At 38.6% G+C, this 576716-nt stretch overlaps 6 protein-coding genes and 1 pseudogene across 7 annotated transcripts; 4 read left to right on the top strand and 3 right to left on the bottom strand.

The window, feature by feature from the left end:
* Nucleotides 1-4850: 4850 nt before the first annotated feature.
* Nucleotides 4851-12346, top strand: LOC110674158. 2 transcript variants are annotated; one of them, XR_002498699.1, is made up of 6 exons: nucleotides 4851-5258; nucleotides 5335-5607; nucleotides 5674-5940; nucleotides 7374-7635; nucleotides 7804-7935; nucleotides 11432-12346. XR_002498699.1 is itself a non-coding variant. In XM_021837986.1 (5 exons), the coding sequence occupies exons 1-5, from the start codon at nucleotides 5013-5015 to the stop codon at nucleotides 7851-7853; spliced, it is 1098 nt and encodes a 365-aa protein (XP_021693678.1). In that variant the 5' UTR covers nucleotides 4851-5012; the 3' UTR covers nucleotides 7854-8901. The 2 variants fall into 2 exon arrangements, 1 of the variants encoding a protein (XP_021693678.1); XM_021837986.1 differs by lacking the exon at nucleotides 11432-12346 and having other exon boundaries at nucleotides 7804-8901.
* A 67133-nt stretch (nucleotides 12347-79479) lies between these two features.
* LOC110674338 lies at nucleotides 79480-80690 on the top strand (annotated as a pseudogene).
* Nucleotides 80691-120083: 39393 nt separating this feature from the next.
* Nucleotides 120084-445077, bottom strand: LOC5575465 (5-hydroxytryptamine receptor 1). The gene is made up of 3 exons (XM_021837985.1): nucleotides 443724-445077; nucleotides 168131-168188; nucleotides 120084-123081 (listed from the first exon to the last, which is right to left on the bottom strand). The coding sequence occupies exon 3, from the start codon at nucleotides 122243-122245 to the stop codon at nucleotides 120827-120829; it is 1419 nt and encodes a 472-aa protein (XP_021693677.1). The 5' UTR covers nucleotides 122246-123081; nucleotides 168131-168188; nucleotides 443724-445077; the 3' UTR covers nucleotides 120084-120826.
* Nucleotides 205030-207442, top strand: LOC5566400 (odorant receptor 4). Its single transcript, XM_001650742.2, has 6 exons — nucleotides 205030-205238; nucleotides 205292-206024; nucleotides 206087-206183; nucleotides 206249-206350; nucleotides 206945-207115; nucleotides 207174-207442. Exons 1-6 carry the CDS (start codon nucleotides 205175-205177, stop codon nucleotides 207225-207227), a joined length of 1221 nt encoding a protein of 406 aa, XP_001650792.2. The 5' UTR covers nucleotides 205030-205174; the 3' UTR covers nucleotides 207228-207442.
* On the bottom strand, nucleotides 298032-299114 carry LOC110674337. The gene is made up of 2 exons (XM_021838633.1): nucleotides 298627-299114; nucleotides 298032-298113 (listed from the first exon to the last, which is right to left on the bottom strand). The coding sequence occupies exons 1-2, from the start codon at nucleotides 299112-299114 to the stop codon at nucleotides 298032-298034; spliced, it is 570 nt and encodes a 189-aa protein (XP_021694325.1).
* Nucleotides 445078-516875: 71798 nt separating the features above from the next.
* LOC5577195 (trichohyalin) lies at nucleotides 516876-572157 on the bottom strand. The gene is made up of 5 exons (XM_021837983.1): nucleotides 571606-572157; nucleotides 560614-560890; nucleotides 543679-544214; nucleotides 537062-537126; nucleotides 516876-517426 (listed from the first exon to the last, which is right to left on the bottom strand). Exons 1-5 carry the CDS (start codon nucleotides 571909-571911, stop codon nucleotides 517099-517101), a joined length of 1512 nt encoding a protein of 503 aa, XP_021693675.1. The 5' UTR covers nucleotides 571912-572157; the 3' UTR covers nucleotides 516876-517098.
* Nucleotides 572158-573027: 870 nt separating this feature from the next.
* On the top strand, nucleotides 573028-573523 carry LOC5577932 (protein chibby homolog 1). Its single transcript, XM_021838730.1, has one exon. It carries the CDS (start codon nucleotides 573136-573138, stop codon nucleotides 573499-573501), a length of 366 nt encoding a protein of 121 aa, XP_021694422.1. The 5' UTR covers nucleotides 573028-573135; the 3' UTR covers nucleotides 573502-573523.
* Nucleotides 573524-576716: the final 3193 nt, after the last annotated feature.

Below are 576716 nucleotides of genomic sequence, written 5' to 3'. Positions count from 1 at the left end.
TTTTTTTAGAAGAGTGCACTGTTTCCTTTAAGAGTTGAGAAAACGTACCTTTTTCTGGGTAGAGTAAATATGGTAACCCTAACCTTCCAGCTCTTCGAGCTCGGCCGATGTGTGAAGTGAATCTGCCAATAAAGCACTCACCTCACCCGCGAGTGAAGTGCCCTTGGCCTGGACCTTTTTTGCATCCGCTCCGAAGGTGACGACGACAGCAGTTGGGCGCCATCTTCAAACTGCTTCGAAACGCACAGCACAGCTAATTGATTCGCCCATTTCGACAAATCAGATTTCCGGCGGCCGTCATCGAGCGGAGTAATCTCCAGGAGTGAATCTGAATGCCCATGTTGCCGTTTATCGGATGCCTGATGCGAGGGGATCTGTCGGGAAACGATGATTCATCACCGTCAAATAACTGTAGGGAAAAGTGGTTTAAAATGGCCCATATTTACACTAAGATAAAATTATATTAGTTTACGCAACTAGTTTTAGAATGATACATTTTACAGCACGAGTCGTATATTTATCTAAAAAAATATCGTTAGCTACTGAAAGCTAGGTTACAAATTTCTTGTAAAACCTGATTATTTCTCTGTAGCTTTGAGCTAAATATGGTATTTCAAACCACCCTCCCTTATAGGTCAGTGTTTGGCAGTAAAACTCGGTCAAAAAAGGCCCTTCGACCTCGACTGGGGACGGCGACCGGCTGACTGACGGCTGCGGAAGATTGACCTAGGGTTTCACGGAACGGCACAAAAAGTCCCTTCTCCGAAGTGTGATTATCTTTTCAGCACAGAAAGCTTTTCGTCGGATGGACCGGGTGTACTCCCTACACCGTGTGTGTGTTTGTGTGGGGGTATGTGCCATTATGAGCGGCAGAAATAAATTTAATGTAAATATTTGATGGAATTTTAGAGAACCTTTTACCGGGAGATACCGAAAGCGTGGAAGACTAACCGGTATATCGCTGGCTTACCCGAGAAGGAGAGCATAGCTAACGAATACCATATCAAGGTATCAACATTAAATGGCAGCATTCTACATAATGCTCTTCATAAGGGGTACCAAAAATCGATACTAAAAATTTAGGAACTTTGTGTTAAGCGCAAGTTTTTGAAGGAAGTAAGTTCTGCAGAGGATCCATAACAAAATCTTGAAAATGATTCTGATGCTCCCTCGCTGGTAAAGTACTAATGAGATACATGGAATATCAAATGTTGAAACATTGGAATAAATGTCGAAAAAAATTTATTATTATTGGCATTGTTTTATTTTTTTAGGCAAATTTATGTAAAACTTCTTGAAGCACGATTTTTTTTCTGTTATAAACAGGAGAATTCAAATAACCTGTACAAAATTCTGAACTGCTTCGGCAAAAGAAAAAAAAAACATGTTGTCGACTAATATAAAATTCAGAAAATATTGAAAATTTCCACAAAGGAAATATGCACAATAACAAAATTATGTATGTGCATATTCTATTCATAACAAAATGAAGTAAAGTGTTTCCAAGAGCTCATTAAGTTATTGAATAGGGTTTCAATAGAATACAAGTAACAAACAATGTTTTTGCGATGGTATTCAATAAGCTTTGCAAGTTTTCACAGAATCCGCGTTCTCAATAATATTTTTTTTTTTTTTTTTTTTTTAAAGACACCTACACGTTAATGCTTCCAATGGGCATTTTGCCCTTTGAAGGAAGCACCACACTAGACAACGGACTAGCATGCAACGCCAAGGAAAATTAAATGGAATAGCTTTTACATAGCTAATTCAGCCATGATAGCTTAAAGAGAATCAAAAAAGTAGTTTTGAGTACTTTGTACCTTTAAACTCTGCCCTAATCGCTTATCTTTGACAGATACGCGAGTTTCGACTACCACTTGTAGTCTTCTTTAGTTTCAGTTACTCGTATCCACTGTGCATACGATATACTGACACAGAAGAACGACTACAAGTGGTAGTCGAAACACTTGTATCTGTCAAAGATAAGCGATTAGGGCAGAGTTTAAAGGTACAAAGTACTGAAAACTACTTTTTTTCTTTTCTCTATTGAGATTCAAAATCAAAAAAGGTCAAGGTATCACATCTCTGTTCGGTACATTATAGATATAAGCTTGTTATTTTCTTCTAATCGGGTACCATACGCATATGCTTTTCTCGTGAAGGTTTCTGCTGCTACCGTGCCCGTAGGCACCATCACGGTACACCCTTAACCGTTATTATCAGAAAAAAATCTCCATCAAATCTGTGCTCACCAGTCGATTTCTATAGGCAAGCTGCATGTCTGGGCAAAATTTTAAAAAAATCGTAGGGCCCGTTTTGGAGTTAGGCCCTTTTGAATGTGTAAGTCCACTTATTCTAAAGAAATCCGAAATATTCAAACGAATTTTCATTGGCCGTGATTATCAAATAGATATAATATTAAAATTTGAATCAAAGTTGGATTATATAGTTATTTGTAAATTCTGGGGAGAGTTTTGAATGAGAAGATAGACGAAATTCGGAGTTACGACCTTTTGGAAGCGTTACCATTAAAAACACTTATTTCCAATAGATTAATTAGGTATTCTTATACCTTTGAACATGTTCAAATGTTTTCAAGGGCACATTGCACTTATTAGCCGCCAAAGTATTTCACAATCAACTGATTTTCCATAAGCTCAAGTGTTTTAAGGCATTACGGAGCTAATTTCATCATGTAACCAAATTAGTTCTTGTAGCACAATATTCTGGATAGCTTGGTGAACCCATGTACTCACGAATAAGTTTATTTTACACGCAATTATTGTTACCTGTTGTACATCGAAGCGAAGTATACGTCAAGGAATACTTTACGAGTTAAGTTTTCGGTTATGGATAGCAGTGTATGGAATAAAATAAAATTAACAACGTAGAAAGCAGCGATACAAAATGGAAGTAAACAATGCAAAGTTTAGAACATCCGTTATTATTTTGTTTAATGGAGTTCAAAAATGTAGCATTAACAGAGCTTAAATGTTTGTCTTTGTCAATTTTGAAAACTTTGTGAGGCTCCCAAAGCATGCTTTTTTTCGTTTGTGGTAAGTCATAGCAGCTCTTTACTTCACAAGCACAGTCTGCGATCGAAAACAAATAAAAGTGTACATGGAAATCTTTAGATCGTGTAGGATTGAAACCATATTCTGGTATACACTCCAGCAGGTTATCAACAGGGCCACAGAACAATTTACGATTTTCCGGTAATCATAACTGGAATTTACGTAAAATCCATGAACAACTCTGTTATAATCATATTTTATATATCTTTTCAAAATTAGACCCCTTGACTTGAATTCCATTACCCCGAATACCCGAAGACCATCTTCGCAAGTTCCAGTTTCTAAAATGGCATTACTTTGAATTCCATTATCACGGGACAATGTCATACATGGTAATTATATATCCGGAACAATAGCATTCAGTGTAATAGTGCGTTCAGGGTGATGACACTCGGATAAATGAAATTCGGAGTTAAGGTATAGAATCTTCTCAAGAGAGTTTGATTTTCAAGGGAGACATATAACATAAAGCTCTGAAAAAATCATGATTTTAAATTCAATAAACCAAATAATAACGAATGTTTCCTACTTTTCTTAGGCATATTTCAAGTACTGAGGCTTTGCTTCACGACATACCATGAGAATTGACTGTTTGATTTATACAATTCTTTCACTATTGTATTTATACAGAGCTCTTACGTGTCTGTGAAATCAAAAAAACCGAGAAACCCAATGGTAAAATTTTAGATTTTTGAAAAATATAAATGTAGTAATGTATGCTACAACTGATCACAAAACTATTGACAGTGGTCTAGAGTTCTATCAGGTCCGTCACACTCGGCCTCAGATTGGGTACCACATCTAGTACTGCATTTGGTCCCTCGGTAGTGCAAAAGTTACCCAAGTTTGACAGATCACAGTACACTTTTCACGGCATTCTAGATAACCTTATGAGCCATAAAATTATGGGCAACTGCAAGGGACATGGAGGTCTTTAATGTGTCTTTGGTTCAATAGTTTGGCCAATTGTGCATTACTAAGCAATTGAAGTTTATGTTCTGGGGCAGTACAAAATTAACCGCAATAGCCGGTAGCTTCTGCTTCTTCTTATTGGCATTACGTTCCAACTGGGACAGAGCCTGCTTCTATACCACAATTATTAACTGAGAGCTTTCTTTGCCAGAGTTGCCATTGTTGCATCGTATATCGTGTGGCAGGTACGAACATTCTCTATGCCCAGGGAAGTCAAGGAAATGTTCATTACGAAAAGATCTTGGACCGACCGGGAATTGAACCCAATCACCTCCAGCATGGCTTTACTTTGTAGTCGCGGACTCTAACCACTCGGTTAGGGAAGGCCCAAGGTAGCTAGTTGGGCTATAACAATATTTTATGAATAATAATGACACGAAAATTGCTCCGTAATGCCTTACAGCGCTTTAGCCTTTGAAAAAATAATCAATTGTGAAATACTTTGGCGACATATAAGTGCAATGTTGCATTGAAAACATTTGAACAAGCTTAACGAAATGCCTGCCAAAAAGAATACCTAATTAATCCATTGGAAATTAGTGTTTTCAATGGTTACACTTCCAAAAGGACGTAACTCCAAATTTCGTCTATCTTCTCATTCAAAACTACTCTCAGTAGTTGCAAATAACTATATAAAACAACTTTGATTCAAATTTCAATGTTATATCCAATTAAAACTCGTTTAAATATCTCAGATTTTCTTAGAATTAGTGGACTTACACATTCAAAAGGGCGTAACTTCAAAACGGGCCCTACGACTTTTTTAAAATTTTGCCCAGACATGCAGCTTGGCTATACACTGAGGCAAAAAAACTTAGAAATTTAATAAACCAAAACTTATGAACGATGATTTTTTCGATTTCAATACTCGCTTATTGATTCTTTACCCGTCAGTAAAGCTTTCCATACCTGCCACTTATGAATGAAATAAGTAGCACTGTTGTGAAAACATCATAATCGGAATTTATGAAAGCAGAAGTAAAGATGGTGTCGATCCCCGAAAGCTGTGTCTTGGACGAGCAGGCTTTATTTGCCGATTTGTTCGAGGAAGTTCCAGCGGAGTGCATAGATTTATTCCGCCGTGTGAAATTCGGCATTGCTGAGCTGTTAACGGTGAACGAAGAAGATTTTGTATCGATATTGGCCGTAAATTCTCCGCCCTTCGAAGTCGCCCAGATTTGGAAGTGGATTGCCAATTGGCGGAGAAGAAACGTAAGTAGATTAGAAAAAGATTTTTAGCTCATGGTGGATTTCCAGTTTCTAGTGTTTGTATTTTTTTACATTACAGAATCTTCAAAATTGCGTATTTGTGCAAGAAGTGAACCCCCCATGCGAGCAGGAAGTGGCAGCGGAATTAGTGGCTAATGCAAATTCGGCTACCCAAGCAACCCCCATCGAGCCTGTCATCCAAGAAGATTTGGTCGCTATCACGAATGATACCGTATTTGCCCAGGGAAAAAGTTCCACAAACAACAATTGCCAGGACGGAATCCCTGAGAAAGCCGAAGACGATTTATGCAGTGTCATAAAATGTGAAGATTCAGACATAGTCGATGTAGAGGTACGTCAAGAAGTGTAGTTTTTCTTGTTGATTTAAAATAATATTTGAACGTCACTTTATTATTAGATTCCAAAAGGACGACCGGAAGAAAGACACTCATTGGCATCACCTTCTTTCCTGACACCAAATCATCTGCGTGTTTTACTGGAGAAAACGGATTATGGTAGGAGAGTTTTGCAGGCCGCAAACACACACACTCTATCCGACGCCGGACAAAAGCTCGTAGTTGATACTGTGGCTCGGTTCCACCTATCCCATGGCCGGAAGACCACTGCGGAATCGATAAACGAACTCAGTAACGTGATAATCCGTGTTTTCCCAAAGGAATCTAAGGTAATTATAGTTTGAGAAAGAAAGCTAATATTATTATTTTTATGCATGTAGTTGTCCTACAGAGATTCAATTTCATATTCATACTGTTTTCATATCAAATTGATTAAAAACTATCAAATGATATATCGACTTTAAAGCTGGTCATAGGTATCATCTATTATTCGACATTAATTAACTGTTTCTATTTACTTTGATCTTTGGAATAATTGAAGAGTCTAAAATTGACCCAATTCTAAATTTGTATCGTACACCTGTCTACATTTAACCCCCTAATATCCATTTTTTTTTATTTTCGATCTGAATTACCATTATTCGCTTTATAAAATCAATCTAAATCAGTATTGGGCAATGATTTATTTTTATTCGCAAATTTATACATTTTTGTTTATAATTTGTCTAATTTTTATTTTTGAGCGTCCCTATCATTATTATTTTTTCTTTTAGCCTCTTTATGATCACCGATTTTTAACAATAATAAAAAATAAATTTTACAATACATTTAAAAATATTTTTTTGTTAGATTTATTGTGAAAAAAAAAATAAAACGTATACCATTTCACATTACATATCGAATGAGACTCAGGCATTTATAGATCATAAAATAAATCTATTTTAAAAATATTATTCATAAGTACAAAAATGCTTCGAAAGTAATAAAACACTTTCTTAACATGCTTATACTGCTGTGAATCGCAGTCAGTCCCATTTGTAAAAAGTAGGCATTGAGAAAATGGACTGAGAAGTTTACAAACTCGTTTTCCATACGAATATTCAAAAAATTCCAGATGACTGAATTATTTTTGAATCTGAATGGAACTTTCACAATTTGCTTTTCACTTCTATACTTTTCCGAGAAAAATATAAAAATTACCAAAACACGATTCATATTAGTGTTACACGATGCTGAAATCTGTAGTGGGACTGTTATGCGACAACTTTTCAAAATGGGACAATTCGACTTGGCATTTTTTACCTAACAAAATGTGATGTCTCGTTAGCTCAGCTTAAAGGCCATAGAAACATATGTTGAAAACTGATACCAACTCAATTTTGAGGAAAACGCAGATGGGACTGACTTGCGATTCACAATAAGAAGCGCTTTAGTATACGTCGTATACGACGCATATTGTGGCCAAATATGAGCTCGATAGCTTTTAAAAAACCCCACTGTCGAAGTGAATCAAAAGTGCCAAGAATAGGATCCGGCTCCCTATTTGGTTTTGGACAGAATAAAAAAAACATCGCAGTAGCCACAACAAAGTTTGCCGAATATGAGTTTGAGTCACTGTAGTAGGTACAGTGGTCACACTATTACGGGTCACCCAGTCATTTCCATTTGAAATGTATAGTATATATTTTTCATAGCAGTAGTTTTTGGTGCATACGTCATTATATCGACAATCATTTATGCAAACATGTTCTCACCATTCTAGGACACGTATTACATACCTAAGGCCGGTCGGTCTAATCCCGGAGGAAAACTATTCAGCAGAATCAATTACATTAAGCAGTCAGATCGACAAAAACTTAAAAAGGAAGAAGCTCATGTTGCTGGTCCTGGTGAAGAAGGCATCGGAGCGCAAAAACTGCCGGCTGAGGTGGAAGCAGCAGTACAGTGGCTTGCCTTAAACATTGCTCCATGGTCAACCGTACTTTGCTTGTGGGAAGTTAGCTACCCGGCCAGAAAGGAATACATAAAACAGTTCCGACACGCTCAGCATGTAATCGACAGCTTTCCTCAACTTCGTGAAGAGTTTGGTTATCAACTGGTAAGAACTTACCATATAATTGAGGTGAACTAAGCTTTAATTTACAATTATGTTTTCTATAGCTTGACGTTGATTTCCGGACGCTCGGCTTGGGTAACGCTGGTGAACATTCCCAGAAGTGGGAAGCGTTGTACGAACCAGTAGCTCGATATGTCGCTAAATACGGCAAAGACTGTTCCACGCAGCGTTTAGTCCCAATGCATCAGGAACACCACATTATCTTCAGGTAAGCTAATATAAAAATATAAACGCGTTGCAGCATTCCATTTATACCTTATTTAGTAATAGTTGCCACGAACAAACTGAAAAAAATACTAGCAATGCCAAGTGACATCACGTTTTTTAAGTAAATTGACATTTCGATCTAATAACTAGAGTAACATATCAATAGTTCCAAATTTGAGTAGAAAGAATAAAACAATAATGAATAGTTTAGTACTATCTTATATACAATCTTAATAAAGAATATTAAGAACGCTCTTATCATACAAATAATATGATGTATTTTCATGCTAAACTTGACTTTGATCGTTTGCAAAAAAAATTGCAAGTTGCAACTTGCAAATGCAAGTTATATTACAACTTGAATTTTTATCAATAGTAAATATTACGAACCTACAACGGTGTTATTATTGTTTTATTTTTACGCAAAGATACCGCCTTCGGTTAAAATTGCATTTGTATGTAAAATGAGCGATCAACTATCAATTTATTCATTCTTAACGTTTATTGAACTACAAAATATTGCATGATAGGGTCTATTGATATGTTATACTAGATATCCATCCGTCACGATCAGTGCATGCAAGCGGATCTTTCGATTTTGTTTATAAACTTTTAATCGCCGAATCACCCGCTGATGGCGCTGATGAAGCTCCGACAATCAGGGTGGCCAGACCTAACGATTTCTCGGTAGTACTATCCCCGTTAAACATTTGACAGTTCAACAGCCGACTAAATAGGTTGAAAAATCGGGCGATCGTTGCACCGATGCTTATGGAAGTTTAACACAGGGATCAACTGAATATCACCCGATTAAATTGGGTGTGCCGACGTAATCCTACTAAATAGTTAGAAAAGTCAGTTGATTAAATAAAATCCAACCAAGTTGACCTACTAAACACCAGATTTCGTCGGTCACCCGATTCAATATGGCGATTAGTCAGTTAATCGCTGTGTGAAATTTCCATAAGCGTCGGTGCAACAATCGACCGATTTTTCAACCTATTTAGTCGATTGTTGAACTGTCAAATGTTTAATGGGGTACCCTGTACTACAGAGTGTAGGTTATCCATTATTATCATTCAGATAGTCACTGAATTGAACATAAAAGTCAATAATTACCAACGCTGAAATTGGTCATTTTTGATACTCATCCGCCCCCTGCAACGCATTTTGAATGATTTTTTTTTTTAATTTTGTATGTTGTTCATAATTGAATAATAAAAATTGTGAATGGGCCACAATGAGTAATACATTTTAATACTATCTGCCTCTCTTTCATTCTGCTGTGATTTTCTACACTGTAGTTTCGATTTGTTTGTACCTTAGCGATGCTTCAACCCAGGCGAATTGAATAATAGCATACAAATTTCTTGCCGAGTGAAAAAGAGGTTTTAAGAGAAATCTTCGAATTCTTTTAAGATATTATTCAAAGATACTTTATGGAATTTGAAAGATAATTTCATCATGAACTCCTTCAAAAATGTCTCCAGATGTTCTTCAAAGAATTCGTACATTTTTTTTCTAAATTCACCTGAAATCTAAAAAGATTTTTTCAGATTGTTGCTCCAGAATTCCATCATAATTTTTCCTAAAATTTGTTTTGCCATTTTTTGAAGGAGTTTCTTTCAAATTTCCATCCGAGATACTTCTGAGATATTATCAAACATTTTCGATTTTCCAAGAAAAATCTCATTTCTTCTGAAGATTCTAACAAGAGTTCTTCAAAGCATCTTTCAGGAATTTCTCCAAAAATTTAGTGTATAAAATCAAAAAAAAAAAAGTTTTTTGAAAAATACATACGAAGTAAGAATAACTCTTTGCCTTTCGAATGCGCCATAGAGAGTTTCAATTGGACGTGTAACCACAGAGATATGAACACAACACTTTTATATGTTTTTCAAGATGGTGAAACCAAACTTTTGCACGGCAGTGTAAGTGTAAACATTTTTAATGGTTTATGACATGTTTTTTCATTCATATTTTAAAGCTGAATTTAAAAATTTCTAGTAAAATAAAAGTTTTTAGAAAAAAAAAAAAAACACTGTTGCAAACGCTTGATCCTGAACAAAAATGTTTTTTTTATGGTGAGCCTCGGAAACAGTTTGATGAAGTAGAAAATTATTATTGATACGAATTGGCCAAAGTGAGTAATTACTCTTGAGTTTGATGCTCACTACAGAACATGGCCCATTCACAAATTTCATAACGCTGAAGGGGGTGGGTGCGTGTCCTTCAGATGTTACAGCTCATACATAATTTGTAAAATAGTCATACAAAAAGTGTTACGGGGGGGGGGGGGGGGGGGGGTGGTCTGTCATAAATGGCTAATTTCAGCGTTATGAAAGCCTTAGCAGTGGGCTGGCTAAAGCTCATTTTTTTTTATCAAACCTACCGGTAATGAAAAAAAAAAACAATCTGGCCACCCTGTCAACAACAACCGACTCCAACTCCGACAGTGAAAAATTTATGACATTTAAGACAGGTCAGTTCTTCGAGTTCTTCATAATCGAGTATTTCTTTACTACCAAAGTGCCAAGTTATGAAATAAGTGCGATTTTAAGAAAAAAAAAAATACTAAAGCAGTTTTTTTCTAATTGATGTGCGCTGTTATAGTAGGTAAGGTTATAGTAGTTATAGTGTTACAATTGTAATAACAAAATTGACGAGGAAATGCAAGCTCCCCATCCCCACTAATGTCTTTTGATCAATGTTGAAATTAAAACCGAATTATATTGATTTGGAATCCTGAGAAATGAAAATTTTGATGTAAGTACTGATTTTTACGATATTGTAAATATTAATTACCAACAAGTTTTTGAAAAAACTTTATTTAGGACATGTCAAACCGTTTATTAAGCATGATTGGATGGTATCACCTGGATTTCTCTAAATTATTCTTAAAGATATGTACGTGATGGCAGAAGTGTGAACTGAATCAGATTATAAATCTGGACTTCGCATTACTCTAATGAACGACTGGTACGTAAGGGGCGGTCCATTAATTACGTAAGACAATTTTGGCGGTTTTTTAGAACCCCCCTCACCCCATGATAAGATTTTTTGTATGAAAATTGGAAAACAATTTGTACGGCGCGTAAGAAATCTCAAACCCCGCTCCCCCATTACCCCTTACGTAATTAATGGACCACCCCTAAAACAGATTAATGATTATTTTCTGGAAGAATACACAATGATCCCGTTTTTTTAGATATATTCAATAATTATGTGCCTATAATAGGATCCGGCTCCCTACTAAGTGACCAGCCCCACTAAAGTCTGCTGTTTTGCACACCGAACGTACAATTACACACTGTTGTCATGTTTTTTACGTGGTAATGAAGAAAATAAAGAGAAATACATTTAAACAAGATTTATGTATGGTCATCAAGTGGGAAACTACTTCTACTCTAATGTTGTTATACTATTATACCTAGATATGTAGGTCTAGCTCAATTTTATTCATTGTATTAATTTACGTGTATGTTTGATGATTTTAGATGTTCGCCTGCTGTATCTTTTGCATGCTCTGAGCACTGTTCTTATTCCCGTCAAAGCATCCCAAGGGTTCAAGCCAACAGTCGCAATCGCACAAGCCGACACCTTCCTATTGGCAAGTAACAAAGAGCTGGGCTACACAGAGCTGAAAAATACGCTGGATGTCTACGAGAAGCAGAAGATACCTGTACCTCCGAAACTGTTGGTCATTGGCGAATCTTTGGACGAAGCTTCTGGGTTATGTTTTGTAGTCTACAAAACAATCGAATATCAGCTTCCAACTATATCTCGCGGCATCGACGTATTAATGAAACTGCAGATAATTCTAGGACTGCCAGCATCCCGTTTATCTAAGCTCGCGTGGATATTCATCGAACAATTTATTTATAACACGCAGCCAGTGGGAGGATACCTGAGTGTTAATAAGTTGGTGAAGTACTTGCAAAATCAGTCAGAATGATATTCTGTAACGTTTCTGACTGCAGAAATAATTTTATTTCTGTGGCAGAGTTTTTAGATCATATAGCAAGTATTCATAAGCTGCCATTAGACAATCGCTATAAGTGTCCTTTTCATGAATGCATTCAGATTTTCACTAACTTTAAAAGTTTTAAAAAACATGTTAGCAAACATCAAAATGTAGAAGAAAGCCAAAATGTGGCTGTCAATGTAACTCATAGAGAAGAAACCCAACTCGGAGAACCAGCTGAAGCAAGAGAAGAAGAAAACAGTAATGTTGTCGAAGATGATATGCGATTATCCATCAATATGAACTCTATGCAGAAATCGGCTGTACAATTCACATTAAATATGCATCGTAGAAACAACTTCACTCGCCAAGACGTTAGATACATCCAGCAGGCTACGGAAGAATTTTGTACACAATCAATCGAAAAAATAGAAGACCTGAACTTTGATTCTTTGAGTCAACAAACTAAATTTGAATTAGACAAGTATTTGATACAGCTAAAAACATCATTTCACTTCATTGGCACGGATTACAAATTTTTCGCACATATCAAAAGCATAGGAATTTTCGAAGCACCAACAACATTTGTTTTAGATAAAAATAATGTCAGGGAATCTAGTAATGATTGCGGCAGAGTCTCATGCTTGGTGGTAAACCCTATATCATTTCACGTTCAATCGTTTTTTGAAACAGGAGACATTCTCGAGCAAACGCTTAATAACACTGCAAGTCTGGAAAAATCTAATGAAATTTCACATTTCGTAAATGGATCACTTTGGAAAAACATTAAAGCTAAGTATGTTCAAGACGATAAAAACTATATTTTGCCAATTTGGTTATACGCAGACGAGTTCGAAGTCAATGACCCACTAAGTTCACATAACAGTATTGATTCAGTTTGTGGAATATACTACAGTTTCCCCTCTATCCCTGACAGTCATCGATCTAAGCTTTGCAATATAATGGTTGCAGGTTTTATTAGAAAAGTTGCAATATCTCAAACAGGTGTTAACAGCCTAGTAGAAAAAATAATTCTACCATTCAATGAGCTAGAAAATGTAGGTCTTACTTTCAAACTACAGTCGCAGTTAATAAGGGTCCGTTTCGTGTTATGCTTATTCCAAGGGGATAACCTTGGTGTTCATACATTGCTACAAATGTCCAGTGGTTTTAATGCAAACTATTACTGTCGATTTTGCCGCAGGCATAGAACAAACTTACAGAAAGATTGCCAAGAGTGCGAAGATGATTTGCGAACCACTGAGAACTATGAGGAAGATGTTCGAGTTAATAAGCACTCAGAAACAGGTATTGCCGGGTTATCAGTATTTAATCAGCTAACATCATTCCATGTGATTACCAACCAAAGCGTAGATGCAATGCACGATTTATTTAGTACTGGAATATGCAAATACGGCTTGCAGTCTGCCTTGCATTATTTTGTATATACCAAAAAATATTTGAGTCGGAATACTTTGAACACAAGGCTCAGCTATATTAGTAAAACATCGGCTGATGTAAGTTTGAGGTCGGATACCCGATTTAGAAGAGGTACAGAGCAAAAAAATCAAAAGTAAAACGATAAACTTAAGAATGACAGCGGCAGAAATTGAAAGCATTCTGTAAGAATTTCACCCTTCATAGTTTGGTCCCGTATGTTCCTCCTGACGATCCGGTGTGGACATTTTTGTAAAGTTTTTAATCAGAAATAGTTGACTCAGTTCTTCAACAAAATTTTTCTGAAGATAATTTGAATCAACTAAAAAATTTGGTAGAATCACATAACTATTTATATCAAATGCTTTTTGAAGATACTCTTAAACCCAAACAACATTTCCTCGGTCACTATCCAAACGTTATTAGAAAAAGTGGGCCAATTCAACGAATGATGTGTTTCAGAAGTGAGGCCAAAACATCAGGGTTTTAAGGAATATGCTCATGTATTTCCTCACGTATGAACATTGCAATAATACGTTATGCATAAAATTCCTGCTTGCAGTTTAGCTATAATTTATATCACAGAAATTTTTTTCGACCTGGAGGGTGAAGGTGAGTTCAGACCTAATACACTTACAATCAAGACCTTATCATTTAAAAATTACCAATACTGTCCTTTTAAAATTCACGAAACCATTCTTTTTGCTCATTCCATTACAATTCAAAGGATCAAACTACAAAATTCGGCCAATTTGTAACAATATCTGAGCTTACAGAAGTAAAATTATTAGAAATGGAAGAATTTGTAAAACATGACGGTATTCTTTATGTAATATGTAGAAATTGGGAAGTAGGAGAATATGAGGATCATTTATTAGCATAAGAGCAATTAACAGGTGTGACACAATGCGTATCGTTGAATATGAACTTGTAAACGGTTCATCGATCACAATTCACGAAGTAAAAGAAAAAAATATTATTTCAGGATAAACGAAGACTTTCTATAATGAGAACGACCACGATTGTTTAACTTAGACTAAGATAAACCTGTAAAATATGTATTTAAGTAAAATAAATGTTTTATATTGGTTATATTTTATGTTATTTTTTGCCTGTTCATTAGTAAGACTACCATAGTAAATTGAAATTTTTCGTGTTGTTTAAACAGACACTATTTTTTCTATATTTGTAAGAACTACTAAAAATATATGCACTAACAGAGTATGAAGAAAATAAAATGTTAAGGAACGTTCCCATGTATTAAGTCACGCAAAAATTAAATACTTTATGCTTTCCTCTTCTTATAATTTCAACTGCCCTACTTTGCTATTTTGTAATCGAGCTTTACACAATTGTGTATGGGTCGCCCTGTTCCTTTAAACCTTAGAAACCCACGCTCTCCTTATTTTGTTCACTGTCAGTTTTAACAGTAGATTTTGAAACAAATATAAATTGATTCTTTTATATATTTAAAATTCAATGGAATTACATTATACTATCATGTACTATAGCCATTCAAAATTTATCATTAAGACTTGTTTCAAATGATAGCGAACAAATAAGGAGCGCGCCAAATATGGATACGTTACGGTAATTTGAGTGAGGGATATATTCTTATTTGTAGATTTGAATGTAAATCAAATAAATTTTTTTAAAAAAATCATAAAATTATTGATGTGAATGTCATTTCACTAACAATGTGATATCCATATTAATCAGTATTGATTTCCATAAGTAAGTTTATATGGTGAAAATATTGATTGACTTCTGATGGTCATAAGATGACTTATGAAAAATGTTAGTATCATAATGATGAATTTATCTCTCTGAAACATAATTAAAACTTATGATTTCCAAGTATAATCGTTGTGGCGCCAAATCATAAGGGGTTTCATTGCTCTTCCTAAGTTTTTTTGCCTCAGTGTAGAAATCAACTGGTGAGCACAGATTTGATGGAGATTTTTTTTCTGATAATAACGGTCAGGGGAGCACCGTGACCATATGATGGAATGATCCTCCTCCAGATCCCTGGCTGATGGCTTCGTGTGGGTGGTTGACGATTCGGGCTGAAAGCAAACAATGAATGATTGCAAATGGAATTGGGACTGGTGAAAGTTGTGTTGGGTTCTGAACTTTCGTGTATTCTTGGAGCGGAGTGGAGTTTCTTTTGGGCACTCGTCGCTTGTTTATTTGAAGGCTGTTCAGACAGTTTTTGGCGTTCAGTTCGGTACTCTCAACAGTGGAGAAGAAAAAATGTTGTACAGTGGGATTCCGTTTTTGGCAACAAAGTTGAAATTTTCAGTTGCCAAAAACGGAACCGTGCCAAAATCGGAACCCATATTTCAAATTTTATTTTTCAAATATTGGTTTTGAAAAGCATCATTACAATGTAAATACATCATGGAATCATAAGGCGTTGAGACTTCGAAAAGGTTCACTTCGAAGCATTTTCCCGAGTTTATACTATGCTATGAATCTATAGCTCCGTAATATTAAATCTGGCAAACGATATTCTGGTCGCGTTTTTTAGGCTTCAACGTCTTCAATTATTTTTTAGAATCTTTATGCATAATTTTTGTATAAGAGGGCCTTGTAAACCAATAATCGCATAAGTGACTTTTATTGAAGAACTGGACATTTTCTTAAAACTATGCGAGAAAACGAAAAAAATGTTTTCTTTTAAAGACGTATTTGCGAATCAAAAGCGCTGGGTATTGCAAAACGGCATGACCTTTTTTTTCTAATTAAATGAACATTTAAAATCAGTTTTAACTTTTGGACTTGAGCGTAAATTTAAAAAATTCGGTAAGTTTAGGAATTCTTCTTCAATTTATGCTTCTAATAAAGTAAAGCATTTTATAATGAATGGTTGACAGTATTAAAAGGGCAAACATAAACATGAGAAAATACATAAATGTCTTGTAATTGTGTAAAATTTAATTTTTACTTGAAATAATTGTTAATTCAGCTAGATATATGTTTTACACCTGCCTAATGGAATCGACTGAAATTTACAGGATCCTGTTATGAAACCTCAAGAACCTTATAGGAATCTTCAGGTTCTCATAAGAAATCTACAGAAAAAACGCTTGAGCACTAAAGCATCTTGCCAAGCATCCGTAGGATTCGCAGAGCGTTCTAAGGATCTTGTTAAGGATTTTGCTATGAGTTAACATCTTGGAATTCCGCTGCGATGTTGCCGAAAATTCTCAAGTCTCCGATGAAAAAAATTAAAAGTTTATTATTATTAGGCTACCAACTAGCACACCTCAAATTCCTCTGGGAACCTTTTCAAAATCCTCAAGCGTTCGCTGAAAAATATTAAAAATACTTTGGACATAATCCTCCATAACCATTTATACACTCTAAAGACCCCTCAAGAAGCTCTCAGTGTCCACTGTAATCTGCAGATATCCTCATGAATTCGTTAAAATTTCTGAAAAGTTCCACAAGAACGAAGAATCCCTTAAGGATTCTCCAGGGTACAGTTAGGAAACTCATAGACTCAGCTCGTAAGGAACATTTTGATGATGTGAGACCCGTATCCTGATTAACAATCTTGTACAGAATTCTGGATAGTCTCTTAACAAATCTAACGCCTTATAGAGGTCTATAGAAAAGAGAGAAACGGTAGTTTTAAAAGTTGACGCAGAAAGATCAATATACACACCAATACCACAAACAAAAAGTAAAAACACTCTCAGTCGTATTTTATCGCACGCTTCAATGGTATTATTGAAAATAAATTGTAGTTTGGACTGTATTCGCATTTGTCATGTTATTTAATGAACTTCAAAAAAGGTTATGATACACGACATTTTTGCTGTACATATCTGTATCTATTATTGCGGTGTGTTTTTACATACGCAATGTATGTAAATCCATAATAATAAAGACAGCGAAACAAAATTTATGATTGTAACTCTGTGTGAGTCATAGATTATTCGTTGCTCTTATGTCGGTGGCTGTGCTTTGTTCGAACAAGCTGTTCCAAATCTGAAGAACAGTGTTTTTTTATTGTATCACCACTGCAGACTCAAGTGGGCTGGTCACTCAATATGAATGCCTATAAAAAGAGATTGGTCTTAAGTTGAGATACTGGTGGAAATTATTCGGTGTCATGAAACGTTGCCTATGTATGACCAATGACCATTCTGAAGTAAATAAGCGCGTACGCGAGTCCTTAGTAGTTGGTGAGATTTGGGGAAACATCGACGAAATTGGGAGATCTGGAATGTAATCAGTGTGGAGTTGACATGCTATTCAAGTGACTAAAAGCAACAGACACGATAATATTTACAAAAATTTACAAATTTAAATGGTATTGAAAAATGTTGCCAAAAACGGATCCATTTGTTGCCAAATCGGTGGGGTGCCAAAATCGGAGTCATGCCAAAAACGGAGCATGCCAAAAACGAATCCCACTGTATCACAGGGAAGGATGCTTGTACCATATTATTTACATGAATTACTAATTGACATAAATAAGAAGTACATTTCAAAATTACACAAATTCCTAAACAATAGATGGAAAAATGTTTTACTTATTTTGCTTTTACTGTTGATGGTGGTACGTCATTCAAGTTATGACATGCGCCACAATGTTACTCGGTCTGCTAGCCTCCCAGTTTCTCGATCGCCAAACACTTCCTGTGTGTGTGTGATGTTTCCTGTTCCACTTGGTCAAACCACCTTTCTCGTTGCGCTCCTCTTCGTTTTGTACCGGCCGGATTTGAAATGAAAACCATTTTGCGGATTGTTGTCCGTCATTCTCTCAACGTGTCCCACCCATCGTACCCTTCCAGCTTGGGCGACTTTCTGGATACTGGGTTCACCGTAGAGTTGCCAAGCTCGTGGTTCATTCTTCTCCTCCAAATGTCGTTTTCACATTACTCCGCCAAAGATCGTCCTAAGCACATGTTCATTTGAAAACCTGTTCTTATTGCTTGCGGGTCCTTTTCAAGCATTGTACACGTCTCATGCCCATAGAGGACTACCGGTTCTCATCAGCGTCTTGTACATGGTACACTTAGTTCGGAGGTGAAGTTTACCAGACCGCAAGGTCTTGTTGAGTCCGAAGTAAGCCCGATTCCGGTAATGATACGTCTTCGTATTTCTCGGCTGCAGTTTATATCCGTCGTTACCAATGACTCCGAGTAGACAAATTTATCCACCACCTCGAATTGAATCTCCGTCGTTTATCACGCGTCTACAATGCGAGCTCTACCGTGATCGGTTCCTCCAGCCAGCAGATATTTCGTCTTCGACATATTTAACTTCAATCCAACCCGTGCTGCTAACGTTTCAGCTTGGTATAAATTCTTCCGACTATGCCCCACGTCGTCAGCGAAATAGATGAACTGACTGGATTTATTGAAGATCGTGCCCCGCATGTTAAAGCCCGCTCGTTTTATAACACCTTCTAGCGCAATATTGAACAGGAGGCAGGGAAAGACCATCGCCTTGTTACGTGTTCCCAATGGGTTCGATAACGCACCCGATATCTTCACACAGCACTGTACACTATCCATCGTTGCCTTGATCACGTCTAGTCAGTTTCCCGGGGGGAAAACCGTTTTCGTCCATAATCTTCCATAGCTAATCGCGGTAGATGGTATCATACGCCGATTTGTATGAATAGGTGGTGCGTAGGGACTTGCTACTTCGCAACACTTTGGAGGATCTGTCGCAACATAAAGATTTTGTCTGTTGTCGATCGCCCGTCTACGAAACCAATTGGTAAGCTTCCTACAAATCTGCTTGCTATAGTGAAAGACGATAGAAGATGATCTGGAAAAGCAATTTATAGGCTGCGTTAAGAATGGTGATCGCTCGATAGTTCTCACATTCTAACTTGTCACCCTTCATGTAAATTGGCTATTTTACCCTTCCCTCCAAACCTCCGCTAGCTGTTATGTACCCCAGATCCTGGCTATCAATCGGGTGCAGCCAATCTGTCCGTGCCCATTTTATATGTTCCCCTCCAACACCATTCTTCCCAGCTGCTCTGTTGCTCCTAAGCTGTTTGATATCGTCTTTAATTTCACTTATTGTGAGAGTTGCCACGTCTTCTTCATCCCCCGCTCCGATGAAGCCATTCCTCATCTGCGCCATTCAGATGTTTATCGTAATGCTGCTTCCATCTTTCAATCACCTCACGTTCGACCGTCAAGATATCTCCATCTTTATCCCGGCACATTTAATTTACTTGAAATAATTTGATCCCATGAGGATTTTCGGAAGAACTCCAAATGGATTTCGAATGTATTTCCAGTTATATCCCAAACTAATCCCAGGAAGTTATTTGGCAAAATCCCTTGAAAGATTTCAAGAAATTCACAAACATCCATCAAGAAGAATTCATGGAATGTTTTCCAAAATAATTCCAAAAGAACTTCAGAAGATTTATGGAAGAACTTCTCAGAACGACTTTCCGGAACTACTAAGAAGTAACATTTCAGAAGATGCTCAGAAAGATTTCCAAAAAAGAGGCATTTTAAAAGAGTCCCAGAGGGCTGTCCGGTAATTTTCTTAAAGAATCTGCATTTTAATTCAAGCGGGATTTTTAAGAAGACACCAGCAAGAATTTTAGAAAATTTTCAAAAAAATTCACCGGGCAAATAAAAAAAAAAACGTCAAGAAAACTTCCCGATGAATTTTCAAAAGAGTCACAGAGAGGTTTTTTTTTTTTTAATATTCTCAAAAATCACAAAGGGATTTTCCAAATAATTAAGAGGAATTTTTGCTTGAATTTTCGCCTTAAAATAGGAGGGATTTTGCATAATGAAGATTTCAAATAATTTTCTAAGAGATGTCTGGAAGTTATTCAACAGGATTTCCGGAAGTACTACACAGGGATTTCTGGAAGAATTCCCACTGGTATTTTACGATAGAATCCCAGAGAATTTCTGGAAGAATCCGAAAAATTTGAACGGAAAAATTAAGACAGTGTATAGATTTTTTATTAGAGTTTCAGGCGGATTCCGAGAGTAGCTCAGATGAATTGGATAATCCAAGACATGTTTCAGGAGCAATATGCGAAGATGTCACAGGAGACTCACAAAAGAACTACCCCTGGTTTCCCTGAATCAGAAGGATTAATATAATGATTTCGGATGGATTTCAGAAGAAATCTCGAGGATTTTTTTGTAAAAATCCACTATAGATTTCTGGAAGAAACTTCAAAAGATATTCAGAAGAATCCCAGATTTTTAAAATGGATTTCATTCTTCTAGAAAGCAAGCGGTAGAATTCCAGGGATTTTTTACGGAAACATCCTTAGAAGGTTTCCAGTATAATCAAAAAGGAAATCCCAGGGAGAGTTTTTGCAAGAATTTTTTGATTTTTAGGGAGATTTTGTGTTACTCTCATTGCCCCAAAACTAACTGACATAGAATTAATATAATTCTTTCTTCGCAAACAGTCTTCAATTTTTAAAATAGCAAAAATAGTTCCTCTATATAAATCGGGAGATAAATTTTCAAAATCAAACTACAAACCTGTTTCGATTCTACCAGCCCTGTCGAAGATCCTGAATGCATTATAAATGAACAAATAAAGCAACATTGCTGCAAAATGAACTTCTAAACAAAAACCAGTTTTGGTTTCCGCCAAAGAAGAGTACTGAAACTGCTTTGTTAGAGACTCTTGAACTTTATAGCGAAAAGGTTTAGGTGACGGAGAATATGTTGGGTGTGTTTTCATTAGTTTTACGTAATGCTTTCGACTGTTTTTCCCATGAACTTCTAATAGCTAAATTAAGTTTACAATGGTTTACGCCATCTGCAGTGAGTTTACTAAAATCATACCTAGCGAACAGAAAGCAGCAATGTTCAAGTCAATGGAGTACTTAGTGAACCATTGTTGATAAAAGTCTGGTGCACTATTTAACATTTTCATCGATGAATTTATTCAATATACCATTAAAAGGAAAATTACAGTGTTATGCGGACGACGCTGTTCTTAACCCCTCTACCGGCAGCTTCATTTTTACCCCGCAAAATTCAAATTCAACTCGTTATAACTTTTTTGTTTCTCAATCTTTTTGCACCATTTTTTCAAAAGCTTTCAAAAAACTCTTCTTGTTTTATGATCTGTGTCGATATTGATCATTGGTCATCTGGTTTTGAAGATATTCTAAAATTCCTTGGGGGACCGACCCGTAACTAGAACCTCCCGTTAATTTCTTAGGCTATAGAATTTTAATCGTATTCGGATATTCACTCTTGCGGAACAACACATTATGAGAGCATGTTGTGAAAAAATGAAGCAATTTGGTGCAGCCGTCTTTAAGTAATGACCATTTAGGTTTCTGGAACCATGCTGGCCAAATAAAGATCTTAAAAACTTCAATAAAACATCATATCGGGAATTTTCAATATCTCCAAGAATACTGAACCGATTTGTATGATTTTTTCAGAGAAAGCTCCTTTTTACCTGCATTATATAGCCCACATTTTATTTTTTTTGATAAATGATAAATTGATTTATTAATTTTAATTATTTTGATTAATTTATTTATCGAAGACCAAGATTTAAATAAAAATACATCGCACAGACTTCAATTCCGTAGAATACTTAATCTAAATGTTTCCTTAGCTATGTTAAAATCGTACAAGTGATACACATTATTAAACATTTCACAGCATACAACAAGCGATTATTTTGCCCAGATAATGTTCGCATGAGCAGCGTGTCGAATAGTGCAGTCCTCCGTAGAGCCTCACAGGGGTGTTTAAAACTTAATTTTTGCGATTCCGTTGCAAAACCAATCAACATTTCATTGATAAGATGCTCAACATAATGGCCTGCTTTTCCTACCAAAAAAACAATGCTGAAAAGTGCTACTTTTCAGCACTGGTTTCGGTGCTGAAAAGTAGCACTTTTCAGTTCTGTTTTGGGAGGCGTCAGCCAAATATCCCAGTCTATTCTGCCATAGCATCTGCATTCTTTATCTGATGTGCGATCCAGATGAAGACTGGTGATATGTCGGCGCGATAAAAAGTTGGATCGTTTCACGCCGGAGTTGGATTTTTTCTCAGAATCTATGCGAGATAACTTCGGAAGTGTTGCATTCGATTCGCACCCGGGATGCGTTCTAATGCACCCTACTTCCGAAGCATAGTATCATCCTATGGATACCGAGAAAAATCCATTTTCGGCAAACTGCATTTTCCAACGATTGACCGATCTTCCAATACTGAGGAGGAAGAGGAGAGAACGGAATCATCCAGCATCGTAGCGGTGGCAGTGGAACCCGCTTACTCCTATGCCCGTCTTATATGTTCTGTCGTCCAATAGGGAATATGAGTCTGTATGATGTGAACTAGAAAATATATGGACAATCGTAGATACTATGTCGCAGCCTACGCGATTGAAAAAATACTGAAATGATACTACACATGGATGTATGCCCACGTGGTTCTATTGAAATATTTGTTTGTGCTTTTGGAAATGATCTTAAAACGGGTATTATTCGTAATAGCAAAAAATGTTGTATGCAACTCGTTGCAAAAAATCGATTTTTTCAGCACTCGTTGTATTTATCCAACTCGGCGAGCCTCGTTGGATAAATGTACAATCGTACTGAAAAAATCATCATTTTGCAACTTGTGCATAAATAACTATTGCCTAACAGACCAGAGCAGTCGATGTTATTTCGAGCAGATCAAAAATGAAAAGCTGCTTCAGAAGAGTTCTCCTGTTGCGTAGTGTAGGTAAGTCGACGAGTGCACAGCGATGCTCGTATGGCGGCAGCAGCATCCTATTTCGCCTAAGTAGTCTCTAGAGTGCATACCCTAATAAAACTTTTTTGAACTCGTTTCAAGTCGATTGATGGTGTACAGAGTGATACGGGGCCCCAAACTTATAACTCCATTATTCCAAAATGCTCGGACGAACAAAGTGATATATATAATAAAGCTTTACAGGCAGTACACGTCTTTGAAATCTTTTAGTGTTGCGTCTGATAATCTCCAAGAACCGAGTAAGCCTTTGCTATCACTGACGAAATCTGCTCGACAAAAACGGAGCTTACAGTCAAGCGAAATGCCAGATCCTTGACCAATCTAACTCGTTCAATCGTGGCACCATCCATTGAATATTCAAAAACAGTCGGTGAACGTTTCCGCGTGAGATGATAACATTACATTTCGCGACGTTGACATCCATCCCATTTCTTGAACACCAATCTAGGATCTTATCAATGTCCATCGGTAAGGCGCAACAGTCCACAGGCGAATTGATTACTCGAAAATCTTCAGATCATCTGCGTACATCACCTTCGATGACTTCAACTCGCTGCAGAGGTCAATTCACAAATAGTATGAACAGAAGGCCCAAGATGGCTTGCCCTGCGGGACGCCGGAAGTAATCACGAATGGATCTGAAAGCGTTGTTCCAAGTCGCACTGATGCTGAACGGTTTGATGAGGTACGCCAAAACCCATTTTGTTAACCAATCGGGGAAACCCATTCGCTGGAATTATTTCAACTGCTAGCTGATGAGGAACTCTATCAAAGGCTTTAGTAAAATCCACGTAGACTGCATCGATTTGCTGACGGTTTTTCTATCTTATCGATCAGTGTCGACACGTAGCTCATTAGGTTCGTAGTTGTAGATCGCCTTTCTGACAAACCCATGCTGATCGTTTAGTAATTAATGTGTCGAAGCTTTCAAAAACTCTCGGTAGAGAGTATAGAAATTCCCCCTGTAGTTTTTGACATCATGGACGTTGCCGGCTTTGTGGATCGGTGTAATAAGAGCCTCCTTCCATTTGCTGGAAAAACACTTTCAGCAAGAGAACGGTTGAACAGAAGAGCTGCTGGTTCAGCTAAAGACGCAGAGCACGCTTTGATGAAGGAAGGTTGAAGTCCATCGGATCCTGGTCCCTTGGAACATCGATGCTACGCCTTCTTGTAAACCTCGTGTTGCGTGATCAAAAACAAAATGGCCGCCAAAGACATTTTATATGGAAAATGTCGGTCCCCCAAGGAATATCGGAATATCTTCGAATCCAGATCACCAATAATTATTACCGACACGGATTCCTAAACTAGAAGAGTTGTTTGAGAACTTGTGAAAAAATTGTGCAAAAATATTGAAAAACAAAAAAGCTATAACGATTTGAATATTTATTTTGCGGTAAAAAATGATGCTGCCGGTAGAGGGGTTAAGTATAGAGCAAAAGATTAAGAAATGTTACAAAGTATGATGCAACACCATCTTCAGTTACTTCCCAGCTGGTTCTCGGCAAATAAAATGCAAATTTACAATAAAAACGAATTTCATAATATTTTCTCTAAAAATTCAAACGTATCTATGGACTTCTTCATTAATAATGATCGTCTGTCTCAGGTCACTGAGGTAAACTTGGTTTGGCAAATGATAAGAATTTGAACTGGAAAAGTCACATAACATTAGTAAGGAATAAAATAACTCCTTTTTTATTTGCTCTAAGAAAGGTTAGAGAGGTTGTCTAAGCACAAAGAGTTGCTGGCAATTGTATGATGCATTTATATTACCTCACTTGTCTTACATGAATACAGTTTGGGGATCAGCTGCAGCAAACGTTTTGAAAGTTCTACAAAACAGGGATATTAAAACTATTCGAAAGCTTTCACTTTTCTTTCTAAGTGCAAATTTACGCTTACCAGAAATTTTGCCCTTAAATTTGCTGCACAAATACAACTGTTTAATTCTGGTGTATAAAATGAAATATAAATTGGTAGCATCGAATATTTGTCTTATTGAATTTCATGAATTGCATTCTCATGGCACAAGAGCAAGAGCAAACTTTTATGTTTCAAGGCCACGTACAGAAATAGCTCTCAAACATTTTTTTTTACTCCGGAATAACTCAGATTAATGCACTTCGTAAGTATTAGAAAGTAGAATTAAATTTATCACCTTATAAAAAGAAATTGAAAAAGTATCTATTTGAGAATAATTGAGATGTCCAAATTGAATGATTTAAATGTAATGAATAAATGTTAGTATTAAGTAGAAAATAAGAAACATTGTTAGATTATAGGCTTGCTCCCTCAAAATATTTTACTTTTCGAATGGCTGAACACAGTTAATTGTGTAACTTCTACAGCTGCGTTTACGCGTATCAGTGCTCTAGGAATAATCTGAGAGAGAGGAGACAGCTGGCTTAGATTGCGAGCTCCCAAAAGTCAAGGGAACCTGTCATCAACTGTCACTGGAAAACCGCACATTTGAAGGGCAGAGCCGTCAGAACCGTCAGAATTTGGCCAAACTAAAACTGGATCTGATTGAAAATTCAGGTTGTTCTTCGGTGATCTCGCATAGAGAATTGTTGATTATTTAAATATTGTCGATTGGACTTCAATTGCTATTGATTTTTTTATATTTTATGATCTTTTTGATAGCAAATGGAATGAGAAAATGGTTTTGACCCAGTTTGTGCTCTCCGAACCACAACCCAAACATGAGAAGAAGAAATCAAAGAAGCCAATAAAACAAGCCAGTTGTCAGTGAGCTGTCTCCTCTCTCTCAGGGAATAATGTCTTGAAAGTAGCAAAACACCCGTTGCTAAGAGCAACCAAAAACTACTGTAGAGAAAAAAAAATCTATTTCCCGATGCATTTCGAGCGTTCAATGGCACTATTGATTTAGAAAATTCATGCACCCAACATAGGCTACTTGATGAGATTCACGATTTTGAACTTTCAAGCCTACTACTATTACCATTCCCAGCTCTGGATTTTACCCTATTGATTTGTTTTTTTTATCACAATTGTTATTTCTTTCCGTGCACGCGGTCAAGAAATGAATCTGGCCATGGTGCAAGAATCGCGCTACATTCGATGAATCCTATGCAACAAAAAGTGTCGGCGCGATCCATCAAATTCACTTATCAAAACCGTTTTGGTGAGTATAACAACGCAGCTCATGGTAAATAGTGAATTCGGCACCGCTCAAACGTCAGATTCGTGAACTCGTGCTCAATTTGACGTTTGAGCGGTGCCGAAATCACTAGTTTCCATGGTCACATAACTAATACGGCACCACCAAAACGTAAAATAGCATAGATGGGCTCATTTTTGTGAACGGAACCGATCCGAATCACACATTTTAGTGAACCGGATCTTTTGAACGGTTCAGTGGCTCAGCGGCTCGCAAAGAAGAGCGAACTGAACCAAGCAAAGAAGACCGGTTCACTCCCATTTGCGCGGCATGCGCCGTACCTTTTTTTGCTCTCTCATTCGTAAATGTTTTTCCAGAAACTAATGATATACTCGGCCGGTTTCCCCTACCCGAACCAAAAGGAAGAAGCAAATGTATGCAAATTAGGTAGTTGTTTGATTGTGCAATGCTGAGAGTGCGGAGCTGCAGCAAACTGTGTTTGCATGTCACGTGTCAAGCGTTATACGAGAAACAAACAAAAGAGAATAGGGGAAAAGAATCGATTAGTTCTTTTTCTGATTCACTTTTCGTCTGATCCGTTCTGATCAAATGAACCAACTCTCGCCAAAAGAGAGCCACGGATCATTCGTTAATTTGAGTGATTCGGATCTTTTGAACGGCTCCGGTTCTTTTTGCCCATCTCTATCAAATAGTGAATCCGTGCACACGAACCGCGACATAAAGCTCCCGTCTTTTTTATTATAGTGAACTCACAAATTCGTCTGCATCTAGAGTTACTGTGTAGACTTAGGTGCAGGAACCTCATTGCTTGCAAGTGCACCGGCGCGCTTTACATTGTGAGACATATTTTAGTGAGCCTCATTTTTCTTGAGATGTGTCTCAATGCGGTAGTTTGTAGACCATCTTGATAGCTGCATAACAAGGCGAAAATAGTTGTAGAGGCTCAGTTGTTTCACAAATTGGATACCGATGGCGAGCCGTAGCACCAAGCAGTGCACGAGACGAGTCTCTTCGGGTGCACATCACCTAATTTGAATACAGGGCTCGATTCCTAATGTCATTCTGCATCTCTGGACCAAAAAAAAATACCTAGGATGAATCTTGAGAAAACTTGATTTTCAATATAATTCATATAAAAATAAGGCAATATCACGGAAAAAAAACTTCAAAAACGCTCAAAAAGTTGACAATACTGTTCTCAACAAATATATAATTGTTACCATTGTTATAATTGGGAATATTTAAAACTGACTCAAATTACCAGCGTTGCTTGTGTATGTTTTACATGGCCTCAAACAGTTTACTAAGTTTATTTAATGTAATGAAATCTAGAATATATAATTCAATATGATGTTGATGTTATGTTCGATAAAAGTGAGACGCGTTATGCTTAATTTTATGTATTCACATCTTATTTTTCGACTTTCACACTAAATGACCAGCCCACTGAAGTGTGCCGTATGTATTTTGTTTAATAATATTAGTGTTTATGTACATTTGGTACAAGAATCGAGCCCTGTACTCAGATATGATGGACAATTTTCTTTCATAATAACGGTCTGTTGGGGCACCGTGTTATTAGTACTGAACAGTAGAACTTTTCAGCATTGTTTTTTTTTTTTGGTAAGAAAAGTAGGCCGTTGTGTTGATCATTCTCTTGATAAAAAGTAAGCTGATATGCAACGGAATTGCAAAAAGAAAATTAAGATCTATTTCTAGTAGAAAGTCTTCCCAAACGAACACCGAACACGTTGGTTCAGACGGTTTCGTACCCTCCTTGCACTCTGTTCTCGTGTGCAAACCCAAACGCTCGAACCTGAACCTAAACCCAAACATGTGTAAAGTGAACATTGGTTCAAACGCCGGTTCGAAAACCGGACCATTTGTACCTCGTATGCAATCGTGGTTCAAATTTTGGTGCAAATCTTCGGTTGCATGCAAGGTTCAGAACGATATCCACGCTTAGCAATTTCTACTTATGGTATCTTGTTGTTTGATATAGTAAAATCCTTGGATTTTTCATTAAGTTACCATCAAATGATATTCAAATTATTGATATCCGTTGATCTGCTTAAATAAAACTTTTATTCAAGCCTCAAGGTTCTTGCGATTTGATGCAAGAAGTTCCATATATGATCGTAGAAATTTATCCGCGTGTATGTCAACCGTTCCCTGTCTGTCTTCTTATTGCCATTATTTGAACCTTCATTTGAATCGAAGTTTGAACCGCAGTACACAGGTACCGGGTTCGGTTTGATACACTGGTGAAGAGACGAAGCGCGTTTTTGGTTCAACACAAGTTGCAAGGTTCAAACCAAAGTTGCACATCGGTTCTGTTCATGGGAAGACTTTTTCTACCGTCAACTGTTGGTTTTAATATAAATTGTAACGCACATAAAACATGACACACTGGATACTGGAATGGAAGGAGTAAGTGGCCATTATTGGATCAACGAATGAGAGCAAAGGAGCTTAGCTTAGCTTAGACTGACTACACATATCAATGGTTGCTATTCCGTGATTGACCGAAGTCAGTGAAAATGCACAAAGAATCAACTAGTAGTTTGGCTGGGATTGGCCATAATCTTCTTCAGTGTGCATAATTCAGTGCCTCTATTTATACATGGTCAATAACGGCGCCGGCCACATCCTTATTGGGATATGCCGTAGATCGGATTATTAATTAAGAACAACTGTTCTGTTCAAAGGTTGGGAACGATCTAACTCATACATTTATTTAACGTCAAATTACAACTATTTCATGGCTTGCTGGTTCATCAAGCGCCTACTCTTCAACACTCCTCCTCGATTGGTGAACTTCTACTGCGTCACGGAATCTTGCCAGCTTCTGTGGTGCCAGCGGCTTGGTCAACATACCCACTACCATTTGATCGGTGGGGCAGTAGCGGACGTCGATGAGATTGTCTTCGTGCTGCTTGCGGACAAAGTGGTATTTTGTGTCCACATGCTTCGAACGGTTGTTGACCTTTGTTGACTCCAACTGTTTGATACAGAACTGGTTATCTTCGTGTACCAGCACCGGGGTTGGGACATCAACGGAGAAATCTTGGAGCATCCGGACGATCCACGTGAACTCCTGACAGCACTCGGCGAGCGCCACGAATTCGGTTTCGGTACTGCTGCTTGCGCGAACCCCAGTATATTGATCCGACGCCGAACAGGAACACGTATCCGGAGTTTGATTTGCGACTGGCTGCATTGCTTGCCCAGTCTGCGTCCACATAGACCTTAAAACCGGAATCCTCGGCCTTCAGCGTGAGCTTGTGGTCCATCGTCGACTTCAGATAGCGTAGGACACGCTTGGCCTCCGTCCAATCGGCTTGAGATGGTGCACTTACTGAACGTCCCAGAATGGCTACGGGTGCAGCGATGTCCGGTCGAGTGTTTACCGCCACGTACAACAGACTTCCTACCAAACATGCGTATTGGTCGTTGTTCGGTAACATCTTCTTCTCCTCCTTCTGTTTTAGGTGGCCAGGATCCAGGGGATACTTCGATGGCTTTGCTTCATCCATTCCAAACCTCTGCAGAACCTTATACTGGATGTAGGCCTTCTGGTTGAGTGTGAAAGCTTACCATCACGTTGCACTTGGATCCGAGAAAATGCCGGATGTTGCCCAACGAAGCACGGTGAAGTGCTTGTTCAGGTCCGCATCAAGTCCTCGTAATCCTCCTCGCTGTGGCGACGCGTAACGATGTTGTCCACGTAGATCACGAGGTACGTGTTGCCCTGAGTACCGCTCCGAACGTAGAGACACGGGTCGTGGGCGGACTGCCGGAACATCTGCTTGAACAACCGTCGATTTGTCTTGTTCCGATGATCCGGCTTGCTGAGTCCGTACAGCCTTTCTTGATCAAGCAAACTGATCCATATCTTGCGCTTCATATCCGGTTGGTTGCATCATGTAAACTGCCTCCTCTAGTTCTCCATAAAGATTAGGCAGTTTGCCGTCGGCGTGTTTCACCAGCATGCCCCGCTGGCCGGCAACTGTCAGCAACGTCCTGAAGTGACTTGGCGGACTAGCGGGCGCGAATACTTCATCGAAGTCCGTCCCGTACTTCTGAGAAAATCCTTGGCTACTAATGGGGCTTTGTAGCGCAGGATGTTCCGTCTTCGTCCAATTGTCACTTGAAAATCCATTTCGACCCCGACGACTTTGCGATTGGCAGGCAAAGTGGTCAGCGTCCAGGTGCGGTTTCTCGGGCGTGTGACTTGATCTCGTCGTCCATTGCAGTGGTATTGCAATCCACTGTTTCCGCTCAGGGACCCTCGATTGGCTTCCTTGTAGGTCCTCGGCTCCGGATCGCTTTTCGCACCATAACCAGTCGTTTCCCGGTACCGCAGGGGCACCATCCCCTTCGTGCTGCGGCTTGACCTCCGAGCATTACAACTTCATCTTCACTGATTGCATCTTCTTCTACTTCACAGGTCGATCATACAAGCTGGAATCGGATCCGTCGGCGAAGCTCCTCCTCAAAAGTACCTTCGTTCATCGCTGTCATCTTCAACTTCTCATTTGCATCGATGTGTCCTTGCGTATTCCGACTCGTACTCCACGGTTGTCTGAGATGGTTGAACTCGCTGGCTGATGCTTCTTCTTCTTCGACGAATTTGCATCACGGCTGATCGACTTCGTTCGTAGCTTGATCGATGAACCGGAAGGCTTGTGATGATCCGATAACCGAAACGTTAGCTTGATTGCTTTCGGTTCCAGCTTCGTCCGCTTGACTTTGGAATGTGGACGAACGCTGCACATCGAACTCTTGAGATTTCCGTAGTTGGTTTCTTGCGAACCAGAGTTCGTGTGGAGTCTTCTCTACCGCCGGACCGGCAGATGTTCTGCAAATGCACCGCCGTGTTGACCGCTTCTGCCCAGAAACGGTAGCCCATCTTCGCATCAAGCAGCATGCAGCGCGCCATCTCCACGATCGTCCGGTTCTTGCGCTCCGCAACTCCATCTGCTGCGATGTGTAGCTTGTCGTGTATTGCGAGACGATTACGTTCGCCCTGTAGAACTTGCCCAAGCCGCTTCACCTTATACTCGCCTCCCTGGTCGGAGCGAATAATCACGGGATTCCTTCCGAAACGATTCCTGACCATGTTGACATACTCCTCAATTTTCACCACGGCCTCTGACTTGCGCTTTAGAAAATATACCATGGTGTACCGACTGTAGTCGTCGATCATCGTGAGGAAGTATCTTGATCCACCTGGCGACGTTGTGTTCATTGAACCGCAGATGTCCGGTGTGGAACGATGTCCAGAACCTTTGATGATTGTCGTGCGGCCTTCTTGGGAAATGGTTGCCTTGGTAACTTCCCCTCCGCACAGCACTCGCACGGACGCTGGATGTTGCACTTGCGCATGGCCACCCCTGTAGCCAATATCCTCTCGCACCACTCGCTGGATCGCTTCAGGATCTCGATGGCCAAGCTTTTTGGTGCCACACGTGGACACAATCCTTCGGATGGTTCGCAGCTGCCACCTACATACCTTGCTCCTTGACGACCTTCAGGTAGAACAAACCGCCCACCTTGCACGCTACAGCGGCTACCACTCCTGTGCACTTGATGACGCATCCTTGGGCCTGCGAAAAAATGCACGTCTGCACCAGTAATCTGCTCACCGATATCAAGTTGGATTCAGTTCGGGGACATAGTAAACACCCGACAGGGTAACCTCGTGTTCTTCGCCTTGGTTGTCACAGCATAGCAGCTTTCCGGAACGATTCCCTTCACGTGCGTCTGGTTGCCGTCCTCCAGGGTGATGGATGTCCCCGGACAGCTCCGCATTTCTTCAAAAAACGTTCGGTCTGCGCACATGTGGGATGTCGCGCCCGAATCCACCACCCACGCCTTGGATGGTTTTATTTGATCGCAGCCTGCCATGAACGCATACGATGACAGCTTGCCAATTTTCGCATTTTTACCTCTTGCAGCTGGCTTCGGTTTTCTTCCGCCGCTCGGTTGATTGCTGACTTCACGCTCGGACTTCGCTAGGGGACATTCACGCTTCAGGTGGCCCGGCTTGTTGCACCGGTGGCAAATCACGCTTCGCTTCTTCCCGCCCGCTCGCAGCATCGCTTCTCCGTGGTGGGACTTCTCTGTTCGCTTCTGAGCTTCGTCGAGCAGCTTCCGCTTCACCAGTTCCATCGTCAGTTCTTCATCGGACCTGCTCTCCAGCGCCGTCGTGAGCGTGTCGAAACTCTCCGGCATGCTCTTCAGCACCATCGCGACTTGAAGGCTTGATTCCAGCTCCTACCCAGCATTGGCCAGGCTAGCGAAGAGCTCGTCCATCCGGAAGAGGTGGCCTTCCATATCTCCGTCGTCTTGATACTCCGCCTTGCACAGCTTCTTCAGCACCGAGACCCTGGTGCACATCGTGGTCTTCTGGTGATGGCCCTCCAGAGCTTTCCACCGTTTCGCTGGCCGTCTTGTAGTTTCGGATGAGAGGATGTTGGCTGTCGTCGACAAGTAGGGCAATCGTGGCTCGAGCTCTTGCATCTTCGTCCTTCCAGGCATCCGTTAGGGGTTTGGGGCGGCCTCCGTGACATGCTTCCAAAGATTCTCCCGGATGAGCAGCATCTCGACCTTGAATCTCCAACTCTCGTAGCCTCCACTCCGTAGCTTCTCAACCGCAAACTTGCTTCCGTCCATTTCTTCTTTTGAAAAAAAAAACTTCAATTCTTCAGTGGGAAAAAAACGGCGCCGATCACGTCCTTATTGGGATATGCCGTAGATCGGATTATTAATTAAGAACAACTGTTCTGTTCAAAGGTTGGGAACGATCTAACTCATACATTTATTTAACGTCAAATTACAACTATTTCATGGCTTGCTGGTTCATCAAGCGCCTACTTTTCAACAGTCTTTGCAGTCAGGTGGGATTGGGGAAAGGAATGTTAGTGTGTAACCTTTGCTATTTGGAGACCGTGTTTGCTCTGCATCTCCACAAAGGTTACTGGGAGGGATGGTTGTTAGTGGGGAGGATCGTTGGGTCACAGGATTCACTTTGATAAGCGATTAGACCATGAGATTTTTTGTGAGATATAAACATGCTTATATGTAAAAATAATATTTTCATTTGATATGAACAACATCTATGTAGAAAAAATTATGCCGACACTTGAGGTGACGAACCTTTCAAAGTTTGTTGAATAAAATGAACCTTTCGCAAGTCTACACTTGTAGTGTCAAACCATTCAAAGTTCTTTTTCATTACAAAAATAAAGGTAGAAAGAAAAAGGAGTTTTGAAAAAAAAAATTAGACATAAATAATTTATGAATCAGAGTTTATGCTGACACTGACAGTGACGAACCTTTCAAAGTTTGTTGAAAATGATATTAACGTCTCACCGTTGTAACGATTAAAGTTACAGTCATGCTTCACTCGTTTGCTCGGCTATATAAAAGCACTCATAGAAAATAGGCGCGCGTCCCGAGAAGGACAACAACCGACGACTTCTCGGGCTTTCTTGACGCACTGCCCAGGAGCAAACGTCAATGTCGAAAGATTAAAAAAAACTAATTGAACGCGGCACTTTTCCACTTTACTCGACCGATGCGCGACATGTTTGATCTTGCCCTCATCGCCGGCCCTCGCAGGAGCAAGTGTCTCAACGAATGAGAGCAAAGGAGGTGCAAAAACAGAGTCGCGAAGGGAGAAGATAGGGTATGCAAAGGGGTCTGCCATGAGTTGCAAATCTCATGAGTAGGTATATCTTAGCAAGCATGTAGATTCGCTAGATGGACCCATAAAGCCCGTCGCTCCTTCATCGGCTAGCTAAGCCATGCCATCATCGCCCAAAAAGCCCAGCGATGGAGACGGTGTTAGGTCATTTGGCATAAAGGCGTCATTTGGAATAAAGATTTTTTGGCATAATAGCTGTTTGGCCAATTTTGAGAGTTTGAAGCCAAGATTTTCTTAAGATGACATTCATTTTAACGTTCTTATTGAATTTCTCTGGCGACATCAGGATTATTTTGAAGTCAATTGATACAAAAATGACAATTGACCTTTCAGTCGTCGCGCGAATTTTTGTAACGCGAGTAGTCGCACGTTGTACTTTGTACAACACCCTTGGTTTTGCGAATATCTCAGGAGTCTGACCACTTAGATAGATGACGTCTTCGACAAAATTGATCAGTAGCTTATGGTCTATCATTATTATAGCCAAGAAATTCGGGATTTTGCCACTAGGCGACGCTAGTGAGCATTAGACTTTTGTTTCCCAGATCTCTTGAACCTGACCACTTAGAAAGATGGCGTTTTCGTCAAATTTGTTCGGTAATTCAAGGACTATCATTGTTTGAGCTAGTTGATTCAATATTTTGCCACTAGGCAGCGCTAGTGAGCATAAAACATTTGTGTCGCAAATATCTCAGGAGCCTGATCACTTAGAAAGATGGTGCCTTCGGCAGAGTTGTTCAGTAGCTCAAATTATTTCTTTGTTTAATCCTAAAAGTTAGAGATTTATTAAAATAATGATAGTTCCTGAGCTTCTGAACAACTTTGTGTAAAAAGTCAAGATACTGCAGTATCCGCAGAACAAAAATTTCATGCTCACTAGCGCCGCCTGATGGCCAAATATCGTATTTCTTGGCTCAAATAATGATAGCCCTTGAGCTACCAAACTACTTTGCCGAAGACACCATCTTTCTAAGTGGTCAGGCTCCTGAGATATCTGCAAGCAAAAGTTTCATGCTCACTAGCGCCGCCTAGTGGCAAAATTTTGAATCAACTAGCTCGTAAAATGATAGTCCTTAACTTACTAAACAACTTTGCCGAACACGACATCCTTTTAAATGGTCAGGTTCCTGAAAAATCTGCAATTCAAAAGTAAAACTTCCATGCCCACTAGTGCCACCTAGCGGATAAATTCCGAATTAAATGAGGTACCCTCAGATAGCGTTTCACCTCCAAAACAACTTTACTAAAGACCTCAAGTTTCTATATTATATGGATTTCGAGGTATGACGATTTCAAACTGTGGTTTCCTCGAACCGAGCATAGTGCGTTCATTATTATGCGACTTCCATGTACATTTGTTGATTTTACCGTAGTATAAAGGGTCATACTGTAAATAAAAACTGTCGAGTATTGTTCTTAAGAAGATTCTTGAGGAATACATTTTGGTTTGGTGTCGATAGATATCTTTGTTGCAAAATGATAGCATATAAATCACAACTGTTGTACAAAGTAGTCCAACCTTATTGAACCACGGGCCAAATCTCAGAAATAATTTTGTGTCGCGGGCCATATTTTTAAACGCACAAATATTCCCATGAAGTCTGACAAAAGCCTGTAAATGAAATTCAAAAAACCTGACAAAAATCAGTGATTGGAGTCAATTTCATTTGAAGAAATCGAAAAAAGAAAAGCTTAACAGCAATTCAGCATTCTGCTGGACATTGTGAAAATCACTTTCAAAATTATATGATGATATAGTCCAAAATATTGAGAATAGAATCTATCCTAGAAATTTTTAATCCTGTGAGAATGATACTAGGGATTTTTTTCAATGGTACTCCGAATTTTGTCAGAATCCGACTTAATATTCTTAGCATGAACCGGAATGATGAAACTCTGATCAAGCTTTTACGAAAATCCTGGTCAGAATGTCCAAGATATTACAAGAATCGTGCCTAGGATTCCTTCAGAATCTCACTCAATAATTATATTGAAATGCCACCTTGAATTCTTTGAAAATGCTAAAAAGTATTTCAAAAGAAACCTGCTCATATATAATTTGTTTAGTGTTCTGGCAAAATGTTACATAGCGTTATGATGTAATCTTCCCCAGGATTCTAGGAAATTATGTACCATAAAACGGGGTAACTTTGATAGTTTTTTCGATGAAAACTTGAATATTTATGCATGCTGTTTCAAAGAATTATAATTTATATTTTTAAAACAAGTACTGGCATCCTACCTATCGATTGCTGTTGATAGATTCCCAAAAGATTTATTTTGAATGGATATATAATTTTTCATATAATCGAAAGTCGGTTTTCTGTTTTGGGGTAACTTTGATAATGGAGTTTGCTTCGAACAAAATTGAATGAATTACGAACATTTGTAGGGCATTGCATACCTATAGGCGTTTAACGTTATATGGAAATTTCTGACTTAGATTACAAAAATGGTCCCAGTTTGTGAAAATGCTTTTCGCTAAAAGATTTGAGACCGTATTCAAGTTCTATGATAACTAGGCTGCCAAATATGAGTGATCAACTATTCAAAAGTACATCAAATAGTGATCGTACAACAGATTGTTTGTAAGCGTTTCGAAAATGCTAAAAATGTGTCAATTTTTAATATTCGTGTAAAAAGCTTCAAATGGTCTCGATTCAAATGAAAACAGCTCTTATATGGAGTGTCATACTAATATTATTCAGTTTTGCATTCGTTTTGCTTAACCGATTAACAGAAATTATGATATTTCGTTTAGTATGTGGTGGGTTACTCACTATCAAAGTTACCCGCATTATCAAAGATACCCCGTTTTATGGTATTGAGTTCGTTGAAAATCCTGGCTTTGGAATCCTGTTAAACATTCTGTGAGAATCTTGCCAATGTTAAGACTGATTTGCTGCTCACAAGAAAAGTAATCGCCTATCTCGATGCGTGGGAAATAACTTGCATGAAATGGTAAAGAAAATCACATTTCTTTAATCGCAGTACTCAGTTGAGAAAAAAATGTCATTTCAAATGGGGCTCTCTGAAGGATTTTTTTTTTGACCCATCACCTCAAGGAATTGCTTTACTTTTCTCGAGCGGGCCGTACGTTGGGCAGCCCTGTTTTACACTGTTGCGCTTGACAAGGCATGCGACGTGTCCGTGCGAGGAAAAAGTTCGGTAATGTCCTCAGAATCATCGGTAAATCGGGAGAAAACTAATGTGTCATTTTGCATGGGGGATTATATGACATTTTACAATAGCTTACTTGATGGTCAGACGAAGTTTGCCCATAACTGCATATTTGTAACATTCTACAAAAGTAGGTTTGGACTAAATGGAATACCAAGTTTGCATTTTATGGCAGTATGGGAGGAAACTAAAATTTTTAAAAAATTCCAAGAACTCAAAAGTGCTTATTTGAGGCTGAAATTTTGTACAACTCATATCGCCTATTGGGTGAACAGTCAAAAAATAATTCTGATAGAAATTTCATTATTACTATAATACGAGGCTCATGTTTAATCTCAATGTGACTCATGCGGTAACATTGTTTTCGAATTTTCTAATCCACTTCACAGATTTTAGTAAGTTGATTGAAAGTTTTTATCATTTGATTACTCGCCCCTGTATTAACTTGAAATTGTCAGAAATGTCGAATGTGACAAATATGCAGTTATGGGCAGGCTAGATAGTTTATTTGAATTTTCATATTGAAAGTCTTATCATGGCAGAAGAACGAGTTGAAAAATCACAATCAGTATCTTACTCAATCAATGGACAGCCCCTTAGACTAACCCTAATACACCTTCTGGTAGAGGTCTGTTTCATCTGCTTCTTTGACAAATAGAGCATCATTCAACAAGTCGATCTTCCAATGGGTTTTCCAAGAACACCTCATTAACAGATCAATACGTTGTCAATTTTATGGTTATTATAATGTCCAAAGAGATATCACATACCTCTCAGAGTCTTCCGGATGATTCGGCCCGGTTTTCCTAACTAGCAAAGATCGTTTGCCTGAACATTCTCTAGTCTGAACGGTAGGGTAGTAGTACAATAGATTTGTAAAGAAGTTCTGGAAAAAATAAATTCATGGTAGTTTTTTGCCTTCCCTCGAGGAATGTTTGACAAGTGGTAAATTTTCTGAAACAAGTTGCCTTGAAGCTCTTATCTGTATTTCAAAGAAAATGCCGATTAATGTGGCATCAATGTAATAAAAACTTAACCGACTTCCCCAATCAAGTTAAAACCCATCTAGTGGAGCATTTTTTCTGCTACGTGCGGCTTCCATTACGACAATGCAGCGTGGATTGGTAATATATGGGAAAAGTTTTCTTGACTACCACCGGAACCCCTCTTCCCATCCAGGCCCCCAATCCGATAGGAAACCGTTGAATGCGAGGATTATTGATTTTCGATCCGCTTTTGTGTTCGCTGGTATAACTGCGGTTTAACGACCATACATGGTGCACATTTTTCTGCCCAGAAACGGGGATTAGATCCAGAGCAAACCATCCCCAGGAGAGGGCCAAGGTTGAAGGAATCGTTTATCCATCTTAATTTCTTTCGATTTCGGTCGGTCGAGGGACAATCGAACGCTGATTGGGGAAATGCGGGAGGTACTTGAGTCAAGTGAAGACATCCGAACAATGTGAACAACGTGTGACATCCGGGCAGCAGGGACCTACCGGACAAATGGTGGCGTACCGGGAAACTTTTCGGTTGTGGAAAAAAAAAAAGTTTTCACTCGAACAAAGGGAAAAAGTGTCATTTATTGCTACCCGCTGGTACTCTATCGAACGCCATGCTATTGCAAAAGGTCAATAGAAAAAGAGTCTTTATTGCATGGAGAAGTTTCGCGTAAAATTAGTAAAGTTTTTCAGTCATCCAGGATCCGTAAAATTGAATTACCGTGTAAAACCCGAATGAAGTTGACTGAAATTGAGAGAGGAAAAGTCGAACTAGCTCCCTGCTTATTTAATGATGCGTCGATGTGTTAACAAGGATGTTTGGATGATATTTAAATAAGATCTTGTGTTAAGGCATTGTTTGAGGTACATCTGATTTGTGAGGGTTTGTGATACATCGGTTTTATTCTAGAAGATAGAAGATAGAAGATAGAAGATAGAAGATAGAAGATAGAAGATAGAAGATAGAAGATAGAAGATAGAAGATAGAAGATAGAAGATAGAAGATAGAAGATAGAAGATAGAAGATAGAAGATAGAAGATAGAAGATAGAAGATAGAAGATAGAAGATAGAAGATAGAAGATAGAAGATAGAAGATAGAAGATAGAAGATAGAAGATAGAAGATAGAAGATAGAAGATAGAAGATAGAAGATAGAAGATAGAAGATAGAAGATAGAAGATAGAAGATAGAAGATAGAAGATAGAAGATAGAAGATAGAAGATAGAAGATAGAAGATAGAAGATAGAAGATAGAAGATAGAAGATAGAAGATAGAAGATAGAAGATAGAAGATAGAAGATAGAAGATAGAAGATAGAAGATAGAAGATAGAAGATAGAAGATAGAAGATGATGACTTTATGCAATTCACTCGTTTGTTTTTCGTGGTGAACTTTACATCACGAATGTTTGTACTCCATTTAACGGAAGTGAATGCACATACACAAATTCCAGGGTGAGAAGGCAAATTTACCATTCGGGTGAGTATGTGCTCAGAACACGTACGTCTAGTGATCGTATCGTGCTTGTTTTTTCGACCGCATTTTGGCTTCGTCCCGAATGATGTCCGTTCTGAGTAAATGTGCGTTGTGTTGAGCCAAATGGTCGGATGGTCCAAGCGGTAAGCAAACATCGTAATTGTTTCTGGTCAAACCAACCCTCTGCACTGCATTTCCTCCAGGGAACCGCGTTGACCACTGCCAAAGCGCTAACGGCCGTTGAAATAGGTACATAGTGTGATATGCTTCAGGTACACTGGGAGAAAGTGAAAATGAATGAACTCTATAACAAATTCGATTTCCCAAAAGTGGGTCTACGTGACTCAACGATAGCTAATAATGAATGATCTCTATATCTCATAAATATTCCAATTCATACCTAATAATGAGATAGTAATAATTTAATACGCATTCTGAATGAGTTGTATTGCGATAATAAATAATGATGACCATCCATAATCCAGCAGTAGCCGAAATGAAATCGATTGCCAATCGAGAAAGATTAGGACCGCTTCTTTATCGCTTACTGCAGCAGCAACAGAGCCCAGATAAATCTTCGCTACGTGTCATGAATTATAGACGAGATTTATTCGGTACACTTGAACTATACAACGACTAAATGGCGGTTTTTTCGCGTTCTATGACTAAAGGAAGCAATCCGATTTACGATATCTATTTTTGGGATATTTTTGCGGAAGAAATATACACTCTGCTAAGTGGGCAACTGTGGAAGTTCGTGTCAAACAACAAGTGTTGTGAGTCAAACCATTGAATAGCTCTGAACGAAATATAAGGGTCCTTAAACTTTCGGTCATACGCAATTCTGACAAATATGACGGAAGCCTCTTTGATTAAAAGAAATACCTTGGTGGAAGGAAATAGTCAGACGCACTTGGAAATAAAAAAAACCTGACCTAGGCCATATATGACATAAAGTTTATCTTCTTATTCTATGCACAGAATTCAACAATTTGGTTAACGATGAATACTCCATTTTGAAACAAGCACCAACATTCATAACAATTTGCTTTTAATCTTTAATAACGTCCTTCAATATAACCGCTCAGAAATGGTTGGAAAAACAGCGATCTCATTTCATCTAGCGGCTTTTCCACGAAGTTCCCTCAAACGATGAGTGGCTAATAAACTCCCCCGCAATTTCCCCATTCCCATCAACAACTCAGCGTCATCGTCATCCATTTCCATTGTTACAATGTTCGAACGCTTTTCCGGCTGTAAAAGAAGCAAAGCAAAAAGAAAAACATTTGTCTGTTGAATCCCGATCTCACCGAATTTTTTACGACTTCAGCCGATGCCGGTGGCGGAGGGTGTCGAATGACGGCAGCGCCATTAAGGCTTATCTCACCCTACTGCCGCATCAAGAAGAGAGAATGCGCGCCAAAACGATGATGCGACAAAGGGCCTTTATTAAAAACGAAAAGCGCCAACCACGCTTGCCGGGCGAGCTTTTCGGGAGGGATGATGGAAAAACTTAATTATATTCCGATTTCGCCACGAGATAAGAGGTATGATGGCAACCGATGACGACGACGACGATGACGACAATGGCTTTCGGATTCGGATTTTTCGCAATTTTGTGTGAGTTACGGCTCAAACTGAAATCGTAAAGGGACGCCGTTGGATGATTATGTAGTTTTTTTATCAATGTTTTTTAAGAATGTTGCATAAAACATTGGTGCAAACCAGAGGAATTTAATATTTTTCCAATTCTCCAATTTTCCAATTCTCCAATTTTCCAATTTTCCAATTTTCCAATTTTCCAATTTTCCAACTTCTTTCATCTTTCATCTTTCGTCTTTCATCTTTCATCTTTCATCTTTCATCTTTCATCTTTCATCTTTCATCTTTCATCTTTCATCTTTCATCTTTCATCTTTCATCTTTCATCTTTCATCTTTCATCTTTCATCTTTCTTTTCATCTTCATCTTTCATCTTTCATCTTTCATCTTTCATCTTTCATCTTTCATCTTCATCTTTCATCTTTCATCTTTTCATCTTTCATCTTTCATCTTTCATTTTTCATCTTTTCATCTTTCATCTTTTATCTTTCATCTTTCATCTTTCATCTTTCATCTTTCATCTTTCATCTTTCATCTTTCAATCTTTCATCTTTCATCTTTCATCTTTCATCTTTCATCTTTCATCTTTCATCTTTCATCTTTCATCTTTCATCTTTCATCTTTCATCTTTCATCTTTCATCTTTCATCTTTCATCTTTCATCTTTCATCTTTCATCTTTCATCTTTCATCTTTCATCTTTCATCTTTCATCTTTCATCTTTCATCTTTCATCTTTCATCTTCATCTTTCATCTTTCATCTTTTTCATCTTTCATCTTTCATCTTTCATCTTTCATCTTTCATCTTTCATCTTTCATCTTTCATCTTTCATCTTTCATCTTTCATCTTTCATCTTTCATCTTTCATCTTTCTTTCATCTTTCATCTTTCATCTTTCATCTTTCATCTTTCATCTTTCATCTTTCATCTTTCATCTTTCATCTTTCATCTTTCATTTTTCATCCATCATCTTTTTTTTCATCTTTATCTTTCATCTTTCATCTTTCATCTTCATCTTTCATTTTTATCTTTCATCTTTCATCTTTCATTTTTCATCCATCATCTTTTATTTTTCATCTTTCATTTCATCTTTTCTTTCATCTTTCATCTTTCATCTTTCATCTTTCATCTTTCATCTTTCATCTTTCATCTTTCATCTTTCATCTTTCATCTTCATCTTTCATCTTTCATCTTTCATCTTTCATCTTTCATCTTTCATCTTTCATCTTTCATCTTTCATCTTTCATCTTTCATCTTTCATCTTTCATCTTTCATCTTTCATCTTTTTCATCTTTCATCTTTCATCTTTCATCTTTCATCTTTCATCTTTCATCTTTCATCTTTCATCTTTCATCTTTCATCTTTCATCTTTCATCTTTCATCTTTCATCTTTCATCTTTCATCTTTTCATCTTTCATCTTTCATCTTTCATCTTTCATCTTTCATCTTTCATCTTTTCATCTTTCATCTTTCATCTTTCATCTTTCATCTTTCATCTTTCATCTTTCATCTTTTCATCTTTTCATCTTTCATCTTTCATCTTTCATCTTTCATCTTTCATCTTTCATCTTTTCATCTTTCATCTTTCATCTTTCATCTTTCATCTTTCATCTTTCATCTTTCATCTTCATCTTTCATCTTTCATCTTTCATCTTTCATCTTTCATCTTTCATCTTTCATCTTTCATCTTTCATCTTTCATCTTTTCATCTTTCATCTTTCATCTTTCATCTTTCATCTTCATCTTTCATCTTTCATCTTTCATCTTTCATCTTTCATCTTTCATCTTTCATCTTTCATCTTTCATCTTCATCTTTCATCTTTCATCTTTCATCTTTCATTTTTCATCTTTCATCTTTCATCTTTCATCTTCATCTTTCATCTTTCATCTTTCATCTTTCTTCATCTTTCATCTTTCATCTTTCATCTTTCATCTTTCATCTTTCATCTTTCATCTTTCATCTTTCATCTTTCATCTTTCATCTTTCATCTTTCATCTTTCATCTTTCATCTTTCATCTTTCATCTTTCATCTTTCATCTTTCATCTTTCATCTTTCATCTTTCATCTTTCATCTTTCATCTTTCATCTTTCATCTTTCATCTTTCATCTTTCATCTTTCATCTTTCATCTTTCATCTTTCATCTTTCATCTTTCATCTTTCATCTTTTCATCTTTCATCTTTCATCTTTCATCTTTCATCTTTCATCTTCATCTTTCATCTTTCATCTTTCATCTTTTCATCTTTCATCTTTCATCTTTCATCTTTCATCTTTTTCATCTTTCATCTTTCATCTTTCATCTTTCATCTTTCATCTTTCATCTTTCATCTTTCATCTTTCATCTTTCATCTTTCATCTTTCATCTTTTCATCTTTCATCTTTCATCTTTCATCTTTCATCTTTCATCTTTCATCTTTCATCTTTCATCTTTCATCTTTCATCTTTCATCTTTCATCTTTCATCTTTCATCTTTCATCTTTCATCTTTCATCTTTCATCTTTCATCTTTCATCTTTCATCTTTCATCTTTCATCTTTCATCTTTCATCTTTCATCTTTCATCTTTCATCTTTCATCTTTCATCTTTCATCTTTCATCTTTCATCTTTCATCTTTCATCTTTTCATCTTTCATCTTCATCTTTCATCTTTCATCTTTCATCTTTCATCTTTCATCTTTCATCTTTCATCTTTCATCTTTCATCTTTCATCTTTCATCTTTCATCTTTCATCTTTTCATCTTTCATCTTTCATCTTTCATCTTTCATCTTTCATCTTCATCTTTCATCTTTCATCTTTCATCTTTCATCTTTCATCTTTCATCTTTCATCTTTCATCTTTCATCTTTCATCTTTCATCTTTCATCTTTCATCTTTCATCTTTCATCTTTCATCTTTCATCTTTCATCTTTCATCTTTCATCTTTCATCTTTCATCTTCATCTTTCATCTTTCATCTTTCATCTTTCATCTTTCATCTTTCATCTTTCATCTTTCATCTTTCATCTTTATCTTTCATCTTTCATCTTTCATCTTTCATCTTTCATCTTCATCTTTCATCTTTCATCTTTCATCTTTCATCTTTCATCTTCATCTTTCATCTTTCATCTTTCATCTTTCATCTTTCATCTTTCAACTTTCAACTTTCATCTTTCATCTTTCATCTTTCATCTTTCATCTTTCATCTTCATCTTTCATCTTTCATCTTTCATCTTTCATCTTTCATCTTTCATCTTTCATCTTTCATCTTTCATCTTTCATCTTTCATCTTTCATCTTTCATCTTTCATCTTTCATCTTTCATCTTTCATCTTTCATCTTCATCTTTCATCTTTCATCTTTCATCTTTCATCTTTCATCTTTCATCTTTCATCTTTCATCTTTCATCTTTCATCTTTCATCTTTCATCTTTCATCTTTCATCTTTCATCTTTCATCTTTCATCTTTCATCTTTCATCTTTCATCTTTCATCTTTCATCTTTCATCTTTCATCTTTCATCTTTCATCTTTCATCTTTCATCTTTCATCTTTCATCTTTCATCTTTCATCTTTCATCTTTCATCTTTCATCTTTCATCTTTCATCTTTCATTTCATCTTTCATCTTTCATCTTTCAATCTTTCATCTTTCATCTTTCGTCTTTCATCTTTCATCTTTCATCTTTCATCTTTCATCTTTCATCTTTCATCTTTCATCTTTCATCTTTCATCTTTCATCTTTCATCTTTCATCTTTCATCTTTCATCTTTCATCTTTCATCTTTCATCTTTCATCTTTCATCTTTCATCTTTCATCTTTCATCTTTCATCTTTCATCTTTCATCTTTCATCTTTCATCTTTCATCTTTCATCTTTCATCTTTCATCTTTCATCTTTCATCTTTCATCTTTCATCTTTCATCTTTCATCTTTCATCTTTCATCTTTCATCTTTCATCTTTCATCTTTCATCTTTCATCTTTCATCTTTCATCTTTCATCTTTCATCTTTCATCTTTCATCTTTCATCTTTCATCTTTTCATCTTTCATCTTTTTTCATCTTTCATCTTTCATCTTTCATCTTCATCTTTCATCTTTCATTTCATTTTTTCATCTTTCATCTTTTCATTTTTCATCTTTCATCTTTCATCTTTCATCTTTCATCTTTCATCTTTCATCTTTCATCTTTCATCTTTCATCTTTCATCTTTCATCTTTCATCTTTCATCTTTCATCTTTCATCTTTCATCTTTCATCTTCATCTTTCATCTTTCATCTTTCATCTTTCATCTTTCATCTTTCATCTTTCATCTTTCATCTTTCATCTTTCATCTTTCATCTTTCATCTTTCATCTTCATCTTTCATCTTTCATCTTTCATCTTTCATCTTTCATCTTTCATCTTCATCTTTCATCTTTCATCTTTCATCTTTCATCTTTCATCTTTCATCTTTTCATCTTTCATCTTCATCTTTCATCTTTCATCTTTCATCTTTCATCTTTCATCTTTCATCTTCATCTTTCATCTTCATCTTCATCTTTCATCTTTCATCTTTCATCTTTCATCTTTCATCTTTCATCTTTCATCTTTCATCTTTCATCTTTCATCTTTCATCTTTCATCTTTCATCTTTCATCTTTCATCTTTCATCTTTCATCTTTCATCTTTCATCTTTCATCTTTCATCTTTCATCTTTCATCTTTCATCTTTCATCTTTCATCTTTCATCTTTCATCTTTCATCTTTCATCTTTCATCTTTCATCTTTCATCTTTCATCTTTCATCTTTCATCTTTCATCTTTCATCTTTCATCTTTCATCTTTCATCTTTCATCTTTCATCTTTCATCTTTCATCTTTCATCTTTCATCTTTCATCTTTCATCTTTCATCTTTCATCTTTCATCTTTCATCTTTCATCTTTCATCTTTCATCTTTCATCTTTCATTCTTTCATCTTTCATCTTTCATCTTTCATCTTTCATCTTTCATCTTCATCTTTCATCTTTCATCTTTCATCTTTCATCTTTCATCTTTCATCTTTCATCTTTCATCTTTCATCTTTCATCTTTCATCTTTCATCTTTCATCTTTCATCTTTCATCTTTCATCTTTCATCTTTCATCTTTCATCTTTCATCTTTCATCTTTCATCTTTCATCTTTCATCTTTCATCTTTCATCTTTCATCTTTCATCTTTCATCTTTCATCTTTCATCTTTCATCTTTCATCTTTCATCTTTTCATCTTTCATCTTTTCATCTTTCATCTTTCATCTTTCATCTTTCGTCTTTCATCTTTCATCTTTCATCTTTCATCTTTCATCTTTCATCTTTCATCTTTCATCTTTCATCTTTCATCTTTCATCTTTCATCTTTCATCTTTCATCTTTCATCTTTCATCTTTTATCTTTTATCTTTCATCTTCATCTTTCATCTTTCATCTTTCATCTTTCATCTTTCATCTTTTATCTTTCATCTTTCATCTTTCATCTTTCATCTTTCATCTTTTATCTTTCATCTCCTATTTTCTAGATTTTAGCTTCTTGCTAGGGGCCCAGATAGCCGTAGCGGTAAACGCGCAGCTATTCAGCATGACCAAGCTGAGGGTCGTGGGTTCGAATCCCACCGGTCGAGGATCTTTTCGGGTTGGAAATTTTCTCGACTTCCCAGGGCATAGAGTATCTTTGTACCTGCCACACGATATACGCATGCAAAAATGGTCATTGGCATAGTAAGCTCTCAGTGAATAACTGTGGAAGTGCTCATAAGAACACTAAGCTGAGAAGCAGGCTCTGTCTCAGTGGGGACGTAACGCCAGAAAGAAGAAGAAGAAGCTTCTTGCTTCTTATTCCTAGATTCTTGCATCTTACTTCTAACATCTAGATTCTAGCTTCTTACTTCTAACTTCAGCTTCCTTGCTACTAGCTTCTAGCTTCTAGCTTCTAACTTCAAGCTTCATGCTTTTAACTCCTAGCTTCTAGATTCTAGCTTCAATTTTCTAGATTTTATTGAGCTTCTAACTTCAAGCTTCCGGCTCCTTGCTTCAAGCTTCTAGCTTCAGCTTCTTGCATATTACTCCTTGCTTCTAGTTTTTGGCTTGTTACTTCTAGCTTCTTACTTCTAGCTTCTTTCTTCTAGCTTCTAACTCCTGGCTTCTAGGTTCTGGCTCCTAGCTTATAGCTTCTTGCTTCCAACTCCTAGCTTCTTGCTTCTAACTTCTAGATTGTAGATCATAACTTCGAACTTCTAGCTTCTAGCTTTTAGCTTCTTTCTTCTTTCTAACTTCTATCTTCTTCCTTCTAACTTCTGGCTTCTAACTTCTAGATTCAAGCTACTTTCTTCTAGCTTCTGGCTACTTGCTTCTTGCTTCTAGCTTCTAGCTTCTAGTTTCTAACTTCTAGCTTCTTGCTTCTAGATTCTAGCTTATTTCTTCTATCTAACTTCTAGCTTCTTGTTTCTGGCTTCTAACTTCTAGATTCTAGCTTCTAACTTCTAATATCTTGTTTTCGGCTCCTTGCTTCTAGTTTTTAGCTTCCAGCTTCTAGCTTATTGCCTCTTGCTTCTAGCTTTTAGCTTCTTACTTCTAGCTTCTTTCTTCTATCTAGCTTCTAGCTCTTTCTTTTAGCTTCTGGCTTTTAACTTCTAGATTCTAGCTTAATACTTCTAGCTTCTGGCTCTTTGCATCTAGCTTCCGCTTCTAGCTTCTAGCTTCTAACTTGAAGCTCCTAGCTTCTAGATTCTAGCTTCTTTCTTCTAGCTAACTTCTAGCTTCTTTCTTCTAGCTTCTTGCTTCTGGCTTTTAACTTCTAGATTCTAGCTTCTAACTTCTAACATCTTGCTTCCGGCTCCTTGCTTCTAGTTTTAAGCTTTTAGCTTATTGCTTTTAGCTTCTAGCTTTAAGCTTCTAACTTCTAGCTTCTTCCTTCTAATTTCTTGCTTCTAACTTCTAGATTCTAGCAACTTACTTCTAGCTTCTGGCTACTTGCTTCTAACTTCTAGCTTCTTGCTTCTAGCTTCTTGCTTCTAGCTTCTTGCTTCTAGCTTCTTGCTTTTAGCTTTTAGATCCTAGCTTCTTTCTTCTATCAAACTTCTACTTTTTTTTTAGCTTCTGGCTTCTAACTTCTAGATTCTAGCTTCTTGCTTCTAGCTTCTGGCTCCTTGCTTCTAACTTCTAGCTTCTAGCTTCTAGCTTCTAGCTTCTAACTTCTAGCTTCTTGCTTCTAGATTCTAGCTTCTTTCTTTTAGCTAACTTCTAGCTTCTTGTTTCTGGCTTCTAACTTCTAGATTCTAGCTTCTATCTTCTAACGTCTTGTTTCCGGCTCCTTGCTTCTAGTTTTAAGCTTCTAGCTTCTAGCTTATTGCTTCTAGCTTCTAACTTTTAGCTTCTAACTTCTAGCTTCTTTCTAGCTTCCAGCTTTTTTCTTTTAGCTTCTGGCTTCTAACTTCTAGATTATAGCTTCTAACTGTTGGACTTTATTGCTGTTATTGCTTTCGGCTCCTTGCTTCTAGCTTCTAACTTTTAGCTTCTTGATTCTAGCTTCTTGCCTATAGCTTCAGGCTTCTAATTTCTTCTATCTTTTATTATCTTCTATCTTCTATCTTCTATCTTCTATCTTCTATCTTCTATCTTCTATCTTCTATCTTCTATCTTCTATCTTCTATCTTCTATCTTCTATCTTCTCTTCTATCTTCTATCTTCTATCTTCTATCTTCTATCTTCTATCTTCTATCTTCTATCTTCTATCTTCTATCTTCTATCTTCTATCTTCTATCTTCTATCTTCTATCTTCTATCTTCTATCTTCTATCTTCTATCTTCTATCTTCTATCTTCTATCTTCTATCTTCTATCTTCTATCTTCTATCTTCTATCTTCTATCTTCTATCTTCTATCTTCTATCTTCTATCTTCTATCTTTTATCTTTTTTGCTTGAAAATGAACAGACTTATTTCAATTTCTCATTAGTATTCTATCTTATAAACAAGATGCCAAAATCCACTCATCCATTTGAAAGGCCATCAGTTACGTCCACAATAAAGAACTTTATGACAGCGGAAAATTTTCGAAATTAGATTTCAATTCAATTTTGAAACGATTGCCGATGGTGCTGGATAGACCACTGTCAAGTCACTTCATTCAAAGCACTTTTTCCTTCTCTATGATCCCGATGGAAAAGCTGCTCAATTGAATCATTTTCCCATGCGATGATTGCTGATTGCAGCATTGTAGTTCGATCCCGCAGGGCAGTCCATGTCAGCAGTTTAAGTTGTCCACAAAACGTTGCGCTCCGAACTTTGATATAATTTTCTTTGCTCTTCTTTTCTGTAAAGGGGAAATCTAAAAGTTCAAAGCTATTCGTTAGTTGCTCGTCGTCCACCCAAAACTACAATGGCATACGAACTCGCTAAACAGACACGCTGTTCAAATATTCATTTGAGCAAGTTCAAAAGGTACCGTTAAATCATTCTTCCTTGGCAGCAGATAAAGGAAACCTTTCACTCAATCTCACATTCATCCTTCTGAGAATCTGGTGGAAGCTTTGCTGTTTGCTGTGGGAAAGAATAAAAATCCGAACTCATTCACCTTTAGCGTTGGAAGGACCTATTTAGCATCTACATCACACATAAACAAATAACTGTAAGCGTTTCTGTTTGACTTCAACTCCTCATAGAACAGCAGACCTGACTTCTATGGAGTTGTTGGACAACAACAACCTTAAACAATCGTTAAACTTAATACTTTGTACAACTTAGCTATATATGATACTGTAAAGATATTATCCAAGTTCACAATGTTCTCAAGGGTCCCTCTATACGCTCATGGCTCTCATAACCTATATTCCCAGTAGTTTAATTTGAGAGAATATATTTTCATGAGTTTATAGGGGTATAAATATTGTTCAGAAACCTTTAGGAGATCACTGATTATGCTTGTAGATCTGAAGGCCTTTTTCATGGACTTCTGGTCTTACCTTGAAAATCAAGGCATCGATCATACAATCTATAAAAATATATACAAGCTTTTATCGACAATATGAATCTGAATACAGTACTCTTTGCTGAAACCAAAAGTATCAATCGTTTCGACGGAGAAATGGCTGCAAACTAGATCTAACCAACTCCCGAAGTGAAATTCTTTGAATCAAACGAAACGAACCCAACGCACAATATTTATTCAGGCAAATGGGTTCCATTGTGTCCAGAGCCGTCAGGAGAAACTTCTAAAATTTCGGGCTCACTATAATAACCTCAAGCCATCGACTGCCGCAAAGTTTGATACGAAGACCGAAAGCCCCATTGACTGTGCATTGGCACCCGTACCTATAGTGTGTCTCTACGTTACGCTGGCGCTGGTAGTGATGGTAGTGATGGCTGCCGCATGCCACATGAAAGCAAACAGAGCCCGGTTGGCGCCCACCAAATTGTGCACAAGCCATTTAACGCAGTTTACTTGCGGCAGTCGTAAAAATGGTACACACACGGCTAGCTAGCTAGCTGATTGACACTGATCGATGGAGCGTACGTACGGGGTCTAAGCGTAGTGTATTTAGGTAAACGAGAACACGCACCGGACGAGTACAACGCGGCACTACGGCACGAAGTCAACAGGCCGGATGACTGTCACTGGATCCTCCATTTACGTAAGTTCTGTTTACGTCAATTCGATTTACGTATTTATCCGAGGAACAGACGGCAACTAGCTTACTGGTGGAATGGACACGCTCAGAACGCTTCGCGCTGCTTGTTTTAGAGTACAGGTGGACTAAGAGTGCAGAGACGGAAATGGAGAGAAGATAGCGAAAGACGGCTTTTCGAGAGGCTGGAACCGCACTCAAACGGGAGATCAAGCTTAGTACATCCAAATGCTACAAGGAGCTGTGCCGAGATGCAGACACCAATACGTGAGGTAATCCAAATCGAGTCGATATGTCAAAGATCAAGGGCCCTTTGATGCCAGCTGAGATGTGCCCAGACAAGCTGAAGGTAATCGTGGGGGGCTCACGATCACGAAACACGATCCAACGCCGTACGGGAAAGACGTAGAACCAATCGTCGAGCTTGTGGAAGCGTCGAAACGCCTAAAATCGAAGAAAGCCTCTTTTCTAGACGGAATACCAAACGTGGTGCTGAAAGCTGCCATCCTGGCATATCCGGACATGTTCAGGGATGTGTTGCAGAAGTGTCTTGACAAAGGTAACTTTCCAGGAATAAGGAAGATCCAGAAGCTGGTACTGCTGTCAAAACCAGGGAAGTCACTGGGAGATTAGGGTGGGGCTTATTTCCAAAAATCTTTCGTAGTCAGGATTTACAAAGTGGAAAATGATCATCGGTCCCAAAATAACATCCTGTGAAAAAATGAGAATTTTTGGTGAAGGTTTAGAGGTGGCGCAAAGGGCGTATGTGCAGTTTTCCCATTTTAGTGAACTCTGAAAAATTTTGGTATGCTTTTCAGCTTGTTTTGGTGATTTTAGGACCCTTAAGGACAAAAAATCACCTCAAAATTGCGATATCTTCACTCCTTTAGATGATATTTGACGAAATATATATTATGCATCCGATTTTTGGCCCTTTAATAGGTTACAATGACTGATTAATATGAACCCGAATAAGAATAGCTGTGGAGGATTCCTATGCTTGTAGAATGGAACAAAGAGCAAAGAAAAATGATAGAAAGAACAAAGAACACAGAAGAATGTAAGGTGGGGTGGGTTAAACAGGGGGGAGGGTGTAACTGATGATATTATATTAGAATCAACTATGGAGCCGTGAAAATATCTCGGTTGGATGTATGAGATGTGATTATATGCAAGTTTAACACTCATTTAGTATTTAAGAATGTCCGTTTGATATAACTCCAGCAATTGCTTTTATAATCTGAAAGAAATTACAGAGGGGCCCAAATCTATACAGGCTCAAAATCCGTACATTTCATACAAATAGAAGGAGTTTTATATGAAGTGGAAGGGCTTAGATTCATTTCTTAGGTGTTCGGATTTTGATCCCACACGATATATCCTTATTAGATAAATCCATAAATGATTTTTGCTTTCCAGCAATAACACTTCTTTTTAGAATTTCCACAGGAATTTCTGGATTATGATGCCGTTTCATCAATTAATTGCGTTTGGGGTTCCAATACTTCACTTTCGCCACAACACCTTCAACATAACTTCGGACAAACGAAAATGCAGATGAAGTTCAATACATCGTTCTACATCTGTATTTGAAATCGATGTGTATAAACAACAGCAGAAGGAAAATAAATCGGTAGTCAAAATTCAAATAAGTGCACGAGCTTCTATAGGGTGCAAGAGATAAAGCACTTCAGGTTGAAAACCTCTCAAATAAAACCAAAATTAAGTCGTCACAGTTCTGAAACAAATTTTTTAGGACAGAGCTACATAAAGGAATTTTCACAGGATGTCCTATGTATGTATAAATAAATATATAAATTAGTTATGAATTTAATAGATACTGCGTGAGGCTGAATGTTTAGGATGTAAATTTTGCAACGGTCCCTTTCGATAAATTGCTATCATCATTCAGAAAAAAAACAACCAAACAATTATTGAGCTAAAGCAGTATAGTGACGTGCATTTATCTATATCTACCAGGAGAATAATGATGAAACTTCGCATGGAATTAAGGACATTTTAGCCGTTATTGAAATTTTTCCATAAAGTCCAATAAAGTTGCAATAAGTTCCAATATAATCGTATACATGGGTCGAAAACTAGAGATGGTTAAAAAATTGCTGCTCTTCCATAACTTGAAGAAAAATTGCTCGAAATATTTCTGAAGTAGGTAATATTAAATAGAAGTCAAGGGGTCGGACCTGGTGTAGTGGTTAGAACACACACCTTTCACGGTGAGGATCTGGGATCGAATCCCATCCCCCAGATAGTCACTAAAAATTTCAGTGCCGACATCCTTCGGGAGGGAAAAAACCCGTTGGTCCCGAGATGAACTAGCCCATAGCTAAAGAGCTAAAAATCTCGTTAATAAAGATTGGAAAAAAAAATGAAGTCAATAAATATAATCATCGTTTTCTAGATTCCTCAGTTACGCTCAAGACATCACTAGTTTCACCCTCCCACCTGTTTAACCCACCCCACTTTACATTCTTCTGTGTTCTTTGTTCTTTATCTCATTCTTCTTTGATCTTTGTTCCATTCTACTAGCATAGGAATTCTCCCCAGCTATTCATATGCTTATTCGGGTTCATATTAATCAGTCAGCGTAACCTATGCAAGGGCCAAAAATCGCATGCATAATATATATTTCGTCAAATATCGTCTAAAGGAGTGGAGATATCGCAATTTTGAGGTAATTTTTTGCCCTTAAGGGTCCTAAAATCACCAAAACAAGCTGAAAAGCATACCAAAATTTTTCAGAGTTCACTAAAATGGGAAAACTGCACATACGCCCTTTGCGCCACCTCTAAACCTTCACCAAAAATTCTCATTTTTTCACAGGATGTTATTTTGGGACCGATGATCATTTTCCACTTTGTAAATCCTGACTACGGAAGATTTTTGGAAATAAGCCCCACCCTACTGGGAGATCTAGCCTCGTTTAGGCCCATTTGCCTGTTCCTCGGAAAATTCCTGGATAGAATCATTCTCAACAGGCTGATGTAGTGTACGGAGAGTGAGAACGGGTAGTCAACAATGCAGTTTGGATTCCGCAAAGAAGTATCGACGGTAGACGCAATTCGAGTGTGCTGAGAATGCGTCGAAGCAGAAACGAAGAGGAAATCGATACTGCGTCGTAATAGATGTGGAAAACGCATTCAACAGCGCCAACTGGGAGGCCATCGCCGCAACACTGTACAGAATACAGCTCCCCGACTATCTGTGCAAGATCCTGAAGAGCTACTTCTAGAGCACAATTTTTGTGTACGAAACAAATAAAGGGCAGAAGTTAATGAAAGTGACAGCGGGGGTCCTTCAAAGTTTCATATTCGGTCCAACTCTTTGGAACGGGATGAATGATGGAGTCATGACATAGCGGCTTCTCAGGAAGGTGAAGATTATTGGTTTTGCGGATGATGTGTCATTAACGATGAAGGAAACAATTGACGCAATCGAGGGCTGGATGAGCGGAATCAAACTGCAGATACTTCACTACAAAACAGATGTGCTGCTGCACTCAGCAACTGCAAGGTGGTTTAGCAGATGAAGGTCAATGTCGGAAGATATATGATTGTACCGAAGCGAATTTCAATAGTCACGTTGATAACGTATGCGAAAAGTTTGAGAAGGCAATGATGCAATAGGGAGAATCATGCCAAACTTAGGCGGTCCAAGTAGCAGTACGAGGCGTCTGCTACCTAATGTCTCGTCACCGATGCTGAGGTATGGAGTTCCTGCTTAGGGCAAGGCACTTGAAACGAAGCGGTACCGCGGAAAGCTGAACAGAGCGTTCCGACTGATGACAGTGCGAGCTGCGAGTGCGGGTAGAACGATATTGTCGAATGCAGTATGCGATATAAATATCCGGTATGATCTCCATTTGCATCACTTTGGTAAAGAATATCGAGTGCTACCAACAAAGAGACGTCAGAAATGGACGGTAGATGGTCAGCTGGCGAGGTGGCAGCACGAGAGGGACTGCGCGGAGAAAGGAAGATGGGCCCACCGACTCTCTCCAAATCTCCAAATCTCTTGACGTGGGTAAATAGGAAGCATGGAGAGGTGAACTTCTACCTGACACAGTTGCTATCAGGTCGTAGATGTTTCAGAAAGTATCTTCATAGATTTGTGCACGCAGAGTCGCCACACTGCCCAGATTGCCCAATCATCGAGGAGACAGCACAACATGTAGCTTTTGACTGCCCAAGGTTCGCGGAAGTTCGGAAGAGAATTGTCGATAGTAGGAACAGAGATCTAAGCCCCGACAACATCGTGCAGAAAGTGTATCAACATTTAAGTACGTAGCACGCAGCGAACAGAGCGATAGCGCAAATCATGTCGTCACTGCTACAAAAATGGTGAGAAGACCACAGGCCGTCGAGCCGCGATCGAAGTAGGCTAGATCCACCGTCGGGGATAGGTCGAGTAGTTCGAGCGCCACGTAGAATCGGGTCAAACAGACGAGCATCGAGTTAACGGTCGGGGTAGACAACCGGATGTTTCCCTCCACCGGAATCGCAGGACTGTCTTTGGTATCTGCCCGAATTGCATCGGTTCGGAAGATCTTCCACCACCGGGGACTATTCCGAGTAGTACGAGCGTATCACCGGCTTTAGTCGTCGGAGCGCCAGTGAACTGGAAGCCATCCTTTAACCGGGATCGATGGGCCATCTCCGGCAGCAACAGAGTAAGAACAACTCGTAACGTTACCGGTTTCGGGAGATATTCCTCCGTCGGGGAACTCTCGATCGGAGTAGGCTAGCTTCACCGTCGGCAACTACGCCGAGTTATAACGACCACGACGAACCACCGGCTTTGGATCATGGAGTCGCTTGCGAATCGAAAGTCACCCCTCAACCAGAATCGCAAGACCGACCTCGGCATCCAACCGGTCCGCCCGAAGAACATGACGAGCGGCGCAGTGGAGCCCAGATAACCAACAAGCACAGAATAAAACGTTTCACATGGCCCAAGCGTATGGCCGGCCCCAAAATTTAAGTGATGTGGCAGAGACAAATCGCAGTCAAAGCAAATAGAACAAGAGCTGACGAAAAGGTGTAGAGGCATCAGCAAGCCCTCCGTCCCCTGAAGTAATACCATGAGGAAGTTCCAGCATCCATAATAGAGCAATAGACCGTTGAGTGAGAATCACAGAGCCTAAACTCCATTAGCACCCAAGATAGCTGGGGTAGGTGAAAGTTTCTCGCTCTCTAGAAGTGCGAAAATTCTTTAAAAAAATCCTGGCGAACCAGGTGTTGATTAACACGGAAGACCAGCAGTGTCTGGGTAACCTGGCTACTAGATTTGACGCATATGGAAGACCTATCGGCGAAAGACTAGGTGATGAATCCTATGGACGACCAGGAGGACCTGGCGCAACTGGAGTTGATGCATATGGAAGACCGATTGGTGGAAGGCTAGGTAATGATACATACGGAACACAATGTCTCCCAGGACAACCTGGTGATATTGGTGCAGGGACTGATATAGACGCATATGGAAGATCATCTGTTACATGACCAGGTGATGACTCATATGGAAGAACGGGAGAAGCTAGCTGTCGACACTGGAGCTTTTTGACGCATATGGATGACCGATTTTCGGTAGACCAGGAGTTTACTGGTTATGAAAGGCCCAGTGAAGAGGGCACTTGTGTTCATTCTTTCGGAAGACCATTAACAGCGGCAGGCAGACCAGGTGAAGGTGCATGGGACCTTCCAGGAAGACCAGGAATAGGAACGATACGAGCAGCAGAGGTTGATTCTTTTGGACGACCAATCTGCCCTGAAGGAAGACCTGGCGCAAGACCTGTTAGTCCGGGTGGAAGGCTCGTTGGACCTGACGGAAGACTCATTAGTACCAATGAAAGCCAAGGTGCACCTGACAACAGAGAGGTTAGTCCTGATGGACACACTACTGAATTACCTGAATTCATTCCAGGATATGTCGGACTACCAGGAATAATTGGGGGACCTGGAGCTAGTATACCAGGTTTTACTGCAGCACTGGTCCCGGTACAATAGGGGGCAATGGAATTATTGAGGAAAGGTCAGGTACAGGAGTTCCGAGAACAGTAGGTGGACATGAAATTGTAGGAGGGCCCGGAATGCTAGGTGGTCCCGGTATAATAGGAGTACCTGCTAGATCTGGCACTATTGTAGGTCATCCAGGAGCACCAGATGGCGATCAAATGACTGGAAACCAAGACGGAACAATAAAGAGCGCACCAAAGATTCTTGATATTTTGCTCCTTAACGAATGCCAGTGGGGAAACAGCCACATATTTTAGGGCCATATCTTATTACAATTGGATCATCGAATAAAATAGAGGTATGTTACACACGAGCGCATTCGGTAACTCTTCTCGGGCATGATCATACTGTCGTTAATCCTACCGGAGTGGGATGCCCTAACCAACCAGTTAAGATTCTTTCAGGTCTAGCAGACAGTAGCGAACCGCCAAAACAAACGATTCATGCACACCCTGGTGGAGTCACGGTGCTAGTAGGAACTGATGGAACCGCATCAAACGGTACACCATTAACCTTTTGCTGGCGATAGTTATGGGCATGGTGTCGGTGTTGCTACCGGTAGTGTTTGGATTTCGATCCGCATAAGCCGATCGAACCATATTCAGAGAGTGTAACAGTTCATGAACCATAACAGTTCATAGCGCATTGCTATCGGAGAACCCTATGAATGTTGATATTTACACTCTCGTTTACGTGGTTAGAGAGCGTTCAAGAGTACCGTAAAACGGGGTAACTTTGATAATGCGGGTAACTTTGAAAGTGCGAGACCCAGAACATACTAAACGAAATAACAAAGTTTCTGTTAATGGGGCGATCCATTAATTACGTAAGACAATTTTCGGGGTTTTTCAACCCCCCCACCCCCCATGGTAAGATTTTTTGTATGAAAATTAAAAATAAATTGTATGGCGCGTAAGAAATCTCAAACCCCCCCTCCCCCCATAAACCCTTACATAATTAATGGACGGGCTGTCCAGTTAAGCAAAACTAATGCAAAAGTAAAGAGTATTAGTATGACACGTTATGTCAAAGCTATTTTTGTTGGAATCAAGTACATTTGAGGATGTATATGCAAATATTAAAAATTTACAAGATTTTAGCATTTTTGAAACGCTCACAAACAATCAGTTCTACGATCACTATTTGATGAAGTCTTAATAAGTTCGTCACTTATCCTTGACAGCCTAGTTATAGTAGAACATAAATTTGGTCTCAACTCTCTTAGCGACAACAATTTGTATAAACTGGGACCATTTTTGTAATCTAAGTCAGAAATTTCCATATAGCGTTAAACGCCTATAGGTATGCAACGCCCTATAAATGTTCCATAATTCATTCAATTTTGTTCGATTTGTACTCCATTATCAAAGTTACCCCAAAGCATTAAACCGACTTTCGATTATATTCAAAATAATATATCCATTCAGGTTAGTAGTGTTTGATCCTTCGACCTTGATGCTTGCTCCTGCGGGAGCGGGTGATGAGGGCAGGATCAAACATGTCGCGCGTCGGTAGTGAAGCGGTGGAAAAGTGATCGGTTCGTTAGTAGTGTTTGATCCTTCGACCTTGACACTTGCTCCTGCGGGGGTGGGTGATGGGGGCAGGGTCAAACTTGTCGCGCGTCGTTCGCTCAGAGAAATGAAAAAGCGCCGCGGATCGCTAGTAGTGTTTGATCTATTGATCGTGTCGCTTGCTCTTGCGTGGGCGAGTGACGAACACTTGTTCGGCGTTTAATGCGATTATCGAATTATTTCGCGAATCCGGTTAGGCGTGATTATATCATGGATCGCATCACCAAACATTGGTGACTCCCAGATCTTTACCTTATCCCACTAACCCAATATCCTCTCCATGACAACCGTGGAGATGCAGAGGTGATTTCGGTCTCTAGTAACAACGGTAGTCACACTAACATTCCTTCCCTTCCCCGATGACCGTAAGGACGTGGCCGGCGCCGTTATTGACTTTTAAATTTGAGCTCTCGATTTGTGCACATTGAAGAATGGTAAGCTAATCCCAAGCCCCATTCATTAATTCCCTGTGCAACTTCGATTGTTCTGGTCAATCACGGAGTAGCAACTACGAATTGTACGGTCATCTATGCTTATGCTTATGCTTATGCTTATTCAAAATAATATATCCATTCAGAATGAATCTTTTGGCAATCTTTCAACTGTAATCGATAGTTAGGATGCCAGTACTTGTTTTAAAAATATAAATTATAAATCTTTGAAACAGCATGCATAAATATTCAAGTTTTCTTCGAAAAAACTATCAAAGTTACCCCGTTTTACGGTAGTAACTCTTACTGAATACAACGATATCGACCCATTCGGGTGATTTATGTTTTGTATAAAATTAGTAATAATTTTCAAATATTCTGGAAATGCAACCTCAAAAAACTTAATTATAATCTATTGGATCATCGAACTCCACTTTATTTGCAAAAATAGCGCAATATATGGAAAATATATTGATCAGAATGAGAGTGTGTCAGCGAATGTAACACGTGGTGACACACAGTAATCGGCACAAAACAGTGGGTGATGTGTGCCCGTATTTATTTCTTTTGTGGTTCATTCTATTCCACGAAGATAAATGTCATGCGTGTTGTGTGAATGCAGGCGGACAAATGGGTTGAAATTCCGGCTCGTGTGTCAATGATCGTTAAATTTTCCAAAGCCTGGCTACCGGCCATCAGCAAATTCACGTAGGAACGGGAGCTATTAGCCAAGGTGGATTAGTTCATCATTACCCAGGAGGTACTGGTCAACCAGACACTAGTGGCCAGGTACCATCAACAGGCTAACCAGGAGTAACCGCAGGTGTCAGTAAATTTCCTGGCGGTCAAATTAGGAGCAGATGGTTTAGTATCAATACAGGACAGTATCCTATAGGTCCGGCAGGACAATTTCTTGGAGAAGCTAGTATTGGACAATATCCCAGCGGTATATGAGTAAAAAAGTGCTCAACTCAATCGGGTGTTACAGTTGAACTCAGATTTGGTAGAATTTTACTATATGAGCGTCTATAGGTATGATCATTGTTCGCAATGTTCTAAAAGGCAGCTGCTCGTTACGGTTGTAGATCTGATGACCTGTATTTAAAATAGTTCTCTTGTTCATAATCCTTCGAAACATCCCTGGTTACGCTTGTAGATCTGAATTCCTATAACCAAAGAAGTTCTCGTAAAACCTTGATCGGTTGTGGAACTCAAAACTAGACAGAAAATATTTCCATAAGTTTATATGGATACGAATGCCGTTCATAAGCCTTCAAGAGATCACGGGTTATTCTAGTAGATCTGAAGGCCTGTTTCCCACAGCGTTCGTGAGAGGGCAACCAAGGCAAATCAACATAAATCTAACGTGGTTTATTTACGTAAAATTCTATTTAAGTACCCCCGACTCATTACGTAAAACGAGCTTCCAGTGCATCGGAAATCGGCTGGAGTTGAACGCTTTTTTGGAATAGGTACCATCGATGGACCGGTTTATCCATGCTGACATGGTTTTTCGGCGAATGCATGCTACATGTTTTAGTAGTCGTTCCTCGTGAAATTGATGTGGTGAAAAAACTGTTTTGGAAAAAACTAGGATTTGCCTGACAGGCTTGACGACTGACCTGTTGGATGTGTTCCCTACAGCGAAATTGAATTGAAGCCCGAAACATCGTTGCGGAAAGCTGTAGGAATGTACTAGGATGCAAGTCGATTTTAGGGTTTGCCGTGTATAGTGGTTTAAGCGAGTCAATTGAGATTAGTTTCCTGGGTTTTTGATTATTAAAAAATCTACCAACAAAGCTGTAAGTTTAGAAGTTTCTATACTGAAACCTCCTCTTGACGGAAAAAATATGTGGGAATTATTTCAAAACAAACCTTGTACTGCTGTTTTTTTTTTATTTTTTTTTTCGAAAGATTTATCGGGAATATCAATGTTACCATGGATTTCTTTGTATAGGATTCCCAAAAGAAATCCTACAGGATTCTGGGGTGTCCCAGGTGTTTTGTTGACTTTTTCTAGGTTCAGTATATGTAATTACATAAACCTAATTATATTGATACGCAAACCAACGATTCTTCTATTCACTATGACAAGAAATTCTCCCAATCGTTCTTCGAAGCATTGTTCGACGGTTCCTTAAGGAATAACAAGCCCTTGAATGATTATTTTGGAAATCTCTCAAAGGAATTCTTTAGAAAGTCTTCCAATGATTCCGCAAGAATACTCTTGAGTTATTGTTATTGGTGAAATTTTTGGAGGTCATGCTGAATGACTTTCTGGAGGAAGCTTCTGAGTTGATCTCTGAAGGAATACATGAGAATGGTCTTCAAAAACTCTCCAAAGAGCTCCAGAAAAAGTAGTAGATCACTTTTGACGATGACTTATAAGATTGCCTTGAGAAATCTTTGAATGAATGATTAGATAAAAAAAAAATTCTAGTAGATACCCCTGAAAAAAAAAAACAATCAGAATTCTGAATAAATCATTGGAGGAATTAAACAAGAAAGCTTCTGGAAACCTTAATTGAACTCCTGGAAGAATATCATGATGATTCATTTGAAAAAGCATCGGAGAGAAACTCCTGGAAGTAGCTGCTGAAGTAATTCCGCCTGGACAAAACAACATAACGAGTCTCTCTTATATCATACACGAACTAAATGATGATACTGATTTTAGGAAAAAACTATAGATTGCATGCATATGTTATATTTTGGAATTCGGGCGGGGGTAGGTGATGGTAAACCAATAAACAAAAAAGTTATGACATTTCAAACATGTCACAATTTTCACATTTAGTAGAAAAAAAAAAAAATTTTTTTTCGGTGTAAATTATTACGGGAACCGCAGTTTGTTGCTGATTTTATTGTTAAGGGCCTTGCGTAATACTATTTATACTTATTTATTTATTTATTGTTATTCATTTTTTTTACAATATCGAACACTTTTGCATCATTATCAGTACAGTTCGAGTATAGTTTTGCTTTAATTTTATTTTCTGACAATGGAATGAAACAGTGAAATTTTTGGGTTCTCTGGATCGTTTTCGCGTTATTATATTGCTCGCTGAGCTCTGATGCCGTTAATTCGTACTCTTCAGTAGTAGTAAAACAAAATGATAATTTTGTTAAATCTTCTTCTTTTCTGCGATTCGCCCAATCAAATAGTTCTTTTGCAGTTTTAATTGGATGCTCACGTTCTTTGGCTAAACTTGCTCTTGTGGCCATGCGCTTTATGGTTCCTCCAATAGCATCACAAGGACCTTTGCCATGTGACGTAGCAAAGAAATGCCATTCTGCATCAATTCCTTACTTTGATTTAAATTGACATAGGCTCGAAAAATTCTTACGGTTTTTGTACTGCGATGCTGCTCCATCACACATGAAATATATCTTTCTGATTTCTTTATCCTTATCAACGTGTAAAAAGTTAATCATTTTGGCAATGAACAAATACTGAGTCGTGTCTTAAATCTTCGGAAATTACAATAAAACTAAAATGTTCAATTTGCGTACTTCCATTGAAATAAATAACGAATGGATGAATTGTAGCTTGTTGTACGTTCCAGTGATGGGACTGCACTTCATCTTGCAATACAAAGCTATAGTTTTCAGAAAATCACAAATGACTAAAAATTCACCATCTTGTAATGTATTTTTCGTATTTTTAAAAAGCGGGATTGCTCTGTTTTAAAAAAGTCGTGAGGAATTAAACTTTCTAATTTCAAGCAAAAAAATGACACAAACTCATCTACAGGTTTTACAATAGTTTCTAGGTCACACCTATCCGTGGTCACCCATTGCTCAAATGATAACTGATCAATATAATTTTCTTCAAACTCAGCGAATAAAGTATTTTCCAATGATGAAGAATCTGAACAATCCGAACAAGATCGTAGATAGCAATTTGATGTTGTATTTTCACACAAAAGACTACCAGTTAACATTTTAATATCCTTTGATAAATTGATTCTTTTCAAACTATGTATCAGGTATCAGGTATCAGAAGGCCGGCTCCAAAGGCACGTTCCCAACCAGTTGGGAGATTTGTGCCATCGCCATATTTGAGCCTATTTCATCATCTACCCGATGGGAGAGGAAAGGGAAGGGAAAGATGGGAGGAAATAGGAGTGGGTCCCTTGAAGAGGGAAGATCGCATAAGCGAAATGAGAGCATGTAGCTCCATACCACAATGGGTTCGAACAGCGCCCTAAAAAGGGCACTGCAAAACGCGTGAGCGTAAAGAGAGCCTATAGCTCATTACCACAGCGGGTTAAGAATAACAGGATGTCCTGAAGATTCAGGCTTCTGTATTCAGTTTCACTTAATAAGTGTTTACCAAGTAATTGGAATCGCATTTGCGCAAAAACTGGACAGTTACATATCAGGTGATACGAAGTTCCATAATCGGAGTCACAACTATCACACACAAATGAGTCAGCACGCTGAATATTTGCCATGTGATAGTTGAGTCGGCAGTGGCCTGTCAACGCTCTGACCAAGAGACTGCAATTCTGCTTTGACAGATTTGTTAAATACTTCGCCACCTTTGGAGATGGCTCAGTAATGTACAATTTTGTTTGACGACATGACTCCAAACTATTCCAATATTGCTTGTGCTGAGTTGCCGCCCAAGAGTTTATCTGAAGCTTCACCCAGCACTTCGAAATTGGAATAGCCGGCTCAGGGCCAATGAAGTCATGCGATGCTCCATCGCGAGCTAGCTCATCAGCCAATTCATTTCCAGCGATGGAAGAATGGCCAGGTACCCATACAAGGTTTACAGAGTTGACTGAATTCAGTTCCTCAATTTGAGTTCGACATGCGATAACAAGCTTCGACCTTGAGTTGGCCGAAGCGAGAGCTTTTATAGCAGCCTGACTATCTGAACAGAAGTATATGACTTTACCCATTACGCGCTGTTGAAGTGCTGATTGCACTCCACACATAAGAGCAAATATTTCCGCCTGAAAAACGGTGCAGTTTCTACCAAGTGAGTAAAACTGATTCAGCCTTAGCTCACGAGAATATACTCCTGCACCAGCTCTACCTTCAAGAAGGGAGCCATCAGTGTAACATACTATATTGTTTGATATACTTCTTTCCAAATAGCCAGACGTCCACTCTTCCCGTGAAGGGAATTGTGTGGTAAATGTCCTGTAAGGAAAGTTACAAGCAATTGTGAGATCACTTGGAGCAAGGACAATTTTGTCCCAATTCACCAAAAGTGGAAACAACGAAGTGTGTGTAGATTTACGATTCACTGAATTTTTCTCCAGTAGATCCAGTACCCATAAACGGTAAGAGCAAGAAAGTGCTTCTTGTTTAAGATATATGTGTAGTGGCGCAACGTCGAAAAGGGCCTCGAGCGCTGCTGTGGGAGTTGTAGAGAACGCACCAGACATCGCCATCAAGCACATCCTTTGGAGATGGCCCAATTTTGATTGGATTGTTCTCACTTCGCCCTTTTGCCACCACACAAGACATCCATATGCCAATATTGGTCGAACAACTGTTGTGTAAATCCATTTGATATATTTGGGTTTGAGGCCCCAAGTTTTACCAAAGGTTCGCCGGCATTGACCGAAGGCCATGCAAGCTTTTTTGACTCTGAAATCAATGTGAGGTGTCCATGAAAGTTTGGAATCTAGAATGACTCCGACATACTTTACTTGATCAGTCACATTAATCTCAGTGCCAAAAAGACGTAAAGGTCGAATTCCATCGCGGTTTCGTCTTTCCGTAAAAAGAACAATAGATGTTTTATTCGGGTTAACCGAAAGGCCATATTGGCGACACCAACTCTCGACTACCTGAAGAGCACTTTGCATCAGGTCGAATAGGGTGCTTATGCACATACCAACTATCAGAGCTAGATAGTCGTCGGCAAATCCATAAGTTGGAAAACCGCAATTATTGAGTTGCCTCAATAGCGTATCTGCTACGAGATTCCACAAAAGTGGTGACAAGACTCCCCCTTGGGGGCATCCGCAAACACTCAATTTTCGAATCGCTGATTGACGCAATGTCGAGAAGAGATGTCGGTTTTTGAGCATTTGATGAATCCAATTGGTAATCATTGTAGGTAGCCCATGGTTTCGTGCGGCTTCCAATATGGCATCGAAAGACACGTTATCAAAGGCACCCTCAATATCCAAGAAAACACCCAAGCACGATTGCTTCTGAGCGAATGCTTTCTCGATATCGTATACAACTTTGTGTAAAAGAGTCACAGTGGACTTTCCAGATTGGTAAGCATGTTGATTCACATGAAGAGGCATGTTTGCCAAATAAACATCACGGATGTGATGATCGATAATCCGTTCCAGACATTTCAGAAGAAAAGAGGTCAGACTGATTGGTCTAAAACTCTTCGCTTCCTCATACGACGCACGTCCTCCTTTTGGGATAAACTTTACAGTAATATCACGCCAGGATTTGGGAATGTACCCGGTAGCAAAACTGCTTACAAGTAGCTTTTTCAAAACATGTTTGATAAACTCAAATCCCTTTTGGAGCAGAACAGGATAAATCCCATCCGCTCCTGGAGATTTGAAAGGAGCAAAACTATTAAGTGCCCATTGAATCGATTCAGTAGTTACGATACTGCGAGCCGAGGCCAGAGACTCGTAACTACATGAAAAGACATTTGATTCATCCGTAGATGCTATGTCCACACATCCGGGGAAGTGTGTATTGAATAAACATTCTAAAACTTCTTCATCGGAAGAAGTAAAGTCACCATTAGGTAAGCGAATTTCGTTCACTTGGAAATCCTTAGATTTTGCAAGAATTTTGTTCAACCGACTGACTTCACTCAAACTGGAAACATTTGTACAAAGGTTTTTCCAGCCGGATCGTTCAGCAGAACGAAGAGCCTTCTTGTAAGCCTTGCGAGCTGACTTGAACGACTCTGATCCAGCTGAACGGCGTCTGTTCCAACTCCTTCTACATTGTTTCCTGAGTCTAGTCAGATCGGAATTCCACCATGGGGTCCCTCTTGTAGTCTTTACAGACCGCAGAGGACATGCTTCTTCAAAAGCTTCCATAATGTAGGATGTTGTAGTATCAACGGCATCATCCAGATCACTTGGATTTTCAATGGACGGAGAATATCCATGAAATTTGGTCGCAACCAATTCAATGTAGAGTTCCCAGTTTGTTGACCGGGGATTCCTAAAACGCAAAGTCTGCGCAGTTACATTTGAATGTTCAAAGAAGATGTAGCGATGATCAGATAATGATTCCTCATCTGATACATGCCAATTCGTCAACTCGTGACTGATTCTATTCGAGCAGAGCGTTATGTCTAACACTTCTTCTCTATTAGAAACCATGAAGGTTGGGCGATTGCCTATGTTAAGTAATCCAAGGTCTGTACTACTTAAGTATTCCATCAGTCACACCTATCCGTGGTCACCCATTGCTCAAATGATAACTGATCAATATAATTTTCTTCAAACTCAGCGAATAAAGTATTTTCCAATGATGAAGAATCTGGACAATCGTAGATCGTAGATAGCAATTTGATGTTGTATTTTCACACAAAAGACTACCAGTTAACATTTTAATATCCTTTGATAAATTGATTCTTTTCAAACTATGTAAGATTAGGTTAATATTTTCGTGTGTTGTGCACACACAAACATTATGTGTTCCTGAATTGGATGGAAGCTTGCATTGCCTTGGACAAAGGCTTGCAAATGAGGAAAAACCTACCTTAATATTTTCGTTAATTTCCTTGAAGCGTGTATACGCTTCTTTCAAAGTAGTCATCATTAATCGTTTTTGGATTGCTTGACGCTTTCCATCTTTTTTTAAAAATACATAATCTTTTTGGCCAGGCATAGCTCTACTTACTTCATCGTCTTCAAAATATTGAATTATTTTTTCTTTTGTCTCATCTGTTAATGAAGTACTCGACCTAGCATTTTTGGTTGCAAGACAGTTATTTTTGAATTGTTTTGCCTCTTTTGCTGTATTTCTATTGGTTTTGAACTCATCAATGGCGTCTTGAATAGACCACGAGCTTGGCAGCATCGACAAAATCAATAATTTTTCTTTCCTTGTCGTGGCTAGATTCGATAACCTTTCCTTCATATTCATAATTACCTCATCGTAGTCTGTATTTTCCACATCCTCAGGTCCTAATTTGAAGAGGTTTCTTCGTACAGCTTCGTTGATTTCACGGTATTTTTTCTCGGGATAATTGACGTAACCCATCTTCGTCCATTTAATCGGAGTCACTTTTATTCCTGCTATCCCTTCGTTGAAGCGTTCGATGTTGACCTTCTGGATGCACTCATCTTCTGATTGATTTGTTGAAACAGATGTCGCTAATGGTACCGTGGCAAGACTATCTGCACTTGGTACTTCTGGTAACTCCTCAGTTGTTGTCGGTGCATCTAGTAATTCCTCAGTTGTTGTTGTTTTCGAACTTCCTGCAACCTGATCCACCGATGATGTACAGATTGCCCGTTTGTCAACGTTTAAACGGCAGGACGTACAAATGCGTAAATTTGTATTCAATGTAGACATTGGAGCATAACCAGCCGCTTTCAGTTTATCTATGGTGCTTTTTATTTTATTTATTTTATTTATTTATTATATTACACCAACAGACAACAATTGTCCCAATGATGCCTTAACCTAAACATAATTTGTTAACAATAAAAAATATAACACATAAGGATATCACTAATCGTCATTTAAATTGGAAAATAGTACATAGAAATTACGACGAACAGTTTCACGAGACAAATTAAAATCAAACACAGAAGCGGCCCTATTGAACGTCCTTTGCATGCCTATTATTGCGCTGTTCTGTCCGTAATTAGTGCGTTGAAAAGGTAGTCTCAATAACGAATTATTTCGAAGCGTTCTAGGACGAACGTTCAAGTTCACCGCCCGTAGAATATCAGGGCAGTCAATCCGGCCTTGTAAAGTATCGGCTACAAATAGAGCTCTCGAAACGTCCCTTCGCACTTGAAGTGTGTCGATATGTATTAAACGACATCGACTTTCATAGCTCGGTAGATGGAATGGATCACGCCAAGGAAGTCGACGAAGGGCGAACCGTATGAAGCGACGTTGTACTGATTCGATCCTCTCTATACCATTCTGATAGTAAGGATGCCATACGACCGAGCAGTATTCGAGATTGGATCGAACTAGCGAACAGTACAACGATTTAACACAATACACATTCGTGAAGTCCTTTGCGATGCGAAAGATAAACCCTAACGTACGGGATGCCTTCTCTACGACATATGAAACATGCCGTTTGAATGTTAACTGGTTGTCTAAAACTACACCTAGATCCTTCACATGATCTACTCGCTGAATTACGGTATCATGCAGCTTGTAGTCAAAAACTACAGGATCGCGAATTCTGGAAAAAGAAATAATGCTGCACTTGTCAGGGTTAACAACCATACAGTTCAGGGTACACCAGTTCTTGAAGTTGTCCAAATCTTGTTGAAGCCGAATTGCATCGGCTTTAGAACGAATCCTCGAATAAATCTTCAAGTCATCAGCATAGGATAAGCGAGGGCCATGGAGCACGTAGTTGACATCATTGAAGTATAATAGGAATATTAGCGGTCCAAGATGACTTCCTTGTGGGATTCCCGATGCGGCGAGAAAATCTTTTGAACGAAAACCTTCTACTGTAACGGAGAGTTTCCGTCCAATCAGGTATGTTTTGAGCCAACGCAACAAATTACCGCTGACACCATATTTTTCCAATTTGGCAATCGTAATGGCGTGATTGATCTTATCGAATGCCGCAGACAAGTCGGTATAGATGACATCCGTTTGACCCTTATTCGCAAAACTCTCTGTGACATGCGACGTAAGGCACAGGAGATTTGTAGTGGTAGATCTTCCCGAGATAAAGCCATGTTGTTCATCGCTCAGATACTGTTTACTGTGAGACATCAATGCATCCAGGACTATGAGTTCAAACAACTTGGAAATGGAGGACAAAGACGAAATGCCACGGTAGTTGTTTACGTCCTTTCGATCTCCTTTTTTGTGGACAGGAAACATGATGGCGGTTTTCCAAATAGACGGGAATACACCACTAGATAGTGACAGGTTGAATACATGTCGAAGTGGTACGATGAGGTTATCGATGTATTTTTTAACGAAATCGGCTGGAATGCCGTCTGGTCCGAGGTTTGTAGATGATTTTAACTGCGAGGCAGCTCTAAATATCACGGCGTCATCGATGTCGACTGAGCTCAGAGTGCTCCCTACCAGCAAAGGAACATTGGATGCAGCTTGGTTGACTTGTTCATCTTTCGGTGAGATTTCGTAGCTCTTTCGAACACTTTTTTTCTGCAAACGGCCTGCAACAGTTGAGAAAGCGACTACTCATGTTGCTCGTTAGATTTTAATAAACAATATCACTTTTATATTTTTACAGACTAGTTTGGTATCGTTTGCTTGACTGAAGAAAAATTTTACAATTAAATCTTTTATAACCATAGTGGTAGTATATTTTTAGCTTTTTCGTGAGTATGTTCATGGTATGTACCTATCATGTTTTTGATGTTGTTGAAGTTACTCGCTTTCTCCCAAATATGATTAACAAAGTCTATTCTCTACCAAGGCGGGTCTATACCCAGATGTAATCAGATTTTAACTTTGTGGAGAAAACCAGCGCCGAGAAAACCGACCTGCTTTACGTATACTAGATCACCTGGGTATAGAACCGCCTTGTTCTCTACGAGGTAAACTTTTTGCAGGTAAACTAGTCGTATACCTGTATAGAAAACTTTTTTTGTAGCTTTTGTCTTCATCATGTGAATTCTTATAGGTTTCTTTTATCAAAAGGTTTCAACACTATTGAGAGAATTTTTCTTCAGTTACGTACAATAAAAAAATATGACACTATCAAGACTTTAGATCACAACACTGGATCGCGTCTAACTTTCTAATAGATGCTATAATAGTTATGAATAATTAAATAAAATATCATGAAAACAACTTGTTAACCTCATGTGGTACCCTTAACAAAAAATTCAGCAACAAACTGCGGTCCTAAAAAAAATTAACAATGAAAAAAAAAAAATTCACTAAGTGTCAAATTTGTGAAATATTTGAAATGTCATAACTTTTTTGTTTATTGGCTTACCATCACCAAATTTTTATGGTAGATAGCTAATACAATGGACCGTTTTCCCTCAAAAAATTACGTTGGTATTCCGATAGGGTTTTGAGATATTTGAATTTTTGTGACAAAAATGATGTTTTTAATGCAAAAAAAAAATTTTTTTTACTGAGTGTATTTTTTTGGAATCTTTATTTAGTTGTCTAACTTTGTTTCTTTGGTTGTCTAACAATCGAACGAACCGTTTTTGCTGTGCAGCTTTTTGAATATTTTTGAACCATTTTCACATACACCCTTTTGAAAAGTTAGTCGTGACTCAACTTGAAGATTTGATATCGGAAAATGACGATTTAGATGGAACTGGAAAACTGTGCAAAGTTTCAGATATTTTTGAAATGGTCGATCAGAATCGACTTGCATGCCTCCGTGGAATCCCTCTTCATACTTCGGCCCGTTCCTCGAAGAAGAAAACGGTAAATCTTTCAAAGTTTTGCTTCAGGAATCCTCCAGAAATTCTTACAAACGGTTCTTTATGCCTTAATTTAAAGGCTTGTGGAAAAAACATAAGATTCTTAAAGATTTTTTCCTGAAGTGGTACCCATATAAATAAATGCCGAGACTTCTCAAAATATTTCATCGGGAGTTTTTGTCCGGGGTATCATAAATTGTTCTTCAGATTCAGAAGGGGTTAACAAGCAATTGCTTCCAAGTTTTCTCCTGGAATTTTTCGTTGAATTTATGACTTGCTACAAATATTAATCTAAATATTTTTCTTAGGAATTCAATCAGTAAATTCTACAGATATTCCTTTTTAAACCACTTCGGGATTTCAACGTGATAGGCGTTTGAAGCATTGCCCAGGGATTCTTCCAAGATTTTCTCCATGGAGTTCAATATTCAGAGAAATCTCCTATAATTCATCCTGAAGCATCTCCATGAATCTTTACAGGATTTCCTTTAAAAGTTCAACTAAGATTTTTTCAAGAAATTTCTAAAAAAGTTTCGCCTTAATGATTTTTTGTAGATTTCATATTTTCCCACAAAACTAAGTGTTGAAAACATCAGCGAGAGGCACGGACTTCTTGAAAAAGTACTAAAAATTAAGTAATCAGTACTTAAAACTTCGGTGTTCTACACAGATAAACAAAACATGGTTTCTTTGCGCCGTGCGGCATCTTGTTTTCGCGATCTATACATTATATAACTTATTTTGACAACATGGGTGCAATCATAAAACACAAAAGGAATGACAGATACGAACATGACAGTATACAGGGTTCACTACACATTTCTCACGTAACTCCAAGATCAAAAGCTTCCAAATGACGTAACAATATACCGCCGGCTTTATAAAAAAAACTGGTTCCAATCTTATCGGCTATTGGTACACCGAACTTAAATATTTGAGTGAAAAACTAATACTGGTCTCATCTACCTATTGGCATACAATTACCACTCACCGCAAGGTATCGAACCGAAAACCATTTGAGGTTCGATTTGGGTCTTCTGGTTAAACAACACCACTGGCTCTACCCGAATCATGTATCTATAATGTGCTCGCAGTCACATTCACATTCATTCCCGTACAAACCCAGCGGAAGGTCATAGAAATCCCATCCGGACCGAAGCTTTCGCTAAAAGCCTTCCTAAACCGCCCTAGCCCAATAAGGTACCCGACTGATTGGCCAACCACATTCCAGTGCATACAAAACGCATTCAAACCGAGCAGTCGCACTGGTGCGATTCTACACGCAGAGAAAACTCTTGTAAAATGTACAATGTAAAATCTCTTGTTGTTTAGACAAAAATCATATTGAGGGCATTCAAGCAAAATGTAACATATATATAAAATTTCTGTATTCACTTACAGTAATGTTTAGATTTTGTCAGCCCCATGCTGCATTTAGGGTTGACAAAATCGGGAAAGAGCCATAATCGGGTTTTTTTTTCGACAGGTTTCAAGTCTTATATTAACTTAAGGACTTAGTTTTATGATTTGGTTAATTAAAATTTTGTTTTTTTACTTCCATTTTCTATGTACCGTAATCCAAGGTAACATTGATCAGTTTCTTGGATAATTATTAAAAATTTCAAATTTTAAAATTTAGGGTAATTAACTGTATGCACTCAATATTGCCAGTATAGACGTGTTTACTCTTATTACAATAAATATAAATTTTAGGCTGGAAAAATCGGGATGCTAAAATCGGGGGTAGATAAAATCGGGTCATTACTGTATAAACAACGCTCATCATTATCTTAAGAACAAACTTTTATTCTTCGGACTTATTTTCGTGTTGGCCGAACTGTATGCTGTACCAATAATACAACTGATTATCAGGAACAAAGTTCTGCAGCTAAATAAAGATGAAAATGACTGTGAAGCAACCATTTTAGTATATTACTGTTGAATTTCATAAAATGTCCAATGTTGAATTTCATAAAATGTCCAATGTTGAAACTTTGAAACAAATTTCGAATAAAATCATGAATAATTTTTGACAAACACCATTGCAATCTTCATGCATTTATCGTGGTAATGCTTTATTAATTTAGATTAAATTGGGTGATGTAAATTCTAAAATTTTATTCTCTTATAAGCAAGTGAACTATATTCCCCTGAGAATTATTGTAATATCTTCAACACTCAACATAAAAGTGTCTTTAACTTGACAAATAGCATAGAAAACTACAATTTATCAAATCATATTAAACAAAAATCACTTTTGTTGTCTCAGTGCGAACAGTTAGCTGTCCGTGTATGGCAGGATGTAGTCATCGACCGCAGAACAAACAGGGAGGCGGATATCTCTAAAATTCAGACCAGCCTCATCGGGGTAGGGCAAACAAACATATTGCTTCCTGCTAGTCAAGTTCACCTTCCCCAGCCACACGCGCGCTCCATCAATGATGAATCGAACTCAATTTATCATTTTCCCAAAGGGTACACTACACTACACATACGCTTGTCGAGGATACTATGTGGTTTTCACGCATGGGAGTAGCCAGGGTTTTCATCAAAGAGGGATATCTTTTGAACGTCTGGGCCTCCAAAAATTCCTCCAAGGATTCTTCTTGAAATTGTTTCAGAGATTTCCCCAAATTCCATCATCAGAATTTACTCCGAGAATTCCACCAGAGATTTCTTCAACATTTTTAATTTCCATAAGCTCCTCTCCTGAACAAAATTTTAGAGGAATTGGATTTTGGATTTTGGATTTTGGATTTTGGATTTTGGATTTTGGATTTTGGATTTTGGATTTTGGATTTGGATTTTGGATTTTGGATTTTGGATTTTGGATTTTGGATTTTGGATTTTGGATTTTGGATTTTGGATTTTGGATTTTGGATTTTGGATTTTGGATTTTGGATTTTGGATTTTGGATTTTGGATTTTGGATTTTGGATTTTGGATTTTGGATTTTGGATTTTGGATTTTGGATTTTGGATTTTGGATTTTGGATTTTGGATTTTGGATTTTGGATTTTGGATTTTGGATTTTGGATTTTGGATTTTGGATTTTGGATTTTGGATTTTGGATTTTGGATTTTGGATTTTGGATTTTGGATTTTGGATTTTGGATTTTGGATTTTCCTTCTTGATTTTTGTGATAAAAAAAAATTAAGGAATTCATAAAAAAATTGTAAGAATTTTAAAACAAATTTCTGAAGAAATTCTAGAATATTTTTTGGAAAAAAAATCCATGTTCTTCCTTGGCTACGCCCATGACCTCACGTCATCTTCGTGCGACGCTTGCGGCCCCCAAACAATGATGGTTTTAAAATGTCCTTCCGAACAGCTGTGCCTGCCAGGAGAGCGTAAGGCCAAGGACAATCTATTGTTTCACATCCTCCCGGGGAATGATGGATTGTGTCTCCATCCCAATACATCGCTGCTGCTGAAAATGGAATGCCAACTACTCTTCTTGAGGGATGTCTTCCGAGAATTGGAATTTACTGCGACATGTGGTCCGAAGCTTATGGTAGTTTTCGAAGAAGAGGAACTGTAATCACTGCCAGCGATGAGGGACGTGAAATTCTAGAGATTATGATAAACCACAATCATTTTTCTGTGCGATTTCTTGTTTCGTCGAGAGTTGAACTCCCAGCAGCTCAAAAGCTCAATTTCAGCAGAGAAAAGGTGCAAAACAATGTTCACCCCTTTGGGGATGGAGCACTTTATTCTTCGGACCGCTTTATCAGCGGGCAAGAAACGCGCAAAGTTTTCCCTCAAGTTTGCATTATGTTTAATTAATGGACCCAAACAGAGGCGAATAAAGCCGTCCGACAACAACAAATAAATAGCTGGCAGGCAAAGTGCAAAAGGAGTGTAGTCTGAAGGGGTTCAACCGGATATTACGTAATGGAAAAAAATGCGATTTATTGTTAGGAAAATACGTTCGGACATGTAGTGAAAACGAGCAAATGGAAGAAATAGTAAAAAAGGGATGAGAAATTTTAGATCTACCCATAAGGCATGAAAAGCAAGAAAGATGAAACGATTTAATAAAGCATTGCAAGCGGATTTTCATTGATCCTAATGGTAAGTTTTCTTGAATTTAAGAGACGATTGACACCAAAGAAACATTATTTACAAAAGAGCCTTATGAATTGAACGAAAGTGATAGGCAATAGACAGGAGCAATACAACAGATAGTGTTAATTAAGACATATTAATAGTCAAGCATACGAGATATAAAGTAAGAAGAGAAAGACAAGTAGAATGGAAGAAGTGAGAGAGAGAAAATAGACAAATTAAATGATATTTTGAAAAGAAAAAGGCTAGAGGGAAACAAAAGAAAAAAGAAATAAAAGAGACGAAAAAACAGGAAAAAGAGCAAAAATGAGTTAAGACATGAGGGGACGGACCTGGTGTAGTGGTTAGAACACACGCCTCTCACGCCGAGGACCTGGGATCAAATCCCATCCCCGAGATAGTCACAAAAAAATTTCAGTGACGACTTCCTTCGGAAGGGAAGTAAAGCCGTTGATCCCGAGAGGAACAAGCCCAGGGGTAAAAATCTCGTTAATAAAGATAGAAAAAAAAAAGTTAAGACATTGAAGATATTACTTGGATAACTGTGGAAAATTTAGGCAGTTCGTGTTCAGCTTTCAGCAGTGTCGGACGTATTTGAAAGGGCAGAGAGCGAGTAGATAAAATTTGAAACAAAGTTTTTTTCTTTTGTTTGTCTGACTATTGTCTAGCAAACAATATACGGATTTGAGTCAAAATGGAAAACCGAAAAGTTCATGCGAGCTCCCTGAAGGTTGTCTTCGAGGCTAAGACAAAAATGCCATCGGACAGTGAAATTTTCGCTTTCTTCCGGAAGCGAAACTGGTCATGTGAAATGCTCAACGCTATGTTCCGAGAGCCAAAGGAATTATCGGTGTACGTTATGTTCCGGACAGAAGATTTGATGAGGACCGAGCTCATTGAGTGCCCTGCATCAGACTCGTTTCAATACGACAACGGACAAACTGCGACAGTAACATTTGCACCAGCAAGAGGAGACTTCAAGTATGTACGCATATTTGGTCTTCCTATCGAGGTCGATGATAAACACGTGGCCGCAACAATGGCGAAATACGGTAAAATACAACACATGGTGAGAGAGAGATATGGAGTGGACACAGGCTTTCCAATCCTCAATGGTGTCAGAGGGGTTCATATCGAGATGGCGGTAGAAATCCCGGCACAAATTTACGTGCAACATTTTCGAGTCTCGGTCAACGACCGTCTGAAACAGCACGAAGGAAAATTGTCGTATGCCAACAGCGTGATTCTCGGTCCACAACCGAGGTTGACCAGTTCAGGAAACCTAACGGCCTCAGTTGGAGAAAGAGCTACCATTACGGACCCTTCTGATGGAAGGGGAAAAATTAAGCGTGTTTCAAGTAGCCAAACAGATGAAAAAACCGCCTGCTGCGGGATTCAGATTAAGATCGGGTGAAACGGTTTTGAAAGATGTATCAAGTAACGTGAAGCACATATATGAGCACTTTTCAAAGCAATTCAGTATTGCTGACAATCAATCTGGATGTGCTGAAGTGGAAGATCCGATACAATCAATATCGCACACTTTAACGGAGGAAGAAGCTATGTCTCTTGTTGAGCCTATTAATGTGGAAGAAATTTTGACAACTTTGAAAGCATGCTCGAAGAAAAAATCTCCGGGCCCGGACGGTATTACATACGAATTTTACTTAGAAAATTTTGAAACTGTGAAGGACGATTTAGTGTTGATATTCAACAGTTATATTAGCGGAAATGTTCAACCACCAAAAGAGTTCTGTGAAAGCATCATAACACTGATTCCTAAATCAGGTGATCAATCATTATTGGAAAATCACAGACCAATCAGTTTGCTTAATGCAGATTACAAGTTATTTACCAAGTGGCTAGCAAATAGAATATCTAGTTTTCTAAACAGACTACTAGGTCCTGGACAGACCGCAGGGTTACGAGAGCTAAGTTGTATTGACAATCTCAAAGATGTCCGTCGTATTTTAACAAGATCCATGGAGAGTAAGAAATTCAAAGGGTTTATGCTTAGCATAGACCTCGAGAAAGCATTCGATAATGTGAATCATGCATATTTGTGGAAGATTTTGGAAAAGTTTGGTTTTCCAGAACAAATGGTAACATGCTTAAAAAATCTCTATGGCCAAGCATCATCTCGTGTTCTGTACAAAGGATTTTTGACACCAGAATTCGCAATTAAATCATCGGTAAGACAGGGGTGCCCTCTCAGCATGATCCTGTTTACGCTTTACATCGAACCGCTAATCAGGGCTATCCATTTGAGCAGCTCAGGTGTCCTTGTCTATGGAAAGTTCCTTAAGGTGATAGCGTTTGCAGATGATGTCACTATCTTCATCAAAAATCAACAGGAGTTTGATTTGGTAATGCAAATCATACTATCATATTCGTTGTATGCAAACATACGGATGAATCTGAAAAAATCATGTTTCATTCGACTGAACAATGCATCAAGTGGACCACAAATCATTAGAGAACAGGAAAAAATAAAAATTCTGGGATTGATAATTCACAGGACTTGGTCAAAAATGATCGACGAGAATTACGAAAAGTTAATCAACGACTTGAAATTCAGTATAAAAATCAAGCAAACCAGAAATCTTAATTTATTAAAACATGGCTCTTAAAAATGTACTACATTGCCCAAATTATCCCACCGAAAAATAAACACGTAGCCCAAATCAAAAGCGTTACTGGAAGATTTCTATGGAAAGCTGAGATGTTCAGGGTATCAAGAGAACAAATGTACCTTGTCAAAGATAGAGGGGGATTAGGTCTAGTGGATCCGGAGTCAAAATGTAAGGCTCTATTTATTCGGAACATATTATACGATAAATACGGAGAAGATAACGAAGCTGAAAAATATTTGCTGGATTTTTCTAAGCCTGGCTTGCTGACAAGAAATGGAAGTGATTGGTTACGTGAAGCGAAAACAAAATACCGTTTTCAAAAGTACTCGGGATATGTATCGTCATTTTTTATTCGAGAAAAACATAACGGCAAGTGTCGAGGAGCGGTTTCCACAAATTGAATGGACGAATATTTGGAAAAAGTTAAGCCTGAATTTTATACCATCAATCGACAAAGATCTGATTTATCGTCTAGCAAACGACATCATTCCAAACAAAGAGAAGCTAATGGCTTACCGAATTGGTAATCTGAAAAATGATTTGTGTGATGCTTGCAATAGTACCGACAACAACGAGCATAGATTACGTGGCTGTTCCAAAACGACAGATATAATTAATTGGACTGAAAATCTAACGAGGGATCGATTAAAAATATCATTTGATAAGTTGGAGGATTTACTCCAATGGGATATAGATGCATCAAGTGAACAGCAATGTGCTGGATTGTGGCTTGCATGTTATGCAATCGCATGGTGTTTAAGTATCACGACGTCAAAAAAATTGTTCTGTTTTAAAAAATCGATAAGGGAAATCAGATGGAATAACAGAACCATGTTCAAAAGAAAGTTTGGAAATTTGTTGAATGTATGCTAACAATGTAAATTAGAAAATAAGGTAGTTTTTAATTGACATGTACTTAAATGTAACAATGAACACGAAATAAATTAATATTAAAAAAAAAAAAAATATAGGAGACGAGACAGAAGAGAAAGAAAAGAAAAGTGAGAAATATGAGAAAAACTAGAAAAATGAGACATTTGATAGAGATGGGAAGTAGCAGAAATTCAAGTAAGACGCAAAAAAGAGCGAGACAAACATATCTGCAGAAACAAAACAGATAAAGAAAACAAATACGAAAATAATCAATAGAGAAATAAATAACTCGATGTGAAACAAACAACAACAACATACAAGAGAGACTCAAAGGGAAATAGATAGATCAAATCACAAAAGAGACAAAATAAAATAAATAAAAGTATGACAGGAAATTGTCGCAATTATTTTTGTTTCTTTACCGTATTAATTTGTTTTTGTTATTTTCGGCATATTCATGTAATTTGTAGTTCATTATGACCATTCGTTCACAAAGCATAAGCTAAATAAATCGAGAGGGAAACAATGTGTATAAAGCTATTTGAATATGACCATTGTTGTACGGCAAAATAGCTTCTTTTTTTCACTAGAAGATCAGGACACAAAATATTAAGGATCAAAACGAGAAGCAGACGAAAATGACGAGCTACAAGAATGACGTCACACAAGAGATAACAGAAAGACCCATAACAATCGTAAAGCCAGATACGATGAAAAAAAAAGACACCAACACGTTAATGCTTTCAGTAGACGGATTTGTCTTTTGAAGGAAGCACCACACTAGACAACGAACGAGGATGTAATGCTCAGTGCCACTGTCGGAAAACATTCCTCACGAAAAGTTTTCCGGACTGAAGCGAGAATCGAATCCACACTCTTTGACACGTTGCGGCTAAATGCCTGACGACACTAACCGCACGGCCACGAAGCCCACATGAAAAAGACGAAGAAAACAAGAAAAAAAGAGATAAGAAAATGTATAGAGAAAGTAAAGAAGAGATAATTGACATAATTGACGAACATTAGAAGGATGAGCTTGTCAAGAATGATAAGAAGATGAAGAAAGATAATAGAATCAAGAAAGATGATGATGGAATGAGATTGGATGAGAGCTGATAAAAATGACAAAATTAAACGACAAATGAAGCAAAATTCTGAAATAGATGATGAAATTTCATTAAGCATTTCTAGAATCGAGTGAAACTGTAAAGACAAGAAAACGTACCATAAGATGAGCAAGATAGAATGAAGAGAAACATGAGAAAACTAGAGAGTCAGAACATGACAAGATAGGATTAGCACTGTGGAGAAAAATACGTTGGATAATAAATACAAGAAAGGCAAGAGTGATGAGAAAGACAAAGGAGACAGGAAACGCGATAGACAGTAGGCCACGAAAACAGAGAAAAAAGAAAAAGACAAGAAAGTCGAGAAAAATGGGCAAGACGAGAAAGAAGAGAACGACTAGAAAGACGAGAAAGAAGAGCAAGATGAGAAAGTCGAAAATATGAGAGAGACGAGCATACGAGAAAGTCGAGAAATACGAGAGAGACGAGAAAAACGGGAAAGACGAGAAAAGCGAGGAAGGCAAGAAAGACGAGGAAGACGAGGAAGACGAGAAAGACGAGAAAGACGAGAAAGACGAGAAAGGCGAGAAAAGCGAGAACAACGAGAGAGGCGAGAAAGACGCGGAAGCCGCGAAGGTCGAGGATGTCGAGAAAGACGAGAAAAGCTGAAAACGAGAAAGAAGAGAAAGACGAGAAAGACGAGAAAGGTGAGACAAGCGAAAAAAGCGAGAACAAAGAGAAAGGCGAGAAAAACGAGAAAGACGAGAAAGACGAGGAAGACGAGAAAGACGAGAAAGACGAGAAAGACGAGAAAGACGAGAAAGACGAGAAAGACGAGAAAGACGAGAAAGACGAGAAAGACGAGAAAGACGAGAAAGACGAGAAAGACGAGAAAGACGAGAAAGACGAGAAAGACGAGAAAGACGAGAAAGACGAGAAAGACGAGAAAGACGAGAAAGACGAGAAAGACGAGAAAGACGAGAAAGACGAGAGAGACACGGAAGCCGAGAAGGACGAGAAAAGCTTAAAACGAGAAACATGAGAGAGACGAGAAAGACGAGAAAGACGAGAAAGACGAGAAAGACGAGAAAGACGAGAAAGACGAGAAAGACGAGAAAGACGAGAAAGACGAGAAAGACGAGAAAGACGAGAAAGACGAGAAAGACGAGAAAGATGAGAAAGACGAGAAAGACGAGAAAGACGAGAAAGACGAGAATAACGAGAAAGACAAGAAAGACGAGAAAGACGAGACATACGGGAAAGGCGGGAAAGGCGGGAAAGACGAGAAAAACGGGAGAGACGGGAAAGACGAGAAAGACGAGAAAGACGGGAGAGACGAGACAGACAAGAAATACGAGAAAAACGAGAAAGGAGAGAGACGAGAAAGGCGAGAGGGAAAAGAAAGACGAACAAGACGTGTTAGACGAGTAAGACCGAGAAAGACGAAAAACATGAGAAAGACGAGTAAGACGAGAAAGAAAAGAAAGACAAGAGAAACGAGAGTCCAGTGGTAAAATTTAGACAAGAGAGACGAGAATAACAAGAAGGAGGAGAAAGACTAGAAAAACGAAAAAGATTAGAAGGACGAGCAAGACGAGAACGATGAGAAAGACTATAAAAACGAAAAATATGAGAAAGACGAGAAAGATGAGAAAGACGAGAGAGATGAGAAAGACGAGAAAGACGAGAGAGACAAGAATGGCTAAAAAGACTAGAAGGTTGAGAAAAATGTATGGAATAAAATAGATTGTATGATGAAGGCGGTAAATTAACTTAATATTTAAAAAAAAATATCAGGAAAAATTCAAGACAGCATTTCTTGTTCAGAGAAAAACACTCAATGAAGATACGATAAATTTTACAATACAAGAAAGTATTTTTACTAGGTTGCAAGAGGTTATCATGGAAATTTTAGTGAGAATCATATATATTATAAATATTTGAAGGGATTCCCATTCAAAGTTGGAAAAAGATCCCTCTAAATTATGTTCAATATTCTTGAAATATTTCTTATTTGATTTCTGCACACATACCGAACACAATAGGAGGTCAGCAAAAGAAATATAAGAGAAACCAAAATGAATGAATAGAAGAGTTTGAAGTTGAGCATAACAATAGAGACAGAAAAAAAATAGAAATAACAAATGTTAAAAAAGAAAAAAAAAAGATATACATATTTGAGATGGACTAAAGAAACCAGAGCAAAAGATTCACGTGGTCATGAAGAGAGATAAATGAAACGAAAACTTAATGATTTCTAGACCGTAGTCAAACTTTCTTTAACATTATTTAGAACGACAGAGAAGAAAAGACGAAATAGAACAAAAATCTAAAGAAATAAAAATGGGAGATGAGAGATGAGAGATGAGAGATGAGAGATGAAAGATGAAAGATGAAAGATGAAAGATGAAAGATGAAAGATGAAAGATGAAAGATGAAAGATGAAAGATGAAAGATGAAAGATGAAAGATGAAAGATGAAAGATGAAAGATGAAAGATGAAAGATGAAAGATGAAAGATGAAAGATGAAAGATGAAAGATGAAAGATGAAAGATGAAAGATGAAAGATGAAAGATGAAAGATGAAAGATGAAAGATGAAAGATGAAAGATGAAAGATGAAAGATGAAAGATGAAAGATGAAAGATGAAAGATGAAAGATGAAAGATGAAAGATGAAAGATGAAAGATGAAAGATGAAAGATGAAAGATGAAAGATGAAAGATGAAAGATGAAAGATAAAAGATAAGAGATAATAGAAAAAAGATGAGAGATGAGGCATGTGAAATAAGAGATTAAAAATACGATAACAAAGACATGTTCGTAATGTTTAAGGGGGAAGATTACAGAGAAAGAGAATCATTGATGTTAGACAAATTTGAACTCATAAAATAATTTTGTAATTTTTGAACGTTCCCGTACAGTAAGACCGACTGCCAGCTCTCAAGCCCCGCCTCTCCATCTCACATCGCACAGGACATATTCTTCAAGTCACACCATCATGTCTCCAACAAATGCGGCGATGGTGGTCATCGGGGAAGGATTCTTCCACTTGTTCAGGTGGCCATTGTCTTCTGGGTGATCGGAATAGACCAACCTAGTAGCACTTCATTCAGTAGCCGGTGTAATTTGACCGAGTCACACTTTTCATGAAAATGGTGCCGGCGTAGACCCCATTATGCAGAAACTTACCGGCACCACCAAAGTCTCAGTGGTGTCTCTAAATCATCCTCCGAGGAGAATTGGATGAAGATCAGTTCACCCCAACTGTTGGTTACTGAAAATGAGTTAAACTCGTAAATCAACTCTAGACCATCTTTGTAGCCAGCGTTTAGGAACCTGTTCTAACCAGATTAGCTTGCTTTCGGGAAGCGGTAGAATTAGATAACAAGATGCTAATATAAAGTGGAAGGTGGGACGAAATTTGAGTGGACACTATTGAGAGGTGCAGAATTGTCAGGTAGAGAGCCATTTTATGATATTGAAACACACGCTTAGCTACTCAACTTCGAGTCTCTAGTTTCTCATTAGTCGTAGACCAGACAGGTTAAATACTTTGTATTCCAGAATAAATGAATATATTACATTCTTCGCATGTTCTTTCTTCTGAGAACATTCTTTTATATTTTCCAAATTCAATTAATCTTCAATAAGCCAATCAATATCAAATGAGATACTCTTGTTAAATAACAAATGTACAACTTGAAAAGAGATTGATTTCTCTAGAGGATTCAATAAATGTTCTTGTCTATTGTCTATTTCTACTCGAATCAATTCCCACAAGAGAAAAATCGAAGAACTTGTTCAACATCCGTAACAGACAAAACCGGAAACACGAAAAACTGACCTCCAGCACCGCAGCTTTGTTTGGCATCCATCCAAGGTTTCCGTCTGTATTCTGTATCCCGATTCCCATTCCCACTATTACTCTCCAGTGACCTTTGGCTCACGTTTCACGGCGGCCCCGACTTGATGGGCAGAATTAATGTTTACCTATTTTATTTTTCACCATAGTTGGCAGAAGCCAAAGCTCACACGTGTTTGGCATCCACATCCAGCTAGTAACTTTCAACTCCGTACACGTCCTAATGAATATTCCTTCCCGTCGTCGTCGTCGTCGTCCTTTGCTAGTCATCGGTAGTTTGTAGTCTGGCGGACGAACGGTCCGCCACATTGTGGTAGACTACGGTTCCATCGGTGAAAAATTCTCGAGCCAAAGTTTTTCAATTTCCCCGATTCCCGATCGGAAATTCACATCGCATCGCAAGTTCGTTTTCACACCTTTCGTGGGGAATGGTTGGAGGGGTTTGATGAGAGAGAAGGTAGTAGGGTGAAGTAGAGCGATGCGTTCTCTCCGTTCGAAAGAAGTTATTTTTGTGGAAAAAACAGCTTTTGTCGTAATTTTTTACATAAGTGGACAACATTTTTAGCCATATAACTTACACAAATTACTTTCCATGACAACTGTGGAGATGCAGAGGTCTTCTTGTAACAATGGATGGCTAACTCATATTTCCTAAATTCCCAAATGACTGTTAGGACGTGTCCGGAACTATTTCATTCCAGTGAGCCACGGCCGACTAGCCAGTTTACTGGTGTTATTTATTTTCGATGTATAGTCGACACTGGTACACTTAACCCGACATTGACCCGACAGCGGACCAATAGCAACCTGATTTGATGACAGATAAAAACAACAACATCAACATCAAATACAATTTTAATCGACAACAACCAGACATCTGCAAGACGTTTTATCCCTCTTTAAAATTTCTTAACATCTCAAAAGTTTTTCCTGCAATTCTAGAAGAGACTTCTTATGACACTTCTATGAAGAATTCTGTAGAAAACTAAACGGACGTACTTAAAAAGTTCTGTGAAGACTTTTGTGAAGACCTCTTGAAGAATTATCAATAGACCTATGTGGCTTGTGTTCAGACTACGGTGGAGATTTCTTCAAGACCTCTGGGTTCATCTCTATGAAGGATTGTATTGAGATCTTCGGGGAGACATCTTCGGGATCTCCTCGGAGGCCTGTAGAGACTGTAGAGACTCGTGTCATTCAATTTTTTATCTTTGTTACCAAGATTATTGAAGCTTTTTCAACAACATTTTTAAACAAAGTGTGCTAATTTGTTTCTGCGTAGCGAAGTTTGTATTATATCAGAAATGTTGGGATGTAAAACGGTTTTGGTTCAAAAAATCAATATGAGATAGTTATGCTTTTATGAGCAGTGTTGATCTCAGTTTAAACTTTTGTGGAGTGCTCTGTGGAGACCAATGTGGAGACTTTTAATTGAGACTTCTTTGAAGGCTTCTTTGAAAACCATTTTTGGTGACTTCTGTGTAGAATCTTTATGGAAACCTTTAGCGGTCTCAACAGAGCGCTTTGGAAAATTATAAAGAGGCTTCTGTGTGGATATCCTAAGCCTCTGGGGCTATATATGCAAGATCTTTTGTGAAGACTTCCATGATTTGTTTTCTGGTCTATTGTGGAAGACCTCTAAAGACCTTAATGTCAATACATCGTTCAATGGGAAGATTCAAATATGACGTCCATAGTTTTTCGGAATTTTTAGACATCCCCTCTTCTGTCACTCTGTTTTCAATACCTTATACATGTACTACCATACTTTTGTAGACCTCATTTTTCTAATTAAATTCAAAATCAAGGACCAGCATTGTAGAGGAATTGATCGTCCTGTGTAAATTTTTTGGGGATTTCATTGGGAAATCATTGTTTGAAGTCAAGTGTTTGGAATATGAGTCATATTTGGAATTTGAGAGAAAATAGTAAAGGTTTTTAGAAACTTCTACAAAGATTTCTTTGTAGATTTCTGTGGAGATTTTCAGAAGAAGTGTTTAAATTATCTGTGATTACCTCTGTAGCGACCCCTGTGCAGATTTTTCTGGGGCCAATGTAAGGACCTCTGTAGAGACTTTTGGGTAGACCTATGTGACTCTGCGAAGGTTTCTGAGGGGATACCCGTGTAGACTTTTTGGAAGACCACTGTGCTAACATGATTGAATATCTTTGTGAAAACCTGTGGTAACGCTTATAAAGACGTCTGTGGAAAATTCTTTGAGATCTCGGTTGAGGCTTCTGTGGAGTCTTCTTTGAAGATTGCTGATCTCAGTGGAAACCTTTGGAGATTTTTTTTCAAAACTTTTTGGTGACTTCTGAGGGACTTTTGTAGAGACTCCTCTAAAATCTCTATGATAACATGTGTGAAGATCTTTGTGGAGACCTCTGTGGACAATTTTGTAGACACTTAAGGGATGGTGTTTGTTGAGATTTGTTGAGACTTTCATGGAAACCTTCCTTCTGATCTATTGTAGAAGACTTTCTCTAAATACCTTAACGTTTTTAAAAATCTATAGGGACTTCTATGTTGATTTATGTGAATAAATATTAAAATTCTATTTTATAACCTCTGTAAAGACTTCTGTGATGATTTTTTCTGGAGCCAATGTAAGGACCTCTGTAGAAACTTTTATGTGAAACCCTATTTAAATAATTATGTAGAGATTTTTTCGAAAACCTTTTCAGACCTTCTTAGGAAACCCTTTTGGATACCTCTGTGCAGTCCTCTGTTAGACTTCTGTGGAAGCTTTTGTATAGGCCTCTACGAAGATTTTTGAAGGGATCCCCATGAAGACTTTTTAGAAGACCACTTTGCTTCAGTAAAAAAAAACATTCTGGTAAGTTTCATGGAGACTTCTTTGGAAATTTTTGAGATCTCGGTGTAGGCTTATGCGGAGTCTTCATTGATGACGCTGTGAAGACCTTTGTGGATTCCTCTGTGGAGACTAATGTGAACATATTTGAACCAACTTTAAACATTTCTTTGTAAACCTTTTTGGTGACTTCTGAGGAACTTCTGTTGAGATTTCTCTTAAACCTCTATGGTAGCATGTGTGAAGATCTTTGTGAAGACCTCTGTGTGAAGATCTTTGTGGAGACCTCTCCATTCCGACGGATCTATTTTTAAAGACCTCTAAATACCTTAACGTTTATATAGACATTTTTGAAAATTTCCTTATGGATTTCTATGTTGATTTCTGTGAAGAAGTATTTGAATACTCTCAGATAGCCTCTGTAGAGACTTCTATGAAGATTTTTCTGGGGTCAATATGTACAGAGACTTCTGTGTAGACTTATGTGAAAACCTATTTGAAGGATTATATAAAGACATTTTTGAAAACCTTTTCAGACCTTTCCAGAGACTTTTTTGAACTTCTCTGTGAGACTTATGTGGAAGCTTCTGTATTGATTATTGTAAAGTTTTCTGTAGGGATTTGTGAGTTAATATCTTTACACTGAATACACTGAAAAAAATATGTTGTAATTTTTTTAATAATTCGAAAATAAAGCTTATAAATCAATTTTCTCAAAAATTGTATATTTATATTTTTTTTATATGTTTAAGTAGACAAAAATTGAAGTCTTTTGCACAGTAATTCAAGATGAAGAAATCAAGGACAGAAAAAGTTATGATTTTTTTTAAAAAATGGTGAATTTTTTAACATGGTCATAATAAACTTTTTAGATGTTTTTCAACTTGATTTTATGAAAGTACGCAAAATTTACAACAAAAAAGGTACACGGGAAAATCAGGCCAACTTTTACCGTTTTAAAGATACAGCTATTTTAATACAAAATTGTGATACATTTCAATTTTCAGTCATTTTCGAACGTTTTTCGAGGCTCATAAGCCTAGAAATTTGATCATTGCCTGAAAGAGCAGATAATTTTTGACTAAAATGTTTGAAAAAATATTGATTTGGTAATTTATCATGGTATGAGGTGAAATAAAAAATGTGCCCTGTAAAAATGATTTATTTATTCTTTAACGAAACACAACTTCAACATTCAGCATTGTGATATTTTGATATGTAATTATCAAGAAAATAGAAGTTAGACAATTTTCAAACTGTAATGATAGTAAAAATATGTAAACATTATGAAACAGTAAAAAATCTGTATCAAAATAGGACGCTTCATCATTGTATAAGAACATGAAATAAAATGCTTCCAGAAAAAAAATCTTTATTTTATCAACTCGAAAAACAGCCAAAAGTTGTAAATTTTCAGTTAATTTAATTTTAAAATCGCTGTATCTCGTATCTTCTATTATTTTTTCTTGTTGCAAATTTTGCGTACTTTCATAAAATCGGGTCGAACAGTATTCAAAAAGTTTATTTAGACCATTATGAAAAATCAACCTTTTTTTTAATGTTATAACTTTTTGGTCAATGATTTTTCCATCTTGACCCACTGTGCAAAAGACTCTATTTTTTGTCTACTTTAAAATATAAAAAAATATAAAAAATAAAATAAAACTATTTTTGAGAATATGGATTTTTTAGCTTTATTTTCGAAAAAAAATTGCAAGGTTTTCCTCCCCCACGTTAGAGCATTTGTATGAAAAATTTAAATTTTTGTATGGAATACTACGTAATACTACGAAAGACCCCCTGCCTCCCTCTGTTGCGTTACGAAATATTTGAGCGATCCCTTACCTACGTTGACATCGTAGTGTCTGGAGGAAGGAACCGGCACATGGCTCGATCAGGCGAATTGCAACAAGAGTAATTCCAGCACAGCTTGAAACCAGAGTCGCCAGATATTTTTAAATGTCTTCCGAAAACATGTAAAAATGTCTGCTACTTGAAAATTGTCAATAATTAAGACAACTTCACTTAGTGTTCCAGTTAGAATCCAAATTTGTTGCTATGCTTGAAACTCCATTAATTTAACAATTTTGCTGAGTTAGCAATTCCGGTGTGAAGCTGGTGATCTCATAAAACAAGATAGGGAAGAAGATATTTCCGGTGAAAACAATAATTTGGGTTCCTAAAGAATGTTTTCAGCAAGAATAAAGATTTTTTTGGAAAGGGAAATTTTAGGTAATAAGATTCTAGAGATAAGATGCTAGGAATAGTACCATGTATTTTTAATGGATATTTTTTTATTCAATAACTAGTGGTCCCGGCAAACTTCGTCTTGCCATCAAGTAGTTGATTCAAGAATCCCAAACCAAACTTCAGAATTCTACTTAGGATTTATCATAGATTTTTTCCCAAGCTCCTTTATAGTGATAATATGAAATTAATATTTTTTTTTTTTTGAAAAATGTCTTCAAAAAATCCAGCAAGGTTTCTGCAATAATTGTTCTCATATCCTAGCAACCTACTTCAGAAGTCACATCTAATTTTTACTTCAGGGACTGATAAAACCTGCTTAAGAAAGCTTTAAAGGTGTTCCTTTAAAATTAAAATAATATACAACAAGAAATTAGTTTGATTAGTCTTCCAGGAGTTTTTCAGTGGCTTCCCAGATGTTTTTTGAAAAATATTTTTCTGATTTCTGAATTTATTCTTAAAGATTCTTCAGAGATTACTTTTCTGTTCCAAAATTTCGCCGAACATATTGAAAAAAAATACTAATAACTACTTTTTAAACGAATCTCTTTCAAAAGATGTTCGACGGAGTCAAATATTTTTCTCCTGGGATTTAAAAAGAAAACTTTTCTAAATGGCCAAAAAATTTGACGATATTAAAATTTTTTCGTTAGATCACTTATAAAATTCTTGAGTAACTTCTGGATTTTTTGGAAAAATTTCGTTTGAAATGTTTACTAATATTTGAGGAATCCTTGCAAACCTTCTGGGAACTTTCCTTAAACTTTAACGGCGCTGGCCACGTCCTTACGGTCATCGGGGAAAGGTGGGATTATGAGTGTGACATCCATTGTTACTAGAGACCGAGATCTCCTCTGCATCTCCATGGTTGTCACAGGGAGGAATTTGTTAGTGGGGATAGTTCAAAAGCTACATAATCAGGGTTCACCTTGGTAAGTGATGCGATCCATGCAGCCTTAGTTGAAAAAGTCACCTATTAGTCACTACAGACAACGTGTTCCTGAATTTAGTCTACACTTTCAGTGTCGAACCATCAAAACGATTTCGGTAATGAAAAATGTTGGATAAGAGGTATGTGTATTTAAATACTTTTTAAACAATTACAAGAGTCTTTGCCGACACTTATTGTGAAAAAAGAGACTAGACACTAATTGCAAAAAAGTGAAGTGTTAAAGTTCATTTGTAGTTTTATGTGAAACATAGTCAGAAGTCTTTTTTTGGAATCTTTCATTCATTTTGTATTCGTTTTGATAACTAATTTATTTTACATATTTTTAGGCTTTGCAAGAGAATTCAAGACAATGCATCGTTATTGGCAAAATGCTATGAAAATGGCCTCCATAGAAAATATCCTTTGTCGTCGTTGTCAGCAGACAACACTGTTGTGGCTTGAAGATATAGCATAAATTCATATTTGGTGGTGCACGTATGAAAGCTTCCATGCATCGCAAATTCTATTATTCAATAGACATATTTGTTCATAATTGGTTCAAACAACAAAAGTTCCGTTGCGATTAACCCAGATCAAAATTTGTTCCTGGAATCTTGAAGAAACTATTTAGGTTTAAGAAATAAGTTCCTATCTTCATAAATCTCCAATCCAGCTTTTTACGCTAGCTTAAGCTAAGTATGCTGTTTCGCTCAAGAAAAGTAAAGAAATTCCTTGACTGAATGGGTCAAGAAATTTCCTACAGAGAGCTCATTTGGAATGACATTTCTTCTCAACTGCGTACTGCGATCAAAGAAAAGTGATTTTCTTGATCATTTCTTGGAAGAAATTCTCCACGCATCGAAATAGGCGATTACTTTTCTTGTCAGCAGAAAATCAGCCTTCACTATAAATTTTGAATCACCCCCTTCTGACATATCTTGCCAACACTTTAATTTTTTATAGTTAAATCGAAGCAAGCTTTGTGATTCAGTTTAATGTCGACAACTTATTCAATGTCAGATTTTTTTCACTTTTGTCTTTAAGGCGATCTTAATTAAAAACTATTATTTATAATGTTTTTCCTTTCTTTGCAGGTTCATTAGCTAGGAGTTTAGAGCAGCCAAACCAGGGAAATGAAATCACCAAAATGATTCGATTGTGATTATTTTTTAATCATACTTTGTAACTGGAAAACGGGCCAATGAGCATCGCTCAACAAAAAAATACGAAGTTTTTGGAAAGAATGATGCTAAAATTTATTGTCACATTAAATTGTGACATCTTTAATTATATGATTTCCAACGGACGATTAAATGTATACGTCTAGAAATTGTTTTGATGCAGGGAAAATATTGGCCAAAATCTAGCTAATCAGGTTTATTCTGCGAGTTGGTTGGCTCAGTTGTGGAAGTCTTTTAGTTGTGGGACGAGTGAATGAGGTAATAAAGCCGACTTACTTCCATTTGATTAACATTACTCGCATTATGTCATTCGAGGTGTGGGCAACTAGCAAAATAGCCCTAGATGTTGAATTTATTTTTACACTGTGTTCAAACTGACGTAACCCTGACTCAAACCATAGATGCAACCAAATAACGATTCACTTTACTTGTTTGTTCCTATTTTAGACAATACTCCGCAAATATAGTAGTTCAGCGTCGGCGATTTAATGGTTTTATTACGGACAAAGGCAATCCTCGTATGTCGGCGAAGCTCATTTTAAAATGCTGACCACCTATTCTTCCGACACTTTGCGACAATTTTTACGCAGCAGTATTATAAAAGATGCCCTATGTTGGTACTGCGCTCAACTATTCGCAGTCCCCTTGACCTCGTAACGGACAGATGAAAGGAAAACTGACTACCCTATTGCTGACCGTCAACGTGACAGCGACGAAAATGTCAAAAGACACGATGATAGAAGAGAAAAGCATGTTTATCAGTTAAACGTGTGCAGAAATCGTATTGCTAAAATTGAATTACAAAAATATTATTAAAAACTATTGAAATTTGCTTAAACACTAAATGTGAGTACTTATATCTACTATATACATGCAACCTAAACTAAATAATAAAAATTTACAGCTTAAAGCTAGTTAAACTACGCTAAACAGAGGTGTTTTGATTCCTAACCCTAGTTGCAGCGGCAACATTCTTTAAGATTTACGGAGGTCAAGTGGGTTCGATAGTTTACACCGATCAACGAGAATGCCGAAGAATAGATCGTCGACACACGCGCCGGCATGTGGCCTATGCTCGGACTCCGAAAATGATCAAATGGTGGCTTGTGATCTGTGCGATAAATGGTACCATTACAAGTGTGTACATGTAGGAGATTCAGTGGCTGATCAGTCGTGGTCGTGTCCCGCATGTCGAAATGAACTGCTTGCTGCAAGTACTCCAGTCGGTCACGCTGCCAAATCCGTTATCTCTCACCGCTCCGGGATAAGTTCTTCATCGTCTATCCGAGCTGCCAGAGCTGCTCTAGAGTTGCAACGGCTCGAAGAAAGGAAGCAACTGGAGCTTAAACGTGTCCTGGAAGAAGAAGAGCGTCGAAAGCAAGAAGCAGAACTCGAGAAGGCGCGGATCGAACAAACAAAAACTGCAGTGTGAAATGGAGGCGGAACTAGAGCAAAAAAACTGGAGAGACAACGTCGACAGCATGAAGAAGAACAAGCGTTAGCGAAGAAGAAAATTGAAGATGAGAAGCTTCGTACGGATCTGCATCGAAGTCTGGAAGAAAAATATCTAGCTGAAAAATACCGAATATTGAATTCGCAGCTAGAGGTTACATCGACCAATCCCAGCTCGAATAGCAGAGTATCTTCGGTACATACAGCAAACATGAACAGCAGAGGCCTAGTGGAGAAGTTGCGAAAGATGCTGAGGAGGTACGTAATAAACAAACCGATAACCGAGTACAGGATGGAGTTGACACGAACCGTGAACGTCTGAATAAGATGCGGTATGAAGAGGACAAACGTCGAGAAGAATCACGAAGAATGCTGGAACAGATGGGATTCGAGGAGAAGTTCAATATGCTGTACGGACCGCGTATGCAAAATGCTGTGCAAATGGGCGATGAATCTTCCATTAGAAGAATCCGTCCCAGGTGGAATGCCGCCATTCCCTGAACCGATGAGTAAATCCGGCCAAGGGAAGTATACTGGTGCGTATCCCAAGGCGAATCTACAAGCAGCTATAGATCGAGATCCTGTTACGGTATTTCCCAGCGTGAAGAGAGTAGAATGTCCAAACACCCAAGTCAACTGGTCGGGGTCTGGCGTCGACCGATCCAGGCAACAAATTATTCCTCCGTCCAGTTTTCCATCGCAACCGTTACACCTACCTACAGTTCCTGAAGAAAGTTGTTCATATCCCGGTCAACGAGCCCTGAGGAGTGAACCAAATCCAGGACAAGTTCAGGCAGCCTCACATATCAACCCAGGCTTATCTGGCCTAACGAACTCGCAATTGGCTGATCGACAGGTGTTGCCGAAGGATCTAACCAGTTTTTCCGGGAATCCGGAAGACTGGCCAGTTTTCATTAGTAACTAGTGGTCCCGGCAAACTTCGTCTTGCCATCAAGTAGGCTGTTGAAAAATGTCATGGGAGCTCCCATACAAAATAACATATTAGTACTCCCCCGTTTTACCAAATTTTCCGAAAACTTCCCTAAACTTTTTCGTCGCACGAACACGTCGGAACCCTTCAAGAAGACAACAGTGAAAGAATTGTGCAAATAGGTTGTCCCGTTCTCGAGCCATTTCGTGACATACAAACACCACTCCATTTTTATTTATATAGATTTCGAGAACTCGACCACCGAATGCGGTTACTCCAATGCGGAGAACCTTATCCGCCTGCAACGTTGTTTGCGAGGTGATGCGTTAGCGGCAGTTCGGAGCCGGCTATTACTTCCAGCGTCAGTTCCAAGTGTGATCGACACGTTGAGCATGCTGTTTGGTCGGCCCGAAGTTTTAATCAATTCCCTTCTGGAACAAATTCGGTGCACACCTTCTCCAAGAGAAGGAAGACTGGACACTCTTATTGCATATGGAATGGCGGTCCAAAATTAGTGCGACCATCTAGTGGCGGCGAAGCAAGAAGTGCATCTTTCCAATCCGACTATGTTACACGAACTGGTCGAAAAGCTGCCATCGGAGATCAAGTTCAAGTGGGTTGATTTCAAAGATACCGCACCTGTAGTAAATCTCGCAACCTTTGGGCGGTTTATGACGCAAATGGTTCGGAAAGCCAGCGAGGTGACGACGTATCGACCAACATCAGCGGTGAAGGCATCAAAAGACGAAATTCGAAAAGGAAGTTCTTTAAGGCAAAGGGGTACGTGAATCACCATAGCGATCACCGTTCGTCTAGTGATGACAAAATGAAGGCGTGGCCGAAGGTGTGTTCAGCATGCAGTAAGTCGGGCCATGCGTTGGATGGTTGTGGAGCGTTCAAATCGTTTTCCGCGGAGAATCGTTGGAAGGTAATTAGAATGCATAACCTGTGCAGAACGTGTTTGAAAAATTACAATCCGTTTCCCTGCCGGCGACCTAAGGATTGTCCTGTTAGTGGATGTAGGCTACGTCATCATCCTCTTCTTCATGCTTCCAAATCAAAACCCAGTCCACAAAACTACCATTCTGGTCGTCATGGCGTAATTTACCGCATTATTCCAGTCACGGTGTATGGTGCGCTAGGTTCCATCAATACATTTGCTCTGCTTGATGAGGCATCGGAAGTAACAATGATTGAAAAGAATCTGGCTGACAACTTAGGACTAAAAGGGGCACTTGACCCACTGCATCTTCGCTGGACTGGGAATGTGACCAGAGTTGAAGAGCATTCATGTGTTGTGAAGCTAGAAACATCTGGTACGAGCATCAAACGACATTTTAACTTGGTTAACGCACGCACCGTTGAGTCAATGGAACTACCTGTTCAGTCTATCAAGATGGATGATCTAATTGAAAGCTCTCCGTACCTCAAAGGGCTCCCTATCGAAGGTTACGAAGAAGCTCGCCCGCGATTGCTTATTGGACTAGAGAATTTGTATTTGGCGGCTCCGCTGAAGATTAGAGAGGGGAATCGTGGCCAACCAGTCGCCACAAAAACCAGATTAGGATGGTGCGTATACGGCGGTGTGTTAGCTAAATCTGAGCCTACCCGAGCATTTTTTCGCGTCAGCCGTCCATCGGAAGATCAGCAGCTCCATCAATTGGTAAAGCAGCATATCCTAATGGACAGTCTAGAAACATCGCCTTGGGGAAGCAAGCTTGAGTCTACAGAAAACACAAGAGCCAGAGAGATTCTGGAATCAACTACTCGGCGTGTACCAGGAGGCTACGAAACTGGATTTCTTTGGAAGCAAGATGAGGTCAGGTTTCCAAATAGTTACCCTATGGCCTTGAGCCGTTTGAAGAGCATGGAACGAAAGATGCAGAAGTCACCCGGACTGGTTCAACGAATGCACGATTTAGTGGACGACTTTTTGAAAAATGGGTACTCACGAGCAGCGACAGAGGACGATTTAGGTACCAATGATCAAGATCGGAAATGGTACTTGCCATTGGGCTTGGTGATCAACCCAAAGAATCCACAGAAACTGCGTTTGATTTGGGATGCCGCCGCTCAAGTGAACGGTGTATCACTTAACTCGAAGCTTCTATCAGGCCCTGATATGTTGATGCCTCTAACGAGTGTGCAATATCGATTCAGACAGCGATGGGTGGCAATAACTGGTGACATTAAGGAAATGTATCATCAGTTCAAGATCTTACAACAAGATCAAAAATCACAGATGTTCCTGTACCGTAAAGATCCATCAGAAGAGCCGACCGTTTATTTGATGACCGTGGGAATTTTCGGAGCCGCATGTTCACCATGTTCCGCTCAGTACATCAAAAACCTAAATTCGAAGGAATACGAGCAAGACTTTCCAGACGCAGCCGAAGCAATAGTTTAAGGTCACTATGTGGATGATTTTCTAGACAGTCGAGATTCTGTGGAGGAAGTCCTACGTTTGGCAGAAGATGTGCGATATGTTCACCAGCAGGGAGGGTTTGAAATAAGAAACTTTTCCTCCAACCGCCCGGAAGTAATCTCTCGTTTGGGAGAGCAATATACGTCAGCTGTTAAGATGTGGAGTTCAGAGTCTGATGTGGCAGAATCAGTGTTAGGAATTCGCTGGCTGCCAAAAACCGATGAATTAACTTTCTCTGCATATTTGCCCAGTGCAGTAGAGATTCTACTAGATGGATCCGTTCGTCCGACGAAGCGATAAGTTTTGAAGACCGTAATGAGCCTGTATGACCCCCTTGGATTTCTCGCTACGTTCGTCATTCAAGGAAAGATAATTATCCAAGATCTTTGGCGCAGTAGTTGCGGTTGGGACGACCAGGTAGATGATGCAGTTTTCAACGATTGGCAGCGGTTGGTAAATCTTTTGCCGAGGTTGAACGATGTCAGAGTCCCAAGAGCGTATTTCGGAGATGGTATTCCAGAATGTTGCCAACCCATACAGCTTCATACGTTCGTCGAAGGAAGCAGCACTGCTTACGCTTGTGTAGTATACATTCGGTTTGTCCAGGCTGGACAACCTCGTTGCACGTTAGTGGGAGCGAAAGCGAAGGTCGCACCGATAAAAACTCTGTCGATCCCTCGACTGGAACTCCAAGCTGCTATTCTTGGGACTAGATATGCACAGTTTGTTCTCGAGAATCATCAAATACCAATCCAGCAACAGTTCTATTGGACTGATTCGTCAACTGTTCTCGATTGGATCAATTCTGATTCCCGGAAATATCGACCGTACGTGGCATGCCGAATAGGAGAAATCGCAACAACTACCGATCCAACCGAATGGATGAAAGTACCGTCAGCAATAAACATAGCGGACAAAGCAACGAAATGGGGCAGCGGTCCATGTTTCGATCCTGAAGATTCCTGGTTCCGAGGTCCGCAATTCTTGTGGAGTGCAAAGGAATGCTGGCCTGTTCAAAATTGGAGAGACACAGAAGCTACAGAAGAGCTACATCCTGTACCTATTAGTCGTCATGTATTCAACGAGTCTGAAATTGACATGTCTCGTTTTTCCAAATGGGAACGATTACTGCGAACGGTAGCGTACATCCTGAAATTTGAAAGTCATGAGAAGAGTCCATGTTCGGAGGTATTGGTCAACTCACAACTTCTACGCAAGGCCGAAATTAAGTTGTGGAAAATTGTGCAGTCAGAAGCGTTTCCCGTAGAGCTGACAGCGATGCAGAAAACAGATTCAACAAAGCCTTCGGGAGCGGTGCTGGTATCGAACCCGTTATACAAATTGTCAGCCTTTGTCGATGAGGAAGGATTGGTTCGAATGGATGGTCGTATCGCCACCGCTCCCAATTTGCCGACTGAAGCTAAGTATCCCGTTATACTAGCTCAGAACCATCCAGTAACCTTTCTTTTCGTAGATTATTACCATCGCCGATATCTTCATCGAAACAGGAGACTGTTGTCAACGAACTTCTACAGATGGTCTACATACCCGGCATTCGACGTTTGGTTCGCAAGGTGGCTGCAAGGTGCCAGACGTGCAAGGTATACGACGCATCGCTGAATTCTCCCAAAATGGGTCCACTTCCAAGGGCCAGAGTTGAAGGATTTGTTCGAGCATTCACCTATACAGGGCTGGATTATTTTGGACCGATGATCGTGAAGGTCGGTCGCAGACATGCGAAGAGATGGGTGGCCCTCTTCACGTGTTTGACAACCCGAGCCATTCACATGGAGGTGGCTCATAGTATGTCAACGGAATCCTGCAAGATGTGTATTCGGAGATTCATCGCGAGGAGAGGTGCTCCGGCGGAAATTTATTCCGATAACGGCACCAATTTTCGCGGTGCCGCTAACGATCTCCAAGAACAAATTCAACGGGGCAACCAGCAATGCGTAGAGACGTTTACGAACACCACAACAAAATGGTATTTCAATCCGCCAGTGGCACCCCATATGGGTGGGGTGTGGGAACGACTCGTACGGTCAGTTAAGGTTGCCCTACAGTCGTTGAACTCCGCGCCAAGAGTACCTGATGATGAAACTTTTGAGACGATGATCCTAAAGGCTGAAAGTATGATCAATTCTAGACCTCTTACCTACATTACATTGGATTGGTCCGGTCAAGAAGCATTAACATCCAACCATATTTTGTTGGGCAGTTCAAATGGAGTGAAGCAACCACCTGTAGAGCCGACACCGTCATCTGACTGTTTGCGAAGCAACTGGAACTTGATTAGGCATGCCTTGGACGGATTCTGAACCAGATGGGTACGCGAGTATTTGCCAACCATTATCAGACGCACTATATGGTTCAAAGATACAAAACCAATAGAAGTCGGTGATCTGGTCTTCGTCGCTAACGAGCAGAAACGGAATACCTGGGTTAGAGGGCAAGTCATTGAAGTCATCCGAGGTAAGGACGGGGTTACCAGACAGGCAATGGTGCGTACAGAAGCTGGAGTCGTCCGACGTCCTGCAGTGAAGCTAGCCGTAATCGAGGTAACTGGAAACGGTAAGGTAGCAGCCTGTGAAGATGGTCAGTCACAACCTTACGGGTCGGGGAATGTTGGTACTGCGCTCAACTATTCGCAGTCCCCTTGACCTCGTAACGGACAGATGAAAGGAAAACTGACTACCCTATTGCTGACCGTCAACGTGACAGCGACGAAAATGTCAAAAGACACGATGATAGAAGAGAAAAGCATGTTTATCAGTTAAACGTGTGCAGAAATCGTATTGCTAAAATTGAATTACAAAAATATTATTAAAAACTATTGAAATTTGCTTAAACACTAAATGTGAGTACTTATATCTACTATATACATGCAACCTAAACTAAATAATAAAAATTTACAGCTTAAAGCTAGTTAAACTACGCTAAACAGAGGTGTTTTGATTCCTAACCCTAGTTGCAGCGGCAACACCCTATGTTGAAAGTACTGTGGAGGATTTCAAGGATAATGCAGCATAAGATCGAAAAATCCCGTTAATTGAGAACCTAAAATCGTAAAAGAAAAATATTATAATGAAAAATGATAAATTTCTAAGAACCTTAATACGAAGAAACGCATAACAAGTGAAAATTCTTGACAGTTGAATCAACAAACACAAATCCCTGTCTACTAAGTTCTTACTATAAAATCGGTTAGCAATAAATGTCAAAATCGAATCACCCCCTGCTGTTTTATAGCTAGCGTAAAAAGCTGGATAAATGACCAAAAAGTTCCAATGATTTTTATTGAGAACATTTGGTTGACCTTCGTCACAAATGAGGGCTATTTGAATACTTTGTAGAAAACAGTCTGGGTTCTTTTCAATATCATGTCATGCTGCAACTTATGATATTGTTAAGGATGGTTAAGGGAGCAAGACCTTCCAATCGTACAAATGCAGTAAAAAATTGACGCAATTTATCGAAATAGAATCGATAAATGTTAAAAAGAAATATTTGCATGTTACACATTGGATGTAGCCAAGTTTTGATGAGCTTCACTCCCCACAACGTTCCAAACTAGAATGATAAAAGTGACTTGTCTTGCAGTGAAAAGCGGCACCGTATTTTAGGATGTTGCATCCTAGTAGAATTCAGTTCGGAGCTTCTTCAACACGAATTTGAACCAAAGCCAAAAAATCCTGCTGCCATAACTTGATCCATCAACCTGAAATAGTAAAACGATTAGAATTATAAATGCAATTTCAAAAGGATTGATTTTCATTTCCAAAAACACAACATTGCAGGCTTGACTTTTCTATGACAACATAACATTTTTTTACTACTTAGCTTGCTATGATCAAGCCATTAAAATTATAGTGTTTGCAAGAAATGTCTAATGGGGGTGATTCAAACATTTATGGCATGCTAGCGTAAAAAGCTGGATATATCAAAGACAATGTCCTTTGCTAGCGTTGCATACAAAACTCAACAGAAGAGGTTAATGTGGCCTAGTTATAGAGAGAATGTAAACTAAGAGAGTCTCTCAATGTTAGATAGGTCCTTTTCCAAAGTTAAATGAGAATTTGCACTCAACCTGTCCGGCAAACAGCAACAGCTTCAAGTCAAATTACGTACTCAAAACAACAATCAACTTGAACTCGACATGATTCTACTCATGATGAGCTCAACTAGTGCAAAATATCCGACACTTCTAACTCAGTCGATTAAGTTACATCAGTTTACCCTACTGGTAGTAGTACATAAGTCCTCAGGTTGAGCCGAAACTACCGGCTGAACATCACTAGCAATATCGTTAACCAAACAATTCGATAAAACACTACACAACGACCAGGGCAACCGACAAGGATGACGACGTGGACCATGAGGACGACGGACGATGATTATGTGGCAGGATGGCGCTGGCGGCGAGCCAAAGAGCTTGGTTCCCAGGCTAAAACAGGACATTCATTCGGTGTGGAATAAGGGTTAGTGATATGTATATTATTCAAAATACACTGAAATTCAAAAACTGGTAAAAACGAAACGAAACGAATTCAAATTCGAAGTTCAACGACTATTTAAGGTTAACTACTAGCGTAAATAGTATCCTTTCAGAACCTTGTGAAGTAGAATTTCCTTGACTTCCCTGGGCATAGAGTATCATCGTATCTGCCACACGATATACGAATGCGATAATGAGAACTTTGGCAAAGAAAGCTCACAGCTGATAACTGTGGAAGTGCTTATTGAACACTTAGCTGAGAAGCAGGCTCTGTTACAGTGAAGGCTTAATGCCAAGAAGAAGAAGACATATTTGGATTTGATTTTATTTTTGAATCCAATTCAATATTTTTACGCGGTATTCCGCGGAATCATCTGAAATATCACATACCCTCAATATGAAGTGCAGTGCACTCGACTGACTCAGTGCCATCAGTTTGCTGGAGCGTGTTTGGAACTCTTAGCATTCGGGTGTGATGGTAGAAGGTCTGCTGCGTTCGGCAATGGCTATAGAAGCGCCTAGTAAATGGATATGGAAATTGAAAAACCACTTTCCTCGAGCAAGGGGAAATGCAACCAAAGGAAGGGGTGGAAAGCAATGCAGTTGGGATGCAATAGCTCTGGGCTGTTCTGTGGCTGGCGCAGGAATGGATGTTCTTCCATAATCCGGTGCGATCCATCAATTTCACGTCATTCCACGTCGGGCTCTATTTAGCTATGTGTGTGTGTTATTGGAAAAAGGCTCATTTCGATGTAAATTGATGGAGCAAAGACTCGCAGAAATTGACTGTTGCATAAGCTGGCATAAGCGAACAAATGTTTGCAATTCTTAAAGAGATCATTTCAGAGGATTTTCAAATTTGAAAGAAACTTTGATTTCAAATCAGGCGGAAGGGAAATGGCAATAATATGATATTTAAGGACATATCTCCATGAGTACCAAAATGGCCTCTAATATGGCATCTTACTTCCCCCTTCGCTTTCCGCTCCCTCCTCCCACACTTCTCTCAGTGTTTTGGAGAGCGATCACAAAAAATGATTATTTGAAGTTACTAACCTTATTGTAGAGCGGTGGTTTCTTAACCGAAAGCATTCCATAATATGTTTTTCACAAATCACCAGTTTTTGAATGCAAATACGTAGTTATTGCTGTGATTTGTGTTGTAAAATACCACGCACTACCGAATCACTTCTTCTTCACGCACCGAGATATTGTTTGCTGGCTTTTCGGTGCCCGTTCTAAAACTCACTTTTAATCGTATTTCTACTCACCGTAGCAACTCAAAAATCTAATGCGATACTTGAAACACTTAGATTATTCACGCACGATGCTCCTGGGAGCAATAAATCACTTATATTGATCAATTTGCGCTCGAAAACAGCACCGGAACGCGAATTCACTGAGCCAACATTGTTTATGATTCGGATGCGCCGCTCTCACTGATTGGAAGTGATGCCAGTTTTTATGTTTGCAATTAGAATGGTTTGGATATTCATATACTTGCTACAACCACGTATTTTACAATTTCATAATACTCAAAAGGTGTACAATGTCACAAGTGTTGCAAAACATTTTTATGCGTGAGAAAAACAATGTTCGACGCAATTTAACAGCAAAAATGAATATTAGATATTATACAGTATAGTACAGTCTCCGTCCGTGAGAAGCGAGAGAAGAGAGGAGAAAACTGCCAAAAATAGTAAAATAGTAAAAATTGAAGCTTTGACATTCGATTTCATAATCCTGCAAATTTCTTCCATTGTTAAGAATAAATTTTGATATGCTCTCAATGCTTTGAATTTGTCTCTGTTTTCTCATGCCAAAGTTTTAAATTTCAATGCTCACTAGCACCTCCTAGTTGCACAATATTGTAATAACATTTCTTCGGAGTGCGTGCACGAATGCTCCAGGAATTCCTTTGCAGTTCCTGTAGAAATTCCTGGAAGTTTCTCCAGGAATTATTTTGGAGATCCTCCAATTTTTTTTTAGTGTTCTTTTGGGGGTTCCTCCATCGTTCTTTCAGCAAATTCTTCGGAGTTCCTCTTAAAAAATATTCCGCAATACCTCCAGCAAATACTTCAAAGTTTCTCCAGGAATTCCTGTAGAGGTCCTCGAAGAATGTCTTAGAAGCTCCTAATGGAATTCATACGGAGTTCCATCGGGAATTCCTCTAGATTTCCTCCGAAAATTCCATTAGAGCTTTACCGAGAATCCTTTCAAACTTCCGCCATTGATCCTTCGGAAATTTTATCGTAGTTTCTACAGGAATTTTTCAGAATTCCTGCAGTAATTCCTCGGAAATCCTCCGAAATTTTCCTTATGAATTCTTCTGGAGTTTCATCGAGAAATCCCTAAGATTTCCTCTAGGAAAACCTGCAGTGTTCCTCTGAGAAATCTCCCAGAGTTCCTTTGGGAATTTCTCAAGAGTTTCTCCTAGAATTTCTCCACAGCTCCCTCAGAGCCCTCATTGAAATCCACCGTAGGTCTTCCGGGATTTTTTTTCTTTCAGAAATTCTTCCGGAGTTATTCCAGCAATTCCTCTGGATTTAATCCAACAAATTCTTGGAAGTTTATCCAGAGTTCCACCGGGACGTGCTCCAAAGTTTTTCCATAAATTGTTCCGGAGTTCCTCTAAATATTCCTCGGTAGTTCCATTGGAGCTCCACCGAGATTTCCTCCATAGTTTTCTCAGGTATATCTCCAGAGTTCCTCAACAAATTACCTTAGAGTTCCTACAGGAACGCCTCCGAAGTTCTTCTGGGTATCGCTCAGGAGTTCCTCTGGGATTTTTTCAAATATCATCCAGTATTTCTTTCAGATTCCTCTGGAAAGTGCTGGAAATCTCAAAGTTTATTCCAGAATTACTCGTGTAGTTTCTCCAAAAATTCCTTTACCAATATTTCTTGGATCCCCTAGATTTTTTTACAGATTTCCGTTAAAATTTCTCTAGAGGTCATCCATAAACTACGTCACGCTCTGAAGAGGGAAAGGGGATTAGGTGAAATTTGGTGGAGACATTGGACGATTTTTTGAAGAAGTTCCAAGATGAATCCCTGGAGTATTATATGGGGGAATCTCCAAACAAATCCCTGAAGGAATTGTAGGAGGAACACCCAAAGAAACTCCAGGAGGATATTTGGAATCCTTATAAGAATTAATTGAGGTATTCCAGAATAAATTATTTAAGGTATATTTATTACACCTTGCAGAATATATGAATGAAAATTAGCAGGAATCCCTGTAGTAATCTCAATTAGAATCACTAGAAGAATCCATACAAGCATCTTTTAGGAAATTTCAGGAAAAATGCTTGAAATATTATTGTAAAATAAATATCTAGAAATCCTTGGTGGAGTTTTTGGATGAATATCTACGATTTTTTAGAGGAATCCTGAGTAGAATTATTGAAGGAATTGGAGATATCCCGCAAGTTAATTCTGGAAAAGGCTAGACGAAATAGCAAGACAAATTACATTTAAGACCAGAGTTGCTTGTTGTCACCATCAACGCTTAAAATTTGATGATTTGTACAGGGCCACTGCAATACCATTAGGATCATTCTATAACACATCAACATCATATTGTCTACTCCCTCACCAGTACTTTGATGGCGATAGACTATGGATAGGAAGTTCAGCCCTAAATTTAGCAAATGAAATGACAATTTATCGGTACAATATTTTTGACACTGCTGCAGATGGCTTGAAACTATGTGTTGATCACTGAAAATCATTAATAGCTTGGATAGTTACAACGTGATCACCAATTATGCAGTGATTATGATCTAGAGTGCAATGTCGCATCACTGTTGTTGATTGTCAAATCAAAGTAATATTGATAACTCACAAGTGATATTGATAGTTTTAGTACATTACGGAGACGAACCAACCATTGGCTGAAAGTCTCCTTAAGAAAGATAAAAAATAATAGTTTTAGTACATCAGCCATCAGCTGATATGACTGATATTGAGCAACTCTGTTTAAGACCTTTGACTGAAACTCTATGAGAAATTCGAGAGGATTTTCTAGAGTAAATTCTGGAAGAATTTCTCAAAGGATCAAAGGAACTCAAAAACTGACTTTTGGAGCAATCTCTGTAAAAATTCTTGGAGTAATAGCAGTACGCAGTTTTGAAATAATTTCTGAAGCAGACCTTGAAGAAGTTATTTAATCAATCGCTTCAGGAATCTATGAAGGAATTCCTAACTAAAACTCTGCACTGATCCTATAAGACTCCTGAAGAAATCATGGGAAGAATAAGCCGAAGCAATCTCTTGGCATTTTCTAATTAATACTTGAAGTAATTGCAGTTGACCCATAACGCGGGTAGATCACCTTTTCGTGGTGCGTTATGGGGTAAAGATCTACCAGTGAACCCTAGTCCTGACTGCTTCAAACGAAGAGAACAGGATGTTATAGTAATCAAAGGAACACTTTTAGTCCTTGTTACATTTCAAACCTTGTTGAAAGTGACAAGTCTCGGTTTTCCCGGTTGCCAAGAATGATCTTGAGACAAGGAAAAAAATGAGTCGAATTCAACAATTTGTTTTCTAATCTTTTATTTATTTCGTTCTCTAGTTTGAAGAAGTAAGGACTAGGATTCTGATGCATGGACAATATCGGTGGAATTTCTTGGCTTTATCGAGGGATCCGATTTTGCCTGATAAAGGGGCGCGCCTGTGGAGAGTGCATGCACCACACTCTTCGAAGGGTAGGAACCTTTCAGTTAGAATCCTTTCCTGTGATCAAGTTAGGAATTACAACTGTAAGAAAACCGAATGCTTTATCACTTCTCGATAGTGACAAAGTAAAACGACATGCACTACACAAAGGACACGGGATATACTACAATAGATCAAATATTGGTCGCAGTGGTTTATGTTCCGAACAGAAAAAAAAAAAAAATGCAGAAAGACACTCTGGAAATATTGCTGGAAACATTTCTGGAGGGTCATTCCTCTCCGAACGCTAGCCAGAGTCGGTCGTGTTTTCTTGCTACCTACGAGTCAAGTGAAGTGATTCTTGCAGAAAAGTAAACTGTTTTTTCCCCACGTTGCGTGGTTTTTACGGTTACTTTTATAGTGCATATAATCGCCCACCCGCGTTCCGGACCACGGAAGCAGCCAGCCTTAAGCCTAGTCTTCTGGCTGGACTGTTTAACTTTAACCAACGCCATCCGCTGTACCATCATCATCAGCACACCAGAGGCCATACATCAACAGGCGGCTGTTTGCTGCCAACCGGCTGCTCAATCGTCATTCCTAGCAGCACCCGGACAATACATCCATCTGCTGACCAGCACGTGCTTATCGAAAACAACAGCACCGGAGAAGCATACATTGGAAGCATTGAATAAGTATTTACTTCGTTCTGCCGATCTCTTTGTCTACGGTCTGTCCTTTCTCCGACGTTAGCTGGTGATCAATTCACCTACCATCAGTAATTACTTTTCTTATTATTTTTTTTTCTCATCGTTAATTTTGTTTTCATTTTTCGTAATAAATTTTATTATTAGTTTTAAGTCCCCTGAAGAGCAAATCCCTTGTTTTGCTTTTTGTTTTTTTTTTTCTAACGTTATTTTTTTTTCTGCTGTACATTTTTTTTTCAATATTATTATAATTATTAATCCGTACATTATTTGTGGTTAATTTACCCAAAGTGCAATCACATTTTGCATTCCCTTTTTTTTTATTGTAAATATTTTGTAATTACCTTTATTTGCAATTAGTATTATTTTCATTGTTATTAAAACTACCGTTAAGTGCAAACCAGCCAAACACCATTCACATTTCTTGTTCAACTATATTATTTTATTTGCACATATATTTTGATCTGTCTTTTGAAGGGGTAATACTACCCCATGGAACCAAAAGACAAAGGCGGGGGTTCATCGCGCTTCGAAATTTCCTCGGATGATGAATCAAGCACGAAACATTCTAACGTTGCCCCAAAATTGATTCCGCTGCATATTGCCGAAATGGAGACGACTGATACAGTTAACCTTTCTCCATTTCTTCCAGTCGCCTCGGAAGAACACGCAAACAGTTCATACAGCATTGACCCTTCCGAAGATGTTGAATCTATTGAATCTCCTTCTTACGAAATTTTGACCAATGATCAAGTGCCAATGGATACGTCCTCCATCACTCGTAAAACAAATCAACCCCTGGTGCTTTCCTCTTCTTCTGGTACGGTTAAGGAAGCGACCCCCCGCCTGAAAGCTTATCCACCCGGATCTAAGGGTCCCTTTCTGGTTTTTTTCCGGTCCAAAGGCAAACCATTGAACAAATTACAAATTGAGAAAGATCTGGCAAAGTCGTTTCGGGGCATCGAATCAGTAGATGCTCCCAGCCGTGACAAACTGCGTGTCACGGTTAGTGATCGTGAACAGGCCAATAAGATTGTTGCCTACGAGCTCTTCTCAATGGAGTACAGAGTATACCTTCCAAGTCGAGAAATTGAGATCGCAGGAGTGGTCACCGAACCGTATTTAAGTTGTGCTGACATCAAATCTGGTGTGGGAGGGTTTAAAAACCGTGCCGTCCCTCCAGTCGCCATACTTGATGCCAGACAAATGAATCAGGTGGCTCCTGATGGCAAAAAACAGCCCTCGAATTCATTTTACGTAACCTTCTCCGGATCGGCACTTCCAGATTACCTGGTGATCGGGAAACTTCGGTTACCCGTTCGCCTCTATAAACCGACGGTTATGCACTGTGATAAGTGCCAGCAAATTGGTCATACATCACCTTTCTGCTGCAACAAACCACGGTGCGCAAAGTGCGGTGAGCTACATGTGCAGGGTGCCTGCAGTTCTGAACCCAAGTGTGCATGCTGTGGTCAAGCTCCACATGAGCTTACTGCGTGCCCGAAGTTTATAGAGCGGGAGAAACATCAAATACGCTCTCTGAAACAACGGTCAAAGCAATCTTACGCAGAAATGCTAAAGAAGATTGCACCTACTGTTGTTCCACCAGCCCGCAACCATAACCTCTTTACTTCCCTGCCTGATGATGATCAAGGCTCTGACTCTGAGGCAGGTGAAGAATTTAGTGTTATACAAACAGGAACAAAGCGAAAACGAGCTATAGCACGAAGGCACCGTCAGCAAGCTTTCCATGTCCCTGTTGCTCAACAGAATTCTCCACCCTCCCTGAAAAAGTCAAGAGGTGATGGAAATACATCTAAAAAAATACCTCCAGGCTTTAAATTGAAACCTGGAGATTTTCCATCACTTCCGGGAACATCTAAAACCCCAGATGTCCCAGTTTTTCGCCCGGAAAGACACCCATCAAACATTTTCACAAGTCGACAAGAACGTGTCGAAACTTCCGACAAAATAACGCTTTCTGGGATTGTGGAAATCATCTTCGATACAATGGAAGTCTCACCCGCAATAAGAAACCTAATTAACATGGCACTTTCTTTAGTAAAACCTTTTCTTAAGCGACTGGCTTCAAAATGGCCGATTCTTGAATCTTTCATATCTTTCGATGGATAATTCAACCAACGAGGTCGGAGATATGATCGAAATCCTTCAGTGGAATTGTAGAAGCATTATTAAAAACATTGAAGCTTTTAAATTTTTAGTTCATAGCACACGCTGTGACGCATTTGCTCTTTGTGAAACATGGCTTACTTCTGATAAAAATGTCCCTTTCCACGATTTCAATATTATTCGCCACGATCGAGGGGACGGTTATGGAGGGGTGTTATTGGGGATCAATAAGCGCCACTTCTTTTATAGAATTGATTTTCCCCCGATGGCAGGCACTGAAGTAGTTGCATGCCAGGTTACTATACGAGGGAAAAACTTTAGCATTGCAAGCGTCTACCTGCCGCCGAGTGCCAGGATATCTCGCAGAGACCTAGCAGACATCTGCTGCGCTATGCCAGCCCCACGGTTGATCGTAGGTAATTTCAATTCACACGGTACAGCCTGGGGGTCAATGTACGACGACAACCGTTCAACCTTGTTATATGACCTATGCGACGACTTCATCTTGACTATTTTAAACACTGGGGAAGCAGCACGAATTAAACCTCCAGCTCCTCCTATTTTAGACCTCTCAATATGTTCGAATTCGCTATCATTGGATTGCACGTGGAAAGTGATTCAGGATCCCCATGGTAGTGATCACCTGCCTATCAAAATTTCAATCACCAATAATTCGTGTCAGGTCCGCCAGATCGACGTCGCATATGACCTCACGAAACACATTGACTGGGGAAAATATGCCGAGGCGATTTCCGATGGCGAGCAGTCGGTCAATGCTCTTCCTCCGTTGGAAGAATATCAGTTCCTATCCGAGTTAATCATCAACAGTGCTCTTCAAGCGCAGCGTCGACCAATACCGGGATCGAAAGTTCGACGTCGGCCACCCACCCCGTGGTGGGATGAGAAGTGCACCGCAGTGTACCGGGAAAAATCCGCCGCGTTTAAAGAATACCGGAAACGTGGTTCTAGGGAAAACTACGAGCGTCATACCTCTCTTGAACGCAAGTTTGGTAGTCTCGTCAAAGCGAAGAAACGAGGATATTGGCGAAATTTCGTCAACGGGCTTTCGCGAGAAACTTCGATGACTACATTGTGGACCGTCGGAAGAAAAATGCGCAACGCGTCAACGGTAAATGAAGATAAAGAACACACTTCTCGGTGGATCTTCCAATTTGCCAAGAAAGTATGTCCTGACTCCGTACCCGTGTATGGAACAGTTCGCGATGGTTTAACAGAGAGAAGCGAAATCGATAGTCCCTTTTCGATGCTCGAACTTTCACTTGCTCTCCTCTCATGTAACAACTCTGCTCCAGGAATGGATAGAATTAAGTTCAACTTGCTTAAAAACCTCCCAGACGTCGCGAAGAGGCGCTTGTTGAACTTATACAATCAGTTCCTGGAAGACAACATTGTTCCGGATGATTGGAGACAAGTGAGAGTGATTGCCATCCAAAAGCCCGGAAAATCCGCTTCCGACTACAACTCGTACCGCCCTATTGCGATGTTGTCGTGCTTGCGCAAACTGTTAGAGAAGATGATTCTCCATCGGCTTGATAAATGGGTTGAATCTAATGGCTTTCTTTCAGCTACTCAATTTGGTTTCCGCAGAGGCAAGGGAACGAGCGACTGTCTTGCGCTGCTTTCAACAGAAATTCACCTGGCCTATGCTCGAAAGGAACAAATGGGGTCAGTATTTTTGGACATTAAGGGAGCTTTTGATTCAGTATGTATTGATGTCCTTTCAGACAAACTCCATGATAGTGGACTTTCACCATTATTGAACAACTATTTGTATAATTTGTTGTCTGAGAAACGAATGAGTTTTTCTCACGGAACCTCAACAACTTCACGAATTAGCTACATGGGTCTCCCCCAGGGCTCATGTTTAAGCCCCCTTCTTTACAATTTCTATGTCAGAGATATTGATGATTGTCTCATGGAAAATTGCTCGCTTAGACAACTTGCGGATGATGCCGTTGTTTCTGTAACAGGACCAGGGGCGGAAGATCTGCAAGGACCATTGCAAGATACTCTAGACAATTTGTCTACTTGGGCCTTAAAGCTGGGTATCGAATTCTCTCCGGAGAAAACTAAGTTAGTTGTCTTTTCTAAGAAGCATAACCCAGCAAAGGTAGTGCTTCAAATGGTGGGTAAGGAACTAACTCAGGATCTTTCATATATGTACTTAGGAGTCTGGTTCGACTCTAAATGCACCTGGGGAAAGCACATTAAGTATCTGTATCAGAAATGCCAGCAACGAATCAACTTCATGCGTACTCTCACCGGAACATGGTGGGGAGCCCATCCGGAAGATCTGATAAAGCTGTACCGCACTACAATCCTATCGGTCCTCGAATACGGTAGCTTTTGTTTCCAATCCGCCGCGAAAACACATATTCTGAAGCTTGAGCGTATCCAGTATCGCTGTCTTCGGATTGCGTTAGGCTGCATGAACTCGACTCATACAATGAGTTTGGAGATATTAGCAGGAGTTCTTCCTTTATCAGATCGTTTCGCGGAATTGTCACTCAGGCTCCTCATCCGATGTGAAGTATTGAATCCATTGGTAATTGAAAATTTTGAAAAGCTAATCGAACGAAATCCTCAAACAAAATTCATGACACTGTACTACTGGTACATGAGTCTGGAGATTAATCCTTCTTTAAATGCTCCCAATCGTAGTTGCTTCCCAAATCTCTTCAACTCCACTGTAGGTTTTGATCTGACCATGAGGCGAGAAACCCATGGAATTCCAGATCTACTCCGATCGGAGTTCATACCACTAATTTTTGCAAACAAGTTCGGCCAGGTCAGCAGCGACAGAACGTTTTATACTGACGGGTCAAAAACAAATGATTCCACTGGATTTGGTGTATACAACGAATTTCATAGCGCCGCCCACAAACTTCAGAACCCTTGTTCAGTATACGTCGCAGAATTAGCGGCTATACACTATGCATTAGAGCGAATTGCCTCTCTTCCCTCTGATCGATATTTCATTTTTACGGATAGTCTCAGCTCCATCGAGGCTATACGTTCAATGAGGCCGGTAAAGCACTCACCGTATTTTCTCAGTGAAATACGATCTAAATTGAGTGCTTTGTCGAATCATACCATCACCTTGGTTTGGGTTCCCTCGCATTGCTCGATTCCGGGCAATGAGAAAGCGGACGCACTCGCCAAGGTGGGCGCTATGGAAGGCGATATTTATGATCGACAAATCGCCTTTGAAGAATTTTACACAATTGCTCGTCAGCAGACCTTGCTCAGTTGGCAACAAAAATGGGATAAAGGGGATTTGGGCAGGTGGTTACATTCCATTCTCCCGCAGGTGTCAAAGAAGTCGTGGTTTAAAGGGATGAACATGAGTCGCGACTTTATCAAGATAATGTGTCGGCTGATGTCCAACCACTACTCGTTAGGCTCGCATCTCTATCGAATAGGGCTCGCAGATAACAATCGATGTGGTTGTGGAGCTGGTTACCAAGACATCAACCATGTTGTCTGGTACTGTCCCGAATACGGAATTGCCAGATCAAATCTATGTATATCTCTCAGGGCCCGAGGAAAACCAGACAAGGAAGACATTAGAGATGTGTTGGGTAGACTGGACTTTGACTACATGTTACTTGTTTACAAGTTTCTGAAGCAAATCGACGTTTTTGTTTGATAATATGTTTTTTGTTCCGCTTGTCCACCTCGTTTACCCCTTCCCGTTTTTTGGATGTCCACCTTGTTTTCCTCGAAACCCGTTTGTTTGTACCGTTACAGGTTGTCGTCATGTCCACTCTGCGTTGATCAGCACCAATAACGCCACTACAATATGCTGCTGTTGAAGATCAACAAGTAAACCCAAAATTCCCATCCCTTCCAAAAATGATTGTTCTCCTTAACCTCGACCAAACCGCGAGTTTTACGGTTCCCCAAAACTAACCTAGATAATAAGAAGCAAATATGATTTTGTAAAATAAATCAATAGAATCCGGCTCCGTAATGCCTAAGAGCGCTTGAGCCTGCTAAATAAATGACAAGATAAAAAAAAAAAAAAAAATCTGAAGGAATCCTGGACTAATGCCTGGATAAACGTTTTGGTCCAAGATTTGATCTGTTGCAAATCTGGTTTGACACACGTTTGTTTACCAGTTAATTTTTATTGGGAATTCACCTGAATTCGTTCAGAGTTTCTCCGATAATTCTGCCGTAAGTACGACGGGCATTCCTTCGGAGCTTCATCGGGTACTACTCCTCGGAGCTCGTCCAGGAATTTCTTTGGAGATTCTTCAGCATTTTCTCTAGTGTCCTCCAGGATTCCGTCCATAGTTCCTTCATAACAGTTCACATAACTACACTCGGATCGGAAGTAAAATCAGCACGCATAAGATGCGTCAGCTTGGACTGTAGAAACTACTTAATCCATGGTAAAAATAAGAACTGCACCAACGGACGGGGTTGGTGGTCTGATGGCTACCGCTTCTGCTTCATATGCAGAAGGTCATGGGTTCAATCCCAGGCCCGTCTCTTTCCTCGTACTTTGTAGTTGTATATCTCTCACTTGCTTCTATCTTCCATTCTAAATATATCACACTCAAACTATTCGTTCATAGCAAACGCTAGAACCAGAGACGGACAAGAAACCGTTTCCCTAACGCTTCCTACTTCCACGCGCACGCCTTTCTTACGCCTGATACATAGGCAGTCTGCTAACCACAAAAGCAAACCTCTCTGCCATGCCTTTCCCCCAATCCATACACTCCCGCATGAACTGACGTGGATGCAGTGGAATATACGGTCTACGTGGGAGTCAGTCCAATGCATCATCAATTCCTCCCCCTTCCCCTCATTGGTCTGCATTCTGACGTGGCAGGTGCCATTGTTGCCTAAAAATAGAAGATCACCAGCACTTATACACTGAGGATACCTGTTAGCCCCAAGCAGTCATTCGGTTGGTTCCTTGTGTAAGTGCAGCTGATCTGGCGATACTGGAGTGCATCCACGGGCGGCCAATCAAGCTCAAGCTCAAGCTCAAAAATAAGAACTGCACCAACGATTATCAACGAAACGTCATATTTAGTGTTTTGACCTAGTTCGCTTAGTAAGAAAAAAATCAATATGAAAATCACTAAATTTTTTATAAAATACTTGTTTTTATCGATTTGAAGTACTTTTAAATTCATGTACCATGCTTATCTTAAAGTTTATATTGCGTAGATTAGTGCACTTTTACCAAAGTTATATCAGTTTTTGTGATTTTGTATATTTAGTGACATAAAATCATTGGGGGTCATTTTGTCCCCACTTCCCCCTAATATAAAAATCTAACATTTTGTAAAACATCTTCTTTTATATAGAAGAATGATTCCTGAAAATTTCAGCCTGATCGAAGAACATCGATACAAGATGGGGTTGCGGCTCTCGCGAACTGGCTCTTAAGAAGGCCATGATGCCTAAGCCATTCATTCAAGTTTTCATCTGACGTTTCGGACACATTTATTTTGCCATTCTCAAGGAATTTTTTACTTATTAACTGTGTTCCGTTTTCTCGTTCACATCAATCAATGGTTGCTATTCCGTGATTGACCGAAGTCAGTGAAAATGTACAAAGAATCAACTAGAAGTTCGGCTGGGATTGGCCATAATCTTCTCCAGTGTGCATAATTCAGTGCCTCTATTTATACACGGTCAATAACGGCGCCGACCACGTCCTTACAGTCAGGTGGGATTGGGGGAAGGAATGTTAGTGTGTAACCTCTGCTATTTGGAGACCGTGTTTGCCTCTGCCACAAATGTTACTGGGAGGGATGTTTGTCAATGGGGAGGATCGTTGGGTCACAGGATTCACTTTGATAAGAGAGAGAAAAATTATGCCGAAACTTGAGGTGACGAACCTTTCAAAGTTTGTTGAATAAAGTGAACCTTTTGCAAGTCTACACTTGTAGTGTCGAACCATTCAAAGTTTTTTTTTAATTACAAAAATAAAAGTAAAAAGAAAAAGGTGTTTTTAAAACAAAATTTAGACATACATAATTCATGAATCAGAGTTTATGTCGACACTCACAGTGACGAACCATTCATAGTTTGTTGAACAATTAGAAATAGTAGCATGAAACGAGCTCACCAATTGATCCGTCATCCTTGAGCAGCAACAATTTACTTTCAGCATCACTCGTTTGCTCGGCTATATAAAAGCACTCAGAGAAAAAAGGCGTGCGACCCGAGTGGGAAAACAACTGACGACTGCTCGGGCTTTCTTGACGCACTGCCCAGGAGCAAGCGTCTACGTCGAAAGATCAAAAAGAACTAATCGAACGCGGCACTTTTTCACTTAACTCGACCGATGCGCGACATGTTTGATCTTGCCCTCATCGCTTGCCCCAGCAGGAGCAAGCGTCTAGGTTGAAGGATCAAACACAACTCCTTGCAACCCAATCGTACAGTACATAGTTCTAAAACTAACGAACAACTTTGCCGAAAACACCTAGCTGTTCTACATTGCGAGACATGTGAGTTTGAAGTATTTGTTGTTCACTATATAGTATATCCTAAATGTAGAATATTGAACTAAGCAAGCATGTAGTGTATAGCCTTTGAATTAACAAGCAGCTTTGTAAATATTCCAATGCACTAAAATTTAGAACCATCCTAAGATCTAGTTACAGAATGTCAATCGCTTGGATAAACAGAAAACAATGTTTTTTATCTAGCGCCATCATGAAATTCCTATTTACCCGATGTGTAATACAACAGCCCTTCTGTTGCAAATTGTTACTGAAGAAAGTATAATTTTCTATAGAACAGTTCCTGAGATATAAGCGTACATAAATTTAAAAAAAACGCTAGTTTAGGACCTTAGACCACTCCCCGCGTTGAACCATCACCATTTTGATTTTTTTATTTCTACTATATGAATAAAATGGAAAAGTGTTTGAGTGTCATGGAACGGCTTGAAAACGAGTCAACGGAGTTAAGTGATTCTTTCACTGTTGCATCCGTCAAGGGTTCCGACGTTTTTGCATGAGGAAAAGTTAAGGATTAATCTCCGGAATAGTTGAAATACGGGAGAAAATTAATCGGTCACTTTATATAGAAGTTTTCACAGTGTCTTTCAATAGCCTACTCGATGGTAAGACTAAATTAGCTGAAGTCACTAGATTTTAATAAAATTTTATTAAATTTTCTTTCCAAAAGTTAACGCGATACAAATTTGTGGTCAATATGACCCAAAAGCATGGACCCTAATTGACCATCTCCTGAAGACTCTAATTCAGGACATTTTTTTTAAAGCTTAGGATGCTTTGGCATTGGGGTTTTTTCTTGGCCGATTTGTCTGAAACTTTGCAATAAGAAGTATTTTAATACGATGCATAATGTGACCAAAAATGAGGTCAGTAGCTTTAAAAAACTCCACCGCCAAAGTGAATCAAAAGTGCCAAGAATAGGATCCAGCCCTACCTGTGCCTGATCTGTTTTAGCTCAAATTCCAAATTCTTAAATATAACTAGGTAGTCTTTTGAAAAGACGATAACAACCCTTTAGGAAACTACCGAGGGTCTCAGAATATTAATTTAGATATCCCATAAAATCCTGCAGATAATTGCAGCAACTTACCGATGATTAAAAAAAAGGAACGTTTAGTATCTGATCAAGATTTCGCTAGGTAATAATTAAGAATGTTAAAAATAGCCAATAGAGTCCAATAAAACTTAAATTCAATCCACCTGGAACCTTTTGGGAGACTTAAAAGACATAATAATGCCAGGAATTAATGGAAGCATTCATCGAATTGTGGTTATACAGAAGGTATGCTAAGAATCCTTTAAAGAACTTCATAAAGAAGCTTCCGTAAAGTTTCCATAAAGGTCTCGTAAGAATTCGCTAAGGATCTCGCAAGGAATTTACGAAGAGTCCTACAAAAAATCAATAAAGTTTTTGGGAGAAATCGAAGCCTGCTTCTCAGCTTAGTGTTCAGTGAGCACTTCCACAGTTATTAACTGAGAGTTTTCTTTGCCATTTCCGCATTCGTATATCGTGTGGCAAGTACGATGATACTCTATACTAAGAGATCCTGGACCGACCGGGAATCGAACCCAGACACCTTCAGCAACCAGACCCTGATGAATAAATCTCACTTGAAAAAAAACCTCAGACACATGCACTTACCCACAATGTTTCACATTTCAACGACCACTTACCGTTTCGTTACGCTTCAAAATAGGCTATCCAGCCACCAAAAAGTACAACTCCCCACAAAACATGGCTGTCATCACAACTGTCATCCCCTTGAAAGGATCACTCATAGTTAAAACACTTCAACGCTTCACTTTTTGATCTACATTTCCATGTTTGAGTGTGTGTATGAGTTTTTGTTGCATTTTATTATGATTTCGGTTTCAGTTTCCAGTTTACACCGTTTCAATTGCTACCATCGAATTCACGTTTTTTTTCACCATCGCTCTATCGCTCACCAAAAAATCATCATCAGTCCGAACAGTCAGCCGTCTGGCATTTCCAGATGTATATTTTTTGCTCTGTTTTAATGAATGAATGAATTTAATATCCTCTGATGCCGTGAGATTTACATTTTTCGCCTTGTTTGTAGGTAAATACTTCTGCTACTGGATTCAATCGACTGTAGTAAACATGAGAAAACAAAAATCGCTTCACGATTGAAAGATTTTGCTTGGTTGAAGACTTCACATTGAGAAGACTGACTGGCTGCACTTGCAGGGTGCAGGGCTGCCAGTCTTCTCGGCATGACATCTCAGATATGAGTTTTGAATTTGGGTTTAGTTGATGTGGTTAAACTTATCGCTCTGAAGTTAACATTTGCTAGATTGGATTCCGTATAGAAAACTCATTTAAAATTTCCTCCAAATAACAGACCTGTAAATAGACCGATTGATTTTCATTTTTATGAAGCCGTTTCTTTGAGATTAACATACGATTCCTCGCATTCATATGTTTTTGTTTCCCAGGTAATTTTATGCTAGCACCTGTCGTCGTACTATTTGTCTCCATATCAGTAAATAAATAAATATAGATTCTCGTTTGGTTAAATTCTTTGGTAATTGTATAAATAGTAAAATAAATTGCACGATTTCGGCTCTGATTCATCGTCTCGGTAAAAGTGGTAAACTTTCTCTCATTAAAAACGGAAATTAATAAATAGCAGTTTCTTTTTTCCTTGATTAATGAACTCGTCGCTAGATTTGATTATCCGGATCTCTCGATCCACGCCGTTTCCATACCTGTTTTCACATCTTTTGTACATGCATTTATATTGACATTTAATTTTGATACTAACGCAGCAGTTTCGGTCGCTATTCCTCTCGTTTTGCATTTGCTTTTAGTTTGAGATTTAGTTTTCTTTTGATATTTGTTATTTATCGATTCAGATAGTTTGTTTCTGTTGGTTTGTCTTTTCTTTTTGACTATTTTTTCTAATTACTCTAGCGTACTGTTCATTTTCGTCTACTGAAGATCTGTTGAGTTATCATAAATTTCTACTAACGCATAGATTACCAGTTTTATTTATTCTGCTACATCAGATGTTAGTTTTTTTTTGCTTTGCTCCGGTTAAAGTGTGCACCATGTCAACGAGATGATTGTTTTAAATTTCGTATTTTTATCATTTACAGTACGACGGTGGGTAAGTTGGTAGTTAAGAGAATTTAAGAAAACAATAAACCCCTAAAAGATGTTTACAAAGTATTCTGTGTTATGAAAAATAAGAAACCATTATGAGATTTTAACAGAAATCTTTAAGCATTCCTTCAAATTCTTGAAATTATTTTTATTATGAATCTGCACAGATTATTCTTTCGGAAATATGCTGTGCAGATTTCCGAAGAAATCCTGTCCGGATTTCCGGAGAAAACCGGCCCGGATTTCCGGTAAAATCCTGTCTAAATGACGAAGAAATTCTGTTCGGATTTCAGGAGGAATCCTGTCTGGATTTCTGCAGTAATCCTGTCTGGATTTCCGGATAAATCCTCTCCAGAGTTCGGGAGAAATCCTGTCAAAATTTCCAGAGAAATTTGAAATGCTCCCAGGATTTCCGGAAAAATCTACTCAGGATTTCCAGAGAAATCCTCTCTGGATTTCCGTAAAATCTTCTCAGAATCTCGGGGAAATCCTCTCCAGATTTTCGGAAAAACAAGTCTAGGGATTTCCGGAAAAATCCTCTCAGTATTTCCGGAAAAATCCTGTCCGGATTTCCAGAGGAAACCTGTCAGGATTTCCGAAGAACCACTCAGGAATTTCGGAGAAATCCTCACAGAATATCCGTTAAAATACTGTCCGGATTTCAACAGATATCCTCTTAAGATTTCAGGAGAAATTCCAGACAAATTTCCGGAGAAACCCTAGCAGAATTTCCGAAGAAATGATAGCCGGATTTCCAGGGAAATCCTGACCGAATTTCAAGAGAAATTCTGGCCAGATTTTCGGAGAAATCCTAGCCGGATTTACGAAGAAATTTCAGCCGGATATCCGGAGAAATCCTAGCCGGATTTCTGGAGAAATTCTGGCAGGATTTCCGGAGAAATCCTAGCCGGATTTCCGTAGAAATTCTAGCAGGATTTCCGGAGAAATCCTACCCGGATTTCCGTAGAAATTCTAGCAGGATTTCCGGAGAAATCCTACCCGGATTTCCGGAGAAATCCTAGCCGGATTTTCGAAGAAATCCTAGCCGGATTTCCGGAGAAATCCTAGCCGGATATCTGGAGACATCCTAGCTGGATTTGTAGAGAAATCTTTGCCGGATTTTCGGAAAAATCCTAGCTGAATTTCTGGAGAAATCCTTGCCGGATTTCCGGAGAAAACCTAGCCGGATTTCCAGAAAAATCCTTGCCAGATTTCCAGATAATTCCTAGCCGGGTTTTTGGAAAAATCGTAGCTGGATTTCCAGAGAAAACCTAGACGGATTTCCTAAGAAATCCTAGCCGGCTTTCCAGAGAAATCTTAGCCGTATCCTCTCCGGATTTCCGGAGAAATCCTCTCCGGATTTCCGAAGAAATCCTCTCCGGATTTCCGAAGAAATCCTTTCCGGATTTCTGGAAAAAACCTCTCCAGATTTCCGGAGAAATCCTCTCCGGATTTCCGGAGAAATCCTCTCCGGATTTCCGGAGAAATCCTCTCCGGATTTCCGGAGAAATCCTCTCCGGATTTCCGGAGAAATCCTCTCCGGATTTCCGGAGAAATCCTCTCCGGATTTCCGGAGAAATCCTCTCCGGATTTCCGGAGAAATCCTCTCCGGATTTCCGGAGAAATCCTCTCCAGATTTCCGGAGAAATCCTCTCCGGATTTCCGGAGAAATCCTCTCCGGATTTCCGGAGAAATCCTCTCCGGATTTCCGCAGAAACCCTCTCCGGATTTCCGGAGAAATCCTCTCCGGATTTCCGGAGAAATCCTCTCCGGATTTCCGGAGAAATCCTCTCCGGATTTCCGGAGAAATCCTCTCCGGATTTCCGGAGAAATCTTCTCCGGATTTCCGCAGAAATCCTCTCCTGATTTCCGCAGAAATCCTCTCCGGATTTCCGAAGAAATCCTCTCCGGATTTCCGGAGAAATCCTCTCCGGATTTCCGGAGAAATCCTTTCCGGATTTCCGGAGAAATCCTTTCCGGATTTCCGGAGAAATCCTTTCCGGATTTCCGGAGAAATCCTTTCCGGATTTCCGGAGAAATCCTTTCCGGATTTCCGGAGAAATCCTTTCCGGATTTCCGGAGAAATCCTTTCCGGATTTCCGGAGAAATCCTATCCGGATTTCCGGAGAAATCCTTTCCGGATTTCCGGAGAAATCCTCTCCGGATTTCCGGAGAAATCCCCTCCGGATTTCCGGAGAAATCCTCTCCGGATTTCCGGAGAAATCCTCTCCGGATTTCCGGAGAAATCCTCTCCGGATTTCCGGAGAAATCCTCTCCGGATTTCCGGAGAAATCCTCTCCGGATTTCCGGAGAAATCCTCTCCGGATTTCCGGAGAAATCCTCTCCGGATTTCCGGAGAAATCCTCTCCGGATTTCCGGAGAAATCCTCTCCGGATTTCCGGAGAAATCCTCTCCGGATTTCCGGAGAAATCCTCTCCGGATTTCCGGAGAAATCCTCTCCGGATTTCCGGAGAAATCCTCTCCGGATTTCCGGAGAAATCCTCTCCGGATTTCCGGAGAAATCCTCTCCGGATTTCCGGATAAATCCTCTCCGGATTTCCGGAGAAATCCTCTCCGGATTTCCGGAAAATCCTCTCCGGATTTCCGGAGAAATCCTCTCCGGATTTCCGGAGAAATCCTCTCCGGATTTCCGGAGAAATCCTCTCCGGATTTCCGGAGAAATCCTCTCCGGATTTCCGGAGAAATCCTCTCCGGATTTCCGGAGAAATCCTCTCCGGATTTCCGGAGAAATCCTCTCCGGATTTCCGGAGAAATCCTCTCCGGATTTCCGGAGAAATCCTCTCCGGATTTCCGGAGAAATCCTCTCCGGATTTCCGGAGAAATCCTCTCCGGATTTCCGGAGAAATCCTCTCCGGATTTCCGGAGAAATCCTCTCCGGATTTCCGGAGAAATCCTCTCCGGATTTCCGGAGAAATCCTCTCCGGATTTCCGGAGAAATCCTCTCCGGATTTCCGGAGAAATCCTCTCCGGATTTCCGGAGAAATCCTCTCCGGATTTCCGGAGAAATCCTCTCCGGATTTCCGGAGAAATCCTCTCCGGATTTCCGGAGAAATCCTCTCCGGATTTCCGGAGAAATCCTCTCCGGATTTCCGGAGAAATCCTCTCCGGATTTCCGGAGAAATCCTCTCCGGATTTCCGGAGAAATCCTCTCCGGATTTCCGGAGAAATCCTCTCCGGATTTCCGGAGAAATCCTCTCCGGATTTCCGGAGAAATCCTCTCCGGATTTCCAGAGAAATCCTCTCCGGATTTCCAGAGAAATCCTCTCCGAATTTCCGGAGAAATCCTTTCAAGATTCCTCCAGAAATCCTTTCAAGATTCCTCCAGGAATCCTTTCAAGACTCCTCCAGGAATCCTTTCAAGTTTCGTCCTGGAATCCATTCAAGATTGATTTTTCCAGAAATAATTTTCAGTTTCTTTTTAGATTACTTCAAGGACATTCAAGATTCCTGCTGGAATATTCTAAATATTCCTCCTGAAATGTTTGCCGTATTCTACCAAAAGTCCTCGCATGACTCTTGTAGTACTTTATTAAAAGAATTCTGTTCAGATTATTTTCAAAAGCTTCTAAGTTCTCCTTTGGTATGATTCTTACAATATTTGCTGTAAGGAAACCTGACATAGATTTCACATATGATTTTTCAAGAAATATTAGAGGGTTATCATAAAATCTTACGTTTTAGTAACAAAATCCAGAAATCTAAAGCATACAAAGGAAATTTTTGAAAAAATCTGGAAAAGTGCAAAGTACCAATAATTTCCTCAAAAAAAATATCATCCGAAACTCTCTGAAACCACCAACTTACCCAACCAATCGTGATCCTCCTCACTTACCCTTATACATAATACAACCCGGTCGAAAATTATTAATTTAATAACTTTCACCCAGAGTAGGTACGAAAACGTATCGTTTGTGACTTGCCTACACAATAATAATACTCCATCGATTTTAGGTCGCTGATTGTACCGGGCCTCAACGGCCACCCCATCAGCATTTAAACACGTACTAAAAATTGAGCCTCGCTCGTCGACGTCTAACACTCTACTAACGCTACTATACCGACTACATACTCTTCTACTGGTACTACCGATCGCTACATGGCAACGCACTCTCGCTCGATCACTCGCAGCACGGGCACTCGAAACTCGTAAACTTGGGTGCAGGTCACGTGGGAGGCGACGGCGGCGGCGGTGACAGCGGTGCACTGATTGTATCTACGACTTGATCATCACCGTTCGTCATGGTCATAGAAGTCGTCAAGGCCGGCATGGCCACGAGCGCGGTAATGTTTCAGAGGAAGCTCTCTCGCGCCGTATGCTGGCCTTCGTTGTCCAGGACAAAGCGCTGGGAGCCCGGTTCCCCGTACTGGCTGTGGTAGAAGTCCTCCCGCATCAGGATGTTCAGGTTCGAACAGCGGAAGTACAGGATCTCCTGGAAGGGCTTCCGAAAGTCCCGGTTCAGGGTGGCGTAGATGATGGGGTTCAGGAGGGAGTTGGCATAGCCTAGCCAGAGGAAGAAGGATGAGAGGGTGGGGTAGTCGTCGTCCATAAGGGGTCGGACCAGAGCCAGGATGAAGAAGGGCAGCCAACAGATGGTGAAGGCGGACATGATGATGCCCAAGGTGGTGGAAGCTTTGCGTTCTTTGGCTAGCTGAAAGCGTAGTTTCTTTTGGTGGGGCGACCCGACGGAGCTGGATAGCGGTTCCGGGGGTTTGAGCATGGCTTGGTTTTTATCCACTGCGAGGGAATTTTCCAGTCTTGTTTGGGCCCGCTTTTCGTCCTTGACTATTCGCCGGGCGGCTCGGAATATCTGATAGTATACAAAAAGCATCACCGCCAGGGGTATGTAGAAGGACCCCAGGGTGGCGTAAATTTGATAACCTACGTCTTCGCAAACGGCACAAAATGGACGCTGGTCGGGGCCTTCGCCAATCGTGTGCTTATTGCCTAGGATTAGAAGCGGTGGCAGCGATATACAGGCAGCTGCCAGCCAGACGAGTGCCACGCAGAGCATCATCCGGCGAGGCGTCCGTTTGACGCCGTATTCTAGCGGTTTCGTGATGGCCCAGTACCGATCGACCGATATCGCACACAGGTTCAGGATCGAAGCCGTGCACGAAAGCACGTCGAACGATACCCAAATATCACAGAAAACTCTACCGAAGTTCCACTCGCCGAGGACTTCGTACATCAAGGCTGGAGGCATCACCAGGCAGGCCACGCACAGATCCGACACTGCGAGAGATACTAGAAGATAGTTGCATGGCCTGCGCAGTTTCCGCACTAAGCAGACTGCCACACAGACTAGAATATTGCCCACGATGGTACCGAATATCACAGCTAGTAGAACGATACATATGATCACCTTGCGGATTGTGTCGATTTCCGGTTCGTGATCAAGTGCCTTGCCGGCTAGGGTCGATGCGATGATCGATCCGGCGGTAGTTGTACTGGTACTTGTTACGGCCGCAGCTGCCGCAACCGCAGGACTCAAACCACCATCGAAGCCACCGTTAGCTGCACCCGCTAAGGAGTGGCTCAGCGTTTGATTCAACGTCAACAGGGCGAACGGTACGGCCGAAATAGCCGTCGCTTCAATATCCGGAACTTGACTGTAACTCTGCTGTTCCTGCAACCGCTGCGCATATAAACCTTCCTGGCTTCCAATTGTGATTTCATTTACGAGCCTCGATAACGCCAGTGCGTCCATATAAGGACCCGGACTAAGTTCACTGAAGCACTATCCACGTCAACACGTACACGCTACGCAATCACCTACTCACACCGTAATTAATCTTGTAATCTCATCTAATGGAACCTACACCATCTAGCCATCTACTTCGCTTTGATTACATTCTTCGTGGGAACATCTTTTGATCCCTGGGGTTTCCAATGAATAAAAATACCACCTCGTTGACGTTGCTTCCTCTACCACTCACAACAGCTAAACGACGTCGTAGTCCCACTGAAAGTATCACTCTTTTCAAGAACATCTAACCGCATACAAACCGCCTCCACCCTAACCATTCTCCTTCCACCAGCCCTACCCTACTCTATTAAAATTCAAATCGAAAATCACCACTTCTTGCTGGATGCCGGTTTTCGCTTGGAGTTTGTCTTTAATTACAGCTGCCTGGAGGGACCCGGGCCGGGCTTAGCTTCGGACATGTGTCCCGGACGTGACCAACAACACCTAAGGTGGTGACTTTTATGGCAAAGCAAGTGTCGTCTCTGCTCCAAGTCGGATCGATTCTATAATAAATGATTACCGCTCGGTGCAAAGTCGAACCCCCAAAAGCCGCAGGTGCCGCACTACCCTTCCGACGAGAGCCACTAGTGGATGACGAAGATGATGCTGATGGGTTTTCCTGATCCAAGAAAGAGAAGGCGCCAATGGGGTTTTTGTTTCTCGATGGGAAATCCGCCGGGTTTTAAGCTGTCACGGCCAACCCCTCGGACCCGGGCTGAGATGGGTTGACAACGATGGTGTTGGGAGATTGATTACTGTTGCTGGAAGGTCTCCGCTTGGACTGGTCGGGTGTTTGCCTGCAGAAAAGGAGAAACAACACGGAAAGAGAGCGAGAGATTAGAAATTTAATATCCTAGATGGGATGGTTTTGGTTTAGAGATGTTTGTGTGGGGGAAAACTAAGGGTATGCGATAAGCATTTTTTCTCATATCTGTATAAAGCGAACATTGTTAAAAACAAAACGAAACGAAAAATCAAAAAGTTTGAGTCATTACGCAACACTTTTTTATTACACACCTTTTTTGTATAATAAATAATAACATTTCGCAATTTTTCAAAAATTGCAAAATTATGGTAAACGACTTTTGATACCCTCAAGAGGCGAAAAGGCAAATTTTTTTGTAAGCATCTCGTTGCAGAACTAAATTTTTACACCACTCGATGTAATAACCCAGGTAGAAAAGAATTAGGAAGAAGACTCAATGAAATCCAAATTTACATAATGACAGCTCGTACCGTTATAAAATATGCCGAGGAGTGATTTAAATGAGATTTCCATACTAATTACAAACGTGTTCTAAAAATATTTCAGAGGCACGTAAAATTTCGATTTTTGGGTTCTAGCTTTATTTTTAACGTAGAAAAAGAGTTTGTAAAAAAATGAAAACCTCAAAACAAGTCGATTCTCGCTGAGATCGGCCCGCTTTTAAAGGTTGGTCTTTCAAATTGTTCAAATATATGCTCACTAGAAAGCTCCTGTCGAATAAGTAAATAAACAGCATTCGGTTAATTAAATTGATGGACCTTGAATGAGCTTCAATAGTTTGGAGTTGTAAAAAAATCGTTATTTTTTAAGTCTATGATCAACCCATAATAGCACTAATAGATAAGGAGTGTATCGAGAAATAGTCGCAAACATTCAAAACGGTGAAACTTTTTTCAAGCAAATCTTCATTATGTCATCAAATATTGAAAATTATGCAGTCCTCATAGAAATACAGTCACCCCACAGTTATGGACAGCGCACAAATATGAATCAGATATGGATTAAATGTAGAATAGCCATATATCTATACAAAATCACAATAAATTTTTATATACTTAAGCATATTTTTTTCCGTCCGTAGAAAATAAAATGTCAACCGTATTGATAGAAGCATTGATTCACAACTGTGGGGCATTAAAGACCATACCACGGTTTTCAGAAGTCACCCTTTTTTTAAATAATTTTTGAAGCACTATCAAATACAGCTCCAACTATATAGAAAACCATTTGTTTGCATATATTACATTATATTTATGTAAAAACACTTTTCCAATCGAAGAAATGTTTTGTTGCGTTTCTCTTATTTATTTGGTTTTATATCAATTAGCTTGATAAAACCTCGCCAACAATATTTCGCCAATTCACTCGGTTCCGGTGCACCTGGTCAGCTCGTTGCGCCACACGATGGTAGGTCATTTGGCATAAAGTCGTTTGGCATAAAGTCGTTGGGCATAATGGTCGTTTGGCATAATGAGTCTGAAACCAAGAATTTCTCAACTTTTCGTTTTTACGTTTCTATTGAATATTTTTGATGACGCCAGGCTTGTTTTGGAGTCAATTGATACAAAATGGTACTTTATTCAACAAGCATTCGCTCTTGAATAAATTTAAGCATATTAGGAAAGTTTTTATACACAAATTATCCTTCTTTCAAATATATATTTTGTTTTTTGAGTTTCGCTATTGGAACAAATTTTTGCACTAAAGATTTTTATATATTTACAACAAATTTGCCCTTCTTTCAATTGTTTTTTTTTTTCTTCTAAATATGATGTAACCATAATTATAGGTGAGAAAACTGTTGATTTAAATTTCAATAAATTTCGCCTTCTTTTATGCATTTATGCATTTTCCTAATCTGAATCATGCAGTATCGTAAAAATCATTCCGTAATTCATTTTAGTTGCGTAATGGTTCAGCACGCAACGCTTTTTCATTACGCTATGTATTTCCATTATGTTACTCTTTTTTATTGGTAACGCCTTCTTATTATGTAACGCTTTTTCATTGTTTAACTCTATTGAGTAGCGCAATTAATCATTTCACAACAGTTTTCAGATATTACAAAATAAAGGTGAACGTATCTTGAAAAGATTTCTGCTATCTTCTCATTGCAGTACTCGATTTCAACAGAACTCGTAGTGATATCAAACTCTGCAAGCTTCGTTGGATAAGTGTACGATTCATACTGTAAAAGTCATCATTATTAGTCAACATGATTGCAAGATTTTGGATAATACCTATACCGAATGGGTTCCAAATATTCCTTCCCAAAGTAAAACCAAGGGTTCCCAAAACATAGAAACGATTTGAGAACCCTTGGTTTGATAAGTAAGAGTTATCATTGGGTTCCAAAGGAGGTTCCAGCAGGCAGCTAACAAAGTGCACCATAAAAGTTGAAAATAATCATTGAAAGAAAATCATATGGCGCGCACGATATCGAAGACCCACTCTTCCCCCTTATAAGTCTTACGAAGTTAATGGGCGGTCCCTTTCCAGTAGGTTTCCAAATTCTTTTTAAAGGGTCCTGACCAGACAAAAGGAAAAAGATTATAACTGAATGTGTTTTTCTGATAATAGTTTTAATATCATCTGTTTAAATAACAAAACTACCATTAGTAGATAAAATAATAAAAATTCTGCTGAAAGCCTTTTTAATAAAGATAATAATAATAATAATAAAAATTCTACCAAATGAAAGAAAACATTAACAATTCCTATCATAAAATAATTAAGTTGTGTTTCCATGATGTTCTAAAATATCAAGATTATTGCATATAATGTTACTTTTCTAAACTTCGACTGTTATTTCTAACAAACAAACATATGTAACGTCAAATATATAATATATAATCTTGTTATGTGATGTTGGGTGGATTTTATATGACTTAGGGTTACCGTAATCCGGGGTAACATTGATCATTTGTTTGAATATTTCTTAAATATTTCGTTTGAAAATGCAAATTTTGCAAATTTTATATTTTTAAAGTAGACAATTGACTAAGGGAATCCTATATTCTTAACAGTAATTCGTTAATGTTACCTAGTTGAGCATACTTATGAAAGTTTTGACAATGGAATCGTTTTCAGCTATGCCATTTTTAGTAAGAACCGCATTTTCCTTTTTCTTATCGTTTGCAGAACTTATGTGAGACATGAATCTTCGGTAGTGTCATCCTTACCCATTTAAATCATGGTTTCGAAAAGTTGACAAATTTACGCATAATGTAAACGCAATTTTCGCAAAAATCCTCACTTACATTAGCTTATTAATATAAGAAAGAGAACCACCATTCATTATTTGGAAATGTCCATTAAAAAATGATGATACGAACTTTTAACGAGATGAGTCATTCCGATCAACGTTACCCCGCTGATCAATGATACCCCGGATTACGGTACTCGAGGATCCCAAAGAGTTCCCATGAATGCCTGAGGGTTTCTCTGGCTTCCCTCTATAAAACCTCTTAAATCAACCTTGAAAAGAAACCTCGACTAACTCCTTTCGGTGTTCAGGAAGACAGTTGGAAGCAATGCCAATGTCAACATTTTGAAAAAAAAAAAAAATGCTCATAGCAATGATGACAAATGATAAAATCACAATGGTTGGAAGTCACTCTGAAACGCATTAAAACCTCTGGGAAGTCTTGAAGGACTCTTGTAGAATTGCCGAAAGCACTTGTGGAAGCACAGTGAGGGCTTTAGAGACTACTGGTGAACTTAAAACCCAGGGAACTTTTAAGAGCCACTAGACAATCCCTAGAAAACTCTTCGAAATCTTATGAAAATTAACAGTAATCTATGTTAACATCTATTAGAATCCATTAAAATATCTTAGTAATTTTTTAGTAACTATTGTGAACTTATATGAAAATGTTCGGAATCATAGAGGTTACTATTACGCCTCTAAACTTCCGCAGGTACGACTAGGAAGTTCTTGAAGGGCACTAGTAACCTCTGCTGAACCACTTAGGAACCACAGAAGAATCCATCGGGGTACAATGGAGACGCCCAGGAAAGCTACAAGAAACCCCTCAGCACTACCTGTTTTTAGGGATCTGTAAAGAATAAAAAACAATAAGAACCTTTAAAAGGTAAAGTACGTAATTTTAATTATAAATTTCTGATATTCTAAACAAGCCATTGTACAGGAATTGACGACAAAAGGTTGAGAGACAAAACGTCAAATATATATAAGTTTGAAAGACAAAAGGTCCAGAGGACAGAAGATTGAAGAGAGGTCAGTGCACTTCAACGGCCCAAGCAAACGGTCTCGTTATTTCATCACCTAAGTGAATGTTTGTTTTTTCCGGTTTTCGTTGTTTTGGGAAATTTCTTCAGGTCTTTAGCGAAATCACTTCAGTATGTTCCTATGGGAAGTTCATTCAGGTAGTTCCTTCGGAAAATTCTTTCGGGCAGTTATTTCGAGGAATTCCCACGAGAAGTTCATTCGGGAAGGTCTTTCAGAAAAATTCGTTGGGAAGTTTCTTTAGAAAGTGCCTTGAGGAAGTCTATTTGAGAACTCGGGACTTTCATTCGAGAAGTTCATTCGGGAAGTTCGTTCGGAAAGTTCCTTTATGAATTTCATTCAGGAAGTGATTTTGAGATGTTCCTTCAGAAAGTTTCTTTAGGAAGTGCCTTCGAAAGTTCGTTCAGGAAGTGCTTTTGGAAATAACCGAGATAATTCGTAACGAAATACTCTGAAGGATTCTAGAGGGATTCCTAACAGTATTTTAAAAAGAATTCCTAGAGAAATCCATGAAACAATTTTCTTGAAAACACCTGAAAATAAATCCGTGGGAAAAACAACCTTGAGAAACCTCAAGTGGAATAACAAGTGGATTTCCCGAAAAAAAAGGAGAAATTATGGTGAAAACACTCAAGGAAATCTTGAAAGATCTACCTTTATGAACTTTCAGAGGCACTTCATGGTGTCGGAGCAATTTCATGGTGAAACTACTAGAAGGAACTTCCGGAGAAACTACCTACAAGTACTTCTGGTGAAATAACATTCCGAAGAAACTTCCTAAGGATATTCTCGAAGGAACATTCGAAGGGAAATAAACTCCCGAAGAAACTTCCAAAGGAAATTATCAAAAACAAACTTCTCAAGGAGATTCTCGAAGGAACTTCCAAAGTGAATCCAGAAGGAACATTATGAAGGAATTTTAAAAGGATGTTGTGAAGGAAATTACGAACTAAATAGCTTGTAAAGGTGATTCCAAAGGAGCTTTCGACAAACTTAAAAAAAAAACTTCTAAAGGAACTTCCTGCAGTGACTATCGGGAGAATTTTATAGATGATCTTTCTCTGGGAATATCCGAAGGTGGAAGAATTTCCAACAACAAGGTGTTGTTGATTTCTAAGACAATTACTTGAGGAAGTTGCTCGGATGATTTCATGGAGGAACACAATGAGGACATTGAAGACATTTATGGAAGAATTCGAAGACTAGCTTACAAAGGAATTGCCGGAAGAATTCTGGGGGTACTCTTGGTAGAATTCCCAAAAGTACCTTCGAAGAAATTTGTGGAGAAATCCCTTGAAAAATTCCTGAGAAGGAATTTCCAGTGGAATTACATAAGAATTTTTTGAACGTATAATTCGAGGAACTTCTGAGGTAAATTTTTGGAAAAATAACTGACAAAATTCCTAAAGAATTTTCTGGGATAATTCAGTCATTTTCTTCAATGATTTCCTCCAGGAAGTGCATCGAGGAGCTCTTCCAGAAGTTCATCTAAGATTTCCTCCAGAAGTTTTTCTTAGAGTTTCTCTTAGTTCTTCTAGGAGGTTCTCCAAGAGCTCCTCTGGACATTACGCTAGGAGTTTTCTTCTGAAATTACACCAGCAGTTTCTATAAGCATTCCTCCACAAAATTCTCTCGTGATTCGTGTAGCAATTCTCTTAGGGAATTATCACAGAAAAGTCCTCTCCGGATTTATTGAAAAATTTCACAATTCAATCGTAAATTCTCTCAAGAATCCCTCATGAGATTGCTAAAGAAATTATCTCTATGAATTTTTCGAGGGATTGCTCCAGCCATTCTTCTAAAAAAAAACCTTCCATAATTCCTTAAGGATTTTCACCTGGAGAAATTCCCTGGACCAGATCTCAAAGAATTCTGGAACGAATTCACAAAGGAAATTATGGTGAAATTCCCTTCCTTTTTCTATGAATTTATGTACAAATTCGCTGAGTGCTGGATAAACTCCATAAGGAATCTTGAAAGAATTTCGGGAAGATGATTGTGAGCCGTTCCTGAAAAAATAAAATGCCGATTCCCTTAAATTCTAATTCTCTAGAGGAATTCCTCAAATATTTCCCTGAACAATTTGAATGTGGATTTCCCTGAAGGAAGGAATATGGAGTAATTTCCTGATGTGTTTCTGGAATTATTCACTGAGAAAATACAGGAGGAAAGAAATTCACAGTAAAGAAAGTCGTGGAGAACTGCTCATTTGGAGAAATTCCCGGAAGAGTTCCGATAAACGATATTAGTTTTTAGGTTTTTTCGAAGATATTTCCGGAGTACTTGATGGAGGAAGTCTCGGAGGAATTTCTAAATAAGTCATTGTAGGTATCATTGGAAAACCCTTAAAAGTAGTCTCTGAGCAATTCCAAAAGTTATTCCCTGTTCGATTTCCGGAGTATTTCCCTAGGAAAATTTCAGATGGTTTATGTGGAGGAATCCTCGGAAAAAATACTGAATAAAAAGTTACCTGAAGCAATATTTTAGGAGCTCACTGAAAAAATTTCAGCAGATGTGCTGCACGATGTTTTTAGAGAAAAAAATTCCGGAGAAATTTTTGGAAGCATTCCCCAAAGAATCCCCTTGAGTAATTCTCAGAGGCTTGACTATAATGATAATTCTCCAAATTTGAGAAAAATATTAGAATATAATAGCAATTCCTTGATAAATTATTAGCAGAATTCTCGGTAACAATAATCAATCATTGTTTGAATAATATCAAAAAGTATTTCCGGCAGAATAAAATAAAGAAAGTTTGGAAGAATTTCAGTGGTAATCCACACAGGAATTATTAGTGAAATCCCTCGTGGAATAGATGGAGTTGTTCATCAAGAAATATTTGGATGTTCACCTACAAATCCCTGTACGATTTTCCGATATTAACAGATGTTTATGCTTGAACAATAATCTTCTGTAAAGCTGTGTATATTTTCAAACTGAAACACGTTGAAATCAATAGCGCCGCCTCACAGCGTGTTGAGTCAAATAGTGGTGAATATCAGTATTGTGAAATAATTCATATTCACCACTGATCAGAGTTGCTTAATATCAATCATATCAGCTGATGGCTGATGCTCTGAAACTATCAATATCATTTGCGAGCTATCAATATCACTTTGATTTGACAACCAACAGCAGTGATGCGACAGCGCACTCTAGATCATAATCACTGCAGAATGAGTGATCACGCGGTAATTATCCATGCTATTATTGTTTTTCTGTGACCAACATATAGTTTCAAACTATCTGAAGCATTGTCAAACATATCGTACTGATAAATTGCAATTTTTTGTGCTTAATTTGAGGCTCAATTTAACCCACCAGTGATATTCATAGTCTATCGCCATCAATGCACTGGTGAATAACCAGCATGATCTGATGGGATACAAAATGATCCGAATTTTATCGCAGTCGGCCTGTCGAAATCGGCAAATTTTAGGCGTTGATAGTGACAGCAAGCAACTCTGCCACTGACATCGTCATGGGAACTTAGCGATAACAGAACAGTGTAGCCAATTTGATTTCATTAAAATCAACAGTGCCCCGCTTTAATACTTTCCTTCACCGCCATCATCCAGCTAACGCGGTCAAGGTAGTTTGAAAGGTAGCTCCAGCAGAACTTCAAGTGGTCTCACTCCAGATTCCTTGTTCATTGGCGCAACTGTTACGGGCAGAAAACAAAATCAGAACCAGAATAACAACAAATATCAGAATAAGCCTTTTGACATAGGACTACGTCTTTGTTTTCTATATTGGGGTGCATTTTAAAGTACGGAAAATGAGACATGTAACGAAATTAGGGGAGATTTTGAACGTTAATAACTCAGTTGTTTATGAACCAATTATTACGATTTTAGTATCATTCGATCAGAAATGTATCTACGCATCGTAAGTAATATATCCAATAAGTGAATTATGTTGTTTAACTATTGAAAATTTGATAAATGTCGACCCCTTTCTTATCCAACCAATCACGTTCGAGCATTTTTCGACGGTATCGCTTCCCACTATAAAAGCAAACGGGTCCCTGCTTCTTCCCTCAGTCTTCTTTTTGCGGTCGGACTGTGAACACGATCGGGCGAGTCATTCTCGCTTTGCGTTTGCACCCGCGTCACAGTCCAATTTGTGTCGTCGGAAGAGGAAGACGCAAGATTGATTTGCGGCGGCGATGACGATGGCTTGGGCGCTTCTCCGAACGGCGAACTACTGCCGCTCGGAGAAGCGTCCAAGCCATCGTCATCGCCGCCGCAAATTTATCCGCGCTCCCAGATTTCGACTCGTGATCGGTGGTCAAGAAGCAAGCCCGTTAGGAACCAGAAACCAGAAGCCCCCAGAGTTGCTGATCCGAGGAGATGCTGCTAAGGGGCGGTCCATTAATTACGTAAGACAAATTTTGGGGTTTTTCAAACCCCCCTCCCCCCATGGTAAGATTTTTTGTATGAAAATCAAAAATAAATTGTATGACGCGTAAGAAATCTCAGACCCCCCCTCCCCCCATAAACCCTTACGTAATTAATGGGCAGCCCCTAATTGAGCGTCGGACTGGTGAAATCGCTCAAGATTTCAAGAGTGAGCATCGTTTCCGGATTTCGACTTGTTCCAGGGAATCCACAATCCGTTGCTGTTGTGCACCATCCACGTCACGAACCATTCAGCTGGTTCGTCGTATAAGCAAATTACCCGTTTGACCATGGCAATCAACTGATAACATCCCGTAGTGCTATTTATCTGTGACCGTATCGAGGCTAAGAAAGCCATCGGCCCTTGTCAGGGCCATCAAATTTGTGGAAAAGAGTTGAAGGAATAATATTTCCAACCTTATTAAGGTACCGTGGGGTAAGTGGATACAGAAAAATCCAGCTCTGTCGTCCTGCTTAGTCGCGCTTAGTCGACGACTAAGAAGCTTTTTTTAAGTTTCTGAAATTAGCTACAATCTACCGCCCTATAAGACAACAATCAGAATTTCAAAACCCTTATCAAAGAACTTTGAGAGATCAGGAACATATTAACGCCCTGTATGACATTGATCAAAAATGTCAAGCTGTATCAACGCCCTGAAGTAATTTGGCTCTTTTCCATCAATTCAAAACATTCCCAGCTGTATCGAAGCCCTTGAGTAATTTGACCATATCTCATGTAGATCAGCTGCACCTTGACACCCTCTAGGATACAAATTGGAAATTAATAGGAGTATTTTTTTGTAATCCTATTAAGAGCAAGTGCATCTTAACGCTCTGTATGACATCATTTTACATTGTCTCAAGAAGATCAGGTCATCTTAACGCCCTTTAGGACATCAATTCAAAACTCCAAGCTGCATCAACACCCTGTGTAAATCTGACCTTGTCCTATTTATATCACGTACTGAAGGACGTTACTGAATAACGTACTAAATGACATCAATAGAAATCATCTAGCTTTATCAACTTCCTGGGAAATTTTACCTTGTACTGAAGTATCAGCTGCATCTTGATGCCCTGCAGAACATACATTGAAAATTTGAAGCTATACCAACGCCCTGGATTATTTTCTTTCCTAATAAAATCAGGTCCATTTCTACGCGTCAATGGCGTCAACACTCTGAAGTAATTTGACCTTATCTAGCGTTGATCAGGTCATCACAACGCCCTTTAGGATCATTTGAAAACTATAAGTTGAATCAACGCCCTGAATAAATAAGACCTTATCCTGGTTATACAAACGCCCTATATAACATCAGTAGAAATTGTCATACTGTATCCACTTGTCAAGATGTATTGATGCCCTGAAGTAAATCATATTCATCTCATGTAGATCAGGTGTATCTTAACGCCCTTTAGAACTTACATCACAAATTCCAAGCTGTATCAACGTCTTAGAGTAAAGCATCTTAACGCCCTGTATGACATCAATTGTCAAGATATATCAATGACTACGTGTAATTTGACCTTGTCTCACGTAGCCCATGTCATTTTACCACCCTGTATGACATCAATAGAAATTGACATGATATTTCAATGTTCTGGAGTAGTTTGACCTTGTCTCACATACATCAGATCATCTTAACGCCCTTTAGAACATCAATTCTCCAAGCTGTATCAACCCTCCTGAAAAAAAATTGACCTTGTTCTTTTTAGATCAGCTACATCCTCACGCCCTGTATGACATAAATAAAAATTGTAAAGATATATCAACACCCTTGTGTAATCTGACCTTGTCCCACCTAGATCAGCTCAAATAAGCGCCCTTAAGGATATCAATTGGAAATTACAAGCTCTATAAACGCCTTGAATCATCAATAAAAATTATCAAAATGTATCAACGCCCTGGAGTAAATCAAATTCGTCTCACGTAGATCAATTGCATCTTACGCCCTCTAGGACATCAATTGAAAGTTTCAAGCTGTATCAACTCCCTGAAGCAATTTTACCTTGTCCCATGTAGATCAGCTGCATATTGAGTTCTTTTGGACGTACATTGAAAATTCCAAGCTGTATTAACGCCCTGGAGTATTTTTTTGTTATCCTAATTAGACCAGACGCACCAGGCAATTTGGTGTGTCCCAAGTAATAGCCCTTTTAATCCGAAATGACACAGTGACCTCCTCTGGACACAGGTACATTCCAGAATAGCCTTGGCCAGTTTCAAAAACTAGATATATGTACGAGTGTATGTATTGTAATGTACTGAAACCTGTTAAGTATTCGCTGAGCGGTGAAGGTTTTAATTTTCTTGCTTTCATTCAGGCCTATATGAGTAAAAACAAGTTTATTTATATTTTTAAAATGTCGTATCTTAGGGGTCGTCCATAAATGACGTATCTTTTTAGGGGGGAGAGAGGACGCTTCACGGATTTGTGACGATGTGTGACTAAGGGGAGGGAGGGGTCCTAGCTAGTGGACGTAGCGTTTTGAATCATGTCGGTAAAAAGAGAGGTGCTGAAAATAAAACGGCATTCAATTATTTTTTTAACAAACTTTTTTTTTGTCTTATAGATTTGGGATATAAAATGATGATTGGCAATCAAAACATTCATGACAAGATTGAAAAAAATCTATAAAATTTTAGACATTCTTGTTAAATGCAATCAAACAGATTCTTTACATTTTAAAATATTTATAGGAATATTATATTATATTTGTGTCTAAACTATTGAATTTTTAAATACATAATATAGAAGTTTAATAAATTAATTAAAAATCAATGCTTTAACGACTTGGTGAACATTTTTTCCCATTTGTTTACAAGTCAGAAAGTCAACCGTTTTAGTTTTATTCATATTTTCTGTTGGGGCTTTATTTCTTGAAGAGAGTAAAACATGTTCTTTTTGGCAAATATTCCATTAAAACAAGATATTTATTCCGTGAATTATGCATTCAATATTGCAGGATCTATACACTCATCTATTTGTTTTGATATATCAATGCTCTTGATGGAATAACCTGAATATACATGAGGACAACAGATTCGAGTGTTATCGAAAATACCCTGTCATTCAATTTCCTAATAACTCGGTAATTTGAAGGAAGATTATTTTTATTATTTAATTTTTTTCATTATAGGTTGTGTAAGATTATTTCAAATTGGGAAACGATAATGAAGTTCCGCTGAAGTATGAATAGAGATGAATAATTTGTATACTAATCGCATTTTTTTCTATATCTAACCATTGATTGCTAAATGGATTCGAATTTGGATAATAAAGATCCATTTAAAATTAACATATTTTGATGATCATTTTCATTGAAATGTATTTCCTAACAACGAATAATTAAAAAACAATTCTCTTATTATACGAAATTTCTGTTCAATTTATTATAAAATATGTTGTTTCCTAACTCGTTACTGTTAACTTCATCAATCCAATCAAACATTTTTATTTTTTCACTTTTTTTTGTTGTACACTTGTTTTTTTTGGTAACAACAGTAATACAATTTAGCCTATATGAAACTTAAAACCAAAATTTTGTAACTTCTACAGGAAATATGTTTATTTGAACTGTTTTTCAAATAACTTATGAGCGCTAATGTATATCATAATGTTATTCGTTAGATTATCCTTACATTTCAGTCAGTATTTAATATCAAGGTATCAGGTATCAGAAGGCCGGCTCCAAAGGCACGTTCCCCACCAGTTGGGAGATTTGTGCCATCGCCATATTTGAGCCTATTTCATCATCTACCCGATGGGAGAGGAAAGGGAAGGGAAAGATGGGAGGAAATAGGAGTGGGTCCCTTGAAGAGGGAAGATCGCATAAGCGAAATGAGAGCATGTAGCTCCATACCACAATGGGTTCGAACAGCGCCCTAAAAAGGGCACTGCAAAACGCGTGAGCGTAAAGAGAGCCTATAGCTCATTACCACAGCGGGTTAAGAATAACAGGATGTCCTGAAGATTCAGGCTTCTGTATTCAGTTTCACTTAATAAGTGTTTACCAAGTAATTGGAATCGCATTTGCGCAAAAACTGGACAGTTACATATCAGGTGATACGAAGTTCCATAATCGGAGTCACAACTATCACACACAAATGAGTCAGCACGCTGAATATTTGCCATGTGATAGTTGAGTCGGCAGTGGCCTGTCAACGCTCTGACCAAGAGACTGCAATTCTGCTTTGACAGATTTGTTAAATACTTCGCCACCTTTGGAGATGGCTCAGTAATATACAATTTTGTTTGACGACACGACTCCAAACTATTCCAATATTGCTTGTGCTGAGTTGCCGCCCAAGAGTTTATCTGAAGCTTCACCCAGCACTTCGAAATTGGAATAGCCGGCTCAGGGCCAATGAAGTCATGCGATGCTCCATCGCGAGCTAGCTCATCAGCCAATTCATTTCCAGCGATGGAAGAATGGCCAGGTACCCATACAAGGTTTACAGAGTTGACTGAATTCAGTTCCTCAATTTGAGTTCGACATGCGATAACAAGCTTCGACCTTGAGTTGGCCGAAGCGAGAGCTTTTATAGCAGCCTGACTATCTGAACAGAAGTATATGACTTTACCCATTACGCGCTGTTGAAGTGCTGATTGCACTCCACACATAAGAGCAAATATTTCCGCCTGAAAAACGGTGCAGTTTCTACCAAGTGAGTAAAACTGATTCAGCCTTAGCTCACGAGAATATACTCCTGCACCAGCTCTACCTTCAAGAAGGGAGCCATCAGTGTAACATACTATATTGTTTGATATACTTCTTTCCAAATAGCCAGACGTCCACTCTTCCCGTGAAGGGAATTGTGTGGTAAATGTCCTGTAAGGAAAGTTACAAGCAATTGTGAGATCACTTGGAGCAAGGACAATTTTGTCCCAATTCACCAAAAGTGGAAACAACGAAGTGTGTGTAGATCTACGATTCACTGGATTTTTCTCCAGTAGATCCAGTACCCATAAACGGTAAGAGCAAGAAAGTGCTTCTTGTTTAAGATATATGTGTAGTGGCGCAACGTCGAAAAGGGCCTCGAGCGCTGCTGTGGGAGTTGTAGAGAACGCACCAGACATCGCCATCAAGCACATCCTTTGGAGATGGCCCAATTTTGATTGGATTGTTCTCACTTCGCCCTTTTGCCACCACACAAGACATCCATATGCCAATATTGGTCGAACAACTGTTGTGTAAATCCATTTGATATATTTGGGTTTGAGGCCCCAAGTTTTACCAAAGGTTCGCCGGCATTGACCGAAGGCCATGCAAGCTTTTTTGACTCTGAAATCAATGTGAGGTGTCCATGAAAGTTTGGAATCTAGAATGACTCCGACATACTTTACTTGATCAGTCACATTAATCTCAGTGCCAAAAAGACGTAAAGGTCGAATTCCATCGCGGTTTCGTCTTTCCGTAAAAAGAACAATAGATGTTTTATTCGGGTTAACCGAAAGGCCATATTGGCGACACCAACTCTCGACTACCTGAAGAGCACTTTGCATCAGGTCGAATAGGGTGCTTATGCACATACCAACTATCAGAGCTAGATAGTCGTCGGCAAATCCATAAGTTGGAAAACCGCAATTATTGAGTTGCCTCAATAGCGTATCTGCTACGAGATTCCACAAAAGTGGTGACAAGACTCCCCCTTGGGGGCATCCGCAAACACTCAATTTTCGAATCGCTGATTGACGCAATGTCGAGAAGAGATGTCGGTTTTTGAGCATTTGATGAATCCAATTGGTAATCATTGTAGGTAGCCCATGGTTTCGTGCGGCTTCCAATATGGCATCGAAAGACACGTTATCAAAGGCACCCTCAATATCCAAGAAAACACCCAAGCACGATTGCTTCTGAGCGAATGCTTTCTCGATATCGTATACAACTTTGTGTAAAAGAGTCACAGTGGACTTTCCAGATTGGTAAGCATGTTGATTCACATGAAGAGGCATGTTTGCCAAATAAACATCACGGATGTGATGATCGATAATCCGTTCCAGACATTTCAGAAGAAAAGAGGTCAGACTGATTGGTCTAAAACTCTTCGCTTCCTCATACGACGCACGTCCTCCTTTTGGGATAAACTTTACAGTAATATCACGCCAGGATTTGGGAATGTACCCGGTAGCAAAACTGCTTACAAGTAGCTTTTTCAAAACATGTTTGATAAACTCAAATCCCTTTTGGAGCAGAACAGGATAAATCCCATCCGCTCCTGGAGATTTGAAAGGAGCAAAACTATTAAGTGCCCATTGAATCGATTCAGTAGTTACGATACTGCGAGCCGAGGCCAGAGACTCGTAACTACATGAAAAGACATTTGATTCATCCGTAGATGCTATGTCCACACATCCGGGGAAGTGTGTATTGAATAAACATTCTAAAACTTCTTCATCGGAAGAAGTAAAGTCACCATTAGGTAAGCGAATTTCGTTCACTTGGAAATCCTTAGATTTTGCAAGAATTTTGTTCAACCGACTGACTTCACTCAAACTGGAAACATTTGTACAAAGGTTTTTCCAGCCGGATCGTTCAGCAGAACGAAGAGCCTTCTTGTAAGCCTTGCGAGCTGACTTGAACGACTCTGATCCAGCTGAACGGCGTCTGTTCCAACTCCTTCTACATTGTTTCCTGAGTCTAGTCAGATCGGAATTCCACCATGGGGTCCCTCTTGTAGTCTTTACAGACCGCAGAGGACATGCTTCTTCAAAAGCTTCCATAATGTAGGATGTTGTAGTATCAACGGCATCATCCAGATCACTTGGATTTTCAATGGACGGAGAATATCCATGAAATTTGGTCGCAACCAATTCAATGTAGAGTTCCCAGTTTGTTGACCGGGGATTCCTAAAACGCAAAGTCTGCGCAGTTACATTTGAATGTTCAAAGAAGATGTAGCGATGATCAGATAATGATTCCTCATCTGATACATGCCAATTCGTCAACTCGTGACTGATTCTATTCGAGCAGAGCGTTATGTCTAACACTTCTTCTCTATTAGAAACCATGAAGGTTGGGCGATTGCCTATGTTAAGTAATCCAAGGTCTGTACTACTTAAGTATTCCATCAGACTGGAGCCTCTCAAATTGATATCCGAGCTGCCCCAGATGATGTGATGAGCATTGGCATCACTGCCCACAATCAGCGGAAGGCCTTTTGTTACGCAGTGTACGACAACTCGTTTGAAGTCATCCGTTGGGGATGGTTCATCATGTGGTAAATATACCGAACAATAGACGTATTTCCTGTTGAGGTCACCAACAGAAACATCGATTGTGACAGCACATACATCTCTGGTAGTTAACTCAGAAATGAGTGTAGCAACGATTGCTTTATTAACGAGCACGCATGCGCGGGGCATGGAGCGCGAGTTTGCCATTTCAAGCTTGCTAAAAGTAGCAAAAACTGGGTCCACAAGGTTACCTAGATAGAAGTTCCCTCTACGAAAGTAGGGTTCTTGAACTAGCGCCACTTGGGCTGCACCATTTTGCATGAGTCTGCAAAGATTGATCGTTGCTGTTCTTTTATGCTGAAGATTGATCTGAGCTAACCTAACCGTAGCCACTACCCAAACTAGGCAGGATTAAGCTTTTTGCAATCTCAGCACGAAAAAGACCAGCAACGAAAAAACCAGATCGGTATCTATTTAAAGTCGCCAAAGGCGAAAGAGCACAGAATACACTGTGTAAAACGCATAATGCGAATCCATATAGGTGATAATTTAAATTAAATGTCAACATATTCATAATCCCACCCTTATTAAGCCTCAAGATAGAGACTGAAGAAGGGCAGCCGATTATCTCGGAGAAACACAAGGTCACCTGCACCATTGCTCCGGGTAGCACAGGAAGGACTCAATACTGTGGAGGGCGCCCTGGTACCCCACAGGCTCCGTTTGCGGTTAGGTTTTATTTAGACCCCCCTAACCATTCATTCTTAGGCACGGTACGCATCACACCATAAATTAGGGGTCACCTGTGAGGTGGACTTTTACCACCGGAACAGGCAATCCGTAGTGTTAATTCTTAGCCAGTTGAAACAACCGCTACCGACACTACGCGGCTATCTAGGCTGCTCGGGAAAAGGAGGTTAATATTGATGATTAACTCCTGACGGGCCCAAGCAGCCACTAAAGTACAGTATTTAATATCAAACTTTGTATTAAACTTCTGAATTTCAATGTTTTCAGCCCAGTCGCTAAGGAAACCAAATAAAAAAATAAAGGGGGGAGGGAGTGCTTGATATGCTACGTAGGGAGGAGGGGGTGTAAAAAATCAGTGAAAAAATGCTACGTTATGGACGGCCCCTTATACAAAAAGTTTTTACATTTACCACGCAATAAAAAAAAATTCGAGGTTCTAGATATTCTTCTTCTTTTCTCAGCCCAATCAATAGAAGGGATACTGAGTAATGGAAAAAAAGGTCCTTTCCTTGAAAATTGTTCACCGCAATTCGTCTACTGTTTCCTAATTACTCGTTTATATTGAATAAATTCCTGGTTCTGGTTTATTTACCTCTATAGAGATCTACAGATAGAATCACGTGAACCTTAACGGGGTTAAGACTCATATAAGTTAAAAAAAGGATGGACAAGAAAATATGATTTGGAGAGATGAAGCAGTTAAACATAAACATTAAATAACGAAAAAAGAAATCTTGGGAGCAATTGCAAAATTTTCAATTCAAGGACAATTAATGAAACTATACTAAAAAAACAGGTATTACTGACAGCTTAATAACTGTTTATTCAGCTGAAAAGAGTTATATAAACATCCATTTAGCTGCATAGGCTGTTATTCAGCTATCAATGTTATTTCGAAGACCCACGCAGGTGGTTTTCTAAACTTTTTCGGACTTTGGCCTTTTTGACACCAATCAATTCTAAAATCGCCTCATGGTATAAACATCACCTATTTCGTATGGAAAACAAAATAATTTTTAAATTTTGACTTACACTTTAGCATAAGTGAAAGAATATCTACCGAAGTATCTCAAGCTCCTCATTAGAATTGATGAAATAAGTGAAAGTTTGGAGCAGAAAAAAATCTTCAACTCATATGTTCTTAAGACAGTCAATTCACTTTCTTGTTTATATTGGGCCAATTTTAGCAAAGCATACACATAGCAAACAGAATAGCAACAACAATTTTTTATCAACTTTTTATAGAAAGTAACATTTTCATTCTTTCGCTAAAACTAGTTTGAAAATTTGAAAAAAAATAGCCATGAAAAAAATAAACGCAAAGTAAATGGTGCAAAAATATCGTTGAACAAAAACAGGTTATTGCTATTTAATCACATTTGTTTGGTTAAAATCTACGCTGCAAACAGAGTGGTTAATTAAAACTTTTTTTAACAATGTTTGTAAATGATGAAGTTATGAAACCTCAAATGATAAAATAATAGCAAATTAACAAATTAACGTAGCAGCCTTTTGAAAATTTTCGGATTATTTTTCGGACCCGAAGCTTTATAAAAGATACAATGCGTTTATTAGATTAAATTTTTGCTTAACGTTTCAAAACTGTTACTACATAGTTGCTCTGTTCCAATAGAAACGTTAAGTCAGTTCAAAACTGATGATACATATATTTTATTGCATCTGTACCATGAATCAGTTCCACGTCATTTTTTGAACATTTTACCTGAGGATTAATTAGTTGATTTATTTGAGCCACTTATATAACATTGACAGGTGTTGTACTTCTGTTATTAATGTAAAATTGGGTGGAGTTCATAACTTTTAAGCGATTCTGTTCAATAAGATCTAGAGTGGGATGTATTAATTACCATTTACATATTTTTTGAACCTGTACTGGTTGAATGTTTATCGAATAAGGTAATCGAAATTTTGTCAAAATATTTAAGGACACGATTTTTTTTTATCAAATGGTGAAGTTTCTGATTCTGGAGTGAAGTTGATCACTACTACTAAATTTGGGTTCATTGAATCTGAATCAACTTCTGAAATTCTTATAACTTGTAAATAAATCGATTAATTTTCGAAATGTGTTATAAAGTGAACCACACTGAAGTCTAAAAATTATCAATTTTCTTGGAAAATGGTAGCATGTTACGAAAAAAAACAAGTTCTTTCAGCGTAACAGTTCAGCAAACATTTCATTAAATTATTTTTAATGGCAATATCTCTTGAATGTCAAACCAAATTTGAGAAAATCAAGTGTAGCTATCAGAGAATGTGACATCATAGAAAGTTGATCATTCAAACTGAATTTTGGCTTTCTTGACACTTTATACATAAGGGAACGAGTAACTTCTCCAAACTGATCGACTACAACCCGAATTATAGTACAAGATGTGGTTTAAGAAAGAAATATTTGAACTGAACAATCCCATGTACTTGAACTCTTCGTTCCACATTTCAATTGAATTAGAATACAAACTGAACTCGTGCAAATGCAAATTGGTTCTCGTGTGTTAAAGTATTAATGAAACTATTTTCTTATGAGACGACCTCATTGACGCCTGGGAGTAGAAGCGCATTCTGGGTTATAGTAACGCCCCCCTTAAAAAGGGACGACTAAGAAGCTCAAATTTTACGACGACAGGGCTGGAAAAATCAATAGTCAACTTCATTGTTATGTACAGCTAACGTTAATAATGTTAATCAAACTTTTTTCCGTGGATGAGAAGTGAGGGACTAATATACTTCAAATCACCATTTATTTTGATTTTTTTATTGCTATGTAATGAGTATGAGGAACTTGAAAATTTGCGCCAAATTATCCACTTGTCCCACCATGGTGGAGTAAGTGGATCACCAATAAAAAAAAATCTATTCTCAAAACAAATGTGGTGTAATTATGTATAGTATGAATGACATTACTCTTGTTCTTGTTATTAGTGCTATTAATGTTATATTTGATAGTTTTAAAATAAAAAAGTAGCTTTATTTTACCAAAATATTATGAAGAATATTTAAACATTAGTTTACACTAATTCGAACAAAAAAAAATTGTAACTAGAGTAATTTGGAGAAAAATCATCCATTTAATATTGTTCGTTTTATTGAGGAATAGATTCTCGTGCACATTTTGAACGTCGAAAAATAAATTCTCACACATCAGTTTCTATGGCACTTTAATAGAAGCACACAACTTGCATTCAATGTACAATCCAACATAATGCGTTACATGTGCGTTACTTGTTGGTTTTGTTAGCTACGACGCCATCCAATATATGGCAAACATGGTGGGAGAATGTTTTGGTGTTACAAAATTATTTAGGTGTGAGTCTATTAGAGGGCAAAATCCTCAATACTCATAAGTTGTACAGAAGTATTGTAGGATTATTCCTAACTATGTTTTTGAAAAACATTCATAATATAAAAATATTAGTTACATTTACTTTTGATTAACAAACTGAAATCTTTTTATTCTATTTATTTATTTAGTTGTTCCATCTGTCTCGAACAATTAATATGGTCAAATAAGGTTCCTTAATATGCTTTCAATTGAAAAAAAAAAATGTATACTTTGCATTTTTTGCAATTAAACAAAAGATATACCACAAAAAGTTTTGTTTGAATTTTGCAATATTCATTCTTTTATATTTTATTTATACCAGAAATATTGATATACCTTTTAGGTGGATTAATTAAAATTTTCTATAACCACTTTGACAAATTTAAGCTAGGAATGGACAAAGTTAGAGGAAAACAACATTTGCGGATATTGAAACTTATTTAATTTCTTGTAAGTAGTCTGCCAACAAATGATAATAATACTTGATCCACTTACCCCACTCCATGAAGAAGTAGGGGTTAGTGTACCATGTCCAATATATCTGTATTTATTTATAAAAATCACATATTTTTCATCGATATTCATTAAATTAGAGCTGAAATGTTCATCATGTGTTGAAAAAACTAATAGTATTCGATTTTAGACTGAGATACAATGGATTTATGATTGGTAGAAAACAATTTTGAAACTAATTGATTTTTGCTGCTAACAAGTTTGCTTGTGTTAGTGTATGTGTATTACCAGTTTTGCAATAGTATTAGTGTGGACGTAAGAATATAACCTAAAACGAAGCAATGGTGCGAAAACATTCAACATATTCAAGTATTTATGCTTAATATGGACAAATGATCCACTTACCCCACTGATACACTTCCCCCACTGTACCTTATATCTTATATTCCTCAATCAATCTCACAGTTTCGTACAAAATTTAATTTGTCATGAATCATTGATGGTACAACAATTTGAGACTATTCTTGGACGCTACTGCTGTGCCGTCGGGGTGAGTGCTCAACATTTCACAACGATTGTAAACTAGAGTGGAATTTCCGACAGTGTCTTTGATTTGCCATATTTTATGGGAGCATTTTGATTATGAAATTTATCACATGTAACAAAATTGCGACATATTTACAGCTAAACCTCCATGAGTCGATGTTTCATTACTCGATATCGACTCATGGAACCATAATAAAAATCAAATTTCATGGTTACTATGATGGTCCCCTCAAACGACTTTCCATACCATTGCTGTTCCATGACTCGATATTTCCATGAGTCGATTTTCCCTTCGATATCGACTCATGGAGGGTTGACTGTAGAATGGTTGTCAAGAGAAATTCTGATTGAACAATTTTCATCATTTTGGCACCCATTAAACAGAAATTTACCTTCATACTAAAGAAAACTATTGATTATCAATACTAACTAGAGAATATTTAGTAAATGTCAAGCATTCCAACTATTCATGTTTGATCAATTTCTCACGCATTATCGTTTTTCATAATTTTCAAGTAATTCTAAGCCCAACACATTATTGGCACATACCCATTTTCCAGATTGTTCGACTAGAAGAGAAGAGCACGAATGGGAGGAGCATAATCTAAGGGTTTCAAGCATGCTTCCTTCGCCGGATTCGGTTTCATTCCATTTTCGCTTTCGAGCTGGTAAGAGCTCCTCCGAACCATGGCAATCAACTGATAACATCCTGTAGTGCGATTCAGCATCCGAGCTAACAAAGCCTTTGGCTCTTTTCAGGGCCACCAAATGTGTGTAAGAGAGTTAACAGAGAAATATTTCTGACTTTATTTATCCCATTGCCAAGCAATGAATAATATTTCTCTCAAACCATAAAATCAACAAAGCGATAACTGAAGCTTTCATTATAATCCCCGAATAACTTCCTATAGACACATTGCTGTTAAATATTCTTTAATTAGAATTACTTAGATTTTGCTTCAGCATACTGAACAAGCCTCAATCACTACTGTTTTTTCCAATGCTACAATATATTTCAAAGGAGGTTATTAATATAATTTCAAAATGATCATACAACCTGAAGTGAAATTTCACATTTTCATAGATAAATATGACGAATTCATCGGATAAAGATAATGTATATTTGGGACATGATTAAACGTACACTTGGCTGCAAATCGTTATATGCATAAATATTTACGAAAGTTTCGAGCACTGAAAATAGTATGAAGTCAAAACGAGCAACAAGAACGACATCAAATTCAGTTAAATTAACCATCGTGGTCCTACGTCACCAGTTCGTACAACCCCATAGGGATGTACCCTCATAGTTTTTACGAGACGTCTCAAATCAACTTCTTCGGAAGCTGTTTGACAGTTCTTCTGTGGAAATGACAGCCTGCTTTCCAGAAACAAGATCAAATGTGGTTTTTTGTTTGTTGTTATAACATGGAAACGGTTTCCGTATAAAAAAAGCGTGCGTGTACAGGGAAGAGAAAGATGAATAAACGTCATATTGCCTTAGGCGACGTACATAAACCACGTAACACGCTTCAAATGAAAAAAGACTATTTCAATTGGTTTTTAAAAGTAAAACATATGTCGATGATAATTATCTATTATATACTGCTAGTGTTAGAAAAAGGAATCAAATTCAATCATTGTATGTTATATATAATAAATATATAAACCATCCCATTCCTCTATCATCATCAAACAATAGTGGAGAGACTCGTTTTAAAAACTTAAAAAATAATTTAATTTATTTTGACAAAGGCAGAATTTCTTGAAATTGCTTTTTGTTGCTTCACAAAATTCTGTTCCATCTCGTACGTTACCGAAACATTTTGGCCTAATTGTTTCAGTTAGACGAAACGAAACCGTAAAACAAAAAATTGTTCCATTGGATTCCGTGAAATTCCGCGATATTTCGTTTCGAACGGTATTTAACAAAACCATTCGTTATATCGCACACCCTTAAAGGACATCGACGCCCCAATGGGGTTTGGCGCAGTAATCTGTTTAGAGCATTAGTTGTCGCAAGTTGCGAAGGGACAAAACGTCGACGTGGGCGGAAGGTGAAAGTTAGGTGATTAAAAACTTGTCAATCTAATATGTTCGGTAGAGAATAAAGTTGTTCCGTGTAAAGTCATCCCAGCTCCGTATCAATCATCGTTAAATGCCCACGGCTATGATTGCTAACTGGTTTGAATCTCTCCTACTGTTGTAGTGGGAGTATCGTAATGTAATGAACTTTTCCATGGAAATTACAGATTAATTGAATCAACATTGACAAGTCCAATACATGATTGGAAATGATTTATTTCACAAGGAATTTTTTTCCCAAGGAACATAATTTGTTTCAAGCAAAAGAGAACTAATTGTGATAAATTCCCTATAAACATCAGGAAAAAAATACTAGCTTACGCAACCATGAGCTGAATAATTTGAATTAATACCGTCACGTTGAGTACACTATACGCACGAATAATTTCTAATTTATTGATGTAGGACCAAGTGGATAAAAATATATAGAAAGATCCTCAATAGATGCCTGTAAAAATTCAACACTCGAATTAACTTCATAATAAAAAAACCACTGCTTCAACGGAAACCGCTTCCCGTTGTGCTGAGAAAGCCAATTCCGTAACACCAGTTAATTCATTTTAACGCTTCCATTCGATTCAATTACAAACATTATCTCCTGGAAAATCCCTTCGGAGCCCAGGTTATTTATAGCCCGGAATGAAAAAAAAATCAACAACACAGTTATGTAGCCTTTCATTGGCCTTCCAATCCCCAAACTCGGAAACATGAGATAAATTTCACAAAAAAAAACGAAATAAAAACTGACCAGATCCAAATGCTGTGGACCGCACTGGGGTCTGGGTCTTTTAGGGGGTGTGGGTAAGGAAAACACGTTTCAAATTCCACACCTTTGGCCTTTCTGCCCGACTATGGCAATTTTTCTGTGTGTATCAGGGTGTCCCAGGCAAAAACCATAGGTATTTTATTAACGAAGATAAAAGAATGATATGCGTGTAATAAAATTGTATGAAACAGGAATAAGGAATGATGTCGACAAAAACGAAACATTGCCACGATAAAAATGCGTTATTATAAGCATGAAACGAGCTCACCAGTTGGCAATCTATCCTCGCCTGAACACGGATAACTTTCCCAGTGAGGACATAGTGCCAAGAAGAAATAAAGGAAGATATGACAAAACCTCTCTAAATGACTTTTTTGAAAGTTGATTCGTCCTACAAATAAGCACATCTTCCAGTCTTGAGATGAGCACAATGTCTTTCCCAACATTGTTTTTTTCCTGGAACACCCTAGTGTGTATGTTTTTGAACGGTTCCGCGTCGGAAGGCGAAAATTGCAACTGGGAAAACAGAAAAAGCGTCCAGCAGGACGGGGCAAAAAAAAGCATCCTTTCAAACAAAAGTAATCTCCCGTCCCGTCCCGTTATATGGGGTTCCGAGGGTATTAAACGAATTCTGCAAAAGGGAGTCCAAGACGGGACGGGGACAACTATGATGAATGGGACCCAACCGGGAGAAAGTTTCGCCCCACGTTCCGTTGGTTGTGCCGGAAAAAAGCGCGGTTCCAGGTTGCAAACGTGGGGAAAAATTATGAGCATTTTTTTTTCTGGTGTTCGTTGCAACCAAATGGTGCCGGGCAGGTAAAAGTTCAGGTATGGTATTACAACTGCGAGGTTACTTTCGAATGCGGCGATGGCGCTGGGAAGAGATCCTAGGATTGGGAGCGAATGCCAGGGCCAGAAATGGGAAAGTTTTGAACAGTCTAGAACAGGTGCTATGTGATGGAACTATTCGTAGGGATGATCATGGAAGAACTGAACGGAAATGTCTCCTATGACTGGTTTTTTTTTTCGAGTAACCTCAAGAAGTCTCCACAATTACTCAATTAAAAATTTCTCCTGATAAATCCTTTGAAATTTCATCAAGTTTTGAGTTCAGCAGCTTTTAAGGTTATCTTGAAACTCCTCTTAGTTCAGGTCTTCAAATTTTCAAGTATAATTAATGGTCTCTCTAAGGTTTATGAACAACATATGTACACAAATAGACTCATGAACATATGTTCCGTCAAGTTTTGAGTTCAACTTCCATTCAGATTATACAAGAACTTCTTTGAGTACAGGGCTACAGATCTACAAGTGTAACTAGTGATCTTCCGAAAGATATCTATACTGCCATTCTACGCGCATTTGTCCCGCGGTCCATAAGGTTTACATAGAACATGGGACAAGTAGGCGTTGAAGGTAGTATACAGTATGGTCCATAAAAAAATGCGAAAATTGTCATATAATGTTTTATGGTGATTTTTATATAGAAAATGTGAACGAAACATAAATTTTATTCATCATATTTATTGTTCAATCTTTTAAGACTCAGTAATTCGCTTTGGACATGATTTTTATCTGTTACTTTCGCCTCACTAGTGAAGTATACCTTATGTTCGGATTTGAACCTGTTTTTGAAGCAGCCTTTTTCTTGGTAGCAGCTCAAACTGTAATTTTTATATTTTTGGTTATTTTACAATTATTTCATAAAAACGACTACTTACAACAATTGGTTTCTATCTTTCCTTTTTCAACACCACCGTTTCCGTAGAGCAATCCTTCATCCAGCAACTTCTACTGTTTATTTTGATATTCTGCTCCTGTTTATGTTCGCAAAATTATTATTTCTTTTTGTATTCTAATTCAATTATTTTCTTATTACTTACAATCATACAGTTTTTTAATCTTCTTTTTCTTCTTTTTCAGGTCACAGCCTTCCCGGACAGCTTGGTAGAGATAGCAACCTTGAATTCAATTCATTAATTAATCAATTAATTAGCTCAATAAAGTCGATAATAATGTCATGTATCTTACGCAATTATGTTTTACTGTGCTGCAAATACACCTCCTCAAGCTTCCACACTGTTGCTATTCTCTGAATTTCACTGAATTATTTTAATTGAAACTTTAATCAATCTATCGCACTTTCCTAACGGCCGATTTTTCTAGTTATTTTTACTTATTTTTGTTTTGCTTTTTCTATGCCCTCTTCTCTATTTACCTACTAAAACAGCGGCGAACAATAAACAGGATGTAAATGTAGAGTAGGCAAACCCATCCATCATTGCTCGGCAGTGTTGGTAAGTACACTGGGCAACATTTGCGGAATTAACACGCCCCCACCCGTAACATCCTGCATTCCTTGAGGTTCGCAGGATTTACTTTCAGATCTCCAACACCGCTAAGTTGGCCACCGCCCGCCGGTATACTCCTTGAGCCGTCCGTACGATTGCTTGCCTTACTCGTCCATCCGGTCCTTGCAACACTTCTTCTACAATTCCTCTTATCCAGCTCTTCCGATTTTTACCATCCGTGAGAAACACCAAGTCGTTTACTTGCAGCGGCTTCGTCTCTTGGAACCACTTGGTTCGTCTGTTAATAGTCGGTAAATATTCTTTGCACCACCTCTCCCACATTTCGTTCGCCAGTTTCTGTGAACGCTTGTAGGCATCACGTAGATTATCTGTTGTGTGTACAGTATTATCTACTATCATATCGGTTGCTGTGACCGACCCACGAAGGAAATGGTTTGGTGTGATCGCTTCCTCATCTGCTGATTCCTGTGGTACGTATGTCAACGGTCTAGCGTTTATCATATCTTCTGCTTCGGCTAGTGTCGTCAGTAGTACCTCGTCTGACAATGATCGTCCATCATCCAACGCCTTCAAAGCTGCCTTAACGGATCTGACCATCCGCTCCCAGATACCACCCATATGTGGTGTAGCTGGTGGTTTGAAGTAACATGCTGTCGCCGAACTTACAACCTTGTCTGCACATTCCGCATATATTCTCTGCATTTCGTTGTTAGCACCTTTAAAGCACGTCGCGTTGTCTGAGAAAATCTCTCCTGGGACACCTCTCCTACAACTGAACCTTCTTATAGCCATTAGGCATGATTGTGTAGAAAGGCTTGCAACAACTTCTAAATGTATGGCACGAACTGCCATGCAAGTCTGTCACTCTTTGGAGTTTCGTCCACCTAGAACACCGATCGACGTCAACAACGACATGAGATGCTACGAAACCCTTCGCTTCTACGTTTGTCGGTTCTACTGGAGCTTCGATAGTCGGCCAATGATCTTCTGGTAGGTAAAGAAACGACGCACCTTTAAACCATTCTCCGTCACTGTTCAGTGTACCACGATGCCATTTTGTTAGTACGTCCGCCACGTTCTGCTTAGTCGGAATCCATCGCCAGTCCGTTGATCTTGTTAACTCGAGTATCTCTCCAATTCTGAACGCAACAAATTGTCTATATTGATGTTGGTCAGATCGGATCCAGCTGTAAACCGTTCGAGAATCCGTCCATAACACACACCGATCAATTTTCATCGAATGGGTGTCCAATATTGTTCGACTCATTCGAGCACCAAGAACAGCTGCCATTAGTTCTAATCGTGGGATTGACTGTCGTTTCAGCGGTGCCACTTTCGATCGAGACATAGCCAAAGAACATCGAACTAATCCTCTCACGATAACTCTCAAAAACGCTACACAGCCGTATGCGTGTTCACTGGCGTCAGTGAAAATATGTGCTTCAATGGATTCCACGTCGGACGATGAAGAATTTCCAAGGTAGCATCGGGGAATGCGAACGTTTTCCACTTCTGTTAGCAGACCAGTCCAACGCTGCCACATATCCCAACAGTTGTCGTCGATAACCTGGTCCCATTCACAGCCACTACGCCATAAGTGCTGCACTACGATCTTGCCATGAATCGTGAACGGAGCAATCAATCCGAGAGGATCGAAAAAACCCATTACACAGCTCAGCACTGCTCGTTTTGTCGGCCGTTCTTCACCGTTGAAGTATGGTTGATGCTGTTCCCGATGTTTTGTAGAGAAGGAAAACTCGTCTGATATTGGATCCCAGATCATTCCAAGCACTCGCTCTTGTGCCGTCGTCTTATCTTCAGTGAAATGTACTGTCGAAACCGGTTTTTGTTCACCTAAACTATCGAGCACTTCAGTTGAATTCGAAATCCAATTTCTAATTTCAAAACCGCCCTTCTGATGCACAAAACTGACTTCCTTTGCACGCACTACGGCTTCTTCAACTGTGTCAACACTGTCAAAGTAATCGTCTACATAATGGCATTTGATGATTGCTGTAGCTGCCTCTGGAAACTGTCCAGCGTATTCCTCTGCATTCCTGTTCTTCACATACTGAGCCGAACACGGAGAGCTCGTCGACCCAAATGTTGCGACATCCATAACATACACGCGAGGAGGTTCTTTAGGGTTCTCTCGAAAAAGGAAGCGCTGGAACTGTTTGTCTTGATTGACGATCTTGATTTGGTGATACATCTCACGGAGATCTCCACCTATGGCGATTCGTTGTTTCCTGAATCCTGATAAAACAGTTATCAGAGGAACCAGCATATCCGGTCCTTTCAGCAGATGTGCGTTTAGAGACGTTCCTTTAACGGCTGCCGCGGCATCCCAAATGAGCCGTACTTTGCCAGGTTTTTTGGATTGAGCACAACATTTAGTGGGAGATACCATAGTTTTCCTGGCTCTGTGGTAGCAAGTTCTTCTGGAGTAGCTAAATGCGCGTAGCCCTTTTCTTGATACTCGCCCATTTGCTTGACGACGTTCTCTCGCAGTTCCGGACTATGCTCCAGTTTCTTCTCCAATTGTTTTAGACGGCGTAGGGCCATCGGATAACTGTCTGGGAATGACGGATTGTCTGTTTTCCACAGTAGGCCTGTCTCACACCGGTTTCCGATTCGTTTAGTGGTACACTCCAAGATTTCACGAGCTCTCCTGTCTTCTGCTGACTCTAGCTTCACTGCCACCACAGATTCCTCAACAGCGTAATGGTTCTTAAGCAGATCATGGAGATCTTCGTTAGTGATATTTTGATGCAAGTTCACGATGCCGGTAGTCGCTGCTGCGGTAGTCGTCCGTCTCGGTCCGTAAACCGTCCACCCGAGTTTACACCGTACTGCAATTGGTTCCATAACTGCGCCTATTTTTGCCTCAAGTGGAGCGAAATAATGCAAATTATTCAGACCGATTAGCATCTCCGGCCGTCCACTGTAAGAGGAGATAGTTAAGCCTCGCAAATGCTCGTATTGAAGACTCAGCTCCTTGGCATCCAGCGATTGTGCTGGCAACATAAGTTTGTTGACCGTGTGCACTGTGGTCAACAACATCTTCTCTTCCGTTCCTTCTGATGAAGCCCATATATTCGTCCTCGTAGAGTTAAGCTCTTCTCGCTCTATATCTGCCGTCCATTGAATGGTGAGCTTCTCGTGAACTCCGACTACTCCCAAACGATCCGCGAGTTTCCGCTCCACAAGTGTCACCGAGGCACCTTCATCAAGAAACGCTAAGACGGTGATAGTTTTATCGCCGCAGTGTAGACGGACATCATCACGCTGTTTGTTCGAATATGTGCGCTGGTACCGACCACGCTGTCCATGGGGTGAAGTAACGAATTATGCGCCTGTCGACAGTCTCCAACATTACAGCGCAACTTGAACTTACAGGGAGCCGTTCCATGCTCGTTCAAACACACTCTACACAATTTCCACTGCTCGACGATTCTTATTCGATCCGCATGTGCCAGATTTCTGAAGTCAGTATCGCAGCCGATGATCTGTTCGCTGACACACTTTACAAGACTTCAAGTTCCTTCGTTCTTCTCCTCCAGTTTGTAAATTTGTCGGTAGAGTCTCCCCTTCACTATGACTGAACAGTGTACCTTTCGACCTTCCACTTCCTGTTCCGGAGCGTCCTTCGCCGCCGAGCTTATTTGCTGGTTTGTATTCCAAACTAACGTTCGCTTCACATGCCTCGGACACAATTTCGGATAGGAAATCGGTGAATGTACGAAGCGTTACCTTCTTTCTGCCGCGTTTGAAGCGCACCCACTCCCGCTTGTCACTGTCCGGTAGTTTATCTACCAGATCTTGGATCAGTAACGGATTTACTAAATGTTGTTTTAGCTCTGCTGCTTCCAGATGCTCGCAGAGTTGCTCGACCGCAGTACCAAATGGGATGAAACTAGCAAGTTTTCCTGTTTTCGGAGATTCCAATCGGCGAACCTTTTCAAGATGGCTCTGTAATAGTTGTTCCGGTCGACCGTACAGTTGGCGTAGTTTTACAATCACCTTTGGGACTGATTTAGGAAGGAGCAGCTGACCACGGACCATCTCAAGCGCTGGACCCTTCAGGCATTCTTGCAGTCGCACTAAATTTTACACGTCAGTGTATCCACAGGCTTCATTCGATGCTACATACATCCCGTAAAACAGTGGCCATTCTTCTGGTTGGCCGGAAAATGTTGGCAACTTTTTGCTTATTCCACTTCTGGCTGCTAACTGCATTTTGGTAGGTGCGTTCTGCAACTTTCCTTGTCCATGTTGACACAAATCATCGGTTTTGCGCTTTTCCTTACCGCTCGACACTTTCCCACCTTTCAAAGTTAACGGAGCACGGGATTCATCGCTAGATTCACTGTCGGCAGTTCCGGAATCATCGCCAGTGTCGTCTTCGTTGTCGATTTTGGAGTCAGAATCGGATTCGTCGAACTTCAGATTTTTCATATTTTGCTCTGTCAGCTTTCCAACCTCTGGATTACGCAACGGCGTATGGTTCATTTTGGATACACTCTCCCCCACTTCAGCGTCACGACGAATCTTATGTTTATCCCCAGAGCTAAATTGAAAATTAGCCATTTCGTTGTCCAATGCCAACATATTGTCTTCGAATGTTTGTTGTCGGGCCCTCATACGTTCCAACTGCAACCTACGCTCCCGTAGAACTTCTTCCTGCAACTGCTTCTCTTGTTCTTCCTCCTCATCACGAACCAGCTTCTCCAGCATCATTCGCTTCCTTTCTAGGGAACGCTTGATTTCACTTTCTCTGCGCTTCAAAATAATTTCCGCTTCCAGCTCTTGCTCCATTCGCTTTTGGCCTTCCTCCATCGCTTTCAGCTTTTGCTCCAAGGTGAGCACTGCGTCGGATTTGACGCTGGAACGGTCTGAATCTTCACCACTCTTCTTCGTGGGGTTCTTCTTCTTCTTCTTCGCTTGCTGGCATTTCTCATCAGCGCAGTACCACTTTTTCTTCTTCTCCGCATCTTCGATAGACAGTCCTACACAACGGAGGTGGAACCACAGCTGACAACCGTCGCATCCGATCATTCGCTCGTTCTCGGTAGAAACATCGTCGCACGCCGCACACGCAGTCTCTGTGAAATCCAGATTTATTGCATTTGGATCGGCCATGGTGCGTCAAGGGTTAATCCAAATCTGATACAATTGTTTTTGAGTATGTTCGGATTTGAACCTGTTTTTGAAGCAGCCTTTTTCTTGGTAGCAGCTCAAACTGTAATTTTTATATTTTTGGTTATTTTACAATTATTTCATAAAAACGACTACTTACAACAATTGGTTTCTATCTTTCCTTTTTCAACACCACCGTTTCCGTAGAGCAATTCTTCATCCAGCAACTTCTACTGTTTATTTTGATATTCTGCTCCTGTTTATGTTCGCAAAATTATTATTTCTTTTTGTATTCTAATTCAATTATTTTCTTATTACTTACAATCATACAGTTTTTTAATCTTCTTTTTCTTCTTTTTCAGGTCACAGCCTTCCCGGACAGCTTGGTAGAAATAGCAACCTTGAATTCAATTCATTAATTAATCAATTAATTAGCTCAATAAAGTCGATAATAATGTCATGTATCTTACGCAATTATGTTTTACTGTGCTGCAAATACAACTCCTCAAGCTTCCACACTGTTGCTATTCTCTGAATTTCACTGAATTATTTTAATTGAAACTTTAATCAATCTATCGCACTTTCCTAATGGCCGATTTTTCTAGCTATTTTTACTTATTTTTGTTTTGCTTTTTCTATGCCCTCTTCTCTATTTACCTACTAAAACAGCGGCGAACAATAACCAGGATGTAAATGTAAAGAGTAGGCAAACCCATCCATCATTGCTCGGCAGTGTTGGTAAGTACACTGGGCAACATTTGCGGAATTAACACCTTAAAATTTTACCGTGCGGTCGTCGAGTTCGATATCTTTGTAATGAAAGCCTCTAGAACATCAACAATGGCGTGAGATTCTTCATCTCATTTTGGAGAGCCGTGGGGGAAGCTTCATATAAGTGTAATATGTGGCTCTGTTTTGCTCAAAACCTATGAGCTAGTATTCATATAAGTTGTCTCTAACCGAAGGAACAAAATTCATACGCAAAATAACTGTTATAGACCTCAATATTTATTTTTATTGAACTCATACAAAAAATAAAGGCATATCAAACTTATAAGACGCAAATGAACTCAAAACTATGATCCTGGCAGAATATTTTTTTGTGACCATGAAAAACACGTTCTCTAAGAACTTCTCTATCCTCTGATACTAAACCAACTAAAATTTTCAACAACAAAGTGTAATTTTCGAAGGTGGAAAGTTTATCATCAGAGTATACGACAATCAGACGATATTTCTGACCTTGAGCGGACAAAACTTTTAAACTTCTTTGCTTTATTACATTATTTACGACAGCTAGAAAAAATTGACAAAAATTGTCCTATATAGAGAAGTTATGTCAGAACAAAGATGGTTAGAAGGAAAAAGATAACCGACTCTCGTGTTTTCTAGGCGACATGAATAGTGCCGCTCTGGTGAGTCAGAAGACAACTAATATGCAATGTTCTCCTATAGTGGTAAGCTCCATCGAAATTAATACGCCAATCACGTATTAACTTCGATGGAGCTTACCACCACTAGTGACCACCAGATGTTGAGGTGTTAGTTAATGACATTCACGCTTGAAAAAAGGTACACAGCTCAAACGAGGATGTGCGACATTGCCAATCATCTCTAAATGGCATAAAATGTGAGAAAAAGAAGAAAAAAAAAACAGCACATGAACATTTTTTAGTATATATAGAAATTACTCAAATTTTGTGTTGTTCCAGAAAAGCCTGATGTTATGTGAGTCGAACTCACTTCTGTGTAACAATTTATAAGCGTGGTTGTTTTGATTTCTGCCACTTTTCGTTTTTTGATTGCACGATGATTTTAATTTAGCTGAATATAATGTTTACGCGCTTTTGACTCAACAGATGGCAGTAGTGTTACTTGAATAACGTGTCGTCGATAAAATATATGGCAAAATAAAGAGTCGATCATCTTTTTCCTTTTAACCATCTTTGGTTTGGCACAAATTTTTTTCAATAAAGAAAATGTGTTTCAATGACACGACTACGGCTCAAGCGTTACGGCCCATACTTTTTTTAATTTTCATGCAAAAGCGTTCCGGCGGGGAGGGAAGGGGTCAAAAATTTACTATATAACCGTTACGTTATAAATGGACGCCGCCCTACCTCCACTAAGGGAGCGTTTATCCTACACTCAAGAAGAAATTTTTGCAACAAAGAAACATAAGAGTGAAACCATGTATGAAGTAAACAAACGTTTGTGTGATTCGTTTGTAGAGTGCCGTCCATCTGCACTCCGTCATCAATGCAAAGTGATGTTGTTTGAGAGTGTTTTTGCTAATGCTCAGATAGATTCTCAGCAAAACATAAACAGCACATGGGAGTAACAATCCCACAAAAATGGTGTTCACACCGAATCCGGCCGGTACAAGACGAAGAGGAGCGCAACGAGCTAGGTGGTTTGACCAAGTGGAGCAGGATCTTGGAAGTGTGAGGCGATCGAGAAACTGGAGGTTAGCAGCCATAGATCGAGTTAGTTGGCGTAATATTGTGACACAGGTCATGTCTTGAAGGACGTAGCGCCATTAAAAGTAAAGTGAGTAAGATGTAAGAGTTTAACCTTCGACAAACATACAAAAAAAAATAATTTATTGGAATTGCATTGTTTGAAAATAGACCACAATTTCATAGGAAATGTTACTGAAGTTGTTAAATTGATTCTCTTGATTAAAAACAAAACACTTTCTTCTACAATAACAATTATGAGACTGGGTTATCAATGAATTAGGATTCAGCATGAGCATGAGCATAGATGACAGTACAGTTCTTAGTTGCTACTCTGTGATTGACCAGAGCAATCGAAGTTGTACAGAGACTGAATGAATGGGGCTTGGGATTAGCTTACCATTCCTCAATGTGCACAAATCGAAAACTCAAACTTTAAAAGCCAATAACGGTGCCGGCCAAGTCCTTACGGTCATCGAGGAAGGGAAGGAATGTTGGTGTGACTACCGTTGTTACTAGAGACCGAGATCACCTCTGCATCTCCACGGTTGTCACGGAAAGGATATTGGGTTAGTGGGATAAGGTAAATATCTATGAGTCACCAATTTTTGGTGATGCGATCCATGATATATTCACGCCTAACTGGAGTCGCGATATTATTCCATAAACACATTGTACGCCAAACAAGTGTTCATCGCTCACTCTCGCGAGAGCAAGCGATACGATCAAAAGATCAAACACTACTACTCGTTGCCAAAAACATCAATTTGATTATATTAATTCATATATATTATCGACCTAAATACAACTTTGCTAAACCATAAACTGTCCATAATCGGATTGTTCGTATATGAAATTATCTCATCTGTAACCTTATATGAGGATATCTGTAACCTTAAGGTGAAGATTAATCGAAGCCAAACCTCAATTTTTCAAGAGCACGGATCTGGAGAACCAAACATCCGTTTAAGCTGAAAACTTAATCGATTAGTCACTCGCTGGTGGTGACCAATCGATAAGGTTTTCAGCTCAAACGGGTGTTCGGTTCTCCAAATTGGTGCTCTTGAAACTTTGAGGTTTGGCTTCGATGCATCCTCACCTTAAGGTAAATATGAATCGAAGCCAGACCTCAAATGTTCAAGAGCACACATCTGAAAAACCGGGTGTGCGGGTGTGATGCAATGCATACTAGTAAGGGACTGTTCATTAATTATGTAAGGGTTTATGGGGGGAGGGGGGGGTTTGGTTTTTCTTACGCACCATACAATTTATTTTTAATTTTCATACAAAAAATCTTACCATGGGGGGAGTGGGGGTTGAAAAACCCTGAAAATTGTCTTACGTAATTAATGGATCGCCCCTAAACAACTTTTTACGTTAATTCCTAAACGACTTCTGATTTTCTGGGTGGTCCGGGCAATTAACTGATTGAAGCAGGAACACTTACTTGCTTTCTAGAAAGGTCCAAAATACGAACGTTATTCTGTATGGTATGAAATAAAAGTTATACACGACAATTATATATTAGCACCAGCTATGGTTTCGATGTCAAATCGCCAGTAGTGGCATCCCTATGACTTTCGAATACTCCTAGGTGAGAGAAAACTATTGAACCACAGCCAAATGCGAGAAGGCACCACTTGCTACCGTTTTACGTTTGTAGGGAACTTGTTCCATCATTCGGTGTTTGATCCTTCGACCTTGACGCTTGCTCCTGCGGGGGCCGGCGATGAGGACAGGATCAAACATGTCGCGCGTCGGTCGAGTGAAAGTGAAAAAGTGGCGTGATCGCTTAGTTGTGTTTGATCCTTCGACCTTGATGCTTGCTCCTGCGGGGGCCGGCAATGAGGGCAGGATCAAACATGTCGCGCGTCGGTCGAGTGAAAGTGAAAAAGTGGCGTGATCGCTTAGTTGTGTTTGATCCTTCGACCTTGACGTTTGCTCCTGCGGGGGCCGGCGATGAGGGCAGGATCAAACATGTCGCGCGTCGGTCGAGTGAAAGTGAAAAAGTGGCGTGATCATTTAGTTGTGTTTGATCCTTCGACCTTGACGTTTGCTCCTGCGGGGGCCGGCGATGAGGGCAGGATCAAACATGTCGCGCGTCGGTCGAGTGAAAGTGAAAAAGTGGCGTGATCATTTAGTTGTGTTTGATCCTTCGACCTTGACGTTTGCTCCTGCGGGGGCCGGCGATGAGGGCAGGATCAAACATGTCGCGCGTCGGTCGAGTGAAAGTGAAAAAGTGGCGTGATCGCTTAGTTGTGTTTGATCCTTCGACCTTGATGCTTGCTCCTGCGGGGGCCGGCGATGAGGGCAGGATCAAACATGTCGCGCGTCGGTCGAGTGAAAGTGAAAAAGTGGCGTGATCGCTTAGTTGTGTTTGATCCTTCGACCTTGACGTTTGCTCCTGCGGGGGCCGGCGATGAGGGCAGGATCAAACATGTCGCGCGTCGGTCGAGTGAAAGTGAAAAAGTGGCGTGATCATTTAGTTGTGTTTGATCCTTCGACCTTGATGCTTGCTCCTGCGGGGGCCGGCGATGAGGACAGGATCAAACATGTCGCGCGTCGGTCGAGTGAAAGTGAAAAAGTGGCGTGATCGCTTAGTTGTGTTTGATCCTTCGACCTTGATGCTTGCTCCTGCGGGGGCCGGCAATGAGGGCAGGATCAAACATGTCGCGCGTCGGTCGAGTGAAAGTGAAAAAGTGGCGTGATCGCTTAGTTGTGTTTGATCCTTCGACCTTGACGTTTGCTCCTGCGGGGGCCGGCGATGAGGGCAGGATCAAACATGTCGCGCGTCGGTCGAGTGAAAGTGAAAAAGTGGCGTGATCATTTAGTTGTGTTTGATCCTTCGACCTTGACGCTTGCTCCTGCGGGGGCCGGCGATGAGGGCAGGATCAAACATGTCGCGCGTCGGTCGAGTGAAAGTGAAAAAGTGGCGTGATCGCTTAGTTGTGTTTGATCCTTCGACCTTGATGCTTGCTCCTGCGGGGGCCGGCGATGAGGGCAGGATCAAACATGTCGCGCATCGGTCGAGTAAAGTGAAAAAGTGCCGCGTTCGATAAGTTCTTTTTCATCTTTCGACGTTGACGCTTGCTCCTTGGCAGTGCGTCAAGAAAGCCCGAGCAGTCGTCAGTTGTTTTCCCTCTCGGGACGCGCGCCTATTTTCTCTGTGTGTTTTCATATAGCCGAGCAAACGAGTGAAGCTGAAAGTGGATTGTTGCTGCTCAAGGATGACGGATCAATTGGTGAGCTCGTTTCATGCTACTATTTCTAATCTATAAAATATGTATGATTGCATCTTTAATAATTTTTCAACAAACTATGAAATGTTCGTCACTGTGAGTGTCGACATAAACTCTGATTCATAAATTATTTACGTCAAATTTTTTTTACTCAAAACACCTTTTTCCTTTTACTTTTATTTTTGTAATTAAAAAAAAACTTTGAATGGTTCGACACTACGAGTGTAGACTTGCGAAAGGTTCACTTTATTCAACAAACTTTGATAAGTTCGTCAACTCAAGTGTCGGCATAATTTTTCTCTACATAGATATTGTTCACACCAAATAGAAAATTTTATATTTACATATAAGCATATTTATAGCTCACAAATAATTATTTATCATGGTCTAATCGCTTATCAAAGTGAATCCTGTGACCCAACGATCCTCCCCATTAACAAACATCCCTCCCAGTAACCTTTGTGGAGATGCAGAGGCAAACACGGTCTCCAAATAGCAAAGGTTACACACTAACATTCCTTCCCCCAATCCCACCTGACTGCAAGGACGTGGCCGGCGCCGTTATTGACCATGTATAAATAGAGGCACTGAATTATGCACACTGAAGAAGATTTTGGCCAATCCCAGCCGATCTTCTAGTTGATTCTTTGTGCATTTTCACTGACCTCGGTCAATCACGGAATAGCAACCATTGATATGTGTAGTCAGTCTAAGCTAAGCTAAGCTAAGCTGTAGGGAACTTGTTCCATCATTCATCTCGCACTTATACCAACGTTTCTCGTGTAAACTTTCGTAAGGATCTATGTAACAAAGAGAGATTTTCTCCTCGCTCACACTCTTTTTTTTCATTATAACTGTACAACACTGAAGCCTTTAGGAAGTTATTCACTACACATCGAAAGACAATATCCTTGACTAGCGTTTCATTAAAAAATGCAACATAATGTAGATAAGTTATTGATTGAAGAGACAGTAAACAAAAAGCGCCTCTCAATATTAGATAGGTGCTTTTGTAAAGGTATGCGAGACTTATCCATTTCTACTCACGAGTAGCATTTGTTTTTCGATTAATGCGTGATTAGGCCGTCTCAAGGATGGAAAAAATCACCTCTAGTGACTAACAACAAAGTATTTGAATGGTCTAAGATGGCCGTCACTCTTGCAGAAGCATGATTTGAACAGCTCACTACACGCGCATACTAAGGATATATGGAGCATCCGATGCACTGTTTGTCGCGGGACAACCCGTTTGTTGTAACTAGAGATGGTCGGGTCTCGGGTTTTCAAACCCGAAACCCGACCCGAACCCGAACCCGACGGGTTCGGGTCGGGTTCGGGTTTGAAAATTTGAAATTTTTCGGGTTCGGGTTCGGGTCGGGTTTGAAGGCTACAAAATTATCGGGTACGGGTCGGGTTCGGGCTTACAAAAAGTCGGGTTTGAGTCGGGTTTAGGTCAGGTTTGGTGAGAATTGTGAACAGAGTAACAACCTAAAAGCTTCCCTATGCATCAGAAACGATAAATTGACCATCTTTTCAAACTCGGGTTTTATTCGGGGTTTTCTTACAAAAAAATTTCGGGTTTCGGGTCGGGTTCGGGTTTACACAGCGAAAAACTTTCGGGTTCGGGTCGGGTCCGGGTTTGCTTTTCAATTATTGTCTCGGGTTCGGGTCGGGTCCGGGTTTGAAGAAATAAAACAAGTCGGGTACGGGTCGGGTTCGGGTTTGAAAAATGTGAAACCCGACCATCTCTAGTTGTAACATGTTGCGATTAACATGAATCATAATGCGTTCACGGCATAATTTTCCGCCCAAACCTTACCCGATTGATTTTCTAATCAGAAATGGCATGCCAGAGGACAGATCGCGGAATAAAAGCTTTAAAATCCTCGAAAAGTTATGACTTACACACTAAGCTCTTAAGGTGAATTTCACCGTAATCTCAACAGCTGAACAGTTCGGTGAAATATATCACCGTAATTCCGTCGAAATTTTACGGATTCCGGTGATTTTTCACCGAATACTGTAAAAATTAACCGTACTCCGTTAATTTATTTCACCGAACTGTTCAGCTGTTGAAATTTTACAGGAATCCGTAAAATAATTCAAGTGTGTAGGTTTGCGAACAAGTGATCGTGAGCACACATGCCGAGCGATTCATTTTTCAGGGAACGGAGTTTGTTGTTAGGCCTTGACGACTAATGATTAATCGTTGTTGCTATGCTCGCATGATAAAGAACAACCGCGATGCATAATTTATTTTGTCATGATCACTAGATTTCCATCCTTGGGCCGTTTATTAATTGCGTAAGGAATTATGGTGAGAAGGGTGGATATTAAATTTCCTATGTGCCAAACAGTTTATTTTTATTTTCATATAATAAACAATTTTATCGTGGGTAGGGGGAGTTGAAAAATTCCGAAAATAATAATTGTCTTACGTAATTAATGGATAACCCGATTAGATTAGATTAGACTGGAAGAAAGCGATATAGTAACCCACATTTTGATTCCATATTTTGTCGATAAAAAGGAGATCTGTTCAGGAGCACTCGCCCTAAATTTCCGTTCCCAGTCTCTTGATGTGCTTCCACAATATCACAGAAGCTGTATTCTGTGTACCACTAAAAAAATGAAATAAATAAATGTTGTTCATAATAGTTGCCACGAGAAACGGTCAAATATAAGCAATTTTATGCTCTCGTTGTTGTCGCCCTGTTTGGTATGCTGTTTATTTATTATTATTATTTCGCTTTCAATTCCGTTTTAGTCGTCATATAGTTTCTCTGAGTTGCACTTTTGTTTTCCTGCAAGTTTTACCCGTTTTCTACTGGTTTTATTATTGTTTATGCTGCACTACCGCCAGTTAGCTGGTTCCGATTGTCGTTTTTTTTTGTCTGGCGATTCCCAGAATATTCAGAGTATATTGAGGAATGGGAAAGCTCCATTGAAAGTTCGCATTTTTTTTGCACTTTGTTTCGCTTTGACGCTTCTCAAAAACATGTGCAGAAAGTGCCTACGTACATGAACAACCAATTTTATTTCGTCCTTGTTTGGATTTTATGTACACTGATTCGGGATATTATTTACTCTTTTAGAAGAAAAAGTAAAGTGCAAAAATCGATAAGCTCGATTAGCAATGAACAATATCGCCAATCCGATTCGGAAAACCAAGCAGATAATGGGCTCCCATTTTTTCTCCAGTTCTATTTTCAGACCTAATCAAGGTTCCGCTTCCTCAGCAAATCGATTACTACCCAGATAAAAAAAAATAATTATAATACAATAGGTTTTATTGTTACTATTACGTTTTTTCCACCAGTTAAACCATAAAATGTGGCCTTCCTTAGTCAAGTGGTTAGAGTCCGCGGCTACAAAGCAAGGCCATGCTGAAGGTGTCTGGGTTCGACTCCCAGTCGGTCCAGGATCTTTTCGTAATGGAAATCCCCTTGACTTCCCTGGGCATAGAGAATCATCGTACTTGTCATACGAGATACGAATGCGAAAAATGGCAACTTTGGTAGAGAAAGATCTCAGTTAATAACAGTGGAAGTGCTCTATTAATTGATCCAAGAATAAGAAGTTCTAGGAAATTTTTCACCATTACGTTCAATGGTTTTTGAATAAGTTCAGCTATATTATTTTTATTCGGGTACAGCTGCAGCTCTTTTGGTCATATCAGTTTGTTTCCGCCCGTTCAAAAGACGATTCTTATGGCCAGTAGTTTTTTGCAACGTCCCAGTTGAAAGGATAAGTCAGCAGGACGATAATTTTTATCGCATCTTCCTGTCATCATCCCGCATCGGATTCAACCGAATTTCTGAGATCTTCCCTGGGACAACAAACTAGCTGCTCCACAGCATTTTTTGGAAATGGATTCAAGTTACGGAGACATTTAGGTACGCTTTTTTATCAAGCTGAGCAAGAAAGAAATATCTTTCAGAAAAGACAAGAATCGGCGATGGGGACATCGAGAATCGATTGAACTGTCATTTTTATTCTTCGATTCTGTTGAACTGGAACTCTTTTTGGATGGGAGGGTCATGCGGGTACGAATGGAGTCTTCTGTACTGTAACATGGCGAACAGTGATGGCAGAAGTACTGATTGATGCCGAGCGCGGAACTGCAGGACTACCCAACTATAGTATTTGCAATTACAATTGTCAAACTTTCAATGAAAAACTAAAAAAAAATGTAAATGTCCTAAGTAACCATAAGTACTGAAAACAAGCCCCAAACCAGCATCAGATATGCATATAGGCGTTAAAATTGCACTGCAATTGCAGACACGCCCAATAACATTACAATCCACAATTCCACAATAGCCTCGCAACTGATGTGATTTGATCACAAATTATACACACAAAACAAACAAAAATCTGGTAACACTGCTTCTTTACAAACAAATACTATTGAGAATAAGTTGAGCGAACACAATCTCTTGCAGGTGCTGGGTCAAAAAACATCGATATCACAAAAAAAATCGAGTATCGTGACCAACCAGTCCTGGACAAACGGTGATGGCAGCCAAAAGATAAGTTCATTAGTTTTGTGAGGTGAAGTGTAAATTTTGATGCTTCCGGGAAGGAGGGTACTCCGTTGAGGAAATTCTCGTTTTCCGATCATTGAGAAGCATTTTTGCGAAGAACACGAATTTTGGCATCGACTTAAACCAAGCGTTACGATACCATTTGAATACGATAGAAGCAGCCTATATTTAAATCGTCGTCTGACAGGCTAACTAATGACCCGTGCAATGGCTTAAATCATTTTTCACGTCACTGGTCAGTGTCAAACGACCGGCAGAGAAAGATCCGTAACTATATGTGCCCGTGTCGGTTTCCTCAAGAAGAGAGATGTAATCTCTTCCCTCAAGCATCCGACGCAATTCAAGGTACAGTCGAATCTGAACAACTCGATATTCTATAAGTCGATGATTTTTACGGTCACTTCATGTTTCCTTCTTCCTCCTTATCCTTTTTTTTTTAGAGAAATTTGAACTACTTCTTGTTTTGAACAACATTTATAATATGAACTGAGCATTGAAAAATTTAAATATTATAAATTAAAATATTGATCGTTCGTTAAAAAAAACAAGATTTTTCGTCCATTTTTTAAAAGCTGTTATATAATATTTTGCAAAATATTATCATCAAATTTAATATTGCTTATTCACAGAAATGGTCATAAAAGTACATATTGGAAATACAGAAAATTATTCCTTCGACTTCAGGACATTTCGTGTGGATTTTTTCTATAATTCAATAATTCGCTTGAATATCAAGTTATGCATACCCGACTGTACCGCAAATTTCCCTCTAACTGCAAGTTGAAGAGACAAGTGTAACAGGAAATTGCCAGCCGACAACTGTAGCAATGGCTCTTCTTCGCCGGCCCTTTGCGACCAGAGTAGGTGTCATTCGGCTTGTAAACACGAGCGCCCGTAGGTGTTGGATATCATCTCGTTGCTCTTTGACACATTCAGAGGCAAAGAGAAGGCGAACCTGACTCACATCAAGAGATGCCCTAGGAAGATCTGGCGTTATTTAATTGAAAAAGATTATAAATAAATTAAATCTAATCCCTGCATGATGGCACAAAGGATGAAAACATGTCATGAACGTGATTGACATTCAAATTTTTCAGAAGAATTGCAATATTTACAAAAATTACAAAATGAAAATAAAATGAATAACTAAATCAAAGATTTATTACATTGCAACTTGCATTGCAAATCGAATTGTAAGTCATAAAAAATTGTTAGTGATGAGTTTGCTTTCATTCACAAAACTTAAAGATTAACAAAATTTTTAAAATTTACAAGATTTACAAAATTTACAAAATTTACAAAATTTACAAATTTACAAAATTTACAAAATTTACAAAATTTACAAAATTTACAAAATTTACAAAATTTACAAAATTTACAAAATTACAAATTTACAAAATTTACAAAATTTACAAAATTTACAAAATTTACAAAATTTACAAAATTTACAAAATTTACAAAATTTACAAAATTTACAAAATTTACAAAATTTACAAAATTTACAAAATTTACAAAATTTACAAAATTTACAAAATTTACAAAATTTACAAAATTTACAAAATTTACAAAATTTACAAAATTTACAAAATTTACAAAATTTACAAAATTTACAAAATTTACAAAATTTACAAAATTTACAAAATTTACAAAATTTACAAAATTTACAAAATTTACAAAATTTACAAAATTTACAAAATTTACAAAATTTACAAAATTTACAAAATTTACAAAATTTACAAAATTTACAAAATTAAATTTACAAAATTTACAAAATTTACAAAATTTACAAAATTTACAAAATTTACAAAATTTACAAAATTTACAAAATTTACAAAATTTACAAAATTTACAAAATTTACAAAATTTACAAATTTACAAAATTTACAAAATTTACAAAATTTACAAAATTTACAAAATTTACAAAATTTACAAAATTTACAAAATTTACAAAATTTACAAAATTTACAAAATTTACAAAATTTACAAAATTTACAAAATTTACAAAATTTACAAAATTTACAAAATTTACAAAATTTACAAAATTTACAAAATTTACAAAATTTACAAAATTTACAAAATTTACAAAATTTACAAAATTTACAAAATTTACAAAATTTACAAAATTTACAAAATTTACAAAATTTACAAAATTTACAAAATTTACAAAATTTACAAAATTTACAAAATTTACAAAATTTACAAAATTTACAAAATTTACAAAATTTACAAAATTTACAAAATTTACAAAATTTACAAAATTTACAAAATTTACAAAATTTACAAAATTTACAAAATTTACAAAATTTACAAAATTTACAAAATTTACAAAATTTACAAAATTTACAAAATTTACAAAATTTACAAAATTTACAAAATTTACAAAATTTACAAAATTTACAAAATTTACAAAATTTACAAAATTTACAAAATTTACAAAATTTACAAAATTTACAAAATTTACAAAATTTACAAAATTTACAAAATTTACAAAATTTACAAAATTTACAAAATTTACAAAATTTACAAAATTTACAAAATTTACAAAATTTACAAAATTTACAAAATTTACAAAATTTACAAAATTTACAAAATTTACAAAATTTACAAAATTTACAAAATTTACAAAATTTACAAAATTTACAAAATTTACAAAATTTACAAAATTTACAAAATTTACAAAATTTACAAAATTTACAAAATTTACAAAATTTACAAAATTTACAAAATTTACAAAATTTACAAAATTTACAAAATTTACAAAATTTACAAAATTTACAAAATTTACAAAATTTACAAAATTTACAAAATTTACAAAATTTACAAAATTTACAAAATTTACAAAATTTACAAAATTTACAAAATTTACAAAATTTACAAAATTTACAAAATTTACAAAATTTACAAAATTTACAAAATTTACAAAATTTACAAAATTTACAAAATTTACAAAATTTACAAAATTTACAAAATTTACAAAATTTACAAAATTTACAAAATTTACAAAATTTACAAAATTTACAAAATTTACAAAATTTACAAAATTTACAAAATTTACAAAATTTACAAAATTTACAAAATTTACAAAATTTACAAAATTTACAAAATTTACAAAATTTACAAAATTTACAAAATTTACAAAATTTACAAAATTTACAAAATTTACAAAATTTACAAAATTTACAAAATTTACAAAATTTACAAAATTTACAAATTTACAAAATTTACAAAATTTACAAAATTTACAAAATTTACAAAATTTACAAAATTTACAAAATTTACAAAATTTACAAAATTTACAAAATTTACAAAATTTACAAAATTTACAAAATTTACAAAATTTACAAAATTTACAAAATTTACAAAATTTACAAAATTTACAAAATTTACAAAATTTACAAAATTTACAAGATTTACAAAATTTACAAAGTTTACAAAATATATTAATTTCAGACTTATTAATTCATTTTAATTTTGTTCAAAAGAATGTCAATATTATAGCAGAACTACAATCTGCAAGCCTGAACTATACATAATTATTCGTCTGAATAAGTGAAAGGATGCAGTAGGAAGCACAACTCGTATGCATTTCGAGAAAAACCAAAATAACGACTTACCATGCCAAACAACTTTCTACTGGTGCTGTGGGCGTGTACCTAGATGCCTAGATGCAATCTGAAACGAAAAATGTGCAAAGAGAAATCTTTAGTTTTTTGCAACAGTTTCGAACGGATGCATTGATGGGAAATTGAACAGCACATCGTAGGCATCGTGTTTCCGTCTCAATCAAGCTGTATCTACATCTTTTCAAAGCCGTATAGTAGTAATGACGTATCGCGTGAAACTCATTATCCCAGCGTCGCTCGTAAAAAAACATGAGACATCATTTTCCCGCTCATATCATGAACAACATGCATCACCGACGACTGTATGTGACTCACCGAAAAGAATTGTTGCATCCTTTCATGATTCGCGATATAATTCCGTCGTCAATCTCACAGCTGATTTTGATGATACCGATAACCTTATTCGCTCATGGCGTTGTAAAAATGCAAAATGCGAAACGAGTGCCGTAAATATTTCATGAAGAGCGGATATTTTGTATATGAATCGCAAATGATGACACTTATTTTGACAGTGCAGGTCTTAAAATTTATCAAGAGATATTCTGACTACCGTGCTGATTCGAATATTGGCAACATACAAACAATAACTTGAGCATCTTTGGGGGACTCATCTACCTTCAATACAGGGCGAAATCGATTGTTGGTGTAAGGTCATTAGGCCGAAGTGGATGTGCGTAAGTACGTTAGGCCAAATGGATCATTAGGCTGAAACTTTATAAAATTAATGTTTATAATTTCGCCTAATGATCCATTCGGCTAAACGTACTTTGGCCTAGCATACTTGGGCATAACATATTCCGATCTAATGTCCAAGCACCCAATTGAGTGTATGCTTCTAGATAATTACTAAGAAAACTTTGTAGAAATGCTAATCAACGAATGAAACGGAAAGGTGAAATGGGTGTATTTTCAACCACATTTAATCTTCGATTTCAGTTTTTTCTTTTTAAATTCCTCCATCACTATGTTTTTGGGGTTTGCTCTAAGCAATTATTCAATAAACTCTTTACGTATTACTATAAGAATGCCTTCAGAAGGATGTTTCCAACAATTATTCCCATAAGTCGTCAAAGAGTTTCTTCAAAGATTTCTTGAAATTATGTTTAAGAAAAGTAAAAACTTCTGCTGAAGTAATGGTCAGGAAATATTCTACAGTGAGCTGCATTTGAAGTGACATATCTTTCCAATCGCATACTGCAATCAAAGAAAAATACCTTTCTTGATAATTTCTTGCAAGAAATTTCCCACGCATCTAGATAGGCGATTACAATTCTTTTCAGGCACATAGTCCGCATAATAACAAAGTACACACAAGGTTACCAATGCACACTGGACCAGGAGCAGAATTTAGCCAGACAAAACCTCTAGCGCTTTAGGAGTGCATTTTTCGGGTTGGTGTCAAAGGAGACTTATCCTGAATTTGTTTGTTCTTCAATTCGATGATAAAAGTTAGTTGGAAATTTCGCCGCATAGGTTGCGCTGCGATGAAAACTTTTTTGTTTTGCGTCCTAGAGCTTTCGCGTCTTCGGCATTGTTTCAGAACGTGTAATAATACGACAAGTTGTCGAAGACACCAAAGTTCTAGGACTTCAAATAACAAAGTTATGGTAAAAAATATGTAAGTCACTTAAATTTTACGTTTTTTCTACTTTTTACGTCAAAATCGTAAAATGTTTCACTTTGAATACCATGCATCGCCTAATTTCGATAACATGCAAGTACTGTATAAAAAAATCATATTTTTATACAGATATTTGAATTTTTGAACAAATTATTGTAAAAATATCATAATTTTTAACATAACTATACTCAAAAAATTGCAAATTTTTGCAAAAGCTTATCAATGATCCCAAATACGCTATATTTCATCTACCAAATGTCAAAGTTTGCCGGATGTATATCTTGATATATTTGAGATATCTGAATTCAAAATAACCACCTTTTTCATATTAATAGAATAGACTTATTATTATGGCCTGTTATGACCGTGTCGCGGCAGTTCTCTCTGGCATAAATCACAATTTACAAATCACAAGTATCAAAATAAAAGTAGTTTATTAACAAATCTAATTGCGTCAGTTAAGTGTCAACACTCTTGTAGTATAATGATAAAATTAATAATAAGTCCATTCCTTTTATATGAAGAGATGGTTATTTTGAATTTAGATATCTCAAATATATCAATATATACATCTGGCAAACTTTGATATTTGGTAGATAAAATATAGCGTATTTCGGATCATTGATAAGTTTTTGCAAAAATTTGCAACTTTTTGAGTAAAGTTATGTTAAAAATTATGATACTTTTACAATAATTCAAAAATTCGAATATTTATACAAAAATAATATTTTTTTTTTCATACAGTACATGCATGTTATCGAAATTAAGTGACGCATGGTTTTTAAAATGAAACACATTTCTTACCATAACTTTGTTATTTGAAGTCCTAGGACTTTGGTGTCTTCGACAACTTGTCGTATTTTTATACGTTCTAAAACATTGCCGAAGACGCGAAAGCTCTACGACGCAAAACAAAAAAAAATTGCATCGCAGCGCCACCTATGTGGCGAAATTTCCAACTAACTTTTATCTTCAAATTGAAGAACAAACAAATTCAGGATAAGTCTCCTTTGACACCAACCCGAAAAAATGCTCTCCTAAAGCGCTAGAGGCTAAATTCTGCTCCTGGCCCAGTGTGCAATGGCTCCATAAATTTTGAGAGAAATCTTCTGCAATCTAAACTAAGCATGCTACAAAAAGTTTTTTTTTATAGTCCATATAAAAGATTTCTCCTAGTTTCTTCTAACACTCACAAGAAGATTCATACAGGGTTTATCGCCATTTTATTGAACATTTATTTATGTTTTCCAATTAATATTTTCTGAAATTCTCTAAGAATTTCTCCGAAAATATTCCTTTACATTTATTTTGTTGCAACTCTGAGATTTAATGTAAATAAAAAGTTCGGATAAAACAGCATACTTTTAACTTATTCATTTAGCCATATAGAAAATTCCAGTCCAGGCATCTTTTTTCTTGCATATCCGCGAAAAAAAAAAGCGTTTTAACCATTACTTGTATTCAGAATGTGCTGGATCGATTTGTTTAGGTCCCAAGGATCACCTCTTATTTTTTATATTTCTTCCAGACTTTATTGAATATATTTGTCATGAAATTCCTTTAACTAAGGTGAAATAAACTATTAGGCACCTCCATGAATCGCTTTCATTTGATAATAAATTTTCGAGCTGTACTACAGCACTGCCCCGATTTTGCGGAAAACTCAGTGTCGTGTACTAGACTCGACTAGACGAAAGTCAACTCTAGTACACGACCTCACAGTTGAGATCGAAATACGCGTATCTGTCAAAGGATACTAAATCTAGCGGAATGAAATTGTATAGAACTAAATTCGGTATTGGACCAGATAAAACACTCAAAATGGAGCTGTTTTGGAATCTTGAAGCATTTTTTCGGGAACTCTTTCAATTTTGACACCACCTACTACTCCTAAAATTCTTCAAACAGTGTCACCGGTTTATTTTTGTCAGCAATTTCGATGAATTTCTTCTTGAATTACTCCCGACATTTGTTTAATTTTAACGGTGTTAATCCTTTTTAATTATCTGGTGGATTTTTTGTTTTTCGAAGTTTGCAAGAGATACTTGTATAATTCCAACTCCTCTTGAGATCCAACCAAAATTTGTCCAACCAGATTTTTAAACCCAAAACAATAATACCACTTATCAAATTTATGTATTTACATGGAATTTATCACATTTTTTTTCCAAAGAAGATCTTCAGCCAATTACCAAATGAAGTTTTATAGAAATTATCGTAGTAGATTCATTGATTTGTTCTATCCATGCTTTTCAAAAGCAGCTTCGTGGAATACTTTACAAAATTTATATGTTTTGTTTAATATCATCTATTTGGTTCTGAGGAGAATTTAAAGAATAACTACGAAAATTCCTGAAGTAAATCCTTGAGCTAGATATGTTTGAAAAAATGTAGAAGAATTCATTAAGAAATTACCATAATTTATGAAATCTTCCTGAACCGTTTGGGAAAATCAAAAATTTTCAAGGGCATTTTGAATAAAAACTAAATAGGTGCTTTGAAATCGATTTCGAAAAAAAAACATTAACTTTCTGGGAAAACTTTTAAGAGCATTTGAAAAAAAAAAATTCTAAATGAATTCGTTAAAAAATCTCTAGGGCTATGCCTAAAGCCTGTTTTAAATAAAAATTTAATATTTTTAGACTTGTTATTTTTTTTGAATTTATAAAACATTCAACAGTAACTACTACAATGGCTGTCTGTATACCCAAAAGCGCTCACAAGAGCACGGTTTTCGTGATCTACAAAGCAGTGTGCAGCAGTCTTCTCAAACGAACGCCGAACACGTTGGATCAGGCGGTTTTGTACTCTCCTTGTACTCTGTTTTCGCGTGCTAACCGAAACGCTCGAAACTTACCCTAAACCCACACATGTGTAAAGAGAACATCGGTGCAAACGCCGGTCCGAAAACCGGGTCATTTGAACCTCAATTACAACCGTGGTTCAAATTTTGGTGCAAATCTTCGGTTGTATCCGAGGTTCAGAACCATGACACAAACGAACAGACAGAAAACAGTTGATATCCACGCTTATCAATTTCTACTTATCGTGTCTATATAGTTTTATATAGTAAAATCCTTGGTTATCTATTAAGTTACCGCTAAATGCAATTTAAAGTATCGATCTTAGTTGATCTGCTTAAATGAAACATTTATTCAAGCCTTGCGATTTGAACCAAAATGTTCCATATATGATCGAAGAAATTTATCCGCGTGGATTTCATCCGTTCCCTGTCCGCCTGCTTTGTGCCATTATTTGAACCGAAGTACCATTTTGTCTCAAATTCCGAATAGACTCATATTCCGATCACTCGGTTTTTGTATGGCGATTTGGTTGAAATGTTTTGCTGAAATATGTCATAAAATTACCAAGAAATGGCAGCCAATTGCAACTCAATTTAAACGTCTTCTTACGTCTTTCATACTTTGGGAGTAGTTATGATTCTCTAGTTTGAGACCAGTAAAACCAGAACCAGCTTATATAAATTTATTTGCGAAATTATTCATTTGAATACGATTTATTTGTGCTCTTCGGAATTGGAATCAAGATGTTCGGCATATGAGACAAATTGAACACAGTGTTCGCATTTGAATCAAAATGTTTTTCCATACTTTTACGTAAAAACAATACTTCAAACGATGATTGTACGACATTTCCCAGAATGACGTTCCCCAGAACGACATTCCCCAGAACGCCATTCCCCAGAATTGGACATTCCCCAGAAATCCATTCCTCAGAATGGGACATTCCCCAGAAAACCATTCCCCAGAATGGGACATTCCCCAGAAAAAAATAACAATAGATCTTTGAGGTGTTCAAATCCAGGAAAATGGTAAATAGTAAATAGTGAATGCATCTAACTGGAAAACCATAATTTTCATAGGTAAAACATTTTCGTATTATTTTTTTTTATTTATAACGGTAGGACCTTCGGTTTGTTGCAGCCTTTCATTTATTGAATGGAGAATCTTTAATTCAAATTTTTTTTAAAATTAACCATTTATGGTCGGAAATGTAATTCGAATCATTCGGACGATTTTTATATTTTTTGACGATTTTCTCGTCGAAAAAGTTAAAATTTAGCATGACATAATATGTGTACCATCCCTAATTATTTAGACAATAAAACTAGGAAGAACAGCATATGTTCAAAAGAAGGGAGAATATGCCATGAAAGCCGAAAAACAAATTCCATTAATTTACTTTGTGACATATTACACTACACCAATCTCCCTTTGAAAATACAATTAGAAAGAACAGCCAATTTTAAAAGAAGGATGAATAACTATGAAAACAAAAAAACAATAGCTTTGATCAAGTTTGATCATGAAACACAGTATGACGTATGTAGGAACAGCTTATGTTAAACGGTTGAGCTACTTTTCCTCGAACGTCGGTTTCCCAAATGTCGTTTCCCCGAACGCCAGTTCCCAGAATGCCAGTGCCCCGAACAACCCGTTTCCCCGAATAGCCTAGTTTCCGAAAAGTTTTTAGCTCTTATAATTATCATAACTTTTGTGTTTCGAAGTGGTAACGAACCGGTCATCTAATATGCACCCTTCTTCACTTGATTGGCGGTTCTTTCGAGTTTCACCATCATTGGCATTTTTGGCAAGATATATTTAGTCGAGGATGACGTTCAAATCTATATTATCTTCTTCTTTTAATTGCTAATCATTCATTCTAGTTCATCACCCAGTCCTTAAAGACTATCCTTGCACCTGTTTGAACTGCATCACTATTCGGGGAAACGGGTCATTCGGAGAGGTGGCATTCAGGGAAATGAGCTTGAGATCCATAATAATGAATTTGACAAAATAATATTTTGGGTGAATTGACGTCTGTGTCCGGAATTCGAAGCTTCTGGGAATTCGAATCAATTCAGTAGGTACATTTTTTCTTTTTCTTTTTTTCTGGCGTTACGTCCCCACTGGGACAGAGCCTGCTTCTCAGCTTAGTGTTCTTATGAGCACTTCCACAGTTATTAACTGAGAGCTTACTAAGCCAATGACCATTTTTGCATGCGTATATCGTGTGGCAGGTACGAAGATACTCTATGCCCTGGGAAGTCGAGAAAATTTCCAACCCGAAAAGATCCTCGACCGGTGGGATTCGAACCCACGACCCTCAGCTTGGTCTTGCTGAATAGCTGCGCGTTTACCGCTACGGCTATCTGGGCCCTAGTAGGTACATTTCTTAACGACAAAAAAAAAACTAAACTACCAATTTTTTCCACTCTTTACAAACGTATAAAACTCATTCTGGGGAATGTCCTATTCTGGGAAATGTCCCATTCTGGGGAATGGGTTTCTGGGGAACGTCATTCTGGGGAATGTCGTTCTGGGGTTTGACTTTCTGGGAAATGTCCTACAACCCAAACGATAACGAAGCGCAAGTTAATTTTGAAAATCCAACTATCAAGGTTGAGTGTGAAATACGTTGGCAAGAGGCTCAGGCAGAGCCAAGAATCCCGTCGAATTGAATCCCGTCGAATTGAATCCCGTCGAATTGAATCCCGAAATATATTTGTACCTTAGTTGTTCATGGAGTAAAATTAGTTTTGTGTTAGAAGTAAAGTGTTTGTAATGTGATATGGCTCATATAAATAAATTGTGAAGTTTTTAATGATGTGTTGAGTGGATAAAACCTGGATAAACCCTCTGCGAATCGGTCAGCTGACCGCCCAGTATAATCGCTGGACGTCCACTTCAGCGACCCAAGGAACCGCTATCCAAAAGCCACCAAATACAGTCCACTCGGAAGGAAGGTAAGGACCAGCTCCTAAACATGGACCATCAATCTGTTCAAAATTAACTTTTCAAGCAGTTTACTGATGTAGTAAAATAAACTGATTGGACTATAGCTAGAAGCTTCTGCAGGATTTTAGTCTGGTTTTAAAATTGGTGTAAGGGGTCATGCACAAATTACGTCACGCTCCAAGGGGGGGGGTGGTCAAGCCAAGCGTGACAAGCCATACAACAATTTCGGAGGACTCATACAAAAAACGTGACAAAGGGGGGGGGGAGGGGGTCAAAAAAGTTGTAATTTAGCGTGACATAATTTGTGTACCATCCCTAACCTTAGCATTCAGAACGTCCTTATTCAAAATGTGCTGCCCCATTGAACTCTCCAACTGCCAACTTTCAAAACCAAATATGAAATTTACTTGAAAGTTCTTCAAATGAAGTGTTCGAAATTCGAAACGGTACGGTAGCTCCTAATATAAAGGAATAAGCGTAAAAAACAACCCTTGAAGAAAAAAAAAGCGGAACTTCATTAAGCGAGCATACAACATGAACAAAAGAACATTGAAACGGTGATAGTATGTCACTGCCATTGCATTGTCGTCGTCCCGGCAGTTGTTTAGTAGCAGGAGTTGTTCTCGATGGAAAATGCAAAATTCACTGCCACTCTGCCGGAGGAAAACTGCGAGAAATAAATTTGTTCGAATAATAAATTACTTTGCTGCTCTTGCTCGTTGCTCTGTTAGCTTTGCATTCCGAATTGAGCTTGAATTGTGACTGTAAAACTCGAAACAAATACGAGTTGCGTGCGAGTGGCGAATGTTTGTGGGCAACACTGTTGGTGGATGAGTTGAAGCGGAGGGAAGGACCGAGTTGACTCTTTTATTTGTGCTAATTGGATACGGAACTTGTTTGGTGGAGAAAGTGAGTGTTAAAATGTTTGGTGTTTTGGTGAGGATTATGCTTGTTACGGCATTTTTTATTATGGGATTACGCGACAGTTTATTAGAATGGTAAGGTTTCTCGGGTAGACTGTTTTAAAATGGCGTTTGTTACCCGAATACTTGTCTAGTAAGATTGATGAGTTATGTTTTTTCACCTGTATATAATGAACAACTTCTTATAATTTCACACATTCCCCTGAATCATTCGGCTAAAACTAAATGATTAATAACAGCTTTCCTTCATAACTATCTCAAGTCTTGAAACCAGAAAATAAAATCAGTTTCGAACTTTTAATGTCTTCTGATTCCCAAGCCGATTTGTTCGGAAAATCTTCTTCCATAATTACCCATTTCAGCTTAGCCCTACTTTCGCACTGTTGACCACTGTTTGACAAACTTGCCCTGCAAAATGCCACAACAAATTGAAGTCTGACGCCGAAGTTTTCCCCCCAGCTCTCTGCCCCTCATTGATGGGCTAGTGATGTAAAGTAATTTTCGGTACATACTTACACTTACCAACATCGGGAACTTTGAGAAAAGGCCACCGCAACGGGAATCAAGGGGGCGAAAAACTTTTCCCTGCTCAACATGCCCCGAGGGTCGGAACATTGAAAGCACTTTCAAGTCAAACTTATCAGTTGACTTGGACCTTTAAAGAGCTTTTCTCCCACAACGCTGGCCGCGAAAAACCGGGGGACAAGACAGGACAATTACTTCGAATCCGCTTGCAGAGGACCGGGTTTCGATTGGATTTGTGTCACCATTAATCACTCTAATTGGGTGCGCGAATCGGGGATCGGAACTAAATTTCTACCTAACTGGATAAACACCGGAGTTCGAGATTTGGGGATCCAATCAGGAGAACAGTGGCTCGAATTTAGGAAAAGGTAAAAATAAATGAAATGTTCAGATATTAAATCTCTTTTGGTTCCCATTATTACCATGATTGATACTATAACAATAATGGATCATTGAAGGTAGTTTTTGCAAGTGCTCACCGCATCAAAACAAAGGCGCCACTGTGTATGGGATTTAACATTGTGACAGCATTGCTGTTCTGCTGTCAAACAAGGCTACGGGCGCTATCTATGCTTTCCATAGTGGCCGTTTTGGTTATTTTAATGATCCATTTGCACTCCTACCCTTTTTTAGCTCAGTTGGTACTTCAAGGGTCGAAAGACAGAACTTCGGGAGGACAAAAGGTCGAAAATGATTTGTTTGGTAGGAAATTTGGAAGATTTTCGACCTTTTGTCTCTTCTGTTTGGTCTTCGACCTTTTGTTTTTTCGACTTTTTGTCTTTCGACGTTTTGTCATAGATTCCCAACAAAATGAGTTCAAAAAAAATGTTCTGTAAATGAATTGCGATTTTTGAACGATTTGTGTTTCTTTTGACCAACAATTTTACTACCACTGTGAGTAGAAATCGTCAAAAAAACAAGATTCGGCTCTACTCGATTTGATTGGAATCGAATTTTCGTTCTGCAAGAGAAGATCAAAGAACCTAGCGAAATAAACGGATTCGGGTGTAGTGAGTCCGTAGTCCAATTTCTCCCCCTCTCTTTCCGAGTAATTCCTAATTGTAAGTCATGGTTTTTACCTGATGGTATCGGTATCGCACTGTTGCCTCTGGGAGGGTTGAAATCAAGCCGGAATTCGAGTCCGGCCATGTCATGGATAGGCGATTTCCGTCCTGATTGGTCAGAAACCCGAAATGTTAGTCAGTCAGTCGGATGGAAAGTCTTTCGAACCGGTAGGCAGTAGGGTCCAGTTACTGGGACTACGATTGCTACTGGGAATGTATGCTCTACAGGGCTAGAAGTAAAAGTGCTAAGAAGATACGAACTGGGTTGATTGACCATATATGAAATATGAGACCCTTTCGGGAGCAAATGGGCATTTCATTGCGGTGCTGTGCCATGTGCTTTCGAGCAAAGTTTTCCTATATCTTCACCTTTTTGGCGTTACGTCCCAACTGGGACAGAGGCTGACTTATCAGCTTAATTTTTTTATAAGCACTTCTACAGTTATTTACTTTAAGATTTCTTTGCCAATTGACCAATTTTTGCATTTGTATTACATCGTGTGGCTTGTACGAAGATACTCTATGCACTGGGAAGTTGAGAAAAATTCCTTCACGGAAAGATCCTCGACCTGTGGGATTCGAACCCATAACCCTCAGCTTGCTCAATAGCTGTCAGTTTACCGCTACGGCTATCTGGACCCTAGGTTTCCTATCTGCTTTTGGTAAGAACGAGTTTCTCTTCACTGCATATTGCAGAACACTGTAACCGATTTCAAGCTATAGAATGCTCTACAGTCTTTTGGGAATTTTCATAAATAATAGTGACTATTTGGGGGCAGGAGAAGGTTCTGTTAAAAGTCTGCAGTCCATTTAAATCTCTGAAGTCGTGAGTCAAACTAAAGGAGTGATGGAAACTAAGATTCTCGAAGTTCGGTCAATGTGACTAATGGACAATCCCTTAGTGAAGTAACTTCATTCAGAACTCTCAGAACTGTTTCCTTCCATATAGAGCATATGGTCTAAGGCTAAAAGTGCCAAATATTTATAACGTTAGATGAAAAGCACCTAATTTATGTGATGTATAGTATGTATATATGGACAAATGCTCGTTCACTCATTGACGTTTGAGCGGTGCCGTGTTATTTATGTGACCATCGTAACCAATGAATTTGGCCCCGCTCAAACGTAAAATTCGTAAACTCGTGCATCGGTCCATTCTGTTCTCTTTACGATTCTATGACATTTCCCGGAAAACCATTTTCCGGAATGACATTTCCCGGGAATCAGTACCCGGAATACCGGAAAAGAGAAAACATAACTATTATTTAATGATTTTTATTAAATATTTTCTATCAGTAACATGTAAGCATTTTGTTTATGAAATATTTCAGAGAACTAAACATTTATTCGTTATATAAAATCAAAGCCAAACTTTGATATGGTCAATTAATGGCCGATCTCACCGATTTACAATTACTTTTTTAAACGCTTTTCCTTCTCCAAAAATGCTTTGCACTGCTGCCGAACTGCTTCATCCCCCTGCAAAAACCGCAAATAATCAGCAGATGTCTGTTGCTCCTCTTGACGAAGTGCCTCAACGACAGCATCAAACTTAAAGTCGCTTTGCCCTTTGAATAATTTGTTAAACTTCGAGTGCCAGCCTCCAATGCAGTTGGATGTTCTTGGAGTTTCGTTCAAATCAATTTGATCAGTGGACCAGAATACAGGCGAATATCTGGGTTTTATTCGCCGAAAAGATCTCTTGATAACGTCAAAATCTTTTACTACGTTTTCAGATGGTAGATAAGCAAAAGCTTCCACTTGACGGAAAGCCATTTGAATTTTTACATTTCTGCAGTAATCAGACAGCAATCCACATTTCTGTAATCTTTTCCTAAAATTCTTAACCAGATGGAATAAGCAACCGTATTGATTAGAGTTTTTGAAAACCTTCTGTACAGCATTGATCGCCGCCAGATCAAAATCTGTCAGAACAACTGTAGGATCCAAAACTATTCCGTTGTCGCGTGCAAAGTGCTTCAAAACTTTCAGTGCCTCTTTGTATGTCGTTTCTGATTTATCCGGAAGAAAGATGTGTACAAAGGGTACAAACTTTCTGCCCATATAAGATCCGATTGATCCATAGATGGTAAACAGTTGTCGAAATCCACGTGGTGCGGAGGAAAATGTTCCATCCATGATGTCGGTTGATTGACTCAAACGTTGCAAATTAGAAATGGAAGAAAATATCATCAGCTTCCCCTGGCTCATTACTATGTTCTGCAACAGAAATTGCTCGCCATCGTACTGTGGCGATTATGGTAGGAATAATGCACAATATTACATTGATTTATTTCGTCTTCATTTGAAATTCTGTTAACGTGCTGATAGAACCACCCTAATGCGAACCCGCAACGAAAAGCAACCAGAAACGAGAGAAAACAAAACGAAGGCTCAGGTCGGCTAAGCCACGCATCGTACAAAATACGATTCGAAGCCGACGCTAGAATCGTGTGTGTTGAAAACGTGGTAGAACATAGAAAGAGGATTATGCGTCGCGTCGATGATGGAGATGTGGTAGTGAAAAGGCTCCGATTGCGCTGAAGCGGCTCGTGAGCAAGCATCAAAATTGACTCGAGCATTCTGCTAACTATTGTTGATGCGATTGGATGTCAATTCAATAATATCGTCCATCGTTTACTACAATGGCGCAGCCGGTAAACTGTTTGTCGATTCAGTGGAAGTATGAAGAAGTTTATATTTGTTTGTTTGTTATAAATTGTGAAAGAAGTGAATAAATAGTGAAAAAGGAAGCGGGGAATATGTGAAATATAATGGACGGTGAGGAGTTGTCGGAATTGCGGGTATATGAGAATGGGAGTGTAATAAAACTGACTTGCAAAAAAAAAATGAAGAGGAATGAGGCAGAGAGAACAATGATAAATACGTAATAAAAAACTGAGCGAGATGCAAATAAGAGAAAACAAAAGAAAAGGTTAAAAAAATACATTGAAAAAAAAAAAAAGAATGGCAAGAATGGTTCGATGCAAGATTGAGTAAAAAAAAATGTCTGTTTTGAGATGTCTTGAGAGCAAAATACACACACATGCAAAAAAAAGGATGGTAACGGTATCTTTATGCAAAAAAGAAACGGTACAATTGAAGCGAAAACAAATCAAGAGTATACATAAGATACGGAAAAAAAACAAGAGAAAAAAACTAATGGAAGAAGGATACGAGAAACGAAAGATGCGTAATGGATTGAAAAAAAATGATACAAGATAGAGAAAGAAAAAGGTAACATGAGAACAAATGGCTGCTTGAAAGCAAAATACACATAAATGCAAAAAAATGAATGGTAACGATATAACTATGCAAGAGAAAAAAATCAGCATAATAGAAGCGAAAAAAATCAAGAATGCACATGAGAAACGGAGAAAAAAAACATGAAAAAAGCTAATGGAAAAAAAATACAAGAAACGAAAAATGCGTAATGTAATAAAAGAAAAAAAACTGAACTGATAAAAAAATTGAGTGGACTAAAAAAAAATATTGAATGAATGAATGTAGTGAAATTTATATGACAGTAATGTGGATGAATTGAAACAAAACGACGTAATAAAAAAAAAGAAGAAAGAAACTGGAAAGGGTACATAGCATACAATGGAATAATGAGAGAAGTGATTGCAAAAAGTAACCAAAACATCGTGAAATACATATTGAGAGATATGGATCGATAAGGTGTACGTCATGTAACAGAAATAAATTGATTAGAAATATAACGTTAGAAGATTTCCAAAATATCTGGCAATAGCTTGATTTGAAGTGGCGATTAGATGAAATTGCATTGGATTTGAATATGAATTTGATATGGGTTCGGATGAGAGAGAAATCGTATATGCATAGGATTTGCAATGGATTTTTTATGAATTGGAGTAGATTGGATTGGATTCGAATTGATTGAAAATGAGTTTGACTGGATCTTGATTGTATATTAATTGACTACGGATTTTGATTGAATTGAAGTTGATACGAATGCACTCGGTATGGTTGAATATGAACTCGATTTGGAATAATATTGAATCGCATTTGAATTGGATTTGGATTGAATTTAGATTGGATTTGGATTGTATTGTGTTTGGATTTAATGTTGATTTGAATTTTATTTGAAAGGGATTGAATTAAGTTTTGGATTGGATTGGTTTGGATTAGATTGGATAGGGATTTAAATCGTAATTGGAATGGATATGGATTGGCCTTGAATTCGATATGGATTGGATTAAGATTGATTTGGAATGGATTTGGATTGAGGTGGAGATGGATTGGATTTGGGTTGGATTTGGATTGCATTGGATTGCATTCAATTTGGATAGATTTTGGATTGGATTAGATTGGATTTAAATTTGGATTGGATTTTGATTGGATTGGATTTGGATTGGATTGGATTTGGTTTTGGATTAAATTTGGATTTGGATTGGAATTGGATTAGATTGGATTTGGATTGCATTTGGATTGGATTGGATTTGGATTTGGTTTTGGATTAGATTTGGATTTGATTTAAAAGGGATTGAATTGAGTTTCAGATTGGATTGGATTTGTATTGGATTGGATTTGAATTGGATTTGGATTGTCCTTGGATTGGATATGGATTGGATTAAGATTGATTTGGAATGAATTTGGATTGGATTGGAGATGGATTGGATTAAGATTGATTTGGAATGAATTTAGATTGGATTAGATTTGGATTGGATTCGGATTGGTTTTGGATTGGATTTAGATTGGATTTGGATTGGATTAGATTGGATTTGGATTTGGGTTTGGATTGGATTTGGATTGGATTTGGACTGGTTTTAGATTGGATTTAGATTTGGATTGTATTGGATTTGGTTTTGGATTAGATTTGGATTTGTATTGGAATTGGATTGTATTGGGATAGGATTTAAGTAATGTTGATTTGGATTTGATTTGCAAGGGATTGAATTGAGTTTTAGATTGGATTGGATTTGGATTGGATTTGTATTGGAATTGGAAGGGATTTGGATTGGACTTGGATTGGATATGGATTGGATTTAGATTGATTTGGAATGGATTTGGATTGGAGATGGATTAGATTTGGATTGCATTGGATTGCATTCAATTTGGATAAATTTTGGATTGGATTTGAATTAGTTTTGGATTGGATTTATATTGGATTTGGATTGGATTAGATTGGATTTGGATTTGAATTTGGATTTGGATTTGGATTGGATTTGGACTGGATTTGGACTGGATTTGGATTGGATTTCGATTTGGTTTTGGATTAGATTTGGATTGGAATTGGATTGTATTGGGATTGGATTTAAGTAATGTTGATTCGGATTTGATTAAAAGGGATTGAATTAAGTTTTAGAATGGATTGGTTGGTTGGTTTGACTTTATTAACGAGATTTTTAGCCCTGGGCTAGTTCATCTCGGGACCAACGGCTTTACTTCCCTTCCGAAGGAAGTCGTCACTATAACTTTTTTACGTCATAAGCGACTATGTCGGGGATGGGATTCGATCCCAGGTCCTCGGCGTGAGAGGCGAGAGTTCTAACCACTACACCAGGTCCGTCCCCAGAATGGATTGGTTTAGAATAGACTTGGATTGGATTTGAATTGGATTGGATATAAATTGGATTCAGATTGGATTTGGACTGGATTTAGATTGGATTTGGGTTAGATTTGGATTGGATTTTGGATTAGATTTGGATTGCATTGGATTGCATTGGATTGCATTCAATTGTAATAGGTTTTGGATTGGATTTGGATTGGATTCGGATTGGATTAAGATTGGAATGGATTGGATTTGGATTGGATTTAAATTGGAATTCGGATGGATTTGGATTGGATTTGGATTGGAATTGGATTGTATGTGGATCGGATTTGGATTGGATTTGGATTTGGATTAGATTAAATTTGGATTTGTTTGGATTGGATTTGAATTCAATTTTGGATTGGATTTGGACAGGATTTGGATTATATTTGGATTGGATTTGGATTGGATTGAAGATGGATTGGATTTGGGTTGGATTTGAATTGGTTTTGGATTGGATTTAGATTGGATTTGGATTGGATTTGGATTGGATTTGAATTGGATTTGGATTGGATTTGGACTGGATTTGGATTGGATTTGGATTGGATTTGGATTTGGTTTTGGATTAGATTTGGATTGGAATTGGATTGTATTGGGATTGGATTTAAGTAATGTTGATTTGGATTTGATTAAAAGGGATTGAATTAAGTTTTAGAATGGATTGGTTTAGAATAGACTTGAATTGGATTTGAATTGGATTGGATATAAATTGGATTCAGATTGGATTTGGATTGGATTGGATTTGGACTGGATTTAGATTGGATTTGGGTTTTGGATTAGATTCGGATTGCATTGGATTGCATTCAATTTTAATAGCTTTTGGATTGGATTTGGATTATATTTGGATTGGATTTGGATTGGATTGAATCCGTGTTGATTTTGATTGGTTTAATTGCGCACATGAATTTTTTTGTTTATGGTTTGAATAGTGGTTTCAATCTTCTTTCGATTATTATGAAACGCTTACTTCTAGAGTAGAGAAGGGGAATAATGTGGCGATTATGGTAGGAATAATGCACAATATTACATTGATTTATTTCGTCTGCATTTGAAATTCTGTTAACATGCTGATAGAACCACCCTAATGCGAACCCGCAACGAAAAGCAACCAGAAACGAGAGAAAACAAAACGAAGGCTCAGGTCGGCTAAGCCACGCATCGTACAAAATACGATTCGAAGCCGACGCTAGAATCGTGTGTGTTGAAAACGTGGTAGAACATAGAAAGAGGATTATGCGTCGCGTCGATGATGGAGATGTGGTATTGAAAAGGCTCCGATTGCGCTGAAGCGGCTCGTGAGCAAGCATCAAAATTGACTAGAGCATTCTGCTAACTATTGTTGATGCGATTGGATGTCAATTTAATAATATCGTCCATCGTTTACTACACGTACGTCCTCGTGAATATTGGGTTGATTTTGTCAAAATCACTGGGGTCTTTTGGTAGTCTTGATGTGTTGCGCTGTCTTTGGCAGATCTTTCGATGGGCAGACTTCGAAATTTGTGATTGCACCTAAAGTTTCAAAAATGTTGAATTAGAATGAAAATAGAACACAATAATCATCTGATGAATATGGGTAAAAATATTTATTTAGAAGATAATCTCAACATAGAAAGAAGGCAAAAAATATTATTCAAATGTCAAGAATCTATGGTGCCAAAAATTAAACTATCAGTAGAACTCGAAAGAACTGCTGAAAGCTTCAGCTGCTGCAAATAATGTCTTATAATTATTCTAATACAAAATTCTAATAATATTCTCAGGATTTTGTTTCCCTTGTGCTGCTTTACGTTTCAGCGTGTTCCTGTATTTTCTCGTTTCGACACCCAGTGCGTCTGGTTTATGGTTGTGATCAGAGAATATGATTATACTAGAGAAACGCGGAGAGAATTTTAACTTTGTTTATAAACAACATTTGCAGTGACTATCAATAATAGAGGTCATTCACACAATATTTTAGTGTGCGTGTCATCTTGTCAGTCGCCATAAGAAACCAAGCTTATCAATGACGTCACTTACGTATCGCTTTTCACTTACACACATCCATCGTCTCTTTTGCATAACATCTTTTTGAGTCTCATTGATTTTGCTCGATTGGAACCACGTTTGACGGTTCAATTGAAACCTTTGGTTTCAGAATTCGCGCTTCTCTATATAAACAAATTCTCTGGTTGTGATCAGTAGATTTTTGAACAGAATGGGCTCTTGAAGCGCTTGTCTCTGTTATTGCCCGGTCCAGGGGTGGGAAATGTGCTGTAGCAAACATTTACCGCCTCGACATTCACATGTTTCTACACGGCCATCAAAATCCAAAGCAAACCATGACCGTTCAAACCAAAAAAAATGTCACGGCTCTTCAAAACTGTAATTTTCTTCTTCCCAACGTTTTTTCAAACCCGAATGCAAAATGACTCGAGCACAGTGGTGACACGATTTTTCCGGTTTTTGGAGTTTTGCATTTTTGCTCGATAAAGTAAACATGAAATTGAACTTGTTTATATGTATTGCAACGGAATAATTGTGCTCTTGCTATTAGCGCTAATAGATTTAAATTAGTTGAATACACAAGGAAATATTAGCGATTGAATTATTTAACATTTTTTTCGATCATTAACCTCGAGATGGCTGCCCGAAAACGATCATAGTGGAGAGACAAAAACATTCAAGCAGTGTGTGAACCGTTGGCAGCGCAATCAATGAACTGTGGTAAATAGTGGTCACAGTTCTCAAGCCTGGCCCAGTCATTGCAACTTCTTTGTGCTCCAAATCATCGAAAGATACATAACTAATAAAATCTTCCATTGCTCTTAAAAAAATAGTGGTTTTTTGTTTTCCATAGATTTGTGATTTTAACATCAATAGTTACTTGTTTGTCGCAGTAATATGAATATCCTTCGTAAAGTAGTTATTTCTTTCGTCTATTGGTTTGCACCACAACACAATCATTAACCTGAGATGAATTTTCTGTAGGATATTCCTCGCACTCGTAAAATACTTCATCGGATGACGATGCCATGTTGACGACTGACGATATAACTCTGCAGTCAATTTCTCAGTAACACACTCTTCAAAGCAATAGGCGCAATGCATAGACAAAAGCTATTATCAGATAAACAATCAGCGAACAATGCAACAACGAAGCAGAATATGATAACCTTGGATGTGTTGAACACAATCTTTCATCTTTGTCTATTAACAATCTCCCAATAGAGCAAGATCATCACTTGGTACTGTGACATGGTGTGGGTTTAATAGCAATTGGGGCACGCGGGAGATTCTGAGTGCCCGAACCTATGCAGGTACTGTCTATAGCAACCATGTCCTGACAGAAACTGCGTGAGGTGAAAGATCACTTCCCCATGGTTTCTATCATACCAATCTGACACATTTGGTATAAGCCGATGGGCGTCATCCCGGCTATGATGCACACGGTCTCTTTAGATACTACTCTTAAGCACATTATCCTGTACGTGCTTTCCAAACGCTTTAGGTTTCTGCTCGTTCTAAGCGCTTTTGACCAGATTGGTCCTCCATACCTTAGTATGGATAGCGCCACGCTTGCCAGTAGCTTGTGTTTGCTGGCAATTGCTGCTGGACATCATCCTTGAAAGCGTCGCTATAGCCGTCTATGCCCTTTTACAGGCATATTCAAAGTGGCTAGCGAAGCTGAGCTTGTCATCGATCATTACCCCAAGATACCTAAGGGATCGCTTGGACTCCATGGTGCAATCACCTACCGAGATAAGCGCCCGTTGCTCGGACTTGTGGTTGTTGACCACCACCACTACCTCAGTCTTGTAACGGGCCAGTCCTAGTTTCCTAGACTTCATCCATTCCTCAACTATGGAAGCTTACACAACTGCACCGGTATTTTGAGGCGGTGAAGTGCGTGTGCTATTCCTTCCCAGCTTGCGCTGTTGAACGCATTCTTCACATCCAGAGCGACAACCGCGCAGTAACGGATGCCGCTCCTTTTATGCGCGATTGTCACCTCAGCTGTCTGAACGACTGACTGGATGGCGTCCAGAGTAGATTTACCTTTTCTGAATCCAAACTGGTTGCTAGACAGGCCGTCCGCACTCTCCGTATACGGTACTAGCCTGTTGAGAATCAACCTCTCCAATAACTTGCCCGTCGTTTCAAGTAGATAGATAGGTCTATACGCCGACGGGTCACCTGGTGGTTTCCCCGCCTTTGGTAATAGCGCCAATTTCTGTCGCTTCCATACATCCGGGAAGATTTCTTGATCAATGCAGCATTGCATCGTGGTTCTGAGCATGTCCGGATCCACGTTCACTGCCGCTTTTTAGGCAACATCCGGGATACCATCGGTCCCCGGTGTCTTGTTTGACGCGAATGATTTCACGACTTCTGCCAGCTCTTAGTTCGTCACTCCTTCATCTGCCGCATACGGCGCTGGGGGGCATGGGCTTATGGGATGGTGCGGGAAGAGTACATCGATCATCGATCCCAGCAACTCGGGTGACTTCTCTTGGGGCGCTATGGCACCTTTGGTCTTAACCATTACCACTCTGTAGGCGTCACCCCGTGGACTCGAATTGATTTCCTTTTTGAGAGACAACTTTGCCTCTCTGAATGTTGAACCGCGTTCTTCTCTTTGTGCTTCTGTGCGTGCGCGTTGCATTCTTTGTCTAGTAAACGAAATAACGAAGTTTCTGTCAATCAGTTAAGAAAAACGAATGCAAAACTAAAGAGTATTATTATGACACTTCATGTCAAAGCTAATTTCGTTGGAATCAAGTGCATTTGACGATTTTATTTTATTTGTCTCTGTCTCGAATTATTGTAATCCCACAGACTGTTTCTTAATCTAAATCCTTAATCCTATTCTTAAAAACATACTTAGACACATTAAAATCGAACAAAGCACTTACACTATTAAACAGACGAAGGGACTTGGACAGCGGGTTGTTGAATCCATAAGACGTTCTATGCCGCCTGATGAGTAGCAAGTCCCGTTCTCGCAAATGGCGATTGGGCGCGTAGAATGGAACATTGTCGAGAAGCGATGAACAATCTAAATTCCCCTTTAAAAGGTCGAATACGAAAAGTCGCTGTTAATTGTTGCGTCTGAAAGCAAGTGTCTCGATATCTATCAGTCTACAGCGGGCTGGGTATTCTGGCAGGTTTACGGGATCAGACCATGGCAGTTGACGAAGAGCATATCAAATAAAACTTCGCTGGACTCTCTCCAACCGGACGATTTGTGTCGTGTGATGCGGTGACCACATACAAACTGCGTATTCTAAAATACTACGAACTAATGAGCAGTAGAGCGACTTGAGTGCATATACATCCTTAAAATAATTGGTGGTGCGACGAACGAATCGTAGAGCGGCAAAAGCCTTTGCGGTAGTGAGGGAGACATGCTCATTGAAACGTAGTTTGCTGTCGACAGTAACTCCAAGGTCGCGCATTGATTCCACGCATTCGATCCGTTCCGATCCCACCATATACTCAAAATCAATTCGTGAGTGCGACGAGAGAATGCAATAGATATACATTTTTTATATTCAGCTCCATACCGTTCTCCTGGCACCAATTCACAAGCTCATCTATATCGTTCTGTAGCGCACATCAATCCAATTGAGACTTGATTACCCTGTAAATCTTCAAATCGTCCGCGTACAACAATTTTCCTGATTTTAGTCGGAAGCAGAGGTCGTTGATGAAGAGAATGAATATCAGCGGTCCTAACACGCTACCCTGCGGCACGCCCGACGTGATTGAGATAACGCGGGAACGCGTGCCGTTGATACTGACGAACGCCTTACGCTGCGTTAGATAGGACTGCAACCATAGAGCTATCCAATTTGGAAAACCTAGGTGTCTAAGCTTTACGGGGGCCCAGATAGCCGTAGCGGTAAACGCACAGCTATTCAGCAAGACCAAGCTGAGGGTCGTGGGTTCGAATCCCACCGGTCGAGGATCTTTTCGGGTTGGAAATTTTCTCGACTTCCCAGGGCATAGAGTATCTTCGTACCTGCCACACAATATACACATGCAAAAATGGTCAATCGGCAAAGAAAGCTCTCAGTTAATAACTGTAGAAGTGCTCATAAGAACACTAAGCTGAGAAGCATGCTTTGTCCCAGTGGGGACGTAACGCCAGAAAGAAGAAGGTGTCTAAGCTTTGCAATAGCGAGACCATGCGGGACTTTGTCAAATGCTTTGGAAAAGTCGAAGTAGATGGCGTCTACCTGGTGCTTATTTTTGATTTCGGTCGAGAGAAAGTTTGTGAACGTCATGAGATTTGTCGAAGTTGAACGCTTTTTGACGAATCCGTGTTGAAATTCTGATATCAAAGGTTGACATGCATGTAGTATTCTATGAAAAGAGGTCTTCACATACTGGGTGCACAAACAAGAATGACATTTATTCTCCCAATCTAAGACTAGCCTACTTTACATGATTTGACCAATATCAGCCTACTACATCTCTCCTTTTCTCTAAATTGATTAGATAGTACTTTGTTGTGTGAACCTAAAAGCATTATTCAATTTTTGTACAATAAATCACGAATCACATTCTCCTAAGTTTTATACATTAAATCGAAATAATAGTACTCATAAAAACTGTAATGTTATTTGTATAGTGGTCGATATCATCCGGCTTCTTTTAAGTTTGTGGAGGTTCCAGGTGATCCGATGGGGTAACATGCGCTGTCAAGATATTCTTATGTTGAATCTAATCTTTTTGTAGGCACATTTCAAACGTATCTGCCTTCCACAATAGCACTTTTCGTCCATCTTGAAGTGTAATGATTCGCTATGTTGTTTTGATCTCTAGATGTATATGGAATTATTTATTAGAAATTGTTTATGAACAATATAGCACAGATAAAATATAGGTAATAACTATTGATTGTATACTTATCTTAGTCTTATTTCACTTTTTCCTTTTTTTTAATGAAAAATTAGTGACTTACTCTTAGGGTCCAAATATTTAATTACCAGTCGATTTTTTTTTCTTTCAGTCGTAATATTCGTTGTCTATTTTCTTTCTTGATTGTTTCTCTCCGATAGGTACAATAAATTGTATCCTAGATACTTGGTCATATCCAACTCCAGAAACCATGAAAAATATCTATAAAAAATTTAAAGGCGATTTATAGACATAATATGAAATATTGTAAATAATTACGTCCCTTTACCACAAGATGAAAAGGATCGTTGGGCATTAAACTTTGAATATATTTCACTTTCATCTCGTGGTAGACTGGACTGCCAAATGGGCTGAGACAAATCTCCTACATTTGGTCTTTCATATTGCAGCCTGAAACATTATGTTTCCTTTGCGTATCCCTTTACCACAGATGGACTGAAGACTTACTTCCTACATCTCATGATAGACTGGACTGTCAGAAGGACTGAGATCTCCTACATCTGGTCTTCTTTATTGCAGACTGAAATATTTCATTTCCTATACATATCCCTTTACCATAGATGGACCGAAGACTTTCTTCCTACATCTCATAGTAGACTGGATTGCCAGAAGGACTGAGACGGATCTCCTACATCTGGTCTTTTCTATTGCTAATTGAAACATTTCTGCTCGCTTTGCATATCTCTTTATCACCGTTTGAGATGGACTGAAGCTCATCCTGCTTCCTTCATCTTGTGATAGACTAGATATTATACCAAATGAACTGAGTCGTACTCCTTCATTTTGGATTTCGTTGGCCTTCTAAGGCTCTCTTCGTTAACAAGAATGGACTAGGATCCGTAATCCCCTTCATTCCTTTTTACATTTTTACTCCAAATAGACTAGGATAACTCTATTCCCTCCCCTTGGTTATGCGACCTTGCCGCGATGGGAGGGCATAATCCATTAGCCCATATGATGGAAACCAAAGGCGTAACCTGTAGTGGTGGTATCACATTTTGGCACTTTTTGCTTAAAGCCGCGTCATAATTCATATGGCATAGACGCAATAATATCTCGGATGTGATCCAACGGACATTCTGCGTCATTGATAGAATTGATGCCCATTTCAAATAATTAATCTATTCGAAGTGGACATTAATACTATTGGTGACGTTCAGTTTGCCTTTTGCTAACCAGAATGATCCGTAGCCACTCTTACTATTAGCTAGCTAGATACATCGTTATCATATACGACGTAGGGAATACATAGGAACTCTTAGGAAAATGACTAGTAGATTCACTGAGTATAAATAAGTGGCGACAATCTTATTTTAATATGGTTTTTACATTGCCATAATAAGAAATACCTCTTTTGTAACAGCGGTATAAATAATCTAATTCCAGCTTCATTTTCGCAAAATTTACAAGTAGAAAGTAGGCGCTGTGAAGCATTGCATTTGCCACCGAAAAGTGAATCTTGTAGGAGACTGTAAAAGAAGCCTAAGGTAACTTTACTCTTCAATATTCACTATAAAATGACTGTGGAAAGTAAGACGCTGAGATCGATCATTAGGGTACACTTGCTAGTTTCGAAAAATTGTTGAACAGACAAGGAAAGCGACTTTTTTCTTCAAGGATATATGAACGTAATGACCAATCAATACTTTTAACAACAACAAATTAAATTAACTAGAACTACTACTAAACAGCCTAATCTTGTTAAAACTTGACGACAATTGACATTTAAGGCTCTAATCTAACGTAAAAGACAGGAGTAATCAGAATAGCACTTGAATGACAAATTATTCAAAACCATTTCGACTAAACAGTATTAGTAATGACACTACTACACTACTATTTCAAACAAATTCTGATGGAGCTGCTGATTTTCACAATGCTTCCTTTTCTCAGAAGCAAGGGAATATGGGTACTTTTCAAAAACTACCACGTCACAATACTAATAAAAAACAGTGTTCATGTGGGCGCCATTGCCTAGTCCGTCTGAGTATTGGTCCTGGTAGAGGGGAAACTTGGCAAAAGCCAGACCGAGGGTTCAGCCTTGACAAGTTAAGCTGTCAGGCAGCTCCAACTGAATACCATACAAAAAAAAAAAAATAGACTAGGATAACTCTATCCCCTATATTTGGATACAGAAACGGACTAGAACATTTTAAATGTTCCCTACGTTTCTTATTAGGAATTAGACTGAAATTCTTCGAATTTCCTATAATTCCTTGAAGCAATTTTTTTTTATAAGTAGACTTGAACTTATGTTCTTTATAACATGCTTATACCACATACACTATTTATGATTTAATAACAGCTATCTTCTCAATCCTAAGTGATTCTCATCAGAACCATTCTTTTATTTACTTAGATCATATTTCACTGACCACATATCGTAATATCCAATTAAAGTTGAATCTTCAGTATGATTGTTGAGAACAAATTGTCTCACATTTTTATGCTCAACAGCTTGTTATTATTGTAATAAATATTATTTTAGGCCTTTTGGACAGATGACTACATTTTATAGTTTTTATGATATTAAAACATGATAATCCAAATTCATTCTTCATTCTCTTTCCGTCATCCTTCATTGGTTAAGAAAATTTGAATGTGTTATAAATTTTTTTTTTATTGGTTACTCGCGACACTATTATTTCCGTTCAATATTTGCTAACCACTGCCATACAATTCATACTTAATCCGACAAAGCGAATTTGAAGTTTGAAATCGCGCCTAAATATATGCGTAAACATCACATTCGCTTTTTTTTTACGAAGATCGCATTTTTTTTTATGTAATATTTTTTTTTAGGGGTAATAGTTTCAATTGCAATGAAAAATAATAGTGTCATAGGCATAATACAATCATGATTGTAGTAGTATTCTACACATTCTTAAATTTGGAGTTTATATGTTAACCTGTTGTTACTACATAATAATTTAACAATTGCCTGTTAAAGTACTTAATTATGTTTTTACTCCTTTTCATTACTTTATTTTTGAGTTCCAGTTCAACTGGAAGAATCCGTGTGTAATTCAGCTATTTAAAGTATTTAAAGAAAGAACCGAAAAGAAATCTAGTAAACCGAATTCAGCGCTGTTTTAGTTGATTCCAAGCAGCAATTTTTTTTTTACACTAATCAGTTTAAGATTGTTGGTAAGTCATGACGACAACAAAGCAAAATAGTAACTTAACATAGTATTCAAAAGAGATATTTTTCCAGCTGCGCGTTTAATGTCTCTAGCGAACAAACCTTCCTCATATCTAAACGCCTTGTAAGGTTCAACAAAATGTGAAATACAAAATAAGAAACAAATGTAAATTTAATGCCTAATGTCGTCTGTATTTTTCAACGATTTCACCAAAATGAGTATTCTTCTGTTTCATATACTGGTTTACTAATATTAGTGTATTTGCATATTTTCAACATTCATTTAAAGCAGTCATTTCTTTAAATCTATTATCGGATTATGTGTTATATTACATGAAATGATTCTCTATGTTTTACGAAAAAATAAACGAAGCAATAACATTTTAAGACTCCAATATAATTTGGGAAGGACGTCAGAATTTCATACATTGCATTTTAATACTCTTATATAATTTGGGAAGGACGTCAGATTTAATTCAATTGAATTCACACTTTTTCTTTGTTATACGAACAAATTCAAAAATCACATGTCACATAATTGCACATTCCATCATTCCTTCTTCGAGAACTTTTATACCATGATTATACTATCATATGAAGCTGTTATCTGAACTAATTCAATTCAATTCAAATAAAAAATGTCATACCAGTTTGTTCCGTTTTAAATCTTGGTACAATATGAAATAGTCGTCGTTGTTCACATGATTTTCTGAGTTTGTCTCCCGGATATCCAAGTCTTTCATTTTAATCATTCAATACACATCACAATCGAAGCAAACAAGTTGCTTCAGCAGCATTTGTTACAAGTGCAAAACTTCGTTGCCATGGATACGTTTTGACACTTCAGAATTCTCATAAAACCAACGAACATTACTTCCGTTCGAACACAATTAATACTCATTTAACTTACCGCTAGACAAATAGGCATTACTAAAAACGAAATCGAATACATCCTTCCACTCCGATAATCACCACAACTTCTTTTTCTCAAAGGTAAAAATTTCTCTGTCGAAACTTCTCAAAAACAGCAACGACCACGCTGATATTTTCTTTTGCAATCACTCTACACGCTATTCTTATATTCAGCTGCATTCACTTCTCAGTAGGAATTTTGTTTGACCATTACCTAGTAGTTTTCTTACAACTTTATTTTCGAGAAAAAACCCAAAGTTAATCGGACGGTAATTTACAACTGAATCAGTGGGAACGCTGCAAAACTCGTCGCCAATGTAGTATTCTATGAAAAGAGGTCTTCACATACTGGGTGCACAAACAAGAATGACATTTATTCTCCCAATCTAAGACTAGCCTACTTTACATGATTTGACCAATATCAGCCTACTACAATGCAGTGTACAAAACGCTATGGATTAATTCTTCAAAGATTTTCCCCAGGCAGCATAAAATCGATATTCCACGATAGTTTTCAACTGCACGAGTAGAACCCGCTTTGAAGATCGGAGTGATCGAGGCTGTTTTCCAGAGCATTGGAAAAGTGCTGTCATAGAGCGATCGATTGAAAATTATCGTCAACGGAATTTGAAGAGAATCAGCGCACTCCTTGAGAAACAACGGAGGAACATTATCTGTCCCTGGTCCCTTTGTGATGTCGAGTTTTCGCAAGGCGGACGAAACATCTTGCTGTGTGACATCGAAACGTGCGACATTCAAATCGAATGCTGGACAATTGCTAACACTGTCAGGCGAGAACGTTGGTAAGTTTGTGCAGTACACGCTTTCGAAAAAAATCTGCAAACAAATTAGCAACGCCTTCGGGAGAGTTGGCGACGGTGTCATTGAATGTCATTTCGGCAGGGAATCTATTAGCACGCTTGCGATTCCGAATAAACGTCCAGAAACCGGAGGGATCCTGCTTTGCAGTCGTTTCCATGTTGGTAACGTATTTTCGGAACGAGGTTGTTTGACATTATTTGTAGAGATGGTCGGGTCTCGGGTTTTCAAACCCGAAACCCGACCCGAACCCGAACCCGACGGGTTCGGGTCGGGTTCGGGTTTGAAAATTTGAAATTTTTCGGGTTCGGGTTCGGGTCGGGTTTGAAGGCTACAAAATTATCGGGTACGGGTCGGGTTCGGGCTTAAAAAAAGTCGGGTTTAGTCGGGTTTGGGTCGGGTTTGGTGAGAATGGTGAACAGAGTAACAACCTAAAAGCTTTCCTATGCATCAGAAACGATGAATTTATCATCTTTCCAAACTCGGGTTTTTCTTAGAAAACTTTTTCGGGTTTCGGGTCGGGTTCGGGTTTGAACAGCTAAAATGTTTCGGGTTCGGGTCGGGTCCGGGTTTGCTTTCCAATTACAGTCTCGGGTTCGGGTCGGGTCCGGGTTTTAAGAAATAAAATAAGTCGGGTACGGGTCGGGTTCGGGTTTGAAAAAAGTGAAACCCGACCATCTCTAATTATTTGTAACGGGATTCGATGATACGAGGATTGTCTCGGTTCTGAACGGTCCGCGATCGAAAATAGCGTCTCAAGATTTGCGCACAACGTTGCGAAGGTGTTGCAACTCGGATGTCCACCAAGGCTGTTTGTAGAGATGTCGTCGGCGTCGTCTACGTGGAACATGCTTGTCCAGAATTTCGTACAAAGTTTCATAGAAAATACATACCGTTTGATCAGTGTTCATGCCGTGAAACAAAGAATTCCAATCAATGGAAGAGATAGCAGCTTCTAGCTCAGCAAAGTTGCATCGTCGAAAATCAAATTCATCAGCTTGATTTGGATAACCTGCCAACTGCTTACGAACATTGGCATAGCTAGGATTTTTTTGTGGAGGGGGCCTAGGGGGGGCCTAGCAAATACTTGTTTTACGGTCGCAATAATCACGATTTTCACAAATTTGGTAGTTTTTACAGATTTGTATCGATTTCATTCATTTATAATTTTGTCTTATTTCGTGGCATATCAGTGATATTTGTAAATTTCAATTATCGCTACGAAAAAGATTCATTCTTGTTGTAACCAGTCAGAAATCTTTAAAAAATTCTAGCAAAAAGCTCACAAGGATTGTCTTTTGTGTTTCTCCTTTAATTATTTCAGGAATTAAATCATGTGCTTTGAAGAGTTTCCTCTGAGAATTCCTACGGGAATTTATTCATGAATTATGTTCGCACTTTTCAGTGCATTTTCCAAGAACCCCTTTACTAGTTTTCATTGAGTTTGTTCTGGGATTCCCCAAGAGAATCATTCTCAGACTTTTTGATCTCATCAGAAAATTTCTCGAAGAATCTCTATCGAACTGTTTAAAAAATCGTTTGAAGAATTCCGCATTACAAATTATTTTAATACTTTCTCCTGGAAGGTCCTCTAGGTACACAAACATATTAATTGACTCTTCCAGGTGTTACTTTAAGGATTCCTAGCAATATTCCACAATAAATTCCTGAGCAATTTAAAAGAATTCAATTGGGAAATTTTATTCATTATTGCTCAGATAAGCTCTCCGCACTAAATCTGTATTTATTCACAGATAATTATTTTTTTGATTTATCAAAAATCAAGGTGCAACATCTCACATCTCTTCCGTGAAAATAATCAAAAATTCCCGAGTAATTTGTACAGAGATTTATAAGAGAATTATATTATTGTTTCTTGTAGATTCTTCTGAAAAATTACCAAAGATTCATCTTAGAATTTTCCAGAGCTTTTTTCATAAAACCGCACTAACGATTCTTTTGGGATTTTAATTGAACATTTTTTTCACCAGATTCACTAAACACTTGCAATTCATTCTTAATCTTCAAAAAAAAAATCACCAGAAGTTCCACCAAGTATTCTTTCAAGTTCTAGAAATACCTCATTTTTTTGCGAATATAAATCTAAGGAATCTTCCATAAAAATGACATACACCGTAAAATGGGGTGAAGTTGATCACTTTTGAGCGATGCTGTTCTACAATTCCTAGTAGGATGCATGTATTCTCATCCAAATATTTTTAAAACCTGTACTGGTTGGATGTTTATCGAATTATACAAACGAGATTTTAACGAATTGTTATCATATTAACGAAAACATTTTTTAGATATCAAAAAATGGAATTTTAGATTCCGGGGTGAGGTTGATCAATTACCGTGACACGTTTCCTAAAATAAAGAGATATGCTCTTTACTAAATTTGGGATCACTGATCTCGAATCAAGTCTCAAAAATCTTACAACTTGTTGATAAATCGGTCAATTTTATAATTGAATGTTGAGAAATCCAGAATACACCAAATAAAACGCCTAAAGGTATGCAATTTTCTTTGAAATTATCAACTCGCTCACAAAAAGAACATTTTTATCTCTGAAAATGATTTTTTATCCTCAATGCAAATATTGAACTGGGTCCACAGAACATATATGGAATGTACGAATCAGTTTATTTAAATGGTGTCTTTATATAGCGTCGGAAATAGTCGAATGTTTGGGGTAGAACCCTTCAACAGTTCATCGAACATTTCCTTAAAAATCTGTTTTTTCCATGGTATAACAATCTTGAACGACGATCCGAATTTAGAAACATCAAGAGCAGCTGTCAGGTAATACGATACGATATAACTTGTGCTAATTTAAAAAGGGATAATAGCTCTCCTGGCACTACATACATGTGGGTACGGGAATGATCAACTTCTCCCCACTGATCAACTACACCCCGAATTACGGTACAAATTTAAATACTCTCCATTTTTTGGGTCTAAAACTACTCCTGGAAAAACTTAGTATTTTTTAGGGATTGCTTTATAAATTCCTCTATGAATCACATCATATCAGATTTCTGAAGTAACGAAAAGTTTGAAATAACCTTGTTGATAAGTTATTGAATAATTGCAGCTTAAACATAATTCGGAAAATATCACTGAATTCCTGTCGTAAAATTTAAGAATTTCTGAAACATGTTAACAATGTACCTCACAGAAAAGCTTAAGTGGTTCTTGTAGGATTTACTACATAAAATCGAGTTCTTTTTCGACGTCTTTTATAATAAAAAATGATCCATGTTAAAACGTATGAAATTTTTACTGAAAGTATTTGTAACTAGAATCTTATATAATAATTAGTATGAACTCTGAAGATTTATGATACTATGGTGAACATATTGATGTAGAACCCATTTTTTCCTACCTCTAGAAACTACAAACAAACTTTTTTTAAGGTTTTATTATCGACTATTTTGTAGTACTGTAGAAATTAACGCGAAAATGTAAGATTCTAATTTAACCCTTTCTTTCCCACAGCTTTGTTCGACAATTTATATATCAAAATGGTGTTTCAAAAAATAGTGCTTGAACAAAAGTTTTTACAAATAAGCTATATTATTCAGAATCACAATAAATTTTTTTGATTGTTTTTCAATAGTTAGTTGATTGTTTTCCAATAGTTTGACCCTAAGGTCACTTATTTCGATGTTTGATAAGACAAATGAGCGAAATGATTTATTCCAATCATTATTGAGCTACTCGTACCAATTCGGTTTAGCTACCGTTCGTTGAAAATTGGTGGCACCTGTGCTACCATGGGAAAGAGAGGGTTAAATCTTAGTGGAAACTTCTGCATTACTTTAAAATTTTGTTGAGGAATTCCATACGCATAACAATTCTGTAATTTTTCACAATTTGTGTAATAAGATTTAGATTCTTTTAAACATTGCTTTTTGGAGTATGGAAAGATTTGTACAAGGTTCCTCAAAGCGGTTTGCGAAAGAAGAAGAAACATTAAAATGTTGAAGCAAGTCGAACAATAGGTGGGCAATGGTACAATGAAAGATAATTTATAATATCTTCTCTACAGGTAAATTACAGGATAGTAAAATATCCTCTAGCAAGGATGGAAATCTAGTGATCATGATAAAACAAATGATACATCGTGGTTGTTCTTTATCATGCGATCATAGCAACAACGATAAACCCTTAGTCGTCAAGCCATCATAACAAACTTCGCTCCGCGAAAAATGAATCTCTCGGCATGTGTGCTAACGATCAATTGTTCGCAAAACGAATTCATAAATTTTGGAAGATTTTCACGCTTTCACTCTGCAATATGACTTCTAGCATACCATTTTTGATCCTAACGTCAATCGTGCATGGAATGTGAGAAAGTTTATCCGTGAATTTTAAATTGATTCGCATTAATCGCAACTTGTTACAACATCCGACAAACCCTTTGTCCTACGACAAACAGTTTATCGGATGCTCGATATATCTATGATTAGCGCGCGTGGTGAGGTGTTGAAATCATGTTGCTGCAAGAGCGATTGCCCTTTTGGACCGTTCAAATACCGTGTTGTTTGTCGTTAGAGCTGATTTTTTCCATCCTTGTTCTCTAATGAATTGACAAATAAAACAAATTTCTCAAGGTCCATCAGAATCTTCTTTGTGCTTAAAAGCTATCATTCCTTGATTTCTGGTTTTCCAGAATTCTGCCAGAAAGCCTCTAGAAATTACGCTTTCGTATCGCACAAAAATTCAAACCAAGGACCAATTTCTAACGAAGTGTTTTAAGGAAAATCAATAAAAATTTCTTCATGAATATCTTAATAAATTTTCCCCTTCCCAGTTATTTTGCTACAGACTCCTCTACCGCTATGCTTATTTCGAAAGCAAAATTTTCCTGGGGGTTTCAACAAATTTCCTCTAAAGATTCGAGGGTAAGAGACATTTTGAAAACATTTTTTTTACAATTCTTGAATGATACGGGGATTTGAACCGAAATTTCTTAAAAAGAAAACATAGAAAACTTTTTGACGCAATTTGTGAAATATTTTAGAAATATTTCTTAAGGACATTTGATGAAATTTGCAGAAGAATTTGTAATAAATTTTTTAGGAAAACTATTTAAAGCAATTCAAAGAAGAATTTCTAATAGAACTTTCAGCGAAATACCTCTGAAATAGATTTATCAGAATTAATAATTTTTTGGAGGAATTGCGAGCGAAAACTGAATTTTTGAAAGATAAAGTAACATTTTTAAGGTAAATCCGGGAACATTTTCCAAAACCAATTTGATAATAAAAAGTTGACATAGGAGTGGTCCACCAGGATGAATTCGCTTTGAAAGTATGAACAAGTCCCACAATATTATTTGACTAATTTCAAAAAGATTTGCAAAAGTTCTGAAGCCCCCCTTCAATATTCCTTAAGGTATTTGATTAAACTAAAATTTTATTATGCATATCGAAAAGCTTTTTGAAAAATTGTGCTACAATTTTTTTGAATTTATTATTATTATTTTTTGAATATTAATCAAATAATTTTGGAAATAATAATCTTTCTTGAAAAAAATATTGTTCAAGCAATAAATTAATTCATGCAAAACTACTTAAAAAATTGAATCAAAACCAAAATGGTCGATTTTGTTACATTTTTTTTCACGCCATGTTCAATTTCTACCATTCATTTGAAGAAAACTTGGCCATGCCGAAATTCCTTGAAAGTTAAGCCTTATTTTCCGACAAGAATTCCCGCTATGTATTGTCTGAGAAATTCCTATAGTAACTTTGTCTATTTTTTCAATTATTTTTTTCGGACATTATACGAGTTGAAGTTAAATGAATTTCTTTAAGTGGATTCTCATAAAGGTAATCATCATCACCACACACCTCGAGCAGGGTATCCTCGAAAAAACATGAAAAATAAAAATGCAGTGCTGCTCTATGCTAAAGCAGAATTAATTGGATTGATCAGAAAAAAAACGAATTTTTGGGACCAAACTTCCACTTTTTTATACCACGATATTTTTGGTAATGGATATGTTGTGCTTACCGCATACAACATGAAGCTAGTTCTAACAGTAATCGATCGACAGCCGGACGGCTAAGCTTTCGGTTGTCGCGTGATTCACCAAAGTCAGAACCATCACGCTGATGCTGTATAAGATAAGCGAGGTTTTCTCGCTATAGCGTTCTACAACATAAAATAACGTAACTACTGAAGAAATTTTTGTAAATAACAAGAGTCATGTACCTAGATTGATTCAGAAGATTTTCCTGCTAGTTAATTTGTTTGTTTGTTTTTAAATTTTTTAATTTTATTATCATCAAAAATTCTGGGGGGGGCCTGGATGGTTCTGGAGGGGGCCAGGCCCCCCTGGCCCCCCTGTTCCTACGCCAATGCCTACGAATATCGCTCACGTCATTACGAAGGACAAACGGCCTGTGGTGGCGGTCCACCCTGAGGAGAGAAGACGGTGGCTCGATCAACTCAACTTCGTTTACTTCATTCACGAATGCAAGGTCCAGCGAGCGGTCATTTGAATTCAAAAGGCTATTGATCTGATGTAATCCGGAGGCAACCATTGTTTCAACTAAGGTGATCTCTTGTTCGGTGGAGGCGTTAGAAGGAAGCAAACTGCCGACGTCATCATCCATCTGCCAGACTAATTGATTGTCTCAGAGCTCGAAATACGTTCACAGAGTTGTTGAATGGCTGCAGAGTGCGAGGCGTAGAGCACCGGCAGCGAGTTGGGGCGGAGATAGATCCCACAAACGTAAATCGACGACTGCTGGAGCTTCACCAGTACAACAGTTTGCTCGAGGTTATTGCAGTTTTCTAACACTACTGATCTGCAGTTCAAAGCGGCTTTCACGGCAATCAGGACCCCACCGCCTCTCTGAAGGTTGCTAGTGGCAGAATTCCGATCACATCTGAATATATTGTAGTTTGCAACAAATTCCGCATTTGCAATGTCAGGACGCAGCCACGTTTCGGTAAGAACTATAATATCGTAGTCGGAGGACGATAAACTCAAAAAAAGTTCTTGCGTTTTGGTTCGGATGCCCCTGACGTTTTGGTAGTAAACCGGTCAGGTAGTTCCGGGTAGCGGCAGAAGATCTCGTGGAAAGGCGGTTTAATTCAGAGTGATGCAGGGCTGCGTTGAGGTTTGCTGACTGGATTGGAGTTGATTCGATGATGATGCTCCCGGGTCTATGCGCTGCGGGGGCTTCCAAAAATGTCTGGCGTTCGATTCTTGGTCAATAAATTCGCGGAACTAATCGAATGATCGTGGGGCTTGGCTCGTGCCAGCTTTTCCGCTCTGGAGGACGGCCGCGTAGGTCACATTTCCCTTAGCAACCATACGTCTTTTCGCCACGTATTCATCCCCGGAAGGTCCCCTCTTCCGCATCGCATATCGAATAATATCATCAGATATATTCGCATAGCCTGTGAAGGAAAACACTTTGGTCTGATACGACCTAGTGTCTTTTTTGCCTTCTACCTTGTCAAGTTGTTCCTTGACTTTCTCGTAGTCCTGCTTTGCAGCTAGGTCTGATTTTTTTTTAGTTCGGGGCCATCGGTCACCTCACATGTTGCACTGGAGCGGCCAGTGCCTGCCGTCGTCCCAGTATCTAGGCTTTTGCCCACACTGTTTTCACTAAAGTTGATGTTGGTCGCCTACTTCCTGGGCTGGAACCTTAGCCGGTTACTGATAGGTCCAAAAGCCTCTCCTTCACATTACGCTAGTTGTTTGTTTTGGTTGATTATCTCTTATGGGTCCCCCTAAGAGCCGCTATCCATCTCCGCTGGAATAGTCATCTTTATAATCCCATGGTTATCTAAGCAAGCAGGGAGGCCGTGGTAGGGTAGCCATACGGGAAACTATGTTCAGAACCGGATCGGTGCAGGATAGGTAATGGCATCTAAGCCTACTCCCGCCCAGTTGGAACAACCAGGGGACGGATTTGGAACGTACTCTAAGTCCTGCCACGGTTTTACGGGACAAGGAGCAGCCTGCGCCATTGACCAACTCGCCGTTTCGGGCCAGTGTCACCCGACCTTAATAAGGGAGTAGAATGTCGCCACTGTCAGCCTCAAAGCATATTATCCAGAACATATACCGTTATTTTTCCTTAAGCGTGCGCTGCCAGTATACATAATTGGGGCCGTACTGGCGTTGGTCCCAATGTGCTCGAAGCACACCTACTCGTAGTTCCATGCCTTGTCCGTTTGTATCGCGACCAATATGCCATAATCATGTTGGCACCCCTGTTAGTTTGGGCTAGGGTGCTAGGGTACTTTAAGCGGCATCGGTCGCTGTGACAGAGTTGCATTTGGATGTTTGTGGTTTTAATGAAGGTTCATCAAAGCTCACTGCGAACTTCACCACATCCTGAGCAACTCCCCAACTCGCAGAGGTCCTAGAGAGGGTCCTTTAAGCCCCTGGACTTTCGTCCCTGCTGCCCCAACAGAATACACTGTGTAAAACGCATAATGCGAAACCATAAGGGTGAAAATTTAAACTAAATTACAACATCCTTATAATCCCACCCTTGTTTAGCCTCAGGTTTGGGACTGAAGAAGGGCAGTCGATTATCTCGGAGAAACACAAGGTCACCTGCACCATTGCTCCGGGTAGCACGGAAAGGGCACAATACTGTAGAGGGCGCTCTGGTACTCCACAGGCTCCGTTGGCGGTTAGGGTTTTTTAGACCCCCCTAACCATTCATTGAATATCATTGATACAATTATCGAATAATATCGCGAATCCGGTTAGGCGTGATTATATCATGGATGGTATCACCAAACATTAATGACTCCCAGATCTGAACCTTATCTCACTAACCCAATATCCTTTCCATGACAATTGTGGAGATTCAAAAGTGATCTCGGTCTCTAGTAACATTGGTTGTCGAACTAACATTCCTTCCCTTCCCCGATGACCGTAAGGACGTAGCCGGCGCCGTTGTTGACTTGATGTGTGCATATTGAGAATGGTAGCACGGAATAGCCACTACGAATTCTGCGGTCATCTATGCTTATGCTTATTATATTTTTTATCTCTTATATCATTTGTAGCTATTAAGCTCGCGGAAATTACAACAACTGACCAAACATACATCATATTACACCCGATACAGTTTTTGCACGGGGGATGCGTACCGTGCAAAAAAAGTTTTCAGTTTAAAATTTCAAAAACTGCTCAAAAAAGTAATATCATTTCTTGACGTTTCATGCAAACTTTTTTTTGCACGGCCGTGTAAAAAAAAGCCGTGCAAAACAGAATCGGGTGTACGAACCTTCAAAAATTCGTCGAATACCAAGTTTAATTATGATACCTGTTTCAAGATAACATATGAAAGTGGAAAGTTACATATTCAAAAAGGAAGGTATCGAATGTTCCAAAGAAAGTTTCGCAGTACGAATAACATTGAAACAATCAGTTTTGCTGTAACTTTCCAGAACACCACATATCAATCATGTCCGTCTTGACATCCTCGCATCCCCCACACAAACGATAAACTGTTTTAAATTGCCCTTTTCCAACACGTTAACATCAAACAAAGTCAATTGGGCTCAGTAAACATCAAAGACAAACAAGCAATCGCTTGCATTGAAATTGCACCTGGCACGCATTCAACGGCAGCCAGTCATTTTGTAAGAGTTCTACATAATGGATTAATTCAAACACAGCTCGTTAGCCGCTGCGGTAAAACTAAATCAAACGGATTTGATTTCCGATGTATTATTCAGTCATCGAAAACACATTTATATATGAACTATGAGAAGGTTTGCCTTGTACCGGAGTTTCCTTCGTCAAGAAATCACCTTCGAAGATGACTCAATCCCTTGAGTTTGACCAAACCTTTGGCTTCATCGCCAAGGTCTTGCAAATGATCGGTAAGCTTCAAAATTCTGATCCTTTCTCTCGTTTAATTCATAAACCACTTCAGGTTATCCAAGCTGTTTAGCACCGTACCCAACGACCTTCGCCAGTCGACTCAAGTCCAGTGCCGGTTTCGTGGTATGCTTCCTCATGTTGACCTATTGCGTTTTCGGTCAGATCATCAACATCGGCCTGCTGATGATGGGTCACCGCCAGACGGATCAGGTCGTCGAAGAGGTCGCCATCCAGGTCAGCAGCACAGGCTTTTGCATCATCGGACTGGCGAAGATGTACAGTTTGTCGTACAACCGGGCCATTCTGAGCTGGCTCATTGCGGACTTCAGAGTCAAGTGGAATGCCGGGGAACTCACAGATAAGGACCGTTCCATACGGGACGGGACGTTACGTCCAACGGTGGCCATTACGACTGTAGCGGCATTAGGGAACATCATAATGGTGTCGGCGTTCAACTTTCAACCGGTGGTGGAGATGATCTACGGTCGGGTGGTTACCGGAGAATGGGTCAAGCTATTTCTGTACGTGATTTGGTTCCCTTTCAATTCGACTCACGGGGCGATCTACTATCTGGTGTACTTGTTTGAGGTTTATTCGGGAGTTATAGTGGCCGTTGGAAACGTGGGGTTCAACTGTATCTTCTGTTTGCTGACTTCACACTTGTCGATGCAGTTAAAGCTGTTGTGCAGTTGGATCGAGGATATGGTTGAAGTTGAGGACGAGAAGGGGGTGCAATCGAAGAAGAAGCTCTACAGGATTGTGCGGTATCATCAGGACTTGATCAGGTTGGTAGATTTCTCGAGATGTTGAATAAGAACTTGTTAGATAACTTTGATCCTTTCAACAGAGGAAGGAATGCGTTACAATCAATGTTCAGCACAACGCTGTTCCTGAACTTCTCCGCAAGTTCTGTTCTGATGTGCATGCAGCTTTACCTCATAACTGTGAGTATCGGTAAGATACCTTCAAGTCCACGTCAAAATTTCAAGCAAAAATTTGTTTCTTTCAGACCGCAGGCATTACTCTGATGGTCAAGTTTACTCTTTTCATGCTTTGTATTTTGATGGAGATTTTCATTCTCTGCTACTACGGTGAAGAGATTCTCGCTAATGTGAGTTGAATACCATTGCCAACTCTAAATCCCTTAAGAATAGCATATGAGAACGGTTGAATAACCTCTGCAACTCAAAGCTTCTCCTGTCTACTATTAGCGTATTTCGACTAACTATCACATATAATCTAACTCCTCTAAAAAGTAAAGGAGAATCAGCTCTTTTACCTCTATTACCTGCCGCACAAAACGAAAGTCGAAAGATACACGTTGTTGGCATATTTTTTTCGATATTTTTCAATCAAATTTTGTTTCAAGACGCAAATATCCTTTGAATTTAAAGGATATCCTAGAATTTAATGAATTGGAAACTGATTTCGAAGATATTCTGGAAACAAAATGAGTGTTTCAAAATGATCAGTTTCCGAACATTAGCTTTCCAATGTTGAACCAGCTCAAGTTTTCATCAAATATCTTTATAACGATGGAAATGATTGCCTTTAAGTCCATCTTAATTAATGGTGAAAGTTTTAAAGAAATTGTTTATATGCGCTTGAGATGGATTAAAGAAGCTTTTGTACACAAAGGTCATTCCGTCGTTTTGAAATGTATGTCTTGAACTCTCGCAAATTACTCAGCTTTATTTTTCTGTAGAGTTCATCGATTGCCGCTGGAGCGTTCAACTCGAATTGGTACCAGTCGAAGGTGAGCCAACAGAATCCTCGTTTTGGCAAAAATTTGATTCCGATTATCCAGCAAGGGCAGAGGCCCATGGTTCTGACGGCGTGGAAGTTTTGGCCCATAACCATTCGGACGTTCAGCGCCGTAAGTTGATGATCTTATCAAATCTAATTTATAACAAAGCTCTGAGCATTGTTTTCAGATATTGCAAACATCATGGTCCTATTTTACCTTGCTGAAAACTGTAATGCATTAGGGAATCAATAGTGAAACTTCTCTTTGGAAAAAAAAACTAATGATTGGAAATCGAAGATTACAGCGATGTATAGGAGTGGTCGAATATTATAAAATGTGTCGCTTATAATTTTCAAAATGATGATGACTTACCGATTTGCTTTGGTATTTTATAGAAGTTCGTAAGAATTATGATAGAAAATTAACGCCTCGCGTTATTCGATCATATCTGTAATTGTTACATATGAAAAAAATTAAGAGATTAGACCACAATGCGAAACAGTTTTTCAGCTTTTATCATAAAATATTTCAAAACAGTTGTAAAAATTCAATTGAATAAAAATACACAAATTTAATACAAATGCGACCCTTTTCTCAAATACGGAACAATCATGGAATAATGATAAGACTCACTGTTTTTCGGAGGTACTTGCTTAAAGATGTTTAAATGTTCCCAACAATTTTCTTTGGATTTTCCATACTGGGATCGATCGGACACTTGTCTATCTAACGGCATTTTGGACCAAATTTCTAGCCTGAGAATTTCGATAATGTCCTATAATGTTTTTCAAGTACTTACCTTACTAGTCATGCTAAAGCCGAGTGGCCTCTGCTGTACGTAGGAGACGTCTCCATTCGACTCGGTCCATGGCTGCCCGTCACCAGCCACGCATTCTGCGAAGGGTCCGCAGATCGTCCTCAACTTAATCGACCCATCTTGCTCGCTGCGCACCACGTCGTCTTGTGCCGGTCGGATTGTTTTCGAGAACCTTTTTCACCGGGTTGGTATCCGACATTCTGGTGACATGCCCGACCCACCGCAGCCTCCCAATTTTTGCGAGGTGGACAATGGTTGGTTCTCCCAGCAGCTGGTGCAATTTATGGTTCATCCGCCTTCTCCACGTTCCGTCTTCCATCTGCACTCCGCCGTAGATGGTCCGCAACACCTTCCGTTCGAAAACACCAAGGGCGCGTTGATCCTCTGCACGTAGGGTCCATGTTTCGTACCCATAGAGGAGTACCGGTCAAATCAGCGTCTTGTAGATGGTTAACTTCGTGCGAACTTTGCTCGATCGGAGCGTTCTGCGGAGTCCAAAGTAGGCACGATTTCCAGCAACGATGCGTCTCTGGATTTCTCTGCTGGTGTCGTTGGCGGCGGTCACCAGTGAGCCCAAGTACACGAATTCTTCGACAACCTCGATTTCATCACCGTCAATATGAACTTGAGGTGGGGGGCGTGCCATATCTTCTCTTGAGCCCCTCGCTATGATGTAATTCGTCTTCGACACATTCATAATGTTCAGTCCGATTCACCTAGCTTCAGCCCTTAGTCGGATGTACGTATCCACCATCGTCTCAAAGTTGCGTGCAACAATATCAATGTAGTCGGCGAAACCAAGTAACAACAATTTTCACGTCACGCGACGAGCATCCGTCATGTATCTTCTCCAACTGTGCGTTAAACGTTGCATGCTTGTCGTCGAGTCTCCCTTTGTGTGGACAGTGTACGTTGATAATGCTGTAGTTGAAAAAACGCCCTTTTGTCCTCATCTTGCATTGGCATCCTTGCGTTGATCGGCTGCCACCCGATAACGCGTAGCCGTATCTTGCCCAACACTATTAAGCCAGTTCCTAGCTCATTTGAGGTGCTTTGATAGAAGGTAGCCGCTCGATGCCCACTTTTCCACACTTTCTGTCCAGTCCAATTAAGGGGCGACCCACTTATTACGTAAAACAATTTTGGTGGTTTTCAGACACCCCTCCGTCCATGATAAGATGGTTTGTTTGAACATTGAAAATAATAATAAATCTTCGAGCTGTTTAGCAGAATACCTATAAGTAGATGAAAAAGTCGAATTTAGTACTAAACCATTTAATTCCACACCTCAACTGTAAGGCCGTCTTCAGTGTCGTGTACTAGACTCGACTTGAAGAAAACCATCGTATACTCACATTATATAGTAAACCTAGGTATAAACGTAATTCCCTACCCATTTTTTTATAATCTCTGACGGCTTCCTATTTCCGCTAAGTGTTCCTAGTAAATTAAATGGTATACTACTAAATTCATTGAAAATAATTTGTATGACGCTTAAGCAATCTCAAACCACCCCTCACCCCATAATCCCTTACATAATTAATGGACCACCTTTAAGTTCCTGCAGCGCTACGATATCGAAGTTACGGGGATGTAGTTCGTCATAAATTAACCTGTCGCAACCTGCAAAACAAAGTGACTTGCAATTAACACTAGAACGATCGCGCTGATGATGCAACTACCTTGGATTTAGCTGTGTGCGATTCAGCACTCCTTGTTCAGTCGCTGGATACCATAACAGACGCTGTTTCAGCCGCACCTCCCGATGAACAGACACTCGAGACGTACCTTCTCAATCTGCAATCTGCCCAGACTGCAATACCAGCTAAGTTCGTAACCATTAGTTGGTGGTCTTTCCCCCTAGACCGGCGGAACTAGGGGGTAGAAACTTGTGAGGGCCAGAACAGTGTTGGAGATTCCTAGTTGTCTACTCAACGTTGTGCAGCAGACTTTTCAAGTGCAAGTTCCGAAAAATAAATGAGAAAGGACCGCTGCATAAGTTTTTGTAGAATGAACAAATTAAATTTCCGATGAATTTCGCACCAGCAAACGCGTAGACAGTTTTGTAGTGGAATCCGTGTAGAATTTCAATGAAAATCATATGGGAGTTCCGGAAAGAGTTCCTTAAGGAGTTTTCAACAATCCTACATAAATTGATGGTATTTTCTATTAACTTGAAGGATATTAATGTGAAATGTGAATATAAGAAATTCATTGCAGGAATCGCTCGGCGATGAAATGTGTAATTTAGGTTTCGTTTCTGAAGGAATCCCTACGGTAATTATTGAAGTGAATCGAAGATGACTTCTTTGACGCAAATCCTACCGTAATTGTTGAGAGATTTCTAGGAAGAATTGCTAAAAAAATCAACATCGATTCTGAAAAAAACATAGGTTTCAGAGAAACTCAAAGTAGATTGAGTACCTTGTACCTTTTAATTCCACCCCTAAATGCTTATCTTTTAAAGATACGCGAATTTCGACTACCACTTGCAGTCTTCTTCAGTGTCAGTTACTCGTATCCAATGAAGAAATCGTCGCATCTCTCTACCTTAAATACTAACACCAGATAAATGAATTGGAATTCCTTAACCAGCCACTTTGCAAGTTTGTGTATAGGAAACCTTTCTGCTGATACAATTTCTCTCATTTCATTGCCAGGTTTGTGATTTTTTCCCATCCATGCCCAAACCTTCTGAAAGCCGTTCACACATTCAAAAGAAAAATAAATGCTTAAACGAACATATTAAAAACAATTCTAAAACACAGTGGTATGTTTGTTGCCAACTAAAACATGAACAAAACTTGAAAACAAATCAAAATAAAATGACGTTAAACACACCACGCTGAAAACACTCAAAAGTGGGTAAAATTTACACGGGTCTAAAATACACTCCACATAAAAACTGCACAAAATGACATAATTGTTACCACTGGTTACAACTGAAAGTTCTTTTAAAAATTTTCTGTGAACTTCTTTAAATATTTTTCCAAAAAAATATTACAAATTCTTCCGCGAGGTTCATAAGAAGTCCTTAAGAAATATTTCCAACATACTCCACAAAATGCGTCAAAAATTCTTACATGTTTTTTTCTTAGAAATTTTGCTTCAAATCTCCGGATTATTCAAGGATTTGAAATGTCTCTTGGCTTCGAATCTTCAGAGGAAATTAGTTGACCATCCCCCGGAAAACTTTTGCTTCCAAAATTAGCATAGCGGTAAAGGAATCTGAAGAGAAATGAAGCAAAAAACGAAAATGGGAAGAGGAAAAGGTTTATTAAACTAATCATAAAGAAATTCGTATTGATCTTCCATAAAACTCTTCTTTAGAAATAATTTTACCAATTATTGGCTGAATAAATATGCCTGGTTTGAATTTTTGTGCGATACGAGCGCGGAATTTCTAGAGAGTTGTGTTTGATCCTTCGATCTTGACGCTCGCTCCTGCGTGGGCCGGCGATGAGGGCAGGATCAAACATGTCGCGCATCGGTCGAGTGAAAGTGAAAAAGTGGCGTGATCGATAAGTTCTTTTTGATCTTCCGACGTTGACGCTTGCTCCTGGGCAAAGCGTCAAGAAAGTCCGAGCAGTCGTCAGTTGTTTTCCTTCTCGGGTCGCGCGCCCATTTTCTCTGTGTGTTTTTATATAGCCGAGCGAACGAGTGAAGCTGAAAGTGGATTGTTGCTGCTCAAGGATGACGGATCGATTGGTGAGCTCGTTTCATGCTACTATTTCTAATCTATAAAATATGTATGATTGCACCTTTGATCGTTACAACGGTGAGACGTAAATATGATTTTTCAACAAACTATGAAAGGTTCGTCACTGTGAGTGTCGACATAAACTCTAATTCATAAATTATTTACGTCCATTTTTTTTTCTCAAAACACCTTTTTCCTTTTACTTTTATTTTTGTAATTAAAAAATAAAAACTTTGAATGGTTCGACACTACGAATGTAGACTTGCGAAAGGTTCACTTTATTCAACAAACTTTGAAAGGTTCGTCACCTCAAGTGTCGGCATAATTTTTCTCTACATAGATATTGTTCATACCAAATGAAAATATTATATTTACATATAAGCATATTTATAGCTCACAAATAATTATTTATCATGGTCTAATCGCTTATCAAAGTGAATCCTGTGACCCAACGATCCTCCCCATTAACAAACATCCCTCCCAGTAACCTTTGTGGAGATGCAGAGGCAAACACGGTCTCCAAATAGCAAATGTTACACACTAACATTCCTTCCCCCAATCCCACCTGACTGCAAGGACGTGGCCGGCGCCGTTATTGACCATGTATAAATAGAGCCACTGAATTATGCACACTGAAGAAGATTATGGCCAATCCCAGCCGATCTTCTATTTGATTCTTTGTGCATTTTCACTGACCTCGGTCAATCACGGAATAGCAACCATTGATATGTGTAGTCAGTCTAAGCTAAGCTATGCTAAGCTAAGCTGATACGAGCGCGGAATTTCTAGAGACTTTCTGGCATAACTCTAAAGAACCAAAAGTCATTTCTGAAGAAGATTCTGAACCTTCTTGAGAGACTTGTTTTATTTTACAATTCATTAGAGCGGCTTTCCTGTAACACCGCGGAACACGTTTTTGTCTCAAGGACCAAAATACCGCAATTTACTTATGGAATTTTGTGTATTTTTTCGTAGCTAGGAAATCAAAATGATTTATTTTTGGATTTAACCCTGACTTATAAAAAATTGGGGTGGGTAATGTCTTTTACATTACCGCGGGGTTGACGTAGAACTACGATGATTAATAATTTGATTTGTCATGTGTATGAATTTGTAAGTGTACTAGTTTTGTGTTGTTATTGATCGGATGAAGTTTTCAGAAGTTAACTCTTTTTGGACTCATTTTGGTAGTCCTGAAAAGAACCATTTGTCGTTCTGTGGTTCCGAAAACCAGTGTTTGGTGTTCCAGGAATAATGCCAGATGATTGAATTTGTTTGTTTGGTCGTTGCTTCCTTGTGTTGCTTGGTTGGGTGATCGGTTTCTGGCTCCAGCTGTAGTTCGCCAAACTCCTCCAGTAGATTAGATGTTTGATAGCTCGGGTGCTTCGATCGTTAGAATCGATAGAATCGGTCCAGTGCTTTGGTTTATAGCAATATCCATTGCATGAGCATTTAGGCTCTGTACATTGATACTCATCAATATGCAGGCTTGGCCGCTATGATCCAGTATTTCACGCAGTTCGTCTCGAAGCGTCACTAATCGATGATTGCCTAAGCGCTGCAGCTCATTCCTCAAGTCAACCCTCTTGGGAGAACTGCTGCCTTTGGCATGATGGAACTTAAAAATATTGGAAGAGTTTGTCAAAAATAGTCCTTGCAGTGAAGTAACCCGCGACAAACAAACATATACCAATTGCTGATCCTGGCTTTTGTTATAGTCGTACACGACCTCGGGGAAAGTTCCACCTTGCGACTTATGAACAGTAAAAGCACAGGCACTAACCATCGGGAACTGAATGCGTTTGCAGTTGATTATGCCGCACAGTTTGAAAGTAAAATAAAAATTCTCTATACAGGAGTGAAATTGGAATTTCAAAACCAAGAGCCTTACGTTGGCATGAAATATTTTGAACTCTATAACTGTTTGCTGGTTTAACGAAATTCCTTGAATGGCACCGCAATTGAAAGACAAGACATCAAAGGGTCATGTCGTCTACTTACTGAATCCCACATACCTGTCCAAATAGTTTAATAACTGTTTTAAAATAGAACGTTCATTTCAAGCAATTTTATAAATGGGGGTGCTAGAGAAAATTTGACGTCATTTGCTTTCCATTCTCCGCTTGGATCGCATCTCAGCAGGCGACAGATCGGCTTGCTCTGACCGGGCGTGCTTCTCAGGCACAGACATCGATAGCGAAGGACCTCCCCGTTTGTCTTGCTTCGCTCAAATCAAACTGTCAAGCGAGCGAGAGAATATGCCGTCCGATGCTAAAGCCATCACCTCACCGCTGCCGCCACCTAGAAGAAAAAGAAGAAGAAGAGCAAGCAGTCCACACGAAAATTTGCGGTCGAACTGTGAACACGGTCGGGCAAGTCATTCTCGCTTTGTGCTTCACCGCTTGTTTGCGTTCACCCAGCCATCGTCATCGCCGCCATCATCAGATTTCGACTTAAGCCCGGTGATCCACTACCTGTTACTGTTGTGCGCCATCCACGCCACGAAACTTTCGGTTCGTCGTATAAGCAAATATGCTCAAATTTATACATTTGAGTTGAGGATTCCCCGTTTGACCATGGCAATCAACTGATAACATCCCGCAGTGTTATTTATCTGTAAGAGCATCAAAGCTAACAAAGCCATCGGCCCTTTTCAGGGCCATCAAATTAGTGGAAAAGAGTTAAAAGAGAAATATTTCCGACTTTATATATGACTTCTTATATTCCTAAATCAATTTCACAGCTACATACAAAATTTCATTTGTCATGAATAATTTATGACTCAACCATTTGAGATTGTACTCGCGGACGCTGCTGCAGTGCCGTCGGGGTGAGTGCTCAACATTCCACAACGATTGTAAAATAGAGTGCCATTTCCAACAGCGTCTTTGATGTTCCATATTTTATGGGAACACTTTGATTAGCAAAATTATCACATGTAACAAAATTGCGTTATATTAAGAATGCTTTTGAAAAGACATTCTCATTGAACAATTGTAATAATTTTGGCACCCATGGATCAGAAATTTACCGTCATAATAAAGAAAACGATTGATTATCAATAGCTCGTATTGAATATTTAGTTAATATCAACCCTTCCAGCAATTCATGTTCGACCAATTTCTCACGCAGTAGCATTCTCCGCAATTTTCAAGTAATTCCAAGCCCAACACATTATTGGCACATACCCATTTCCCAGATTGGTCGATCAGAAAGCGAAGAGCACAAAAGGGAGGAGCATCATCTGCTATTCTGAGGTTATAAAACATGCTTCCTTCTTCGGATCCAGTTTCATTCCAATTCCGCTTTCGAGCTGGTAAGAGCTCCTCCGAACTTGCTCAGCGAGAAGTACCTCGATGCTAGAAATCTGCTGAGCTTCAAGCTGCCAATCCAGCATCTGGTTTGTGAAATCGCTCAAGATTTCTAGGTTGACCGATCCGCGCTTCTAGATTTCGACTCGTGGTCACAGCATCCAAGCTCAATCGGCCCTTTTCAGGGCCAACATACGTTCATAAAAGGGTTTATTGGATGATATTTACTGATTTATCTAGAATGATCTAAATATCGCGGTATACTACAATTTGGTTCACATAATTTACCCCACATAATTACATGAATTTGAGAATTTACCGCTGCAGCGCCGTCGGACCGTAATAACATCATACTACTCAGCATTGTATGGTATTTCTAACAGCATCGTTGATTTATTATATAATTGGGGAACACTTCCTAAATTCTCGAGTATGGATATTGGAAAATGTATTAAAATTGCGACAGATTTTAAATACTGTTCAACAAATTGTTTCCTGACCCATTGTAATGAGCAACTATTGATCTGAAATTTTTCTACATGTTAGTCTATTGCAAATGTCATAGTATATAAATCAGAACACATTGAACATTGATCAGAAATATTAAAAGTAAGAGGTTGTTTCCAAGATACGACCGCCAAGTTAACGTTGGAAAACGTTAGCCTCTTCTATTTCCTGGCTTGGGACCGTCACGAACTTATGAAAGTTTTCTACTGCTAAAAATCCAATTAATTTTCACACTATTTGTTGCATGTCAATTCTGATTTATTATAGACATTTGTGTTAATACAAAATAATCACTTTACATGTATTCAGAAGCTTAGTCCGTTATATTGAAGAATTGATTTTTAAGTGTAAACTTAATCATTGCTAGTTTGGATCAATTAATTCAAAATATTTGAATCATTCCTTAACAATAGAAAATATATTGTATTCCGACAGCACTGCAGCAGCGTCTTCGGAAACATTCTCAAATTGTCGTTTTGTCAATTATTCATAACTAATCAGAGATGAATTATAGCAAGAATGTGGTAAACACATTAGCAAATATAACACAAATAACTCTTTAGTACACATTTGTTAGCCCTGAAAAGGGCCGATTGAACTGTGAGAATCGAGTAACTATTATTTAGTTCACCGACAGTTCTGTTGCTGTGAGAATTGCCAATACTGTTTCGCTTCATGGTAGAAATATTTTCAAAACTCTTTCAAAATTGAATTGTCGTCCTGAAAAGGACGGTTGGGTTTGGATATCGTCGATCGCCATTCCATGCTCAGGTTTGATGGATTCAGTGCTAGTTTTGAATTCTGGTTTCGGTGATGGAGGTGATTTAACCTCAAAATCTGTACAGCGTACGGCCCTGCCACTTCAGAGCGTAGCCGACAGAATTCTGGATGATTTCAGCACACCGCGGGTTTTCTCGTAGATGAGACCGAAGGTACGCTTGACGTCACCACGGCGAGCCAGACGGTGGTGGTTTGGTGATGATGCAATTGATGTTGTCACGCAAACCTTGCGATGACGCTTGGCGCTTCCTTTTCCGAGTCCGGTCTATCTTCGGCAAGGACTGTAACAAAACTGATGCTTGGCCGCCGGCTCGGCTCCTTTTATGCGGTACGCAATGGATGAATTCTTCTTGCTCGCTCGCTGTTCACTGTTCGTCTCGCTCGCTCGCAAGAGAAGGTCATAAAAGGGACCGGCAGCCGCGCACATTCAATCATTCATTTGTTTCAATCCGCCCAGAGAACACTACGACGATGGCTCTACCAAGCAGACTGCCCGTAAGTCCACTAGTGGAAGCGGCCCCACGAAAGTCGCTCGCTAGAGCGTCTCAGCCACCGGAGGAGTCAAGAAGCCGTATCGCTATCAGCCAGGAACGGTCTCTCTGCGTGAGATCCGTCGCTACCAGAATTCGACGGAGCTGCTGATCCACAAATTGTTTTTCCAGCGCCTGGTCCGTGAAATCGCTCAGGACTTCAAGACCGATCTGCGATTACAGAGCTTGGCCGTCATGGCCCTGCAGGAAGCGAGCTAGGCCTATCTTTGAGGCTACCAACATGTGCGCGATCCACGCCAAGCGTGTGACCGCTCGTCGTATCCGTGACGAACGAGTTTAAATTGAATTGGGACACAAGCAAAACGGCCCTTTTCAGAGCCACAACAATGCATTCCACGTAAAAGAGTTACGGCTAGAGATATTTCACCTATTATTATTAATTAATTTATTTATTTAATTGCCAATTGAAATTTCGGATGATTAGTTTTCCAGTGAAATGGCAAACAAAGTTTTACTTAGGTTCCCGTCGGGCGGCGGTAGCATTTTTGCAGTCTTCTCTGTGCGATTATTTGGTTTCAATCGACAATTTCTTACCAAATCAAATCATCAACGAAGCTGTTGCTGATAAGTTTAAGCTTTCAAATCGACAAGTTTATACTGATCGCTTTGTCATGCATGTGGTTAGCGACGACGACGACAACGGCATTATTCAATCATCGCTAAATGCGAGGCAAACCGGGATCCTCATTCTAGTGCCGTCCCCAATTTATCTCTCATGCACACAATGTCGAAGATTGCCCTGCAAGAGCGCGATGGGAAATTGATTTCTTGGCCCTGTGATTCTCGAAAAGCACTAATGTTGACGCTAATGAAAGATTGCATGCAAATGACTGACCGAAATATGAATCCATCACATCCATTCACCAGTAATGTCGCTCTTCACGGTGTAAAATTCTCATAACTCTCTTTCAAAATGAAATTGTCGTCCTGAAAAGGACGGTTGGTGGTAGTCACAATCGATCGAACTGGGTTTTCATTCCATTCTTAGACAGAAACACACCAAAAGATTACCGAAGACGATTTAATTAAAATGCGGTCGTGCGCGTGCGCGTGAAGTGGAATTTGATTGGCTTCGACTGAACACGAGATAATGGAGAGAAGTAAGAAGAAGACCGAAAGGGGCGTTTCCCTTTGAATGACGAAAGTGGCTAAGATATCGCGCAATGATGTCTGTGTCAGGAATACACAAGAAAAATGTGCTTTTCTATGAAAAATAAGACATGCTTCGATATTTCTCAATTTTTCAATAGTTTAGTCATGAGAATCAATAGTTTTCATTATTGGAGTAGATTCGTAGAAAGATTTACAATCGATTGGTGCAAGAATCTTGAAAATCTATCCGGGCGTTAGAAAGTTATTAACAGTCGAAATCTAACCACTTTACGTGACGCGAGCGATTTTTCGTTTTTCGAAATTGTACCCCAGTATGTTGCCGTAAGACGTTATCCAACGTCAAAAAATTGGCACGAAACCAAAACATGCGTGATTTGAATTAATTGTAAGCTATTAAAGTAATGTTGATATTTTTACTGTCCATACGAACGCGCATGTGAATTTTCCAAGGTATGTAAATCCCTAACCAAGACATCAACTTCATGTATCTTATCCAAGATTGGTCAATCAGAAGAAGGCGAAGAATACGAAAGGGAGGAGCATCTTCTACAATTCAAATTATGTAAAACATACTATCTTCGACAGATTCGGTTCATTTAAGGGACGAATGACCTTCGGATTAAAATCCCTCTGTAACAACAACTGGATTCGGTTCATTTCATTTACACTTTCGAGCTAGTAAGAACTTCTCGTGATAAACACAGTATAGCTAGTAATATTTCTTAATGTGCTTACCACATGCTTGCTATAATCTCTTAATTCATCTCGTAGCATCATGCAATATTTGATTTATCACGAATAATCGACAATACGGCAATTTGAGGATGGTCCGAGAACGCTGCTGCAGTGCCGTCGGGATGCAATATCAGCATGATGCTCATCTTATACGTCCCTTGCCAAGACATCAATTTCCTATAGCCTATTTCTCAGATTAACGCAATAGACAACATGTAGAAAAATCAATTCAGATCAATAGTTGCTCATTACAATTGATCAAGAAACAGTTTATTGAATAGTATTTAAAATTTGTCGCAATTTTAATACATTTTCCAATTTCCGTACTCGAGATTTTTGGAAGCGGGGGCCATGACTGGTCCTGGCTGGAAATATTCGTGGAGAGAACCTCGACCCTTTGCTGCAGGAATTTCATTAACAACTCTTTGGTAAAGCAGAAATTTTCCGAGGAAAAGTCTGCTAAAAGTGAACTTTTTCAAAACAACTCTTATTGATTGGAATATTTATCAACAACTCTTTGTTAAGTAAAATCATCCTAAATAACTCTTTGCTCCATCGCCAAACCAAACCATTTCAATGAATTCATAAGTACAAGAATATGAATGGTAAGGAGAGGCAGATGGTGTATATTTCGCTGGCGTTACTTTCCAACAGGTCGCCGGTTGGCGCTGACTACTAATCTGTCCACTGAATGATTTTCAGTTGTTGCTTTCGTTCGTTGCTCTCTGGTTCCGTTCGTTACTCGCACACTGCTGTGGCTTTCACGCGCTCTTCTTTGCTGCTCCGCTGCTTGATCCGTTCGTTATGCCGTTCGATTTGTGAATGAGCTGGGAGCAGAACAACCAGTGGTTTTATTTGCTCGAGCTTCTTTCACCGATGGCGAGTGGTGGAGTTCTCGCTTAGTTGTTTCGTCACTCCGTTCGCTACTCGCACGCGATTGGTTATTGCTTTCGCGCTATTTTCGTTGATGATTCTTCGCTGAGAAAAAAAAAAACTGCAACTCTTTTGATTTTTCATGCAAAATAACCAACTTTGATAAACCATATCTCAGTTATTTATGAATCGATTTGAATGAAATTTTCACAGAATATCAGAAATAACTTAAATTTTAACATATATTTTTGAGTGATTTTTCCAATCACACGTTGAAAAGCAGTAACGGTTTGACTAAAGTGAATTTTTTGACGATTTTTTATGATTGACATAACTAAACAGCAAAGTTGTAAATTTTGACGAGATGAATAAGTTTGCTGAAGACAGTTTTTGTGTAAGGCTATCAGAATTTAGGATAAAAAGTTTTGAATTTTTCGTCGAAAATTACAGTTTAGTCAAACCGTTATTACTTAAAAACTTATAATTGGAAAAATTATTCAAAAATATATGTTAAAACTCAAGTTACATCTGATATTCTGTGAATGTTTCATTCGACAATATTTCCATAAATAACAGAGATCTAACTTACCAAAGTTGGTCATTTTGTATGGAAAATCGAAAAAGTTGCAAATGGTTGCAAATTGGTTAGAGTCCGCGGCTACAAAGCAAAGCCATGCTGAAGATGTCTGGATTCGATTCCCGGTCGGTCCAGGATCGTTTCGTAATGGAAATTTTCTTGAATTCCCTGGGCATAGAGTATAATCGCACCTGCCACACGATATACGATTCCAAAAATGGAAACTTTGGCAAAGAAAGCTCTCAGTTAATACTGTGGAAGTATCATAAGAACACTAAGCTGAGAAGCAGGCTCTGTCCCAGTGAGGACGTTAATGCCAAGAAGAAAGAGAAGAAGAAGAAGAAGAAGAAGAAGAAGATGTGAATAAGTTCTCAGTTTATTCGAAAAACCAGCTAAATATTTCATGGGTGCACAACAGCAACAGGGTAGCGGATCACAGGGATTTAGTTGAAATCTGGAAACGTAGCTCAATAGTGAGCAAGTTCGGAGGAGCTCTTACCAGCTCGAAAGCGGAAATGGAATGAAACTGAATCCAACGAAGGCAGCATGTTTTATAACCTTGGAATATCAGATGTTTTTCCTCCCTTTTGTGCTCTTCGCTTTCTGATCGACCAGTCTGGGAAATGGGTATGTGCCAATAATGTGTTGGGCTTGGAATTACTTGAAAATTGTGGAGAATACTAATACGTGAGAAATTGGTCGAACATGAATTGTTGGAATGATTGGCATTCCCTAAATATTCAATACGAGCTATTGATAATCAATAGTTTTCTTTATTATGATGGTAAATTTCTGATTCATGGGTGCCAAAATTATTACAATTGTTCAATGAGAATGTCTTTTCAAAAGCATTCTAAACATGTCGCAATTTTGTTACATGGGATAATTTTCCTAATCAAAGTGTTCCCATAAAATATGGAACATGAAAGGCGCTGTTGGAAAAGCCACTCTATTTTATAATCGTTGAGCACTCACCCCGACGGCACTGCAGCAGCGTCCGCGAGTACAATCTCAAATGGTTGAGTCATAAATTATTCATGACAAATGAAATTTTGTATGAAGCCGTGAGAAATTGATTTAGGAATATTAGAAGTTATAAATAAAGTCGGAAATATTTCTCTTTTAACTCTTTTCCACAAATTTGATGGCTCTGAAAAGAACCGATGGCTTTGTAAGCTTCGATGTTGTTACGGATAAATAGCACTGCTCGGACCAGCAAAACTCAGGGGGCTTCTGGTATTTTCCCCAAACGGGATTGCTTCTTGACCACCAATGATGATTTCATCACGAGTCGAAATTTTGAAGCGCGGGTCAACAGCTCCTCGGCCGATGCAATTTGCGGCGGCGATGACGATGGCTGGGTGAACGCAAACAAGCGGTGAACCATAAAGCGAGAATGACTCGCCCGACCGTGTTCACAGTTCGACCGCAAATTTACCTGTGGACTGCTTCCTCTTCTTCTTCTAGGCGACGGCAGCGGTGATGGCTTTAGCTTCGGACGGCATCTTCTCTCGCTCGCTCGACAGTTTGATTTGAGCGAAGCAAGACAAACGGGGAGGTCCTTCGCTATCGATGTCTGTGCCTGAGAAGCACGCCCGGTCAGAGCAAGCCGATCTGTCGCCTGCTGAGATGCGAGCCAATCGGAGAGTGAAAAGCAAATGACGTCAAATTTTCTCTAGCCACCCCTATTTATAGATTTGCTTGAAATCAACGTTCTATTTTAAAACAGTTATTAAACTATTTGGACAGGTATGTGGGATTCAGTAAGTAAACGACATGAAGCTTTGATGTCTTATCTCTCGATTGAGGTGCTAATCAAGAAATTTCGTTAAGCCAGCGAAAAGTTATAAACGTTTAAAATATTTCATGCCAGCGTAACGCTCTCGGTTTTGAAATTCCAATTTCACTCCTGTATAGAGAAGAAAGACGTACTTCTACGTCAAAAGCATATAAGTAAGGTTTTTTATGACTTTTAAAACTTTTTTGTATTTTTGAAAATTGTTTGAAAATTGTATTCCTATATAACCTACAAATGCCTGGGGTTCGTTTAACGTGTAATATAAAAAATCGAAGCTTTTATATTTTTTTACGATCAACCTATCACAGAAGAAGAGCTTGGTGGAATAAAAATAATTTCAAACCTGTATTTCCGTTAATTACACGGAAAATAAAAATAATTCCAGAGAAAAAATTAAAATTTAATATTTTTAAAAGTACCGCGAAAACTTGAATTTTTATTATTGCCGAAAATCAGTAACCAGGAGAGGCTCCAAGAAAAAATGAAAAAGAATAGGGATGTTCAAAAATAAAAATTATAAAAATCAAAAACCAAAATTAACAAATTTGCGAATTAGAATAAATCATTGCCCAAAACGTGTTTAGAACGATTTTAGATAACGAAAAATGATATTTAGATCGAAAATAAAAATTTGGGTATTAGAGGGTTAAACTAAATTTAATCGTGCAATTTCAACCAAATTATGTCCAAATTGAAAGTTTAGGCTCTTTTTTGCATGTTTCGTGGATTAGATCACAAAAAAGTTTAATAAATTGTATTTTAAATTTCATGTAAACAACAATAAAACCAGTGTTTCATACAACTTTGGCGATCTGTAGCTAAAAATTGTGACGTGCTGGAACATTTCTTAGCAGTGAAGCGTATAATACATTTTTGATGCTATTGTCGCATTGCTGTTACATTCAAATGCAAGAGGTTTCAAAACATTCATTTGTGACATTCAGGTTGCTACTGATACATTCTTACTGCAGCCATGAATGTATTACCTGACATGGATAAGAGTAGCGTGCAATTCTTTTCAGCCTCCCATGAACGTTATGCTGTTGTGGATGACGGGAATGCGAAATGAATGTAAAAAACTTCAACACAGCTGCGTTTTCACTGCTGCACAATGGACCGATGCACGAGTACACTATTTGACCTTTGAGCGGTCCCGTGTTTTTACGTGACTATGGCAACGAGTGAATTCGGCACCGCTCAAACGTCAAATTAGTGAACTCGTGTATTGGTCCATGGACCTTTGCACGAGTTCACTAATTTGACATTTGAGCGGTGCCGTATTCACTAGCTACCATGGTAACGCTCAAAAGTCAACGACTGAACTCGTGCATTGGTCCATTGGAGGAGAGGGCGTTCATTGGAAGCAACAAAAAAGTGGCACAAACGGAGCACCAGGGTTTTTTTTTAGGTTTGCTTCAACTCTCTTTATTCGTAGGTTTCTGTTTCGAGCCGTTCTCGCACAAGGTGTTGTCCATAAACAACGTGGTCATCCATTAGGGGAGAAGGGCGGGGGTAGTTTGTTTGACCAAAGATCACGATCGGCACATTTTTTTTTTTTGTATAGACGAAAAACTGACCGACGAAGGAAGAGGAGTCTAAAAATAGAAAAATAACCCGTGAGTTATGGACAGCCCTCAAGCTAGTGCGGCTGGTTGTTACAAGAATGAAAAGAAAAACATATTTCTATCGGTGCACATTGTGAGTGGCACATTATGATAATACAGATTAATGTCTACTACAGTAATTCATTACAACCATGATACATTTATTGCTGACCAAAAAATAGTCACAGTCGCGCATGACTTTTATTTTCAGTATCACATGAAAGTTTTTGTTGCATGAAAGTCATGGTAGTCTATGTGTGATTGTCACGCTCACTACAGTTTTTGACGGTACATTTTGGTTCACTGTTTCTGAGAACGGCATCAGATTTAGCAACCCCAAAACTACTATAGACACATAATTTGATCCTTGAGCCACGAAAAATGTCATTTTCTTTACGCTGTGTAATTGACCTCAAGAGAAAACATTATAAATTATCGTTCGTTCTACCAATTGTTCTACCTGCTTCAACATTATGTTATTTCTCCTTCCGTCGAATGACGCTTTGAAGAACTTTGTACAAAAATCTGTCCATACTCCAAAAAGCAACTTTTTAAAGAATTTTCAAAAAGATAATTTATAGGAGTTTTGAAAAATTGCTCAAATCTTCGAAAATTTCTTGTAAAATTCAATCTTCTTAGATGCACATAAAAGAAGCGAACGCGAATTTGTGTCCATTCTGAAAATTACATGAGCTGAACTATACAAAAAAAAATACGACATGACGTGAAAGTAAGTCAAAAGAGATCTACTTCCGCGCCATGCCGTGTGCTGGCTTGTGTCAAGCAATAATGGTTGAGCAAATTGAATGTACGACCATCAGCGCTGGCTATGAGACGAAACGTTATAGAACTTTTGTTCACTTACCATCTACCGTCAGACGGGGCTACTTTTGATTCCGGGGGCTACTTTGGACACTCACGTTTTGGATTTATTTCCAGCATAAAAATTAATCTGAGCCATTTTGTGTCTTCAGAACTTTTATTAACCAAATTTTGTTCAACAATCAGGCATGAATATTTTTTGGAACAACATCAACAATAACAGGATAAACAAGAAAATGTATCAAAAAAGTCCAAACAAATATTCACAAGCTACAAAACATTTGCTATGTACACATTCTATGAATTTTCCATATATCGTGAAAAGTTGTTGGGAACATCACAAAACTATCGAATCGTCATGATTCAAAGAAATTTGTGATAAATTTATGTTGAAAGTTGTTTTTTTAGAAAAATAAATGATCAAATGTCTTAATTTTACGACTCATATTTAATTATAAAGTGTTGGTTTCTATATTTTACAACACATTAAAAAACAATCAAAGGATTAAAAAAAGTAAATAATTGTAAAACATATATATTTCAACTCGTATAAACAGTAAACTCACAACATAATCCTTAAAAAATATTGTTCATTCATATTTTACATGAATCTGCTATACAAAGCAATGGCATCCTTCAACTGCTAAAATAAACTACTCTTACGCCATCTCAAAACTATTAAGAGCCAAAATGCATCTAACAAAAGCAAACTTTTATTGTTTATGATCTTGTGAATCATTATTCTTATACTTCATGGATTGTATTTGGAATAAAAATTACTTTAAGTTACAGGAATTAATTAGATTCTTCTACATATCGTTCATATAACATTAAGAATCAGAACGAATATTTCTGTACAAAGCTAATTATTCATCGCAGTACTTGGTAGTTACTTGAACTTGAACAATCAAGCATAAGTCACTATTTATTAGCTGACATTTAAAAGAAGTAAACATATCATCATGCAAACTAAAAATTATGAATAGCATGTTTTTGAGAAAAGTATTGTATTGGTATGTGTAGTTTTTTCAAGCTTTACAATTTTCTTAATTATGTACATCATTGAAAAACATTCGAAAACATCACAATGAATGATAATTAATAGAATCAGTTTGAAATTTATGATGAAAAATCATTTTACTATCAAAACGTATTAATTTCTAAAAGTGTCCAAAGTAGCCCCTTTTTTGTCTTGAAGAACATATTTTTTTCGCTATTCAAGCAACTTTTTTATTTATTGATGGATTTGCCTCATATTTTGCACATTGGTTACTTACAAATACAACTTAAATATGCGCAAGAATTATCGAAATCTATCCATTATTCACAGAGCTACAAATCCTCAAAGTTGAAGAATGTGGAAATAATGTCAAAAGAAGCCCCGTTTGACGGTAGTTGCGAAATTTCCCACTCTCGATTCGTGTTGGTTCTGGAAAATAGATCTACCCCACCAAATACTTCTCCTTCAGATCATGTAAATCCTTGATCTTGATAGAGCACTCTCAGTAAATCAAGCAGTTTATTTTATCATGAACAGACGATGGCAAAAGCAAACACACTACACATTCATTTCTTGTGATCACAACATGAATTCACCACCTTGTAACATTTTCATTAACTAACACGAAATCTAAGGGTTTCGTTTGTTATGGAATTTCTAATAGAATTATTCACACACTTTTTGGATCAATTCATTGCCAGCCGCACGACCCAACCCAAAGAGATGTTTAAAGCTGCATGTGATGCTGTGGAAAACGGCAATATATCGAAGTATACGTAATAAATTACTCGTTTTTTGCAAATAACACCCGCGACGATATCTTGCACAGTCTACGATTGAAAACAAATTTGATTATTTTCAATGCGCTGTCAGTGCGGTCAAGGGACATGCTATTTTACGCCTTAATAAACGTAAAATTAAGTTTTGCGTTCAACTTTCATGACTAGTAGTATCGATATTTGGAATCACATTGTTTAATTCCTATGCCAATGTAAAAATAGGTTATTAATCCTGTGGATTCTAAAATACGTCATCAGAAACATAAAATTGGGTAATATTTGTATTTGAGTCACATAATAATTCAGGATAATAACGTTTACGTCACGTGTAAAACTCATTATTTTTAAGAGTGTATAGCTTCTACAGCACTGCAAAATAGTCGGTATTAGACCCTTCAAAAAAATTGTTTGGATTTTCTAGAGGCATAACAAAATGGGTTCAATATGTACACCATAGTTTTATGAAACTTCGGAGTTCATACAAAATATTATCTTTTGGGAAGTTCAAGAATGAATTGCAAAATTGTAATAAATCAGGTGAATTTTTTTTTCAAAGAAATCTCATGAGAATGGTTAGAGCGGTTCAAAAAAGCTTTGGAAAATACTTAGATGAATCTTTGGTAAATTTTTCGAAAGAAGTTTAGGGAAACAATAATATAAGAAATCCCTGAACAAATTACTCGGAAAATCTTTCAGTATTTTTGCGGAAGAGTTTTTGAAAGAACAGTTGAACGTATTCCGCTAGGAACTTTATGTGAATGATATAATTCTTTAAAAATTTCTTAGTTAGGCCTTTTTGGAAAAAAAAAACATATTTTCTCTATGATATTAGAAAAAAAAAAAAAACAAAAAATACAGATAAACTCTCTGAGAAATCGTGAATAACAGAATTTGTAGAGCTTTTTTTTAAAGAAATCCTCAGAAATTCATGAAAATCCTAAACAAATTATTAATGAACACAGAAGAAAACTTTAAACTAACAATTGGAATTAATATGTTATAAGTACCTAGAGGAGCTTCCAGGAGAAATTATTGAAAGAATTTCTAATGCATTCTCTGGCATTTTTAAGCAATTCAATAGAGATTCTTCAAAAATATTTTGGTGAGATCAGAATGTCTGGAAATGGTTTTCCTTGGGAATTTCACGAACTTAGTGAAAGCTGATAAAGGAGTTCTTGGAGAATGCACTGAAATTCCCATAGGAACTATCAGAGGAATCTCTTCAAAGCACATGGTTGAAAACCTGAAAAGACCATGGAAGAAGTACGAAGGACATTCCTTGTTAGTTTTTTGCTGGCATTCTTGAAACATTTTTTTTTTTCGGAATTTTGTATTCCATCGCTTAGGTCTCTGATACAAGGCGATCTCTTTGTATCTAATTAACACTTGAAGGGGATTCAAATATGACGTCCATCGGTTTTTGATATTTCTAGAACCTCCCTCCCCCCCCTTTGTCACGCTTTTTCCAATACCTTATACACGTACTGTCACACTTTGTTAGACCCCCCCCCCTCCCCCTAAAATTGGACGTCATTTTTTAATGATCTCGAAGATAATTGAAGATAAGTATTAAGTTAAACAATTCCTAAAAAAGAAATCCCTCGATTTAAGTCATTTCGTCGTCACGCTGGACTCCCTAAACACCTCTTGATTGTTCTCATGAATTTGTAACGGTTTCATTCGCAGAAATTCCACTGCTGCGCATTCTGTTTCCCATCATCCGCCTATCTCTCCCTTCCAGGCCAACACAACCGTTGAAATGGTAAGGAAAACACTCCAGTGACAGATTCTCACACTGTGGCCAACAGAAAGAATTGGATTGTTTTCATTCCGCTCGGCTGGGGGTGGTCATCTGGTTGCCGGAAAGAAGGAGGTCTAAGTACGCAAATTTAAAGAAATTAAGTGGTACATTTAATCTAAAAACCAGGTTCAAACTAAACATTGCAAAAATTACATTGGGTAAGTTTTTCGAAAATTTTGGCAAGAACTTTCTTTTTTTTCAAATTATGTTTATTTTGAGGAGAAATAACCTGATGAAATTTCAGAGACACAGGAGGCTTTTAACAACACTATTTTTTAGCTTTTTTATACTATCAGAATGCTTTGAATAAGAAGATCAACTTCGTATGTTCGTTATTTCTTCCGATGGATGCCTTTGAAAGAGTAAGTTAACGCACAAGTCGACAATTTAGACAGCTATCCGGGATGTATCACCATAATGTCTTTCATCGATATTGGTCCAAACACTGAGCTTCTGGAGCATCTGAAAATTATCATACGATTTCATTTAACGCCTACTTAAATCCATGGATTGATTTCTTGTTCACTATCTTTCATTTTATTTTTAATTTTAATGATTTGTTGGCCTTTAGCACATGAACAGTTTGGCTTTTAATCTTCTGCCTTCAATTTCCAAAAATTGAAGCCTTGAATGTTAATAAAACTGTATTTCTTGTGAGAAAAAGTAAAATCTCAAATATGACAATTCTGTTGAATTTGAAACACACATTTTTTTGAATTCTTAGGCACCATTTACATTTTTACCACCCCTCCGCTGCTTCGCTCCGTGCAGCAATTTCGAGTGAAATGAGCACACTGGATTCTTAAAATTGCTACGGTATAGAGGTTAGGTCGGAGGAGCCAGAACCGAGGGCAACCGATTTCGATGACATTTCCTCTTATTTTTTGTTTGTAACAATCCCCAACGGGAACCGAAACCGCCAGTGCGGTTGTGAATCCAATTGTGGGAGAGTTCTAGCTGTTGATTTTTCCTTCTCAGTTGCCATTGTCGTCGCCACTTTATGTTCGTATCTTCTGTGGAGCGTTTTTAACAGATTGAAATTATTTTCAAGGGGACGCTTGAGAGGACAGTAATCAGATCGCAAATACACTTGAGTTTGGGAGGGTGGTTTGAGGGGTTGGGAGGTTTTTTATATCGTGGTTTCCCTATGGTATGTGGGTGAATAATGTATATCTGTTTTGGTATGATCGATTTACGAAATAGATTATTGGAAGAAAACAATGTGTGGGCTCTACATTTTGCAAACACTCAATGAATTAGATGATCAATTATAATAAAAGAGGCAAAGTAAACTGACGTTTAATTAAAAATCATTCGCATCAGCTGATTCAATGAACTCATCAGGCAATACTTATATATTATCTCTCCCACTCCATGATAACTCTCAATAAAATTGATGCAACATAGAGTAGCATTCAAATAGCACTCCAATGCATTGATTATCGTTATTGGCAACTATTATTGATTCCACTCACAATTATGGCACTTGGAGAACGAATATTGAAATAGAGAATGGCCATTGGCGTAGGAAAAGGAAATAACTAACGCGATTCTATCGTGAAGAACAACCTTTATAAATAATGAATAAATTTTCTTCAATAGTTATGTTCTTTAATTTTGTACATCAATAGTGGGAGAACCTCGCTTGTCGTACACAGCATCAGTGTGGCGGTTCTGACTTCGGTGAATCGCACAACAACCGAAATATTAACCATCCGGTTGGCGCTTAATTGGTTACCGATAGAACGTTGTGTGCGATAAGCAGTGTTGACCAGACTCATTTCCCCCAAATTCGAATTGTGAAGCCATGAACTGTTATAACTGTGCGTTGTATTCCTGAGATGGAGGGGGAGGTGGTTGGGCTTGAGTGTTGCACATGGGATCCGACAGTTTCGATCTCGGTGGGCCGCAATTCAAGTTTCGGTGAAATGATTCGCACTCACTCACTCACTCATTTCATTTCACCGAAACTTGAATTGTGGCTCTCCGGGATCAAAATTGATCGATTTTGTGTGCAGTACTCAAGCTTAACCATCTGCTTTTCTATCTAATGAGGATAGAGCATGGCTGTAGTAGTTCGTGGCTTCGTAGTTCGGAAACTGTTATTTTCGGGGAAATGAGTCTGAACAACTGAATGATGTTTTAGCATAAGCATAAGCATAGATGACCGTACAATTCGTAGTTGCTACTCCGTGATTGACCAGAACAATCGAAGTTGCACAGGGAATTAATGAATGGGGCTTGGGATTAGCTTACCATTCTTCAATGTGCACAAATCGAGAGCTCAAATTTTAAAAGTCAATAACGGCGCCGGCCACGTCCTTACGGTCATCGGGGAAGGCAAGGAATGTTAGTGTGACTACCGTTGTTACTAGAGACCGAGATCACCTCTGCATCTCCACGGTTGTCATGGAAAGGATATTGGGTTAGTGGGTAAGGTATAGATCTGGGAGTCACCACTGGTAGGTGATGCGATCCATGATATAATTACGCCTAACCGAATTCGCGAAATAATTCGATAATCGCTTTGTACGCCGGACAAGTGTTCATCGCTCGCCCTCGCAAGAGCAAGCGATGCGATCAATAGATCAAACACAACTAACGGATCACGCCACTTTTCACTTCACCCGACCGACGCGCGACATGTTTGATCCTGCCCTCATCACCTGCCCCCACAGGAGCAAGCGTCAAGGTCGAAGGATCAAACACAACTAACGGATCACGCCACTTTTCACTTTCACTCGACTGACGCGCGACATGTTTGATCCTGCCCTCATCGCCCGCCCCCGCAGGAGCAAGCGTCAAGGTCGAAGGATCAAACACCTCTGAACAACTGAATGATGTTTTAAACTAGAAATTAGAATTTATGTGCAATAAGTACGTAGAGGACCTTCATGTAAAAATGATTTAAATTCTGAATTCTACAAAAAATTCTTTTGAGCAATTTGATACAGATGCTTCGAGAAATTTTGTGGTAATATCAGAAAGCATAAAGAAACTTCAGGAAAAAAATCTGTCTAACAATAACTATTAATCCCAAAAATGATTTCCAGTGGGAATCCCAGAAATAACTCAGTGAAAACAGGTGATGGAATTCTTGGAAAATGCATTGGAAAAGTACGGAAACCATTCATGAAGAAATCTCCGATACCTGAAAAAGTTATGGAAGAATGACAAAGGGATATTCCTCATGTGTTCTTTAGAAGAATTTTTGAAGGATTTTTTCTACTGGATTAGACAAGAAATGAAAATTGAATCATTGTGCAGCGATATGAAACAAAATCACGAACAAATATAATCAATACAAATCTAAGCAAATCACGAAGTTTGTGAAAATCGTGATTATTGCATCCGACATTACTTCTGTAAACCAAAAGTTTGCTAGGCCCCCTCCAGAAAAAAATCCTAGCTACGCCAATGAGAATGGTTTATGCTTCCCGGCGAAATTAACCTCTGTCAATAGGAAACAATAATTATGTGGTTTTACGTTTGCAACAACCGATCAACGGATCAATTTAGCGGTTCGTGCTTTTCATGCAGTTATTTATACAAAACCGAACGGAAACATTTTATTCATGGCGTTTGAATTAAAAGTAGGTGCGCAAAATCAAACATTTAGAAGTCAATTAACTTGTTAGAAATGCATCATTGGCTAAATTTTGTAAATTTTGTCAATAAACTAACTAACAGTCCGGAATCCTAGAACAATTATTTAAAATTATATAAAACGAGCTCACCACACGGTGTGCAGAAACACACATATTATCGAACTTGCATGAACCTCCTATCTATTTTCATTAAAAGTTAGCCTTGCTTGTCAAAAAAAGCTTGCGGCATATTAAAAAATCTTTCATCGGCAAAAATTTGAAAAAAGTAGATTTTTGTATTTTTGCTTTTTCCTATATAAGAGATTATAGGAGAATATTAGAGTTACACTAATCTCAATGAATTTTTAACGGTTTACGCCCAATTTGACGTACATTGAACATGAATAAATAATCAGATGTTTCAAATTGAGCATCATTTCGTATGTACAATCATACAATATGACCAGCCCATGGTGGTATGCCGCATTAAATAAAAAAAAATCACTATTATTTTTTGGATAGCTAGCTATTCATGCGAGCGCTATGTATTCTTCATTCAGGAAAAACGTTCGTACTTGAACAGAGACTGTGAGCTTATGCAAGTTTTTTCTATCAGGTGTCTGCATTGTTTCCATACCTAAGAAGTTGATCATAATCAGTGTTGTGAAAAACTCAATTTCTCATAACTCACGCTTGATATTTCTCATGCGTGAGTTGTCAATCACGCAACTCAGCAGTCAAAAAATCATGGATGAGTTGGCTCACCTTTTTCACTCATTGTCTCATATTTACACAGTTTATTCACACACGGCTATAATTTCTTGTTTGTCTGGTAAAATAATAGTAATCCCAAGTAACCGCAAGCATTATAACATTGCACGTATTCTACCGCATATCAACAACATTGATGTAACATTGCCTTTATTCGACATATTTCAAGAGCTGCCAAGCAAATAGCATTAACTCTACATTACAAATGTATCAATGCACTAATATCACTTTATAAATTGCACTGCTGCACTAATGTTACTTTATAAATTGCTTCATTGCTTTATCGTCGTTTTTGCATTAGTGCAACTGTAAAAGGGCCCTTTTCCACTTTTAAACTACTTTAATGGTAGGCTTACGGCAATGCAGCTACATTATATATGCAATGATATAATGCTCCATGGTTACTTGGGAATCCTTTCTAACGTAAACAACAACATTCGGGATTCACGAGTTTTTGACGGGTTTTGCGACTGAATCATTTTTTACGGTTTGAGTTGATTGAATGATTTTGCATCAAAATCTCAAGCGTGAGATTTGCGAAGCAGATCTCTAATGAGTTTGATCTCACGGGAGAGCGTATTGATTGAGATTTGAGTGTGAGTCTATCAACACTGATCATAATAACTGAATCAAATCAGTACTTGTATATTGTATTGACGTATGCGGCAGAGTTTTCCAATTAGAATAGGAAATCCGATGTATGGATAGTTTGCAGACTCTCTCTTACTTGATATTCTGAGTTTGAGAACCACACTCAAAGTTAGATTTTAAGGCTACTTCGATGGTTCCATGGATTGTATTTGCACTGGTTTTGTATTCTGTAACTCTTTACCTCCCTTAATCGATGACCCTTTAATATCGAGGTTTGAATAATTGAGTGAGACATGAAAACACAAATTTGAGTATAGGTGAACGGAACTGAGGATACGAGATCCTTTACGATTTCGATACAATTATGCATAAAATCTTCAAAAATATCACATTATATTGTTACACTTACATGAAATGTGAGGCTTTTAGAGATTTATTGTTTTCAATTCCAATTTTTCTGCATTAAACCCTTACATGTTTTGTATATGTAAAAATATTTTACAAAATTTGTATAAGCTCTAGTTTCAAATGTAGACATACCGTATAGAACTCTGCGTTAATATCTACCTCCATTTTTTACTCTTTCAAAATAATTGTGAATAACAAGACTAGTAAGAGTGAAACTGCCATACAAAATCGAAACAGAGCAATATATTTGTATATCTGTTTATTTTATGGCTGTATGTAATTGTTTAATTTTATTGACATTTCTACTATCTTAAGAAAGCTTTATGCTTAATAATATTTTCCAATGACTCCAATTATTCAGTAGAATAAGGAACAAGGTTTAGATCAGGCCTGCGCAAAGTCGAGCACTCGACACTGAAAAAGTCTGTAAGTCGCAGACGAAATAGGCCTATCTGTCAAGATAAGAAACATATTATAGTTTAAAGGTATTTGCTCGCCTTACTAGTAATTTTTAGTATTTTATTTTTTCTGTTACAAAAGTGAAGTGAAGTTGCTAGCGATGCAGGCAAAAACCAATCCGGCCCGCACCAATTTCTCGACTTATCTGCATCACTATAGCGAAGAGTTTGATATGATGTCGATTTTTTATTCATGGATTAATCAGATATAATACTAAGCTTTCATCAAAGGTAATAATTTCTCTGGTCGGACTATTATTGGGATTGCATCAACCATTTATGTCTAAAATGAACCAAAAAAGTAAGGCAGGCCGGGATTAGATTGATGAGTTGTAGTGTGTTTACTTTAAATTTATATAAGGTTGTGTCAATAAGTTAAGTCGTTATAAAACGGCATGCTACCATGGGCTGGTCATATTGCGTGAGTGCAGGTAGAAATAATGCTCAATTTACAGCATTTGATAATTCATTCGTGTTATATGTCAGAATGGTCTTTAACCGTTAAAAATTCATCAAATTTAGTGTAACTCTAATATTCTCCTATGAACCCTTATATGAGGAAGGGGCAAAAATACAAAAATCTACTTTTTTCAAATTTTTGCCGATGAAAGATTTTTTAATATGCCGCAAGCTTTTTTTGACTACCAAGGCTAACTTCACTTCACATGCAAGTTCGATAATAAGTGTGTTTCAGCACACCGTGCACCATTTGTTTCGTATTATGCAACCCATCGGAGCCATTCGTTTCTGTAACGGTTTGCAGACAATTCATTGTCAGAGGTAAAACGAAAGCTGAGAAGCAAAGACTGACAATCCTCGCGATGCTTTATCGTTACACAGCGGATTGAAATTAATAAATGTCAGCTGCACACCGTGGACAACGATGCGATGTGAGAGGAAAACGGTATGGTATGTAATACTATCATGGCAATACGAAGCCGTGGGGATTTCTAGAAAGTCCACTGCGTAACGTATTCTACGGGTCAGTGATCAGTGACTGCCAAACAATGATCCACAGTCCATTAAGAGTGAATTACATTCTTATTAAATGTGTGCCAATCGGTTATTACTATATTAGATTCTCTTAAATAATTATTCAATCCAAAGAACTATCCTTGCTTTTCATTCCTGAAACGATAAATCTGATTTAGTTGAATACTTTGTAACCTCTGCCCACGAGTGTGAGCTCGGAGTGTGAAATTGATGGTCGTACACACTGTTGTAGTACACCTACATCCTCCCACTCCTAAATCCTGACGGTCGATGAAAGCGAAAAGGAAGAGCTCCATCATGAAAGTTTGACCCCATAATTTTAGTGACCCGTTGTTCGTTCTGAACATCCTCCGCACCGTATGAGGCAGTCCTGTGTTGTGTGGCCCTCGTGGGACCGGCTATGGAGTAGCAAGCAGCTCTCGTTCGAACGACCTTCCATACCGTTTTGTGACGAAGAGAGATGTGGGCGAAACATGGACGACGTATGACATGTCATTCATCATCCTCGTCGATGGTGTCGTGGTAGTCGTCGTCGTCATCGTTTGCCGGCAGTCGTCAGTTGTCCCATTTGCCTCGGTAATACTGTACCATTCAGGCCCATAGAGTACAGTTCGACAAGAGACGAGAGGCGGAGAGCTCACCGGTTATGACCGAGATCCCATCGCTGCCTCTTCGGTAGGTTTGAGTGGCACTATTATGCTCTGCTTTAGTTGGGAAAATTTACAGCTCCTTTAAGTGGAGGAGCTAGCGTGTGTACGGGAATGAATGCTGAATCATGTGCAGAGCAGTAATGGCAGCGCTGAGCTCGCCAAGAGGTGCAGTAGTTTTATTTTAGAAACCAGGTAATGGGAAATTACTGGTTGTAGATCCAACCCGTCTCCGTGTGATTCAAATAATGTTTGTAGGCCAAGAGTTTGAAACGTTAATATGCTACCAACCCGGTCTAATTAGAAAGCCTTGACGATTCATTCCAAAAATGCCAGAAAAATCTAGTTAAAGTATCCTATCTTTCGACGACGATTCGTGATTGAGAATAGTATGTTTTTTATCGAATTCAATTCGGATTGCAAAACCAATGAATCTAAACAACTATAAATTAGGAGGCCATAACTTTTTCTACAATAAGAGAGATCTTTGATCTTAACGAAAACTACGAAGATGATCATACAGGGGATAGGCAAAATGATTGAGATAGGCAAAATTTTGCCCAAATTCAAATGCTTATAACTTTATGAAAAATGAATGAAATTGGATGCATCTGGAAGCAGTCGACGGCAAATTTGGTCCAGTTTTAGGAACTCCCTTGGCCATGCATATTGGCCACTGGACACCGGAGATGTTCCGGATTTTCTGAGGTCATGTTCAAATGTCATTTTTTCTGTCGCTTGTATTTTTGTGCGGTGTAAAGTTAGATATATGTTTGCAATTTTCCTAGAAACTAGAACTAATAGGAAGTTGAATGCTACCGGACGCATTAAGATTGGTTGGAAATCTTCAGAAATATGACCATTTCCGTAAAACTGGTTCCGGAAAGCATGGTCAGTCATGTTTGTATTTCCAATCATGTAAATATTATCCGGAGCTATATCCAAGTGGACATCAACCTTAAAAATGATGTTTCCTGCTGCGTATTCCGAACTATTAGATGCACAGACCACTCTATAGAAGGTTCCAGGTGCCCTGGGGGAAGTGGTCAATTAGGAACATATCTGGAACCATATCAATATGGGCATCAAACTTCATTATTTTCAAAGGTTATGCTTTCCGAAGCATTTCCAGCACCACCGGCTGCCATGACCACTTTATAGTAGATTCCAGGTGCCCCGGGGATGTGGCCAATTCAAAACATGTCCGAAAACACATCAATCTGGGTAAAAACATCAAGATTTTTGAAGGTGATGCTAATAGAAGTATTTACAGCGCAACTTATTTATATGACCACTGTTTAGTAGGTTCCATGGGCCCTGGGGATGAGGTCATGTTTCGAGTTGGCCACATCTCTAGGAGCCCCTGGAATATACTATAGAGTGATTATTATATCTTGTGGTTCTGAAAATGCTCGCCATTTTCCAAATCACATGGATCTTACTGTTTATGGTAGAATGTGATTCTAAACAGATGAACGGACATGTTCCGAATTGGCCACATCCCCCGGGGCACCTGGAACCTACTATAAAGTGGTTATGGCAGCCGGTGATGCTGGAAATGCTTCGGAAAGCATAACCTTTGAAAATAATGAAGTTTGATGCCCATATTGATATGGTTCCAGATATGTTCCTAATTGACCACTTCCCCCAGGGCACCTGGAACGTTCTATAGAGTGGTCTGTGCATCTAATGGTTCTGAATACGCTGCAGGAAACATCATTTTTAAGGTTGGTGTCCGCTTGGATATAGCTCCAGATAATATTTACATGATTGGAAATACAAACATGACTGACCATGCTTTCCGGAACCAGTTTTACGGAAATGGTCATATTTCTGAAGATTTCCAACCAATCTTAATGCGTCCGGTGGCATTCAACTTCCTATTAGTTCTAGTTTCTAGGAAAATTGCAAACATCTATCTAACTTTACACCACACAAAAATACAAGCGACAGAAAAAATGATATTTGGACATGACCTCAGAAAATCCGGAACATCTCCGGTGTCCAGTGGCCAATATGCATGGCCAAGGAAGTTCCGAAAACTGGACCAAATTTGCCGTCGACTGCTTCCAGATGCATCCAATTTCATCTATTTTTCATAAAGTTATAAGCATTTGAATTTGGGCAAAATTTTGCCTATCTCAATCATTTTGCCTATCCCCTGTATCTGTTGAAACAGTGAGTTGCGAGCATTACTGGTAGTGAGTTTGAGAGCATTACTGGTAGTTCAATCATTCAATTCAACATGAAATGAAAACGGATAGACGTATAAAAGAAAAACGGAGAAATGGAGAGTCAGATAAATGGAAGTAGGGAAAGACAAAGATATTGCCGATCACGGCGTCCGATTTTTTTTTATGCAATTTTGTATCAAGGAAGATCTATTCATCATCAATGTTGTAAAAAATACAAATGAGTTTTCAGACGTTGTGAGAGACTCACACATCCTAATTTTCACATTCTCAAAATGATTTAGATCAAATCGAAACTTAATTCTCTATCGCCAAACGATAAGTGAATACCTTGTGAATACCTCTTCGAACATAAACCGTAAATGACAAAACAAAGCCATAAGAAACACTATTCGATTCCCATTTGCGCCGGTCGATAATGCATTCCGGGCGGTGTTTTTCAATCGACCCTGCAAACCAACAATCCGTACCACATTAAATCCACCTCACCGGTTGGTTTACTCTATACATATCCTTTCTCTCTTTGCGTTGGAAACCCACCTGATCCTTGCCAGAGCAGTGAAGCAAAAACCACATCCACTATCAGGTGGCTTTGCACTCGTTGTCCTCGCTTTTATAGTTGTTGGTTGGTGTTTTTTTCTCCCTCGTATATGGAGCTATTAAATCGATAGTTTTCTCGTTTTCCAACCGGCAATCGACTGTGGCCGGTTCCTGACGTTGCCACCCTGGGCACACGTTATTTTCATTCCATTTCCGGTCAGCTAGCGGTGAGCTTCTCTCGATATCATCGGTCTGAGTCATCCCCGGTAGGGTTGTGTGATATTTCGAATGGTCACCCAAATAAAAATTGAACACGCTTGAACGAAGTTACACAAAATTGAGTACTTATGGTCACAGGTTCATTTTGCATGAAACGTTAATCTAAGTATATCTAACTGACATAGCAAAGTGGAGTCTGAGCCCCATCTTGGTTCAATTTTCTAAGTATTTCTGGTTTGGAAAATTTCATATTAAGCAAAAATTGAAAATTCGATTGATATGTATATTTTATTTTGCCCAGCAATTTCACTCTGACCAGTTTTAGACACGAGATACAATAAGTACATACAGTCTCTTATATGATTCCTAACATAGATTACACGTCCTGCGTTACAAGGTAGAATAATTGTGAATTTAAGTGGTGCGTTACAATTTTACATCTGCCGGGGCAGCAGGGACGAAAGCTCAGATGCTTAACAGATCCCCCGGAACTCTGCGAGATGGAAAGTTGCCCGGGATATGGTGAAGTTCACAGTAGGCTCTGATGAACCTTCACAAAAATTCTTAGATCCTACATTTTTACAAAAAAACTTCAGCCCGGAGTTAGAAGATGATAGCTCTATTGCAGATCCTGTGACCCATTTCAGAATGGCTGGAGAGACACGTCCATTCAGAAGTCACTTTCACTAACAACAAGCCCCGCATGTATGCATAACCGTTATCAAATGGATAATGATAATACATACACACTTCCTGTTTCAAAGATGTTTGCTTTGAAACTGGCGCATATTTAGGTATCGAGAAACATGTAATCAGAACAATCTCACCAAAATCCAGCCAATGCGGCGTTGTCATCAAAACCAATCAGCAATCAATTAGGTATCCATTTCCTTTTCCTCGTGGCACATATAATATTTGTCAGAGCTAGACCACATTGGGATTTTTCGACTGTAGTACATTTCATCGAATGACATTTGGTCGAATGACGTTTGGTCGAATGACATTTGGTCGAAAGTACATTTGGTCGAAGGGACATTTGGTCGAATTAACATTTGGTCGAATTGCTTTGGTACATTTATTTTGCTCGGATGACGTTGAATTGAACGGAAATTTGGTTGAAAGCTTATTTTCAAATGGTTTATTAAAAGATCACTTGGTAAAATTGATTATGTTTTTCTAACTTTTGCAAAGTTGGTAAGATTACGTATTCTTTGAAATAATCTGAATCATCAATTGTTGTTGAATTTAAAACGAGACATTTTATGTAATCTAATTTTTTAATTTCATACATCCTTTTATTAGCAATTTTTAGTTATGCTAAAATCTAGGCTTTCAATGATTATGCAAATGAACTTTTAGGAGTATTTTTTTTTGTACATTAACTGAAATATTTAGCTCTAGTGAATTTATAATTCTTTCAAAATATCATCATTCTTTGAAAAACTGCTCAACAAGTCATTTTGCTACTCAACGATGTGAACAAAATATTTTTAATATTTATTATTCTTTTGACATGTCATCGTTCTTCGTAATGAACTGCTTATCTTCATCTGATGGAAGCATGCGGAGAGAGTACTCGAGATATTTCCGGGTTTTATAGCTTACGGACGTGGTGGGTAAGATTTTTGAATGCGGAAATCAGAATTAAAACGGCAGAAAAAATTTGCTTTCAGGAAAACCTTTATGGCGAAGTAAATGAAAGGTTTCGGTAAATTTATTTATGGCCAATCGGCTTATTGTGACTTCTATGTATGTAAGGGAAGACGATTTGACTGAGGCAACAAAAGTAGGCTTGCTACCATTTATGATCAGCTTATCTCGAATCGCAGAACTTGCCTGAACGAAAAAGTAACATGAAACGTCACAAACGCAAGAAGTTGATCAATATGTTGGGAGAGCGTCCATCAAATTGGATAACAAAATTTTGCTAATCGCATAATAGGTTGTTGGTAAAAAGACTGATACTTTTTCAATTATTCTATCACTCTTGTATTAGCGACAAAATGCTACTCTCGACAATAGTCAGACTGAACGTAAAACTTTGTTTCCATACTATTAAGATTCGACCCCTTACGCGAAATGTCGGTTCGACAAAATATAATATGTTTTGTGTTGAAACTAAACCTTTTCGACCAAATGTCCATTCGACTAAATGTCCGTTCGACTAAATGTGCTTTCGACCAAACGTCATTCGACTAAATGTCATTCGACCAAATGTCTTTCGACCAAATGTCATAGATTCGGATTTTTCACCACCATTTCTATTCCTTACTTTCATGCATTTATAAAACTTTACCACTTAACATAATCACAAAATCATAATTTTGTTTTTATTCCTCGGAACCATCCGTCCGGGTGGCGTAGTACCGTCAACCGAAACACAAACGCAATCGGGAAAAAAAATCACGTGGATGCACAAATATTATCAAAGCCAGTTAGTCAAAGCGACATCACACTGAACGCGTCTGAGAGTGTTATTCACTGTTTAATATCTATCAATATTTTTTCAATATTCACTTCCGAATTAAAATCAGGATGGCGTAGCACTAGTTAAAGTAACGGCAAAATCGCGAAAAACGAGAGAACGAAAAAAAAGCGTGGAGCAAAACAAAACACGACCATTTACGGTCAATGCCTACTGCGATCTCCATCTTTCGCTATTAATGTAAAGTGGCCCATTAATTATGGGTTTTTGTGTTTTATTTTTTTTTTATTTTAGATGTCTTAGCAAAGTTGTCTCCCCATCACTTCTCGAGCTAATTGAAACGCAAGCATAAAATATATAGCTCATCTCATCAGCTGTCTCTCTATTTATCTTAATGTGAACAAGACAACTGTAGAGAGACAACAGTAAACTTACAACGTGACGTAGACGGGTTCTCAAACACATACAACAACTTGATAAGTAAACTTAAAGACGAACAACGACGAACAGAACAACGACGATCGGAACAACGACAAGAAGGACGAGAACATAGAGAAACGACGTAGATAATTAGAATTAAGTGGGCCGCCTCAACGGACGAACGGTCGGCGGAATTGTAAGTGTTTTCTATGTAAAATTGTTAAAACCCATTTGTGAAGAATTATATTAATTGTGATTTTTTTTTGTTATGTTCTATGTTGTGTAACAGTTTCTGAAGATGACCGAAAAGAAATAAAAGTAGGTTGAAACGTAAAAATTCATCAACGGAAGTTTTAAACCATCACCGAAAAGCACCAACAAACTGAAAACCATCCTTTGACGTTTGTTCTTCGAACAATGTGTATAACTATCCACCGACAAAATTGTACAGGCCTCAAAATATGCGTTTCAATCGGCTCTAATGATGAAAGGGAAACAACTTTGCTGAGAAATCTAAAAAAAATAATAAACACAAGAACCTAATTTTGAAGGGCCACCCTATATCAATAGCGAAAAATGCTCTAAAACGGTCAAATTTTGAGCTAGGACTTCCCAAATCAAGGGTAAAGAAGGATGATGGATTCTGGATTATGGATGACTTAATCACATGCCAAGTTATTTTGGATATATTGTTCCTCAGCCATTATATTGGTGGTTCTGAGACTTATCTTGCGGCATATCAAACTTCATCCATTTGCAAATGAAGTATGAAGAAGAATAGTTCAAAAGATTTAAGATAACATGGCCACATACTGGGTTTATCCAAATAACTGGTTTGCGACCAAACCCAGAGAAAGGTTAAATCATGTGAAGATATGTGTCGTAAAATCGGGGTTACATATTTACTTCTCAGAAATAGGAGATGAGTTTCTGTCAAACCTGAAGCTGGAAATGTTGATATAGCAAACAATCACCTTTACTAAATCTTATTAACTCTTTAACTTACTCATATATTTTTTTTCTCTAATTCATACATTTTCTCATTATCACATACAGAAAATTTTGCTTGCCTTCACAAAACATAAAATCATATTTCCTCACTTTTCCACATATGGCTCTGTTTGTTTCATGTCACTTGAGCCTTCATTAAGAGTTTCAATAAAGTTTTGAGGATCCATCCACTATATTCAGTACCATTCATATGTAAGAACGGTCATCAGTACTTTTTGCACATAATTGATAGTAGGACTGTAATGTGTAGAAATTAACCCAAACCCCCATATTTCTTGGCATAACAGTGCCACTATGAATTTCGTAGCAAAATTTCCTTTTTTTGTTTCTTATAATACAATCTCTTGATTCTAGTGAACACGCTATGTTTCGTACTGTTGTAGCAATTTCATTTAGATTTTTACAAACCTATCTAATACGAGAGATGAATGCGCTATAATCTGCGTTTTTGGCCAATCGATAAAGTTTTCATCTAAAACGGATTTTTGGTTCTCCTGATTTGTGCTTTTGAAAATTTGAGGTTTGGCTTCGATTTATCTTCACCTTAAAGAAGGATTGGGCGATCAGGCTGCCGGTTGCAGAGGCCAACAAAGCGAAGAACTTGGGCATACTCAAGGTAGGCTGGTCGATTTGCCGGCTGAGCATACAACAGCCTCCTGAAGTTTGCTTCAAGTGTTTTGGGAAGGGCCATAAGCAGGCTTGATAAAACTCCTCTGCAAGGCAAAGAGGAGGCGATTCTGCCGCTTTTCTGAGAAAAAACTGAACTCGAAATTTTCAAAACAGATCCTCAAGCGATACGAGTGAGAGTGCAAGAAAACGCGAGGATTTTTTCAGGTACTCTCTTTCTCTTGTTGCGATGCTCACCTTAACTCACACTTCAAAAGAACTCTTGAGTTTGCCACCCGAACAAACAGTCCTGGGGGAGTTGTGAAAGTACCCTTTTTTGATGGAATTTTACTCTGTTGTGTTTTGTGCTGCATTCCTCGCTCATTTTTCGTTGCCTCTCTGCTTAGCATTTTTTCGCTCCCTCCTCGCAAAGAAGCAAAGGCAGCACGCTGCTCTAGAGTATTTCACCGAAATCTAATGATGTTGAGGAGCATTATCAAGCCTGGCCATAAGTCGTGGAATTGCAATGGTCCCGAAAGAAGTAAGATGTGCAGAAAATGCGGCACCGAAGGCCATAGGGCAAGTGATTGTAAGCAAATCGCTAAGTGCCTAAAATGTGTTGACAGAGCAGACAAAGGACACCTAACGGGCGGACCCTAATGTCCGGGCACAAGTGGAGTATCAAAGCAGCCAAAACGGAAGTAACACAGCTAAATTCAAACCACTGCACACTGTAGCCGTTGCTGAAAAAACGTGATCGAAATAAAGTCCGAAAAAATGTTTACTTACATGCATATATAATTTACACTTATTCACAATACTCTATATTGGCTTAAGGTGAAGATAAATCGAAGCCAAATCTCAAATTTTCAAGAGCACGGATCTGGAGAACCAAACAACCGTTTAAGCTGAAAACTTAATCGATTGGCCACTCGCTGGTGGTGACCAATCGATTGGCCACTCGCTGGTGGTGACCAATCGATTAAGTTTTCAGCTCACACGGGAGAACCGAACTCCAGATTTGTGCTCTTGAAAATTTGAGGTTTGGCTTTGATTCATCTTCACCTTAACTTGAATATCTGGCAACCCTGTATGGAATCCTATGCAATCAAAACAATTATGTAATCAATCAACAACAGATCGGAATAATCTGTTCAGATAGGTTTATCACAGACAAACAGACTTAATATCCTACACAGACAAACAAACTAAATTCGTTCACACATCTAACGTTAGTTACATATATGAAGAAGGTGGTCAACAAGGGATTGTGGTTCCGACTACTTTTGCTGAATACTGATTCTACGGAACTAAATCAATCATCACTATCGGTAGTATCAGTAAATACCGATAATGAAAATGTTTCCACTAAACTAATTAAAAATAATATAGTTTTCTTGTTGATTATTAGAAAACCCTATATTTTGGTTCTATTGTAGAAATCATTATTAACAATTATAACATTTATGTATTTTTAAACAGATTATCAATTACATGGAAAATACTATTTTTGTTAAAAAGTTTTTGAATGCTTGTAACTTATATCTGAAACTAGTGGTCCCGGCAAACTTTGTCTTGCCATCAAATAGCCATATGTTGAAAAACGTCATGAAACGTCCCGTACAAAATTGAAGCTCCGTTCTCTCTCTTGTTTTTTCAACTTTCCCGTTCAATATCCTGTGCTTTTTATATATACAGACACGTCGGAACACTTCAGGAACATAACTATGGATGAATTTTTATAATCGGAAAGCCCGTTCTCAAGCCATTTCGTGACATACAAACACCACTCCATTTTTATTTACAGTTAAGTTGAGGGAGACCTTATTCGATATTCTGTATCTCGATATTTCCCCTAACTCGATGGAATAAGTGGTCCCTTGAATCGAGCATACTTTGATACCTCTGTAAGTCGATACCTCTCTAACTCGATGCGATCTGTTTCAGTTTCCTATGCAAGTTTACCTCTCTAACTCGATATTCTCATGAAAATTTTCAAATATCCTCCAAATGTTAGTAAATTTTATAAATTTGATAATTTTGATTAGAGTGATAATAAAATGAAGGTTGACAATTCATTTCAGGGTGTTAAAAAAGTGAATTTTTAAGGATTATGCAAAACGTGTCAAGTTGCTAAATATACTAAAAATTTACTATTTTTCATATTTAATTTACTGTTTTGAATGTACTTTGTCGAAATAATGAAAACTTCAAAAATTGATATATATGTGTTCTGTATCTCGATACCTCCCCAACTCGATGGTCCCTTCAATATCGAGTTCGGTAGAGTTAACTGTATATAGATATTTACCCTACCGGCTGTCATGTGATTTGCCATCAACAGAACAACTTGATTGATGATACGATACGCGAGGATTTTCTATCAGCGTTTTACAAAATAAAACAATGTAACTGCTGAAATCTTTAGACCATCATATTAAAGATTATGTAACAAAATTTGTTCATACATTTTCCTTGGCTGCGGGCCAAGTATGCGTAGAACGGCAGTACAGAGCGGCGACTGGATTCTTTCTCCATAAGTGTAGTAAATATGTTTTGATTTTGTGATTTTGTGATGAACCCATCTGAACAGATTATTCCGGTCTGTTATTGATTGATAACATTATTGTTTTGATTGCATAGGATTCGATACAGGGCTGCCAGATATTCAAGTTAAGCCAATATAGAGTATTGCGGATAAGTGTAAATTATATATGCATGTAAGTAAACATTTTTTTCAGACTTTCTTTTGACCGTCAGGCTAAAGCAGGCTAAAAGTGGCTTTCTCTGCATTTCATAGTATTAGTTTCAAACCATTGGATGTGCAAGTTTCAGACTGCGGAATTGTGCGCAACCTAATGATTTTTAGTGTCAAAAATGAGCAAAATTTTACATTAATCCTTCAATAACTCGAAAAGTATGAGAGATGAAAATATGCTCTTTTCGAGAAAGTTATGCATTTTTGCAAGTAACAAATAACACTAGAACAATTGAAAATTGTTAAAAATCATCCAACCAAGTTATGATGCAAAAAGTGATTTTTAGGGGCGTTCCACGAAAAACTCCACAAATGTACATGAAAATTGCAAACGGTGTCTTCAGCAAAGTTGTTTCTTTCAATATTACCAACAACTTTCTCGAATAAACTTTATTTTTAAATTCATAAATACGAAAAATAAAATTTCGTTCTCACTTTTAGGTGGATTAATTGACACCTTCATAAAATAGCCATTATTTTATGGAAAAACTTTCCCAAAGACACTATAATACAAAAATCATGTTTTCAAGGTCAAAACAATTTCGATCACGTTTTTTCAGCGACGGCTACAGTGTGCACTGTGATGCAGCCCATCAGCTGCTTTGGCAGTCAGTCTCGGAAACCAAGACTAACGTGGTGTTACTATCGGACCCATACCGCATACCAGCCAACAACGGGAACTGGGTGGCGGATAGGTCTCAATAGCTAGCAGCTATAGGGAAAACAGGACGATACCCAATCCAAGGAGTAGTCTCTATCTCAAATGACCCAACCTTTTTAAAACCGCGGGCCAAATCGCGGAACTAATTTTGGGTTGCGGGCCATATTTTTAAACGCACAAATATTCCCAACAATTATAACAAAAGTCAGTAAATTGCCTTATAGGGGGAGATCCCCCAGTGCCGGACAGCACCCAATAGCTTAGCTTAGACTGACTACACATATCAATGGTTGCTATTCCGTGATTGACCGAAGTCAGTGAAAATGCACAAAGAATCAACTAGAAGATCGGCTGGGATTGGCCATAATCTTCTTCAATGTGCATAATTCAGTGCCTCTATTTATACAGGGTCAATAACGGCGCCGGCCACGTCCTTGCAGTCAGGTGGGATTGGGGGAAGGAATGTTAGTGTGTAACCTTTGCTATTTGGATACCGTGTTTGCCTCTGCATCTCCACAAAGGTTACTGGGAGGGACGTTTGTTAATGGGAAGGATCGTTGGGTCACAGGAATCACTTTGATAAGCGATTAGACCATGATAAATAATGATTTGTGAGATATATACATGCTTATTTGTAAATATAATATTTTCATTTGATATGAACAATTTCTATGTAGTGGAAAATTATGCCGACACTTGATGTGACGAACCATTCAAAGTTTGTTGAACAAATACCTAAATGTAACATTCCTACAGCTGTCAGGACGAAAGCATGTGTTATTATATTTTACTTATTTGAAAAGAAACAAAAAACTCTATTGGTTGCAACATCATAGAACACTCTTATTCTTATGCCGACACTTACAGTGGCGAACCATCCAAAGTTTGTTGAATAAAGTGAACCTTTCGCAAGTCTACACTTGTAGTGTCGAACCATTCAAATTTTTTTTTAATTACAAAAATAAAGGTAAAAAGGGGTGTTCTGTTCTGAAACGAGCTCACCAATTGATCCTTCATCTTTCACTGTGCAGCCACAATCCACTCTCAGCCTCACTCGTTTGCTCGGCTATATAAAAGCACTCAGAAAAAAATAGGCGCGCGACCCGAAAAGGAAAAAATAACTTGGCTTTCTTGACGCACTGCCCAGCAGCAAGCGTCAAGGTCAAAGGATCAAAATGAACTAACCGATCACGCCACTTTTTCAATTACTAGACCGACGCGCGACATGTTTGATCCTGCCTTCGTCGCTCGCCCCCGTAGGAGCAAGCGTCAAGGTCGAAAGAGCAAACAGAACTCCCCAGTGCCGGACAGCACCCAATACCAGACAAAGTCGAAACATTGAGAAATCATGGTCCAATCAAGATGGTGTATTAGTAGAAAAGAAAACTATTATGTAGACTAATGCATGCTTAGAATAACACATCCTTGAAATATGCATGCCTTTTTAAAAACAGTAGGAAAGTTTGAAAATCTTCAAAAAATTGACGTATCTTCTTACTTTTGAGCCTTTTTAGTAATTATTTTGAATATGAAAAAATACTTTGGATCCCGCAAGCATGATCGAACATAATCCTAATTTGTTAGTATGAATGTATTTTGTACCATAATTGAACTAAATATGGACAAATTACAATTTTGGTTAAGCACCTCCTGTCCCTCAGTTTCGGACAGCTTGATTTGTTATATGATATCTTTGTAATTATTGCATCAGTGTCTCAAAATACTTTCATTGTTGATGGGTTCCGTCGATCATGGTATCACACATGCAATAAAATTAAGAAGAATGAAGATTCAGAACAACATCGTAAAATGTGCTATTTTTCATCATATATGAAAGAGGTTTTCGATAGGCATCTTGTAAACTAAGAAAAACTCTAATTAAACTTTTTAATGTTGCAAATGCATTGAATTGTAAATTCTAAACTATTTCTATAGTGTACACATTCAATGATGTTCCAATTTAAGGTGATTATAAAACGAAGCCAAACTTTGAATTTTCAAGTGCACAAGACGAGAGTAATTGACAACAGATCGCATAGAAAACCAATCAACTTGCTTGCTTCCTGGGGGTGACCAAAGGGATAGATTTTTAACGCGGTGCGCTGCTTGGTTCTCAAGTCTTGTGCTCTTGAAAATTTGAGGTGTGGCTTGGTTCTATAATCACCTTAAAGAATTCGAGGCATTTCCAGATCGTGTCCGGTATTGGGTCCCAGCTTTCAAGATCGATCAGTTCGGTGCTAAAATACATCATCAAAATGCAAAGTCAAAATTAATATTTATATTTTCAAATTTATTTTTGTACGCTATAAGAATGATAATATTTATCATAAATGGGTAACACGAGCCCATAAAATCAATATTTTTCGAATTATGAACTTAGTGGCTCAAGTGTCCGGTACTGGGGGATCTCCCCCTATTATTAGCATGAATCTGGATGTGCTAAAATCCTGATCAAGCTTTACGAAAATCTTGGTCAGAATGTCCAAGATTTTACAAGAATCGTGCCTAGGATTCCTTCAGAATCTCACTCAATAATCATTTTAAAATGTCACTTAGAAATCTTTGAAAATGTTCAAAAGTATTTCAAAACAAACCTGTTCATAATTTTACAAAAAAAAATCGTCAAGTGTGCTGGCAAAATGTTACATAGCGTTATGTTATAATCTTGCCCAGGATTCTAAAAATATATGAATTGAATTCGTTGAAATTCCTAGCTATTAAGGAATTTCGTATCCAGAATTCTGTTCTGAAAGTTATGTCCAGAATTTTTAAATATTCCTATTCAAGATTTTCTTAAAACCCTGCCTTTCTTATAATCCTGTCAAGGATGAATGTCGAAGGAAGCATTGTTGAAGCACACAGAATTTGAGATTTAGGATTTGAATCATTCATAAAATAAAATATCTAAGAGGATTAAAAAACAAAGCAATTTAAAGATTTACTAAGCTTGAATATTAGGTTGAAACTAAATTGAAAATTAAATAGGCTTAGTATGTTCTATCTTCGAGTTGGTAGAATATTCAACGTGCAATATATGAGAAGAATCTTCGAACTCTGCCAGTCCCTGGCAGTCCTGCCATAAGCCCATGGCCCCCAGCGCCGTATGCGGCAGATGAAGGAGAAGAAGTGGCGAGAGTGACGAACGAAGAGCTGGCAGAAGTCGTGAAATCATTTGCGTCAAACAAGGAATCGGGACCCGATGGTATCCCGAATGTTGCCTTAAAAGCGGCAGTGAACGTGGATCCGGACATGTTTATAACCAAACCACGATGCAACGCTGCATTGATCAAGGAATCTTCCCGGATGTATGGAAGCAACAGAAATTGGCGCTACTACCAAAGGCGGGGAAATCACCAAGAGACCCGTCGGCGTATAGATGTGTCTACTAGATACGATGCGCATGTTGTTGAAGAGGTTGATCATTAACAGACTAGTACCGTTCACGGAAGGTGCAGACGGCCAGTCCACCAATCAGTTTGGATTCAGAAAAGGTAAATCTATTTATTACGAAACATTTGAAAATTTCATTACATTTTGTTAGTGCTTGAAACGAATACACTACGTTTCGTTTAGTATCGACATAAAAAATAAAATCATACCGCATACCCTATCCCTGATGATGCTTTGGATAGGTGGAGTGGTGTTGGTGGAGTTGAAAAAAACGGGATGTGCCAAGTATTTGATGTTTCGTTTCCGCATCCGGCACTTTCAATGAATTTTCTAGAGTAGTTATAAGGATAGCTATACCTTATTACGAAGACACTATTTTGTCGGAAGAAATTGAAACGTTGAGTCTCAACTTCAAGTGTTTAACATAGTAAAGTCCAACAGGACTGGACATGAACAACATTTTCATAAATCACAGCCACCAAGTGGCAATTTCCCAAATTGAATTCCGGAAAGCCATTTACCTCGTCCTGCTGGATCGGCATTACGGTGCAGCAATTGAGTATTCTCAGTCCATTTGTTACAAACTTGCCACGTAGAGTGCTTCCCGCTCGAGTAATCATCTCACCGAGGCAATCCTCTTACTCGCTTATGTATGTACCAGTCGGTGCTGGCCTAATGGACGATCCACCCTGCCCTTCCAAGGAACCATCTCCATTTCCAGAAAGTACAGAAATGCGGTTAGCTAATTGAAGTAAACAAGCTCCCGTCTCTTTCCCCGTCCAACAATTCCGGTCAGTAACGTCGGCCAGGCCACCACCCACTCAGGTTGACCGACAGTCGACGTCCGGCAGCAGACTACGGGATCCAACCAATTACAACAGAAATCTGAACTGCACGTAAACTTCTCTGCCGACCACGACTTCAATTGCATCGAGTGAAACCCAAGCTTTTCAACAACCACTAATGCCCTCCCTCCCACTCGTATCGAGTTCAAACTTTGGGATAAATTATCTCCATTCATAACTTTTACTGACAGTTTAAACTCCAACCATCCGGTTGCCCGAAATAAGACCACTCCCCCCCTTCCAAGGAACTGTCCTAACCACACATCAGAAAAGCTGCTCCGGGGTCCCAAAGAGAGAGCCGCAAGAATCCTTCATCCTCATTCGGAAGGCACTCGTATAATGCAATTATATATGTGAGCTTTAGTTACCCGTCCGACCGATGATATGAGTTCCACACCAGAAACAGCTGCTGACACAAAAGTTGGAAAGTGACATGTCCTTCTCGTTATGATCGAGGAGGCTCTCCGTGTGTGCGTGTCCCGTTGTCTCTAATTGGATTTGCGCCCGCTTCGAGGTCCTTCGGATCAAGTCGCAGTGGTTCGTGAGGCCTGAATTTGTGGTCGAAAATGTTAAGCGTTAGGAAGGTTGATTTTAGAGGTGTGATGTCTTCTGAGAAGTTGTCTGGGTTCATTTAATTTATTTAGTTAACATCTAACCAGATAACACTGAATCAAAAACTTCACGCCACAATCCTCGATTCGTGGTTGCATTTTTTATTCTTCTGCCCTACGCTTGCCAAATTGTTGTATACTTGATCCACGCACCTAGCTTGTTCCGCTCTACGCTTTTTTGTACCAACCGGATCCAAAGCAAACACCATCTTCCAGCTTTGGGCTCCTGCTGGTTTCGGAGTTGCCGTAGTCACGACGAGCACTTGGTTCATCTTTCGCCGCCACACATCATTTTCCTGCATACCGCCAATGATCGTCCTAAGCACCCAACGTTCGAAGACTCCAAGTGCTTGCAGGTCCTCCTTGAGCATCGTCCACGTTCCATGCCCGTAGAGAACTATCGGTCTTATGAGAGTTTTGTACATTGGTGCGGGGTGATTTTTTTTTTTGACCTCAGCTTCTTGTGGAGGCCATAGAGTAGGCCCGACTTCCACTGATAATGCGCTTCCGTATTTCACGGCTAAAGTTATTATCTGCCGTCAGTAATGATCCGAAGTAGACGACCTCGAAAGTATCACCGTTTATCGTGACACTGCTTCCTAGACGAGCCTTGTCACGCTCGGCTCCACTAGTTTCATATACTTTGTCTTGGTCGCATTCACCACCAGTCTAACTTTTGCTGCCTCGGCGTTTCAGGAAGGTGTACAGATCTGCCACCTTTTCAAATCTTCGACCGAAAATGTGCATACCACCCACGAAGCAAGCAAATTGACAGGATCTCATGAGAATCGTACCCCGGCTGTTTAGCCCGACTCTTCGCAAAACACTTTCTAGCACGATACTGAACAACAAGCACGAAAGTCTCCGGCGGGATTCAAACAAACTGGAATATTCGCCTGAAATCTTCACACAATTTTGCACACCTTGCATCGTTGTAAACTTTTCGGGGAAGCTCTCGTCCATGATTTCCATAGTTCTATGCTGTTGAAACTATCGTACGCCGTTTTAAAATCGATGAAAAGGTGATGCGTGGAGACCTGGTAGTCGCGACATTTTTGGGGGATTTGCAATAAAGATCTGGTCCGCTGTCGATCGGACGTCAACAAAATCGGCTTGATAACTTTCCACAAACTCGTAGATGACAGACGACGGAAGCTGATCTGGGATAACACTTTGTATGCCGCATTTAGAATGGTGATCGATCGGAAGTTCTCACAATCTAACTTGGTGCCTTTCTTGTAGATGGGCCATATAATTCCTTCTTGCCACTCCTCCGGTAGCTGTACTCTTACCAGTAGCGTAGCTAGAGGGGTGCGGTGGGTGCGGTCCGCACCGGGCCCCGGATTCCTAGGGGCCCTGATATCATGATGAAAATTTCTCACAGCATTATAAATTGAGTATTTCACAAATTAAAATTTATCGCGGCAAGGAAAATGAGGTTTGGAGAGGCCCTGAATTAGTTATAAGTAGGGGCTCCTTAATCTAGTATATTGATAAGGGCAGCGTTTATTCCAACACTATAGAACAGCACTAACAGTAATACATTGTTCTGTCAATCGTCGAATATCAGGGGGGGCCTCTATAACTTGAGCTTGTGGAAGCCATGAACTGGTTTGGAAACATTTTATTACGAGCCATATCCTGAACCAAGCCGAAATGAATATTTGTACGCAATATTTTATATATTCTTAAATGAGTGTGCGTTCGAAAGCCCAACCAATCGATTTCGTTCTGTACGTCGCCGGAATGATTGTTTTTTTTTCTTCTGGGTACTCGTAGTAAATACGACCAGTGTTTTGCGAGTGCGATCCATGCCATCAGAATCATTTACTCAAAGCTTGGTGTAGACATGTTTCATTTGGTCGGTCGATTGAACGGTGAATTGCAGAGTGGTTTCAAATGCAGAATGCGATGAGTTTGTTCCAATATGAACCAATGCCCAACTATTATTTATATGTGCCAGAACTTCTACCACACATATCCTATGGCAATTCCCATTTCAATAACATTCCACAATATCCCGTATCACCTATGAAAGGTCGTAGATTCTCTGCATCTTTCTTAAATAGGTGTTCAATTAATTATTTCCTCCCATTCCTCAGCATTCACAAGGACGTGGCCAGGACAGCTATCGACTGTTGAAGGATGTGTCAATCTTGTCTAAGAGACAAGGGTTGGACCCAAATCTTTGACTTTGGTAACGGACGCGAAGGAGGCAACCCTCATACAACGGTCTAGAACTGTACCGCCTTCGAAATAGTGCAAATTGCTTAATGCTAATGCTAATGCTGATATTTAATATATTTTTGAAAAGTTTCAAAACATTTTTCGATAAAGTGATAGCTACATTTCGCAATGTAATAAATCTTGATGTGATTTCTTTAGGATTCAGATATTACTACGCGGCTACTCCAGAGGTTCATTAATTTTTGTCTTCAGGCATTCTTCTTGAGCTTCATTCAGTGCTTTCTTAAGGTACATGTACAAAAACTTCTCCAGGGATCCCCCTAATAATTCTTATGGAGATTCCTCTAGCAATTCTACCAGGAATTTGTCTTGAAATATCTTAAATGATTTCTTCTTCTTCTTCTTGTTCTTCCTGGCGACAAAGCCTCCTGAGACAAAGCCTGCTTCTCAGATTAGTGTTCTTATGAACACTTCCACAGTTATTAACTGAGAGCTTTCTTTGCCGATTGACCATTTTTGCATGTGTATATCGTGTGGCAGGTACGATGATACTCTATGCCCTGGGAATCGAGAAAATTTCCTCTACGAAAAGATCCTCGACCAGCGGGATTCAAACCCACGACCCTCAGCCTGGTCATGCTGAATAGATGCGCGTGTACCGCTACGACTATCTGGGCGCCTTAAATGATTTCCTAAGATATGCTGAAAAGAATTCCTTCAAAATTTGCACCAGAAAATTAGAACGATTTTTTTTTTCAGAAATGCTTGTAACGATTTCTTCAGATATAACACTGAGATACATTATTCCTACAGATTTTTTTCCACGAAAATAACAAAGGTTTGTTCTTGGAGTAATTCGTAAAATTATTGATCTGGACCCCACTGATTACCTCATCAATTGTTCCAAGAAATCTCAAAAAATTCCACTAAGGATTTCTTATTAATTTCTCCATAAAAAATATTACTTTCAAAGATTTCTGTAATTATTTTTGAAGTAAATTCTAGTTGGATTCTCAGGGGTTTCCGCTAGCAAATTTTGGTTGGGTAATTTTTCAATGATTTCATTATTAGTCTCTCTAAAGACTCCTCATAGACTTTCTCAAAAGTGCAGAAGAGATCCGAAGATCTTTAAAAGACATCTCTCTTTATCATATCATGTATTTCATCAGTGAAAATCTTCACGCTTTAGTTCTGAAATATAATTTGTCAAAAAGAGGTCAGAAATGATAAAATATTATTATTGTTTATCTACGTATACTTAAAGGATCAATAGCCTCAAACCAATTTCCGAATCAGAGAATCCTTCCCATTTTCAAACATTTTACTTATGTAATCGAACGAATTTTGAGAAAAAATATCAAAAAATATGATATTAAAACGTTTCTATTGAGTTTCCTATCCAGCTTTACCAATTTTTAAGGGAGGCATTATTGATGACATTTTTTAAATCATTAATTAAGGAGGTTTTAACTACAAAGTCATTCGCTCCGAGAGAAAAAATAATATTAATGAGGATATTGAGTGACTTACAAAATAGACCTCTTAGCCTTCACATTGCAGTTTTACTTCGCGGAGTGAGCCAAAAGTATATTGATAAAGATTACGGCATGAATCAAACGAGTTAAGAAACTAAAAAATGAATAGAAAATCCCTAATCACCCCACTAATCGTTTTGATTTTTTTTTTTCAATGTCTAGAATCCACCATAATTTACATCAATAAATGATCTCTATCAGATAATGCAGCTCACAATCCTCCGAACAAATCAAGCATTTCTAAGTACTGATATATCGACTTTTAACATTTCTGTGACTTGTTGAACTTGATAGAAAAGTTCAATCCCTTAAAACCCCACGTGTTCTTCTCACCGCATTTTATGGTATTTGAATTACATTCTGATGTAATTTCTAAAGAAAATCAATATATCCCACATAATCTTTTAGAAAGACACTTGAAATTTGTCTGGTCGGATTGCTTGAGGAATCCTTATCGAATTGTGGTTCCGGTTCAGTATCATCTAGGTTTCATTTTTCTGGCATGTGGTCTCTAAAGTTCCTTTATTTTGAAGCCCTGAAGTGGTTGTATCGGTGTATAACTCTCCATTAATTGACATTTTGACTGTTAAATAAAAATTAAAAACGATTTCAACAATAAATGAACACGAGGTTCATTATTTCCAATCCCAAGTAGTAATGTTGATTAAAAGAATATTATTATTTCAGTTAATTGACCAGTCAATTGGCACATAGCCTTATTTGAATGGGCCCCCAAATTTGACTCCGCACCGGGCCCTGAAAACCCTAGCTACGCCACTGACTCTTACTCAGATTATGCCTATCAGCCGGTGCAGACAAATGATCAGCCTCGTCGGGCCCATTTTCATGAGTTCACTTCGAAACCATCCTTACCAGCAGCATTGTTGTTCTTGAGCTGATGAATGGTATCCTTAACATCCCTGCACGGTGAGTTTCCATCGTCCCTAGTATGACGACGGCATTCCTCAGTTTTCTCGAATTTCATTGACTGCGCTCTCAGCTCCATTCAGGTGTTTTTCGAAGTGCTACTTCCACCTTTCATTCGCCCTACGTTAATTCGTCAAGATGGTCCGCCCCATCCTCGGCTCTCGGCACGAAGTCATTGCGGGATACGTTGAGCTTCTGATAGAAACCTTGAGCTTCCGCGTTTCTTGAGACTGGCACAGCTGTGCCATCTTCTCCCACTCTATCTCCTCCAGATGGCGTTTTTTTTTCTCCCGAAAGAGGCGGGTTCGCCCTCCTCTCATTGAGAGTAATTTGATTTCGCGAAATGATGTTTCCGTGAAGAGGAGCTTTTTTCCGCGAAATCACTCTACAATCAATGATAGAGACTGTCCACTGAATAGGAAACCGGTCCGAAAAAAGGGTCACTGTAGCCCTCCTCTTTTTAAGTGTAAGATTGATTTTGAGGGATTATTTTTTCAAAGAGAAGGGCTCTCATTCATAAAATCACGTAACACTTAATAAAAAAGACTGTCCACTAGAAGGAGAGGGTTCAGTATAGGAGTTCTTATTCTTATTTGATTTAGTGGAATAATTTTTCCGTGCAAAGAGAAGCTCTTTTTCATCAAATCGCTTAACCTTTTTCATCAAATCAACCTAACTAATTTCCTCTTAAGGTAATAAGTTAGCAGGAAAACTTTTTCTCTTGTCGGTGACTTCCAAGCTGGAAAAGTGATTGTTTCCTCGGTGAAAGCTCTTCATTTCGAGATAAGAAGTCATTGTTCAAGATAAAAGGAATGAGCTTTTACGATCCATGATCGAATTGGAGAAGGAATCTCACTTCTCAAATTCGTGATAGATTCAATGGAAGCTAGTTCTTCTACAGTGGCTCTCTACCTCTACAATTAAAGTGATAATTGGAACCAATGATTAATCACTAAAGGAGGCTCTTTTCCTTCAAATTAGATAAAGTTGCAGAACGAGGCTGATCACTGTACTCTCTTATTTCCATAAGCTGAAATTAGAAAATAATGATTGAGTTGTATCAAAATAATAAATGAATTTGGTATACACAGTCTTCCAGACTATATTATCGTCAGAATAATTCGTCCACATGCTACCATCAAGCCACCATCCACCGTGCATTTGAAAAAATCTGCACTTCAAAAATTTTTATAAGATTTCCAAATAATTTAAAGCAAACTATAATACCACTAAGAAGCGTGCAGTTATACCATAATTGAAGAAAAAACTAAAATTAGTGACGCATAACAATAAAATAATCAAAAACTATGCTTGCAAATTTCATGTTGAGGTCGCCTCGTACCGTTGAATGTGACCATTACCCGTGCACGCTAATATACTAATATTACCCAATAATTTCAAGCCTTTTACACTAATGAACGGAAATAGGTACCATAAATATTGAAAAGGGTCCATTCACCGTGCATTTGTGTTCCGACTGAAAAACAATTGAAAAAATCTAATGTGCTTAAAACTTCATGGCTCATACTATGAAATACATCTTTCTGGAAGTATCTACAGCGAAAACTGGTTAAAATTAAGGAAACTTTGGTACTCTAACGTTAATATGAAAATATATCGAATTGCTGGAAGTTCAAGCTCCACTGACCACATCGAGACCAACTCTCTTCCACATCATTTCATTTTATTCGTTTTTTTATTTATTTATTGAAAAACCCTTCAGTTTCGAAAATTGTATCAGAGTGAAGCAAACAGAACAAAGAAGCATATAAATGTATTCATTGGAGTGTTTTTATAGAAAAATTCTGTTAATTTACCGTTTCTATTCTGGTTTCCGAAAATAGCCCAATGGTGTCGAAGCTGTTAATTAAATTACCTTAAGTGTTGTACACATTTGAAAATTTTAAATTTTGAGATTCTTTACAACGAATGTTTTAAACACGTTGTTTTTATGATTAACTAGTGGGCCCGGCAAACTTCGTCTTGCCATCAAGTAGGCTGTTGAAAAACGCTATGGATCGTCCCATACAAAATGACAGTTCCGTTCACGCTCGTTTTTCCAACTTTCCCGGTGAATATCCTGGTATTTTTATACACACAAACACGTCGGAACACTTGAAGAACAAAACGGAAAAATAATCATTCAAATCGATTGACCCGTTCGGAAGGTGTAATTTGTGCAATGTGTGTTTGTTAACAGCAGCGGCGCAAAAACAATTTTGTGCATGTACTGCGAAAATTCGGATCTGTTTCATCGTGCCATCAGCGGAAAACTGGGTCTTGTGTTTTAAATCGGTACCATGAATGTTTGACCATCGATCGGAAAGAAAAAAAATGGATCTCCGTTTAGTGTTAAGGATCACGAACGAGTAATTCAAGCTTTCAAGAGGAATCCTAACAGTTCAGTTCGAGATGTGGCGAAAAAACTGAATCTATCCAAAACTTTCGTGCAAAATGCAAAAAACGTGAAGGACCATATACGTACAAGATCCAAAAGTCGCTGAATCGTGATGTACAGCAGAATACGGTAGGTAAAACACGTGCACGGAAGCCAGATGTTGACGAAACCACATTGCCTGTGAAAGCAGACTTCCTGCAGCTTCCGGGGCAGTTTTTCACTGCTCATTATAAATTCGATGTCCCTGAGGACGTTAGGGAGCAGAAGATGACAAAGTTTGCCAAAAATATATATGATTTGGCCAGCAAATTGGTCGTGTGGAAAGCGGAGCACCCCATTCGTGACAACTGGAGCGGTCAATGGGCATGTGTTCCTAAAAGAATGTCTCCAGAAGCGTCGAAATCCTCTACTGAGGACTCACAATGGACCTTCGATTTTCTGGCCGGATTTGGCCTCGTGCCATTACTCGAAAGAGGTTTTGGAGTGGTACAAAGCTAAGGAGGTCAATTTCGTGCCAAGGTGGCCACACCGGAATTGTGGCCAATTGAAAAGTACTGGGCCATCATGAAGCAGGTACTTCGGAAGTGAAATCGGAGGAAGATATGAAGAAAAATTGGACTGCCACGCATAAAAAGTTGTTCCATGTAATGTACACGACCACATGAGTAGTAGGGTGCCAATGAAAATCAATTTTAAGAATTTCAAAAAATGGTAGTACTCAAAAGTTTTGTCTCCTCGAAAAAAGTCCCCATGCAAAATTTGAGCTCAATCGGACTTCATTAAGTGGACCCCCAAAGCGATCAAAGTTTGGCTGTTTTTACCCATGAAAAATCTCCAAAGGGGGGGATACATGAAATTTCCGAAATCGAATTTTTTTTTTTGGTGCCAGATGTCTTAGAAATGCATGAAACGTCGAGATCTGGTGTTATTTGGAAAATTTTTTTTTTGAAAAAATCGACTTTTTGGGACTTAGTAAATTTTTGAGTTGGGGGAGTGAATTGAATTTGAAATGAACGATTTGAATTCAATTGCTGAGAAATTCAAGGCAATTGTATTGAAACATATCCTATATCATTGTTGGCCACTGAAAGCATATTATATGTGATATTTCATTAGGGTGGTTCATTTACTTTCCATTAGGGTGGTCTTTTTTGTTAAAAAATAAAAAAAATAATAAAATAGTATTTTAATTGAATATTGAAGACAATAGTATTGGAACATCTCTCACATTATCGTAAGCCATTTTCTACATTAAATATGTGGTATTTTATTAGGGTGGCTCACTTATTTTCCATTGGTGTTTGCCGAAAATTTTAAAAAAAATTGCGTGATTTTCATTCGGAATGCAACATTTCACTAAGCTGAACCAGTTCAGAGTCCTCGTCTCATACAAAATCCGCTTGCTACTTCGTGATTTCAGATGCATTCATTTCAGAGATCAAGCATTGAGCCGTCACTGAGGCCCAATTTAGTCTTGCAAATTCCGAAGGAAATTCCAGAGAAAATTCTGAAGGAAATACCGAAGGAAATTCCAACGGAAATTCCAGAGGGAATTACGAAGGAAATTTCAGTGGAAATTATGAAGGAAATTCCAGTGGAAATTCCAAAAGAAATTCCAGAAAAAAATCCGAAGGAAATTCCAGACCAAATTTCTCAGAAAATTCCAGAGGAAATTTCGCAGGAAATTCTAGAGAAAATTCCGATGGAAATTCCAGAGGAAATTCCGAAGGAAATTCCAGAGAAAATTCGGAAGGAAATTCCAGAGAAAATCCCGAAAGAAATTCCAGAGGAAATTCCAGAGATAATTTCGAAGAAAATTCTAGGGGAAATACGGAAGGAAATTCCAAAGGAAATTCCGAATGAAATTCCAGAGGAAATTCTGAAGGAAATTCCAGAGGAAATTCCGAAGGAAATTCCAGAGGATATTCCGAAGGCAATTCCAGAGAAAAATCCGAGGGAAATACCGAAGGAAATTTCAGAGGAAACGAAAATTATAGAGGTACTTCCGAAGATAATTCCGAAATAATTTCAAAGCTTCAAAAGACATTCCAAATGAAATTCCGAATCAAATTTAGAATGAAGCTTCAAAAGGAATTCCGAAGGAAACTCCAGAAGAAATTCCGAAGCAAATTGCAAAGTAAATTTCGACGAAAATAACGTAGAAAATTCCAAATCAATTTCCGAAGGTAGCTCCAAAAGAAATTCCAAACGAAATTCCAAAGCAAATCCCGAAAGAAATTCCAAAACAAATTCAAAAAGAAATTCCATAAAAATAAATCCGAATGGATTTTTGAAGGATGTTCCGAAGCAAATTCCAAAGAAAACCCGGACGAAAATTGTGCAGAAAATTCCAAATGAAATTCCAAAGCCAGCTCTAAAAGAAATTGCAAAGGAAATTCCATAAGAAATTTCAAAGGAACTTCCGAAGCGAATTCCAAAGGAAATTCTGAAGGCAATTCCAGAAGAAATTCAGAAAGAAATTCCAAAGGAAACGCCGAAGAAAATTTTGAAGAACTGAAGAAGGAAATTCCGAAAGTAATTCCAAAGAAATCCAAAATAACATCCTAAAGCAAATTACTGAAAGAAATTCATGAATAAATTCCAAAGAAAATTCTGAAGTAAATTAGATATGAAGTTCCGAAGAATACAAAGAAATTTTAAAGGATACTCCTAAAAAAATTTCGAAAAAACAATTCGAAGGAAATTCTGAGAAAATTTAACGGAAATTCTGATGAAAATTACGTAAAACAGTCCAAAGGAAAATTCCACAAAAAATTTCAATCAAAACTTCTAAATAAAATTCCGAAATCTCCATAGGATATTCCAAAGGAAATTCCGAGGAAACTCTATAACAAATTTGGTAGTAAACTTCAAACGAAATTCCGAAAGAAATTTCAAAGAGAATTTTGAAGGAAGTAATAAAGGAATTCCAAAGGAAATTCTGAAGAAAATTTGATAAGTAGCCTCAAAGAAAATTGCAAAGGAATTTTAAAGGATATTCCTAAGGAAATTTCGACGGAAATTCCAAAGTTAATTCAGAAGGAAACTGAAAAAAAATCCAACGGAATTTCCAAAGCAAATTTCAACGGAAATTCTGACGAAAATTGCGTAGAAAATTCCAAAGGAAATTCCGAAAAAAATCCAAAAGAAATCCCGAAGAAAATTCCGTGGAAAATTCCAAAGGAAATTTCTAAAACTCCATAGGAAATTCCATAAAACAATTCAAAGAAAATTCGGAATGAAATTCAAAAAGGAAATTTTGATGAAAAAATCACAGCTCCAAAAGAAATTTCAAGGGAAACTTCGATGGAAACTTTCAAAATATAAGGGAAAACCCGAAAAAAAATTAAAAAAAAACTGAATAAAATTCTAAAAGAAATTCTGAAGCACATTTCAAAGGACATTCCGACGACAATTCTGAAAAATATCCAAAGCATATTCAAAAGGGAATTTCTAAGGAAATTCCAAAGAAAATTCCAAAGCAAATTGCAATGAAAAAAGGAAGTTAAAAGGAAATTTCGTAGAAAATTTCTAAGGAATTTTCTATGGAATATCCAAAGCAAATTTGTGAGGAAACTCTCAAGAAAATTCTGTACAAATTCCAAAGAAAATTGTAAAGGAAATTTCTAAGAATATTCCGCACTAAATTTCAAAGGTCCAAAAGAAATCCCAAATGAAATTCTGAAGAAAGCTCCAAGGAAAATTTCGAAGGAAATTCCAAAGTTAATTCCAATGCTTCGAAAGAAATTCCAAATAATATTTCGAATACAATTCTGAAGGAAGCTTCAAAGATAATTACACAGGAAATTCCGAAACAAACTCTAGAAGAAATTCGGAAGGAAACTCCAAAGCAAATTTCGAAGGAAACTCAAAAAGAAACTCCGAAGTAAATTTCGAAGAAAATTCCAATGAAAAGTTCAGAATGAAATTTCGAAGGACACTTCATTTCGAAGGAAATACCACAGAAAAATCAAAAGGGCAATTCTAAAAATACCGAAGAAAATTCCACAGGATATTCCGAAGCAAATTCAGGATAAATTTCCAATTTTAATGAAAATTCCGTAGAAAATTTCAAAGGAAATTTCGAAGAAAAGTCCAATAAAAAATTTTAAAAGGAATTTCGAAGGAAATTCCGATTAAAATTCCAAAGGAAACTCCAAAGAAAATTCCGTTGCAAACTCCAACGAAAAAATCCATATGAAATTCCGACGAAATTTCTATAAGGAACATTGTTACATGTTTGAAGAATAAACGAGAACTGATTGTTAAAACTGGAATTGCCTACGTTGTCACAACCGAATCGCGTGTACTATAGCAAGCAGAAGGCAACGTACTTTTGGATCGGGAATGAAGGAGCCCAAGGCTGAGAATCTCTTTTGAAAATATAAACTAAACACTTTTGTTGCCCTTCATCGTCGCCCATCAAGCTATTGTCATAATTTGAATACGTCAATTATTTCATTCCTTTTTTATCTGTATTTTGATTATGGCAGTTAGAGTTGTGCTTCACTGAATTCACTGATTATTGTTATTGGAACGTTTTATTTCACGAATATCACGAATCTAATGATATCACGAATCTAATGAAGGAAATGGCCTACGATGATGAAAGAGGTGATAAAATACTATTGTTTTTAATATCCCATTCAAATTATGATTTTTCGACAGAAAGGCCCACCGTAATGGAAAATAAGTAAACTACCCTAATAAAATACCACATATTTAATGTAGAAAATGGCTTACGATAATGTGAGAGATGTTCCAATACCATTGTCTTCAATATTCAATTAAAATTCTATTTTATTATTTTTTTTATTTTTTAACAAAAAGGACCACCCTAATGGAAAGTAAATGAACCACCCTAATGAAATATCACATATAATATGCTTTCAGTGGCCAACAATGATATAGGATATGTTTCAATACTATTGCCTTGAATTTCTCAGCAATTGAATGCAAATCGTTCATTTCAAATTCAATTCACTCCCCCAACTCAAAAAGTCTCAAAAGGTCGATTTTTTCAAAAAAAATTTTTTTTCCAAATAACACCAAATCTCGATGTTTCATGCATTTCTAAGACATCTGGCATCAAAAAAAAATTTTCGATTTCGGAGATTTTTCATGGGTCCAAAAAAGCCAAACTTTGACCGCTTTGGGGGTCCACTTAATGAAGTCCGATTGAGCTCAAATTTCGCATGGGGACTTTTTTCGAGGAGACTTAACTTTTGAGCACTACCATTTTTTGAAATTCGATGGCAAAATTTTTCCCATACATTCCATTGGCACTCTAATGAGTAGTGTGAAGAGAAAAGTTCGTTCATAAGAATATGGAATTGAAACGAAATAAATCAAACATGGGAAAATCTTTACAACATGATTTATTTTATTCCATGAATGTTTGAAAATGATTGGTTGATCGTGCGAACTTTGCCAAATAGTTGTATTTTTCGCAATTTGATTCCGTACACCTTTGATAAAGCTTATCAAAGGTAGTTACAAGAAGGTTATTTTTCAATTATGGTGTTTTGCTTTTTAAAATTTACAAGAACACATAAACCACAAATCAATTGTAAAACATATGTTGCTTTTTCAGAAAAGTAAATTAAGTTTTTTAATAAATCACGAAAATAATACGTTCTCAAGTAAAATTTCTTCGCCTCTAATAACTTCTCAGAAGACATCGTACCTCTAAAACTAACTTTTCGGGATTTAAATGATTTCGATCACGAATTTAGGCCTCAGAAAACACTGAGCATGTCAACTCGCAGAGAAAGCGAAAATGGAAAATGACACAGGATCATGTGAGTGGGATGGGTGTTGTACCAATCCGGCCCGGGTTGTTGGGAAAGTTTTGCTGATTTGTTGGGAGTGGCATATTACTTAGAGGAATTATGCTTGGTGACATGTATGTCGTGAGCTAAAAGGTTATGGGTTGGAACTTTTTTGGGTTACTAGGTACATATATGATAAGACACGCTAACACACGCAGGATTCGTACCGGGTGAGAATAAATGCTTGAGGTTTTTCTTCTTCTTCTTCTTGGCATTTATGTCCTCACTGGGACAGAGCCTGCTTCTCAGCTTAGTGTTCTTATGAGCACTTCCACAGTTATTAACTGAGAGCATTCTTTGCCAAAGTTGCCATTTTCGCATTCGTATAGCGTGTGGCAGGTACGATCATATACACCATAAGTGGGAAAAGTATAAAATTCGTAAATCTAATCTTTCATTAAGAATGCATTAGATGGACTTATTATACGCGTTATAAAGATAAATAAATTGTAAAAATAAATCCACGTGCTCAGGTGGAGCCACTTTGTGACCCGATAGAAAGGCTCGGTAGCTTGGTTGGTAAAGCACTCGTCTAGCATACAAGAATCGTGGGTACAAATCCCACCTGAGCACGTGGATTTTTGTCATAACTTCACTCATAATTTATCCGTCTTCAGCACGCGTAATGAGATCATTATTTTGAAAATAGTTTTTTCCGAGTTTTACAAAAATTGTACGGCAAATTTCAGAACATTCTCTATCAGATATTGTTTAAAAATCTGAAAAAAAACATCTTAAATCGAATGCAATGTTCAAAAACAAAAAAGAAAGTTTCATTATTGATTTTATTTCACCGGTCAATCAGGTACGTTTTAAACTCTGAATCACCGACTCATCGAAGCGACGAAACACTTGATTACGATACGTGTCCCGATGTGGCCGCTTCGGGGCTCGATGAAAATAAAATATCAAAAGCAGAATTATTGATTGAGCTGAAGATTACCGCATTTGGATGGTAAGGAGGGGGGGGGGGTGTTCCAGTTCGGAATTTTCTCCCCCTTCCGAACAGAATGCGAATATTAAATTGCAATTTTTGGAGAGCAACATCGGAATCCATTTATTCATAGGCCTCGCCACCGTCTCCACGCTTGGCAGTCACATTAAATGTGTGGGAAATCTGCCATTGGGTGGAATGTTGTTTGGTCGAAATATGTTACGAGGTTGAGGGATAAAGTGTCGAATGGACAGAACGTCTTTCAACAGGTTGTCCTAGAAAAACTAGACTCATTCTAAGAAAAATAAGGACTCTCTGAAATTTGTTGATTGACGTTCGACCTATTGTGATTCCAACGAATGGCATAGCCCCTTGCAGAGTAATCGAATTATCAAATTATGATACTGAAGAGTGATAAAGAAAAAAGACAAAGGCTGAGAGACGGCATCCAATCGGATGATGATGATGATTATTCTGGAATGTGGAGCTCTTTTTATGTTATTTCAATTTTTTTTCTTGCTGACGAACGCATGAATTTAATGGCCTGTCAATACAGATATAATTATGCGTCGTCGGCGTTTCCACCCCCTTTCCCTGGACTGCCTCGTTAGCATATCTGGGGATGCATTCGTGTTATGCTCTGCTATGGAGGAAAGGATGAGCGATGGCTTTTGTCACGCCCAATGAGCAATTTCTGCCGAATTATTTGTGAGGTATTGGAGTGGATAATAATTGCATGGAATGGATTTAATTTATTTCAAACATTTGTTTGATCTTTCGGAATGGATGCCAGTAGGGCATTTGCATGTGTTGAATGTACAAAATTATTGATGCAGTTATCGATGAGCTTAAAGGCACAGGTTCAGCTGAGTTCTCAATTTATTGAAACTCTTGGAGTATTAAATTGGGAAAGCTCTACACATAAAAGTGATTGCAAATACAACACTGATGAAAAGGAATTGAACCAAATAAACCTTTTTAGTATGAATAGTCAATATACCGAGTACCAGTATCAAATTTCAAACAAGTGAATTGTCCATCATTTCAAGCTCGAATACTCCCGTCGATGAATATCCGATGGGGCCAACCAACCACTCAATCGCCCAGATCATCCACCACTCGGCTAATTTCCATTAATGTGGAAAAAGCTTTTCTCGATTTGATCACCCATCTCCGTTTCGAATTTGTTATGCCCCACCCCCCTCCCACCACACATCATTAAATGTGGCAACTGATGGCTGTTTTCACGTGTTTTTCCCAATCCCAGTCATGCACTCTCGAGATGCGTACGTGTTCCGATTCATCGGCGAAATGGCAAATAAATTAATGTCCTCGGAGGCCTTCAAAAAAGAGCACAGTGAGCCACATTTCTGCTTCGATTGGGTGGTTGATCTGAACCGATTGGAAATCGATTTCCACAACGACCGCCTCCCTCCTCCTCGAACAGTCAGTGCCCAGTTCCGGTGTTTGGCGTTGAAACTGGAAACCTTCCTCATACGAGCGGCTCTGTTCGATGGCAACTTTTCACGTGGTCGTGGAAATCGAATCGGGGTGGCCAGGCCTGCCAAATTTCTACCTATCTACCGATTTATATGATTCTATATTCTGAACAATCCAAAAATTCAAAACATCAACTTGATGTTTCCTGATTTTAGAAACATATTATTTTTCTCAAATACATTGAATTTGAGGCGGAAATTCTTCAATTAATCACTGAAGGCATAACTCAAATAATACCTGGTGAAAATTCTATCAACATCATAAGACGTCAGAAAAAACTATGATATTCAAAAATTGATGTTCGAAAATATTTGATTCGGAAATTATGTCCAACACTTTCCATGAGTGTTCATAACTATCAATTTTGGTAACTCAAAAAAAAATCTGGCCACCTTCAAACGAACCACAGCTTTGGAGGAAATGTCACTGGTAGTCAAGTTTCTTTTTTTCTGCGTGACTCAGCTCCCCTCTAACCACCTCTCTAATGGCTATATTCGATTTCGGACTGATCGGATTCCTCGACGTTGATGATGATGTGACAAAACGACAGAACGACGACGACAACAAGGTAGCTAATTTATTTGGTATTCATTAGTATTTAATGGGTTCGACGATTGTAAGGCTCTCCGCAGCCGAAAAAAAGCGGGGTCCCCTCACAAGAAGACCGTTTTGAAGTGTATCCCGATGGTGGGCCGGATGTTTGTCTGATAAGCTTCCAGGGATTTTGGGTTTTTTGCTTCCTTGCTCGATGAATGACAGCGAATATGGGATGGCGGGGGTTTGTACCGGCATCCTTCTATGAATAATTTATGAACGAGAAATGTAGCTATCAATGAGTAACAAGTGTTCTGGGGTCACAACAACCGGAGAGTTTAAAGGTGGAGGGATTTTGATTGAGTAAAGGGGCCTTCCTTAGAATAGATGATAGAATCGATGGCTACTTAAAAAGCCACGATGAAGGCGTCTGGGTTCGATTCCCGGTCGGTCCAGGATCTTTTCGTAAGGGAAATTTCCTTGACTTCCCTGGGCATAGAGTATCATCGTACCTGCTACACGGTATACGAATGCGAAAATGGCAACTTTGGCAAAGAAAGCTCTCAGATAAAAACTGTGGAGGTGCTCATTGAACACTAAGCTGAGAAGCAGGCTCTAGAAGAAGAATAAGAAGAATAAAAAGATAATAGGCATAATACCTTCAAATGGGACCACACACTGGCCTCACATTGAGTTATTCTAGTTGTTTTCTTCTCAAATGAATCTATTTCTCTGAAAGTATAAAAACCATCTACAAAAATTGTGCTCAGTCAGATTCATTTTAACAAAAAAGAAGCATTGGGAGGCTAGTGGGTGGTATGTGTGTAAACCGAGGTTCTCCAGAAATATGTTGGTAAATATCATAAAACTTCTAAAAAAAACTGCAGTATAGCCCATGAAGAAAAATGCAAAAATCGTCTTATCATTTTTTGAAGTAGTAAAAAATGAAAAGGAATCAAAAATTTAATTCATTATTTATATTGTTCAATCTGTTAATATGTTTTCGCTTTTGACATGATTTTTATCTATTACTTTCTCCTTATCAGATATCACTTGGGAACTACCTTCAAATCTCATATTGCAGCTAAGATATTTAACTTTGTGTTGAAAGGTTTTAAAACGTCATCGATAGGGTGAGATTCTTCACAACAATTAAGTGTGATTTTTGAGGTGGTAAATTTAACCAGAGTATGCGACGATCAAAAGTGTTTAGCTTTTAGGGAACAAAACCTTCAAATTTGTTTGCTCTAGCACATCATTAAGGTTAGTACGAAATATGTGACATTTTTTTTTATACACCCGATTCTGTTTTTGCACGGGGGATGCGTACCGTGCAAAAAACGTTTTCGGTTCAAAATTTCAAAAACCGTGCAAAAAAAGTAACACCGACAACATTTCATGCAAAAATAAGGTTTTGGTGGAAAAAAATGTATGGAAACTTTTTTTGCACGGCCGTGTAAAAAAAAATCCGTGCAAAAACAGAATCGGGTGTATAGCGAAGTTATGTCAGAATATGCTATACACGCTAACTTTGAAGTACCCTTTAAATGAGTTCCATGTACCCATTTTCCTAATCAGTATGGGAATGTCAGAAAATGGTTATTTTTCAATTACATAAATAAGGGTACCTACTTTAGCTCCATTTGGAAGTTTCCCCTCTGGTGAAAATAATGGGTAAATTGTATACATACTAGTTTGATATCATCAAATCCGCCATTGTTCGATTTTGGTTCGTTGCCACCCGGCATTACTGAAACACAAATTGTGCAAAGTGGAATTCACGCGTTATTTCAAACCAATCCAGTGACCAATTTTATTCTGATGGTTTTGTTTCATGCGATGCTTTTCTAACACGTAAGTAATGCGACGATTTTCTCTTGAATGACATCTTTATAAATTGCTTTATTGTTGCAGATCCTTCGATCTGTTTCAATTCACCCAAACGGTTCGGGCCGGCTCCAAGGAGGATGTTTTTGAAGCAGTTGAAGTGATCCAGAGTCTTCATTTCCAAGCGCCGTATGTTTGGGAACTTCATAAGGACATAAGGACATAAGGACATAAGGAAGAAATACCTGTGTCCCATCCCTGGAAAAAGAACACCAACAAGAATGGAGCGTGCATTTAATTTCTTAGCAACGCCACTCCCAACGATTTAAACTTTCCCCCTGAAATGAGATGGTTGGTACGGTTGTACCCGTTTCCTCCCTAATAAGATTCAAAATTCTACGTCTATCATATTATTCATAAGTGGATAATCTGATCGCCGTGGACTTTTGAGTTATCTTCCAAACCAAGTCTGCACAGTGGGCCTGGTCATTTTAGTATTTGTATCATATCACTGATATGCTGCAAATATTAATACTGACAAGAAAATACTAGAAGAAATCCCAGTATTTCCAGGATGCTTTTCAATATTGGCTGTGCAAGCGCTTAGATAAGATTAGATTAGAAGTGCCGTAAGTTTGGGAACTTCCGACAAAAGAAGCAAAATAATGATAAAATTTCTTAAATTTGTAGATAAAAATAATACAAATAAATAATAAATATAGTACGATATATTTATAAAGTTTTTGAACGGTCTTTTGATATATTTCTGTAACTTTTTTTCTGGATCCCCAACCTCAGCAGCCGCCAACATTCATTTAATAAATGAGGTTTTATAACCCATTTTCATTGTAAAGACCAAGAGTGAAAAATACTTATTATTTGAAGTTCAAAGTCAATACTCTTTAATGAGTAAGTCGAGTTACTCTTTTAATGAGTTAAGCCACTTTAGTTGGAAATGGGTATTATTTTACCCATTAATGGGTACTTTCATGTTAGCGTGTAGTAATCAGACATTATATTCGCTCACCAAACCAATGAAAATAACGTTTAAACAATTTTAGATTTTTGTAATAGGTCCTTCTGTGTATGTGAAGCTTAATATCAATGATTGTGGCTAGAGTTGGTAATAATAAAAGAATACTTTGTTGTTTGTTCTGACTCAAGAATGCATCTATAAGCGGTGCTTGATAATTTTTGAGAGTGTCTGCGTAATGCCAGCGATAACCTCATAGTTACTATATACAGCTCAGAGTGTATAACTGCACTCAGGCAAATGGACTATCGATAAACATAGGAACCCCTTATGAAAATTCGCCACAATAAATCGGATTGAAATTCATAAATTTGCCTTATGAAACCAAAATTTGAAAACAAAAAACGATTTCGCGGCAACCTTGAATCGAACCAAGAACCCAGCGATCGATAGGCACGAGCGTACACCACGCGCCTATCGACGCCTTGAAGGGGAGTGATGCTAAAACGATACATAAGGAAAAATGTATGAAATTCGATAGTCCAGTTCGCTGCGTGCAATTCGGAGGTTAAAATCACCTCCAAACACTAGCGATTTTGCGGTGAGATGGTGACGTTTGATCACGAATACCACCAAAGAGTTAGTTTTGTGAAGATTATTGTGGCGAACAGATATAACGGTTTGAATCCGGTGTTTTGTTTTTCAATTGTTCGGCCGATGTTGGAATCGGCCGAAAGAAAATTTTTGGTGTCACAAGATGATGTGAAGCCTACTAAGAGAGCTTTCTGACTGACTGTTACCATTATTTATATTCATTTTTTTTTTTTTTTGAAAAAAAAACTTGATTGAGTTATTTTTTTCTCTAAGCTTTAAAAAAACTTCCCGAAAAAGAATAAATAAGCACTCGAAACATTTTTTTGATTTTCAAATCATATACATGAAACTGTTTATAGAAATCACATGGAATTATCTTGAAAATTGTCATGCAATTCCCACGAAACTACATGAGAGAAGCCCTGAAAAAAATATATTTTGCTCCAAATAAAATATTAATAATCCTCTGAAAACTTCTGTTATGAGGTTTTGACGTTTTGAAGTTTACATGTGCACGACGTGTACGTGTGTGTACGGGTCAAATGTACAAATTGAAATCGAAACTGCGAAAGGAAACCACGTGTTCCGGTGGGGATCGAACCTACGACTCCCTTTTCGCTAGATGGGCGCTTCAACCTGCAAGCTGCGGAGCCCCTTGTGAGACCCCGACGCTCGAAGGCGAGCTGAACCCGACTACCCCAAAGCACATGGAATCATCATTTTGCAGTCTAAACTTCGTTCGGATATAATGAGATGTAGATTTGATAAATACATCGTCGTGTACATTCTTCTTCTTCTTTCTGGCATTACATCCCCACTGGAACAGAGCCTGCTTATCAGCTTAGTGTTCTTAAGAGCACTTCCACAGTTATTAACTGAGAGCTTACTGTGCCAATGACCATTTTTGCATGCGTATATCGGCAGGTACGAAGATACTTTATGCCATGGGAAGTCGAGAAAATTTCCAACCCGAAAAGATCCTCGACCGGTGGGATTCGAACCCACGACCCTCAGCTTGGTTTTGCTGATTAGCTGCGCGTTTACCGCTACGGCTAACTGGGCCCCGCATCGTCGTGTACATGTAAACTTCAAAACGTCAAAACCTTATAACAGCAAGATTCCTTAGGCGGAATTTGCCTACTTTGATCATTAATTAACTGTGAAAGCTCTGAAAACTTTCCAAGAAAATCAGGGTGGACTTTTAATACTTCTGCGAGAGAGGATCAAAATGACTGTCAAAAAAATCTTTTTAAAATTACCGAGTTAAGCTAGGGAACTTTTCGATAGAAGCTTCACATTAAGAAAGTTCGAGGAATTTCTCTCAGAAGCATCCACTTTCACTGCAATTTGAAAATTCGAGGGAACCTAAAACTGATTTTTTTTCGACTGAATTTTCGAAAGAGTGTCAATCCGGTATTTCCTGTATTTTGTTAAAAAATCTTCAGAAACCATTAAATCACCTAAACGCTAATGCTTCCAATGGATAATTTGCCGTTTGAAGAAAACATCACACATGAACTAGAAAAAATCTAAACCCCCGTTATTCAGGTAGCTCGCAGGAAAAGTATTTTTTCCTTTATCACTAGAGTTAGGAAATTGAAAGAAAATTTCAAGCACATAACAAGGAAATGTTAGTGAATCCTTAGGAGCTGAAATGGGAAAATAATCCAGTAAAATTTCAATTTGTTTTTAAAGAATCTTATACTATCAGTTAAAAGTTTGAATTTTCTGAAGACAGTATTGATTAGCTATCCACGAAAAGATTGAAAAACTTACCGACAACATCTCGGAATGCTTGCCGTTGAGAGTTCATGAAATGGGTCCTAAAATGTTTAATGAATTTTTTTTTTTATTGACAAGAAAGAGCATGTTACTGCAACTATTTTAGCAATTTTTCCCGCTTAAACAACGGCTACATCATATTTAAACTTTACTTAAAAAATCGGGTCCATAAATGAACCTTGACACTTTTGATCATGTTTGACGCTCGCTTAACCCGTATGGGCCTGAGTGAAAGCAAAAAAATTAGAACCTTCACCGCTTAGCGAATTCTTAATGGATTCAAATGATTTTTTGTCAGTATACTGGCACACATATCTAGTTTCTAGAAGTGGACAGAAGAACGCGGAAATATTCCTGTGGTCGGATTTATTCCGGTGGATCACTGGGTCCGGTCGGGTGAGAAGGGTACTGTGCGTTTGTGCCCCTGGAGGTAGGCAAATTTCAAGTCACAGATTTTTGCCGGAATCGGTTATAATGTGGCCACTACATGACGAAATTTTAATAAAATTGCATCAGTGTAAACCTTTTGAGAAACGTTTGAATTGGATAACTATGAGTATTGCATTTGATTAATCCTACAAATGATCATTCTTGGGTCCCGGGACGCCTCAAACTTACGATCAAGTGGCCAATTTGTATCTGAACATCTGTGCCAAGCTTATGGGAATGCATTTTAGTGCACAACTATGTTTGATTTCTACTTTTTGAGAATTGAAACGAATTAGTATCCTACAAATCTATAGCCGGTTCTTCCAGGCATTACGTCCGAATGGCCACATCCGGTATATTTAAAACGGTGCAAAACTCTTCATTTATAATGTTGAATGTCAGATCTTAATGATTTATGCAAATAAAAATGATTGTCATTACAAATAAATAAAGGTAACTTGACATGTCCCAAAAAATAGCCCTTTTTTACCCGACTTGACCCAGTGACCCACCGGAATAACTCCGGCCACAGGAATATTTCCGAGTTCCTCTAGCCACTTCTAGAAACTAGATATGTGGGCCAGTGAACTGACAAAAAATCATTTGAATCCGTTGAGAGTTCTCTGTGCGGTGAGGGTTTCAGAATGTTTGCTTTCACTCAGGCCTATACGGGTTAATCGTCAAAAACACCACAGGGCATTTAGTTTTAACACTGGGGTTGTTCCTATCTGACATTTCGAAAGGGACACGGAAAGCAAAATATATACACCCAAAATTTGAGTTGAAGCCAAGGAGTGTGACAAAATCTAAAAAAATATTTTTTGGAATTAAACAACAGAAAAACATTAAAAAATTGATGAGTTTGTTCTAATCAGCAGCGCATGATTGCAATGGGTAAATATTACATTTGTCGACCAGAACACACCTATGAGAGGTCGTAGAGTTCTCTGCATCTTTCATAAGTAGGTGTTCAATTAATCATCCTTTCCTCAGCTTTTGCAAGGAGGTGACCAGGACAGATCTCGACTGTTTGAGGATGCGTCAATCTTGTCTAAGAGTTAGAGGATAGTCCCAAATTTCTGACTTTGGTAACGGACGGGAAGGAGGCAACCCTCATACAATGGTCTAGGACTGTACCACCTACGAATTTGTGCAAAATGCTCAATGCTAATGCTAATGAAGAGCAAAAGGTTGAAACTTATCATAGTAATCATTGTATATACACTCAAATTACAAATGAAGAATTTCAGGTTTTGTTTTAATATATTTTTAATAGAAACACATCAATCTGAAGTTGACCAATTTTCACGCGTTCCAATCTTTATGTGCATATTTTATATGATAATTGTTGGCATGCAATGCATGTTTATGGATTTCATTGCGAACTATTCTGTAATCTACTGCCGCTCAATTTATGATTACAAAGTTGATTTGACTACTACAACAGATAGATTCGACTTACATTGTACGTGTATACGGAATGGAACTATGTGCACTGACTCAGAAAATAACGTTCTATGCGAAGAAACTCCAACGATTTCCGGCACCGTTTTGTGCGGGTTTGATTTTATTTGTACAAGTAAACGAGTTTTTACGTTAATTCTTATGCGACTTGTGATTGTCTGGGAAGCTTGAGAAGCTATTAGAAAAAGGAGAAGTTTTCGAATAAAAATTGGAATGCTTTTGGAGAAAAGAAACCCACAGCTAGCTGCATTTTTTATTTTTCGGAATCACTTAGAATATTTAACAAGGAAATCACGTGAAAAAATCTGGAGAACCTATGCATGAAAACATGATAATCTTCTCGTGGTTTTGTTCAAGTTACCGAAGAAAGCATGAATATCCCCATGAAGCTTGGAAGCTGAGGTCTGGAAGAGAAAGTTCGTTAGAATTCCCATAAAAATGCAAACATTCTAAATGACTTTTTTTTTCAAAATTTTTCAAATTTGTGCAAAGTTTCCTCCTAGAAGTTTCCTGAATTTGTCAAAGAGCCTACGAGGCGTTTTCAAGACATTTGGTTTCATTGCAAAGCTTTCTCAACAAACTTAAATTTCTACATTATTCACTCGAAAAGCCATGCTTTTTTTCATTTGTTTTTTCCGACTTAGAGCAAATTATAAGTGATTTTCTAAAGAAGGTTCATGACCATTCCTTGGTAATTTCCTAAACATAACTGAAGGTTCCAGAGCTTGACTCCAAAAATTGTTCTAGCATTCATCACTTAACTAAAGAATTTTTCTCTAGATTCTTTCTGAAGGGTGTCCATTTCTCATAAAGACGTTTCACATTAGGACGTTCAGCATAATGTAAATTTGGATTAGTGAGAATTATTTATACTCTATTAAACGTGAAAAGTCTTTTTGTGAAATGGGCCATCTCCGAAAAAAATCACAAAGAATATAGCGACAAATTCCTGAGAAAAGTGATGAATGCTTGAACCATTTTTCTTAACCCACTTTTGTTTGTGTATTTTTTTCTGCGACGAATTATCGCGACGAAGAATTCCCGAAAAAAATGAATGCTTGAAAAACTTCAAAATAAATGTTTGAAAGGCTTCGCGAAAAAGCATCTAAAAAAATGCCCTGAAGAGTCTTCAAAATCATAACATGATAAGCTTAAGATAACAAAACTTTCTGAGGAAAGTAAGTTGAGCAGTTTTTTAGACAGCTTGAGATGCTTCCCGGGTAGAGGTGAATGGCAAATCAGGAACAAAATAATAAGCAAATGTGCCATCAGACTTAATTAAGAGATTTCCAAAGCTTTCACGAAAATGTCATAACAATAGGTAAATGTGCAATCATTTCGATATACAGTCGACTCTCTACTTCTCGATGTTCTATATCTCGATATCTCCATATCTCGATGTTTTCCCGTTGATTTTCTGTTCCCAATTTTATCTCTATATGTCGATATGACTATTATCGATAGTTACTAGACTAAATTTTTAGCATTCAAAACAGATTAGGAACGCGAAATGACGTCTGATCGTTTATTATTTTCTTGGTAACGGAGTGGTTTTCAATATAGTATTCATTAAAAATATGTTCTTCATCTCGATCTCTCCCTATCTCGATGGTCCCTTCTATATCGAGATGTAGAGAAGCGACTGTATATGGGAAATATCGGTCCCCCATGGAATACCTGGATATCTTCAAAACTAGTTGCTCAATGGTCAATACCGACGCAGAGCCAAAAAAAAAAAAAAGAAATGTTTTTTAAAAACCTATTAAAAACAAATGTACAAAAATATCGGGATACAAAAAAGTTATCGCAATTTGAATATTGTTTTGTGGTGAAAAAATGAATCTTCCGGTGGAGGGGATAAACACGTTTCAACTAAACTAGGTACAAGTGAAAAGCTAAAACAAAAAAGTGACGTAAATTGAATTTACGTAAAAAAAAGCTCCGTACAATGAGGTTTGTATTGTAGTATCTAAACACTTCATAACATTATAAGAAATCCTGTCCTAAGAACTAACGAAAAAATTTCATAGATCTTACAGTGAATTATGTCGTAAATGAATTTAAATGCAATTTTTGCAATTTCAATATATTCTATTCACCAGAGTGGTTCCATTTTAATGCCCACCACTTCAGTTCCTTAATGCCCGGTAATGAACCTCAACCAGTGGCAGCCCTCGGGCATCTTCACCATCTTCACCGAACAGAGAACCCAAATCCGTCTCCCGTGTGATTAAGTCCCCGGCGTTCGTTGATAATTAGCTGCTGAGAAACCGCTCGTTGGCCGGCCAAAGCAATTCTGCTCTCTTTCATCAACTGAATGAAGAGAAATCATTCCGCCAACTTGAGCATTTTTCTTTGCCTTCCGTGTATCTTCGGGATCTTGAAGAAAGGGGGACGGAAAAATCATGGTACCGAAAGCATTGGGGAGTTGGCTGGGATTCATCACAGCTGTGGGAAAAAATTCCATGCACTGAGATAATTAGAATGCCAAAGTGGACATATCCAGATGGACATTATTGCGTTCATAAAAAAAAAATGAGAATATTCATGAGTCGTCCATCTGCAAAAGTGACGAACGACGACTAATTTGTTCGGTCCTTCTGCCTTGGGAAATTCTTGTTGACCCTCCCGTGTCCCGAGTCCCGGAGCTGCCAGTGGATACTGTTATTTACACTCATAATTAATTTTCGTATAAACTCATTAGGAGTAATCAAGATTACTCTCGACGACTATGGCGCTGAGGACGATCTTATTCCAGCTGCGAAGATGACGTGAAGTGGATAAGAACTTGAGCTCGAGGACGTGCAGCTGGGATATCAGGTGAGCACGAGGACTAAAGATAAGCTTCTGTGGAACGCCAACGGGGGCGTCTTTGTGGGGACGGTTTGTTGGTTGGCTTTCAAGATGTTAGTGGATGAGCGTTAGATTGGAGGAAACTCAACCTCAACCAACTTTGAAATATTATTGGGTCAAATTGATCCCAGAATGCTGCATTCAGGGTTCTCAGATTGGTGAATCCCACGCAAAGTCCTCGAAAAAAACTACAGTAAGGACCCGATTTTGTCAGCCCCTCGATGAATTTTAGGCTGACAAAATAGGGAACCTGACAAAATCGGGTCACTTTATTTTGTTCCTATTTTTCAAATTTTGACGTGTTACATGGTTACATGGACTTTTAAGAGGGCGATGGACATGGGAGTAGTCAGTTTTTTTGATCAGGGGCTCCCTCTCCCTTATATTGGTAATATCGATTTTTAACACATAATAAAAGGCATTGCCATTGCCCCCTCTGGCTACGCCCATGCGTGCATGACATCAAACATCATCATCAATTTTAATGTAAACGTGGTAAAACATGCCGATAACACTTTTTTTGACAAATTTAAAATAGGCTGACAAAATCGGGTCAAAAAGCTGACAAAATCGGGGGTAGACAAAATCGGGGGCAGACAAAATCGGGGGCTGACAAAATCGGGTCAGTACTGTATTTTTTGATAAATCTTGGGTATTTCTTCACGTGATATTCACGTTGCAACACATAGCAAACATAGTGGCATCGTATGGAGGAAGGATATAGCTTTCATTTGAAGCATACAATATTTGTATGGCCGTTATGAATTTAACCGCCGTTTTGCATTTTGTTATACATGTAACAATCATCAAACAAAATTCTGCCGTTGGAATTGTTTTGCGAATTATTCCATGAGCGTTATAATGCATTGACAAAAAAATGACTTATTTCTAGCCAATTTCCGCAAATCACTTTGAAGCAAATAAACTTGCTGCCAAGTACATTGAAAAGGCCAATAGGCAGCTATGAAAGTGTATTCAACAGAGTCGCCCAAAGTTTCAAAAACTTCGGTTTCAAATGACAAAAAAAGTTGATGGATTAAACGAAAAAATATTTGGATTCATTGGAGAAACGACGTTTGACATTTCTATGTCAATTTCTAAGAAAAGATTTTCAACAGAAATCAATCAAACAGGTTTCCCGACAAATCCTTTCAATCCATGTGGTGTGTCCATCAATGCGGCACTCTCAAGCCCATAATCGAATTTGGAGAACAGAGTACCACAACAAATCAACTCTATTTCATCGCAGCGAGTGATTTCGAGGGACAAAGCCTTCGCTGTAATTTCTCAACGTGGGAAAAAAATAACAACCAATCGAAACAAGTTTGACTGGTGCTTTCCAACTTTTCCCACACATTTGCAGAAGAAAATCCTGTTTTTTTTTACGATGGCAAAACCCGGAATCCCACCGTGACCGTTACAAAATTCAATTAAATTCCGTCAAAACGGAAACCCCACTAGGAGGTCGACCAGATGTCACCAGAAGCCAACCCCCCCCCCCCCCCCCACGTAACATGCTCCACGGGGAAATCAATTCCGATTCCGGGTGGCACAGCCGGAAGAACGGAATTTTTACGCTTGCTTCAGGGAAGCCACTTGAATTAGTAACGATTTCGTTATGTGAATTGTTCCACAGAGTATATGCACAGTGTTGGATAAAAAATAAGCAACTTTTTCAATTACAACATGATTAACCCTGTGAGGCTAGGCTAGTTGATTAAAATAGTGCATTGAAATTTCAGTAAACAAAAAGAACAAACAGAAAAAAATACACTGAGTGAAAACATCATAGTGAATCCACGTTAGATTATACATAGAGCCGATTTTTTCAAAACCATACTTCATAAATTTTTAATATTTTTTTTTCCTTGAGGAAGCTGAAGTTTGGGCTTATTTCTGGCAAATTAGCAAATTGTTCATATAGGGGACCTTACGTATTCTCAGCAGTCTAAGCGGGTGAACTTTTCAAAATGCAGTTATATTCAGCATGACGCAAGATAAATAGCAGGGGATACCTGAAACACACTTGTGCACACTTTATTTATTGGTCGATATTCACAATATGTCACATTACTATCGAAATAATCGATATTTCGTAATCAAAATCACGAGGCACTTTTACTATTGTCTGCAATGCAATATCTTATGTCGGCAACAAAAATGTTCACTTCGTCAATCGAAAACTGCGGAAAACTGGTACATGTATAGGTTAGAAATCATGTTTGTTGACATCGTCTGAAAATAAACGTCACTCGTTATGGTGTACTTGGTGAAAGGGCCAATGCAGAAAATGCATACTTATAAAATCAAATATATACCTACTGCTGATTTGCTACTGACAAGAAAAATAATCGTCTATCTCGATGGGTGGGAAATTACTTCCCTAAAATGATCAAGAAAATCAATTTTCTTTGATTGGAGTACGCAGTTAACACCAAATGTCACTTCCAATGGAAATCACCGTATCAAATTTCTTAACCTATTCGGTCACGATTTTTTTTGTTTTACTTTTCTTGAACGAAATAACATACTATGCTTTACCATTGAAATATGGCTTAATCAACGCGTGAAGTTCGGGCCCATTCACATATTTCATATCGCTGCAGAGGGTGGGTGGTTATCTTCAAGATGTTACACACGCTAAGTTCAGTTTGCCTGAAAATGGGTATTTGATTCACCCAAATTTGGGTTTCTGTTGCATAAGCTATAATATGGGTATATTATACTGATAAAATTTGGTGAAATTCACTCATATTATGAGTAAAATATGTTTACCTACAGTGACTCAATTTCATTTTCATACGGGGCACTGTTTTCATATCAAGTTGATATCAAACTATTAAATGGTGCATGGACTTCGATATACTTTATCAATAACGAAGGTCATAGGTGTCATCTATTGTTTGGCAATGACAAACTGTAGTCATTTGCTATTGGGTTTGTGTCTATAATTGACCCAATTCCATATTCGTACACCTAACAAAATAGAAATGTTGTATTCAAAACTATTTTTTAATGGAATAGATGATTGCTTAAGTTCTTCGTTGTGTTGTTCAGATGTAGTAGAGTACATTTGGAAAATTTATAAGTGGACATATTTAAAACTTAAGAAAATTCAAGAAAAATACCACTTTTCCCATGTTTTTTGCTAAAATATTCGGTAAGTTGAGCAATAACTTAAATTTTTTTCAACATCACTTCCTTAAGAATGATAACTGCGAATATTGCACAAGTTTCAAAAAAAATAGTCTGTTTTAGAGTAGCTAGGAGTGAATAGTGACAACTTATACTTTTGGATCTTAGGTAATATAACATTTATAACAAATCCAATACCAAAAATTTAAGTCAATTTCTCTCAATTTGACTCCTAAATGGATATACATAATCCATAGTTAATGTTCGTATCAAAACATTGCGTAATTATTATTTTTAATTTACATTTTACTACCAAACATGTTTATATAGATTTATAGAATAAATATTATTGCCGTAACCGCAACACAAACGTTTTCTTTTTTAATGATGAAAACAACAGGATATATTCTAGAAACAAGTATATCAATGCTCTCTGCTCATTCAAGTTATTTTTCTTATGAAATCAATAAATTGCTAAATAGGGTGCTATTTTGAATATAATTTGAATATTAATTCAAAGATAATGTTCAGCTTAGTTTTGGGTACTTTATCTTAAAAGGAAGTTCGTAGTTCAAATTCTTTTTTACATACACGTTCAAAATGAACCTTTTTTTTTTTTTTTTTTACCAATTCATTTATTTAAGGCTCTATCGCGTTTAACGCTTTACGGAGCCGAGATTCATTTTTGTACTTTTTTACAATTGTTTAACTTCTTAAGTACCAAGTTTAGTCCGGGTTGGAGCCAGGGTACTCGTGGCAACTCGAGGTTAGTGGTCACAAATATTTTTAGGAAGGGCTAGGTTGGGATTGGGTTACAGGGTTCTTTGCAGCTCATCCGGGTGGTATTTCATGGTTGCTCGTTTGTCGTATCATGGCTTATACCAACTTCATGTAGGTTTTCGGTTGCCGGATGGCCAGGAACATCAATCCAACACAAATGGGACATAACACAGAGAGAAAAAAAAAAAAAACTGGGGAAGAGAACACAAGAGAATTAAACTTTTATACAACACAAGCGAAGATAATCGTAAATCGACAACATGTAGACGAGATCGCCGGAGCCCAACACATCTCTAACTGAAACATAGGGTTGTCTACCTCGGGCCGCAAGGGTATCCATAAGTTGTGCTCTGGAGGCGTCCATATCCGGGCACTGCCAAACTACGTGATCGATGTCATCATAACCGGAACCACACCTATTACATATATTGCTCAGCGCGAGGTTGATCCTGTGCAAATGTGCGTCTAGCGAGTAATGGTTGGACATAAGTCTTGACATCACGCGAATGAAATCTCGACTTACATCCCAACCTTTCCACCACGCTCGCAAGGAAACTCTAGGGATTATGGAATGTAACCACCGTCCCAGTTGGTCATTTAGCCAGTCGCTTTGCCAACCGTGAAGAGAACTTTGACGTACTAAATGAAACAATTCATCGTGTGAAATTCTTCTATCATATATCTCACCTTCCTCAGCGCCCACCTTTGCGAGAGAGTCCGCCTTCTCATTGCCATAAATTAAGCAATGTGAGGGGACCCATACAAAGGTAATCTTATATGATCTTTCGACCAGTGCACACATCTGCTCTCTTATTTTTGTAAGAAAGTAAGATGCATGCTTTACAGGTTTCATCGATCGGAGTGCCTCAATAGAACTGAGACTATCCGAGAAGATGAAGAAGTGGTCTGCGGGCATGTTAGAGATCATCCCCAAAGCGAAGTTGATTGCTGCCAGCTCAGCAACATAAACCGTGCAAGGTTCCTGAAGTTTTCGGAAGGCGGAAGAGTTTTCATTGAAGACACCGAAGCCAGTGGATCCATTTATACGGGACCCGTCAGTGAAATATCTCCTGTAGGAATCGACATTCTGGTACTTTGCGTTAAAAATACGTGGGATAGTAATACATCGAAGTTGATCTGGAATTCCATGAATAGCTTGTTTCATGGACAGATCATATTCAACAGAGGAACTGTCATTGGTGAAGCGTACACGTGGAGGGTTATAACATGGAAGGCTAATGTCAGATGACATGTAGTAGAGATAAACTCTCATGAATTTTGACTGAGTGTTCAGTTTGAGCAATTCTTCGAAGTTTTCGATGACGAGTGTGTTGCTCACTCCACACTTAATAAGTATTCTTAGCGAGAGCTCCCAGAATCGGTTTTGTAGTGGTAAAACCCCTGCCAGAACCTCTAGGCTCGCATTATGTGTCGAGTGCATACACCCTAAGGCGATACGCAAACAACGATATTGAATTCGTTCCAATTTAATCAAGTGGCAGTTTGCTGCTGAGAGAAAACAGAAAGAGCCATACTCTAGAACAGAGAGAATGGTTGTTTTATAGAGTTTTATGAGGTCTTCCGGGTGAGCACCCCACCATGTTCCGGTAATTGTTCGTAGAAAATTGATCCTTTGTTGGCATTTTTCCGTTAAATACCTAATATGAGTTCGCCAAGTGCCTTTTGAATCAAACCAGACCCCAAGGTATTTTGAAGTCAAAGACTGGTCGATGTCTGTTCCCAAAAGCTTAAGCTTCAGTTGGGCAGGATTCCGCTTCCTTGAAAATACGACCAGTTGAGTTTTTTGCGGAGCAAACTCGATCCCTAAATTTCTAGCCCAAGTGGATAGATTATCAAGGGAATTTTGCAATGGTCTTTGCAAGATTTCCGCTCGTGGGCCCTTCATAGAAACCACAGCATCATCTGCAAGTTGTCTTAGCGTGCATGGTTCTTCCAAACAGTTGTCAATATCTTTAACATAAAAATTATAAAGCAAGGGACTCAGACATGAGCCTTGGGGAAGGCCCATATAGCTAATTCTGGAAGTTGTCAGTTGACCGAGAGTGAAGCTCATGTGTTTTTCTGACAACAGATTGTACAAGAAATTATTCAATATTCCAGGTAATCCACTATTGTGCAGGCTTTCTGACAATATTTCTATGGAAACTGAATCAAAAGCGCCCTTAATATCCAAGAAAACCGAAGCCAATTGCTCCTTGTCCGCAAAGGCTAGTTGAATATCTGATGAAAGCAACGCTAGACAATCGTTTGTTCCTTTGCCCTTGCGAAAGCCAAATTGTGTACTGGAAAGCATGTTGTTTGATTCGACCCAGTGATCTAGTCGGGATAGGATCATTTTTTCTAACAATTTCCTTAAACATGATAACATAGCGATCGGGCGGTACGAATTATGATCAGACGCTGGTTTCCCAGGCTTTTGAATAGCTATTACTTTGACCTGTCTCCATTCAGGTGGAACAATGTTGTGCTCCATGAATAAGTTGAACAGGTCAAGCAACCGTCTTTTAGCGATATCAGGGAGATTTTTAAGAAGATTGAACTTAATCATATCGCGTCCCGGAGAGGAGTTGTTTGATGAAAGAAGAGCCATAGAAAATTCCAGCATAGTGAATGGTCTGTCCAACGCATCGTCTCTCTGGGTTTCCCAGGATGGCGGTTGAGCTGGAACTGAGTCTGGACAGACCTTTTTCGCGAAGTTGAATATCCAACGATTGGAGTATTCGTCACTCTCATTTGAGGATGAGCGGTTTCGCATGTTGCGAGCCACTCTCCAAAGCGTCGTCATTGAAGTTTCTCGTGAGAGGCCATCGATGAAACGTCGCCAATAGCTACGCTTCTTCGCTTTAATAAGATTCTTCAGTCTTTTTTCGAGCTTCGAGTACTCTAAATAAAGTTCTGAGGTACCATATCTACGAAAAGCTTTAAAGGCATTGGATTTTTCTCGATACAACTGAGTGCATTCATCATCCCAACCAGGTGTGGCTGGTCGTCTTTTGAAGGATGCACTTGGAACTCGTTGCTTTTGGGATTCTAATGCACTTTTATAAATCAATTCTGTTAGGAATCGATACTCATCCAACGGTGGGAGAGTGTTGAATGATTCGATACCAAAGGTTACCGCTGATGCAAATTTTTGCCAATCGATATTCCTAGTGAGGTCAAAAGGAACCTGAATTGACTGTTCTGACCTTTCAAAATTATTTCTGATAGAAGTTATTATGGGCAAGTGATCACTACCATGGGGGTCATCGATCACCTTCCACATGCAATCGAATGATAGTGAACTTGATCCCAAAGACAGGTCAAGGCGGCTTTCTTTGCCGTCGGATGAAATACGTGTCACTTCACCTGTGTTCAAAATGTTCAAGTTGAATTCGTCGCATAAGTCATAGAAAATAGCCGCTCTATAATCGTCATAAGATTCGCCCCATCCAGTACCATTCCAGTGCATTCCAGAGATGACGGCGGTCTATTGAAACTCTTGGAGGAATATAAACAGAAGCTACGCAAAGGTCTTTACCCTTTACGCTTATTTGGCAAGCAACGATTTCTATGCCTGGATGAGTCGGGATGGGGATTCTGTAGAATGAATGGCACTTTTTGATCCCTAAAAGCACTCCCCCGTAATTATCATCTCGATCCTGGCGTATAATGTTAAAATCGTAGAAGTTAAGATCATCTTCAGAAGAAAGCCATGTTTCACAGAGTGCAAATATATCACAATCGGAGTTGTGAAGCAAAAACTTAAATGTGTCTAATTTAGGTTTTAGACTATGACAGTTCCACTGTAGCACAGTGATCATATCTTGTACCTCACTCGATGAATTATCCATCGAAAGATATGATCGAAGCAAGGAGGGGCCACGAAATAGTCAATTCCCTGAGATACTCTTCTATTGCGGGGAGAAAAAGGTCGAGTATGCCTCTGAATGAGTCTGAAACTCCGAGGGCATTGCATATGCGATCCACAAGGGCCGTAAAAGTTATCAGTCCTCGCTTGGCCCCGGGGGTTTTCGAGGAAGAGCGAGGGACTTCAGTAGCTTTTTTCTTGCTATCTTGTCTAGAGCTTCTTTTTGAAGTATATTTAATCGGTGGAGGCGGGGGCGGCAGATCTTTGCTGCAACGCGGGACGGAAGCATCAAAGACCTGTTTCTTCGGCAATTTCAAATTTGCCCCACCTCCTTTTGAATTAGGCAAACTTTTGAGGGAAGATTTCATTACCTTTCGGCGCAGTCCCGGAGAAGATTGAGACTTTCGTTTACCGGGTGCGTGTACCTCCGAAGAATCTCCCCCATCGGTTTCGTCGTCGTTCGCTTCATCGGAAGACAACTCTTGAAAAGAGTTACCAACTGGGATGGCTGATGAAGACTCTTTTGCGGACGGATTTAAAGATTTTACCATTTCCGCGTATGTCTTCTTGGAGCGCTTCACAATTGAGCGACTCTCATTTCGAATGCGTCTTTTATAAGCCGGGCATTTCTGCAGGTCATGAAGTTCCTCGCGACAGTAGCTACATTTTTCGGCTTCCTGTGTGCAAGCATCTTCCAAGTGAGCTTGGTTGCATTTGCCACAACGGGGCTTGTTGTCGCAATAGCTAGCACTGTGGCCAAGCTGCTTGCAGTTGGTACAATTGAATACCTTCGGCACGTAAAGACGCACTGGGTAAAAAGCACTGTCAATACAAACAAATTTCGGGAGGACGGAACCGGGGAAAGTCACTCGAAACGAGGCTGACGGCGAAAACACTTTCTTATTTCCTTCCATGGAAACTGATTGTAATTGTTTACAATCCAGTATAGCCACATCAGGAATGGACCGGTTCTCAAAGACGCCTTTGCCAGTCTTAATGTCTTCGCATGTTAGACTCGCGTCGATAATTTTCCCTTCCACCTCGACTTCTCGTGCCGGCACATAGACGCAATATTCCACAGTAAAAGCCTCATGCTGAGCAATTTCATTCGCTGCTTTGTAACTAGGTGCAGTTACACGCAGCTTGGATTCTTTCACTTGGTGAATAACGGTCCCAGGATATTTACGCGTCAGCTCCCGAGAAATCGAGAGCACGTTCAAAATCTTCTTTTTGCGCCGCAAATAGACAACCCAAGGCCCAGCCGAAGACGGTTGATAGAACCGCGTTCGAGCAACGAGATCTCTAGGAGGCGTATCGCCTCCATCCGATTCATCCATGCGGAAAAAAGCTTAACCGCAACCAAATGAAGAAAAAAAAATATTAATAAAAAAAAACAAAAACAAAAAAAAAAAAATATGTGTAAAAAAAAAATTATTAATCAGTGGACTATTTTGTACACACCTCCCCTAAATGGGTAAATCAAATTCACAAAAAAAAAAAAAAAAGAAAAAAAAAATTAACCAATCAGTGGGCTATTTTGTACCCAACTCCCCTATACGGGCAAAATTGCACCGGGAGAGAGACAGAGGAGAAGCGAAAAACAACCTTGAACTCAACACTGTTGTTCGGAGATGCGAAAGCAATTCAATAGATAATGTATACTTATCCGTTCTACAGCAGGAGAACGTCCACGCGCCGTAGGTAGTAGACCGACCGGGTCGGCCTTCTGCCTTGTTGTTGTTCTCGGTGCGGGAGAAAAATCAATCACCGATAATTGATGATGGGCGATGATTTTATTGCGGTGGAACGATACTAGTTTCACTAGTTCGCTTCCTTCGCAAAGCGCAATCGTCTAAGCACTCACTTTGCACAAAACTGAAACTTGTTTAACTCACTAATTAAACCAAAAACCCACGCGGGCGGTGGGGAAAAAGGCCTAAATGAACTCTGCAAAAAGTGCCGTACGATGAGACCGGGATCCTGTCGACCGACTCGTTCAAGCGCTAAGCAAGGAATGAAAATGAACCTTTACCTTTTGTTAAGAATGAAAATTTGGTTCACATTGATTAAAAATATCATTTTAGAAGAGTTTTGAAGTTATGGCACAACCATTTTTTGAACTCAAAAGAAATAAAAACTCCTTATGATTTCTGTAAACTGTATGTATGCTAAATTTCTATCAGAGCTCACGAATATAATTAATAGATTGGAGCCAATGATCAAAATAAATGTTATAGTCCAAATTATTGAATTTTTTAGCAAAAATCATTGGAAAACTGGCATTTCTCATAATTTTACCTAAATTTCACATATTTCCGCTAATAAATTGTATTAATATTCTTCACATCATAATAAAGCACTTCAGCAATCAAATAGAGCTTTAAAATTTAGTTTTTAACAGTGAATCTATTGTCACCCAACACGCAGCAATAAAGACATTGTCACCTTCTATTCTTGTTGCAACAATTTTATTCCAAAACATCAGTTTATCATCACTTGAACAGAATATGACAAAGATCGATCACCACGTGCGCAGCGATTTTCTGGGCTTCGCATTGCAATTTTCTAGAACTTTCTCCGTGTTGATAAACATTGACACATTATCAAACAGCATCGATAAAACAAATTTGGTTTTGTGTTCAAAATAACTAATAAATCGCGAGTTGAAAGGGTTGCAACAATATTGCGCTCTGTGATTGTCATGATAATTTTGCCTTTGATTGTGTCCTTATCCGCAACGTTGCGACAAACGATTGTAACCGAGCTTGCTTTGTTGCTTGTTTTTTGTCTATTTTGATGACAATTTGATTCACTGGTTTTTAATGTTGTACGTTTGAATTTTGGTAGGTGTACGAATATGGAACTTTTGACATAAATTCAATACTTTTCCATTAATCCAAAGATGAATGTAAATGGAAACATTATGTGAATGACAAATAATAGGTGACACCTATAACCTTCAATGTGGATAAAGTATTTCAACTTAATACATCATTTAATAGTTTTTTACTAACTTGATGTGAAAACAGTATCCTGTACGAATATGAAATTGGGCCACTGTATATATGAGTTGCTGCAAACTACCCATATTTGGATGAAAATAAAAAAAATAACTTCATGATCATCAACGACGTTGTCAAGAAGGAGCTAGCGGCTAAGAGAAGCTGGATGATAGAGGGAAATTGCAAACTAAATATAATTTAGAGCAGTTTTTAACTGATAAATATGTTCTTTTTACAGCATGCATTCCGCTACGGAGAAATCTGCAGTAAGGTGAACCAACTATGAACTTTCATCCGAGCCGTTACCAGTTTACTCTCTTCTGGCAGTTCGGATTAAAAGGTGTGATTCGATACTTTGGCTGGCAGGCTTCCGGGTAACATAGGCCAGGAGAAGTGAATGAACTTGTCATTCATTTTTCTGTCAATTCTCATACAAAATCAACTTTTTCTTTGACATAAATTCACTCTAGGTGAACCTCTTCCCCTGGCCTATTTCGATTAGAGACCATGCCTGGATTCACTAGGGCGGTTTATTACCAATCCGTCATTCATCGAGGATGTTTTCAATGTTCATTGGTAATTCGGTGGCACGAATGTTTGGTCAATGGATTGTGATTGCAGATTCAATATTGATGCTCTCAATAAATGAAATATGTACCTACTATTTCTATTGAAGTGTATTAATTTATTATAAACTACAAAACCATACATATTTAAAAAAAAATTCTAGCTCCGAAAAAGTGAAAATCACGAATTTCTAAACAAAAACAAATTACCCATTTATGGGTAGAAAGGCTTCACCAATTTATGAGTAAAGCTCATTTACCCTTAAAATGAGTGTGTGCACTTTTCGGCGATTATGGATAAAATTTACCCATATTTGGGTAGACTGATCTTAACGTGCAGATCATACAAAATTCGGCAAATATTCTTACAAAATACGTTATGAGGGGGTGGGTCGGTGTTGAAAATTGTAATTTTTGGCGTTATGAAACATGTGAATAAACCTTGCGATTTTTGACAAACTTCGCCGCGTCGAGCTAATTTACGATGACGTCACGCTGTAACTTCAAGTGAGAAGAAACCCTTTATGGACCGATGCACGAGTTCATAAATTTGACGTTCAAGCGGTGCCGAATTCACTGGTTTCCATGGTCACATAAATAGCACGGCACCTCAGAAAATTTCAGAGAACACTTTTTTATGGTTAGGTTAGTAAGTTAGATATGGCAGATTGGATTTTCAAAATTTGGAATCGCCCTAGTAAAACAGTTGGTTGAGTAGCAATATCATTGAAATGTATTACAATATTCTTGTTTTTAAACATAACAAGTCTACTTGAAAAGACACAACAAATTTAATAATACATCAAATTCACCAAATGCGAACTTCAAAAATATCAGATTAGCCCTTTGCAAAACCATGTTCAACACCACCACATAAAAAAACATCATCCTGTAAAACAACTGGAGTGTTGCCAAATTTGGTGTTCATTTCAAAGACGTGTGTTTTATGTTTTGCCTAGTTTATTGGAACTCATGCGCTGCTAAATTCAAAGAAGTGTATATTAAAAGTCTTGGTTTTGCTCAACATGTTCTATGTTACTTATTCACAACAACTTAACAAGTTTCACTTGAACTTCTCAATGTCTTCCAAATCTAAATAATTTATGCACCAATATAGAATACAGTTTTCTGGCAACCTGGTGCAGTCATAAAAAGCAGTTGCCAAAGAATGTAAAGTGCAATAATTTTGTTTTGTGATTATAAAACGTTGAAATGAGGTATTTTATGTACTTTAGATGACAGATCAAGTGTTTTTTATTGCTAAAGTGATCGGTGTACAACAGTTATGAAATATTTGCATTGGAGCTGAGAAGTGGGCCCTTCAAAACGGTGAGTTTTTTCTTAGCTGTTCTTGTGTTGTTCTCTTCGGCAGGCCAAGAATAACGATAATATCGAAGGCATTTTTTTCTTTTGGTGATAAATCCGGTATTTTATGATATTTTGTGATAAGATTTCTTTTACAAGGGACCTTTTACATCAAATAATAGGCTGAGAGTATTGAAGCTAAGTTGTGTTGCCTAGATTAATTGTATGAAGGATAAAAAGGTGGTGTTGCCGAAAATACCCTCACGGTGCCGAAGCCATCATTTACCCTATATGATATTGAAAACGATTAAAATAATTTACCCATTAGCCGTGGTAGAGGTGGATAAACTATGGGTGAAATTATGAAAAAAATCCACGTGCTCAGATGGGATTTGAACCCACGACTCTTGTATGCTAGACGAGTGCTTTACCAACTAATTCAATAACTCAGTAGGTTACAAGTTCTGAATTCAAATCCTACCAGTTCACGCCCTTCTCATAACTCATATCCATCCGATACAGATATTTAAATTATTAAATCTACTATTATTTTGAACAATTTCACCTAGTGTTTAATTTTTTTACGGTGCTTTGAAAAATTATATTTAGCATATACAGTTGTGTTCAGAATAATAGTAGTGAAAGCCAATTTTCATACAAAATGCTCAAGTTTGGCATGCTGTAACTTTGTTTCCATTTGAACAATCGGCATGAAATTTTGGCAGTGAACTACAAATATACTCAATTTCATTATCACAAGATTTGAAAATTTTCACACTACCGGCTGAAAAGTTAAGCACCAGGTGAAATCGCTCAAAATAATAGTAGTTTTTCTTTTGTAAATTTTTGTTCAGCAGCAATTTTTTAAAAAATTATTATTATTATTTATTTATTTAGTTAACATCTACACAGATAACACTGAATCAACAATTTCACGCCACAATACTCGGTTCGTGGCCGCATCTCTCCATCCTCGGTTCTGCCCCACGCTCGCCAAATCGATACGCACTTGATCCGCCCACCTAGCTCGCTGCGCTCCACGCCTTCTTGTACCAACCGGATCCGAAGCGAACACCATCTTTGCAGGGTTGCTGTCCAGTATTCTTGCAACATGCCCTGCCCATCGTATCCTTCCAGCTTTGGCCACCTTCTGGATACTGGGTTCGCCGTAGAGTTGGGCGAGCTCGTGGTTCATCCTTCGCCGCCACACACCGTTCTCCTGCACACCGCCGAAGATCGTCCTAAGCACCCGACGTTCGAAGACTCCAAGTGCTTGCAGGTCCTCCTCGAGCATCGTCCACGTTTCATGCCCGTAGAGGACTACCGGCCTTATGAGCGTTTTGTACATGGTACATTTGGTGCGGGCGTGAATCTTTTTTGATCGCAGCTTCTTCTGGAGGCCATAGTAGGCCCGACTTCCACTGATAATGCGCCTCCGTATTTCACGGCTAACGTTATTGTCAGCCGTCAGCAAGGATCCAAGGTAGACGAACTCGTCGACCACCTCGAACGTATCCCCGTCTATCATGTACTTTGTCTTGGCCGCATTCACCACCAGTCCAACTTTTGCTGCCTCGCGTTTCAGGCGGGTGTACAGGTCTGCCACCTTTTCAAATGTTCGGCCGACGATGTCCATATCATCCGCGAAGCAAACAAATTGACTGGATCTCGTAAAAATCGTACCCCGGCTGTTAAGCCCGGCTCTCCGCATAACACCTTCTAGCGCAATATTGAACAACAGGCACGAAAGTCCATCACCTTGTCGTAGTCCCCGGTGGGATCCAAACGAACTGGAGTGTTCGCCTGAAACCTTCACACAATTTTGCACACCTTCCATCGTCGCTCTTATCAGTCTCGTGAGCTTCCCGGGAAAGCTGTTCTCGTCCATGATTTTCCATAGCTCTACGCGGTCGATACTGTCGTATGCCGCCTTGAAATCGATGAAAAGGTGAAGCGTTGGGACCTGGTATTCACGACATTTTTGGAGGATTTGCCGTACAGTAAAGATCTGGTCCGTTGTCGATCGGCCGTCAACGAAGCCGGCTTGATAACTTCCCACGAACTCGTTTACTACGGGTGACAAACGACGGAAGATGATCTGGGATAATACTTTGTAGGCCGCATTTAGAATGGTGATCGCTCGAAAGTTCTCACAGTCTAACTTGTCGCCTTTCTTGTAGATGGGGCAGATTACCCCTTCCTTCCACTCCTCCGGTAGCTGTTCTGTTTTTAAAAAAATGGCTTGTTTATACATTTATAGCTTGGGTGAAAATGGTTGAAACAATGAAGAAAGAAAAATTCAAAAACTCAAAATACAGCAGATATTTAAATTATTAAAACTACTATTATTTTGAGCGATTTCACCTGGTGCTTAACTTTTCAGCCGGTAGTGTGAAAATTTTCAAATCTTGTGATAATAAAATTGAGTATATTTGTAGTTCACAGCAAAAATTTCATGCCGATTGCTCAAATGGAAACAAAGTTACAGCATGCCAAAGTTGAGCATTTTGTATGAAAATCGGCCTTCACTACTATTATTCTGAACACAACTGTATGTAGTTCGTTTTCAAAACTTCATACCGATTGCTCATAGGGAAACAAAGTTATAGTATGCCATGTTAAGCATTTTGTATGAAAATCGACTTTTATTACTATTATTTTGTATATAGAAATTCAAGTTATGTCTGAAGAACTGTGCAAACTTCATTCAAATCAGATCTACCCACCTTAAGTCGACAATTTTGTATGGAAAATCAAAACTGTCGCAAATGTGTTGCACAATGCTGTAGTCAGTCCACGGATTAGGTGTCTGTCGTTGGTTGGCCTACCTTGTTTGAGTGCAACTCCACTCCAGGGAATCATGGGACCAGCAACATGTGCAGAGTCGTTATCATCGTTATGTTCAGTCAGGCCCAGTCGCAGGCACCGGGGCCTGGTGACTATAGGTAAATAGCAATCAATCACGGTGAAGGGTTGTTCACTCGAATCCAATCGAGTTCCGTCTTACCTGGGAGAGAGAAAGAAGAAAAAACGAAATAATTGCGGTTATTAGCAATGACTAATGGGTGGGGGGTGGTCATATAAATCAAGTTGAGCCATGAGAATGGCTGAATGGGCTTCGGTGAAACCAAGTTGAACGAATTGGGATTCAAGCATACTTGAGTACACTACTGAGCCCCAGACAAGATTTGGCTCTAGCAATTTTATTAATGATTCATAGGACTCATGAAATTATGAATACTCCATCCACACATAAAATATTTCAGGATGATAAGGCCAGTTGCCTTCCTAAGGCTAGAGGCTACAAAGTAAAACCATGCTGAAGGGGACGGACCTGGTGTAGTGGTTAGAACACACGCCTCTCACGCCGAGGACCTGGAATCGAATCCCGTCCCCGAGATAGCCACTAAAAAAAATCAGTGACGACTTCCTTCGGAAGGGTCCCGAGATGAACTAGCCCAGGGCTAAAAATCTCGTTAATGAAGATAGAAAAAAAAACCATGCTGGGTTCGATTCCTGGTCGGTCCAGGATCTTTTCGTAATGAAATTTTCCTTGGCCTGGGCATAACGTATAATCGTACCTACCACACGATATACTAATGCGAAAATGACAACTTTGGCAAAGAAAGCTCTCAGTTAAAAACTGTGGAAGTGCTCGTTGAACAACAAGCTAAGAAGTAGGCTCTGTCCCAGTGAGGACGTAATGTCAATAAGAAGAAGAAAAAGACTACCTCCTTCGGCTCGCAGCATCGTTATGCAGCTCTGGTGTCCTCGAGCACTGTGGTTGGTCCGCCCACCAATAAAAAAATCTCCTGACAGGCCTCGGCTAACGCCACGTATTCCACCTCGGTGCACGAAAGGGTTACGCACTGTTGTCTCCGAGCAGCCCAGGAAATCGGTCCACCTAGGTGAATGATGAACCCTGAATTTGATTTCCAGTCTTGGTAGTCTTCAGCCCAGTCCGCGTCGACGGTTGCGTAAAATTCTCCGGATCGTCCAAGTTCCAGCTTCAAATCTGCAGTAATTTTAGGTACCGCAATGTCCGTTTAGCCTCCTCCTCTGCACTGTTTTGATTTAGTATGGGATTTACTGGCCTTGTTGTTTACTAATTTCATGGAAGAGTGAAAGAGAAGGAATGATTTTTGTACAGAGCCCCATCAGCTTGGGTAGAATGACTGACCTTGCACCCCAGGATGGACGCGCTGTTAGCAATGGACCAGTGCACGAGTTCACTTTTTGACGTTTTAGCGGTGCCGAATTCACTCTTTGCCTTGGTCACGTAAATAACACGGCACAGCTCAAAAGTCAAATGGATCAGTGCACGAGTTCATTATTTGACGTTTGAGCGAAGCCGTATTCACTCGTTGCCATGGTCACATAAATAACACGGCACCGCTCAAACGTCAAATAATGAACTTGTGCATTGATCCATAGTGAACTCGTGCATCGGTCCATATCGAGCCGTGTGTTTACCGTTTAGTCCTTAAACGACTATTTGTTTACAAACATTGAGTTGTCAGTGGGAACCACTTACCAGTGGGAACCAAAGATGTTTGCTCGTTATTTTCCAATGAGCTAGTATGGGCGGTGTCAGGAGGCTGATTCTTTGAGATCTGGGTTCACAGTGACTGTTCGTGACAGCAGAATCTCGGCTCACTATGACGTACATACATTTTGTATCGGTTTCTCCCTCCCAGGTTTTGCGTTTGCTTGTTCATAATGCCTTCATCGACCCCGAATACCGAGATAGTGGCTTACGTCTCCAAGCGTTGTGATCTTGAAGTTCTTCTTCAGAGTTGCTTCAAATCGACAGGCATGAATGTCTTTGCCCTAGTCCTCGGCGAGATTCTAACGAACTGGAATGTTCGCCTGCAACCTTCACACAAATGTGCACACCTTCCATCGTTTATCTTATCAGTCTTATGAGCTTCCCGGGAAAGCTGTTCTCGTCCATGATTTTCCATAGCTCTACGCGGTCGATACTATCGTATGCCGCCTTGAGACCGATAAAAAGGTGATGCGTTGGGACCTGGTATTCGTGAAATTTTTCGAGGATTTGTCGTACAGTATAAATCCGTTACCGGCTTGATAACTCATTTAACACAGGTGACAGACGATGGAAGATGATCTGAAATAAGACTTTGTAGGCCGGATTTAGGATTGTGATCGCTCGGAAGTTCTCACAATCTAACATGTCGCCTTTCTTGTAGATGGACCCTTCCTTCCACTCCTCCGATACCTGCACTATTTCTCAGATTGTGCCTATCACCCGGTGCAGACAAATCGCCAGCCTCTCCAAGCACATTTTTATGAGTTCAGCTCCGATACCATCCTTAGCGGACTTTGGGGCAAGTGTGCCATAGGGGCAAGTGTGCCACCCCTGCTTTTTATAAAAACTACAATATGTATTTTCTATTTGAGCTTAGCAATATGTTCCCTTATAGTTCACAATACAATTATCAAAATATGATGAAAGTTGCTTTATTTTTCACGTATTTACATCGACTTTTGCAAAAACAACCAAATTTGAATGGATTTTTATAAGATTTCGTTGTTTCTAAATAGCATTCTAAAAGGTAAATTATTAACAGATTTTTTTTATGTACTGTAGATCGTGAAACTATTCAAATGTGTAAGTTATTGTGGCATTTGAACGATAAAAGTATTTAGTTCTACATACGAAATCCAGTTTGGTTGAAATCTATACTTATTGGGGCAAGTGTGCCACCTATTTGGTAAACGAAAATTGTTGGAGTTAAATTCATAAAAATGTAAGCATCATCATTAAAATCATAATAATAAACCAAAATGAGGCACCAGTAGTGGTTTCTGAAGTATAGTAGGAGAATAACTGACATTTGTGTGTGTGTGTGTGATCCATCTAACCCCCACTGTCCGGCAGTGGTATTATGGAAAAAAGTTTTCTGCAAAAATGTAGTACATTTTTGCAAAAAGCTTCAGTCCGGGAGTTAGAAGGTGATAGCACTATTGCAGATCCGGTGACCCATTTCAGAATGGCTGGAGAGACACGTCCATTCAGAAGTCACTTTCACTAACAACAAGTCCCGCATGTATGCATTACCGTTATCAAATGGATAATGATAATACAAACACACTTCCTGTTTCAAAGATTTTTACTTTGAAACTGGCGCGTATTTAATGTTTAGGTACAAATAAATATGTAATCAGAACAATCTCACCAAAATCCATCTAAGGCGGCGTTGTTATCTAATCCAATCAGCAATCGATTCCCTTCTTCTTATTCTTCTCATCTGGGTGGCATTCAATTGCTTCTCCATGTGACGCATACCATTTGTGCCATTTGTCATTGCTAGACCACATTGCGTGCATGTTTTATCACTATTATTTCTAATTCTTACTTTAAAATCTTTTATGTAACGTAACCATTTAGCATATTCATAAACACATTTTTCTTATACTCTCGGAACCATTCGTCCGGGTGTCGTAGTAGCGTCGGCCGGAAAACAAGCGCAGCCTCAAGAAAAAAAAATCACGTGGGCGCACAAATCTCATCAAAATCAATTAGAACCAGCCAAAGAATATTACACTAAACGCGTCTGAAAAGTTTATTCATTGTTTAATATTGAAGTTTTCCCAATTTTCACTTCCGAATTGTGATCCGGATGGCGTAGCACCAGCCAATTCACCGGCAACATCGCGGAAACGAGAGCACGAAAAAAAAATAGTAGGAGAATAACTGACATTTTTGCCCCTAAAGTGATTGTTTTCTCTAAATATTCAAAAATAACTTGTTTTTCGGCTTATTAAGTACCGTTTTACATATCTACATCAATATTTTACCGTTATATAGTGCTGATCTAGTGTAGTATTATACATATTCGCCGTAATATAAGGGTAATACATACATTCTATTGAATGGAGACAAAAACAACCATTTAAGTTATTCGAATTGAGTAATAGAGAGCTAGGCATGTTTTGAACCTTGTTATAAATCATCCCCTTGTTACGGTAAACTTAAATTATTTTTTTAAATTATCGATTAGCGTATGCTTTGTAAGTAATATTATTAGGAAATAAAGAAAAAAAAAATACAAGTAGAATTACATGCGATGTTCATTCGGTGGCCGTCTTGCCCCATATGGGTGGCACACTTGCCCCATAGTGTCGAAAAATAGGTTATTTTGGATGGTATTTGAGAAGCTCAAAAACTAATACTTTTTGAAGTTATTTTCTTTTTGAATGGTACAGTGGTTATGAAAAGATGTGAAACTAACATCATGAGGCTAAATAAGTGGATTTTATAGGCTTTATGCAAAGTTAGAGATCAATTTTCTTAAGGTTGCACACTTGCCCCAAATTCCGCTACCAGTAGCTTCATTGTTCTTGAGCTGGTGAATGGCATCTGATAAAGTACCGTTTTGATACATATTACGGACACTTAAGGCCTCAGGGAAGTATAACTCAGCATAGGGCATACAAAATAAAACATTCTGTATGCTTCCTCAACTTTATCGAGCTTCGGAAACCCTTAACTTTCGAATGGTGGGTGAAGAATACGCTTCCGCAACTTGAATAATTTTAAATAAATCGAAATGTGTGGCTTTTTGATGATTCTTATTCCGGACGCTCCTTCGCTTTTGCCTCATATTCCGGACACTTTGATTCGAATTCCGGACAGCTCATGGAAATCATTGATAGAAATGTCAAATCATCAAGGGAAATCGTTAAACCACTAAAATGACGTCTTAGGCAGTTGGACATTATAAATTTGCATAGATATTTATGGATAAAGCTTATTAAAAGGAGCCTCAAAAGTATGAACTTTCGATCGGCAGAAATTGAAACATTTCGTGTGAAATGTTTCTCACACAAAGTAGAGTGTCCGGAATTTTAAGCTGGCCGTAATATGAATCAAAACGGTACGTAAGGTGAGGTTCGGGCAAATAATGAACATTCTTTATTTGAAAATAATTTTTGGCTTACTACCGTTTTGTTTCAAATTCCGAACAGACTCATATTCCGAACACTCGGTTTTTGTATGGCGATTTGGTTGAAATGTTTCGCTGAAATATGTCACCAAATAACAAGGAAATGGCAGTCAATTGCAATACAGTTTTAACGTCTTCAATCTAATTTATACCGCGTGAGTAGTGATGGTTCTCTCGTATGAGACTAGTAGAACAAGCTCAGATCAATTTATTTGCGAAATAATTCTTTTGAATATGATTTATTCGTGCTTTTCGGAACTTGAATCAAGGTGTTCGGAATATGAGACAGAATAAACACAGTGTTCGGCATTTGAATCAAAATGTTGTTTCATACTTTTACGTAAAAACAATACTAAAACTAATTTAATCAACATTATTATTGGTACGCCCAACAGCTAAGAATTCGGCTTTGCGAAGAAATAAAAATTTACACAAATATCAGCCAATTTATGCCAGTCAGATGCATCTGAAGTCACTATTGGCCTTAAGTCAAAACGGTACTAATGCGATCTATAACTCAATGATTACCTATTTTCTAATGATCCCCTTAATCTTGAATTAGAGAATTCCAAGAGTCTTCATCACTCCTTCAAGCTTCACTACTTGAATCGTCTGTTGAGAGCATCCGCGATTTGCTCACCTGTTCATGGTGCACATGTTCGATGATGATCTGCGCCAATTTCTCTCGCACGAAATGGTGTCGAGTATCAACATGCTTACTGCGGGGTGAATATCCGACTTCCTTCTTCACCAAATGCACAGCGCCGAGATTATCGCAACGGATTTGAACAGCTTCGGATTTACCTTGGAGCTCTTCACGTAGGCCACGCTACCACAGGGTTTCTTGGGTCAGCGCCGAAATAGCCATACAGGGTCCGGCAATTGAAGTGACACATTGAAACAAACAGATAAACTGATCAAAACAAAAACATTTAATTTCAAATTCATTCAATTTTATCAGAAAACAAATAACTTTTTAATAATTCACTGGTCGAATTCAACTTGTTCGCCCTCGAGTTTAACCACTCGCCGCAGACGATCAAGGAATGCATCGTACGAGGCCCGCAGGTACTCTTGAGGTATTTTATCTCACGCTGCCGCCAGATGTCGCTTAAGGGCTTCCACACTTTCATGTTTTTAAGAGCAGACTTCGGCCTCCAGCATACACCAGACAGCGAAGTCCATAGGGTTTAGGTCCGGCGAATTCGCCGGCCACTCAGAGCTAGAGATGAACCCTGGAAAATGTTCCATAATCCAGTGCTGTGTTTTCTTCGCTTTGTGAGCCGGTGCCGAGTCCTGTTGGAAACCCCAATCCCTAGAACCAAAATGGCGACGTGCCCACGGATCGACGACGTTCTGTAGAACTAGTTCCCGATACGTATTTTGGTTGATCTTAACTCCTTCAGAGACAAAAACCAGCGGAGTCCGGCCATCTCGGGTGATTCCAGCCCAAACCATCACCGATGCTGGTTTCTGTCGCCTGGTAGCCGTCAGCACGTCGGCACGGGTTCGTGATCTTTTAGGCAACCATACTCTATGGTTCTGCTTATTCACAAACTGCTGCACGGTGAAGAGTTTCTCGTCAGTAAACAAGATATTCTCGAACTCTCCTTCCGCGGCCTTCTTCAGCAGTGACTTTGCTCTTTTTACCCGTTCCTGTTTCTGCTTTACTGAAAGGTCTTGAATCTTCTGGATCTTGTAGGGCTTGGTCTGAAGTTTATCTTTCAGGATCCGACGGATACTTCGATCCGATATGTTGAGATCCTTCGCCAATTTCGTTGCACTGCGTCGAGGATTTCTTTCAAGGCGTTTCTTGACAATCTTCACCATGTCAGGTGTGACCACAGTAGCTCGACGTTCCCCACCATACCGTTTTATGGTACTTTCGGTCTCGAGGTATCGTTTAACTGTGCGGTTCACAAAACTTCTTCAAACACATAAATCGGACAGCTCACGAACGATGTCCTTCTGACGCTTTCCAGCTCGGAACAAAGCAATCACAGCACTTCGCTTCTCTTCAAGGTCCATTTTTTTTTTCAGATAACACTTGATAACAAAAGTGACACGTATATCCATTGATAGCCAAGACACAATGTAAACAAAGTGACGAGGGGTTGGCCAAGTCAGTTCTGTGGGCAACGTCATAATGACAATTGAAGTAATGTAGCAGTTCAATTGCCGGACCTTGTATACTCCGCCTCCATTGTGAACAAAGCAACTGTGGCTTGCTTTCAACAACTCCACGAAATCGCACCACCTGCTTGCTTGAAAACGTAGCCGGTGATCAAACGATGAATATCGGGATCCTTTCCCCAGTCTGCGTCAATGTAGCCGACGAATGCTTATTGACCGCGAAACTTATGCCCGGTCTAGTCGACTGCACCAAGTACTGCAGACTTCCCACCAGCTCTCGGTATGGCACGCTTTCCATCAGCATTCGCTGCTCATCGGTGTTCGGACACATCTCCTTCGTTGGCTTCTGGTTTGGCTCAGCAGGAATCGCCACGACATTGCAATTGGCAACATTGAATTGCTGCAGCAAATCGTTGATGTAGCTCCCTTTATCGAACATCTCGGTTGTCGTCTCTGGTCACTCGCATTCCAGGAATGTTGCTGGCCATATCTTCATTTGGAATTTGACCATCAGTTCCTTCTTCAGCCTATCCACCCAACGCTGGTTGAGGCCAAGGAGTGCTTTTCGCAACCGGCAAACTTTCCTGAGTGAATTTGGATCGACGATTCCTTCCGGCTGTACCATGTAAAGGGCTTAATCACCTAGATCTCCTTAAAAGAACGCCATCACCGCATCAAGTTGATGGATTTTGAGGCTCATCTTAGCAGCCATCAGACATCAGAAACCGGATAGTAGCGTAACGAACTACAGGCAAAAATGTTACATTATAGTCACCGTCACTGACTTTGTATCGCTCCACAGTTCCTTCCAGGTTCGTCTTCACCTTGTAGACCCACTTGCATTGTAAGGGTTTCTTCCCGCTCGGCAGGTCGACCAGATTCCAGATTTCGTTCAACACCAAGACCTCGAATTCCGCGGTTGTGCTACTTTTCCCCGAATATCGGTTCTCCGAATGTCGTTTCTCCGAACGCCAGTTCCCCGAATGCCAGTTCCTCGAATATCCCGTTTCCCCGAATAGCCCACTTCCCCGAAAAGTTTTTGGCACTCATATTTGTCATAACTTTATACATTTCAGGGGGGTCAGAAAATAACGGCTGCCTCCAATCGACTCGGTTTCGATAGACTCAGTTTCCATGAACGGTTGACGACAGTGTTTGCCTTGAATGTACGGTAGCATCTCTCCAGATGATCTTTTTTGTCACACACCTTCCCTTTCCCAACTTAATCGTCTGCAGATAAAATGTATCCCATTGAAACGGAACAAACAACAGTTTGAAGTTTTCTCTCGCTGTTCAATTGTTTTAGTTGCTCATTTTTTCCCTCTTCACGGTTCACCTGTTTGATGATAAGTGAGAAGCTTGGCTCGAAAAAAAAAAGAGTCAAGTCCTGAACAAACTTCGACCGGGAGTCGATTTAATTAAAATTGCTTCCATCGGCCGGCCGGCACTCAACATCACCAGATCAGCACGGATAACTTCTCACCCAGAAGAAAAGGCAGAAAAATTGTCCTCCTTTCTGCTGAACCTCAATCCCTATTGATTGCTGGACCTAAATCTACTCTTCCGATACTGAACGCCTCTTTTAATTTACCGGAAAGTTTTGCCGATTACTCACCGACCGGTATTCAGCGTAGGATTCTCTCGACCACTTATCGAACCCAGTTTATCCTTCGGAGCTGGCTCACTGTTTTCCCCCTTTATCATCTCAACAGTGCGAACAGCTTCCAAGTGATTATAAAAATTAATAATCGAGAGTATAAAAACTTTCTCTGTTTGCCGTTGCTGGTATGCAGTGCACTTTGCGCAGTGTCTACCAGGAGGAACTTGTTCACATCAGCCAGGAAACAACAAAGGCGGACTCCCACTCGAGGAGTCCTCCTTCCGGTGGTAGATTGGAAAAAGAAAACTTGAAAGGAAAAGCATAGCCATGCGGCGCCGCGGAAGCGTTGCAAAGAGAGGAGCTTTCTACCGGGCGTCTCACAGAGGGACAAAACTTGAAAAACAGACGGTCAAATTTTCAAAGAGCCATTTGAGCCCTCAAAAAGGGACAAAACTAAAACTCTTTACGGCATTTTAGCGAGAAATTTTAAACAAATACCATTCTGAGTTAGAATGAGCAATATGTGAAAAAATAATAATCAGGAGCATTCAAAATAATACCTTCGCAAAATTAAATATCTTTTTATTTTTAACAACTTTACTGAACATACTTCATACTTTTTATCTCGTTTTCACCGTTGAATTTTGATGTTTAACTTGTTGTACTTCTTCTCTTTTTTTGGCATTACGTCCTCACTGGGACAGAGCCTGTTTGTCAGCTTAGTGTTCTTATGAGCACTTCCACAGTTATTAACTGAGAGTTTTCTATGCCAAAGTTGCCATTTTCGCATTCGTTTATCGTGTGGCAGGTACAATGATACTCTATGCCCAGGGAAGTCAAGTAAATTTCCATTACGAAAAGATCCTGGACTGACCGAGAATCGAACCCAGACACCTTCAGCATGGCTTTGCTTTGTCCCCGCAGACTCTAACCACTCGACTAAGGAAGGCCCCTTGTTGTACCTTGAAAATATTTTTTTTGTACCGTTTACATGCTCACAGTGCCACATGATGTGGTTGGCGTTAAGTCAGAGTAGACCAAGCGACATTTTCATATTTTGGGAAAAATGATTTAAAAGTTCAATTCCTTACAATTTTTGAACTTTCAACACTTTCCAGCTTTTGTTCAATATACATAATAATGAAAAACATTATTGCAGCCTCTAAAAGGGTTCCGAGTAATTTGGCCGAATGCCGTTTGGCCGAACGCCATTTGGCCGAAAGGGTCATTTGGCCGAATGCCATTTGGCCGAATGCCGTTTGGCCGAAATAGGAAATAATAGGGAATTACAGTTAGCATGTTATTGTAGTGAATTTCGAAGCTGAATTTAAAAGAACTTATTCAACTTATTGTTAAAGAAGGTAAATCATCATTACTATACACATAATTGGCACTTTGATGTTAGTTCAACAAACAGTCAGTGCTGAAAGAAGAACATCCAAAATGTAGGAAAATATTCACTTTTCTGCTAGCGGTAATAGCTGCCAGCAAAAGTTTTTGCATTGTGTTTGTTGTCGGCTTTTGTCAGTAACTAAAACGGTTCACGACATATTAGCCCTGCTGCAGGACTGGATTGCTTCGATGCCTCGAATAATATTAAGTAAATCATTTCATAATTCTAGTAACCGCAAATTTTGGCTTCTTCTTATCGCTACGGAGAAACTGTGAGTTTTTTCCACATGATTGTTCACCGAGTCAATCGGTTTCCTGCTATACGCAAGCAAAAGCGCAGAGCTCTGTTCACACGTTGCAATCCTAATATTGGAGGAGAATCAGAAAGAACAGCCTATGATCAAAAGAAAGGAAAAATCTCTTATTAAAATTTAAGCAAGTGCGATGCAAACAATTTTTATGTTAGTATTACTACAAAGAACTGCCGATGATTTAAAGAAGGTGAAATTCCCAATATAAGCTGAATTATTGCCAATAGTAACGAAACCAGTATAACTCGAAAGAAAAGCCTATGCTTAAAAAAAGTTAAAACTTCTAATGAAATCATTGAAAAACTGGAACCCTATCATACCGCTGGTAGCCCCAGATAAAACAACCATGAGCTTTGAGTCTTGATGCATTGAGTGGAGTTCACAACTCAGTCCTAAATGAACGGGTCAATTTCATCATTCTCTTAGTGACAAACATCATTAAAGTCAATTAATTAGCTGATCAATTATTGGGTAACACCTAAGAATCTTACACATAAGTGTTGAAGTAAGTTGATATTTTTTTTGTTCGTAATTCGGCCAAATGGCATTCGGCCAAACGACTCGTTCGGCCAAATGGCCGGACACCTCTAAAAGAACGATGTGTTTGGTGGACTACGTGTACATAATCTACTGTAACTGGGGATTCTACCCCATTACCCCGAATACCATTGCCCCGAATGTCATTAACCCGAACGCCATTACCCCGAATTTCAAAATTCCGAACGACCCATCACCCCGAATTACAATATCTTGAGGAAATGTCATCAATAATATCATGTCAAGATAATTGTAAATTCGGGGAAATAGCATTCGGGGTAGTAGCGTTCGGGTTAACGACATTCGGGGTAGTGGAATTCGGGGTAATGGCATTCGGGGAAATGGCATTCGAGGTAATGGGGTAGAATCGTAACTGAGAAGTGGGGAATACGATATGGGATGTAAGGATTGGGAAATGAGGAGTGAAAAGTGAGAAGAGTGGTATGACGAATGAGCAGTGAGGAAGAGGAAATAAGGAGTGTCAAATGAGGAGTGAGGAATGAGGATGAGGAGTGAAGAACGAGAAGTCAGAAGTGAGGAATGAGGTCTGAGTAATTGATAGTAAGGAATTAGGAGTGAACAAGATGAGTGAAGAGTGATGAGTGAGGATTGATTGATAATGAGAATGAGGAGTGATGAGTGAGGAATCAGGAGTGAGGAGTGAAGAGTAAGACGGAAAAAAATGAGAGAGAAATGAGGATTGAAGATTGAGAAATTAGGAGTGGGGCAAGGAGAATGAAGATTGAGGAGTGAAGAATGAGGAGTGAGAAATATGTAGTGAGGAATGAGGATTGAGGAATGAAAAGTGTGGAGTGATGAATAAATGATAAGGAGTGAAGAAGGAGAATGAGTAACGAGAAGAAAGGATTTATAACTGAAAAATGAGGATTGAGGAATGAGAAATGAAGAGTAAGGAATGAATAAGGTATCCCAGTAAAGACGTTAATTCCAAAAAGAAGAAGAAGAATGAAGAAGGAGAATTGAGGAATGAGGGGTGAGAATTGACAAATGCGTAGGGGAAGACGGGGTAAGACCGCCCGCCTAAGCAATTTAATTCACATGTCAAAATCAAGAATCAATGAATCCTTTTTCGACGCAGCATGTCTTTTTTTTTTGAAGCCTTGGTCATGATCAAAAAATATCACAGGCTTTGTAATTGTAAAAATTTATTTATTTATTGAAGCTTGAAAAAGTGATTTCTTATCACGATTATTTTTAGCGACGGGGTAAAACCGCCCACCCACGGGGTAAAAGCGACCACCTCGATTTTCGTTCACAAATTTGCAAAAATTTATATCAGTTCCCTGTTATTTTAAAAAGTATATTGTTCTATGAATTTTACATTGATTAAAGTGGATATTGAATCATTTTTAGAGTTGATTAATTCAAAAAACTTAGATATATACTTATCATTACCTTAAGACACCCATATTTTTCAAAAATATGCGAATTTAGTTTGTATTTTTAACAAAATTGATTTTATTTAACTTGAATTGTAATGTACAACGTAGTTACAACTTTTAAAATGGTTTAGACATTATATTTGGTATAAATTAGGGGTGGCGGTCTTACCCCATCAATAGTGGTCAGTTTTACCCCGCTTGCGCAATTTTCACGAGTAGAGCCTTATTTCAAAGCTAAAAATTTACAATTCATTTTTCACTGAAGCATATTGTTAAAGCATGGACGGGTAATTTGTGATGTTTTGACAAAAAAATCCCTTCCAAAACCCTTAAGTGAGCATCTGTTAAAATTATATCAAATTCAGTATCTACAAGCAAAAACTTTGTTTTTGACATTTGTTATGAAAAAAATAATGTTGGTATTACCCTGAATGCTTTGAAATGTAAAAACCTTGTGTTTATGCAAAGTGTTTGGTGAACTTTCAAGAAAATCGCCGTTTTCATGCCAAACTGAAGGTGGTCCGTCTTACCCCGGCGGGCGCTCTTACCCCGTCTTCCCCTAATGAAGTCTGCTTTTACATACGTCTCATCATCCATAACGTGCTTTCGTCAACATCTGATTGGATAACTTCAGTTTCCTCGTCACATCTCGAACTGAACTATTGGGATTCCTCATAAAAGCTTGAACTACCCGTTTGTGATCCTTAACACTATACGGATACCCTTTTCGCCACTTTTTTTTCTCTCCGATCGATTGTCAAACGTTCGTGGTACCGATTTAAAATACGATACACCGTAGAATGTTCCATTCTCAGCTATCTGCTGATGTCACGATGAGATAGATCTGGATTTTAGAAGCAAGTGCGCAAAATTTCTTTGCGCCGCTGCTATTCTTCCGACTCCATCTTCACAACGACATCTGCTAGCGAAACTTACACAGCGAGAACTAATACACATTGAACAAATTATATCCAAAAGTTCAATTGAAAATAACCAACGGGTAAAAAGTTACATCAATTTAAAAGAGGTGCAATTTGATTCCGTACACCCTTTTGAACGGTCTTGTAGTTTTTGATCGTTTCTATACTCACAATGTAATCAATAAACTTGGATAGTCAGACAATGTACGCATAACAAAAACACAATTTGAGTGATGTGATGCTTATATGTTGCCAAGTGTAACGTATAAGATGTCATGAAAAGGGCGTTATACGAACAAAAGTAAAGGCGATATACGTACATATTTCATTTGATGAAAAATTACATACAATGCGAGTGTAGAGACTGTATTACGAGCAAATCTGTTACCTTATGCGACTTTATTCATGATAACAAACTTGATTCGATAGCTGCTACGGATTGATCCGTATTCCTTTGCCCGAATATACAGTACATAGCGAAATGTAGAAATGATCATAGAAAGAAGCGTTTTATACGAGATAGCACCTCAATCAAATGATTTCATCCATTATGTAGTGCGGGTCCGATGTAATTTGAACAAACAAACGACTGTAAGCTGTTATGCGATTTTTGATTGTCTGTGTTGTATTGTCCGGATCCACACTCAAAAGATTCATGCCAGGTCAAATATATTGTACACCAATGAACATATCGTACACACTGAAATAAATACATGAAGTAAAAATATGTTACCTTCGCATACATAGATTCTTTAACATACAGTGCTGTTCTGAATAATAGCAGCGCATGTCGATTTTCATACAAAATGCTCAACTTTGACATGCTGTAGTTTTGTTCCCTTTCAAGCAATCGAGCTGAAATTTTCTCCACAGAACTACAAATATGATCAATTTTGTATCTACAAAATTTCAGTTTTTTCTGAGTCCCTGCCGAAAAGTGAGACACTATGTGAAATTTTTCGAAAAAATAGCAGTTTTTCATTTAAAAATTTTTCTTCTACAAATATTTTAAACATTTTCGGTTTAGGTGTAGGTTTGATAAGTAGGAGGAGATTGTTTCAATGGTAAGTGATATACAATTTAAAACTATAATGTCAAGCCGAAATTCAAATTTTTAAAACTGCTATTTTTTCGAACAATTTCACCTAGTATCTCACTTTCCGGCAGGGGCTTAGAAAATTTTGAAATTTGGTGTTCACAAAATTGGGCATATTTGTAGTTCTGTGGAGAAAATTTCAACTCGATTGCTTGAAAGGGAACAAAACTACAGCACGTCAAAGTTGAGCATTTTGTATGAAAATCGACATGCGCTGCTATTATTCAGAACAGCACTGTATCAACTCTAGTTACCACATGTGTATTCTGAAATTTCTTATATATTACAAAAATACACAAATTTGTCGGAAAGTTTTGCTACTTTCCACGAAGGACGTTTCACCTAATTGAATTCTCCGAAAAATGCTTGTCAAAAAAATACTTGGCAACCATAATCATAAAAGTGCTACTGTTTCATAAAATTGCAAAATACGATTTTACTTATTGTACGACATATGCATGAAAAATCTTTATTCTACAACTTGTTGCATAATAGTAGTTTACCCAACTTTACAGCACGAGTCGTATATTTGTTCAACGAAGCTTGTACAGTTGGATAATAACGACGAGTGCAGTAAAAATCGATTTCTGCAACGAGTTGCGTACTAGTAGTTTACGGAACAAGTTACAGAATGATGATTTTTACAGCACGAGTCGTAAATTTATTATTACGACGAGTGCTGTAAAAATCGAGTTCTGCAACGAGCTAAGTACAACATTTTTTGCAACTTCGTAGAAGACCACTTGAAGGTATCAGAAATTATGTCGGAATGCATTCATCATCATTTTACTATTTCTGAAAAATTGTTATGTAATGATTCATTACGTAACTCAAAACAGTTGCATAATGAGAAGCGTTGCGTAATGAATCATTACAGCACTGGTTTCAGTTGCGTAATGACTATTCCCACATTGCATACTTCAGTGCAGGAAAGTAGGGCGTTCCTTGACAGATTGACGTGATGAAAAACAGCCTATAACGATGAGAAATTGCAAAAAATATTTGAACTTCATACAATTATTGTGCCGTGATAAAATCGAACAGAAAACCGTGCTTAAATCGAGAGTGACATAATGAAGCGATATAAAAACGAACAGTGATAAAATCGAGAAACTACTGAACTCCAATTTAATTCATTACCTCTAAGTAGTTTTGACCGACCATTTCAAGTTTCGTCCCACTGTGCGTCTCCTTTCGAAGTTACTTTTCTTTTAAGGTGCGGAGTTGGATGAAACTTGCTGAGCATTTGAGTAACTGAGCTCAGGTAAACCATTGCAAGCAAACCGGCTGCGGCAGGAGATGGATTATTTCAGCAGCTATGTGAACGATAAAGAATTTGAGCCAAGGGCAGTGGAAAGCATGCAGAAATGAATCTAGAGTTTTGTTTTTCTCGCAAACAATGCCCTTGGTAACGGTGGCAAGCGGAACGAAGAGTTGGAAAATTTATGAAACGATGCTGTCGAGGAAGCTCCCAAAGAGCTATACAATAAGATATTTCCAAAGAAACACTTTCAATATGAAATTAAATTTAAGATTAAAATTTTAGATTTCAGAAATCAAAATTTATTTGTTTAACAACATATTGTTATTCTAAGCTATAAAGAAACACCTGTAACTAATATCGTGTACACATAGTCGTACTGCTGACAAACGACTAATAAAAAAGTAGCTGAGACTACGTAAAGCCATAGAACCGTACTTCTCAGTGCTACATATCTAATAAAAACAAACTTTAATTTTCCAGCATACATTTTTCGAATAATTCCAATTTATTTGTCAAATCGTGCACTTCAAATTTATTATCAAAACCTCTAGTCGGAACGACTTCCTTCAAAAGCTGGTGTTCCTCAAAGCACCATTTTGGGAGCAATGCTTTTACATGTTACTTACCTGAGTTACCTCAGGGATGTCAAAAATCCTTGTTTGTGAATTAAACTATCAAGAATTTTAGGGAACAACCGTTGCAAAATTATTTTGTCACTTTAAGCTTATTTAGGTGAAGTTTACTAGCATGCTTTTTACGGTCCTATAAACACTTGTTAAAATTTGGAACTGCTACAGCAAATGAAATGGTAATAACAAAGAACACCTAGGTATAAGATATGAAATGTTTGAATTGATATAAATAAAGAAATGTAAAAAAAATATAACCTCATAACTCAATAAACCTTCACTAATCTCCACCAGCTTAAGTTTTACGATTCCCTCAATCTTCCTGGAAACCACTCAATTACAACAGATATACACAGTCATTAAACAACCCACAGCCGGCCAGGGGATACCGCTGAACCTGACCAATTCCAACCACAACCACTCTGTCTCACCTGCCCGCAAACCTTCCGAAGCACTCGCCGAGATCCGAGTCGAAAGTCCATCGCAGTAAATCATTAGCCCGGTTAATTGGGCCATTATTTCGACCGCAAGCTCAACCACCACTCAGGAACATTATTGTGTCCTCTTATCGGCGACCGCGAATTTCTCCTGCAGCAACTCCTCCCAATTACCTACACCCCCTCAGCTTTTCGCAGAGCTCTCCGGTATCAATTAGCGACCAAACTGCGGTCGGTAATCGCTGTTTGCAAATACATAATGTTCCCCGAAAGATATGCCACGTTCAGGATCCTGTCGTTGGCAGGCCGAGGGTTGATGGTTCTCCACCAGAGGCCGCAGATGGTTAGCGAGAAAATACATTTACTATCAGGTGGATGTCGTTATGTCGGAATAAGACCGTGGTATGATTGGGGTAAAACCCGGAAACGTTATCTACTCATCGGTTCCTTTACAAAAATACCTATGTTGCATGAGTTTCAAGTAATTTTTACAAACCTAAAGTCGCCCTCTGGAAATCAAAGATGGCATCAGACATAGATTTCCATAATCACCTCCGTTCCTGAAATACCCATCTTACATTGGTGCTTGTGGGTAGTCATCAGTTATCAGAAGGCCTGCTGTTTTGTAAGCTTATTTGTTAGCAACTGAAGCATAGCTTTTTAACTATGTGCACTGATAGATATCATCGAAGTACTGCCAAAATAAAGTTGTCAATATCTTAATTTGTAAGAAGCGTATGAATAAATGGTCAATCGATCAAGAAATCGCTTAGTCAATAACTTGAGAGTGCCCATAGTTCACTATGCTAAGAAGCGTGATCTTCCACAATGGATACGCATCGCCAGAAAGAAGGAAACAATTGTTCAAACAATTCGATGAGATATTCTGTGCAAAGACCATGAAATAGAAATTATAAACATTTAACGCCTCTAGTATTCCGGCACCACCATCAGGTGAAGCATATTCGACGAGAGCTCAACCGTGACCGGATGATTTGTAGCGCCAACACCTAGAGGCTAAGCGCGATACCACAAGTAACAAATTGTCACTCTCACAAGCGGTCGGTGTCCCGGTGAGAAAACAACATCGGCCACACTTCATAAACCGTCCGCTCGTCATCCTCCCACCGCACATAGGGGCGCATGGAGTAATATGCACTGTCGGTGCAAAATGTGCCTTGTCAATTTTACTGGGATTAACAGCTTTTGAATGGGAAATACTACGAAAACTGATGAAACTATGTTATTTGTCCATATCCTGAGAAATCAACACATTTCGAATAACTAAACAGGGGGATAAAAAAATAAATTCAATGCCCGATCATATCGCTTGAAGATTTGAAAATCTTCAACAAGCCTTAGAATCATAGGACAGATGTTCAGATACGATTTTGCGAAATAACATGATGATTTCTATATTACCTACATAGAATTTTCTGTTTTGCTCCCGATTAAGGCAACACACACTTCATTAGTCGGGACGGAGCGATGCATCTCAAAATAAACTAAAATAATATAAGTTTCTTCATTTTAAGTAGTTGTCAATTACATTATTTGAACTTCAGAATCACAGACTTTCGAGCTATTGAATATTTCTCATTTCGCGAAAACTGGAGAAGAATGCTTCTTGGTGTCCCAAGCCCAACAGATTAAGTTCTCGCGTCACCGAAGAAATTTATTCACCGCTTGACTGTTTAGTCAAGATGGATCATTTGGTGAGCTCGTTTCATGCTTATATTTTGAATGTATCATGTTATGAAACACATTTTTATCGTGATTACGGTGAACTACTTTTATACATTTATTCAACATGGAAATGGTTCTTCATTTAGAGGTGTCGATATAAATTCTTGTTATGTTTTACACACCAACTACCTATTACCTATTTGTTTTTCATTACAAAAATAACTTCGGTCGATTTGACACTAAAAGTGTAGGTTCACATTGTGTTTGGAGGCTGATAGGAAACTTTTTGAACGGAGACAACATGAATCGCATTACCTACCAAGATGAATCCAGATCATGTAGCTTTTAAATACTCCCTATTAACAAAGAACAGGAGGGATGCTGTGACAATTATGGGCAGGGTTGGGAAAAATCTGAAATTCATTCTACAGTAGCCAAACAAAGTCAGTCGCTGTCAGCGAAGCCAGAGAAACTCACGCCTATCACTGCTGTAGGCAAAGGGCCTTGAAAATTGCAAAACACCCGTTGCTAAGGGCAACCCCAATTTACTGTAGAAAAATGTTCTATTTCCCGCTGCATTTTCCGCATTTAGAGCCTTCAATGACACTAACGATTTAGAAAATTCATGTACCCACGGTGCCCCGACAGACCGTTATTATGCAAAAAAATTGTCCATTAAATCTGAGCACAGGGCTCGATTCCTGAGGTCATTCTGCACCTCTGGGCCAATTTTTGAAAAAATCCTTAGGAGGAATCTCGAGAAATCTCGATTTGAAGTTTTTGACTTAAAAATTCAATATAATCCATATTAAACAAAAATTCAATAACATTGAAAAAACCTACGAAAACGCTCAAAAAGTTAGCCAAACTGTTCTCAACTACTATATAACTGTTACCGTTGTTATAATTACAAATATTTATTACTAGCTTAACTTACCAGAGTGGCTTAAGCATGTTTTTACATGGCGTAAACCAGTAAGCTTCGTTTAATATGATGAAATCATAGAAATAAATTTAAATATACTATCGATGTTACGTTCGATAAACGAGAAACATTCTATGCTGAATATTATTAATTAACAGCTAATTTTCCGACTTTCACACTAAGTGACCAGCCCACCAAAGTCTGCCGTATTTATTTTGCTTAATAAAATTTTCTTCTTTGTTCATCTGGTACTACTCTTGATGTTTACGTCTAGTTTTCCACCGAGTATTGCCCTCAGCACTTTACCTAAAAAATATCTTGTTCAACATTCTCAGCCTCAACAGGATTATAACTACGCGGGAAACATGATTGACATATGTGACAAGTGTTCGAAGATTAGCAAAGTCTTTAACAATTTCAAACAAATCCTCATCAAGTACTACTTAAGTATCAACTTCACTAGGACTTCCACTCTATATACTTTACCATTCACTTCGTTTTATTTTTGGGATTTATCGTCAATCTGTTTATTGATTTCTAGGTCGCGTTCGGCTCAGTAACAAAAATATAGCTGTTGCATGTAGTATCAAAGACTTCAAAATGAGACTTAAAGCTGTTTAAGCTGACAAATACAATCAAGTGTAAGGATTGTAGACGAAGAGCCTTTTTTGTAAAATTACATGGAATGAAAAAAGATGAGTTTCCGAATTTACTGTTCAATATTGCGTTTTGTCGCTTATACTCAGGGTAGACAATCGTCCCCATCAAATGGAAAAAGTCGGCCACGAAACTAAAAGAAGCGTTGTCATCGTTACTCAACCAGCGTCGGATGACAATTTGCCGCAGAGATCCAGTCACATAGGCTCGATGTCATGACGAACAAATACGATTCCTTCGTTATGGTAGTAGTTTGAATTTTTTGCAAAAATAAAACAAACACAAAACAAAACGCGTCTGGAATCAAACAAATAATCTATAAATCGTCAAATCCACGCGCACACCAACATAACTATTGTAGAGTCATGAGAAGAGCGGGTTCACTTGCAAATACAAGCAATTATGTGATGGCATTCGTTGTTTGGTGCGTAGCAATCGAATATACAATAAACGCTTTCTTCATGTATGTAAGGGTAGCAAGCGTAATGAAGAAACATTTCTCGCATAACTTATGATCTCGCCTTAAAAACCATTGGTAGCCATGTGGGCAGTTTGTTGTTTCTGAGGATTTGAATAGATTGACACATTTTTTATCAACTCTATGGTGAAGAAATGATCATTATCTACCTGCCAGTGGTATTGGTTAATATGTTTATACATTCATTTGCCCAGAAACAACGAGCTACACACGTGGTTTTTCTTCTTCTTCCTGGCGTTACGTCCCCACTGGGACAAAGCCTGCTTCTCAGCTTAGTGTTCTTATGAGCACTTCCACAGTTATTAACTGAGAGTTTACTATGCCAATGACCATTTTTGCATGTGTATATCGTGTGGCAGGTACGAAGATACTTTATGCCCTGGGAAGTCGAGAAAATTTCCAACCCGAAAAGATCCTCGACCGGTGGGATTCGAACCCACGACCCTCAGCTTGGTCTAGCTGAATAGCTGCGCGTTTACTGCTACGGCTATCTACACACGTGGTTACTAATGTTTTTTAGGGCGTTATCCCAAATTATGCGAGATTTGCTAGTTGACGATTTTGGGTTGAAGTTGTCGGGCATTCTTTCGTCGATGACGAGATGACAACCTACCAGAGTTATTATACTGGATGACGATTTTTTTTTTATTTCGTCGGTGACGAATCTGACGATTGTCTGCCCTGCTTATACTCCTTGATTTAGCAGACGATGACTTTATTGGAATCGATCGCAGTGCAGTAAAGCAGGGTTTCACTATTTTAAAGATGGACTACGAAGACAAGCTTGTGATGTCATTTACTTTACCCAAACGTATATGGTCGCATATAGAGAAAAAAAACAGGTTCAGATGTGTTGGTGCTGAGGCATTTATTGATGGAGATGTAATTAAAGTTGTTGAAGAGCAATACAACATTTGTGATGTATGATAATAATGTTTCCCGTGTAGTAAGAACACGTGTTCTAGCTACGAATATATCCTTTCATGGATTACGTAACCAGCTTAGAGACCCGCAACTTGCAAATGGAGATGACATTTCTACACTGTTGCTTGATAAAGGCTTATCTGACTTCAAAGATTCATTATTTCGTTAACAACTTCGCCAAAACACCTCGCGATCCTTTATCGTGCAACACTGAAAAGTGTTTGGAAAACTAAAGCAGTTTTTTTAATAATAATATAAAGAGAGCAACGATTAATGCAAGCTTGTCTAAATGAAACACCATTGTCAATTTGCCGTGTATAAAACGCTTATTCTTGGCTCTCTAGGCACATTTATTTGAGAACAGGAGCGAAAACTATACGAATAAAATAGGCAAACTTCAGTGAGCTGGTCATTTAGTGCGAATGCCGGAAAAGCTGTAAATATTTCTAATTATAACAACTGTAACAATGTTATACTAGTTGAGAACAGTTTGGCAAACTTTTTGAGCGTTTTTGTAGTTTTTTTTTTCAGTGCTTTTGCAAAATTTTAATATGGATAATATTGCAATTTTTAGTTGAAAACTTCAAATCGAGATTTCTCCAAATTCCTCCTAGGGATATTTTTAAAAATTAGTCCAGAGATGCAGAATGACCCCAGGAATCGAGCCCTGTGCTCAGATTTGATGGACAATTTTTTTGCATAATAACGGTCTGTCGGGGCACCGTGGTACCCAATATAGGCTACTTGATGAGATTCAAATTTTTGAACTACTGTACTGGGAAAGCCACGTGATTTTCGTGAAATTCAAGCCCACTACTAGTACCATTCCCAGCATTTTTTTTTTAATTTCTTTATTAGTATCATTCCAAACATTACATTCATTATTTCTTATATCTAGGTGTTCTGTGTTATTAGGCAACACTATCATCCTAATTTGGTAACACAAATCTAAGATTTTATTAACATTTTGTTAACAACATATTACATTTCATTTGCCGTAGCAGTTCAGATTTTTTATAGGTGAGTTGATTTCACCTGCTTATAAGAGAAAAAAAAGTTTTTAATACACTTAACCTAACTTAACCTAAACATATAACGCATTAATCGTGGCAATAGAAGATTGTAACGATTTTTGCCTGAAATTATTAATTATTTTATTTGACATTTGTTCCAATGTTTCAACATTGGATATTCTATGTAACTCATTGGTACTATACCAGAGAGGAAGCCTCAGAATCATTTTCAAAATTTTATTTTGAATTCTCTGCAGAGCTTTCTTCCTGGTATTACAACAGCTAGTCCATATTGGTATAGCATACAACATGGCTGGCCTGAAAATTTATTTGAATATCAAAAGCTTGTTCTTAAGACAAAGTTTTGATTTTCTATTAATAAGTAAATAGAAACATTTTACAAATTTGTTACATTTTGGCTTGAATGCCCTCAATGTGATTTTTGAAAGTTAAATTCTTATCTAGCATGAGCCCTAGATACTTAACTTCATCTGACCAATTTATTGGAACCCCTCTCAGCGTGACAACATGTCTACTTGAAGGTTTCAAATAAAGAGCTTTTGATTTATAAGGGAATATTATTAGTTGAGTTTTGGAAGCATTAGGTGAAATCTTCCATTTTTGCAAGTATGAAGAAAAAATATCCAAACTTTTTTTCAATCGACTACAGATGACACGCAGGCTTCGTCCTTTGGCGGAGAGGCCTGTGTCATCCGCAAACAAAAATTTTTGACATCCCTGAGGTAACCCAGGTAAGTCAGATGTGAAAATATTGTATAATATTGGTCCCAAAATGCTGCCTTGAGGAAGTCTTTCAGATCTGGAGTTCTGATAATTAACCTGAAGTGTACGATTTGACAGATAACTTTGAATTATTCTAACAATGTATGTTGGAAAATTAAAGTTTTTCAATTTTACGATCAAACCTTCATGCCAAACACTGTCGGATGCTTTTTCTATGTCTAGAAGGGCAAGACCAGTAGAATAGCCTTTAGATTTGTTGGAACGGATCAAATTTGTTACACGTAAGAGTTGATGAGTGGTCGAATGTCTATGGCGGAATCCGAACTGTTCATTGGCAAAAATTGAGTTTTCGTTGATGTGGGCCATCATTATGTTCAAAATAACCTTTTCAAAAAGTTAACTGATGGAGGAAAGCAAACTGATTGGACGATAGCTAGAAGCTTCTGCAGGATTTTTGTCTGGTTTTAAAATTGGAACAACCTTAGCATTTTTCTATTTGTCAGGAAAATATGGTAATTGAAAACATTTGTTAAATATATCAACTAAAAATAATAAGCTACTTTCTGGAAGTTTCTTGATGAGGATGTAGAAAATTCCATCATCGCCAGGAGCTTTCATATTTTTGAATTTTTTAATAATAGTTCTCACTTCTTCCAAATCAGTCTCCAAGGCATTTTCGAAAACGTTCTCTTGATTGAGAATATTTTCGAACTCCTGAGTAATTTGATTTGCAATTGGACTAGTAAGTCCTAAATTAAAATTGTGCGCACTTTCAAACTGCATAGCAAGTAGCTTTTTCGCAATTAGCTAGTAATAATTTAAACTGACACTTATATTGAGCTGTTCGGTAATCCAATCCGCATGGTTATTAAATTAATTAACTCATTACGCGTGGTAAAGATGGACAAATTATGGGTGAAATTATGAAAAAAATCCACGTGCTCGGCTGGGATTTGAACCCAGGACTCTTGTATGCTAGACGAGCGCTTTACCAACTAAGCTACCGAGCCACTTGGTGACCCAATAACTGAGTTGGTTACAAGTTTAGAATTCAAATCCCTACAGACCACGCGGACCCCTTTCATAACCAATATCCATCCATCTCTTGTTCCTACACACGCGGAGCGTGTAATACAGTTGTTGTGGAAGCGATGTAGGTACGATAGGCAAACAGTTTCAACACTAAATAAATCGCACTCGCTCGCTCCGCGTGTGTAGGAACAAGAGATGGATGGATATTGGTTATGAAAGGGGTCCGCGTGGTCTGTAGGGATTTGAATTCTAAACTTGTAACCAACTCAGTTATTGGGTCACCAAGTGGCTCGGTAGCTTAGTTGGTAAAGCGCTCGTCTAGCATACAAGAGTCCTGGGTTCAAATCCCAGCCGAGCACGTGGATTTTTTTCATAATTTCACCCATAATTTGTCCATCTTTACCACGCGTAATGAGTTAATTAATTTAATAACCATGCGGATTGGATTACCGAACAGCTCAATATAAGTGTCAGTTTATATTAGAGTGTACTGCCTCTCTGTAGTAGTCATGTCGTCACTTGAGTGAGAACGACACGTTGATAGCCTTCCCACATCTTTACTCTTCCACAATACAGTTGTTGTGGAAGCGATGTAGGTACGATAGGCAAACAGTTTCAACACTAAATAAATCGCACTCGCTCGCTCCGCGTGTGTAGGAACAAGAGATGGATGGATATTGGTTATGAAAGGGGTCCGCGTGGTCTGTAGGGATTTGAATTCTAAACTTGTAACCAACTCAGTTATTGGGTCACCAAGTGGCTCGGTAGCTTAGTTGGTAAAGCGCTCGTCTAGCATACAAGAGTCCTGGGTTCAAATCCCAGCCGAGCACGTGGATTTTTTTCATAATTTCACCCATAATTTGTCCATCTTTACCACGCGTAATGAGTTAATTAATTTAATAACCATGCGGATTGGATTACCGAACAGCTCAATATAAGTGTCAGTTTATATTAGAGTGTACTGCCTCTCTGTAGTAGTCATGTCGTCACTTGAGTGAGAACGACACGTTGATAGCCTTCCCACATCTTTACTCTTCCACAATACAGTTGTTGTGGAAGCGATGTAGGTACGATAGGCAAACAGTTTCAACACTAAATAAATCGCACTCGCTCGCTCCGCGTGTGTAGGAACAAGAGATGGATGGATATTGGTTATGAAAGGGGTCCGCGTGGTCTGTAGGGATTTGAATTCTAAACTTGTAACCAACTCAGTTATTGGGTCACCAAGTGGCTCGGTAGCTTAGTTGGTAAAGCGCTCGTCTAGCATACAAGAGTCCTGGGTTCAAATCCCAGCCGAGCACGTGGATTTTTTTCATAATTTCACCCATAATTTGTCCATCTTTACCACGCGTAATGAGTTAATTAATTTAGTAATAATTTGTTTTCCTCTTTCAATGCCGGTATTGGCTTCTGAGGTTTATTCAAGATTTTAAATAATTTCCAAAAGGGCTTAGAGCCAGGGTCCAATTGAGAAATTTTATTTTCAAAATTTTTGTTTCTCAAATCTGCAAAATGTTTCTTAATTACCTTCTGCAAATCCTGCCATATAATTTTCATAGAAGGATCACGAGTGCGTTGAAATTGCCTTCTCCTCACGTTTTTAAGACGGATCAAGAGTTTGAGATCATCATCTAGATTCACGGATTCAAATTTTACTTCACGTTTTGGAATTGCAATGCTTCTGGCTTCAACAATGGAATTTGTTAAAGTTTTAAGAGCATTGTCAATATCAAGTTTAGTTTTTAATGAAATGTTAACATCAAGATTAGAGTCGACATACGTTTCATATATATTCCAGACGGCTCGTAAATAATTGAAAGTGGAGCTGATAGGATTGAGAATCGCTTCATGCGATATTTGAAATGTAACAGTCACATGATCAAAATGATAGAAGAGAAAAAACATGTAGGGCTATCAGGGTATTGAATTGAGAAATATCCTGAAGAGCACTCATCAAATAAAATTCTGCCGTTGGAATTACTTTGAGAATTATTCCATGACCGATGTTTGGCTTTAAAGTCACCAATGACAAAAAAAATTGACTTATTGCGAGTCAATTTTCGCAAGTCAGTTTGGAGCATATTAACTTGCTGCCCAGAGCATTGAAAAGGCAAATAGGCAGCTATGAAAGTATATTTATCAAGCTGTGTTTCAACAGAAACACCTAAAGTTTCAAAAACTTAAGTTTCAAATGACGAGAACAGTTGATGTTTTATACGCCTATGAATGATGATTGCAACTCCCCCACATGCCCCATCCTGTCGATCATTACGATAAACAAAAAGTTAGGATCTTTTTTTAGTTTGGATCCAGGTTTCAAATAAGTTTCGGTAATAACTGCTACATGCACAATATTAGCTGTAAGAAAATTAAACAGCTCGTCCTCTTTACCATTCAGAGAACGAGCATTCCAATTTAAAATATTTAAGTTATTATTTGGATTCATTAGAAAAACGTAATCCAATAACAATTTGATTTGCAAACTTTACACCTACTTGGACTGCTTCCGTCATAGTGGTGGCTTTGAACATTGCATCAATCATTAGATTCAATTGTTCAGTTAGAAAATTAAAATCTGAGGCAGACATATCACTTTGAAGTGGGTACATCTGATGATTTCCCATTGGAATTTTCGGTAGACGAAGAAGCGGAGTAGAAATTACCTGTGGCGGTAGGGTTTTTTCCATTTGATTTGAAAAAAGGAGAATACGTACTCATAGTACGAACAAGGGAGGAGTTCAAATTACCTGCTACGATATCAGCAAAGGATTTTCCGTGGGTAGATACATTCGAAATTGAGAGATTCGAACGGCTACCCGACGGATTAAAATTTGTTTGTGAATGAGCATGATTATGATCTTCCTGGTGGGTATGATTCCTAATCATGCGATCGTAACTGAAAAATGAGCATTGTTCGATACACTACCAGGCAAATTCCGGAAACGACCGATATCGTAACGAATATTATCCTTCATCTGCCTGGCACGAGCCTCAACGACTTTCTTGCGTGAAGGGCATTCCCAAAAGTTAGCTTTATGAGGGCCTTGCAATTGGCGCATTCAAACTTTCTGGTATCTTCTTTCACAGGACAGACGTCCTTAGCGTGAGAAGAACCTCCGCAAATCATGCATTTAGCATCCATGCGACAATTTTTTGTACCATGACCCCACTTTTGGCACCGATGGCACTGAGTGGGGTTCTGGTAATTTCCTCCAGGTTTCTGGAAATGGTCCCATGTCACACGGACATCGAACATAAGTTTTGCTTTTTCTAAAGCTTTAATATAATTTAGTTCTTTTTTGTTAAAGTGAACTAAATAATATTCTTGAGAAAGCCCTTTCCGAACAATGCTAGATTGGGTTCTCTTTTTCATAATGATTACTTGGATTGGGGAAAATCCAAGTGAATCATTTATTCCATTTTTGATCTCTTCAGGTGACTTACAGTCACTCGAGAGACCTTCCAAAACGACTTTGAACAAACGTTCAGTTTTGTCGTCATAAGTAAAAAACTTGTGCTTCTTCTCTTCAAGATGTCTGAGAAGAAGTTCACGATCTTTAAGAGTTTCCGGCAAAACGCGACAGTCTCCTTTCTTCGCGATTTGGAAGGAAACCTTGATTCTCCTAATGGAGTTCAAGATCTCCTGCCTAAATCCCCCAAATTCGGAACAACTGACCACGATAGGCGGCACTCTTTGCTTCCTCACTTGAATCAAAGAGCCTGGGCTAGAGGCTGCTTCGATTTGATGTTCGGAAAATTTGTCTAGAGCATGGAACTGATTGCTCATTTCGATACAATTATTCATTTCACCCTTGGAAGAAACTTCGCATTCCGGGGAAGCGTCCTTTCTTCCATTCTTGCCACGTGTAGTGACAGTTTTAAAACCCACTTTTTTGGAAGGAAGTAGTGAATTCAGAGATTCACCCTTCCTTTTGTTAGTTGTTGATACCATGCTTAGTTAATAAACGAGAAAGACGTGACCTTCTAGAGGTTTTTTCCCAAGACGGTGTCCAAGAAGGATTACCACCGCTAGCTTTCGCCAACGGGTCCAACGATAAATCGAAGGCACGGGTCCAAACAAGGATCGTAAAGGGATCAATAGTAGATAAATAGCACTGAAAAGTACTGTTTTAGTAGCATTGAAAAGTACCGTTTTTAATTTTAGCACTGAAAAGTACTGTTTATGTAGCACTGAAAAGTACTGTTTTATTGCTTTAGGTAGTTTTTAAGAAAACTTCCAAGAGCAGAGAGAATTCGTGTACGTACAGCATGAAGGTACGATGCGCACACCATTCCTAGCATTGATTATGGGTATGCAAAGGCGATCTCGGTCTCTACTAACAATGAATGTCACACTCATTATCCTTCCTTTTCATGATGACGCATTGACGATGGTCACTGTTATTGATTTTTTAATTTTTGGAGTTCTCGAAAGTGTACATTGACGATAAAATCAAAATTTTATCATTTTTGTTAGAATATCTGAAATTTGTTTTTAGATTGTTCTAAATTTTCAGATCACATTTTATATTAGAAATTATTTTCAAGCTGCCATCAGTCGGAGCACTCGAAGCGAGATCCAAGTCTCCAATTCTTGATAATTTTGTATGGAAGAACTGTCAATGCGTACTTTATTCTGTACAGTACTGTATCTCGCTCGAATATAAATCAGCTTGATTCAGTATTGAAACACATCCTACATATTGTTTGGTATGCATTTCGGTATATATTTCTTAACCGGTGCATTTTACCCCAAGTTTCCCCTACGTCGAGCAGGACAGGAAGCTGTGGTCTGTATTTGGCAGTTAGATTAATGGTGCGAAAATTAAATAAATGCAACGTGCGTTTTCATGCAAATTAGCGCACCAGACCATCCGTGATTAATTTCGGGGGCGGATAGAGGAACATACAAACATGCTACCGTTGGCTCTCTGTTAACCTGGGTCTACCGGGATAATTAGATACTAATTAATTCCGGCCAGGGTGGATTGCCGAGACCTGTGTAGTTGCGACAGCGCGATGACATTTTACTAATTTCTGATTGGATTCGGGAGGCCACCGAAAAGAGGGTCGTCGCGAATTCAAAGTGAGTGTTTTTCTTTTCTCTGGCGTTACGTCCCAACAGGGCAGAGACTGTTTCTCAGCCGCCAATTGACCATTTTTGCATTCGTATATTGTGTATCATGCACGGATGATACTTTAACCTTTGGGAAGTCGAGAAAATTTCCTTAACGAAAACATCCTCGTCCGGTGGGTTTTGAACCCACGACCCTCAGCATGGTCTTGCTAGATAGCCGCGCGTTTACCGCTTTGGCTATCTGGGCCCCATATGAGAGTGTGCGTTTACAATATTGACGTCCATCGGTGTGCACCTGTTCTGGAGAGCGATTACTTAATGCAAGTATAATTTTGAAAGCGAGTCATAATTTAATTTGGTCGAAACTGTGCCACATGGAATTGCTCCCATTGAAGCGAGGCAATTTGATTTGGATTGAGTAGGTCGTCGTGTACATAAATTATAAATTCGAGCAACTGTCGATCATGGACTAATGGACGTGTGTGGACGGCTGGAGAATAAAGATAGGAGTGACTTCATTTCAGAAGACGGCATTAGTGTGGCGGATGAATTATGACATGTGGGTCAATCAAGCTCATGCAAAAGGGATGGGTTTTGGGGATTCAATATCCACTATTGCATTGTCCATGTGCGTCCCTCTCATTTAGTTTTTCCTTTGTACATCCAGAAGGGCAAACAGAATTATTACATCCGTTTTGTATAAATTTTCCGAAAATATTATCAGCTGAAATAGGTGCAATAAAAGTTTTCATTGGCAAGATGGTCAATTAGAAAAAAACAATAAGCAATCAAAAGAAGGAGGTATTGGGTACCGTAATTTCGGGTGAAATTGATCACTTTTCACGGTTTTTCTTGTCTGAATTCTATTATGTTAACAATGCCAAACAACTGAATGCAGAAAGACAAGTATGAAGGGGAGCCTCATTGACTCAAGTACCGAAATTTTCTAACAAATGTAATTTTAGTGCTAAAAAATGTCTAAAATAAAAAATCGGAAGATCTCATTTCGGGGTGAAATTGATCACTTATCAATGCCATTGAGTGATTCCAAGCAACAGCACCAAAATTTGGTAAATTTTTTAATTCATTTTTTTCTATTGAGTCACGACTAACTTTTCAAAAGGGTGTATGTGAAAATGGTTCAAAAATATTCAAAAAGCTGCACAGCAAAAACGGTTCGTTCGATTGTTAGACAACTAAAGAAACAAAGTTAGACAACTAAATAAAGATTCCAAAAAAAATACACACAGTAAAAAAAAAATTTTTTTTGCATTAAAAAACATTATTTTTGACACAAAAACTCAAATATCTCAAAACCCTATCGGAATACCAACGTAATTTTTTGAGGGAAAACGGTCCATTATATTAGCTATCTACCATAAAAATTTGGTGATGGTAAACCAATAAACAAAAAAGTTATGATATTTCAAACATGTCACAATTTTCACATTTAGTAGAAAAAAAAAATTTTTTTTTTTCGGTGTAAATTATTACGGGAACCGCAGTTTGTTGCTGAATTTTATTGTTAAGGGCCTTGCGTGAATTAAACAAGTCGTTTTCATGTATTCATTAGTATTATGTATATTATATGTATAAATATTATGTATATGTATAGATATTATATGTATATGCATATATGTATAAATTAAAATGAATTAACAGATAACACGAAAATATTTTTTTTTTTACCAGGATATTTTGTTTTAGAGTATGATCGATGAGTTTCTAAATGTTATATATAAACTTTAAAAGTTTTGGATTTGGGTATGCGTTATGAGATCATGAAAACATTTTATTAATACAGTCACCCCACGCAGTTGAATCACCCACAATTTATGAATCAGCTGACTTCAAAAGACAAAATTATTATCAAACTTGTCACAAAACACCACAGAATTATTTTTACTGATAAGAAACTATGTGTAAAAATAATTCTGTGATGTTTTGTGACAAGTTTGATAATAATTTTGTCTTCTGAAATCAGCTGATTCATAAATTGTGGGTGATTCAACTGCGTGGGGTCACTGTACTTATTTATTTATTTATTGTTATTCAATTTTTTTACAATATCGAACACTTTTGCATCATTATCAGTACAGTTCGAGTATAGTTTTGCTTTAATTTTATTTTCTGACAATGGAATGAAACAGTGAAATTTTTGGGTTCCTTGGATCGTTTTCGCGTAATTATATTGCTCGCTGACCTCTGATGCCGATAATTCGTACTCTTCAGTAGTAGTAAAACAAAATGATAATTTTGTTAAATCTTCTTCTTTTCTGCGATTCGCCCAATCAAATAGTTCTTTTGCAGTTTTAATTGGATGCTCACGTTCTTTGGCTAAACTTGCTCTTGTGGCCATGCGCTTTATGGTTCCTCCAATAGCATCACAAGGACCTTTGCCATGTGACGTACCAAAGAAATGCCATTCTGCATCAATTCCGTACTTTGATTTAAATTGACATAGGCTCGAAAAATTCTTACGGTTTTTGTACTGCGATGCTGCTCCATCAGACATGAAATATATCTTTCTGATTTCTTTATCCTTATCAACGCGTAAAAAGTTAATCATTTTGGCAATGAACAAATTTACAGATACTGAGTCGTGTCTTAAATCTTCGGAAATTACAATAAAACTAAAATGTTCAATTTGCGTACTTCCATTGAAATAAATAACGAATGGATGAATTGTAGCTTGTTGTACGTTCCAGTGATGGGACTGCACTTCATCTTGCAATACAAAGCTATAGTTTTCAGAAAAATCACAAATGACTAAAAATTCACCATCATGTAATGTATTTTTCGTATTTTTTAAAAGCGGGATTGCTCTGTTTTAATAAAGTCGTGAGGAATTAAACTTTCTAATTTCAAGCAAAAAAATGACACAAACTCATCTACAGGTTTTACAATAGTTTCTAGGTCACACCTATCCGTGGTCACCCATTGCTCAAATGATAACTGATCAATATAATTTTCTTCAAACTCAGCGAATAAAGTATTTTCCAATGATGAAGAATCTGGACAATCCGAACAAGATCGTAGATAGCAATTTGATGTTGTATTTTCACACAAAAGACTACCAGTTAACATTTTAATATCCTTTGATAAATTGATTCTTTTCAAACTATGTAAGATTAGGTTAATATTTTCGTGTGTTGTGCACACACAAACATTATGTGTTCCTGAATTGGATAGAAGCTTGCATTGCCTTGGACGAAGGCTTGCAAATGAGGAAAAACCTACCTTAATATTTTCGTTAATTTCCTCGAAGCGTGTATACGCTTCTTCCAAAGTAGTCATCATTAATCGTTTTTGGATTGCTTGACGCTTTCCATCTTTTTTACAGATACATAATCTTTTTGGCCAGGCATAGCTCTACTTACTTCATCGTCTTCAAAATATTGAATAATTTTTTCTTTTGTCTCATCTGTTAATGAAGTACTCGACCTAGCATTTTTGGTTGCAAGACAGTTATTTTTGAATTGTTTTGCCTCTTTTGCTGTATTTCTATTGGTTTTGAACTCATCAATGGCGTCTTGAATAGACCACGAGCTTGGCAGCATCGACAAAATCAATAATTTTTCTTTCCTTGTCGTGGCTAGATTCGAGAACCTTTCCTTCATATTCATAATTACCTCATCGTAGTCTGTATTTTCCACATCCTCAGGTCCTAATTTGAAGAGGTTTCTTCGTACAGCTTCGTTGATTTCACGGTATTTTTTCTCGGGATAATTGACGTAACCCATCTTCGTCCATTTAATCGGAGTCACTTTTATTCCAGCTATCCCTTCGTTGAAGCGTTCGATGTTGACCTTCTGGATGCACTCATCTTCTGATTGATTTGTTGAAACAGATGTCGCTGATGGTACCGTGGCAAGACTATCTGCACTTGGTACTTCTGGTAACTCCTCAGTTGTTGTCGGTGCATCTAGTAATTCCTCAGTTGTTGTTGTTTTCGAACTTCCTGCAACCTGATCCACCGATGATGTACAGATTGCCCGTTTGTCAACGTTTAAATGGCAGGACGTACAAATGCGTAAATTTGTATTCAATGTAGACATTGGAGCATAACCAGCCGCTTTCAGTTTATCTATGGTGCTCTCGGTGAGATTTCGTAGCTCTTTCGAACACTTTTTTTTCTGCAAACGGCCTGCAACAGTTGAGAAAGCGACTACTCATGTTGCTCGTTAGATTTTAATAAACAAAATCGCTTTTAAGTTTTTACTGACTAGTTTGGTGTCGTTTGCTTGACTGAAGAAAAATTTTACAATTAAATTTTTCATAACCATAGTGGTAGTATATTTTTAGTGAGTATGTTCATGGTATGTACCTATCATGTTTTTGATGTTGTTGAAATTACTCGCTTTCTCCCAAATATGATTAACAAAGTCTATTCTCTACCAAGGCGGGTCTATACCCAGGTGTAATCAGATTTTAACTTTGTGGAGAAAACCAGCGCCGAGAAAACCGACCTGCTTTACGTATACTAGATCACCTGGGTATAGACCCGCCTTGTTCTCTACGAGGTAAACTTTTTGCAGGTAAACTAGTCGTATACCTGTATAGAAAACTTTTTTTGTAGCTTTTGTCTTCAATTTTAGATTTCTTATAGGTTTCTTTTATCAAAAGGTTGATAAAAACTGAGAGAATTTTTCTTCAGTTACGTACAGTAAAAAATATGACACTATCAAGACTTTAGATCACAACACTGGATCGCGTCTAACTTTCTAATAGATGCTATAATAGTTATGAATAATTAAATAAAATATCATGAAAACAACTTGTTAACCTCATGTGGTACCATTAACAAAAAATTCAACAACAAACTGCGGTCCTAAAAAAAATTAACAATGAAAAAAAAAAAAATTTCACTAAGTGTCAAATTTGTGAAATACAGTGGGATTCCGTTTTCGGCAACAAAGTCGAAGTTTTCAGTTGCCAAAAACGGAACCGTGCCAAAATCGGAACCCAATTTTTTAATTTTCAAAAATATAATTTTGACGTTGTTCCATCATAATTATGGAACCAAATGATGACCAGACTTCCAAACGGTCCATTTCGAAGTAGATTTCCGTAGGATAGGACTATGTTATAAATCTTAAAATCCGTCATATTTGTTTTGATTGGCGTTGTACACACTTTTTATAGCTGAAATATCTTCAATGATGTTTTATAAACTTTATGTATACTATTTGTATACCTATAACAATAATAACAATAATCGCATAAGTGACCTTTGGTCAGGAATAGAAAAATTCCTCAAAGTAGTGTAAGAATACAAAAATTTCATTGGAAACGTAAAAAAAAGTTCTAGGTGTTACAAAACTCAATGATTGTAGTTAAAGAAACTTAAAGAAAAAACGGTTTCTATTTTAATCCCAAGCGTCAAATTTGACAATATTGAATAATTTGAAAATTATTATTTTAAATTAAATTTCTTGCATAGTAAGGCATCTGATATCAAATGACTGACTTCAGTCAAAAAGCACACATAAATAGCTGAAATCATTTGCTGTACTAATAAAAAAAAACTATTATATTTTTTAGTACATAATATTGACTAATCAAATATTTTTCATAGAAATGTGGGCTTCGTAGCCGTGAGGTTAGCGGCGTCAATCGTTTAGGCGTATTGTACTACGGAGTGTAGGTTCGATTTCGATTTCGTGGAGGTTCGCCCCTTCTTCTTCTTTTTGGCATTATGTCCCCACTGGGACAGAGCCTGCTTCTCAGCTTAGTGTTCTTATGAGCACTTCCACAGTTATTAACTGAGAGCTTACTGTGCCAATGACCATTTTTGCATGCGTATATCGTGTGGCAGATACGAAGATACTCTATGCCCTGGGAAGTCGATAAAATTTCCAATCCGAAAAGATCCTCGACCGGTGGGATTCGAACCAACGACCCTCAGCTTGGTTTTGCTGAATAGCTGCGCGTTTACCGCTACGGCTATCTGGGCCCCTAGGTTCGCCCCTGTCGGAGGAATCTTTTCGTCAAACAAAAAAAAAATCATCTTCAATAAATAGTTGTTCCTTGTGTCCGTTGTATAATATAAGTGCAGCCTTTGGTTTACGACGGTGTATATTGTCTTTTAAATATGGATGAAAAAATATTACAAAATGGTATAGAACCCGCTAGTATTCTAAACTAGCTTGCTAGGAATCCACAAAATCTTGCTTAGAATTGAATCTTACTTGGGAGCCAGATAGGAATTCACATCTACCCAAGAGCTTGCTAATAATTTTGAAGATAGCGCTTGAACCTTCAAGATTCCGCTGCGATATTGCATAAAATTCTCAAGTTTCCGATCGAAATTCTCAAAAGTTCATAAGGACTTTCCAGAGTGCCACTAGCAATCTCCACATTCCGCTGGAAACCTATTCAGAATCTTCAAGATTTTACCAAAAATATTCAAAATACAATGAAGAATCCGCAGTATTGCTCTAAACATTCACAGACTGCCTTAGAAATCTTAAGAGTTTATCTACAAGTTTTGCACAGCATCCGCAATATACATTCTCAGGTTCCAGCAAGGAATCCCTAAGTAATATCCGATGAGAATTCCTAAATTTCGCTCAGTATTTCTAAAAATTCGCTGAAAATTCTCAGAAGCTCATATTAAAAACATAGGAGTCAAAAAACGTAAGAATTCTCCAGAATCCAGTTAGATAACCCCTAGACCCAGCCAGGGGTCACTCGTAAGGAACATTTTGATAATTTCATGCGGCAAGCATACTTGAATTAAATCTTGATATGGCACGTAGTATACTCCAGGATGAATAATACTGGAATACACTTTTGGATCGTTTCTGAAAAAAAAGTGATTTGCTTCTTTTGCTATGGTATGTTTTACATAAGCAATGCATGTAATTCTACAATAAAAAGAACAGTGAGCTGAAATGACAAAACGAAATTGTAGTTGAAAACTCTGTATGTTTTTAGACTGTTTGTACCTCTTATGTCAATGTTGCTTTGTTAAGAAAAGCTGTTCCAAATCTGAACAAAACTGACTTTTACTAATTACAATTGTCAGCGGCATACTCAAGTGGGCTGGTCATAAAGCGTGAATGTCTGAGAAAAGATGTTGGAACTCTAGTTGGTACTAGTAGATACCCATAGAGATTAATGACTTCATGAAACGGTACGACTATACAGCCATCTAGAATTAAATAAGCTCATACGGTGCTCCTAGAAGTTGGTGACATTCTGAGAAATATCAGCGAAAATTGAACTCTGGAATGCGGTAAGCGTGAAGCTGAATTGCTTTTCAAATGACTAAAACAAACGACACAATAATATGTACAGAAAAATACAAATTTTAATGTTAATGAAAAATGTTGCCAAAAACGGATCCATTTTGTTGCCAAAATCGGGGGGTGCCAAAAACGGAGCATGCCAAAAACGGAGCGTGCCAAAAACGGAATCCCACTGTATTTGAAATGTCATAACTTTTTGGCTTACCATCACCAAATTTTTATGGTAGATAGCTAATATAATGGACCGTTTTCCCTCAAAAAATTACGTTGGTATTCCGATAGGGTTTTGAGATATTTGAGTTTTTGTGACAAAAATGATGTTTTTTAATGCAAAAAAATTTTTTTTTTACTGTCTGTATTTTTTTTGGAATCTTTATTTAGTTGTCTAACTTTGTTTCTTTAGTTGTCTAACAATCGAACGAACCGTTTTTGCTGTGCAGCTTTTTGAATATTTTTGAACCATTTTCACATACACCCTTTTGAAAAGTTAGTCGTGACTCAACTTGAAGATTTGATATCGGAAAATGACGATTTAGATGGAACTGAAAAACTGTGCAAAGTTTCAGATATTTTTGAAATGGTCGATCAGAATCGACTTGCATGCCTCCGTGGAATCTCTCCATTATTGTTAGTTTTCAAAACAACTTTACTTAATAAATTTAAGCTCCCTGAATCCGAATATGCTTTCCAAATTCTTAACAAGACAATATTTATAGAAATATTGAATGTTTGAATTTCAAGAATAACGCAGAAAACGCCTAAATATATGTAATTTCTTAAGGAATTTCCTGACATATAACAGAAATTCAATTATTTCAACCAAATCAACGAATTGGTACGAGTTTTGGTTATGAAATCTAGTTTGGGAATATATCTTCAGTATCCTCACAAACTTTCAGGATTATACCATGTCCAAATCCTTGTCTAGAACTAGAAGTTTATTGATGTTTGTCAACACTGCACCGTACAAGATTTTGAAATTGTTCATTATTTTCATAGAAATAAACATTTTTGAACGCAAAAAACTTCACAACACACAATTTGGACATACTTACGACAAACAACGTTCATTCACTACAGGTTACATTGATATTTGTGCTCCATTAGGAAGAAATAAAATTGAGTGACACAGTGATCAATTTCATCCTACTGATCAATTTCACCCGAATTTACGGTACATCTCGACTATACACATATTGCCATACTGAGGGCGGTAAAACTCATGAGAACCGCCAATCAAATAAAGAAATGTTTAAAATTATGATAAATATTTGAGTAAGAGGGTTCTTCGGGGAAATGGCATTCGGGAACTGGCATTCGGGGAAACGACATTTGGGGAAAAGTAGCACCACCCCGCGAACTAGGTGGCGGTAGTGAGCAAACGTCAAAGTCGAACAAAAGCGATGCGAGCGCCATGAGTGGCCCGTCGGCTAACTATCAAATATTAGATGGTTGGTTGGTTTGACTTTATTAACGAGATTTTTAGCCCTGGGCTAGTTCATCTCGGGACCAACGGCTTTACTTCCCTTCGGAAGGAAGTCGTCACTATAACTTTTTTACGTCATAAGTGACTATGTTGGGGATGGGATTCGATCCCAGGTCCTCGGCGTGAGAGGCGAGTGTTCTAACCACTACACCAGGTCCGTCCCCGTCAAAAATATTAGAATTGGGCGCTATTCTGTTGTGTGATGAAAATAATTAGAGTGTTACGACTGTTTGACTGTGCCACAAACAAACAGACGTCACACTCTCATCGATGTCCATCGACCAACTTTTTCACGATCGATTCGAACATATGGTAGGTGGTCAATCGACCACCCGCAGCGCTCGCGTCGCTTTTATTCGCGTTTGACGTTTACACATTACCGCCATCTGTTGGTCCATCGGCCAACTAAAGTGTTTTTAGCATTGGGCGTACATGTTTTCGCGCTTATGATTTTGATCGCGATTTGTTCGAAGTGTTACGTCTGTTTCTCTGTGACTGTGCTATTAATATAACAAAAATATACACTGACTGTTATAAAACTTGTACAGATATCGATACAATTATTTTGAAATTATTACACCTTCAGTTACACATAAAACTTTGGTTAATAACTAATCTGGGTTAATTTTTATTTATTTTTTTATGTATGCTTTTTTGCAGTGTTATATTATTTTTTTTGAATATCACAATAGTTGAAGAATCCGACTGAAAAAAAAAATACTGATGAACATGTCCGTCATTAATTCTATCATTATCGCACATGAGTGAGGTAAGGATGTTAATCGATGCAGTTCTACGTTCAACAACTAACGTCTTGAATATTAAAATTTTCACATATTTTCTTGAACAGTCTTCAATAAATTAAAATTTTATCATTCTCACATGGGTTGAAAGCCTTCAGTACTATCAACTATCAACTTCATCATAATACACTGCTTAAATTGAGTTGGTGCGTAAATTGAATCAGTGCGTAAAACGAGGTTTTGCCTTATGTAGTCTACTTGTATGAAATTAATTTATATTATTTAGAGGAATTATGCTCATTTAGCATCATTAACATATTATTGATATACTGGGTTCTTAATCAGGCTAGAATGTGTGCAAGTTAAGGTCTTCCAAGAACTCTTTGGATAACGAAAATCAATTTATCATTTCTATGTAGACTAACGTCTCACAATACTGGACCCTATAAGATTGTTTGATTTTTAAGAACCGTTTGTATTGTCAGATCCAAGTTTTGGTAATTAAGTGAGAACAACAGGTGTTCTAGTTCATCCAAAAACTTCCTGGAATAAATACCTGCAATGTACTGGCATGTTTAGCGATCCGTTGATGTTTTTTTTATATGGCACAGGCCTATTTATAGTAGTAAAATAAGTTTGTTTATAAAATGTGAGCATGAAACCGGTCTTACACACAATACTTCGAAATCGTCCACAAGATGCAAGTTTGTTACCATTTTTCCATCTAGACCGCTTGGCGGCGATGCAATCTTGCGTCCTGAGGTAAAAAAATGTTGTAAAACAAGCATCTTGTCACCTTTATTCACAGAAGAGAGGATCGATGAAGAGAAATCGATCATGCGACTTACGCCCTTATTCTAGCACACGCTTGATTTCTTGTGTAAAGCACGCTTCATCTGCGAATTCATTTCACCACATAATGGTTAATCCACTCCCGCTATTGTAACTAGAATTCATTACTCGTACCGGCTGACCGCACGTTCCAACGGATAACGATTGCCCTTCGCATAAATTCCCAACCACACTGTTGTTGACATTCGCTCGTACGTCGGAAAAGCTTTGACCGCAAACCATACACAAAAAAAACGCATTGAGCAGGAATGATGGGATAAGTTTCCCGCACTGTTTTTATTCGCGTCCTCTTATCGTAACCCATTTTTAACTCAACTTCCCGGTCCTATCATCGTCCGGTATGTTGTGTGCTGCTACAGTCTGACTCTGACTCTGGTCCTCCTGCTGGTTAGTCGAACTGACTGCTGAAAAAGAGGAAAGTTATTTTTTTTTGTCTCGGCGAACTTGAACGTCGTCGTCGTCATCGTCGTCTTCCCCGAAGCAGGGCTGAAAAATATGAGCACCCGGGAGGGAAAATATCTTTCGGTGCTGGTTCGGAGTTGAGCCAGTGTCACACGTTGGGAGAATTTCAGAAGAAGATGGTCAAAACTTCTACAGGGTGTTGCATAGCGTTTAAGAGTGGTTGTTTTCTACATCTACTTCTTCTTTCCGGCATTACGTCCCTACTGGGACATATCCTGCTTCTTAGCTTAGAGTCCTATGAGCACTTCCACAGTTGAGAGCTTTCTTTGCCGAAGTTGTTATTTTCGTATTCGTATTTCTTGTGGCAAATACGATGATACTCTATGCCCAGGGAAATCAAGGAAATTTCCATAACGAAAATATCCTGGACCGACCAAAAATCGAATTCAGCCACCTTCAGCATGTCTTTGCTTTGTAGCCGCGGACTCTAACCACTCGGCTAAGGAAGGTCCCAAAAAGGTACCGTTTTGGGTCCATTTTTTCCCACTGTGCACAGTCAGTCCTAGTGTGGTGGCCGAGGAACTTCAAGTTTTTCTTTCACAAATGAAATTCCGAATTTCCGAAGAAAAGTGGCTGCTGGCTGCCGGTGCTGCATTCGCCTCCGGTACCGTCAAATGGAATTCCCACAAACTACGGCCCCCTGGTGGTGGATGAGGAACTTCCTGTAAGGGGGGAGCAGAAGTGGCAAAACTTCATTCCGTCTCACGCTCTTCCCCTTTACGTCTTCGTCGGCGCCTCCACGAGATTCAACCCGAAAGACGAAGACGAAGAGCTGTTCACCGATTCAATGGGTTTTAATGAAACTTTTGCCTTTGATTGATGCTTTTCTTGCTGCTCGCTGTTGATGTTGGCGCTGCTGTTGTTGCTCGGGGAAAAACTTTTCCACCCAACTACAGTTCAAAATGGGATCATGATGTTGGGAAACTTGTTGGAAATTGATTTAGTTATTGGAGAATGGGCCATGAGTACCAACATATATGGGAGCCGGCACACTCACACACAAGCATAGCAGACGAATACGAGTCACTAGATGAGCGATAGCGCAGGCGAACATGAACCCATAATTGAGAACTCGAAGCCATGGCAATAAAAATAAACTTTTAAGGTGCGGCTCCCGGTGAGCTCAGATTGTGGAAAACTATTTCAATTTTCTTGAAAAGTGGTTTACTGCCCGCTGTGATGCATTCGAGCTTAATTTGATGGGTGATTGATATCCGATAACGACTTCTATGATGGGTTTGAATCTATATTTGCGAGAAGTTTTTGCTTGCATTTGTTGTACTTGTACATCAATGCTAGCTTTGTATACAACGTTAATATGCATTACTCAAAGGAGAGGGGAGGGTGTTTTGTTTAACTACTTCACGAAACATCGGAAAAATCTCTCTTGGATATGAGACAAATGTGCAAAACTTTTCGACAATTCACATCTCCGAGCCATCACATCAGCAAAGCCGACGATCTCGACGCCCATCGGTAACTCCAGTGATAGGACCCCGTCGTACATCCCATTCCACAGCGTCGGACCCAGTATAGACCGTTGCGGAACTCCCGCCGTTACTTTTAACTCCTTTCGGCCAGCGTCGGTTTCATACCCGCATTCTATGCAGCGCTGTGGCCCCCCAACTGGCACTATTGAACGCGTTCTTAACGTCCATACTAACTACGGCGCAGCAGGGGTTGACGTCAGCTGCTCGGCACAGTTCCTTGTAGCACTCAGACTTGCTCTGCGTTATTTTGCGTTTGAAAGCGCAGCTCTGGCTGCTTGGAAAACGACCTTTCGCTCCTCTTTGACTTCTACGTTCCATTCATTCTGGTGACGCCTCCTGGCTTTAAGGCATGCAGTGCAAAGGGCGTTGAGTGCCTCGTTGCACCAGTACGCGGGACGACAATTGTTTCGGGGCTCCTGTTTTCGTGGCATCGTTGTATTACATGCCCTTGCCATCGCTGTTGTCAGCCCACGCCCCATGTATTGAAGTCACCTCCTGGTTTCCGACCAACTTTCTCGTCGGTCAACTCCTCCAACATCCGACTAAATTCTTCGAGCGTTCACCTTGTATGCACGTAGCAGTTGAATTTGGTGATCATGAAACCGCGTTTGAGCTGGCAAAACACTTCCTGGATAGAGAACCTACCCGTCACTTGTATCGCATGTGCTCTCCGCCATGCAATTGACGTTATTGAGTGATATTCGATACGATTCAACGTCGCACTTAGTTTCTGTTGTCGACCGCCACAACAGTCGCTGTGTGGTATCGCAGTGATTCAGGTCGATCTGCGTTACCTCCGTTACTGATGGGCTGCGATCGCCTTTCGCTACGCACGGCAATTGAAACTGCCCGTCGAATGGGTGTTTCCTTCCTCCGGTGAGCAGAGCAAGCATCTTGGTCGATTCTTGCTTTCCCAAAGAGACCTCTTTCTCCACATTTCCTGCACAGTTCGATTCTGTCCGGGCCTTTACAGCTCGCCGGCGGGTGTCCGAAGTTCATGCACTTGAAGCATCGCATCGGTGGCTTATCTGCTCGTGTGACGAGTCTCAGTGGGCATATCGACCAGCCAATTCTGATCTTGCCTTTCTCCACCATCTTTCTTCATAGTTCGCCGTGCAATTGGTAGCCGAATCGTCGCTTCCTGAGTAAGTGCTCTTACGTCCGCCTCGTTCGCCAAAGATTTCGCGCTAACTTGTGATAGGCTGAGTCACTCTTCACCTCAAACAGCATCTCCCCTTTCTGGGTGCGCCGCCGAAGGATATCTGCGTACGTTGTTTCGTCGTATGCCCTAACAAGTATGGCATTCCCTTTCGACCACTCACGCTACAGGCGTCTCTTCGATTTCTTCTTATCATGTTTATTCTTCTCCACTTTCTCTTTCTGTTTCTTTTTTATCTTTGACGTTGACGGTGGTTTGATATCCGTTAACGTCATTCGTTCCGGCACACCTTTTCCTTGCTCGTCGCGCTGCTTTTTTGGGTCTTCCTTTTCTCCTGATGACTCTCTGTCTCGCATCTTCGTAGGTTAGTCACCTTGTGAATCCAGGGGTCGTAAACTTGTCGGCCTTTGCCTAATCCGTAATCTTTTTCAATACCTTTTCTCTTATCCTTAGCACTTTCTGCTCGTACATGGCAGCGTTGACAGAAGATTTGATGCTTGTCTGCTTGCTCTTGATCCCAGTATGCACATTATACCGATCGTAGACGAACTGGATGAGATCGACCTTATTCTTCACCTCCTTGTAGTCTTTGTGTCTCACATTGCTTTAAGCTACTGCTACATGTCGGTAGATTATCCGTGATAGGCATCGGCGATCGTAGCAACTTATCGCTTTTCAATGTTTCTGGAGATGTCGACAGCCTGTGGGACCTTATCCACGAAGCTGGTACTGATCAACGAGGAAGACGAAACGACTGGTTCGATGAAGAGTGCCAAAGAGTGATAGACACGAAGATTGTTGCCAGAAGCCGTAAGCTCTTGGTCGGTACCCGACAGAACAGAGAGCAGTACATGGCAGCGAGAGCCGAAGAAAAGCTAATCTCCCACAGAAAGAAAAGGCAGTACGAAGAAAATGTGGTAGCTGAAGCTCAGATAGCAAGAACAGGAATGATATGTGAAGATTTTATGAAGAGAAGGAAATTTTCTGACCGATAAAAAGGCGATGGCTGCCAGGTGGAAGGAGCACTTTCAGCAATTACTGAACGGTGAAAGTGGAAATTTTGCCATAATAAGTGTTTGGGTGGTAAATGACTGGACAATGCGTACCATTGGTACTTCGCGTACCTGCAGGTATAAAATAGCTCCCATTTGTGGTCCTTAGCCTCTTGTCCAGTAACTCCTATCCCTACCTCCCCGTGGTGCGAACGAATAACCGTAGGGAAGATCGGGTGGTGGGACCTTGGTCGTATGCTGACAGGGAAGGGGGGCTCCTCTCTTCTGAGGGTGTAGCTTATCAGAGCGTCTGTTCTCCATGTTAGGGGCGCCTCAAAACAGCGTCTGTTCTCCATGTTAGGAGCGGCTGATCATCGTCCTAGTGCCAGCGTGGGACTCTAAACAGTGCTGTGCACGATGATCCTCCGGCGAGACAGAGGGTTGGTGCAGGCCTTACAAGCCAGCCGTAAAAATCATCAGTACAGGAAGCATACAATGTAAATTTGGACCGGAACAATTGGCATAGACCCAGGCATCGAAAACGGACTAACGATTGGAAACTCGGATCATGGAACTGTAAGTCTCTCAATTTCTTGGGAAGTACCCGCATTGTTTCCGAATTATTGAGGGCCCGCAAGTTCGACATCGTAGCGCTGCAGGAGGTTTGCTGGAAAGGGTCGACGGATGGTTATACCATCTACCAGAGCAGCGGCAACAGACATGAGCTGGGTACAGCTTTTATCGTGATGGGCGAAATGCAAAGGCGCGTGATTGGGTGGTGGCCAATCGACAACAGAATGTGCAAGTTGAGGATCAAAGGCCGTTTCTTCAATATCAGCATAATCAACGTGCACAGCCCTAGCACAGTGCTAGCAAATGACGATTACGATAAGCATGCTTTCTACGCGCAGCTGGAACGTGAATACGACGGCTGCCCAAGCCATGATGTCAAAATCGTTATCGGAGATCTCAACGCTCAGGTTGGCCAGGAGGAGGAATTTAGACCGATTATAGGGAAGATCAGCACTCACCAGCTTACGAACGAAAACGGCCTTAGACTGATTGATTTAGCCGCCTCCAAAAATATGGCCATACGTAGTACCTACTTCCAGCACAGCCTCCCGTATCGGTACACCTGGAGATCACCCCAGCAAACTGAATCGCAAATCGACCACGTTTTGATTGATGGAAGACACTTCTCGGACATTATCGACGTCAGAACTTATCGCGGCGCAAACATCGATTCAGAGTGTCGTATTTCTCATGTATACCTAAATGAGCTAGTGTGCCATGCGATATCCCATATCGCAGCTCACAGATTATGTGAGCCACGAGATGCAGATACGTACAAAATATATCCTAGTGAGCGAATCTCATGAGACATCTCGTGAGGCTCGTCACATGCGCTAGGAGTACTTTTATGCAGTTATGTTTGCCTGGTACAATAACACTACGGAAGCATACGGCTTCGGTCTATGCCTATGCTTCTTCGGTGGCCAGCACAAGTTTTTCAATTCAAATGCTAGAAACTCAACTGCGTTGAGCCGCGTCATTCCTTTCAAACTGCTTACAGGCAGTTCAATCCATAATTTAATCCCTTTTCATAGTCTTTGAAACCTTCGCCTGTGAGTCTCAAATGCACTGTCACATTGAGATTTTCTCATGAGACGACGCATGAACCAGTGCAGATGTGATCGTTTGAGCTAGTACATTGCTTCTTCTTATTTCTGGCGTTCCGTCCCCACTGGGACAGAGCCGGCTTCTCAGCTTAGTGTTCTTATGAGCACTTCCACAGTTATTAACTGAGAGCTTACTGTGCCAATGACCATTTTTGCATGCGTATATCGTGTGGCAGGTACGAAGATACTCTATGCCCTGGGAAGTCGAGAAAATTTCCAACCCGAAAAGATCCTCGACCGGTGGGATTCGAACCCACGACCCTCAGCTTGGTCTTGCTGAATAGCTGCGCGTTTATCGCTACGGCTATCTGGGCCCCATTGCTACATGAGACCTAAAAAAATGTGTCTCACCATAGCACGTGCTCAAGCGCGCGGTTATTTTTGTGCGCTCATGGCAAGCTGATCTCAAGCTCTTGATGTGAAGCGCGTATATATGATGTCTGCATCGATTCGGACCACTATCTAGTGACGGCTAAAGTGCGCCAACGACTCTCCATTGTTAACAACATTCGGTAACGACGCCCGCCACGGTACAATCTGGAACGACTCAAGCTACCCGAAGTCGTAACTGATTACGCGCAAAGCCTTGAATCAGCGTTGCCGGAAGAGGGAGAGCTCATCGAAGCCCCTCTTGAGGACTGCTGGAGTAGTCTCAAAGCAGCCATAAACAACGCAGCGGTCGGTTTTGGACGAGAAGAATGCAGCGCGGGCGATGATGCTGCAGCAAGGCACCCGTCAAAACGTGGAACGATACAAACAGAAGCGAAGGCAGCAAACCCATCTATTCCGGGATAAAAAGCGCCGCCTGGAAGAGTTGGAGTGCGAAGCGATGAAGCAGCTGTATCGTTCTCAAGAAACACGAAAATTCTACAAGAAACTCAATGCATCCCGCAAAGGCTTTGTGCCGCGAGCCGAAATGTGCCGGGATAAGGATGGAGGTATCTTGACGGACGAACGTGAGGTGATTGAAAGGTGGAAGCAGCACTACGATGAACACCTAAACGGCGCAGAGGAGGAAGATCAAGACAGAAGGAGAAATGGCTTCATCAATACGGCGGATGAGGGAGACGTGCCAACTCCCACAATAGGTGAAGTTAAGGATGCTATCAAACAGCTCAAGAACAACAAAGCAGCTGGAAAGGATGGTATTGGAGCGGAACTTATTAAAATGAGCCCGGACAGGTTGGCCACTTGTATGCACCGATTGATAGCCAGGATCTGGGATACAGAACAGCTACCGGAGGAGTGGAAGGAGGGAATAATATACCATATATACAGAAAGGGTGACAAGTTAGAATGTGAGAACTATCGAGCGATCACCATTCTTAATGCAGCCTATAAAGTGCTTTCCCAGATCATCTTCCGCCGTCTATCGCCACTGGCAAGCAGATTTGTTGGAAGTTATCAAGCCAGTTTTGTGGACGGGCGATCGACGACAGACCAAATCTTTATGTTGCAGCAGACCCTCCAAAAGTGTCGCGAATATCAAGTCCGTACGCACCACCTATTCATCGATTTCAAAGCGACCTATGATACCATCGACCGCGAAGACCTAAAGAAGATTATGGACGAGAATGGTTTTCCCGGGAAACTGACTAGACTGATCAAAGCAACGATGGATAGTGTACAGTGCTGTGTGAAGATATCGGGTGCATTCTCGGACCCGTTAGAAACACGCAAAGGACTTCGACAAGGCGATGATCTTTCCTGCCTCCTGTTCAATATTGCGCTAGAAGGTGTTATGAAACGGGCGGGCTTCAACATGCGGAGCACGATCTTCAATAAATCCAGCCAGTTCATTTGTTTCGCTGACGACGTGGACATTTTCGGAAGAACGTTCCAGGTGGTTGCTGAACAGTATACCAAGCTGAAACGTGAAGCAGATCGGGTTGGATTGAAGGTAAATACGTCGAAGACGAAATATCTGCTGGCTGGAGGAATCAAGCGCGATAGCGCTCGCATAGGCAGACGCGTGACGATCGACGGGGATGAGTTCGAGGTGGTGGACGAATTTGTCTACCTCGGATCATTGATAACGTCGGATACCAACTGCAGCAGAGAAATTCGAAGACGTGTCATTGCCGGAAGTCGTGCTTACTATGGACTCCACAAGACCTTGCGGTCTGGTAAACTTCACTTCCGTACTAAGTGTACCATGTACAAGACGCTGATAAAACCGGTAGTCCTCTACGGGCATGAGACGTGGACAATGCTCGAAGAGAACCTGCAAGCGCTAAGAGTTTTTGAACGACGTGTGCTTAGGACGATCTTCGGCGGAGTATGTGAGAACGGCGTATGGAGGAGAAGAATGAACCACGAGCTTGCGCAACTCTACGGTGAACCCAGTATCACGAAAGTCGCCAAAGCTGGAGGGGTACGATGGGCGGGACATGTTATGAGAATGTCGGACAACAATCCCGCAAAAATGGTGTTCAACTCAAATCCGGCCAGTACAGACGAAGGGGAGCGCAACGAGCTAGGTGGTTTGACCAAGTGCAGCAGGATCTTGGAAGTGTGGGGCGATCGAGGAATTGGAGGTTAGCAGCCATGACCGAGTTAGTTGGCGTAACATTGTGGCGCAGGTCATGTCCTGAAGGACGTAGAGCCAGCAAAAGTAAAGTAAGTAAGTGTTCCCGAAGTGATTTGTCGGTATAGAGCTGCGAACCCCTGTTCGATTTCTTTTAGCAAATAGCAACACCCGTGGGTTTTGTTTCAAGTGTAGCTTTAGCTGTAATTTTATTTTGATGTTAGTTTTAGGATAATTAGTTAAGTATAATGTGCTTACAAAATTCGGTTTGCATGGGTATTCTAATAACGCACTTGACGAATTCCATGTCAAATCGGTCAGTCACAGAATTCGACCATCTTCGATTTGCAGTAAATTTTGCAAATGTTAATGGTATGATACAATAAGTATTTCCCATTGAAAAATCAATCATTGTGACTCGAGAATATCTTATGAAAATGGCATAAACATTTTGGCATGCAACTTACTTGGAAAATTCTAACTCTGAAACTGTTAATTTTAGAGTAAAACGTTCTTTGAAGAAATTGTAGTGAACCGTTTGGCCTACAAGAAAAAAAATATACACTAAAAAAATATTTTATGTTTTTTAATGAATAATTCAAAAATAAAACTTAAATTTTAAATTACTCAAAAACCCCATTTTTAATATTTTTGAAATTTTCACCAAAGAATTTTGATAGTATACAGATGTTTGGGACAAAGTTTCATGATGGAGAAATTATTAATAAAAAAGTTTTTTAATAACAACTTTTGGTAGATTTTCGAAATTTTGGTTTTTTCTCAAAATAAACAGGTTCTGTTGATACAATAAGAATCTTGAAATTATATGATTATATGAATAATTTCTCTAGAAGTAGCCATTTTCGAATTATAACGAGCTTAATGCAAACAATATTATTTAGATATTAAAATAGGTCATGTTCATTAATTATTCGCGATTCTCCATCAATAATAATGCATTTTCCTGAGTAAAGACCTTATGTTTTGCCACTAACTTATTTTCCTTGATGGAAAATCGCGAATAACTAATAAAAATGGCCTATTTTAATATTTAAATAATATTTTTTGCATTTAACTCGATATAATTTGAAAATGGCTACTTCTAGAGAAATTATCTATATAATCATTATGGTTCAGAATAATTTCTAGATTCTCATTGTATCATCAGAACGTATTAATTTTGACAAAAATTAAATTTTACCAAATCGGCCTTACTTACAACAACTTTTTTATTAAAAATTTCTCCATCATGAAATTTCGTCCCAAACATCTGTATACTACCAGGATTCTATTGTAAAAATTTAAAAAATATTAAAAATGGGGTGTTTGAGTAATTGAAAATTTAAGTATTATTATGAATTTTTCATGAAAAAACATAAAATATTTTATCATATTTTTTTCTCATATTTCAAACGGTTTACTACAACTTCTTCATAGAACATTTTTCTCTAAAATCAACGGTTTCTTAGTTATAATTTTTCAAATAAGTTGCATGAAAACATTTATAGGCCATTTTCAAAAGTTATTCTTGAGTCAAAATGATGGATTCTATGGAAAACACTTATTCTATTATACCAAAAACATGTGCATAATTTAATCCAAATCGAAGACTATCGAGCACGATTTTTATTTTTATCGACTCATTCTGGATGGAATTCCTCACTTTCTAACCGTACTATAAATGCTGACACGCGGAATCTGCATGTACATATACAAACTTCAGGTAAAGGTACATTCAATATGATTTAATTTCAACTTACAATTCGTGTACGTTTATGGATTATATCGGGAATGATAATTCAATGTTTAGATTTAAGTTTTAACTAGCTGTAAGTACAAATTTTAATTTAGTTTAAGAAACAATCCAGTTTTAATTCGTCCTACACATCACTACGTGTTGGTTCCTTAGTTCAGTACAAACAATAAGAATGACGATACAGTCTGTCTGACGGATTCCTTGACAATTCGCTCAGGCTCTCATTGGAGCGTGACAGGAAGTGCTGCCAGTATCAACATCCTCTCCCGCGTAACACAGGCCACCAGGCCCAGTTTTACTCTCTAGTATTGCCAGCCTAGCCACAGGCCTACGCACAAGCACCCCCCACCCCCCCCACCCGGAGTTTGAACAATAGCTTGCCGAACTCTTCCATCCGCCCCTTGAATCACTTGAACTACTCGGCCACGAGTCCACTCTGTTTTATTTCCGTTGGCGACTACCAGCTGTCCATCGGCTATGCTACGGGCTTCACCACACCACTTGTGTCGCTTCGTCATACACCCTTGTCCACCTTCTGCAAAGTACATCCAGCTATTGTTGAACTTGGTGCCACGATGAGCGGAGGCCCTCCGAAAAACTGGTTGCTTCAACTGCAGGTTGACGGACGCCGCTTGAGTTGCCCAACAAAAAAATATTCGGAGAAAGTGCTTCACTTTCCTCCGACAACAGTGAATGATAATGGACGGCAGTTCACAATTGCTTCAGCTTCCACCATGAATGTTTCCGAAGCCTCGTCGTCCAGGTTGCGGTTAAGGGCGGTAATGGCACCATGCGAAGAATCTGCGGTGAGCTCTTGTAGATCCGATACCATTGACACGCCTTCCGAGTAGCATACATGTTATAATTAAGGCAGATTGACTCTTATATGACCAAAGTTGATTATATATATTAGTTGATATGCGTTAATTACAACATGTGTGTTACTCGGGTTGGCTGCACTATTGACGACCATCCTGCCTTGGAATGTATTATCATTGCCGCATCTCGTTCACCGCAGTTTCAGTGTTTCCGTGCAGAAATCTACGATGGTAGTTGTCCAGCAGCAGCATCGTAAACTTGTGTTTCCATGGGAGGATTACTGGGAACTTCGTTTCCTTGTCAACGTTCGGAGCCGCTTCGATTCGACTATCGGTGATCGTCAGCAATTCTCCCACTCTGCATGTGACGAATTGTTTATATCGGCGATGATCAGCCCACAGCCAGCAAAGCACGATTGCTGTATCGCTCCAAAACACCTTTCTTGAAATGCGTTCGGGATTTTCTTCGATGAACTGCGACAGACGAGCACCTGAAACTGCGGCCAGTAGCTTCAAGCGCGTTTTTAGAGGTGCAACCTTAGTTTTCGCTGCGACGATCGCGCATTCGGTGGTTCCATCAGCGTTCGAAATACGAAAATACCTGATCGCACAATACGCAGATTCGCTGGCAACTACGAATATGTGGAGTTGTAGATCTTGGTATCGCTGTTTGGTAGCACCTGAGAAGTAACACCGAGGAATTTTGAGACTGTGAACCTCTTGAAATAGCCTTATCCAATTCTTTCACCTTTGATACCTTTGATACAGTTCTTCGCTCACCTTTCCATCCCTTTGTATTGCTTCTCTCCAAACTTCTTGTAGAAGAATCTTCCCGTGTACTCCAAACAGACTCAGTAGGCTCAGCGGATCGAACAGCGACATCAAACATTTAAGCATCTGCCTTTTCGTAGGATGTTCGTCAGCCCTGATCAGATCACAGAGTTCCTGTTTCATCTCGGTTGAGAAACTGAAAACATCTTCCTGTGTCAACCACAAGAGTCCGAGTACCCGCTCATGGTCGGGGTTTCCTTCCCCTAAAGCGTTCAGGACATCGCTGTTATTCCATAGCCAGTTTCTTAGCTAAAAACTGCCTTCCTTGTAGTTGAAACGCATTTCCTGTGACACATTGACCGCCTCATCTGCGGACTCGTAGCTCTCTAGGGAGTCGTCCACGTAATAGTTGTCCACGATGCCTTCGACTGCTCGAGGGTATAGTCCTTGGAACTCCTTGGCGTTTCTGATCTTGATGTATTCAGCAGACGCCGAGGAGCATGTAGAGCCAAAGGTAGCAACATCCATGAGGTACACATCTGGTGTTTTGGAAGGATCGTTGCGCCAAAGAAACCGCTGGGAGTGGCGATCTGCTTTGCGAATTTGAATTCGGTGGAACATCCCCTATATATCAGAGGGGACGCCCACATTAAACTGCCGGAATCGTACCAGCACTCCGGGAAGGGAAGTCAGCTGATCTGGACCTTTCAGCAGTACAGAATTGAGGGAGATTCCGTTCACGGACGCCCTAGCATCCAAGATCATGCGAACCTTGCCTGACTTCCGGAGATTGGTAATTGCTCCCAAAGGTAGGTACCAAACGCGTCGCATGTCGGCGTTGGCACGCGTCGCATGTCGGCGTTCTGTGGCACGATGCGCGTAACCTTTTATCTGGTAATCCTCCAATTGTTGCTGCAGAGTCTGTTTGAATTCAGGATCGCGACTCATTCGTTATTCTAGACACTGAATCCATAAAAGAGCCATTCCATAGCTATCAGGTAGCTCAACATGGTCAAATTTTCAGATCAGACCTGTTTCAAAGCGGCTCCCGATTCGAACCGTTGTATCCGCTAATATCCGTAGAGCACGCTTATCAATCTCCGACAAGAGAGCACTTGAGGGTTGCACGCCAGCATCCTCGGTCGCGAAGAAGTCCTTGACCAGATTGTGGAGAGTTTGATCAGAAGAACAACCGCAGGCATGGTAATTGACTGATAGCTTTTGACCATCGATTGCTGCACCGCCATAAATACACCAGCCTAATCTGGTTTTAGCAGCGATAGGCTCGCGCCGAAGTCCTTCTCGTACTTTCAACGGAACCATCAAATCTAAGTTGTTGATTTCAATTAATAGCTTCGGAGTCGCCTTAGTGTAACTCTTCACTGGAAGTTTTTTGACTGTACTTCATCTAACTTGTACTGCCTACCTTCAGTCGATGAAATGCCAGCGACAGTTGCTTCGAACCATTTTCTGTGCGTGTCACATTAGCCGTCCACAACAAACACAGAGGCATCGTTACACCGTCAGCGCCTAGTTCTTTGACCAGTCTCGATGAGCGTTAAAGATGATCCGTCATCGAGGAACGCGGAAGTGTCCACTGTTCCTCTGGGATTATGCAAGGTCACTAGTACTATTCGGAAGAGCAGCGACTGTTTGGGCTGACGATGCGTAAGGTTCTCAACGTTATTCACTGATGGCTGCGCCTGCGAATCCGTGTTACTCCGCGTCGAATGAAGAAGTGGATGATGGCGATATTCGCAGCCGCTTGTTCCACAATTGCTGGTTTTCTGCAGCTTTTCCGGCCATACGAGCTCAAACAATTCCGGCAAAGTTTGTTTAACTGGACACACTTCCAACGGCCATCCACAGAAAGGGATTTAAATTTCGGCAATCCTGGATACGATGACCAACGTTTTTGCACGCGAGACAATCCTTCACTTCCTCTCGAACTGTAGATGGCTTGACTTCAGTACTGTCGTTGATATCATTTTGATGCGAGTTCACACTTCCTCTTGACTTCGTGTACACACTATATTTTCCGCTGCTGCTAGCATACACTGTCACTTTGCTCACTGCTTTAACTATACTGGACATGAAGAGGCCAAACGTTTTGAGATTCACTTCGGAAAATCCCTGGAGATATGATCCCCATTCCATTTGAAGATGCGGTGGAAATTTGGTGACAAATTCCGCGACCAAGGAAGGGTTTGACAGGTGTGCGGTTTGTTCAGCAACCTCAAGGTGATCGCAGAGACTTTGAATAGACATGCCAAAGTCGATTATACTTTGAGATTAGTCCACTTTTGATGCTGGTGCTGAGCGCACCTTGTCTAAGAGGGCTGCAATCAACAGCTCTGGGCGACCATAAATCAGGCACCGACTCCGGTAAGAGTAATAGGCTTTGAACGGCCTCGTACGCTGCGCCTTTCAAACTTCGTTAATATAACTGCTTATGAATACCGACCAGTCGGCTGGGTTGCCAGGAAAGGGGGGTAAGACGCGTGGCATGACTTGCCTGGCAGCTAACTGCGACGGATGAACATTGATGATTACGACGAAGCTGTAGACCCACCGATCATAGGAGAGGTTAAAAACGCTGTCAGGGAGTTGAAGAATTGTAAGGCTGCTGGGAAGGACGAGATTCCGGTCGAGCGTTTCAACCACGGAAGTGAGCAGCTTTACCAGTTGATCCACTGATCACTTCTGAAGTGGAACGACGAAGAAATGCCCACCGGCTGATTGGATGGCCTCATTCGCCCAATCTACCAGAAAGGCTGAATTCGGCGTACACAATACTATCGCGCATCCTGTTTAACAGACTGAGACCGCTCGAGAAGTCCTTCGTCGGCGAATACCAAGCTGGCTTTCATGAGGGCCGATCGACAACGAATCAGATGTTTACCTTGCGAATGATCCTAGATAAATTCCGGGTGTATAACTTGCAGTCACCATCTGTATGATGATTTCAAAGCGGCGTACGATTCAGTGAAAAGAAATCAGCTGAGCAGATACTGTCTGAACATAGTTTTCCAGCGAAACAAATTAGACTGATACGTGCTACGCTTCCAGCGAAGTGAAAGACAAAGATGCTAATATTTTTAATCGCGTGCAATACGGCAGACATCAGTGGGATGGTCACTATGTGCAATTGTCGGAAGAAAGAATTATGGAAAATATCATGAAAGCATGGTTTTAGGTAGAGGTCGGCGACTTTGTGGAAGACCACGAATACGCTTGCTGTACGCATTAAAAGAGGAGCTGTCGACCCTAAACCTTCGGAGAAACTGGAGAAGTATTGTCCAAGACCAAGATGGAGCTTTACATTACGCCCGGCAATGGCGTGACGCTACGCTGCACACTGGTCAAGGAAGCTAATTTAGGCGGACATGAGGTTTTCGTCAAGATTTTTTGATTTTAGAGCCGTAGTATCTTCTGAGAATTTGTTCAGAATTTTCAGTGCTACAAAATGTTCGGATCAAAATTATTTTTTACGGTGATCGCAAGAATGACGTATACGCCAACTTTTTTATTTTAACGAATCGTAAGTTGGTGTGTTCAGCAAACAACTTTGCCGAACAAACTTTTTCTCGGTTTTGCTTAAGAGCCGAGATAATAAAAGATCGTTTTTTGCTCTTATTAGGGGTATTCACTTAAAGTAGCGTAAACTGTGGTATTTGCGATGAAACATTTCAAATGAAATATTCCTTTCCTGATTTCAAGCGGTACAAAATAAGAAGTTAATAATCTAGTTACCCAATAAAAAAAATACCAGGCTTGTCAGAAGCTTGTTTGTTTGTTTGAGTTACGATATTTTATTTGATTTGTTTCAGCCAATAGTTCACCATAATTGAAATCCGTTCAGCTGTTTCTTTCACGGTACCCAGAATTCTTTTCAAATCGTCACCGAAGATCAACAAGCTAATGCTACAAGAACACCTTATGCAACATATTATTGCCAAAGTGGTTGCGGCTTCTACTTGTTTATTTCTCGCAATCATTAAAGTGATCCCATATGAGAGTTTCAGAATCGAAATCGACACCTCAACTAATCAAATGCAGAACGATTTTACTGATTAGAACAAATTCTGATGACAAATAATGGGAGTCTTTGCGCGTTGTGTTCAGTGTGGTCAAGACGTCAAGACTTTTGCTTGGACTTAGACACAACATTCTATTACCGAATGGTAACTTTTTTTTTTTTGGGGAGTCCGTAGCCTAGAGGTTACGCTTCCGCTTCATAAGCGGAAGGTCATGGGTTCAATTCCCAGCCCCTCCACAAAAAAAAAAACCCGTCCAGCCACCAGAAGACACCGCACGGAGGACCGTGCTTTGGGGAACACCACCGCGCAAGAGCAAAGGACTATGGCATATGGAAATCGATTGGACTGAACAGCAGAGCTCTCTCCTACCTGCTCGGTGTGAGAGTAAAAGAGTAGAAGAGAGTGAAAAGCAGATGTAAATATAGATTAGTTAAAAATAGATCTGTATCGGTATAGTGGATACAGATGAACTGATTCCGGCACAGTAGTGGCCATGAGCACGGAGTGCCTTAAAAAAAAAGGTAACTTTAATTCCTCCGTGTGGCCATTCAACTAAAAAAATAATATCCGGTTATAGCAGTAACTCTTTCATTTGTTTCACGACCATACTCATTGTTCTCATATATATGTTTTCCCCAGTCATATTCTAATAAACTTCTCCAATTTTATGGAAAATCTTACTCTCACCATCGTTTTCCAATCGCCTTTAATGCTTTAAATACATTCAAATCAAACCTAGAATCTTAGCAAGATTTCTATCAACTTGCGTTTTGAAATTTGTTATTTGTTGATAAATAAAATATTTCATGACGGTTGCTATAATGACCGGCGCATTCTTAGATCGGATGGCTGTTGAATCTCAATAACATGAAATGTTCCCTAAGCAGTTAACGCAATTTCGTGAAATATTTAAAATAACAAGTTTATCACGATATACGCAGGACACGGTGTGTTTCGTAGAGCAATTTCAAAACAAAAAAATCGGCATGTCTGAAATTTTGACACAAGAAAGCCATGATTTTCCCCTTTCATTTGCGACCAAAACGAAAATAATCGGTCGGGGGGTCTGCAAGTCCTTACTAGGTCGTTTTCGACCCATTTCAAAATTCAAATTATTGTAACCTTTGATTAAAATAACCTTGCAATTTGACAGAACATTTATTTTTTTCGGAGACAAAAGTTTTGTATGGCCCCTTAGGGAGCTTCCATAAATAAAAGATACAAATTGTAACTTAGGGTCGTTTTTGACCCAAAAACTCAAAGAGCTCGAAAAATCAGTGTGTTGACCGACCTTATTTCTGTTGGGCTGAAATGAAAGGTACACATGTCGATTTTCGGAAAACCAACCGGAGATCCGGAATTGCGTCACTGTGTCCACCGGAAACCTGCCACATCTGAAAAAAAAAGTCCCTTTAGATACCCTTACTTTGACAACCTGTAGTTTCGTAACTAAACAAGTAATCTGAACCGTCCTCATATTGTTGAATAGGTATTCACGTGGACTGTAAATAAAGATTCTCAAATCATTTAGTTATTCATACCCGGTTCCGGAAACCCGGAACATCCGAAAAGTAAGTTTCCATCGTAGTTTTGTGTATGTAATTCACATTGGTACTATTCGGTTGATGGATATTTTGACATAATTTTTTTCTGTAATAAGGAACCAATTACCGGTGCACATCCCTTGAAAAACTCGGTCCAGTATGGTCCATGCAGAGCCGGTTCCTGGAGACCCGGAAGGTACCCAATTTGGACAATTCGATGAAATTACTCGGATTGATGCCAAAAAACCAAATGACTTGTGTCCAACTCATAACGATTGATTATGTTTGAATGTATTTTGCCAAAAGAATGAATTGATGGTTATTCTGGTCCTTCTGGGTACCAAAATGACCACCGGAAAATCCGTAATATGGGACCACTAATTTTAGCACCAAAACTAGGCATGTGGCGGCTCAAACTTCATGATTTTGAATCCCTATGACTCTTCCAATTCAATTATAGCGCCAACTAGAACGTCTTTTGATGGAAGATTAGCATCAAAAGTCGTTCGAGCTGGCGCTTTTAGAAGTTTTGAACACAAGAAAGCTATACGAAACATAGTTCTTGAGATCTGCTGGATATAAATAGCAAACAAGTCTGTATGCACTAAAGATCACCGTTTAGGGCTCTTTTTTTTGGTGTAATCGGAGACTTTTATGATTCACCTGATATTTTTGTTAAAGCTTCGTATGATTTCGTTATAAAGCTAGCAAAATCGTAAAGTTACTGAGTAACATTTTCAAAGCTGATATAATGTATTTGTTTTATGAATTACTATAGAATTCCGTACAACTCTAATAAAACTATGCTAAAACTTAACATTACAGCACTTATTGAGATCTCTAAGCAAAATATTACGATCACACGATCAATCTTTCACAGATAGATTGGTTATGAATAAAACCTTTCGATGTTTGTATGAATTCATTTGCACTTTTTATTAATATTCTTATCTTTATTTAAGAGATTTTCAGCCCTAGACTGGCTGCTAATCTGAGAATATTTGTCAGCAATTCTGTTTGTTTTACCATTGCAAACAAAAGCAATGTTCTGTCAATTCTCACAACAAACAAATGGACAATAGTGTCAACATTGCATTGCTATTGCAATTGGGTTAGAATATTGGATTTATGAAATATTATATTGCGTCTGTCATTGGCACAAATATGAACTTGTCAAGCTGAGGGTCGTGGGTTCGAATCCCACCAATCGAGGATCTTTTCGGGTTGGAAATTTTCTCGACTTCCCAGGGCATATAGTATCTTCGTACCTGCCTTACGATATACGCATGCAAAAATGGTCATTGGTACAGTAAGCTCTCACCCAGTAAACACACCATCGTATATGATGGGATATAAGAGTACAGATGTGGAGGCGATATACGTACATCTTGCACAGAGCCTTATGGCGCATGTACGTATATCGCCTCCACATTTGTACTCTTATGCGCTATCGTATACGAGTTTATGTTTACTGGGCAGTTAATAACTGAACACTAAGCTGAGAAGCAGGCTCTGTTCCAGTGGGGACGTAATGCCAGAAAGAAGAAGATGAATTTGTTAATTTTCTAGAATCTTTGACAGAAGATCGAAAGGGCAAAAGTTCGAGGAGGAATAAAAAGGGGATAAAAGGTCAAAAATCTTCTTTCAAAAATTATTTAATTTCCCTTAATGCAAATCACTTTCAACCTTTGGTCCTTTTGACCTTTTGCATTTTCGACCATTTGTCTTGTCTTCCTTTTATCTTTCGACTTATTGTCCTTTCGACCTCGAAAGATGAATATTGCTCTTGAGTTACAAATAAAAATTGAAAACAGGTTGTTTGACATACTTAGTTTTAAAAGCAATGCAAATTTCAACAATGGATGAAAGCAAAAGAGAGGCAACTCGAAAATTTAAATTTCGGCCTCGGCCTGTATATTTTTAGGTCTAGAGCTGTCTAGAATATAATCTACAAGATATTGACACTAGATTTTTGCAACATTTTCATCTAAATCCGTTTCAACAGTTCACCTCACCAAAATTTATTAATTCACGGTGCATTTAAAATAATATCACAAATAACAAAATCTAAAAAAAAAATAGCACAAGTTGGATTATTTTCATTTTAGCAGCAAATGAAAGAGGAAGGTCTTGTCTTTCATTGGTTAAAATTTGAGACATGCCGAATTTTTTGTTATAAAGCTACATGAAAAAGACACCGTGAGGAATTTACGCCATTAAGTGAATACCCCTATTGTTTTAGTTTTTAGTTTAATTGGCCTACTACAGTATTGGACAAAACATTTGCAACTTTTTCGATTTTCCATACAAAATGATCAACTTTGGTAAGCTATATCTCGGTTATTTATAGACCAGTTTGAACGAAATTTTGTCAAATCATCATACATTACTTGAATTTTAACATATATTTTTGAGTGATTTTTCCAATCACAAGTTCAAAAGCAGTATCGGTTTGACTAAAGTGTATTTTTTGACGATTTTTTTAAAATGACATAACTTAACATATTGGAGGAATAGCTTCATGGTATCTTCAGCAAAGTTGTAAATTTTAACAAGATGAACAAGTTTGCTAAAGACAGTTTTTGTGTAGGGCTATCAGATTTTGAGATAAATAGTTTTAAATATTTCGTCGAAAACAACACTTTAGTTAAACCTTTATTACTTATAAACTCGTGATAGGAAAAATTATTGAAAAATATATGTTAAAATTCCATTTATATCTGATGTTCTGTGAAAATTTCATTCGAATCGGTTTATAAATAACTGAGATCTAGCTTACCAAAGTTGATCATTTTGTATGCAAAATCGAAAAAGTTGCAAATGTTTTGTCCAATACTGTATGTTCTACAAGTACAATAAATCTTGACGAAAACCTCATGTCCGCCTAAATTAGCTTCCTGGACAAGTGTGCGATGTAGCCATCAAGGTATCAAGGTAGGTAAGTTGTCAAATTTATAATTTTTTTTTTCTAATTACTATTTCCTGAAAAGCTGAGATCTAAGCTCCAAACTTGAACATTTAGTAAATGTGGAAAACGGCCAACGCTGTTGGAAAGATGAGTAACGTCGGCGACGCACGCAACGGATGATTTATTTGTCATTAACCAAAATTTATAATTGAAAGCTACCAACCACTGGATACCCGGCAGAGATGGATTGTGGTTTTAATGAAAATAATGTCAGTTGGTCCTGTTGAATACACTCATTAATTTGATCAACCGCCATACTGATTGGAGTCCGTTTTGAGCGAGATTAATGTTTAAGTTATTTGGAAGCAGAAATCTGGTTTTAAAAAATACAATTTTTAGGTAAACATATTGATGTGCAGAATATGAGGAAGTCTCTTAGAGACCACACATGTCTCGAAATATGCTGACATGTACTAATTTTGAAAACAATGGGGAAACTCATCGGCTTGACAGAAGATGTAAAAAATGTGTGTATGAAAAGCTCATAAATACCTATACTAAGCCGGAAAAGTTGATCAAGTTTCAATCCAAATGTAGATCCACAGAAAAAAAAAAGAATAATATGCTTGTAATACATCAGAACATCATGAAAAGCCAAATCAGCACTACTTTTCTTTATACCTTCAACTTTCTTACAATTTTGACAGGTACTTCGACAGCTCTGCAAATGGCTCGGAACCTTCGACACGTTTGCCTTCTAGCTGTTCGAACATTTCCGCTTCTCGTTAAGGCCATCATTCTCGACCTAGAAAAGCTCACCCATTTCCGTTGCAGTCATATTTCAGCTTCAGCGTCGTCCATAACTGCAAGCGTGCACACACATACGGCCAAAGTGAAAATCGATAATGCGAGAAGAAACATGCAATGCTGAAAAACTTGGTGGAAAACTGCGGCAAAACGTTCCTCCGCGGATCGTGAGGCCTATCATTTTTCTACAAGGTAAGGAAAGACGGGGTTATATGCACCCCATAAGTAAAAAGTCAACTTCCAAAAACATTATTCTGACTGGGGTTTTTTTTGGGAAGTTGCATAAATAAACTCACAATCACTAAAAACAGTCATTGGAATAAGGCAACCAGTTTTATCAAGTTTTACCCCAACGGTGCATTTTACACTTCGTTCCCATAAAACATCATTTTCATCACCCATCGCCATCATCAACGTCACCATTTGATGGCAACCGACAACATGCGAGTGCGATTTAACTGTCCGTCCACAACACACCCCGCCCGCTCGCCTAGTTCCACGATGCCGCGTCATCGTCCGCAACGCGCTGCAATGCATGGATTGTGGAACGGAACAGAAAAAAAAAATCGCAGCGCAACGGACAGACAGCTTGTCTGCCACACGGGGGCTGCGATTCTGCTCTGCAGCCGCATATGTGCATTTATCTGTTCTATGCATATTTGTCCAATTTTCCAAAACATGCAACTGAGTGAAATGCGTTTTGAAGATTTTAACACAATTTTAATCAACTCTTCATAATAATATGAGGAGTAGAGTGTTAATAAGAATAAAAAGTAAATTTTAGCTAGAAAAAATAAATGTATTGATTCTTGTCAGAAAATTACAGCATAATTGAAAAAGATTTTGTCAATAAGTTACCACAATTATTATAATAAAATACGTGTTTAACCAAATTTGCTATGTTCTAAAATAAATAAAGACATTTGCAAACATGGGTACTCAGAAGTCCAGAAAACTATGTGCATTTATGAAGCCGTAATCGTAAATGTGTGTTCATTAGTATGGGACAAAATTTAGATTCTCGCTCCAGTCCATTTTTTGGAATGCATTTAGGTCCCATAATAACTGTGCAAAATTTCAGCTCGATCGGAGAAACTATATTTTAGCGCCAGCCGTTCAAAGTTTGTATGGGATTTACTATGGGAAAACTTATCATTGCTGGAAGTCCTGCTTACTACGGACTCCACAAGACCTGGTAAACTTCACATCGATACTAAGTGTACCATGTACAAGACGTTGATAACACCGGTAGTTCTCCACAGGCATGAGATGCTAGGAGTTTTTGAACGACGTGTGCTTAGGACAATCTTTGGCGGAGTATGTGAGAACGGCGTATGGATGAAAAGAATCAACCACGAGTTTGCGCAACTCTAAGGTGAAACCAGTATCCAGAAAGTCATAGAATCCTTGGATGTAACAATAATGAAGAGAACGTTAACGTATTAAATAAATAAGAAGCATCGTGTGAAATTCTTCCATCATAAATCTCAACTTCAGAGCCCTGCTTTGCTAGCGATTTCGCCTTCTCATTGCCATAAATTAAACAATATGAGGGAACCCATACAAGGGTAATCTTATATGATCTTTCGACCAGTGCGCACTCTGCTCTCTTATTTTTGTAAGAAAAATTCAAAAGTTTTCATCATGTGGGCTTCGTAGCCGTGCGGTTAGTGTCACCGAGTTATTTAGCCACATCGTGCTAAGGAGTGTGGGTTCGATTTCCGCCTCAGGCCTTTTCGAGAGGAATGCTTTCGGACTGTGCCACTGGGCGTTGCATGCTAGTCCGTTGTCTAGTGTGGTGCTTCCTTCAAAGGGGAAAAAGCCCACTGGAAGCATTAACGTGTTGTGTCTTATCATGGAATGCCTCAATAGAACTTAGACTACCACAGTAAATGAAGAAATGGTATGCTGGCATGTTGAAGAATATCCCCAAACCGTGCAAGGTTCCTGAAGTTTTAGCATGGTGGAAGAGTTTTCATTGAAGACATCGAAGCCCGTGGATCAATTGATACGGGATCCGTCAGTGAAACATATCCTGGACATTCTGGTACTTTACGCTGAAAATACGTGGAATAGTAATACATCGAAGTTGATCTGGAATTCCATGAATAGCTTGTTTCATGGACAGATCGTCACCAATGAGAGAGGAACTGTCATTGGTGAATCGTAAACGTGGAAGACATTGGCGTAGCTAGGATTTTTTGCTGGAAGGGGCCTAGGGGGGGCCCGGCAAAAATTAGTTTAACAGATATTATATCAGTCGCAATAACAAGATTTTCACAAATTTCGTAGTTTTAACAGATTTGTGTTGATTTTATTTATTTGTTATTTTGTCTCATGGATGTGCCAATGATATTTGTAAATTTATATTTTCGCTACGGGAAAGATTCATTCTTTTTATAATCTAGTGGGAAATTCTTCAAGAATTCTTGCAAAACTCACAAGGAATGTCGTTTGTGGTTCTCCAACAATGTATTCTGGTAATCAACCATGTGCTTTGAAAAGATTCCTTTTAGAACTAGTACGGGAATTTCTTCATAAATTATTTTTGTACTTTTCAGTGATTTCTTCAAGAACTCCTTTACAAGTTTTCACTCAGTTCGTCCTGGGATTCTCACAGAAAACATACTTATTGATCTCACCATAAAATTTCTCGAAAAATCGAATTGTTTATAAATCTCTTAAAGAATTCCATCAGAGAATGCTTTAGAAAGTATTTTAATAATTTCGCTCGCAAGGCCCTGCACGTAATTATTAAATATAACTTGCAATTGTAAGTTTAAAGTATCCTCTAGTTGTTTATTAATAATTTGTTTAGAATGTTCAGAAAATACTGAGGGTTTCTTCAAAAATTGGTACTAAAAATTCAAAGAGTCTCACCAAAAATGTCTTCAAGATCACCAGAGAGTTAACCAACAGTTGAAGCAAAAAAATCGAAGCAAAATAATTATTCAGACTTTCTGCAAATAAAAAGATTTTTCCAGGTGTTGCTCTAAGGCTTCCTCATAATATTCCACTTGAATATCATGAGCAATTAAAAAGCATTCAATTGCGAAAATGTTATTCAAGATTTCTCAAAGAAGTTCTACGCAGATCTATGTGCATATTTTCACAAATAATTATTTTTTAGATTCCTCTAAAGACAAGGGGCAACATCCCACATTCCTTTGAAACTCTAACGAAAATATTTTTTTAATGTTTTCTAAAATGCCTAACTAGAAGTGTTTAGAGAATCCTAACATTCCTATAAAATTACTAGCGGCATACGTTCAATTGTTCTTTCAAAATCTCATCCGCGAAAAAACTCTAAGTTTTTCCGAGTAATTCGTAAAGGTATTTCTTAGAAAACCGTATTATTGTTTTCCTAGAGTCCTCCCGAAAAATTTACCAAAAATTCATCTCAGTACTTTCCAGAGATTTTTTTTTTTGCTTTAAACAGCTCTAACGATTCATTTGGGAATTTATTGAAGACATTTTTCATCAGATTTACTAAGATTTTGCAATTTATACTTGAACTTCTCGAAAAATTTCTTCAGAATATTCATCAAGTATTTTTTCAGGCTCTATAAATAGCCCAGACAACCAGATTGTACGTATAACGGAATCACCTTTTGCGTTATGCGATGCTTATATGTGGAAAGTTTCACGTATAAGATGGTGCGAAAAGGCCTTATACGTACAAAAGTGGAGGCGATATACGTGTATTTTATATGATGAAAAATAGCATGCAATACGAGTGTAACGATTTTATTGCGAACTAATCTGTACTCTTATGCGACTTAATTTATGATAACAAGGTTCATTTGACAGCTGCTACGGATTGATCCGACTATCTTTGGACGATTATACGGTGCGCAATAAATTGTACATATGGACTCATAAAATAACGTTTTATGCGAGGAAATCCATCATTCAAACGATTTCATACACCTTGTAGTGCGGGTGTGTTGCACTTTGTATAAATAAACGACTTTGCTCGTAAACTGTTATGCGACTTCTGGTTATCTGGGAGCTCATTTTTTTCGGAATGGTAATCTCAAGATTCTTCCATAAATAACGTTTAAAAATTTGTCCAAACTCTAAATTTTTTTGGTTCAAAAACTACTGCAGGAATATCTCAATATATTTTGCGATTGCTTCACAAATTCCTCTACGCACCAGTTTTCTGAAGAAACGTATACAAAAAAAGATTTGAAAGAACTTGGTTGGTAATTTGTAGAACAATTGCAGCTTTAATAAAATTCGGAAAATATACTAAATCCCTGTCGTAGATTAAGAATTAAACCGTAGAATTTCTGAAACATGCTGACAATGTACCTCAGAGAAAGAGCTTAAAAGCTCCTTGAAAGATTTACTACAAACATTTTTGTTTCTTTTTTCTTCGTCTTTTTAATAGAAAACGATTGGTGTTAAAACGGGTGGAATTTATACTGAATGTGTATGTAACTAAAAACTTAGATAATATTTTGTATGAACTTCAAAGTTTCAAACAACTGTGAACATATTGATGCAGTAAGAATTCATTTTCCCTACCTTTATAAATTCCAAACAAACTTTTTTCATCGATTTTTTTGTACTACTGTAGAAGTTTAACGCGAAAATATTGCCGTTATTTTTAAGAATATTACCGAAGATGTAGTGTAGTAAAACTCATAATGTAATATTTTTATGAATTTAAACCTTGGGAACCTTGGGAAACTTTTGCATTACTTAAAAAATTGTTGAGTAATTCCTAATGGACTTTCAGAAATCAGGAACCATACGCTTAAGAATTCTGTATTTTACCTTTTTTTAGATTCTTTAAAATGTTTCTTTTTGAAGTAAGGAAAGATTTTTGTGCGAAGTTCCTCAAAGCGTCATGCGAAGGACGGAAAAACAACAAAATGTTGAAGCAGGTAGAACAATAGATGGGCAACATTGAAATGAAAGATAATTTATAATCTTTTCTCTTTGTAATTTACAGGATAGTTAAAACCTCTCTGATAAAATTACAAATAAAGCAATTTTTTTAAGAAGTTCTATCAAAATCTTCTTTGGAAATTATCATCTAATCCCATCTGTCTGAACACTGACTAATTGGTGAAATTATTTCCAGAGAAGTGTTTTAAGGAAGATCAATAAACATTTCTTTATGAATATCTTAATAAATCTTTTTTTATGGGATTTTTCAACAATATTCCTTTGAAGATTCGAAGGCGAGAGAAATTTCAAAAACAATTTTCTTTCCATTTCTGGAATAATCCGGGGATTTTAAGCAAAATTTCTAGAAAAAAAAAACATAGAAGATTTTTTGACGCAATTTGTGATGTATTTTGGACACATTTTTTAAGAACTTTTGATGAACTTTGCGGAAGAATTTGTAATAAAATTTTTGGGAAAACTGTTTAAAGAAATTCACAGAAGAATTTCTAGTAGAACTTTCAGCAAAATATATTAGATTTGACAGAATCAATGATTTTTCGGAGGAATTGCGAGGGAAAACTGACCTGTTGAAAGATTTTTTAGGTAAATCCGGGAACATTCTCCGGAATAAATTTACCAATAAAAAGTAGTCATAAAAGGAATAAAGCTTTGAATAAATTCGACAATATTTTTCGACTATTTTCCAAGAAATTTGCAAAAGTTCTAAAGCTACCCTTCAATATTCCTTGAGAAATTTGATTATAGTAAAATTTTATAAGGAATGTTGAAAAGTTTTCTGAATAATTTGGTTGAAATCTGTAGAAACTTAATCAATCTGATCAGTAAATTTATTCATGTGGAAATACTTAAAAAATTTAATCAAAATCAACCAAAGATTTTTTATGGATTTGTTTTACATATTTTAAAACCAGGGTAAATTTCTGTCATTTATCTGAAGAAAACTTGGCCATGCCGAAACTGCTTGAAAGTTCAGCCTTATTTTTGACAAGAATTCCCGCTATGTCTTGTTTGAGAAATTCCTCTAGTAATCTAGTCTATTTTTCCAATTATTTTTCGGATATTATAGAGTCTTTTTAGAGAATTCTCATTGGGGAAATCATTATTACCGGACACCTCGAGCAGGGTATCCTAAAAAACATGAAAAATTAGAAGGCAGTGAATATACTGCTTTATGGAGAAACAGCATAATTTGGATTATTCAGAAAAGAAACTTATTTTGGGAATAATATTAACGTTTGTATACATCGGTATTTTTTTTGCAATGAGATTTTGAAAAATTGCGCTTATCGCATACAACAAGAAACTAGTTATAGCAGTAACAAATCGATCGACAGCCGGACGGTTAAGCTTTCACCGAAGTCAGAACCGTCACGCAGATGCTGTGTAAGACATAGACAAGCGAGGTGTTCTCTAAAATAACGTAACTACTGAAGAGATTTTTGTCAATAACAAGAGCCAAGTTATTGTTGTTTGATGAGGGCGACTTTAACCCGAAGGTCATTCGTCCCTTACAAGAGTCAAGTACATTGATTGAGAAGATTTTGCGTCGTATTATTTTTTTTTATTTTAATTTTTACTATCATCACAAATTCTGGGGGGGGGGACCTGGATGACTCTGGTGGGGGCCAGGCCCCCTCGGCCCTCCCTGTTCCTACGCCAATGGTGGAAGATTGCAGGTAGTAGAGATAAACTCTCATGAATTTTAACTGAGTTTGAGCATTTCTTCAAATTTTTTGATAACGAACGTGTTGCTCACTTTACACCTAATAAGCATTCTTAACGAGAGCTCTCATAATCGGTTCTATAGCGTCAAAGTCCCAGCCAGTACCTTCACGCTCGCATTCAGTGCTGGAAAAGTTCGCATCACGAAGCAGCTCACGAGTGTTTTTTTTTTTTTTTTTATTATAGTGGGGTATCAAAAAAGTTTCAAAAACCTGGCCTGTTAATTATTGGCACTGTGTGGGATTCACTTGCGTGCCTATCCACTAAAACCTAGTCCTCACTTTCGGCGGTAGTCTGGATCCCCCCGGATTCCACTAGATGCGACTTCGTCGGGGGGGGCTGTGCATCTGCACTTCTCTTACGTTCTTTACGTTTTCCCGCTCTGTGCTCTTGCACTCTGCGCAGTCTGCCAGTGGTTTGCTCTTGCATGTTGAGCAGACTGCCGTTCCACCTTCTTCCGCTTTTCTTTCTCCTTCCATCGTTCATCCCTTCTCGCTTCCTTCTCCTCCTGACTTCCCCCGGCGTCGGAGGTTGTCACCAGTACCGGTTGGGGAGACGTCCGCACTGATGGTGCCCCGACTACCGGCGGCTATCGCAGGGGAGATCTTCGCCTTCTTTCTTCGTCAGGCTGACTCGAGTGCCGAGGTCGGTCAAACGATTCCGGTTGGGGGTTGACTTCCGGTTCGTTAGCGCCCCGACGACCCGATGCCAGGCACTGCTCTCTGCCTCTCGCTTCGCTGCTCTTCCCGCCAGTTTCTCTGCAAGATAGATGTTATCTCCACCACCATTTTTTCCACCAGATTCCAAAGGTTAGCATCGCCTATCATTTTGCTTACAATCATGTCTGCATTGAAATCCTGTCCAAAAGCAGCCACTGCCGCGCTTCGTTCCATGTTGAACCTCGGGCAGTCGAAAACAACATGTTCCGGCGTTTCCTCTCTTTCACTACACACAGGACAGAACGGTGACGGCGCGTGGCCGAACCGATGTAAATACTGCTTGAAGCAACCGTGACCTGACAGGAACTGTGTCAGGTGGAAGTTTACTTCGCCATGCTTCCTATTTACCCAGGTCGACACATTCGGGATGAGTCTGTGGGTCCATCTACCTTTCTCAGAGGCGTCCCATTCTTGCTGCCACTTGCCCAGCGAGCCGATCCTCGCCAATTTCCTCACCTGACTAGTGCCTCTTCGCTGATAACACTCGATGTCTTCTCCCAGGGTGATGCAAATCGGAGTCATCCCGGTGATCACAAATACCGCCTCCGACGATATTGTTCTGTATGCGCTTGCTACTCTCATAGCCATGATCCGGAACGTGCTGTTGAGCTTATCCCGATTGCGCTTGGTTTGCAGTGCTGCACCCCAGGCCGGAACTCCGTATCGCAGTATTGACGATAATACGCTAGCCAGAAGACGCCTCCTACTGCTTCTCGGACCATGAGCGTTCGGCATGATCCTTGTAAGTGCGTTGGTCGCCCTTGCTGCCTTCTCACATGCATAGTCGACGTGGCTGTTGAAATTTAGCCGATCGTCTATCATCACGCCCAGGTGTCTGAGTGACCGCTGTGACGCTATGACATGTCCCCCGACGGTAATCTCAGCGTGTTGAACCGCTTTGCGATTGCTGACTAATAGCACCTCCGTTTTGTGGTGGGCTATTTTCAGCTTGACTGCATTCATCCAGTTCTCAACCGTACCCATTGCCTCCGTTGTTAGCACTTCCACTTCTTCCAGCGTTTCGCCTATTACAGTTAGGACGACGTCATCAGCGAAGCCGACGATCTCGACGCCCATGGGTAACTCCAATGACAGGACCCCGTCGTACATCCCATTCCACAGCGTCGGACCCAGTATGGACCCTTGAGGAACTCCTGCCGTTACTCTTAACTCCTTTCGGCCGGCGTCGGTTGCATACACCAACATCCGATTCTCGAAGTAACTCTGTAGAATTCGGCACAGATAGTCAGGAACCCGCATTCTATGCAGCGCTGTGGCGATGGCCTCCCAACTGGCACTATTGAACGCGTTCTTAACGTCTATCGTAACTACGGCGCAGTAACGATTCCCTCTTCGCTTTTGCTTCGATGCCTTCTCGGCCCTCTCCAGGACCGTCCGAATAGCGTCTACCGTCGATTTTCCCTTCCGGAATCCGAACTGCCTTTCTGATAGTCCGTTCGCGCTCTCCGTACATTTAGCCACCCTGTTTAGGATGACCCGTTCCAAGAGTTTGCCCAGTGTATCCAGCAAGCATATAGGCCTGTATGATGAAGGATCACCGGGTGGTTTTCCTGGCTTCGGTAGCAGCACCAGCTTCTGGATCTTCCATATATCTGGGAAAAGACCTTCGTCCAGGCATTTCTGCATCACTTTCCGGAACATATCCGGATACGCTGGAATCGCCGCTTTTAGTGCCACATTCGGTATTCCATCCGGTCCGGGGGCCTTTTTTACCTTCAATGCTTTCGCCGCTGCTACAAGCTCGTTATTGGAAACCTGACGATCTTCAGTGATTGCTTCTTCCTCGTCGACATACGGCGTGGGTGGCCACGGTGTCGGATCATGCGTTGGGAAGAGACCCTCAACAATAACCCTCAGCTTTTCAGCACACGTTTCAACCGGAATTGATGGACCCTTAACTTTTGCCATGACCACTCGATAAGCGTCCCCCCAGGGGTTGGCGTCAGCTTCTCGGCACAACTGCTTGTAGCACTCAGACTTGCTCAGTGTTATCTCGCGTTTGAAAGCAGCTCTGGCTGCTTGGAAAACGACCTTTCGCTCCTCTTTGATTTCTACGTTCGTTGCTCTCTGGTAACGCCTCCTGGCTTTAAGGCAAGCAGCTCGGAGTTCGTTGAGTGTCTCGTTCCACCAGTACGCGGGACGTCGGTCGTTGCGGGGCTCCCGTTTCCGTGGCATCGTTGTATCACATGCCCTTGCCATCGCTGTTGTCAGCCCTACCGCATCCAAGTTCAGGGCATCGCTGTCGGCGCGAAGTGCCTCAACAAAGAGATCTTTGTCGAAAGCCTTAGTCTTCCACTGCCGGTCGCCAATTGGGTTCCTCTGCACTGCCGCAGTGTTCCGCCGGCCAATACTGTAGCGTATCGCCAGGTGATCGCTATGGGTGTACTCTTCGCTTACCCTCCAGTTCATGTTGCCCGCCAGCGATGGGCTACAAAATGTTAGGTCAATGATCGACTCCCGTCCGTCTTTCCGAAATGTGCTAACGGTGCCTTCGTTGCACAATACTACGTCTTGGTTTGCTAGAGCCTCCAGTAGGTTGTAACCTCTGGCATTGGTTACCCTGCTACCCCACTCCACGGCCCATGCATTGAAGTCACCTCCAATCAGCACTGGTTTTCGACCAACTAGCTCGTCGGTCAACTCCTCCAACATATGACCAAATTCTTCGAGCGTCCATCTTGGAGGCGCGTAGCAGCTGCAAAAGTAGATTCCGTTGATTTTGGCGATCACGAACCCCGCGTTTGAGCTGGCAACCACTTCCTGGATAGGAAACCTACCCGTCACTTGTATCGCCGCTGCGCCTGTACTATCCGCCACCCAATTGGCGTTATTGAGTGGTACTCGATACGGTTCAGCTATTATCGCAACGTCGCACTTAGTTTCTGTTGTCGACTGCCAAAACAGTTGCTGTGCGGTGTCGCAGTGATTCAGGTTGATCTGCGTTACCTCCGTTACTGTTGGGCTGCGATCGCCTTTTGGTACGCGCGGCAATTGAAGCTACCCGTCGAATGGGTGTTTCCTTCCTCCGATGAGCAGAGCAAGCACCTTGGTCTATTCTTGCAGTCTTTCCCAAAGTGACCTCTATCTCCACATTTCCTGCACAGTTCGGTTCTGTCTGGGCCTTTACAGCTCGCCGCCGGGTGTCCGAAGTCCATGCACTTGAAGCAACGCATCGGTGGCCTATCTGCTCGCGTGACAAGTCTCAGTGGGCATATCGACCAGCCAATTCTTATCTTGCCTTTCTCCACCAGTTTGTTCGCCGTGTCGACTGGTAGCCGAATTGTCGCTGACAGTGTGCCGTCGTACGACTTCCTCAGACGGATTGCCATGGCCTCCTCACCAAGGTTGCATTGCTTACGCAGCTCCTCACTCACTTCGTCCACAGTTGTAATCTCGTCCAGGTATCTGCACTCAACAACTGCTTCCTGAGTAAGTGCTCTAACGTCCGCCTCGTTCGCCAAAGATTTCGCGACTAGCTCCTGATAGGCCGAGCTCTTGATCGCTGGGTCACTCTTCAGCTCAAACAGCATTTCCCCTTTCTGGGTGCGCCGCGTCCTAATCACGTTTTCTCCGAGGTCCTTCAAGTTCGGATCGTCCTTAACTTTCCGAAGGATGTCTGCGTACGTTATTTGGTCGTTTGCCTTAACAAGAATGGCATCCCCTTTCGACCACTGCGGACGTCGCTTCGCTTTCTTCTTCCCGTCCTTTTTCTTCTCCACCTTCTCATTCTGTTTCCTTTTTTTATCTTTGGCGTTAACGACGGTTTGCCATCCTTCACCATTCTTGTCTTTTTTCGGCACATTTTTTCCTTGATCGTTGCGCTGCTTTTTTGGGTCTTCCTCTTCTCCTGGTGACTCTCTATCTCGCTTCTTCGTAGGCTTGTCACTACGTACCTTTGGGGTCCTAAGCTTGTCAGCCGCTGCTTGCTCCGTAACCTTCTTCAGTGATTTTTCGGCAAACTCTGCCCTCATGATCAGCGCTTCCTGCTCCTTCATGGCAGCGTTGACAGCGGATTTGATGCTCGTCAGCTTGCTCTTGATCACAGTATGCACATTGTGCCGGTCCTTAACGAACTGGATGAGTTCATCGACCTTATTCTTCACCTCAGTCAACCTCAAATTTTCAGGTAGTTGGCCTCCTTGAGTGTTATTGCTCGATTTCGGTGTGAACACTGGACTTTGAATCCCTAATCCTCCTTGTGGTCCCTGTGTTTCACATTGCTTCGAGCTACTGCTAGCCGTCGGTATATTCTCCGTGGTGTGCACCGGCGATCGTGGCACCTTACCGCTTTTCTGGAACGCGCTAGCGTTCTCAACTCCTGCTGCATTAAACTCCATTGTTTCGGCATTGTTTTGGAAATTCTCCATTTTAGTGGGTCCCCCCTCTAAGCCGCTATCCTCGCCCGTCGTAAGTAGTCGCCTTCGTGATCCCATGGTGATGTTTGCCAGCAGTGACGCCATGCTAGGGTTGACCCGGCCCCTTATGGGGTGCCAAGTTCAGAGCCAGATCGGCGCAAGTCAGGAAAGGTTCAACTGAGCCTACTTCCACCAGCTAAGGTGGCGGGTTTGGAACGTACTTGGAGGCCTGCCAAGGTTTTAACGGGACGGGGGCAACCGTACCATTAACCCACTCGCCGTTTCAGGGAGGTGTCATCCATCCTTACTAAGGGTGTAGAATAGTACGACTGTCAGCTCTGTAGCGTAGTTCCTATGCGTGGTCCATAGTCGTGTCCATGTTCTTATGCTGCCAGTCTTCCATAATCAGGATCTTGCTGGCCTGGATCCTAATGCGCCGGGTGGCGCTCCTGGTGATGGGCTAGAGTACTTTGAAAGCGGTACGGGTCGCTTGTACGGAGGTGTGATTGCGGACCTGTGGGTTTTTGTAGGAGTTCAACAGAGCCCTGCATTGAACCCCCGCCACGCCCTAGACAACCTCCCCTTGGGCTGACTGGAAACCGGTAAACCGGAACCAGGGCCCGGTCAAGCCAACTGGTGGTTTTTCATTGGCGCTAGGGAACAAGTCCCTAGCTCCCACCGCAGCTCACGAGTGTATACCAACGCATAACAAACATCACAGACTCGGGAACTGCCTAAGTGTGAGTAAGTCCGCACCCGTCTACTCGGGAGAACATGCTAAAAGAAGTAGCAACAAGCTCGGGAGCATTTAATCGCGAGTAACCGAGCAAGGTGTGATTTATTATGGTTTTGACAGACAAATCAATCGTATAACCATCATATCGACAGTAAACTACTAGTTTGTAGTCAAATGCCCTTGAAAACCATAAATATCTGAGGGGAAGAAGCTTTTTTCCCAAAAGTACAATATGACTCTGAACAGCTCCGAACACGTTCGCGAATCACTTTTAGCTTCGGTTACTCGGGAGTCGACAGATGCAAGTAAACCAGCGCTCTGACGCTCGGGAGCGTTTGGTTTTGTTTCTGTTCCAGTTCAGGAGAAGTGTTCGCCACTTTCCATCATTGCTCGCATTATGTGCCGACTGCATACATCCTAAGGCGATATCCAAACAACGATATTGAATTCGTTCCTATTTATCAAGGTGGCAGTTTACTGCTGAGAGAAAGCAGAAAGAGCCAGGCTTGATAATTCTCCTCAACATCATCAGAGTTCGGTGACATTCTCTAGAGCAGCGTGCTGCCAGTGCCTCTTTGCGAGGGAGCCAAAAAATGCTAAGCAGCGAGGCAACGAAAAATGAGCGAGGAAGATGCAGCACAAAAAAAAACGAGTTAAATTCCATCAAAAAAGGGTGCTCTCACAACTCCCCGAGGACTGTCTGTTCGGGCGGCAGACTCGAGAGTTCATTTGAAGTGTGAGTGATGGTGAGCATCGCAACAAGAGAGAGAGAGTGTCTGAAAAAATCCTCGCATTTTTCTGCACTCTCACTCGAATCGCTTGAGGATCTGTGTTTTGAAAATTTTGAGTTTATTCTTTCTCTTCAGAAAAACGGCAAAATCGCCTCCTCTTTGCATCGCAGAGGAGTTTCTATCAAGCCTGGAAAGAGCCATACTCTACATAGAGAATGGTTGTTGACCGACCGGGAATCGAACACAAACACCTTCAGCACGGCTTTGCTTTGTATCCGCAGACACTAACCACTGGGCTAAGGAAGGACCCTTGTGATCTTAATTAGCCAAAATGTATGCAAGTCTTCAAATAATTCCTTTGAATTTGAAATTCAACCTCAGCAAATGGAGATCTACTCAATACTTCTGAGCATTAGAACATCTCATAACTTTAGTGACTTTGAAGATTTCTCGGCACAAATTGATCAGTACAACAGGTGTTCTAGTGGGCTACGTGGCCGTGTGGTTAGCGGCGTCAGTCGTTTAGGCGTATTGTGCCACGAAGTGTGGGTTCGATTGCCACTCCAGTCGGTGGAAAATTTTCGTCAAACTGTCTAATGTTAAGGATCGTTCAGTCTGTACAGCCTTTAGCTGAGACGGTGTAAAATGTCTTTTTAAAAATTGTCTTCTAATCCACCCAAAAACTTCCTGGAATATTGTTTTAATGTGTACCAATATCCTTGCTCCCCCAGTAACTCCATGGAATATAGGCCTTAAGATCTACAAGCTGGAACAATGGTTAATTGTTGCTTTTTAGTGTTGACACAGTTTCTTAACCATTGTATTGTTTTGTACGGAAATTGTTGGTCCTCCAAAGACTCCATTGATCTACGAGTGTAATAAGAGATCAACAATTAGTTCCCAAATACTCCAAAGGTCCCTAACCATTCATGTAAGAAAACGGTGTATTGTATTTATTTGTGCGAATGTCATTGATCCTCCAAGATCTGTATCGACAATAGGCCTTAAGGTCCATAAGCGCAACCAACTGACTATAGATAGTCTTTGAATATGGCGAAGGCTCCTAACTATTCACATTTGTAAAAGCATTATTGTATTAATTTTTTTCGATGTTCTTGGTCCCCAAAGACTCCACGGGATATTGGCCATAATATCTACAAGCATAAGCGGTTGTATATATAAGGTATTAAGTTACGACGTAAAACCTTAACTCATCATATAAGTAAATGAAGTGATGTACTGATCTGTACCGATGTTCTTAGTTCTTCAAAGAATCCTTGTAATACAGGCCTTAGGATTTACATGTGTACTCGATCAGTGGATTACAACAGAGTTGTAACAGATTTTGTTACTCAGATAGTGCGTTTTTTTTTTCTAACAAAAATATGTTATAATTTTGGCTGGTTAGTAGTTAAAATAACAAAAGTTATAACACAATTTCATCTACGCTTAACACAATTGAAACAAAATGTGTTTTAATTTAAACAAAAGTGTAACTTATTATGTTTGGAATCAAACAAAAATATTACTAAATTAACTCATGTTTTATTTCCACAACTAAATTATAACAAAATGTCTATTTTCTTTACATGAATAAAAACGCACATGTATGCGCAATTGATTTCAGATTTAAAAAAAAAAGTGTTATAATTATGCTTTAAATTGAAACAAATTTGGAACAACCTTTGCTAACTGGTTTTGTTTTAATTACGTTATAATTTTCTCCATCAGCTCAAAAATAAAACATTTTTTTTATTTGTAACAAATACAGGTCGGACTCGATTATCCGGAGTATCGATTTTTTTTTCACTCCGGATAATCGAATCCTCCGGATAATCGAATCACTAAAAAAAACAATTAAAATCTTTGACTAAAGAACTTAAATATTATCTTTTTTTGTTATTTTATTTATATGATGCGGTGGCGTAGCCAGAATTTTTTTCTAGCAACAGTAGGGGTCTTTACAAGAAAAAAAGAATTTATTGCTGGACACAAAAAAACACTTTTTCAAACCCCTATTTTCTTAAATACGTTCTAAACTGCAAAACCATTCATATTGTATATTGCAATACCCAATTATCTCAGAATTATGGATAAACATTGAAAAACAAGAACATCAAAAAAACAAATTCCGGATAATCGAGTCTAAAATTCCGGATAATCGAATCCCGGATAATCGAGTCCCCGGATAATCGAGTCTCCGGATAATCGAGTCCGACCTGTATTGATATAGTTGTGATACAATTTTTTTGTAATCCACTAGTCGGGTAACCAGTGCTCTAGTTTATATGGGTTTTCGGCTTTCAGCCGGCTGAAAGCCGAAAACCCATAGAAACATAACCTCCATCATAGTCGATTCCTGTTCAGTGCTCTAGCAATAGTCATGGCATATAATATTGATCCTTCATAAAAGTAAATGTTGTACTGATTCATACGCATGTTCTGAGTCCTTCTAGGACACCATGGATATATCGCTACAAGCGTAACCAATGCTTTTTAGACTGTTTAGAATACTTTGAAAGCCCATAACCATGCAGAAAACTAAACAAGGTCGTCCAAGGATTCAACAAAATAAACTCCTTATAGACCATGGGATCTGTAAGCGTAACTAGTGGTCCACAAATAGTTTTTAATTTTTGCAACGACCTCAAATCATCCATACTAGTACCCGTAAGAATATAATAACATAGACTTAATCCTTCAAATAAGTAAATGAAGTAAGTACTGTATTAATTTAACTGAGTGTTGGGATGTCTAAGAACTTCATCGAATAAAAGCCATAATTGACGAAGATCTGCGTTGGCGCAGGTTTGTTAAGATGCATGAAGGTTGACGAAGATCTACGCAAGACCGCGATCATCCGTGAAAGGCGACGAAAGTAGGATAATGTCCACAAGCAAGGATGAAAATCTAGTGATCATGATAAAATCCATGATGCATCGCGATTGTTCTCAATCCTGCTATCATAGTAACCTGAGAGAGAGGAGACAGCTCACTGATAGCTGGCATATTTTCTAGCCTTTTTTGACTCCTTTTTTATTTTTTGCGTAGTGCACAACGCTCGAATGAACTTATTTTGGTGAAAATCATATTTACTTCATGTTGTTCACTATGAAAAAGGATATGGATACAAAAAATCAATAGCAGTTCGTCAACACATAACTATATTCAGATATTCTACTTTTTATAATGTGAAATACTTGAATGTTGACGCTTTTTTACGTTCTGCCGTGTTGGTTCTCCAATGACAGTTGATGACAGGTTCCCTTGACTTTTGGGAGCTCGCAATCTAAGCCAGCTGTCTCCTCTCTCAAACTTAATTGCATATGCAAAGATTTTAAAAAGTTTGCTTATAGATTTGAAGTTACGAGCATGATTTGGAAACTCTATTCTAGAGTATTTTGAAGTTTAAGGCAGGTATGACCAAAAATGCTTATTATCATTTAATTGATTAAACACATTTCAACTGAACTTTTAAGAAGAATACATCACATTATATCCGCGAATCTTATCATTCCAATACAAAATTTCCCATTCAATCGTTCTCACTCAATTTACAAAGTTCGTAAAAAGAGTAACGTAAATTGAATTCATAACCTGAAATGTCTTGAATTAGGGTTTCAATACTAGTAATGGACCCCTTAGTAGCTGAAATTTATTCTCAACGCTTTTCTACAATGATATCTCACACGAATATACGGTTTGTGGAGTCTAACAACAAGTTCAATATCTTTACTTCATAGCACGCTTGTGAAACATGCTCATGCTCAACTATAGGCAAACATTAACAAGGAAATTGGCGACCAAAAGTCAAAATGTACAAAAAGAGCCATGAGACAGTTAAGCATATAATAACAGTGCATTTCTCATACCGAACAGTCGTTCGGTAGTGCACATCTCGCGTGCTCCGGGAATTATATGCAAACATCAAGCCACCGCCCGGCACCGCACTGACCGCCCCACAGCGCCACTTTGGTCGGTTCCCTATATGGTTGCATGAGCGGGTGTAATAAAACCCGCTGAAATCGGCTTCCGGCGGACGACGACTACAGTGAGTGCAGCGATTCGGTCGACGACGGGGAGGTCATTTCGTTTGTTACCTCACGGGTACACAGCTACAGTCATGCCACGCGTGCACAATCCGTCAGTCTTGATTAGATTCCAGCTCGTCTGCTGGTGGCAGAGCATAACGACGGCGAGTGACGGCCAGTGCAGATATGCAGGAAAATTGTAATTCCATCCGATTTGCACGTCACGTTTAGCGTTATGCTGCCGACGCCGTGGCGTCGACGGGGAGGGGAAAGCAAAGTCGGAATTCTATTTAAACTTATGACTAACTGAGCGGATGTAATACCGAAGCGTAGTTTGCCAATCATGGATAATGTTTGTGAAGACAACATTCCGTGCATTTGTTATTCTGCTTCTATGCTTGGGAAAATATCATAACTAAGGCTATGGGAAATGTTGTGGGTCACCTAGAGATATTCAATCATCTGTTCTTTTTCCACTATAGGAAATTTTCTGGACTTCTTGGGCTTAAAGCAGCTTCGTACCTGTCACACGGTATACGAATGCAAAAATGGTCAATTAACAAATAAAGCTCTCATTTAATAACTATGGAAGTGTTCATAAGAACACAAAGCTGAGAAGTAGGCTCTCTTCCAGTTGCACTATGGGCGATCAGGCGGCCAATAATCGAAAATATTGTAAACACTTTTAATGAGTTATTCCTGGAATATCAGGGCCAGATCTTTTACATTTTAATTGATACAGTTTGTCAAAGTTAGAGTTTTTAAGAAAAAATAAGAATTCATTTCAAACACAAGGTACACATTGAATACAATATACTGCATAATCGTAAGATTTTATACAGATCATTGTACACTGTCCGAAAGCTTATTCAAAAAGCTATCCAAGTAAAATAAAACGAAATAAAAATTCGTACTATAGGTCGGAAAAATGCAGGTAGTGCACTGAAAAAAAAAATTTGATTTTATCGAAACTTTATACGTCCCATACTTTTTTGTCCCAAGTTGTCTCAGGCTAAAATTTATTTCCTAGGGTACTTTGAGATGCAAACTAAAGTATCGTGAAGAATTTAGCTGCACAAATTTGTACTTCTTTAATTTAGGGCTTTTTGAAGTTTTCCAATATTTTTAAGCATTTTTATTAAAAACAGCTAACAAATGAATATCGCAAAATCATTCATATCATCATTTCTATGTAAGATCTAACATTTATAATGGTTTGCACAACGTTAATCGCATAAATGGCTTATATGCATCATTAGCAACAAAACTAATTATTTCGCTACAGGCCCTATTCAAAAATTAGTCTCGAAAACTTGTTTTTGAGAATAAAACATCAAATTTGTACCACAAAACTGATAAATACGATATGAGATGAAAAACATATTTTTGGCCGCCAGTCAGTATGGAAACCGCTCATAGTGAGTTGGGACGTAACGTCAGAAAGGAGAAGATGTTTCAAAAAATTGTAGCAAAGACAAACTGAGAAGTTTGTACGGATACCTCCAAGTACCTGTCTAAAATGCCATCTTCGGGAATTCTTCTACATACATTTGAGGAAACTTGTTCGGGAATTACACGAATAATCACGATTAAGGAATTATATGGGCTGCAAAATGGTGAGTCGACAATCAGGAAGGAGCGACCAACACAGCTCTGGTCCTCACAAGTTCCTACCTCGCGCTTCCACGGGTCAAATGATGACAAAGACCGCCAGCTAAGGGTTGCGTACTTAGCAGGTAGTGCAGCCTGGGCACTGTTGTCCTTCTGACATCAGCCAAAGTGAGGAGGTGCGTTTTGAGCGTCTGTACACCAGGAGGTGCGGCTCAAACAGCGTCTGTTCTGGCATCCAGCGGCTGAGTATGAAACGCAGTATCACGTCAGCTACACCTAAGATGGCAGTCCCATCAACGTGATGTAGGTAGCGCGACCCCGGTAAGGGAGCATACCGAATTCATTATCCACCACGAAAAATGGAGAAAGAAGAAGAAACGAACGTTATTTTCGGCAACCGACCTGGCAACGAAATAAGGACTATGATAGGAAACTCGGTACCTGGAACGTTAGGACCTTAAATGAACCTGGACGAGTGAGCCTTTTGGCTCGTGAATTGCGAAAAGTTGGCGTGTGCGTGACTGCAATTCAGGAAGTGCGTTGGCTAAGATCTGGAGAACGTGAATTCAGAGCGGTAGACCCCATCGCTAACATCGCTTTCAAATACAACATCTACCACAGCGGTGGCGATAAAGCTGAACAAGGAGTTGGTGTCATAGTGATCGGGAAGCAGATGAAGCGCGTTGTTAGGTGGAAGCCGATCAACGAGCGGATCTGCGTATTGAGGATTCGGGGCAAGTTCTTCCACTACAGCCTGATCAACGTATATGCACCGACTAACGACAAACCCGATGACGTGAAGGACGCGTTTTACGAATGCCTCGACAAGACCTATGGAGAATGCTCAAAACACGACGTGAAAATTGTCATCGGCGACGCCAATGCGCAGGTCGGAAAAGAGGACTTCTTCCGCCCTATCATTGGTAAAGAGAGTCTTCACTCTGTTACCAACGACAACGGCCTACGTTTAGTGAACTTTGCTGCCACCAGGGGGATGGCCATCAGTAGCACTTACTTTGCACGCAAGGATATCCGCAAGCACACCTGGCAACACCCAAATGGCGAACTTTGCAACCAAATCGACCATGTTCTGGTAGACGGCCGACATTTTTCCGATGTCATCGATGTTAGAACTTTCAGGGGTCCTAATATCGACTCAGACCACTATCTCGTTGTAAGCAAAATTAGAGCGCGATTATCAACCGTTTCGAGTTCTAGAAATTGACAATCGTTGTGTTTCAATATCCAACGCCTGTCAGCAGATGGTATTGCTCAACGGAAACCAAAGAACGGTTGGTTCGACGAGGAGTGCCAGAGAATGACGAACGAGTTGAAGCCGGATGCTGGTGTCTGGAGAGCGGTACAAGGAAGCAAGGGCAGCCGAAAAACGGATCCATCGCACAAAGAAAAAGGAGCATAAAGAGGCAGTAATTGCTCAGGCGAAGAAGCTATGGAACAGAACAACATGCGACGGCTCTACGAGTCCGTAAATGATGTGCGGAGAAAAACAGCGCCGTCTCCCACCATGTGCAACGACCGCGAAGGAAACTTGCTAAGGATAAAACAATGATGGCCGCCAGGTGGAAAGAGTACTTCGAGTCATTGTAGAACGGAGACAATGGAAGTGGATCTGGTAGCAGAATTCAAATCGATGACGATGGACAGGCTGTGGAACCTCCAACGCTAGATGAGGTAAAAAAAGCTATCAATGGGCTGAAGAACAACAAGGCTGCTGGGAAGGACGAGCTCCCGGCCGAACTTCTCAAACACGGAAGTGAGCAGCTGCACGAACTCCTTCACCGTATCATATTGAGGATATGGGAGGAAGAACAAATGCCTACTAGTTGGTTGGAAGGTCTCATTTCCCCTTTGTACAAGAAAGGGGATCGACTGGAGTGCGCCAATTACCGAGGGATAACACTCCTTAATTCGGCGTACAAAATCATGTCTGGAATTCTGTTCAATACCAAGCTGGTTTTCGAGAGGGGCGATTAACGACGGATCAAATGTTTACCCTGCGTCAAATCCTAGATAAATTCCGGGAGTACAACTTGCAGACTCATCATCTGTTTGTAGATTTCAAGGCAGCGTACGATTCAGTGAAGAGAAACGAGTTGTGGCAAATTATGTCCGAACATGGCTTTCCGGCGAAGCTGATTAGACTGATTCGTGCAACGCTTGATGGATCGAAATCAAGTGTACGGGTGGTGGACGAGATTTCGTCATCGTTCGTAACCTTAGATGGATTGAAACAGGGTGACGCTCTTTCTAACTTGCTGTTTAACATAGCGCTCGAAGGTGCTATCAGTAGAGCCGGTGTGCAGAGAAGCGGTACCATTATCACACGTTCTCAAATGCTCCTTGGCTTTGCGGACGATATCGACATCATCGGGATTGACCGTCGGGCAGTGGAAGAGGCGTTCGTGCCTTTCAAGAGGGAGACAGCGAGGATTGGGCTCACGATCAACACCACAAAAATGAAGTACATGATAGCTGGTGGTCAACGTGGGTCCGAACGTGTTAGTGGTAGCGAAATGGTGCTAGGTGGTGAAAATTTTGAAGTGGTGGAAGAATTTGTGTATCTTGGAACACTAGTGACATTTGATAATGATGTTACCCGCGAGGTGAAAAGATGTATTGCAGCTGCGAGTCGGGCTTTCTACGGGCTCCGTAACCAGCTGAAGTCCCGTAGCCTGCAAACGAAAACAAAACTCGCGTTATACAAGACACTGATCCATCCGGTTGTCCTATATGGCCATGAATCATGGACATTGAAGGAAGTCGACCGGAGAGCTTTCGGGGTGTTTGAACGTAAAGTGCTGCGAACAATACTCGGCGGTAAACTAGAAAACGGCATCTGGCGGCGTCGCATGAATCACGAGTTGTACCAAGTGTATAAAGAGGTGGATATTCTCAAGCGCATAAAACACGGCAGGCTGCGTTGGGCTGGTCACGTTGCCCGTATGCCGGAATAACGACAAGCAAAGATAATATTCAACAGAGAACCCGGACTAGGCCGCCGACTTCGTGGCAGGCCACGCACATGATGGCTTTTTGCGGTTGAGGAGGACTTAAGGGCACATATCGTTCAGGGCGACTGGAAGCGATTGGCCCAGGACCGAGCCCAGTGGAGAAGACTCATCCATTCGGCGCAGATTCATCTTAGCGAATTGTAGCCCATCAAGTATCAAGTAAGTAAGGAATTATATATTTCAAGAATAATCAATCTTTTGTTATTTCTTGCCATATCTTCAGTAATCTAACAAGATAATCTTTAACGTGTTGATAACTCTGTCGGTATTTTTCATTAAATGACTTCATAAAGCCCTTCAAAAATCAAATTTCCTTAAATCATCTATGGAAATCCTTGATGAAATGCAATCTGCGAGTGATAAAAAATTATCCTTAGAAACCTGTGACAACTCCTACAAGAATTCTCTAAGAAATTTTTCCGGATACATATTTGCCCTCGGAAATACATCTATCTTCTTATATAAATAAAAATGGAATGGTGTTTGTTTGTCACGAAATGGCTTGAAAACGAATCCACGGATTTACCTGATCCTTTCATTGTTGCATTCTTCAAGGGTTCCGACGTGTTTGTATGAGAAAAGTTTAGGATTAGTCTCCACAATTGTTGAAAAAGCTGGATAAAACTAATCTGTCAGTTTGTATGGGAGTGTCCATAGCGACTTTCAACAGCCTACTTGATGGCAAGACACATTTTCCCAGGCCCACTAGTTTACAAAAAAAAACAAGGAATTTCAAGGAGAAGGTTTCAAGCGTTGTTTGGGATACCCTAAAAAAATACTCAAAGAGTTTTTCCAGCAAGAGTAGTTTGAAGACAGTATTATTAATATCAACAGAAATGCAGATTGGGCTTCTTCAAGAAAATAATTCCTGAAGAATTTTCTGGAAACATTTTCCAGAAACATTTGGCAATATTTATGAAGAAATCTCTAGATCTCTAGAAGCATCATTTAAATTAGGACCTATGGAATTATTTGCACTCCTTTAGGCATTGTTTCTAGAACTTAATTCAGCGATTTCTACATAAATTATCTCCCAAATCTTTAGAGAAGCTTCTCGAACTTATTGTGTCCCGTATGTGGATATATCTGGAAGACCTTCTTCTTCTTATTGGCATTAACGTCCCAACTGGGGCAGATCCGGCTTCTCAGCTTAGTGTTTTTGTAAGCACTTCCACAGTTATTAACGAAGAGCTTTCTTTGCCTAAGTTGCCATTTTCACATTCGTATATCGTGTGGCAGGTACGATGATACTCTATGCCCAGGGAAGTCAAGGAAATTTCCATTACGAAAAGATCCTGGACTGACCGGGAATCGAACCCAGACACCTTCAGCATGGCTTTGCTTTGTAGCCGCGGACTCTAACCACTCGGCTAAGAAAGGCCCGTAGTATAAGAAGGCCCCATTGCACTATGGTCCAGGAATCAGTTTTACGCGGAAAGATCCATTTTGAGCTTTAGAATGAAACATTTGACAAAAACGGTCTTTTACATAGTTGTTTGCATTAGTAATACCTTCTATTTGGTGTTATTGAAAATAAGGGTGTATCATAGAAATTGTGTAACTAACTTTCTTATTTGAAGAAATTATATTATACATGCTTCAGCAAAGTTGTAGACCATTCAATTTCAAACAACTTTGCCAAAAAAGTTTTTTGTATCTCTTAAATTGACCGTTTAAGAGCTTTATTCCTACGGCGACATAGGGTAGTCCGAGCAAAACTGGTTTTCTGGCTCTAGAGTTTTCAATTCAAATTTCTCATCAAAGTAGTCTATGAAACACTTAGAGCTTTAAAAAATGCGTAATTTGGTGAGTGAAGAAACTCGCTATCTCCTTCCGTTTGGAAGTTATTGTTGTTTTTCTCTCAAAAACATGCCTACTTTGATTGAGAATATCTCTGATTGGGGCAAACATAAAACATATCTTTTGACGGCATTCAAAAGATAAAATAAAATTGTATATTATTTCAAAAAATTACAAACATGTTATTTTTGTAACGCTAATAAATTGTCTTGAAAAACAAATATTTTTTAACACAAAAACTTTAATAACTTTTGAACTAAAATAGATATCAATAATATTTTTGCACGAAAATTTGGGTTTTGTTAATTTCTAAAAGTCGTTCATAGACGACTTTGACGAGAAACTAGTATTAAAAAAACTAGAGTTAAAAAAATATTTTTGTTGGACCACCCTGCGATGATTAGGAAAAAATGCTCTAGATTGGTCAAATTTTGAGCTACAGAAAAACTTTTTTTGGCAAAATTGATCAAAATTTCATGTTCTACCGCTTTGCCTAAGAGTATATACCAGTATTTTCGCAAATAAAAAAGTTGATTACATGATTTGTGTGATATTGTGGACCACCCTAGTTTCAAATGACACAGTATGGAAGCTCACATTTTTAGAAACAATTTTGTAATAGATCATTTTTGTCTAAAATTTTATTTTCTTGCTCAAAATGCAAAATAATAAACAAATACATACTATGAAAATCTTCAACATAGTTTTAGAGCCCTATCTTTCTTATTTCAGATTTCTCGTCACAGCGGTCTATGAACGACTTTAAGAGCTTAACAAAACGCAAATTTTAATGCAAAAATATTGATGATATCTATTTTAGTTCAAAAGTTATTAAAGTTTTTCTGCTTAAAATCCTTTGTTTTTCAGGGCATTTTATTAGAGATACAAAAATAACACATCTGTAATTTTTTGACATAATATACAATTTTATTTTGTCTTTTGAATACCGTCAAAAGATATTTTTTATGTTTGCCCCAATCAGAGATATTCACAATCAAAGTAGGCATGTTTTTGAGAGAAAAAGATAGCGGAAGGATCTTCTTCGTGAACAATGATCGACGCATCTTCGCGTTCCAACATTCGCCAAAATTCATTTTTCATTTGTGCGTCACGAAGAGCATCGCAAAAAGCGAACGGATGCAACACCGAAGAAGCAAAGTGAACACACCGATAAGTGATTCGCGAAGCCTTTCCACTCGTAGGATTCATTTATCCACGCGCTGTTCATTCTCGTGATTCATTGCAAAGTTGCTTCTTCTCGTTAAGTCAAGCAAACACTCCACGCTAAGCCAGCTCCACGCAGCGCATGTGTTAAAACTACACAGAATGAGGCAACCATTGCAGAATGCAGATTGACTGAGTGAAAATTCTGTGTAGGTCTAACTCATTCTGTGAGTTGCCGACGTGTTGGCCTTCGGCTGTGCGGGTATCGATGGAAACGGAACTGTCAAAGATCTCCTGCGCGGCAGCAAACAGTTGGCTGTTGGTAAGATGGGGATTTTTTGTGATGTTTTCTATCCGGAAGATGGTCGCAAATGCGAAAGTTTTATCCCCATTTGCTTCCGCTTCGGCTATTCAAATGAAAAAATCCTTGAAAAACTTTAAAATTGGAATGTTTTGTTTTGTGTTTTCAGAAGCAAAACAAAAATGGAAGCGAATTCCGCATTCCAAGCGTTCCTCCTCTGTGCGCATTTGCTACCCGAAAAAAGGCCAATTTTGTGCGCTCGACACTCATTTTTGAGCGGAGCAAGTTTAGCGTGATTGTTGTGAGCCCGCATGAAGATGTTTGAATTGAATATTTTCCTGCTCTTCACAAAGAGCAGGCAGTGTGGATCGTACCGTTCACATAATCGAGTGATGGAAAATCACCCGATGATCCCGTCGGGAGAAACAGCGATCCGAAAATGGAACACGAACGAATGAAGCTCCTGAACGGTTGTTTGTGTTTGTTCGCAGATTTTGTTTTGGTGCCTACGAAAATTCATCGTGCCTCGCGTTTCCGATCGTTGTTCAGCAACATTGCTTGGAGTAATGGTCGACAAATGCCCATCATTGGAGGACCAGATACGAGGCGTCTTATGGCGACCGTATCATCGTCCATATTAAGATATGGAGTCCCGGCTTGACAACCAAACGCAATCGAGAGAAGCTGGCATAAGTACATTCCAGCTCATAATATACGGATGACGAGTACCTACTGCTCTATATCGGCGGAGGGAGTGTGCGATATTGCTGGAATGATCCCCATCTGCATCACTCTGTCTGAGGACAAAGCATGCTCATTCTTAACGTGTTGGTGTGGAAGACCAGAAAACATGGAGAAGTTAATTTCTTCCTGACCCAGTTTTTGTCAGCCCATGGATGCTTCCCGAAATATCTTCACAGATTAGGACACGCAGAGTTTCCACATTGTCCAGCCTGTCCAAGTATCGAGGAGACACCGAAGCGTGTTATATTCAATTGCCCTCGATTCAGGAATATACGAAGCGAGATCCAGACAACATCGTGCAGATCATGTGCCAGCATGAACGCACTTGGAACGCAGTGAACAGAGGAATAACGTAGATTATGGCGTCACTGCAAAGTAGATGGAGTTTAGACTAGAGAGCTCCTGGCCGCAAACGGAGTAGTCTAGATCCTCCGTCGGAGACTTGATCGAGTAGAGCGGGCGTAGGTAAGTCGTCCGGGCACCTGCAAACCGGAAGTCATCCTCCAACCGAAATCGCTAGACCGACTTCGGCACTCCACCACAGCCAATCTCGAAGCACAAAGAAACGCGTAGCTGGGATAGGCTAGCTCCACCGTCGGGGACTAGGCCGAGTAGTATCGATTGTCACAAACCAGTTTTGGGTCACCGATGTGCCAGTGAACTGGGAGTAATCCTACAACCGGAATCGCTGGACCGACATCGGTATCCAACTGGTCAACCAGGAGAGCTCGAACAGCAACAGCGGAGAACGAATCGTCGTAGAGTAGCGAAGAACACATGAGCATCTAGTGGAAGTTGCGTGATGTATTCCGGTGGAGATCGAGGCACAGGAGCACTAGGAAAAGTTCTTTAGTGGTTAAGCACGCCTAACGTGAGTCTTACACCGTACCAACACACAACATGCCAGGCTTTTGAAGCTTTTCTGAATCCTACTATAAATTAAAAACAAAAACGAGAAATTCATGAGCGAACTTTTAAGGTCTCCCTGTACGGAATTCCTGGCAACGTCCATGTTTTTTTAACATCACTTAAAAGTTCGCCCAGACAACCAAAATGTACGTATAACGAAATCACCTGGAGGCTTTATTTGTGCAAAATTTCACTTATAAGATGTCGCGAAAAGGCCTTCTACGTACAAAAGTGGAGGCGATATGCGCGCATATATTATGTGATGAATAATAACATACAATGCGAGTATAGAAATATTCTACCGAACAAACCTGTGATCTTATGCGACTTAACTTATGATAACAAATGTTGATTTGACAGCCGTAGTTGCAATCCGTAGCTGATTCGACTTACTTTGTACGAGTGTACGGGACGAAACAAAATGTACAAATGAACTCAGAAAAGAAGTGTTTTATGCGAGGAAACTCAACAATCTGACGAGTTTATCCACGGTGTTTTGCGGGTTTGATGTAACTAGTATGAATAAACGAGTTGTAACGTGAACTTTCATGCGATTCCAGGTTGTCTGGGCGCTTAGTGGACGTGCGGTTAGTTTCGTCAGACGGTCGTGTCATGGAAAGTGGGTTTGATTCCCGCTTCATCCATTGAAACTTTTCGTCGGGAATGTTTCACGTCTGTACCATTGGAGCATGCTTGTCCGTTGTCTAGTGTTAAGTTATAGTCTGTGTAGCTATATGACTGAAGATGGTGTCCGTGTCTTTTTTTAAGTGTGGGTTATTCAAGGGTTGCAGTTATCTACCCTAGCAGAACAATAATTTTATCTTGCTCTGGAACTATCAATTGAATAATATACCTGATTACCTGGGTCAATACCTGATTCAAACGGAAGTTCCTATTCAGATGAAAACAACCAATGATGGCTTTAATAGCATACCTGAAAAAGATAAAAAGACATACATTTAAACAAATTGAAAAGCGGTAATAAAATTGTTTAACCCTCTAATACCCAACCCCGCCTTTAGACGGGGTACACTTTGGAATTTTGTGTATTTTTTCGTAGCACGGAAATCAAAATTATTTTATTTTTGGCTTAAACCTTGACTCATAACACGCATGTAAGAAAAGTTTTTTATGACTTTAGAAACTTTTTGTATTTTTGAAAATTGTTTGAAAAATTGTATTCTTATATACCCTATAAATGCCCGGGGTTAATTTAACGTGTAATAAAAAAAATCATACCTTTTATATTTTTTTTTACGATCGACCTATCACAAAAGAAGAGCCTTGTGGTATCAAAATGAATTCAAACCTGTTTTCCGTTAGTTACACGGAAAATAAAACACAATCCGAAAAAAATGAAAATTTAATATTTTTAAAAGTGCCGCAAAAATTTAAATTTTTATTATTGCATAAAATCAACAACCAGAAAAGGCTTCAAGAAAAAATGAAAAAAGCTAGGGATGTTCAAAAATAAAAATTATAAAAATCAAAAACCAAAATTCAAAAATTCAGGAATTAAAAAAAAATAATTGCCCAGAACGTGTTTAGAACGATTTTAGATAGCGAAAAATAATATTTAACTCGAAAATAAAAATTTGTGTATTAGAGGGTTAAGGAAACAGTTCCTCAGAATAATTCGGCGGTTTTCAGACATACCGGATAAGATGATATTTTGACGCTGTATAACTAGATCAATGAGTTCAACAATACTGATCTTTCCGACGCAATTCTTTTATAATTTTTCTATGAAATAGACATGTTCCAAAAGAATTTGAATTAGAACAGATGTCGGCAAAAACTTCAAACACATTTTTAACAGTCAAAAGAATTTGAATTAGAACAGATGTCGGCAAAAACTTCAAACACATTTTTAACAGCCATAAATTATAAATATGACATATTTTATGGCATACTCAAGTATAATGAACTTTAATTTTCAAATGTTTTTTTTTAATTTTGGACTGATATTAAGAATACACAATATTGGACAATAAATTATCTTTTAGTTTCCCATACAAAATGATCTATTTGGGCTGGCTAGATTTCAGATACTTATTGACTTATTTGAATGAAATTTTCACTGCATGTCAGGTGTAACTAGAATTTCAAAATGTATTTTTGAGTATTTTTCCAATACCGACTTAAAAAAAAACAAATATGGTAAATTGGAGTTCTTGAAAAATAAATATAAATGTTTTTCTTTTCAGAAAAAAAGGAAAGCCATATATAAAACCACTGTGAGCAAATATGTTTATCCAGCAAAAGCCTGTCCATCAGGATGCGGCTTATTTTTCGAAAATTCTCAAAACCAATAATTCGCATGCTCTTCTGAATTAAAGCGACTTGAAGGTGAATTTTCAAGTTATGATATATGACCTTCAGTAAAGTTTTCATAACTTTGTTATGTTCAAACCAATTTATAAGCACTTAGCATCAATCTCTTCAAAATCAAATTAACGAAAAGTTTTTACAATATCAAATCAAAACTAGTCTTAGATAAAAACAAGTTTTTTTTGCAAATGTTTGCTCTTTTGACTAAATTGAATCTTTTTAAATGTGTTTGAACTAAATTTAGTTTTTTTTAAACTGTTGGTACAGAAAATAATTTAAAAACACATTAATTTGACAAAAATATGTATTTTCAACGTAAAATACTACTTTTTTCAACTTCTGCACAAACTTTAGTCAGTAAATTGATTTTTTTTATTTGTTAAACTTTTAAAAAGGTCTTAGATGAATTGTGTTATACATTTCAAACCAAACATGTTTTTGATATTAAAGAAAAATAAGTGCGCTATTCAACTCGAAGTTATAACAGTATGCTTTACAAACTTCAGTCGAACAATAAAAATTTAATTTCCGGCGAAAAAAAAATCAACAATCCGAAGCAAAAAACATTTTTCATGAAAAGAAAACATGTTTTTGGTTGTTATTTTTTAATAACTAAGTCAAAACACTTTTTCAATTGATTTTGTTGTAAACACAGTTTAGAGCAATCAAGTTAGCTTCAAAATCATGTAAATCATGTGGAATCGGATGGAAATTCATGAGATTATGATCAAACAAAGATGATTTTTTTGGTAAATAGAGGAACAATTAAGAGAAAACTACATTTAAGTACGACTAGTTTTGATTTCAGACAAATTTGATATTGTACAAACTTTTCGTAAATTTGATTTTGAAGAAAATAATGCTTAGAGTTTCAAAATTGGTTGGCAAATAGCAAAGTTATGTCATATTTCATAACTTGAAAATTCACCTTCAAGTCACTTGCGCCACCTCTAAATCTTAATATTTTTGGTTCAAAATTTGTGCTTTCCCTTCTATGTAATTTGAATTCAGAAGACTAAACGAATTGTCAGTTTCGAGACCATTCGAAATATATGCCTCATCCTATTGTTCGTGTAAAGAACAATTTTTCCAATTTGTTTCGTTTTACCTGGATGCTTCATTTGACCAACTTAACGAGCCAAGATAATTTGTGTAAGACGTATTTATTTAGTACTTTTCCACAAAATTCCACAAATACTTCATCTTTGATAAAACATGGGAAGAAGCCTCACGTTTTTCTCCAAGCTGGTGAAATTTTTATTTTTTACCAAGTTACTTCATTTTAAGCGGTTTTTATTTCAAAATTCTTATCATGAATCTTGAATGCATTTATAACATTATGTAATCTTACCACTCGCTGTTAATACAACGATTTGAAACAATAGGGTAACGACTGTTAACATTTTTCTGGAACGCTAATAGTTGGCGCCAGCAGCCAATAGTACAGACATCAACCTTTCGAACATTCAGTTCGAGGCCACCGAGCGGCGACACTACTGATGATTGTATTTCACTCACCGATCGCGCTACGTCTGGTTCAGACATAGCGTGCGATAGACTATCTCTCATAAGTGTGCTGCATACAGTGCGGATTCGCTGTTTGGAACATGACTGCCTTCCATCTAGCGAATCCGACCCGTTAGTTGGAACGACTGACAGCTGATGAAAATGCTCCAGAGTCACGCAGCTGGAGAGCAAATCGTCACGATTCGCACATATACATGTACGTTTGTTCTATGGAGATTTCAATGCGATGGTGCTCAGACGTCAAAGTCAGTTTGACATCTATTCTTGACATTCGAGTGCTTCGTCCAATACAAGCGCATGAATGAATGGTAGTCAAGAACTGTCAAAACGCATGGAAAATAAGCTAAAATCGTAAATTACTAGCTATTAGGAAACTGGTTCGAAAAAGCAGTGGTTAGAAATTAAGCGTAATGTGAATAGATAACTTTTCGTGGTTAGTTCATCTACCATGGTCAGTGATTGAATCCTGGCAAAATTGAGAGAATCTCTCACGTATCATCGCTACATGGAATGACTCGATGGTTGGATGTTCGCTGATTGGAAAATATTCCAACTAAGAAGCACTCGAATGTCAAGAGTAGATGTCAAACTGACTTTGACGTCTGAGCACCATCGCATTGAAATCTCCATAGAACAAACGTACATGTATATGTGCGAATCGTGACGATTTGCTCTCCAGCTGCGTGACTCTGGAGCATTTTCACCAGCTTCAGTCGTTCTAACTAACGGGTCGGATTCGCTAGATGGAAGGCAGTCATGTTCCAAACAGCGAGTCCGCACTGTATGCAGCACATTATGAGAGATAGTCCGTATACTGTAACAACTTTGATCAGATCGGGAGGATAGCAGCGCATGATAAAACCCATTTAAACAAGCTCCAAACCTGGGGGGCACTATTGCTATCCGAAGTTCGGGGATTGTTAATAGTGCCAGTAAAGTAAAAAAAACCTACCCCCAACGAATAACAAGCGAGAAAAATTGGTTTTATCATCGCTCTCTCTTTGGGGCTCTCGTTCGCTGCTCCTATTGATCAGACTTGTTACAACTTGCGATACATTGTCGATCATAGACTGCAACAGATGGGATGTTTTTCTTCGCCTGCTTTGATCGTGCTTCAAAATCAAATGAGAACGAATCATGCAATGCCTGAACAGTGTAATTTGTTAAAGTTACGACATCATTGTAAAAAGCATATTTCGATTGCTAGGAAATGATAACGTCAGATTACTATCGACGTATGTTTTTTATGTGTATACTTGTCAGTTCTCAAACTATTTAGGGTGAAGCTGATAGGATTCAGAGTCACTTCATGAGAAATTTGAAATGTAACAGGGACATGGTCTGACTCAAAGTTTACGTTAGAAACCAGTTGGCTTAAAAACTAACTAGAGTTGGTTAAGACCAAATCAATCATAGAAGGATTTCAGGAAGTGAAAAAAACAATTATAGCTATCAGGGTATTAAATTGAGAAATATCTTAAATAGCACTCATCAGAAAAAATATCTGCAATTTTAAAATTTTTTCTTTGATATTCTTGCTTTTCATTTCAGCTCCAAACAGCACAAAACAAAACACAGTTGTCAGAACGCCACAACAAGAAATGATTATGAAATTATCCCAGCAGGAGATCGACTCGACAGTAAGCACTAGGCAAATCGATTGAAAGCGTTTATATCCAGCAGCGTCAAGACCTTTGACAAAAACGCACAACAAATAACCTAGCTGCTATAGTAAAACTCCACCCAATGCTAGGATGCGCATAATTTGAACTCTAACGGCCTCCCATTTCACTCCTCCCACACACAGAGCCACGAGGTTCAGACGGAATAAGTGGAAAATGTTATAATAATGGAAGCGTGAAAAATTAAGGAATTCAACCGAAAACTAATGCGGGCGGTATTATTTTCGGCACCGTCCTGGTGGCAAAACAGATGCACTACCCGATCAGTGGATTGCAACAAAGTTGTTACAGAGTTTGGTTCTTAGGAAGTACAAATTACAACAAAATTGGCTCGAGATATGACAAATTTGAAACATAATATATAACTCACTGTGTTTTAAATAAATAAAATATTAGTCATTGTTTTATTTTTCATAACCGAATTATAACAAAGACTGATATTTTTTAATATGAAATAAAGCCGATTTTAAACAGATCCCTTATAACAAATTGTGTTACAATTATGTGATTAAAAACAAAGTTTTAACAGCCTTTGATATTATATTTCCTTTTGTTATAATTGTGTTATAGTTTCCTAAACCTACCCAGTTCTTCTGTCAAAAATGAAACAAAATCTGTTCTTTGTAACAAATTTCGATAAAATTGTTATACAATTTTGCTGTAGTCCACCGGTCGGGCACGGACTTCGAAAAAAGCCGAAAAAGTTAACGAGCAAGGCACCATCACGCATCATGACTAGTTTCGTTTGCTATTGTCGAGACTGACTGGGTGTCGAGAGCAATCTACATAACTTTTCAGCTTCATTAATTACCTTTTTCGCCGGCTTTTAACAACCTTTTCGTTGTTTAGCCCAATGTATAGTCCTGGCTGTTGTTGTTGTTGTTGTCAGGAGCCAACCAAGTCGCGAGGGTTAATACCGTAGGGCACGCGAGACAGGTGCACAGTGGCCACACTCAAAAGTTGATCAACAGTTCGATTGCAGAATTTCCTAATTGTAGACAAGTTGACATTTAAAAGTTAAATTCGTTGAACACTGTTTGAAGTTCAAGGTCTGTTCTTCAGTATGAGACCAGTTGAACTAGATTTGATTATAAGCTCAGAAACAGAAACAATATCAGCGAGTTTTAAAAATTTCATAAATTTAAATTATAGCTAACTTCTCTACATATAGTTGAGTACACTCTTGACCAGCTTCGGGCCACTGTTCCGCACCAGCCAGCACTTCCCACTGGGAATGTCTTAATTGAAACGACGTAGTTCAGAACAATGTGTTTCTTTGTGCTAAACGGGCGCTAATTACCAGTGCTCGAAAATGAAGGCGTTGAACGGAATGGCAAGGATTTTTCGTGATGGCGCAAATTGATAAAGCAGAATTTTCGAAGGTTGATTAGAGGAAAATTCCCGGATGCAATCTTTTGAAATCAATCCTGAAGCCCCAAGTCCCAAGTTTGGTTGTGCGGATGTTTTCTTGGCAAACAAGCACAAACTCAAACATCCTCCATCCGACCATTAGGCTGAGGATTCCTGGCGCAGCACTGGATATGAAAAGCGTTCCGTATAGGTTCGCCAAGGGCGAGAAGGATGTGTTCCGAACTGCAGACCGGTTATCCCATTTTCAACCGTACTGAGCACCAATTTCGATGAGGATTCTGTCGTTGCTTCAGTCGGAAGGCAGTTCAAAAGCCAGGGTTGTAGTCAAAAGGAGACGCAGATTTTCAGAAGACCTTCAATATTTAATATTCATATTTTGTTACATTCATTCCATCTACAAATATAATAATCTTCAAATGAAAATAATGAGATTTGCTAAAAACTGCTCGTTGCCCTCATAATTGTTTTAATTTGAAAAATTGAACCAAGAAATTCGAAATTTTGCCACCAGGCGGCGCTAGTGAGCATGAATTTTTATTTTGCGGATATCTCAGTATCCTTACCACTTGGAAAAATGGCGTCTTCGGCAAAGTTGTTCAGTAGTTCAATGGCTATCAGACTGTCATTGTTTAAGCCTTTAATGACGTTTCAAACTATTTAAGCCATTTCAAGCCATTTAAAGCTGTTTTAAGCCATTTTTGGCCATTGAAGCTGGTTTTAATCATTTCAAGCCGCTTTAAGCTGTTAGACCATTGCAAGTTGATTTAATCTGTGTTAAGCCATTTTAGGACGTATCAAACGTCTTAAGTCATTTTTTGCCGTTTAAACCGTTTTACGCCGTTTTTAGCCGTTTTAAGTTAAGCTGTTTAGATATTGGATTTTGGATTTTAGATTTCAGATTTCAGATTTCAGATTTCAGATTTCAGATTTCAGATTTCAGATTTCATTTCAGATTCAGATTTCAGATTTCATTCAGATTTCAGATTTCAGATTTCAGATTTCAGATTTCAGATTTCAGATTTCAGATTTCAGATTTCAGATTTCAGATTTCAGATTTCAAGATTTCAGATTTCAGATTTCAGATTTCAGATTTCAGATTTCAGATTTCAGATTTCAGATTTCAGATTTCAGATTTCAGATTTCAGATTTCAGATTTCAGATTTCAGATTTCAGATTTTCAGATTTCAGATTTCAGATTTCAGATTTCAGATTTCAGATTTCAGATTTCAGATTTCAGATTTCAGATTTCAGATTTCAGATTTCAGATTTCAGATTTCAGATTTCAGATTTCAGATTTCAGATTTCAGATTTCAGATTTCAGATTTCAGATTTCAGATTTCAGATTTCAGATTTCAGATTTCAGATTTCAGATTTCAGATTTCAGATTTCAGATTTCAGATTTCAGATTTCAGATTTCAGATTTCAGATTTCAGATTTCAGATTTCAGATTTCAGATTTCAGATTTCAGATTCAGATTTCAGATTTCAGATTTCAGATTTCAGATTTCAGATTTCAGATTTCAGATTTCAGATTTCAGATTTCAGATTTCAGATTTCAGATTTCAGATTTCAGATTTCAGATTTCAGATTTCAGATTTCAGATTTCAGATTTCAGATTTCAGATTTCAGATTTCAGATTTCAGATTTCAGATTTCAGATTTCAGATTTCAGATTTCAGATTTCAGATTTCAGATTTCAGATTTCAGATTTCAGATTTCAGATTTCAGATTTCAGATTTCAGATTTCAGATTTCAGATTTCAGATTTCAGATTTCAGATTTCAGATTTCAGATTTCAGATTTCAGATTTCAGATTTCAGATTTCAGATTTCAGATTTCAGATTTCAGATTTCAGATTTCAGATTTCAGATTTCAGATTTCAGATTTCAGATTCAGATTTCAGATTTCAGATTTCAGATTTCAGATTTCAGATTTCAGATTTCAGATTTCAGATTTCAGATTTCAGATTTCAGATTTCAGATTTCAGATTTCAGATTTCAGATTTCAGATTTCAGATTTCAGATTTCAGATTTCAGATTTCAGATTTCAGATTTCAGATTTCAGATTTCAGATTTCAGATTTCAGATTTCAGATTTCAGATTTCAGATTTCAGATTTCAGATTTCAGATTTCAGATTTCAGATTTCAGATTTCAGATTTCAGATTTCAGATTTCAGATTTCAGATTTCAGATTTCAGATTTCAGATTTCAGATTTCAGATTTCAGATTTCAGATTTTGGATTTTGGATTTTGGATTTTGGATTTTGGATTTTGGATTTTGGATTTTGGATTTTGGATTTTGGATTTTGGATTTTGGATTTTGGATTTGGATTTTGGATTTTGGATTTTGGATTTTGGATTTTGGATTTTGGATTTTGGATTTTGGATTTTGGATTTGGATTTTGGATTTTGGATTTTGGATTTTGGATTTTGGATTTTGGATTTTGGATTTTGGATTTTGGATTTTGGATTTTGGATTTTGGATTTTGGATTTTGGATTTTGGATTTTGGATTTTGGATTTTGGATTTTGGATTTTGGATTTTGGATTTTGGATTTTGGATTTTGGATTTTGGATTTTGGATTTTGGATTTTGGATTTTGGATTTTGGATTTTGGATTTTGGATTTTGGATTTTGGATTTTGGATTTTGGATTTTGGATTTTGGATTTTGGATTTTGGATTTTGGATTTTGGATTTTGGATTTTGGATTTTGGATTTTGGATTTTATTTTGGATTTTGGATTTTGGATTTTGGATTTTGGATTTTGGATTTTGGATTTTGGATTTTGGATTTTGGATTTTGGATTTTGGATTTTGGATTTTGGATTTTGGATTTTGGATTTTGGATTTTGGATTTTGGATTTTGGATTTTGGATTTTGGATTTTGGATTTTGGATTTTGGATTTTGGATTTTGGATTTTGGATTTTGGATTTTGGATTTTGGATTTTGGATTTTGGATTTTGGATTTTGGATTTTGGATTTTGGATTTTGGATTTGGATTTTGGATTTTGGATTTTGGATTTTGGATTTTGGATTTTGGATTTTGGATTTTGGATTTTGGATTTTGGATTTTGGATTTTGGATTTTGGATTTTGGATTTTGGATTTTGGATTTTGGATTTTGGATTTTGGATTTTGGATTTTGGATTTTGGATTTTGGATTTTGGATTTTGGCACTTTATGTGAGCATCCGGAAATCTCATCTCCGTGCCATTGCACCTAGCCGTTGCGTTGCTCTGTGCCTTTCGGGGTAGTAGATTCGAACGTTGGGTATACCGCCAGTAATTACGGGGTGAAATGTAGTTATCTGGTGTTGGTGAACAGAAAAGATGAAAGACTACTTTTGGTCGATTGTCAGTAGGAACTCCCATAGTGCACTTCGAGCTACAAGGGACAAAGTACGTTGTGTCTCTCAGAATTAAAAGCAATACCCTTGCACACTGTGAAAAATAAATCGTAACACACTCAATCTGTTCGGTAAAAATTACTGGGTTTTTGAACTACCAAAAAAGTCAGTAAACTAAAAAAAACGTCAAAAATCGAAAAACAGAGATTTTTCACTGAAATTTTGCAGAGAGCTTTCTATTTATATCATGTATCGATAAAAAATAAAACATGGTGAAATTTGCTTTTCAATTACGCGTGGCGACTGTTTTCATTTTACAGACTTTTTCGGTAGTTCCAAAACCCAGCAAAATTTTAATTTAATCTAAGTGTGAATATCACGTTAAATTCGCTGCACATCACTCATGTCGCGAATTTCGACCACTAACGTCGTTTGTACATTTTTTCAAAACAATTTGATTGTATCTTAAATTGTATGACAAAATATTTGAATACAAAATGCCAAACAGACAGAAGGTCGAAAGACATAAAGTCTAAAGGACAAATGGCCGAAGAGGGAAAAAGAAAGGGACAAAATGTCTAAACATTCTTTTTAAAGAAGGGATATTTTCCTACCAAGCAAATCATTTTCGACTTTTCGACCTTCTGTATTTTGACAATTATTTTTTTGCAGTGCAGCCTGCCTCCCAGAACAACAGCAACACTGTGCCATCAACGTCAACCGCCCAGGCGAGGAAACTCGGTAGGAAATGAAACTGCCAACCGGGAATTCCCCGAACCGAAAATGCAAACTGGTCTCTTTACCGCCCTGCAAGCTTTCGATCAGTCATAATGACTGTTTGTCCACCGGCATGGGGACGTCGAAATCGAAAAAGACGAGTGGGAAATGAACTGGCACTAGCTAGATCAGAATCGAGCATATGCACTTGGATAGCAGATTCCCGTCGGCTAATTGAGCCATGGTATGACATGGAATGGTTTATTTTCGGGGAGAAGACATTCATACGGTTCAATCAGCAGTGAAATTTCACACAAATACTCGATATCGTTGCATGCATCGGAATCACTTATGGCTATTTTTTTTTTTTCAGTACCGCAGTTTTGACACGTTTCACCTTAATGAATCGAGACCTATACCCTCAACGAATTCGATTGCTTTGCTAAGAGTTTCGATAATATTTCTATCCTTTATCGTTACAGAATGTCGTTATATCCACGTATAAACCTGTACCCTATCTTCTTCCCAGAAATTATTGTGTTGTGCGAGTTTTACGTTTCCCTCAAATTAACATAAATCCGAACCAAATCCGACTTTGTTCAATGTTTAGCTATGAAAAAGGCTCTTATTATGAAAATTGCGTAAGCGGGGTAAAACCGACCTCTGTTGATGGGGTAAGATCACCATACTTACTTTATTTTAAAAAATGGTCTAAGCAATTTAAAGCTATATCTACGTTGTATATTTTAGGAACCTATTAACCGAAAACATGATTCAACATCCAGAATAAATAAAATATCATACTTCTTAGAATCACAGTGAATTGATGTATTTTTCCGTAAAGTTATAGATAAAAATCATGGTGGTCGCTTTTATACCGTAGGTGGACGGTTTACCCCGTCTTTAGCACTTCAGTCGTCGCGGTGTTGTATTTTGTACAACACTGGTGAAAAAACTTCGCTTTTCGATCACAACAGCAGCGTGGTGGTTCTAACAGTTATCAACCACGTGACGACTGGAAGGTTAAAATAATCGTGATAAGTAATTAAACTTCCATGTATCAATATATAAATAAATGTTCACCAATCCAACACCTGTGACAATTTTTGATCATGCCCAAGGCTTCAAAAAACATTTGTTCTTGATTTTGATACATAAATTGAATTGTTTGTGCGGGCGGTCTAACCCCGTCTTCCCTTATGATATGAACTATACGATAGTCTATTTTAAAATTCCTGCATGATTTTCATCCAGATCTAAATAGAAACCAAGCCAAAAATCAAACATAAAATTCTTCTTCTTGTTTCTGTTTTTGTTTTGACGTTACATCCCAGACAGGACCAAAGCCCGCATCTCAGCTTGGTGCTGAAAAGCTTCGCGTTTACCGCTACAACTATATGGGACTCCCAAACGTAAAATAATCATACTTGAATACCATTTCCGTTACTGCCAAATTTGATAAAAATGATAATAAAAGAAGTCGGTCTTAATTCAAGTTTTCATCTATAAGTACAGTGGGATTCCGTTTTTGGCAACAAAGTTGAAATTTTCAGTTGCCAAAAACGGAACCATGCCAAAATCGGAACCCATATTTCAAATTTTATTTTACAACTATTGGTTTTGGAAACATCATTACAATGTTAATACATCATTTTTATGGCATCATAAGGCGTTGAGACTTCGAAAAGGTTCACTTCGAAGCATTTTCCCGAAGGGTTATACTATGCTATGAATCTATAACCCCGTAATGTTAAGTCTGGCAAACATTTTTCAGGTGGCGTTATTACGCCTTAACTTCTTCAATTATTTTTTAGTAGCTTTATGTATAATCATTGTATAAGAGAACCTTGTAAAACCAATAATCGCATAAGTGACATTTATTGAAGAACTGGACATTTTCTTAAAACTATAAAAGAACACGAATTTTTTTTTGTTTTCTTCTAACGACGTATTTGTGAATCAAAAGCGCTGGGTATTGCAAAACGGCATGAACTGTATTTTCTAATTAAATGACCATTTAAAATCAGTTTAACTTTTGGAGCGTAAAATTTGAAAAATGCGATAAGTTTAGAATTGCTCCTTCAATTTATGTTTCTGATAAAGTAAACCAATTTATAATGCATGGTTGACTGCATCAAAAGAGCAAACGTAAACATGAGATGATGCATAAATGTGACTTGTAATTTTGTAGAATTTAATTTTTACTTGAAATAATTTTTAATTGAGCTTGATATATGTTTTACATTTACCTTATGAAATCAACTGAAATTTACCGGATCCTGTTAAGAATCCTCAAGAACGTTATAGGAATCTTCAGGTTCTCATAAAAAATCTACAGAAAAAACGCTTGAGGTCTGATGCCTCTTGCCAAGCATCCGTAGAATCGCATAGAGTTCTTAGGATCTTGTTAAGGAATTTGCTAGGAGTTAACATCTTGGAATTCCGCTGCATGTTGCTGAACATTCTCAAGTCTGCGATGAAAAATTTAAAAGTTTATTATAATTAGGCTACCACTAGCACACCACAAATTCCTCTAGGAACCTTTTAAAAATCCCCAAGTTTTCGCCGGAAATATTAAAAATACTAATAGAAATTCTAATTATCCCGCCTAAAATTTACAGGACGCCCTAGAGTTTATTAGGAATCACCAGATTTTGGATTTAATCGTCAATAACCAATTATACACTCTAAGGATCCCTCAGTGTCCACTTGGAATCTGCACATATCCTAATAAATTCGTTAAAATTTCTGAAAAGTCCCACAAGAACCAAGAATCTCTTAAGGATTCTCCTGGTTAGAGTTAGGATACTCATAGACTCAGCTACAAGGAAAATTTTGATGATAATGAAACCCGTATCCTTGATTAACAATCTTGTACAGAATTTTGGATCGTCTCTTAACAAATCTAACGCCTTACAGAGTCTATAGAAAAGAAGGAACGTAGCTTTAAATTGTTGACACAGAAAGATCAATTTACACACCAATACCACAGATAAAAAGTTAAAACACTCTGAGTCATATTCATCGCACACTTCAATGGTATTATTGAGAATAAATTGTAGTTTGGACTGTATTCGCATTTGTCATGTTATTTAATGAAATTTATTAACAGTTATGATACACGACATTTTGCTGTACATATTAGTATCTATTATTGCGGTGTGTTTTTACATGCGCAATGTATGTAAAACCATAATAATAAAGACAGTGAGCCAAAGAGATGAGACAAAATTTATGATTGTAACTCTGTGTGAGTCTTAGATTTTTTGTTTCTCTCATGTCGGTGCTGGTACTTTGTTCAAACAAGCTGTTCCAAATCTGCACCTACTGGCAGACTCAAGTGGGCTGGTCACTCAATATGAATGCCTAAGAAAAGAGACTGGTCTTTAGTTGAGATACTGGTAGAGATTATTGGCCTCATGAAACGTTGCCAATGTATGACCAATGATCATTCTGAAGTAAAGCAGCGCGTACGCGAGTCCTTAGTAGTTGGTGAGATTTGAGGAAATATCGACGATAATGGAGCTCTGGAATGTAATCGGTTTTGAGTTGACATGCTTTTTAAATGACTAAAGCAACAGACACGATAATATTTACAAAAATTTACAAATTTTAATGGTATTGAAAAATGTTGCCAAAAACGGATCCATTTTGTTGCCAAAATCGGGGGGTGCCAAAATCGGAGCATGCCAAAAACGGAGCATGCCAAAAACGGAATCCCACTGTAAATGACATTTTATCGCGACGGCAATCAAAATTTTGGGACCAGTTCAAATGAGGCTCCATGAGTTCCTCCAGGAAAACCTCCAGAGATTCCTTCAGAAATTGCTGTCGAAATATCTCCAGAGACTCTTCCGGGGTTTCTCTAGGAAATCTTTCAAATATTTTTCCAGGAAATCTTTCGAAGATTTCACCAGCGATTTCACCAGAGCTAATCTCTACTGTAATCCATAATACCGCAATACGTAATGATTTCTCGAGGGGTTCCACTAAGGCTTTTGCCACCAGGAAGAACTTTTGTCCGCCATGCATGAAATATCTTCACCAATTCCTCCAGGGATTTGACAAGAGATTTTTGCAAGGATTTCTACAAGGATTTCTTCAGACGTTTTGCAAAGAGTTCTTTCAAAAATTCTCCATAGGTTCCTCCAGAAAAATTTTACTGGGATTCCAGGAATTTCTTGAAGGCTTCCTCCAGGATCTGTTTCAGAAATACTCCGAAATTTCTCCAGAGATTTCTCCAGGGATTTTTCAAGCGATTTATTCTGGTATTCCTTTAGAAAATCTTCCACAGCCTTATGTAAGGATTCCTCCAGAAAAATATCCACAAGGATTTTTGCAGAGATATCTTCAAGGCTTTCTCCATGAATTCCTTCAGGCGTTACACTAGAACAATCTCATCAAGGATAACTCAATATATTTATCTAGTGATTTCTCCAGAATTTCCTCCGATGATACCTCCAGGGGTACATATAAATATATCCCCAAGCAATCCTCTCGAGATTTGCCCAGGAATTATTCCGGAGATTTCTTATGGGATTCCTCCACGGATCGCTCCAGGGATTCTACCAGTAAATCCTACAAGGATTCCACCAGAAATTTCTCCAGGTTTCCTAAAACTTATGAATTCCTCAAGAAAATTACATGAGTTACTCCAAGAATTTCGCAAGATAATCTCCCAGAGATTCCCCAGGAATTCTTCCTGAGATTCCTTCAGAGATTCTCCCATGAATTCCTGCTAGAATTTCATCAGAAATTATCCTAAGAATATTTAAAAAAAGCTCTACAAAAAATCCTCCAATAAAATATTTACATAAAATTCATTTGGAAAATCCCTTCATCGATTCCTTCCCGGAGAAATACTGCGATTTCTCCATGTATTCCTACAAGGATTGTTCCAGGGATTTCTCCAGAAAAAAAAAATTAACAGGGTTTTCCAGGGAATTCTCTAGCGATTCTACCATTCTACCATCCAGAGATGTCTCCAGGAGTCTGGAATAATGCCTTGGAAATATCTTGACTTATCCTCGAATAACTTGTCGCTCTGTATGTTACTTGGAGGAACCTCAAAGACATCTCTGTAGAGATTTTCTTGGTGGAATCCCTAGGAGAATCCCATGAAAAAATTTGGAGGAATGTTAGGAGAAATCGCTTGAAGAACCTTTAGAAGAATATCTTTAGATTTACTTGAAGGTATCACTGCAATAATTTCTGGAAAAACTCCCTGAGGCGTTGTGAAGTGATGTAGTTTCTAAGATGATTTCATAGAAGAACTTATTCTTCAAAACTAAGCGAACTTCTTTTTCCTCAAAATTATTCATCCTGGGGCTCAGACCATAAAGTGTTTGTCAGATTATTAACCAGGGGCTTCAAATATGTGGCTTGTCAAATAAACTATAATATATACAGGCCTAAATGCTCTGCAAGCTAAGCAATAGCTCAAGCACAGTCCTTACGTATTAGATGGATTTGTACAGATTCATAGAATAACTTCCAACCACTAGTGTTAACAAAACATGTTGGGGTCATCCAGTCTTCAGAGTATCTCATTGGCCCACCGGATTACTGAATGATGACACACATTATTTTAGATATCACAACGATTCATGAACTAAAGGTTTGGATAACATCTTTCAATGTGAACAATTTTGGAATTTGAACTGCCGAACGATCTGTAGAACCTAGAATCTTCTTCTTCAGATATTTCCGTGGGAGCTTGGAAGCTTTATCCTGAGCAGTTGGTAAGATTCTTCTACAGAACCTTATCAGGGGCTTCTAGAGAAGCTTGAAAACTTTTTCTTAAGAAGGATAGAAAACTTATTCTTCACCACTAAATTAAAATCTTATTCATTTTTACTAAGGGGCGATCCATTAATTACGTAAGACAATTTTCAGGGTTTTTCAACCCCCCCCCCTCCCCTCATGGTAAGATTTTTTGTATGAAAATTAAAAATAAATTGTATGGCGCGTAAGAAATCCCAAACCCCCCCTCTCCCCATTAACCCTTACATAATTAATGGACAGCCCCTAACTTGAAAGTATCTTTCTTAGCGCGGAAGCTTTTTCATCAAAAGCTAGGAAGCTTTTTAGTCCAAAGCTTGGAAGTCTTTTTTGCCTATTATTCTTTTTTATATTTCCGCCTAAGAAAGCTTGAAAGCTTGTTATTCAGAAATTTGATGCTTCTTTTTCAGAATCTGAAAAACTCTTCAACTGAAGCATGAATTATTCCTCATCAGAAGCATTAAAATGTCTTCCTTGGAAGCTTCAAAGCTTCCTCCTTTGAAACTTGGAAACATCTTTCATAGAAGCTTTATAGATTATTTTTCAGAGGTTTGTAAACTTCTTCTTCAAAGCTTTTAAGCTTCTTTTTCAGAAGTTCGGAAACTTCGTCTTAAGAAGTTTGATATCTTCTTCATAAAAAGCTTTTGAGCTTCGTCTTCAGAAACTTGAAAACTTCGTGTTCAGAAGCTAGGAAGCTTCGTCTTCAGAAGCAAGGAAACTTTTTTTTTCAGAAGTTTTAAAGCTTCTTCTGTAGAATCTTATCGAATCTTTAATACTTCTTCTTGAGAAGGATTGAAACTTACTCTTCAGAAGCTTGAAATCTTACCCTTCACCGCTAAATTAAAATCTTATTCTATTATTGCTTTCTTGAAAGTTTCTTCTTCAGAAGCGGTGAAGGTTTTAAGTGAAAAGCCTGGAAACCCATTATTCTTATTAGGTTTTCATTTTTTTATAATTTCCTCTTCATAAGTTTGAAATCTCATTAATCAGAAACTTGATGGTTATTAAAAATCTGAAATACTCTTCATCTGGAGCTTGAATTCATCTTCTTCAGAAGCTTCAAAGCTTATTCTTTAGAAGATTCAAAGCTTCTTCCTTTGAAACTTGGAATCATCTATCATATAAGCTTGGAAGCTTCTCTCTTAGAAGTTTGAAAGATTATTCATCTGTGGTTTGTTAGCTTCTTTTAGAAAGCGTGAAAGCTTTTTCTTCAGAAGTTTGGAAGCTTCTTCATTAGAAGCTTGGAAGCTTCGTCTTCAGAAGTTTGGAAACTTCAACTTCAAAAGCTTGTAAGCTTTTTCCACAAAAGCTTGAAACTTCTTCTTCTTCAGAAGCTTGAAATCTTCTTATTTAGAAGCTTGGAAGCTTCTTCTTCTTCTTCAGAAGATTGGAATCTTCTTAATAAGAAGCTTCGTATTCAGAAGCTAAGCTTAATAAGCTTGAAGGCTTCTTCTTCAGAAGCTTGGAATCTTCTTCATTAGAAGCTTGGAAGCTTCGTCTTCAGAAGCAAGGAACCATCTACTTCAGAAGCTTTTTCTGCGAAAGCTTGGAATCTTCGCCATAAGAAGTTTGAAAGCTTCGAGAAGCCTGTAAGCTTCAAATTCAGAATCTTGAAACCTTTTGCTTCAGAAGCTTATAATCTTCTTCATTAGAAGTTTGGGAACTTCTTCTTCAGAAGCTAGAAACCTTATTTTTCAGAAATTTGGAAGTTTCTTCTGCAGAAAATTGGAAGCTTTTTCTTCAGAAACTTGGCAGCTTCTTCTTCGGAAACTAGCAACCATCTTCTTCAGAAGTTTGAAAGCTTCTTGTTCAGAAGCTTTGAAACTTCTTCTTCAGAAGCTACGAAGCTGCTTGTTAAAAAGCTTGGTAGCTTTTTCTTTAGAAACTTAGAAGCTTCTTTTTCAGACGCTTGGCAGTTTCTTCTTCAGCAGCATGGAATCTTTTTCTTCAGATGTTTGTAAGCTTTTCCTTCAAAAATTCGGAAGCTTTTTTTGTAGAATTTTGAAAGCTCCTTCTTAAAATGCTTGGAAGCTTCTCTTTGAAAATTGAAAGCTTCACTTCAAAATTTGGAAGCATGTTTTTCAGAACCTTGAAAACACCTTCTTCAGAGGCTTAAAAGCCCTCAGTAGCCTGAAAGCATCTTTCCCAGAAGCTTGATAACTTTTTCCTCAGAAGCTTGAAGGTTTTTTTCTCAGCAGCTTTTAAGCGAAGGTTTTTTTTTTCTTCAGAAATTTTGAGACTGCTTCGTGAGAAGCATGAACGCTTCTCTTTCAGAAGCATGCAAACTTCTTCATCACAACATCTATATAAATAAAAATGGATTGGTGTTTGTATGTCACGAAATGGCTTACGAACGGGTCAACGGATTTGAATGATTCTTTCTCAGTTTTGTTCGTCAGGGGTTCCGACGTGTTCGTGTGTATAAAAATCCCAGGATATTCACCGGGAAAGTTGAAAAAACGAGCGCGAACGAAACTGTCATTTTATATGGGACGATCAAAAGCGTTTTTCAACAGCCTACTTGATGGCAAGACGAAGTTTGCCGGGACCACTAGTTTTTCATAAAAATGTTTAAAGTTTCTTCTTAGTCAGACATTTGGGAAATTCTAAGTCGAATAAGTCTTGAATGAAATCGGCTGGTGATAATTTTCTTCTGTGAATGATAAGAGAGATCCAAAGCCTACCTATTACTTCACAAAATTTATAATTCATTAAGGCATACACATTCATGTCCTAATTTCGAACCGTTTGCATTCAGCTGTCTAACTGAGTCAGTTCTGCAGATTCTTTATGCGTATCTTCTAGTTTGCTGGTTTCCAACAACCTTTTTCAATTATGCCCAAAGATAACACTACGTACTTAAAATGAAAGTCAAATCACGTACGCTGAAACCAGAGAGAAAAAATGCCAATACCGGTAGTCATTTGCTTCAGTATTGCAACATGTATTATGTACGAATACGACCCAAGCATACCGAAATGGGACTCCACCATATACAGTTGCAATTTATTCTTTTGATTATGAAATTTTTAAAATTACCTTCCTGCCTCGGTCCCCCACCATATCTGCCAGTTTCCCGGGGATTTATCATTATAATCATCATCAGCATCATTGTCGTCCTGCCAGAGAGTGGCTCCCTACAGTAGCGTGGGGCTGTTGAAACTCGTGTTCTGTGTCACACAAGGGGGAAATTGGCATCCACCCTCCCACAGTGGGTTACGAGCAGGCATTATTGCTGGAGCGGGTTTGGGTGCACAACAACGAAACCGAAGCCCGGAACCGAGCATATGTGAAGTTATGGGGGCTTCCAGCCGGGAGCATAGCTTTATTTTGAAGCTCCAAAACAGCGAAGCATATTTTGCTGCTGAGATGCGAAGGATGTTTTCCGAAAAAAAGAAGCGGATCCAATGAATGCCGGAACGGAATTTCGACGACCTAGTTTTATCGTTTTTATTCTCTCTTTCGGTGCGGGACGAATGGGGTATGCAAATTGGATGAAATGATGTTTTGATTGCTGTTTTGGTTTCATATATCTCGGCCTGGTGTGAAGGTTGTTTAGGAATCTTACTTTTGATATGCAAATATATTCCAAATTTCATGACAGTTCTTTTCGAACTCAACTATCAGAAAACGACTATTTTTACAGATATTCTGATCGAAAACAATTAAAAACTTAGATATAACTCATCTGAGTGATAATCTCACAAGTTTCTTAAGGAAAAATATCCAAGATTCTAAGAACAAGCTTCCAAGCTACTGAAGAAGCTTCCAAGTCTTTAAAGAAGAAGCTTCTAAGCTTATAAAGGAAACGCTTCCAAGATTCAGAAGGTAAACTTACAAGATTTTGAAGTTGAAGCTTCCAAGGTTCCGATCTGTAAGCTATCAGGTTTTCAAAGAAGTAGCTTTCGAATCTTTGAACAAGAAGCTTTAAAAATTCTGAACAAGGAACTTTTATGCATCTGAACTAGAAGTTTTCAAGTATTTGAAGTATAAGCTTATTTGCATTTCTCAAAACTTATTAACAAGACACATGGAGATTTGAAGACAAAAGGCCGACCTTCTATCCTTTCGGCTATTTGTCATCGATTCGGAATACTTTAACAATGATGTCGACATTATCTTCCATTTCATGTCATTGGATAAATTAATTGATTAACCATCATACAAAATTTCCAGCTTCAGAACCAAAACATAAATCACAAAGCAATATTTCCGTGAATTCTCCATCCCAAGCCATGACAGCTGCTGAAATTTATTAATTCAAATTGAATTTTATTTGCAATGTAAACTGCATCCCCATCCGACTCCGTTTCGTCCTGGTTGCCTCCGGGCCAGAATAATCTATGACATATGCGCTGAAGCCTGAAGCCAGATATGTCGATAGGTTGCCTCATTTTATTTCGGTTTACAGTACAATGGACTCTCCGATTGCCAGTGGATTCCAGTGCTCGTTACCACATTCGAGGAAACGGCTGCATTGAAGTGGTGCGGTGAATTATTTCCTCGATCCGATGAAAGTAATGAGATTGTCTGTGGTTGTAAATAACGGGGATTCGTATTGAAACGAGTCATGTGTATACCTATGTTTGAAACGAGATCAACAATTGCATCGAAAACAGATGGCTACCATGCAACATTTTGAAAATTTAGAACGATACACATTTGTGACGATTTCACGATTTATTTGGTAGAAGCAATTTTTCAATAAAATAAGTAATAAAATAGCAAAGCTTATAGAAAAAAAACTCCAAGCCTTTGGGATAAATACTTTCAAGCTTCTGCAAATGCAGAAAAAGCTTCCAACCTTCTGGAGAAGAAGCTTCCAAGATTCTTGAGAAGATGCTTCTAAGCTTCTGGTGAAATAGCTTCCTAGTTCCTGGAGAAGAAGCTTACCAGCTTCTGAAGAAGAAGCTTCCAAACTTCTGAAGAAGAAGCTTCCAAGCTTCTCGAGAAGATGCTGCCAAGCCTCTGGAGAAGAAGTTTCCAAGATGCTAGAGAAGAAGTTTCCAAGATTCTGGAGAAGATGCTTCTAAGCTTCTGGAGTAGAAGCTTCCAAGTTTCTGGAGAAGAAGCTTCCAAGCTCCTGGAGAAGAAGCTTCCAAGCTTCCACAGAAAAAACTTCCAAGCTTTCAGGGAAAAAGCTTTTAAGCTTCTGGAGAAGAAGCTTCCAAGCTTCTGGAGAAAATGTTTCCAAGCTTCTGGAATAGAAGCTTCCAAGATTCCGGTGGAAAAGCTTTCAAGCTTCTGAAAAAGCAGCTTCAGAACTTCTGAAGAAGAAACTTCATATCTTCTGGAGCAAAAGCTTCCAAGCATCTCGAGAAAAACTTTTTAAGCTTCTGGAGAACAAGCATCCAAGCATCTCGTGGAGAAGCTTCCAAGCTTCTGAAGAAGAAGCTTCCAAGCTTCTGGAGAAGAAGCTTCCAAGCTTCTGTAGAAGAAGCTTTCAAACTTCTCGACAAGAAGCTTCCAAGTTTCTGAGGAAAAAGCTTCCAAACTTCTGGAGAAGAAGCTTTCAAGCATCTAGAGGAAAACCTTCCAAGCTTTTGGAGGAAATTTTTCCAAGTTTCTCGAGAAATAGTTTCCAATCTTCTGGGGAAGAAGCTTTCAAGCTTCTGGAGAAGAATCTTCCAAGCTTCTGGAGAAGAAGATTTCAAGCTTCCAGTGAAAAAGCTTTCAAGCTCCTGATGAAGAAGCTACAATGCTTCTGGAGAAGAAACTTCAAAAATTCTGGAGAAGAAGCTTCAAAGCATTTGGAGAAAAAACTTTCTAGCTTCTGGAGAAAAAACTTTTTAGCTTCTGGAGAAGAAGTTTCCATGTTTCTGGAGAAACAACTTCAAAGCTTCTGAAGAAGAAACTTCAAATTTTCTGGATAAAAAGCTTCCAAGTATCTCAAGAAAAACCTTTTAAGCTTCTGGAGAAAATGTTTCCAAGATTCTTGAGAAGAAGCTTTAAAGCTTCTGGAGAACAAGCATCCAAGCATCTCGTGGAGAAGCTTCCAAGCTTCTGAAGAAGAAGCTTCCAAGCTTCTGGAGAAGAAGCTTCCAAGCTTCTGTAGAAGAAGCTTTCAAACTTCTCGAGAAGAAGCTTCCAAGCTTCTGAGGAAAAAGTTCCAAACTTCTGGCCAGCAGCTTTCAAGCTTCTGGGGAAGAAGCTTCCAAGCTTCTGGAGGAGAAGCTTCCAAGCTTCTGGAGAAAAAGCTTCCAAGCTTCTAGAGAAGAAGCTTCAAAGCTTCTGGAGAGTAAAATTCAAAGCTTCTGGAGAGTAAAATTCAAAGCTTCTGGAAAAGAAGCTTCAAAGCTTCTGAAGAAAAAGCTTCAAAGCTTCTGGAGAAGAAGCTTCAAAGCTTCTGGAGAAGAAGCTTCAAAGCTTCTGGAGAAGAAGCGTCCAAGCATCTAGAGGAAAAGCTTCTAAGCTTTTGGAGGAAATTTTTCCAGGTTTCTCGAGAAAAAGTTTCCAATCTTCTGGGGAAGAAGCTTTCAATCTTCAGGAGAAGAATCTTCCAAGCTTCTGGAGAAGAAGTTTCCAAGCTTCTGGTGAAGAAGCTTTCAAGCTTCTGATGAAGAAGCTACAGAGCTTCTGGAGAAGAAGCTTCAAAACTTCTGGAGACGAAGCTTCCAAGCATCTCTAGTAGAAGCTTCTTATCTTCTCGAGTAGAAACTTCCAAGCTTCTGAAGAAGAAGCTTCTGGAGAAGAAGCTTCCATGCTTCAGGGGGTGAAGCTTTCAAGCTTCTGGAGAAGAAGTTTCCAAGCATCTAGAGAAAAACCTTCCTAGCTTCTGGAGAAAATGTTTCCAAATTTCTGGAGAAGAAGCTTCCAAGCTTCTGGAGAAGAAACTTCCATGCTTCTGCAGAAGAAGCTTTCAATCTACTGGAGAAGAAGCTTCAAAGTTTCTCCAGAAGAAGCCTCAAAGCTTCTTGAGAAAAAGCTGCCAAGCTTCTGGACAAGAATTTTCCAAGCTCCTGCGCAAGAAGCTTCAAAGCTTTTCACAAAGAAACTTCCAAGCTTCTAAAAAAGAAGCTTCCAAGAATCTGAAAATGAAGCTTCAAAACCTCTGAAAAATAAGTTTCTAAACTTCTGAAAAAGAAGCTTTCATGCTTCTGAAAAAATCGCTTCGAAGCTTCTAGAGAAGAAGCTGCCAAGCATTTAAAGAAAAACCTTCCAAGCTTATGTAAAAAAAGCTTCCAAGCCTCTAGAGAAGAAGCATTCAAGCTTCTGGAGAAGAAGTTTCCAAGCTTTTGGAGAAAAAAAATCCTGGTTTCTGGAGAAGAAGCTTCCAAGCATCTAGAGAAAAACTTTCCAAGCTTCTGGAGAAAAAGCTTCCAAGCCTCTGGAGAAGAAGCATTCAAGCAGCTGAAGAAGAAGCTTCCAATCTTCCGGAGAAGAAGCATCCTAGCATCTGGAGAAGAAGCTTCCAAGCTTCTGTAGCACAAGTTTCCAAGCTTTTAACAAAGAAACTCCCAAGCTTCTGGAGAAGAATTCTCCAAGCTTTTGGAGATGAATCTGCCAAGCTATTTACAAACAAATTCTCAAGCTTCGAAATAAGTAGATTCCAAGCATCTAAATATAAGCTTCTAAACTTCCGGGAGAGTAGCTTTCAAGCATCTGAAGAAGAAGCTTCCAAGTTTCTGAAGAAGAAGTCTCCAAGCGTCAAAAGAAAAATCTTCCAAGCTTCTGAACGTGAATCTTCCAAGTTTCTGGACAAGAAGTTTCTAAGCTTTTCACAAAGAAACTTCCAAGCTTGTATGAGAAGCTTCCAAAAATCTGAAAATGAGGCTTCTTAACTTCTGAAAAAGAATTTTCTAAACTTCTGAAAAATAAGCATTCATGCTCCTGAACAAGACGCTTCCAAGCTTCTGGAGATGAAGCTTCCAAGCTTTTGAAGAAGAAGCTTCAAATCTTCTGGAAAAGAAGCTTCAAAGCTTCTGGAGAAGAAGCTTCAAAGCTTCTGGAGAAGAAGCTTCAAAGATTCTGGAGAAGAAGCTTCCAAGCATCTAGAGAAAACCTTCCAAGCTTCTGGAGAAAAAGTTTCCAAGTTTCTGGAGAAGAAGCTTTCAAGCTTCTGGAGAAAAATCTAGCAAGCTTCTGGAGAAGAAGCTTCCAAGCTTCTGAAGAAAAAGCTTCGTAGCTTCTGGTCAAAAATCGACAAAAATTCAAGCATCTGAAAAAGAAGTTTTCAAGCTTTCGATAGGAAACTTCGATGCTTCTGAAGAAAAAGAATTCAAGTATTATTTTCTGAAAGTTCCATATACCTGAAAAATAAGCTTTCATCGCGATTTTACGATTTAATCAACAGAAGCAACTTCTCACCAGCAATGTGCTAGAAAAAGTACACCACACCAGAAGCAAGCAGAATGCATTAAAGTAATTCAAATAACCTGCTAACACAACGTCGAGATAGTGCCACTACTGCTATCGCCTCAACAGCATCACATCATCAATTTGTTTACAACCTATCAAAACAGAAATTGACGAAGTGCTTTGGGGTGGTATTGTGCTTTCCGCAGTTGCTCTGCGGATGGTGAGTCATTTACTACACAGCCAGAGCATCTCCGGCTCGATGTGAGACGATATGGAAGACGAACATCCCAGTAGCATCCCAGTAATAGCTACCTATAGGTTGTACTTTATGAGCTTTAGCGCCGCCATCACCTGCCTACCGGACCGGAAACCGTCTGTTTGAGGCCTGGGAAATTGTGGAACCCGGGAGAAGACGAGTGGAAACTGGAAACAGTTGGAGGTGGAAAGTGGATGGGTTTTACATTTTTGCCGGGCTCACATCGGGGGCTGAATAGCTACACCAGATGATGGGGACGCAGTTTTACTGTGACGAAGAAGTCTGATAAATAAATTATTAAACTTGATTACGGGGGAAAGAGCGTCGGCTCGGCAAGCGCATAGCTATGAAGCGCAAATGGTAGAAAAGGCTGACACGACAAGGCCAGTTAGGGAAACGTGTACCTACAGATAGCGGCAGCAATGTGTAATTGAGTGAGTTGTAGGTGGAGTTGGCAGATGTGTGCGAGCTCATGATCAGATGGCTTTAGTGTCGCTTGTCATGGTCTTTGCCTGATGCGGGCAGCCAGTTGTTGTTGTTGATGATGATGATTTTGATATTTTCAGTTACACACGTGTGGGTAAATACCAGTGTTTTGTAAGCTATCGCACAAGGAATTATGGATAGTATAGTCTCTGAGATTACTGTTCTGTGATTCGTTTTTGAACAATTCCTTTCTCATAACTGAAAACTACTAAAATTTTATTCCTGTAGAACTGAGAGAGGATTTTTACTCTACTACCTAAAGGTTTAATTGTGAGTAATAGATCTATCTAATGAAAAATATCTTCTTTGCATTAGGCTGATAGAAAGCTTTTCTAAAGTTTACACTCAAAAAAGTATATTCGGTATAATTTCGAGATGCTGCAAGTTCACCAGCGAGATGCAAGTGACCCCGTTTGACGGTGCTCTACATATTTTTGCTACAATTCACAAAGATATCAGAAATATGATAAAGAAAACAGTATTTTAAGGGCTATGGAATGTGAAGAGATGGAACAGCTGTATCTGTATGTAGAAACGCGGAAATACTATCAGAAGCTCAAAACATCGCACAAAAGCTTCGTGAGGTAAGTCAAGATGTGCAGGAATAAAAATGGGAGAGTATCTTGACGGGTGAACTTGGAGTGATCGAAAGGTGGAAGCGTTACTTTTTTGAGCACTTGAATGGTGCTGAGAGCGTAGACAAGGAAGGTCGAAACAAGGATAGATAAATCAGACGATAGAAATCATCCAGCCCGTACTTCAAGGAACATTAAGCATACCATTCATTGACTTGTAGGAACCGGGATTTGGAACACTTACCAGAAAAGATGATAGAAAAGTGTAACTTGCTAGCTCATAGGATGGGTGATTAGTATCGCAAAGTCGCTTATTTGGCTTTTTTTGCAGAAACGACTGGTTAAAAAACCTTCTTACAGTTGTTGCACGTGTGAGAGCAAAGTGTGTCAACGATACGCCAAGGGGTGCTCAACCAAGCTCTTACATATCCAAAAGCGGCGAGGCTTGAAGATCCATTTTAAACCCGAGCAAAGCGGACACATCAAAATAGTGGTGAAAACACTACCAAATTAGGACTGAGCATTTTAAATAAGAACCCACCACTGCCTAAAGTTCATTTTTCAGGTATATATTCTCGCTCCAGTCCATTCTTTGGATTGCATTTAGTTCCCATAACAACTGCGCAGAATTAGAGCTTGATCAATGAAACTATATTTACGCGCCAGCCGTTCAAAGTTTGTAGGGGATTTGCTATGGGAAAACATACTTTTGCAAATAAAAATCGCCAGAGGTCGCCCAATGACGTCTATAAAAAATACTTGAACGCTCTCAAAGCATATTCTTTTCATCGCTTTGAAACTGACAGTATTGACCACATTGAACTATGGAAAATAATAGAAAAGAACAGCTTTTTCAGTAAGCTTGCAAGAATCATCAGTGTGACAATCAATTTTTAAGAGCCAGTTCGCGAGAGCTGCAACCCCTTCTTGTATTGCTGTTCTTCGATCAGGCTGAAATTTTCAGGGATTGTTCTACTATATAAAAGATGATGTTTTGCAAAATATTAGATTTTTATATTAGGGGGAAGTGGGACAAAATGACCCCCAATGATTTCATGTCACTAAACATGCAAAATCACAAAAACTGATATAACTATAGTAAAAGTGCACGGATTATGTTGAAATTTTGCATGAATACTCTACGTTATATAAACTTTGAGATTGGCATGGTATATGAATTTTAAAAGTACTTCAAATCGAGAAAAATGAGTTTTTCATAAAAAAATTAGTGATTTTCAAATCGATTTTTTTCTTACCAACCGAACTAGGTCAAAAAACTAAATATGACGTTTTGTAGGGTAACTCATGGGCTTTCATTTGAGGTGTAACCCAGATATGCCGTTCCAAAAATTTTCGAAAAAAAAAAATTCGTGGTAGTGTTTGAACTTGAGCCATTTTGCGAGTACCGCAACTGCCTTGTCTAGAGAGGTTGTATTGATGTTCTCCGATCGAGCTGAAATTTACAGGAATTGTTTTCATATATAAAAGAATATATTCCGCAAAATTTCAGATTTTTATATTAGGGAGAAGTGGTACAAAATAACCACTAATGATTTAATATATAAAAAAATACCAAATCAATTAAAGTGATATATTAGCGATAGTAAAAATGCACGAATTTGCATGCAATTTGGCATGTTTAATTAACGTTATATGAACTTCAAAATGAACATGGTATTTGGATTAGAAAAAAATTTCAAATTGATAAGAAATCTGTTATATTTTTTTTTTTATAAAATTAGTTTTTATGTATGTTTCGATGCCGTAAGTACACAATTTTCAAATAAAACTGGAATAATAATTTGAACATCATCAAAACATGAGTAATATATAATAAGAACAATACTGTGCGTCGTTCATTGAACCAATCAGTGATGATTGCAGTTTAAACCACCAACATGTCTGTCCAAACAACTAAATCACAAACATTGCTTACACAATATGTGTTCATTACTATTCAAAAAGAAACCCATTTGGCAGAACTACACTTTTTATAAGGGAAAAAGTGGGTCAAAATGACCCCCAATATTTTTGTGTCGGAAAACACACAACATCACAAGAACTAGGGTAACGGTCGTATTTTGGACCCCCTAAGGATGTGATTTTAGTTTTTTGTCCCAATTAATTAATTGCACAACGTAACCAAGTCAAATAACATGCTAAAATGAAGAGAAAAACTTCCTCTACGAGATAAAAATGCCCAAACGGTCATGTAGGATCCAAAAAACATCGAAAATCATTGAATTGTGAAGCAGTATTTTTCATTATTTTGGACACACCAATACATTTTGGACCCTCAAAGAATATATTTTGGACCCCGGCATTTTTTATCATTTGGCGACAAAGCTCACGGCACTGGTTGTATAATATGCTTGCCCATAGTCTAATCAATCGATTGACAACGGAAAACCGAAGGAACTCTACGCTTTTAGTCCAGAAACTTGAAAAAAGTTTTTGTTTACACTTGAAAAATTTCTGACGGCTTCAATTTCTGTGTGTAACGTGTTGTAACGGTTGCATGGATGAACCGATTAAATTAAATTAATTTCAGATCAAATAAACACATTTTCTATGTCCAAACGGTTGATGCAAGTGCGGGATAGTCCAATCTTTCCAAATGACATGCGAATTGCGTTGGTCTTTCGACTTAAACTGGGAAATTTCCAGGAAAATGGCCCAGGGGGTCCAAAATATATAGAGGTCCAAAAAATATTGGTTACCCTACTGTACCATTTAAACGGATTGTACTAAAATATATGTTTTTTTTTTGTAAAAAACACACAATTTTCCGTGGAAATATGCAATTTTTATCAATCTTCGTCTCTCTTTTACTCTTTCGAGAAATTTGCAAACATCAAGGCTAATAAAAGTCAAAATTCCATTCAAGATATAAACAGTACAGTGTCTCATAGCAGCCATATATGCAGTCAGTCTAAACTAAGCTAAACTCAATTATTTACAAATTGATCTCTAGCAAACATACCATCATACACACATACATGTGACCCTCCTACCCAGACAACCAGAAATCGCATGAAAGTTCACGTTACAACTCGTTTATTCATACTAATTACATCAAACTCGCTAAACACCGTGGATAAACTCCTCAGATTGATGAGTTTCCTCGCATAAAACACTTCTTTTCTGAGTTCATTTCTACATTTTGTTTCGTCCCGTACACACGTACAAAGTAAGTCGGATCAATCCGTAGCAGCTGTCAAATCATCATTTGTTATCATAAGTTAAGTCGCATAATATTGCAGGTTACTTCGGTAGAATATTTTTACACTCGCATTGTATATTATTATTCATCACATAATATATGCACTTTTGCAAGAAAGTGACATTTCTTTCAGATATGGCAGCGGCAACACGGTATGATATAATCGGTATTACAACTACCGACAAGAGGCCTCCATACGCTGCTCATACCGCCCGGATTTTGATTTACTACGGTACACCACGAATGAAAGCCCTTGAGTTGTCCTACAAAAATTCAACCTAGTTCGGTTGACCAAAAATAAGTCGATTTAAAAAAAAACTAATTTTACAAAATAACAGGTTTTTCTCGATTTGAAACATTTTTTTATCCAAAATGATCATTCATATAACGTAAAGTAAACATGCCAAATTTCATACAAATTCGTGCATTTTTACTATCGCTATTCTTATTCTTCTTTCTGGCGTTACGTCCCAACTGGGACAAAACCTGCTTCTCAGCTTAGTGTTCTTATGAGCACTTCCACAGTTATTAACTGAGAGCTTTCTATGCCGATTGACTTTTTTTGTATATGTATATCGTGTGGCAAGTACGAAGACACTCTATGCCCTGAGATGTCGAGAGAAATTCCAACCCGAAAAGATCCTCGACCGGTGGGATTCGAACCCACGACCCTCAGCTTGGTCTTGCTGAATAGCTGCGCGTTTACCGCTACGGCTATCTGGGCCCCTACTATCGCTATTATAGCAGTTTTATTAATTTTGTATTTTTTATATATTAAACCATTAGTGGTTATTTTGTAGCACTTCTCCCTAATATAAAAATTTGAAATTTTGCGAAATATCTTCTTTTATATAGGAAAACAACTCCTGTAAATTTCAGCTCGATCGGAGAACATCAATACAATCTCTCTAGACAAGGCGGTTGCGGTACTCGCAAAATGGCTCAAGTTCAAACACCACACCGAAAAAATTTTTTTTTTCGAAAATTTTTGAAACGGCATATCTGGATTACACCTCAAATGAAAGCCCATGAGTTACCCTACAAAACGTCATATTTAGTTTTTTGACCTAGTTCGGTTAATAAGAAAAAAATCGATTTGAAAATCACTAATTTTTTTATGAAAAACTCATTTTTCTCGATTTGAAGTACTTTTAAAATTCATATACCATGCCAATCTCAAAGTTTATATAACGTAGAGTATTCATGCAAAATTTCAACATAATCCGTGCACTTTTACTATAGTTATATCAGTTTTTGTGATTTTGCATGTTTAGTGACATGAAATCATTGGGGGTCATTTTGTCCCACTTCCCCCTAATATAAAAATCTAATATTTTGCAAAACATCATCTTTTATATAGTAGAACAATCCCTGAAAATTTCAGCCTGATCGGAGAACATCAATACAACTTCTCTTGGAAAGGGGGTTGCGGTTCTCGCGAACTGGCTCTTAAGTCGAGTTTTAAACGACACTGCAGACAGTCGACAGTCGATGCAAATTGTATTTGAAATAAATGGTAAAGTACTTGATACTATTTTTAATTTTCTCATTGAAGTAATTGTCTAATCTAATCTAATCTAAGCGCTTGCACAGCCAATATTAAAGAGCATCCTGGAAATACTGGAATTTCTCCTAGTATTTACTTGTCAGCATTAATATTTGCAGCATATCGATGATATGACACAAATATTAAAATGGCCAGGCCCACTGGGCAGACTTGTTTTTTTTTAAGATAACTCAAAAGTTCACGGCGATCAGATTACACAGCGTAACAAAAATGACATTTTTGCGTGTCTCAAGAATCAAATTATGTGTCTCTAGTAGATTAGGGGTTGCTGAATCTGATGCCGTTCTCAGAAATGTTCCAGCACGTCACAATTTTTAGCTACAGGTCGCCAAAGTTGTATAAAACACTGGTTTCATTTATGTTTACATAAAATTTAAACCAAGATTTATCAAAAAATATTATGATCTAATCTACCAAGCATATAAAAAAGGACTTTAAATTTCATTTCAGATATAATTTGATTAAAATTGCACCGTTAAATTGAGGTTAAATCGATTTTTTCATCATGCTTGCAGTCTCCATACGAAATTCTTCGCTTCTCTTATATGGCAAAATACAATACTTTTCTAAAACAACAAAAAATAACTTTTGAGCATCGGAAGTATCATGAACATTGATGATAAGTATTGTTATACACATGAAGTTTGAGTTCTGAGGCAAATTTAGTAAATAAATTACCATACAAGCCGGAAAATTTGCATGCAAGTTGGTTAAAATAGTAAAATTTAACATTTTCAACAGCTAATATCTCAAAAACTAGACGTGCTATGATATTTTTGTAAATAGCAATGGATTCAGAAACCCTTAATTTAGTAAATAGCGGTATTTTAGTACTTGAGACAAAATCGTGTTCCGCAGTGTTATCCACTTATAAAAAATACGATAGACGTAAATGTTTGAATTGTTTTAAGGAAGAAACGGGGACAACCGTACCAACTGTCTCATTTTAGGGGGAAAGTTTAAATCGTTGGGAGTGGGGTTGCTTAGAAAGTTTATGCACACCCCATTGTTGTAGGTGCTTCCAGGGATGGGACACAGCTATTTTTTCCTTATGTCCTGGCTCGGAAGCCTAGGATAAAGCGCCTTTACTCGCCCTCTGAAACGAGAAGAAAATATTATGGTTGACTTCCCCACCCCCTTTATCTTTTGCAAAACGTATCAAAGCACATGAATCAAATATACAATTGAGATTAGTTCTTTTAAATTAACTAGTTCAATCTGATTGAACACCGATCAGCACATTGGACCTCGCGCTTATCCAGAAAACAACCAACTCTTATAAGAAAAAGCTTACTATTTAGTCAGCGTGCAAGCCGTTTATCAGAGTTCAAATATGGAATATCTCACCGAATCCAAAGCAATAGAATGGCTGCATTCCAACTAGCATCACAAACATCAGGCATTCGGGGGATAAATCGACTTGAAGGTTTTTCAATAATTACTTCCAGGTTTACATTTGTTTTGGACTTTTGCATCTTGATAATTTCATTGACGTAATTGTCGACAAAATCTGTGAAAGAATTTTGAATAACAATACTCGAAAGAAGTCATGTGAACTTATAATAAGTTCCAAAAATATCGCAAGGTAGAATTTCTTGAGGCATGCCAAGAGTGACCTCTGAAAGAATTCATTCAAAGTAATAATAGTTGCACAATATCAGTTGTATCAGCTGATGGCTGATGTGCTAAAACTATCAATATCACTTGCGAGCTATCAATATCACAAATTTTAGGCGATGATATTGACAGCGAGCAACTCTGAGTGTATGTTAAACAATCCTTGAAGTAATGCATGAAGTAATCAACATAAGAAAACAATAAAAATTTCTGGACAAATTCCCTATTGATTTTTTTTTACAAAATTTCAGCAAGAAAAATAGAGAACCCATACAACACTCTTGCAGGAAAATTTTAGAGAATTTTCACAAGAATTTATTTTAAAATTCTAACATAAAATTTTGAAAAAATCCGCATGGATTTCTAAATAACTTTTAAATATCTCTGTAGAAATCAATCCATGAAATTTGAAGGAATTGGAAAATTGGAATTTATGGGAAAGTTCCAGCGGAATAGCTGGTATAATTCCCATTGCAAATTAAAAGCCAGCTTTAAACCTAGGCAGTTATCAGTTCCGAATTCAGAAGCTATCGAACAATTATGGGTTGCTATCAGCTTTCAAACTAACACGTTGTTCATTTGTGTCCTTTACATTCCTCCAGACCACTCTCACGATATGAATGTGATTGATCAACATGTTAGCGCGTTTAATTGGATCACTGATAAGATGAAAATTGAGGACAGTCTACTGATACTTGGGGACTTCAACATACCCGGCATTCGTTGGAAATTCAGCACATCAAATTATCTCTATCCGGATGTTACTAGCTCTTCAATTAGATCATCAGATGCTACGCTCATTGATAGTTTAAACATGGCACGGGTATCTCAGTTGAACTACGTTGTAAACCACAACAACCGAATAAGGTACCGTGGGGTAAGTGGATACAGAAAAATTAATAGTCAACTTCATTGTTATGTACAGCTAACGTGAATAATGTAATTCAAACTTTTTTCTGTGGATAACAAATGAGGGACTAATATACTTCAATTCATCGAATGTTTCGATTTTTCTTATTGTTATGTATTGAGTATGAGGGACTTAAAAATTTGCGCCAAATGATCCAATTGCCCCACCATGGTGGGGTAAGTGGATCACCAATAGCAAAAATCCGTTCTTTAAACAAATGTGATGTTATTACGTATAGTAAGAATGATACTACTCTCGTTCTTGTTATTATTGCTAGTAATGGTACATTTTAATACTATTAAATTAAAAAGTATCATTTTTTAATCAAAATATATTGAAAAATAGGTATATATTAATTTACACTAATTCGAACAACAAAAAAACATTGTAACTAGAATAATTTGGAGAAAATTCATCCATTTATATACAAAAGGTATACAGAAGTATTGTAGGATCATTCCTGACAATGTTTTCGAAATACACTCGTAGTTTGAAAATATTAGTTATATTATTTTTGAATAACAAATTGATTTTTTTTATTCTATTTATGAATATGTTTGTATCATCTGTCTAAAATAATCTATATGGTCAAATAAGGTACGATAATATGCTTTCAATTGGAGAATTAGTATATTTTGCTCTTTTGCAACTCAGCTTAAAGTTTCGTGTAAGTTTTGAAATTATTATTTTTTTATATTTTTTTTATACCAGAAAGGTTAAACAAACGTTTAGGTGGATTAACTCAAATTCTCTATGGTGAATTTGACAAATTAAAGCTGGAATTTAAAAGAAATAAAGGAAAACAACATTTGAGAATAATAAAACTTTTTAAAATTCTCGTAAGCAGTCTGCCAATAAATGATAATAATACTTGATCCACTTACCCCACCCCATTTAAAAGTAGGGGTAAGTGTACCATGTACAATATATCTGTATTTATTTTAAAAAATCACATATTTTTCATTGTGATTCATTCAATTAGAACTGAAATGCTCACCATGTGTCGAAAAAACCAATAGTTTTCGATTTTAGACAGAGATTCAATGGAATTTTGAATGATGGAAAACCATTTTAAAATTTATTAATTTTTGCATCTAACAAGTTTGCTTGTGTAAGTGTACGTGTAGTACCAGTTTTACAATAGTATCAGTGTGGACGTAAGAATATAACCTAAAATGAAGCAATGGTGCGAAAACATTCAACATATTCAGGTATTTATGCTTAATATTGACGAATGATCCACTTACCCCACTGATACACTTCCCCCACTGTACCTTACTGGATTTATGCTTTGGGAGCATTGATGGAGACGTGCGTTTCTCATTGATCGAGGCCCCTTCTTGTCTTGTTAAACCAACAACGCATCACCCGTCCCTGCTGATCGAAGTGATAGGTGCAACGCCCTGTGTTTTCGTAGAACCAGTCGAATTGCTTTACAACGATTTTAAACATGGTGATTATTCTGGTATGAACACCTTTTTCTCCAATATTAACTGGCTGGATGTTATTAATCAGGATCTCGAATTATCAGTCGCAACATTCTCTAACATAGTTCTTTATGCTATAGACCAATTTGTCCCTAAGCGTTTCCATAGACCTCCTACAAATCCACCTTGGAGTAATCACCGTTTGAAGCAGTTGAAAAGGTTGAAACGGTCTACCTTACGCAAGTATTCGAAGTTTAAAACCCTGAGCTGTAAGCTAGAGTATCATGCCGCCAATGTTCGCTACAAACGACTAAATGAGAAACTGAAACTTTCGCATCAACGGAAAATTCAACAGAAACTGCGTCATAATCCCAAGGCATTTTGGAACCACGTCAACGATCAGCGGAAGGAATCTGGCCTCCCAACGGCCATGTTCAAAGACAGCGTTGAGAAATCGTCTACAGAAGGCATCTGCAATCTCTTTCTTAGTCAGTTTTCGAGCGTCTTTACATCGGAGTATCTGGACGAACAACATGTTTTCTTAGCAGCGAACAATGTTCCCGTTTATCCTCCAGTTGGTGATCACCCATTCGTTGATTAAGAATTTGTCTGCAAGAATTGCTCTGCTTTGAAGGCGTCAACTAGCTGTGGTCCGGATGGTATTCCTGCAATAGTTTTGAAGAGTTGCTCAAGCATTCTATCCGTGCCCCTATCACAACTGTTCAATCTATCTCTACAAGCAGGATCATTCCCCGAATGTTGGAAAAAATCGTTCGTCTTATCGGTGTTCAAAAAAGGCAACAAACGTGATGTCAAAAATTATCGCGGTATATCTGCTCTTTGCGCTGGGTCTAAGTTTTTCGAAAAAGTGGTTCACAACTTTTTGCTGCACAATTGCCTTCATTTCATATCGGAACACCAACATGGTTTCATGCCGAAGCGTTCAACGAATACCAAATTAATAGCGTATACATCATTTATTGCAAATAAAACTACAAAAAGGTCATCAAGTAGATTCCATCTATACGGATTTCTCAGCAGCTTTTGATAAAATCAATTATCAGATAATTGTTGCCAAGTTTAGTCGTCTCGGTTTCTCCGGATCTTTTATTGATTGGCTGAAATCCTACTTGAGTGGTAGGAAAATGGCCATCAAAATTAGAGATTACACTTTGCCGTACTTTCTTGTTACCTCTGGAGTGCCACAAGGCAGTCATTTAGGGCCATTGATTTTTTTAGTGTACATCAATGATGTGCATTCGCTGCTAAAGTCGTTCAAGCTTTCATTTGCCGATGATTTTAAGCTGTATTGTATCGTCGACGATGTCAACAACGCTTGTTGGCTTTAGGACATTTCGTCGAATGACATTTGGTCGAATGACGTTTGGTCGAATGACATTTGGTCGAAAGTACATTTGGTCGAAAGGACATTTGGTCGAATTGCTTTGGAACATTTATTTTGGTCGAATGAAGTTTAGTTGAACGGAGATTTGGTTGAAAGCTTATTTCCAAATAGTTTATTGAAAGATCATTTGGTACAATTGATTATTGTTTTCTATGTTTTGCAAAGTTGGGGGCCATCCATTAATTACGTAAGGGTGTTGAAAATCCCGAAAATTGCCTCACGTAATAAATGGACCTTTGTCTTCTTTTGAATAATCTGAATCATTAACTGTTGTTGAACAAGAAACGGGACATTTTATGTAGTCTTATTTTTAAATTCCGTACATCTTTTTATTTATAATTTGAAGTTATGCCAGAATCGAAGATATCGATGATTATTAAAATGAAATTTTACTAACTTCTAGTTTGTGTACATTGACTGAAATATTTTGCTCTACTGAGTTTATTATTCTTTGAACATATCATCATTCTTTGAAAAACTGCTCAACAAGTTATTGTATTGGTCAACGATGTGACATAATGTTTTATTATTTATTATTTTTTGAAATTGCATCGTTCTTCATAATGAACTGCTGATCTTCATCTGACGGAGCATTCGGAAAGAGTGCTCGGGATCTTTCTTTGAATTCCGGGTCTTGCAGCTTACGGACGTGGGTAAGATTTTTAAATGCGGAAATCAGAATTAAAACCGCAGGAAAACATTGCGCTAAGGAAAACCTTTATGGCGAAGTGAATGTTAGGTGTCGGTAACTCTACTAATGGACAATTGGTTTATTGTAACTTTCAGCTTAATAACATTCTTCAAGCAAATATATGGCTTTGCTCACAGTGTTGATGACCTCGGGTAAAAAACAGAGTTTGCAGTAAAAGCTTTGAATTATTAAAAATTAAAATTGTGCTAATTCTATGTATCGGGAAATAGAAGACGAGTTGACTGAGGCGACAAAAGTTGACTTGCTTCAAATTAAGATCAGCTTATCTCGAATCACAGAACATGCCTGAACAAAAAAGCAGCATGAAACGTCAAATAACGCAAGAGGTTGATCAATATGTTGGGAAAGCGTCCATCAAATTGAATAACAAAATTTTGCTTATTGCATATATATTGTTGGTAAAATGGCTAATACTTTTCAATTATTCAATCACTCTTCCATTAACGACAAAATGCTACTATTGACGATAGTCTGACTAAACGTAAACCGTTGTTTTCATACTATTAAGATTGACTACTATCTTTTCCACGAAATGTCGGTTCGACCAACTATCATATGCTTTCTTTTGCAGCTAAACCTTTTCGACCAAATGTCCATTCGACGAAATGTCCGTTCGACCAAATGTACTTTCGACCAAACGTCATTCGACTAAATGTCATTCGACCAAATGTCTTTCGACCAAATGTCATAGATTCACGCTTGTTTCCTTCAATCCCAGCTTGACGCGTTTACTTACAGTTTGGTGTAAAACGAACCGCATGGAGCTAAATGCAGACAAATGCTCAGTAATATCATTTTCCCGCAAACGCTCTACGTTTAATTTTGACTACAAGGTTGGAAATACTGCCCTTAGGAGAGAATCGTTGATTAAAGATCTGGGTGTGTTATTGGACTCTAAGTTGTCCTTTAAAGAACACATTGCTTTCGTAGCCTCCAAAGCATCTAAAACACTCGATTTCATATTTCGTGTTGCAAAGCAGTTTAAAAACATTCGATGTTTAAAGTCTTTGTTTTGTTCGCTAGTGAGGTCAATATTAGAATACTCGTCAGTAGTCTGGGCGCCCTATTATCAAAACAGTATTTCTCGCATAGAGGCAATTCAGCGCAGATTTGTACGCTTTTCCTTGCGCCATCTGCCATGGAACAACCCAACTAACTTACCCATTTACGAAGACCGTTGTAAACTGATTGGTTTGGAGCTGTTAAGCGTCCGCCGTGAAATTTCAAAATCTTTGTTTGTATCAGATCTTTTGCAATTGAAAATTGATTGTCCACATTTGCTGTCGCTTCTCAATTTCAACGTACCTCATCGTCCTCTTCGTTCTAGTACTTTCATATTTCTCCATGGTGCTCGTACTAATTACGGATACAACGAACCGTTTTCCGCTATGTGTCGTTCCTTCAATCGTTGCTCACATGAATTCGATTTTCATATCACCCGTACTACGCTCCGAACGAAATTCTCTCAGATTATTTCAGAGTCTCATCAAAATTCTTTTTGACCTCTTCTTAAGGCTAGAAAATTAAATCGTTTTTTATGTTATTATTAAGAAAATAAGTGTATAGTATTAAGTTAAAGTGTATCATTTGGATTGTATGTTTTTCTGTTGGTATTAAAAGATGAGGAGGTGTTGCGCCCATTTGAGATAGAGCTGAGGTGCTCAACTCAAACGGGCTTTTCGCTGCTCCAAATAAAGAAAGAATCAAGAAAGAATAAAGAAAGAATAAAGAAAGAATAAAGAAAGAATAAAGAAAGAATAAAGAAAGAATAAAGAAAGAATAAAGAAATTAAGGTGAAAATTCTCGTGAAATTGCAAAGAGATCTATCGAGAATTTGTGTAAATTGATGAATAAAGAAATTTATTGATGATTTTTTTGTGATACCTTAAAGCAATCACTAATACAGCTTCTGTGGAAAATATTTAAAAATTGGATTAAATTTTCATCATTTTTACATTTTTTGTATATTTTATGTGCCTTTTGCTTACGATTCTTTAATTTTTAAATTTCTTTACTAAACCATGTAGGGTACTTTGAGTTATGATTCCTTCTTCTTTTTATTAAGGGTATAGCGTCGTGTATTATTTCGTATAAAATTTTGTAAAAAATTTTAACGGCAGATTCAACATTTTCTTCGTTTCTTAACATATTTTGCCAACTTACTTGACTGAATTTCTGTTTTATATTCTCAAAATTTGCTGAACGATAATCATGAACTTCTTCAAAGTCGCAATCTTTAGGTCTGTTATTTCCATGCACGAATAAAGAAAATTCAATTGCTGTATGAAAAAGTTCGTTTTCCATAAGGGAGTTAATGATTCTGCCACACAGAAATCTTCATCAGTATTCGTCATTAGGAGATCTAAATAACAGTTCGGTTGATTTTTATCGTGGTTAATATGATTTAGACCTAGACTTGCCAATGTATCACAGCATCGTTTTCTCCAAATATTGGCAGCAGGATGCTCGACGTCTGGGAACAAATCAATACCAAACACTTCGAAAAAATCATGTAATTTTGTGTCATTTTAGACCGACATATTAAAGTAAACAACATGACGCAAAATTACGTTTGATTTTATATTTCACTCGTTGTTGTGTGAGCAAATGCAGTAATTTTACTAGTGTTCTTGTTGTGTGCTGTAAATTTCAAGCATGACGTAAATAATAATTACACATTAACATAACCTTAATAATTTCAAAATATTCCCCGCCCATTTCTTTCGGACACTGATTGTGATTAATAACAAACACTTGTTTCAATAATTATTTTCACATTTCACATCGCTTTTTATTCTTTGATATTATATTTTACAATGCATTTCATCCTGAAGGATTGGTTGCTGTATCGCTGGATCCAAGAGGAACATCTTCCATGAAGTCGATACAAGCTGCAGCAAAACTAATCACTTAAAACTTTTCGTTATTCACTTATTTTACTTAAAAGCAGCCAAGTTTAGCTCTTCGCACTGAATTCACATAAAAGATTTGACTCGATAGAAAAAAAAAATCAGTTGCCTTCTGCATGTTGTGTTTACTCCGATGGCGTTTGACGTTTCACCGACGTTCTGCGGTGGAATATGCCATCGTTCGAGTGATTTTAAGTCATTATGCTGTAAAATCAAGTCAAGTAACAAAATCTGCAGGTTATGTTTCCAAACGGAACTAAATTTACTTGATTTCATGTTTATGTCATCGTGCATTTCAAATTGCTTCACATTACAATTTGTGTCATTATCAATTACGTCAGTATCGAAGACTGCGTCATCTGCAAAAATGAGATATTTTTAGTGTATTTCCTTTTCGACATCTGTTTATGAACACCTTTGGTTTTTGGCTGTTGTCATGATCACACTTTCCGGCACTTCTGCGCCTGAAGTGACTGTCGTTGTAGTTAATAAAGTTTGGTAAAACATTTTCCTTGTAGTTCATATTGATATTTGTGGTGTTCTTAGAAGTGTTGAAGCTTTTCTTTGCTTTCTTCCGCTTTTGGGCCTTTTATTTGGCTTTTTGCTGTAGTGCACGACGTTGCTGACGTTTGTCATATTCCATTCAGTTCGAACGCCAAACTTTTTTAGGTCCAAGTAAACACCAACCTGTGGTACCATCAGAATTCGAATCAGAGTTTAAATCAGCAGTTTCAGCCAACTCTCGTAATAGGCTTGGCGGTGACTCATCTTCCACAAATCGGGCAGTGCCAATGCTAGCGTACTGTTCATTGCAATGAGCAGCCATCTTAGGCTGCTCAACGACTGAACCTCGGTACAGATCTTTTTTAAATCATCAGTCAGATCCACCGTTAACGCCTCTACAATTCCCACATTGACAAACTAATTTCACATGCACTACCCACCATAAGTGTGGAATTGCAACACCCCAGTTGAACATTGCAGCACCCCGAAAAGTTTAGCATCACCTAAAAACTATAATATTTTAGATGCAGTACCTCGGAATCCTTACTTTCTATAAAGTTGCAGTCTTCAGCAAAGTTGTTCAGCAGTCTTATGGTGTTCGTTAGGTGAAATTTTTAATGATAATTTTATTTTGCCGTAACGTGGCGCTAGGGTACAGAGCATTTGAATGTTTAGCTTATGATTCTGACCACCTAGATAGTTCGTGCCTTCAGCAAAGTTATTCAGGAGCTTGGAAGCAATTTTGTCGCTACGTGGCGCTAGTATATATAGAATTTGGCCATATTCTAGCAGGCTGTAATAATCCTAATCATCCCGACCATTTTTAAAGTTCTTGTCTTCAGAAAAGTTGTTCAGAAGCTTGATAGCAATTCGAGACAACACTGTTCGATTAGCAATTTTGCCGCTACGTGGCGCTAGTTAACGTGTAAGTTTGGTCATTTTCAGACGGCTCTAGTTCATAATCCTGGCCAACTAGAATGTTAGTGTCCTCAGCAATGTTGAAAGCAATTCGAGGCAGCATTGTTTGGTTATTAATTTTTCCGCCCGTGTGCTTGTAAATTTTCTCATATTCCAGTAGACTCCAACTCATGTTCTTGATCAATTTTGCCGCTATGTGGCGCAAGTGTGCATGTTAAATTGGTTATATTCAAGTAGACAATGTAATAAATGTTATGTCTTACGCAAAGAGGTACAAGGAAAAGCAATTTCAAGCAGCACTGTTTGGTTAGCAATTTTGCTGCTACGTTTTGCTGGTTTGCATGCTTTGGAGATAGTACCGTTCACCGTAAATGTGCAGTACTTGGCAACACTTCAATTGAATATTTTCAACACTCTTAAAAATGAAGCATCGCCAGGGAGGATATTTACGATGAAATATCTGAAATCCTTCGTTATGTTCTGGTTTTCAACAAACTTGGCCAAAAATGTTCTATGGATTAACAAGCATCATGCATCTAATTTACGTTTTCCAAGCTGTTTTATTTTATGACCTTTACCACCTGCATCTAATTTACGTTTTCCAAGCTGTTTTATTTTATGACCTTTACCACCTAAATCTAGAACAGGTAGTGCTTCGTGAAGCCCAAGCAGGACAGTTCGGTTTTGCGTCGTCCGATTGATTTTGGTGACGGATTCGCGCGTTTTTGTTGCCGGAGAATTTTTTTCCCCCTGTTTTGGAGCGTCTTGCTGGGTAGTGCTTCGTGAAGCCCAAGCAGGACAGTTCGGTTTTGCGTCGTCCGATTGATTTTGGTGACGGATTCGCGCGTTTTTGTTGCCGGAGAATTTTTTTTCCCCCTGTTTTGGAGCGTCTTGCTGGGTAGTGCTTCGTGAAGCCCAAGCAGGACAGTTCGGTTTTGCGTCGTCCGATTGATTTTGGTGACGGATTCGCGCGTTTTTGTTGCCGGAGAATTTTTTTCCCCCTGTTTTGGAGCGACTTGCTGGGTAGTGCTTCGTGAAGCCCAAGCAGGACAGTTCGGTTTTGCGTCGTCCGATTGATTTTGCTGACGGATTCGCGCGTGTTTTCGTCGCCGGAGATTTTTTTTTTTCACCTGTTTTGGAGCGTCTTGCTGGGTACGTATTTGGGAAGGCCCAAGCAAGACGGTTTATTTTCGGGACGCCAAGAAGTTTTGCTGTCAGTGTCAGTTTTGTGTTCAGTCGAGAATGGATTACCAACAGGTGAGTTCGTTTCATGCTTATGATAACACATATTTTCTTGAAAGCGTTACTTTTATGTAATATTAAAACAAACTTTGTATGGTTCGTCACTATATGTGTCGGCATTATGCTTTTTTCTTATACAATTTGAATATACATATATTTTTCTCTTTTTGACATTATTAAAAATTATTTATTAAAAAAATCTTTTGAATTGTTCGACAATGTGAATGTTGACGTATTTTCTAAAACTTCTACCATATCGAGACAAAATGCACAGTAATACTCATATGTAATTTTCAAACAAACTATGTATGGTTCGTCACTACAAGTGTCGGCATTATTCCTGTTTCATATAAGTTAAAATATATACATGTAATTTTCAGTTTTCGTCATTAATAAAAACGTCTTTTGAATTGTTCGACATTATAGATGTTGACGTATTTTTCCAAAAACTTCTCGAGACAAAAATACAAAACTAGCTTTAAATACAAGTCGTATATTTCCCCCTTGTCCATGGATCGCATCACCGACCAGAGGTGACTCCCAGATCTTTTCCTCCCTCACTAATAAACACCCTTCCCGTGGTGATTGTGGAGATGCAGAGGTATTCTCGGTCTCTAGAAGCAACAATCATTACACCCTAACATTCCTTCCCCATCCCAACTGACTGCAAGGACTTGGCCGGCGCCGTTATTGATCAATAATATTAGATCTGCTAAAATTGCACTTCGAGAGTAAGCGGAAACTCCCATCCCTTATTCATTTGGATCGTAGTGCAATTCTTACCAGTTCCGTTTTAGCTTGCACGCGTTCAGAGTTTAGTTTCTCGCGTCGCCGGAGTGATATTTTCGTTTTGTGGAACGAGCATGCTGATTAAAGTAGCTCCAGCTCCTCAATCAAGGATGGATGATGATTAATTTGGTGAGCTCGTTTCATGCTTTTATTTTAAATGTAAGATATATTATGGAACATCTATTTATTATGACAACGATGGGAATGTTACTTAAATGAATTGACTTAACAATATATGTACAGTTCGTCACTCTAAGTGTCGACATAGACTCTTGTACATTAACGTTAAATAACCCATAAAAAATAACCTTTGAATGGTTCGACGCCAAAAGAGTCGACTTATCGTATGTTCACGTTGTCTTTAGAGTACTTATAGGTGATTTTTTGAACTGAGGTTGCATGAATCGCATCACTTACCAAGGTGAATCCTAATCATGCAGCTATGATCCCTCCCCACTAACAAAACTCCTTCCCATGACAACCATGGAGATGCAGAGGTGATCTCGGTCTCTAGTAACAATGGATGTCACACTAACAATCCTTCCCTTCCCCGATGACCGTAAGGACGTGGCCAGCGCCGTTATTGACTTTTCAATGTCTGGAGTTCTCGAAAGTGTACATTGAAGATGGAAAGCTACTCCCAAGCTACATCTTTTGGTTCCTTGTGCAACTTCGATTAGTCTGGTCAATCACGGAGTAGCAACTACGAATTGTACGGTCATCAATGCTTATGCTTATGCTTATGCTTTACCACCTAAATCTAGAACAATAGTGACTAGTTTCATAGTTGTTTAGAATACTGAAATCAAACTACTAACTTGCACTTTATTTTAAACAACTTAGATTTTCTCTATATATAACTATTTATTTTCCTTCGACAGGTTTACAGATTCCGAACTACAAAACTGCGACCCTGCCCGGCCGAATGGATAGAAATAACTGATTTCCAGACATAAAAACCGATCTAGCGAATAGCAGAAGGACGGATGCAATCAACTACATTGATAGATGATGTGTGTATTTGTGGCCCTGGCCAAAAGCATTAGGGTTCGACTAGATTGGTCGAAATCTATGATAATCGCGAAAGATAGAATTATCAATTTACAACGTATAGTAATAAATAATATTTTATTTAATTGCTGGTTTTCAAAATATTTAAAAATCAAAATTTCTTATCAAACAGTGCTGCCTGAAATTGCATCTGAATAGTTTTGCTTAATACACGAATTTTCTTAGTGGCCTGTATCATGAGTTAGAGCCTGCCAGAATACGATCAGATGCACACTAGCACGACTTAGCGGCAACATTGCAAACCAAAGAGTGCTGCCTCAAATTGCTTTCAAGCTTTTGGACTATTTCGCTGATGCCACGAACTTTCTAGGGGACCAGGATCATGAGCTAGAGTCTACTGGCATATGACCAAATGTGAATGCACAGTAGCTCCACGTAGCGGCGAAATTACTAACTAAACAATGTTTACTAAAATTGCTTTCAAACTTTTGAACAACTTTACTGAAGACACGAACTTTCTAGGTGGCCTGGATTATGAGCCAAAGTATACAAGAATATGACCAAATTGCGTGCACTAGCAATGGGCGATTTTGAATCGATTTTCGGAAAATCGATGTTTTCATTCCGATTAATCGATTTTTTAAATCGATGTTTGGAGTACCCAAAATCGGTTGAATCGATTCACTTCATTCGATTTTTCGATTCGATTTATTCTGTTGAAATCGATAAATATTTCAAGCACAAGAAAACAAACATTTAACTAGCTTTGACGTAGTAAATTTGTTCAATTGATTTTTAAAACTGATTTGATTGAAAGAAAAATCGAAAGTTAAAATCGAATGCAAATGAGTTTGGTCTCATTTTAAACTTCATAATTTTCAATTTGCATCCGATTCGAATCGATTCAAAAACATCGATTCGATTAAATCGGTGAATCGATTCGGCAGTTCAAATGTGAATCGATTCACTAACATCGATGTTCTGGACAAATGTGCCCAACGCTAGCGTGCACACTTGCGCCACCTCACACTTGCGCCACCGCTAAATTGCTTATTGAGGTTCAATAAAAATTCTCATAAAAATTCATCATCGCAATCCAGACAGCAAGTGTAATGCAGTGATAGATTTTCTTGAAAATTGCTAAAATTTTGAGCAAAAACACTGGTTTCGAAAATTTGTTAAACGATGATAGATATTATCCTTTTAAACAGTGCTGTTTCAAAATGCTATCAAGCTTCTGAACAACTTTGCTGAAGACACGGACTTTAAAGGTGGTCGGGAACATGATCATGAGCTTGCCAGAATATGGCCATTGGCCAATCCTATGTACACTAGCGCCACATAGCGGCAAAATTGCGCAATCAAAATTTTATCTAATGAATGCCATAAGACTTTGACAACTTTGCTAAAAACCGCAACTTTGTAGAAATTAAGGATTTCGAGGTATTAAATCATAAATATTTAAGCCTTTAGGTGATAGTAAACTTTTTGGGGTGTGCTACAATATTCAACTAGGGTGTTGCAATACTAGGTAATACGATTCCATATGTCTCTGCTACACCATCAAAATATCATGGAAATGTACCTTCACTCTACTTGTCTCCTTTAAATTATGAATTCTTAAATGAGCAATAATTAATTGATTTTCTTTGATTTTCTTTATTATAGAGGCTTTCAGCCTTAGGCGAGTACACCTCTTTGAGAAAAAGCAATAATTATACATTTATGTTCAAACACGACTATGGTTGTGGAAGTCCAAGTTAAAGAGAAATTAACTAAAAACATGTTTTTGAACAATGTTTCAGTAATTAAGCCGAACAAATATTTGAATATTTCAAATTTAAATGATCGTTCCGGTTGTTTTTGTCGGTTCCAAATTTTGCTGAGCATTGCTTTTCCAAGGCCAAAACCAAATAGTTCGTTTTTGCGCGCCATCGGAATGATTTTCCATCCCAACTATCATGTGTAGATGCCGAGATTGTGAGAAGTCAAGATGGATTACTAACTGGTGATCTCGTTTCATGCTTATAATAACACACATTTGAATGGTGGCAATGTTACATTTTTTTAAATCGGTAAACTATGGATGGTTCGTCACTATAAGTTTCGGCATAAGCCATTATTCCTGGTACCGTCAAACGGGGTAACTTGCAACAGGGGTAAAACTTGCAACACTTCGACATGTAACCGAATTGTCGTTTCGTTCACCATTGAGTTAATTTTTTATAATTTATTCTGCCATTTATTGACCTCAGGTATACAACAGAAGATTTTGGCGAGGGTTTGGGTATTGTTTCTTTTTTGCTAGGTGAAAATCATATTAAACGTTGGATTGCATGAAATTTATGCTGAAAAACGTTCGTCGTACCACACAAACGGTAGAAATATGTCATACGAGGCATTTGCTGACAGTTACAGTACTTAGTAGTGTACTAAATGACAATATAAAAGTTTTGATAGTTTGATGCCTACTTACTATAAAAATTCAAAAACGTTTTAGACTACCCTTGTGGGGTAACTTGCAACAGCTATTTTGATCTCAATTGTTTGATATTTTTGCCGTTTATTATCGAAAACACATGAAAAGGCAAAGTTGAACATAAATTTGTTCAGTAACATTGAAATTTTTGTACCGCAATCAATTCAATACACGTTCGGTACTAAATATAATAAAAATTAACTTGAATTGCACTATGATTAGATTTTGTTTTATTTTCTTCATGAAAATAATGAAAAAATTTGAAAATCTGTAGAGAAAACTAACTTGCAGATCTGCCATTGGGAACTTTCTGCAAGAAGTGCCGTAATCCGGGGTAACATTGATAATTTTTTTGAATATTTCTTGAATATTTCGTTTGTAAATGCAAATGTTGCAAATTTTATATTTTTAAAACAAGTACTGCCACCCATAGCTCGTGACTATACACTGCATTTTGTTTTTTGAAAGATTTAAGCATGTTTAAAAAAAATGTTTTAGGCGATTTTTTTGTTAAGCTGATATGGGGTAACATTGATCACCTATGTAAACAACGTACGGTAATATTGAAAATATCGTTACTTACTTAAATCATGGCCCCCGAAGCCAAATAAAAAGGCCAAACGCTAACAAGTCATTTACTTTCTGAGTTATATTAAAATTTAAAACATTTCGAACCACGGAATACGCCTAAAGGTAGGCAATTTCCTAAGGAAATTCTATATTCTTTACAGTAATTCGTTAATGTTGCCTAATTGAGTATACTTATGAAAGTTTAGACAACGGAATCGTATTCGGCGATGCCAGTTTTAGTAAGAACCGCATTTTTCTTGCTCATATCGTTTGCAGAACTTATGTGGGACATGAATCTTCGGTAGTGTCATCCTTACCCATTGAAATCATTGTTTCGAAAAGTTGACAAATTTACGCATAAGGTAAACGCAATTTTCGCAAAAATATTAACTTTTATTAGCTCATGAATATAAGAAAGAGAAGCACCATTCATGATTTGGAAATGTTTCATCAATAAATGATAACACGAACTTTTGATAAGATGAGTCATTCCGTTAAATGTTACCCCGCTGATCAATGATACCCCGGATTACGGTATGATAAAATTTGTATAAGAACACCAACAGAGACCATTTTAAAACATACATATCGATATGTGATACGTCGCTTGGATTTGCATTTGTATAAGTTATGTGAAGCATAACCTAAAGTACAATTGTATTTGTAGAAAAGTTGCATTAAATCGTTTTAATGGCTTTCCACTATCAAATATCAAGACTTATGATATGCTAGAATTTCCCCGTGAGGACACCCTATGTAATACTAATGAAGTTTTCAATCAAATTGGTTTAATACTCATAATTTAATCAATAATAATTAGTTTTCTTAGAATACAGCAGCTGTTTCTGATTATTGTCATACTTTTACTGCAGAAAATTATTGAATGATTATAAAAACACGATATAGGTTAAGCTTTCAATAGTGTACTTCAGGTAGCACTGTGTGTTGCATGTTACCCCACATTAGGGGTTAATTAAAATTGTATATTTTTCGTCTTTCCTGATCCCAGAAAACCAAATACTGATAAAATTAATACCGCGTGGTATTCTTCACTTGGCGATTAGGGTACTAGATGGTTTTTGTCTCATCTGAATCCTCAAATTTTTCATGCATATAGCTTTGAAGTTGAAAATTGTTGCAAGTTACCCCGTTTGACGGTATATAAGAAAATGGAGATACACGTACATACCTGTTCCTTTATTTGTTTGTCGCAATAAATAAAAGGTTCATGTAGCTTTTAAACCCTCCCACTGACAACTTATTCCTACGAAAACCATGGAGATGCAGAGGTGATCTCGGTCGTTTGATTCATATTACGGGCACTCAAGGCCTCAGTGAAGTAACTCATCAAAGAGCATATAAAATATATTATTCTCAATATAATCGGGCCTTTAAAACAATTGATTTTCGAATGCTGGTTAAAAATTTGATTCTGCAACATGAATACTTTTACTCGGCGCACTCAATACGCTTTTTTGACCCTTTGACCGGAATATCTCTAAAAATGTTTTTGCTAGGATAAAAATTTAGATTGAATCTCAATCTATGCAACCATAAGTGTTGAAGATGTAGAACCAATAATTCAAAATAAATTAATAGAAATGTGTGGACTTTGCGAGAGTGGTTGATATATTTAACAAATGTTTTCATTTGGCATATTTTCCTGACATGGAAAAATAACAAGGTTGTACTAATCTTAAAACCGGACAAAAATCCTGCAGAAGCTTCCAGCTATCGTCCAATCAGCTTGCTTTCCTCCTTCGGTCAACTTTTTGAAAAGGTCATTTTGAACAGAACTGGGGACCACATCAACGAAAATTCAATGTTTACCAATGAACATTTCGTATTCCGACATGGACTCGTAAACTTTTATGTGCAACCAATTTGATACGTTCCAATAAATCTGAAGACTATTCTACTGGTCTTGCTTTTCTAGACATACACACATTATTTTACGGATTCCTGTAAAATCTCAACAGCTGAACAGTTCGGTGAAATAAATTAACGGAGTATGGTAAATTTTTACAGTATTCGGTGAAAAATCACCGTAATCCGTAAAATTTCTACGGAATTACGGTGTTTTATTTCACCGAACTGTTCAGCTGTTGAGATTACGGTGAAATTCACCATAAGAGCTTAGTGTGTAGAAAAAAGCATTCGACAAAGTTTGGGATGAAGGCTTGATTGTAAAATTAAAAACTTTATTTTTGCAACATACATTGTTAGAATAATGCAAAGTTATCTGTCTAATCGTACGCTTTAGTTAATTATCAGAACTCCAAGTCTGAAAGGTTTCCAGTTAGAGCATTCTGAGCATCCTTGAGAGAGCATTCTGGAATATAATGTTTGAAACGATACTAATAAAGAAATTAAAAAAAATGAAAACGCATATTTCCAATCTCGCACAATGATGTCGTTAATTCATCATGACTCCAGAAGAATTAACTTTATGTGTTTTCCAAGAAGTGAATAAGCCTTTTTGCAACTTCTCCAGCATTAATCAACTTCCACAAAGCATTAACAAATCCACTAACTGACCGAACTATGGAAATCGACAATGTATGGATGCCGAGAGGAAAGAATTTTCCAGCGATCACCCCATAATAGTCGTGCGCACATAAACCGAGAGAATTAATCATAGCTTTCGCGCGTTCTTGTGCGGAGTTGTGTTCGATTGCACGAATTCCCACAAATGAAGCCACCGCCGCCGCACACCGAAAAATGACTAAGTGCCACCCCGACCACAGCGTGGAACCGTGCAATTTTCCCCGGATAATGATGATTGCCGGGTATCGTTTGGCGTTCGTTGTTGGTTCGTGTGTTCAACACACGAAATGATTTCGATGCCAGTCGGGTGCAACACTTGTGTTCATATTTGAGCGAGAATTCTGCCCCTTGGACACTCCCTTCCTCTGTGAATGAGCTGCATTCATTTTACATTCAGGGTATGCGATATTGGTTTATCCGAGGTTTTCCAAATTACCTTGGGGTACCGAAATTGGTCTTTTCATCCATTCAACAGATATCTCAAGATCCCGATGTGCTAAAAGGTTAGTGCCTTCAGCAAAGTTATTCAAGTGGTGCTAGTAACAAATTTTCTTCAAACATATGCACTTAAGATCCTTATCAGCTAGAAGGTTTGCGTTTTTTGGAAAAGCTGGTCAGCATACCAAGGGCTTTCTGGCGGTAGACGATCTGATGAGGAATTCTCCCACCAGATGGCATTAGTAACATTTTTTTTTTTCATTCTTCTGTATCTTAAGATCAGCAATATTTGAGTTACAAAAAAAAACGTTTCGTCTTGTTTCGTGTCAAACTGGTAAAAAAATAATATCACATACACTTAGCACCCATCCAAATAGTTCGACATGTTGTAATGCGCACGCTTTGGCCGTGATCACATCATCATCATCATCATCATCTGTTGACCGCATCCAGGAAGTTTGTTTACAGCGTGGCAGATAAGCTGTGCGCGGGCAACGAGGATTAGGGGAGTACATTACAATTGCACTACGATAATAATAACAAACAACGCAGTGCGGTTGTGTAATTTTAAGGTGATTATGAAACGAAGCCAAACTTTGAATTTCCAAGTGCACAAGACTGGAGAATCTGTCAACAGTTCGCGTTGTAAATCAATCAAACTTCTTGCCTGCTGGTGGTGACCAATGGGATAAATTTTCAACGCGGAGCACTGTTTGGTTCTCATGTCTTGTGCTCTTAAAAATTTGAGGTGTGGCTTCGTTCTATAATCACCTTAAGTCCACCCGACCCATCCGGGTGCTCTCTTTGGGGAATGCTATTTGCCACGTTTATTAGTTCTGGGAGGTCGCGATTATGATATTCTGGGACCTGTTCATTTTCCTAGGATGCCCGGAAGGGACGAGGTTGGAAAGCCCACCCCTCCGGCGTTATTTGACTGTTTTGCATTGTGGTTACAGTGATTGGAATTATTTCAAAAGTTGCATTCCTAAACCGTCTGTTGGGGCAATTGTTTTCGCAGAATGGTTTCATTGGATTTTGATTGTGTTGCCCCGAGCTTGTTGTTGAAGTGATAACATTTATTTTGATTTGAAGAAGTTTTAAATTTTGAAAATAAAGTGCTAATTTGATGATTGTATTAATGAGGCAATGAATCAGTTATTATCTCCTTCTTATTTATGGCGTTACGTCCTAACTGGGACAGAGCCTGCATCTGAGCTTATGAGCACTTCCACGGTTATTATCTAAGAGTTTTCTTCACCATTTGGCCACTTTTTCATTGCACATCGTGTGGCAAGCACGAAGATACGCTAGGATACCAAAGATAGTCGATGTACTTTTCTTTTCAATTCGACATCCTAACAATTCATCATCAACTGAGAACTTGATGCGTATACATGAAAAAAAAAATCGTCGTAGTTAAATCGTCCATTTACTCTGAATAAGATTACGTCCCCGAGCAAATGTAGGTAATTGAATCCAACCAAAAAACCCAAGACGTGACGCGTAAGAAATTAAAATAATTAAAACCTTCGTTCTCTGTAATTACTCTCGCTTCAGCCTGTTTTTCAAAAGATGACGCGCCTCCATCGAAAGACAGTTTCTTTCAGCTCTCCAGCGAATAAACCAACCAAGAAAATTTCAAGCAACTCTCAAGTTATTCCTGGTTGAGATTCCGTTCGATGCCACGAAGACCAATTAAAATGTCATAACAACTTCCTTCGTTTGACGTGGATTTTTCCAGCACTGAACGATGGCAAATTTTCGCAAAGTTGAGCGTTTCTTTTTTCGGTTGATTTTCGATTTCACTTATCGACGATCGGCTTGATGAGAATACGGACTAGGTATAGCACTTGTCACTTCTAATGAGTGTAATTAATTTGGAATTCCGAACAGCTCTCGATAAAACCCAGCGATTTTTTTAAGTTCTGGAATGTTCCCCTTTTAAAATTGATTTTCATGTGAACTGAAACCAGTGTTTAAATTTCCCACAAGAATAGAGTAACGTACATAATTTGACATGCATATAATTGGGCCAGGTTAGTCGTTCTTTCCTCATTTCCAATAAGATAGAGAGACCAAATGTACAGAAAATTATGTTTTGCATTACGTAGACTAGTTCATGATAGCCATTCCCTACATTATCCTACAATAACAAATTGGCTTCAAAAATATCAAAATTGTAAATTGTATCACTAGAACATCTGTGTAACTTATGAATGCAACGGGATGTACATTTCAAGAACCAACTTAAAATACAATAATGGTGTTCAAAATTGGCATTCATTAAAGAATCTATGGCATTTGGTCGAAAGACATTTGGTCAAATGACATTTAGTCGAATGACGTTTGGTCGAACGGACATTTCGTCGAATGGACTTTGGTCGAAAATGTTTAATTACAATAGAAAGTATATTGATATTTAGTGCCAAAGAGTCGAGAATAGAGTTTTGTCGGTAATACACAGAGTGAATGAAAAATTGAAAAAAAATGTCAGCCATTTTACCAACAAGTTATATGCGGTTAGTAAAATTTTGTTATTCAATTTGATGCACCCTATTTTCCCAACATATTGGTAAACCTCTAGCGTTTTTGACGTTTCATGCTGCTTTTTCATTCAGGCTTGTTCTGCGAGTCGAAATAAACTAATCCTGAATGGAAGCAAGCTGACTTTTGTCGCCTTAGTCACGTATTCCCATACAGGATACATAGATTAAGAACAATTTTCTTGTTAAATTATTTATGATCAAACTATTTCTCGGTGTTTTCATCGTAACCATTCAAAGCTTCTACCGCAAACTCTGTTATTCAGGTCATCAACACCAGAAAAGCCAATTGGCCATAAATCGAATAACTTATCATGTTACCGACAGTTAACATTCACTCCATAACAAAGTTTTTCCTTAATGCAAATTTTTCCTGCTTTTCTGACTTGTTCTGATTAGCACATTCAAAAATCTTACTTACGTCCGTGGGCTGTAAGACCCGGAATTCAAAGAAAGATCCCGAGCACTCTCTCAGTATGCTTTAATCATCAGATGAAGATCAGCAGTATGACATGCGATGACATGTTAAAAGAGCAATAAACTCCAAATATCATCATAATAACTTGTTAAGCAGTTTTTCAAAGAATGATGATATTTTAAAAGAATAATAAATTCACTAGAGCTAAATATTTCAGTCAATGTACAAAAATAAAATGACTTTTTAAAAGTTCATTTGAATATTCATCAAAATCCTAGATTTTAGTGTAACTTCAAAGAAATAGATGTATCAAATTTGAAAATATGACTACATAAAATATCCTGTTATTAATTCAACAACTGTTGATACTTCAGATCTTTCAAAAAAAAAATTCGTTATTAACCAAATTGACAAAGCTCAGAAAACAATAATCAATTTTACCAACTAAGCTTGCAAAAAACAATTTCAAAATATGCTTTCGACTAAAGTTCAGTCATTCGAAAAAATGTACTTTCGACCAAATGTCATTCGACCAAACGTCATTCGACGAAATGTCCTAAAGCGTCATTTAGAGCTTAAAAGTGGCAATATGACAAAATGTATCCGAAATTATAACCAAGTCCATTTAAAATCTGAAAATTGATATAAAAGGCATACATCATAAGGTTTCTGTGCAGATGAAATTATTTGGCCATCTGATGAAACACACTAGGATGTTGCATGTATGCATTAGGACGATTCAAAATTTGAAAATGTTTGAAAATCCAATCTTCTGACTATCCTTACCATAAAAATAGTGTTATGTAAAATTAGTGTTATGTGGCCCAAACACAATGTAGGTTTATATGAAAATTACTATGCATAAATATTGAAAAATGTTCAAAACACGGTAGTACTGGAATGTAAGTACATATTTATAAACCCAAAGTAAACCAATTTAAATCATGGACCACGAACGTTTGACCATCGATCAGAAAGAAAAAAAAGTGGATCTCCATATAGTGTTAAGAATCACAAACGGGTAGTTCAAGCTTTCAAGAAGAATCCAAACAGTTCTGTTCGAGATGTGGTGAAAAAACTGAATATATACAAAACACTCGTGCAAGATGGGAAAAAACGTGAGACCTACATATGTTCAAAGTCCAAAAGGCGCCTAATCGCGATGAGCGGCAGAATACGGTAGGTAAAGTACGTGCACGGAAGCTCTACACTCAGATGTTGACGAAATCACATTGCCTCGGATGCCTGGATGATGAGGCTTAAGGCCAACAGTGACTTCAAATGCATCTTATTGGCACAAATTAGCTGATGTTTGTGAAAATTTTAATTTATTTGCAAAGTCTAACGAATCTATGACAAAAGGTCGAAAGACAAAAGACCGAAAGGACAGAAGGTCGAAAGACAAAAGGTCGAAAGGACAAAAAGTCGAAGAACAAAAAAGAAGGGACAAAAGGTCGAAAAAAATTTTTCAAAGAAGGAAAAATTTCCCACCAAGCAAATCATTTTCGACCTTTTGTCCTTTCGACTTTTCGTCTTTCGACCTTTTGTCCTTTCGACGTTTTGTCTTTCGACCTTTTGTCCATAAACCAATATGAAACAACATTTTGATTCAAATGCCAAATACTGTGTTCATTTTGTCTCATATTCCGAACACTTTGATTCAAATTCCGAATAAACCATATTCAAATGAACAATTTCTCAAATACATTTATATGAGCTTGTTCTACTGGTTTCAAACTAGAGAATCATCACTACTCACTAACATATATAAGATACGTTAAAATTGAATTGCAATTGACTGCTATTTCCTTGTAACTTGTTGACATATCTCAGCGAAATATTTCAACCAAATCGCCGTACAAAAACCGAGTGTTCGGAATATGAGTCTGTTCAGAATTTAAGACAAAACGGTGTGTAAAAGTAGACTTCCAGCAGCTTCCGGGGCTCCAGTTTTATACTGCTAATCATAAATTTGATGTCCCTAAGGACGTTAAAAAGCAGAAGATGTCAAAGTTTGCCAAAAAATAGCAAAAAAGCGGAGCACCCCATTCGTGACAACCGGAACGGTCAATGGGCAGGTGTACCTAAAGAAATGCCTCAAAAAGCGTCTACTTCTTCTACTGAGATCATACGATGGTCCTACGGTTTTCTGCCCGGATTTGTCATCATGCCATTACTCAAAGTTGGTTTTCGAGTGTTACATAGCTAAGGAGGTCAATTTCGTGCCGAAGCATCTCAACCCCCAAACACACCGGAACTGCGGCCAATTGAAAAGTACTGGGCCATCATGAAGCAGGCACTTCGGAAGCATCCTAAGGAAGTGAAATCGGAGGAAGATATGAAAAAAATGGACTGCCACAGTTGGTCCAAGTGTATGTACCGTATGAGTAGTGTGCATTTGGATATGGAATTGAAATTGAATAAAACAAACATGGGAAAATATTCATAACATGTTTTATCTTCGAAGATGATTGGTACAACGTGAGAATTTTGTGTTTGTCGCAATTTGATTCCGTACACCCTTTACGGCATAGCATGGCTATGCTGAGAGCAACACTGTATTTACAGAAGGTGACACATGTCGGAATCCAAACAAGGCTGACACAACGGCCGGCTTGTGCACCTACTAACGATTTCAAATGCACTAATCTGCTGAAATAATGAATGTGCAAAGTCGGTCTTCTTATATTAAGCTTTCTGCTAGTGCACAAAGCTAAAATAGAAATTGCACTGTAGTTCAATACTTCTTTCGCAAGATTTGTAACTTCAAAATTTTGGTGCATTATTGAATTTTGATTCCAATCAGTTTCACCTTAAGAAAGGATTATAATTGATTATTTAATGTCACATTTTCTACAATTTTCTTTAGATGGATTGGCGTTGAATTAAACTGTGCTGAATTAAAAAAATGATTCAATATTACAATACTAGAAGGTCAATTATCTGTCTATCAATATACATATAAATAGAATGTAGTTTGAATGTCATGGAATGGCTTGAGAACCGTTTCACATATTTCTACAGTTAGAATGGAGAAGGATGTTTGTGTGAACTAAAGCAATGGGAAAATGTCTGAGAAAGTTGGAGTGAACGGTGAATACAAACCAAACATTTTGAAAGAGGTTTCATAGCATACCGCACAACCTTGAATGTTCCGATAGTGGAGGTACTATAGGCACCGTTCAACTTCATTTAACCCCTTTAAATTCAAGTAGTGCAAATAATGTACATATTAATATTATAACGACCATTTACTTAATGATAAAATTGATTTTATCGCAGTAAGCATCAACATGTCAGTGAAAACTAATACCTCCACAATTAGTTGAGTTAAATTTTTAATTTGTGTTCCTTCAGTTGCGGTATTTGTTGTTTTCATATGGGATCCTCCATTATAGGAACACTTTACCGCAACTATTGGTACAAGTGAGAAAAGTTTAAGTAGTTTTGGCGGTGTTTAATTAATTTTGAAGCAATTTGAACGATGTTTTCAGCTATTTCGGTGTCGGATCTGCAGCTAATTCAATTAAATCAGTGTAAATGGCACTACCAACTATAGGAACACCCACCACTAATGGATCACTTACCCTACATGGAAACTAGAGTTGCTGGCTGTCACCTGAGAGAGAGGAGACAGCTGGCTTAGAATGCGAGCTCCCAAAAGTCATGGGAACCTGTCACCATCTGTCACTAGAAAACCGCACATTCGAAGGGCAGAGCGTGAAAAACCGTCAAAATTCAATTAAACTTAATTGAAATTTCTAAGTGTTTGATTGATTTTTTTAATCCATAGCCTTTTCATAGTGAACAACAAGAAGTGAATATAGTTTTGACCAAAATAAGTTCTCCTGACCGTTGTGCACAACCCAAGAATAAAAGAAAGAGGTCCAAGAAGGCAAGAAAACATGTCAACTGTCAATGAACTATCTCCTCTCTTTCACACGGCAAAAATTATGATCCCCAAATCATGATTCACAAATAATGATATTCATAGATTGGTGAGGTCATAATATCATGATCACAAATCATGGTTCCTGGAGTCATAATCATGATTCTTCATAAGCGTAACATCCAGGGTGAAAACGCTCAGCGGTGCGCTTTACTTCAACTCATGCGAATCGATCACCCACAATTCAAGATGACAAAATGGTTGAGTGGTAGAGTACGTGCCCTTCAATTTGAAGGTTCTTGCTTCGAATCTTGTGTTTTTTTATTTATTTTTTGTCGATCATTTTTGCGATTTTTGCGTTACGGCAATCTGACTCATGATATCATGAGTCCAAATCATGGTGTATATTCAAGTATAAGCTGAAAACACACTGGAATCATGATATCATGAATCATAATCTTGTTTTTGGATTCTGATTTCTACCCGTGCAGGCTGTCACTATCAAAGCCCCAAATTTGCTGATTTGTACAGGCCGACTGCGATACAATTCAGATCATTCCATATCACATCAACATAGGGTAGGTGTACCAGTTATGGACATAGTGGTTCCCTATTTCGCCATACGTGATTACTTGCACGTCTTCAAATTTTGAAATTTTTTGTGTGTTGTAGTAGTTAGATTTAAGATAGATCTTGATGTTAAAAACATTCAAAATATGGCCATGACATATGGCCAAATAGGGAACCACTATGGCCATAACTGGTACACTTTCCCTAATACTTTCTACTATGGCTATCAATGACGGGTCAAGTTTAGCTTTAGATTGAGCATATTGAATGGCAATTTATCAGTACGATATTTTTGGAAGTGCTGCAGATGGATTGAAACTATTTGTTGGTCACTGAAAAACATTAATAGCTTCGATAATTACCACGTGATCGCTCATTCTGGGGTGATTATGATCTAGAGTGCGATGTTGCATCACTGATGTGGGTTATCAAATCAAAGTGACATTGATAGCTCGCATTTGATATTGATGGTATCAGTACATAAGTTGATATGACTGATATTGACCAACTCTGAGAAACACAACGTTTGTCGGGTCAGCTAGAATAAAATAAAATTTGTTCTAGATATGTAAACAAAATGCTGAAAAGCTTCGATAGCTATTGAGGACTGCTGGAGGTATTGAACTACTATTAAAAAAATTCACTTTTACATGAAAATCCATCAAGTATTATTTAGGTATTACAATAGGGGAACCTGGTCCAATTCGGACCCTGTTCTAATTCGGACCATCAAGCATTTCTCAATACTAGCGTAACTGTAGAGATCGTGAGTACCGTTGTTCTACCCACCGTCTGGCTTAGATCTAACACAATAAATTTGACGCCTTTCAGTTCATTCGTTTGACTTTTATAATAGTTTGTTGTTTTGAGGAGCTCTGGTGTGCTATCGGTTAGCATTTTTCCCAAGCTTCTGTAAGTGACAATAAATCTCCAATGTGTCTGTGTTATTTTCTAATCGAATCCTCCAAGCCTAAATTTTCATCTGATCATATGGCTTTGATATATCTATGCACTGTTTGTGTTCAACTAGTTTGAAAATCACAAAATGTGTGTTGGTCCAATCCGGACCTTTTGATATGGTCCAAAAGGGACCTCTTGGTTTTCAACGAGCACTCAGTCTATTCCAAGAGCTCCACCCTGTGAAAGTCTGCTCGACTTGATAGAAAATCACAAAAGTTGTAATATTGACCGATGATGTCTTTGTTTCTGGTGTGGTCAAGAAAAAGTCTTCGAAAAAAATCTAAGAAATACGATAGACCACCAAAAAATAAAGGAATCAATAATCCAGCTACTTGAAAAGCATCTCCAGCCTATTTTGGATACGGCTTCCCAAAATAGTTTGACAATACGACACAAAAAGACGTTTACGATTGCTGAGAACCTTTATAGTTCACCTTTTTAACCCGATATTTTCATGCAAAGTTTAAATGTGTTGAAATTTTACTATATTCAAGACTTTTTTGAATGCATTTTGTCAAAATAACAAAAAGCTCCAATATAAAAAATGTTTGTTTTCTCTATCCCGATATCTGGTCCGTTTGAAATCAAGTTAGGGAGAGTAAACTATACTTAGATTTGAACCGGTTTTGGATTTCACCCTCGTTTATTTTATTTTTTTGAGAAATTCACATCTCTAAATCTGACTCGAATTAAATAAGTTTTTTTCACAAATTGGGTTTATTTTTTATGCTTGAGCTTACAGAAGAAGTTCAATAAGCTTTGATACCAAACAAATCGGAGTTATATTTTATAACTACCATAGCAAAAACGATAAAACTTAGGATGGTCCGAATTAGAACATTGCGGGTCCGAATTGGAACAGGGTTGGTCCAATTCGGACCTTCTGGAGCATTTTGTTCAAACATGTCTAGTCATGTCCCGGTAGGAGATATTCAAAACTCTCTGAGAGAAAAGTGTGCGCGCTGAATCAGGCGTTTACGTTAACATCATACTTTTCATATCGTACATCATACTGAAAAGATATGGCCAAAAAACTGTTACTAGGTCCGAATTGGACCATGTTCCCCTACCTATTCTAATTATCAGCTTGGTATTTGAAGAATATGCAGAAGGTATTATTTGAGGTATTTTACCTCTTATGCAGGGCTCATTCAGGTTGTAAGTATTGGAAATTATTTGGTATGGAATACCTCAATTTGGTATTCAGTAGTTATTTTCTTCTGCACGGGTAGCTTGCTTTTCCAATAGTAATTCCCATACAAACTCTGAAGAGCTTATGCAGGCTCAGTTTTCATCCAAATGAGCTCAAATGTTGGGAGGATACACAGAATGAGCAGTGTGGAGAAAAAAGGTTTTCTTTCTCATTACCCCAAGTAGTATGTATATTACTTTACCTAGTACGTGTTGTTGAAGTACTAATCTGGAAAAATATTTCTATTTTGTCTACCAAGTGAAAAAAAACTTGTTGAACTTTAGTTAACGAGAATGTACATCAGCACTAACTCTACCTGCAAGCAGGAAGCCGTCAGTGTAACACACAATAATGTTTGAATGTTTTTTTCCAAATAGCCAAACGAATAGAGGGAGAAAATTTCCTGTGATGACAGTTACAATCAATTGTCATATCACTTGAAACAAGGACAATTTTGTCCCAATTTATTGAAAGTGGAAATAACAAAATGTGTGCATATTTTCGATTTGCGGGATTTTTCTCCGGTAAACTGGAGCAACGTTAAAAAAGACATTGAGATCTGCCGTGGAAGTCGTAGAAAAAACTATAGCCATCAACGCTAGATAGTCAATGGAAAATCCATAAGTTACAAAACCGCTGCCTCAACCATGCATCAAAATCGAGAAGGAATATCGGTTTTTGAGCATTTGATAAATCCATTTTTAAAGAAAATTCTTTATAAGCATCATCTTCCGGTGATGACGTAGCCAGTTTGCTGTAGTATATGTATAGTTTCCAAGCCACTTTTTACCTGATATATAAGATTGTGCTAATTTTCCCCAAACATCGTTTCCTCAACTGTCAATTGCCCGAACGACACTTGTGCGAATAAGCCATGACTCCGAATAATTTGTTTTCCCAAAAAATGTCATCATTGTTTAGCTTAAAAAGGTGCAAAAATAGCCTTGAGTGAAATAAGCAATTGCAGCAATCAAAAGAAGCAGATACCTATTTGGTAATTTTTCGCTAAACACAATTTTCCAAAAATACTGACGACGTTGTGATTTGAAATAATCGCCAATCAAACAAAGAAGAGTGCACATTGGATGACCGGGTTGTTCATCATCTTGAAATTGATAAATTCATGGCAATTACGAGTCCCACCAAACTTTTTGGAGTAATGGGCTATCCAGCTTTTTACGCTATCATGTCATGATTTTTGAATAGCCCCCTTTTGACATTTCTTGCCTCCAATATAATTTTTATGGCAGAATCAAAGCAAGCTTTGTCATGTCACTAGAAACAACATGGTGCCTTAGCACAGTGTTTAGAGGATGTTCTTAGCTTAGAGCCTAGCGAGTTTTTTTTTTCAATACAGACAAATTAAGACGCTTAGGGCGCTATCATGGCGATTCATGACCTTGTTGTTTTTCTCTTATGATTCCTTGTATTCTACGACAGTGTAAGCGTTGCTATGGAAAAAAATCCATGCGTTTTCCTCACCCTCTTTCACACATTTTTCAATCAATCAACCTAAGAATTGTAGAGGATGTTTGAGTAAGCAATCGGAAATTTTTCTAAGGGACATAATCTAAAACGTGGACCTAGCAAAACCAACCTATATATGTATGAACACCTTGACGGGTGGAGCCATGATCGGACCCTTATTGTCCTCATGCCATACACGCTATGACACAAGTGTTTGGATTTTGATCCGAATCAGCTGATCGAACCATATTCGGAGAGTGTAACAGTTCGCGAACCATAAAAGTTCGAGGCGCATCGCATTCGGAGAGCCCTATGAATGTAAATATTCACTCTCTCGATTGATACGTTACACGAGAGCGTTCAAGAGCAGCAACTCTCACAGACTGCAACAGTATCGAGCCATTCGGATGCTTCATATTTTGCATAGAATTGGTAATAACTTTTTTTTATTTTCTGGTAATGTAGCCTTTAACAATCAAATTATAATCTGTTGGACCATTGAACATCCCTTTAGTTGCAAATATAGCACAGAAAATAAAAAAAAATATTCGCCTCTGTTTATTGATCTGAATGAGAGTGGGTCAGCGAATGTTACAAGTGTTGACACACAGTGATCGCCCAGTGAACCTCGTATCGTATAAGAATGTGCGCCGTAAATCTCATATTCATACGTCAAAAATCAGAATCGCACAATAAGGCAAATCAAAACGAATAAATGTTAACACAAATTGTATATAATTCTCCACTACGATTCATTGTCGACAAACTTTGTTGACAACAAACCATGCCGTAAATAGTATAATCTAGAATCGCGTCAAGTTGTTTAAACTGACAGATCATATATCAATGCAGACAAGCATCAAATGAAATTGCAATACCTTTGCAAAATATGTCACCCGAGGTTGGTATCTTCTGGTGGTGGGCTTCAAAGAACAACAAAGCGTGTGTGCTGTATAGCAAACTTTCTTTGATATTGGCAAATAATCGCACCTCATTCATGAAGCAATCTGTGGTGTAGTGGTATGGTACCACGTAAGGGATCCAAAGGTCTCGCTGGAAACTTTTTTTTAATTTTTATCGGAATTTTGTGGCATCGTATTACTGACCACGGAAAGTCTGAAAAAGTCGTGGGAAGTGTGTATATGGCCTCCACTTTGGTTTGTATATAGCGTTTTCATGCATTTTATACGAGTGATTTGATTCATATAGAATGATGTATAGCAAAAAATTAACCAACCAAAATGTTGACTGGGCGGTGTCTGTCTGTCTTGTCTTCGTTCATGGCTCGTTATCTTCCACGAACGATAAATGTCATGCGTGTTGTATAAATGCAGGCGAATAAATGGGAAGAAATTTAGGCTCGTGTGTCATTGATCGTTAAATTTTCCTTAGCCTGTATGACACTTAAGAATGATGAATGAAAAAATCCGACAAACTTGAAGTTTATGATCGTTTCTGCCTACTCACCCACTCTATAATTTTTAGGTAGTACTGGCTCGAACTTCTAAAAAGAAATGAAATTAAATGCTGAAGAAATACTTCAATGTTTAAAAACTTAAAACAGAAGTTCCTTTGTAATTACCTACATAACATATATACATAGTGAACATTCTTGACAATTCGATAAACAATCTTAATTCAGAGCCTACTAAAAGTGAGCTATAAAACTTGTAGGCAAGAAATGTCAAAAACAATTCACCCTTCGTTGTTTTATAGCGAGCGTAAAAAGCTGGTTTAGAAGAAATAGGGTATTCGAGGACCTAGCTTCAGAGGTAACGACATTCGATAAACCGAAGTTTTCGGAAAAGTATCACAATCGTTAAACAAACAGATAGGGAGAAGAAGTACTTGAGCACCTCATAGATTAATTTTGGCATTGAAGAGCTTTACCCGGCCGAATTTTGAAAAACCTCTTGGTGAAGTGATTCTTAGGTGTTAGGAATATAATACGGCTTCCACCCTCCACCCAATAGTAGAGGAAAAGCACTAATTTTCGACCTACAAGAAAACTGTGCCAATTTTCGGATTTTCATACAATGTAGGCCAAAATCGTATGAATGGGTCGAAAATTGGTGCTTTTTCCCTAAAGCGCTATCGAACAAAACAAAATTTTTCCTGTCTCGTGTACATCTATAAACAAATACATCAAGATTATCTAAAACAATTACTTTGCATAGTGTTTCCCTCATGCGAATCAAATGATACATCACTATTGTACCACTCAACTCATTTCAACATCCAATCCTAAAATTCATCAGAAGCAGAAAACATGAAATGTAATGTAGCTTTTGACATGGGAAAATTCGTCGCAATAAAGTCACCCATTTACTCTGAACGAGATAACATCTCCAAGCAAATGTAATTGAATCCAACAAAATCACTCTAGACGCCACCCGTAAGAAATTAAACTCATTAAAACCTACCTTTCTCCGTAATTACTCCCGCTTCAGACTGCTTTTCAAAAGATGACGCGACTCCACCGGGATGGCAGCTTCTTCCAGATTTCCAGCGCAACACAGCAAATGAATCAACTACGAAAAAATTAAGCAACGCTCGAGTTATCCCCGGTTGAGATTCCGTTCGATGCCACGGAGACCAATTAAAATTACATAACACCTTCCACCTTTGAAGATGGATTTTTCCAGCACAGAACGATGGAATTTTTTTCACACAGCTGAACGTTTCTTCTCGATTTAACTTCGATTTCACCGAAACACTTATCAATGATTGGCTCAATGAGAAGACGGACTGTGTAGCACTCTTTACTTATAATGATTGTAATTACTTTGGAATTTCGAACCGCACTTGATGATATTAAGCAATCTCTTTAGGTTTTGGGATGTTTCTCTTCCAGAATATTTGCTTCTCAGGTTAACTGGATCCTGTTGTTTGTAGATTACGTTGCATTCCCCGAACTACACTGGTATAATTTTCATGAACATATTCTGAACCGACACACTGAATCGATGGACAACAATGCCCCACTGTTGTTACTCCTGAAGTGTGCAATCAATACTTTTCCCTCTACACAAGACTTGCCAAGAATCAGATAGCGATGCTACGATCCGAAACAACTACACAACGTTGCCAGCCAGGTTGACCTTACGAACCTTCTTCCCCGCGTTTCAGACACTGAGTTGGCAGCCAAGCAGGTGGGGAGCCAAGCGACGACAGGAAAAACTTGGCAAACACACTTGTTTGAAAAACCCCCGCGAGGCCTATTGCGCTCTTCGGCTGATGATTCTTCTTCTACAACAGAAAATAAAACTCACTCCTCTTGTTCACCGTCGTCCTCAGCATCTACGTTTTTCCCACCGACTGCGACTGCGACCGTAGGGATCTTCGCCCCCACTAGAGAGCAAGGTTGTTCCACTTGAGGGGGGCAACGTTTTTTCCGGAGATTCTGGATCCGACTCGTCTGCACTCGAGTAGATACTAATCAATTTTGCAAGTGGTTGGAAAAACCTCGAAATTTATTCCACCAACGAACACCGGAAGCTTCGGGCCATTCCGGGCGAAATCACACTCATCGCACAACGCGCCGGACCAAATCAAGTCGTTCTGGTTTCGATTCCCGCTGATTTCGCACGCACGCACTTCCCAAAGTAGTCCGGAAGCGTTTGGGGGTCTAGGCCCTTTGAACACTACAGCAGAGTACCTGTTAACTAGTGGCCCAAAACGCTTTGCTTAACAGCAATCAACGACCCGCGAGAAATCGCACCTTTGTCTGGCAACCACCAACGGAGAGCAAATTCTAACTGAGATGAAATGCGAAGAAAATTCGATGCATTCGGGAAAAATGGGCAAAACGGTAGCAGCAGCAGCACCAGTAAGCGGCATAGGTTCGTGTGCCTCCCAACTCAAACCCCCTTTCCCCTTGTGGCGCTCAACGCACATCATCGGAGAGCAGCTGCAACCCGTTTGTAGGACGGCAGTTTAGCAGGTCAGAGCGAGCGAATCTCACCGGATGGTGGGAACTCACGAGTACTTCGTGAGAGTGAGAACAAGATTTTCTCGCGCAATCGAATAGTGGGGTGGTGGACGTGCGGTGCGATAGCGCTTTTCCACCTATAGATGTTGCAACACGTTTGTCGGCAAGTTTGAGGAGTTCTCTCCCTGTGGAAGCGGCGAGTTTATTCTCATGTTAGGAGATTCTCTCGGGTGAGAAAGGGTGAGTATTTTACTAATGGAGAGTCCGATATGCGAGTTGATAAATTGAGTGCTTAGAATGCAATTGCATTCAACGTGAATTGTAGTATAGGTGAATACATTTTTCATTTAAATTGAAGTTTTTAAATTAAAACAATGCTAAGTATCCGTTGTCTCTCTGTTTCATACTGTGAGTAAGATTATTCTTCCCAACAGCTATACTAAATATATTGGTTTAATTTTGTGTGAATGTGATACTGTAATTATCCTCCTTGTCATGTAACTGTATTGAGTGATATCTATGATTTTCGAAAGTTTTGTTCTTATCTTCATGACTGGTTTCTTCAAGCCAAATTGTATGATATACCGTCCCATTTGACTGAATGCTTATCAACCAGGCCGATTATGCGGTTCATGAGGGGTCCAAAAGGGTGGAACTAATAAAAGAGCAACAAAATCGCAAATGTAATAAGGCCGAAAGAATTGTTTGGCCAAAAGGGTCGTAAGACTGAAATGATCATTAGAATGAATGGGTGGTTGGGCAAGACAACACGTGGACAGCAAGAGGCTTAAGATAGAATGGTCCGATACATCGAAGGCGTGCTAAGACTCTAGGGAGGAAAAAAGGGCAATAGACTTAGTAATAGTAGTAATAAAATAAAAAGTTTGTATTCCAAAGAGCCGAAAAACCAAAGAAGACACTTTTCAATTCGCTAGAATGAGAGAGTTGTAACACAGAGAGTATCCTGAACATGATTTGGAGGGAATCCTGAGCAGGATTCAAGGGGAACTTTGAGCGGAATTTTAGTGGAATTTTCAGAAAGATTCGGAGAAATTTTGAACAGAATTCGCAGAGAATCCTGAACAGGATTCGAAGAGAAACCTAAACATGATTCGGAGAAAATCTTGAACTGGATTCGAAGAGAATCTTGAACAGGATTCGAAGAGAATCCTGAATAGATTCGAACAGAATCCTTAACTGAATTCGGAGAGAATTCTTAACAAGAATAAGAGGGAATTCTGAGCAGCATTCAAAAGTAATCCTGAGCAGGATTCAGATGGAATCCTGAGCAGAATACAGAAGGAATCCTGAACAGGATTCAAAGGGGATCCTGAGCAGGATTCGGAGGGAATCCTGAGCAGGACTCGGAAGAAATGCTTAGCAAAATTGGGAGAGAATCCTGAAATGGATTCGGAGAGAACCCTGAACAGGATTCGGAGAAAATTCCTAACATGATTGGGAGGGAATCCTGAGCAGCATTCAGAAGTAATCCTAAGCAGGATTCAGAAGGGATTCTGAACAGGATGCAGAAGGAATCCTGAGCAGGATTGGGAGGAAATCCTGAACAGGATTCGGATGGAATCCTGAGCAGGATCCGGAGAGAATCCTGGCAGGATTTGGAGAGAATCCATAGCAGGATTCAGAGGCAATTCTTAGCAGGATTTAGAGGGAATCCTGAGCAGGACGCGGAAGAAATCCTTAGCAGGATTGGGACAGAATTCAGAACAAGATTTGGAGAGAATCCTGAACAGGATTCGAAGAGAATTCTGAACAGGATTCGAAGAAAATCCTAAACAGGATTCAAAGAGAATCCTGAACAGGATTCGAAGAAAATCTTAAAAAGAATTCGAAGAGAATGTTTGGAGAGAACCCTATGCGCAATTTGAAGAGAATCCTGAGCAGGATTCGGAGGGAATTTTGAGCAGGATTTGGAAGGAATCCTGAGCAGGATTCGGAAGGTATTCTAAGCAGGATTTGAAGGGAACCCTGAGCAGGATTCGGAGGGAATCCTGAGCAGGATTCGGAGAGAAGTCTGAGCAGGATTCGAAGAGAATCCAGAACAAGATTCGAAGAGAATGTTTGGAGAGAACCCTAAGCGCAATTTGAAGAGAATCCTTAGCAGGACTCTCTGGGAATCCTGAGCAGGATTCAGAGAGAATCTTGAGCAGGATCGAGAGGGAATCCTTTGCTGGATTCGGAGAGAATTCTGAGCAGGATTTCGAGGGAATCCTGAGCAGGATTCGGAGGGAATTCTGAGCAGGATTCAGAGGGTATTCTGAGCAGGATTTGGAGAGAATCCTGAGCAGGATTCGGAAGGAATCCTGAACAGAATTGGTAGAAAATCCTGGACAGTGTTCGGATGGAATCCTGAGCAGGATTCAAAGAGAATCCTGAGCAAGATTTGGAGAGAATTCTGAGCAGGATTCGGAAGAAATCCTGAACAGAATTGGGAAAAAATCCTGGACAGTGTTCGGATGGAATCCTGAGCAGGATTCGGAGAGAATCCTGAACATAACTTGTAGAGAATCCTGAATAGATTCAGAGAGAATCCTCAACTGCATTCGGAGAGAATTCTTAACATGATAAGGAGGGAATCCTGAGCAGCATTCAGAAGTAATCCTGAGCAGGATTCAGAAGGGATCCTGAACAGGATTCGAAGAGAATCCTGAGCAGGATTTGGAGAGAATCCATAGCAGGATTCAGAGGCAATTCTTAGCAGGATTTAGAGAGAATCCTGAGCAGGATTCGGAGGGAATCATGAGCAGGACTCGGAAGAAATCCTTAGCAGGATTGGGAGAGAATCCTGAACAAGATTTGGAGAGAGTCCTAAACAGGATTCGAAGAGAATCCTGAACAGGATTCGAAGAGAATCTTGAACAGAATTCGAAGAGAATGTTTGGAGAGAAGCCTATGCGCAATTTGAAGAGAATCCTGAGCAGGACTCGCTGGGAATCCTGAGCAGGATTCAAAGAGAATCCTGAGCAGGATTGAGAGGGAATCCTGTGATGGATTCGGAGGGAATTCTGAGCAGGATTTGGGGGAATCCTTAGCAGGATTCAGAGGGAATCCTTAGCAGGATTCAGAGGGAATCCTTAGCAGGATTCAGAGGGAATCCTGAGCAGGATTCAGAGGGAATCCTGAGCAGGATTCGGAGGGTATTCTTAGCATGATTAGTAGGGAATCCTGAGCAGGATTCAGAGGGAATCTTGAGCACTATTCGGAGGGAATCCTGAGCAGGATTCGGAGAGAACCCTGAGCAGGAATCGGAGAGAATCCTGGGCAGAATTCGGAGAGAATGTTTGAAGAGAACCTTTAGTGAAATTAGGAGAGAATCCTAAGCAGGACTGAGACGGAATCCTGTGATGGATTCGAAGGGAATTCTAAGCAGGATTTGGAGGGAATTCTGAGCAGGATTCGGAGAAAATCTTGAGTAGGATTTGTTGGGAATCCTGAACAGGATTCAGAGGGAATCCTGAGCAGGATTCAAAGGGAATCCTCAGTAGGATTCGGAAGGAATCCTGAGCAGGACTTGGAAGAAATCCTTAGCAGGATTGGGAGAGAATCCTGAACAGGTTTTGGCGAGAATCCTGAACAGGATTCGAAGAGAATCCAGAACAAGATTCGAAGAGAATGTTTGGAGAGAACGCTAAGCGCAATTTGAAGAGAATCCTTAGCAGGACTCGCTGGGAATCCTGAGCAGGATTCAGAGAGAATCTTTAGCAGGATAGAGAGGGAATTCTTTGCTGGATTCGGAGGAAATTCTGAGCAGGATTTGGGAGAAATCCTGAGCATGATTCGGAGGGAATTCTGAGCAGGATTCTGAGGGAATTCTGAGCAGGATTTGGAGAGAATACTGAGCAGGATTCGGAAGGAATCCTGAGCAGAATTTGGAGAAAATCCTGAACAGGGTTCGGATGGCATCCTGAGCAGGATTCGGAGAGAATCTTGAGCAGAATTTGGAGAGAATCCTGAGCAGGATTCGGAGAGAAACCTGAGCAGGGTTCAGAGAAAATCTTAAGCAGGATTTGGTAAGAATCCTTAGCAGGATTCAGAGGCAATCCTTAGCAGGATTCATAGGGAATCCTGAGCAGGACTCAGAAGAAATCCTGAGCAGGATTGGGAGAGAATCCTGAACAGGATTTAGAGATAATCCTGAACAGGATTCGAAGAGAATGTTTGGAGAGAACCCCAAGCGCAATTTGAAGAGAATCCTGAGCAGGATTCGGAGGAAATCCTGAGCAAGATTCGGAGGAAATTCTGAGTAGGATTCGGAGGGAATCCTGAGCAAAATTCGGAGGGAATCCTGAGCAGGATTTGGAGGGAATCCTGAGCAAGATTCGGAGGAAATTCTGAGTAGGATTCGGAGGGAATCCTGAGCAAGATTCGGAGGGAATCCTGAGCAGGATTTGGAGGGAATTCTGAACAGGATTCGGAGGGAATCCTGAGCAGGATTCGGAGGGAATCCTGAGCAGGATTCGGATGGCATCCTGAGCAGAATTCGGAGAGAACCCTGAGCAGGATTCGGATGGAATCCTGAGCAGAATTCGGAGAGAATCCTGAGCAGAATTCGGAGAGAATCCTGAGCAGGATTCGGAGAGAATCCTGAGCAGGATCGGAGAGAATCACGAGCAGGATTCGGAGAGAATCCTGAGCAGGATTCGGAGAGAATCCTTAGCAGGATTCGGAAAGAATCCTTAGCAGGATTCGGAGAGAATCCTGAGCAGGATTCGGAGAGAATCCTGAACAGGATTCGGAGAGAATCCTGAACAGGATTCGGAAAGAATCCTTGGATAAGGAGAGAATACTGAATTGGATTCATAAAGAATTCTAAACAGAATTAGTGGATCCTGAATAGAGTTCTGAGAGAATTCTAAACAGGCTTCGGAGATTCTTTTAAGATCCAAATTCTGCTCAGAATTCATTTCGAAACCTATTTTGGAATCTGTTCAAATCGTGTCAGGATTTCGATTCTGAAACAGGAGTTTCTCGAATCCTGAACAGGATTCTGTCAGATTTCTGAACATGATTATGTCCAAATCCTGTATAGTATTCTGTCCGTAATCTGTCCAGGTTTCTGTCCGAATCCTGTATGGCAGCATTCACCTTTTGCGTTACGCTCCCCATTCATAATGCTTCTTCAAATTTTCAAAATGTTGTTTGACACGTGACACTTGAGTCTACGTTGGTCCCCGAGCGTTATAGAATTTGTTGATGGCACCTATAAAATCCTGTTCAGGATTCTGTCCAAATTTGTTTCAGGGCTCCATCCGAATCCCATTCAGGACTCTACTCTATGGTTGTTCCCCAATCTTGTTAGGAATTCTGATTGTTTCTTTTTATTCAAATTTTGATCATCATTATATAAAAATTCTGTATTCCCACTGAACTCAGCATTGGTTTTTATTCGAATTTTGCTCATAATTGTATCGATATACTACTCAACATTCACTCAGAATCCTGCACAAGATTTTCTCCAAGCTCTATAATCATTTCTTTTTTTTCGAAATTCCTAATAGGATTCTCTCAGCAAATCCTTTTAAGAATTTTTTCGCAGTACTTTTTGTTTTCTTAAAACGTTCTTGATAATTATTTCATTATCCTTATTCAGGAACTTTTCTAAAGAATTTCAAAGGACTCTATGGGGTAGTCCATAAACCAAGTGGTCATTTATGAGGGTAGGGGGTATTCTTCTCTGGCAAATGACCACGGTCCAATTTTATTTTTGTGTGAACGAAAAACCACGAGAGGGGTGGGGAAGCTTGATAACGCTTCCTGCAGAAGCTCTAAAAGGCTTCTAGCAGAAGCTTGGAGAGCCATCGAGAAGCAGCTTAGAAAGACTTCCAGCAGAACTTTGGAACGGCAGCAGCTTGGGCAGGATTGCAGCAGAAGCTTGGAAAGGCTTTCAGTAGAAGCTTGAAAAGCTTCCAGCAGAAGCTTCGAGAGGCTTACAGCAGAGGCTTGAAAAGGCTTCTAGCAGAAGCTTGGAAAGGCTTCCAGCAGAAGCTTGGAAAGGCTTCCAGCAGAAGCTTGGAAAGGCTTCCAGCAGATATTTGGAAAGGCTTCCAACAGGTGCTTGGAGAGGCTTCCAGCAGAAACTCTAAAAGGCTTCTAGCAGAAGCTTGGAAAGGCTTCGAACAGAAGCTTGGAAAGGCTTCTAGCAGAAGCTTGGAAAGCCTTCCGATAGATACTTGAAAAGGCTTACAACAGAAGCTTGGAAAAGCAAGATACAAAAGCTTAGAAGAGACTTTCAAAAGACCTTTGGAAGAGCTGCCAGCAAAAGCTTAGAAGAGCTTACAGCAGAAGCTTGGAAAAGTTTACATTAGAAGCTTGAAAATGCTTCCAACAAAAGTTTGGAAAAGCTTCCAGCAGAAGTTTGGAAAAGCTTTTAGCATATGCTTGAAAAAGCTTTCAGCAGAAGCTTGGAAATACTTCCAGTAGAGGTTTGACAAAACTTCCAGCAGAAGCAGAAAAAGCTTCCAAAAGAAGTTTGGAAAGGCTTCCAGCAGAAGCTTGGAAAGACTTTCAGTAGAAGCTTGGAAAGCATTCCAGCAGACGTATGGAAATGCTTCCAGCAAACGCTTGGACAGGCTTCCAGCAGAAGCTTGGAAAGGCTTCCAGCAGAAGCGTTGAAGCTTGGAAAGGCTTACAGCAGAGGCTTGGAGAGGAATGCTTCAGGCAGAAGCTCTTAAAGGCTTCTAGCAGAAGCTTGGAAAGGCTTACAGAAGAAGCTTGGAAAGGCTTACATCAGAGGCTTGGAAAGGCTTCCAGCAGAAGCTCTAAAAGGCTTCTAGCATAAGCTTGGACAGGCTTCCAACAAAAGCATGGAAAGGCTTCCAGCAGAAACTTGGAAAGGCTTCCAGCAGATACTTGGAAAGCTTACATTAGAGGCTTGGAAAGGCTTCCAACAGAAGCTTGATAACGCTTCCAGCAGAAGCTTGAAAAGGCTTCTAGCAGAAGCTTAGAAAGGCTTCCAGCAGAAGTGTAGTAAATTAATTAAGTACATTACTAAACTTCTCACAACATCACAGTAGTTCACTTAACATAGTAGTCATGGACATATTAGAAGAGTCAGACGTAGGAACCAAACATCATTCTGTAATAAACCATTGAACTCATAATACGTGTTGTTACTAACGCACTATATATCAGAAGTGGGATACACGCTAAAAAAATCCTGCACGGTCGCAATCCTGAACAATATTGGACGTTCGTCAACGATCGGATCTCGAAATACCAGAGGATATCGGAAGAAGTCTTCCTTCTTTGGTTGGAGAAATTCAATTCGATTTGCTAAGTACGAAGTCAAGCAGTTTGAAGGAAATGCATTCAGGAGAAGCATCAGAAGCATCAATGTCGTTTGGTACTATCCACCATGCTGGGATACAGTACTCAAGTTGTTCCGTGAAATTGGACGAACTTCAAATTTTTCTTCCACACTTCGAGGGAAATGAAGGAGAAAATGTCGACGATTTTATAAGAAGTGTTGAACATACGCGAAAAACATTCCATGTTGGAGAAGAAATTATGAAATTACTAATTTTCAAACAACTGAAAGGAAATGCCCAGAAATGGCTGAATTCTTATCAAAACCGTTTTTCAATGAGCTTATCTGAATTTTTCAACCTCCTCAAGACAACATTTTCGGTATCCATGGTAACGTTTGAATTGAGAAAAAAACTTGAACTTAGAAGATGGAGAAGACATGAGTCGTTTCAAGATTATTACATTGAAAAAAGAATGCTGGCCTCACCACTGAACCTTGGAGAAATGGAGTTGATCGAGTATATCATTGAAGGGATTCCAGACAAAAATTTGAAGAACTTCGCACAAATCTCTGGATTCAAGTCGGTGATTTCTTTATTGCGGTCATTTTCATCAATTCGCCTTCCACCACATGAAGCTTTCAAGCCAATCGTATGCTATAGATGTAACTTCCCTGGTCATGTCGCAGCTCAATGTCGTACAACAAAACCACAGAACTTTAAGCACAGCATAGAGGGTAGTCGATCAAGACAACATCGTTCGGAGAAAATAATGAAGATTGTAGCTGTTAAAACGCAATTAGCTGACAAAGTTGTAGGATTCAAAAACAATGGACTGGTAGATATATACTTTCCACATTTTAACACTAAATTTGAAGCATTGTTCGACACAGGTAGCCCGGTTTGTCTGATACGCTTTGGTTTAGTAGAAAAAGGCAAAATACGCAAATATGATGAGAGAATTTCATATAAGGGTATCGGAGGAACCAGGCTTAACATTCTGGGATGTTTAGTAACTGATGTTTTAATTCAAAATTTATCTTTTAATATTGAGTTTTTAGTTGTTCCTGATTTGACGATGCAATCATACGATGTTATTATTGGTAGAAACGTTATAATGCAACCTGGGATGCGCACGGTTATAGAAAATGGCCAAATACAAATTTTCAAAACTCCGGTCTTCGAAAGTGAGCAAATTGAACCACCAAAAAAGGTAACAGAGACTGTAAGTTCTATTGATTTACAAAAAATTTTAGAGAATACTGGTGACATTGATAAAAATCATTTGGTAAATTTTGAGCATGTTCTTAAAAAATATTATTTTGAATTTTTACGACCTCTGAAACCAAAAATAGATTATGAGATGAAAATTATTCTAAAATCTGCAGCACCCTTTCATTTTAAACCAAGAAGACTTTCACAGACAGATAAATTAAAAGTTGACCAGAAAGTTGATGAATTACTTAAATCTGGTGTCATAAAGGAAAGCGATTCTCCTTTCGCTAGTCCAATTGTAGTTATTCCTAAAAAAGATGGAGATATTAGACTCTGTGTAGATTATAGAAAGCTTAATAAAGATACTTTTAGAGATAATTATCCATTACCTTTATTAGAAGATATTTTTGATAAATTGAAAGGAAAAAGAATATTTTCAATTTTAGATCTTAAATCAGGATTCCATCAGATTAAAATAGCTTCAGAATGTACGAAATTCACATCGTTTGTAACTCCGAGTGGTCAATATGAATATACTTGTGTTCCTTTTGGGCTTTGTAATGCCCCTGCTGTTTTTCAACGATTCGTTAACAAAATTTTTAAGAAACTTATTCAGGAAGGAAAAATGTGTGTTTACATTGATGATATTTTAATAGCTTCGGCAACTATGGAAGAACATTTAGAAACTCTAAAAGAAGTATTAACAATTTTGAGTAACAATTTATTAAAGCTTAATTTTGACAAATGTAAATTTTGTTTTAATGAAATTGAATATTTAGGATACATAATCAATGAATTTGGGCGTAAACCTAGTAAATCACATATTGAATCCGTATTGGAGTTTCCAATACCAAAAAATGCCAAAGACGTTCAGAGATTTTTGGGTTTAACTAGTTATTTTCGGAAATTTGTTCAAAATTTTGCCCTGATAGCAAGACCACTTTATAATTTGCTTAAGAAAGACGCAGTTTTTGCATTTGGTGATGTACAAATGAATTCGTTTTTGCAACTCAGAAATAAGCTTGTATCTGCACCAATATTAGCTTTATACGACACTAAAGCTGAAACACAATTGCACTGCGATGCCAGCTCGTTTGGATTTGGAGCTGTTTTGTTGCAAAAGCAAAGTGATGGAAAATTTCACCCAGTTAGTTTTTTCAGCAAGAAAACCGATGAATATGAATCAAAATTACATAGTTTTGAATTGGAGACACTTGCAGTTGTACATGCAATAAAGAGATTTCATGTTTATTTATCAGGTACAAAATTCAAAGTTTATACGGATTGCAATGCGTTGGCTCAAACTTTGGCGAAAAAAGAAATTAATCCTAAAATTAGTCGTTGGGCTTTATTTTTAGAAAATTATAATTATACATTAGAATTTCGCGATGGAATAAAAATGCGTCATGTTGATGCTCTGAGCAGGTTAGCTATGAATGAAGGAAAAATATTTTCGAAAAACAATGAAGGCGAAAAAGTGAGTTCCGTTGAAGCTGTTAGTGTGTTAAATACAGAAGATATAGAAAGAAATGTAATTCTTGCTCAAGAGCAAGACGAAAAGTTAAAAAACATCAAAACACACCTTGAATCACATACATTTCCAAACTTTGAATTGAAAAATGGAATTCTATTTAGAAATGATAACAATAAGTTATTGCTAGTTATTCCGAAAATTATGATAGACAATATAATAAAAATTTGTCATGATAATTTAGGACACATTGGGATAGAAAAGACTATTTTAGAAATCAAAAAATTTTACTGGTTTTCAAATATGAGGAAAATTGTTAAAAAATACATAAGTAACTGTTTAAGTTGTATATTTTACAGTCCAGCTGATACTAAAAAGGAAGGCTTCCTAAAGAATATTGATAAAGGTGAAAAACCATTCAACACCATACATATTGATCATTATGGTCCGATACAGTTACGATCATCGAAAGGATTCAAATTTATTTTGGTAGTAGTTGACGCCTTTACAAAATTTGTCAAATTTTATCCAACTAAAACCACTAATACTGAAGAAGTTATTAAAAACCTATCAATTTACATGAATCACTATAGTAGACCAAAGAGAATCATATCAGACAGAGGAAGTTGTTTTACCTCTGATAAATTCGAAAAATTTTGTGTTGATCATTTAGTTGAGCACATAAAAACAGCTGCTTACACTCCAGAGGCCAATGGTCAAGTAGAGAGAATGAATAGGACACTCACACCAATGTTAGCAAAACTAATACACGATACTGATAAAAGATGGGATATTTTGTTACCGAATGTAGAGTTTATTTATAATAACACTTTTAATAGATCCATAAAAAACTATCCTAGTATATTATTATTTGGCCAACTTCAAAATACTTTCAATAAAGTTGAGTTTAATTTAGAGACACTTGTCAAAAATAACCAGGAAAATATTGAATTTAGGAATCTTGTAGATATTAGGAAAGAAGCATAGGACCAAATTGAAAAACTTCAAGCATATAATAAAACCAAAGTGGATAAAAAGCGAAAGGGTGTACAAGATTATAAAGAAGGAGATTTCGTTGTTATAAAAACAGTTGATACTCATAAATTATCTAATAAATTTAAAGGTCCTTACGTTATAAAACAAATTTTACCAAATGATCGTTATTTAGTTACTGATATAGATGGATTTCAAGTCTCTAGCCTTCCATATAGCTCAGTTTACTCACCGGGAAATATGCGAAAATGGTTATCTTTTCCTCATATATTTACTGATGATGATAACGATGAGGACATCGTTGAATCAGGATGACCGAGTTGTAGTAAATTAATTAAGTACATTACTAAACTTCTCACAACACCACAGTAGTTCACTTAACATAGTAGTCATGGACATATTAGAAGAGTCAGACGTAGGAACCAAACATCATTCTGTAATAAACCATTGAACTCATAATACGTGTTGTTACTAACGCACTATAAGAAGCTTCTAAAGATTTCCAGCAGAAGCTCTAAAAGGCTTCTAGAAGAAGCTCCAAACCTGAAAAAAATATGACCCCGGGGTTATGAACAATCCCTATCCAAATCGTTTAAAAATCTACCATACCTTGATTTGCATTTTGTCTGAATGATCTTGCTGCAGAACAAAGCTCGAATCCAATTCAAGTTTTTAAAAAGATCTTGTTAAGGATTTTGTTAAAATCCTGTTTAGGACTTTGTTCAGAATTCTGTAAAAGTTATACTCTGAATTCCGTCAGAATACTGCTAAGGTTTAAGTTCGGATCATATCTGGAGTTTAACTAAAAAAAAATATAAGTTTCAATAAGTTTTGAGAATGACTGAGCAGTAGAATGCAGCTTAGGTATTTAGAGGCATCAAAATCTAATACTTTTGTGTTCTTTTGAGTTAAAATGATATTAAAAGATAAATTTAATATATTTAGATTCCAATTGAGAAACAATTGGAACGTAAATTTTAAGATTATGAAAGACCATCTTACACTACTTTGCTATTTTCTGTCTAATGTTAAATCATTTAGCAATGCCCAAATATGAGCTCTATAGCTTTCAAAATATCCTGCCGACGTGATATATTCTCTTTAAAATTAAACTTCTAGCTAGTTTTAGGGAGGTGAAAATTTTTAAACATTTCTCTGATTATCAATAGAAATGATACTCAGTTTGGTCATTACTTCATTATTACAATACTAATTTTAAATTTGTTTGAATTTTGAAAATAAATTGAATGGTCTTAAACGATACATTGCTAACCATTTGCAACCCCGTATGGCAATTGAAACTGCAAATGAAGCACCTCACTTGCATCTATTCTCCAGGAATGCCACAGCAAATAGAGCAACTTTTACCTCCTGAACAACCCGCATTCAACGTTAAGTACTGCTAACCGCAATCTGTTGAACCTCATCCGGTATGCAAATTTCTTTCACCTACCCACAAACTTACCCACATAACCACTCGGGTTCAGACCCAGTTTCCCCCACCCCCTAGATGCCACTCAATCAAAGCCCAACTTTTTATTCATCAGATAATGAAGTTCAAATTGAACCAATATGGTTCAGAGTTTGTGTAACGACGACCATTGCCGAGCTATGTCTCACAGCCCATTAGGTTCGGGCGAACCACTCACAACATGTGAGTAGCAAAACTCATGCATACATGATGGTGGTCTTCATAGTCGGTGTCGCCGTCGTCGTCATTCTCGCACCGCGCACCGTTCTTCATTAGATTATTATCAGTTGTGAAAATTTAATGACAAAACTTTCGGTTTGCTCCTGCATGGCGGGCTTTCTCCGGTGCACAGTGGCACTGGGTCGGATAGAAGCTCCTCAAATAGGGTCCTAAATTTTTCGATAAAATCTGGTTTTTATAGAATAACACAATAGACCGTGTTCTTGCAACTAGTAGGCTGTTGAAAAACTTCATGAAACGCCCTATACAAAATGACAGTTCCACTCACTCTTATGTTTCCGGTGAATATGCTGAACTTGCCAACTCGTGACATGTAAACACCATTCCATTTTTATTTACATAGATAGATAGATAGATAGATAATAAAAAAATGTCATCTGGACAAAAAACATTGGAAAATCGATTTTTTTTTTTTGTTTATTGTTATTTAGATCAGTTTAAGGCTCTATAATCCATCATTCAATCATCAAACATGAAAAACCAGTTTTTTAATTAAAATTTGAAGATATCCTCATGAGAATCTATCACTGCATTATAACAAGTGCAATGTAATGATAAATTTTCATATACATTGCTTCGGTTTTGAGCCAAAAAAACTGGTTTTGAAAATTCGAAAAAAAAACGATGATGGTTATTTTTCTCTTAAGTTCAAGTAAAGTTTGAGCATCAAGTCATCGTTTCCAATCGATTTGGGGCCCTTTTGAGGTTTTGTTCAACCTTTGTAGGTATGAAGCACCACTGTGCGGTGTGCGCGTGCGGTCGCACTTGAAACTCGGTCTTACCCTACGGTCTGCCTCTCTTCAACGTGGTTGTCCTAGGTCGGTGCGATTCTCGCATGGTTCTATTCGCGTGTTCGCAGCCGTAAACTTCATTAAAGCATTTCTCCAGCAAAAGAGTTACTCCCCGATGGGCAGGTTTCAAGCGCAGTGAGTTATGACGACCCAGACGCGTTTCGTACTGGTTAGAGCCCCCTAAAGTTGAGTAGGGTAGGATGGTTCAACTGAAGCTCAATAGTATTTTGTGGAGAAATACCAAAGATTTACAGTAACATATCACAGTAATTTAAAACATAAATTAAAGTAAAATAAAACTGCCAATTTTTCTATTTTCCAGCAGCAAGGCTTCTTACAAAAAGTATTAATAAATTAAGACAATTACCCAAGTCAACAAATCACTGAACATAAAGTTACATTTGTAACGTTCCCGCACTTTTTGTATGGGCAACGTCACTGTAAGCCTTACGGGATGACGAGGTTTCGTATTAATTGTTGGGTTCTTAAGTCATTCCCGTAAATTATTGTGTTATTCTGAACAAATTGCTTTTAGTTGGCAGTGGCGCAAGTTGGACTACCTTATGCTGAATCGACCCCTGTGACATTAATTAGTTGATGTCTGGGGTCGGAAAGCAATCCAATCAAATTCAAAAATTTGCCTTCTTTCGACTATTTGAACACGTCACAAACCATGTGCTTACTTGGAGCATTTAGTTTTTATACCTTTGTAAGGTTCCAGTCAATTGGCTTAAGAATTTTTACACATTATTTAGTGATTTAACGCTAATGGACAAACATCCAACAATTAACATTCATTGTAACAAAAAAATATGTAACAGGCTCCGTAATATGAAACAAAATGGTAAGTTAGAAGAAGTAAATTTGGAAGCTAGAAGCTAGAAGCTAGAAGCTAGAAGCTAGAAGCTAGAAGCTAGAAGCTAGAAGCTAGAAGCTAGAAGCTAGAAGCTAGAAGCTAGAAGCTAGAAGCTAGAAGCTAGAAGCTAGAAGCTAGAAGCTAGAAGCTAGAAGCTAGAAGCTAGAAGCTAGAAGCTAGAAGCTAGAAGCTAGAAGCTAGAAGCTAGAAGCTAGAAGCTAGAAGCTAGAAGCTAGAAGCTAGAAGCTAGAAGCTAGAAGCTAGAAGCTAGAAGCTAGAAGCTAGAAGCTAGAAGCTAGAAGCTAGAAGCTAGAAGCTAGAAGCTAGAAGCTAGAAGCTAGAAGCTAGAAGCTAGAAGCTAGAAGCTAGAAGCTAGAAGCTAGAAGCTAGAAGCTAGAAGCTAGAAGCTAGAAGCTAGAAGCTAGAAGCTAGAAGCTAGAAGCTAGAAGCTAGAAGCTAGAAGCTAGAAGCTAGAAGCTAGAAGCTAGAAGCTAGAAGCTAGAAGCTAGAAGCTAGAAGCTAGAAGCTAGAAGCTAGAAGCTAGAAGCTAGAAGCTAGAAGCTAGAAGCTAGAAGCTAGAAGCTAGAAGCTAGAAGCTAGAAGCTAGAAGCTAGAAGCTAGAAGCTAGAAGCTAGAAGCTAGAAGCTAGAAGCTAGAAGCTAGAAGCTAGAAGCTAGAAGCTAGAAGCTAGAAGCTAGAAGCTAGAAGCTAGAAGCTAGAAGCTAGAAGCTAGAAGCTAGAAGCTAGAAGCTAGAAGCTAGAAGCTAGAAGCTAGAAGCTAGAAGCTAGAAGCTAGAAGCTAGAAGCTAGAAGCTAGAAGCTAGAAGCTAGAAGCTAGAAGCTAGAAGCTAGAAGCTAGAAGCTAGAAGCTAGAAGCTAGAAGCTAGAAGATAGAATTATATTAAAATGTAAACTGATCCATTTAATCCAATCAGTACATTTTGAACCATCTTGCCCTACGGGTACAACTGAAGGCATCGGTTTCATCGCCGCCGCCGTTGTTTTGCAACCGATGCCAACCCAGCCAGCATGCTTGGTGGTGGAAATTAAAGTACACGGATGTTCCGAAAGAAAAGCACATGCTATGATGAATTAGCTCGGGTAGAAACAGCCTCAGCGCCAGCAGCAGCAGGGTACATTTAAAAGTTTTCCACCCCTTCTCGACATTGTTTCGACGACGCTTCGAGGGTGGAAAGTTATAGGTGTAGCGTTGGTATATTAAATGGAACGTTACTGAAAGGAACTACAAGACTAGGCAAACTGTTCACCATCCTAGAACATAAATTTAATAGTTCTGAGTAATAGCTGGTTTACGGTAGGTAATTCCTTAGGAAAGTGTGGGGGAGTTTTATCCGAGAACAACAGTGAGTTATGACATCGCCGTTGAACAACTGTTTGAGAGATACCCGAAAAGCAGGCAAAAATTATGAACCAATGAAATATGGAAGTAAAATGAGATATGAACAACATAATCTTTACTTTGCTCCGGTTTTGATGCTCTATCAGACCAACAGAATATCCAATGAATTCTTATGATTCTCCCCAGAAACTTGGGAAGCTTTTTTCTTCGGAAGCTTGGAAAGCTTCTCATCAGAAACTTGAAAAGCTTCTCTTCAGATGCTTCAGAAGCTTGGAAAATTCTCCTCAGAAGCTTGGAAAGCTTCTCTTCTGAAGCTTTGAAAATTCTCCTCAGAAGCTTGGAAAGCTTCTCATAAGAAACTTAGAGAAAGTTTCTCTTCAGAAGCTCTGAAAGGTTCTCCACAGAAACTTGGAAAACTTCTCCTCCAAAGCTTGGAAATCTTCTTCTCCGATGCTTGGAAAACTTCTCCCCAGAAACTTGGAAAGCTTCTTTTCCAAAGCTTAGAAAACTTCTCCTCAGAAGCTTGGTAAGCATATCCTCAGAGTCTTCGAAAGCTTCTCCTCAAAAGCTTGGCAATCTTCTCCTCACAAAATTAGAAAACTTCTTCTCGGAAGCTTGGAGAGCTTCTCCTCAGAAGCTTGAAAATATTCTCCTCAGAAGCTAGGAAAGTATCTTCTCAGAAGCTCGGAAAGTTTCTCCTCGGAAGCTTGGAAAGCTCCTCCTCGGAAGCTTGGAAAAGCTTCTTCTCAGAAGCTTGGAAAGCTTTTCCTCAGAAGCTTGAAAAGGTTCTCTTAGGAGCTTGGAAAGTTTCTCCTCTGAAGCTTGGAAAGCTTGTCTTCAGAAGCTTGGGAAGCTTCTCCTTAGAAGTTTGGAAAGCTTCTACTAAGAAGCCTGGAAAGCTTCTCCTCAAAAGCTTGATAAGTAACCAATGCAAAAAAAAACATTCATTATCCTACAAAAATCGTTAGGAAGTCGTTATGGATCTAGAAAGCAATATATCTGAAATTTGTCCGTCGGTCCCTACGGAATTTTAGATTATAACTGCCTTGATGTAAAAAAGTAATTTTTTGGGTTTATTATAAAGACTCTATACCAAGAAGGCAAAAACGTGAAGCAACTGTTGAATTTCAGTTCACAAATCAGCATTTATTCCCATAGGAAAAACAAGGCCACAAATTCCAAATAGCTGCTCGCCAATAGCTCGGTTTATGTTGATTGCACTACATTTTCAAACCACTTCACGCTCTCGAACTGGTTGGAGCTGGAAACGATCGAAAAACATTCGAGGAATAACCGAAACGTATCCAAATAGTCGAGTCATGCCAGCTACGAAAAAAGAAAAAAAAAACAAATCCCAAAAATAGCATGTCCCTCGTCGCCCCGATCTCATTCTGATCCATGTCCATCATCGACTGCCGAATCGTTTCGACGATTTTCCACAACCGGTTAATGACTTTTCTTCCCATCATTTTGGGGTGCTTTTCCGCTTTTTCCCCAAACTCATTGACATAGGCCCAGGCCAGGACCGAACGAACATCGAAATTCATTATCGGCCATTTGGAACAGTTCCCCGCTTCCCGTTTCGATTGTGTCGTAGGTCGCTACGTGGTTGATTGCCATCAGTCCGAGCAAATGATGATGGTGATGATGATGACTGGATGAGGAGGAAAAAAACACAAACATTTCGTTTCAAGCACCATTCGCCCTTCGGAGTGCTCCCACGAAAAAGAAATATGCACTAAAGAGGGAATGTTAAAAATTTCCAGATGCCCAGCATGACTTTTCCACCTGCCTTTTGGCCTATTGAGTACAACAGGAAGCAGTGCTACGATAGTGGTCCCATGTAACTTGTGTAAATTTTCCAATTGTTTTCAAGTTTATATATTTAAAAAAAAACATTTTTTAATTTTCTACACTTTCTAGTTTCTAATTTTTTAATTTTCTGAATTTTCTAAATTTTTTAAATGTTCTAATTTTTTTAAATTTTAATAAATCTTTAAATTTTTTTTATTTTCTAAATTTTCTTAATTTTTTAAATTTTCAATTTTTTTCAAGTTTTCTAATTCTTTGAATTTTTTTAATTTCCTATTTTTTTTTAATTTATATATTTTTTTTAATTTTTCAATTTTGTTTAAATTTCAGAAAATTTTCTAACATTTATTATTTTTTAATTTTTACAATTTTCTTTTTCTTGATTTCTATTTATTCTTTGAATTTTTTAAATTTATTCAATCAAAAAGATTTTTGTTTTGACTTAGATTGTCCTGCTATCATTGCAACTCAAGGCTATTCGCAATGGTAAATTTCAATGCTACAAAAGAGGGAAAATTATGAGATTATAGTAAAAACTCAAATGCAGAGTTCGATCCATACTCTTTTCACCTTGATTCGTTTATATTGCTGGTGCTGACACCATTGACCAACAGCCACACCAATCCTTAGGTCCGGTCTCGATAATAAAACCAATATCCAGATCCAGATGTTATTGAATTCGGTAACACGAGGATAAAGGTTCTGAGGAAGATGGCATTGTGAACAACGTGAACGAGTGAATTTTATATGCTTTTGTCGGTACCTTTCCGGGTGGATCCGGAATGATAACAGTGGAGGTCAAAGTCAAGAATTTTTACTTCCATCTCAAGTACGCTTTTGGCGTCTGAAGAATGAACATGAATGGAAGCGATAAATTTTATAACGTCGATTCAAAAGGCATCATTCACACAGTGCATCTGATGATCATAAAAATGGAACTTCGAACGAATTTTTCGATTTATTTTAATCAAACAAAACATGGCCATTTAATTTTGATTAGATTTGGATTTGTATTGGATTTGAAGGAGTTTTAAACTGTGATGACGATATCTTCCTATCTTCATACCTTCCTACCTTCCTATCATCCTATTTTTCTATTTTCCTATTTTCATCTCTTCCTCTCTTCCTCTCTTCCTCTCTTCCTATCTTTCTACCTTCCTACCTTCCTATCATCCTATCTTTCTATTTTCCTATCTTCATCTCTTCCTCTCTTCCTCTCTTCCTATCTTCCTATCTTTCTATCTTCCTATCTTCCTATCTTCCTATCTTCCTATCTTCCTACCTTACTTTCTTCCTATCTTCATACCTTCCTACCTTCCTATCATCCTATCTTTCTATTTTCCTATCTTCATCTCTTCCTCTCTTCCTCTCTTCCTATCTTCCTACCTTCCTACCTTCCTATCATCCTATCTTTCTATTTTCCTATCTTCATCTCTTCCTCTCTTCCTCTCTTCCTATCTTTCTATCTTCCTATCTTCCTATCTTCCTATCTTCCTATCTTCCTACCTTACTTTCTTCCTATCTCCTATCTTCCATATAAATGCATCCGACTAACAGCCTGAAGAAAGCACAAACCTTGTGGCCTTCCATTCCCAATCCGTCGACTGTAAAAGAAAGGCGATGAAGGGAAAAGTCAGTACCTCCCCCATTGCTGCTCGGCGTGATAAAACCTTCGTTGCTGCCGTCAGGATCTTCTTGCATGCTGAGTTCGTACACGTGCACGAAGTTATATGGTAGGTACGATGCGCCACAATGGATCGATGAAATTTATGGGTAAACTAAAATGCATTAAAAGTGCATTGAGTAGAATTTATATCGCGCTCGGTAGGTCGTTCTTTGCCGGAGTGAAACTTGCGGGGATGAGATTCTATCTGATCGTTTGAGCTGTGGTCCGAATGGTAAGTTCACAGTGCGATATATGAGGACGACGACGACGATGACTAGTGGTGGGTTAACCTGTCACGCTTGTCAGTTCGATGATTTTCTGTTTGTTCGGTATCTGCGCCATAAGTACGGTAGGAGCGATTTGATTGAATAAATGTGAAACGTGAACTACTTTCCTTGACAGGGCAGTCTCTCGGTTGGAGAACGTTTCCGTCTATTGATGGTGACATCATTTATTCAGAGCCATCTGGAGGGGAATCAGCTGTGAAATGGCTGTCAATTCGATACTACCTTGAGAACATTTTCAACAGATTTTAAACTTAACAATTTGTACGCTATTTATAGGAATGAGAGACCCAAAAAGAGACAGTTGGAATTCCGAAAAAAAAGAGGGAATTTGATACTAAATTGAATCTGCCTTCTTGACATGAAAAACTGTTCTGGTTGCATTTGTCATTGTTTCTTATGTAACTGAAAAGTTCATACTGTCAAGAAATATCACGCTTCCTGATCTAAAAATACGAGTTTCATCTGCCTGTCTATCAGCTGGCTGAATATTATGTGCTTGCAGAAAAGTTATCACTTTCTACTCTACCAGCAAATGGAAGGTCGAACTTGCTCACCGACTCAAAGCAGTTTGCTGGATTATTTTATTTATTTATTTATTTATTTGGATTTTTGTAACGTAAGGATAAGTCCTTTTCAATGTCACACTGTGGTGGATGTGTGTTCCTAAGGAATTGCAACTTATCAAATAAATACGGTGGAGCCTTAGACCTAATTAGTCTATGCATTTGTATACAAGATCTAAATGCGTGCAATTTGGCAAATTTGCATCCGATTAATTTAAATCCGATTTTGTTGAAAATTCAAAATGTCTGCTCGCCGTATTCAACCTTTTGAGTGAACCGTATATTTTTCCACATTGGGAATTGATGAAAGCATCACATGACAAATAGGGTGTAAAGATAACCCTTAGGTTATCTAATGTGTCGTAAAACTGCATTCTTTGACCATCAAAATAAAGCTCTAGTTCTGAGGGAGGGTTTCCGAGTTTTGATATAATCATACCTTTTGTTTTTGACGGATTTACAGCCAACAAATTATTTATCGACCATGGGAGGATGCAATCAACGCATCACGCAACGGCTTCGTGCCGCGAGCGCCGAGATGTGCAAGGATAAGAATGGGGGCATTTTGACGGAGGAGCGTGAGGTGATCGAAAGGTGGAAGCATCACTTCGACGAACACCTAAATGGCGCTGAGAGCACAGGCAATGAAGAATGGGCAACGAAGGAAATGCCTTCGTCAGTACTGCGGGCAATGGAAACCAACCAGCCTCCACTTTGAGGGAGGTTAAGGATGCCATTTACCAGCTCAAGAACAATAAAGCTACTGGCGAGGATGGTATAGGAGCTGAACTCATAAAAATTAGACAGTTTCACAAAAAACAAAATGTCTGGGATTCAACCAGTCACCCCTTAGTCCAAGCTGCAATTCTAAAACAAACTACCAGCCAAATTTTCATCCAATTTGGAGAAGATTAGGAGGTGCCTCAAGTCCAATTTATGTTTTTTGGCTATTTTTTACATTCAAAAATTTCTAATGAGAATTTGGAAAAACGATAATCAAAATAAATACAACTAGTTGAAAGTATTATTAGTACTTTACAACTTTTGAGAACACTGTATGCCGATTAGAGATGGTTTTGATCTCATAAAATTGATTTCTGTTCATTAAAGTACCTGTAAAACATACATTTCTCTACAGTTTTTGTTCTACGAAATTCTTAACCTCATGCCTAATCATAAAAGTTCAATCGTAGTATTATTCCTTTGTCATTTCTGAACATTATTGTAGTACATTATTTTTGTATTCGAATTACAGATAAATTGTAAGAAATCATCGGAAATACCGTTTTGATTCATATTACGGACACTTAAGGACTCAGGGAAATATAACCCAGCATAGAGCATTCAAAATAAATCATTCTGTATGATTCCTTAGCGCTATCGAGCGTCGGAAGCCCTTTACTTTCGAACGGTGGGTGAAGAATACGCTTCCGCAACTTCAATAATTTTAAATAAATCCAAATGTGTGGCCTTTTCATGATTCTTATTCCGGACGCTTCTTCACTTTTGCCTCATATTCCGGACACTTTGAATCGAATTCCGGACAGCTCATGATAATCATCAATGGAACAGTCAAATCATCAATCGAAATCGTTAAACCACCAAAGAGACATCTAAGGTACCGTTTTGATTCATATTACGGACACTTAAGGCCTCAGTGAAGTATAACCCAGCTTGGACCACACAAAATAAATCATTCTGTATGATTTTTTAGCGTTATCGAGCGTCGGAAGCCCTTAACTTCCGGATGGTGGGTAAAGAATACGCGTCCGCAACTTGAATAATTTTAAATAAATCAAAACGTGTGGCGTTTTCATGATTCTTATTCCGGACGCTCCCTCACTTTTGCCTCATATTCCGGACGCTTTGATTCGAATTACGGACAGCTCATGATAATCATTAATGGGACAGTCAAATCATCAATTGAAATCGTTCAACCACTTAAGAGACGTCTAAGGTAGTTGGGCATTATAAATTTGCAATGATATTTATGGAAAAAACCTAATAAAACGAGCCTCGAAAATGAGAACTTTTGGACGGCGAAAATTGAAACATTTCGTGTGAAATGTTTCCCATACAAACGAGAGTGTCCGGAATTTGAAACTGTCCGTAATATGAATCAAAACGGTAGTTGGGCATCATAAATTTTCAAAGATATTTATGGAAAAAGTTTACTAAAACGAGCCTTGAAATTGAGAACTTTTGAACAGCAAAAATTGAAACATTTCGCGTGAAATGTTTCCCATACAAAGTAGAGTGTCCGGAATTTGAAGCTGTCCGTAATATGAATCAAAACGGTACGACATTCCTCATTCCCCTGCATTTGGAGCTGCTGCCAAATGGCGCAATTGCTGACATGTTACAAAACTGAACAAAGTAGCTTTGCTTTTTCAATGATGGATGATGATTGAAGAAAACAGCTATCAAATGTCATCAACGCAGTTGTGTTTCAAACAACATTTGCATTTGATGCCTAGCAATCACATATGTGCTATAGTCCCGAGGTCAAGCTTCTCGACTACTGATCTAGAGGATCAGAGTTTGATTACGGGAGTTCATTTAAAGTATTGTTTTTTGCCATGGACTATAAGACTTGAGGCCAAAAAATTTCATCACGATTCATTGTTCAAAAGTGCATCTTGTGGCTGAGTCTTAATCAATAGGACTCACAAAAATCTCCCACTCCTAAGTGAATGAAGAGAAATGCGCAAGTAGTGATTTGCACCTTTAGTCCTTTTTCTATGCTGCATATAATAAACATTGGTTACACTCGAGAAAAAAAAATCATAATTGAGGATCGGAGCTCAAGATTGGTAGTCGAGAAGCTTGACCTAGGGGCTATAGCACAATAGTAGTTTACGAAACAAGTTGCAGAATGATGATTTTTACAGCACGAGTCGTAAATTTATCCTACGAGGCTTGCCGAGTAGGATAATTACGACAAGTGCTGTAATAATCGAGTTCTGCAACGAGTTACGTACAACATTTTTTGCAATTTCGTTGAAGACCACTTGAGGGTATCAGAAATTATATCGGAATGCATTCACCATTGTTTTACAATTTCTGAAAAAGTGTTGTGTTATGATTCATTACGCAACTCAAAGCAGTTGCGTAATGAAAAAGCGTTGCGTAATGAATCATTACAGCACTGGTTTCGGTTAGGTAATGACTATTCCCGCACTGCATACTTCAGTGCAGGAAAGTAGGCCGTTTCATGACAGATTGACGTGATGAAAAACAGCCTATTACGATGAGCAATTGCAAAAATGTAATTGCTTGGCATCAAATGCAAATGTTGTTTGAAACACAACTGCGTTGACGACATTTGATAGCTGTTTTCTTCAATCATCATCCATCATTGAAAAAGCAAAGCTACTATGTTCAGTTTTGTAACATGTCAGCAATTGCGTTTAGTTTTAGTATTGCAACTAGGACTAGGGGGTGACTGGTTGAATCCCAGACATTTTGATTTTTGTGAAACTGTCTAATAAAGATGGGCCCGGAGAGGCTGACCATTTGTCTGCACTGGCTGATAGGCACAATCTGGGAAACAGAACAGCTACCGGAGGAGTGGAAGGAAGGGGTAATATGCCCCATCTACAAGAAAGGCGACAAGTTAGACTGTGAGAACTTTCGAGCGATCACCATTCTAAATGCGGCCTACAAAGTATTATCCCAGATCATCTTCCGTCATCTGTCATCTGTCATCTGTAGTAAACGAGTTCCTGGGAAGTTATCAAGCCGGCTTCGTTAGATCATGGACGAGAACAGCATTCCCGGGAAGTTCATGAGACTGATAAGAGCGACGATGGAAGGTGTGAAGGTTTCAGGCGAACACTCCAGTTCGTTTGGATCCCGCCGGGGACTACGACAAGGTGATGGACTTTCGTGCCTGTTGTTCGATATTGCGCTAGAAGGTGTTATGCGGAGAGTCGGGCTCAACAGCCGGGGTACGATTTTTACGAGATACAGTCAATTTGTTTGTTTCGCGGATGATATGGACATTGTAGCTGGTGGGATCGAGCTCGCCTAGGTAGCAGTGTTACGATAGACGGGGATACGTTCGAGGTGGTCGACGAGTTCGTCTAGCTTCGATCCTTGCTGACGACTGACAATAACGTTAACCGTGAAATACGAAGCCCCATCAAGTGGGTGCAGCGAGGATGGAGAGATGCGGCCACGAACCGAGTATTGTGGCGTGAAAATGTTGATTCACTGTTATCTGTTTAGATGTTAACTAAATAAATGAATGTAGGATGCAATTCAAGTCATGGTTAATCTTCCTAGCTTTCTCAGCCATACTGAAATCTCCAGTCACACTAAAATAAGTGAATCGAACAAAAATTCAAGGTATTAGAAAGATCGTTGATAAACAAGGAAAATAATAATGGTCCAAAAACGGAACCTTGAGGAACTCCAGATCCAATTGGACTAAATAATGACAATTAATTATTATAGATATAATAAGATGAGCAGTCGACTGAGAAAATCCGAACAGATATATTAATTTTCTTACAAGTTAACTATGCGGCACTCGGTCAAACGCTTTGGCGAAATCAGTCAGCAAAAGTATAACTATGCCTATTTTATCCACTACATGGGCTATATCATCGTGAACCTTGATCAATGCGGTATTTGTACTAAAATTGCTTCGAATATCTGATTGAAGTGTTATCAACAACATGCTAAGAAATTTGAGATTTTACTAACTTTTCGAAAACCTTAGAAAATGCGGACGAAGATTACCAATTGTGAAACTATTTCCTTTCTATTAAAAAGGAATAATCTAAGCACTCTTTCAAGCTCTCAGGAAAATTGAATTTTCAATTATTGAGTCGAAACGATGCTTGGAGATTGGCAAAGCTAAGGGTAATAGAAGTTTTATGAATGGAATTGGTATATTACCAAGTCCTATTGCATTTGATTTTATTGAAAAAAAAAATCTGAAAATAATGTAATAATCCGAAAATTAAAGTATGCTAAAACCTTGAGAATTGGTTGTTATTGGTTCAAATGAAGCAACTTTCGAAAAGTTTGAGGTAAAATAGTCGTTAATATCGATTGTCCTATATTTCCCCGAGTGCAATTTTCTCGAATAACGTTTTCCCAAATGAACTGTTTCCCCGAAAACTATTATCCCGAATGTACAATTTCCATGAAAAAAAATTATAATATAATTGGTCGGTGTTCAGACAAACTGAACCAAGTGTTTTTTTTAATGCTTTCAGGAAAACGTACTCGAGGCATTCAATATATTAAAATCTTTGCATTGTTTGCTGTGATAATCGAACTTATCTATTTGATAATACATATGTAAGAAAAGATTATCAGAAACATCAGTACTGATTCCCAGCGAAATAAAATTTAAATACGGTACTTAATTTTTAAACCATTTAAAAACATACCTGCCAGTTAGCGTTGGGCAATTTTGAATCGATGTTCCGAAAATCGATGTTTTCATTCCGATTAATCGATTTCTTGAATCGATGTTTGGAGCACCCAAAATCGGATGAATCGATTCTCTTCATTCGATTTTGCGATTCGATTCATTTTGTTAAAATCGCTGAATATTTCTTAATGAGTTGCTGGACAAGAAAACAAATTTTTAACTAGCCTTGAAGTAGTTAATTTGTTCAATTGATTTTCAAAACTGGTTTGATTGAAAAAAGTTAAAATCGAAGGCAAATGCATTTGGTCTAGAGCTGAGAGAGAGGAGACAGCTGGTTTAGATTGCGAGCTCCCAAAAGTCAAGGGAACCTGTCATCAACTGTCACTGGAAAACCGCACATTCGAAGGGCAGAGCATGAAAAACCGTCAAAATTTGGCCAAACTTAAACTGGATGTGATTGAAAATTCAGGTTGTTTTCCTGTGCTATCGCATATAAAAGCGTTAAATATTTAAATTGTGTCGATTGGACCCAAATTACTTATAAACTTTTTTAATTTTATGATCTTTTTGATAACAAATGGGATTTGGAAATGGTTTTGACCCAGTTTGTGCTCTCCGAACCCAAACATGAGAATTTATTGTACTTCTATTCATAAGTGTTATAGATAATTTGAAAAGATCCATAGCAAACCCGTAATTAGTCAAGCTAAGTTTTGATTTTTTTTTTAGGTTATTTCATCAGAATAGGAAATTCTTATCTGAAATGTGTTTTGCTATAATTCAGCCATTCCATGAAAAACGGATCTAGTGGGTCACTGAATTCCGTGAAAATTTGCTATTTTGTTCCTTATCCGAAAAAAGGATACATGTGTTTTTGGATTTTTTTGATTAGGGTAACCATTTCCGAAATAGAGTGACCAGAAAAATCGCGTTTTTGCAAAATTTGTATTTTATGAAAAATTATAACTTTTGAACCGTTCGAACGTTTTTCAATTTTCTTGGAGGAAATGAAAACTAAAGAATCTGGCTTTTCGAGATTTTATATTTTTTACATGAAAAATAAATCAACAATTTACGTTTTTTCGTGTTTTGAAGCCCTCGGGACGAATGGGGCTATTGCTGTACTCATTTTCTCTTGAAAGTTCAGAAAATTTTACATTTACTGTCAAACTTTCAGCGATGTATGATTTTTAGTTACTGAGATATATTTTTTTTAAATAAAAAATCAGTCATTTTTTATCGGCACACACTGTAGGTCTCAGCGCATTAGATGTTTTATTTAAAAAAAAAATCATAACTTTTGAACTGCTAAACCGATTTCCAATCTTTTTTTGGAATAAAAATTTAAGTTTTCAACTTTCCAAAAATATATATAAAACTTTGATAAAAAAATGAAATACATGAAAATATATACAAAATTTCCTAAAAAATTGAAATGTTATATATATTTTCATGTAAAAAAAAAATCAGAATTTAATATGTTTGATGAAAGTTGATATCTTAAGCTTTTCCACTAAACGCAATTCCAACTTTTAAAAAATATATATAAAACTTTGATACAAAAATGAAATACATGAAAATATATACAAAATTTCCTAAAAAATTGAAATGTTATATATATTTTCATGTAAAAAAAAATTCAGAGTTTAATATGTTTGATGAAAGTTGATATCTTAAGCTTTTCCACTAAACGCAATTCCACTGAACGCAATTACCCCCAACGCCACTACCCCGAACGCCATTACCCCGAATGCATAACATTTTGAGACTTATTCTTGTTAGAGAGTGGTTGGTAAATGGCTGGGCATGGCGTACCATTGGTACCTCGCGTACCTGAAGGAATAAAATAGACCCCTTTGTGCGGTCCTTAGCCTCTTGCCCAGCAACTCCTATCCCTACCTCCTCGCGGTACTGGCCGGGGTACGAGTAACCTTAGGGAAGATCGGGTAACCAACCCCCGGTGGGAACTTTGGTCGTATGCTGACAGGGAAGGGGGGGTTTGCTTTTGCTTCTGCAAACCTTGAGCGTCTGTACTCCATGTTAGGAGCGGCTCACAACAGCGTCTGTTCCCCATGTCAGGGGCGGCTGATCATCGTCCGAGTGCCAGAGAAGGACTCTAAGCTAAACTGCGCACTATGGTCCTCCGAACATTTAGGGGGAATGGTCCTCCGGAAATCTAGGGGGTTGGTGTCAGGCCCTGCAAGCCAGCCGTAAAAACACATCAGCACAGGAACGTCAACGAAAGAATACGGACCGGAACAATCGGCAAAGACCACAGCGACGAAAAAGGACTAGCGATTGGAAACTCGTTACGTGGAACTGCAAATCTCTCAACTTCATTGGAAGTACTCGCATACTCTCCGATGTACTGAAGACCCGCGGTTTCGACATCGTAGCGCTGCAGGAGGTGTGCTGGACAGGAGCATTGGTGCGAACGTTCAGAGGTAATCATACCATCTACCAGAGCTGCGGCAACACAAGCGAGCTGGGAACAGCTTTCATAGTGATGGGTGATATGCAAAGGCGCGTGATCAGGTGGTGGCCGATCAATGAACGAATGTGCAAGTTAAGAATCAAAGGCCGATTCTTTAACTTTAGCATAATCAACGTACATAGCCCACACTCCGGAAGCACTGATGATGACAAGGACGCATTTTACGCGCAGCTCGAACGCGAGTACGACCGCCGCCCAAGCCACGACGTCAAGATCATCATAGGAGATTTGAACGCTCAGGTTGATCAGGAGGAGGAGTTCAGACCGACAATTGGAAAGTTCAGCGTCCACCGGCTGACGAACGAGAACGGCCTACGACTGATAGATTTTGCAGCCTCCAAGAACATGGCCATTCGTAGCACCTATTTCCAGCACAGCCTCCCGTATCGGTACACCTGGAGATCACCTCAGCAGACAGAATCGCAAATCGACCACGTTTTGATCGATGGACGGTACTTCTCCGACATAACCGACGTCAGAACCTATCGTGGCGCTAACATTGACTCCGACCACTACCTGGTGATGGTGAAACTGCGCCCAAAACTATCCGTCATCAATGATGTACGGTACCGACGCCCGCCCCAGTACAATCTTGAGCAGCTGAAACAACCGGATGTCGCCAATGCATACGCGCAGCATCTTGAGGCAGCGTTGCCGGATGAGAGCGAGCCCCCTGTTGAGGGCCCCTGTTGAGGACTGCTGGAGGACAGTCAAAGCAGCCATTAACGACGCTGCCGAAAGCGTTGTCGGATATGTGGAACGGAGCTCAAGAAACGATTGGTTCGACGAGGAGTGCCAGACGGTTTTGGACGAGAAGAATGCAGCGCGGGCTGCAATGCTGCAGCATGGAATGCGGCAAAACGTGGAACGATACAGACTGAAGCGGAAACAGCAAACCCGCCTATTCCGGGACAAAAAGCGCCGCCTAGAAGAGGTGGAATGCCAAGAGATGGAGTTGCTGTACCGTTCTCAAGAAACGCGGAAGTTCTATGAGAAGCTCAACACATCCCGCAAAGGCTTGCCGCGAGCCGAGATGTGCCGGGATAAGGATGGGAGCATCTTGACGGACGGACGCGAGGTGATCGAAAGGTGGAAGCAGCACTACGATGAACACCTGAATGGCGCAGAGAACACAGGCACAGAAGGTCAGGACAGCGAAGGCGATGGCTACGTCAGCACAGCGGACAGCGGAAACCAACCAGCTCCCACGATGGGGGAAGTTAAGGATGCCATTCAACAGCTCAAAAACAACAAAGCCGCTGGCAAGGATGGTATCGGAGCCGAACTCATCAAGATAGGCCCGGACAGGTTGGCCGCTTGTCTGCATCGGCTGATAGTCAGAATCTGGGAAACGGAACAGCTACCGGAGGAGTGGAAGCAATGCGTTATATGCCCTATCTACAAAAAGGGCGACAAACTGGAGTGTGAAAATTATCGTGCAATCACCATCCTAAACGCCGCCTACAAAGTGCTATCCCAGATTCTCTTTTGTCGTCTATCACCTATAGCAAACGAGTTCGTGGGAAGTTATCAAGCAGGTTTCATCGACGGCCGCTCGACAACGGACCAGATCTTTTCCGTGCGGCAAATCCTCCAGAAATGCCGTGAGTACCAGGTCCCTACGCACCATTTGTTCATCGATTTGAAGGCGGCATACGATAGTATCGACCGCGTAGAGCTATGGAAAATCATGGACGAGAACAGCTTTCCCGGGAAGCTCACAAGATTGATCAGAGCAACGATGGACGGTGTGCAAAACTGCGTGAAGATCTCGGGCGAACACTCCAGTTCGTTCGAGTCTCGACGGGGACTACGACAGAGCGACGGACTTTCGTGCCTGTTGTTCAATATTGCGCTTGAAGGTGTTATGCGGAGAGCCGGACTTAACAGCCGAGGCAAGATTTTCACGAGATCCGAACAATTTGTTTGCTTTGCGGACGACATGGATATTATTGGGAGAAAATTTGAAACGGTGGCAGATTTGTTCACCCGCCTGAAACGCGAAGCAACAAGAGTCGGGCTAATGGCGAATGCGTCGAAAACAAAGTACATGCTGGTTGGCGGAACTGAGCGCGACAGGACCCGCCTAGGAAGCAGTGTTACGATAGACGGGGATACCTTCGAGGTGGTGGACGAGTTCGTCTACCTCGGATCCTTGTTGACGGCTGACAACAATGTTAGTCGGGAAATACAAAAGCGCATCATCAGCGAAAGTCATGCCTACTATGGGCTCCAGAAGAAACTGCGGTCAAGAAAGATTCACCCCCGCACCAAATGTACGATGTACAAAACGCTCATAAGACCGGTAGTCCTCTATGGGCATGAGGCGTGGACTATGCTCGAGGAGAACTTGCAAGCTCTTGGGGTTTTCGAACGCCGAGTGCTAAGGACGATCTTCGGCGGCATACAGGAGAACGGCGTGTGGCGGCGAAGGATGAACCACGAGCTCGCTCAACTCTACGGCGAACCCAGTATCGTAAAGGTAGCTAAAGCTGGAAGGATACGCTGGGCAGGGCATGTTGCAAGAATGCCGGACAACAACCCTGTAAAGATGGTGTTCGTTACGAATCCGGTCGGAACAAGAAGGCGTGGAGCGCAGCGAGCTAGGTGGATTGACCAGGTGCACCAGGACCTAAAGAGCGTGGGTCACAGTCGAGGATGGAGAGAAGCGGCCATGAACCGAGTGAATTGGCGAATTATTGTTGGCGAGGCTTTATCAAGATAATTGATGTAAGGCCAAATAAGTAAGTAAGTATGAAAAACCGATCTAGTGGGTCACTGAATTCCGTGAAAATTTGCTATTTTGTTCCTTATCCGAAAAAAGGATACATGTGTTTTTGGATTTTTTGATTGGGGTAACCATTTCCGAAATAGAGTGACCAGAAAACTCGCGTTTTTGCAAAATTTGTATTTCATGAAAAATTATAACTTCTGAACCGTTTGAACGATTTTCAATTTTCTTGGAGGAAATAAAAACTAAAGATTTTGGATTTTCGAGATTTTTTTTTCACGTGAAAAATAAATCAACAAATTACGTTTTTTCGTGTTTTGAAGCCCTCGGAACGAATGGGGCTATTGCTGTACTCATTTTCTCTTGAAAGTTCAGAAAATTTTACGTTTACTGTCAAGCTTTCAGCGATGTAAGGAGTGTATCGAAAAGTAGTCGCAAACATTCAAAACGGTATATCTCAGAGCATAATTCATCTTTTTAAAAGCTTTTTTCACGCAAACCTTCATCATGTCATCAAATATTGGAGCAGCTAAAAAAATATTGAATAATATGCAGTCTTAATATAAATACAACAAGGTTTATAAAGCATGGAAAATAAAATCTTGCACAAAATTACATTTTTGAAGTGTCTTCTGAAAATTCGATGATTTGTATTGAACAAAATGTATATCAAACAAAATAGGATGAAAAGCTTATTTTATCGGAAAATATGTTTACTTCACACAGCACGTAAAAAGAAATTCAAAAAAATAAATTATTGCTCTAAAAAAGCTCAATTATTGAAACAAGGTCGGTTTTAGAAAGTCACTTTTGTTTAATCAACTTTTGAAGCTCTGTCATATACAGCGGTTATTATATAGAGTAACAGTTTTTGCTTACGTTACTTCATGAATATGCAAAGAAACTTTTCCATTCAAAAAACAATTTTTTATTCATTACAATCGTTCGATATTAGCATTAACGTGTAGAAAGAAAAAATCAAAAAACAAGGTCCTTAAAAATCGACTTTTTTCGATTTTTGTATTTGCTCTCAAATGCTTGGTAATGAATTTTACAAAATATTTTTTACACTATGTCATGGAAGTTGTGGCACAGAATATATAAGCATAAACAAAAATATTTTTTTCTTAAAATTTAACACATTTATTAACATATCAATTTTTTCAGAGGTGTGCAAGATTTTCATCGACATCTGTTAGTAATTTGCAAAATTATCATGCAAAATGCCACTTTATTGAAACAATATCACCACATCATCATTTTTAAATACATTGTAAAGCATTTCTGACCAAAAAATTGTTTGTAGGTTCAACCCATTATTTTTGGGACTGTTTTGAAGGTTTGCGACTACTTTTCGATACACTCCTTATGTTTTTTAGTTATTGAGATATATATATTTTTTTTAATAAAAATTCAGCCATTTTTCATTGGCACACACTGTAGGTCTCGGCGCATTAGATTTTTTATTTAAAAAAAAATCATAACTTTTGAACAGCTAAACCAATTTCCAATCTTTTTATGGAATAAAAGCTTAAGATTTCAACTTTTCAAAAAAATTATAAAACTTTGAAAAAAAAATTACAAGAAAAAATATTAATACTTCCGAAAAAAATTAAATGTTGTATATACTTTCATGTAAAAAAAAATTCAGAGTTTAATATGTTTGATGAAAAGTTGATATCTTAAGCTTTTCCACTACCCTGAACGCAATTATCCCAAACGCCACTACCCCGAACGCCATTACCCCGAATGCATAACATTTTGAGACTTATTCTTGTTAGAGAGTGGGGAGATAATTGTACGATTCCTTATGATTATTTAACGAGTTTGGCTCAACAATGTATTTTTCAAATATTAGAAGATAAAAAAGCAGATAGTTTTTCAGCAAATAATGATTGCATACAAAGTTGAGTGCTTCATGAAGCCCAAGATGGACAGTTCGGTTTTGTGTCGTCCGATAGATTTGGCTCACGGTTTCGCCCATGTTTTCGTCTTTTTTTTTCCTGTTTTGGAGCGTCTTGCTGGGTAGTGCTTCGTGAAGCCCAAGCAGGACAGTTTTTACATTCAGAAATTGAATAGTGAAAAGTGAAAAATGAAAAAGTGATTTGTTTGATTTGATTTGTGTCCTCAGTACTGTTGGTTTTTGGCTGCCCTAAGTTCACCGAACCATCCGGAAGTGACAGGCAGCACATAAATTTAGAGAATCAATCCGGTGAGTTTGTTCCAGTATGATACTTTTTCTTTTGTGAGCCTTCCGGAATGTTTTTGTCCGCGTCGTGGAACTTCTGATCGTTTCTTGAACGGAAAATGTTATTTTCGGAGTTTGATAATTATGTTCAGATTGCGCATTCTGTCCGGGCGGGTGTTACGCAACTAACAATCGGTTGTGGATGCTTTTTAACCGTTCGATGACCCTGGAGGGATCGATTCTGCTTTTCGTATAATTTTGAGCAGAAAAACCGACTATGTTATCCTAGGGTGTTTGGTTCGAACGCGCTTCCTTTCGTTTTTCGATTATCTAAAAATACAGTACCACCCAGTACAGTTTTTCAATGGGCACAGTACAGTTTTTCAATAGGCGTGATTTTTTTTTTTTTACGCGTATCGTTATTTTATACAATCCGATGACCCTGGAGGGATCGGTTTTGCTTTTTACTGGTTATTGAGCAAAAATATTACTGCACAATCGACAAGCATTTCGCGAAATACTATTTATACTATAAATAAGCTATTGTTTTCTCTTTTGATTGCCGGCATTCAAAAGATTAATCTGAAAACGCTTAAACAACAAATATTTATGGTCTATCGCCAGCTTTCTAGGCGAATCCTGACAATATACCTTCCCCAACCTCCAACTCCGTAGCACTTATGAGGGTGTCGCTGAGTCGGTGGCCTCTCATTAAGTAAGTGCTACATCAACATTTCCTTCCCCTATCCCAAGTTACGGTAAAGATGGGCGTGGCCGGGAATAGCGATATTCATGCTTTTAGTATTCTTGTTTATGATTTGAACAAGGTATACTCCCCTGCCTTGTTCTTGAAAGTAGTCAGGATGAGATTATTAAAAAGAAACATGAATGTTGCTAGTATCCAATCTACGAAGTATACCGTAACTACGCTAACGCTAACGCTACGCTAAATAATGATTGCATACAAAGTTTAGTTTGGATTTGTCCTCTAATTGTGGTGAGATTCACACAGCCACATTGCAGTGCTCCGAAGAACAACCTATTTCGAAAAAAAGGGTGAATTTATTATGAATACTTACTTACTTATTTGGCTTTACATCAATTATCTTGATAAAGCCTCGCCAACAATATTTCGCCAATTCCCTCGGTTCATGGCCGCTTCTCTCCATCCTCGACTGTGACCCACGCTCTCCAGGTCCTGGTGTACCTGATCAATCCACCTAGCTCGCTGCGCCCCACGCCTTCTTGTTCCGACCGGATTCGTGGCGAACACCATCTTTACAGGGTTGTTGTCCGGCATTCTTGCAACATGCCCTGCCCAGCGTATCCTTCCAGCTTTAGCTACCTTCACGATACTGGGTTCGCCGTAGAGTTGAGCGAGCTCGTGGTTCATCCTTCGCCGCCACACGCCGTTCTCCTGCACGCCGCCGAAGATCGTCCTTAGCACTCGGCGTTCGAAAACCCCAAGAGCTTGCAAGTCCTCCTCGAGCATAGTCCACGCCTCATGCCCATAGAGGACTGCCGGTCTTATGAGCGTTTTGTACATCGTGCATTTGGTGCGGGGGTGAATCTTTCTTGACCGCAGTTTCTTCTGGAGCCCATAGTAGGCACGACTTCCGCTGATGATGCGCCTTCGTATTTCCCGACTAACATTGTTGTCAGCCGTCAACAAGGATCCGAGGTAGACGAACTCGTCCACCACCTCGAAGGTATCCCCGTCTATCGTAACACTGCTTCCTAGGCGGGTCCTGTCGCGCTCAGTTCCGCCAACCAGCATGTACTTTGTTTTCGACGCATTCACCATTAGCCCGACTCTTGTTGATTCGCGTTTCAGGCGGGTGAACAAATCTGCCACCGTTTCAAATTTTCTCCCAATAATATCCATGTCGTCCGCAAAGCAAACAAATTGTTCGGATCTCGTGAAAATCTTGCCTCGGCTGTTAAGTCCGGCTCTCCGCATGACACCTTCAAGCGCAATATTGAACAACAGGCACGAAAGTCCATCGCCCTGTCGTAGTCCCCGCCGAGACTCGAACGAACTGGAGTGTTCGCCCGAGATCTTCACGCAGTTTTGCACACCGTCCATCGTTGCTCTGATCAATCTTGTGAGCTTCCCGGGAAAGCTGTTCTCGTCCATTTATTATGAATAGGATAGCTATAATATGCACACAATGGATGTAGTAAAGTCATTTATTGAACGTCGGTACCCACTTCCGTTACTCATTTTTGTGGGTGTCAGGCTACTAGCATTGAGATCTTCTTTAAATTTTGTTTCGTGAACGATGGTAATGAAAGATCACAGCGACTATGCTATGTTGTTCTATGGATCACCCGCTTCAAGACAAACCTGATAGATAAGATAGAGTTCCGCTATAGCAATGAAACGTTAATACACTTGTATATGATAGAAAAACGGCGGGCACTGATTGCCGCTACAGTAAAAACTTTTGAGCTTGATAATATCCACTTCTTTATATACTTGGTACAACTCATGATTCATGCGACGCCGCCAGATGCCATTTTCTTGTTTACTGCCGAGTATTGTTCGCAGCACTTTACGCTCAAAAACTCCAAACGCTTTCCGGTCGACCTCTTTTAACGTCCAGGATTCATGGCCGTATAGAGCAACCGGAAGGATGAGAGTCTTATATAGCGCGAATTTTGTTTTCGTCTGCAGGCTACGGGACTTAAGCTGGTTACGGAGCCCGTAAAAAGCCCTATTCGCAGCTGTAAGACGCCTTTTCACCTCGCGGGTAACATCATTATCGCAAGTCACTAAAGTACCAAGATCAGGGATTGAATCCTGAAAAAATTGAGAGAATCTCTCACGTATCGCTCTCTGTAACTATCATAACATGCTGCACATTATGAGAGACTGTTTATCGTATACTACTACAACTTTGATCAGATTGGGGGGATATTAGTGCATGATAAAACCCCTCTAAACATGCTCCAAGCCTGGGGGACACTATTGCTAATTGAAGTTCGTGGATTGTTTATCGTGCCAGTAAAGAAAAACACCTATCCCCAACGGTAAATAAGCGAGAAAAATGGATTTTATCATCGCTCTCTCTTTGGGGCTTTCGCTCACTGCTTCCATTTATCAGACTTGTTACACTTTGCGATACAATGATGATCGTAGACCGCAACAGATGGGATGTTTTTCTTTGCTTGCTGTGATCGTGCTTCATACTCAAATGAGAGCGAATTCTGCAAAGCCTGACCAAGATACATACATAAATTCTTCCACTACTTCAAATTTTTCACCACCTAGCACCACTTCACTACCAACGTCACGATTGGAACCACGCTGTCTACCAGCGATCATGTACTTAGTTTTGCTGGTGTTGACGGTAAGTCCAATCCTCGCTGTCTCGCTTTGAAAAGGCACGAATGCCTCTTCTACGGCTCGACGATCAATTCCGATTATATCGATATCGTCCGCAAAACCCAGGAGCATGGTACTGCTTCTTTGCACGCCCGCTCTCCTTATAGCTCCTTCGAGAGCAATGTTGAACAAAAGATTCGAAAGCGCGTCTCCTTGCTTCAATCCATCTAAGGTTACGAAGAAGGTTGAAGTCTCATCCGCAACCCGCACACTTGATTTCGATCCATCCAACGTTGCACGAATCAGTCTAATTAGTTTCACCGGAAAACCGTGTTCTACCATTATCTGTCATAACTCATTTCTCTTTACTGAATCGTACGCCGCCTTGAAATCAATGAACAGATGATGAGTCTGCAAGTTGTATTCCCGGAACTTATCAAGGATTTGTCGCAAGGTAAACATTGGATCCGTCGTTGATCGGCCCTCACGAAAACCAGCTTGGTATTCGCCGACGAAGGACTCCTCCAGCGGTCTCAATCTGTTGAACAGAACACGCGACATTATTTTGTACGCCGAATTGAGAAGCGTTATTCCTCGGTAATTGGGTCCTAAAATTTGTAATAAAATCTTTTTTTTATTTAATAACACGAAAAAGCATGTTACTGTAATTACTTTAGCAATTTTTCCCGCTAAAATAATGGCTATATCATGTTCAAACTTTAATATAAAAATTTGGTCCATAAATGAACCTTGACACTTTTGATCATGTTTGACGTTCGCTAAGTCGACAAAAACACCACAGGGGCTTTAGTACGACCACTGGGGCTGTTCCTATCTGACATTTCGTAAGGGACACGGAAAACAAAATACACCCAAAATTTGAGTTTAAGCCAAAGGATGTGACAAAATCTAATAAAAAAATTTTTGGGCTTAAATCAACGGAAAACATTAGAAAATTGAGTAAACATGTGTTTTTGGCCTAAACTTAAGCGTTTGGCACTAAAATTGGGACAGGGCTTTAGGACCCAATTGGCGCACTCCAATCTGTGACCCTTCTTATAAAGAGGGCAGATGAGGCCCTCCAGCCAGCTAGCAGGCAATTCTTCTTCCTCCCATATCCTTAACAGAGTACGGTGCAGTATTTCGTACAGCTGCTCACTACCGTGCTTGAAAAGTTCGGCCGGGAGCTCGTCTTTTCCAGCAGCCTTACAGTTCTTCAACTCCTTAATCGCTCTTCTAACCTCATCTAGCGTCGGGGGTTCCACAGCTTGTCCATCGTTGCTGATGATTAATCTGTTCTCAGACGCGCTCGTGTTCTCTCCATTCAACAATTGCTCGAAGTGTTCTTTCCACCTGACAGCCACCAAGATTTTGTCTGTCAGCAAGTTACCTTCGCGGTCATTGCACATGACGGGAGACGGCGCAGTTTTTCTCCGTACGCCATTGACAGTTTCGTAAAATCTCCGCATATCGTTTTGTTCGATGCTGTGTTGCGCCTCAGTAATGATGTTTTCTTCATACTGCTTTTTCTTTCTGCGGTGAATTCGTTTCTCGGCTGCTCTCGCTTCCTTGTACCGCTCTCTATTCTGCCGGGTACCAGACATTAACATCCGGCTTCTGGAAACATTCCTCTCATCCGTCACATTCTGGCACTCCTCATCAAACCAACCGTTTCTGGGCCTCTCGCGCTGCTGTGCTCATCGCACCGTGGGTAGACTCCCACAGATTGTTGAGGTTGTCGCCTACGTTGTATACCCTTATCCGCTCATCAAGCTTCCGGCGGTACTCGTCTGATACACCTTCTGTTGATAAGCGCTGGATATTGAAACGCAACGGTCTCTGTGTTCTTGTGTTCGCCACGGTAGACAACCGTGCACGAATTTTACTAACAACGAGATAGTGATCAGAGTCGATGTTTGGGCCTCTAAAGGTCCTCACATCGATGACATCCGAGAAATGCCGACCGTCAACCAAAACGTGGTCTATTTGGTTGCAGAGCTCGCCATTTGGGTGCATCCAGGTGTGCTTTCAGATGTCTTTGCGTGCAAAGTAGGTGCTGCTGATGGCCATCCCTCTAGCTGCAGCAAAAGTTATTAGCCTTAGGCCGTTGTCATTGGTGGCGGAGTGAAGGCTCTCCGTACCAATTATAGGGCGGAAAAAATCCTCTCTTCCGAACTGAGCGTTGGCATCCCCGATAACAACTTTTACGTCATGTTTTGGGCACTCTCCGTAGGTCTTGTCGAGACAATCATAAAACGCATCCTTCGTGTCGTCGGGTTTATCGTTTGTCGGCGCATAGATGTTGATCAGACTGTAGTTGAAGAATTTGCCCCGTATCCTCAATACGCAGATTCGTTCATTGATCGGTTTCCACCGCATAACACGCTTCATCTGCTTCCCGATCACAATGAATCCGACACCATGCTCTGCCTTATCGCTGCCACTATGGTAGATGCCCTGAATTCACGTTCTCCAGTTCTAGGCCATCTTACTTCCTGAATAGCAGCCACGCCCACTCCAACCTTCTGCAGTTCACGAGCCAAAATTCTCACTCGTCCGAGTTCATTTAACGTCCTGACAATCCAGGTACCGAGATTCCAATCATAGTCCTTATTTCGTTGCCAGGTCGGTTGCCGAAAATATCGTTCGTTATTTCTCCTTTCTCCATTTTTCGTGGTAGGTAAGAAATTCGATATGCTACCTTACCAGGGTCGCGATACCTGCATCACGATTGTGGGACTGCCACCTTAGGTGTAGCTGACGTGATACAGCATTTCATACTCAGCCGCTGGATGCCAGAACAGACGCTGAGCCGCACCTCCTTGGTGGACAGATGCTCGAGACGCACCTCCTCACTCTAGCTGATGTCAGAAGGACAACAGTGCCCAGGCTGCACTACCAGCTAAGTACGCAACCCTTAGCTGGCGGTCTTAGTCATCATTAGACCCGTGGAAGCGTAAGGTAGGGACTTGTGAGGACCAGAGCTATGTTGGACGCTCCTTCCTAGTTGTCGGCTCACCATTTCACAGCCCAGATTAGAATTATACCAGGATTCAATTAAGTGAATGCCAACAAAAACTTGAAAGAACAGCCTATTTAAGAAAGATGGGCAAATTTCTGGTGAAATGTTTGCAGCTATGAATGATCACTGTAAAAACGTGATGCTATGGCATAACATATACTCATAACAAAGGAAAATATTTGTTTACAAACAAAATTGAAGTATGAGCACCACCAAGAAGTCCAAATACCGGTGATCAGCATGAGCATGTTGAGGGTTATGGGTTCGAATTCCTCCGGTGGAGAATCTTATGCATTGAAAATTTCCTTGACGTCCCTGGGCATAGAGACACATGTAGAAAGAATGGTAGATTGACTAATTTTATTGAAAGCCCATTCACAAATTTCGTAACGCTGAAGGGGGCATCACATGTGGGTGGTTGTTCTCAAAATGTTACAGCCCATACATAATATGTGAAATTTCCATACAAAAAATGGTACGAGGGGGAGGGTAGGTGTCAATAATGGCAATTTTTGGCATTATAAAAATTCTTGAATGGACCCTTGAACTGCGAAAGTGCCCACTGAGCTGATAAACAGGCACTGTCTCAGAAAGAATGAGACGAAGATAGTTGCCAATAAAATATTTCGAAAATATAGCTGACATATGAAAGAATAGAAAATATATAATGAACATTCCACCGACAAATTTTACGCGCCATTAATTACCAGTTTTCATTAGAGACGTATTTTTGTCCGCAAAACAAGATACTGCACTGTATCTCATACTATTCGGGGTAATGGCTCATTCGGGGTAGTGGCGTTCGGGGTAGAGGCGTTCGGGGTAGAGGCGTTCGGGGTAATGGGATGGAGCCCTTTCATTCACATCTTCCTAATTTCCTTTTACACTAACTATATCTTCCTATATTCCTTTCTTTTATCTCGACTTCTATTTTGAATCTTTTATCTTCTGTATTCTTTATTTTTTCTCCTATTTTCTGTTTTCTTTAGTCTATCTCCTATCTCCTGTTTGCTTTATCTTCTATCTTGTTGAAATAATCATTTTTATTAACACCTAATTATCAGCAATATTCAATCAACTACTTATCGATCGTCCCTTATCACCTTCCAAATCCAAAGTACCGCACAACAATTTGTCCAATGAGAATTAATTATATCATTGCTTTTATCGCCCTTCCCCGCCCATTCCAACACATTGTTGCTCCAGAGCTTCAATCTCCCTCTCGGAACTTGTGGAATATCCCACGAAAAGTTTATGGCAAAGCACTAAATCCATAATCAATCATTGAAAGCTTTGTCGCTGGTTGCTTTGTCTAGTTCACACCCTCCGACCAGCGGAATCCATCGTGCCTTGACGATAGGGCCTAGTTCAGTCAAGTGCTTCCCGGCACGCAAAATTTTCTGTTTGATTATCGCTTAGGAGTGCTTAAACGCCCATATCTTGATTGAGCTGTGCTCGTCGATTATGGTCGCGTGCAAAAGTAATTAAACAAAACTATTAAGGTTTAAGGGATATTTGTTTGCTAATCTTGGTTTCGCCGAAACTTGAGCGAATGAGGCGTTTAGATTAATTGAGAAAGTTTTTCGATTCATTTCGAGGACCATCTATATTAGGAATTACAATAGCTTATAAAAGAAGACTTGAATTGACCTGAAATTGATCGCCATCATTGGACTATTGAGTTACAAGAACTGTTATTCTAAAGGCTATGTTGGCTTACCTGAAAAAATTATCGCAAAGCTCCGATTTCATATTTTTTTCCTGAAATGACTCATTTTAAAGTGAGATTTTCCAATTATAAGTGGTCAAGGTTCTCATTTTAAATTTTCCAAGATTCTGCCTTTTACGATAAACACAAAACAACCTGTTAACCAAAGCAAACTTGTGACATATGTAACCTATTCAAAATTGTTGGTTCAATGTTTATGTCATCTGACAAAGGTTTATGGGCAAAAGGTCGAAAGGAGATAAGGTCGAAACTTGGTGGGAAATTTTTCCCTCTTCGAAAATATATTTTCGACCTTTTGTCCCTTCTTTTTTGTTCTTCGACATTTTGTCCTTTCGACCTTTTGTCTTTCGACCTTTTGTCTTTCGACCTTTTGTCTTTCGACCTTTTGTCTCTTCGACTTTTTGTCAGAAATTCTGAAGATAAACCAATATTCTGGAGTTGTTTATCGAATATTCACAGATCTACAGTTACCGTTTTGACTCATATTCCGAACACTTAAGGCAAACAGTGACTTGAAATGCATCGCATTGGTATAAATTAGATGATATTTGTGAAAATTTTGATTTCTTCGCAAAGCCTGACTGTTAGCTGTTAGGTGTGCCGAAAAAAATGTTCATTTAAACTTGTTTAGTATTGTTTTTATGTAAAAATATGGAACAACATTTTGATTCAAATGCCGAACACTTTGTTAATTCTGTCTCATATTCCGAACACCTTGATTCAAATTCCGAACAGCGCGAATAAATCGTATTTAAATGAATAATTCAGTAAATAAATTGATCTGACCTAGTTCTACTGACCTCTAACTAAGGAATCATCACTTCTCTCAAGGTGCAAAATAGATTTGAATATGATTAAATAGAATTGCAATTGACTGCCATTTCCTGGTAATTCGATGACATATTTCAGCGAAACATTTCAACCAAATCGCCATAGAAAAAGCGAGTGTTCGGAATATGAGTCTGTTCGGAATTTGAGACAAAACGGTACTTTAATGGCCAAAAGTTTAGAGTTTCAGTTTGAAACACTTATGAGCAATTCTCGCTGAAACCAGGCCGCCATCGGCACCCATCGTTAGAAATCCAATTTTATGTCACTGATCGCTAGTTCTCGATAAAACTTAAGGGTGGTCCTCTCTGTTTTCTCAAATTGGTGGACCCCTCGTACGCCAGCTAGCTGAACAGTTTGCGAAAAAGCCCATTTTTCGATAAATCTTGGGTGTTTCTACACGGGATATGTCTCATATTTCGCTTGGAACACATAGCAAACTTAGTGGCATCGTATAGAGAAAGGATATAGCTTTCATTTGAACACGAAAAAAAATTTGGCGGCCATTTTGAATTTGGCCGCCATCTTGAATTTTGTTAGAAAAATCTTTTTTTCACCATTAGCGCACCGCTAGTTTTGAATTCTGAGATCACCATCAGAAAGCTGAGGAAGAATTGCGTAAGATAGGCTAGAAAAACTAGGTGAGCAATGGTATTTACCCTATCAAATGAACGATTTTCTAAATCATGTTATACGATTTTGACGTATATGGCGAGTGCAATCAATACAAAAATCTTTTTTTGTACTACAAAGAAACAAGTTTTCAACCTTTGGCGTTTTATTCGAGTCGAGTGAAGAATAAGAATATTATTTTGAGTGAAAAAATCTGGCGGCCATCTTGGATTTGACGCCATCTTGATTTTAGGTAGAAGAATGAATTTTTCACCTTGATAGCACTCAACATGTTGAAATTAGAGGTTATCAATAAAAAAAGGTTACGTATACTCTTCTTCTTTTAATTCTTAATTTTCCTGACGTAACGTCCCTACTGGAACCGAGCCAGATACTCAGCTTAATTGGTCATAAATCCAGGTTATTAAATAGGAATTTTCTTTTATAATGCGATTTCTGACAACAGAATAATTCTTCGACATATCTTTAAATTCAGTGATAATGAATAAATAAATTCAATAAATGAACCGTCCAAAAACATTGATTGTATTGAACAAAATTTTTTTACCATATGCATTGTTGAAGTTTATAGATTGCGCGTCGGGACATTAGTAAGTCTTGTGGTAATATCTGTAGTTTTAACGTAAAACATTGACAAAAGTGCATTAATTTAGAATGAAAATCTTAAATTTTGAAGCAAAAACAACATCCTTGATTTTCTGAGCCATAAAGCATCGTTTTAAGTACCGCCCAACATGCATGTGAAATATAGCGAGATTGAAAGATGAAAAGCAGGTTTTGTTCTAATGTGGACGTAATGCCGAAACGCAGGTGTAATATTTCGAGGTTGTAAAATCTGGCGGCCATCTTGGATTTCGACGCCAACTTGGTATTTAGCAGTTGAATGATTTCTTACCATCTCAGTGCTCATCATGTTAAATTATGAGGCCTCCGTTAAAAAAACAATCAGATTCTATTTTTCTTATCTTATCTCAGCTGTTCAACTGATTGTTCATTTCTATCAATGGTTTAAGACCAAATAAATGAAAGAAATAATGCTATTTTCAACTCGAAGATATGCAGAAGAATCATTCAGGTAGCAAATAAGCGTTAAAAAATCATATTTGATAATTTGTTTTCAAAGCTAGTTAAGCTGAGGGGCTGGCTCTGTTCCAGTAGGGACGTAACATCAGGAAAAAGAAAAACAAGAAGAAGATTAAGTGTAACGGTAGCATTAAAATTCAACATGTTGAGTGCTATCAAGGTGAAAACTCATTCTACTACATAAAAACAAGATGGTGCAAAATCCAAGATGGCCGCCCGATTTTTTCACTCAGAATAATACTCCTATTCTTCATCTGTCTCAAATAATTCACCAAGGATTGAAAACTTGTTTCTTTGTAGTACAAAAAAAGATGTTTGCATTGATTGCACTCGCCATATACGTCAAAATAGTAGAACATGATTTAGAAAATCGTTCATATCATAGGGTAATTACCATTGCTTACCTAGTTTTTCTAGCCTATCTTACGCAATTTTTCCTCAGCTTTCTGATGGTGATCTCAGAATTTAAAACTAGTGATGCGCTAATGGTGAAAAAACGATTTTTCTAACAAAATTCAAGAAGTCGGCCAAATTCAAAATGGCCGCCAAATTTTTTTTCGAATTTAAATGAAAGCTATATCCTTTCTCTATACGATGCCACTAAGTTTGCTATGTGTTCCAAGCGAAATATGAGACATATCCCGTGAAGAAATACCCAAGATTTATCGAAAAATGGGCTTTTTCGCAAACTGTTCAGCTAGCTGGCGTACGAGGGGTCCACCAATTAGAGAAAACAGAAAGGACCACCCTTAAGTTTTATCGAGAACTAGCGATCAGTGACATAAAATTGGAATTCTAACGATGGGTGCCGATGGCGGCCTGGTTTCAGCGAGAATTGCTCTGATGCAAAAAGCTAATAATTTCGCTGCTTCGTGAAAATTATGTTACATCCCTTCAAATCCGGATGCCCTTTAAGTTAATCAAACCACGATGTTCCACCTCATCATCGAAAGTGAACACCGAGCACGTTTCCCTCGTCAATGGCGAACTCCCATATAGGATTGGCTTCCAGAGTGTGATATCGTTATCGCACGCACAATTATGTAAACAGTACGCGATGTTTGGTCCACTTCACAGCACACGTGTCTCTTCTCCGGTATAGTTGAGAGAAACGCGACGTGAGATGCATGCCAACCGATGACAATCCATTGGTTCTTCCTGTTTGTATCCACTAAATTGGGATGTAGCTAGTATCATATATGAGGTCGTTGCAAATCGGTAGCAGCATCTAGGATAACAGAGATTATTCAAATCGAAATGGGATCGATTGAATACAGGCAGTAGCTGGTTCAAAATATATGTACGAAGTGTGCACAACATTTACTAAGTTTGCAAAATTTACAAAATTTACCAAATTTTTTCAAAATTTACAAAATTTACAAAATTTGGAAAATTTACAAAATTTACCAATTTTTTTTCAAAATTTACAAAATTTACAAAATTTAAAAATTTGAAAAATTACAAAATTTACAGAGTTTATAAAATTTACCAGAAATTCGATTTCACAAAATCATTGAACCAATTCATCATCCTAAGACACATTCCACGTCACACAGCACAGCGTAATCTGCAGATTGTTCTACTCTGATGACCGAACCTGATACTATAGTCCCATACAAGGACTGCCACCTCCAACCGGAAGCTCGCGACGCTATTTACGAGTGCTTTCCTGGAAACATCATCACGTGCAGCCCCGTCCGTGTGGGCAAGTCGAGTGAATCCAATCGAATCGGATCGAATTGGGATCCGCAAAGCGGAAGAGGATGCGCGTGTATGTATGGGATAGATGAACCATTTGTCATGAAGTTGTGACGGTCCTTGGAAGAGGAACTGTCTCGTCTCGTGCCGTCCTGGGTCTAGTGATGCTGGTGCTGGTGTAACTGATAAAAGGCTAAGCCTGGCAGTAGTGGGATGTGGATAGCAAACTTTGATACACACATTCAATCGACTCCACTTCGCCTACTGGGTATTTGCCCAAAACAACGACGCTGGCCTGGAATCTAGATAGGCAAGTGATGGATTTATTCAAGCCTAGTCAATGGCAGCGATACGGGATGCCAGTGGAGCAATCTTCTCTCTTTATAGATGGGTATTCGAGCAGAATGGCATTTTCCAGTTGAAATCGAAGCGGATTTTCCAGGAATTGATCCGGTATCTGTAGGAATGATAAATGAGCTGATGAAAAAGCATGTGTTTTTGAATCCAATGGTTGTTCAGAAAAATCTGCAGCTTCAAGCAATTTAGTGAAATTTTTCGATAGTTGTTGAGTTTGGAATTGAATTTAAAATTTATAAAAAAATATCAAAGAATCGAAGAATCGAAGAAAAATCCAAAATCCAAAATCCAAAATCCAAAATCCAAAATCCAAAATCCAAAATCCAAAATCCAAAATCCAAAATCCAAAATCCAAAATCCAAAATCCAAAATCCAAAATCCAAAATCCAAATCCAAAATCCAAAATCCAAAATCCAAAATCCAAAATCCAAAATCCAAAATCCAAAATCCAAAATCCAAAATCCAAAATCCAAAATCCAAAATCCAAAATCCAAAATCCAAAATCCAAAATCCAAAATCCAAAATCCAAAATCCAAAATCCAAAATCCAAAATCCAAAATCCAAAATCCAAAATCCAAAATCCAAAATCCAAAATCCAAAATCCAAAATCCAAAATCCAAAATCCAAAATCCAAAATCCAAAATCCAAAATCCAAAATCCAAAATCCAAAATCCAAAATCCAAAATCCAAATCCAAAATCCAAAATCCAAAATCCAAAATCCAAAATCCAAAATCCAAAATCCAAAATCCAAAATCCAAAATCCAAAATCCAAAATCCAAAATCCAAAATCCAAAATCCAAAATCCAAAATCCAAAATCCAAAATCCAAAATCCAAAATCCAAAATCCAAATCCAAAATCCAAAATCCAAAATCCAAAATCCAAAATCCAAAATCCAAAATCCAAAATCCAAAATCCAAAATCCAAAATCCAAAATCCAAAATCCAAAATCCAAAATCCAAAATCCCAAATTCAAAATCCAAAATCCAAAATCCAAATACCAGAATGTAGAATGTAACATAAACAGTCCAGAATTTAAGCTTAAGTTTTAAGCTGTTTGCCGTTTTAAGCCGATTTAAGCCGTTTTAAGCTGTTTAAGCCATTTTAAACCGTTTTAAGCTGTTTTAAGCCGTTTAAAGCTATTTTAAGCCGTTTTAAACCGTTTCAAACCGTTTTAAGCCGTTTTAAGCCGCTTTAAGCCGTTTCAAGCTGTTATAAGCCGATCTAAGCTGTTTTAAGCTGTTTTAATCCGTTTTAAGCTGTTTTAAGCCGTTTTAAGTTGTTTCGAGCCGATTCAAGCCGTTTTAAGCCGTTTCAAGCCATTTTAAGTCGTTTTAAGCCGTTTTAAACCATTTTAAAATGTTTTAAGCCGTTTGAAACCGTTCTAAGCTGTTTTAAGCCGTTTAAGGCCGTTTTAAGCCGTTCTAAGCCGTTTTGCTCCTGCGGGGGCGCGCGATGGGGGCAAGATCAAACATGTCGCGCGTCGGTAGTGAAGTAGTAAAAAAGCGATCGGTTCGTTAGTAGTGTTTGATCCTTCGACCTTGACGGTTGGTCCTGCGGGGGCGGGTGATGAGGGTAGGGTCAAACTTGTCGCGCGTCGTTCGCTTAGAGAAATGAAAAAGCGCCGCGGATCATTAGTAGTGTTTGATCTATTGATCGCGTCGCTTGCTCCTGCGGGGGCGAGTGACGAGCACTTGTTCGGCGTACAATACGATTATCGAATTATTTCGCGAATCCGGTTAGGCGTGATTATATCATGGATCGCATCACCAAACATTGGTGACTCCCAGATCCCACTAACCCAATATCCTTTCCATGACAACCGTGGAGATGCAGAGATGATCTCGGTCTGTAGTAACAACGGTAGTCACACTAACATTCCTTCCCTTCCCCGATGACCGTAAGGACGTGGCCGGCGCCGTTATTGACTTTTAAATTTGAGCTCTTGATTTGTGCACATTGAAGAATGGTAAGCTAATCCCAAGCCCCATTCATTAATTCCCTGTGTAACTTCGATTGTTCTGGTCAATCACGGAGTAGCAACTACGAATTGTACGGTCATCTATGCTTATGATTATGCTTTAAGCCGTTTTAAGCCGTTTTAAGCTGTTTTAAGCCGATTCAAGCCGTTTTAAGCCTTTTCAAGCCATTTTAAGTCGTTTTAAGCCGTTTTAAACCATTTCAAGACGTGTTAAGCCGTTCGAACAGTTTCAAGCTGTTTTAAGCTGTTTAAAGCCATTTTAAGACGTTTTAAGCCGTTTAAGGCCGTTTCAAACCGTTTTAAGCCGTTTTAAGCCGTGCTAAGCCGTTTTAAGCCGTTTTAATCCTTTTTAAGCCGTTTAGAGCTATTTAAAGCCATTTTAAGCCGTTTTAAGCCATTTTAAGCCTTTTTAAGCCATTTTAAGCCGTTTTAAGCCGTTTTAAACCGTTTTAAGCCGTTTTTAGCCGTTTCAAGCCGCTTCAAGCCGTTTTAGGCTGTGTGAAGATGTTTTAAGCCGTTTTATGCCGTTTCAAGCCGATTTAAACGGTTTAAGCCATTCTAAGTCGTTTTAAGCCATTTGAAGCTATTTTAAGCCGTTTAAGCCTTTTTAAGTTGTTTAAAGCTATTTAAAGCCGTTTTAAGCTGTTTTAAGCTTTTTTAAGCTGTTTTAGCTGTTTTAAACTGTTTTATGCTGTTTTATGCTGTTTTAAGCTGTTTTGTGCTGTTTTAAGCAGTTTTAAGCCGTTTTAAGCCGTGTTAAGCCATTTTAAGATGTTTTAAGCCGTTTGAAACCGTCATAAACTGTTTAAAGCTTTTTTCAGCCATGTTAAGCCATTTTAAGCCACTTTAAGCCTTTTCAAGCCGTTTAATGCTATTTAAAGCCGTTTTAAGCCGTTTTAAGCTGTTTTAAGACATTTAATGCCGTTCTAAGCCGTTTTAAGCTGTTTTAAGCCGATCTAAGCCATTTTAAGCTGTTTAAATCCGTTTTAAAGCATTTTTTTAAGCCGTTTTAAGCTATTTAAGCCGCTCTAAGCCGCTTCAAGCCGCTTTAAGCCGCTTCAAGCCGCTTTTATCCGTTTTAAGCTGTTTCAAGCCGTTTAAAGCTGTATTAAGCCGTTTTAAGGCGTTTTAAGCCGTTTCAAGCTGTTTTAAGCCGTTTAAAGCTATTTTAAGCCGTTTCAAGCCGTTTTGAGCCGTTTTAAGCCGTTTAAAGCCGTTTTAAGCCGTTTTAAGCCGTTTTGAGCTGTTTTCAGCCAATCTAAGCCAGTTAAAGCTGTTTTAATTCGTTTTAAACCATTTTTTAAATCCGTTTTAAGCCATTTAAAGCCGTTTTAAGCCGTTTATAGCCGCTTCAAGCCGATTTAAGTCATTTTAAGCCGTTTTAAGCTGTTTTAAGCCGTTTTAATTCGTTTTAAACCGTTTCAAGCCATTTTAAGCTGTTTTAAGCCGTTTTAAGCCGTTTGAGGCCATTTTGAGCTGTTGGAAGCTGTTTTAAGTCGTTTAAAGCCATTTTAAGTCGTTTTAAGCTGTTTTAAGCCATTTTCAGACATTTTAAGCCGCTCTAAGCCGTTTTAAGCCGTTTTAAGCTGTATGAAGCCGTTTAATGCCGTTTTATGTCGTTTTATACCGCTTTAAACCGTTTTAAGCTGTGTGAAGCCGTTTTAGGCTGTTTTATGCTGTTTTAATACCGTTTTTAGCCGTTTTAAATTGTTTAAAGAAATTTTTTAACTCGTTTTATGCTATTTCAAGCCGTTTCAAGCCGCTTTAAGCCACTTTAAGCTGTTTTAAGCTGTTTTAAGCTGTTTTTGGCCGTTTTAAGCCGAATTAAGCCGATTTATGCCGTTTTAAGCCGTTTTAAGCCATTTTAAGCCGTTTTAAGCCGTTTTAAGCCGTTTTAAGCCGTTTTAAGCCGTTTTAAGCCGTTTTAAGCCGTTTTGAGCCGTTTTAAACCGTTTTAAGCTGTGTGAAGCCGTTTTAAGCCGTTTTTGGCCGTTTAAGCCGTTTTATGCTATTTTAAGCCGTTTTAAGCCGCTTCAAGCCGTTTCAACCCGTTTTAAGCTGTCTGTAGCCGTTTTATGTCGTTTTAAGCCGTTTTTAGTGATTTAAAGCATTTTTAAGACGTTTTCAGCCGTTTTAAGCCATATTTGGCCGTTTTAAGCCGTTTTTAGCTGTTATAAGCCATTTTTGGCCGTTTTAAGCCGTTTGAGCTGTGTGAAGCCGTTTTATGTCGTTTTAAGCCGTTTTAAACGGTTTAAAGCATTTTTAAGACCTTATAAGCCGTTCTATGCCGTTTTAAGCCATTTTAAGCCGCTCTAAGCCATTTTAAGCTGTTTTAAGCCGTTTTAAACCATTCTAAGCCGTTTTAAGCCTTTTTAAGCTGTATGAGATGTGAGATATTTGAAAGATTCGAGAGATTACAGATATTCGAGATGTACGAGAGATTCAAGAGATTTGAGACAATAGAGAGCTACGAGAAAGAGACTTAAAAGTTTTGAAAGCTTCGAGAGATTCGAAAAATTCTAGAGATTCGAGAGATTCGAGACAAACAAAAATTCGAGAGATTTGAAAGTTTCGATAGATTTGAGAGAATCAAGTGATTCGAATCTTGAATTTGAGAGATTCGAGAGATTCGAGACAAACAAAAATTTCAAAAGATTCGAAATATTCCAGACATTTGATAGATGCGAGAATCTAGAGAGATCCAAGAGATTTGTGAGAGTCGAGACATTCGAGAGATGCGAGAGATTCAAGAGATTCGAAATCTTCGATAGATTCGAGAGATTCAAGAGATTCGAATCTCGAAGTTGAGAGATTCGAAAGATTCGAGATATTACAGAGATGCGGGAATCTCGAAAGATCCGAGAGATTTGTAAGATTCAAGAGATTCGAAAAATTCGAGAGATTCGCATCTTGTATTTGAAAGATTTGAAAGATTTGAGAGCTTCGAGAGAATTGAGAGATTTGATAGATTCGAGAGATTCAAGAGTTTCGAGTAATACGAGAGATTCGAGAGATTCAAGAGTTTCTAGAGATTCGAGATTGGTTAATCGAGATTAGAGATTCGACATCCGAGAGTTGAGATTCAAGATCTGAGATACGAGATTCGAGATTCGAGATTCGAGATTAAAGATTATTGTTTCTAGAGTAGAGTTTCAAGATTCGAGATTCGACATTCGAGAGTTGAGATTCGACATCCGAGATCCAAAATCCAAGAATTGAGATTCGTGATTATATATTTGAATTCGAGATTCAAGTCAAGTCAATTCTAGTCAAGATTTCGAGATTCAAGATTCTAGAGTTAAGGAACAGTATGCAAGATGCATTTAAATGTTTCACAGTGAAGCTAATGACAGGGTTGCACAACAAAGTGGCAGCTTGCATACAAAATGAGGACTTGCTGTTGTGGGTTGTGCACTCACCTTGAGATTCTCGTTTCTCGATATCCGGGCATTCCTATCTACGGCAGAAAACTACATTCGGAGCACAGTTTGCATGCGGCCCGAAAATTGGCATCGGTCCTTTCGAACCGTAGCGCATGCAGTAAAACAACTTTGCTGAAAGGTCGCATCTAATGTTTCTCTGCAGCAACCCCAAAATGAAGCAAAAGTTAGATTGCGGGTTTCGATTTTAATGCTTCGATGCCAGTAGCAAGAAGCACTTTGTATGCCGCACTTTCTCCCTGGGGTATCGTAAAATGCACTTTGCATGCGCTCCACCCAAATCGAAAAGAGGAAAGATTCCCTCGGATAGAGGATATTGCTTTGTGCATACAAATTAACTACCGTCCGTCGTCCTGTCGTGCCTTGGGGGGATGGTATCGCTTCTCAAACTGTTATCGTTGATGTTTTGAGGCTTAGCTCTCTTTGGTTTTGGGAAACAGTTCCAAGCAGTAAGAGCGAGTGGTTCCATCACCCAGGAAGTTGGTAATTGAAGGTCTCCCCGGAAGGGGGAAAACTTTTCGTCCATTCATTTTCTTGGAAATTAGTTTCGGCTTGTAAAGTGAAGGTATCGCCGCTTCACGCTTCAGTCGGTACATTCAATTTTCAAGGCGAAACGGGCAGAAATTATGGACAGTTTTCCCACGCTGGCAATTGAAAAGTTTCACTCTTTCGTGAGCCGGAAAGCTGCATCACTGTGGAAAGTATTTTTCACAGTGCAGTTGGTAAAACTGTTTGAAGTTAGAACAGTATCACAAGTAACGTGGTTTTCTCGTGGTTCTACAATTGATTTAAAGCTAAAAATTGATTTCCAAAACCAAAACCAGGAATATCACAAGGAATTTATGGGCCAACTTGTACGTTTTCAAATATCCCGTCAGTTTGTTTGCTTCGCTTTTGATATGGATAATGTCATTATCGCATCCGCATAACATTCTAGTTGCATCAAAGATGGGTATCCAACAACTTCCTAACTAAAGCATACAATTGCAAAATCCGGCTACGAATTCCACTTCGCAGCACACCGTCCAACGGTCGACGTTGGCTAGTTTGTTGGCCAGTCGATTAACAATTATAAAAGTTAGTTCAAACACACGGCTGGCAAGTCAATTTAAATCACTGTTCCCAGCAGTCTCGACTTCCAAAGTATCGTTTAAGCGCATTACGGAAAACTGGCTGCAACAAAGTGCAACCCGTCGCTAATCCGTTGACTGCAGCAAATTCCGCCCCACCTCCCACCTAGCAAGATCCTTCTCGGAATACGCGAAGCAAGTCCAACGGAAAACGGGAAAGTTCTCGCAAAGCAGCAATTTGCTTTGTTACCATTCATAAGCGGTGAAATAATTTGCGCTGGGTGTTTCTTTATTCGGAGAAAACGTAAGAAACATAGGGACAACTTTTACGAACGGATTTACACAGCCGAGGTGTTGAGTTTCATTGGCAACAAGCGCCCCCACTCAGTCTCCCACCTAACACCCCACCCATCTAACAATGGCAATCGATGGTGGCGCACTTTGGGGGGACAGTCGAACCAACAAACCCTTTGATGGCATATCCAATACCTACCATCCCGAAGGGAAACTTTCTGCATCTCGTTATAGTTTGCCGTTGCCTTTGTTGCCCAAAGCTCGCTGCGGTTGTATGACGTTTGCCAGAAAGTTGTTTGCCAGAATATATTTTCCAGAATGGATCATTCTCAAGAAAACAAATTTCTTAGAAAAAGATACCGTGCTGCATCAATACCCGGACACTTAAGCCGCCACAAATGTTTAAAATACGTTTTGAATAGGTTTCAATTAAAATTAAAAAAGTCTTTTTATATAGCGATCGCTTTTATGTTAAAACTTAGTGAAAATTATGAGTTTTTAGATAAAATTGAAGATTTTACCATAGAAATAATTAAAACAATGAAGCTTATCTTGGCCTTATATCGGGACACCTGAATTATATCATGTCTATAAGTCCGGACACTTACAAATCAAAATCCGGACAGCTTACAAAACGTGTAATTATTAAAAGAAAAATGCGTTTTTTTTTTAAATCACTTCGATTTATCGTGCTCTTAGGAACATGTACGTGTTCTATGATGAATAAAACATTTGAATGTAAGCAATATTTGTAGTTTCGTTACCTGAGCGGAGTTGACTGTGGCTTGAGCTGCAACAATCACTTACTAGTTCTATTTTCTCGCAAAAATCTACACATAGCAGTTTTTTATTACTCATTCCATATTTATTGATAGTTTTGAAAGTTTTTGATCAGTTTTAATTGTAAATTATGTCCTCATGCTTAATAAATTAACGATTTGATTGCAGTGTCCGGGTATAAAATACTTGACTCCATTACCGGACAGTCTCTTCTCCTTGATCTTTTCACTATTTTCAAGGTAGATTTACTCTATATGTCTGCAATATTGTGTAACTAAAAACTCAAGCCATCACTTCATGAATAATTCAGTTTAATTCACTACGTGAATTGTATATTTTTCAAATGTTCTCGTCTACTAAACGTTATGTGTACGTTCAACGACACTATCACCAAAATCACTTGTCTTGCGAAGAAATGGCGGATAACAAGAGCAACTTTTTTGTTTTTGTTATTTTTAACTGTTTGGCAAGGATAACTAGATTGCTAATGAATGTAAAATGATCAGCTATGTTCTTAACAAAAATTGTGTATTGAAATATTAATATTAATATTAAATTTTTCCTTCAATTTATGAATATCACCAGAGTGTCCGGATATTGGTACCGTCCGGATTTTGATTCATCATATTAAGTACCGTGATGCATCATTACCCGGACTCTTTAGCCAAAAGTTCAAACGCTGTTTTAAATACATTTCTGTCACATTTAGTACAAGTGTTATTGTTATTCACGTAGGTACACGTGAAAACTTTGAGTTAGGGCCAAAAAAATAGTTGAAAATACAAATTTAGGTATTTCATTCCTAACTTTAGGGTTCCCATAATTCACCAAATAGGTAATAGATTTCATATCAGCGTAAAAAAATAATGGAAAAGCGATTCTGGAAAATGGTTTTCTGGTAAATAGTTTTCTGACAAATGGGGCCATACCACCCCTCGCTGCTCTTTCTCTCCATGTGCAGCCGGAGCACCCGGCGGGGTATCGATGGAAAAGCTATTATTTCCAACAACCATTCCGGAGAAAGGAGAAAGAAAAGTTTTGCTCTAAGAAGTTCGAGATCAATAGCGAGCGAACGGCACATTCCTGCCATTAGATAGCGGGAAAGCGATCCCGACGGAGTTTGTGTACTTTTTACTTAGTTTTCGATAGCACTTTGTATCACCGGCAGGAATTTCGCAGGCACCTGTGTAATATGTACTACACTATTGTTGAAGTTTGTTACGGGTCGAACGGTGAATGGGAAGCTGTATAATAGGGGCTCAAGTAAAATATTTTATAGTACTTCGGTGAGGGTTGCGGGAAATTATTACTTTGTGATGAGCTTTAATGGTAGATTGCATTAATTTTTACAAATTTCGAATCGAAAATTGAACATTCAGTTATACCTACGTTTTGATAACTTTTTAGATACCGTAATCCGGGGTAACATTGATAATTTTTTTTAGTTTTTCTTATTTTTTTCATTTCACAATACAAATGTTACAAGTTTCATATTTTTAAAACAAGTACTGGCACCCACCGCTCCTAACTATGTACTTTTTTTTGTTTTTCGAAAGATTTAAACATGTTTAAATAAATGTTTTAAGTGATTTTTTGATTCAGCTGATATGGGGTAACATTGATCACCCAAGTAAACAACGTTCGCTTATATTGGAAATGTCGTTACTTACTAAAATCAGGGCCCCTGAAGCCAAATATGAAGACCAAACTCTTACAAGTCATTTACTTTTTGAGTTATTTCAAAATTAAAAACACCTTGAACCGCGGAATACGCCTAAAAGTAGGCAATTTCCTCAGGAATTTCTACATTCGTAATAGTAATAAGTTGCCTAATTGAATAAACTTATGAAAAATTTGACAACGGAATCGTTTTCGTACTTAATTTATGAAGTGAAAGCTGTATCACGGTTTGTGGCACGAAAAAAAGAGAGTTTAATTTTTGCTTCCCCTCTTTTCCAGCTACAGAAAGGAAATTTTTCCAGCTGCTGGAAGACAGCTTTTCCAGCTCCTGGAAATAATTTTTTCCAGCTTCTAAAAGGAAGTTTTTCATGCTTCTAGAAGGAAGCTTTCTATGCTTCTGGAAAGATGTTTTTCCAGCTTCTAGAAGGGTGCTATTCCAGTTTCGGAAAGGCAGCTTTTCCAGCTTCGCGAAGGAAAAATTTCCAGCTTCTGGAAGGAAGCTTTTAAAGCTTCTGGAAGAAGATTTTCCAGGTTCTCGAAGAGCTATTCCAGCTTCTAGAAGAAGCTTTTCAAATTTCTGGAAGGAAGTTCTGGTTCTGGAAGGAAGCTTTTCAGGCGTCTGGAAGGAAGTTTTTCCAGGTTCTGAAGGAAGCTATTCCAGCTTTTAGAAGGAAGCTTTTCTAGCTTCTGGAAGGAAGCTTTTCCAGCTTCTGAAAGGAAGCTTTTCCAGCTTCTGGAAGGAAGCTTTTCATGCGTCTGGAAGGAAGCTTTTCCAGGTTCTGGAGGAAGCTATTCCAGCTTCTAGAATAGTTTTTTTCAGCTTCTGGAAGGAAGCTATTCCAGCTTTTAGAAGGAAGCTTTTCTAGCTTCTGGAAGGATACTTTTCCAACTTCTGGAAGGAAGCTTTTCCAGCTTCTTGAAGGGAAGCTTTTTCAGCTACTGGAAGGAAGCTTGTCCAGCTTCTGGAAGGAAACTTTTCCAGCTTCAGGGAGGAAGCTTCTCCAGGTTCTGGATAGAAGCTTTTCCAGCTTCTGGAAACCAGCTTATTCTGGAAGGATGCTTTTCCAGCTTCTGGAAGGAAGCTTTTCCAGCTTCTGGAAGGAAGCTTTTCAGGCGTCTGGAAGGAAGTTTTTCCAGGTTCTGGAGGAAGCTATTCCAGCTTTTAGAAGGAAGCTTTTCTAGCTTCTGGAAGGATGCTTTTCCAGCTTCTGGAAGGAAGCTTTTGCAGCTTCTTGAAGGGAAGCTTTTTCAGCTACTGGAAGGAAGCTTGTCCAGCTTCTGGAAGGAAACTTTTCCAGCTTCAGGGAGGAAGCTACTCCAGCTTCGGGATAGAAGCTTTTCCAGCTTCTGGAAACTAGCTTATTCTGGAAGGAAGCTTTTCCAGCTTCTGGAAGGAAGCTCTTTTAGCTTCTGGAAGGAAGCTTTTTCAGCTTCTGGAAGGAAGCTATTCCTTTTTCTGGCAGAAGCTTATCCATCTTCTTGAAGAAGTTTTTTCAGCTTCTGGAAGGAAGCTTTTCCAGCTTCTAGAAGGATTCTGGAAGTATGCTTTTTAGCTTCTGAAAGGACGCTTTTCCAGCTTCTTGTAGAGAAGCTTTTCCAGCTACTGGAAGGAAGCTTGTCCAGCATCTGGAAGGAAACTTTTCCAGTTTCTGGGAGGAAGCTTCTCCAGCTTCTGGAAGTAAGCTTTTCCAGCTCCTGGAATGAAATTTTTCCACCTTCCACCTTTTCCTCCTTCTGGAAGAGAAATTTTTCCAACTTCTGGAAGAGAAATTTTTCCAGCTTCTGGAAGAGAAGCTTTTCCAGCCTCAGGAAGGAAGGTTTTCCATTTCCTGAATGGAAGCTTTTCCAGCTTCTGGGAGGAAGCTTTTTCAGCTTCTTAAAGGAAGCTTTTACAGCTTCTGGAAGGAAGCTTTTCTAGCTTCTTGATGGAAGTTTTTCCAGCTTCTGGATGGAAGCTTTTCCAGCTTCTTAAATGAAGCTTTTACAGCTTCAGGATGGAAGCTTTTCCAGCTTCTAGAAGGAAGCTTTTCCAACTTCTGGAAGGAAACTTTTCCAACTTCTGGAAGGAAACTTTTCAAGCTTCTGGACGGAAGCTCTTCCAGTTTCTGGAAGGAAGCTTGTCCAGCTGAAAGAAGGAAGATTTTTTTGCTTCTGGAAGGCAGGTTTTCCAGCTTCTAGAAAGAAGATTTTCCAGCTTTTGGAAGGAAGATTTTCCAGCGAATCTTTTTCTGGAATTCACAGAGGGCTAGCGTCGGAGGCCGGAACAACATTTATAGAAGAATTCCTAGTAAGGTTTCCACTGAAATCCGTAGGAGCATTCTCTCCACAATTCGTAAGAAGATTTTCTCCGAAATCCTCAGGAGGATTTCTCCCAAAATTCACAAAAGGCTTTCCTCTGAAATTCACAGCAAGATATCCTCATGAATCGGCTTCAGAAGGGACATCCCTTCCGGAATTCCTTGTAGGATCTTAACAGGGTTTTCATTTCACAATCCAGTACAGGATTGTTGTAAAGGAACCCAAAAAAATCCGCTCGGAAAAGCCAGATAGAATGTCCGTTCTGGAAATACATGTTCCAGATTATTTATCCCAAAATTTCCTCCGGAATCATCTGATGAATTTCCTCTACAGGACTCCCGCAGCCGAATCTCCTCCAGAATCAGCAACAGGATTTCCTTCAGAATTAATTTCCTCTGGAATTTTCTGTTGGATGTCTTCGGAAATTCTCAGCAGGATTTTCTCCAAAATCATCAGCTGGATTCCCTACAGAATCCTCATCAGCACCTCTTCAGATATCTTTAGAAGGATTTCGTTCGAAATCCTCAGCAGGATTTGATTTGGGATCATCAGCACGATTTGCTTCGTAGTCCGCATAAAAAAATGCTTTGGGATTCGTAGGACGATTTCGTCTGAATCTGTTTCGAAAGAGATAGAATTTCCTGGATATGACAGGTTTTATGCTCTACAATACCCTATAGAAGTCGCGTTAAGGAATTTCAATAAAGATTTCTTCTCCGAAGAGCCAAACAGAAAAAATAGAATGATGTTTATTATAAAGTAGGGAAAAGGTTCGACTAGAACGTGTTCTAAACTTTCTAGTTGTTGATAAGTTCATTAAAAACTTTTTCGAGAATCCAATTCTGTTAGTATCCATAATGTCTTACCATTCAGAGATATAGGTTCATAGGAATTCAAAATCTACTAGAAGTGAATTTTCGCGCTCACTGTTTTAGTAAAACCTGAGTTTTTGGTTGCTTGTGGCAGGGTAATTACCTGTGGAACACACAGTACAGTTTCCTTCGGAATTCAAATGAATGTTTTTTTTTCGGCATCCGTTGTCTAAAATCCACAGGAGTATTTTCTCCAAAATTCACCGCAAGGTTTCCTTTGAAACCCGTAGAAGGATTTCCTCCAAAATCCACAGGAAAATTTCCTCTGAAATCCTCAAGAGGATTTCCTCCGAAAACTACGGAATGATTTCCCCTGAATTTACATCAGGCTTTCTTCCTAAATTTGTTTCAAAGGCAGGAATCTACTCCGAAAATTGTTCCTGAATCCAGACAGCATTTCCGTGAAGTAATCTTGGACCAGATTTTCTTTTTTGTAATCTTGCACAAGACTGCTCTGAAATCTCGGACAGAATTCCCGTTCTACACTTCTTCTTCTTTCTTGCGTTACGTCCCAACTGGGACAAAGTCCGCTTCTCAGATTAGTGTTCTTTTGAGCACTTCCACAGTTTTTAACTGAGAGCTTTCTTTGCCGATTGACCATTTTTGCATGTGTATATCGTGTGGCAGGTACGAAGATACTTTATGCCCTGGGAATCGAGAAAATTTCCTTTACGAAAAGATCCTCGACCAGCGGGATTCGAACCCACGACCCTCAGCATGGTCATGCTGAATAGCTGCGCGTTTACCGCTACGGCTAGTCTCAGACAGGATTTCCGTTCCAGATTTCTAGCCATGATTGTAGAGATCATGATTAAGATTCATTCAAAGATTTGTTTAAGGAATGTACCTAATTTATAGTTTTCAATAGAATTATGTAATAATTTTCCTCAACTATATCAATTGAGCAGACCTAGATGATCATTAGTGAATACAATATCCAATAAGATATCCCCATATAATTCATTTCCAATCGCAATCTATCATTCAATTGAACTTGAATCGTTTATCTCGCAGAAAAATCCACCCGCATTATAGCGAGGTTTATCCACTATCCACCGCTCAGAATGATCATCTTCTCTCTACCAACTTCAATCTGATTTTTCCCACCATACCTCGATTGTCTCCCCCACAAAGCTTTCTCCGCCGCGCGCCGGTCGATGTTATTATTTCCCATTTTCAAACCAACTGCCATTTATCTTGTTCGCACAATAAATGCTCTTCCCGATTTCCACCCCCCAGCCATTCGACTTCGTTCCACTTCCATTGATGAATCGCAACACCCACACACCTTCAGATTGTAGGTGCCGGCAGGAACCGCCCTCTCCCACCAGCAACAACTTTCATCCATGGATGCGACTGGATGCAAAAACCTCTTCGTATAAACAGTTGCATCGCGCCATTCTCTAGAGGGGGTTTTAGTGGATTTGCAGCTGGTGTGGTTGCTTGCATTTTGCTTATCACTTTGAGGAGAAAGAGTTGCGACGCGACGTCGGTCGAGCTGTGGGTGGGGGAAATGCAGCCCGGAATAGTAAGTTCCTTTATCATCCCGTGAAAAGCACTCTCACGCACTTCAGACATCAATGAGGGTATGCGATATTTACAACTGTTTTCAATTTTTAAATTTCAATTCGCTTAGTACAATTGAAATAATTCAGTTTTTTTTTGTGTTTTTTGATACAAATAAAAAATGCAAATCACTTACAAGTAAACTGCTACGCAGTGTTGCGATGAATCTTCTTCGCGAACGATAATCGACGCATCTTCGCGGTCCAATATTTGCCAAAATTCATTTATCACTTTTGCGTCACGAAGAGCATCGCAAAAGTGAACGGATGCAACGCCGAAGAAGCAAAATGAACACACCGATAAGTGGCTCGCGAAGCCTTTCCCACTCGAAGGATTCATTTATCCACGCACTGTTCATTCTCGTGATTCATTACAAGGTTGCTTCTTCTCGCAAAGTCAAGCAAACACTCTGATGGTTGCATGGTGTACTGAGTACTTGCAGCCCAAGAAAAGCACGCTTGATGTGCACAGCACGAGCGTGCCTGGGTGCTGCTGGCTATGGCTAGGAGAGCGACCGCTATTGAGCTAATTGCGCAACAATTTTCTGGTAATGTTAAGGTACAATTGCAACATGAAATCGAAGACATGTATACGAATCGCAAAATGTACTGATTTTGACACTTAAGTGAGATGTAGAAGTATAGCATTAAACTATAAAACAAAAAATGCTTTTGTTACTTTGTCGTTGAGTTTAATTTACCCAAATGTTGTTAAAAACATGAGAGGTCTGGAAGATTTCGATTGCAGGTTTTCTACCATTTAAATGAACCAAAGTAGATACATGCACATCAATTTTCTTTTTCAAATTAATAAAGCAATAAACGACGCGTATGACAAACACGTATTCCATGGCGCACAAGCTTGTTACGAGCCTGCATGAAGATGATCGAAGTGAATATTTATCTGCTCTTCGCGAAGAGCAGGCAGCGTGGATCGTACCGTTCACTTTACCGAGCGATGGAAAATCATCCGATGATAGCGTTGGGTGATCCGAAAATTAAACACGAACGAATGAAGCGCCCGAACGGTTGTTCGTGTTTATTCGCAGATTTTGTTTTGATGCCTACGAAAATTCATCGTGCCTCGCGTTTCCGATCGCTGTTCAGCAACATTGCTGCTACGAATACCAACGCACACGATCAATCTTACACAAGTCGAATGATAACGTATCGATATTTGCATGACGTCAATCTCTACCTGGTTCCCTGCTCAATATTATTTTCGCAATTCTTTCTTCCAATATTCGCACTAAGTGACCAGCCTACTGAAGGCTGCCGTATTTTACACGCTTGAGAATATTCGCATCTGTGTATACTTGATACCACTCGTGATTCATGCGTCTGCGCCACACACCATTTTCGAGTTTCCCAGCGAGTATTGTCAGCAGCGCTTTACGCTCGAAAACACCGAGAGCTTTCCGATCTGGCTCTTTCAACATCCACGCTTCGTGCCCGTAGAGAACCACCGGAAAAATCAATGTTTTATACAGAGCGAATGTTGTTTACGTTGCAAGCTGCGGGGCCTGAGCTGATTACAAAATCCGTAAAAAGCCCTAGTCGCAGCCGCAAAACGTCTTTTCACTTCGCGGGAAACGTCGTGGTCACATGCCACAAGTGTTCCACGGTAAACAAATTCTTCAACAACTTCAAACACACCCCTATCAAACACTACCTCAGCACCTACACCACCAAGCCGAAACCACGTGCTTCGTTTTGGTAGTATTAATGGTCAGGCCTATCGCCGCTGCCTCCCTCTTCAGAGGCACGAAGGCCTATTCCACTGACCTGCGATCGATTGCAATTAGGCCTATATCGTCCGCAAAGCCAAGGAGCATGTGCGACCTTGTGATAATAGTGCCATTTCTCTGCACGCCAGATCTCCTAATAGCACCCTCGAGTGTAATGTTGAACAATAATTTCGAAATTGCGTCTCCCTACTTCAACCCGTCTAACGTCACGAACGAGGTTGACACCTCGTCTGCGATCCGAACACTTGATTTCGAACCATCCAGCGTAGCACGTATCAGCCCAATTAGCTTCGCCGGAAAACCATGTTCAGACATTATTGACTGCTACAGCTCATTTCTTTTTACTGAGTCATAAACAGATGGTGAGTCTGCAAGTTATACTCCCGGAATTTATCTAGGATTATTCGCAAGCTAAACATCTGGTCCGTTGTCGAACAGCCCTCACAAAAACCAGCTTGGTATTCGTCGACGAAGGACTTCTCGAGCGGTCTCAGTCTGTTAAACAGGATGCGCGAATGCATTTTGTACGCCGAATTCAGCAGGGTAATTCCTCTGTAATTGGTCCACCCCAGTCTGTGCCCTTTCTTGTAGATTGGGTGTATGAGGCCATCCAACCAGCCATTGGACAATCCTTCGTCTTTCCATATCTTCAGAAGTACTCGGTAGATCGACTGATAAAGCTGCTCGCTTCCGTGCTTGAGAAGCTCGACCGGGATCTCGTCCTTCCCAGCAGCCTTACAGTTCTTCAGCTCGACGATAACATTTTTAACCTCTCCTATGGTCGGTGAGTCCACAGCTTGATCGTAATCATCAATGTTCATCCTGTTCCTCGCTAAATTTCCATTTTCACCGTTCAACAATTGCTGAAAGTGCTCCTTCCACCTGGCAGCCACCATCGTTTTATCGGTCAGCAAATTCCCTTCTCGATCATTGCACATGGCGGGCACTGGTACGGTATTGAGCCGCGCACCATTGACCGTTGCATAGAATCTCCGCATATCATTCCGGTTCATGCTTGCTTGAGCTTCAGTTACCACACTTTCTTCGTGCTGCCTTTTCTTTCTGCGATGGACTCGCTCTCCTTCGGCTCTCGCTGCTCTGTACCACCCTCTGTTCTGTCGGGTACTGGCCACAAGAATACGGCTTCTGACGACATTCTTTATGTCTGTCACTCTCTGCCACTCTTCATCGAACCAGCCGTTTCGTCTTCGTCGTTGACCAGTACCAATCACTTCCCGCGCCGTAGTTATCACAGTTTCGTGGATAGGGTCCCACATGCTGTCGACATCTCCAGCAACTTTGATTCTTCCCAACTACTCGTCTAGCTGCTGGTGGTACTGTGCAGCTACCCCATCAGTCGACAAGCGTTGTATATTGAAGCGCAGCGTTCTGTTTGTTCTGGAACTCGTGACGCTGGATAGCCGCGCACGTATTTTAGCTACAACGAGATAATGATCCGAGTCGATATTAGGGCACGTGGTGTATTTGGGAGCAGACATCGCCATTCGGGTGTCGCCAGGTGTGTTTGCGAATATTCTTTAGTGCGAAATAGATACTGCTGATTGACATCTTCGGATTCTCCGTAGTACACTTTTTTATATTAAATTTAGGGGAGGGATTATTAGAGTATGTTTAAAACTACAAATTGAACTTCAACACTTCATTTTTTTGCAAAAAAATTAATATAAAAATCACTAGTAAGGCGAGCAAATACGTTTAAACTCTAATATGTGTTGCTTATCTTGACAGATAGGCCTATTTCGTCTGCGACATACATACACTCCCGTGGATAAGTTTGGGTTCACCTCCTAAAAAACATGCAAAAGTGTTCAGTTCATATCTCTGTGATTACACGTCCAATTCAAACTCTTTAAGCCGCATTCGAAAGACAAAGAGTTATTCTTGCTTCGTATGTATTTTTCTAAAAACATTCTTTAAACTTGGTATACTAAATTTGTACTTAAAGTTGTGACATTTTTCAAAAAACACACTGAAAAAACACTACTAATTTCTTCAGCATTGGATCGACCAAAATTTTAAATCAAGGTGTCTTTAGAATCGTAATCTTATATTCTTTGAAGAGCACTTTTTTTTGCGGTAAAATCGGAAAAGTATTCAAAATAAATGAAACAGTCAGTCAAGTCATCGTGCAAAAGTTTGGGTTCACCCCTCAGTATGGTGTATCGTGCAAAAGTTTGGGTTCACCTGAACTTACTTAAATCTGTGAAATCTCAAACTAATCATGTACGGGCCATTATTTGCGCTCAAAAAAGCTTTAAACTATTAAAATCGGTTGAAAAATGGCAGAGATATTGACAAAAATGATGTGCGTGCTGCTCAGGTGAACCCAAACTTTTGCACGATGACTTGACTGACTGTTTCATTGATTTTGAATACTTTCCCGATTTTTCCGCCAAAATTGGGGTCTCTTCAAAGAATATAAGATAACGATTCTAATGACACTTTGATTTAAAATTTTGGTCGACCCAATACTGAGATACATTCATCAGCTACAACTTTGCCGAAGACCGTATTCAAATCGGATGCCTCAGTAATTAGTTATTGATTTATATCCAGTCACAAATTCTTCAGCAGTGCTCATTTAACTTCTGAACAGGCAACATTGCTGCACCTGGCGCGAAACATAGCACGCACAAATCATGGCTACTATGTTTTACTGTATATATCCAGTGATGCCTGCAGATCAGCCCTATAATTATATCGAAAGTTTTACAACTCATTCAAAAATCAATAACTAATTACTGGGGCGTCCGATGTAAAAACGATCTTCGGCAAAGTTGTAGCCGATTATTGTATCTCACAGTATCAACGTAGTTCTAATCTCCAAGAGCACATGGGCAAACACTATGACCGATTGAATGAATTGGTTGCTTTTCCCATAGTAATTCCCATATAAACTTTGAAGGGCTTGTGCAGTCTCAGTTTTCATCCAAATGAGCTCAAATTTTAGGAGGACACTCAGAATTTGATCTAGAATCGAATTAGCGGTGTAGAGCAAACACGATTTTTTGAACCACTCTACTATACAGCATTGTCCGTTTGTTCTTTACATGATGACCACGGTCATAACCATCACTACCATCCACCTTTATCTAGGCTTTAGAACTGTAGCTCTGATTTTCAATAGTTTCAAGTTCTTTCGAACATGCTACCACAGACAAACAGACGTAACACTGACAAAGTTTCCATCGCCCACTCATTTAACGATGATTTCAAATTCGCTATGTTACAAATCTCACAACCAGAGGCGCGCGCAACGTTTTTCTTCGCGTTTGACGTTTCACACTACCGCCATCTGCCGGGCTTGTTGCACGAAACACCTTTTCGTGCGACATGCTCACCAGATGATGATGGTGTAAACTGGGTGATAGGATAGATTTTGAAGAAATTTGTTCTAAGTGTTACGTCTGTTTGTCTGTGATGCTACTATGGTGAGCCGTCATGCGCTAGCGGTTCCTACAATTATTCCGGAGAAGATATCTCCTAGCTCTTCCATGACTTTTTCGAAGATTTTCCGATAACACTGCGGAACACGTTTTTGTCTCCAGCACCAAAATACCGCTATTCACTCAATTAAGGGTTGCTGAATCCATTGCCGTTTTCAGAAATATCTAAGCACGTCTAGTTTTTGAGATATTGGCTGTTGAAAATGCAAAAAATGACTATATCAGCCAACTTGCATGCAAGTTTGCCAGCTTGTAAGGTAATTTATTTGCTTAATTTGCTACAGAATTCAAACTTTATGTGTCAAACAATACTTATCATCAAAGTTTATAATAGTTTTGACGAGAAAAAAATATTTTCTGATGGTTTAGAAAATTGTTGTATTTTGCCATATAGAAGAAATGAAGAATTTTGTATGCAGACTGCAAGCATGTTGAAAACATCAGTTTAATCGAAATTTAATCGTGCAATTTCAATCAAATTATATCTGAAATGAAAGTTCAAGTTCTATTTTGCATGCTTGGTGAATTAGATTACAAAAGAAATTGATAAACTGTTCTTTAAATTTCATATAAACATCAATAAAATCAGTGTTTTATACAACTTTGGCGACCTGTAGCTAAAAATTGTGACGTGCTGGAACATTTCTGAGAATGCCATCAGATTCAGCAACCCCAAATCTACTCGAGACACATGATTTGATCCTTGAGACACGCAAAAATGTCATTTTTGTTACGCTGTGTAATTGATTCTATTTTTTTTTTTTTTTTTCAAGAGATTATTGAACCAATTGTTCAAGAGCTGCACACAATATGAGTCATGAATTGCTCCCAGAACTCCCGCACGGGTTCCTCAAATAATTCTTGAAAAGTACTAGAATTTCCATAGTGTACCCAGTGTTCGGCTCTATGTTTTTTAATGATATTACTCTAGGTTTCATCCATAATAGCTCATAGATAAGTTCCCCTAAGTACCTTAACATTTAAAGCTAAATATGCTGTACCGCTCAAGAAAAGTAAAAATTTCTGCGGAAAAAAATGGTCAAGAAATTTTCTACAGTGAGTCCCATTTGAATTGACATTTCTTTTCAACTGCATACTGCGATCAAAGAAAAATGCTTTTCTTGAGCATTTCTTGTAAGAAATTTCCCACGCATCGAGATAGGCGATTACTTTTCTGTTGAAGTGCATACTTCCCATAATGAAAAAAGAGATTTTTTGTTTTCAATATTTGCTGAAAAAATATCTTTGGTATTTTTTTTTTAACTTTAGATGTGTTTTGCAAGATTTTTTTTTAATAAATATAAATACTAATAGTGTTCTTAGAAATACTAACAAAAAAATTCTTCATGGATTCCTTAAGGAATTATATATACAAAAACAGGACAGTATTTTCAACCTCTGTGATTTTGAAAGTATGAAAATCTGCATCTGATAGTTTTACGATTGCAGCCTTGTTAAAACAACACACGAACATACCTTGTTTTTGATTGTCTCAGTAATATTCACAAAACAAAACAATTTCATCCACGCCGATGACGCCGCCGTTGCCGATCAAAATTATATCGGCGTACAAGTCTACGCCAGAGAGGTCACATGAAATTCCTACTGGTATTTCTTCTGATATTTTTCTACCAGTTCCTATAGTAATGCGTTTAGGGATTAGTTCAGCAGTTTTTTCAGATATTTCTTATATAATTTATCATGCAATTTGAAAAAAAATACAGGATTCGTACTTGTGCCATTTGTTTGTCTTTATTCAGATGCAGAAGATGGCTGTGCACAACATGTGGTAAATCAAATAATTTATTTGGTTAGTTTCTCATATGAGTAACAGCTTATCTTGTGACACTGAAGTGGGCAGCTAAACAACCTCAAAATCAAACGCACCGTTGCTAGTTATTCGATTTTTCTCAAGAGATACTGTGTATGCTTTTAGCCAGTATTGGATAATTTTGAATTGCGAACAAAATTAATGTTTCGTTACAAATAAATCCGCAACAAGTCCGATTTGCAACGAAATCCTATACCGATTAACGGTTCATGATGCCTGGTATTGACTTCCACGTCTCTACTTTATATACCTAATGCGTTTGAAAAATACGTCGGTTCAGAACTTCATAGGACCTTTGTTCGCATGAATGCATTCATGGGAGGAGGGTGGCCGAAGACCACGGTTCATCTAAATTTTAAAATTTTTGTCTGGACAAAAGACCACGATGGGGGAGGGGGTGGCCTGGAATCCCAAAAAACTGATTCTGTATCGAGTTTTACGAAACACTTTATTCGTTTCGTCCTTAACATAAGGCTGAAAATTCCGTTCATTGTTTCGTTTCGTATCGACATGAAATAGTAGTTTACGGAACAAGTTTGAGAATGATGATTTTTACAGTAAAGTCGTAAATTTATCCTACGAGGCTTGCCGAGTAGGATAATTTCGACGAGTGCTGTAAAAATCGAGTTCTGCAACGAGTTACGTACAACATTTTTTGCAATTTCGTAGAAGTCCACTTGAGGTTATCAGAAATTATACTTGAATGCATTCACCGTTATTATACAATTTCTGGAAAATTGTTGTGTAATGATTCTTTACGCAACTCAAAACAGTTGCGTAATGAGAAAGCGTTGCGTAATGAATCATTACAGCACTGGTTTCAGTTGCGTAATGACTATTTCCACACTGCATACTTCAGTGCAGGAAAGTAGGCCGTTTCATGACAGATTTGCGTGATGAAAAACAGCCTATTACGATGAGAAATTGCAAAAAAAAAATCATATCACATACCCTTAGACATTGTTATGGTGCTGTCGTTGGCGTTACTGTAATTGAGGAGTCTTCTTTTCCAATATAGAAGGTGGTGGTGGTTGCTGCGATATGGACGGGACAGATCGACGGTGATGATATCAATCATTATGATGATAATGCTAAAAAGTTATATTAGATGCTTAACGATAATCATAGTTTTGGGTAGGTCACGACTAGATGAAATTGAATAGAATTGTAAGCAAGATTTTTTTAGGTTGGGAGACTTACGACTTCGGCACCATTCGACTATTATCGGCAACCAAATTTCAAACGCCAAACACACAGTATTTTTTTATTAAGACACATCAATGAAAATATTCAGATGATTCTCTGTTCTGCCCGCTTCTAGCTGACGAGATTTTCGAGTCTGTTACCTATGTGATAAATCACAATCCAAATTTGCTTTTTTGTATTTTTTCTTTTGTTTTTTATATATATTTTTCTTCTTTTTTTGTATATATCCATACTTTGTTAACATGTTCATAGTTTTGTAAATACTGGTAAATTTGTAAATAATTGTGCTTTCAACCCTAGTTTAAATATAAATATCTTAATATGTGAATATAATCCCTTTCCCCCTATCCTTCGATACCAGTTACCCTAAATATAACAAATGAATTGAATAAAAAAAATGAATTTCCTAATAAAAATAATTTGAAATCCCGTCCTATAAAACCTCTGGTATCGCCATTCCCTCTATGCACAAAAAAAAACATGGCGCGAGATACCAACCATACGGAAGCAAAACTCTCCCGGGAAATGTTCCGTATACTATGCTTCGTCATGATTTTGAAAGATGAATTTGCATATAAGGCGATGCAAGAGGAGCCAAAGGATCTTTCCGGTAACTAAATTTCAACAGTTCGGTTCGTTTGTGACCTAAAACCTAATTATTAATTCATCCAGGAACTAAATTCCTACCAGTGCCGTGAGTGGAACCGCCGATCTCTCGTAGTACCGAGGTGATCACCAAGTGCAAAAATTGAGTGGAGCTTTGTCGTCCAGATCCGGCTTAAGGTAGACTAGACACCCGACGCAAGCAACGAAGTCAAATCGGCCAGCCCAGAAGTGGAGTAATCCAGCCAGGTGACGTTAATTTTGTGCATCCCAAATTCCCTTCCCAAAATGATGAAATTTAATAAATTAAGTGTATAAAATTTTGAAGTTGAAGTGTTCAAGCATAATTATTTATTACAAGTGCCATTCCATTTTACTCTCTTCCGTTGTGATCGAAGTTTTTCTCGATAAAGCAAGTGTGGGTTGTGAGTCCGCCCCTGAACGATTCCCCCGGATAGACTCTGAGAGGGCTTAAGTGTAAATAGTTTTGAAAAATTTTGCTTATTAATTAGTTTTTTTTATATTGGATTGAAGTTTTTGAAGTTTTTTCTTAGTGTTAATTTCTTTAGTTTTCCTTTTCTTCTTATTATTATTATTCTTGAATTAACTGAATTAGTAACAAATAGTAATGAATTCAAAAAGTAACAAGTCTGAACAAACAATACCACCAAAGATGTCATCAATGCAAATGAACACGCCTCTGAATGCGATTGATTTGGAGCTGCCGAAGAGATTCACCAGCAGTTCTTATGAGAAAGCTGCCGAACAGAATGAATCTGCCGACAATAGTCACACTGCCAAGGGATGTTCGCAGCGATGTAAAAACGTTTCCAAAAGCATTTTGACAAGTCTATCGGTGTGAATCGATAAAAGTTTGAGCAACGCATAAACTGCCCATACTCGCATAACAGTCCCATTTATATAGGAAATCCCATATAATATGGGACTGTTATGCGAGTATGGGCAGTAAATGTAAACAGGCAAACACGGAATTTGTCTGCTGATGTACGATTAAATTACAAAAGAATCGCGGCATCGGCTTACACTGCCGAGAATACGTAAGTTCCCCTATTTGAATTTTAAATAATGATTTTTTCTTTAACCAATTCGAACCCCCTGAATAGAATTGGTTCTCCAACATTACCCGGAAAACCATTACCCGGAATGCAATTTACCGGAAGACCATTAACCGGAAAACCATTTACCGGAATTATATTACCCAGAAGGACCATTTACCGGAAAATTATTTCTCTATTTCTCGCCTTTTTCATTAACTGTTATGCGGTCATTCAGGTCAGAATTTTGACTTGAATTATTCAAAATGATCACCAACAAGAATGGACAGGGGATGTTCTTCCGTCAAAATACATAAGCATCGAAGAGAAGTCTTCATACTTGATGATGCCAATATGCACCATCTTCATAAATTTGCATTTCATAGATGATTCACCCTTCTTTTAAAAATAAGCTGTTCTTTCAACTTATCTTTGCTTGTCTTGGCTGAACTGGCTAAATTTGGTTACAATTATGTAACTTTAGTTTTGACATTCGACCGTTGGTTCTTCAAGTTTCCAAATGGTAATTAATAAGCAATGATAAGAGTTTTTAACACGATAAGTTGTGCTCTTTTTCGCCGAGTGTCAATTCACCGAATGTCGTTTCTTTAAACATCAATCAACCGAATGCTAATCCTCCGTAAATTCTTTTTTTCTAGAATGACTCATTTCGGGTCATCTGATATTCACCCTTCTTTATTTGGTTGGCGGTTGGTTTTGGAATCCAGAGATGGACGTCACAATGGCGTATAGTGTCCCTACTCTCGTTCACCAAGGCACTCTTAGTTTCGTCTTGATTTTATAGAATTCCTCAAACCGTAAAGGTTCCCCGAGATGATTTATGGGAGCCTTGAAGCTAAAATGAGAATTGCACTGTTGTATGTCACTTCCCTCGCTAGATTAGTGTTTTTTTTTTGTTATACAATATTTAAATTGGATTCTTAGCTGTGATTTGAAGGGAATAAGAAAATCATCGTGAATTCAAACATTTTCAAATGCTGAAATGTTTCATTTACTACAATTCACCCAATGTTAATCGTTAGGCGATTTTTTAGATTTATATTGACCTCGTTAATATTTGTCATCATATCATAACGAAAATATTTTTTTACATTCTTTTTATCCTTGCCTGTAATGTTTAGTTTTATAGCCTAAATTTGAAGACATAGTTTTGCGATCTATAGGGAGCAGGATCCTATTCTTGGCATTTGCGATTCACTTTGGCAGTGGGGTTTTTGAAAGCTACTTAGCTCATATTTGGCCACAATGAGCGTCGTACTGTAGTGCCTCTTTTTGCTAAATTTCAGATAATTCGGCTGAGAAAAACCCGTGGAAGTGCCCAAGTAGCTCTGCACCCTATCAGGCGCTTATTTTCTAATTAAATCTCAAATAAATGGCATGTGCAATTAAATTTTGGTATCATAATATTCGTTGCGACAAAGTGAAGCTATTCAGAAAGATCAAACTGGGGTTGGTAGAATTGAATACCGTCGTTTCAAAATAATTTCTAGTTGGCAAATTTGACGACTTTTCAGAGCTAGAGTACTTACATACTTGTCAAACTATGTACGAATGCAAAAGTGGTCGATTGACATAGGCTCTCAGCTATTAACTATAGACTCATAACGCCGGTAAAAAGAAAAACATATTTGGTTCATAGCTGTTTGAAGATATCTTTTGAAAAAAGTGTTTTTAGAAACATAGGGAGTCAAGAATGTCTATGGTTAGCGTGACATAATTTGTGCTGAGCATCATCGAAAGAGAATGAAAATTGTATACAAATGTACTGAAAAAGGTCGTCGAAAATGGAAGATTTGGCTTTCCGGGTAATGGTGCATTCCGGTAAATGGTACATTCCGGTAAATGGTTTTTCCGGGTAATGGTACATTCCGGTAAGTGGTATTCCGGTAAGTTGCATTCCGGGTAATGGTATAGAATCATAGAATCTCCATAAAAGTTATAAAAGTAAAGTTGATTTGAGTATTGTACCTTTTAATTCAGCTACTCGCATTAACATAAATGGCACTGAGGAAAACTACTAGTGGTAGTCGAAATACGCGTATCTGTCAAAAGATAAACAATTAGGGTGGAACTGAAAGTAACAATACTCAAATCTACTCTTTTGAATTCTTCTTGATTTACCGAACTGATAACATTGAAGAATCCGCGAAAAAGTGGTGTTTTAATATCAAAAACATTTGTGCTTTTCTACAAAAATATCGATCCTTCTTCGCATTCTATAGTTTTTGGATATGGCTGGAGTATCGGATATAGCTAATTAAAATCTATTTACGAAAAAAAAAATCAGTCTTTATTATCTCCACCTCACTTTCTCCATTATCAATCACTGTAAAATAAGAAAACCCTCATATCTCATTCCTATTCAGGACACGGAATCCATCCTTGTAACACAAAATAGCACCAGCAGAGTAGTCTACGATGCAACAACGACCTCCTTCCACGTCGTCCTCGACGGTGATTGCTGATGATGATAATGCAATTCCTTCGTATTCAATTGACCCCACCACCGGGTCCGGAAACAGAACCACTCACCGAACTCGGGGGCACCAGCGCCGGTGGTAGTTTGGTTGTCCTCAGTACAAACTCGGTTGGATCTGCTCCCGCCCCGCTTGGTGATCCCACTGTTCCCCTCGCCAGTAGCTGCTGATCCCTTAATTGATTGTTTTCCGCCTTGAGCATGCAATTTTCCCGCCGGAGCGCTTCCAACTTCCGGTGCAATCCATCGGTCAGTGTCAGCATTTCGCTCTTCCAGCGGTCCTTGAGCTGTTCGTTCGTCTGCAGCAGTCGGTTCAGGTCCTGCTCCCGGGCTTGGCTGGTCCTGGTGCATTTTTTTTCGGTTTGGAAGCACGAGTAAAATTGAATTGAGACAAAAAGTGAAGATATTAGCTTGTGGAAGGATGATACTAAGTTCAAGGCTATAGGCAGTTGAGTGGATGCTGTAGTTGAAGTTGGTTTATGTGCTAAAGTGGCCGTTAAATAATTGGTTTTAAAAATACTTCAGTTTCTACTAACAAAAGCATTGTTACTGCGTTCTGGAGAAGGTTTTCAAATGTTGTATTCCCTTCTCTTAAAAAGCTGTTGTTCACAGATAAATATATCAATATAATACCAATGGAGGTACTAAAACATTGATCATATTTTTCTGGTCATAGTATTATATACTATTGCTTCAAGTTTCAAAGCTTTGGATCCAATCTGAATGGAGACATTTCTCTTTCAAAAACAATTCAAGCAGTCCTTTCTATCTAGATAGTGATTGATGGTTTCTTGCGTACTGATGAATGACATGCATACATTTGATCCATTGAGCTAACTAACGTTTGGTAAATTTGTTTCTCAAAATATTATAGAAAAATATTTTTCTGAAACTATTGAGAACCACAGTAACACGTCCAAAGCCCTGACGAAGGTGGATAGTTGTGATGGCTATGACCGTGATCATCATGTTAAGCACAAGGACAATACTATATCGTGTCAGCACTGAGCATGCAGTCCCTCTAGCACGATGTAGGTAGCGCAACTCATGTTAACCCTGGCGAAGACTATTCACCACCCAAGACAGGCAAAAGTAGAGCAAATGCGGATCTTGGAACGTAAGAACTTTGAATGAACCCGATCATGTTGGGATCCTGGCTCGTAAACTGCGGAATGTCGGCGTGAACGTAGCAGCTAACCATGAAATACGCTGGCCGAACACCGGAGAACGTGAATTCCGAGCGGTAGAACTCATCGCCAATACTTCACTCAAGAACTACGTCTACTACAGCGGCGGCAAAAGGGCCGATCGATGAGTTGGTTTTATATTGATTGGGAAGCAGATGAAGCGAGTTATTCTGTGGAAACCGGAAAGCGACCGAATCGGTGTGTTGAGAATAAAGATCAAGTTTTTCTACTACAGCCATATCAGCGTATAGAAGGGTAACCAATATATTTTGGACCCACTGGTCCATTTTCCAACTAACTTCCACGTTATTATCAAAAGAATAGCTAAATTCGCAAGCCATTCGGAAAGATACGACTACAGTCAAACCTCCATGAATCGATATCAGAAGGGACTATAAACTCATGGAAACATCGGGACCATCATAGTAACCATGATTTTCAGTATGTATGGTTCTTCTTCTCCTTGACATTTACGGCCTCACTGGGACAGAGCCTGCTTCTCAGCTTAGTGTTCTTATGAGCACTTCCAAAGTTATTTACTGAGAGCTTTCTTAGCCAAAGTTGCCGTATATCGTGTAGTAGGTACGATTATACTCTATGCCCAGGGAAGTCAAGGAAATTTCACAGTAGGCTGTTTTTTATTTGAATTTATGCTGCGACATTTACTTCCCTTCATTCTGTTTTACTCGTTCTTTGAATAAAGTCGGTTGTGCATAACACTCTGGTTATAGTATTTTACTTTGTTTCTACCGTGAAATTCCGTCGGTTCCGACAGGTTATGGGCCCAGCAAAGTAGCTATACAGGCCAGAGAAAACGTGAACAGTGGTTCGTGGAAGTTAAGTATTTGACGATGGACATGGATCTGAAAGCTGGTGCGGTTCGTTTGAATTTTCAAAATTATGACTTGTGGAAGGAACGAACGAAACAGATCTTGATCCGGGAAGGACTTTGGCGCGTCATTGCTGATGATCTTCCTCCAAGAAATGGTCGGACTGAAGCTTGGATTGACAAAGATGAGCGAGCAGCGGCTACGATAGGATATCTGGTGGAAAACAGTCAATTGCAGCTGATCAAAAATGCTGTAACGGCACAAGAAACGTGGAACATATTACGTGAGTATCATGTTCGGCAATCGTCTGCTGGAAGAGTCGGGCTAGTAAAACGCTTGTGCAGACTGTAAATGGAAGAGGGTGGCAACGTGCAGGAGCATATGATTAGAGTGGATGCGTTATTCGATAAGCTCGCTGAAGATGGTTGTGATATTGCGGAGGAGATGAAGTGTAATTTCATTATAACCAGTTTGCCAGAATCGTACGATAGTTTTGTGACGATGATTGAAGGCTACGCTGGAAAACTTACAGAACGGACTGTAAAAGCAAAGCTGCTCAACGAATATTACAAACGCCAGCACAAATCTGAGATGCAGGAGGAGAAAGCAATGAAGGTAGCCGCCTTGAAGACAAGGAATGCATCCCGGAAGGAATATGACAAGGAGGACGATCGGCGCGTTTGCTTCGAATGTGGTAAACCAGGACACATAAGGAAGAACTGCTACGTTTACCTTTCCAGGTTGGCAGAACAGCAAGGAATTGTTCGTGAAGCAGGAGAACCGTCAGGAAGTGAAGCAAAAGTGGCTGTGCAGAGGGACACCGATCGTTCAATATGTTTCTTGGCAACGGATAACACCCCAACTGACGGATGGATTATTGATTCTGGAGCATCGCATCATGTGTCGTCGGATCGGTCATTCTTCGCTAAATTAACTAGTGTATCGAGAGAACTCTGTTTAGCAGATGGAAGAGTAACAAAAGTTGTAGGAATCGGAGAGGGATATATTACTGGATTTGATGGTAGTGGAAATTCAGTAACAGTAAAGCTTAAGAATGTTCTGTTGGTCCCAGAACTAAATTGTAATCTTATGTCGGTTCAGCGTATTGTACAATCAGGAGCACGTGTTGAATTTGAGTTCGGTAAATGTCGTGGGAGATGTGTTAAACGGTGTGTACTGTACGAGAACCATGAAATAAACATCGAGGAGGAGTGTTGGAGCATGGCGATGTTTAAAGAAAGTTTGAATTTTGAAATTGAGTCACAGTATGCTGTTTTTTATTTGAATTTATGCTGCGACATTTACTTCTCTTCATTCTGTTTTACTCGTTCTTTGAATAAAGTCGGTTGTGCATAACACTCTGGTTATAGTATTTTACTTTGTTTCTACCGTGTAATTCCGTCGGTTCCGACAAAATGAACCAACATTAAGCAGGATCCACGCTCACACGCTCACGAACCAACAGCGACCGATTTGCTCACAGATTCTTGCATCGGAGAACCAGAACAAAACAAAAGTAAAAAGAGCATGATTGCTGGATGAGCAGAGTCTGATCGCAGCCGTTCTTTTTTCCGTTCATAGCTATTTTTGTAAATAATTGGGTGAATTATAATTATAACAGATAGATTACAAACAAATGTACGACACTATTGAGAAAACTGACCGAAATATGGTGTTACAGTCGATGCTTATTATAACGACATCGCAAGGGACCATCGTAATAGGGAATTGTCACTGTAGAGAATAGTTATACCATCAAAATATTTTTCAAGGGACCGAAAAGTGTCGCTGTAGAGAGCTTTTGTCGCTACAAAAGTTGTCATTATAACGAACTTCGACTGTATTGTAAAAATATCACAGCGAATCGGATTCATGAGTGCCTGTCTAAATAAAATGCTGCGATGCCCTCTACAGTATATTTATTCGGGCGATCGTGTGTAAAGGAAGAACGCAATCGCACAAAAGAAACCACCGATGCGGTAGCATTTTTCTGTAGTGCATGAACAGACTCTGTTTACAGCACTGCCTACTTTGCACACAGGATTATCCGTGTGAATAACCCTTAAAAATCATATTTTCGTTCATAACTTTTTTCCAAGAATTTTGACATTTTTTGTTTGTTCCACAAAGTTTTTTGTCATGAAAAAACCCGTGTTTTTGCTGAACATATCATCACGCTATCTTTTAAAGTAACGAAGTTATTTATGAATTACACTTTTTCAAGCGCTAGTTTAGGCCCCTATAGCTGCCTTTCGGCGCAAAATGGCGCAGACAACTCCTACATATCATGAAAGAACCATATCTTCCCTTTCGGCAGATGATAAAAACATGTGTCTATAAGTGTCTTTTCATGAGTTCTTACTATTGAACAAATAAGCCTTATCAAAACGATTTCTACCGATAAGTCCTTTACTTCAAGAGATAGAGAAGTGCGATATTCAGCAAAAACACGCGTTTTAAGATAGCTAACAACTTTGTAGAAGACTCAAAAATTATTAAACATATTAGTAAAAAGTTATAAACAATAATGATTTCAAACATTTTTCTTGTTTTCTACAAAGTTGTAAGATATCTTTAAACGCGTGTTTTTGCTGAACATCGCACCTCTCTATCTCTTGAAGTAAAGAACTTATCGGTAGAAATCGTTTTAATAAGGCTTATTCGTTCAATAGTAAGAACTCATGAAAAGACACTGTTTGGATGCCTTGCCGGTGCAGAGCTCTTCTATCGCTAAACACACACTGCAAATCACGGTGACACGTCTTTTATGTGTAATAAGTTTGAATCAATAAACGAATATGTAATTCTATAAAGGCCTAGTTTGTCGCGCGGGAAATCGAGCCGAAACCAAGGGGTGGATCACTCCTGATGCATTTGATGTATCGAGCAATTTTGATGCATTCAAATGCATTTAAATGTACACTTGTAGCTCAAATCATGGCTTGCTCAATCGTTTGGGTGTTGTCCTTATCAAAGTGTCAAACTTGGTATTCCCAACATTTGAAAGAGTTATTTCGTTTTCCAAGAGTTGATCAACAATAAGTTTCGTAATACTTCCAAATTATAGATGTTTATGAATCGAATTCGAACACCTGTGAAATACAGTTATAAATGTGGTTTGATCCAAATACTTTCGAAGAGGAAGAGTGAGCATCTGTTTAGAAAAAATGAAGTAGTTCTCCGTGTTAATCCAGATTGCGTCAATGCTTGATTTAAGAGTCACCGGGTGCCGCCTGTTATGATCTGTAATGAGTGTATATCCTAGGTTTAAAACCGAACAAGGTATATTCTTCTCACGGGATCAAGCGTAAATAGTCAGTGCACGTTTCTCAACCGGGGGTACTCGGATCTTCGACCTAGTTGAAATTGTGAGACTGGAGGCAGGTGACGAAGTGGAATTACGCCTTTTCGGAGGAACAAAATATCATATCCAGCGGATCAGTTGGATGAAAGAAAAAGAAAAACATCAATTTCAAGTGTCCTTTGTGCTTTCAACCACCATAAAGCAAATTAAAAAAGAATTATGTTGTCAAGTAATTTCTATTTATTTTTTCTTGATAAAAAAAAACATCAAGCGGATGTTTGTTAAATAGCTCGATCAGAACTACAGATCTTGAGAGACTAGTTTTTGCCGCTGTCGTCCGAATTTAGTTAGGTCACGTCGCCTTACAGACTATGGATTTCCCACATATTGGTTTCTGACTACTCCTGCTTGCAAGGATGCAGTTTCGTTTCCATATGGAAGTAGGAAAAGGCTCATAATTAAAGAATTTCTCAAAGCCTCAATGTCTCGAATTTCATAAATGCGTAATGATTAGGCATCAAATGCAAATTGGAATGGTACTTTCTCGGTGGCTTCTTTCTCGATAATCTGTAATAAATAACGATTAGCAATGAATTCCAATAAAAAATAACGAACCATTTTCAAACATTCACAACAAACAAATATGCGTTGCTACAGAACGATACGCTGTTAAGTTGGTGTTGTTAACGTCATAGCTAAGTTGATTGGAATGTTGAAAAAATGCATCTGATGCAAATAAATGTACATTTGATGTACACTGAAGAAGTGATCCACCCCTTGGCCGAAACCCTACCACTTGCTCGATCAGGCACTTATAGACTGATGTTTTTATCATCTGCCGAAAGGGAAGATATGGTTCTTTCATGATATGTAAGAGTTGTCTGCGCCATTTTGCGCCGAAAGGCAGTTATAGGGGCCTAAACTACCGCTTGAAAAAATAATAATTCATAAATAACTTTGTTACCGTAAAACGGGGTAACTTTGATAGTTTTTTCGAAGAAAACTTGAATATTTGTGCATGCTGTTTCAAAGAATAATAATTTATATTTTTAAAACAAGTACTGGCATCCTAGCTATCGATTGCAGTCGATAGATTTCCAAAAGATTTATTATGAATGGATGTATAATTTTTCATATAATCGAAAGTTGGTTTTCTGTTTTGGGGTAACTTTGATAATGGAGTATGATTCGAACAAAATTGAATGAATAACGAACATTTGTAGGGCATTGCATACCTCTAGGCGTTTAACGTTATATGGAAATTTCTGACTTAGATTACAAAAATAGTCCCAGTTTGTGAAAATGCTATTCGCTAAGAGATTTGAGACCGTATTCAAGTTCTATGATAACTAGGCTGTCAAAGATAAGTGGCCAACTATTCAAAACTACATCATTTAGTGTTCGTAGAACTGATTGTTTGTAAGCGTTTCGAAAATGCTAAAATTGTGTCAATTTTCAATATTCGTATAAAAAGCCTCAAATGCACTTGATTCCAATGAAAATAGCTTTGGCATGAAGTGTCATACTAATACTCTTTACTTTTGCATTTGTTTTGCTTAATTGATTAACAGAAACTTCGTTATTTCGTTTAATATGTTGTGGGTCTCGCACTATCAAAGTTACCCGCATTATCAAAGTTACCCCGTTTTACGGTACTTCAAAAGATAGCGTAATGATATGTTCAGCAAAAATTCTTGGAAAAAATATGATTAAAAATATGATTTTTAGGGGCCATTCACATACAACGGCATATATCTCAAAAAGTATAAGAGATAGAAAAATCATGTCTTCGACAAAGTTGTTTCAAATTGCCAATTCTACAACTTTGCCGAAGACACCAGAGCGGTTCCACAGAAAATGACGACTTTTTTCCCAAATTTCATTTTTATATTTTTTGATTTGGATGAAATTTTGCACATGCTTTCTTTATGCCCAAAAATGCCTTTTTGCATCATCGGCTCGCCATTTTGACTCTAGCCTTACTTTTGAGAAGGGCCTAAGAAAAATAATCCTAAATAATTTACAAAAAAATTATAACTTAGAAACGGTTTGTCCGATCAGTTGGGTGTCTTTCACAATGTTTTAGGTTATTGTTGGGACTATCTGGAAAAAAATGTACACGGTAAAAAAATATGTTGTAATTTTTTATATAACGAAAATAAAGCTTAAAAATCAATTTTCTGAAAAATCGTATTTTTGATTTTTTTTTTTATTTTTCATATGTTAAAGTAGACAAAAAATGAAGTCTTTTGCACAGTGAGTCAAGATGGAGAAATCATGGACAAAAAAGTTATGATTTTTTAAAAAAAGGTTGATTTTTCAATATTGTCTAAATAAACTTTTTGAATGCTTTTCGACCCGATTTTATGAAAGTACGCAAAATTTTCAACAAAAAAGGCATATGAGAAAATTTTGCTAATTGCTACCGAAACATTTGAAAAGTTTATTATAACCATTTTCAACAAATTCACCTTTTTTTTTTAAAATCATAACTTTTTTGTCCATGATTTCTCCATCTTGACCCACTGTGCAAAAGACTTCATTTTTTGTCTACTTTAACATATAAAAAATCAAAAATACGATTTTTCAGAAAATTGATTTTTAAGCTTTATTATCGATACATACAAAATTACAACATTTTTTTTACAGTGTATATTTTTTTCCAGATAGTCCCAACAATAACCTAAAACATTGCGGAAGACACCAAACTGATCGGACAAACCGTTTCTAAGTTATATTATAATGACCGAAAATTGAAAATTACAGTGGGATTCCGTTTTTGGCATGCTCCGTTTTTGGCACCCCCCGATTTTGGCAACAAAAGGGATCCGTTTTTGGCAACAATTTTTTTTACACTTAATTTTGAGTAGAAAATTGATATAAACAATAGTACATTGAGAGTATGTCTCACTAATGTGCGGTAAAACTTGAACTAGCAACAACTATACGGGATTACTGTTTTTTTTTTTCTTCGCTTAGTAGTAAGGCAACCGACTAAAAGAAAGATTACTTAAGATGACTGCAAATGATGTCTTTACCGATTTATATTTATATGTACAGTTGCATATCAGGAGCCTTCCCAGTAGCACGCTTCATATTGATCGTAGGTACATGTAATATAGTGTCTTTTGAATTAGAACTATACAATGCTTGCACATTAAGGTGACACGGGAGACCGTGTTATTGTCCCTATCTTTTGTCTCACTCTAACAATCACCATCAAAACTTTTCAGAAGCAAATCTCGAGTTTAAATGAACCGACGATGCTGAAAATTGAATAGGTTGTGCACTACATTATAGAATTATAGTAATACATTTTTCGCATCGATATATGGAGTGGTACTTGAGATTTGCTTCCTCAAATGAATAGGATGTTTATGATGACGCGGCTTTGAAAGTTCTATCACTACTCTATAATTGCTTTCTAGAATAGGTACTCTGCAGACAGGACAACAAGTAATATGAAAAATCTTTTAAGTTAGATCAGTGATTAGATCAAATATATTCTTATTATTTTATCAAAACTTTTCAAAAGAAAACAATTTTGATTTCCAAGAGAATGTGTTTTTCGACTTCACAATAAATTTATGTCTATCCTTTGTCCTTTTAAGCACTTCTAAAATGTACGTACCCTTCCAAAATGATTCAAAATGATCAAGTTGTTTGGTTAGTTGCCATGGCAATGTATGCTCACATTGCACACTCACATTGAGTGTTCATAGATAAAACCTTCAAAGCTCTTTTAAACGTCAAAACGGAAGGATGTACATGGAGCAGTTCGGAAACAAGCATTAATATTTTGTGAAGAAAAGGAAATTATTTGATATTGTATCAAGAGGTAACATAAATGTTTTTATTTTAAACACGTTCAACTCAAATTAGGCTAACAATTTATAGAGCTCATCGCGAGAATGGACAGTTTTCCGAAGAAAAAGCAAAGACGGAGCCTCAGTCTAAAACAAAGGACCGAAATTTTGCAACGCCTCAAGTTGCAAAACTGCACCAAGACAGAACTTGCGAGGGAATTTGGAGTGGATAGAGCCACGATAAGGAAAATTGAAATCCAAGAAGCGAAAATTCTACGTAAATCGTCTTCGATGGGGGGAAGATGTTCCAAGAAAAAATATGTTTCTTCCGGCAAGCATAAAAAACTTGAACTGGCTCTATTTTACTGGTTTTTGAAAATGCGAAATAACCACGAAACTGTTACATCAAGCTTGATTGTGCTTCAAGCCCGGAAATTTGCTTCTAAGCTGCGAATTTCGAGCTCATTCAAGTTCAGCAAGAAGTGGATCCATAATTTCAAAAGGCGATTCAACATCCGAAAGCTGAAATTATCCGGAGAGAAACTGTCAAGTGATCGAGACAACATTGAGCCGTTTAAGCAACAATTTTTTGACTTTGTTAAGGAAAAAAATTTATCAATTGATCAGCTTTACAATGCCGATGAATCCGGACTGTTTTTTAAAATGTTGCCTGGTTATACATTGGTGCACAGTAGCGAATCCTCGGCATCAGGACATAAGGTAGCCAAGGATAGAGTCACATTTATGCCTTGCGCTAATGCGTCAGGGACCCATAAACTGATGCATAAATGCATAAACTGATTGGAAAATCTAAAAATCCAAGGGCATTCAAGAATATTCAGTTGCCATTGCAATACGATTCTTCTAAGAATGAATGGATGACCAGGGACATTTTCCAATCATGGTTCTATAACACTTTTGTTCCAAGTGTTCGGCAATATTCAGCACGTGTTGGAATTGATTCTAAAGCTTTGCTCCTGCTGGACAATTGCACAGCGCATCATTTTGAAGACGAGCTGATGTCAGACGATGGACAGATATCTGTAATATTTCTTCCGCCGAATGTGACACCAATAATGCAGCCAATGGATCAGCATATAATCCAAACGATTAAGCTGAAATATAGAGAAAAATTATTTCAGGAGATCACTTTCTCGTCTATGGATAGTGCAAAACATTTGAAGACCATCAACCTGAAAAATGTTGCATTTTGGCTTCACGAGGCATGGACAGAAGTGTCAGAACAAGTGCTGCGGCAGGCGTGGAGGAATATTGGTATATTTGTGGGCTCAAAGTTGATGCATGAAGACGATGTCCCGTTATCCATGTTGTTCCGGAAATCCAGCGCCACCCAACCGGTTGCACCATCAAATTCAACCGATGAAGATCAGTGTACCGACGACTATTCCGATGCAGACATTTTGGCCTTCGTTAATAACGAAGAGAGTCCAAATAAAGACGACAGTGATGAAGATGATGAGGATTTGAATCAATCAGACACCCCTACGGTTGATGCAGTCAATGAGCCCGAGCGTCCTAAGCATATTCAGCATCACCAGGCTGTAAATAGTCTGTATTATGCTATCCAGTGGTCCGAAGATAATGAATTTGAGTTAAATGATATTTTACACTTACGTAAAATTAGAAGCATTGCTTTGGACAAGTGTGTAAATAATTAAGATTTTTTTTTACACAACATTTAATTTTACAAAATCGAATGAAATGAAATAAAACATTTAAAAAACATGTGTAGTCAGCTTATTTTCCTTTTAAATGATAAGCTACAAATAAAAATTAATGAAAAAATTGGGTTCCGATTTTGGCACGGTTCCGATTTTGGCAACTGAAAATTTTGTTCTTGTTGCCAAAAACGGAATCCCACTGTATATCATAATTTTGTATTAAAATCGCTGTATCTTTAAAACAGTAAAAGTAAGCCTGATTTTTCCGTATACCTTTTTTGTTGTAAATTTTGCGTACTTTCATAAAATCGAGTTTAAAAATATTTAAAAAGTTTATTATGACCATTTTCAACAAATTCACCTTTTTTCAAAAAATCATAACTTTTTTGTCCATGATTTCTCCATCTTGACCCACTGTGCAAAAGACTTCATTTTTTGTCTACTTTAACATATAAAAAAAAAAATCAAAAATACGATTTTTCAGAAAATTGATTTTTAAGCTTTATTTTCGATATATAAAAAATTACAACATTTTTTTACAGTGTATATTTTTTTCCAGATAGTCCCAACCTGAGAGAGACTCGCGAAGAGGAAAAATATCAACGTCATATGCAGCCCAGCTTCCCCTCTCACGAAACGTCAAATGCAGCCAACCGTTTTTATGGCTGAAAAAGTGAAAAGTATTGTGTTCAAAGTAAACTGTTATTAAAAACCTCAGTCGGCGGAGCAGTTTTTTCCAAAGTTGCTGATAAATCTAAGCAGAAGATTAATTATTTCTAATGTCTGCTACGTTTGCTGGCATGAAATTTCACTCAAATGGCTATTTATGATTCGATGTGATGCAAACTTAATCATTTTTTGCTGAGAGGTTCATGTGAGGATTTGAACAGCATGCGCATAATTGGTATGCGCATGCGCATAATTGGTATGCACAAAGTGGAATAAGAAAAAAACTCAGCAATCACAGAAAAAGAAGACCGTCTTCGCGAGTCTCGTCTCAGGTCCCAACAATAACCTAAAACATTGCGGAAGACACCAAACTGATCGGACAAATAGTTTCTGAGTTTTAATTTTTTGAAAATTGTTAAGGCTTCTTTTCTTAGGCCCTTCTCAAAAGTAACGCTAGAGTAAAAATGGCGAACCAATGATGCAAATAGGCATTTTTGGGTATAAAGAAAGCATATGCCAAATTTCAACCAAATCAAAAAATACAAAAGTAAACCAACATTCGAATTCAAATGAAACCGCTCTATATGCAGACTGCAAGCTTGTTGGAAAAATCGATATCTAAATTTAATCGTGCTTTTTCAACCAAATGATATCTGAAATGAAAGTTTAAGTCATATATTTCATGCTTGGTGTATTAGATCACAAAAAAGTAAAGCATACTTTAAATATCATGTAAATATCAATGAAAACAGTGTTTTATACAACTGGTGACCTGTAGCTAAAAATTGTGACGTGCTGGAACATTTCTGAAAACGCCACAAATTCAGCACTGCTGAGGAGGAGGACATTAGAAAGCAGAAGATGGCAAAGTTTTCCAAAAAAAAATTGGCAAGTAATTTGCTCGTGTGGAAAGCGGAACACCCATTCGTGACAACTGGAACGGCCAATGGGTAGGTGTACCTAAAGGAATGCCTCCAAAAGCGTCTACTTCCTCTTCTGAGGTCACCCGATCTTCTGGCCGGATTTGACCTCGTACGCAAAAACTAAAAGTTGGTCCTAGTGTTGTACAGGACCTTATGAGTAGTGTGAAGAGAAAAGTTCGTGCATTTGGATATGGAATTAAAATTAAATAAAATAAACATGGGAAAATATTCATATGTAACATGTTTTTTTACTCCCTGAAAGTTTGAAGATGATTGGTTGAACGTGCGAGTTTTTCCAAATGTTTGCGTTTGTCGCAATTTGATTCCGTACAGCTTTTACTCCAAAAATGTGCTGAAATATTATGTTATGTCCAAAAATCTTCAAAACCTTTTTATTTCAAAAATCTGTGATCACATCTGTAGGCAAAAACAGGAAAATATCTGTGTAATGGCAGATAAATCTGTGTATCAGCGATTACGTTGAAAACATTTTAGCAGAAAAATCAAAAACAGCTTTCAGTATGTAGAACACATAACGATTTTTTGGACAAATATTACATTCGGGAAAAAAAGTTTTCAGGAAAATAGTTCATTCGAGAAAACGTCATTTGGGAAATTTGCATTCGGCGAATGAACTGGTTATCTACTACGTACCATTCTTTATTTGATGGTGATTCTTTCGAGTTTTACAATCTTCTGTAATTGTAGCAATATAAGGTAAGTCGAAAATCTGTAACAAAAAAACTATTCTTACACCCTTTTGAACTGCATCAATTTTCGGGGACAAGGGTAATTCATAAAAATAGCATTCGAAGAAAAGGGTCGCTCGGTGAACTGACATTCGCGAAATCGACATTCGAAGAAAAGCTGTACAATCTAACAAAGTAGCACTTCTCGGTACCGTAGTTTCGGGTGAAATTGATAATTTTTAACTGTTTTCCATGTCTGATTGCTATGATGTTACCAATGCCATACAACTGAATGCAGAAGAACAATAACGACGGTGGGTCTCATTGGCTCATATACCGAAATTTTTATATACTTAGATGTGATTTTATTGCTGAAAATCGTCTCTATAATAAAAAATCATAACATCCTAATTCGGGATGAAATTGATCATTTGTCAAAACCGATTAGGGTAGAAGTACCAATTATGGCTATAGCACCAATTATGGAAATAGTGGTAACAAAAAGTGATTTTTCTTTTTGTTTCACTAGAATATAACGGCTAATATCCACAGGAATGATAAACCTATTTGTATTCGATGGTAACTAAACCTTGATGAGATCATTCGTGCAATAAGCTTCGAAATATGAACATTTGAAAATTTTGTCTCACACATATGTCACTTTCTTAGCAGTATGCTAAAGAATACCCGTTACGAAATGTATGTTTTCATCCGGAAAAACTGCTTCAGCCCATAAATGTATGTTGCCCAGTGGAACAAATTAACAGATTTAGCTGGTGAGCAATCAAATCCACTGTTTTAAGTTGGAAATCGTGTTATTTCCTCTATGTCGATAACTGGTACAAAGAGTGTATGAGAGCCCAATTATGGCGATACTCTGGAGGCGGTTTGTTTACATTTTTTGATCAGTGAAATAAAAGAAGTAAAGCTATTTTACGGGTGACTTCCACGACGGGACGGTTCGGTAAGGCATTATCTTCACGTTTTGTACTCAATTACTAAGATTTTTCGATCACACGTTCGCAAGCGGAAGATGCTAATTTCATGGTTGAGAGGGGTTTTCAGCGACACTCGATTTTTGAATTTTCCCTCTTTTTTCGTTAAAATTAGGCGCTGGAATGGTCATGTGAGTTCATTAATGCTGTTTTGTAGAATAATTTGCATTTTCACTACAATTAGACTCCTTTTCGAAAATTAATTTGCTGCCATGAACCTATTCCAATAAATTGATTTAACAACAATTTAACATATTTTTTTTTAGAAAATTTTATGAGCAATCACTTCATTACATATTCGCGTTGCATTATCAGTCGCTCTGGATGGCGTTTAAGCAATGAGAATATACACAGAGATGTGGAAAAGACATTTAGTGTTCGTGACATCCGTGTACGGTGCAAAATGTTTCACAACTACAAGCGAGTGAGCTCCCATAAGAAGCCGTGTAAATTAGTGACGTAGATATTTTTGTTTACGTTTTTTCTCTTTACTAATACATAGCGATTGCTTCTTCTTCCACACCTTGGTATATATTCTCATTGGCGTTTGAGTTCATTTCGTGCAAATATTCGATAGTCCACAATTGGTACACTTTTATGTCGAATGCTAGGAACACTATTGCCATAATTGGTACGAAGACAACGCTTTTCTAAATCAATTTTTAGAGGCTTATAGTCAATTTAGTACTAAAACTGTTTAAATAGACAGATTCGCAAGGCTTTGAACAAGTAATTGACACCAACAAGTCATGCTTAAGTTTTAGAAACGCGGTTAAAACTTGATTTTTATCCATCCTGTTGGCATAATTGGTACACCTACCCTATAGCTAAGTCTGAAAACAAGTTTATTTAATTATTTGGGATTTTCGTTGCTATTTTCGCGTTCGTATATCGTGTGGCAAGTACGATGATACTCTATGCCCAGGGAAGTCGAGGAAATTTCCATTACGAAAAGAACCTGGACCAATCGCAAATCGAACCCAGACACCTTCAGCATGGCTTTGCTTTGTAGCAAATGCAGAATTTACGGAACTAATAAACAATTGAATTTCAAGAATACCGCAGACAATGCTTAAGGCTAAGCATTCCGTCATTCATTTTGACAGCCATGGATTTTGCAGATTGCAATTTCAAAGTGATAAAACTCAGTCATCCTAATTAATATTGATTCAGAAAAGTATCACTACTTGCGCTTACTTGCAGAAAGTACGCTGATATTTTTCAGCAATTTAAGTGCAAAACCAAGTGATTTTCTTCAATTCGCAATCGTGAGACGAATTAGTCTACTGGTAGCCTTAAGTTTAGGCAGTTTCCGAAGGAATCTTTTGGTTTTTATCAAGAATTCAATTATTTCAACGAAATGAGCAAATTGGTACGAATCTCGATGATAAAATCTGTCTTGGGGATACATTTCAAGCATCTTCACAAACTTTCAAGTTGACACAATGTTCAAATCCTCGTTTAAAACTAGAAGTTTATTTATACCAGCCAATACAGCACCAAACACGATTATGGAATTATTCATTATTTTCATAGAAATAAAGATTCTTTAACATAAAAAAAATTTTACAATATAGAATTCGATAATAGTTAAGACAAACAACGTTTATTTACTAAAAGTTGAATTGATATTCGTACTCTATATACACGAAATAAAATCGTGTGTCACGGTGATCAATTTCACCCGAATTTACGGTACTACACAAACGTACTTTTCAGTGCTTCTTTCTGCTTGAATTCACAATTTCCTTCCAAGAAACAGGGATCTTAAGGTGAAACAGCTTGGTATGCAACTTCCAATGTTGCATCAAAACTTCGAAGGTATCATACTTTCGAAGTGTCCCTAACCGTGACAAAAAGGAAGAGCATGGTCTAAGTGTTAACGGATAATGTCCAAAAAATAATTGAAATGAGCAATCGTGACCGTGCGGTTAGTGTCGTCAGGAATTTAGCCGCATCGAGTCAAGAAGTGTGGCTTCGTTTGCTGCTTCAGCTTGGAAAACTTTTCGTGATGAAGGTTTTCCGACTGTGCCACGTTTTTTAATCAATTCAATGTTTCAGACACGCTTTTCAAACAACGAATCGAGACAACCTCCAGCACAGATTCTTTGATTCAAGTGGGAAAACAAAGGATGCCGCCGATCGTGATCAGTATTCCCGAATTTGCTGACTTTAGGTAGATCTTGAATTCCATTTGAGAAATAAAGGTTTTCTTACAAATCGCGAGAGAATCATTGCAAACAGTTGCAGCGTTTTGCTGGAAACCCTTATGAAGTGACTTAGTTCACAAATATATTGAAGAGAAGAGCTACAGACAAAGACGATATAAAGATCTCCATGTCCCTTGCAGTTGTTCTAAATCTACTTACTTACTTTTGCTGGCTCTACATCCTTCAAGACATGACCTGCGCCACAATGTTACGCCAACTAACTCGGTCCATGGCTGCTAACCTCCAATTCCTCGATCGATGCGCTCCCCTTCGTCTTGTACCGGCCGGATTTGCGTTGAACACCATTTTTGCGGGATTGTCATTCTCACAACGTGTCCCGCCCACCGTATCCTTCCAGCTTTGGCGACCTTCTGGATACTGGGTTCACCGTAGAGTTGCGCAAGCTCGTGGTTCATTCTTCTCCTCCATACGCCGTTCTCACATACTCCGCCGAAGATCGTCCTAAGCACACGTCGTTCAAAAACTCCTAGTGCTTGCAGGTCCTCTTCGAGCATTATCCACGTCTCAAGCCCGTAGAGGACTACCGGTCTTATTAGCGTCTTGTACATGGTACACTTAGTACGGAAGTGAAGTTTACCAGACCGCAAGATCTTGTGGAGTCCATAGTAAGCACGACTTCCAGCAATGATACGTCTTCGAATTTCTCTGCTGCAGTTGTTATCCGACGTTATCAATGATCCGAGGTAGACATATTCGTCCACCACCTCGAACTCATCCTCGTCGATCGTCACGCGTCTGCCGATGCGAGCTCTATCGCGCTCGGTTCCTCCAGCCAGCAGATATTTCGTCTTCGACGTATTTACCTTCAATCCAACCCGATCTGCTTCACGTTTCAGCTTGGTATACTGTTCAGCAACCACCTGGAACGTTCTTCCGACAATGTCCACGACGTCAGCGAAACAAATGAACTGGCTGGATTTATTGAAGATCGTGCCCCGCATGTTGAAGCCCGCCCGTTTCATAACACCTTCTAGCGCAATATTGAACAGGAGGCAGGAAAGACCATCGCCTTGTCGAAGTCCTTTGCGTGTTTCAAACGGGTCCGATAATACACCCGATATCTTCACACAGCACTGTACACTATCCATCGTTGCTTTGATTAGTCTAGTCAGTTTCCCGGGAAAACCATTCTCATCCATAATCTTCCATAGCTCTTCGCGGTCGATGGTATCATAGGCCGCTTTGAAATCGATGAATAGGTGGTGCGTAGGGACCTGATATTCGCGACACTTTTGGAGGATCTGCCGCAACATAAAGATTTGGTCTGTCGTCGATCGCCCGTCTACAAAACCGGCTTGATAACTTCCCACAAATCTGCTTACCAGTGGCGATAGACGGCGGAAGATGATCTGGGAAAGCACTTTATAGTCTGCGTTAAGAATGGTGATCGCTCGATAGTTCTCACATTCTAACTTGTAAACCTTTTTGTAAATTGGGTATATTATTCCCTCCTTCCACTCCTCCGGTAGCTGTTCTGTATCCCAGATCCTGGCTATCAATCGGTGCAAACAAGTGGCCAACCTGTCCGGGCCCATTTTAATAAGTTCCGCTCCAATACCATCTTTTCCAGCTGCTTTGTTGTTCTTGAGCTGTTGGATAGCATCCTCAACTTCACCTATTGTAGGAGTTGGCACGTCTCCCTCATCCGCCGTACTGATGAAGCCATTCCTTCTGCTGTCTTGATCTTCCTCCTCTGCGCCGTTTAGGTGTTCATCGTAGTGCTGCTTCCACCTTTCAATCACCTCACGTTTGTCCGTCAAATACCTCCATCCTTATCCCGGCACAAAGCCTTTGCGGGATGCATTTAGTTTCTTGTAGAACTTACGTGTTTCTTGAGAACGATACAGCTGCTCCATGTCTTCGCACTCCAACTCTTCCAGGCGGCGCTTTTTATCCCGGAATAGATGGGTTTGCTGTCTTCGCTTCTGTTTGTATCGTTCCACGTTTTGACGGGTGCCATGCTGCAGCATCATCGCCCGCGCTGCATTCTTCTCGTCCAAAACCGTCTGACACTCCTCGTCGAACCAACCGTTCCGTCGATTTGCTTCCACGAACCCAATGGCACCTTCTGCTGCGTTGTTTATGGCTGTTTTGAGACTACTCAGCAAAATCTAGAATGCCATGATGACCCAGACAACCAGAAGTCGCATAAAAAGTTATCGAACAAAGTCGTTTATTTATACAAATTGCATCACTCTCGTGCTACATGGTGAGTGAAATCGTTCGATCGATGAGTTTCCTCACATAAAACGCTCTTTTATGAGTTCATATGTCCATTTCGTTTCGTCCTGTATACCAGTATGCAGCTGTCAAATCAACTTTGTTATCGTAAATTAAGTCGCATAAAGGTACAGATTAGTACGCAATAAAACCTGCACACTTGCATTGCATGTTATTTTCCATCATATAAAATATATACGTACATCGAATTTAATACTAGAAGTAGTACCCATTCTGAGTCTGACTACTATGTCTTTGGTACTGTTTATTAACCTAATATGACAAAACTGATTTTCAGATTCAGCATTGCGTCAAGATTACCATAGGAGACTTAAATGTTGCAATTAAAACAGACTATTGGACGGTTCAGAGCTCACTGGCTGAATGACGAGGACAGTTGATGGCCTACAACTGATAGATTTCGTCGTCTCCAAGAATATGGAAATTCGTGGCTCATATTTCTAGCATTATTTTCTGTATCGATACACCTGGATCTAACCGCTATATCGGGATAGCGAAACAGCGCCTATCCTAAACTATCCGTCATCAAAATTGTACGGTACCGACACCCGCCTAGTGCAAATGATACAATCGAGCGTCATCACCGCATATGCAGAGCAAGACGAACTTGAAGCAATGGCTTAAAATCATTGCAACATTTGATTTTGGAAACTAGCATGATTATTTAGAGTGAAATAATCGTGAAATTAGTTTTGGGCGCTCGATATTGTTCTTCAAATTGTACTAGGAGAGCTTTGTAAATCAAATAACTGCAGGAGAAAAATAAAAAAAAAGCTGCGAATGCTGTTTGTATTCATCGAATTTTTAAAAATTCTAGAAATTACAAAATGCCTAACAAAAACCCATCCCATACAGTCGGTGACAAAGGTTAGTAATCAAATGCTGTTTTTCCATACAAAATGCCCAAGTTTGGGGATCTGTTTCGCTGCTTCTAGTAGTCTCGGTTACTTACTTTTCTCTTTGACCAACCGTCCGAAACTCCTAAAAAAATAATTGAAATTAAATTAGAGCAGTACATATACACAAAACTTCCTACCAGAAGCTGAGATACAGGTTCCCAAACTAGGGCATTTTGTATGGACAAACAGCATTTGGTTGATAGCTTTTGTCACCGACTGTAGGAACCATCTTCAATTGAAATTGTTATCGACATGCTTCAAGCTTCTCTATCAAAATCAACGATTATACAGCTTCACATGTTATTTGTTTTAGATTCCTTGCCACAGAAATCCATCTATAATCCTGCGGCACACTATTTCGTGTGCCATGCACGTGTAACCCAAAATCGCCGACGAAGAGAACAAATTGAAAATGAATTCAACTGGAAAAAATATTCACCATCTCGATGAAATCGCAAAAAGCCCACCCAGTCAATATAAAAAAAACACAACTCAGCTGATATCATAAACCCATATCTTACTTGCTGATTTCGCGTTCCTTCGTCATCGTTTTCTGGAAAGCTTCCAATTTCAATTCCATCTCGATCTGAAACGACAACAGCAAGCAGTATGAACACTGGGAGGCTGGGAAACGGTTTTCAAGATGACTAAAACCGTCACGTTGGTTGTCGCTGGAGAGCTTTTCCCTGTTTCGCGTTTGCTCTAATTAAATTGAATTTTTATGTGGAGGTCCACGGTGTGTCCGGAACCGTTATCAATGAAAAAAAGACCATCAATTATTCACTCACCATTCTAAAGATAAAATATCATAGCACCCTCTCCGTGAATATGAAAATGTTTCTTCGAGTTGCCCTCTCTGGTAACTCCCGTGACAGCTACTACGTCTTTATTGCATCAAATGATCATTATTCCAAATGACATTATGCTAAACGGCTTTAAGTCAAATGGGCCCTTCAAAATGGCACTAAATCTTTGTATCACTATTAGGATGCAGAACTACTTGGGCACTTGCATGACTCGCTTTGGCATGAGGGGTTTTTCTCGGCCAAATTGTCTGAAACTTTGCAATAAGAAGCACTTCAACACGACGCATTTTGTAGCCAAATATGAGCTCAGTAGCTTTCAAAAAACTCCACTGCCGATGTGAATCAAAAGTGCCAAGAATAGGATCTGGCTTCCTACTTCTATTAGGGGAAGACGGGGTAAGAGCGCCCGCCGGGGTAAGACGGATCACACGGTGTGCCAGAAACCGTTATTAACGTAAAAAAATGTCCAAGATTTTGGCACCTACCATTCGAAAGATATAGTATTCAAGCATCTTCTCCGTGAATTTGAAAATATTTTAACGAGGGAATCGAAAGTTATCGTGATTTCAAGGGTTTGAACTGTTTTGGAAGGGATTTTTACATACTTCACAATTTTCCTCACCAGTGCATCATTATCAATTTGTAAACTTGCCAAATAACCATCAGCTCTGCATTGAGCATTCAAAACATATGATATCCAAGCATCTTCTCTGAAATTTTGAGACAATTTCTTCGAGAAAATCAGAAGTTACAGTGATTTGTATATTTACCATTATTTCTATGAAGTTTAACTAAGGGCTTATTTCTATGGCTTTGCTAAATTGATGCGCATAATTTACAAATAAAAATGTCGATAGGACTGACACTCGGTTTCCAAAAGATATAGTAGAATCTTCGCAGTTAGTTTGATAACATTTTATCGAAAGACAACATAACCGGAGTACTTTGAAGGTTTGGACAAACGCATTTGATCATTGCGATACAAATTAACTTTACAGATTTGTATTGTCTTTGTGTTGAACTTGTTTTGACTTGCCTTTCATTCAAGAAAGGCAGTGTTTCGTTACAGCATAAGCAAATGTGATCATTTTCGGTGTTTTGCTGGGCAGTGATTCGTTATGGCCCAAATACGCGTATTGGTTAATCTGAATAATTTGAAAATGGTTCTTTGTTGCTCAGTCGAGGATGGATTACTGTTTTAAATGTTCTAAATACGATTGTTCATAATTTATTTGGACAACGTTTATACTTGTTCAAACAATAGTTCAATAGTTGTTCAAATTAATTCAAATAATAAGTCGGTTATTGTCGAAATAAACCTTGTTTCATGTTTTTCAAATATTTCAATGCAACAAGTCTCATAGTCGGATTAGTTTTACATAATAACACAAGATCCTTGAATTGTTAGGTACTATAAATATCGACTTTTCATTTAGATACTGATAGTTTACGTTTTAGATTGATGTTGCATGATTCTCATCATGCAAAACCTTTGAATGGTCCGTTATCAAAGGTGTCGTCATATGGGTCTCAAGTCAAGTTTTGTACATATGAAAGAATTACTTTTTATTTTATTTTATTTTATTTATTATTTTGTTGACATTATTACGCTTGTAGGGAGATGTCACCAGTGAATATGATGCGATGATCTCTAGGACTCTTGTAATTAAGCGTTATGTTTACCAAGACGAATCCTGTAATATAACCTCTTTCCATTTTCCAAACTCCCAATGATTTCTCGTGGAAGTGCAGAGGATCCCAACGGCTTCGTCAGAGATAGCAACACGTAATACATTTATTCCATAACCCAAATTGACCTGTATTTGAACGCAGGCGGCGCTGATATTGCTTAGTACAGGAAATGAGAATTCCATTACTTACACACTGAGGGTGATGCAACAAATCCTAAGTAGCATAGCATCCGTTGGTTTCTTATACAAGTATAGTTGCTCTTGTAATGACAAAGAAGCAGCAGAGGGCGGTCAATCACGCTCTTTTATGACATTGACAAGACTTTCTTGGATTTAGTAATTAGTAAACATTGAACATACTAATTGAAAATATTCAAAATTTGCTTTTCCAAAACTTCAAAGTGTTGTCTTTTGATAAAATTTTCTCTAGCAAACTGCGAAGATGCTAGTCAACTAGTGTGTGTAGTTAACTAAATCTTCTGAATGCCGAGTGTCAGTCCTGTAGACATTTTTATTTGTAAATTATGCGCATCAATATAGCAAAGCCATATAAATAAGCTCTTATTTAATCTTCTTAGAAAAAATGGTAAATATACAAATCACTGTAACTTCTGATTTTCTCGAAGAAATTGTCTTAAAATTTCAGAAAAGATGCATGGATATCATATGTTTTGAATGCTCAATGCAAAGCTGATTGTTACTTGGCTAGTTTACAAATTAATAATGATGCACTGGTGGGGAAAATTGTGAAGTATGTAAAAATCCCTTCCAAAACAGTTCAAACCCTTGAAATCACGATAACTTTCGATTCCCTCGTCAAAATATTTTCAAATTCACGGAGAAGATGCTTGAATACTATATCTTTCGAATGGTAGGTGCCAAATTCTTGGACATTTTTTTACGTTAATAACGGTTTCTGGCACACCGTGGGATCACCTTCAGTTGTTTCATAACAAATGTCAAAAACAAAGTTTCTGCTCGTCGATATTGAATTTGATCTAAATTTAACAGATGCTCACTTAAGGATTTCGGAAGGGATTTTTTATGGAAAAACATAACAAATTACCCGTCCATGCTTTAACAGAAATGTGAAATATGCTTCGGTGAAGTGAAATATGAGTTGTAAATATTAAGCTTTGAAATAAGGCCATAGTTGTGAAAATTGCGCAAGCGGGGTAAAACCGACCTCTGTTGACGGGGTAAGACCGCCACCCCTAATTTATACCAAATAACTGCATAAACCATTTTAGAAGTTGTAACTACGTTGTACATTACTGTTCAAGTAAAATAAAATCAATTGTGTAAAAAATACAGGCCAAATCCGCAAAGTTTTTCCAAAACACCCATATTAAACACCCAAGGCAATTATAAATATATATTTAAGTTTTTTGAAATAATTAACCCTAAATATGATTTAATATCTACGTTAATCAATGTAGAATTCATAAAACATTATACTTTTCAGAATCACACGGAACTGATATACTTTTTCTCAAAATTGTGTTCGAAAATCGTGGTGGTCGCTCTTATCCCGTGGGTGGGCGGCAGTGCTGGAAAAGTTCGCATCACGAAGCAGCTCACGAGTGTATACCAACGCATAACAAACATCACAGACTCGGGATCTGGCTAGGTGTGAGTAAGCCCGCACCCGTCTGCTCGGGAGAACATGTCAAAAGAAGTAGCAACAAGCTGGCGAGCGTTTACTCGCGAGTAAGCGAGCAAGGTATGATTTATTATGGTTTTGACAGACAAATTAATTGTATAACCATCATATCGATAGTAAACTACTAGTTTGTAGTAAAAAGCCCTTGAAAACCATAAATCTCGGAGGGTAAGCAGCTTTTTTCCCAAAAGCACAATATGACTCTGAGCAGCTCCGAACACGTTCGCGAATCACTTTTTGCTTCAGTTACTCGGGAGTCGACAGATGCGAGTAAGCCAGCGCTCTGACGCTCGGGAGCGTTTGGTTTTGTTTTTGTTCCAGTTCAGATGAAACGTTCGCCACTTTCCATCACTGGTGGGCGGTTTTACCCCGTCGCTAAAAATAATCGTGATAAGACATCACTTTTTTAAAGCTTCAAGAAATAAATATTTTTTAGAAATACAACACCTGTGATACCGTGATGAATCAAAATCCGGACAGTACCAATATCCGGACACTCCAATAACATTCACTAATTTCCATATAAATTTGATTAAAAATGTGCTTTTAATTATTCACATCTGACTTGTGTAACATTGCTTGACACTTTACTATGATTTTTCATCTAGTAATCATTGGAAGAAAATTGAAAATAATAAAAACATAATTATGACCCCAGTTTGACAACGTATTTTCATGGTGCAGTTTTTGGGGTTTTAGCTCGCCAGCAAAAGAAGAGAAACTTTGTGTGAACGAAAATTAATTGAAAAGTGAATTGTTTGTGGATTTGTGGTAACAAAAGAGTGTACAAACTAGTAAATGAACAATTCGAACATGTCGAAGCGGCAGAAAGTAGTGTATAAGGATGTTTTTTGAGCGAAAAATGAGTGTCCGGGTCAGTGAACCATGATTTTAAATCCGGACGCTAAGCATTCGAGTTATATTTTGCGTGAGTAAATAACTATTCGAGAATAAAAATGCGTATTAAACCTAAAGGAAAGCTAGGAAGAGCGTATGTTTAAATGAAAATTGGATAATTGCGGAAAAAATGCTTCAATGACAATTATTATTGCAGATCATCTGATGCTAACTACAGTCAAAAAGAGTAAGAAACCGAAATATTAAATTTTCTCACAGTTAATTTTTGAGAGCATTTATATGTGTTTCCATGTGATAAGTTTAATTAAATGTAGTCTAATGACCGCATTTGAATACATTTCTTGGAAATTTATTTGAATTTAGCTTGCTAGAGTATGAGTGTCCGGAATTTGATTCAAAAGGGTCCGGCTTTTCGATTCATTCTTCTTCTTTCTAGCGTTACGTCCCAACTGGGACAAAGCCTGCTTCTCAGATTAGTGTTCTTATGAGCACTTCCACAGTTATTAACTGAGAGCTTTCTTTGCCGATTAACCATTTTTGCATGTGTATATCGTGTGGCAGGTACGAAGATACTCTATGCCCTGGGAATCGAGAAAATTTCCTTTACGAAAAGATCCTAAACCTGCGGGATTCGAACCCACGACCCTCAGCATGGTCATGCTGAATAGCTGCGCGTTTACCGCTACGGCTATCTGGCCTTTTCGATTCATATGTCCGGATTTAAAAACAAGATTTGTGTAGCAAATATAATTATTTTAGTATTTAATTCTTTATTTGAACAACAACACTTGTCATTATCATGAAGAATAATGTCCAAACGATATGCGACATGGTGGTACATTCATAAAATCAAACAAAAATGGATTGAAATCGGTATCAGATAATTTGTCACTGCTTAAGCGTCCGGGTATTGATTCATCACGGTATTTTTTGATCATGCCTAAGGCTTCAAAAAACGACACGCTGCATCGAAATAGTTATTTAGGCAACAAGTTGTATTTATCCAACTCGGCGAGCCTCGTTGGATAAATGTACAACTCGTGCTGAAAAAATCATCATTTTGCAACGAGTTGCATACAACATTTTTTGCTATTTCGAAAAATGTCGTTTCAACTGGATGGACTCTAGAAGTACAAACAAGCATTTCAAGAGAACCCACATGGGCATACAGCCATGCGTAGTTTCAATCACGTAGGCTGTGACACAATTGTACAATGTCACAAATTTTCTCGCTTCCATCGGTACCATGCAGATCTATATCCCCTATTAGAGGAATGAACAGGTAAGAAAGAACAAACAGCAGCTGACTGCAAATGCTGGACGATCCGATCCCACATCAGAATCGCCAACCTGTGTTGAAGCCTGATCGCATAACGCATCTAGACTCTAGTGAAGTGACTCGCCGTGTGAACCTTTCCATTTCACTTCGCTCGAGTCGAGACTTATCACCTTGCTATAGGACACCGACAATTCACACCTCACGCCAGACGTAGAATAAACTCAAGAATCAGATGCAATTGTACTTCTTCTGTGCGGCATGTAACGCAAGACGAGTCGGTGAGGTGTCGACTCGCTTCCATTTGATTAACATTAGTCGCCTCACGTCACCCTAGCTGAGAACGACTAGTCTTGACTCACACGTCGCGCAGAATAAGCATGGCATGAAAAGGCTGGGACACTAGGTTATTCGGTTGACGCCTACCAAAACAGTACTGAAAAGTGCTACTTTTCAGCACCGAAAAGAGTGCTGAAAAGCAGCACTTTTCAGCACTGTTTCTTTTGGTAGGAAAAGTAGGCCGTTATGTTGATCAACTTCTCAATGAAAAGTTGATTGATTTGCAACGGAATGGCAAAAAAGGATTTATTGATTCTTAATTTTGACATATAAATTGAATTGCTTAGGCGGGCGGTCTTACCCCGTCTTCCCCTACCCTCAAAGAAACATTTTAAAATTCACGGATGCTAGAAGATTATGTCTGTCGGACGGTGGGTGCAGAATTGATGGTCATTTTTTCGTTACTAACGTTTTCGAACACACCATGGACCATGTCGCACATTCAGCGATTGAAAACCCGACAGATGCCTACAATGTCGCACTCTCAAAGACACGCATTACTTACTATCAGCTTGGAGGCAGCATGGAGATCCGCGTCCAGGTTCTGGTTCGTCACAATCAATCCCTTGAACTTGTCCTCCAAAGCCCGTGCTCGGCTCTCCGATTGATTGGTTTTGTCCCGCTGCTGCTCGAGCGAACCCTTCATCTGCTCCAGCTGCCGCTCCAGGGCACTAATCCTACTTTGGTAACCCAGTCGGAGCGCGTTCATTTCCTGTTCCACCCTCTGGGCCGCCTGTTCCATCACCTGTCCAATGGTGGTGGCGAGAAAATCGCACTCCTCCCGGACGCCTTTTTCCCGCGCCGCTACCGAGTTTTTCTCCTCGATGGCCGTATCGGCAATCTGCAGGGCTTCCTGCACTTTGATTAGAGCTTGATTCTCCCGGCTCATATGTTGCCGGGCCAAAGCGTTGGCCTGATCCAGAAGCACCTCAAGCTCGGCTTTTTCCCGCATGGTTCGTTCCAGATCAGTGCCGAGACGCGATTCCAGCGAGTGTCGTTCCTCAACGGTGGACTGCAGCTTCTGGTGTTCCGCTTGAAGGGCTGCATAAGTAGGGAAGAACGGTACAAGTGGATTAGAATCGATCCGAATAGACGACCCAGATGAACGATGACGACGGGGCAATGAAATGAGAAAGAGAAAATACGGCTTTCATTAGCATGCATGACACTTCCTTTCAAAGTTTTTAATTGATCCAGCTGGCAACGGAGGGCTGCCGAGATAAAGTACGATATGAACGAACAAACAAGTGAAGGAAGGCGTTGCATCAATGCGGAATTGAATTTTAATCCATTATGCTTCTAGCTAGTGACATGGGCCTTTGAAAGTGTAGCAGAAGTAACAGTGTAGAACATAAGATTTTTATTGCACTTATCATTCATCAGTTCCACGAAATCTTAAACCTTATATCTTGTTTCAGAATGATGCAACGAACTTTAGCAGGACGCTTTAGATGTCTCGACGAAAAGGAGCGAAAAACTTGGAGATTGTAGTGAGAAAATTCAGAAAAAGCAGGAAGTCCTCGAATAAGCTAAAATGGGCATATAGTATGCATGTGCCTTAATTAGGATTCTTTTTCCTCAACGAGTTCATGAGTATTTTTGAAGTATATTTCCTATGTATTCCAGCAACAATTCATTTGGGAATTCCTCAAATGAAAAATAATTTCACAGATATCTTTTCAGGATTTCCTTCTGTATTTTTCCACATAAGACATTTCCTGGAATCTTATTCAGGGGTCGTCCAAAAAACGGCAGGGCTATTTTTTTTTAGAATTTCAGACCGTGTTGGCGTATGAGGTAATGATGTCCCAATCGAGGTAATGACAATTGGTTTAGTGGTGTTCAAGGTAGTGTCATAGAGTTTTTCGTTGAATTGATGCCTGATTTGTGTGTTTTTGATAGAATGAAGAATATGTTTACCTCAAACATTCCATTTATGTGATCTGTTGATTGAGGAATAGCGTACGGTTATTATCACCAACGCCAAAACCGAACGCTCTGCTGAATTTCAAAAACTTGTTTTTGCTTGCAATGAAAACGTGCCCCTTTCGACAGGGTCAAGGACCTATCAACCCGCTTTCAACGGTCAACTGCACAAGCCAAAGCAGAAAACTCGCCTCTAATTTCAAAACACGAAGCGTACGCTTCGGGGTTTTCTCAGTACAAACGAACAGAGAATAATTCACAAATAACAAGCCATTGCTACAATCCCCAAAAAATGAACGAAAAAGCACTGAGAAAATTATGAACCAACGTCTTCTTGGAATTATGCCCCGCACCGTGCAAAACGCCCATCTCCCCACTATTATCCCCCCGAAGATTTTTTACCACAATCCTCCATACTCTGACCATTTTCTTTGTGCCGGGGAAAATTCAGCTCGCTGTTGAAGTTAAAGCTCAATGAATAAAACAGACCTACTCGTTCGCCACATCGAGGCGGGCAAACAATGCGTGCGTAATAGGGTGCGGCTTATTTTTCGAACGTTCTCAAAATCAAAAGATCGTGCGCTGTTCTGTAATTTAAATCACATTGGAAAGGAAATCTCACAGTTACACCAAAAGGATTAAGATTCAACAATTACTCCAAACACAAATTCAATTAATAAATACCCTATCTAATCTATAATATTAATTCATTTGGTATCAATTTTCTTATATTTTTTAATCGGGTTACTGATATTTTTTTTTTTTTTTTTTTGACAAAACTTTTTTGTCACATTTCACATCACATTTGTCTAATACAAAAACTTGTTTTATTTAAGAGTAGTTTTCTTATTTTTTCTCAATTTTACTTGGAAAAATAAACTTTGATCATAACTTTATGTATATTTAACTCCTCTACCAGCAGCTTCATGTTTTACCGTCAACAAAAATTTCAAATCGCGGTAACCTTCTAGTTTTCGATATTTTTGCACCATTTTTCACAAGTTCTCAAAAAACTCTTCTAGTTTTAGAATCTGTGTCAAAATTGATCGTTGGTCATCTGGATCCGGAGGTATTCCAAAATTCCTTGGGGGACCGACGTGATAACCATAACCCCCGTTGATTTCTCAGGCTACAGAATTTTTATCGTATTCGGATATTCAAAAATCGTATTCGGATATTCAAAAAATGAAACAATTTGGTCCAGCCGTCTTTGGGTAATGAGCATTTATGTTTCTGGTACCACGCTGGACAAATAAAGATCTTGAAACCTCTAAAAAACCCCATATCGTAATATTCAGATTTCTCCAAGAATACCGAACCGATTTGTATGATTTTTTCAGAGTAGCTCCTTATAACCTGGCGTTGTATAGTACACATTTTATTTATTTCATAAATTGGCCAAAAACAAAATGGCTGTCAAAGGCATTTTGTATGGAGAGTGTCGCTCCCCCAAGGAACATGGGAATATATTCAAAACTAGAACACCAATGATTAATATCGACACGGATCCACAAACTAGAAGAGTATTTTTTGAGATCTTGTAAAAAAAATGGTGCAAAAATTTCGATAAACAAAAAAGTTAGCGCGATTTGAATATTTTATAGCGGTAAGAAATGAAGCTGCCGGTAAGGGGTTAACCAATAAAAAACCATCTATCATTTCTATAATAGGGTAGGTGTACCAGCTATCGCACTAATTAGAGTGACATTTCAGATATGTTCAATTTCAATTTATGGACTATTTAAATATGAAACCTACCAGATATCTTCTTCTTATTGGCATTAACGTCCTCACTGGGACAGAGCCTGCTATTCAGCTAAGTGTTCTTATGAGCACTTCCACAGTTATTAACTGAGAGCTTTTCTTTGCCAAAGTTGCCATTTTCGCATTCGTATATCTTGTGGCAGGTACGATTATACTCTATGCCCAGGGAAGTCAAGGAAATTTCCATTACGAAAAGATCATGGACCGACCGGGAATCGAACCCAGACACCTTCAGCATGGCTTTGCTTTGTAGCCGCGGACTCTAACCACTCGCCTTAAGAAGGTCCCACTATCAAAACACATCAATGAAAACATTCAGATGATTCCTTGTTCTGTCAGCTTCCGGATGACGAGATTTCCGAGACGGAACAAAACATTTCGCCAGAGATGTCATCAATTTAAATGAACACGCCTCAAAATGCGACCGATGAGAATGAGGCTGCCGACAATAGTGACACGGACATGAGATGTTTGAAGCGTTGTGAAAACGTTTCCAAAATGTTTTCAACGGGTCTGTCACTATGTAAATCGATAGAGGATTGACCTGCGCATGAATGTAAACAGACAAGTACTTAATTAGTCTGCTGATATCCGGGAAAATAATAAAAAAGCGGTATCGGAGTAGATTGCTAACAATACGCAAATTCCCCATTTAATTATAACAGTAATTACTGGGGCGTCCGATGTAAAAACGGTCTTCGGCAAAGTTGTAGCTGATAAATGTATTTTACAGTATCAACGTAATTCTAATCTCCAAGACCACATGGGCAAATACTATGACCGATTGAATGAATTGGTTGCTTTTCCCATAGTAATTCGTATATAAAAATTTAGAGGGCTTGTGCAATCTCAGTTTTCATCCAAATGAGCTCAAATTTTGGGGGGACACTCAGAATTTAATATAGAATCAGGAGCAAAAACGATTTTTTGAACCACTCTATAAATCTGGAAAGAAATCCATGCAACCTGTAAACTACTAAAGCTACCTATGTTTACAGTGCGTTATAGACTGAGTGATCGATGGAAGCAAAAGAACATTTCGGGACCTCGAAGAAAGGAGGAGGAGGAACAGATTGTTGAATGGCTAATTGGGATGCAAGAGCGCGGGTACGCGATTACAAAGAATGCTTTAAAATTCAAAGTTCGAGATTTTTTATCAGCTAATGCACGGAAGACACCATTCCAAAACAATCGTCCTGGAGAGTTTGGAAATATTCCGGAAGTTTGGTCATGAGAGGTGCATTACAAGCGCCTGTTATAATGGGATATTTTACTATTCTAGTAAGCAAACATTTTGCTGCATTTATGCGTCGTGATCCAGGGTTTTCTCTGCGAACTCCGGTAACAGTATCTTCTGCAAGCGCCCAAGTTAGCGAGGGAGATATTCGTAGCTGGTTTCGCTCCATTAGCGGCTGGTGTGATGATGAGAATGATATGTTGAACATTTTGGATTGCCCGGGTCGTGTTTTAATGGTGATGAAGCATCCTTTTATTTACACCCAAAGTCCAAACAAGTTCTCGCCAGGACTGGATCGTCTACGAGGTCGCACAAAAAACCAGGAAAGCAAAACGTTACGGTTATGTATGCTTTTATGCTAAATTAGCGCACGGTGTGTTTCGTAGAACAAGTTTATTACAAAAAAATAGGTAAGTCTGAAACTTCTCCACAATAAAGTCTAGGTTTCACGCGTTAATTTGCTGCTAAAACCAAAATAATCGGTCGGGGGGTCCAGAGTAATTTTTTTGACGTAGAACTACGTCTATCTTCTCTATACAGGAGTGAAATTGGAATTTCAAAACCAAGAGCGTTACGTTGGCATGAAATATTTTAAACGTTTATAACTTTTCGCTGGCTTAACGAAATTTCTTGATTAGCACCTCAATCGAAAGACAAGACATCAAAGCTTCATGTCGTTTACTTACTGAATCCCAAATACCTGTTCAAATAGTTTAATAACTGTTTTAAAAGAGAACATTGATATCAAGCAAATCTATAAATAGGGGTGGCTAGAGAAAATTTGACGTCATTTGCTTTTCACTCTCCGATTGGCTCGCATCTCAGCAAGCGACAGATCGGCTGACCGGGCGTGCTTCTCAGGCACAGACATCGATAGCGAAGGGCGCCCCCGTTTGTCTTGCTTCGCTCAAATCAAACTGTTGAACGAGCGAGAGAAGATGCCGTCCAAAGCTAAAGCCATCACCGCTGCCACCGCCAAGAAGAAGAAGAGGAAGCAGTCCGCAGGAGAATTTGCGGTCGAACTGTGAACACGGTCGGGCGAGCCATTCTCGCTTTGTGGATCACCGCTTGTTTGCGTTCACCCAGCCATCGTCATCGCCGCCGCAAATTTCATCGGCCAAGGAGCTGTTGACCCGCGCTTCAAGATTTCGACTCGTGATAAAATCAGCATTGGTGGTCAAGAAGCAATCCCGTTAGGAACAAATACCAGAAGCCCCCTGAGTTGCTGGTCCGAGGAGCTGCTAATCGAGCGTCGGACTAATGTGATCGCTCTAGATTTCAAAAGTGAGCAACGTTTCCAGCAACGAAACATTCAGCTGGTTCGTCGTATAAGCAAATTACTTGCTCAAATTTAGCTAACAAAGCCATCGGCCCTTTTCAGGGCCATCAAATTTGTGGAAAAGAGTTAAGGACATATAGGAAGGAATCCATGTCATGGCAGTAGTCATGGCTTCCTCACACATACAAGCACATTTGTGTATCGTAACCCAATTTATCTCAATAGGCCAGGAGAAGTGGATGAACTTGTCATTCATTTTTCTGTCAAATCTCATACAAAATCTACTTTTTCTTTGACAGAAATTCACTCTAGGTGAACCACTTCCCCTGGCCTATTTACACCCCTTACCTGTGATTAATCGTCGGCTAACTGCTAACCAAACATAACTCCTGTTTTTACTCGTAATTTGATCACTTGCTCTCTGAATCTCCTGAACCGTGCTTGTTTCTTACACGGAGGGCGGGGATTTCTACGAATGTTTACATTTTCACCCGCGGGACAAACGACACTTTTCATTCAATTCTTAAGCTTTTCACTTCACATAGCACATTCAGCAGCATTTACTTGTATTCTTTACACAATAGTTATTAGGTGCTTGCGAATTTTCCGCGAAAAATTGCATAAACCGAGAAGAACCGTGGTAAAACTATTCGCTCCATCGCAAAATTGGTATTTTTTTATTTTTCTAAATGATAGTCGAGTGCGCGCTGTTCTATGCACCTGTTGCTGTGTGCTTATACTGTACAGTGTTGTCAGAATCGATAGATGGTGTGCATAGCATATTTCTTATGTCGTTTTTAATATCTTGAATAAACAATAAAATGACTGGCAACCAAGGCGTAATTATGTGTTTTTCACTAGCACACGTGCATGAAGGCACACATATACTTTAATACTAATATTTTTGGATTCAACGGAGTTTCACCTTAAAAGAAAAATATTTACGACTTCTTATATTCCTAAATAAATTTCACAGCTACATACAAAATTTCATTTGTCATGAATAATTTATGACTCAACAATTTGAGATTGTACTCGCAGACGCTGCTGCAGTGCCGTCGGGGTGAGTGCTCAACATTTCACAACGATTGTAAAATAGAGTGGCATTTCCAACAGCGCCTTTTATGTTCCATATTTTATGGGAACACTTTGATTAGGAAAATTATCACATGTAACAAAATTGCGACATATTTAGAATGCTTTTGAAAAGACATTCTCATTGAACAATTGTAATAATTTTGGCACCCATGGATCAGAAATTTACCTTCATAATAAAGAAAACTATTGATTATCAATAGCTCGTATTGAATATTTAGGGAATGTCAATCATTCCAACAATTCATGTTCGACCAAATTCTCACGTATTAGCATTCTCCGCAATTTTTAAGTAATTCCAAGCCCAACAAATTATTGGCACATACCCATTTCCCAGATTGGTCGATCAGAAAGCGAAGAGCACAAAAGGGAGGAGCATCATCTGCTATTCTAAGGTTATAAAACATGCTGCCTTCGTCGAATTCAGTTTCATTCCATTTCCGCTTTCGAGCTGGTAAGAGCTCCTCCGAACTTGCTTAGCGAGAAGTACCTCGCTTCTAGAATCCTGCTGAGCTGTTAATCCAGAATCTGGTTTGTGAAATCGCTCAAGATTTCAAGATTGAGCTACGTTTCCAGATTTCAACTAAATCCCTGTGATCCGCTTTCCTGTTGCTGTTGTGCACTCATGAAATATTCAGCTGGTTTGTCGAATAAACAGAGAACTTATTCACATCTTCTTATTCTTCTTCTTCTTCTTCTTGGCATTAACGTGCTCACTGGGACAGAGCCTGCTTCTCAGCTTAGTGTTCTTATGACACTTCCACAGTTATTAACTGAGAGCTTTCTTTGCCAAAGTATCCATTTTTGCATTCGTATATCGTATGGCAAGTACGATTATACTCTATGCCCAGGGAAGTCAAGAAAATTTCCATTACGAAAAGATCCTGGACCGACCGGGAATCAAACCCAGACACCTTCAGCATGGTTTTGCTTTGTAGCCGCGGACTCTAACCATTCGGCTAAGGAAGGCCCCAACTTATTCACATGCATTTGCAATTTTTCGATTTTTCATACAAAATGATCAACATTGGTAAGTTAGATCTCAGTTATTTATGGACCGATTCGAATGAAACTTTCACAGAGCATCAGATATATCTTGAATTTAAACATAGATTTTTGAATAATTTTTCCAATCACGAGTTTATAAGTAATAACGGTTTGACTAAAGTGTAATTTTCGACGAAAAATTCAAAACTTTTTATCTCAAAATCTGATAGCCCTACACAAAAACTGTCTTCAGCAAACTTATTCATCTCGTCAAAATCTACAACTTTGCTGAAGATTCCATGAAGCTATTCCTTCTATATGTTTAGTTATGTCAATTATAAAAAAAATCGTCAAAAAATTCATTTTAGTCAAACCGTTACTGCTTTTCAACGTGTGATTGGAAAAATCACTCAAAAATATATGTTAAAATTAAAGTTATGTCTGATATTCTGTGATAACATCATTCAAATCGGTCCATAAATAACTGAGATATAATTTATCAAAGTTAGTCAGTTTGCCTGAAAAAAAAAACCAAGAGCGTTACGTTGGCATGAAGTATTTTGAACGTTTATAACTTTTTGCTGGATCAACGAAATACCTTGATTAGCACCTCAATCGAAAGACAAAACATCAAAGGTTCATTTCGTTTACGTACTGAATCCCACATACATGTTCAAATAGTTTAATAACTGTTTTAAAAGAGAACGTTGATTTCAACCAAATCTATAAATATGGGGTGCTAGAGAAAAGATGCTTTTCACTCTTCGCTTGGATCGCATCTCAGTAGGCAGCAGGTCGGCTTGCTCTGACCGGGCGTGCTTCTCAGGCACAGACATCGATAGCGAAGGACCTCCCCGTTTGTCTTGCTTCGCTCAAATCAAACTGTCGAGCGAGCGAGAGAAGATGCCGTCCAAAGCCAAAGTCATCACCGCTTCCGCCGCCAAGAAGAAGAAGAAGAAGAAGAGGAAGCAGTCCACAGGAGAATTTGCGGTCGAACTGTGAACACGGTCGGGCGAATCATTCTCGCTTTGTGGTTCACCGCTTGTTTGCGTTCACCCAGCCATCATCACCGCCGCCATCTTCAGATTTCGACTTAAGCCCGGTGTTACTGTTGTGCGCCATCCACGCCACGAAACTTTCGGTTCGTCGTATAAGCAAATTTATACATTTTGACAGACTTGTCAAAATGCTTTTGGAAACGTTTTTACAACTCTGCGAACATACCTTGTCGGTGTGACTATTGTCGGCAGCCCCACTCTCTTCGGCAACTTTCCCATAACAACTGCTGGTGAATCTATTCGGCAGCTCCAAATCAGTCGCATTTTGCTCATTTGAATTTTTGACATCTCCGGCGATATCGTTTGTTTAGTCTCGGAAATCTCGCCAGCGGGAAGCGGGCAGACTGAATGTTTCCACTGATGTGTTTTGATAGAAAAATACTGTGTATTCGGCGTTTGAAACTTGGTTGCCGATAATAGTCGAATGGTGCCGAAGCCGTAAGTCTCCCTAATAAAATTGCGACATATTAAGAATGCCTTTGAAAAAACATTCTCATTGAACAATTTTAATAATTTTGGCACCCATGGATCAGAAATTTACCTTCATAATAAAGAAAACTATTGATTATCAATAGCTCGTATTGAATATTTAGTTAATGTCTACCCTTCCAGCAATTCATGTTCGACCAATTTCTCACGCATTAGCATTCTCCGCAATTTTCAAGTAATTCTAAGCCCAACACATTATTGGCACATACCCATTTCCCATATTGGTCGATCAGAAAACGAACAGCACAAAAGGGAGGAGCATCATCTGCTATTCCAAGGTTATAAAACATGCTGCCTTCGTTGGATTCAGTTTCATTCCAATTCCGCTTTCGAGCTGGTAAGAGCTCCTCGGAACTTGCTTAGCGAGAAGTTTTTCACTGCTAGAAACCTGCTGAGCTGTTAATCTTCAAGCTGCCAATCCAGCATCTGGTTTGAAAAATCGCTCAAGATTTCTAGGTTGACCGATCCGCGCTTCTAGATTTCGACTCGCGGTAAACTCCGCATCGGTAGTGCAGTCAAGAAACAAGCCCGCTATGCACCAATACCAGAGCCCCCTGAGTGGCTGATCCGAGGAGCTGCTTATCGAGCGTCTGGCTTATGAAATCGCTCAAGATTTCAAGATTGAGCTACGTTTCCAGATTTCAACCAAATCCCTGTGATCCGCTACCCTGTTGCTGTTGTGCACCCATGAAATATTCAGCTGGTTTGTCGTATAAGCAGAGTACTTGTTCAGATATACTTTTTCGTTGGTGATTCTCCGTTTTATCATGGCAACCAACTGATAACATCCCGTAGTGCTATTCATCTGTGACAGCATCCGAGCTCAATCGGCCCTTTTCAGCGCCAACATGCGTTCATAAAAGGGTTTATTGGATGATATTTACTGATTTATCTATAATGATCTAAATATCGCGGTATTCTACAAAACTTGATTTGGTTCACATAATTTACCCCACATAATTACATGAATTTGAGAATTTACCGCTGCAGCGCCGTCAGACCGTAATAACATCATAGTGCTTAGCATTGTATGGTTTTTTTAACAGCGTCGTTGATTTATCATAATGGAGGAACACTTCCTAAATTCTCGAGTACGGGGATTGGAAAATGTATTAAAATTGTGACAGATTTTAAATACTGTTCAATAAACTGTTTCTTGACCAATTGTAATGAGCAACTATTGATCTGAAATTTTTCTACATGTTAGTCTATTGCAAATGTCATAGTATATAAATCAGAGCACATTGAACATTGATCAGAAATATTTAAAATTTGCACGAAAACAAAACATGCGTGATTTTAATTTAGTGTAAGCTATTAAATAATGTTGATATTTTTACTGTCCATATGAACGTGCATGTGAATTTTCCAAGATATGTAAATCCCTAACCAAGACATCAACTTCATGTACCTTATCCTAGATTGGTCAATCAGAAGAAGGCTAAAAATACGAAAGGGAGGAGCATCGTCTGCAATTCAAATTATGTAAAACATACTATCTTCGACAGATTCGGTTCATTTAAGTGACGAATGACCTTCGGGTTAAAATCCCTCCGTAACAACAACAGGGTTCGGTTCATTTCATTTACACTTTCGAGCTAGTAAGAACTTCTCGTGATAAACACAGTATAGTTAGTAATATTTCCTAATGTGCTTACCACATACTTGCTAATATCTCTTAATTCATATCGTAGCGTCATACAATATCTGATCACGAATAATCTACAATACGACAATTTGAGGATGTTCCGAGAACGCTGCTGCAGTGCCGTCGGGATGCACTAACAGCATAATGCTCATCTTGTACATCCCTTGCCAAGACATCAATTTCATATAGCCTATTTTCCAGATCAATGCAATAGACAACATGTAGAAAAATCAATTCAGATCAATAGTTGCTCATTACAATTGGTCAAGAAACAGTTTATTGAACAGTATTTGAAATCTGCCGCAATTTTAATACATTTTCCAATTTCCGTACTTGTGAATTTAGGAAGTGTTCCTCCATTATAATAAATCAACGACGATATTGGAAATAAAATACAATGCTAAGCACTATGATGTTATTACGGTCTGAAGGCGCTGTAGCAGCGTACACGGGTAAATTCTCAAATTCATGTGATTATGTGGGGTAAATTATGTGAACCAATTCAGGTTTGGTATTATACCGGGAGATTTAGATCATGATAGATAAATCAGGAAATATTATTCAATAAACTCTTTTATGAACGTATGTTGGCGCTGAAAAGGGCCGATTGAGCTTGGATGCTGTTACAGATGAATAGCACTACGGGATGTTATCAGTTGGTTCCCATGATACGGAGAATCACCAACGAAAGTGTATATCTGAACAAGTACTCTGCAGATTCGAAATGTCCGATTGTCGCCGGTAGTGGCCGCGGGAGCCGTAGTGCTCGGGATGGGTTGTCCTCCATGACTGGTCCTGGCCGGAAATATTCGTGGGGAGAAACTCGACCCTTTGCTGCAGGAATTTCATTAACAACTCTTTGGTAAAGCAGAAATTTTCCGAAGAAAATTCTGCTAAAAGTGAACTTTTTCAAAACAACTCTTATTAAAAGGAATATTTATCAACAACTCTTTGTTAAGTGAAATCATTCTTAACAACTCTTTGCTTTGTTCGCTACTCGCACACTGCTGTGGCTTTCACGCGTTCTTCCTTGCTGCTCCGCTGCTAGATCCGTTCGTTACGCCGTTCGATTTATGAATGAGCTGGGAGCAGAACAACCACTGGTTTTGTTTGCTCCAGTTTCGTTCACCGATGGTGAGTGGTGGGGTTCTCGCCTTGTTGCTTTGTCGCTCCGTTCGCTACTCGCACACTGCTGTGGCTTTCACGCGCTCTTCCTTGCTGCTCCAGATGATCTGTCCGTGACGCCGTTCGTTTTGTGAATGAGCTGGGAGCAGAACAACCACTGGTTTTATTTGCTCCAGTTTCATTCACCGCTGGCGAGTGGTGGGGTTCTCGCTTTGTTGCCTCGTCGCTCCGTATGATACTCGCACGCGATTGGTTAATGCTTTCGCGCTATTTTCTATTGCGTGTTTTGTCGCTGTCTGAACGTTCCGTCCGTTTTGACGTTCGATTGACGCATATTTTCAATAGTTTATTGTCGATAATCAACAGGGGGAGGGTTTTCAGACACTATTTGACATGAACAAAAGAGAGTCCATAGTAGTTCTACGTGAACCCCGCGGTAATGTAACAGACATTACCCACCCCAATTTTTTTTTGTTTGATTTCGAGAGACTTGCACATATGTTTGAATTTGCCTATCTATGTGTTTATGTACATTAGGGCGATTCAAAATTCAAAAATATTTGAGAATTCAATCTCACATATGTTCCTTACTATCCTTACTATAAAAATAGTGTTCTGTGAAATTCGCAGCTTTCTAGGTGGTGATTTAAGGTGGCCTAAAGACAATGTAGGTTTATATGGAAATTAATATGAAGAATTTTTGAGATATGTTCCAAACACGCTTGTACTGTAATGTAAGTACAAACACATTATCCCATTGTAAAAGCTCTTTCTTAAAACAGTAATAAAGAAATTTGCTGAAGAGAGAAATTCAATTTGACAGATAGCAGAAGAGGTATTCATGAGTTTGTTTGCTATTATTTAGCTTAACCCCTCTACCGGCAGCTTCATTTTTTCAGCACAAAAATATATTTGAATCGCGATAACTTTTTTGTTTCTTTATATTTTTCCACCATTTTTTCACAACTTCTCAAAAAACTCTTCTACCTTTGGAATCTAGTCGGTATTGACCATTGGTCAACTGGTTTTAAAAATATTTCGGTGTTCCTTGGGGGACCGACACTTCCCATATAAAATTTCAATATGATGTTTTAAGAAATTTTCAAGATCTCGTTACGGGTAGAGTGGTACCAAAAATATAAAAGCTCATTGCTCAAAAACAGTTACACCGATTTGTTTAATTTCTTCACAATAGACTTTCATCAAAGTTCAGTTTTGAAAAGCGAATAACCGAATATGAGAAAAATCTGTAGCCAAAGGTAATTACGAGAGTTATGGCTATGCGTCGGTCCCCCAAGGAATATCTCCGACTATAGATGACCAATGCTCAAAACCGATACAGATTCTGAAAATAAGAGAGTTTTTTGAGAAGTTGTGGATTTTTTTTCAAAAATATTGAGAAACAAAATAGTTATAGCGATTTGAATATTTTGAAAATATGAAGCTGCCGGTAGATGGGTTAATATGGGGTTATAGTACTGCAAACAAGTACAAAAATTCCAAACCCATTTTAGCCTCATGATCTTTTTTTCTGATCTTTTCATAAGCACTGTGCCATTAAGAAAATAACACAAAAAATATAAGATTTTAAATTTCTCAAATACCATCCAAATTAGCGTATTTTTCAGCACCATGGGGCAAGTATATTACATGCCTTATAACAAGGTTTATCACATGCGAAGCCCTCTACTAGTTAATTCGAATAACTGAAATTGTGTTGTTTGAAAGGCGGATAAGTCACTTTTGTATCTAGCATGCACAAATTATGTCACGCTCCAAGGGGGTGGGGGGAGGTGGTTAAGCCATGCGTGACAAGCCTTACAAAATTATCGGAGGACTCGAGAAGCAGACAACCGGTAACTCACTGGTCACTCGCTGGTGGCGACTAATCAATAAAATGTTCAACGCAAAAGGTTGTCAAGGTTCTCAAGATACAAATCTACAAACAAGCTCTTGAAAATTCGAGGTTTGATATCGATGCATCTTCACCTATTAAAATTTTTCCTAATAACTTCTTACATCATTATGACCAATTTAAGTACGATTTTCAAGGTTTTTGGACAATAACGTTTGAGACAGTTTTGCAATTATGCGTATATTTTATGTCATATATGCTTATTACAGCTCTTTTGAGCAAGAACAACTTTACCTTCCAAGCCAAGGTGTTCAAATTATTTGATCTTGCAGTTTGTCCCGTATCTATGTTCAACGCAATGTGTGTCGGTACAAAAACACATATCCATGAATACTTCACACAAAATAAAAAAAAATGTTCTGGACCCCCCGACCGATTATTTTGATTTTGGTCGCAAATGAAAGAGCAAAGTCTAATTGTTTTTAGTTCGAAATTTCAGACTTACCTATTTTTTTGTAATAAAGTTCATCCACAAAGACACCGTGAGCGCTGCTGAATGTATTGTACATCCTCATGTCATCTTGCCAGGGAAACGTTTCTGCAAAGAAGTTATTGCAAGATTTCCGGACGCCTAGGGAATAGGATAAATCGAAAGAGGTTGGATGGATGGGAATTATTTTTGTTCTTAAATCCAGAACTTCCTTCATCCTTTCCCGGTACACAATAACGTTGTGTTCCCTGTTATTATATTCGTCGAGGGCCACGCATCCCACAAGTCTTTGGAGTTGGCAGACCTTTGCCTATCCCTAGTAATAGTATGAATTTCCCTTTATCCGATCCGAACACAACCCACATAACACAACCTGCAGATGTCACAGTGCTCAAACCGCTGAAGGACGAATGGAGACGAGAAGTAGAACAGTGCCATCATGGAGAAATCCTAACATTGGTATATTTCGGTAAAGTATTAGCAAAAACTGTTGCACAAGGCATAAAACCTGTGAGCATTAAAAATGGATTAAGGGTGTGTGGATTGTGTTCGGATAATGTGAATTACAGCAAGTGTATCGCGCAGACACAATGCTCCTGAAGAATCTAAGGCCTTGAATCACGAAATTGATCCACCAGCTGAATTGGCACCTTCACCATTATCACCACAACTTGATTCATTAACCACTGTTGATCTACAATCCACCACGCTGAACACACGGGACACTACAGCTGTGTCTCTTGAAACAACGAACTAATGTGTGTCTGTTCACAGAAACAAAATTATCCAAGTAGATATGATTGGACCGTGAACAATGAGCAAAACTCAAGGAAATGTTGGCCTACTTTCTCGAGATGAGCGGACCATCTGTTTCTTTTATCAAGAATTTGTTAGACCATATATCAGCGTAACAAATTGCGACACGGTAGATGGTGAAGATATCAACAGACTCCAGATAGCATCCGACATACTGGTTCTTGATATGATGATATTGCTCCAACAGCAATTTATGATAGTATTCTCATGTGCTCGATTGCTGCAACGAGCAACAATGACGAAGAAGAATCAGTTGCACTTGATTATATGAAGCTACGTGATGAAATCCCTCCAATTGTAATTGAGGTACCAGCTGATACTTGGAATCAATCACTCAGTTCGTCGCGAATGGAAACAGAGGATATCATCTACAGGTAACTCTCCCTTACTCGATATTCCGTATCTCGATATCGAGTTAGAGAACCGTAGAAAGAGTTGGTTTTCATGGCTAACTCGATGGTCCCTTGGAACGCAGTTGCACTGCTTTTGTGTTCTGTAACTCGATACTTCCTTAACTCGATGGTCCCTTCAATATCGAGTAAGGGAAAGATGACTGTATTTCTAATGAACTAATTTACAATGACGTCACGCGGCTTCTTCCACCGGGAAGAAAACCTTTAACTGCGGGCCGTGTTTACAAAAAATGAACGATTTCGTCATGCATTCATCCACTTCATGTTTATCCGATGAACATTCGTTGTCCGGATGTTGGTCTGGATGTCATTGCCCGCATTTAGAGCAGAAAAAAAAGAAAGTCGAGGATAAAAGAAGACCGTGGATAAGTCCATTCAACAATGATTTACCTACCGTAAAACGGGGTAACTTTGATAGTTTTTCGAAGAAATCTTGAATATTTATGCATGTTGTTTCAAATAATTATAATTTATATTTTTAACCAATGATCGGTCAAATGAAGTTGAATCGTGCTTAGTGCCTCGACTATTGAAACATTTACCCTTTTCAATATACTTTTGGCTTGTTCCGTTAAGAGATAAGGTCACCGAAACTCACCAAAAATGACTAATCTCGAAATTTCGTGAAACTTGTAGGAAAATGTAAATAAAAACGCATTGATGTGATGGTTGATGTTAAATGGTTTTTTTAAGTATTGATCTTTTTATACAAGAAGAATAATAATAATGTCATGTCAATTCTGAGCTCTTTTTGACAAACTTTTTAGCTCTTATTAATGTTCGAATCCTCTGAGCAGAATCTCAATAGAGAAACTTAAAAGTAGATGGAGTACCGTGTACTTTTTAATTCCGCTCCTAAATGCTTATCTTTGACAGATACGCGTATTTCGACTACCACTTGCAGTCTTCATCAGTGTCAGTTACTTTTTAGGCTTCGAGGACACATCACACATTACGGCATTTGGCGCTATAGCACGAGTGTATGTTAAATTTCCGCTTCATAATGGAACACTTATCGTAACTTTACTGAACGATTTCATTCCATTAGTCGCGCGGTTTGCCACCGTCAGAACCACCTCACCGCTAATGTGAACCAACAGTGTTGTTCAAAATACAACAGCACGACGACTGAAATGTTAAAATTTTTGGTTTAAACTCTGAGGTTTCGCTCTTTATGTGATTTAATTTCAGTAGAGCATTTTTTTTATTTTAAGAACTTTCGAAAACTAAACCACACCCTAATGCACAAGATACAAACCGGCCAAATCCCGCTCGGCGGCGCGCAGTTTTTCCTGTTCCGCTGCGCTGGCTACCTGCAGGCGTTTATTTTCCTCCGTGCGTTCGGCGAGTTTCGTGCGCAGCGAAAGCAAATTCTGTTCCAGCAACTGCAGGGCGGCCGTGTACTGCTGCCGGAGGTTCTGCAGCCGGTTGTCGCTCGGTTGCCGCAACTGTCGCCGATATTCGCCTATTTCCAGCTCCAGTATTTGGATTGTCTTCTGAGAGCTCTTCCAGAGGCTTTCCAGTGTATTCTTTTCCTGTTCAGGGGGAGATAGAGAGAGAGATAGAGACAAGACTAGAGGCGGGTTGGAAAAACATCATTTGAGTGGAGCACCCCCACCCTGAACCGAGCCCGGAGAGTGTCTGCTATTCCTGGAATGATAACAACGAATTTGGTTGGGCGCACGAAAAAGCAAAGCTCGCCAAGTGGCTTGGCACGCTGTCTGTTCGGCAAAGTGGCACTTGAATTTTGAAGTTGGACTTTTGAGACGAGAAGTGAAATGAAATTGATTTTGCTTCAAAGCAATGGTTCAATGAAGGCGCTGGTTGAATGATTTATGGTGAGTGGATAGTAAGATGAAACGGTTCCGCGAATCGCTCATTTGATCAAAATCTTGAATAATGTTGCAAGTATGATCAACAATAGAACTGGCTTGTTTAATTAGAAATTGTTCTTTTTTCATGCATTTTAGTTTTAAGTCTTTATTAGTATTATTCCAAACATTACATTCATTTCCGTATATCTAGGTAAAACTAAATTAAGGATTTGTTAACATTTTGTTAACAACATATTACATTTCATTTGCCGTATCAGTTCAGATTTTTTACAGGTGAGTTGATTACATTTGCTCATAAGAGAAAAAAACGCTTCAATTTAACTTAACCTAAGTTAACTTAGATATAACACGCATTTTTCGTGGCAATAGAAGATAGCAACGATTTTTGTCTAAAATAATAATAATTTTATTCGACATTTGTTCCAATGTTTCAACATTGGATATTCTATGTAACTCATTAGTACTATACCAGGGAGGGAATTTCAGAAACAATTTCAAAATTTTATTTCAAATCCTCTGCAGAGCTCTATTCCTTGTACAGGTCGGACTCGATTATCCGGAGACTCGATTATCCGGGGACTCGATTATCCGGGATTCGATTATCCGGAATTTTAGACTCGGTTATCCGGAATTTGTTTGTTTATGATCTTGTGTTTCAATTTTTATGCATAAATCTGAGATAATTTGGTATTGCAATATAGAATATGAATGGTTTTGCAGTGTGAAACGTTTTTATGTAAAGGGGGGTTTGAAAAAGTGTTTTTTGTGTATGCCGGTCAAATTTTTTTTTTCTTATAAAGACCCTTACTGATCCTAGAAAAAAAATCTGGCAACGCCACCGCATCATATAAATAAAATAACGAAAAAAGATAATATTTAAGTTCTTTTGTCAAAGATTTTAATTTTATTTTCTTAGTGATTTGATTATCCGAAGGATTAGATTATCCGGAGGATTCGATTATCCGGAGTGAAAAAAAATCGATACTCCGGATAAATGAAGATTTCGAATGAAGAGCTTTTGGTTCATGTGGCTGTACTATAAGTTGAGTTTTGAAAGCATTAAGAAAAATCTACCATTTTTGCAAATATTGAGGAAAAATATCCAATTTTTTTCTGAACAGACGTCCTTAGCGTGAGAAGAACCACTTCAAATCATGCATTTAGCATCCTTGCGGCAATTTTTTGTTTCATGACCACACGTTTGGCACCGACGGCACTGATTGGGGTTCTGGAAATTTCCTCCAGGTTTCTGAAAATGTTCACTTGTCACACGGATATCGAAGTCTAGCTTTTTCTAAAGCTTTAATATTATTTAGATTTTTTTGTTAAAGTGAACTAAATAATATTCTTGAGAAAGCCCTTTCCGAAAAATACCAGATTGAGTTCTCTTTTTCATAATGATTACTTGGACTGGGGAAAATCCAAGTAAATCATTAATTCCATTTTTGATCTCTTCAGGTGACTTATAGTCACTTGAGAGACCTTTCAAGACAACTTTGAACAAACGTTCAGTTTTGTCGTCATAAGTAAAATATTCAAGATGTAGGAGAGGAAGTTCCCGATCTCTAAGACTTTCCAGCAAAACGCGACAGTCTCCTTTCTTTGCGATTTGGAAGGAAACCTTGATTGCCCTAATGGAGTTCAAGATCTCCTGCCTAAATCCCCCAAATTCGGAACAACTGACCACGATAGGGGGCACTCTTTGCTTCCTCACTTGAATCAAAGAGCCTGGACTAGAGACTACATGGATTTGGTGTTCGGAAAATTTGTCTAGAGCATCGAATTGATTGCTGATTTCGATGCGATTATCAACTTTAACCATTTCAGCCTTGGAAGAAAGTTCACATTCTGGAGAAACGTCCTTTCTTACATTATTGTCACGTTTAGTGGCAGTTTTGAATCCCGCTTTTTATGAAAAGAAGTTTTAAATTCAGAGATTCACCCTTTTTTTGGTCATGGTTGCAATCATGTTTATTGAATAAACGAAAGAAAAAGAGACCTTCTAAAGCCTTGATTACACTACGCGCGCAATGCACGAAAATTCGTTCAAAAATATTCGTCCAATATTCGCGCGAACTGTTCGAGGTTCTGTAAGTACGAACTGTTCACCCATGTATTACACAGTTCGAACAAACACGTCTTTGGTTCCATGACTGTTGGTCGTAGCAACCAATGTGTGGTGTATTCATTGTTCGTCAAAATGTCACTGCTACTGTTGCTGTTATCAGTATTAACAAACGATTTCCCTCAACTAATATTTCTTTATTTCCAGATATAATTTTGAAATTCTCCTATGAATTCCTTAAAAAACGCTTGCAAACATCAGTGCAAGATTTTTAAGAATTGTCTTCAGGAATGACCTAGTAAAAATGTCGAGGAAATCGTTTGGAAAATTCGTCGGAAACTCAATAACTGCATGAGAACTTCCCCCCGGACATCGTTTATTGAATGTTTTATCGATTTCTTCCGAAACTCATTAGAATACCTCCAGGAGGAACTTTTGTTCGGTATCAGATTTTCTAGACTGGTTTCGATAAAACTCCAGAAATACCTCCAGCATCTCGTTCAGGAATTTTACTAGGAGTTCCCTCTGGGATTCCTCCAAGGATTATTCCAGGAATTTTTGCAAGAATATGTCTTTCTACAGGGATTCCTATAACGATTTGACCAGAAGTTCCTGTCGAAATGCCTTCAGCGATTTCACTATAGATTCATCCAATAAAATCTTCATCAAACCAAAGGATTATTCAGGAAACCATTACAAGAATTATTACTCCTTCAGAGATTCTTCCAAAGATTCTTCAAGCAATTTCTCCTTATACTCCTCCAAAAATTATTCCAGAAACACAAAAATGCCTCTAGGAACATCGCTATAGAGATTTTTGCTGAGATGTTCTCAAGACTTTCTCCAGAGTAACCTCGACAGTTTTTAGATGGATTTCTCCAGAAATTCCTCAAGCAGTTCTTCAGAGATCGATCCAAGAATTCTTCTGGAGATTCCACCGAAAATTCATCAGAGGGTTCTTCAAGAAATAATTTCATAAATTCCTATCGAGATTCCTCAAGAGTTTCCTCCAACGAAATTCACTACATAAATTTTTCTTATCCTGAACCTTATTCTTATTCTTAACCTGAAAAAAAATCGGTATCCCTTTGAAATCCCTTTGAAATTTATCCAGAGATTCATTCTGGATCTCCAAAAAATCCTCCGGGGATTCCTCTAAGACTTCCTACAGATATTCACCCTTCAAGGATTTCATCAAGTAGAAAAAGGAGTCCTCCGGGTTTCAACTCCGAATTTTTCAAAGAGATTCTTCCTGGAACTCCTTTTCTGAAGAAGGTTTTAGCGGAATCCTTGGATAAGTTCCTGGAGGGATTCCTGGGGCAATCCCTGAAAGAACCTCTTGAAAAAATCTAGAGTAAAGTCTAGAGGAATCATCGGTGAAATTTATGGAAAGAATCCTGGATAAACTCTTGCAAATGCCTATTGAGTGATCTCTGGAGAAATTCCTGAAGAGATCCTTGTAACATAAACATAAACATTTCGGCTACGTATACTTTTTTATTTTTTTGTGCAAAAGTTTGGGTTCACCCCCTCAAAAACATACAAAAGTGTTCTATCCATATCTCTGTGATTACACGTCCAATTGAAACTCTTTAAGCCGCATTTGAAAGGCAAAGAGTTATTCTCACTTCGTATGTATTTTTCCAAAAATATTCTTTGAACTTTGTATACTATTTTTTTACTTAAAGTTGTGACATTTTTTAAAAAACACTCTGAAAAAACATAGCTAATTTCCTTAGCATTGGATCGACCAAAATTTTAAAACAAGGTGTCATTAGAATCGTAATCTTATATTCTTTGAAGAGCACTCATGAAATTTTTGCGAAAAAATCTGAAAAGTATTCAAAATCAATGAAACAGTCAGTTAAGTCATCGTGCAAAAGTTTGGGTTCACCCCTCAGTATAGTGTATCGTGCAAAAGTTTGGGTTCACCTGAACTTACTTAAATCTGTGAAATCTCAAACCAATCATGTACGCGCCATTATTTACGCTCAAAAAAGCTTCAAACTATTAAAATTGGTTGAAAAATGGCATGGATATTTGCAAAAATGATGTGCGTGCGGCTCAGGTGAACCCAAACTTTTGCACGATTTGCATCATACTGAGGGGTGAACCCAAACTTTTGCACGATGACTTGACTGACTGTTTCATTGATTTTGAATACTTTCCAAATTTTTCCGCCAAAATTTCGTGGGGCCTCTTTAAAGAATATAAGATTACGATTCTAATGACACTTTGATTTGAAATTTTGGTCGACCCAATGCTGAGGAAATTAGATATGATTTTTCAGTGTGTTTTTTGAAAAATGTAACAACTTTAAGTAAAAATTTAGTATACAAAATTCAAAAAATGTTATTGGAAAAATACATACGAAGTAAAAATAACTCTTTGCCTTTCGAATGCGGCTTAAAGAGTTTCAATTGGACGTGTAATCACAGAGATATGGATAGAACACTTTTGTATGTTTTTGAGGGGGTAAACCCAAACTTTTGCACGGGAGTGTATTTCAATAAAAATACAGTTGATTCTCTACGAGCTCATCCCTGGAACAGCTGGAATTTCTAGAGGAAACATTAGAGATTTTTTGAAGCCTCGGAAGAATTCATGAAAAAAACTGGAGAAATCTCATCAGGGATCTCTTTAGAGATTTTGCTAGATTCAGCGATTTGGAGGAGTCTCTGGAGAAACTCCTGTAAAAAGGATTTTCTAAGTTAATTACTGGAAAACTTCTGGAGGCATCTTTGAAGGAATCCAAGGAGAGTTCTTGGAGGTATCCTAGGAAGCATCCATGTAGAGATTTTTCTGAAGAACACCCTGGAATTATCCTTGAAGAAGAGATTTTCCAAAAGCAATTGATGTAGAAATTTTACTGAAGGATTTTTTTATGCATTTTCCTAATGTAATTCCTGGAGAAACTGTTAGGATAATTTCTTATGAAATTCCTGCAGGAATTCATGGGAGAATCTCTGGAAGAACTCCTAAAGGAACTTTTAGAGGAATCCCTGGATGCTTTTTTGGAAACCCAGAACGAATCTCTCGAAAAATGCCAGAGGAATCCCTGTATCTAGAGATATTCTTGGAGTAAGTCATGGAGCAAATAATATCTTGAGTTATTCTTCAAGAGATTATTCTAGTGAAACTCCTGGTACGATTCCTGGAGAAAGCCTTGAAGATATCTTTGTGGAGATCTTCCAAGAGGAATCCTTGGTGAAGTCTCTGAAAGATTTTCTAGAGAAATCTCTGAAGGAATACATGGATAAAATTTCCAGAGTACTCCTGAAACAAATCCTAGAGGACGCTTTGGAGAAATTCGTGGAAGAATACCAGTAAAGATTTTACTGGAGGGATCAATAAAGGAATTACTAGGGAAATTCCTGCAGGAGCCCCTTGCGAAATCTTAAAAAAAGGAATTCCTGTACAAATAACCTTGCAAAAAATCCTGGAATTATCCTTGGAAAAATTCCTGGAGGAACTGCTGAAGATAATCTTGGTCTAAAATGTTTTATGGCGCAATCTCTGGGGCAAAAGCCCTTTTAGAATCCCTGGATTAGAGTTTAAGGGAGAGATTAGATTGGAGGATTTCTGGTAAAATCCCTGGAGCGATCATCGAATGAATTCCTAGTGACATCTCTGGAAGAGTCTATGGATATTTCGGGACGAATTTTTAAATTATCTTCGTACCTACCTCAAACCATGCAAAAATGGTCAATCAGCAAATCAGAAAAATCTCAGGAAATATCTATAGAAGCTCTCATAAGGACAATAAGCGGAGAAGTAGGCTCTATCTCGGTTAGGACATAACGCTAGAAACAAGAAGGAGAATTTTATGTTTGATTTTTGGCATCGGTCTATTAAGATCTGGTTGAAAATCATGAATGTTGTGCTGTCGTATGATGGAACTATATGATGGTCTGAAAATGTTTACACCATACCCTACTGGAACCGAACCGTCGTACCACACATACGTATAAACTACTGAATATGATATGTATCCTTTTCTTGTAAAACAGTCCCAGCTGTCCTTGTGCCATTGTGCTCAGAATGGCCATACCCACAAAAACTGTCCAGAGTTCTAATCTAGGAATCCCTATCTTTCATATAAAGCTTAATATAAATGTGTATTTTTTCCTTAATGCTTCAGGAAGGAATAATTCCTGCAGGGATCGTTACAGGAACACTTTCCAATGGTTCCCAAGAAATTTATTGAGGACTTTAACAAAACAAAACCTCCCGGGATTTCATTTTCAACTAATTCTAGTTGACCAGGCTAAAGTTGTATTGGCGCCCAGTAGGTCGTTTTATTATTCATAATTTTCTCGAAATCTCTATAGTGTCTATTTCTCCAAAGATTCTTCAAATAATTTTGCAAGAAATTTCTCCAAAAATATCTCTAGGGATTTCCTTGGAAATAACTTTCAATCACAACCGTATTTTCATTACTCCAGGGTTTTCTCAAGAGAGTTCTTCCAGATACTTCACCGGTGATTTCTCCAGACTTTTCCAGGTAATTCTCCATAAATTTAGCAATTTGTCCAAGGATTATTCCAGGGATTTTTCTAAAAAAATAAAGAAGGGATTTCTCCAGCAAAATCTCTACAGCAATTCTTCCAGATTTTTTTTCCAAGGATACTCCAGGGATTTCTCCAAGGATTCCTTCGGCAATTTACCCAGATAATCCTTCTGAGATTTTTACAGCTATTTCTTCAGGGTTTTCTCCAGAGATTACTCCAGACAACCCATTTCATGATTCCTCCAAGAGTTGTCCTAGGGATTTTTTTTTTTTCAGGAATCCCTCCAAAGATTTTCCCGGGTATTCCTCCAAAAACTCCAGCAAGAATTTCTTCAGGGATTTTTCTCGAAATTCCTCCAGGTTTTCTCCCAGAAGTTCCTCTATTGATTCCTCCGTAAACCCTACAGGGAATTCTTAATATTGTTTCTATAGGTTCCTCTTAGAATTGCTCGTGGAATCCTTCCAAGTATTTCTCCAGGAATTAATCTACGGATTTCTAAAAAAAATCTTCATTAAAGGAGTTTCTGCAAACAATCTTGAAAGAATCCCAAAAAGTATTCTTGGGATTATTTCTGATGAAATTTCTAAAGGAATTCATGATGGAATTCATCTCTGGAAGAATTTCTAGAGAAATTCATGGAAAGATCCCCGAAGGTATTTTGTGAGGAAATTCTGTAAAATAAACGTTTAGGTAAACCCTTGGAAGATTTGTTAAAACAGTTGTGTAATTATAAAAATCATCAAATTCCTTCCTTCAGCGATTTTTCTAAAACTATCTCTAGGAAAATTTCTGGAGAAAACTCTTGAGGATCCCTTTAGAAATTTGTGAAGTAATTGCTTGTAGAATCCTAGGAGAAAGTCCTTGTGGTCCGATCCTCTCAGGAATTCCAGGTAGAACCACTGTAGCAATCCGTTGAGAATCCCTGAAAAAATATCCGGAATAATTCCTGGAAGAATTTTTAAAGGACTACATGTGGAATACACTGAATGCATCCTCTGAAGAATTTCTGGAGAAATATCTGGAGTTATCCTAAAAGAAGTTGTCCTAGTGTAACCCCTGGAAGAATCCCTGAAGACATCTCTGCAAGAATCCCAGTGGAAGCATTCTGGAAGAATGCTTGGAGAAGTCTCTGGAAGAATTTCTTCAAAAATATCTGAATAAAAATCATGAGGAATCGCTTGAAAAATACCTGGAATTCTTGGGGATAATCCTAGAGGAATCATATTAAAATTTTAATTCATGTTACAACTCTTTGAGAAACTCGTTGCAAAATTTCTAGAGGAATCACTGTACAGATTTTTCTTAAGAAATCCCTGGAATATTCCTTGGAGAAAACCCTGGAAGTATCCCTGAAGGAATTCCAGGCAGAATTTCGGTAGGAACTGCTGAAGGTGCTCCTGGACATTGTCTGATCCGATCCTTAAAAATCTGGTTGCGATCAAAACTTCTTCGTGAAGGAATCTCTGTCAAAATTTTTGTAAATATTATCGTGAATAATTTTGTGGTAAAATCTATGGAGGAATCTTCTAAAAAAAAATCCTGGAGAGATCTCTGGAAGAGACTTTGGGGAAATTTTCTTCCAACGCCAATGTTTTCATTCTCAATCTGACCAGGACGATTGAATATTTTGATTTCCTTTCCTTGATTTCCATGAAAACCAGTGAATTCGGTACCGCTCAAACGTCAAATAGTGAACTCGTGCATCGGTCCATGGACCAATGTACGAGTTCATTCGTTGACGTTTGTGCGGTGCCGTGTTATTTACGTGACCATGGAAACGAGTGAATTCGGCCCCGCTCAAACGTCAAATTAGTGAAAACGTGCATAGGTCCATAGTACTGAAAGGTACTGTTTTGGTAGCACTGAGTACTGTTTTTTTGCTGTAGATAGCTTCTAAAACTTCAAAGAGCAGAAGGAAGCACGAAGGTGCGATGCGCACCAAATTATGATGATAATGTGCTTAACACAGAACACCTAGATATAAGAAATGAATGTCATATTCAAAATGATACTAATAACGAAATTAAAGTAAAACAATTATTAAATAAACGGTAAGTGTTCCCTTAGTTGTGGGTGTTCCTATAGTTGCGGTAGTGTCGTTTTCACTGATTTTATTACCTTAGCCACAGAACCGACACTGGCAATCGACGTATTGGCTTGTTGATACACGGAATACTTGAAAAGAGCGTTCAAATTGCTTGAAAACTGATAAAATATCACTAAAATAACTAAAATTGTTTTTGCTTGTACCAATACTGCCCATACTCGCATAACAGTCCCATTTGAATTTTCATCACTTTTGAGATTTCTTCGTGAATCATGTTTATTATTAGTATACTTCTAGGTATCATACCTAAAATTGTATTTTTGTATGGACGAAATGCGAAAAAAATATCAAATCAGGTGCGTCCCATATTGAAAGTACCCGCATAACAGTCCCACTGTAGTTTACGATGAAATTCATGCAAACCTCTTCCTGTTATGATTTCTATAATCTTGGCTCGTAATTTTCATCCCATAAGAAAAATAGATACTACAAATTACAGTATTTTTAACCATCTTTATTCCATAACTAATATTATTATTGCTAAGTGATAGAAAAAATATCTAAATGTTAGATCTTATGAGAGTCTAAACTAAAAATAAGATAAGTAGTTACCCTCCAAGTCAAACTTACTGCTGTGATTGCCCTCGTCTTCTGACCAATTATCACAAAATCTTAGGTAGGTCCATCTTCCAACGACGAGGGAAAAGCTTTTCGAGTCAACATGGGAATACGCAAATTACCACTGCAGCGCACTGGTATCGTCAACTGGTCAAACTATGCATCAGCCTTATCCAATGCTGAAAATGAATAGATCCTATAAGAAGGCAGCATTATGGGTTTCTAAGAACTGTCGAATAGTTCTGCCGAAATCAAGCTTAATAATACTTGCCCGCCTGAGTACTGTGTTTCAAATCCAATATAAACGTGCTGCAGGTGAATCCAGATTACCATTCCTATCGGCCCATCGCAACGCTTTCATCAAATCCAGGAATGTCTTCAGGACTGTCACTGTCACCGTTGAGTCTAATATTTTACAAAAAGTATTGTAACTAGAAGATGAGAACCCTAATAGTAGCAAAAGTAAAAGTGCCACGGAATCTATAGTAAACTTGGCTTTAAATGTGTCAAGGTGCGCGATAACAAAGTAAGCGAGTCCCAAGCAATGGGACTGGTTTGCGGGTATATTTGAATATGATGAGAAAAGTACTCGGATAACGAGTCCCACTTGCAAGTATCTTGGATTTGTACATAAAAAACAAATGTATTAACAATATTTTGGTTACTGGTCATTTTCGTATACTCTAATGATAATGTTTTGATGGATGGCACTAAAAGTTTCTGCTGCGGGCAGCAGCGTTATGATCTTTTTGGCAATAATGTTCAGTTGCGTTTTTCTCGACATGATGATTTTCCTAATGGGACTGTATTGCGAGTATGGGCAGAATAGTTGCGGTACAGTGTTCCTATAGTGGAGGATCCCATAAGAAAACCACGGATACCGCAACTATAGGAACACAAATTAAAAATATACCGCAACTAAAGGAACAGCGTACCAATAGTGGAGGTATTATTTTTCACTGACATACCGCGGATTACTGCGATGAAATTATTTTTCTCATTAAGTCAATGGTCGTTACTTCCCGTTACAACATTAACATGTACATTAATTGCACTTCTTGAATTTAAGCGGTTAAATGAAATTCAATCGTGCTTAGTACCTCCACTATTGGTACATCTACCCTAATACAGTTTTATAAAAACAGTTTTAATTGAATACCAACTACATACTTACCTCTGACACAATTTCCAGTTGATTCTTCAAGTTACCTATCACTTCATTCGATATCCTATTATAATTTTCGGGATCAAAACCGACACATCCGTTGTCCACTACCTCTGCCCCCGCACCACCAAACGCTTGATTGCTCTGAATTAATCGCCTTAAATCCGCTCTAATCGAGTTGTGTTCCTCCCGATAGCTCTGAATCTCCCGCTGGATACTGCGGTACAGCTCATCAATACTCGTAATCGGATTGGACTCTACTGGGTCATTTTGGGTCACCGCACCATTATTTTCGCGCGGATGCCGAAAGGACATCACCAAGATTCGGGGAAAGTGAGCACTACTGCACTGCAATCACAGGACGCTAACTGGTGATGAATCAACATCGCCTCCAAACAAACGGTGCGGTTTGTTTTTGTTTTAGGCTACGCGAAAGGCGCCATGGTTACCAATGCGGTCCTTCGGTGGTGGCGCTTGGTTGGTTACGCTTCGTTGGCAACGGCAACACGTGCTCGGTGCGCTCTCACGACACCCTCCTTTCGCCTCAACGACACACAGAGGAGTAACTAGAACAAGTTTGTGAATTTAAAAGTTTATGGTTTCAGACCCTGCTATTTTTCGGGGCTCACCAATTTATTCCAAATAAAACCTAATAAAACCATTTTAATCTGTTGTAACATAGTACTACAGTTAATTCTTCCTTACTCGATATTGAAGGGACCATCGAGTTAGGGAGGTATCGAGTTACAGAACACAAAACCAGTGCAACTGCGATCTAAGGGATCATCGAGTTAGCCATGAAAACCAACTTTTACTATGGACCAGTGCACGAGTTCACCCGTTGACGTTTGAGCGGTGCCGTGTTATATACGTGACCATAGCAACGAGTGAATTTGGAACCGCTCAAACGTCAGATTAGTGAACTCATGCATTGGTCCATGGATCGATGCACGAGTTCACTATTTGACGTTTGAGCGGTGCCGTGTTATATATGTGACCATGGCAACGAATGAATTTGGCACCGCTCAAACGTCAAAATAGTGAACTCGTGCATTGGTCCATGGTTCTCTAACTCGATATCGAGATACATAATATCGAGTAAGGGAGAGTTAACTGTAACTAGTACCGGTTTTAGTTCATCTTAGGACATAACAAGAACACTAAAGGAAGAAAATAATTTTGACCATCATTGATCCAAATTACTCCTGTGGGCGCGACATTGCAAGCACAAGGGTGGAAAAGCGCAAAAAGTCTCATTCTTACACGAGTCTGGGCGCCAGCTCGCATCGAAACTTAGTCCCCTTCAGTTTGGCCAAAGACAAATTAAAGACCCCCATGTCCCTTGCAGTTGCTCAAAATTTTATGGCTCATAAGGTAATCTAGAATGCCGTTCAAAGTGTACTGCGATCTGTCAAACTTGGGTACCTTTTGCACTACCGAGGGACCAAATGCAGTACTAGAAGTGGTACCCAATCTGAGCCCGAGTGTGACGGACCTGGTTTGGCTCCGAGCTTGAGAAACCACCACCACACTTCAAGGATGCCAATTTTTACGAAAAAGTTTGCCCCGAAAGTGGCTCCTCCGCGGACGGCACGGCTCAACATTGGCTGCCCGCCCCAGCAGGAAGACCTGGACGAGTTCCGCAACATCCGGCTGAATCTGCTGGACAAGCAGCTGTGCTTCGTGGACGGAGTTTGGATGAGTGCTGCGGCACCTGGAGGCGGCTCTTCGGGCATGACGGCGGCCTTACCTTTCAACGCCTCCACCATCGATGACCTGCTTCGGATGAAACGGCGCCTGAAAACTCTCGAGCAGGAAAACAATCTCTACCAGGTGAAGTTGGACGTGCTGTTGGACCTGCTGACGGAGAACGTAATCGAGCTGAGTGCGATAAAAGGTCAATAAAGAAGTTGTCGCAGGTGGAAAATTGAGTTTGTTGTTTGTTTCGGTTTTTCTTCGCAGTTCAGTTCAGTGGGTTAAAAGTTGAAGGTAAGTCAGTGGGTGATTGGTCCATGGGTTGTGCTTTCTGGAGTAATGTATGGCACGGTGTGCGACTGAACGACTGAACTGGGACAGAACATGCTGTTCATCTTATGTTGACTTCGTTTTTGAACCTGGGTTGGACCTGGCGAAACCAGGTCTACCACTAAAGAGAGCACTTTTCACTAATGTGTTTGTCCTAGTTTTCTTGTTTTTGTTTTTACTTTATTTATTCCAAAATTTTTGTTCGCAGTCCAATTGGCAACCAAAAGATTCGGAAAATAAGCATACCGTAGCATTGCATAGACTGACTGTACATATGAATAGTTGGTACTCCGTTATTGATCGTGACTGATCAAAATTGCACTTCTATCCAAATTAATTAGAAATGGGACTTTCCGCGTATTCTCGAAGTGCACATTTTAGCAGATCTTATATTATTGATCAATAACGGTACCGGCCAGGTCTTCACAGTCAGTTGAGTTTCATCACGATAAATAACAGCAACGAACGAGAGCCCCAAAGAGAGAGCGATAATAATACACGTTTTTGCAATTTCTCATCGTAATAGGCTGTTTTCCACCACGCCAATCTGTCATGAAACGGCCTACTTTCCTGCACTGAAGTATACAGTTTCGGAATGGTCATTACGCAACTGAAATCAGTGCTGTAATTATTGGTTACGCAACGCTTTCTCATTACGTAATTGTTTTTAGTTGCGTAATGAATCATAACACAACATTTTTTCAGAAATTGTAAAATAATGGTGAATGCATTCCGGTATAATTTCTGATACCCTCGTAGGATAAATTTACGACTCGTGCTGTAAAAATCATCATTCTGCAACTTGTTCCATATACTACTATTTTGCAATTTCGCATCGTAATAGGCTGTTTTTTATCACGCCAACCTGTCATGAAACGGCCTACTTTCCCGCATTGTCGTATGGGTTTACTACCTAACTGAAATGCGTTTGGTATTGACTCATTACGCAACGCATTTTAGTTGCGTAATTGTTCACTACGCAACGCTTTTCAGTAACGAGTACATGTAATTTATATAGCTATTATTATTGGAAAAAATGAAGAGATGCACTTAAGATTTATGTAATAATCATTATTAGCACAAAATGGAGACTTCAAGAGAGTTCAATAAGTTATTCTTCCTACTGTGGTTCTGGAATCTTCAATGACTTCTCCTGCCGTTATTTGCACTGAACTCGGAACAGACGACGAGCGATGTACTGTGCGCAAGGATGAAAAAAAATCACCTCTAGCGACTAACAACATAGCATTTGAATGGTCTAAGAGGGCCGTCGCTCTTGCAAAAGCATGATTTGAACTGTTCACAACGCGCGCATGGTAAGGATTTATGGAGCATCCGATGCACTGTTTGTCGCGGGACAAACCGTTTGTCGTATGTTGCAACATGTTGCGATTAACATGAATCAGAACGCGTTACCGGCATAACTTTTCGCACAAACCATGCCCGATTGACTTTCGGATCAGAAACGACATACCAGAAGGCGAATCGCGCAATTAAAATTAAAAAATCCTCTAAAACTAATGACTTTGGTTTGCGAACAATTGATTGTATTTGTATTTTGTATTTGTATTTATTTATTTATTTCATCTGACCCTTTCAGTCTTAATGAAAAAGGTTGGATGGGGAAAAGCTTCCTTGAGTCAGCCACATTATGCCGGAAACAAGAAAGCGTAAAAACCCCATATCTTTTCAAAAAATAACGGAGAACTTAAGCTTATGAATAGTAAACAGCAGAAAACAAACGAAAACAATTTAAAACTTATCTCTAAAATAGATGAACTTAAAAACATTTTCGGGAAGTCGGGGTTTGATCCAGTTGATACTCGATGTTTGTAGCGGGTCGGTTGGAATCCATGAAATAAAGACAAGGGTATAGCACAAAACTACTGAGTACAGGACTTGGACAGAGACTCACCTGTTCAAATTAGTAGATGTTCATATATGATTATATTGGAATATTACGCTGTCGATCGATCAATTCACGTTGTATTCGCCGACAAAATGTTGTTGAGGTGTCGTGAAAGTCGAAGATCGAGTAAAATTCGTTGAACCGCGTGGACATGAAACGTATCGGATCATGCATACCATAGTTTGATGATCGGCTACCGAGGTGCAAAAAGTTTCTTGAGCGAAGATTCCGTTCGGGAACATAAATGCCAATTTGGCCTGTTATTTCGGGGCTGTCAATTTCTCCGGTAAACAGTTTTGCTACAAAAACCGCCTGTGCGGTCGTACGCCTATGTTCGAGGGTTTCTATACCCAATAATTGGCAACGTTCTTCGTAGGGCGGAAGGTTCGATGGATCGTTCCATGGTAGATACCGAAGGGCATAGCGAACAAATCTTCTTTGGATGGCCTCAATCCTCGCTATCCAGGTTGCGTGATATGGACACCAAATGACTGATCCGAATTGTAAAATCGAACGTACAAGCGCACAGTATAACGCTTTGAGGCACAGAGGATCGTGGAATTCGTCGGCAATCTTGAATATAAAACCAAGTTGTCTGTTTGCTTTAGCAATCATATCCGAGTAGTGTTGGTTAAACGTTAAGCGAGCATCCAGTGAGATTCCAAGATCACGAATATTGTTGACGCGTTGGAGACTCTGGCCGTTCATCTTATAATCGTGCAAAATAGGGCTCTTACTGCGATGAAATGTGATTACATTGCATTTGTGAACACTCAGAGTTAGACAATTGTCTGAACACCACGTTTCGAAGCTGTGAATTAGGCTCTGTAGTTGTAAGCAGTCTCTGAAGCAACGAACAATGATATACAGTTTAACATCATCTGCGTAGAATGAACGGCATTCTGGTGGGAGGATCAGTCCAACATCATTGATGAAAATCGTAAACAGCAACGGTCCTAAGTTGCTGCCCTGTGGAACGCCTGAAGGGTTGGTGAAGTAATATGATTCAGCTGTACCAATTTTTACACAAAGAAGTCGGTCAGTAAGATAAGAATTGAACCAGCGTATCATTGCTCCAGACACACCAAGCTTATTGAGCTTTGCCAGTAGAATACCGTGGTCTACACGGTCGAACGCAGCTTTGAGATCCGTGTAAACGACGTCGACTTGCGCACCAGTTTCCATA

Source organism: Aedes aegypti, chromosome 1 (assembly GCF_002204515.2).
Source record: "Aedes aegypti strain LVP_AGWG chromosome 1, AaegL5.0 Primary Assembly, whole genome shotgun sequence".
In the NCBI taxonomy this organism is placed as follows: Eukaryota; Metazoa; Arthropoda; class Insecta; order Diptera; family Culicidae; genus Aedes; species Aedes aegypti.
Note: the sequence above shows the minus strand (reverse complement) of the source record. Positions and strands in the feature narration are given on the sequence as shown.

Excerpts from the sequence above, each read along its gene's own strand:
- LOC110674158 (XM_021837986.1), top strand. The coding sequence starts at position 5,013 with ATGAAAGCAGAAGTAAAGATGGTGTCGATCCCCGAAAGCTGTGTCTTG. Across the intron at positions 5,259-5,334 it reads CCAATTGGCGGAGAAGAAAC|AATCTTCAAAATTGCGTATT; the intron begins GTAAGTAGATTA and ends TTTACATTACAG. Across the intron at positions 7,636-7,803 it reads CCCGGCCAGAAAGGAATACA|TAACGCTGGTGAACATTCCC; the intron begins TAAAACAGTTCC and ends GCTCGGCTTGGG.
- LOC5575465 (XM_021837985.1), bottom strand. The coding sequence starts at position 122,245 with ATGGACGCACTGGCGTTATCGAGGCTCGTAAATGAAATCACAATTGGA.
- LOC5566400 (XM_001650742.2), top strand. The coding sequence starts at position 205,175 with ATGACTCAATCCCTTGAGTTTGACCAAACCTTTGGCTTCATCGCCAAG. Across the intron at positions 205,239-205,291 it reads CAAGGTCTTGCAAATGATCG|GTTATCCAAGCTGTTTAGCA; the intron begins GTAAGCTTCAAA and ends AAACCACTTCAG. Across the intron at positions 206,184-206,248 it reads TGCAGCTTTACCTCATAACT|ACCGCAGGCATTACTCTGAT; the intron begins GTGAGTATCGGT and ends TGTTTCTTTCAG.
- LOC110674337 (XM_021838633.1), bottom strand. The coding sequence starts at position 299,114 with ATGGTGAAGATTGTCAAGAAACGCCTTGAAAGAAATCCTCGACGCAGT. Across the intron at positions 298,114-298,626 it reads CTACAGAACGTCGTCGATCC|CGTGGCCTACGTGAAGAGCT; the intron begins GTGGGCACGTCG and ends ACCCTGTGGTAG.
- LOC5577195 (XM_021837983.1), bottom strand. The coding sequence starts at position 571,911 with ATGTCCTTTCGGCATCCGCGCGAAAATAATGGTGCGGTGACCCAAAAT. Across the intron at positions 544,215-560,613 it reads CGCCGAGCGGGATTTGGCCG|CCCTTCAAGCGGAACACCAG; the intron begins GTTTGTATCTTG and ends CTACTTATGCAG. Across the intron at positions 537,127-543,678 it reads ATGCTGCCTCCAAGCTGATA|ATCGAGATGGAATTGAAATT; the intron begins GTAAGTAATGCG and ends TTGTCGTTTCAG.
- LOC5577932 (XM_021838730.1), top strand. The coding sequence starts at position 573,136 with ATGCCAATTTTTACGAAAAAGTTTGCCCCGAAAGTGGCTCCTCCGCGG.